General features: G+C 35.0%; 2 protein-coding genes, 1 long non-coding RNA gene, 1 other non-coding gene and 1 pseudogene across 8 annotated transcripts; 1 reads left to right on the forward strand and 4 right to left on the reverse strand.

Annotated features, from left to right (window-relative positions):
* Positions 1-127,209: 127,209 nt before the first annotated feature.
* Positions 127,210-128,134, reverse strand: LOC141572604 (18S ribosomal RNA). The gene has a single exon (XR_012497924.1). It is a non-coding gene; the product is annotated as an 18S ribosomal RNA (ribosomal RNA).
* Positions 128,135-185,333: 57,199 nt separating this feature from the next.
* DYNC2H1 (dynein cytoplasmic 2 heavy chain 1) lies at positions 185,334-478,879 on the reverse strand. Of its 4 annotated transcripts, none has more exons than XM_074335553.1 (90): positions 478,516-478,879; positions 474,900-475,070; positions 473,845-473,980; positions 472,119-472,237; positions 470,315-470,459; positions 469,350-469,441; positions 467,129-467,263; positions 466,910-467,023; positions 466,021-466,132; positions 465,567-465,691; positions 464,247-464,422; positions 461,149-461,344; positions 457,687-457,782; positions 454,996-455,148; positions 454,263-454,361; positions 453,086-453,225; positions 452,774-453,002; positions 451,758-451,885; positions 448,938-449,053; positions 448,153-448,280; positions 444,523-444,672; positions 443,424-443,629; positions 442,968-443,123; positions 442,764-442,878; positions 442,033-442,203; positions 440,640-441,022; positions 438,872-439,004; positions 438,660-438,777; positions 436,967-437,079; positions 435,064-435,183; positions 431,323-431,473; positions 429,311-429,516; positions 427,958-428,140; positions 427,174-427,356; positions 425,522-425,745; positions 424,667-424,782; positions 422,002-422,201; positions 420,480-420,744; positions 419,055-419,262; positions 416,299-416,428; positions 413,341-413,496; positions 411,949-412,208; positions 410,285-410,531; positions 409,232-409,383; positions 408,117-408,261; positions 406,640-406,742; positions 405,943-406,110; positions 400,515-400,645; positions 399,086-399,334; positions 398,429-398,537; positions 395,536-395,649; positions 394,311-394,453; positions 390,162-390,246; positions 388,220-388,374; positions 386,582-386,719; positions 377,355-377,468; positions 376,639-376,799; positions 375,496-375,619; positions 374,559-374,680; positions 367,754-367,840; positions 362,757-362,883; positions 361,073-361,214; positions 360,372-360,481; positions 354,365-354,385; positions 352,575-352,673; positions 350,952-351,075; positions 342,753-342,916; positions 340,916-341,035; positions 340,103-340,237; positions 338,363-338,506; positions 333,845-333,934; positions 326,546-326,611; positions 324,062-324,112; positions 323,174-323,251; positions 317,542-317,673; positions 316,202-316,274; positions 307,408-307,568; positions 304,441-304,566; positions 302,414-302,524; positions 300,870-301,025; positions 295,939-296,014; positions 292,276-292,484; positions 289,484-289,588; positions 266,435-266,551; positions 243,440-243,649; positions 223,667-223,756; positions 205,319-205,428; positions 204,318-204,399; positions 196,906-197,022; positions 185,334-185,874 (listed from the first exon to the last, which is right to left on the reverse strand). In XM_074335553.1, exons 1-90 carry the CDS (start codon positions 478,708-478,710, stop codon positions 185,716-185,718), a joined length of 12,804 nt encoding a protein of 4,267 aa, XP_074191654.1. In that variant the 5' UTR covers positions 478,711-478,879; the 3' UTR covers positions 185,334-185,715. The 4 variants fall into 4 exon arrangements, with proteins under 4 accessions (XP_074191654.1, XP_074191653.1, XP_019572738.2 ...); XM_074335552.1 differs by having other exon boundaries at positions 405,943-406,089; positions 469,350-469,582; XM_019717179.2 differs by having other exon boundaries at positions 469,350-469,582.
* Positions 267,701-271,730, reverse strand: LOC109437747 (programmed cell death protein 2; annotated as a pseudogene).
* Positions 478,880-492,036: 13,157 nt separating the features above from the next.
* Positions 492,037-497,061, reverse strand: LOC109437752 (uncharacterized). The gene is made up of 2 exons (XR_012497414.1): positions 496,895-497,061; positions 492,037-496,635 (listed from the first exon to the last, which is right to left on the reverse strand). It is a non-coding gene; the product is annotated as an uncharacterized LOC109437752 (long non-coding RNA).
* Positions 497,062-497,131: 70 nt separating this feature from the next.
* On the forward strand, positions 497,132-525,501 carry DCUN1D5 (defective in cullin neddylation 1 domain containing 5). 2 transcript variants are annotated; one of them, XM_019717177.2, is made up of 8 exons: positions 497,132-497,513; positions 499,631-499,722; positions 505,005-505,075; positions 505,489-505,580; positions 521,933-522,041; positions 522,130-522,234; positions 523,847-523,949; positions 525,158-525,501. In XM_019717177.2, exons 1-8 carry the CDS (start codon positions 497,428-497,430, stop codon positions 525,211-525,213), a joined length of 714 nt encoding a protein of 237 aa, XP_019572736.1. In that variant the 5' UTR covers positions 497,132-497,427; the 3' UTR covers positions 525,214-525,501. The 2 variants fall into 2 exon arrangements, with proteins under 2 accessions (XP_019572736.1, XP_074191655.1); XM_074335554.1 differs by lacking the exons at positions 497,132-497,513; positions 505,489-505,580 and having other exon boundaries at positions 499,656-499,722; positions 525,158-525,348.
* The last annotated feature ends 51,215 nt before the right edge of the window (positions 525,502-576,716 follow it).

The following is a 576,716-nucleotide window of genomic DNA, read 5'->3' on the forward strand; positions in this document are numbered from 1 at the left end:
TACAAATATTTTCATATATTATTTTCCTCAAAGATAAATACAGAAATGAAAGCCAGGGGATATTCTCATAACATCATTCTGATGGCTCTATTGCAGTGAACACGGAGCGAGCCTAGGAAAAATGAATACCAGTTTTTCACACAATTCATGTCACCAATAATTGTCTGACAGTGTGTTACAGTGCAGCTGCCTTTTAATTTTCATGTGTAAGAGAAAGGTTCAAGCTAACTTCTGGTTTTTGTTTTTTGCATTTTTGTTTTCCAATATAACTTCAACTTTCCATCTGGGCTACATGAAAATAATGCTGCTATTCCTTGATGAAATGTTCCAAAAACTCCCAGGTGCCTAGGATCTGTGCCTTGCTGACCTCATTAGTTTATTGCCCCTTCATTAGATTTAAAGGAAAAGATAAACTACCCATATGAATTTTGTTGTTTATTTCATATTTTTCAATTACCTCAGAAGTGAAAAAATTGATAATCACCTAAGCCCTTTATGGGGGCTGGTATAAGGGGAGAGTTGAGGGCTGAGACAGGAAAAGGGTGCTAGGCTGACCAGATCTCACAAGAATAATTAGAAGGTGAGAAAAGTCAACAGTAAAGGAGCTTAGAAGGATTAGCTGGGAGCATGGGGTAGAGGATGAGGGACATTCCTTAAAATGGGAGCCAGAAACCAAAATGGATTCAATAAAGAGAGCAAACAACATTGCCATAACCAACTGGAGGCAGGAACCTGGCAGTGAAGGTGAGCTGAGTCTAAATGACTAAACCTGATGATACTGGCACATCAAAGAGGAAGCCCTTGGAGCCATTTCTGTCAGCAAGCCTTTAATAAGCATCTACTCTGTGGCTGGCGCTGTGACAGTGATATACTAGTGAAGACAGAAATAGTTCCTACTGTTTTGTAATTATATTCTAACCATTGAAACAGACTGTTACAAGCAATGACACAGTATTTTAAAAACTATGAGGGCAGAAATACAGGACCCTAACACATATTCTGGCAATCCCAAGAAAATTACACTTAAATTCAATTCTGACATACATGTAGGAGTTGGTAGGAGATAAAGCATGGGTACAAATGCATTAATCAGGATACCTTCAGCTGTAAGGAATGGAAAATCAAAATGGCTCGATGAACAAGTACATTTTTTAGATGACAAAGAAGCAATCTGGAGGTAGGGTGGGCCACAAGTTGATTGAGCCACAGGCTAAATGATGTCATGGAAGACACAAGGTTTTGTCTTCTTTCTGTTCCACTATTTACAGAGTTGTCTTCTTCCTGTCTCTGCCTCCCTTCATGGCTGCAGGATGGTCACCATAGCATTTACCACTATGTGCCTCCTTGTTCAAAATGAAGAGAGAGAGAGGTTCAATCCAAGATGGCAGAGAAGATAAATGCTATGCTGTCTCCTCCCAGGACCACATTAAAATTACAACTAAGTTATAGAACAATCAACCTGGAGAACCATCTGAGATCTAGCTGAACAGAAGTTTTATAACTAAGGATATAATGAAGCTACATTGAGACTGGTGGACATGTAGAGTGGGTTGTCCCATACTTAAGTGTGGTGGTTGAGAATTGGGAGAGATATCTTGGCTGTGGAGGATCCCCTCCCCACCATAGGAACAAGGGACCTGAGCCTTTTTTCAGACTCCCCAGCCCTGAGTACGAGTGCCAGGAAGAGGAGCCCCTACAACATCTGGCTATGAGAAAGAGTTGAGATTCTGACCACTTGGGAGGGCACAGAAGGCTGTGGGAAACCCAGAGGTACTCTTAAAAGGCACACACACAAACTCACTCCCTTACAGGCACTCACCCTGGATTCCAGAAGAGAGACAGTGATTCAGGAGTTATCAGTGATATACAGCAGAAGAGACTGAGTCATGTGGCTCTAGAGTGAGGATTGGAGGGACAGTCTCCATATACCCTGTATAGAACCCTTGCCTGTGCAACCAGCAGATAGGTGCCATCTTTCACGTGTCGAGCCCTCCCCTACATGGCCAAATATGAATCTGCATTGGCTTGCTGAACTCTCTTTGCTCCAGCCTACTGACTCCTTGGACCCTGCCCCACCCAACTTGCTCAACGTCTGAGGCAATTTCTCCACGAGCAGCCAGCCCCACCCACATTGCACTCTTCCTTGGACAACTTTTGGGGGTCCATGGGCCCCAATTTGGTGGTGGCTGGACTCAGTGTTCTCTGCAACTTTTGTTGAATATCTCCAGGCTCAGCACTGGCACTAAACCAGAATCTACATTAACCTGGTGAACACAACTTTTCCCACTCTAGTGACTCTCTGAGACCCCATCTAACCCAACTTGCACATCTTATAGGGCTCTATCAGCAGCTAAGCCTTACAGGAGTTGGCAGATGGCCGCAGTCTTCAGGGTGTCCTAGGTTTTTTGAGGAGCTACCCTAGGCCCAGTTCTAATGGCCCCTTTCACCTGCCTCCAGGTCTAATACAGGCAGAAACCAACCACAGATTGTTTTGTAACTCCTACCAGGTAGTCCCTCGCCTCTCACAGGCAGTAGCTTACCTAAGCCTGCAGTGGAGCCTGTCCCAATAAGCCCCGGAATGAACATATCTGGAGGTTGGCTTCAGACTATAGCATAGCAGCACCCAATTAGCCCCACAAGTGACACACCCAAAAGGTGGTCTCAGCAGGCACCAGAGCCCACCAGGGTGAATCTTGCTCCATGGGGTAAGATCCCCACATAGCAACCCCAAATTTGTTGAAGTGGCCAAACCCCATAGCCAGTCATTGTGAGGGTCAATGCCACCAACTGACATGCCAAGAACAGACAAGCTTGATTATAACTTAAGGGCACAACACAACCCACACAAGGGACACTCCTGGAGCATTCGGCCCAAGAGATCAGGGAGACTATGCAATTGGGTCCCATAGGACACTTACTGCGTAAGGCAACCTGGAAAGGATTGGGAGACATAGTGGATCTCTACCTAATATATAGAAATAAACACAGAGAGGCAGCAAAAAAATGGGAAACAAAGAAATATGTCCCAAATGAAAGAACAGGAGAAAACTCCAGAAAAATAACTAAACGAAATAGAAGCCAGCAACCTACCAGATACAGAGTTCAAAACAATGGTTATAACGATGCTCAAGGAAATTAGGGAGAACTTCAACAAAGAGACAGCAAGCATAAAAAAGGACATAGAAACCAAGAAAAAGAACCAGTCAGACGAGAAGAATACAATAACAGAAATAAAGAATGCACTATAAGGAATCACCACCAGATTAGATGAGGCAGAGGGTCAAATCAGCAATTTAGAAGGTAGCAAACAACACCCAATCAGCACAGCAAAAATAAAAAATATTTTTTAAAAATGCAGATACAGAGAGAATCATTAAAATGGCGGCGTGAAGTGAGCCTCTGTAAAGTTCCCCTGGAATTTACAACTAATCAAACAACAATAACTTCACAAAGGACTCCCTGCACGGCACACAGGCAAGATGAAGAGGCCCACTACTGAATTCACCTAAAGGTGGGCAAATCCCACCAGTGGGGCAGGGTGGGAGAGAAGGGAAGGGAGAATTGTGGAGACGGAGCCGAATGGGCGCAGGACACAGACCTAACTCAGTGCTCCGAGCTCGTTGCTTCCCGGAACTACTGCAGCTGTGGGAGAGGGAAGAACTCGGACTGCTAGGGCTCCGCTTATGGCCCACAGGGCTGAGGGGACAGCATATAACACGACTGAACCCAATGCTCATGGCAGAGAACTCGAGAAAAGACTGACGGAAGAAGGCTGAAAAGAGTGGTTTAATCCCTCACTGCCGAACAGAGAATGGAAGCCTTAGGCACTGAGACTAGCCACCCCCTCCCTCCCCTCCCAGAGATCGCCCCACCCCCACCTGCATGGTGCTAGAAGCGGAACACTAGCAGTGTCAGATCAAAAAACAGAAGAATATTTGCTGTCCTGAGAACTGTGTCTGCAGACACAGATTCGCAGACCAACTAGTTCCGGCAAAGGGGAGGGAGCTGTGGAAGCAGGACCTGCTGTAGTGGTAGTTGCTGCCATTGCTCTGGGCCACCTCTCACAAATCACCCCACCCCTGGCCCCACCTATCTGGGTGGATCGCTGTAAGAGTAAACAGAACTGCTGAAACATACGGGCTCTGAATCTGGTGCAGGATGAGCTTTGGAACTTCAAAAGCTCTCCACATACCCACATGGACACTGCGCTCTGTGACCCAGACGAACTATTAACAGAGGAGAAGACCGTCTCCCAGGGAATCCCCCCATTGTGTGAGAAGCTGGAATAGTGCAGAGAAAACATAGAATATAAAACATTCTACCAAGTACTGGAAAACAAAAGAAAGACCTCTTCCTATTAACCTGTTGCAGAAGCCATTCCTGTAGATGTCTAGGAAGAGAAATAATAAATCAGTAATTGCCATGAATAACCAACGCAACAATACAGTTCAGAAAGAAAGTGAAAAGTCTCCAGAAAAGAAACTTAAAGATATAGAAATATGTGACTTAAATGACAGAGAATTCAAGATTGCAGTTCTGAAAAAACTCAGCGAGATGCAAGAAAACACAGATAGGCAGGTAAATGAACTCAGAAACACAATCAAAGAACAGCATGAGCATTTTACGAAAGAGATTGAAATTTTAAAAAAGAACCAAATAGAATTTCTGGAGATTAAGAACTCAATAGAAGAAATTAAGAATGAAATAACCAGCTTAGGTAGTAGAGTTGACCAGATGGAGGAAAGAATCAGTGACATCAAAGATAGAAACCTGGAAATGACACAGATGGAAGAAGAAAGAGACTTGAGACTTAAAAGAAATGAAAGAACTCTACAAGAACTTTCTGACTCCATCAGAAAGAGCAATATAAGAATAATGGGCATACCAGAAGGAGAAGAAAGAGAGAAGGAACAGAGAATATATTCAAACAAATTGCTGATGAGAACTTCCCAAACTTGTGGACAGAACTGGATCCTCGAATCCAAGAAGGAAATAGAACACCTAATTACCTCAATCCCAACAGGCCTTCTCCAGGGCACATTGTATTGAAGTTGTCTAAAATCAATGACAAAGAAAGAATCCTCAAGGCAGCCAGGGAAAAGAACATGGTAACCTACAAAGGAAAGCCCATTAGATTATCATCAGATTTTTCAGCAGAAACTCTACAAGCCAGGAGGGAGTGGAACCAAATATTCAAACTATTGAAAGAAAGAAATTATGAGCCAAGAATAATATATCAAGCAAAGATATGCTTTAGATATGAAGGAGGAATAAAGACCTTTCCAGACATACAGAAGCTGAGGGAATTTTTTAATACATGACCTGCACTACAAGAAATACTAAAGGAAGCTATTCGATCACCATCAACAGGGACAATTTGTGGCAACCAAACATAAAAAGGGGGAGAGTAAAGGCCTGAACCGGAACATGGGAATGGAGAAAGTAAGTGTGCTGAAGAAAATGGAATACTCTAAATATCAAACTTTCTTTTACATAAACTTAAGGGTAACCACACAAAGAAAATCCAGAACTGAAACATATACTGTAATAAAAGAAGAAACAGAGGGAAACATCACAGATTACCACCACACAGAAATAATAGACAACAACAAAAAGGCAAAGAAACAATGGAGACACAGCCTTACCAGAAAACTAAAGATAGAATGACAGGAAATCCTCACATATCAATAATCACCCTAAATGTAAATGGACTGAACTCACCAATAAAAAGGCACAGAGTAGCAGATTGGATCAAAAAACTAAACCCAACCATATGCTGTCTCCAAGAGACACATCTCAGCTACAAGGACAAGCATAGACTCAAAGTGAAAGGGTGGAAATTGACACTCCAAGCAAATGGTACCCAGAGAAAATCAGGTGTAGCCATAATGATATCAGATGAAACAGACTTCAGGGTGAAAAAGATAACAAGAGACAAAGATGGACATTTCATAATGGTAAACGGGACTATACAACAAGAAGACATAACAGTCATCAATATTTATGCCCCCAATCAGGGAGCACCAAATATACCAAGCAACTACTAACAGAACTAAAGGGAGAAATTGACCAAAACACAATTATACTAGGGGACTTAAATACATCATTGACAGCTATGGATAGATCATCCAAACAGAAAATAAATAATGAAATAGCAGCCCTAAATGACACATTAGATGAAATGGACATAATTGACATATATAGAGCACTTCATCCTAAAACATCAGACTATACATTCTTTTCTAGTGTACATGGAACATTCTCAAGGATAGACCATATATTGGGACATAAAATCAGCCTCAGCAAATTTAAGAAGATTGAAATCATACCAAGCATATTCTCTGATCACAAGGCTTTGAAATTGGATATCAACTGCAAAAAGAAAGCAGGAAAAAACACAAATACATGGAGATTAAACAACATGCTTTTAAAGAACGACTGGGTCAAAGAAGAAATTAGAGGAGCGATCAAAAGATACACAGAAACAAATGACAATGAAAATACATCCTACCAAAATTTTTGGGATGCAGCGAAAGCAGTTCTAAGAGGGAAATTTATATCATTACAGGTCTATCTCAAGAAACAAGAAAAATCCCAAATAAATAACCTCATGTTATACCTTAAAGAACTAGAAAAAGAAGAACAAGTGACACCTAAAGTCAGCAGAAGAAAGGAAATAACAAAAATCAGAGCAGAACTAAATGAAATAGAGAACCAAAAGACAATAGAAAAAATTAATGTGACACAGAGCTGGTTCTTTGAAAAGATTAACAAAATTGACAAACCTTAGTGACAAACTCACTAAGATAAAAAGAGAGAAGACACTAATTAACAAAATCAGAAATGATAATGGGGAAGTTGTCACGGACACCACAAAAATACAAAGCATTATCCAAGAATACTATGAAGGACTATATGCCACAAAATTCAATAATCTAGAAGAAATGGACAAGTTCTTAGAAACATATAGCTGTCCAAGGCTGAACCATGAAGACTTGGAAAATCTAAACATACCGAACACCAGTAACGAAATTGAATCAGTCATCCAAAACCTTCCCAAAAGCAAAAGTCCGGGACCAGATGGCTTCACTAGTGCATTCTACAAAACCTTCAAAGAGGATCTAATACCCATCCTGCTCAAACTCTTCCAAAAAACAGAAGAAGAAACAGTACTCCCTAACTCATTTTATGAGGCCAACATTACCCTGATACCAAAACCTGGTAAGGACAACACAAAAAAAGAAAACTACAGACCAATATCTCTGATGAACACAGATGCAAAAATCCTAAACAAAATTCTAGCAAATCGAATAGAACAATGCATTAAAAAGATTATTCATCACGACCAAGTGGGGTTCATCCCCGGGGCACAAGGATGGTTCAACATCCGCAAATCCATCAATGTGATACATCACATAAACAAAATAAAGGACAAAATTCATATGATTATATCAATTGATGCAGAAAAAGCATTTGATAAGATACAACATCCATTTATGATTAAAACACTTAATAAAATAGGTATAGAAGGAAAATACCTTAACATAATAAAGGCCATATATGACAAGTCCTCAGCTAATCTCATAATTAATGGTGAAAAACTGAAGCCCTTTGCTCTATATTCAGGAACACAACAGGGCTGTCCCCTATCACCTCTGCTTTTCAACATAGTGTTGGAAGTCCTTGCCAGAGCAATCAGGCAAGAGAAGGAAATAAAAGGCATCCAAATTGGGAATGAACAAGTTAAATTATCACTCTTTGCAGATGACATGATGCTATATATAGAAAACCCTAAAGACTCCACCAAAAAGCTATTAGAAACAACCAACGAATACAGTAAAGTTGCTGGCTACAAAATCAACGTACAAAAGTCCATCGCGTTCCTGTATAATAACAAAGAAATCTCAGAAAAAGAAATACAAAAAACAATTCCTTTTGCAATTGCAGCAAAAAGAATAAAATACCTAGGAATAAACTTAACCAAGGATGTGAAGGACCTATATGCTGACAACTATAAGACATTTTTGAAAGAAATTGAAGAGACACAAAAAAATGGAAAGACATTCCATTCTCATGGATTGGAAGAATCAACATAGTTAAAATGGCCATATTAACCAAAGCGATATACAGATTTAATGCAATCCCCATCAAAATCCCAATGGCATTTTTTAAAGGAATAGAACAAAAAATCCTCAGATTTGTTTGGAACCACAAAAGACCCCGAATAGCCAAAGCAATCTTAAGAATAAAGAACAATAATGGAGGTATCACACTCCCTGACTTTAGCTTGTACTACAGGGCTACAATAATCAAAACAGCATGGTATTGGCAGAAAAACAGACACGTAGACAAGTGGATTAGAATGGAGAACCCAGAAATAAAGCCACATAAATATGGACAGATAATTTTTGACAAAGAAGCTAAAAACATGCAATAGAGGAAAGACAGCCTTTTCAATAAATGGTGCTGGGAGAATTCGATAGCCACATGCAAAAGAAAGAAACTGGACTGCTATCTGTCACCAAGTACCAAAATTATTTCAAAAGGGATCAAAGACTTAAGCATAAGACCTGACACAATAAACTGCATAGAAGAAAACATAGGTACTAAACTTATGGACCTTGGGTTCAAAGAGCATTTTATGAATTTGACTCCAAAGGCAATGGAAGTAAAAGCTAAAATAAACGAATGGGACTATATGAAACTTAAAAGCTTCTGCACAGCAAAAGAAACCATCGACAAAATAAAGAGGCAACCAACTGAATGGGAGAATATTTTTGCAAACAGTGCCTCCGATAAGGGGCTAATATCCAAAATATACAAGGAACTCATGCAACTCAACAACAAAAAAACAAACAACCCAATTGAAAAATGGGCAGAGGACCTGAAGAGACATTTCTCCAAAGAGGACATACAAATGGCAAATAGACATATGAAAAAATGCTCAACATCACTAATCATCAGAGAAATGCAAATCAAAACCACAATGAGATATCACCTCACCCCAGTCAGAATGGCTATCATCAACAAGACAAATAGTAACAAGTGTTGGAGAGGCTGTGGAGAAAAAGGAACCCTCATACACTGTTGGTGGGAATGCAGACTGGTGCAGCCGTTATGGAAGGCAGTGTGGAGGTTCCTCAAAAAATTACGAATAGAATTCCCATGTGACCCAGCAATCCCTCTCCTGGGTATCTACCCAAGAAATCTGAAAGCATTTATACATAAAGACACATGTGCTCCAATGTTCATTGCGGCTTTGTTTACAGTGGCCAAGACATGGAAACAACCAAAATGTCCTTCGATAGATGAATGGATAAAGAAGTTGTGGTATATATACACAATGGAATACTATTCGGCGGTAAGAAAAGATGATATAGGAACATTTGTGACAACATGGATGGATCTTGAGAGAGTAATGCTGAGCGAAATAAGTCAGACAGAAAAAGCAGAGAACCATATGATTTCACTGATATGTGGTATATAAACCAATAACAACAAAAGAACAAGACAAACAAATGAGAAACAAAGACTCATAGACACAGACAATAGTTTAGTGGTTACCAGAGGGTAAGAAAGGAGAGGGGTGGTGAAAGAGGGTAAACAGGGTCAAATATATGGTGATAGAAGGAGAACTGACTCTGGGTGGTGAACACACAATGGGATTTATAGATGATGTAATACAGAATTGTACACCTGAAACCTATGTAATTTTACTAACAATTGTCAGCCCAATAAATTTAAAAAAAAATGCAGATAGTTTAAGAGACCTGTGGGACAGCATCAAGTATAACAACATTCACCTCATGACAGTATCAGAAGGAGAAGAGAGAAAACAAGGGATTGAGAAACTATTTGAAGAAATAATAACGGAAAACTTTCCTACCATGGCAAAATAAATAGACATAAAAGCCCTGGAAGTACAGAGAGTTCATAAAAAGATGAACCCAAACATACCCACACCAAGACACATTATAATTAAAATTGCAAAATTTAAAACAAAGAGAGAATCCTAAAAGCAGCAAGAGAAAGGCAAGTAGTTGCTTCCACAGAATTGTCAGCTGATTTCTCAACAGAAAGTTTGCAGGCAAGAAGGAATTGGCACAAAATATTCAAAGTGATGACAAGAACTGCTCTACCCACAAGGCTGTCATTTAAAATGGAAAGAGAGATAAACAGCTTCACAGACAAGAAAAAACTAAAGGCGTTCATCATCATCAAACCAGTATTACAAGAAATGTTAAAGAAACTTCTTTAAGAAGAAGAATGGGGGGGTGAACATAAAGATGAATAATAAAATGTCAGTAACTATTCTTCTATCTTTCAATAATCACTTTAAAGTTAATTGGATTAAATGTTCCAATCAAAAGACATAGGGTAACTGAATGGATAAGAAAAAGAGACCCATATACAGAGGTTGTTAAATATATATATATACACACACATTTTAAGAAATGAAAAAACTGTATTAAAATTGCAATATTCGATATATACTAATAACAAAATATGAATACAAGTCATGTGCATACTTTTTTGTGCACCCCCGGTATATGCTCTCTACAAGAGACACACTTCAGATTGAAAGATACACACAGAGTGAAAGTAAAGGAATAGGAAAAGATATTTCATGTGAATGGAAACAAAATGAAAATTTGAAGTAGCAATACTTATATCAGACAAAATAGGTTTTAAAACAAAGGCTATAAGAGACAAAAAGGACATTATATAATGATAAAGTGATCAATGCAAGAAGAGGCTATAACCCTTGTAGACATTTAGGCACCCAACATAGGAACACCTAAATGTATAAAACAAATATTACCTGACATAAAGACAGAGATCAACAGTAATAAAATCATAGTAGTGTATTTAAACACCCCATTGACACTTAAATGGACAGATTTTCTAGACAGAAAATCAACAAGGAAACAGCAGCCATAAATGCACAGTAGACCAGATGGATTTAATTGATATTTTTAGAGCATTTCATCCTAACGCAGCAAAATATACATTCTTTTCAAGTGTACATGGAACATTTTCCAAGACAGACCACTTGTTAGGTCATAAAAAAGTTTCAATAAATTTAACAAGATTGAAATCATAGCAAACATCTTCTCTGACAACAATGGTATAAAACTAGAAATTAATTATAAGAAAAAAACTGAACAGCACACAAACACATGTAGGCTAAATAACATGCTACTACATAATGAGTGGGTCAACAACGAGATCAAGCAAGATATCAAAATATACCTCGAGACAAAAAAAACAACAAAAACTGAAAACACAATGAACCAAAATCTATAGGACATAGTGAAAGCAGTCTTCAGAGGGAAATTCATAGCAATACAGGCCACCTCAAGAAATAAGAAAAATTTCAAATAAACAATCTAACCTTACACTTAAAGGAGCTAGAAAAAGAAGAGCAAACAAAGCCCAAAGTGAGTAGAAGGAAGGAAATAATAAAAATTGGAGTGTAAATAAATAAAAGAGTTATGTATATGTATGTGTGTGTATATATATGGAAACAAACAGCTGGTTCTTTGAAAAGACAAACAAAATTGATAGACCTTTAGCCAGACTCACCAAGAAAAAAGGGAGGACACAAATAAATAAAATCAGAAATGAAAGAGAAGTGACAACAGACACCGCAGAAATCCAAAAGAGTATAAGAAAATAGTACAAGCCATTATATGCCCCAAAATGGGACAATCTGGAAGAAGTGGTTAAATTCACAAAAATATACAATCTTCCAAGACTGAATCAAAAAGAAACAGAAAATCTGAACTGACTGATTACTACTAATGAAATCAAATCAATAATCAAAACGTTCCCAACAAACAAAAGTCCAGGATTGGATGACTTCACAGGTGAATTTTACCAAACATTCAAAGAAGAATTAACATCTATCTGTCTCAAATTATTCCAAAAAAATTCAAGAAGAGGGAAATTTCCCAAGCTTATTTTATGTATCCACCATTACCCTGATTCTAAAACTAGATTAAGACATTACACACACACACACAAAAAAAATGTATAGGCCAATATCCCTGATGAACACAGATGCTAAAATACTCAACAAAGCATTAGCAAACCGAATACAGCAATCCATTAAAAAGGTCATACATACACCATGATCAAGTGAGATTTATTACTGTGTCGCAAGGTTGGTTCAATATCTACAAGTCAATTAATGTGATACACCACATAAACAAAATGAAAGATAAAAATCATATAATTATCTCAATAGATGCAGAAAAAGCATTTCACAAAATTCAGTATGTATTTATGATAAAAACTCTCATCAAAGTAGGAATAGAGGGACATACATCAACATAATAAAAGCCATATATGACAAACAGACAGCTAACCTCATATGGGGTTAAGCTAACCTTATATGGGGAAAAGCTAACAGCGTTCTCCTTAAGATCAGGAGCAAGACAAGGATGCCCCCTTTCACTACTTTTATTCAGTGAAAGTCCTAGCCATGATAATCAGACAAGAAAAATAAAAAATAGGTATACAAATTGGAAACAAAGAAGTAAAATGGTGATTATTTGCAGATGACATAATACTATATTTAGAGAACCCAATTCCACCAAAAAACTATTAGTACTGATAAATGATTTCAGTGAAGTAGGAGGATACATAATTCATTTTCAGAAATCAGTTGTATTTTTATACACCAATAATGAACTATCAGAAAGAGAAATTAAGAAAACAATCCCATTTACAATTGCATTAAAAAAAATAATACCTAGGAATATATTTAACCAAGGAGATAAAGAACCTGGAAAACTATAAGACACTGAAGAAAATAATTGAAGATACAAATAAATGGAAGCATAAACTGTGTTCATGGATAGGAAGAATTAACATCATTAAAATGTCCATACTACCGAAAGCAATCTATAGATTCAATGAAATCCCTATCAAAATACCAATACCATTTTTCACAGAACTCGAACTAATAATCTTAAATTTTTTATGGAACAACAAATGACCCCAATTAACTACAGAAATCTTGAGAAAGAAGAACAAAATTGGAGGAACCACACTGCCTGGTATCAAACTATACTACAAAACTATAGTAATCAAAACAGCATGGTACTGGCAGAAAAACCGACATATAGCTCAATGGAACAGAATACGAGTAGAGAGCTTAGAACTAAACCCACAGCTATATGGTCATTTAATCTATGACAAAGAGGGAAAGAGTATACAATGGGGTAAAGACAGTTTATTCAATAAATAGTGTTGGAAAAACTGGGCAGACACATGGAAAAAAGTGAAACTGAACCACTTTTTTATACCATTTACAAGAATAAACTCAAAATGGATTAAAGACTTAAATGTAAAACCTGAAACCATAAAACTCCTGGAAGAAAACTGACATTGCTCTCTGACATTGCTTTTAATGATATTTTTTTTCTGATATATTTCCTTGGGCAAAGGAAGAAAAATGAAAAATAAACAGGTGGAAATAAATCAAACTAAAAAATGTTTGCACAGCAAAGGAAACTATCAACAAAAAGACAGTCTGCAGAATAAGAGAAGATATTCACCTATGATATGTCTGATATGCAGTTAATATCCAAAATTTATTTTTTTTTAAATCATACAACTCCACAACAAAAAAACCAAACAATCCAATTAAAAATGAGCAGAGGACCTAAAGTGACATTTCTCCAAAGACAACATACAGATGGCCAAAAGACATAAGAAAAGATGCTCAGCCTCACTAATCATCAGAAAAATGCAATTAAAACCATAATAAGATATCACCTCACACTTATCAGGATTGCTATCATCAATAAATCAAAAAGCAACAAGTATAGGGGAGGATGTGGAACAAAGAGAACACTTGTACACTGTTGGTGGGATTGAAAATTTGTGCAGACACTATGGTAAAATTGTTTGGAGTTTCCTCAAAAAATTAAAAATAGAACTACTTTATGATCCAGCAATTCTGCTTCTGAATATTTACCTGACGAAATCCAAAACTCTAATTCAAAAAGACATATATATTCACATGTTCATTGCAGTACTATTTACAATGGCCAAGATATGGAATCTACCCAAGTGCCTATCAATAGACGATTGGATAAAGAAGGTGTGGTATATGTATACAATGGACTATTACTTGGCCATAAAAAGGAATGAAATCTTACCATTTTTGACAATGTGGATGGACCCAGAGAGTATTATACTAAGTGAAATAAGTCAGACTGAGAAAGACAAATACCATATGATCTCACCTATATGTGGACCCTAAAGAACAAAATAAATGAACAAACAAAACAGAAATAGCCTCATACATACAAAGAACAAACTGACAGTTGGGGAACTGGGTGAAAAAGATGAAGGGATTAAAAAATACAAATTGGTAGTTGCAAAATAGTCATGGGATGTAAAGTATAGAATTCAGAATATGGGTAATAATTTGCAACAGCTCTGTATAGTGCAAGGTGGGTACTGGACTAGTAAGGGGCATCACTGCATAAATTATATAGAGGTCTAACCACTATATTGTACACCTGAAACTAATATTAAATAATACTGCATGTCAATTGTAACTGATAAAGTACGTTAACATTAAAAAAAAAAAAAATGGAGAGAAATAACTTCCTGACATTCTCTCAAGAGCAAGAAAGACCTTTTCCAGCAGCTTCTAACAAAACTCTCCTGTATCACATTGCCCAGAACAAGGTCATATAAACCCACCACAGGCAGCATAGATTGGATTACTGTTAGGTCAATCCCCCCATCACATTGCTGCTCCTCACTGAAGAACAAGTAGAATCAATATTGGGAAATCAACCACCAAGTCCACTACGGGGGGTGGAGAGGAGGGGAAGTGGAACAAAACATGCCAGGAAAATGAATCAATATCTTTCAACACCTGGAAGCCAAGGAAAGCATGGGAAAACAAACACAGGCAAAAGATGTATAAAGAAGAGGAAAAAGGGAGTGTGTTCTCATTCTAAGGTACAGGAAACATAGGCAGAGCAATAGCACCATGGTTGTGCCCAATGACCCATATAAAACTTCCCAAAACTCCACTGTAGATGTGGAAGCCCCAAATCCCTGGGGCTGAGTTTGAAACACAGTGAAAAAGAAGAAGCTGGCAAATAAGTTCTCATAAAAGGTTCTATGGAACCTGGAGCATATTTAGTGCTGGTCCTGGGCCAGCTGCAGTAACAGAGCTAGGAGGGGACAGTTCTCCCATCATTCTCTGGAGCCCAGCTCCAGCCTGGTCTTGGAGGTACAGCAGTTTGGGTGGAGCTGAGACCCAACTCCCTTGGCATACAGGGTAGGCAGTGGCAGAGAAATAATGATGAAACTTCTTCAAGTGCTCTGAGGCAGGGGAGGTCAGCAAGTGGGAGTTGCAGGAAGAGAGGAAAATACTTTCTGGTATCTGTAAGGGGCTAATTTATTTGTGTACCTGGGTGAGAATAAGTATAAACACTTCTAGGGGAGTTAAATTCTTGGATAGAAGCCTGAAGGTCATTGTAATTTTGTCACTAATATGAAACCATGTGGCGTTAGATTAGATTAGTACAGAGGAAATTTCATTCAGCAGAGAACAGCAAGAAGGTTCCCTGAGCTATGATGAATTAATTGATAACTAATTACCAATTAATTTAAAAGTATCCTAATACAGAGGTGCAATGGTAGATTGTATTATTGTTCCCAGTGATGCACTACTCCCTTCTCTGTAGGAGGATTATTCTTCCCTGCTAGAGTCACTTGACTTAGCAAATGAAAATGCCTGTTGCCTATATATTTCAGATGCACAACAAGTAATATTACAGTATAACTATGCTCCATGCAATATTTGGAAAGTCATGTTTACTAGGACACTCACCTAAAATACAATTTTTAAAAATTGAAAGTGAGACCTGAAACTAATATAACCAATATAAGATTGTATACCAACTATAATTAATTAATTAAAATTGATGGTGACATTGCATTTAAATCCTGTAAGTATCTATTTGACTTTGAACTTTTGTTATCTTCTTCTTAGCAGCCACGTAGTTCTCTCAGCATACAGTTAATAAAATTTAGGTGAAATGGACACACACACACACACACACACACACATGCATACAAAAGAAATTTCTGCTTCTGAACCTTTTTTCTATACTCCTAATGCTCTGCATTCTTCTTGTCTATGTCTATGGCATTTCATTGTTGACACGATTGCCATAATTTCCCACAGTGCATTCAGTCTTCATCTAACTCTGCTTCTAGGAGGTGCAGTGGCTGGCCCAGGTACTCAGATTAATATTAAATAAATATTTGGTTCATCCTTCTAGACTAGATTTTTATCATTGTTTGCTATAGCTCTGAAGGGGCTATGCTAGACCTGTCTTGTAAATTCACAATATTGACCATTTACAATGTCAATAATAAACCTCTATCTTTTCACTTGGGAATCACTGTCTTCTACCCTTTACTTTATCCCTTTGAATGTGCAACTGAAAAGAGGTTAGGGGAAAAAAATTATAGGAACATTTTTATCCCTTCAGTCAGCACTGTTTCTGTAGTTCTTCCTGGAACATTCCTGAGGCTGAGCTTGCCGAATTTTATCAACAAGGAAATGTCAGCCAAAGCCTGATATTTAACTCATTTGCACTGTGCAGTTTGCAGCTCACAAGGTGCCAAGGAAAAAGCAAGAGGAGTGGCAAAAGAGCCTGTCTGTCAGCTCGGTTAGAGTGAGGTCTGATATTAATTATTAAAGGAACTCAAAATTAACAACAGCTAAGCCGGAAGAAACACACCTTTCAAGTACAGTGGGAACTGCACTGAGAATTGAGTAAGATGAAATGGTTTCTAGCTGCAACAACAGGGAGTTAGAAAAGCTTTGGGAAGTAGTCTCTAACAGGGTTATTAAATGCCTGAATTATTACTGATGGAGATTGTGGAATCTTGTTTCCTGGAGATCCAAGAAACAAAAAGGATATCCAAATATTTTATAGGGCATCTACTGTGTGTCAATTCCTGTACTAAACACTGTGATTTAGCAATAAACTAGACAGTGAGGTTGTGGCCTTTTGGGAGCTTATAGTCCAAAATAAGTTATTACACACTCTTTCCTCAATTACAGAGATTTTCCTGTCCTCATTCTGCCTAATGCTGCCCTATTTACTCATCAGATCTGGACCTCCAGATTCAACTAACATTCACTTTGCATTTCCTCTATGTCAGGTACTGTACCAGGCAACACCATACCTATTTCATCCTCACAACAACCCTATATGGCAAGGATTATTTTATACATTTTGCCAGGAAAGACTGTGAAACTGAAAAAAAAGATATGTGATTTAATTAATATTGCAAAGTCATGTGGGGTACATTTGAGGTTAGGTTTTTAAATGACAAGGCCCACCTCTTATTTTCCCATCTCACTTCGCTACCTCTGTTTTACCTTACCACTGCTGGGATATTAAAGCTTAGACATGGTATGTGTTACTTCCTCCTGCATATTGATATTTCTGTGATGTTTTATCATCACAGGGACCAAGGTGTCAGTCAAGCAGTTCATCCAATAGCAGATGAGTGTTTATAGGAAGGCTTCATGATACTGTGAAATTCCAAGAGGCTTCTAGGCAATGTCCAGATCTTTGTGCTCTTATAGCTTAGTGGCTCTAATGGTGGGAAGTTCAATGGTGGCAAGCTGGTAAGAGGGAGGTTTGGAGGTGGCAGAACCTGTTAATAATCCTCAAATTACATAGCATAGGGGGACATTTCTGTGACTACGAGTAAAGCTAGCCCAGCTCTCTATTATTGTGAGCAGTGAAACAGGAACTCTTTACATCCTCCCCAATAACAAAATAAAGCATCCAAAAGCGTATTTATAAAGTGGTTGTTTTGAACTCAGAATAATATTTTTAAAGAAGTTAAAAAGTTAAGAGAGAGCGATACCAGTAAAAATGTCAGAGTAAGGACCTTTAAAAATTCTCTTCCATACAACCAATGAAAAAACTGGCAAACATTATAAGAATATACTTTTTTTTAATAACTCTGGAAATTAACAAAATCCATAATGCAGGGAGAATATATTGAAGAAATACAACAAAATGTTAGTAAAAACAGCAAGCTTTGTGAAGTTTTAACTTATCATATTGCATCTTTCCTTCTCCAGCTCCACAGTAGCCTTGAATATCATCAGCCCTCAAACGTGGTGAAAAACCATAGCCTGGCAGTCATCGGATGGGGCAGAATGTGGTTAGAGCACCTTCAAAATCTCATTACTGACGATTTTCATTATGTGACCTGCCTGGTGGTTCTTGGAAGACCCTCCTCCCCCTGCCATGTAAGGCCGTTTTGTTTTGTTTTGTTTTAACCTGACTCACACAGAGCTCACCAAGCCTATTCCCTTGGGTATTTGTAGAAAACAACTCATGGTAGTTGACTAACTTCTAAACTATCTGAAGTGGTGGATAACAGTTAGGACAAACAATACGCTAACCAAAAGGCTTAAACAAAGTTCAGAGGAGTGGCTTTGAAAAGCTCTGGCATATTCCTGGGAGTCTAGAATGCCACACACATGTGCAGAGTTGTGCACATACTTAGAAAAGCCTAGAGAAGTCCCTAAGCTCATAACCCTTGATGACACAAGGAGCAGGTAAAGGCTAAGGTAGAATTGTCAAACACCTGGCTGAGTGTTGAAGAGTGGCCCAAAATGTTCACAGGGCCTCTCAGGAAAAACTGGGAAATTTATTTACTGCAGGTGTTTAAAATAATCTCTTTCCACAAATTTATTGGCTGCAGGTGTTTAAAAGAATCTCTTTCCACAAAGCTAACCAAGTACAAACCTCAGTAGCCACACACAACAAATACTGCAAACTTCAAAAATTATTTGAAAAAGTCACTAAGCAAACAACAATTACAAGTAGCAACAATAACAAAAAAGCTTGGGGAGGAGGGGAAAGCTGATCTCCAGAGTTCTCAGAGTATATTATTTAACATGGCTAATTTCAACTAAACATTATAAGATGTGTGGAAAAATAAGAGAGTTTGGCTTATACGCATAGAAAAAAAGCAATCATTACCCTGAGGAAGTCTGGACATTGGACTAGAAAAAGACTTTAAATCTAGACAAACATTTTTAAATCAGCTAATTTAAATATGTTCAAAGAGCTGAAAGAAACCATTTCTAACAACCAAAAGAAAAGTATGAGTACAAGTTCTCACCAAATAGGGAATGTCAATAAAGAGTTAGAAATTATTTAAAAGAATCAAATACAAATTCAGGAATTGGAAAGTACACTAACTAAAATGAAAAATTCACTAGATGGGTTCAATAGTTTGAGTTGAAAGAAAAAAGAATCAGTGACCTTGAGACAGGTCAGTTAACATTATCTAGGTTGATGAACAGAAAGAAAATAAATGTAGAAAAATGAACAGAGCCTCAGAGACCTGTATGACACCATTAAGAGTTTCATCATATATGTAAAGGAGTCCCACAAGATAGAGAAAAAAAGGAGAAAAGATTTGAAGAAATAAGGCCAAAAAGTCCCAAATTTAATGAAAATCATTAATCTGCACATTCAAAAAGCTCAACAAACTCCAAGTAGGGTAAAATCAAAAAGATCAAAATCTAGACATTTTGTAATCACTGTTAAAAGATAAAAAGGAATTTTGAAAGTATCAGGAGAGAAGCGACTTATCACATAAAAGGAAGTCTGAATAAAATTAAAAGCCCATTTATCATCAGAAATCATGAAGGCCAGAGGCAGTAGGATGACATATTCAAGGAATATAAAAATAAATATAATACCAATAATAATAATCTCTCAATGAAGAATTCTATATTTGGCAAAACTGTCTTTCAAAAATGAAGGAAAAATTAAGACATCTCCTGATAAACAAAAACTGAGAGAACTCATCTTTAGTAGACCAGCCCAGCAAGAAATACTAATGTGAAATCTTTAGGCTGAAATAAAAGGATACTATGAGATCTGACAGTTAAGTTCACGAACTTGCTGCAATGATGTTGCTAACCCTTTGTCATATCAGAGGGATTATTCATTATGAATTTATACCAACTGGACAAACAGTCAACAAAGTTTACTATTTGGAAGTGCTGAAAAGGCGGCATGAAAAAGTTAGATGACCTGAACTTTTCATCACCAATTCATGGCTCTTTCATCACGACAGTGCACCAGCCCACCCGGCACTGTCGGTGAGGGAGTTTCTAGCCAGTTAACAAATAACTGTATTGGAACACACTCCCAACTCACCTGATCTGGCCCCCAATGACTTCTTTCTTTACCCAAAGATTAAGGAAATATTGAAAGGAAGACATTTTGATGACATTCAGGACATCATGGGTAATATGACAACAGCTCTGATGGCCATTCCAGAAAAAGAGTTCCAAAATTGCTTTGAAGGGCGGACTCGGGGCTGTCATATGCGCATAGTTTCCCAAGGGGAGTACTTCCAAGGGGACCGTAGTGATATTCAGCAATGATGTGTATAGCACTTTTTCTAGGATGAGTTCACAAACTTAATTGTCCAACCTCATATAGATAATGTATTATAGAAATGTACACTTGAAACCTATATAATTTTACTAACCAGTGTCACCCCAATAAATTTAATAAAAATTTTTTAAAATGGAAAGTTCACTGCAGCATTGTTTGTAATAACAAAAAAAAAACACAAACTGGAAGACAATTATACATCCATCAACATGAGATCCATTAACTATATCCATATAATGGAAAACTATACATTCATTATTAAAACATGAAGTAGGACTGTATTGCTGCTATAGAAAGTTCTTCAAGTTATGTTATATTTAAAGAACAATGTGCACAGCACTATGATCTTATTTTTGTTAAATGAAAGATATTAGAAAAAAATAAAATTAAGTGGTGAGAAGTTTATCAGCTTAGCCCACATACATTGAGTTTACCTGTTATCAGAGGTGCAGTTGTACAACAGTAAACTTGGAAACAGACAGACATGGGTTAGAATTTCTATTCTACAACTTACTGAGAATTTGGGCAGTTGTGTAATCTCTCTATGAATTGATTTCTTCATCTAAAAATGGAGCTGAGACTTCACCACAGAGTCATTATGGAGAAAATACCAGCTCTATACATATAAAAGCTTCAGAAGTCTTTAATAAGCGGTCACATGTATTATTTGAATGTGAGTAAAATAGTTCTCATAACAACTGTAAAACCAAAAATTATTCTAAAATTCTGGATTTTTAAATAGATCAAAGATGTTTTTATTTGAGCAGTGCTAATGCTTGAAGCTACATCTTCCCCTTGGAATGCCTTACTTTTCTACTCAGCTCCAACACTCTAACATTTCTGGATATTTCTGTATACTGAACTATCCAAATTTTAGCCCCTCCTAGCCCTGGGCCTTGAGGAAGTTGTGAAGAGTTAGCAGCGGCAAAGCAGCTCCTGCAATATTGCAGAGGATGGTTTCCAGCCTCAGGGAGCTGAGGAGGCCAAAGGGTATCCACAGCAAAGGAAGGCTCTATATGCCAAGGACCTATGACAGCATTGCAGGCTCTAGTGGCAGGAAAGGTGAATGGACACATCTAGCAGTGTATTTTGACCATGTGTGGCAAGTGGCCAGACATCAAAGACCATGCAGACAATGAGAAGAGTTAAAGTGAATAGGTACAGTGTGTTCTTGTAATTTGCTTTTTGTTTTGTGTATTTATTTCATTCCTTTTTCTATTTGTTTTCTGTGGGATGGCAGAGTGACATCATGCAAAAGACAAGAAATCTGGGGCCCAAGGGAGAAAGGTTTAACTTTAGCTCCCTCACTTTCTAGCAGAACAGACTTGAGACAAGTCTCTTAACCCATCTGAGCCTTCATGTATTTATTGATGATAAATACATAAGCTCACCTCAACCACACCTCAGATAGAAAAGTTCTCAATCAATTGTTACTTATCTTCCCCTTCTCTGCCCCTTCCCTTAGTACCCCCTTTCCTTTCCTTATGATATAATTTGCCATTTTGGTCTTGGTTAAAGATGTTCTTTTTTTCTGCATACCCAAAACCTAATAGTGCAGGCTATGTCTGTGGATATGAAGAATGTTTGCCTGATGTGGTTGTTCCAGATTCCTTAGGACATGTTTCAATGATCATAATGCAAACAGCTTAAGTAATAGGAAACCTACAAGGCATTTGGGGAAAAAGACAATTTTATTTCAATTTTTACAGTGTGGCTTCTAATGGCTAGAAAAGAGAGGTTACTGAGGACATGAAATAAGTTCCATAGGCAATCTCTACACGGAAGTAGAAATCACTGCTGGCAGAATCTTCCCCGTCTTCACCCTTCATCAACCCTTTAGTTCATGGTGAGCTCTGAAATATGGCCATGCCTGGCTCTCCCTATGGTGAGAGGGAGCTTAGGAGTTAAGAATTCACTTACCAGTTGACTTCACTGGGTAGGAACAGAAATTCCCCTCCCAGGATTCCTTTCTCTATTTGTTCTCAAAATGCACAAAAAGGACAAAAGGATATTTCTTAGTAAGGATTGCTTTGCAGGAATTCAATTCATTTATTTAAAGCAAAATGTAAAGAACCTTAAAAATTAGAACAGCCTCAAGTCTCTTTCATTTGGAAATCACTCTTTATTTTTATTCAATCTATTCATTTTCTACTGGATGTCATATCTTTACTGAACCAACTTGAAATTTTCTTTCTGAAATATGTTCATTACTAGTTTATACCGTGGTAGTTTCTACAGTGTTTTGATTCTTCATTTGATTTTTTAATATGTAAATCCATTAAGTAGTTTCAGCTCAAAAACACCGAATAAGTACAATGAGAGCTCCCTGAAATGGAGTGGGGAAAAATGCTTTACAATTCTGATCTTCAGAGGGAGCAACATTTTGATCTCCTCAAATCATAATCAGACAAAAAAGTTATCTCTGTTAATGATGCTACAGAGAGCCTCTTAATTAATTTCCTTTGTTCTTTCCTGATAGAATAGAGGGTAGACATAATGAGAAGAATGAGATATTCCCCATGGATTTTTCTCTCATCATTTAACTTTTCAAAATAGGGAATGGTTTAATTTTTTTATTTTTCTCTTTCTTTTGACCTCTGGCATAATTTTCTCCTAAAAATATTCTCCTCAGGAGTCAAATTACAAAAGAGCAAATTACTTGGCTCCAAACATATGGGCTGTTTTATTTTTAAAAAATAAAGTCTGCTAACATTTTCACAACCTAAAAATGCTCCCTGTCTGTTCTAACCCTGTTGTTTGTGAAATGACAGCCAAGCAAAGGGAATTATATTAATTCAGCTATCTAGCTATTTCTACCTTCCCTGGCTGTTCGATATGGCAGAAAGAAAGTTTATGACTACAGTCAAATAAAAAATAGACTCTGATTCAATGGATTTCTCTTTCTTCCTTGCAATGGTTCCAACCTTGGCTGCACATTGAAATCACCTGGGGAATTTTCAAATATACTAATGCCTCTGCCTACTTCCACATATTCTATTTTTATTGGTCTGACAATAATTTTAAAAGACTGGCAACTATGACTTTTTTAAAAATTCCCTGGTGATTCTAATGTACAGCCAAAGTTGAGAACTACCAGTAGGCAGAATTGTGGAATGAAGACTAAGGTGCAGGGTCACAGCTTCAGGCCCCCACAACCTCCCCTTTATTATAATTTCAAACTGAGTAGTTCTACATGTCTAATGTTTTATATACCTAGGGAGTCTGCTTGTTCCTTTTTTTTTTTTAAGAAAAACTAGTTATTTATTTTTTGCATGTGTGCTATTCTAGTGCAAAAGGCTAACATCTCATTCCTGTTCTCCAGGCTGGCTTCATGTCTGTAACCAAAAAGAAAATGGTTTTCAGTTAGTTTTTTGTTCTATTTGTTTGTTCTATTTCTAATACATCACAAAAATAACTATATGAGTAAAAGTTTAGCGGTGGTTCTATGTTATTCTGGGAATCCTTAGAGAGAGCAGAACTGTTCTATGCTCAAGCACTGCAGAGTGGTTTAAGAAAGAAAAAGTCTTTGAAGAAGGAATAAAGAAGCCTGCTTAGGACTATTGAAGATTCCTTGACCTTCTGAAAAAGACGGATGTCTACAGATGTAAATGAAGGTCAATGGTTGATGTCTTCATTAGGAATGTATTAAGGCACCTCAAGGCCATGTAGTTAATGAGTATTATCTGCTATATGCAAGTCTCCATTAAAATGAGAAAATGAAAGAGTCCCACACAAAGCCCACTAAAAATGCCATATATTAATTTAAAGGAGGACATTTGAAAGTTACGTGGCTAGATGCTGTTGAATTACAATGTTAAAAATTAATCCTTTAGTTCCAGCTTTTTCTTTTAGAACCAGTGAGCTAGGGGGTAGTAAGCCATAGTGCTGAAGCCTCATGGGTCTTGAGATCACAGAGGGCATCTTTTAAAACTAGTTTTGCTTAAAGGTTAAATAGGGTTTTGTTATAATATTTGTAAAGATAGCTTTTTTTTTTTTTTTTAATTTGGGAAAATTGTAAGCCTTTTTCCTCTTTGTTTCTTCTTTTTGAGCTCAAAAATTCATTTATACCCACTATTAAAGCTATAAGGCATACAGGAAAAAAAAAAAAAAAAACAGTAAAGTGGCAGTAATCACTTTAAATGTAAATTGATTAAATTCCCCAATAAAAAGGCAGAGATTGGGAAATGGATTTAAAAAAATATGATCCATTCCATCAAAGGACACTTTGGTTGTTTCCATGTCTTATATAGCTGATGTATCACAGAATTGTACACCTGAAACCTATGTAACTTTATAAACATTGGCACCCTAATGAACTTTAATTAAGAAAAAAATGATCCAACTATATGCGTCTACAAGAGACTCACTTTAGTTCCAAAGATATAAATAACTTGAAAGTAAAAAAGAAAAGAAAAAGAAAAAGAAATTCCATACAAATAGTAACCAAAAGATAACTGGGTGACCATAGTTATATCAGACTAAATAGATGTTGTGCCAAAAACTATTACAAGAGACAAAGATGGAGCTTACATATTGACAAAAAGGATCAATTCATCAAGAAGATATTACAATTATAAACATGTAAGCACCAAACAACAGAGCTCCAAAAAATATGAAGCAAACATTGACAGAATTGAAAAGATAAACAGTTCTATAATAATAGTTGGAGATTTCAATGTAATTTTCAATAGTGGACAGAACATTTAGACAGAGATTAATAAGGAAATAGGAGAGTGGAAACAATATAAAACAATTAGACATAAGAGACATAAAATTGATTCTTTGTGTTTGCAGTAGTTATGTCTAATGAACACTCATTTAGCATATATTAAATCATTACTCTTAGGAGAAATACAAGATGTGGGTCATGCGTGACTCTACTAATAGCATTTTCATCAACCAATAAATATATAACCTTGTTTTATGTATGTTTCTGTTTAAAGACACCTTATTTAATATGTGTTGTTCATTGATTAACATTGAACTCACAGTCTACAGCAATATAACTCATACCTAAATAAAGCTTATCTAACACACGTTTTCTCTGTAAGACACATTCTAGTGTTCTTGCACTTAGGAACACTAGATAGCACAAAGAAGCAATTTTAAATAGCAAAATAACCAATGAAAAGCAGAGAAATATGAAAAACAGCATTAAATAGATCACAAAAAGGACACTTGCTCATAGTATGAGAGCTGGAACAAGAAGGTAGAGCATCACTTTCTTCAAACTGAGCTGGGAATGTACACCTCAGGCAATACATCTTTCACCTCTCTCAACATATGTATGTCCACAAACTACTGCAAAAGCATCATGAGTATTGATTTCAGGATGACAAACAAATTTTAGTGAGTAGGCTAGTTGGGAAATATAGAATCTATGAATAATGAAGATTGACTGTAGATGGAACACTTCACTGAACAACAACAATATACACATTTATTTCAAATTCATGACTTATTCACCATACTAGACCATCTGATACACCACAATACAAGTCTCAATAAATTTAAAATATTTAACTCATGCAAAGTGTCTTCTCTGGCCACAATACAATGAAGCTAGAAATTAATAACAGAAGGAAAACTGGAAAATTCACAATTATGTGAAAGTTAAGCAACACATTCTTAAACAACCAATGAGTCGAGGAAGAAATCACAAAGAAATTTAAAAATGCTTTGAAGTGAATGAAAATGAAAACACAGTATTCCAAAACATATGGGATGCAGCATAAAGAGTAGTCAAAGGAAACTTCATAGACACAAATACCGATATAAAGAACACGAAATATTTCAAATCAATAGTCAAAAACTTCTCAACACAGAAAAGTTTAGGACTGGATGCCTTTAAAATGCATTTTACCAAACAGTTAAATAAAAATTATCACTAATTTTCCCCAAAACTCTTTCAAAAAAACTAGAAGAGGTGGGACTACTTCCTCACTTATTCTGTAAAATCAGCATCACTTTGATTCCAAAGCCAGAAAAATATACCTATAGACATGTAAACCTGTACACAAGTATCCCTTATGAATATAGGTGCATAAATTATCAACAAAATACTAGGAAACTGAATCCAACAGCATATTAAAGTCATACTCACCATGCCCAAGTGGGATTTATCCCAGGAACGCAAACGTGGTTCATTATAAAACAGTCAACCAGTGTAATACAGTACATGAATAGAACCAAGAAAAATAAATGTATGATCATATCAATTGATGTAGAAAAGGCATTTAACAAAAGCCAGCACCCTTTCATGATAAAACACTCAGAAAACTGAGTGTAAAACAGAGCTTCCTCAACGTGATAGAGGACACTTATGAAAAGCTCACAGCTGATGATACTAAATGGTGAAAGATTGAATGCTTTCCCACTAAGATCAGAAACAAGACTAAGATGCATGCTTTCACCACTGTTACTCAACATTGTACTGGAAGTTTTACCAAATAAATTAGGCAAGAGAAAGAAATAAAAAGCATCCAAACCATAAAGAGAGAAATAAAACTATTTATATTCAGAGATGACATATACTATACACAGAAAATCCCAACAAATCCACCAGAAAGGTACTATAGTTAATAAATGAATTCAGCAAAGTTACCAGGTCCAAGATCAACCCACAAAAGTCTGTTGTGTTTCTATACATTATCAATAAAGAAATTTAAGACAGAAATTCCATTTACTATAGTATCTAAAAGAATAAAATAATTAGAAGTAAATTTGACCAAGAATATGAAAGACTTATACATAGAAAATTATAAAACATTGCTTCAATGTTTTGAATAATTTTAATTAAATATATATATGTGTGTGTATGTGTGTGTGTTTGTGTGTGTGTATGTATGTGTATTGCTTAAAGAAGTTAAAGAAAATGTAAATATGTGGAAAGACATCCCATGTGATGATTTAATATTAAAATATCAACACAACCCAATGTAACCTACATATTCAGTGTAATACCTATCAAAATTCCAATGCTTTTTTGCAGAAATGGAAAATCTGATCTTCATATTCACATGGAATTGCAAGGGACTTTAAATAGTGAAAAAAAAATTCAAGAAAGAATGAAGTTGGAGAACTCATACTTTCTGATTTTAAAAGTTACTACAAATCTATACTATTCAAAGTAGTGTGTTAGTGATATAAAAATAAACATATAGACTAATGGAATAGAATTGAGAGTCCAAAAATAAAACTGTACATCTATAACTAGTTGATTTTTGATAAGGTTGCCAAGTCCATTCAATGGGAAAAGAATAGTCTCTTTTAACAGATTGTGCTAGGACAACTGGCTTTGCCCTGAAAAATAACCCAATTCGACCCCTACCTTACACCATATAAAAGAATTGACTCAAAGTGGATCAATGACCTAAAAATAAGAGCAAAAATCATAAAATGCTTAGAAGAAAACCTAGGACTAAATCTTCATAACCTTGGATTTGGCAATAAATTCTTAGATATAACATCAAAAACACAAACAACAAAAGAAAAATAGATAAATTAAGCTTCATGAAAATTAAAACTTTTGTGCATTAAAATACATTAATGAGAAAGTAAAACGGCAACCTCTACAATAGGAGAAAATATTTAGAAACCATATGTCTGATAATGTATTAATTTACAGAATATATAAAAAACTACAACTTAAAACAAACAGTCCAAATGAAAAATGGGCAACAGATATAAATAGACATTTCTCCCAAGAATTTATACAATTGGCCAATAAGCACATGAAACAATTTTCGGTGTCATTAGTTGCTAAGGAAATGCAAATCAAAACCACAATAACACACCACTTCATACTCACTAAGATGTCTATAATCAGAAGGGGGAAAAAGAAAATAAATATTAGTGAGGATGTGGAAGAATTGGATCCTTCATACATTGCTGGTGGGAATGCAAAGTGATGTAGCTGCTGTGGAAAATAGTTTGGCTAGCACTCAAAAAACTAAATTGTAGAAGTACCATATGATTTAGCAGTTCCACTCCTAGGGGTATACCTAAAAGAGTCGAAAGGACATAGGGACACAAACTGACACTTGTATGCCCATGTTCTTTGCAGTATTATTTATAATAGCCAAAAGGTGGAAACTACTAAAGTGTCCCTCAACATATGTGTGGATAAACAAAATGGGGTATACACATACTATGGAATATTATTCAGCTATAAAAAGGAATGTAGTTCTGATATATGCTGCAACATGGATAACCTTGAAAATATTATGCTCTGTAAAAAAAGACAAAAGGACAAATATTGTACTTACCACTTACATAAATTATCAAGAATAGACAAATGCATAGAGAAAAAAAGTAGATTGGAGGTTACTAGGGGATGGAATGAGAGGGGAATGGTGACTTATTGCTTAATGGTTACAAACTTGCTGTTTGGGGTGATGAAAAAATTTTGGAGCTAATGATGATGGTTGTACAACTTTGTGAATGTAACCAATGCCACTAAATTGTATGTTTGAAAATGGTTAAAATGTCAAATAACTATATATCTCCACAATAAAAATACAGATGTCACCGTAAGAGATAGATACTGATTTTCTTTGGTAATTCTTAGTTACTCAATACCATCCCCAAAATAGTATGTGAAAAACAACACACTGAAATAAGTGGTATTTAAGTGCGTATGTTGCCTTTTAAGGGGAATACTTTGAAAGCTAACACTCTTTAAGCTACCCTGGTCTTCTTGAAAAAATTATCACGTCTCCCTGCTCTACTCCTGCTTATTCATAGGAATACATGTGTAATGCATGGCTGGCAGTTTCTGACACACCGGCTGCCTTCCGAGAATGACAAGTGTTATTTTAAGATAGGCTCTGCTGAAGGTTCCACCACCGACACATTTTCAAGTGGATGCTGCTCTTTGTAAATCACTCGGCTGAGTTTTCAAACAGTAACATGAAAGCACCCAAGAAACGTAAAGGTCTTAAAATGAATCACCAACTTGTAGATTTGATTCTTTTACCTTTTCTTCATGTATAAACCTCAGAGTGACCCAGGACTTCGTTCCAGTCATGGTACCTTCTCTACCCGCTTTCACTATCTAGATGACCTTATCCATTCATATGATTTGTAATACCATCTATGCTCTGACTCCACACTTCTCCCTACAGCCCAGACCTCTATCCTGAACTTCAAACTCATATGTTTGCCTATTCAGTATTTTATTTGACATATTATTACATAGTGCAATATATATGTGTCAAATCATCATGGTGTACACCTTCAACTTACACAATGTAATATGTCGATTATATCTCAATTAAGCTGGAAAAAAATGCTCTTCTCAGAGACGACTTTCTAATATTCTATAAAAATTAGCACCTCCATGCCCCACCTCTGTCACCCCCTGTCCTCCCTATCCTACATTCTGCTTTTTTAAGGCCTGTCTTTTTCCCATATCATTATTGATTTGTTCATTTCTTAGCAATCCACATCCTTGCCGCTGGAATGTAAGCTCTTTGAAGGCAGGAACTTTGATTTATTCACTGATGTTTCTCTACCACCTAGAAAAGTACTTCCCATAGTAGTCACTCAGCAAGTATTTGTTGAGTTAGTGAATTCCTGGTGAGCAGACCTGAGGTAGTGAAATTCCCCCCTCTGTCTCCATGTGGGGTCCTAGATCTTCTCAGAAAGGAATTGGGGATTATAGAACACACAGGAGTCAGAGAACGACCAGAGAAGGTTGTGGAGCTGGCTCCTGGACGTTCTTTCACCCACCTCACCCTCCAACGCTTCATAAATTGCACTGATACATAGTCATCTCTGTGGGGTCCTCTCCTTTTAGAAATTTTCCTAGGGAAGCGAGGTGTCAGATGTGCATATTATCAAGAAATAGCTATTATTTACTGAATTCCTGTAAATACACAACAAGGTTTTGATACAACAGTCCTTAAAAAAGTATTATTCCTATTTTATAAATGAGCAAATAGACATTGTTAGAGATTGAAGTGAATTATTCAAGGTCACAGAGCAAGAAAAAGCAAATTTATTAATTTTATTGCCTTGCTTTGGATTACCTCAAAAGCAGACCCAGAGTCAAATATTTGGGTGTAAGTAGTTTGAGAAGGTGATTTCAGGAAGTACCATGAGGCAGCTGAAAGTAGAAGCTAGAAAGAAAGGAGAGCCAATGAAGGATTCATTAATGAATGGGTCACTCTGCTGTGGGCAGCTGGGGTTCAAATCCACTGGAAACTGCTAAAAAAGTGTATGGAGCACACCTCAGAACTTCTCACTGATGGACGAGGAAGCTGGCTTATTTCTCCAACAACAATGTCCCTCACTGGTTAAAGATTGCTCCTGGAGTTTTAACTTCCCCACACTTCTGTGCTGACCCATTTGTGGACTGAGACAATCAGATGTCCAGAAAATGCCCTAAAGCAGAGAGATACAGGAAAAGCTTCAGCCTGAAAGGGAACCGACCGTAGGTGACCTCCAAGGAAGGCTGAGGGAATACTGACAGAACAGTGTCTCCACACATATGCAGGTATAATCAGAGAGCAAAGCCCAATGCTGCCCAGGTGTTATTCCACCACTAGTCTAATTAGCTCCACTTTGGACCTCACATTTATGCAGAATTCTTGGACCCACCTATTACCCACATCCTACAACCCAGTTAGCTTTCCCCATGGGTTTATTTTCATTTACCCAGCTTGATTCACTCATTTCTTCAGCAAATATTTATGAAGTTTCTTATTTGTGTCTGGTCGAGGGATAGGAACACAGTGATGAATAAGGCATAGTTTTGTCCTCAAGAATTCTGCTCAGAGGTTAGTAGGAGACAGGAGACCAACAATGTTGATACAGTTGGGGAGACTGTGCAATGGAAATTGGTAAAAAAGGAAGTAACTGTAAAATTTGTCAATCCATTGAATAGCACATTAAAAAGTGGTGAGTGAGTTATAAAATTGTAAAATTTGGTATGTAACTTATACCGCAATAAAACTGATAAATTTAAGTTACCAAAAAGTTGGGGAGGGGGAGGTAAAGAAGATAAGCAATTAGACCTTAGCACCACTATTCTAACATAACTCTTTACACCCTAGTATACATAGAACACTGCTACAACACAATTTTGAGGCTAAAAGATGGATGCTGAGCTAGAAAAAAGTTTCTAAAGCATTAGCACCTGTCTGAGTCACATGGAGGGCTTTTAAAAACACCTATGGTAGAGCCTTGCACCCAGAATCTCTGGTTCAGTAGGTTAGGGGTGAGGCCTGAGACTTTGCATTTCTGATCGATTCCCTGTGATGCTGATCCTACTGGTCACAGGACCACACTTTGAGAACCATTGTTCTAGAAAGAACATATTACTAAGCAAATTCATTCATTATGTCATAATTGAATTAAAAATTTACTTTAATTAAAAAAAAGAGAAAATAAGGAATTTGTAGTTTGTTTCCATCCAAGCAGTCCCTTTGCTGAAGGGCTTTTGGACACGTATGTATGTATGTATGTATGTATGTATGTATGTATGTATGTATATTTTATTTAGGTGCTCAGATAACCTAGTGTAAGAAGAAATCAACTTTCACTAAAGATGTTTAGCCATATGTCCTTGCCTCAACCACTAGAATATGATCCAAAAAGATGTGATGTTCTTGATGCTTTGCAGTCAAAGGAAAAAAAGAAAATTAACTAAACGCATTTGCTTCAGACTCAGAGTAGTACAAGGAGATTGGTGTTTGCTAATGGAAAAATACAGCCCCGAAGGAGCAGTCACTTGCATCTCCAACATTAAAAGGCAATCACAGACTATGCCTGGTGCAGCCACTGAGTAGTTCTTGGAGAATTGCACTGAATTTCTTCTTTTCACGTTTTTTTCAAGAGGTGCTATGCCCTGGGAGCATTTCCAAGAATTGGAAAGTCACAAGAGTCACAAATAATGTTGGCCTGAAGAATTCTTGGCACTTGAGTTGCTGTAGGGATTAACAGAATTAAAGACCACATGAATGAGTGTGCAAGGCTGTGTGCTACCAGGAAAGGAATATTGGGCTCCAATGGCACCTGTAAATTACCCCACAGTGTGTGGTACCCGGTAGAACTATTTCCTGCCGTCTGTTTGAGATGCCATTTTTGTCTTCCTTTTGGCATTAAGCAGCAATTCCACTGAGGTTGTCAGAATTTTGCTGAGCACTTGTACACTTGTACATTTGCAGCGCCGTTGCAAAGGCTCTTGACATGTTATGCTATATTGACCAGAATTTCTGTGAGTCCAGCTCTCCCGTGCTTCCTGTTGGAGCTCCGCTTTGGAGAAATGGTCATTAATGTAATGTGCTTTGATCACCCCCTGGTGTTAAGCGTGTGGAATAGCAATAACGTTTAAGCTTGATGTCCCTTCAAAGCAAATCAGTGAAAGCTAAAGGTTGGATTGATCAACCGGGACTCCTGGGCATAAGGGATCCAAAAAAATACATCACCACATAAATAGCCTGTGAGTGATGGAGGCGGGGAGAGGGAAAAGGTCAGAAGTAAGATGAACGTTTTCTGTAGGGATGCTCTACAGTCGTTTCCTGTGAGCTAAAGATGAGAGTCTTTAAAGTGCTCATTGCTGGAGTACTCAGGTCCTGCACAGGACACATCTGAGTGCATGAGGGTCAGTGCCTTCCAGGATGCCCCAGTGGGAGCGTTGGGGAGTGGGTGGCAGACAGGTGACCATCATGGCGCTTGTATCCTTCTGCTTCAGGACTCCACTGCTTACTGAAAGCATCGGTTGAGAGGAGTGAATCCCATCTATAAAATAAACCATAGGCAGTTCACTAAAAGTTGCCGGGTCACACATCTATTTATATGTCAAATTACAGATTTGGGTAGATGATTACCACCAAAGTTTCAATCTTATTTAGCTGCTAATTTCCCCTCCTTTGAGGACTAAGGGTAGCCTTAGCCAGGAATGTCTTGGTAATGTCCTCAGCCTGGTATTGTTCCAGAATGTCTTTGCCATACTGGCTCTATGTCTTGATTCAAGTTTTCTTTGTCTATGTCTTACATTAATGTGTCTGTTTTCTGATATTGCTAATATACAAATTGCAAAGACTATCCAGTTGCTTTCAGCCATAACTAAACAGAGATAAAAAGGTAATTTCCATTTTCCATTGTTACTGCTATTTCTGTTTCTAATTCCAACTGCACGCAGCACATAAGGTGCAAAATGTGGGACTCCCTAATTGGAGCTCTCAGGTTCTGGGGGGGTCTGGAGCCAGTTCTACAGCTCTAGCTTCATCTCGCTCCACTTCTCTGTGCACCAGCCACACTGACCTCTTTCTCGTTCTTAACACACCAAGCTGCCTCCCACCACAGGGCATTTACACATGCTATTGATCTGTTTGAAACTCCTTTTTTTCTTTTTTTTTCTTTTTTTTTTTTTTGGTCCCCCATAGCTTCCATATAGTTAATTCTTACTGGTTAAAATAATATATTATTAAGTCAGACTGTCTATTTCAGTCCTGCTCCCCAGTTATTGGCTGTGTACTTTGTCCAATTTACTTAAATTTGCTGGGCTTGTTTCTTTATCTATAAATATTACCTCTATTACCACCTTAACAGGTGGTTGTGAGGATTACATGACAATACTTGTATAGCCCTTAGAATGATATCTGGCACATAGTAAATTAGAATATGTCAGCTATTATTATTATCCATTCTTTATGTATCAGCTCACATGTCACTTACTCTTGGAAGCCTCCTCTAATCTTGTTTGAGGTTAGATTCCTTGGTTATATGTTCTCAGAAGACTTCTGCCTTTCCTTTAATGCATCAATATAATCTGTAACTTAGATTTTTAGTTTCACATGCCTTCTATGTCTGGAATGTTCCATGAGAACCAAGGCCATGTCTGTCTTGTCATATTCTTGAATCCTCAGGGACCAACACATACTGTGTGATCAGAAATCCCTTGTCTGTTATCATTGCTGAATGAATCCCTGAATTCCTCTGAAAGCTTTCTGCTTAGCTGCAAATGAAGGAAGTGGAGGGAAGGGAAGGGAAGGGAAGGGAAGGGAAGGGAAGGGAAGGGAAGGGAAGGGAAGGGAAGGGAACGGGAACGGGAACGGGAACGGGAAAGGGAAGGGAAGGGAAAGAAAGGGAAGAAAAGAAAGGGAAGGGGAAACACCTCTCTAATTAGAGGCTAAATAGGGGATATAGTCTAGACTCAAGCACTTTTCCTCTCTGGTTATTTCCAATCTTCCAATCTGTGGCAATTGGGCTCAAGAACTGCCATTTTATAACTAAAAATATGTCTTATTTTGCGGCTGTGAGGCCTTTGCTGTTTATGTGTTTGGGGTTCAGAATACATGAGTTACAAATACCCTCCAACAACCTGGTTTCTGGGGCAGCCTGACTTTGGAGCTGTGGGATGAAACTGAAACTGGCCAGTGTGTGGATTTGGCCCTTGAGGTCCCTTCCTATAGCCAAGCCATCCATTTGAACCATAAATGAACATTGTCTACTCCCCTAAAGTTATATTGAGGGCTCACTTAGTTCTACCTCCCCTGGCCCCAAAAGTCATCTAGGAGCAGCATCTTGAGAAAGTCACAATACTTAGACTATCTATTTTAGGTGAGTTTTGGGTTCAGATTCTTAATCATTTATTTATTTATATAAACTGGCCCAGCTTGGATATGAAAATGACTCTAGGATATGGTTGATATTGATTAAGTTTCTGTTTGGAATAAATAATACGTTGGCCACAAAGGGAATGGATGATGGGGAACATAAATCCAGATTAAAGAATAGCATCTCCCAGTTTCTCTTGGGCTGTTAGTCCACAGCCCTGAAGCTTCCCCATAGGGAATCCCTTGTGGTCTTACAGGGAACAAGGTCAAAGGCTGTGGCCTTTGTGGCATCTGAGCGTAATCCTGAATATAAGCATCTGGGTGCTTCCTCTCTGGGTAGCCTGTGACTAGAAAAGAAGATGGGACATAGGAAGTGCTAATAAATATTTGATGCATTAACAAAAGTCCTTTAGAGTAGCCTCTTACATGTATTTGCCGATGCTGAAAGTTATTACAGTGAGATCCTCACCTGTATCATTGAAATAACAGGTGTGAAATGATTGCTGTGATACCAGATAGTCCTTAAAATTTGGTTCTGTTCAAAACATCCATGGGCATATTTGATCATTTCCAAAACATGGATATTTAGAAAATGTCCCTGGGTTCAAATAACCCAGACATTTATTTAATACTTAGGGTTTACAGGATTAATACATAAAAAAATACAATCATGTTTCATTGATCCAATAATTGTGCTGTGGTTGTATTGTTAATAACAACCCTTCTTGTCTTGGTAGCCATGGCACATGTGGTTAGGTAGATGGATTAGGGTTCAAAGCTTGCAGAAGAGCAAGGTTTATATTAACTATGGACCAATGTTTCCATGGACATTAGAACAGGACCAAATTTCAAGGACCTTTTTGTGTGAACCCAATGTCTCTGTGTATGTTTTGGTCAGGACGAACTGTCCTGCAAGTTATCTGTCAATTATGCCTTCACACTCTGAGCATTATCTCATCTTTTATTAAATGTCCTTTGAGAAAAGTCACCTGCATAATTACCATTAAGACCCCTGTTAACGCTGAAAAGAAGGATAAAACTAGAACTTCTGTGACAGATGAATTATTATGATATTGTGAATTAAAGTATCATAATCGAATTTGGGGCAAATTAAATAAAAGACATGATAAAATAACACACTTTAGAAAAATCAAGACATGGGGATTAGTACAGAATGCACTCCTTCCAAACCTATGAACATGAAAAAGGGGTTACAAAGGGACATGGGAAACTTTCCAAGGTAACAGATATGTAGTGATGATTTAATATATGTCAAAGCTTAGCAAATTGTATACTTTACTTACATATGACTTACTGTATATCAATTATACCTCAATAAAAGTGTATATTTTTAAAAAATTATGTGGAGTCAGTCTTATTTGGCTGAAGTTTCTGAGGCCATGAGTTAAGGAGATATATTTAAATCCATTAAAATAGTCTACATATGACTCTGTATTGGCATAGAACTTGCCAGTCCACAGAGTATGTTCATGTACTTTTTTCTCTAGGTCCATCTTAAATTTAATTTCACACCAATCCTATACACTGAAAACTAAAACTCAAAAAGAATAGCTTACTCATTCAAGGTCCCAAACAAGATTCTGGGTTGTCTGACTCCAATCTCTCCATTATTAAAAAAAAAAAAAAAAGAAAGAAAAAGAAAAAGGAGACTTCTAAGCTATTGCATCTTTCTCTCCAGTAATATTTTTAAAAGCATAATTTCTTTTCTACATAAACCTGTTCAGAGTAAGACCCACTGCTTACATTATATTCACACCATTATAATTTCCAAACTGAGTCATTTACCTTAAAGTAAACAATAAAACCAAGCATTGAGGTTCATTTCTCAATATGTCCTTTTCATAGAGAGGGTACAATTGCCAATAAATGTCTGCGAAAGAAATGCGGCTATTTTCAAGTAATTTGGAGAGTTTGTCATTTCAGATGAGTCTAAAAGCAGGAGGCTGCTATCAGAGAGCTATTTGATAGAGGCAATATCTTATAGCCACAGTGCCCAGGACCTAATCTTTAGCTCTAAGTAAATGCCAACATTCTCTTCCTTTTGGGGAAAATAAAAAGGGAAATGAAACTAAACAAAAGTATGCAATGTGAGACTCTGCCTATGGCCATTCAAACAATGTTAAAATGCTCTGTTAACGAAATTGATAACCTAAACACATGTCATCAACAGAAATTTTTGTTGCAGTTTCTACAATATGCTAAAGGTTGGTCAATAGAACAGAAAGGGTTGAAGACACAATCTCTATCCGTGGGTTGTCTTAGATGGCACTAGAACTACTGTGACAGACCTAGGTTCGCACAGTGAGGGGGCCATTGATAAAAACCAGACGAAGGGAGAGTGTCATGAAGGTGGGGGGCTTTGAATTCACCCCAGACCTACGCCATCAGTTCACAAATGCCTTGTCAGGGAACCCACTGTTTGTGTCACTGAGGCCTCTTTAAACTTATGGGTGGCAGGAATTATCTTATTCATTCTCCTCTCCTGTCCACAAAAGCTCTATTTCATATAACTTCTACCCAATAGGAGTCCATAACATTATTTTTAATAAATTTGGTCAGTCTTAGCAAAAACCACACACAACTCTTATCTCCTTATCTGTGATTCATGTAACATAAAGCAGATGGATAAGCCTATGGTTGTCCTATTTTAAGAGAAAGATTGAACTATAGAGAAGCATTCTACTTTAAGCCATAGGATCTATCCAGAATTTCAAATTGCCCCAATGAGTGGCATGTATAAATAAGTATCTGGATGGCTAAAAGCATTGACTGCATTCATAATTGCAAGTTTTACAAATGGAATCCATTTATTTTTTCTGCAACAAGCTTCCAAATTATTAAAACCAGCTATGAACTAGCAGATAATAAACTCTGCATCACTGATAACAAAGCCTGTGGGTTGCAAATTTAACACCCTGCTATTTTATAGTCCCTCTAATGAATACATAGTTATGAGTTTCTTTCAAACATCGTGGGCAAAGACCAATTCAGGGATTTAAGTCACTCATGCCCCAGCACTGTTTTCTATTCATACTTGCTTAAAAGTGCACAAGGGAACAATTGGTGTGTTTTTTTCTTCTCATGGTCATACATAACCCTGCTATAAGTTAATAAAATTGCAGACACTTTATTCATATTCAGAAGGACGGCTGCAGCAGAGAAGCTCCTGCCACTCCAACCACAAAGCATAATAAGTTAACCTAGCATCAAATATGTGTCCCTGGGATTGCTTAAAAGAAGCATCTGGCCCGAAACTTTAAATTGTAACCCAGCAGCAGTCACTGAAAAGGCAAAAGAGACTTAATATTGTCATCCCCAGACCAGCAAAAGAATAAACCAGGCAAAGACAGAGTGCTAAAAGATTCCAAGGGACTTTTGGTAAAGAAACTCTTTATGTCTTTTGATTCAAGGACATAATAAAATGACTTAAGAGTTCTGCACATTCATTTACTCAACAATATTTCTCAAATACCTTTAGCGTGCTGAGCATAGTGACTGGGGTGCAGAGGGAACAAGTTAAAACAAGGTTTCTTCCTGCCTAGAAGTTATATTTAATTTGGAGAAATGAGCAAAGTACATAAGAAGCTCGGTTCTTTATTCTTTTTTATTTTTATAGATCCTTTGGCCATTCACTCCCAATGGACTCTATGGGAACAGACTGAGTTTGTCCGGATCCAGGAGGAGTGGTTGGTAAAGTAAGAGTTGGATCAGGAGATTATTGTAACCTAGAATCTAAGTTAAGAAAGCATTTTAAGGAGGGAGTGACTAACTGGGCCAAATGCTGCTGGGAGATTAAGAAAAGACATAACCCACATTGGATTGGCATTGTGGATGCGGTCATTCAGGGAAAGGTGAAGACCAGAGTGAAGACAACATTTTTGGTAAGTTTGGGAATAAAAAAACAAATGGAGCAATAACTAAAGGAAAAGGCAAATAAAGTAGATTCAAGAGAGGAGTTATATTTCTGTTAGATAGTGTTGGCCTAAAATCAAATCCTGACTTTACCACATATAAGTTAGGTGCCTTGGCAAGTTACTTTACATTTTTCTACCTCTATTTTCAGGTCTGTGAAATAGAGTATAAATTGGTGCATATATAATGAGTTGCAAGGATTAAATGAAGTAGCATATAAATGTTTAAAGTGCCTGACATATTGTAAACTCTCAATAAAGTTTAACTATTATTACCACTAATGCTAATTTTGTACATACTATGTATAATCTCAATACTAATTTTATCATGTCAATGACATTACCATTGAGAATAGACCTACAGAGATTTGGAACACATATAAATATAAAGATTGCCACACTTAGGGTTTTATTTGGATAAGGATTTTCAGAGGAGATTGTCATTGTCATTTAGATTAATGGCTTGAGAAACTTGGATTTTTTTTTTTTTCCTGGCAGAGCCAGTGTCCCTCTGACATTGTAGAATTTCTGTGCTGCTGCTTATTTGTAATTTTTATTATATTTCAACAAAGACCGTGGCTTAGTCTGAGTCATTAAAATTGTGAAGCAGTATACATAATGGGATGACTTATTTCATCCAATTCTCGATAAGAATTGTAGAATTTTTGTTCTCTTTCTTTGTGAAAAATGTATGTTCAATTATAGGGTATTATTCACATTAACATTACCTGAATACTTCCTTGAGGGGAAAAAAAATCTGTACGTTATGAAAAAGCACAAGAATAGAGGATGGAAAGTAAGGGATGTATTTTTCTAGAGTCATCTGCCTCCTAAAGTGTTACATACCACTCCCTGCCTACACCGTTGCCTAGGCCACTTCTCCAAGCAATTCTCCAAATTCAGACAGTATTATTTTAGTCATTCTGAAGACTTCCTAAACCACAGGATACCCTTTCTTGCCTATATAAATATTGGGATTTGTATATCGTGGCAAACACAGATCTTCAGATATGATTTTTTTCATCAAAAAACCTGCAGCTGGGTAAGTGACATAGATACATAAATGTACAGTTAGACCACAGAGGGATGAATGGTCTAGCAGCTGTTTGTAAAAGGTGCCGTGGAAGCACAGAGGAGAAAGGCAGAACTCTGCAAGAGGGGTAGAGGGAGCAGAGACTCTCCCCAGAGGAAGTAGGCTTTCGGCAACTCACTTCACTGCCCTGAGACTTGGATCCAGCAGCTTACAGGAAAGGCAGAGACGAGAGCATCCAAGCTGTGATGCTCCAGGAATTTTGCAAAGGGAGTCAGAACTGCCATAGTCCATGGCCACCAGTTTCCATTTTGTCCTTGAATTCCTAACTGATTAAAAAAATGCAGAGAAGGGCTGACCAAGATGACACATAGTAGGTTTCTGAACTCTGCTTCTCCAATTGACACACCAAATTTATACACCGAGCAATTACCTCTAAAAATGAGAAAATACCCATGTCAAAACTCTAGGGAAGACTGAGACACACTCTCTCCATGGCACGGTGTCCTAGAATCAGAAGGTAACTCCCCACCCCCAGCTTCTCCTGGAGTGAAGGGCTTACATGCCACATTTAGTGCCCCAACTTTTAAGAATCCCACCCAAGGGATGTGTCCCCAACACGCCTACCTCTGAAAAATCACTGAGGCTGTGTCCATAAGACACACAAGACTATAGAAAACAAAGAAGCAGTTGTTACGTAGTCAGTGATGGCGTAGGGTGGTCATGGAGGTGGAGCCTGCAGCTGGGGGTAACAACCTTAAGCTACTATATCCCTCGGCCAATGAGCGACAATGAGCAGACAGAACCATAATCACAGCAGAGATAAACATGCTCAGGAAATGTTTCTGAAGTTGCGCCTACACATTAGTTAAATGAACTGCCCTATAGTTAACTTTTCTTCATTATAATAAAAATAAATGAATAAATACATAAACAAACAAATAAATAAACACCCCCCTAAATGGATATTTAAGATGCTAATGTGACATGCGACGCATGAAGTAGCATATAGGGACACTGCATAGGTGCAGTGTAGGAGCCACCTCAACATACTTTGGAAAGGGCAAAAGGGAACGAGGAAGGAGTGGCCTCCAAACCCAAAAGCCCATAAAACTGCGGTGTCTGTAAGTTTCGGGGAACCACATCCATTCTCTTTCAGAGAGAGCTGTCTTGCTGCATTAAGCTTTCACTTTAATAAACCTTCTTCTCTGCAAAACTGTTTTGCCCACTCTCTTCATTTCTATTCCAAGAGAGGCAAGGACCACTGCACCAGTAACAGTTATCTGGGTGCTCCAGCACTAGCAACTGGCTATGCCCCAGAGCTCAACACAGAGGGAACAAACAGGTAAAAACACCCATCTTCCAGTCTTTCCCTGGAAGGAGTCCAGAAGTCCATCTGCATACTCTAAAAGCTGCTGCTGGAGGATCAGGCTTCTAATTTAGCACACATCTAGGGGCTAGCTTTATCCTCCCTAGGGATAGGAACAGCTGTCTGAGACCTCCCCCACCTTCTCACTGTAACCCCCTCCAAGTCACCAGTGTCTCCCTGGAAGAAGCCTTGCACACATCTGTGCCCCAGCCTTTGGGGCTGACACCCATGGGATGAGTCCCCGAGATCACCTGGATCTGACAGCCAGGAGGGCTTCCATTCAGGAATTGTACAGAGAAAGCAAACAAAGAAGCAGTTCTTAAGAAGCTCAGGAGCAATTCCCTCCTCCCACCTCCTGCCCCTAGCTTTATACTGGGGCCCAGTGCAGACTGAGCAGTTTCTCCCTGGAAGGGACTTAACAACACACTTTCCCAGCTACTGTCTGAGCATCTGGCTTCCAACCAGCCTTCATCTAAGTACTGAGTGCAACCTGGAAACATGGATGGATCTGGGCATACCCTCCACTAGTGAGAGCCACCAAGAACAAAGAAGGAAGCTTGGACAATCACAAAGGTTTGAGAGACACCCAGGACCTTGGGCAGGTCTGATTGACAAGGTCAGTCTCCTACATGAGACCATTCTGACAAGACTGGGAGAGGTGTCTCTTTTATCTAATGTGTAGAAACTAACAGAGTCAAGAAAAATAAAGAAACAAAGAAATACAATTCAACCAAAAGAACAAGGAAAATCTCCAGAAACAGAGCTTAATGAAATGGACATGAGTGATTTAACTGAATGAGATTTCAAAATAATGGTCATAAAGATGTTGGAAGCATCATACTTATACTTGATTTCAAACTATATTACAAAGCTATCGGAATCAAAGCAGCACAGTATTGACACAAAAACAGACACACAGATCAATGGAACACATAGAGAGCACAGAAAAAAACTCATGTATATATGGTCAATGAATTTATGACAAAGATGCCAAGAATATACAATGGGAAAAGGATAGTCTCTTCAATAAATGTTGCTGAGGAAATTGAACAGCCACATGCAAAAGTATGAAACTAGACTGCTCTCTTAAACTGTACAGAAAAATTAAAATGGATTAAAGACTTAAATGTAAAACCTGAAGCCATAAAACTCCTAGAAGAAAACATAGGCAATAAGCTCCTTGAAATGAATCTTGACTATGATTTTGTTGGATCTCACTCCAAAAGCAAAGTTGACAAGCAGAAATAAACAAGTGGGATGACATTAAACTTAAAAGCTTCTGCACAGCAAGGGAAGTCAACAAAATTAAAAGGCAATCTACTGAATGGGAGAAAATATTTGCAAATCATATATCTACTAAAAGATTAATATCCAAAATATATCAAGAACTCATGTAACTCAATATAAAAAAAAAATTTAAATGGGCAGAGTACATGATTAGACATTTTTCCAAAGATATAGATGGCCAACAGATATATATAAAAACCACCATCAGATATCACCTCACATGTGTTAGAATGGCTACTATCAAAAAGACAAGAAATAACAAGTGTTTGTAAGGATATGGAGAAAATGGAACCCTTATGCACTGTTGGTGCAATTGTAAATTGGCTCAGCCACTATGGAAAACAGTATGGAGGATCCTTAAATAATTAAAAATAGAACTGCCTTATGATCCAGCAATCTCCTTCTGGGTATTTATCATAAGAAAATGAAAACACTAATTAAAAGATATATTCAGGCCCATGTTCATTGAAGCATTATTTACAGTAGCCAAGATATGGAAACAATCTAAGTGTCTGGTGATGGATGAATGGATAAAGAAGATGTGGTATATATACATATATATATATATATATATATATATATATATATATATATATATATATATATATCAGGAAATACTATTCAGCCATAAAACAAAATAAAGTCTTGCCATTTGTCACAACATGGATGGACCTTGAAGGCATTATGCTAAGTGAAACAGTTCAGCTAGAGAAAGACAAATACTATATATATGAGCTTACTTAGATGTGGAATAGAAGCAACAAGCTATAGATACAGAGAATAGATTGGTGGTTGCCAGAGGCAAGGGATGGGGGTGGGTGAACTGGGTGAAGGGGGTCAAAAGGTACAAACTTCCAGTATAAAATAAATAAGTCATGGGGATGTAATGTACAGCATGGTGACTATAGTTAATAATACTGTATTGCATATTTGAAAGTTCTAAGAGAGTAGATCTTAGAATTTCTCATCACAAGAAAAAAAAGTTGTGTAACTGTGTGATCAAAGAACTTAACTAGACATATCGTGGTCATCATATTGCAATATACACAAATACTGAATCATTATGTTGTACAGCTGAAACTAATATAAGTGAGCCTCTGCTTTAAAGAGCTTTACATTGAAAACAAATGTATTTCTAAATTTGTAACTTACAAGCCTATATTAAGTATGAATACTTTTCAATGTGCAATTCTGCTTACACTCTTCCACATTATAAAAGAAACTGGACAAAAACATGAAGAGATTTTTGCACACCCATGTTCATTGAATTATTCACAATAGCCAACAGGAGGACACAACCCAAATACTATCAACTGATGAGTGGTAAAGAAAAACTGGTGAATAAATATAATGGAATATTATTCAGCCTTTAAAAAGAAGGAAATCCTGTTGCATGCTATATCATGGGTGAAACTTGAGGACATTATACTAAGTGAAATAAGTCAGTCACAAAATGACAAATCCTGTATCATTTCAGTAATGTGAGGTATCTAGAGTAAACTCATAGAAACAGAAAGTAGAATTTTGGTTGCCAGGAGCTGGAGGGTAGAGGAAATGTGTGTTGTTCAATGGGTATAGAGTTTCAGTTTTGTAAGGTAAAAAGTTCTGGAGATCTGTAACACATCAATGTGATTATGTTTAAGTTTACTGAACATGCATTTTAAAATGGTAAATTTTGTTTTCTGTGTTTTTGTAATTAAAAAGAAACTAAAAAAAAAAAAAAAAAAAGACTATTGCCTACCTTTCTAATCTTATTACCTGCACTATGATTACCAAACCAACATTCTTTAAAACAAAAACAAAACAACAACAAAAAAAGACTTATGAATATTCTGTTGGCAGCATAAGCACTCTTCTACTAAGATGGTTTTGTCAGGTTAAAAATAATATGTGCACTCCAGCTGTCCTCATTAGAGCTTGCACCACTTTTCCTAAGCGCAAAGCTCAGGATAAAGATATGTTTATGAGAATAACTCTAAGACATGAAAAGCAGGTTTGATGTCAAACGCAGCCATCTAGAAGATCATTTGAGACCAGGAAGTGACTGAATGGCCACAAATTACAGTCTTGTTTTGCCTGAACATGTTTCTGGAGGGAGGTCAGGCGTAGCAAGAAGAGACCCCACCAAGAAAGGGAATTGGCAATGGTTTCTACTCACTCAGAAAGTGATAGGAGTTGGTGTAATGCAGGTTTTTGGCTCCCGCTCCCCGCACAAGAATGCAGGATATGGTGAGACCGAAAAGGAACAACAACGGAGCCACAGAAAGGGGACTCATACTACTATATTCTCGCTGACAGCCAGGCAAGACACAGGAAGTAGGATCCACAGGACCCGCAATCCACCATCCAGGCTTGCTAACCCCACTTGCTAGCCGCAATCCGCCATCCGCATCTCTGCCACCCAACCAACCCCCTAGCGTAGCCCAGACAGACTAGTGGCTAAACAGGTAACAGCTGATGGCCACCCAGCCACAGCGGGTGGCCATCTGATTACAGCTAATGGCCATCTAATAACTGAACCAGCACCTTTCCACATGAGGCCGAGAGCCTGGAAACTGCTCTCTCGGACTATGCCCCCACACTTGGCTTTTCCTCTATACTATTAAAGAAAAGAAATATTTATTGTTTTCATGTGGAGTTAGGTAATATCACTATTGTGCTTATTTTCTTTACTATCAAATATAAGATTTTAGCCCATTTCTAACAATTGCAACTTTTTTTTCTTCTGAATCCTGTTAATAAATGTTGAAGGGTGAATTACCATATTGCAATTAAAGGAGTGCACATTCGGTGTGTGTGTGGGGGGAGTCTCTCAACTTTGGAAAAAAAAAAAAAGCACTGGTTCTCAGCTGCCACTTTCCAGGTTTCATAGATCCAAGAAGCTCATTGGCTCCAGCTGATCGGGCCTCAACTCTGACCAATCACATTCTCTCACCTTTTACTTAAGCAAGACTTCCAGGACTTGTTGGGTCTTTCAGATATTGACTGAAGGGTGGGTGGGGTGGGCCTGAGTAGTTGGATGGACACCGAGACTATCTGTTAGTTTCTCTTTTCTGTCAGTGTCTGTTTCTCCCTACTTTTCTGTTTCTGCCCCTTTTGAGAAAAAAGGAATTTCCTGCTGCTTGGCTGTGAGAAACAAAGGCAAAATGAATCTGGAGCCTAAATGTAGTCCCCTTTCCTTTCGTCTCACTCTTATTTAGAAAATATGCCCAAGAAGTCAAAATTAGGCAACGAACTCAACCTTCTTTCCTTTTACTATGAAAAAGCTAAACTTGGTACTGAGTTGAGAGAACCACTTTGGGCTGATAAAATGCTAGAGGCTACCTCTTCAGGTGAGTCTCATTTCTCCACACTTCCTTTACTTGGCTTGTTGTGGGCTGTGGGAAAACCTGGGATGGAGGAAACTCAGAGATGAAGTAAGTTTGCTAAGAGTCTGGGATAAAAGCACTAACCTCACTTTCGTCAGGAAGGTCACTTATCTTTCATGGATTTAGTGTCCCTTACAATGGAAGGCTGCACAAAGACCTTTGTGGGTTGGCTCTGCTTCAGTTCTAATTTTAGCATAATCTCTTAAAAATAGCCTTACCATCCTTGACAGAAAAGGTTATGGCCTCTTTTCTTTCCTATTCTGACTCAAAATATCCCACATCAGAGGGAGACTATTTATATATATAGCCCATTCTCCTCCTGGTGCTTTCACCAGGCTTACTTTAAACTACCTTCTGCCCCAAGGCCATCCAAACTCTTTTTCTGGAAGGATTCAGAATCTCTAGTTCATTTGTAGAACACTGGCCTTGTCGGGGACTTATTTTTTACAACAAGGGCCGTGGTCTAAGTTAACTTTCTGATTTTTTTTTTTTTTCCATCCTTCTTTACCAACCCCTCTCTTTCATAGCTTGAAATCTGGGAGACACATTCATGTTCACTTAGGTTCTGATTCCACTTGTCCTGCTGGGATTTGGGAGGCAGCCCCAAGGCTAGAGAATGGTTTTACTGGACAGAATATAGTATCCCCAAATTCCTCGTATTCCTGCTCTTTGGTTTTCCGTCTTCCTTTACCTTTCGAGTTCACGACATGATACTGATTTTGGCTTCATAGGAGAAACATATGTGATCACTCTTATTGGGTATTTTCTGGGCCCTTAGATGTTCCAGTCCTTGAGATTATCCTGCCAGAAAATGAAAGGGTTAATAAATGAGGTGAGCTATTTCAAATCAAAGGAACCACTTTACAATTTAGCTAAATGGAAGGTCAGCTTCCTGGATGACCACCCTGTGAAGTCACTCAGTCCCTGCAGTCAGAGGGCTCTGTGTGTGGGTTAATACTCTGTTGTGTCTATCTTGAAATGCTTAATTTTTGAACAAGAAGCCCTCATTTTCATTTGCACTGGCTTCTGTAAATTACATAGCTGGCTGGAGATGTACGCTTGTCAAAACAAGGGGTATAACAATAATAGTTGTGACCCCACGATCACCACAGTGGGGACTCATGTCTGCTGGAACAGGGCAGGATCTGTTTTGAAACAATGACCCTGCAAGAACTAGGCAGGAGACTCAGTATTAGACTTATTGGGGGATCCCTCCGTAACTTATGTAAATATCTTACCACTATGCTATACACCTGAAACTATAATATAATGTCAACAGTAATTGAAAATTCTTTTTAATTGAAAAAAAATGGTGGAACGTATAGGTAAATCCCGGCTTAGCAGATGGAAGAAATATGTTAGAATTCATATGTACGAGATTCGGGATGGGGCGGTTGGTTATTGGAGATCTTTCTTGAGTTTTTAACTTAATTCTATGCCTCCAGACTGAAATAAGTTCAGAAATAAGATGTTAAAAGTACACATATACTCATATTCTTTTTTATAAAGACAGATCTATCTGTTCCTGCCTCTGCTATGAGTGATCCACAAACTAGAGATATCATACCAACCACATGAGTTTACTGTAAGGCTGATTTAGATAATTAAACAACAGCTATATAAGAAAATAGTAAAACCAAGATAAATGCTACCACTTTTAGAACACTAGTGTACTTTGCTAAGCATTTTGAATGGATCACACCACTTTATCCTCACAACAAAGAAAAAGGAGGCCCAATCACACCTAAATATTACCATTGAGAAAAATGAGACTCAGAGAGGTTAAGTAACATAATCTATGTAACACAGCTAGAAGTAGTAGACCTGAAATACAAGCTGAGTCTCTGACTTCAAGCTCATGTCCTTAACCACTGTACTGATATGACTATAAACCATAAATCATGAATCATATATTTATATGTAGATCTTATTGCTACTGCTGGCAGGGGACAAAAATCCCAATTATACTAATCATCCCACAGAAAGAATAATGAAAATTGGGTTGAATCATCAAATTGGTAAGAGTTCCTTGCAGGAAGGTGTCATTATGCTACTGTAGAGGATACAGACAACTCCCCCAGGAGACATCTGCACAAATAGCCCTGAAGCAGCTAAGAGGAAAATAATGGCGGAAAGGCATTCAATTAAGTCTTGATTTGCTGTTGCAGTTTCTCCTGTACTCAGTCTTCTCTAGATCTTGCAAAGGGCCCAGGTGCTTGAAGGCTGCTTAAGTACTAATAACGATGAATCCTCCACAAGTGTGTAGAAAGTCTCTAAAGACATAGGAGGGGGTTTGCAGACAAAGTTCCTTTGCTCTATTTTAGGCTTTATTTTTTGGACTAGGTTTTGGTTGACAACAAAACTGAGAGGGAGGTACAGAGATTTCCCAAGTACGCACTACTGATGGACAAATATTTTTCCTGTGAGTCCCCAAATCATGTAGACGATGTTGGATCTGCCGGCAGTTTCTGGGTGTAGGCAGGGATCGTGTCCCGTGAGACCGAAGAATGGAAACACGGACCCAGGAGAGGCAAAGAGTTTTTTAAAAGAGGAGAGTTTATTAGAGGCAGGAGAAGAGGTTGCAGCTCCAGAGCCGGAGGGGGTCCCGAATGGGGGTGCCCATGACTGAGGCAAAAGCTCTTACTTTTATACCTTCCCTTGCCTGCTTGGGGAAGGGTTGCTGTTTGAAGAAGGGAACTTTTTGAAGAAGGGAACTGGAGGCTTCTAATGAAATTCGTCTACCAGGTTTGTTCTGTTTGCCCATCCTGGAGGAATTAGCAAAGTAACCCACTCTTTATCAGATCTGCTCCATTTGTCAGGCCAAAAGGAATTTTATGATCAATCTCAAGGCCTTGTTACATTATGTCCTGGAGCAGAAGGAGTGATTTCAAAACCTGGAGTTTTAGGATATGGCTCTTTTGTTTATTCCACCAGGGACCTCCCTGTCTACCTAGGGACATGCTAGCTAACCTATGTCACTACCCCCTCACATGCATAGCCACCCTACCAATATCACTCACTCAGAATGGAATGTTTATTAGAAAGGATGAAACTACATTGACCGGTCATAACCCAAATTCCATAGTTTACCTTAGGGTTCAGTGTTGGGGTTTATACATTCAATGAATTTGGACAAATGTATGACATATCCATCATAATATCACACAGTGTTTTCACTGCCCTAAAAAGTCCCCTGTGGTCTGAGTTCCTCTGTTTTTAAGGTTTTCTGGCCTCCCGTTAGCTTTACCAAGAAAAACAGCATGTTAAAAAATAATGCAGCTTTATTATTCCTCTCCATGGAAAGTGATCAACCCCCTTCAAAGTATTGTGACAGGACATAGTCTTGGTTCTACAAGGGAGAATTGTCTTGTCTCTTTCATACCTTGGAACAAATCTGCCGGGATATCTGGGAAAGCAGTGTCACTTCTGCAGATTCATTAAGAAAAATTCTGTAAACGATGTGCTTACTGAGGGAGGGGGTAGTACACCTAGTGCAGAAAAATCATGTCTGTAGCTGTAATCACTCTCCTCTCTTAGCTCAATACTCCACAGTGACGACCCAAGGTGCAGACTTCTCTCCCAAAGTCATTCTCTGTCAATCAGGCTATCACCTTCTCTGGCCTACATTGTACCTGCTAATTCCATCCTGGCCCTTTCTTCTTGGTGTCCTCCCTTATACTTTTTTGTTTCTTTCCTTCAAAGTCACTCTCAACATTGCTAATCCTGTCAAAACACTCCTACAAAGCCCATGCCTCACCACGAAGCTGGTTTCCCCTGACGGTGAGGCTTTCCTTATAGCCCTTTCAATGGTGATAACGTGTGTTCCAGCTGCCTGTGTCTTGTGACCTATTCTCTTGGAATCGTACTGTGACTTCCAGACTATTGCCTTCCACAATTCTCCACCCTCACACCCCCTTTCAAGACCAGCTAGTGATCTTCCTCCTTATTCTTGTTCAAAGTCCCCGGTTGACCTCTAGTTGACACCCAAATGCATTTAGTAGACCCTTGGCTCAGGCTTTCTCTCCATCTTCCTAGATAATATCAGTGTTCAACTGGACGAGCTTACTGATGTCCAAACTCCTGCTTATGGACTGAAGACGTGTGAGGTACATAAGCATCACCTAAGAAAGCTGTTAAAATTACAAAATCCTTTAACCCACCCCAAACAGCCTGAAAATATCTACTGGAAAGGAGATTTGAAAGGGATTTCCCAGATAATTCTGATCCACAAAAAGGTTTGGGAACCACTGGACTAGACGGAATTCTTCGCAAGATGGAACATTACCTTACCCAACTTCCTATCTTTGAGGGCCCGGTGCAATTATTTGCACAGTGGGGACTCCTCAAATTTGTATTGTACTCAGCTGAGATGAGTGAATGACGCAACCAGAGGGCCTCTAGGCTCACAATCCAGCAATTTTATTTTTGACCTCCTCACTTAAGAAACTTAGTGCCATGACCACAGCCTGTGTCTTTTCATCTCTTGGAAATATTTTGTCTTTAAATTTTTTAATAATAAAAATCTACTTAGCACACTTCACTCCCTAGCTTTGCTAAATAGTCATCATCAAGGCCCCTAATTTGTAGTTGGTTCAGACCGACTCGTTTCTGATCTAACCTGACCTGCTGTGGAGAACCTTCACTCCACCTGTGCATGGAGTTAGCTGAGTTGCTCTGGTCCCAAGATTCTGCATGCTTGATAATAGACCTAGGGAGCTGAAGGGTTTTAATAAAGAAACATGGCTCTTACTGCCCACTAACAAAGCAGGCTTTGCAATCACCTTTATCATTTTTTTTCCTACTCATGTAATATCTGCCTTTGTTTCCTGTTTGATGTCAAAGTCTTGTTCTAGATCCTTGCCTACATTTGTGGATACTTTTTGCTTCATGTCTCAGAGTCCATCTATACAACAAGATTAGTTCATAGAAGTAATAAAATTATTTCACAAGGCAAAGATAATCCCATTGCATAGAAATTATTTAAAAAAAAATTTTAATTTAGGATAGGATAGAACTTTCTGACCTCTGGATCTATCCAACAATGAAATGGACTGGAGCAAGGAACAGCATTTTTTATGCACAATGGCCAGTTTAAGGAAAATACTAATGAATCACATGTTAATTGAAATTGAAATCAAATCAGCCATGTTAATATAGGAGAATTAAAAACACATATATGCACACCCCTGTGTATCCATATATGGTGTATGTATACCTCTTATTTAGTTACTTATTTTGGCAAATAGAAGACAAGCGGAAAAAAAATAGCAATGCTTTTTAGCCATTATATACTAATATCTGAAGACATCTGGTTCAATTTGCTAATCAGTTGCATTTATAATTCCTCTTTCAAGGATTCATTAAAGGTAAAAGTATAAAAATCCTGCAGTTCTCCAAGGGAATAGGTGGGGTGATCCCAACAAGAGATTTTCACCAATTGCTGGAGGGTGGACAAGCGCTGACAGTCTTAACTGATGAGGCCAAACACAAGATGCCACCTCCTGGACCCACCGCATAGGCAGAGGCCCTGCTGGGAGGAGGCAGACCTACCGGGCAGTGATCAACACAGACTTCATGTTCCCCTTAGCGTGACTCAATTTTACACAAGTTTCTTCCTGATTATAGGCGCCTAGCCTGCTTTTTCTTACAGCATTTATTTGAGAAAACTTGCCATTATAAATTCTTTCTCTGCCCCTTTGAGATGTAAATGTTCTCCCAGCCTCCTACCAGCTTAACAACCCAGAAATCTTTCTCAAGGACCTGGAAGCCATCCCTTTGAAATGTAATCATCAAGGAAGATAGGACCTTTATCTCCCAGTCTTCATATCCTAACCTGATAAGCAAACACAGATGGCCTAATCACATGACCAACCTCCTTCTTTATATCCCCCAGTAATTTTCCACCAGCTCACCCCAGCACTCAAAAACTCTTCTGCCTTTTTTCTCAATGGACTTGAATTCAGTCTTTCAACTCTTCTGCAATAATCTTGATCTCTATCGCAAAAGTCTCCCTTGTCTAACTCCATCCAGTACCTTTCTTTCTTTCTTTCTTTCTTTCTTTCTTTCTTTCTTTCTTTCTTTCTTTCTTTCTTTCTTTCTTTCTTTCTTTCTTTCTTTCTTTCTTTCTTTTCTTTTTTGTTGTTGTTCTTGTTGTTTTGCAGCAGAATCTAAATAACTAGCCCTTGTGTGGTGATGGAGTGCTGGGTCAGAGGAAGGTGAGTCACGTACACCCCAGCACTGCTTTCGCCTCCAGTTTTCTAGAAAAGTTTTCTTCCTGTGCTACCAGGGCTGTTTTTGGTTTCTGCAGGTCTCCTGCCTGTCCCTCTAGTGGGTCTTCCCCTCCATGTGGGATCCAGTCCTGGCCTCCACACCCACCTGCCCCAGTCCATCCTGCCTTGTCAAATCCTACCTGCCTCAAAATTAGAAATTCTAGAAAAGCCCCATCTAAGTGGTTGCCCCAGAGTCTTTTTTGCCCTTACCTGTGCACTTGCATGTAGTGAAAGGCTGTTTGAAATTAGATTTAACTGTATAGCCACATTTGCATGGCTAACGCAAGTATTATGCTGGTGCAAAAGTAATTGCGGTTTTTGCAATTTCTTTTTTTAAATCTTTTAAACCACAATTACTTTTGCACCAGCCTAATAGAAGACAAATGTTATAGAAGAGATTGTTTCACTAAGCAGGAGGCTAGCCTATGATAACCTTAAAATCATCCCCTATCATAGTTTATCATCATTCTTAGTATCTAAGAATATGTTTGGCAGAAACAGAAATGTTACAAAGATTGTAGAGTTGACTGTATGGTGTCAGGTGGGTACTAGACTTATTGGGGGGATCACTTTGTAAGTTATATAAATGTCTAATCATTATGCTATACACCAGAAACTAAATGTTGAATGTCAACTCTAATTGAAACTTTTTTTTTAAATTTAAAAAGAATAGAGACCTATCATTTCCCTCCTAAAAAAATTATCGAGTTGAGATTGCCAGTGGATGAATATGAACTTGATGGATGGGAATCCCTTCAGAATATATATGTATATCAAGTCATCACATTGTACATTTTAAATATATTGCAATTTTCTCAATTATTCTTAATAAAATAAATAATAAAATCAAAACAACATTATGGGGTAAAAAGTATGGCTGCATCTCCCATCTTGGGAATTTGGTTACTACCAACCCCTTCCTCACTAGCTACTTCTTTAAGTCTAGGAAATGTACTTTTGAAAGAGAGTGGAGAGGCACACACAGAATTTATATTTTTATGGAAGAGCAGTGATGAATTTTAGTACAGATTATTGCCCTATCTATGTGATGCCTAAACAATGAGTATAAAAGTGATCAATCATTCAGTTGTTTCTTGGCTCTGCATGATACAACCAAGTGGTTTGTCTGATTTCCCCATCTCCACCCCCAAATTGAATTGAAATAAATTGTGGAACTGTAGCTACAACTAGATATGTCCATCAATGTCGTTAATAGTTGCCCACGTAGTCCTCTGAGGTATGTTTGGAAGGTTTTTGCCCAAATGCTCATATCCATCAGCCCATTGTATATGAAAGGTACTCTACATTATTCTTTGAATTAAATCAGATTCTTTGAAAGAAAGACACCTTAATCTTTAGTTACAGTCATCACTGGTGCTCATTAAAATGCAACTGTTGATTGACAGAAATGAAGTAGGTCAATATCAATGGCAGCGTAATGAAGACGCTTCCAGAGGCAGACTACTTCTCAGACTGTCCTGAATGAGGTGAAGTGGGAGTGAAGAAATGGAAATAGAATCAAAAGGTTTCGTAAGGACCCCAGAGTGATCAAAGCTCAGTCCTTTCCCCCAATTAATGTAGCTTCCTGGAATTACATAGTTCTCATTGTAAAGGTAAACTGAATGTTATGACGTGTCCATAAACTGATTATGGGGTTAGGTTGAACTTCCTTAATCCCCACTCTAAACATCATGCAGATCCTGGGGAAATCTTCAAACTAGTACCACACGTACCACTCCCCCCAACACACACACACACACACACACACACACACACACACACGCACACACACCTTCTGAATCAGCCCAAAAGGAAACTCTACTCCCTCTTGCTCTCTGCACAATGACTTTACTGCAGCCATTTTCATTTTCTCTGCTGATATCAGGGTAGCTAGAATAATGAAAGCCGCTCTTCCTGATCATAAGGTTTTATAAAACTGTGTCTCCCAGATTTTACTGCATTTTATAGTTAAGACACCTGAGGCCTGGAGAGGTTACATGGCTATTTCCTTACAGTCACAGAGCTAGTTGCTGTCAAAACCTGGTATTGAACTTAGCCTCAATTATCAGTCCAGTGCTCTTTCTGATAGATCAGCCTGGAAAAAAATCTGGCTTGTTTTGTCAATACAATGTGCCTGTGATTCCTGGAAACTGCACAGACTGCTACATTGCTTTTTCAATAGCTAATACAGTTTCTCATGAAAGCATATTCTTCTCGTTCAAAATAAATTAAATGGCATAATCTTCCCATAAACTGGATTTAGTAACATATTCTCTATGATAAACAACATTCAAATCGGAATCACCTCCTCTGCAATGTGAAATTGAAATTTACGTTTCATGTGTTATCTGTTGATGACGATTGACTATAAATGTTAAGACCACTTAGTAAGAAAATAAACCACTCAGTTAGGAGGTAACATAATACACAGCAATTTTTATAAATCTCTTTTTATCTCGCCTTTCCACTGGTTTGGAAGAATTAAAAAGGACATCGAAAATGCATTAGATAAATTGTGATATTAACAATGGCATTAAAATTGTTGTCATGATTTGTGAAAACATGAAGAATAAAAACATATCTTGGGACTGAAAATATAAGTTTAAGAAAGCGGTTTTCTCAAGGGTCAGTTGGGGGTGAAGATCATTGATCGGTGGCAAGATCAGTGCTTGCCACCAAAGCTGCCAGGGCCCACAGCACAAGCCCAGGGTTTGTGGGGTCAGGGGTGCCTGTGTATGCAGCTCTCTGAAGACCCATCACATCCACATGTGAGGTGTAGGAAGCAATAAAACCAGACCTGAAGCTCCTCCCACAACAACATCCCAGAGCGCTCAAGAAACGAAGAAGAACCAGGGAAATGCACATTGGCTACGACAAGTAGGAAGATGGGAAGGACACAAAATTTGACCACGCCAGCGTTACATTTAGCTTCTAGAAATTACTTCTTCAGTTTTTCTATCAAGCATGCGCCAAACATTCCCAATCCCTTCTTCCGGTTTTTCTGCAAAGATCGTATTGGGAAGGATATTTCTAAGGTGTTAAAGGAATCGTTCCTACTGTTAAGGTAAACAATCAACTCCTTAGCTAAGTTTATGCGAACAACGGATACTGAATTTTCTACAACTTGCCCTAAGCTAAGCTTACTTGTCATTTTTCTTTTTTTGGTTTCAGCTTCATGTTGCCTGCAACGTATGGTGTATAAGTGTTTCCTACTAAGCATGTAAATTTTAAGGTCATCCTAAAGTCTACAAATTTTTTCCAGGAAGTTAATCTGTAAACAAGGTGTTATCTGGCATGCAAATTGAGTCATAAAGTTGCAGGTAGTTGTAAAGACAAATTTCTTTCCGACTGCCGGCTCCTAATGCTGGAACATAATTTGTATGATATATCAAATGAGGCAATCATTTTTGTAAGCAAATGAGTGGGATTTTGCACTTGATCCACAGAAATTTATTGAGCGTTTATACACAATGATATAATTTGCAATGTGCTTTAATGGTCATTTTAGTAGCCATATAAACTACCATCAAGATGTACAACAACGAAACCTAAATTTGAATGGCATTCCTCTTCTTTTTAGAAGCTATTATTTCATGAAGAAAGAATTTTTTTTCCCCCCACTCTTGGTATTTGATTAAATAACATTATTCCACATTAGGGCTGCCACATTATTTCACACTAGACAGCTGTGCAGATTGGGGCATGAGTCACCCCAATATAAGTGGCACAGTAGCCTAGACCTATGCAGAGTTCTGCCTTCATAACCGACTATGGCAACCCTCTTTATAAAGAGTAAACTATAAAATGTGGCACTTTTAATCCAAATCTCTCTTCAGTGCCCATCTGCAGAAGGGATGGACCACTTTGTGGTGTACTGGAGCCACCTTTAGCTGGCTTATGAGAGATGAATGTGCATGTTTCTTCCAAACTGTATGTTCCATAACAACATGTTAGTAGCATGAAGTAGGCCATGGAGGCAATATTTATACCATAGAAATCTGAAAACACTATAAATCAAGGCTTTTAATTTTATTTCCCCAGAGAGCTGTTTAACACTTACCTACACACCATTGGAGTCTTTGCAGTGGAGAACTGGACAGACTTTCTAGGTTATATTGGCAAATATCAGCTAAAAATGTAGGTTCACATACTTTGCGTGGAAAGATAGAATTTAAATGCTGCTCCCAGCTATCTCTACTTAACAGACAGATGAACTCTCCAGAAGAAAGATGTAAAAGAGTCACATTCCTACCTTAAGCTGAATCAAGGGGCCATTCATAAGGAAAGACAAAACATTTGAAGCATTCAAAAAGCCCGAAAGAACAAGTAAATAAGTCTGACCATCTCTGAAGGGAAGGGAAAAAAAAAAAGGTATAATCTTTTCACTCCCTGGCATAGACACCTTAGCTCTTTTACTGAAGATATTCTGTATTTGTGAAATCCAGCAGTGAAGTTTCGGGTTTTCAATTTGCACCATATAATCCGCATTGGCCTTAGCTATCCTCAACTCACCACTGTCATACTCTAGGACATTCTCTTAATCTCTTAGCATCTCACCTACCAAAGACATTGATGCATCATAGAAGTTGCAAGAAAATCATTATCAAATATAAGCAGAGCTTCAGAAGTTAAAAAGTTTTAAAAAAATAAACATTTTTATGTATAATAAAAACTTACTATATTGTCTGTAATGTACTTTCAGATGTTTTAGCATGAGTATATAATCTATGTTTAACTTTAATCGTCACGTACAAATGAATAGTTAATATCTAAAGTAAATTAATCAGAAGTCTACACTTCAGGATTTGTTAGTTAGCATTTGAAAAACCACAATCCAATATGCACACTAATGTTCATTGCAGCATTATTTATAATAGCCAACCTAAGTGTCTGCCTATAGACAAATGGTCAAAGAAAATACAGTACATATATACCATGGAATATTACTTGGCCATGAAAAATGAAATCTTATCATTTTTGACAACATGGATGAACTTAAAATGTGTTATGCTAAATGAAATAACTAGAAGACAAATACCATATGACTTCACTTATATGTTGAATCTAAAAAACAAAATAAACAAATAAAACAAACTCATAGATACAGAGAATTAATTGATGGACACCAGATAGGAGGGGTTTGGGAAGATGGGTGAAAAAGGGATTAAGAAATACAAATTAATATTAACAAAATAGTCACAGGGTTGTAAAGTACAGTATGAGGAATATAGTCATTGTAAAACCTATGTATAGTATCAGGTGGGTCCTAGACTTATGTGGGGGGATCACTTCATAAATTACATAAATATCTAACCACTGCACTGCACATCTGAAACTAATATAAAATAATATTGAATGACAACTATAACTGAAAAATTGTCATAGTGATGTAAAGCACAGCATAGGGAATATAGTCAATAATAATTATGTATGCTGCCAGGTGGGTGCTAGACTTACTGGGGGGGAACACTTTATAAGTTATATAAATGTCTAACCACTATGCTGCACACCTGAAACTAATATTATATTGAATGTCAACTGTAATTAAAAAATTTTAAAAATCCCAATCCACATTCCAGAAGCTACTGTAAGAACTTCCACTACCATCTAATCAATACCAGAGCAATTACTTTTAACATCCCTTATGTTAATTAGCATAATTTTTCACTAGAGAAATGAATAGTGTTCAAGATATGATTGGTTGGAAAATTACATAGGCTCCTCCAACTCTGTATGAAAAAGTAAGACTACAGCAAACCCAATAACCTAATACTTTCATATTCGTACCACTAGTCTAGAACCCCATGTGGTCTGGTGTCTACTTCACTCAACTAAAGGGAGGTCTCTGTCTCCTGATCTAAATACAAGGCTGGCTGAGCCTGCCATGAGAATATTCCATCTGCCTTGCAATTCCATCCCAAGGGAAACCCATTCTTTTTCTCCTGGTTATCCAGCTATACTACAGTTACCAAACTGCCCTACAATTAGGTGATGCCACGACGGTTACTTCTGCCCAGAGCAATGTGGGCAGAACCACTAGGTGGAAGAAGCCTCAGTCTTTGAGTGATTGAATAGAACAAACTTTCCACCCCTAATGACCTGCATTGTCTGTGACCAGAATGAGATATAAACCATTATTATATTTAACCATACAAACTTGGAGATTACATTATGTTACAGCAATTAGTTTACTCAGACGGATGCAGTTAGTAACAATATGGTAAAAGGAAGTTTAGAGGAAAAACAACTAATGCAATTCATGTCTGCAATAAGCATACAGAGATTTTTCTACTATAAGAAATGTCTACAGTCAATGCCTCAGGAAAGAAAGAACATTTACTATTGAAAGTGGCTAAATCAAAGATATAAATCTTGATAATCCCTCTCAAACTGGATGACTCTTTGGATGCCGTTAAGTAGAAAGCCTAGGTATGGTAAGACAGTTTGGATGTCCTCCTATCCCACAGCCAACTCTTCCCTTTCCTCCTCCTAGAAAAACTCAGTAAGAATTCAGCACAAATTTACAATAGATGAGTAATATTCAAATGAAATCCAAAATAAGATGAAAATTAGCACCTGTTATTTTGAGTCAAAAATCAAGTATTTTTTTGGAATAATATACTGCTTGTTGACTTTCCTTTTCTCTTAAAGAGATTCTGAAAAAGATCAGCAATAAAATGATTGATCTGATGCATTTTTTTAAAATACTGACATCATTAATAGAATAAGCAACTTTATTCAATAAAATGTTGTATAAAATCTGATATGCAATAGTCTTTAAAACTCAATCTGTAATATTCAAGAGCAACTATACCTCAAAGGATTGCTCCCCTAGTCCTCAAAGCACAAGGAGAACAAGACCAATTTAGATATTCACTCATTACTATCAGACACTTTCAAATTATATCCTATTTGCATTTAGTATATTGCTCTGTGGTCCATGTAACTTTTATTTTTAAAAAATGATTTTTTATTTTATAATAGTTTTAGATTTACAGAAAAGTTGCAAAGTTAGTGCAAAGATTTCCACGTCACTTTTACCCAGTTTCCCCTATTGTTGTCTTTTGTTGTCTATTGTTGTGACCATGGTGCATTTGTCACAACTAACAAAATCAACATTGGCATGTTATTATTAACTGAACTGAACTTTATTCAGATTTCAATAATTTTTCCTCAATGTCTTTTTTTCTGTTCCAAGATCTCATCCAGGGTACTACACTACATTGAGTCATTATGTCTCCCTTGCCTTCTCTGGTCTGTGACAGTTTCTCAGACTTTCCTTGTCATTAACCTGACTACTTTGAGAACTAGTCAGTTTTTATGGGAACTCAGTTGGTTTTGTTCAATGTTTTTCTTGTGTTTATACTGGAATCATGGTTTTGGGGGTAAAAGACTAGAAATAAGTGCCATTCTCATCATATCATGTCAAAAGGATATGCTATCAACATGACATCATTGATGATGTGGGCCTTGATGATCACTTGGATGAGATAATGTTTTCCAGGTCTTTCTACAGCAGAGTTACCCTCACTCCTCAACCCTTTCCAAACTCTATTCTTTGGAAGCAAGTCATTAAGTGCAACCCACAGTCAATGAGGCTGGAGTATGGGGGGTGGGGCATAAGAGAAGGTAAAGAGGAGCTAAGGTGCACCTCTTGGAGGGGAGGCGTACCTATCTGGAATTCTTCTGTAAGGAAGAATAATCTCATGTATGTATTTATTCAACCATTTATGTCAATATGGACCCATGACTATTTTATACCTTACATTATAATCCATCATACTTTATTGCTAAAATTGTTCATTGGGAGTACTCATTTTACTTTTGCAAATGTATATTTCTGTAAATACTGTTGAAGGCTGAAGAAGTTCCAAAGTTTCATTTTTAGAAGTAACAAAAAGATGAAAAATTTGTTTTATAGGAAATGTAACTTTAGGAAATCAGCAGGAGCAATTGATAAAACAAGGGTGACTCTTTTAACTTTGTGGATCCATATTTAATAAGAAAGGACAAGTAAATCCTTGAATACTTTATCTCTGAAAATTATTCCAGTTGAGGAAAAACGTATATTAAAACTTCTGATATTTTTATGTTAACTGTAATTGAAATATTTTTTTAATTAAAAACTTCTGAGGATAATTTACCACATACAAAAATGTTTTATCCAAAGGTAGTGGATCAAGGTTGCATTTTATGTCGTTAAGATGAGGCTGCAACAGAATTTGGGGGAGGGAGATAGAAGTACAATATTTAAATGGAAGGGAATCATTTTTCAGTGTTTTTCAAACTGCAGGTCACAACCTGTTTAGTGGGTTGTGAAACCAAGTTAGTGACTCTCAATCAGCATTTTTTCCCCAAAGTTCAGAAAATTCTAATAGATATTAGAATAGAAAATTTATAAATACATATATTAAGGTTCTATGGAGAAACAGAATCAATAGGATGTCTATATGTATGTGTATATATATTTATAGGTGTGTATATATGTATTCACATCAATAGAGATCTATGTCTGTATCTATTTATATGTTCATAGTGAAGGATTTATTTTACGGATTGGCTCCCATGAGTGCAGAGACTGGCAAGTTTAAAATCTGCAGTGTAGGCCACAGGCTGGGAGAACCAGCAGTTCAAGTTTCAGTTTGAGTCCAAAGTCATTCTGCTGGCAGATTTCCCTCTTCCTCAGGGGAGGTCAGGCTGTTATTACATTAAGGCCTTCAACGTATTAGACCCACAATATTATGGAGGGTAATCTACTTTCCTCAAAGTCACCAATTTAAATATTAATCTGATTCAAAAAATACCTTCATAGAAACATCTGGAAGAAATTTGGTCAAAAATCTGGGTACCGTGGCCTAGACAAGTTGACACATAAAATTAATCATATCATGTGGTAAGAGGAAGTGTTTTTCACAAAACTTTTTCTTTCCTAGGCATGGATAGAAGATTGTTTTATCTTAATGTTTATAACTTCACTGCCTAGCCTGGTGCATTGTACAAGGTAAACATCCAATGAATGTTTAACTAAATTACTTTCATAGACAGGAATAACAGCTGTTATTTTTGAGTGACTTCTACTGGAGACATTTTAAGTACATTTTTCTTTTTATATTCTCCCAATGACTCCATAAAGCGAGAATTATTTTATAAATCAAACTGACACTCAAAAGTTAGGTCAACTAGCATATGGTTATATCGCTGGTAAACTGTAGAAATTTGAACTCAAGACTGTATGTCTTCAAAGCAAATGTTCTTCCCTCTGTATCAGGAGTAGTAAATAGATCCTGACTGCCTACTCCAGTCAATTTTGTTGAGAAATAAGTTTCCATGTGGGCTCAGCAGAGAAGGGAGCCTTTTTGTCCTGAGAGCAGAATAACGTGTGCATAGTTGGTATCTTCGCTTCCCATTACATTGTGTTTCAAAAATGACATGCAAGATGAAGTGAGCAATTTACTCAAGGTCATTGTTCAATATGATAAGGACAGAATTTAAAATTCACCAATCTTCAGCACTGAATATAAAATCGCATTGTTTATTTCTTTCAGGATCTCATTAGCGCTTCATGTAAGTAGTTTAGTTCGGTGTGGGGAGACATGACTGAGAAATATAACCTTGTCTGGCAAAAGACAGAGAAAATAAAATAACTTTTGCACTTTTTTCTTTAAAGCCATCACAATGTCTTTGGCACAGTCCCTTTATACATAGGAGCTTAACTCTAAGACTCTCTTTGGACTCTATGCTTCAAGACCAACTTACAAAAAGATTATTTTAGTAATTCAGCAGAAAAAAAAAAATACCTGTGCATGAAATCTAAGACATAGTCACATTATCTCAAATTTAATTCCTCAATAAGTTACTCATTCCTTTCAAATCCTATGATTTTTTTTTCCTCCCTTTCTTAGACCATAAGAATTACTATCTATTTCATCCTGCATATCTTTTCCTACAACATGGCTTATAAATGTGAGAGAACCAGTGCAGTTTCCCAGGAAAAAAAGGTTACCTGCAGCCACACTTTTATATATTTTTCTTATACATTCATGTTCTGTGCTGTTAAAGAGTTTGGCATTTTCTTTTAAACTGTGAGATTGATTTTAGATGTGTGCATGGCAGCACTGCATATCCTCTTTGATAATCACAGAACTTTGTAGGTAAATTCATTTCACCTCCCTGAAATACATGAAGGCAAACTTTTTAAAACACAGTTCTAAAATCCACGTAATGCATTATTATTCCTGTAGTGATAGCCAAGCAAAGAATTTTGGTTGAATTCTCCAAAGATCCCCAAATTTTCAAATACAAGTCACTATAGTGGCCATTTCCACCAATTAAGAGTTTACTGAATGAGTGTCCCTGGTTTAACAATCCATTGAATATGGATGACGAAAGCGGTGCTTTTGTATAAAAGTCAGAGTATTTTATTTCTCCATCAGTACTTACTTGTGATGTGAAAACACTATGGAAATTAATAGAATTGTTACTTAGGAATCTTACCTCACTATTTTCCATTTCATTTCCTTTGGGAAGTCTTGCCAAAAAATTCAATGGATAACCAAGAATAGAGTTGGTTGACAACTAAGTCAGTAACTGTTGTTAAATGGCAGAGAACAAGCAAATTTTCCCCAGAGGTGTCTTCTTACATGCGTCTCTGAATCAGCCATCTGCTCAGGGGGCCAAGAGGTGATGATTCATTTCAGAGCCTCATTTTATCGCTCCAAAATTGTCTTACCTTCTATGTACTCTTTCACAAATACGTAAAAGGAAAAGGAAGAAATATTGTCAACTTCACTGAATTTATTAATAAAACAAATATAAATAAAAGTGGTGTCCTTGCTCATGCAGTTAACATACATCTGAGATGATCTACACCAGCAAGTAATGTAGGAATTATCACCTGAGGTATCTGAAACAAGATTGCACAGAGCTCTTGTGAAATAACTTATCAGAAGACCAAACAGGGAGAGAGGAATATACACATATAGAGTGTGTTGTTTGTTCTTTTGCTCCTTTGAGGCTAAGGCCCACTTTGTATTTCCCGTTCATTCTTCCTAAAACAAAATCTGACAAAAATCATACTAATAGAGAGTAACTCTTTAAAGTGAAAAAAAAAGTTAAGCTAACAAGCCATTTACATACTGTCTGATTTGAAAATCACAACTGTTTTGTGAAATGCCTATAGATAAGACTACCATTATTGCACTCATTTTATGAAATTTAAATATGTTAAATAGTTAAAGATTACAAAACCAGTTCTAGTTATAGAGGTGGGGTTAGCATTTAACTCTCATCATCTCCTCTTTTAATTACTATCCCTCAAAGCCACTCAAAACCTATGTAACAGATTTGCTAACCTGCAAACAGTTTTGTCATCCTGGATGAACCCCAAACACTTTTACTTTGTAGAATTTCCTAGACTACAATGAGAATGCAGATGGGGAGCACCAAACCAGATTAAAGAGTGACTCCCTAGAAGACATAACTTCTGAGCTGAGTCTCAAAGCACATGTAGGAGTTAGTGAGGGGAAGAAACAGGGGACTAGGGAAAGACAGTCTAAACAGAAGCAGTCACATATATAAAGACACATGTATCTGAGAGACAATGGTTTACTCACAAGCTATAGAGAGAAAGAATACCAAAGAATGATGTTTCTTTCTATGGCATCCATCTATCCTGTAGGGCTTGTGCTGCTCTGTGTGTACCTCACCTCTTGCCATTAGACTGCAGGCTCCCAGGAAATAAAGATCCCACCTGTCACATCTTTGTATCCCATAGAGCACTTCCCAGGTTTCGGCGCTCAGTAAATTTGATGAATAGATAAATGAACGGTGTGATTTTAAAAAGTTATTAACCTCACCAAATCTTTTTTCTTTTTTTTTTCTTTTTTTTTTTTTTTTTTATCACCCATTGCACAGGTAATACTACTCCTTATCTGGTACGGTTAATATAAGAATTGAATAAGAAAATGCCTATAGAGATGGCATGATACACAGAATACAATCAGAGCTCAATAAATCTTAGTTCATGCGAATTATTGGTGCAAGTGCTTGTGTTTATGTTCAAGACAATGCTCGATGCAAACTGATAAAATCACCATTCAGAATAGAAGCCAACATGGAAGCCCCTGCAGGAAGCAGTGAGTTTCCTCTAATCCTTCTTCCCATCTTTACAACCTTGGAGATGATGCTTCTTATACATCTTTTCAATATGAAAAGAAAATCAAATAAGAGGCCAGACACAAGCTGTCATCTGACCTCTTGCTACACTATGCCTAGGTCAGTACTGAAGAGGAGTTTTAGCTTTGCAAGAATATTCAGTAGTGAAGGCAAGTGAGGGGATTCATTCCCTCTTCTGTAGAAGAAATTTGGATTATTCAGTATTTTTCTATGCAGGAGTGGAAAGTACTTCATTAGTGGTGAAAAGTAAAAAAAATATATTTTTTTAATTTCAAAGTCTAAGCAAGTCAGAATCCCAAACTAATAAGAAATGAGCCTTGATGGAAACAAAATGCATGTATTTTATTTTTGAACTTGTATATTTTTCACTGAGCTTGTGTCTGAGACATATAAAGATATAATTTTATTAATATTAGTAGCTTACATTTTTTGAGTTTTTACTATATCATTATTTCATTTGATCCTCCTAATGATCCTGTGAAGTAGGTATTATTATTAATCTCACTTATAGATCAGGAGACCTAGGCTCACGAGATTAAATAACTTGCTCAAGGTCACATGGAAAGTGGCAGGCTGGGATTGAAGTCCAGCTCTTATTCTATACCTAGTACTTTGAATCTCTATGTTGTACTAGTGGAACTACCAGTGAATGAATAAGTATATGAATACATGAATGAATGAATGAATGAATGAATGAATGAATGAATGAATGAATGATTCTGACAATTGATTCTTTTTTATTCACATTATTTTTAAAATCAAATTATGTAAATCATATTTCTTTTTACAACGATAGCTGCATAAGGTTTTTCATTCAACAGGATCGTGACGTAGCAGGCATAATACGATCAGAATATCCTCAAGAAAACTGGCTCTAATTAAAACAGTGTAACTGGGCAAAGGACAGTGGTTTCCCAAGGGCCTCAAAGATTATAGGTAAGAGGCCCTTCCTATTTTTGTGCAGAAGCAAGTCATAAATACTCCTCTTGACAAAAGTACAATCATCTGAACACTCCAGCAATCCTATTACGTCACCTCTTCTTCAACTTAAATATCTTTTGACAGCTAATATAAAATGTTTATGATCTATGCTCATAGCAAGCTCTGAAAATCACAGAGGGAAGGTTCTGTGGTATTCTACAGTAGTTCACCTTGCACATGAGACCAGCATTTTCTTGGGAAAGAAGACAAACAGAGCTTAGAGTTTGTACACATCTTCAGAAGTCCAGTGTTACAGAGAGAAAAAAGGGTCAGGAATTAATGCCAATGAGTCTGAAACTATTGGGATTGGGTGTCTCTGGCATTAATATGGAAATCCTTTCCTGAACTTTAAATTTAGAATACTTCCTCTTCGGTATTAAACAAATTAAAAACTTCTCTTTATGAATGTTGATTTCCACATCCCACCTCCTACTTCCTACCTCCTCTTCAAATAAATGTAGAGTAGGTTGGGTCTCATCCCAGCAATGAGAGGAAAGGGGTGAGGGGATTGTATGAGGGAGGAGTGAGAATCCTGTCCCTCTTACTCGGCCAGCGCCCAGGGCTACCATATTGCATACCTCCAGAGCATCCATTCACATCGCCCTCTGTGAATAATGCCCCTTGGAGATGTGTGCTGTAGCTCCCCTGCCATGGCCTATCTTAAGCCAAACTGAAATATGAAGTTTGTCATAGGCTCATCTTACCTCTTATTCTGTTTCCCTCTTTCCATTGGTGATGGTCTCTCATTCCTTACCCTTTCTGCCTCCTCAGCAAAGCAATCTGTGTGTGGTTGGCACATGCAGTCAGCGTGTGTGGTTGGTCCACCCCTGGCTTCATGCCTTGTGAGCTGTGACCTTGGGCAAGTTATTTAACTTTCTTTTGCTTCAAGTTTCTGACTGTAACATGAAGACAAGAATGGCATCTACCTCGTAGGGTTGTTAGCACTAAAAGAGGTAAGGTATGTGAAGTATCTAGCTCACTGCCTGGCCCCTAGATGAGTCAGTGAGTGCTAGCTAGTTTTACTGCTATTACCATGATATAGCTGCCATCAGTTGCCCAACCACCAAATACTCAAAGAACAAGGGGGCTTGGCACCCTCTAGTGAAGACAGAGATGTTAGTTAGCTCTAAAGGGTCTAACAGAATACGAGTATGCAACCCCATCCCTTTATATTCAGATGAATAAACTGAGGCACAGAGATGACAAGAACCGCCCTAAAATGCACAGCTGGTTATAGAACGGGAGACAAGAACTGAGGTCCACTGCCTCACAGCCTAATGCATTTTTCACTGCATTAAACATTTGACTAAATTTCCATGCGACCAGCAGGCTTCAGCGATCTAGTCTTCAATCATGAACAATTTCAATCAGGCATATGTATCTGTATGATTGTAATCAGCTGCTAGGAAACAAAGTCCTGATTGATCAACTCATTTTCATCCTCTTCTCCCTAACATGAGATTAATGAGACAAATACTTTGATTTATAAATTCACAGTGAAAGGCAAGGGAGTTTAGTGCTGGCCAGTTCTCCCAGGTTCCTGATGTATGGGGCTCACTCTGAGCTGTGCCCCCAACTTTCCTGATGCCAGAGAAAGAGAAACGAACTTGTGAGCCTGGGGATTGTCCCTTTCAGAGTTGAGTAGTAAAGGTTTCTCTTTGCCTGAATTAATCCCACTTGCTTTTAAGAACTCAGCATAAATCCCATTTCTTCCAAGAAGTCTCTTCCTCAACCTCCAGACTAGGTCAGTCCCTGACCCCACACTTTATGTTCCCACAGTCTCCTGAATAAATAAGTAGTGCTATACAGACCATTGTTACTGGGAGAGTTTTTTGGAGGGGATCATATCACATATTTTCAGGTTATTTTCCCTTATGACATTTCACCAAAGAATTATGGTGATTCTCCTCTCATTGACATTAGTGGGCAAAAAAACCCTAAATTTTTTATTCTGCTGTTCTTTGTCTCACCCCTTTTTCTATTTTAGAATACCACATTGCATTTAATATTGTTGTCTTTTAATTAAAGAGCTTAGCCCTTTTCGTTTTTCTGTGACCTATTATTTTAATATTATTTCCACCACCTTATCTTATGCTATTTGCAGTGTTTTTGCTACTTCCTTTTCTTAGATTTCAATTATATTAATTGATTTTTTATTTGAATCATTCACTTTTGTCCCCAACTATCAGAATTTATGCAGTAACTTTTCTAATCCTTTAGTGATTTTTCCAGAAATTTTAATAGGCATAATAAAGTCTAAAGCTAATAAATATTAACTCCAATTACCTCCCGTCCAAAATACACATTAATATTTCTATGCATTCTATCTTGTCTTAAGCTCATAATACCCTATAGTTTTTATACAATGTTTGTTTAGATGTAGCAACATACTCAACTCTTTCTTTATATCAGCCCATCTTTCATTAAGACCACCCATCTGAGATTTTTTTTTTCCTTCTACTTCTTACCTTCTACTATTCTTACCTTTTTTTTTGAAGAATCTATGGGTGGCAAAATGCCTCAGTTTTTCAAACTAGGACGTCAAGGTTACCAGGTTTGGCAGATGTTACAGGATAAAGGTAATTTCAGAAATAACTTGCCTTTCTGGAGCTTCATGTTCACTCTATCGAAATCTAAGGATTCCTTACCATCTTGCTGGCTCATTAATGTATATTTAAAACAGTGTATTCATCATGTTTAGTTGTTGTCAGTGGATCTGTTTAGCCTATAAGACTGTGATAGACTAAAAACAAACATCAAGAAAACTTAAATACTATAGGCTTCCATTAGAAGTAATTTTTTAAGCTTCACCACCTCCCTAAATCAGTAGCTAAAAGCTGAAATATAGTTATGATAAAATCTCCTAATTGATGGAATGCAAAATATATTAGATTTCCTGATGACTAATTATTAAGCTTCTCAAATTATTAAAATGTTATCATGGTACTGGTTCCTTAAGACTTCTGTGGTAAATTACCACAAACTGGGTGTCTTAAAATAACAGAAACTTATTCTCTCATAGTTCAGGAGGCTAGAAATCCAAAATAAATCTCTCGGTAAAGTTCATTCCTCTAGAAGTACTGTGGGAGCAATTTATTTTTAGCTCCTCGTGGCTTTCTGCAATCCTTGGTGTTCCTTGTAGCTACTTTAGTTCAACCTTTGCCTCCATCTTCACATGGCTGCTTTGCTCTTTCTGTCTCTCTGTATGTCCCCCCCTCTTCCTGTAAGGACATCAGGCATTGGATTTAGGGCCCACCCTAATCCAGTACAACCTCATCTTAACTAAACACATCTGGAAAGACTACTTCCAAACAAGGTCACATTCTGAGGTTCTAGCTGAACACTATACAACCCTCTAAAATCACCCTGAGCTTTTTCTTAATGGTAAAGCTCCCATGCAACTTGGGGAAACAAATTTATATTGCATCATATCAGAACATACTTATTGGCCTAATATCCCTTCCCTCTGTCTTGCAGTGTCAGGCAACATTTTTATTTAGGGTAAGTTCACTATGTATTTTTAAGATCTCCTTCAAGGATTCGGTAGCCCAGAGTCCAACACTCCTTTCTTCCTACCATCTGAATTATATTTTCCAAACAACCTGACAGCAACGAATTCTTAAAATGACCCATCAGAACACAGCAAGCCACAAAAGACTTGAAAGTATTCAAAGTTTCATGACGCAGCAAGGCAAGCTAGTCGGTTCAACTTCAGCAACAAACTTCACCTACCAAGGCAATTCCATGATCTGGTTCCAATCTAACTCTTCAGTCATATCTCTTGCCAAAAGTACTCTTCTGCCCTTATATCCTTCTCATTGACAATATGTGATTCTCCAAACGTGAGATAGTATACCATGCCAATGTGCCTCTGGACATTTTGTCTGGCATGCTCTGACCCCTCTTATTTACCTGGTGATATCCTATTGTTCCTTCAGGAAAGTGATCAACAATTTTCTCCTCCATAAAGGCTTCTCTATCTGCCTGCTCAGATCATTTTTTTGCTAATACCCTTCCTAGGTACACTAGTCATGGTAGTCGGCTATTACATATTCTCACTGCGTTTAATGTAATAGTTCATCTTAAATGTCTCTCTTTACCAGAATGTAAACTCTTTTGTATCTTCAGTCCAGCACAGAGTCTTGTACATGGTTGGCACTCAATAACTATTAAATGGATTTATCAAAATGCTTATTATCTATTTATATGCCAGGCACAGTTTAGTGGGAATAAAAGAATAAATAGGGCCAGATTCTGACTTTCTGGGTATTTGTATTCTATCTCTATTGACCTCCACCTGGTATCATGAACTTTCAAACTCAGGATTTGCCACGTGCTGCCTCCGAACAATTCTGATTTTTAGAGACGTGATTTATTACACTGCTACCACTTCAAACGTAAAAATGAAACCTTTTAAGCCATCATCTGCAATTACTTCCAGACATGGAAGTAATGTTCACTCCACTCTGCCAAAATTGGTTACTTTATTAGTATATTAACCCCTGGTGTCTCTACTGCCAGACTCACACATTCATCTTTCACTTGGTGCTCATCAGGTCAGCTGCTTCCATTCCATTTATATTTCATATTGTAAACCTTCTGAAAAGAGCAACCTTTTCTAGACTTAGGTATGCATATTGTGCAAGTTATTTACTAGGGAAACGCTTGGGCCATCTTAAGAAGCTCTAACTCTTATCTTCTTGTGTCACAAATGAAGAAAAAGCTTGTCCTCTCCCCAACTTATGAGTTCATTCCTCCTGGACCATGTTTCTGCCTACACTTGTCTTACCAGTGTTCCATCACATTTTGAAAGCAAAATGCCAGTTGTTCAAGTAGATGAGAATCAATATTAAAAGCATCTTATACTACTATCAATACATGTCTTCACAAGAATCTGATAGTACAATTATTTCTCTTTTCAAAAGCTGGAAAGAGCTTTCTTCCCAATGGAGTGCATTATTAGCCTCGCTACTTCCAAATGCTGCAATTTTAATTAAAAGTTTTACTACATTCTCTCTTTTAAATTAACTGAAAAAGAAAACTCTAGTTTATTTTCTATTTTAGAAATTTTATGATGGGAAATTCATTGAAAAATAAATAGTAATTCCTTGAAAAATTGAAAATTTGAATCAGTGTCTTGTTCAACATAAAGGCAATTTTGCAGTTGTCCTCCTGCAAGAGTAATCTGTGGAGTTTTCTGAACAATCTGGGCTGCTGGTCTAAATTCAATTCCATTGTGTCATACATTGGTCTCATAATACTTTAAATGGTTCATTTGTACTAGTATTTCTTTTCCCTAGAGAATTTGAAGGAAACTTCAGAAGAAAATGAAGCACTATATTTTGCTAATCTGAGTTTTCCACTTATTAGATTAAGGATAGGAGTTTGATTTTGTATACTTGTGGGTGGTGGTGGTAGTGGTGGTGTGTGTGTGGTATATATGGGAAATTGTTCTTTGCATAAAAGGTAATAGGGTATGGATCTGAATGATTTTACTATGTGACCTTGGGATATTCAAATAACCTCCCTATTTCTCACTGAGTGAGTAAGGTGACCTCTATGTCCCTCCTGGTTTTAACATTCTAAAACATCCTTGACTAAGATGTTGAGACCTGAATTTTTATTTCTGTCCACAAAGAGTATTGACACAAGTTTTCCAGGACAATTTCAGAAGTGTCTAGGAGAGTCCAGAAATGTCATCCATACTCTAGATGACCTTCATTTTGTTCTTCCATTTATCCAACAAGTCATCATTAAATATTCATTTCCTGCAAAAACCAAGCACCCTGCTTCCATAGTGCTTAGGCATCTTTCTAGCAGAGCCCTCACCTTATTGAATCAAAATATCTGATTAAAGTCTGTCTACTCCATTAGTATGTGAATACTTATGGGGCACCTAATGTATTTCTTCCATCTCTATATTCCATGGGCCTTGCATAGTACTGAACACATAATAGATGCCAAGTTACTATTTTCTAAACTATCATAAAGCTGAGAAGAATCATGACTCTTAAACTTCACCTTGAAATTAAAATAGACTTCCTTGAGAAGTACAGTTCAAATTATATTCTTAGTGGCCTTATCAACAACTAAAGTCTTTATCTCTTGCTAGATGTAATTCCCAGCATAAGAATAGTGAAGCTTTAAATGAAATGTCATCTTTGTGAGAAAGGATAAATCAGCATGCCTTTGTTATTGATACTTCCAGAGTCCTTGTTCTTTTAACAACCTCCCCCCAAACAAGTCAATCATTTTAGGAAACCTTTCTGATAAGTACATATATAAAAGGAGGAAACCTTTCTGACAAGCCTATGTAGATAGAGAGAAAACTGTTTTTTCTTTTAGGGAGAAAGCTATGTTTGGAGAAATAAATTATAAACCTTTGGGTAGAGGTATCTTATTTTGGGTTATACCAGAAGCATATCCTGACACAAAGATTTGGGAACAAGGGGCTTATTTGGGAGGCAGACTCTTAAAACAATGATAAGGGAATGGGATGAGAAGGAGGGAAGGAAACCAATCAACTACAGTATGTGTTACCCACTGGAGCTTAAATCTGCTGGGGAATTGTAAGAACCTGTGTAGTACACAGGCTGAGAGTCATTCCACCCAAGAGGTGAGGGACCTGGAATAGCTATACATGGATATCCATCAGTCACTGGTTGAGGGATGTCTGAGGAGGGGATATTCCTCAGCACCTCTGGCTTGACAGAGTGTGGGCATATGGGTGAGCAGGCTCTGGTAACCAGTGAAAACCCTCAGACAAAGAGATACAGGTGCTCACTGATAGCTTTCAGGCCTGCCTATACTGATAGGTATTTGCATGAGAAAAGACTAGAGATTCAAGGATCAGAGGAAACAAGGATGTAAAACTGGAATAAAGAAATGGAGACGCAATCTAAGCAGAAACTATCATTTGAAACAGCAAACTAACAGCCCCAGCAGTAAAGTGGCTGATGGAATTTTATGCACAGAAATGTTCAATTTGTGGTTGTTTATATTGCTGAGATGTAAAACTTTCCTCTGCAACCAGCCCAATTCTAAATTTTCTGCATAGTCAGCTTCACATAAAGCCCTTGTGAGTGGGTTTTTTGTTTGTTTATTTGTTTTGTTTTTATTGAAACTGAGGAAAGACTTGAATTTCATAGTTTGGTTCAATGTGATGTAGAACAAAGGCAGGGCAAGCAAGATGCAGGTATGACCCCTAATTCTGAAGAAGCAGAAATTCACAGCTGCAGGTGACCATGAGGCTATGAGCACCTCAAGAGTTTTCAGATCTTTTGAGGAGAGGTGTAGAATTATCTACTTAGTTGATTTGTAGAAAACTTACCCAAATTTCAAAGGTCAGAGACACAGCTAACATGCCAGATGCACATGGAATCAATCTTTTACATCTTAACAGTTCATCTCCCAGAACTCCAACCAGCCACTACAAGGATCCCCTAACTACACCTGAAATGCTGTATCACATATTCGAAAATAATGGTTGAGAAGTGACTCACCTTCCACTTTCCCAGAACAAAGATAAGTCTAAAATGCCATGTGGCCATGTGCTGGACCAATTTCTGCCTTGTTTCTAAAAAACTGACTATGAGAACTTGAGCACCTACCAAATTTGTCTGATCCATCACTTTCCAGGGGAGATCTTCAATGTCTGTCCATGCTTTACTAACTCTAAGATTTTCAATTTATTTTAAACATTTATAAACACAGCATTAGACTGCAGGAACTTTGAAGGCCAAGGTCAAATTTTATTTATGTTCTGATTAGAGTGCTCTTTGTCCTTCTCGCAATTTCATCAAAACTTTCTGATGTTCCAGTCAGTGTTGATTTCCAATGACTAGTCTCTCATTGCATCCTGTCTATCTGTTCACAGATCTGTCAAGCACTTATCACGTAGTGTTTACATGCCTCTAGAGAATGAGCTCCTTAAAACAGAGCATTAAACTTTCATCTCTGTAACCATAGCACTGAGCTATGAATGTAATAATTACTTAATAAATCGTTGTTGAATAAATCAGTGAGTAAATGGGTAACTGTCTTCTGTCCCCCATAGCTCCTAACACACTTTGGTGATAATGCAAGTTAATAAAGTTTGTGTTGAATTATTTTGTTCAAGATCTTCCAGAATTGTTTTAAGGCATTTAGAGAGGTAGTCAGAGTGATGATGGTAAGAATCTGCTTGAGCGGGGAGAAGTGAGTCTTTTCACCTATAGATTGAAACCATGTAGAACTCCTTGTTTTGAATATCTTCAAATGAAAGTCTTTAGGATTTTAATATTATACAGTCTTTTAAATCTAATATTACAGATAGAGTAGAGAAGATGTTTTATTCTGAAATTCCTTCTGTTTCAAGATACACTAGTGGAAAGTGATTGGATTTGCTTCACACAAGATTATTACTGTCATTAAATATTTATTAAGATTCTAATGTAAGTCAAACATTTGCTAGGTGTTACAGAAACTATACAGCAGAAAATGTGGCTCTTGCCATCAAAGGGATTTCATTAAAGTGGGAAACAATTCATAGAGTAAATATAGATATACCAATCCAAAACAGTATGCAATATGTGCCCAATATGTGGACCATAAGTTCTACAGGGTTTTAAAGGACTGAGAGAGACTGGCCAGGTTGAGGCATCCACAATAAAGGCAAGAGGTACTTCATGAATTTAGATGTAGGATGAGTACCTCAGAAAGGTAACTGGAGAGCACATAGGAAAAAGAGATACATATAGGCACATTAGCAAACCATACCACAGACTGGGACTAAAGCTCACATGCTGCTCATTATGTAAAATAATGTTAGTCAGTAAATTTCTCCCAGGAATTCTTTTGTGGTGAAGTCAACTCACACACATATCAGCCAAGAAATATTTGCAAGGTTCCCTTAAGAACTGTGCCTGTAATTTATACCTAGATCTGCTGCCTTTCCCACTTTGAGTCATCACTAAGTGTTACATGGAAAGACAAAGAAGAGAGAGTAGGAAATATGACAGAGGTTGTAGGGGAGGAAAATAATTTTCCCTCTACCCTTTTGAGTTCTTAGTTGAGCCGCCTGAAATAAGACAGATTAACAAGAGAAAAACAAATAGAAGTTTATTAACATTTCTACTTCATGTATACATAGGACATACCTAGCAAAAAATGAGTAACTCTTCAAGGTCAGAATTATATGTCATCTTAAGAGAGAAAGAGGAGGAAGAATGTAGGAGATGGAGGATGTAGGTCTCTTAGGGGAGAGTAAATGATTTTTAGGAAAGACAAATTGGCCTTTAGGAGAATAGATAAAAGGTGTGATAGTTTGTGACAAAGTTTAAGTGTGGTCTTGTCTTCTCTCCTGTGATAAGAGTCAATCTTCCCTGATTGATGAAACTCCTGGGAAGGAGATCTATGACAATTGAGTTTCTTTTGGAGGATCTGTCTTTAGGCAGAAAAAGGATTTCAGAGACAGCCTCTCCCTGTATTAGCTCTTTTTTAAGTGACTAAAGAAAAGAAAAAATCAATATTCCAAAGTGGTATATTTTGGCGTGGTAGCCTGCTACCTTTCAAGATCAAGAACTCTGATCTTAGACACAAACAAACCTACATTTGAATTCTGACACTTTCTAGCTGTGTAGTGTGTCTCTGGGCAAGTTACTTAAGAGGACTCAAAAGTCTGTTTTTTTTTTCTGCAAAATGAGTGAGAGGAGAGTGCTTATTTCATAGAATTTCTGTGAGAACTTAATGTGTGAAATTGTTTAAAGCACTTAACATGGTATTTGGCACATATTCATGCTTAATAAACATTTATAGTTTTTATTGTACAACTTGGCTGTATAACTTGCAGTGAAAAGGAAAAATGGTTCAGAAAAGAAGATATATGGTTAAGCAAAACATTATTCCTGATATTCACTTCAGCTTCAGCTCTATTTAATATTCTCCTCTGTCTCATTATCAAGGCTTTGGTAGGTTTAGAGAATCTATGCAAAAATCCCCACTATTCCCTTAACAGAATTCCAACCACAAGAAATGCATAAATTAAGCTACCACTTAAGATGTAAGAACAGCATCCTTAAGACTAGAAGAATTGTTTTCATTGCACCATCTTGCATCTGTCACTTTGTACCATTTATCACCATAGCCCCGTTCTTGCTGCCTTGTTATTTTTAATTAATGTTTCATCATTACACCATTTTTATTTATATATGTGACATTTAATTTTTTAAGAGATAAATGCAGTCCAGTAGGAATGTGGTGTTTTCTTTGTTTAGTTTTTTTCTCTGATAGAACCCATCTTTAATTTTATAAAAGAATATTAGAGCTAGAATGCACTCAGACATTTTGAGGACATTGAAGGGAAAACCCAGACATTAAAGGGAAAACTTTTTCCTTCTTCCTTTCCAGGTTGTTTGGCTGGTCTAATAATCTATCTCATGTTAATTTGACTAACAGGAGAAAAAACAATTAAATTATATACATATGGGAGCCACCCAAAGACCTGAAGACTCCAAAGCATGAATGTGATTGAGACTTGTATTATCATCCTGAGCTAAGGAGAAGAGGGTAGAGTCTGGGGCTTTAAAGTGGAGAAAGACAATTCACAGGAAGATGAGAAGACCAAATGTTTGGTAAACAAATGCTCACCATGCCATGTAGATAAGTCTTTCTGATATAAAAATCTTATCTCTGGTAATAGCTTTTTTTTGGTACAGGCCCCATATCAAAATTCTTTTAGGCAGTTAAGAGAGAGTCTGCTAGGTATTAATTGCCTTCAGCTATAAACAATTCCTATGTCAAAGTGGCACATTTTGGGATGATGTATTCTGCTCACCCCTCAACTTTATCTAGTCTAACTCATTTATTTTATGCAGAAAGAATCAAGGCTCACAGAAGTTAAGCCCAGTGTCACACAGATTTGCAAAACATGTTGGTTGGATAAATGTTAAAATTAAATTCGCATTATATGCCTTTAAAACCAATCTTCTTTCTACTACTTTAACAATAATAAAGTTAAATTAAAAAATTTCAGACAATGCTTCTAAAAGTCATATAGACCTTTAAGCATGAATACCACCTTAACTTTGATCATAAGTGACAAGTCAAGATGCACAGAAAGAAATGAGACCTCAGACTGTAACCACAGAATCAGCTCAAAATGGTCCCATCCTATTTAATGGGACACTGAGTTGTTTTTAGAGACAACAGACCAAAACTGCAAGACGTGCAGCCAAAATATGCACAGAGGAGAGAACTTGGGCACTAGTGGCACCCCGAACCAAATTCTCCCACCTCACACTCCCTGACATACACAGAACCAAAGGACAAGGACATAACTGGAGCATAAAGACCCAAATCCTTTCAAAAGCAAAGCGTCCATTGTCCAGGAAGATCCAGTGTTGACGCCACTTTACCATAAATGAACAAGTTCCAAAGTCCTTCAATTAAAACTTGCTGCATCAGCACTTCCGCATTCCTGTTTCCCTTCACCCCTTAAAAACCCTTAACCTAGTCCAATGAGCAAGAGGGATGTGAGGCACTGTTAGGTCTTCCACCTTCTCAGTTGGAGCCTTCTTGATCAATTAGTTTTTCCTGACTTCAAACTCTGACAGTTTGAGTTTTGGCCTTTGGAAGAGTTGGGCCCATGAACTTGGGTTTGGTAACAAAACTGAAACCCTTTGCTTTGGCCTTGGACCTGTGGGAGTATGCAGAAAAACACAGAATTTTGAAAGTTGCCACGAGTTGCTTTACTCAAGACTCAGAGTTCAATAAGCCATCTGTACTTAACCCCAGGTTTTCAGGACTCTTTTAACATATTTGAGAATTTTGAATTGTATTCCAAAGGCTCATAAAAGTATTTGAAGCTTCCTGGCTTTTATCTTAAAGTGAGTGTTTAAAAAAATGAACACACTTTTCTTCCTGAGCTAGAGTGTCAGCTAATATATTGTGGTGAAACTGACCTAACCACAATAGCCCCTAACTTTCCAACATGCTCCCTGCATCCTTTTCCTACCCAACATGAGCTCTGTGTCCTTCAGTACTGAGTGGAAGGCTTTTCCTGATTCTGCAGCTGCAACACTCCCAACATTTGATGGAATTTATGGAATTCTATGAATGTTGTCATTAGCACCCAAATAGAGGAGAGGAAATGACTATTTTAATCAGTAATTGAAATTAGTTCCAAACTAAGCATTAGGAAGAAAGAGATTTGCAGACAATTTGGGCTCCTGTGGTTGTTCAGTGAAAGGCTGGTTTAGAGTTTCTACATTCTTCTATAATTCAAGGTACTAATTTATGGTCATTATGTTCTGCCTCCGATCAGGAAATTCCCTACCTGGGTTTACAAGAAAGGTTGTTTCCCATGGTGGTACCTGACTAGTTTCATTGAATTAATAAAATGAATAAGTCTCAATGCACTAACAACTTTAGTCCTTAGATACCATGTATACCCTGGAGAAGGTCAGGATAAGGACAGATGCTATGGTCCACTGGGCCTGTAGCTTTTAGTCTTTATTCTGCATTAACCTCCAGTTTCTGCCACTATCCCAAACTTCAGTGTTTCTAACTGCTTTCTGAGTTGGCTATCTCCCAGCTAAGGCCATATCCAATTATTTATTAATTTAAAAATATAGGTGCCTTCTCATTCCTGCCCTCTCCAGACAATATAATGTATCCAAAATTAAACTCATTCCTCAAAATCTCTTCCATCTTTTCCACTGTATATCTTGGTAAGTAGCAACATCATCTACCCACAGTAGTTATTCTCTCCCAATTCTTACTCTTCTCATTCAATCTCTTAAAAAGTTTTTAAGTTCTATATTCTGAATATCTTGGTTGCAACTCTCCTGTCCATCCTCATTGCCATGAATGCTGTTCGTGGATGTACCACATTTCTCCTGAAATATAACAGCTGTTTCATAGTTGTTCTACCTTCCCCTATTTTTATCTTATATATATTCACATTGCTAATTTTTTGAATGTTTAATTTTTGCTAAACACTTGAAATGTATTATCTTAGTTAAATTGATAAAACCTGGGAGATAAAACATTTTTGATTGTATTAACCACACATTAATAGGATCAAGAACTAAGAGAGTCTTCGTTACCATTACTTAACTATTCTAGGAAATCCTCACCCATGAAGGTAAAGTTGTAAATAATATTATTGTTTGTCTAAGAAACTTCCTTAAAATTCATTTGAACAGACTGCTCAACTAGCTCTCCTCTCCAGACCACAGATAGCTAATCAAGATTTATAGTGCTTATTGTATAATAAAAAATATATATAGTCTTTGACCCCAGTTACTGGCACAGAGCTCCTAAAACCCGTGGAATTTCCTGAGTGATAATAATGTCTTTTGCTGTTCGTAATGAGTCCTTTTCAACCATACTTGTGTTATGCTAATGAGGTTGTGAGGAGCTATAAACAGCTTCATGTTGGGAGTTGTTCACCAAAGAAGCCAACTGCACAATTGGTGTTGGACTTTTCAGCCCCACCCCCAGACCTCTACAGAGGGGATACGGACTGAAAATTGAGTTCAGTGACATAGCCAATGATTTAGTTAATCATGCCTATGTAATGAAACTCCATATAAAAACCCATGAACAGTGAGATTAATAGAATTTCCTGATCTGTGAACATTGATGTGCTGGGAGGGTGTAGTGCCCAGAGAGGACATGGAAACTCTATCCTTTTCCCCAGACCTTTCCCTATGTATTTCTTCATCTGGCTGTTTGTTCGTACTCTTTATAATAAACCAGGACTCTTAAGTACAATGCTTTTTGAGTTCTAGGAGTCATTCGAGTGAATTATCAAACTTGAAGGAGAGTTGTCAACTCCCATGTTTGCAGTCAGCCTGGCAGAAGAACAAATAGCCTGAGGGATACCTGAGACTTGCAGATGGTGTCTGAAGTGGGGGCGATCTTTTGCTCTTAACTTGTGGGGTCTGCGGTAACTCCAGGTGTTACCAGTCCAAAGTTCATGTGCCTGATGCTTTGAAAGGCCAAAACTCAAAACATCAGTTTCGAGTAAGGAAAAAACCAGTATATTAATCAAGAAGGCACCAACTGAGAAGATGGGCGACTTAGTGGTTCCTCAAACCCATCTTCCCAAAGTACAGAGTTCAGGCTTCTTGTATGTGAGGGGAAGGGGAAATGGGAAAGGCAAGAAGTGATTGACCAGTGCAGACATCCGGGCACCAGCAGAGGTCTGAGGAAGATTGTGCTAGTTGATGTGAGTCCAGTCAGGTTCACAGGTTTCTGTAAATCTTTGATAAACAATACATATTTCCCTTATCTAATCAAGCCCAGAGCAGGATTCCTCTAATGATTAGCTTGTCTGTATACAAGACTAAGCAGAAGCTATTAGCCCAAAGACCCTGGGAATAAAGTAGGCTTGAACAAGATAGAGTCAGAGAGAGAGAGTGGGCCGGCCCGGTGTCTCAGGCGGTTAGAGCTCCATGCTCCTAACTCCAAAGGCTGCCGGTTTGATTCCCACATGGGCCAGTGGGCTCCCACAAGTTCAATCCCTCGAGTCCCGCAAGGGATGGTGGGCTCCGCCCCCTGCAACTAAAATTGAACACGGCACCTTGAGCTGAGCTGCCGTTGAGCTCCTGGATGGCTCAGTTGGTTGGAATGCGTCCTCTCAACCACAAGGTTGCCGGTTCGACTCCCGCAAGGGATGGTGGGCTGTGCCCCCTGCAACTAGAAAAACGGCAACTGGACCTGGAGCTGAGCTGCACCCTCCACAACTAAGACTGAAAGGACAACAACTTGAAGCTGAACGGCACCCTCCACAGCTAAGATTGAAAGGACAACAACTTGACTTGAAAAAAAAAAAAAAGTCCTGGAAGTACACACTGTTCCCCAATAAAGTCCTGTTCCCCTCCCCCAATAAAATCTTAAAAAAAAAAAAAAAAAAGACAGAGTCAGAGAGACAGGATTTTACTCTGTTGACACAGTAGTGTCAGAATTTAATTGAATCATGCAACACAAATTTAGGTATCACAGAGTAATTGGAATGGAGCTCTTCTCCGGTCAAAAGGTAGCTCAACTCTGCAAATTCCTTACTTGTCAAACATCTGTTTACTCACTAAAATGTACTTCAAAACTCTCCCTTACGTCCACCAATCCAAAACTATATTTGGAACTTTCTCTAACACCTGTCAGGCACTAGTATTGAAAGACCAGTTTAAACTAACCAGAAACCTAATAAATATTCTTCCTTGTCCTTTCCCTTCTGATCATTTGGTCAAAGTGATGTTCTATCCCCCTGCAGTGAGTAATGCACTTGACTCTACTTTAACAAAAGATTATATGAGTGGTATTTTTAGGAAGTCAGCAGTCAAATCCTGTGAGGAAGGTACTACTACTATCCGTATCTTAAAGATATGAAAACTGAATAACAGATTCATTGGGTAACTTGCCCAAAGTCACATACCCATTAAATGATGCAACCCTGCTTTGCTTCTAAAAGCAACTTCTTTTTTGTCTTCATAAACAAGTGGATTAAAATAATGTCACTTAAGTCTTAAACAAGTAGATTTGAAATTACATTAAACCAATATACAACATAAATGTTCATCTTTTTCTAATTCTAATCCAAAAGAAGAAAGTGTTTTGTGACTTGAAAGTGTCAGAGCTATTATTTTTTCATCAGCTTCCAGTTTTTTGAGTGCCCAGTTACCATGGCCATTAATAAGTTTTATCCTTGCCATTCCAGGTTATAAGCCATCTCCCTAAAACTTAAGGTAATTCAGGTTGAGTTTCTGTTCTTGCAAATCCAGAGTCTTTAACTAATTCAAGAGATAAGAGAAATCTTGAAAGAAATCAATGATTGAAAAATTCTCCTGTATTTTTCACAATGGTAAAAGGAAATTACTTGTTACTACTTTACTTTTGAATTACCCACTAAACAAAATTCTCTTCAAATTAACATGGCTCAGAGGTATATAAAACTCAAAGAAGTAAGGCATTATGAGATAGCACTTAATTGCTTTATCTAAGGATTGGACTCCAGGTCCAGATAGAATGTACAGCAGGACTTTGAATATAATTATAGACCTGTTCATTATTGTCATCCACAGAAGCAATATATGAAGAATTCTGGAGCAAGTCAGAGAAACTTGGACATAGCTTGTCTCTTGTCTGTAGAAAAGATTACAGAAAGACACTTCAGAGAAAAACTAGGCATGCTCTTTTTGTCAGAGACTATAAAAGGAGCTACATCTCAGGAAGGATTAGAAACTTTAAAATACAAGGTCTGACAATTAAGTTCGCGAACTTGTCACCGTGCATTGACATTGGCAGCACTATACAAATAGCTCAGTAAGATTTCATAACCTTGATATATCAGTGTCTCACAGCTGTGTTCATGTCGACGTGTGCTGGTGTCTTACTGAGTGGAGTTCATTATTGTTGTTGCGTATTTTTGTGTGCCATCACGAGAATGTCTGAGCTTGAATTAGAGCAAAGAACAAACATTAAATTTCTTGTTAAACTTGGCAAGAGTGGAAGTGAAATCAGGGACATGTTATCCCAAGTTTATGGGGGTAATGCCATGAAAAAAATGGCAGTATTACAAATGGATGAAATGTTTTTCTGAGGGGAGAGAACGTGTCACTGATAAGGACAAGTCAGGGCGGCCAGTAACAAGCAGAATTGATGAAAACATTGCAAAAATTCATCGAATTGTGCATCAAAATCATCGGTTGACTGTGAAAAGCATAGCAGACCAAGTAAACATCGATAGAGAAACAGGAATATCCTAACTGAAGATTTAAGTTAGGAATATCTTAACTGAAAATCTTGACATGAGGAAGGTGTGTGCAAAAATGGTCCTGAAAGAGCTCTTGCATCACGACAATGCACCAGCTCACACAGCACTGTCTGTGAGGGAGTATTTAGCCAGTAAACAAATAACTGTATTGGAACACCCTCCCTACGCACCTGATCTGGCCCCCAATGACTTTTTTCTTTACCCAATCATAAAGGAAATATTGAAAGGAAGACATGTTGATGACATTCAGGACATCAAGGATAATACAACAACAGCTCTGATGGCCATTACAGAAAGAGTTCCAAAATTGCTTTGAAAGGTGGACTAGGCATTGGAAATGATGCATAGCTTCCTAAGGGGAGTGCTTCAAAGGTGACCATAGTGATCTTAAGCAATGAGGTTATGTTGCACTTTTTCTAGGATGAGTTCATGAACTTAACTGGCAGACCTCGTAGCTCGATTCTGTGTTCATATTCCAAAGTATGCCAGTGGAGAGAAGAATTTGATATAAAATTAGAAGACAATTTTACACACAGATCCCTTTGTCCCTTTTGTTAAGAATTTAAATATTGATTTAGGTGAAGTCATCACATGCATATATATCGAGTTTATACATGAAACATAGTGGACATCTGTCAGGATCTCCTAGTAAAGAATCAGAATTCAAACTGACATGTTAGTGTCAGGAGCTCTAATCAACAAGATAACATTTAACGTCCGTTGCCCACTGCCACTGCCCTAAATCATACCCTTATCATCTCTCATTAGGATGACTGTAACAATCTCTAACCTCCATACTTAGCCATGGTCTATACCTTCAGACCTTACTCTTCTGCAGTGCCAGGAAGTTCTTTACAAAATACAAATCTGATTATGCTTCTCTCATGCTTTAAAAATCCTCACTGTGTCACCATTTCCTACAGGATAAAATCTGAAGCCCTCGGCATAGTGCATAAGGCAGTTCATTCCAGCCTATCACTCTAGCCTTGTCCCCTGCAGCATCCGCCAGTATGTCCGTCTGTGGATCCATCCCAACAACTCCTCTGGCATTCCTCAAACAGAGCCAGGCACTTACACCCCTGCAAGGGTTTGTACACACTGCTCTTGCAGCTCTGTCCTCATGCCCCTCTCCATCTGGACAATCCATTCGCCCTTCAACATGGGACTGGATGGCCCTGTCCCTGATGACATTTCCTTGCTCCTTCCCCAGTTCGTTAGCCATTTCTTTCTCTCTGTTCCCATAGCACATTTTTGAGTTTGTGTTTTAAAACTTACACATGCTATCTGTTTCCTGCCAGTGCCTTGAACTGGACCACGAATACTTCTAGGACTCAGGAGCCAGACCACCTAGAATGAATTTCTAACTCTTCTATTTCCCGACTGTTTGACATCAGTCAAGCTACCTAATCTCTTTTTGCCTCAATTTCATCATTTGTGAAATGGGAATAATAACAGTGCCTAATTCATCGGGTTGTTGTATGGATTAAATGAGCCAGTATGCGTCCAACCTTGCTGTCATGCATCCAAATCTTTGTCTCACTCTCTAACCAAGGGCTTCTTTGAATCTTTATTTCAGATTTAATGGGAGCTGGGAAAGTACTAGTGACAGACAGCCCTCAGGGTAGCAGTGAGAGAGCAGAGACAGGGAGAGATTGCACTCTGACAGAAAACTCAGAGGGAAGAATTTGATATGCAGCTTTGCCATGAATGAATGAATTAATTAATGAATAAAGTTAAGCAACCATCTAAGTGCATGTAGAGAGGAAAGAACAGGGTGAAAAAGATCTGAATGTAAAAAAGCCTGAAGATATAAATGATTCAAGTGTCAGCATAAATAACAATATAATATACAAGTATCACTTCAAAATTATGACACTTTGAGAGTAGTGTGAAGTTGGTTATTTTACTTTATAATAAAACTATAAGCTCATATTTATGGAGCACTTATTACACATAACATCATTCCAAATGTTTATATTTGTTATCTCATTAAATCTTTACAATAACTCTGTTACAGATGGGGAAACAGCATCAAGTAGTTAAGTAAATTGCTCAAGGTCATACAACTGGTAAGAGGCAGAGCTGGGAGTTGAGCTGAAACTGACTGGGCTGTTAGCCACTAGTTACAATTCAAATGCATGTGAACAAAGGATTCATTAAGAAATTTCAAGTGCTTCAGAAAATGCACAGCTATTGCAGGTTAAGTGCCAGCCCAAAAATATGTAGGCAAAAATTCTCAAGACTTTAACATTTTACGTAGCTCCCGAAATGGAGCAATTTATCTCCAAAATTCTAAGGTCAAATAGCTTGAAATATCAGTATTCAGATATACATAGAATTTTCTAACGGTCATTGTGTGTAAGAGAGGAGGGGTAAGGTGAGGTGAAGGGGGAGAAAAGGAAGGCAATGAGAGGATTATTGGTCGTTATACTGTAACAATGCTGAGTCAATACTATCAGACACAATAATCCCAGTAAGCCCTCAAGTGCAGCAGGCATTAAAACTAAAGGTATTCCATTTCACCAATTCATTTCAACAAATACTTATTGAGCATTTACTATGTGAGGTTGTGCTCAGTGCTGATGTGAGAGAAGCTCAGCCTGTAGAGGGAGAAGAGACACTTGAATAGCTCACATGACACCGGCAAGTGCTGTGATGGAGGGACAAGAAGGAGAAGGGGAGCATTTGAAATGCCCTGGGCCTTGGGGAAGTCTCCTGAGAAAGGTGATTCCTGAGCCAAACCTTTAAGAATGTGCTGAGGGGAGAGACAGACAGTCGTAAAACTTGGTTTCTTTCAAGGCAGGGGGAATAGCCTGAGCAAATGTTCAGAAGCTCAGTACGAGCAAAGGTCTCCAAGCTCCATGATGCAGAGTTCTGTGGTGATGTTTGTGGTGCTTCATGCTCAGGTGCATGCTGACCTTGCCCTACATCCAAAAATATGTGCTACTCCATAAAGAAAGAATGAGCTCTGTTTTGAGATTACTCCCATTTGAACATGGGATAAGAAATCTGCATTCTTTCAGTATCTCTTCTTCCTGTCCTCTCCTAAGGAAGTCATTCTCCGCTATTCCATATAATCTTTGTCTAAACAAACCTTTGAAAAAAAACAAATTCTTATGTAAGGAATCTGTAAACTTCTATTGCACACCCCTTAAAAATTTTAAGACATCTATGTTATGCCTACAATACATGTACTTGACCTGCTCCAACATTGCTGAGCGTTACATGGGGTTCGACTATACAATGGCTTTATATATCTTTCCTGAGGGAATTGTATGTGGTAGAAAATTGTATTCTGGTGCTGTTTGTCCAAGGTTCTTGATGTACTTGTATATTTTTAACAAAAAACTCATCGTTCTCTTAAATGTGCTATTAATCTTTACAGGTACATCTATTATTGTAGAATGTAGTGTTTGAGTCTGATATTCTTAGAGTTCTGTGGAGTCATTTGTTTTGAAGTTTGGCTTATCTAAAGTACTTTTATCTGTCCATATCCAGTGAAACCTGTGGCAGCATTTTTAAATTACTAAATTGTGTATTTAATTGGTATAGTGGACATGTGTTGAGGCATTTCCTCCATCCATTTTGCTCACCTCCTTCCATAAGAGCACCCAGAGCTTTATTTGGTTATCTCTCAACACACCATGTACTTGGTATATCGTTAACCCCTTTTCCAGCTTTAGGAATGGCCTTCATGTAACCCAATGAAGGTAATGTAACTATTACCACCAGAAACACATATTTAAGTAAATTAATGCATGGAATTCCCCTGGGCAGGCAATTTGGGTCACAGTGGGCATGTGGCCCAATAATCCCAATAAGCCCTGGGATAAACTTAGGCAGGTTTCCTGGGGGCTTATTAGAAAGACAATCCCTTTGCTCTTCTCAGAGAGCTAGCAGAGGAAACACGCTCTCTCCTTCTGGTCTATAAATGATGAGAATGTGAATCCTGGAACTGCAGCAGCCTCTTTGCCCCTATGAAGGGAGCTGTCCTGAGAATGAAGCCAATATACTGGTAGGGCAGAGCTGAGAGAATCATCACAAAGAAACAGAGCTAGTATCAAACCATGCTTATGCCTATATTAAATGTAACATCACTTTTTTGAGCCATTACATCTCAGAGAGACTGTATCGTGCAGCTCTTTTAGCTGTAATCCACTGTTATTACAGTAAAACCGACTTAGTATAGAGAGGAGGAAGCATATTCTATAATCTATTGAGTAAGTCTTAGCTTTTTTGTGAGCCTGTCTCTCTGGGCTCTGTCTTCCACAAGGGTTTCTTACCCTTCTCCAGTAGTATAGCTACCCACTTTCCTATTTTCTTCTTTGTCTGTAGAGTCCCTAAACTATGAGGTCAGACAATTAAGTTCGTGAACTCATCGTAGAAAAAGTGCTGTGTCACCTATGATCACCTGCGAAGTACTCCCCTTGGGAAGCTATGCACCAATTCCAGCACCTAGTCCACCCTTCAAAGCAATTTTGGAACTCTTTTTCTGGAATGGCCATCAGAGCTGTCATCATATTACCCTTGATGTCCTGAATGTCATCCAAATGTCTTCCTTTCAATATTTCCATTATCTTCAGGTAAAGAAAGAAGTCATTGGGGGCCAGATCAGGTGAATAGGGAGAGAGTTCCAATACAGTTATTTGTTTACTGGCTAAAAGCTCCCTCAGACAGTGCTGTGTGAGCTGGTGCATTGTCGTGATGCAAGAGCCATGAATTGTTGGCAAAAAGTTCAGGTTGTCTAACTTTTTCACGCAGCCCTTTCAGCACTTCCAAATAGTAAACTTGGTTAAGTTTTTATTCACTTGGTACAAATTCATAATGAATAATCCCTCGGATATAAAAAAAAAAAGTTAGCAACATCATTGCAACAAGTTCCCAAACTTAATTGTCATACCACATATATCCTTGAAGCCCTAACTCTTTTGATTGTGTCTCTACACCCCTCCCCCTATCTCCTTCAGTGACACACAAAGCTGGAGGGAGCTGGAAATAATCCCTGATGGGTTAAGTGGGGAAGAGAAGAGTTCCAAGCTCACCACTTTGCCTAGCTCCCTACTGCAGAGCAGAGCAGCTCAACCTTTCACCAATCTAGTTGATTCTTCTTCAGGTTGTTCAGGTTCCTCTGGGGCTATGTTCCTACGTGAAGAGTTATTTGGGAGAGGTGATGCCAGAGGGAGAAGGACACTGACGGAGACTCTGGTTCAGGCTGTGCCCATCTCAAGCTTCTCCCTTCAAAAGATCCTGGTCACAACATTGGGGTTTAGTAGATGCTGTGGAGTTCTCTGTTCAAGTCTGGAAAATGCACTCATTACACAAACATTGAATGAAAGCCCTGCTACCTTCCAGGACACCAGTGAGGGACCAGAAGAAAACTGGGTCCTACTACTTGGGCAGATCCTTGAAGGGAAGCTTCATCTGATGCCTGAGGCTCTGTGTGCTCTACTAACTAATGTTCATTGAGCACTTGCTGAGAAAGTGGTGGGTTTAGTTGTGTATTTAACAATTGTTCATAAACTGACCTTGGCTATTTATTATTTACTAGCTCTGAGCACCAAAAGTTAAAATGTAGATGGCAACATAGCTGGGCCTGAATATGTCAATTGGGTAAAATTCATAAACTGCCTTTGTAAATAGCAGACATAAATTTTTACCATGTAAAATTCCTGCACAGAGGGCATAAGGTTTATGGTGAATCAGAGCTTTGTGACCTCTGTTACTTTAATTCAAAATATTGCCTGAGGTGGAACATGTCTCTTAGGCTGTGTTTTTACAATTCATGAGGCCCTGCTCTGGCCACAAAATGACTGGAGTGGAGTGTGCTTAAAACAATCATTCGCTAATGAAACTAAATAATGGTTAATACAAATGTGTTTTCAATTTACATGCTTTTCAGATGTTTGGATTTGGTGATTCTGCGTTAAACTCTAACATATGCCGCTGTTATCCTTTGACAGAATCAGTAGTGATGGGTGGTCACATGTGACCACAATGTCAGGACACATAGAAGAGACTTGGGTCTGGACCTCTTGGGGCTACAAAATAAGTAATTTTATTAATGTTCATGTCCTTGAAAATGTCTCAATTTTCTAAATCACCACTTACCAAGCAGAATGTCTCTAACTTACCTCTGTGGTGTTGTATTTGCTTGACTTTGAAGGTGATATTGGCCTCAGGCAATACCCTATGTTCCCTGTTTGACACAGAAAAGGTCCTTGAAATTCTTTATTTTCACCTTTGATTCTGAGGGCTTGAGTTCACAAAATGTCCATCTAGAGAAAGGGTGGTTTTCTTTGGCTGCGAAACCTACAGTGTATTATAAATACCTGTATCCCCACTGCACTGGGGCATAGGGTCAGTGTTGTGTTCACAGTTGTAAACCTAGCTCTTAGAATATAGAAGCATACTGTGTATACAGCTTAGCACTAGAAAGCGCTCATAAATATTTGTCAAACCAAAGAGTAAAATTGGTGTCCTAGTTACTACTAATTCTAAGAAAAAAACTCCTCAAGCAAGGTTGGAGATTTTGTCAGGGCTGCATGGTTACAAGAAGAAGGGTGTATGTGAATCCCCACACTGGGCACTGGGTAGGGTTGAGATCCAGTGGCTGGAGGGTGTGTGGAACAATTCCACAGTAGACAGTGAAAAGGGTAAAGAGAACAGGTTTCCATTATCTGTTCCAAAAGCAAACAAGAAGTGATGGTGGTTGTGGTTGGGGATCGGGGGAGAATGAAATGCTGGGATTCCACTTCACCGTTAGCTTCTTTGTGACATTTAGATAAGTCACAAGCCCTCCTTCCCTTCCTCTTTCCTCAACCCACCACCTTCTTCAGTCTGCCAAGACTGATGGCTTTTATTCTCTTGCTGACTGAATGTTGCTCTTACAGTTTTGCCAATTATTGCTACCCTTGATTATAATCCTTCAGTCAGCTCTGTTCCAAGACAATTTAAATTAATTTTGCAAATAAAATTTCACAAGGCACTGCATAATATGCTTCAATCGGATCAAAACATATTACATTTACTGTATATCAAATTAGCAAATTAGCTTTTGCACAGATTATGTTATTGTTTTACTTATGCATTTCATTACTTTTCTAGCTCTCATTTTTTAACTATACAAAGCTGCTTGAATTATAGCAGTGTCTGCTGAATAATACAACATCTTCTTATATTACAGCTCAGTAGAAATTTTTCAGACACATGCCACATGGGTAATACTAAACTATGCAATTGTACGGAAGTTCATTAAAGGCAAACTTTCAGAAACAGGTCAGGAAGGAAAATCATATTTTATGAAATACCCATGTAGAGATCTGGGCTCAAAATCTAGGAGAAAAAGAAAATGGATCTTAAGCTTGTAAGAAAAATTTCCAGGGATCTTTAACTCATTTTGACATTTATGATGGCCTCATGCCTAAGAAAAACTGTTTGGTGTCTTATTCTGCTTCACATAAAATGATTTTAGTATCTGAAACTAGAATGAGAGCTACAAAGACATGCAAAGGTACCCACAGAAGCTGGTGCTTGCTCTTAGGTCTGCAAAATTGTCCTCGCCACAGCAGATACAAAACATAAGCTTCAAAGGCAGCCTCCATTCCTGTGATGTCTGCAGTCTCTCTGCTCTATGTGAGCATTCGTGGAGCTTGAGAGCATGGTAAATGACGGCAGCATGTCAATCTCAGGCTGTTATGTCTCTGATTTTTGTGCAGTCCTGGTTAGTGGTTGCTCTAACTTAGAAAAAAACGTGATCTCTGGCCTCTAAAGAAGGGCAGAAAGGCTTCTTTCTGAGCACTGGCCTTAAACAACTCCCTTGTAACCTAGGGGGACAAAAAGGTAGGTTGTAAATGGCAGATGGAATGAGAAGTAATGTTTCTCCAAGTTCATTTTTTGTACAGTTATCTATTAACATGCCAAACACCGACACAGCTGCTTCTGTTGGCACGTTCCATGGCTTAGAGCTGAGTGTTTATGGGACATAGGATGGTCCCGGAAAACATTTTTGTGCATATGATCTCTTCAGATTTTGAAAGGTGCTTATTCTCAATCTATTGACATAAGATGTCTCAAAGTAACCAACTGGTAGCAGAACATGGAGGTCTGAATCCCTAAGAAAAATTGCTCGGGACATCTGGGGATTGTGAGGTATGGGAGTGTTAGGGAAAAAGAAACTTTCCTCTGCCCTTCTAGGTTCTTCAGGATAGTCTAAGAATTAAATTGACATGACACAAATTAACAGAGGAAAATAACCAAATTTAAATACATGCACGTATGTAAATACATACAAGGGTTCCATAAGAATACGGGACCCAAGGGCAAGGTGGGCAGTTGAGGCTTATATGCCATCTTGAGCTAAGGAGAAGTGGGTAGTGGTTGGGGACTGGGAAGGGCAGGAAAGCAATTCACATGGAAAAGCAAATATTTGGTAAACAAAAGTTTGCTGGACCAGGCAGAGTCAATGGGACACTGAGTGGACTCTGATCTCTAGGCCTTGCCCTGTCCCCCCTACTGCACCTGGCTCATATTATAATATAGTTATCTACGGTGATAGCTGCCTTCTTGAAACAAGCACTCTAAATACATTCTTTCAGTCAGTAAGTGGGAAAGTCAAGGGTCTTGCTGATTTCTTTGTTTTTTGTTTTGTTTTGTTTTGTTAAATAAAATTATACTCATACCCCCAGAGACACATTTTGGAGTGGCACAGTTTGCTTCCATACAGAGGGATAAAGCTTCCCCTGTACCTCCCCCCACCCCTCACTCCGCACCCCCCCCTTTTTTTTTTTTTTTAACAAATCTTGGATTAATTGCCTAGCTATGAGAACTTGGGCAAATTTCTAACTTCACAAGCCTCAGTTTCCAATCCATAAATGAGAACCAGATTCCTTACCTTTCCAAGTTGTTGGGACATTTGGTAGATGCTCAGTAAATGATCATTGCCTTCCTCTCATACTAGGCATAGTCAGTACCAAATAATAAGCTCTTGAGAACCTTATGTGATGAATATGGGGAAAGAGGTGGCCACTGATTGCTCGGACTTTCAAGTGCTTCTATAGCAGGGCATTGGTTGTTTCCCATGTGGCTGGAAGATGCAGCAGTGATTGCTGTCCCTAACAAGAAAACACCTAATGAATGTCTACCTCCTGTAAGATGCGTTACTTGAGTAGATGTTACACATAAACGTGTCATGAATCCTGGGAAATCTTTGTAACTCACTCTCAGTACTCCTCTTTGAAGTTATATAATCTTCAGACAAGAGAGTGCTGGGTGGACTTCTTGGGATCCATCATCTTCTAGGTCCTAGGTACTCTAGAGGTTCTCACATGTGAGTCTTCCCATGCCACCCAGCCAAGCTATAATTAATAATAATGAAAATGTAGACATTTTCTCTTTTAAACATGGCAATAGGGAAAGAAAATACTACCTCTCCTTCCTCTCTGTCTTGGTTTAATGTAGACATGCCTCTATTGGAAAAATTCTAGAAATAATTAGACCAAACACTGGTGCTCCTGACTATAAGCACAACCAACCAATGCTCTCCAATATAATTTTGGGTGGACTGTCCTAATATCTGCTGTCCAATATGGTAGCTACTCACCACATGTAGCTATTGACCACTTAAAATGTGGTTAGTGCAATTAAATACCTGAATTTTTAATTTTAATTAAGTTTAAATTTAGAAAGCCACAGATAGCTGGTGTCTATTGGTCAGTACGGGTCTGGGCTATGGAACAGTTTTGTGTGAATAATTGAAAACCTAGAGCAAAGAAAGACTATTGTTAGAAGGGAATCCATCTGTTGCTTCTATAATCTGTTAAATTGGTCTGGCCCTCGAGGATTTACAAACAAAACATGGTTATTATTCAGTACAATTGCCTCATTTCTAAGCAGTGATGTCCCAAACAGGATCACATCATCATGTGAATTTCGCAAGCCTTGACATTAATATTTCAAAACCAAACTTATTAGAAGTGCTTCATTAGAATCACTTCCACATGAGAGTGTTTGCCAATAGGAGAAACTTCCAATCAAATCATTGGGCCAAGGGACTTAATTGGAAAAATGGTTATATATCCTTATCCTTCCTCCTTTCCTTGACACACCATAACTGCCATTGTCTTTTCCTAAGCCATAACTAGGTTAATATCTTTTCAGCTACACATATATAGCACCTACTGTGTCATGCACTATTTTAGGACAAATGTCTTGCCTACCCATCTTCATATTGTAAAATAAAATATATACGAAGTGCTAAAATTTTTATTCATATGTAAAATTTATTTTTTCTGCAACCAAGGAAACTATCTATTGTGGTAATACCTGTGAACTGGAGCATTAGACTGAGTGTCTCATGCAATGCAGGTGTGGAGTGAAGCACACCCGACTTGAATAGGATATTAGAGATAGCACAGTATCAGGCTGACACCAAGGAAAGATGGTGGTTTATCTGAAGCACACAAGAAGTATAATAGAGCTTGCTCAGAGCAGTAAATAATTTTACTCAGTTACATGGTACTGAAGGGCCAATTTATGACTAGTATGTTTACTGTAAGTGCTTTTGTAAGACACACTGCTATAGTGTTGCATAGTTGTGATTATTTATGCTACTTGTATTGTACTGGAGCATTTTAAATTTTGATCTCTTGAGCATTTCCACCAAAGTTCTAATATTTAAAAATAAGTATATAAAAAACACATGTAAACCATTACTGTGCAATATCTGTATTCTCTCTCAAAGAGTCATTCTCTGAGCCTAATCCATTCTTTTCATCCTTCCTCCTGAAAAAAAAAAATCCATCCTCAATTATCTCTAGTTTATTCCCAGAACTGCACCTCCTATCTCACCTCCAAAAACAAAGCAACCAGAAGCTGGGCCAGTAACCAATTTCTCAGTCAATCTTGAGTAAAAAGGCATGTTGGAGGCTCCCTTAGTAGGAAGTAAAGGAACTGTGTATTCCCATCATAACTCTTACCAGAGTATTGGCAAAACAGAATGATCCAGTGGGTCTGGGAGCACCTCTGGATATACAAGATGTAATAAAAAAAAAAAAATACGGTGAATGTTTAAGTTAAAAATATATATATTACAGTAAAAGACACATTGCTGTTAATCCCTCTCCAAACACTCCCCCTCACTTCGAACACACTTATGCCATCATTCTTATCACTTCCTGAAGCAGTTCTGGAAGTTCTCTTTCATGTCTTTAGTTGCGATACCATGGCTGCCTCAATGTCCTGAAGTGATTCAAAATATTTACCTTTCACTGTCATTTTGACTTTGGGGAAGAGCCAGAAGTCGCATGGTGCCAGATCTGGTGAATAAGGTGGATGAGGACACACCATAATGTTTTTATTTGACAGAAATTGCCATATACCAGAAGCGATGTGTGCCACGGAGCGTTGTCATAACAGAGGATGAAGTGAAGACACTCAACAACTGCTTCAGAACGTGGCAAGAATGACGAGATAAGTGTTTTTGAAGTGAGGAGGAGTATTTTGAGGGGGCTTAATGGCAATGTGTCTTTTACTGTAATAATTTTTATTTTTTAACTTAAACATTCACCATATTTTGTGATCACACCTCACACACCATATTTCCTATGATGCTATATGGGCCAACAAGCCACAAATCTCTATATTTATATCAGCCCTTCATAAAGAGGGGGAGTATCAAAGGCTGCAGGATAACCAAGCCCAGATAGATTGTCTCCCAGTGACCTCCCTCCCCACTTTGGAGGGACCTCCCTCCTCACAGAACTACATGGAAAGAGTCCAGGGAGTACTTTTCAGGCACTGGATTGGGGGTTTTGTGGAAAACAGAGTCCAGGGGCCTCTCTGATCGCTTGTTATTTTTCCTAGTTATTAAATTATTGCCTCTTGTTTTAGCTCACCCTTGAGTACTCTGCTTTATGATGCTGGAGCTGGCATTCAGAAAACCACATTTCTGCTTTGTCAGTTTGTCCCTTGTTAGACTCTGCAGTAGGGGGCGCTGGACGAAGACTGACAAGCTGGCAAAGAATTGAACTGACGAGCTTCAATTCTTGTAGCTTTTCTCTATGTTTCCTGTGCATTTCCTGTGGTCTTCCTGTTACTATTAGAGTCACCTCAGGAATGTTCTCCATCTAAGTAGCAGCAGTTTCTAGCACCAGGTGAATCAGTTTTTGTTTTTTCCAACATTTGTAGGAACAGCTTCATCATGCCTACCTAGGGACAATAGTACCAGCTGAGCTGTGCCCTCAGCCTTGGAGAGTCCACAGGGCCTGTCCTCAAAGCGTCTAAGTGTTAATGATCCCAGTCCTTTACCTGTTTGTTCCTTCATCCCTAGGAGTCATAGCTGTTTCCTGCAGTTGCCATCCTCTGAGTTCTGTTTTTACTCCTTTAGTTACCTGCTAACAACTTTGTATCTAGTTAACCATTCTTTATATTCACCTCTCTGATCAAATAACAGGTGTGGTTTCATAAATGGTCACTTCAATGACTGCATAGAGAACAGGATGTATCAAAAGTTAATGAGTCCTTTTTTAGAGTGACAAACTGGGTGATTCAACTAGGCCATGTAGTAGCTGTGTGTCATTGGCAGTGGCTGAAGTCCATGGTAAGATTCAGTCACATGAAAAAGTCACACGAAATCATTCCAAGTCATACAACATCTGGATTATCTGCTTACTTGCCTGACTTCTGAACTGCAAGCCCTGTGAGGGGAATCACAGTGTCTCTCCATTCATGGTTCTATCCCCAGTGTTTATTTGTATTTGTTGAGTAAATGAGTGAATGAAAAATTAAACAGTGCCATTTTAGGTAACAGCAAATTTAACAACCATGGCCAAGGATCTCCCTCTACAATGACGGTTAGAAAATCAGACTAAATGAAAAACAATCCCTTAAAAAACGTAAAGGCTGACACTCCATATTCCCTTTTGCTGTCTCCAAACTTTCTACCCTCTCTTTCCAGGCATCATTGTCAGCTGTCTAAGAGCTTCAATTCTTGTAGCACTATTAATTACCTTAAAACATCATTCAACTGTAGCAGTCCTGGCAATCTTATTATCTCAGAGGGACAAGGAGCAAAGATTAGTTATTTTATCATTGAAGTAATGAGAATTTTACACTTCTCTAAAGAGATTTATGAGAGTAATTAGTCTAAGCAGGAGTTTTCAGCATGAGTGTTATTAGGTATAATAATTAACCCTAGTGGGGTGAGTTACTAACGACTTAACAATCATTGAGGATGACATGAAATTTTAATTTCAGGCATTTGTAAATACACATAAATGTGCATTACTAATAATTGTTTAATAAAACACTAAATAAAATTATAAAATCAATATAAAACATGAAGTGTCAGCAAATTTTATGTACTCAATCATTAGCCTATTTTTTTCGTGTTCTTAAAATACAATTACTTGTCAAAGAAAGGAGAGGGTGGCATTGCACACAAGCAGAGTGTCGGTCTTGGGTTTACATCCCAGATCTGCCATTTACTGGCTCTGGGACTGGATAAGTCATTTGACCTTCTAAACCTCAGATTTCTTCAGCTGCAGAGCTAGATATCGAAGGCCCTTTCCAGGCCTGGCCATCTATAATTACAGAAGATACAGACATTGCTTAAATCACGCAGCAATAGTTAGGGCCTAGGCCATCCAGATTATGAACTGAGTTCTTGACCCCTAAAGAGAAAGTAAAATTAGGATTTAAGTGCTTACTATATGCTACATTTTTCCATGTATGTGATCTTGAGCTCCTTTAAGTAGGAATGATGCCCCTATTATATAGATGAGGATACTCAGGGAACTTGAGGAACTTGCATAGCAGGTAAGAGTCTGAGTCAAATATGTTCTAACATTACTTCTACTACTTACTGTGGGACATCTGTGAATGGGGATAATCATAGTCTTTACCTTAGGATCGCTGGGAAAAAAAATTTGATCATGCATGCAAAATTCTTAGCAAAATATCTGGCTCACGATAAACATTCTATAAATGTTAACTATTGTGATTATTTTCAATGTCATGACTATAAAATGCCAGTCAAGTTTTGAACCTATGTCGCTTTGGTTACTAACCCCATGTAGATTTAATTATACCATTGTGATAAACTGAGAACTTGGAAAAGCTTTTCAATTATTATGCATCCCTTTCTCCCCTATTTTGAAACACAGCTAATACATTATGCCTTAATAAATTGGCAGGCACTGGATTTATTATTAGTTATAAAATACAAGCATATCTCTCCATGTTACTTCATATTCCATTAAAACAGATTCTGTAATTCGTAAAATATTTCCCAGACACAATAAGGTTAGTGCTTTAAAAGACATTTCTAAACAAATTCATCTTAAATGAGAATAAAAATAAATTTAGTTCTTTGGTTTAATTTTAACAAGGCCCTTGATAATACCCTAGAAAAGACAGGACTTAACAAACTGGTATGGGAGGAGTCTACTTACTGCCTGCTGAGTGTTAGATGTTGGTTAAAAGTGATAACTTGATGCCTAAGTCATTTGCCTCAGTCTTTCCTGTTTTAGAGTCTTCATCTGAGCCATAAAATTATTGGAGTGCTTATTTTCTCCATCTTCCCTAATTAGTACTGCAGCAGATTGGATTTACTGTATTTTCCAAAGATAGAAAATATATCCCATCCCTCATGCTTTCCTTACAATGTGAAATGGACATTCCTCCATTGAGAGATGGGATCTACATTTCTTCCTCTTGAATTTGAGTGAGTCTGTGTCTACAGCAAAAGTGATGCTATGTGATTTACAAGGCTAAGGCACAAAACATTCTTCCACCTTCTCCAACTCGCTTCCAGGTCCGCATGGAAGCTTGGCCTTGGAACTCAACGACTCTGCTGTCAGGAAGCCAAGCAGCCATGAAAAGATCATGCATAGGTATCCTGGCAACAGCCCCAGCTGAGATCCCAGCCAACAGCCAACAGCCAACACTGAGTGCCAGACACATGCGGCTTAAGATGATTCCAGCCTCCAACCTTTGAGCCACTGCCGCGACTCTGAGAGGAGCAGGGACAGGTTGTTTTCGCTGAGCACTGCACAAATGCAGACTTGTGAATGAAATACATGTCCTTGTTTTAAGCCATTAAGTTTTCAAGTGGTTTATTATGTAGCAATGAAAACTGTAATAAGTATCATTCAAGATGCATTGTATTACATATATTTGGTAACTTAAGGCAGTAGAGCTTATTTTTTATTCAAAATAAGTTGAGTAAACAGTAGACAAATGGTGATTCTAATTGAACACATTCTTCTGCAGTGGTTTTATTCTTCATATAGAAGGGAAAAGTAATTTTCCTTTTACCCTTTTAAGTTCTTCTGACTGGTGTAATAATTAAATTAACATGAAACAGAGGAACAGGCAAAAATAACCAAGTTTATTATGTATGTACCTATGGGGGTTCCATAAGAATATGAAACCTGAGGATAAATCAGGCAGTTGGGGCTTATAGGCCATCTTGATCTAAGGAGACGGTGGTGTACTGGTTTGGGACTTCAAAGGGCGGGAAGGTAATTCACATAAAAATGGAAAGCAAATTAGGTAAACAAATTTTTGCTAAGACATCTTTAACAATGGGACACAGAGAGAACTTTGATCAAACTTGCCTTGCTGGGTTCTTCCCTATCACACCACACTTGTTCATATTAATTTATATGATGTCCCCCTTCCTGGAGCAGGTCCTCTATCAAAATTCTTTTTGGCAGTTGGGCAGAAGGTCAAAAGTTCTTCCTGAGCTCTTTTTTTGTTTCTTAAAAATAACGAACTTAAAATAATCAATATCTGAAATAAGGCACATTTGGGGGTAACAAGCTCCACTCCCCCTCAATATTCATATAGCTATACATATAAAAGGTATAAACTAATACTATGAGATAAAAATAAATTCTGAGATTGAGTTTAAGTTAAACAAAATCTTTAGAAGAAATTGGATTTTTAAAAATATTAAAGAGTTCCAGCATTTTGTCATCTTCTAAAGAAAAGATAGAATGATTGATGTGACATATGCAAGCCATTGGGAATTTACCAAATAATCCAGAAGATTTAAATGACCTCTGGCATGGACAAAGGCTAATGAGAAATGTACTCTGCTTCTATCTGATGATGATTTCCTTTTTTAACACCACACTGTGAATTTTCAACAAACTAATCTTCTTTCAGGTATTTCCACTTATTTGTTGTTCCTGTTCTCATAGTAGAAACAGCTTTAAGAGAGATTTTTTTTTTTTCTTTTTCCCTCCTTTCTATTTTAATCAGTGTTGGCCAATCCTAGGCAAAAATTTTCACCCATACTATACTCCATTTTGTTACATGTCATGCCACTTAGTGCCCTCTTTCACATTCCAGCTCATCTCCCAAATCCTGTAATTGTGCTGTTTCCCTGGACTGCTTATACCTATACAAAAGATTTAAACTTTGTCTGCCTTCTAAGTCCTATTGTCAATGTTCCAGAACATTCTCTTTGCAGTATCTGGGATGTTAATGATTTGCTGAGTTTCAGGGAGACTTAAGACCCATAAAGGATTCATTTTGCCCTCCAGAAGAGCTAGAACTATGAATTATGAAGTTGATTAAAGGGTAAACAATAAAAAGAAAGCTGTGTTAATGGTATCTAGCAATTACTTGACACATGGCCTCTGACTTCCCTTCTGAATTTAATCACAAACATCAAAACCAATTATATTATTTCCTGCTAAGCCCTGACCTTCTCTAAGCACCTTTCTTAAAATAGTACTCAGGCAGCCATGACCAACTGTCTAGAAAGAGAAGAAACGGAGAAACCTATTTGTCAGTTCAAATATGTAGTAATTAACAAGCCATTAGTCCTTTCTCCTGAGATGAGAACATAGTTACAGGTTTTTGCATTTTTGGTCCAACGTCTTCTCTTTTTCAAGCAGTGATGGGTTTCCCAGGGTTCCCAGCACTTATTCACAAATGAATGTTGTTCTTTCATTTTTTTTGCAAGTAAAATGAGTGAAATTTCTACCATATGTAACAATGGGCTGGGCTCTGACAAGTTAATGTCAACCAAGACGCCAGTCATATAACATTTAAATTTTCTCTGGTGTCCTTTATTGCTAGGTGGTTATATTGCACAGTATATTGCTACCAGAAAGGGAAAGAAGAAAGATTATGATAATAAGATAAAAGGAAAAACAAAAGAACATCATACATTACCAATTGTCTGAGAATTAGATTGCTTCTCCAAAGGCTAAATGAAAAAGTTTTAGAATTTTAGAAGCATCATATACTATTAATTCTCCATCAAGAACAATTGCAATTTTGTAATGGCACAGACAAACCAATAAAAATAGTAAAATAGTTGATGTTTCTTTTCAATACTCTTATTTGCTTTGCCTGTTTTTGTTTGTTTGTTTTTTGTTGTTTTGTTGTTGTTGTTGTTGCCTCCCACATGCTCAGAATTCTCCTACTAGTCATATTCATCAAGCCTTAAGGTAGGGTCCCATCAAAAAAATAAGGAAGTGAGGGAAAGAGGGAAAAAAAATCAACATGAAATCTTTAAGTTATAAGCTAATAAGTGACATTTCCATCCACATTTTAAGAGTAACTTAAGAAACTATGGTTAGAATCTTCTGAGATCCTATTAAAACCCTGCGTGACACTAGAGTACCATGAGGGTTACGGAAGTTTATTGGTCTGTAAAGGGGAAGAGTGCTCTCTGAACCCCGATTCTTCTGATTAAGGCTATCACTTAAACATGCCTGAAGGGAAAATGTTACTAGGGACTTTTTATCCCTCTCCATGACTTTATTTCTGTATGCCTTTATTTTTAATAAACTTCATTAAATGGAATGGTCCTATAAGGATTGCTGTCCAAAATATAATTTACAATCCCTTTTAAGAGAGCTCATTGTCCTTAGTGACCTTCAATAGGCACATTTGCAATCCCCTTCAGTAAGCAGGTGTGTAGCGGCTTTTAGTTTGGATATTTCAAATTGGATAGAATTGCCTAGAATTCCCTAACCCCAGGGTCTAAGTTACTCCGGGGAAGAGAAAGAGAATTTATGATATGAGCAATATCATCAGGAGTTGATCTAGCATCACCTAGAAACAATAGGCTCTGAATAATTGATCATGACCAGACCTGGAAAACACACTTACAACGTTGAGTTGGAAGGGCCATTCTGAAAGTAACATAATAAACTTCCTGTAATTCCCCTCCTGAGTAGAGACCAACTCTGTCAGTTGCAAAGTAAGCAGTTTCATCTGCCCTAATTAATTTGGGAACAAAAGGTAGATGGCACATCCAAATGGTAATCGTCTGAACAAATTCAGCAGCTGCCTTTGTTTATAGACTGCGTACACAGAGTCAGATGGAAAGATTTTTAAAAGAACAGTAAATGGCAATCAACATGGATAATGAACTGGATTAATGTAGCAATTAAAGTTTATTAAAATGAAGTATTACCCTTAGACAGAACCTGACAACGGTGTAAAAGCGGAGGCTTTCTGCTTTCAAACATTGAGGTTTAGCAAAGGAAATTTGAATGCCCAGGAGATCATAAAACCCATCGTGAATATGAATGGCCATGCTGAGACAGTTGAAGTTTAAGAAGTAATCTTAGAAGAGTGAAGGATTTAGAGCAGGCTAATTAAATATGTCTCACCTGGGAGATAGGTGTCCCTTACACAAAGGGTGCCAAGTTTTCTGCTGACAAATGAGTCTCCTGCAGGCTAATGCTTTGTTCTTACCTTATGATGAGAAGGAAACTTGTGAATTATAAGTACTTCATCTGAATTCAAAAGACAAAGGAAAATGGGAGTGTAACAGGGAAGAGAGATGATGTGTAAGTTATTTTACAAATGTAAAACGTGATATTTGAGAGAAAGGAAGCTTGCAGCAAAATTAGTGAAGCTGTTCTCAGGAGATAGCTAAAATTATCAGATTTTATTAAATCACAATACACAGAATATACCCAAAACAAAGTGGAACTTGATCCCTGAATTTTTTTTCTATTATTCATTTGTAATATTGGGGGTAGGTAGGGATTTGGGGGTGGGAGGGTGTTATTCCAGAGAGAATAGTATATAAAGTTCTCCAAATTGTACTATTACAATTTGTCAGAATTTTATTATGGGATTTTCCTTTCTGCTAGAGGTTGTTACTGTATCTGGTTTGTTATCAGTGGTATGTAAACATGAAACAGTTTTATTTTTCTTTTATCACTCTCCCCACAAGTGCTGTGTTGAATTCCTCTTCTCAGCATGGTGGTAAATCTCGTAATAATACCTTATGCAGAAAATATCAACTTCCAAGTTATTTTATGATGAGGTAGAAAAACAGTTAATAAAAGTGAGCCCAAGGGAGACTGCCCAGGCCTGCATCCCCTCCCCAGGGACCACCCAGGCTCATTCCCCAAAGATAAATTTTTCTGTCCAAACACCCTTAGAAAGAGGAGATAAGACCCCAACTGAAACTAGCTAGACTTTAGCACTTGTGCAGACTGCTAGAGCCTGCTCATAGCTTGAACTACAGACTCATTATAATACAATTAAAATAAAATGAACATTATGGCTTGTCCCCTCTCCCCAAGGGTTTTTCTGTATGTATTCTGGGTAACAGCATGTGCAGAAAGAGACCTCAGTATATACGTCAAATATTCTGAGTTTGATGTCACATCTCCTGCTGTAAGAAAATTTATCTACCCTTTCCTATGTAAGAAAAAACTAACCTGAAGTTAGGGGCAGTTGTCTGCAGCAGTCTGCTCTGGACTCTACCCCTGGCAACTCCTCTACCAGTGCTTCTCTTAAATAAACTTTCTAACTTCTATTCCTTTTGGGTCTTGTGAATTCTTTCACATCCTGCAAATGACCAGGGGCATCAAAAGACAAAACATTTTAACTTCAATTTAAAGTTCCATCGATGCAAACTTTCCCACACATGGCCAGACTTGAAGTTTGAGGAAGCTGTCCCTCATAAAGGGGTATGGTCTGGTTGTTGATTCCTCCCTTCTTACCCTTACCTTGAAGTGGAGGAAAGATATCGATTTGCTCCGGAAACACCCTTCTTCCAATTTTATAGGATTTTGGAAGTTCTCAACTCCAGTTGCTCATTAGCATCACCAGAGACATTTTTTAAAAATATCCATACCAGGGTCCTCCTTGGTCTCATACAAAATATTAAAGGTGAGAGAAAAAGGGCATGTTTCCATTATTTCAAAAGCTACTGATATTGCCCTCTATGTTAGTTTTGACTGAGTTTTATGGTAGCATTGACAGGCCATTAATATCCTCTAGGTGGCAGGCATCCCCGTGGTATGGCTGGGGAAAGGGTGTGTATGGAGAGTCCTTCAGCTGACTTCCGCATTACATAGAGAGTAGTACGAGATTTGGCTCCAGCCGGACTTCTCCAAACCTCCTTAAATTTCCTGTCCTGACACCACTACAGTGCAATCATTGGCCTTTGGCTGCTGGGGTCTCCTTGTCCCCAAACCACCTCTCTTTGATGGCAAAATGGTCTTCATCAGCTATATTCTATAGAGTCTGATTGAGACGTAAGAAATTCTAGTATCCTGCGTACACACAAAATGGTGACTGGATAAGCAGAAAGCCCCACCACTGCCCTTTCTCTTTACTCTGTCAACTTTCTCCACGTCTTTTTCTTCTGCTTAAATAGTAATAGGGTGAATATCAACATAGCATCTGTATGAGCAGATGAACCAGTGATGAGATACCATGTGCTGCTTTCTGGGGTATCCCAGTCTTTACAACTGATTTGATCAATGCCATCTTCAATTGGCAGGAGGTAGAGTGGGCAGTTCATTATGTTCTGACTCCAAAGCCCAAGATTTTTCCACTAAGCAATGATGGAGGTAAAAGGAAAATCAGAACCCAGAACCCAGAAGTGAGATGGTGGGAATGCTTCGGTTAGCAACCCCATGTAAGAAACTAACTCCAGACACAGCCTGGCCATGATCCAATCTGAGGGCCTTGGCATTTCTCTACCATTTACCTCAAGCAATTCCTTTCACTTGTGCTGAATAAAAACATGGTCCAAAATAGTATTTCTCAAGCATAGGAACAATAATTAATTTAGGCGTAATGCAAAAGTAAAAACAAAAATCTACTATTTACAGTCTCAGAATACTTGCTAAAATAAGAAAGGACATATTTCTCTTCTCAGGTGTACAGGTAGTGTAATGGGCTTGTCCTTTGGGGGAACTTTAATATGTATGATAATTTTCAGAGCTTCACAAAGCAATTATTAGGAGCTTCATTTACACTGATATAAAACTTTTACCTGTGCGGCCTGGCACTGGATCCTAAAATGTGTCATATTATACGGATCTGAGAAGGACTGCCAACCAACATCTTCTCAGGGACATAGCAGTGCTTTTAACTCAGGTAGTCACCTAGAAGCCTTCACGATCTGTGAGAAGTAGGTAATTTCACCGTGGGGATGCACAGACATAGACAATCAAAAATTTAAATTAAAGAAATAGGTATCAGAACTACAGGTAGAATCTCACAAATTAAAATAATTTCCATTTTAAAAATTAGTGAGTATACTTCTGTTTTCAGTAACAGCAGGCTAGGACATTTAGACCAATTTTTCCAGGAAAAACAACTGGGAAATATGGAGAAAATATTTTTAAATTCTTTTTTTTTTTTTTAATCTTTGTAAAATTCTTGATACACTGGAAACAACAAAGCAGACCGAAAGAAAAAAAAAAATGACAGTAACAAAATTAGGAAAACGAAGAAAACATGGAGAAGAGAGTCAATCCTTCAGTGGATTCTGCTTTTCCCAGAGTTACCTGTTGATTCTGGAGGGAAGTGGCTGAGAGACTGAGAAACTAAGTTATATGTGTGATGGTCAAACAGGGCGTGGGGAAATTTTGGAACCGAGGTCCAACAGGCAGAAAGGACTCTGGCAAATTCTTCAGGTTTTAGGTTGGGACCCAGCGGCACCACCTAGAAATAAGGAAAAACCATATATCTGTGTTGTGACTGAAGCCTAATTTTGAACCATCTCAAATCCTTGAAACTGTATTAAGGTGACCCAGGTTCCCCTCTGCCCCTACTTACCTGACCAAAGGAAATGTAAATCCTCTATGGAGGAAGATACTGTAATCCAGAACCTCAAATTATTTCTACAAATTTTCATGCATAATGAATTCTACTTTATTATATATCAAATCACACAGAAGTAAGATATTATAAACAAACAAGATAAATAATAAACAGCAGAAACATATGACAGGCTCCAATATTGGAGTTAGTGAGCACAGTTTTTAAAACAACTATGCCTATATATTCAGGGAAATAAAAAAGAATAAATGAGAATGGGGCAACAAACCAGGAATTATTAAAAAGAATCAAATGGACATTTTCAACTAAAAAAATGCAATAACTGAAATTAAGAATACAATGGGTGTTTTAAAAAGCATATTAGACATGGTTCAATAGAGATTTAATAAACTGGAATATGAGTCAAATGTCAATATCCCAAATGAGGTACAGAGAAATCAAATAATAAAAATGCAGACAAGAACATAAGAGATAAGGGATACAGTTCGGTCTAACATAAAGGTAATCAGAGTTGCAGATAGAGGGGGAGAGAGTGAGCATAGCAATGTTTGAAAATGTGATATTAAGAATTTCCCAAACACAAAAGTCATCAAATCACAGATTCAAGAAGCATTTCTAACCCCAAACAGGATAAATACACCAAGGCACATTGTAAAACTGCTAAACGTCAAAAATAGAAAGATAATTTTTAAAGCAGCCATGGAAAAATATGTATATCAATTGGCATCAAAGAAGCAAAAGTCTCATCCCTAGAACACCATGTTAAAATAAAGATACATTGTCAGAAAGAATAACATGGTTATTCATTGTGGCATTGCTTGTGATAGCAAACAATTGGAAAACAAAAACAAAAATGTCTATCAGTGGAGGACTAGTTGAATAAAGCCGGTTGCCTGCACAAAATACTGCTCTGGGATATTCAAACATTGTGTGTTTCCCAATATGATGTAATATGAAGCACCACCTGTGAAATATTCTTGCTGGAAATAGTTGACCCTGAATTTTACTGAGCTCTTAGAGTTAACTTCCAATTTGTAGGATATATGGAGCTAAATGAACAAATAAGTGACACTCCAAGGAAACAAACAGACAAATTCAGAATAGGATATTCTCCAGGGCAATATAAATTCGGTTCTTCAGTAAGACAATGGCATGAAACAAAAAAGGTGGCAGAAGGGAATTAAAAACGTAACAACCAAAAGATGATGGGGGACCTTTTTTCTTTTTCTAATTGGAATAAATCAATTATAAAAAGCCATTTTTAAGACAATCAGAGCAATTCAAATAATGACTAAGCAATAGATAACATAAAGAAATTGTTGATTATGTTAGGTGTTATAAAAGCATTGTGATTAAGGAAGAAAATGATCGTGTTTTTAGAGAGGCATCCTAAATATTTGAGGATAAAAATGACATGAGATTTGGGATTTGTCACAAAACTACAAAAGAGGATAGATGAAGTAAATCTTGATCTTGATAATGGTTGAATCTATATTAGGGTTATATAGGGTTTCATTTTACTCTTGTATATTTTTTAAAAGTCACACAGGACATTTTTTAAGCGAATGTGTTTCCCAGAGATAGAACCTCAGAGTGCCACAATAATTAGATATTCATTGTCATGCATTCTTGCTGAAGATACTTACACTTCCTGTGAGTCAGGCTGTTTCTAGGGCACAGTGGTCAACAAGGCTGACCCAGGCCCTTGACCTTAAAAGCTTACAGTTTTGTGAGGAGTGAATATGAGTGGGCAGGCAACAACAGAAGAGTAAAAGAGTGCATTCATGGTGCACAGAATCCTTTGGAAGAGCACAGGCAATGTCTGGCCCGGAAATGGGGTGGGCATGGGGTCAGGATAACCTTCTTAGGGTATCACCTATGTCATTGAGAAGTGAAAGATGAGTAGAAATTAGCTGGGGAGGTAAGAGGATTTTACATCCCCACAGGCCAATATTTGGCAACAGAAACTAAGTCCAGATACAAGGGACAGAAAGAAGGCCACACCCTGTCTTTTGTCACCAAGGCCACTTGGGAGTACAAAAGATGGGTCCTGCCTCTACTCACTCTGCACAGTGATTCTAATTGTTCATGTGAACGCGAACCCCTCTAATCGGGAGCATCTGCCCTTGAGACTTACAAAGTGGGCTACTATTTGGTCACCTGTTTCCCTCTGTCCAATCTGTTTAAATATACATACAACAGGTCTTTCACTGTACCTCAGTTTTAACTGGTCTGAAAATAAAACTGTCTGTGGTGACCTCCTTAGGGACCTCAATGTGAATGTTTCACACCTCGTAGAGTTTATACTTTTAGTATACATTTCTGGAACATACGCCCCGCACCCTTTTGGTTATAATCTGCCTAACGAGTTGTAGATCACATGGTAACAAATCAACCAACACAAGCCTCATTTTTCTTTATGCAGTTTTGATTCTAGCAACAATTCCATGGTAAAGGCACTGACACCCCATTTTAGAGATGAGGCGACAATAGGAAAATTAAGCAACTTGTCCAAAGTAATGACCTAAGATTTTTGTGAATGAAATCAGTTACCTACACCCCCCACACACACACACACACTCCACAAACACCCCCAGAACTTCTGCTCAGCTTAGGTTCATACTTGAAAGGGCAATTGAAGCAGAAACTGGGTTTGTAGTTTCCAATGTTCGATATAGGGCTATGATAAGAGGTCGGTAATTCTCAGCTGGTTGGAGACGGACTGTTGCAACCTGTCTGAAAGTGCTGGTGGAAATAAAATGTCATCATGATCAGGTACAGGACAGTTTCAGAGAACCATGTTGAATAAATTAGCAACTTATACTGAATTCATGTTTGTCTTCTTCATACAAATATGCTCTGACTTCATAATCTAGTATTTTTTAGGACTTGTATAATATGTGAGAATTGTATATAATATGAGAATGTCCCCTCCCCTTCTATCTCAGCTTGGGCCACCCCTTATGTTCAACTCATCCCCGGTTATTGATTGGGTTTGACTCTCCAGTGTGTTCCATGAATACATGGAGTACCGTCCTGGATAAATAGAAACACATCCAATTCCCAGGAGCAGAGAGAATGGCAACAATGATAATGTGGTTTAAATAAATATAACAACAGTAATGCCAACACAATCTAGTCCCATGGTGAAAGTAATTTAGCATCCTTGTTCAGACATCTCCTTCTCTCCATCAATTACCAGATCAGCAAGAAATCACAAATTCCAACTGAGCCACCTGGATAATTGTAGAAGGCGTCTATGCTTGCTTAGCCCTGCAATGCTGAGCAGAAGGCAGGGCTGAGAAAGTTCCACTGCAGCAAAACAATCTTGCTCCTGTCTTTCTTTAGCAGCCTCATTCTGATGCATTGAAGCCTGGAATAAGTGGCAGTTTTATTTTATTTAAAATGCAGAAGCTCTCTCCAAATCAGAGTGCTGGAATGCTACACTAGTAACTGCTTCTACTTCTGGGTGATATTAGAATATTTATCAATAAGATAGTAGTGAAAAGCTGCTAACATTTATTGAATGTTTATTGCACGTACATTATCTCATGCCTCACAGCAATATTATCAAGTAGGTTTCTATGGTCTCCATTTTACAGACCAAGAAACTGAGACTTAAGAAAGTTAAGTAACTTGTTTAAGCTACTAGGTGGCAGAATCTGGCTTCAAATTCAGACATTTGACTCAATAAATGGAATGCTAAACAAGTACGTCATGCAGGACTTATACGTAGTATTTAAGGAAGGTCTATCTCTCTCACTCATTCAGGACACCAAGTGCTGCAAGTAACAGGAAACCCTGTCAACAACTTAAACACGAAACATTCATTATCTCATTCCATAGGACATCAGAGGCCACAATAATCCAAGTCTCCTGCAGAGGCTTTACAATGTCATCTGGGACCTGGGTGCCACCCATCTTTCTGATTTGTCATTATGGGTCAGTCGTTCCAATACGGTTGCCAGGTGAAGTGCTGGCACAGCTGCAGCTCTCCTCCCACAGAGCCTTTCAGAGCCCAAAAGAGGTGGGGTTGGAGGGAGGTTTCTTTGCATACATCTCATTCTTGTAGGCAGGAAAGTCTTTTCCAGACATCTCTCTGGAGAGTTTTCAGCTGTCCAAGAGCCCACACTTAAAATAATAACTGTCACTGATAATGACTTTGCCATGATTGGCTTAGTCTTATCAAAATTGACTGCTGCCATCCTGAAGGCTGGGGAGAAGCCCCATGAAGCATATCTAGTCCTAATACCAGAAGAAAATCGAGGTCTTGAAACAAGGTGGTCCATAGTGATAGGAGGCAGAGGGAACTGTTGGGTATTCAACAAAAGTTTACCACGTCGACTCCTTTGGCTGCCCAATACCCATACGTGCCAGTCTTTGTGCTAAAAATAATAGCCTCGCACTTACGTGGCACCCCTTCTTCCATTTCCTAAAGAGAGAAAATGCCAAGTTTTGCATCTGGCTGCTGGTCCTGGACATCTGGGTGATGCACAGTTTTCTTGATCGGTTCCATATGTGTAATCCTATGGCAAAAGGACAAATTATCTACCCACAACACACAAATGTACACTGGGAAAAGTGGAAGAAAACTGTCATGAAACTTACATTTGGACAGGGACAAAACGAGAATCAATGCAGAGACCCTGGTGCAAGTATCCCTACGATCTGGACAGGAGTAATGAGGACACTGCCCAAACAGCATAGTCAGCTTCCAGGACAGACGATCTGGAAACCTGGGTTCTGCCCTCTGGATGGCTCATCCTTCCTGACCACATCTGAGATGAGCGATATGTAACAGCTTTTTGGAAGGATTCAGCTACGCACTGCATGTAGGTTCATGTTCGGAGGTCTGAAATTTGCCTTAGAAGTTGATCATTCAGGTGTTCTCAGCCAGGATCGGATTTTCTTAGCCACAAAGTGAAACTCGATCTTGGCAGATGCTTCCAGTATTTTCAATGGGTTACCAACTACAGGTAATATTTTTGATTCAACATGGTTGCTCCTTTTGAAATTTTTGTCTCCCATCCACTGTTGTCCTTTGACCTCTGCTATCTGACCTTTTTCCTCTGCTTTAGTTTAATGACCTCTACCTTAAGACTTATGAAAAGCATAGCCTTTGTTGGAGAAGTTCCCACCTTTACTTGATCTTTGCAGACAGGCTTGCATCTCTTGCACTTAGAAAAAATTAATGATGGGGGACATTTGCTAGAGGCCTGAGGCACCAAACTTATTAATTTTATCTTCTGATAAGTCTCCTGTTTCCTTACTCCTTCATAAACTAGCTTTCCCTTGGGGGTAGAAAATGACTTTCCAGTGCTGCAAGACTTCAAATTAAAAGACTTTCAGCCAACTCAGTTTTCAGCCTATAGGCATAAAATGCCTCTCTTAGCAAAACCTGTTTTCTTTCTTTTTGTTCTCACAGGGGCCACATCTAGACAATTTGTCTCTTTCTTGTAGAACCTTACTGAAGGAGTTTATAAGCAGCCAAAACCCCCATACACTGAATTTTTCCTTCCATTTCCCCTAAACTAGAGCCAAATTAGAATGTAACCTGCACCCCAAGAAACAACTGGCAGTTGAAGCAAATATTTTGCAACTACATAACTTCTCTAATTGGAATAACCATTACTGTCCACCATTCTGTCTACTTCATTCAACAAGTTCTATGTTTTATGGTCTGTTCCTTATGGCATTCTGGAACAAAATGTGTATCATGCAGGTCCTCTAAACTTTAAATAACAGGATATCTATTGAAAAGTAGTTGAAATTATATGAGGCTTATTATTTCAACAAGTCCAGTAGCAAGATATTTCAAAGGTTATTTTAATTAGCAATAATGTTAATAAGAACACGCATCTCTTTCCTCTTTCTTCTCCATCTTCCTCAATGCATTGGTTACTCTGCTTATGCTAGAATCTGGCCTTAGTAGCTACACGTATTATCTCCCCATATACCTTCATGTAGGCAAAACAACAACAACAAAACAAAACAAACAAACAACAACAAAAAACTAGTGGTTGCTTGGTGCATTTCCCTCTTCCATCACAGTGAAAAGCTTTCCCACAGACTTGCCATCTTATCATATTAACCAGAGTGACATTTCATGCCTATGCCTAGCAAAGAAATGGAATTATGGTTACTGGTTTGATCAAACCAATATTCATCCCCATGAACTGGGGAAGGGCCCATAATACTCAAGAATCTTTTAGTTAAAAAGGCAGAAGGGGCAGTTGTTGGGTAGGTAACCATATTTTCTAATACCTGAAGCTCTTATTTTACTGTTTCTCAAAGCGCAGCCCATGGATATAGTGTTCTGATTAATATAAACATATACCTGGGCCCCACTCAGACCTAAATTAACAGATGCTCCATCATAAGGTGCAGGGACTTACATTTTAACAAGCTCCCAGGTGATTCTTTAGCGCATTAAAGACTGAGAACCACTGCAGAAATCTTTAGAACCTTATTTGACTCCAATTCATATCCTCATGTCATCTATGGAGAACACTGTTCTTGGTAGATGCTTAATGGGTTTAATTACTGTCATTTTCAGAAACTGATGAATTTTTCTTTCTCTTCTTTTCCTTTCAGTTTTTTTTTTTTTCCCCAGAAAAAGTTATCTAATTTCTGTATTACTTCCTATAGGATCAAGCACTTCTCTCTATGCACTGTGGAAACCCCATAAATGCCACTTTAAAAGGTTGTGTTAGTCCCTCTTCTATTAATAATTTTATTCCCCAAAAAAAACACCCAGAGGCAATACAATTTAAAAAAAAACTAGAAGGAGAAATAAAGTTGAAAATTCAGTTTTTATTTTATTTGTATGAGGAAATCATTTTCTCTGGGTTCCTTTTGTTGAAAATTGAGGTAGAATTTAGAATGGGAGTGCAATGGAAGTAATAACATCCTAAAAGTTGATAATTTTTAATGTTAGTCATTTGATGGCTGCGTACAATATTCTCCAAGGAAAGCTAACTTATTTTCTAATCCACTTGTCAGCCAGATTTATGTAAGTTCCTCATCTATTGTGAATGATTGATATCATGTCATGGGGCAAATAATAATAAAAGCTAATAATTGTAAAAGCTAATGCTTACCATGTGCTGAACATGGTTCAGATGCTTTATTTATATTAACTTATTTAATCCTCATAACAATAATTTGAGGCATATATCCTCATTGTGTCATAAGCCCCATTTTAGTGATAAGAGAACTGAGACAAAGCAAATTGACTTATTCATAAGTGTGTGGTAGGCATTTGAACTTGAATTCTGGCTGCAGAGACTTGTAACCATGATGCTATTAATGCCTCTCAACCAACACCACAAACTGTGTTGTCCTGTTAACCACTGATGGCATGTGTTGAGTTCTTAAAATCTTGTAACTACTTTGAAGCATCTAAAAACCAATAGATTACTTTTTCAAATTCTGAATTCTGGCCTTTATTGAAAAATCAGAAGATTGTGCTGGCAATATTAAGCAGGAACATACCATGGCAACCAATAGCTTGATCTGAGTAGAAAATGCCCCCTTTAGATGGGTCATTCTCTTGTTTGTCATAGTTTCTCTCACCCACCAATTGCTTCTCGACACTGACGAGGACAGTTTACACTGTTTCTTTTATTATAATAAAGGAAAGAACCCACAGCTCTAAGAGAGACAATGTAATATGGTGATTAAGCACATTGATTCTGGAGAAAAACTACTTGATTTAAACGCCAGATCCAATATTTATTAGTTGTATGATCATGAACGGTTAACCTCTCCATGCATCACTTTCTTCATCTGTAAAATAGAGACAATAAGAGCTACTCAAAAATTTTGTATAATATTTATTAAATGAGTTAACACATGTAAAGTGTTTAAAATAGCATCTGGCACCTCATAAGTACCATGAGTCATTTTCCCATCAGAAATGGAAAAATGGAAGATGGACCAACAGCACCCCTGATACATGAGAATGCTTATCACTTTTGATAACTGAAGAATCTTCCTATGTGATGATCACCAGGCAAACAAGCTTGTGACTTGGCATAGGTAGATTGGGTCCCGCCCACTGCTTGATCCCAGCTCAATTTCTAAAAGTAGGGAGCAGTGGGAAAATCTCCTCCATCAGTCTCCAAGAGTTCCCCGTAGAAGAAGCATTACTGCAATCCTCTTTTCTACATTTGTGAAACCTGAAGCTCAGATTGCCGTGTGACTCCACCAAATGTAACACAGACCTGCGATGACAGAGCCAGAGCTCCGCAGCCAGCCACTCACGCCAAAAGCCATGGTTCCTTGCAACAAGCCTCCTGATCTCAAGTCCTATGACCTCCTTGGTATGTATTATGAAATGAATTTACGGCACTTAGAATCATGTTTGAGGCATTCTGTATAACTGAAACTTTAGCTCGCTTGTAGGTGGAAGAGCCGGTTTTTCTTTTTTTTATATATCAGTAATTACAGACAAATTTATTTGTTTGGGGAAATAAACTTTGCTCTGCAAATGTTTTACCTTTTTTCAACTTGATCCAGAAGTGTGAAAGGTCTCTGGTTATGCCAGTTTCCCGGTGAGGGTGCTGCAGGCAGTGATGTTATGGAAGGTCAGGGCCCCTCCTTCTCACTTCCGGAATCCACACAAAATGGATAAAATAACACGTCTCTTTCTGTTCCTGATTAGCATATCTTTACTTGTCCTTTTAAATCATCTTAGTTAAAACATTATCATGCTTGTGTTTTCTTAATATACTGAGAAATTAATCATTCAAAGAAAATGTCAGGATGTCTAAGGCACCCTTACAGCATATATATTTTCCAAGAAAAGTATTGGATGAATAAACTCACAGAGTAAATAGCAAAGTATTAATTTCCTGGCTTGATATTTAAGACTCTCCACAATCCAGCACCAACATGTAGCACCGTAATCCTCACATACACCCCAGAGCACCGGGCGCAAGGGTTTTGCTGACCTTGTCACCATTATTGCGACTTCAGACTACATCTCAGACATTATTGACTCTAGGAAATATTTCTGGACATTTCCTTCCCTGTCTCACAGGGTTCATCATTTCCTTCTTTGCTGTAGCTTTTACCAATGACCCTTAAAATGTGTACTCATAATTACATCTCCCCCACCAGGCCATGAAGTCCCTGAGGGTAGAGACTGTCTTAGGTTTCTGCTTAGAATCACTTTTCTTTAATAATTTTAGTTTTTATTTTATGATCTATACTTATCACACAAACATTCTTTAATAGAAACATAGATATCATGAGAGGTCTCTGGTCTTGCTTTCCGCACAAGAACACAGGATATGGTGAGGCCAAAAAGAGACACCAAGGGAGCCATGGATGGGGGGTTCATATCACTATAGTCTCACTGGCGGCTGGATTGGAGACACAGGAAGCAGGTTCCACACGATGAGCAATCTGCCGTCCGCTTCTCTGCCAACCAACCAACCCCCTAGCATAGCCACGACAGTTGTATTAGTGGCTAATGGGTAACCGGTAACAGCTGATGGCCACCCAGCCACAGTGGATGGCCATCTGATCACAGCTGATAGCTTTCTAATAACCGAGCCAGCACCTTTCCATATGAGGCCGAGAGACTGGAAACTATTCTTTGGTACTCTGTCCCCACAATAGATCTCTTCAAATCCTCTCCTATTGATTAATCAACTGTTTGTTTTCCATTGGCTTTTCTAGTTTCACTCCAAGTGTTTACAGAATTCAGAATTTCACAATGTTCTGGCACAGCACAGATGCCACTTTAATCACTGATATATATTGAATTTGAACTAGGGGCCAGGTGTTCTCTGAAGCACGTTATATTCAGTATCTCATCGGTAATGAAGTAATCACTAAGTGTATCATTTCCATGTCAAAGCTGAGAAAACTGGAGCCCAGGTAGGTTATATGATGTGCCAAGGCGAGTGGTGGGGCACACATTCAAACTACAAGCTATGTTTTCTCACCCACTGCTCTACACAGTCTCTCAAAGCAGTCTTTGTAATTTGCCCCTTTTATACTTGACGTAGCATCATCACCACTTGCCATATAATTTAAGGAGTTTTTATGTATACCACAACTATGTAAATCGTTTCAAAATCCAAAAGACTGTTACAAAAAGAAAAGAAAGAAAGAAAACAGTCACAAGGAATGTCTTAATCATTTCCTTCTTTCCAGAACCTAACACAAAGCTTTTACTTGAGTTGTTCAAATCTGTCAATCTGATTTGATCAACTTCCTTAGATCTGTAGGAAAGTGTTGGAAACTTGTCTCTGAGGAAGTTTCTTCCCAGGCAGACAAATGCTTCTTAAAAGAGCAAGAAGCCTGGTTAGCACAGTCTGGATTTCTCCTTTGTGCAACCACTGCTGGGCATGACACATAATGAGTATTTAATGCATGTTCTTCCTCTAATTCCCTCATCTGTCTGGCTGAATCAGTCTTGGCAAAGCCCCAGAAGTTTTGGACTGATCAAATCAAAACGTTTGTACTGTAAGCAAATACTTTGTACCACTCTTAGAAATTCTTTGAAATCACATATATTTGTGACCTTGGAGAAGTCTTATAAAACATCGTCCCACTGTTTCTTGCCACATCTTCCCTCTTCCTTCACTTAAGGTCACAAGGAAACATGCTGAGGGCTCCTGGTTTGCTGATAGTATATTCAGTCATGAGTGTGTTGCTAAAAATCCAGCTTTATCAAGTTACAAGTAACAAGTAATTACCATGCAGCATATAACCTGGAGTGCCATTATGCAAATTTGCATCTGGCTCAGCTGCACAGTTTAGACAAATATTTATCATCGTCCTAAAGCTTGCCTTGCAGAGCGAAAACAGGCCTAGTGGTAAACAGGCCTAATGGTAGCACACATTTGCTATTTTTTAAACCAGAAATGTACTTGGCTGTGTTTATCTAGGACACTAAAACTTCTGGAGGAAGTATCCTTTTATTATTGTGTCATGGAAGAAGAAAGTTTTCGGGAAACTTTGATTAACCTTAAAAGACAATTCCGAGACAACAAGAGAGGTATCTTCAAATATGTGAAGGGCCTTCATGTAAAAGAGAAACAAAACTGACTTCTCTTGTTCAGAAAGGCCACTTTGGAATATGTGGGTCAGAATCAGAATGACAAAGAGACAGCTCTCAACTCAAACTAAGGATCTAAGGTGGAACTATTTTTTCAAACACCAAAGGGGCTATTCTTGGAAAGTTGGACTTTTCTTGTTTGTGTACAAAATGTTTATATTGTACTTTAATTTGTGGATTTTTGTTTTTTTACCAAATGTATCAAACATCTAGTCGAATATGTTGCCTTCACAATTGTCACCTTGGACAATTCCAGAGAGCCTGCTCTGACCGGGAGAGTTTTAGAGCACCCCTTGGAGAAGAGCCTTTACATCCTGTGGACCGTTTTCTCCCGATATGCCTCTGCAATATCAAATCCTCAATATTTGATTTCTGAATTCAGCAAACGCTATCCAGACCCACCTCTCACATATGAAAAAAGTGATTAGTGGAGCTGGGTGACACTTTTGAGGAATCAGAATGTCAAAAGGAAAAGGAAGGTGGCTCTATACATTTTGAGCTAGAGCTATTTAGGAGATTTCTAAAAGCAATTCTTGCTGAGGGGCCCTCCAAGGCCTCTTTACCCCTGTTAACTCGGGAAATAGAGAGTCAACTATTCATCGAAGCAGGAAAACTTTTCAGTATGTTTTTATCTCATGACTCAAACTCAAAACAGAACAAAAGAATACAGTGTCACATGCCAGAAATGCTCTGTGAGCTTCCAGGAATACAGAGGTGAAATGCGACAACTGGACCTAGGTTCAAACCATAGCCCTGCTACTACCAGTTGGGATGCAAGGATTCATGACATGACCTCTCTGAGTGTCTGTTTCCTCACCTGGAAAACTCAAATGCTGACATATGCTCTTTCTTCCTTCATCCATTCTGTTTTGCCTAAGTTTGAAATTAGTTTGCATAAATACTTCTTAATTAACCCTACCAATTTCCAGCCCCCTTATAATGCTCTTTAAAGGGCCTTGTCAAATTATGTGACAGCATTTTTACACACTACATGAAGTTTATATAACAAAGCCGTTTTTACAACAAGTTTTACCATCTACTATGCACTGAGTTTCTCAGTACTATCACAATGTATAAGCTAATAAAAATTTGTAAAGAAACTTTTTAAAGGTTTGGGACAAGATTGTTTTGTTTGTTGTGAACACAAGACCAGGAGTGTGGACAGTGGAGTAGACTGCCTGGGTAAAAGCATTCTTACTTGATCTCTAATATTGGGCAAGTTGCTTCACCTCTCTGTACCTCCATTTTCTGATCTTTAAATTGGGTATAAAATAGGACCTACCTTATTGGGATAATATGAAGACTGGGTGAGTAAAAATATTTTACTTATGAGTAAAAAGCACTTAGACTAGTGCTTGGCATATAGTGAGAGCTTAATGACTGGTAGCTATGATTACTGTTAGTAGTCCATTTTAGCAGAGATATAGGATTTAAAATTATGGAAGAAAAAGATAGAGCAATAGAAAGAATGAATGTAGATATTATTTCACAGAAAATATATCCCATTTTGGTATTCAAAATGCTTGTTAAATTCTTCTTCCCAGAGAACTGACTCTGGATGAACACATAATGCAATATATAGATGATGTATTACCTAATTGTACACTTGAAACCTATGTAGTTTTGTTGACCATTGTCACCCCAATAAATTTTTTTTTTTTTTAAAGTTTTCTTTCCTTGATTAACTGTAGAATGCAATGCAGCGACTGACTGACAAGCATGCTATAGGGCGTTATACATGCTACAGGCATCGGGCTGCCAGCTGATGACAACTCTCAGACTTCATAGCCAAGTCCCACACGGAACGCCTTTAAGATCATTCTTCATTAGATATAGTAAATATTTTTCCCAAATTATACTTTTACATCTGATGCATGGAAATTAAATGTATGGTTTAGCAATACAAAAAGTTATTGATTAGTGGGTACAACAAAGAAAAATGTTACACATGTGTGAGATGGGAGCAAATAAGTAGATAATGAGGACTACATCCTGAGTTTAAGCTCCAGTTCTACTAGAAATTAGCTGTGCAACTTTGAACTAGTCACTTGTCTTCTGGGTCTCAGTTTCCCCAGCTGTTGAAAGAAAAAAGTGAGTCAGTTTTTTACCAAACTGTGATCATCCATAAGAACCTTATAATTATTGCCGTATCCATGTACATAGTCATCCTATACACTAATAGCCTTGAAATCATGGTTTTCTTGCACTATTTAACTTTTTTATAATGCATAGTAAAATAAGTATTTACTAAAATTTTAAAAATAATTTCTCCTGCAATCTAGAATCATACCTTGTATAATCTAGAATGGACTCTTAGGGAAACATCACACGAAATGATCACTAAAGTTCCATACAATTCACTGACTCAGTGATGCTATATCTGGAAACAAAGAAAGAGAAAGAATAGCATGGAGACAAATAATCTTCAGTTTTGCAATTTTTGCATGATTTTGTTATTTTCAGTTAGAGGGGCCAGAACCAAGAAAATTCTCTTAATAGGAAAGACCCCATCTAATCTCAAAGTCATGCTTTGGCCAGCATATAATCGATACCATTAGATACAGCAAGAAAATTGAAAACCCAAACCACAAGACTGTGGAGAAAACTGAGTCACACCCATCGGTACAAATGGAAGGTAAGATAGCATGACTCAATTTCAACCTGGAAAGGAGTCAAAGAATATGTGATAGAAAAGGGCAGGAATTTCCACAGTAAGAAATGAGGAAGATGTGATGTGAGGACAAGGGGAAAGCAAAATGTTTGCTTTTTTGCATTCTCCCACTTACTTTTTCTAAATTGTTTTCTTTGTCACATAAAATTTACTGTCTCAAGTGAATCAGAACATCCTAGTAGGTTGTTAATGACCTTCATAAATCAGGTAAATTAGTTATTTTTTCTTACCATTTTTCTTCTTCAATGATTTTATGACCAATTTATGCTGCCTCTCACTCAAGAAAGTAGGGGCCCTGCATTTTCCATGTAAGAAAAGGCTAATGGAAACCAAGGGGCTCACCTCACTGGGTAGATTTTTCTATCTTCCCTAAGCCTTAAGGCTCTGTCTCTGTCTGGGTTGAGAACTATTTACTGGACAGTGGGAACCAGAAGAAGAATGGAGTCTTCCCTCTGAGGGTTCAGTCTGAGCTGGTCTTCTTGTCGAAATGCAAAGCTCAGCACTCTGGGATGGATAAGAAGCAGGTGAGAAGGAAGGCCTCTTTGCTGTCCTGTCTGCTGATTTACTGAAGGGGGCTGAAGCTCTTTGCTCCTGTGTCTCTGAGCATTGTTATAGAGGCTCCCTAAGTTCCCCATGAGTTATCTTGTCAGAGCTTTTGGAATACGTAATTTACTTATGGCAAAGAAAACATGCAGAAAAATGTCAACCTCTATCCCAGTGTCATAGAACATCCAGGGAAAAGCTAAAGCCATAGCGGGACCCTGGGACAGATTTCATAGTTTCACTCTCTCTACTCAGTTTCCTTTTCTTCCATTGTGTGGTAATGAACTATTCTCCCCCTCTAGAGAACTGCTCTTATTCTTGAGTGTAAAATTTGCTCACGCTAACTTATAAATTAGTCATTTGAAAGACACTGAAGATTTGTTTGTGTATTTTTCTGATGGTTTTCTTTTCTAAAATTAGTTACCCTCAATCATCTGAGAGTACACATAAAGGGATAATAGGCAGATCGTAGAGTTTCAAGGGGTTCCCAGCATTTACCATATGTGGAGGTTCCAACATTTTTGTGAGAGGGAGATTTTCTTTTCCCAAAGCCATGTGAGTGCACATTCCAAAGCGCACATACATGGTGTTGGGCCTGTACATCTCAGAGAGGCCATGATAATAACTCCCATCTCTCTCTGCCTCTCCTTCCCCAAGAAACATTCATGACCCCCCAGGGAGGAGTATTAATCTACTAATTTGGACCCTTGTCATTTTTCCCTCATGATGACATTTAGATGGAGGGCAATTGATACCTTTATTTTATTAATGGGGACAATGAGTCACAGAGCAAGGAGAGAATTCTTTCCAAAGCTCAACTCTCACCCAGAAGTTGCTTCTTGCTCTTAGTAAACCTCATGGCTCCTTCTGTCCTAATATCTTCCCTACCACTGTATCATGTAACTATTATTAGGGTTTAAATGACACCTCAAATTCCACATAACTCAAGAAAACAAAAAGCTTCAACTAGGGAGAGAGTAACATGATAAAGATAACTCAAGATTATCACCGTTTTCCAAGCAGGGCTGCTGTTCCAAAATTTTCCGTATGCTATTCATGCTGTCACTTCTCTCTCCTTCCTCTTTGCTTGTCAAGCTCCTACTCATCCTTCATGACCCAACCTAAGTGTTACTTCTCTCAGTCAAGCTCCTATTGGCCTCCTCCTGGCTTCCACTGCCTTTTGTTGGTAAAGCTACTGTAGCACTTATGACAGTGAATTACAATTGCCCACTCATATATGTGAGAACCCCATAAGGCTAAGAATATTCCAATTTTGTCATTATTAGAAGTACACAGCAGACCCAAGACGTTGCTGAGAAAACATAATTCCACACTTATGAGAATTTCAACTCATAGCAATCTAGCAGGAATAGGAAGCAGGTTGTACAAACATCCCCAATTTAAAACCAAAGTAGACATCACTTGGGACTTGTAAAGCGAATCGTTGTCAATCACTGCCCTCCTTCTCAAATGAGATGATAATAAATACATCCACAGCCCAGCAGTTCTGGGGAAGTGTACTGTAGCATGTATAATTGATATTAATCAGGTAAAAGGGTGTAGTGTGCAGGGATTTTACACCTGAAAATGATTTTGGAGGTCACTTACACCTCTTTTACAGGAAGAGCTCTCTACTGCTTTGATAACTAAACACAAACAACAGGTACTATGTTCTACCTATGAATGCTAATGAATCACATCATTATGCTATTTTCAAATCTCTGCACAGAGTGATTTGTTGAGCCTATTTTCTCCTAGCTTGTGGTTTGGCTGGCATGAGCTTACAACCTGAGGAAGGAGCAGGCTACCTTTATGAAAGTATTGCCGTGTGTGAAATCCCTAAGTAGGTCTATAGCACACATTAAAAGAGATAAAGGTTTTATGTGCCTTTAGAGAAGCAATGCAATGTAACTTGAGGTAACAGGCCTAAGTTATGAATGGGCCTGGTCAATGCAACCCCTGATGGATGACTGCCCCTGCAAGACTTTTAAGAAACACCATGGAGACATGAGCACCAACGTGAAAGATGTAGCTTCCCCCTCAGGCGACTGGCATTAGGTCCCACTGTGCTAATGTGGAGGTCAGAACACTCTGATTCGAACCACCGTGGGGAGGACGGTTTTCCAGCAGTCATCCCTCATACGTAGGTAATTACCTTTCCTCTCCCTTCATCGTCCTGTTGCTTCTGCGCAAGCTTGGGGTAGAGGCAGGTCCCTCGCCTCCCACGGTGATGTACTGTGTTGTCCACTCTCCTTTCTTTCTATGCTGCCGAAGGGCAGCCTCCCTGTTCCAGATGAAAGATCTTTCTATAATCATGATAATCAGTGAAGCAATATGGTCATTAGCCAGCACATAATCCTAGACAAATACACTTGATGACACACAAAGTCACAAAAATTGTGGGCTCTTTTACTTCACAATATAAGAAGCTATTCTGCTATGTTTCTTTGAAAGGTGTTCAAGATCATTTTCAAACAGCATTGCAGATAGTTTTCAAAAACAAGTAGGCTGTCAACAGCCTTCTGAAGACAACTGTGTATGTAGCATGGCACAGTGGAAAACATTTAGAGTCAGCCAGCCCAGCTCAGCCCCTTATTAAACCTGTTACTTTTGATCATGTGGTTAATGACTCAGGCCCTGGTTTTCTATTCTGTAATACAGAGCCACTAATACCTATTTTCTAAGGCTACCGTGAAGGTAATTGTGGGTACAGAGTCCCAGAGTGCAGTTTCCAGGCTCTCAGCCTCACAAGGAAAGGTGCTGGCTCAGGTAGTAAATGGCCATCAACTGTGATTGGATGGCCATCAGCTGTGGCTAGTTGGCTGTCAGCTGTAACCACTGAGCCATTGGCCACTAATATAACTGCTGTGGCTACACTAGCAGAAAATGGGGGCTAGCAAGAAGATGGTGGCTGAGCTAGCCAGCGTGGATTGCAGTTAGCATGGTGGATTATAGTTAGCAAGTGGAGTGGGTCGGTTGGCAGAAAAACAGACAGCAGGTCGCACGTCGTGTGAATCCAGCCTCCAGTGAGACTATAGTGGTGTGACTCCCCTACCTATGGCTCCGTGGGTGTTCCTTTTTGGCCTCACCATATCCTGCGTTCTTGTGTGGGGAGCGGGAGCAGAGACCCTGCCTGATACCCCGCCTGACAGTTAGTTATAGTATGACTATTATCTTTTTCTTTCCCAAAATTTACACCTAGATCTAATCTAACAAACTATATCCTCTTTGACATCAGTCACAGCTAAGTGTGTTTGTAGAAACAGTTCTGGGAATTGTTCTCAACTTAGCTTTTTGTTAAAACTTTAAAATAATACCAAGTTTTATACAGCTTGGAATTTGCAATATTAAGGTACTGTTCTACTTTCCTCTCAACTCAGGTGGTAAAAAAAATAAACCCATAGACTATAAGGAAGAAGGGAGGAAAACAATCCCCTCTGTCTGCCCAGTAGAAGACATTAGAAAGTTCTGCTGGTACCGTCAAGCAGAGAGACACACAAAAAGAGTTGGAAGAAAATCTATGCTGTAAAGCTCTTGGGCTTCTCTTATATTATGATGTAAGAAATATAATAGAGAGATTTTATCATGAAAAATTCGTAGTGCATTCACCATGTGCCAGGTGTCATTCTAGGCACTGGAAGTAAAGTGGTTAATAGAATCAAGTCCCTACACTTCCAGATCTTACTTTCTAGTCAAGGGAAGAGGTCTGTGAAGATACGTGCTACAAAGAGAAGTAAGGCAGTAAAATGGGGCAAGGACTTTTAGTTGTTGGCAAGAGGGGGGTGCCATTCTAAGGTGACCACTAAAATGGTCATGAAAAGCTTTGCTAAAAGATGATATTTGAACAGAGACCTAAAGGAAATGAGGAACAGCCATGTGGATATCTGGGGAAGAGGGTGTCAGGCATAGGAAATAGCAAATGCCTTTGGAAAATTTTGAATACAATAATAACATAATAAGACATACATTTTAAGAAACATCCCTCTGGATGCTATATTGAGGGTAGATTTTATATTCAGATTAGAAACAAGGAGACAAGTTATGAAGCTAATCCAGGAGAGGGGATGGTGTAGTGGCCCAAGGTGGTAGTGGGAAAAGTGTTAAGAGGTACACAGGGTCTGGATGTATTTTGAAGGGATAGCCAAAAGGATTTCCCAATGAATTGGATGTGAGGTGTGAGAAAGTCATGGATGATGGTAACATATTAAGCTGAGTATCTGAGAGAGTGAAGGTGTCATTTACTGAGTTGAGGAAGACTGAGAAAGGAGTAGGTTTGGGGGGGAAGATAGAGAGTTCCATTTTAGACATGTGATTTTAAAAGTCCCATTGTTGAGAAGAGTCAGCAGTTAATGAACATAGGTAAAATGGCTGAGTAGACATTAGGCTGTAACTCTAAGCACAGGGGTTTGAGTCCCCTTTTTACCAAGTCCTGTAGTGTAATTGCAAATTCAAAGAAGCAGGTTCAATCCTGCTGGGGCTTCTCCCGCCTTTTTATCCTTTTTTCCCCACGCGGTGGGAGAAGAAGATTGAAGCCAGTTGATTAGGGTATTTAGCTGTTAACTAAAATTTCGTGGGTTGGAAGCCCACCAATCTAGAAGGGCTTAGCTTAATTAAAGTGATTGATTTGCATTCAGTTGATGTAAGATAGAGTCTTGCAGTCCTTATAGGCAGGAATTAAATGTACGTTCATTTGCTTAGAGCTTTGAAGGCTCTTGGTCTGTATTAACCTAAATTCCTAGTTCAGTGTTGATAGCATTGGGGCTAGGGGGAGTGTTAGGGTGGATAGGATGATTATTGGGGATAGATAGGTTGTTCATTTTGTGTTTTCGAATTGTCATTTAATCTTTATGTTGTTGGTGGATGGGAACATTGTTAGGGATGTGGTGTATGTTAGTCGTATATAAAAGTATAGGTTGAGTAGGGCGGTGATGGCTATTAAGGTTGGGAGGATGATACTGTCATTTTTTGTCAGTTCTTGAATGATTATTCATTTGGGCAGAAACCCTGTTAGTGGAGGGAGGCCTCCTAGCGATAGTATAATTGCTAGGATGGATGCTGTTAATATGAGTATTTTGTTTCACAAGTGTGACAGGGATAGTGTGGTGGTTGATGAGTTGGTCATGAATAGCATGAAGGTTGTGGTTGTTATTAGGATGTATAGGATTAGGTTGAGGAGTGCCATGGTGGGGTTGTAGGTTATGATAGCTGTTATTCAGCCTATGTGGGCGATTGAGGAATATGCTAGAATTTTTCGTAGTTGAGTCTGGTTTAGTCCTCCTCAGCCTCCGACTAGGATAGATAGGATAGACATGGTGAGTAAGATGTCCAGGTTGATTGAATGTGAGATTTGATAGAGTTTTTGTCATGTGAGGAGGACGAGGCCTGATGATAAAGGGATACCCTGTGTTACTTCGGGGACTCAGAAGTGGAATGGTGATAGGCCTAGTTTTATGGTGAGGGCTAGGGTTATGATGGCTGAGGCTGTTGGGCTCAGGATGTTTGTGACAGTTCATTGGCCGGAGTGGAGGAGGTTGATGATGATGGCTAGCATGAGTAGCGTGGATGCAGTTGCCTGTGTGAGGAAATATTTGGTGGAGGCCTCTGTGGATCGGGGTTGGAGCGTTTTATTATCATGGGGATAATAGCTAGCATATTTATTTCGAAACCAATTCAGACAAGCAGTCAGTGTGAGCTTGTTATTACGATAAGGGTTCCTAGGATGATGGTGGATGAGATTGTGGCAAAAATAATGGGGTTTATTAGTACGGGAAGGATGTGAACCAACATTTTCGGGGTATGGGCCCGATAGCTTACTTAGCTGACCTTACTTTAGAATATGGTGTAATTTGGTAGCACGGAGATTTTTGAAGTCTTAGGAGCAGGTTCAATTCCTGTGATTCTAGAAATAAGAGGGCTTGAACCTCTATAATTTACTCTATCAAAGTAACTCTTTTGTCAGACATATTTCTTATGTTTGTGGTGGGACACCGGCTGTGATTACAGGTATTGCTACGTGTCATATGCATAGGGCTAGGGTTAGGGGTAGGAAGTTTTTTCATAGGAGGTGTATGAGTTGGTCGTATCGGAAGCGTGGGTATGATGCTCGGACCCATAGGAAGGAGATGGTGAGGAGTAGGGATTTGAGTACGAAGTTGGCGGTATATAGTTCTGGCATGAATGGGTTGTGGAATGCCCCTAGGAATAGAGTGGTTGTAAAAATGTTTATTATAATGATATTGGCGTATTCTGCTAGGAAAAAGAGGGCGAATGGGCCTCCGGCGTATTCTACGTTAAATCCGGATACGAGTTCAGATTCTCCTTCGGTTAAGTCGAATGGAGCTCGGTTGGTTTCTGCTAGGGTAGAGATAAATCATATCATGGCTAGTGGCCATGATGGGAAAATTAGTCAGGTGTGTTCTTGTGTGGTGATTAGGGTGGATAATGAAAAGGACCCACTTAACAGCAAGACAGATAGTAGAATGATCGCTAGGGTTACTTCATATGAGATGGTTTGTGCCACTGCTCGTAGGGCTCCAATTAGAGCATATTTAGAGTTTGAGGCTCAGCCTGATCATAAGATGGAGTATACAGCTAGACTTGATATAGCTAGTATAAATAGGACTCCTAGGTTGAGGTTGATTAGTGGGTGTGGTATGGGTAGGGGGGTTCATATTGTTAGGGCTAGGGTAAGGGCTAAGACTGGTGCGATAATAAATATAGAGATTGATGATGTTAGGGGGCGTAGAGGTTCTTTGGTGAATAGTTTGACGGCATCGGCGATTGGTTGGAGGAGTCCGTAGGGGCCTACGACGTTCGGTCCCTTGCGGAGTTGTATGTAGCCTAATACTTTTCGTTCGATGAGGGTTAGGAATGCCACGGCTAAGAGGATGGGGACAATTAATAGTAGAAGGTTAATTATGAACATGTTGTTAGAGAGAGGAGTTGAACCTCTGGCTGTAAAAGTTTAAGTTTTATGCAATTACCGGGCTCTGCCACTCTAACGGGCCCTGTTTCTCGGGCAGGGTTATTTGTGGTTACTAGATTAAGATTAAATCATCTATTAGCTTGAAGGCGCTTTAGTAGAGTGGGCCTTGCTTCTCTTGTCCTTTCGTACTGGGAGAAGCCTAGAACAGATAGAAACCGACCTGGATTACTCCGGTCTGAACTCAGATCACGTAGGACTTTAATCGTTGAACAAACGAACCGTTAATAGCTGTTGCACCATTGGGATGTCCTGATCCAACATCGAGGTCGTAAACCCTAATTGTCGATATGAACTCTTAAATAGGATTGCGCTGTTATCCCTAGGGTAACTTGTTCCGTTGATCAAATTTTGGATCAATAAGTGATGTAATGTTTCGACTGGTTAGTCTAGACTTTAATCACTCGGAGGTTTTTTTATGCTCCGAGGTCACCCCAACCTAAATTGCTGGTCCATATAAAGGGGGGTTGAGCCCTTGTTGGGTGATAGTATATTTTTATTGGACCAGTTAATTAAAGCTCCATAGGGTCTTCTCGTCTTGTTTAAGCATTCCCGCCTCTTCACGGGAAGGTCAATTTCACTGATTGGAAGTAAGAGACAGTAAAACCCTCGTGTGGCCATTCATACAAGTCCCTATTTAGGGAACAAGTGATTATGCTACCTTTGCACGGTCAGGATACCGCGGCCGTTGAACAGATGTCACTGGGCAGGCAGTGCCTCTAATACTTATAATGCTAGAGGTGATGTTTTTGGTAAACAGGCGGGGTTTGTGTTTGCCGAGTTCCTTTTACTTCTTTTAATCTTTCCTTATTGCACTCCTGTGTTGGGCTAACAACTTGCTTTGGGGTCCGGCCTTGGCTTTGGGCTATGCGTGTGTTTGTTGTTAACTATCAGTGGGGTATCCGTTCTGATATAAACTTGTGCTAGGAGAATTAGTTCTCGTTACTCATATTAACAGTATTACTTCTATTTAGTAATAGAATAGTCCAGTTGTGTACATTAGGAGTTGGCTTGTTATTTTAGGAATTAAGGTTGTTGGTTTGTTGAGCTTTAACGCTTTCTTAATTGATGGCTGCTTTTAGGCCAACTATGGTGTTGGTTGTAGCTTACTCTCTAATAAAGGTTGTACCCTTTGTCTAGTGGGCTGTACCCCTCTAGACTAGTTCTTAAACTTACATAGGAATTATTGGGTTTATTCAGGTAGAGTTTAAGTTTGAACTAATATTCTGCTCTGGACAACCAGCTATCACCAGGCTCGGTAGGCTTTTCACCTCTAACTACAAATCTTCCCACTATTTTGCCACATAGACGGGTTTGCTCTGTGAAGCTGTTTGTAGGTAGCTCGTCTGGTTTCGGGGTAATTAACTTAAGGTCTCTTTGCTAATTTGTTCTAGTTAAATCATTATGCAAAAGGTAAAAGGGGTAATCTTTGCTATTTTATACTTTTAGTTATCTTTCATCATTCCCTTACGGTACTTTCTCTATAGCGCCAAGTGAGTTTTCTATCTCCTATACTTTCACGAAGGTAAATGTTTTGATTTAATTGGTTGTATTAATTAAGCTGAGTTATGGTTGGGCTAGTACTTGTTCAAAGTGTTCATTGTATGTGAAGTCTCCTGGGTGTAAGCCAGGTGCTTTGGCTTAAGCTACACTTTGATATATCCAAGCGCACTTTCCCATACGCTTACCTTGTTACAACTTATCTCCTCTCATATTACAGGTACGTGGTAATAGGTTTGGCTTCATGGCCTAATTCAATCAAGCTCTTTGTTCTTGATTTACTACTAAATCCACCTTCCGCTCTTTATTTCATTGGAGCTTCCGTATGAAGTTTTAAGTGTTCTTTAAGAAGAAAATGTAGCCCATCTCTTCCCAGCTCATAGGCTACACCTTGACCTAACGTTTTTATGTCTTATGTTTGTGCTTACTGTAGTTCCTTTTAGGGTTTGCTGAGGATGGCGGTATATAAGCTGAATTGGCAAGAGCTGGTGAGGTCTATCGGGGTTTATCGATTATAGGACAGGCTCCTCTAGAGGGGTATAAAGCACCGCCAAGTCCTTTGAGTTTTAAGCTGTTGCTAGTAGTACTCTGGCGAATAATGTTGTTGTGTTGATTGTTTAGGTTTAGGGCTAAGCATAGTGGGGTATCTAATCCCAGTTTGGGTCTTAGCTATCGTGTGTTCAGAATTCGTAAAGTCACTTTCGTAGTTTATTTTTATTTTAGCTAGGGCTTTTTACGGCTTAGCTAGAATTTAACTTTATTTTTTTGCACTCTTAAACACGCTTTACGCCGTATTTCTGTTGATTTGGGTTAATCGTGTGACCGCGGTGGCTGGCACGAAATTTACCAACCCTGAGGAGTAGGTATAACTTAGTCGAACTTTCGTTCATGGCTTAATTTTTATCACTGCTGTTTCCCGTGGGGGCATGGTTAAGCAAGGCGTCATGAGCTACTTTGTAGTGTGCTTGATGCCCGCTCCTTTTAATCAGGTATGATTTAGAGGGCATTCTCACTGGGGCGCGGATACTTGCATGTGTAGTTTTACCTAGAACCAACAGAAAGGCCAGGACCAAGCCTATGTGTTTATGGAGTACTAATACTCATCTAGGCATTTTCAGTGCCTTGCTTTGATTGGTTAAGCTACATTAACAGGGTGGATTTGGTTTGAGGTGGGCATTGAACTTCATAGTTATATTTAGATTGATTGGGATGGGTTTCGGATCTAGGGGGATGGATGTCTAAGGAAAATTGAATCATTAAAGTAGTAGGTTTTTATCAAATGGCGGGGGGAAGTTAAGTTAAATCGCTGAGGTCTATGAGTTTGTTGATGTCTGTTTGACTATCAATGAAGGTTTGGTCTCAGTTATGTCAGTTGTGCACTTGTTCTTGTTTTTGGGGTTTGGCAAGATGTTGATAGTTGCATGTGATGCTAGGATTTAACGGGGGGAGGGAAGTTTGGTGAGCACGTCTACTTAGTGGGAATGGGTGCGCGTTGCGTATGCGTTGCGTATGCGTTGTGTATGCATTGCCTGTAAATCATTATGTCCTGTAACCATTGACTGAATTACACCCCGGTAGGGTTCACTCCGGTAGCCACATCTTGGTGTGTATGTTGAGAGCTTTTCTTCCATGCTCGGTTGATTTTTATGTCCCGTACCATTCATTCCCTTTACCCTTTGATTTTGATGTGCTTCCAAGCATGGTTCAATTTGAGCTCAGCTACAAGTTGCTTGACTGTGTTAAGGCCTCTGATGGCCATAGCTGAGTCCAAGCATACCCCCCAAAATTAAAGATATCAAAGGCATGACACCACAGTTATGTGTCGGTATGGGCTGATTAGTCACTAACCCATCGAGATGTCTTATTTAAGAGGAAAGAATAGGCGATTTTAGGTGAGATGGCCCTGAAGAAAGCACCAGATGTCATTTACACCCCAAGTCTAGAAACCCGCACAGTTTATGGGCCCGGAGTGAGAAGAGGGATCCTTCTCGCAAGGGTTGCTGGTTTCACGTGAGTTGGTAGTCGAGAAATAACCCATTGGAGGTGATACGCATGCTGTCTGGAAATGATTTGACTTAATGGGGTATGTACGATGAACCATTATATGTACTATGTAAGATCAAGCATTCACTTTGGTCAAGGATATTCATGTTAGTAATGATGTTATATACGACTTCAATTAATGTATTATGTAATATCATGATCTTACTGTACTTCTTCATATTCATGGGGTAAATAATTAATGTACGATTATACATAGTATGTACTGTATGATTTATGTACTAATTAATTGTATGCACGAATAACATAGGGGGTAGATGTGTATGTGTCGATACTGGGGAGGCACAGGGGGTTGGTTTAACTCCATTCATAAATGGTTCAAGGAATAGTTTAAGTAGAATTTCAGCTTTGGGTGCTGATGGTGGAACTTGGAGTTTCTTCCTTGAGTCTGTGGGGGAGTGTTGTTCCCCTTTTCTGGTTTACAAGACCAGGGTAATGTGATATACTACATAGACTCTTCATTTTAATAGACGATTTTCTGCGATGCTTGCGAGTGGTATTAGGACTAGGATGATTAGGAAGTATAGGATGGAGGCTAGTTGTCCGATGATGATGAATGGGTGTTCAACAGGTTGGCCTCCGATTCAGGTTAGTGTTAGGAGGTCTGCTACCAGGAGTCAGAATAGGCATTGGCTTAGGGGTCGGAATGTCATGCTACGTTGTTTTGATGTGTGGAGTAGGGGGATGACGGCTAGGATGAGGATAGATAGGACTAGGACTACTACTCCGCCAAGTTTATTTGGGATTGAGCGTAGGATTGCATAGGCAAATAGGAAATGTCACTGGTTTAATGTGGGGCGGGGTGTTTAGTGGGTTGGCTGGGGTGTAGTTATCTGGGTCACCTAGTAGGTCGGGGGTGAATAAGACTGGGGATAGTAATGTGTGAGTATTAGTACGAGGCCTAGGATGTCTTTAATGGTCTAGTAGGGGTGGAAGGGAATCATGTCTATATCTGATGGAATTCCAGTTGGGTTGTTTGACCCTGTTTCGTGGAGGAAGAGTAGATGAACTATAACTATGGCTGAGATGATGAAGGGCAGTAGGAAATGTAAGGTAAAAAATTGAGTAAGTGTGGCTTTGTCAACTGAGAATCCTCCTCAGACCCACTCCACTAGGGTTGTTCCGAGATATGGGATAGCTGAGAGGAGGTTTGTGATGACCGTTTCCCAAGAGGAGATGTTGAGCAGGCAATTGGTTATTCAAGTCAAGAGTCTAAGGGAAAGGTCTTGAATGTAGACAGATTTAGAAGCCATTAGTTTATAGGTGATATTTAAAACCATGGTGCTAAATGAGATCACCTAGGGAGTGAATAGAGAATGGCAAGAGAAGAAATTTGAGGACTCAAACTTTGCTAAGCAGTCAAAGCAGAATAAAACAGAAGTATGATGTAATCAGAATTTCCCTAAATCCTATGTAATATAGAATGGGATCCAGAATTTTTGCATGCTCTGAGGCAGACGAGGAGAGTAGCAGACAATGCTGACCGGTGAACTTGGAAGGAAAGGTGGCTGTACGAAGAACAAGTGGTCCCCAGGTGAGAGCTACAGCAAGATACTAGGGAACTACTCAGCCCACGCCAGGACCAGGTAGGGGACAGAATCCTTAGGTTTTGACTCTGTCAGGATCTGACTTAACCAAGAAAGAACATCTCCCGAGTTCATGAACTACAGACTTAACCATCAGATGCCAGCAGGACATCACTGGCCAGAGGAAACATGGCAATACCTGGGCCTAGAGAAACCAAGAAGCTACAGGACCTAGGCACTTAGCACTGGGACTGCTTCTCTTCCCTGCCCCCATGTACTCACATAAGCCCCTTCCTTCATATTCCCAGATCCACATGGAAAAAAAGCAGGAATGGGAGAAACATAAATACAGACTTATCTAAAAGAGACTGAATTATGTATCAGATGCTATTTAAGTTAGCAACTGAGTTTAATGAATTTGACTAAATTTGGTATCCACTCCCATCTTCTACCCAATAAAGAAGGGCTTCTTAAAATGATTAGATGAATTATGAAAACTACAGAAGCTGTACTTTCTTTGCATATTCAAATGTGGTATGTAAATTTACAATCAAAGAAATTTATAAAAGCATCTTGTCAACTGTGAAGCATTTAGTCTGAGAGACGTCGGAATGTAGGGGTAAGTAGAGAAGCCCCAGAATTAGCAAGAGTTTGGAACCCAGAACACATATTCAGGAGTTACTATAAGTTAGTGCTTAGGTAAAACTACTACTAGATGAATTAGACTTCAGTGCCTGAGAATATAACAGAACTAAAGAGGAAATAGTAAATATCTCAGCGAATTTACACAGTCACATCAAATATTACAAGTTATGTGATATGCTTCGGGCTTTTTCTTTTTTTTAAAGAAACAACCTGTCTTATCTTTCATGTTTTCTTAATCAAGTTCAAACCAGTCAAAATTTCATAGACCAAATTAGAAAATCCAGGGTCTATTCTCTTTTGAGAATTATCCAACAACCATGGTAACTTAGTTGAAAGATGTGATACACTCTGACCTGTCTCCCAGCCTGCTGACACAGCACAGAAGACCTAGATGTTGGAACACCTAAGCAGACACCTCAAGTGTGTGGCAGAGGTGACTGGATCCCATGCCCAAGGTAAGCATTCCACAGATGGGTGGGTGGATGCGCTTCTCCTCAGTCAGACACTTAATGTTCAAGTCTAACCAATAGCGTGCAATCAGCAACATACAGCCATAGTTTTTCTAAAGTGAGACTGATGCGCTGTAATGGTTGACATACTGTGTAGCCTAGGTCTCTCCCTTCCAGACCAAAAGCACTCATTTCTCCGGCCACACAGAGGGTTGCCTGCTGCTGTCTCACAGCTGAGTCCCTGCCCAGGAAGACAGTTGCCTCTTTCTTAGTGCATGCACTTTCCCCTGAAGTAATTCACACTCAAGAACTGACCAGCGGGAGGTATACAAAAACCCAGTCCCCTAGTCTAAATTTGGCAGAACTCTGAGAAGCATCTCAGCTTCTAAGCTCCTCTCCGCGAGCGGCATCACTGTTCAACTTCTCCTTCTAGCCAGTCCTGTTGGCCCTGTTCTTTTACATGCTCCTGAGAGCTCTCCCCAGTAACCCACCTGAGCACAAATCTCCATCTCAGAGTCTGTTTCCTGAAAAACCAACCCTGACAGGTGGTTGGTGACCTTTTGACTTTAAAAGTCTTACCCAACTTTTCCTCCCCAGCCTCATCTTCCATTACGTACATTGTGTGTTGTGTTGGACTCCATCTTTGGCAATAAAACATTTTCCATTCTGTGCTTATTCTTTGGTCTTTTAATCTTTATTAGGAGGCTGTTCTACCTCCAAATGCTTCGGGAAGATAGAATAAAGAGTCTAAGCATTCTACTGTTCTAGCTGCTTTTATTCGGCCACTTTCACCTGTTGTCCCTGCTCAAACTGAATAATTGACCCTTCAGTAACTCCATCTGTTCCATTGCAAGTCTGAGGCTTTTGATGGTTCTCCACACTTTAGCTTTTAATTTATTCTTACATATATTCAGATCCAGCTTGCTTACAAAGGGAGCTACTGTGCCAAAATGGCTGGACCTAAAGTACAGTTACCAACCACCAAAACTACGCCTCTTCTGAACACAATCACAGCTAAGATGCTAAGACTAAGATGGATCCACCTGATATGGAAAGTTTCCTCTTAGGGGCTTTTTCTTTTTATCTTTCAACCTCACCAGGAGCTTGTAAATAGAACAGAAAGTTTCTTATAACATTAATTTCAAACATTTCAGAAGTAAAGGATTTGAGTCTTATATGAATTTCTCCCAGATGTCAAGGACCAAATCGATTGCTTATTCCCTACCCAAGAATATGACAGAGTATTAGGGAGAGGGGAGTCTATTTATCACATCTGCATAACAAAGAGGTCCATGCCCAGGGGAAACCTCTAGAAACAGTACCTGGAAGACCACGAAGCTGGCAACTTTTGAATGGAAGCTTCTTTACTTAAAAGCAATTAAGTCCATGACTACATATGTATATCTATTAATTATAGTTGACACGGGAGGGGGAGTACAGCATAAGGAAGATAGTCAAGGATATTGTAACAGTTCTATAAGATGTCAGAGGGGTAGTAGTTTGGGGCAGGAGGGTTATCACCATGTGAGGGGTGTAAATGTCCAACTATTGTGTTGCTTTGTACACCTGAAACTTATTTAAAAAACAAAGAAAGGGGGGATAAAAACAATTAAGTCCACCAAATCAAGTTGACCATTACATTACTACTAACTACTGAATTCTGACTAATAACCAAAACTTTACATGGCAGACAATAAATCCCTTAATCCACTGCTTCTGCTTAATTTCAACTGTTTGTTTTAAGTCATGCTCTAAGTTTTCTACGGTAGAAAATGTAGGCTGAACTTTTTTCCTCAGGTGAAAAATTAAAGATTTACAGAATACAAACACAGTTTAACTTTGAATAATAGACACTAATGGCATGAACCCATAATCTCTTCTACTAACAATTACCTTGTTTGTTTGACTTGTAAACAACAGTTCATGAATGTGTTTATTTTTGTTCCCTTTAGTGGATATTAACCAATCCTTAGACTTTGCCTGAGTTTTCCATTTTAGCTCACTACATAAAAACATAGAGAACAATAAATAAATAAGGAGTGAGGGAAGAAAGTTATGGTGGTAATTTTTGTTGCAGTTTCCTTCTTGAGGCAAGAGACTAAATTCCATATCCTACCCTAACCCCATGTTTGAATTTTTCTTGCTTTCTCCATCTTGGTAAATGGCACCGTTTATTCCAAGCAAGAGATCCAGCTATTACTCTAGCCATCTCACCCATACATTGACTCTTCCACCAACTCCTGTAATATGCCACATTCTACTGAGCTCTTAGTTCTTTCCCTCCTCCCAACTTCTATTTCTTTCCTCGGGCTCTCTCTCTCTCTCTCTTCCTCAGTCTCTTACATTCTTAGTTGTTTCCAAACTGGCCTCCTGTCTGCTAAGATAATCCACCTCTAATCTGTCCTCTACATTACCAATACATTGATCTTTCTAAAATGCAAATTTGACCAAATCCGTTCTTCCCTTCCCTCTGTATAATCTTCCAATGGCTCCACATTGACCAGGAAAAAAATCCTTATCCTTAGTTGTCCTCACCTAGTACTTGCACACTGCTCTCATCAATTGAAAGTGTACATGTCATGTTCTAACTCCTTATAGGCCTCGGAATGCTTTGTCCTCTCTCTTCACTCTGTGTTGAAGACAGTCCTCAACCTCTGATTTAATATTTCAGTGCCATCTACTTTATAATCTCCTTTATGATATGCTGCAGTCTCTAACCCTTTGGTGCAAATACTTCCCTTCTGTGTGTTACCAGCGTATCCTATTATAGTTTCTTGGTTACATTAGTTACATCACACAGCTATTCGCTAGTTTTACTTCTGTCTTTATCTTTAGGTTCTGGCATCCTTAAGAGTAGGGACAAAGTTTTGAATTTTGATCCCCAGTGCTTAGAACCTAGTATTTAACAATTTCTCAGTAAAAATGTGTAGAATGAATGAATTAATGAATTAATGCAACAAGGGCACAATAAGAAGTCTAGGTTTATGTCACTCATTGCCATCTGATATATTGCCATTTCACTCAGCAGAGAACTTGGTACAAAAGTGAAAAAATGTTGCTATAAAAATTTTTACCATGAAAGTATACATATGTACATTCTTGTGCACGCATACACACACAAGCCTACAAACAGACTCTCAACTGGGAAAAATAAATAAACTATAACATAAACAGGAGCACATTAGTTAGAAACTTAATTTATCTGTTAGTTACAAGTACTCCAGTGGCATAAACAAGTAAAGGTCTTGTTCTCCTATAGAAATGAAGTTTGAAGGCAGACTGTCCAAGGTTAATAGTCTAGGACTAGTACATTAGCAGCTCCACAAAATCATCAGGGACCTTAACTTTTCCTATTTTCTGCTCCACCATGTGTGGCTTCCAGCCTCCACTTTTCACAGGATGAATAGCAACTAGAGCTTCACCCATTACGTCTATATTCTAGGCAGCAGGAAGAAGAGACTTTGCCTCCTACTTTTGAAGCCATCTTTTCAAATGTCCCACACAACATTTCAACTTACATCTCATTACCCAAACCATCACAACATAACCATATTTAGCTACAAGGAAAGATAGAAAATAAAGTTTGTCATTCGCACACATTATCTTGGATGTCTATTTTGTAACAATTTTTGTAGGAAATCTTCATTAATATGCTTCATTGTTTTTCTTGTATTACCCATTTAGTGTTCACAACAATCTTATGAGATTTCTATGATTATTCCCATTTTTATGGATGAACTTAGCATCAGATACAAAAGGTGAAGTAGTTTCCCCGAGGTCACACAGATGTTAAGTGTTACAAATGTGGACATAGGTATGTACCCAGGATTTCTAAATACCTAAGGCATTTAAGAAATGTTAGTTCATTGGCTTAGGGATGCTTATTTCTTACTTAAAGATTGTGTTTATTTATTGAATGAATATTTACTGAACATTTACTATTCTCCAGATAATATGTTAGGTTCAGGGGAATATAACAGTCAACAAGAGAGATAAACTCCCTGCCCACCTAGAGGTTGTATTTCAAGAGCAGAGAACAAAGACTAAACACATAAAGAGATTACAGATTATGAACAGTACTATAAATAATTTAAATGACTTGATATAAAGTGCATCAGTCAGGATAGGCTAGGAGGTTATGCTACAGAACAAACAAACCCCTCTACTTGTACAATGTGGATTAGCAGGGGCTCTCTGCTCACTGTGGTCAGCCAGAGACAGGCTGAGAGAAACACCATCTCCAAACTCCACAATCACCATGGCAAGAGAAGAATGTCGCAGGTTTCACAATGGTAATTAAAACTTCCTCTCAGAAGCAATGTATCAACACATGCTACTTCTACTCACATTTCGAGTTAGTCACATGTTGAGAGGACCCTATTTCATACATATGGGACAAAGCAGGAGAATGACTTGGCCTCATGAAGAAGCAGAAGTGCATCCTCTGTTCTGCAGCTGGAGAGTCGGCAGCTTCACCTTCCTGGACACTTCACTGAGGGTACTCTTCATCCCCAAAGTGGATCCACTGATTAGGGTTTTGTTTGGGATATTTTTCTGTAAACACAGAAATATCAGTCATGCCTGGAATGCCACCTGGTCTACACGCTTCCTTTTACCATGAGGATTTTCAGTTATACCCTATGAATTTGTCCAATAATATCTCTAATCTTCACACTAATGGTCACTTTCTCCCCCTACACCTGCCCATGAGAATCTGGAAGAAGCAATTCATCACTCTGTCAACTGCTTTTACTATAAGATAGCACAGAGAATTTCTGTAGCCACAGTGACTATAGTGTTTCCTAAAGCTAGAATGTCAAGAAAGTTTCGCTTCATTGTGTGTAACCTTAGTTAGACTCATTACTCCATGCTGAAGAATATTTTATAATCACCATTCAAAGTTTTCACTGGCAGAATGTGCCTATGTCCCGACTAATTTCTTTGGATTCAGTAAGGGAACTGATCATCTCATCTCTTGTGGAGCATAATTGGTCTGTATCAGCAACTTTACTGAATGGTTTCACTACGTGGTGGATTATTGTAATTTTTTGGAAAATTATGATAAAATTGTAGAACCATCAATCTTCTCTTGGCACCTTTCTGCTCTTTGATTCTCTAACGATTTCCATTATTTCTTCCCTTGTGATATACCTCTCTAATTTTTCTTTATTGCTCTGTGGTTACTGGTGCATTGCTGTTTTTGTAAAGAAATTTTGAATCCTGGTATGTACCCTACAGGTTTTGTTCTGATTTATATTCATTTTTATGAAATGTTACTAAAGCAGAATTAATTTAAAATTGGCCAATTCTAAGGCCTACTTTCTAAAACTGGAATTGAGCCAAGTATTTCATTTAAACAACAGAAAAAAAAGAACAATAACTTTTATGTTTCATTAACAAAATGCTGATGCATTAATTTTGTCCTAAAAAGAACTATTTTATCATTCAGTATTTGCAGTATGACTCACTTAAGCTGACATTCTTGGCTCAGTGATATATATGGTTCAGTCTGATTTAAATATATATACTAGATACTGCTACTTTGTATCTAGCAGTACCAGAGACTGCTCTTTGCCCATCCAATAGCAGTTCTCCCTTTTTCTTAATAACAAAATGCTGTTACACTGTGGTAGGCAATGTGCCTGTCTAGGAACTACATTTCCCAGCTTCCTATGCTGTTAAAGTAGCCATATAACCCACTTTGGGCCAATGGGAAGTAAGTGGTAGTCACTGGACAAGGCTTCCGGGAAAGCTATTTAAAGAATAGGCTGACTTAGATGGCCTACTCATTTGCCCTTGATCTTTCCTCTTCTTCATTTATGGATTGCAAATATGATTATGAAACAATTGTTTTCTGTTCATGCAGTTATATCAGATACTAAGTTTTGGGTTTTTTTTTTAAGCAAAGAGGTAATAATGTGTGTTAAATTTCCAAGATTTTTCTAGTGTTTTACTTTTTATAAAGTTTTAGTCTAATTTTATGATGAAATATCCTGTTGAAACCTTCTATGTAGAATTTTTAACTTCTCTTTCCTATACTAACTTTATTTCCTTGGGGTTTTTGTCTTTTAATTAACCCATTGTTGCCTCTATGTTCATACTGAGCATAGTTGTCTCTTCCAGTGGCAATAATACTAGTACTCCACTCTGTCCTCAAAAAAGTATTCCTCTCTTATACATTCCTCATATATTATGGCAACTGCCACTGTAAGGGCTATTCTGAAAGCCTATAGTACAAGGACTGATCTCAAGCTACCGCTGAGGAGCTCCTTGCATGAATCAATCTTTTGTGGGAGAGGCCAGTTACTCAGCAACTTCTTGGGACATCTAGGCATCTCCATTTTTTCCTAAGTAGAAGTACAATTAGGAGCTAGACTTTTTTTAACTGTATAATTTAAAAGAATCAAGGTGGTAAGTAATTTCCAGAATAAATGGAATAGTCTACCTTCGGAAGCAGAAATTCTTGTGCCATTTCAAAAAATTTTTATAGCTTCAAAAATATTGTGATTCAGTCTATTTTGCATATGATATCATACAAGTTTGTGATCCATTCTTTAATGAAGTGTTTTTGGGGGTTTCCATGAAACTAGTATTTGGAAAAAGCTCACACATTCAATATGTCAATGTTACATTAATGATCTAAAGGGTATATTACCAAGCGTTAGTACTAGTATTCTTAATAGTCCCTATTAAATCAAAGATAACAAACTGTTCACCGGTAAAAAGAAATGATTTGAGAAATAATGTCTAGCAGTAATATTGAAATTGATTTGCAATTATAAATTCAGATGTAAACTTTAGCTATAAAGGATTAGGTGGTCTTAAGTCTTAATCTCGCAAGGAAGGAAAGACAGCAATTTATAGCAATTTATTTACATGACAAATGTAGATTCTGATGGTGCCTAGTAAAATGACTAACAACTATGATGTTCCATAGTCTATAGTTTAAACTATTCCTTCAGACTTGCTTCAAGATTCTAAAATTCAAGGGAGAAATAAAGCTCAATTTCAAAAATAAACTTTGCAGTTTAAAATGAAAGCAGGCAAGCTTTTCCCTTGTGTAGAAAAGGCTATTTCTAACCTGCAGTGAAATTAATCAGCTTGTCAAAGGGCAGCATTAACAGTCAATGCAGGACATTTGTTGAACAAATATCTATAGAAGCTTCTTCTATGTGAGACCTCTGGCCTCAAGCATCTAACTAGCTTATTGGAAAGTTGCAAGAAAAAACTCAAAGTTGTGGTAAATGCCTTATGAGCCAGAGGAGCTCAGGGAAGAAAGTAAGCATTTAACTGGAGTGAAGAGGAAAAGCATCCTAGTAGAGAGAGCATTTGAACTGGATTTTGAATCATGGCATCAAAGAATCAGAGAATCTTAGGTTTGGGGACCCAGAGGTGGGAAACTCAGATTCCAGGCAGGTGGCATAAGTAAAAAATATGCACTAAAGCCAAAACAGTTGGGAATATTGGAACTGTGGTGAAATAGAAGGTGCTTGCTCTTTGTAAAGGAAGTGATCTGTTCTTAGCCACACCCATTGTTGCCAGATGTGAACGCTGATCCAGTGTTACTGTAATTCAGTGTTAACTGAATTTTTTCCCTAAGAAAACCTGAAATTTCAGATTTTTATGTGAATCATGACATATATTTGAGAACTAAATCCATCTGTCTTATAGCATCATGTAGGCCAGATTTAGCCATAAGCTATTGGCTTGCTATCTCCATTTTAAGATCATCTGGTAACACTTACTCGCTTCAGAATCCTTGGGTCCCCACTATGACTTTTCCACCAAGTGGTCATCCACCCTCTGATTTAACTCCTTCTGCAATGGGAGTCTTAATGCCTGGGAAGGCAAGTTGACTACCACAACTTTCTTCCTTACATTTGTCCCCCAAATTGTCCTACTTAATCCTATGTTCTACAGAGTTCTTCTATTATACATAGGGTGTTTAAAGTGTTTGAAAACAACCATTATGCTCCTCATAAATATTGTTTAGTGCCTTGAATGTTTGCTCAACTGGCATGGTTTCAAGTTTCTTCCACCTTGGTCACCCTTATCTGGTGGATTCAATGACCGGTTTTCCTCACAGCGTAATACCCAGAAACCAATGAAGGGGTCTACCTGAAGAAGTAATATTATCACCCTCGTTCTAGGCATTACAGGTTATATCAGTCAGGTATCAGTGCATGGAACTAAAATTACCCTAGATATTTCAGTAGAAAGGGATTTAAATAATACAAAATCATTAGACTCACTGAAGGAGAGGGAGATGATGGGCCACTACCAGGCTTCCAGTATGAGGAACTGCCAGGCTTTCCAAAGCAACTGCACCATTTTATATAACACTCTCATGCAGCGATGTATGAGGCTTCCAATTTCTGCACGTCCTCAACAACACTTGACTAGTCCATCTTTAGTTTCAAATATTATGTTTTTAAAATATTTAAATATGTTTAATGTAGATTATACCATAGGAAGAAAGATGATGAACAGCACTGTTTCTCTACTAATATTTTTGTGGGAATTAGTATTGAATTGATGATTTCATTGCTATTAAAAAGCAATTTGTTTTCCGTCAACCAAGGGAACTTTTTCATCTGAGGTTTTGTCCCATCCAAAAGACAGTCCACGGTCAAAAACTGACTTATCCAGAGATACAAAGCTTAGCCCCCTTGCCTTAATTTGGTACAATCTGTTGTCACCCAGCAATGATGCTCCGTATATATAGGATTGAGGCCTCTGTGGTGGTGATAGCATTGATGGTTAGCTTTTCCCTCAGCTCAATTCTGTTCTCAATTCCTCAGAATGTATCTCCTGGGAGTACTCTCTAATAAACCTTCTGTATAAAATTTTCCACCTTGGAGTTTGTTTGCAAGAACCCGATCTAACACAGTTAGCGTCTCAGGATCTTAGTCTCATAAACCATTAAAATGAGGCTAATATAACTTTCCTTGCAAAATAACACTGAGTGGATATATGTCATTTCTCTGAACTTTTTCCTTAGTTTAATAAATTGGTAGGAAATAAAAACTGTCTCCTTAGGTAGAAGCTGAAAATGCTAGATAGTTATTTTTCTAAACAGCTTTGCAGCAAGGATAGAGCCAAATGATGTCAGCTCTCCACTGTCTTTCCGTTCTCCCAAGAACTGGCGATGCAGCAGTTGTTGAAGTTTCATGAAGCAGAAATGGCAGTGACATTAATGGTGCGAGCCTCTGCTATAAATTTCATTTTCTAGCATAGGAGTTGCTAGTGACCCAAACCTAGTTTTTCATAGCAGTAGCTGTGATTTTAATCATCAGAAGTTTATGTGGTGTGGGGATTGTTCTAAGTAGCAAAGTCTTGTGCCTGGTTCTCCAACCCTCTAAATATCTCTGTGGTATAACAAAATGTTAGACCTCTTTTTAATAGTATCCTTTTCTGTGAAGTCAGAGCTAGCCTCTATTATTGACAACTAAATACCTCACTGAGGATTAAATGGTGTAATGCGTGTAAAGCACGTGACATAATTTAAACGAAACATATTTAAACAAAGCACACGGCAGGTGTGGAATACACTTCAGATATTATGATTTTATGGCCTTTCTGATGGCTATGTGGTTTCAAATCATGGCTTTGGTCATTGGGTTAATAAATGGAAAGCACCTAGAACAGTGGCTTGCATATAATAATTATTCAGTATATGTTTGCAATTAACATTGTGGCCCTCTAATCAGAGGATCATCCCTATATGCGAAATTGTTAACTCAGGCTGGCTCTAAGTGTTTGGGGCTTCGACTGAACCAAGATGACTTTGCCCTGACAAGCTGGGATCTGAACCCAGCTCTCCTTAGGAAGACCTGGTTCCCAAATGTGCAGTGTTCTCTGATTAACTGGAATTCTGGTACCAAGTTTTGCCATCTGTCTCTATCCTATGTTTTTGAAGTTGAAAGTTTTATGAAAAAGAAAACTGATCTCTCTATTTACTCTCCAGCCACAACTGTAATGTCATCAGGTGCCACTTTGAGACCAAGAGAGGCAGATGGTCTCAAAGTGCATTTATATAAGTATTTATCAGAAAACTTTATATGTTTTCTATGCTGTTAGTGTTTCCAGAAAGAGCTGGGAAATTTTAACATTATTTACCACAAGAAAATTTATTTAAAAATGTGTTGCAGAAAAGTTTATAAGTCAAAGAGTTGGAAGTTTTCTGGCAGCTGATTTCCTAGATTTCACTAGGCAAAACCTTTGTTTCCTAGAAAATATTATATACTATTTATATTTGCTTCATTGAGACCTGAATTTGCACAGACACAAATTTTCCAAAGTCAGGGCAACAATCTCAGACATGGGTCTTGATTAGAAGACATGATTCATCAGTCTTCATTTTTATTTATGTGAACAGGAAAAAGAAATCCTCAACTAAAACAGAAAAGCGAGCCTCTCCAAATTTAATCTGTTTGTCTCTAGCACTCAAGCAGAAGACATGCAGAAAGAAGGGATGTTGAATGTGTTTACTTTGCTTAGAGGTGGATATTTTAATAATCAAATGTGTTTTCAGAAATATTAACATACTGAAGTACAAAGTAACTAAATATTTCAATTATACTTTTAAGTATAAAATGTTATAAGTGCTTTGAATAAGTTCTGATTTGCTCCAATCAAATTAATTTTTGAAATTTGAAAGTAATGGGATATTCTGCTCTGCTTCCTCTTTTTGCGAAGTGACTATGCCCCTGGGGGAGCATGACCTGGGCTTGTCTAGTGAATGGTAGTAAGGTTGTGTTATCTCACACCCATACTTAAGGAACCCATGACAGTCACTCATCGAAGTCACATTCACCGTTACTATCAATAAATGCTAAAGCTGAAATGTGTCTCCATTTGTCCTACTCCCAAGGATATCTCTATTAATTAAAAACTCAAATGAAGACCAAAGAGTGCAATTTTTCTTTTCTCCAAAAACCCCAACACTAAGAACCCTGATGACATCATTAAACTTCTGAATTAATCAGCCTCAGGTTTATCCCACCTCTGGCCTCTTTGTTACATAAGGATAGTGAGTTGCACACTTAAAGCTAAAAGCAAGTGAACGGATAATGGTTTTGAAAGTGCTTTCAGGTAAGAAGTGCCTTATAGAATATCACATAACAAACACAGATTTTTCATCCATATATAGGTTCTTTAGGTTATTATTTTCCCGATGACAAGTGGGAGCACATTTCTGAGGGGAGTGTCTGATGCAATTCAGGCACTAAACTGATCTATTGATTGGTAGAGTGACTTCTTAAGTAAAGGTGTGTGGAGCAAAAAAAAGCAGTCATCAGTCATCAAGCATATTTTAAATGATTCAGTATCTAAGGAGTATATCATCAGAGGACAGTCCAGTCAATTTGGGAGGCTAAAATAGTGTTCAACTATAATAATACTAAATAAAATATAATGCCCTCCCTAATTAAATATAGTACTGAGGTCAAAATTAAGAAAAATAAATATCTAGGTACCAGAAATGAAGAAGAAACCCAAAGCCAGAAAAATAAGCAGCATCAAAGCTGAGGTCCTAACAGGAGATTTAGGCCTAAACTATAAACACCACCTGATAGGAGCAAGTGTGCCTTGCTTATGGGGCCATGGAACTGAGCTATCTGTGTAAATACAGCAGTCCTGTAACGCTGGTCCATATGTGAACTGGATTCTAGAAGACTTCTGTTTGCCACCCAAGAAAAGAACTTGGACATTTGCTATCAAATCAGGACCTTAATAAAAATGATAATTACCCCTGAGATGTTATAAAATATCTCTCTTAAAAAGTAAACTTACCAACTGAATACATATCAAAATGGCGGTGTGAGGTGAGCCTTTGTAAAGCTCCCCTGGAATTTACAACTAATCAAACAACAATAACTCCACAAAGGACTCCCTGCACAGCAGACAGGCAAGACAAAGAGGCCCACTTGAATTCACCTAAAGGTGGGCGAATCTCGTGAGCAGGAGAGGAGGGAAGGGAGAAGTGCGGAGACGGAGCCGCCCGGGAGCAGGACACAGACCTAGCTCAGTGCACCGAGCTCGCTGCATCTCGGAACTCCTGCAGCTGCGGGACAGGGAAGAACTCGGATGGCTAGGGCTCCATTTATGGCCCACAAGGCTGAGGGGGCAGCATATAACACTGCTGAACCCAACGCTCACGGCAGAGACCTCGGAGAAAAGACTGAGGGAAGAAGGCTGAAAATGGTGGTTTAAGCCCGCACTGCCGAGCAGAGAATGGAAGCCTTAGGCACTAAGATTAGCCGCCCCCTCCCTACCCTCCCAGAGCTCGCCCCGCCCCCACCTGCCCGGTGCTAGAAGTGGAACAGTAGCTATGTCAGATCAAAAGAACAGAATATCTGCTGTTCTGAGAACTGTGGACCGAGGACACGGATTCGCAGCCCAACTAATTCCAGCAAAGGGGAGGGAGCTGTGGAAGCAGGACCGGCTGTGGTGGTGGTCGCTGCCATTGCTCTGGGCCACCTCTCACAACTCACTCCACCCCCGGCCCCACCTATCTGGGTGGATCCCTGAAGGAGTAAACAGAACTGCTGAAACACACGTGTTCTGAATCTGGTGCAGGTAGAGCTTTGAAACTTCAAAAGCTCTCCACATACCCACATGGACACTGCGTCCTGTGACCCAGGCAAACTATTAACAGAGGAGAAGCCTGTCTCCCAGGGAATCCCCCCATTGTGTGAGAAGATGGAATAGTACAGAGAAAACATAGCACTACCGTGTGAGAGAGAAAATAAAGGCTGCAGTCAGAGAGATAATAAAACATTCTACCAACAAGTACTGGAAAACAAAAGAAAGACCTCTTCCTATTAACCTGTTGCAGAAGCCACTCCTGTAGATGTCTAGGAAAAGAAATAATAAATCAGTAATTGCCATAAATAACCAAGGCAATAAGACAGCTCAAAAAGAAAGTGAAAAGTCTCCAGAAAAGGAACTTAAAGATATGGAAATATGTGACTTAAATGACAGAGAATTCAAGATTGCAGTTCTCTTCAAGATTGGAGAGTAAAGGCTTGAACCAGAATATGGGGAAAAACTGAACGAGATGCAAGAAAACACAGAAAGGTAGTTTAATGAACTCAGAAACACAATAAAAGAAGAACATGAGAATTCTATGAAAGAGATTGAAATTTTAAAAAAGAACCAAATAGAATTTCTGGAGATTAAGAACTCAGTAGGAGAAATTAAGAATGAAATAACCATCTTAGGTAGTAGAGTTGACCAGATGGAGGAAAGAATCAGTGACATCGAAGATAGAAACCTGGAAATTACACAGATGGAAGAAGAAAGAGTCTTGAGACTTAAAATAAATGAAAGAACTCTACAAGAACTTTCTGACTCCATCAGAAAGAGCAATATAAAAATAATGGGCATACCAGAAGGAGAAGAAAGAGAGAAGGGAACAGAGAATATATTCAAACAAATTGTCGATGAGAACTTCCCAAACTTGTGGACAGAACTGGATCCTCGAATCCAAGAAGCAAATAGAACACCTAATGACCTCAATCCCAACAGGCGTTCTCCAAGGCACATTGTATTGAAGCTGTCTAAAATTAACGACAAAGAAAGAATCCTCAAGGCAGCCAGGGAAAAGAAGACGGTAACCTACAAAGGAAAGCCCATTAGATTATCATCAGATTTTTCAGCAGAAACTCTACAAGCCAGGAGGGAGTGGAACCAAATATTCAAACTATTGAAAGAGAGAAATTATGAGCCAAGAATAATATATCCAGCAAAGATATCCTTTAGATATGAAGGAGGAATAAAGACCTTTCCAGACATACAGAAGCTGAGGGAATTTTCTAATACACGACCTGCACTACAAGAAATACTAAAGGAGGCTATTTGACCACCATCAACAGGGACAATTTGTGGCAACCAAAACATAAAAAGGAGAGAGTAAAGGCCTGAACTGGAATATGGGAATGGAGAAAGTAAGCGTGCTGAAGAAAATGGAATACTCTAAATATCAAACTTTCTTTTACATAAACTTAAGGGTAACCACTCAAAAAAATCCAGAACTGAAATATATACTGTAATAAAAGAAGAAACAGAGGGAAACATCATAGAATACCACCACACAGAAATAATAGACAACAACAAAAAGGCAAAGAAACAATGGAGACACAGCCTTACCAGAAAACTAAAGATAGAATGACAGGAAATCCTCACATATCAATAATCACCCTAAATGTAAATGGACTGAACTCACCAATAAAAAGGCACAGAGTAGCAGATTGGATCAAAAAACTAAACCCAACCATATGCTGTCTCCAAAAGACACAACTCAGCTACAAGGACAAGCATAGACTCAAAGTGAAAGGGTGGAAATTGACACTCCAAGCAAATGGTACCCAGAGAAAATCAGGTGTAGCCATAATGATATCAGATGAAACAGACTTCAGGGTGAAAAAGATAACAAGAGACAAAGATGGACATTTCATAATGGTAAAGGGACTATACAACAAGAAGACATAACAGTCATCAATATTTATGCCCCCAATCAGGGAGCACCGAAATATACCAAGCAACTACTAACAGAACTAAAGGGAGAAATTGACCAAAACACAATTATACTAGGGGACTTAAATACATCATTGACAGCTATGGATAGATCATCCAAACAGAAAATAAATAATGAAATAGCAGCCCTAAATGACACATTAGATGAAATGGACATAATTGACATATATAGAGAACTTCATCCTAAAACATCAGACTATACATTCTTTTCTAGTGTACATGGAACATTCTCAAGGATAGACCATATATTGGGACATAAAATCAGCCTCAGCAAATTTAAGAAGATTGAAATCATACCAAGCATATTCTCTGATCACAAGGCTTTGAAATTGGATGTCAACTGCAAAAAGAAAGCAGGAAAAACACAAATACATGGAGATTAAAAAACATACTTTTAAAGAACGACTGGGTCAAAGAAGAAATTAGAGGAGAGATCAAAAGACATATAGAAACAAATGAGAATGAAAACACATCCTACCAAAATTTTGCGGATGCAGCGAAAGTAGTTTTAAGAGGGAAATTTATCTCATTACAGGCCTAGCTCAAGAAACAAGAGAAATACAAAATAAATAACCTCACGTTACACCTTAAAGAACTAGAAAAAGAAGAACAAATAAAACCCAAGGTCAGCAGAAGAAAGGAAATAATAAAAATCAGAGCAGAACCAAATGAAATAGGGAACAAAAAGACATTAGAAAAAATAATATGACAAATACCTGGTTCAATGAAAAAATTAACAAAATTGATAAGCTGTTGGCTAGACTCACTAAGATAAAAAGAGAGAAGACACTAATTAACAAAATCAGAAATGAAAAAGGGGACGTTATCAGGGACACCACAGAAATAAAAAGGATCATCCTAGAATACTATGAAGGACTATATGCCACCAAATTCCATGACCTAGCAGAAATGGATAAGTTCTTTGAAAAGTATAGCCTTCCAAGGCTGAACCATGAAGAACTGGAAAATCTAAACAGACCGATCACCAGTAACGAAATTGAATCAGTCATCCAAAACCTTCCCAAAAGCAAAAGTCCGGGACCAGATGGCTTCACTAGTGAATTCTACCCAACCTTCAAAGACGATCTAATACCAATCCTGCGCAAACTCTTCCTAAAAATTGAAGAAGAGACAATACTCCCTAACTCATTTTATGAGGCCAACATTACCCTGATACCAAAACCTGGTAAGGACAACACAAAAAAAGAAAACTACAGACCAATATCTCTGATGAATACAGGTGCAAAAATCCTCAACAAAATTCTAGCAAATCGAATACAGCAATGCATTAAAAAGATTATTCATCACGACCAAGTTTGGTTCATCCCCGGGGCACAAGGATGGTTCAACATCTGCAAATTCATCAATGTGATACATCATATAAACAAAATAAAGGACAAAAATCATATGATTATATCAATTGATGCAGAAAAAGCATTTGACAAGACACAACATCCATTTATGATTAAAAAACTTAATAAAATAGGTATAGAAGGAAAATACCTTAACGTAATAAAGGCCATATATGACAAGCCCTCAGCTAATCTTATAATTAGTGGTGAAAAACTGAAGCCCTTTGCTCTACATTCTGGAACACGACAGGGCTGTCCCCATCACCTCTGCTTTTCAACATAGTGTTGGAAGTCCTTGCCCGAGCAATCAGGCAAGAGAAAGAAATAAAAGGCATCCAAATTGGGAATGACGAAGTTAAATTATCACTCTTTGCAGATGACATGATGCTATATATAGAAAACCCTAAAGACTCCACCAAAAAGCTATTAGAAACAATCAACGAATCAGTAAAGTTGCTGGCTACAAAATCAACATACAGAAGTCCATTACATTCCTATATACTAACAATGAAATCTCAGAAAAAGAAATACAAAAAACCATTCCTTTTGCAATTGCAGCAAAAAGAATAAAATACCTAGGAATAAACTTAACCAAGAATGTGAAGGACCAATATGCTGAAAACTATAAGACATTTTTGAAAGACATTGAAGAAGACAAAAAAAAATGGAAAGACATTCCGTGCTCATGGATTGGAAGAATCAACATAGTTAAAATGGCTATATTACCCAAAGCAGTATACAGATTTAATGTAATCCTCATCAAAATCCCAAAGGCATTTTTTAAATAAATAGAACAAAAAATCATCAGAATTGTTTGAAACCACAAAAGACCCCAAATAGCCAAAGCAATCTTAAGAAAAAAGAACAATACTGGAGGTATCACACTCCCTGACTTTAGCTTGTACTACAAGGCTACAATAATCAAAACAGCATGGTATTGGCAGAAAAACAGACACATAGACCAATGGAATAGAATTGAGAACCCAGAAATAAAACCACATAAATATGGACAGATAATTTTTGACAAAGAAGCTAAAAACATACAATGGAGGAAAGACAGCCTCTTCAATAAATGGTGCTGGGAGAATTGGATAGCCACGTGCAAAAGGATGAAACTGGACTGCTATCTGTCACCATGTATCAAAATTAATTCAAAATGGATCAAAGACTTAAGCATAAGACCTGACACAATAAACTGCATAGAAGAAAGCATAGGGGCTAAACTTATGGATCTTGGGTTCAAAGAGCATTTTATGAATTTGACTCCAAAGGCAATGGAAGTAAAAGCTAAAATAAACGAATGGGACTATATGAAAATTAAAAGCTTCTGCACAGCAAAAGAAACCATTGACAAAATAAAGAGGCAACCAACTGAATGGGAGAAGATTTTTGCAAACAGTGCCTCCGATAAGGGGCTAATATCCAAAATATACATGGAACTCAACAACCAAAAAACAAACAACCCAATTGAAAAATGGGCAGAGGACCTGAAGAGACATTTCTCCAAAGAGGACATACAAATTGCAAATAGATATATGAAAAAATGCTCAACATCACTAATCATCAGAGAAATGCAAATAAAAACCACAATGAGATATCACCTCACCCCATTCAGAATGGCTATCATCAACAAGACAAAATAGTAACAAGTGTTGGAGAGGCTGTGGAGAAAAAGGAACCCTCATACACTGTTGGTGGGAATGCAGAGTGGTGCAGCCATTATGGAAGGCAGTGTGGAGGTTCCTCAAAAAAGTACAAATAGAATTACCATATGACCCAGCAATCCCTCTCCTGGGTATCTACCCAAAAAATCTGAAAACATTTATCCATAAAGACACGTGTGCTCCAATGTTCATTGCAGCTTTGTTTACGGTGGCCAAGACATGGAAACAACCAAAATGTCCTTCGATAGATGAATGGATAAAGAAGTTGTGGTATATATACACAATGGAATACTATTCGGCGGTAAGAAAAGATGATATAGGAACATTTGTGACAACATGGATGGATCTTGAGAGTGTAATGCTGAGCGAAATAAGTCAGACAGAAAAAGCAGAGAACCATATGATTTCACTGATATGTGGTATATAAACCAAAAACAACAAAAGAACAAGACAAACAAATGAGAAACAAAAACTCATAGACACAGACAATAGTTTAGTGGTTACCAGAGGGTAAGGGGGCTGGGGGGTGGGAGATGAGGGTAAGGGGGATCAAATATATGGTGATGGAAGGAGAATTGACTCTGGGTGGTGAACATACAATGGGATTTATAGATGATGTAATACAGAATTGTACACCTGAAATCTATGTAATTTTACTATCAATTGTCACCCCAATAAATTAAAAAAAAAAAAAAAAAAGTAAACTTACCAAATTAAGCTTTCTGCTAAGGCCTGAGTTTCACAGCATCAAGGCACATGGATAAATGGTCAAAATTAATCTTTTTCTTCTAATACAAAATTAAAGTATTGTCCAGGCCAGGGGGAGTCTATGTGCCCCAAGCAGGGGCAAATTCAGAACATGCTGAGAGCACAGTCCCACAGCTCCACACCTCCAGGAAAGACAACTAGGCAGAACAGGAGATTACAGCTTTAAGTAAGAAGTTATAAAAGTAAGCACACGACCAGGTACCCCAAGATCTGAAGATGAATTATGTGAAAGAACTTTAAAATAAGTATCCTGAAATGTTTAAAGAGACAAAGGAAGAAATAAAAATCATGTGAATGGACAGGGCAGTATGGAAAAAATATGCAGTTTGAAAAATAGCAAAATATAAATTTTATAAATAAAAATCAAAACCAACCTCTAATGGTATTTATAGTAATACAATTCAGGAGAGTTAATGAATTAGAAGGAACATATTAATCTAACATGAGATAGATAAAAATATGAAAGAAAAGTTAAAAGATTGAGAAAATGTAATGAAAAAGTTGTTTTCATTATATTTAATTACACACACACACAAACACACACTGAAGTTCCTGAAAAAGAAAATAGAGAAAATGAAAGAGAAGTGATATTCAAAGAGATAATAGCTGTGAAATTTCCAAAAGTTATGGAAAGTATAGGTCTTAGGTTGAAGGAACATTTTTCTGCCAAGATTTGAGCAGAACAAAGTAAAAACAAATCCACACCTGCACACAGTAGTAAAACAATAAACACTCAAAGTAAAAGTAATGAAAGCTATTAGGTATAAACCTTGACAGTTGTGTTCATTGTCGTTGCTTATGAAAACAATGCAAACCACTGGATTATCAAAACATACTCCTTTGTAGTTGGGAGTTATATTCAGTATTATATCAGATTATTTGTAATAAATGGGGAATTAAAAAATAGCTGAAGTTTTACTGTGGGTTTACTAAGGGATAGCCAGATTTTGGTTTAATTGCAATCATCTTGCCTCGCTATTAACAAAACTCTCTTTGGCCCTTAAACTCATGCTGATGCTGACAGCACCCTGTGGTTTTGTACACACGTCATCTGGCAGCATCTCTTAGCCATATTCATGGTCGCTAGCCCTCTGTCTCAACTTCTTTGATCTCTCGCTACAAGCTTTCTGAGAGGGTGATGCAATTCAGTGTTTGGATTTTACAAACAGAAATATTAAAATTTCCTTATAGAATCCAACACCCAATACAACCCTCTACCTTTTCCCACTGACCCTCTCTTTGATATCTAACACAAATGTTCAGGCTTTCCCTTGGTTTCCTTTCTCTCTCCAACTGCTATTTCTTTCTTTCCCCCTTCAGTGACTCCACCTGTGACCCATATTACCTTGCTGGCACAGTAATGGGACATCAGAAAGTATTGGTGGAAGGAAAGGTAGATGGCAAGGTAAAAAGGAAGATTATACCTAAATTCCAAATTTCTTAGCATTATATATACTATTCTGTCTCGTTTCAAAATCTCACTTCCTATCTACCCTCTTCCTCCATGCGGGTTAACCAACCAAAACTGTTTTGCCCTAAATTAATGATGCTGGCACAAAATAAATATTTATTGAATGAAGGTTGTTAAATAAACAGCTGCTTGATCCCTGAAGCCCTGTTCTCTAACTATGAACATTTTTTCTGTGTATAAAAGACCGACCACAGAAAGTCGTCACCGGGGCTGACCTCACTCCTCAGAACTGAGGGTCCTGCTCTGTGGTGCTAGGTGGGGGTCAGCCTCACAACTCAACTAGCACAATACAATTATGTGTTGACTGTGGCAGGAAGTCAAGAAATACTACTTCTTTTTTAGATGGAGAAATGATTATACTTAGAGGAGCTGTGGTTCCTAACCTCTAATTGGAGTTTTGTCTCAAGATGATGGGTGGAGACTGATATTTTCCATCCAAGAGTTGAAAACAAACAAAAACTGGTTTTCCTCTTCTTTCCTTTCCTTCTTCTTCCCCTCCTCCTTTCCTCCCTCCCTCCCTCCCTTCCTTCCTTCCTTCCTTCCTTCCTTCCTTCCTTCCTTCCTTTCTCCTTTTCTCCTTCCCTCTCTCCATCCCTCCCTCCCTCTCTCCCTCATTCCTTCCTCCTTCGAGGTTCTATTTTGGAGTTGAGAGGTTAGAGAAAATACCTTGTCACCATTTTTGAATTCCCAAGTATTTCCAGAAAACACTGCACAGATAACAAATCCCTGGACACACCACTGCTTCCTTTTCTTTCGCATGTTGCTCCTCGGTTACTAGTATTCTATACAGATTTTCTGCTGTAATTCTCTATTCTCTGTCAAGGCAATCCTGCCCCTGCACCTGCCTCCATTGGTGCATACAACGCAGAGAGGCAAGTGATTGTTTTCTTTTGAAAATCTGATTTGGGGGGTGACCTTTACATTATCCCCTAACACAACTATAAAACAAACTTTGGCAATTAACAAACTCAGGTGAACCCCATTACCTCAGCAAGGATCCAGATGGCTGGATGGGTGGTCCCAGGACAGAAACAGACTGCAGAGCCAAGAAGTTCTCAACGGGGGAAGGAACCTTTCTCGCTCTGTCCTAAGCTACCGTGAATTGGACAGAGCTTATACTTCAGTAAAAACCTGTGTCCTTTCTAACCCATTACCTCCTAGGAAAAACAATCACCTTCTTTTCCATGAGCCTGACTAACATGCCCTATGTCCCAGATCACAGAGAAGAGGATGGGGGTGAGGTCTTCACCTCTACTTTTACCCTCACCTCTCAAGTGCTCTGCTAAGTAGAATGTTCAAACTTCTCACCAATGACTCAGAGAAAGAGGATAGGTCAGCTGTCCCTGATGACATGGATGGGAGGCAGCAAATGTCCTATTATTCCTGGGGACCAATTCTAAATTCCTGAGGTGGCCTTATTTCTAACAACACATCCACCACCCAAACCATCTCTCCCCCAACTAGTGTCTGCCATTCTGTTTTCAGCTGCCCTGATATCTTCCCCTTGGTTTCTCCTGCAGCAAAACTGAAACATAAAAATGTTGCATCTAAAATGCATTACCTTGGATTCTGCAATCAAGTCTATCCTCTTATGTTTCGGAATGAAGGAGAGAATGAAGGAGGAAATGGTTTAGCCACATTTCCTGAATAATTGCAGGAATCTGCAAATTTTTAGTTTAAGATGCAGACTATAAGTTCCATGCCAGAGGGATACTGCAGAACAGGCGGCTGAACGTTTCCCAATATGGCCTTATTTGTAACAGAGTTGTTTTTGGAGAAACAAGTGTTATTTAATATGGCTTTTCATGGAGATGTTCACTGGAACGCCAAGATTTGTGGCACAGCTGATAATGCTGCTGTAATCAGTGGTGAACAGAGTTGAGGCCTATTGAGAGCAGAAGTAGAAAAAAATACTAATGTAATTGCTTTTCGGAACAATATCACCAAGTGAAAACCCTTATCTTTATCTACAGTAATGCTTCCTTCTCCAGACCCCAAGAACATAGCCAGGTTCTCTGCTTATACAGAAATGTGCAATTTCCTTCCAACTGGCTTAGCGAGCACTCTGGCTGCTAAAGCTTCCAGCGCCTGGAAATCTGTTTTGACACTGCAGTTCCTGGTTTACAGCTTACGAGCTGTTCTTTTTAGCTGGAAGTGAATAGTGTTCCAAATGCAATCTTGTTCTTTTCACGGAAACACAATGTTAATTTAAAGCTTCTCTTGCCTCCTTCTAAGAAGGGGGATGCGATGGGGAAGAATCTCCTATAGCCAAGGACACCTGGGGGAAAGATGCAACTAAGAGTTGTATGCTTCAAGGAAATTGGAAAGAGAGAAGAGCCTGGGCTGTCTTCCTAAAGAAATCCTAGCTCCAAGCAGTGTACCTGTAACCGGCAGTAAGCAGGCATTCTCCACTCCCAACCTCTGGAAGGCCATACCCACTCCTTCCTATAGCAATTCCACCCAGCACTTCCTCAGCCACTTCTGCAACCTGGATGGGTTTTGTTTTTAACCTCTATCATGGCTGTACCATTGCCTCTCCACTTTTTTATTTTACCTAATTTATCCTTGTCAGTGCTGTTCATTCAACACTGAAACATTATTTTATTCTTTCTGACATTCAATTTTTTTTCGCTAAGTAACAGTCACTCAGAAAGCTGAACTGTGTTTCCAAAGGCAGGACTCTGTTTTGTGTAGCTTTCTGTAACTCCTTGGCCATGGTCAGGCTGATAGAGCAGTATGATGGAAATTTCATTCTCTGGAGGGAATAAAAAGCCCTGATTCATAATGTGTGCCAATTTATGGGGTGTAAATATCCCCACCATAGCTAGAGTGACTCTGCCTACCAATGTGATATCATTGAATGTGGAACTGGGGAGAGATGTGCACGATGAGCCCTCACAAAGTGGTACAAGCTGGCTGGAGCAAACCGTGTCTCATGGAGACCCCACTTACAGTGGCCTTCAATGAAATTATTCTATTGTAGGAATGTAAGGGATTCAAGTTCTAGGTGCTTTCCCAAACTTGATTAAATAATTTCCTCCCTTTTCTCCATCTCCATCCCTTTTTTATGTGGGGGGGCAGGAACGGAAATGGAAGGGAGAGAGGGTTAGCCATAAGAATGGAAGTAACATGAAGTCCAACTGCTTTTATTTTGCTTTTTTTTTTTTTTTCTGTTAGAGATATACTTTCTTGGGGTAGAGCTGAATCTGTGGAATAACAAAATAGCCTTCCCTCATTCCTTTACCCCACCCCCCCACTAATTCTATTTCACTGTCCTATTTTAAGCTCCAATCAGGTTGACTGTGGAATATTAAAGGTAGCCATGAATTCGCAACATTCTTCCGACTGAGAGGAGAACTATGTTCCTTCTCCTCTATTACTGCTTAACCGTAGATTGTGGTAGAAGTTCTGTGCCAATGTCTGAGCCCGAGCCTTAAGAGAATAGCAACTTCAATTTCCTGGCTCTTGGAAATGCTCTTAAACCCACCTGCTATGCTGTGAGGAAGCCTAAGCTGTCCCATGGATAGATTTGGGTGACAGGAACCAAGGCCCCTGCCTAGCTGACAGCCTCTATTTATTGAACTTCTATTCAGTAGCCAGCACCTACTTGCCAACCAGGTGGGTGAGTCCTCTTAGAAGCAGATTCTCTAGACCCAGTTGAACTGCTCCAGCTGATGCCACATAAAGAAGAGATGAGCTTTCCCCAACACATTTTGATCAATTCACACATTTATGAGCAAAGCCAACGATTGTTGTCTTATGCCACTAAATGTTGAGATGGTGTATTACACAGCAATGGATAATCAGAATTTTGACCTATCTCTCTTGCGCTCTCTCTCTCTCTCTCTCTCTCTCCACCTCACCACACGTAGCACATGAGGTATTCTCTGTCTGGAATGAACCTCTTCCCCTTCCCATTTGTCTTCCAATTCTAACTCATTGATCTTCATGAGACATCTCAAGTGTCACTTCCTCTTCCGCCCGAAACCTCTCCCCCGACATCTGGGTTTAGTATCCCTCTTTTCTGTTCTGCAACACTGTGGGCATCACGTACCATGCTGTTCAGACCTATACTTCTTATCTAAAAACTGTGGGGCCAAATGTGTTTTACAACTTATACTTTTTCATATTTTAGAAAGGTGATGTGGTATGTATAATAGATATTACATAAAATTTGCAGTTGGGTCCACAACAGCACCTTATAATTAAAACCAGAAATAGTTCAGCTGTGAAATATACAAATATTCACATTAAGCAAACTATAAATAGGGAAAATAAATAGGCTTTAAGAACTGCAGATAAGACATTGTGGACCACTATTCTACATTCTAGATCAATCACCTGTCTTCACTAGGCACTGAATTTTTTGAGGACAGAACTTGTTGCCCATATGTAACACTTCTGCCCAGCATGTTATAAGGTTTCCAAAAGAAGCATGCTGAATTCACACACACACACACACACACACACACACACACACCACCACCACCGCACGGGTTACTGACACAGCCTATAGTTCTGGAACCATGTTTCTTTCTGGAAAGGCTGATAATCCAGAAAACACCTTGTACCTCTTTCCTTTGATTTATTTGGATCAATTATCAGAGCTAAAATTTCTCTGGTTAATTTTAATATTTGGTGATGGAGTTGGATTGAGAAGGGAAATGAGATGAACATAAAATACTGAATAATAAGATGGAAATCTAAACCACTAGAAAATAAAATCCATGATATAGCTACAGGATATAGTAGTTCTGTTTCACATTCCATATATTATTTAAACTTCATTTGGTAATCATGGATTAGACAATGATTTCAAACAAAAACTATGTTCCATTTAACTTGTGCCTCTAAGTAGACGAAGTATCAACGGCAAGGCATTGCGTAATTCTCTTAAAAGTATTTAGATGACAAAAGAAATTATTTCATTATGCATCTCTAGCTCTTCTGCTAAGTTTAATATGCATTATCTTAGTGTTTAATTGAAGATAATGAATTTTTATCACTTGAGAATGAATCATTGCCACACTCATGTCCTGGAATTTGCAAGGTCATCAAATGTTTAAATATTAGCCTTATTTATTCATCAAAAAGGATTCCATTTCCATATGATTGACATTTGAATTGTTCAGTGATGACCAAAGCTGTGTCAAACTTTTAATTAAATTCATTTTTTTGGATGATCTGAAGTACAAACAAGAGATGAAAGAAAAGAAATGAAGAATTTATAGATCCTGAACGTTTCCAAATTCCATTTATGTCTGAGTAAATTAGAAGAATTAAATGGGAGGCGGGACAGTGCACACTACCATAATTAAAACAGGTTCTGTTTGCGCTTCTTCTGACTAGGGCAGATCACAGAGCTAGGCTTCTTTTTGCAATCTTTATGTAAATTGTCAAAGAAAATCACTCATAGCCCATGCCCAGCTTGCAAAAAATCAGGTTAATTAATCAACATCCTTGATACATTGCCAGTTTCATATACTAATAAATTAAATTTGGGTGCTCGATAGAGCTTTGGACTTCATTACAATCACATAAAGCTCAAGTGGGTTTTTTTATGATTTAGGAATAACTTTTTAATTTATACCAAACAGCTGTTTGTGAGGAGGCTCATTTTTTCTATACTAATTGAATATTCATGTTTTTAGTTTAGTTCAATAAAAAAACAAATCAATCCTGGAAATGGTTTCTATAAAATCATGAGCACCAAATCTCAGGCTACGTGACATTAAAATGAGAGCAGGGTACATATAAAACTGCACACACAAAGAGAGTTTATAGTGGGTCTTAATTATGTCTGCCCCACTCTGTGCTAGATGCTGTGCCAGACATAAAACATGATTTCTATAGCTAGCAATCATGTTTTTGAATAAGATGTCTTCCTTTTTCTGTTTAATTTCATTTTACTTATAGCTTTCTATTTGTAGGATTTCAGAAAAGCCTTTGAGACAGAGATAACTTGGAAAACCACAGAATCAGGGTTGGTTATTTTTCTAGAAGCTATAATTGGAAGCTGTTAGTTATCCTATTTAGATTATTCTGGAATGAGGAACTGCCTGTGTGACTGGATATAGCCATTGAACCAGCTAAGCCACTGTTCTTCACCTCCCACACACAGATTATGGTCTCTGGCCTCACCATTTTAACCACAGGATCTATTTGTTCAGGCATATTTTTAAACCCTGTAGCCACTATTACTCATTACAGAGTCAAATGGAATAAAAGGGTACACGGAGTCATTGAGAAGAAAAAAAAAATCGATAGAACTGATAACTATTGAAATCACTTAATGAAAGGGATGAATCAAAGATGAAACTAAAGTCTCAAAATTGAGCTTAAGAAACATTTATTGTGGGAGGTATTTATCAGTCTGACCTCAAAAGCTGAAGAAAGATACAAGTTTTGTATCTCCTAATGAATCTGTAACATATTCTTTCACAACCGTCACACTAAGTTATAACTGCCGTGTCTTGGAAGACTAGATAAGAGGCCAATACATTTGAGGAATGTGAACTCCCTTAAAACTTTAAAAAGTGATGTGTTCAAGCGTCTCCCTTGAAAATTCCACTTGTCTACATGTGTTTGTCTCCAACATGGCACCAACTTCTGTTTCTGGTAAAAATGTAGTAATGCATTAATGTCATACAGTCATCTGAGGAATCTCAGGTGTAGGTAGAGATCAATAGAAGGTAAATTTTCTGATCACCCCCAAGGTAGCTCCAGCCTAGAGCCCAGCAGAAGTACTTATCAAGACAAGGAATGTGGTTTCTGATTCAAACATGAGAGCAATTGAATTCAGCTACCCTTCTGGGGTTCTTACATTGCATTGCCCTCTGTGACATCATGGTAAAAGCATGGAATTTCTCCACATGTAGAAGACGCATAGGTTACTGTGGCCCAGAACAAGTTTGTAGCCATACCCAGAGCAGTGGACGCAGAAGCAGGGGGAAAGAGTCACGGGATTTAGAACAAACTTCTAATATAAATAAAATGAGTGTTATTATTTTCAAGTTCCAGATCTGTGGTCAATTTCAGTGCATAAAATGTTTCTATTTGTCAATGTTAGTGTATTAGGTTTATCCAGAGGACCTAGTAGGATGTACAACATATAGAAAGAAATGTACTATAAGGGATTGACTCACACAATTATGGAGCCTAAGAAGTCCCAAGAGCTGCAGTAAGCAAGCTGGAGAACTAGGAGGGCCAATGTTGTAGGTAGGTCAGCAGACTTGAGACCAAAACAGAGCCAATGTTTCAGTCCAAAAGCAGGAAAAAAACTGATATCCCAGCTCAAGGCATTCAGACAGAAGGAAATCCCCTTTATTTGGGGGAGAGTCTGCCTTCTGTTCTATTCAGGCCTTCAACAGATTGGATAAGACCCACCACATTAGAGACGACAATCTGTTTTACTCAGACTATTGATTTAAATGTCAAACTCATTGAAAACCTCCCTCACAGTGACACCCAGAATAATGTTTGACCAGATATCTGTGCATCTCATGGCCCAGTCAAGTGACACATAAAATTAATTATCACAGTTAGTATTCCCATTTGATAAGTTACTTTTGGTGACCAAACTTCTATCTAGTCAATGCTATGGCCACGATCTTCCTATTCTAAAGCCTTGTGGAAATTGGAAACAGGATGAGAGTTGGTGAAGTCAACTGGCAGTAGCAACATTGTGATTAGGAAGAGCTGAGAGCCCAGGACTTGGAGAACATGAAGAGTCTATGGTAATGGAGACAGAGAGTCAGGAGAAGTAGAGTCTAGGACTCCAGGAAAAGAGGAAGTCATTGTAGCCTCACCAACGCCCTTAATAAAGCCAAATCATGCAAAGAGAAGAGAAACATTTCAAGTTTTATAGCCACAAATACATTTACAGAGACTAGATTAAAAATCACAAATTCTTATAGTGTAGAATTGATTGAAATATGCTCATCTGTAAAGATCCGAACACAAGGCTATGTTAGTCTTCTTTTACAGTCTCTGTTAAGCATTTACAGAATACAATAGTTACATTGTGGCTTTAAGAGATCTTTAAGATACACTGTAGTTTCATCTCAAGAAGTTTCTTCTCTTGAAGTCAATATAACCAATAGCACTGGTATGTCTATATCTATCGCTAAATATATTGAATAGTACGCTTAGCATGGGGAAAATATAGTGCTGACACCATCTATTTATTTATATGTGTCATGCAAACAATGCTATATACCAAGCATACAAAGTAGGTTCTGGCTTCCTAGACTTCTTTTTAAAGAGTAAGATATACAAGCAACTCCCATCTTTGTTATATAATGTGTCCTTAAAATATATTTAACAAGCGACTTTCTGAAAGTCAAAGTGTTTAGAGTTTTTTCTATGAAACTAAAACATTATAAAAATCTTAATAATGCCTTGTCTTTTAGAAACAATCTTCAACACATATTTCCAACATTTCACTTATTTCTAAACTTTAATTTTGTTCCTTTTCTTCGTAATTAATATAGTCAGCCAGCCGAATTCATTAAGCATCTAATTGAGGCTAAAAAGTCACTACTTCAGCTCATCTAATGATCTCAATTAGCTTGAGTTTATAAGTACTGTGCTTTTTAAAGCTAGGGTAAGCACTTTCATTTCTCCCTTTGTACACTTATTTTAGTAAAATAATAGGGCAAGAGGCATTGAAATATCCAGGTAACTGCACAAATACTGCTAAACAAAGAGATCAACCACGTGATAGCTCAGAATGCTTATCAGCTAAGGGCCAACATTTGAATTTCCACAAATGGTAGTTGGGTATCAAAGCACAATGTGTGAAAGGGCAGGTGTCAGAAGCCTGTAATATGGAGGACCCAGAAAGCCATTCCATAATCACACCGCAAGTTCAGCAGATTAGTCCATAAAGTATATTTGCAATTGGGGGAGTATTTAGGGGACATTGGGTATTTTGACTTCAATAGGGTAAACCTCTTTCAGCTATGATTATTCTGAATGACAGTACATACTTTAAGAAAAAGATCAAAGCTATACATATGCAGAATATAGTATTTTTTTAAAATAGCATATTTATTAAGACAGCAAAAAAATCAATATAAAGGCTTAATCTAGCATGGAATGCTAAAAATTAAATTGGGAAAAGCATACTTGTCACTGGATACCTGACTTAAACCCATTGTGTATCAAGTCAGGAACCGCTGGGCTGGCTGGGAGTGCAGTTTAAGAAGCACACTCTAAAGTTGGCTTTACTTTGTTGTTAATCACACTAATTCATTTTTAAACTTCAAATAATATGAATAGGATATTTTGTGTTTGTCAAAAAGGTTAAATATTAAGAACTGTTGAGAAATATTGCTCTATTCTCAAACAATGGCCCTTTGGGGGCATTTCTAAGTTGCATCAAATTTGATACAGCAAATTTTATGTCATATATTATATAAAAGCAAGAGTAACATGCATTTGTCAAATAAGCTACTTTGAAGCTTGAGTAGAGAGATTGTTTAAATGTACCAGGAATCTTACCCAGGCCTTTGCATGAGGACAGGATTTCAGGGGGTACAGGATAAGAGAAAATCATTATAAAATCCACGGGTGTGTTCAGTGTGTTTCAAGTGTAATATTTTAGTGTATTCTAAGCAAACCTACTGTATGTGAGCTGTGAGTGAGTTGGACGTGCAAAAATCACCATTGTATATATGGTGAAACATTGCCCCAGAATTGTAAATATTTGTCTCTGTCTTTCTCTTTTCCTGTGAGTCCGTCTTGATTTTTCTCTTATTTTTAAAGTTCCTTCTTCCCATGTGCAAAACCATTTATTCTTAACTACTAACTCTCACCACTTGTTTATATAGTGCTCTCACCCCGCATTCCTCCATAGTTGCTTCCCCCTAGAAATACACAACTGGAGCCCATCTCTGACCCACTTCATCGGCAGAGAAGTTTCCCCTGCCCTCATGGTCCTGGCAGTGGCTGTCCAACTGTTCACCCAGCCGGAGGCAGCATACAGGAGCCACAGACTTGAACAAAGCAGTGCTGACCCTCACTTTGTTACGCACCGCACTTGGGGCTGCATTAGCAAAAACAGATGGTCTGGCTGCAAAGCCACACATGCCAATCAGGTACACTGTCGGCAAACATGTTCTGTAATCAGGCCCCTTTCAAATGGCATCTGCTTCTCTCTCCCTGTAGGCATAGGTAATGATTCAAAACCTTCTGTACATTTCCTGTTGCATGTGGAGTCTACAACAAGCTCACAGAACAGTTTCCAGTCTAAGATGGGCCCGCTCACCCAGGACGAGACAGAAAGGCAAACAGCAGGACTTGAGCTTAGAGACTTGCGAAGGGCACGTCTACATGTTTGGCCTCTTCCTGTGTGTGTGGAGCTGAAGTTTGGGAGGAAAGAGTGAAACAGAAGGGTGCAGTGACTGGGTGTGTTACTGCTGGTGTCATAGAGGTTAGTGCACCAGCTAAAGGAAAAGCATACAACACTGCTAGACTGATAGATAATGTAAGAGAATACACCCATTCATATGATGTTTAAGAACAGGCAAAACTAATCTACAACTATAGAAATCAGAGCAGTTGTTACTTATGAAGAAAGGGGATTGACTAGAAGGGGGCATAAAGATCTCTCTCTCTCTCTCTCTCTCTCTCTCTCTCTCTCTCTCTCTCTCTCTCTCTCTTTGTTTAAGATTTTATTGGGAAGCAGTATGTTTTTCCCAGTACCCATCAGCTCCAAGTCAAGTCATTGTCCTTCCATCTTAGTTGTGGAGGGCGCAGCTCAGCTTCAAGTACAGTTGCCATTTTCAACCTTCGGTTGCAGGGGACGCAGCCCACTATCCCATGTGGGATTTGAACCGGCAACTTTGTTGTTGAGAGCTCACGCTCTAACCAACTGAGCCATCCAGCCACCTCGAAACACTCTCTGTCTTGATCGGGTTGTGCTCATATGGACATACAATTGTCAAAACTTATCAAATTGCTGGCATATATTTTTGTTTCCTTCAGTAAATAGTAAGCTCCGTGAGAGCTAGGATCATGTCTTTTTTTCACCACTGTATATTTACGAGGTGTGATCAAACAATATGGTGAATGTTTAAATTAAAAAAAAAATGTATTACAGTAAAGACACATTGCCATTAATCCTCTTCAAGATACTCCCCCTCACTTTGAACACACTTATCTCATCGTTCTTGCTGCTTTTTGAAGCAGTTCTGGAAGTCAGTGCTGGCACAGTGACTAATACAATTTACCACAGTATGATTCTTTCAATGTGAATGTTTAGAGAGAATTTATAATGATACTAGGAATGTTTTATATTGCTAAAGAAAAAAGGCAGAAAACTTGTTAATATTAATCATGTAAACACAAATTCATTTTTAAAGACTTAGAAAATATGCCTTTGACAAAATTATCATGAATCATTTTTTCTAAAAATTTACAGTTTTATTAATTAGTGAGCTTCAATAAACTTCACATGTTTAAAGTGTATAACTTGATAAGTATGACATACGTATACAACTGTGAAACCATCGCATTCAAGATAATGAACATATATGCATTATATCCAAAAGTTTCCTCATGCCCCTTAAATCCATTCCTTCCTACCTCACCCCACCACCACCCAAAGGCAACCACAACTGTATGCTTTATGTCACTATACATTAGTTTGTATTTTCTAGGATTTTATGTAAATGAAACATACAGATAAAACATATATCTTTTTTGGTATGATTTCTTTCAATCAGCATAATGACTTTGAGATTCATTCATGTTATTGCATGTATTATTAGTTCATTCCTGTTGTTGAGTATTACTCCATTGTGTGGATATACCAGAATTAATTCATCCTTTCACTATTTGATGGACACATGATTATTTCCAATTTGTGTTATTACAAATAAAGCTACCATAAAGAATTGAGTACAAGTTTATATGTGAACATGTGTTTTCATTTTGCTTGGATAAATACCTAAAAGTGGAATGGCTGAGTAATTTGGTAGGTTTGTTGAACGTTTTAAGAAAAAGTCAAAATGTTTTCCAAAGTGGTATCATTTTACATCCTTACTAGCAGTTTATATACTAAGAATCCTAAGTACTTCCTATCTTCAAAACCAATTGAGTAGTCCTTTTAAATTGAGAAATTCTAATGGTTTTAATCATAATTCCCTTAATAACTAAGATGTTGAGCATCTTTCTATATGCTTATTTGCCATCTGTACATCTTACTTATTGAAGTGTCTGTTCAGTTTATCTGTTTTTGTATTGGGTAATTTGTTTTTGTTATTGAAATGTAAGAGTTCTTTATGTATTTTTTAAGTCTTTTGTCAAATTTATGCTTTCCAAGTGTTTTATCTTAAGTCAAGATTTGTCTTTTTATTTTCATAATAGTGTCTTTGAAGAGCAAAAGTTTTAACCTTTATGAAATCCAATTAAAGAACTTTTTTTATTTTACTGTTCAAGTTTTTGTGCCCTTTTATAAAATCTTTGCTACACTCAAGACCACTAAAAATAGCTCTTATGTTTTCTTATGTAGTTTCGTAGTTTTAGCACTTACATTTAGGTCTATGATCAATTTCTAGTTAATTTCTGTGCCTAAAGAAAGATAAGGGTCAATGATCTTTGTTTTTTCTACATCACTGTCCAATTGTCCCATAGCTTTCATTGAAAATATTTTTCTTTCTTCATTGAATGGCCTTGATGACTTTTTCAAAAATCTATGAACTGTGTACTTACATGTTTATTTCTAGATCTGTAGTTTGTTCCAATGATCTATATATCTATTTTATGTCATTACATATATTATTTTGATTATTACATCTTTATAACAAATAATATGAGTACCAACATTGGTTTTTGTTCTTTTTTTTTTTTTTAACTTGTTGAGACTGTTCTAAATCTTTTCATTTTTTTACATAAGTTTTAGGATGAATTTTTAAAATTTCTACCAAAAAAGTCTGCTCATATTTAATTAGGACTGCATTGTATCTAAAGATCTGTGGAGAGAATTGACATCTTAAAACAAAGCCTTTCAATCTATAAACATAATAATTACTCCATTTATTTGGGTTCTCTTCAGTTTCTCTCAAAAATATTTTGTAGTACTCATGAGCTGTCTTGCACATATTTTGACACCTAAACTGTTAAGTGGGGATCATAAAACTCGAGACTCCATAAGGTTATGGATTAAGTAAGAGAATGCATGCAGAGTGCGTCATGAGCACACAGTAACCCCACCTCCAGCACCACTGTCAAACAACAAGAGGCCATCTTGCAATGAAAAGAAAAAAAGAAATCTTAAAGATTGAGTATTTATTTTAAGGAATAATTAACCAAATAATGATTTGGTAAGTCTAGTCTGATTCCAAACCTGCTTTCTTAACCACTATGCTATTCTGTTTCCCCATCAAAAACTGTGATGTTCAACCTCATAGCATGCTGGTAGGCTTTGTTTGTTAAATGGTTTCAACTAAATTAATTCTAAAAAAATTTTTTTGCCCCTGCCTCCAGGTTTTTAAGCCATTGTTTCTCAGTCTAGTTGTAGGGTGCAGCTCCCTGGCCCATGTTAGTATTATGAGCCTTGCGCTCCACCCGGCTGGGGCAGTCAGTCGCTGGTCATTGGTCATTTGTCAGCCGCTCACAGCAGCTCATAGCAGCTCTCGCCGGCTGCCGGCCACTCACAGCTGCTGACCACTCACGGCTGCCCAACGCGGCCACCGGCCGCTCACGGTAGCACACATCAACACACAGCAGCCCACGGCACCACACCGCAGTCCACGGCAGTACACAGAAACTCACACCGACCTCTGGCTGTTCATGGCAGCCCAGCTCCAGGGAGAGCCATTGTTCACAGTCTTCATTGTAGAGAGTGCAGCTCACTGGCCCATGTGGGAATCGAACTGGCGGCCTTCAGCATTAGGAGCACGGCGCTCCAACCTCCTGAGCCAGCAGGCCGCCCTAAAATATTTTTGAATATAAGTAAAAATAATTTTATTGGCTTTACCACTCTATCACTTCAGAAATCCATCAATACTGATACGTTTCTCTGCTCCACTCCCTCCATCACACACCACATTGCAGTCATTTATATTAAAACTCTGTGGTTCTTTATACAATTACTCTTCCTTTCAAAGTAATTCTTTCCAAATGGAATTGCTAATGTATAACACCATGTAGGACCTTTTTTAGAGGGATTAGAATGGAATACCTCCATTCTTGAAACATGAAAAGGTTAAAAGAAGATCTATACTACATTTTGCGTGATGAATTTCTAACAATACACCCACAACTTAGATAAATTACTTAGTATCTGCTATAGTAAAATAGGGCCCAGTTTAAATAATCTAGCTAATGCACTTAATGTCATTACATGAAAAAGACACATTCTGTTCTTTCCTGTGGTATACATTTTCTTTCCTCTATGGAGTCCCCAGAGTTGAGTCTAACAGTCGTTTGCAGGCACATTTCAAAGGCATGGTTCAAATGCATATTTCCCCATTTAGAACCTTTAAAATTTTTTGTCAATTTTATGTTACTTAAGGTATTTATCTTGAATATTTCTAATGAAACAGAAAGGAACCTATCCATTCCTGGCAGCCAATAAAGTTTTGTGTATTGTTAATATTAAGGCAATTTTTGTTTTAGCTTTTACAAAGAAAAGTACTCATCTTTTTCTCGATGTCTCCCTCAACTTTGTCAGGGTTACTTTGCCAGTTTTCAGGCCCCGTTTCAGATTGGGGGAAGGAAGGATAGGCCCTCAGCTGTCCAACTTTCATCCTCTCTCAGGATCAGAAGTTCAGCAAGTCCACAAGGACATATGGCACTCCTAGAGTCCTCTGGACTTGCTGAGAGCAGGGCCTGAGAAGAAAGAAGGCTTGTAGGGTGTGTGGTGCCAATACAGCTCAGCACAGTGATGTGTCAAAAATAATCTTTCTCCAGAGGACTCAAACCTTGGCTTTTGGGTCATGTAATACTGACAGACTAATGAAAACTTGGGAAGTTAAATCTCATGTTCATTTGCCCCAGAATTCTTGCTTACAAGCCAGAATGTCATCTCACTTAGAAACTACCAAGGTCAAGAATGAGACATATATCCCCTTAACCTGTTCTTTCACATCTCCTGAAGTTTTCCAGAACTCTGAATCCACTCAAACTTTACCTCACTCCTTTTCACCCGTTCATTCTGTCGGTTTTCTTTTTCGTGCTAAGAATTTGGAAACAAGTAAGTCAACACCTTAACTCAGGCACTCACAGCCTAGTTAGAGTGTCAGACTGTGATCAAACAATTCAGACTCTGAAATCAGACAGTCTGGCTTCAAATTTCTGCTGCATTACTCATTAGTGATGTGACCTTGAACAAGTTACTTGTCCAAAAACCAAGGTAAGAATTCAGTCTGAGAGGAGACTATTTGGGGATATATGTCTATATTATCCTATATTGTTAATATGTCTTCCAGCCTCAGTTACCTCATATAATATGGACAGAATAAATCACCTACCTCACGGTCTTATCATAGGAGTAAAGGAAATAATGTAGATAAAGTGAACACATAGTACTGCCATTAACTATTATAGAACACATACGTAGTGCTACCTACACAACAGAGGGTAATAGGGCTAGATAGTTGGTTGAGGATACATGACTAAGATCAAAGGTAACATCTGCACTGCCACCACGCCATTTTTACAGGTAAAGTAGAGGAGAAGGAGAAAATAGACTTGTGGAAGAGTATTTCTTTTGGATTCCAGAAAAGGGAGAAGGGCAATTATACAAGTTGATACAAAAAGAGAAGTCAGAAACTGATTGAGGAGAGCTTTAAATGGCACAAAAAGGGGTCTCCTCTCAATTCATTAGGCAGTAGGAAGCCATTAAGTGTTTCTAAGTGGAAAAAGGACATGATAACATCCAAATTTAGACTATGGAGGCAGGTGACCATGTTGGGGGTTATTATGGGTATCTGGTGAGGCAGGAGAGAGGCCTGAACCAGAGGAAGAAATGTCATAGACAAAGATGATAAAGTTCTGGGAGAGTGAGTGGAATCAGGGCTGCCTGAGGGTGAGGATCCTGCTGACTCATCTAAATCTGCTGATGGCTGGCAAATACTAAGTATTCAACAAACATTTACTGAATGAAGAGAAAAAGGAAAGAGGAAAACTTAATACAGATCTAGAGGTGGTAAGATGTATGAGGAACCATAACATGGAATAACTCAAAATTAGGATGAACGTTTTCCTACATCAGTAGGGAAGAAAACTTTTTTTCATTCGATTTCCTGCATAAGTCAGGGTTTTAAAAATATGTATATTTGTGTGTGTGTGTGTGCATGTGTGCACTTGTGCTAATGCAGATCGTGATTTACAATAACCAGAGAATGAAGTCTTGTAAATGGCCATTTGAAAATCCCTCCTATAAACTATACATTGCCCACTGTTGCATTTTTCACTCTGTCGAGACCATTTGCTAACCCCTCCCTTCTGCTCCTAATAATCTTGATGGGAAAGCAATATCCAACACTTTTATGTCCTACCCAAATTCCACCAAGACCAAACCCACAGAGATAAGGGAGTAGTGTTTCCCTCTGTTCTTACCAGCCAGGGCCACTCAGATTGCAGCAGCGCCTACTTGTAAGGCATCAGGCCTTAGCGTTAGAAAGACCTGGAACGTTCACACTGATGCTTTATAATTTTGCAAGCATGAATACATCACTCATTTTCTCCTCTGTGAAATGGAGATAACACTGCCTGCCTTGCAGAGTTGTTGTGGGAACAGAGTAGGATGACTATACACATGAAACAAGTGACAGTGATCGAGACGTGTCCACCCCAGGACCAGTTCTGTGTTCTCCATATCCCAGCTCATGTCCTCCCAGTGTCGGTGATGTTATTTTCCCGCTCTATATAAGACACACTTAATAATAAACACATAATTAATGGCTCCAATCATTATGTTTTATGAACTTTATCCCGCACGATGGGGAATACCTTTTAGTCTCACTGCTGTTTATCACAGCACCACAGCCTGGCACCCCTCCAAGTACGGTGTAACAGAGGGCAAAGAACATGTTTTACAATTGTGTTAGCATAGGACCTTAATAACTAAATACTGTAAAAGAAAATAAAACATTTAAAAACCTAAACGCACCCTATTTTTCTTCCTTCAATAGTTAATATAGAGTCCTTTGTCTTTAATCTCCTTTAAGCAGAAAGAAAGAATGCAAAGCTTAGAGCAATTGGTTGGAGTGTTGCATTCTTGATGTAATAAAATTAAGACTATATTACTCATTAGAACTGTAGGGCCTAGGGCAGCAGAATGGCTGAGAGTGATTTGGCTGAGAAACACCCAAAGCAGAGACACTACATTATTCTTCCCAGGACACCTCACTGAGAGCAGTGTTGGCTTTTGTAAGGGGTGGGCTGAGCTACAAGCAAGAGAGTAAGAAGGTGGCTGAAGGCCAGTGTGGACGGCTGTGTGTTCACACAAACCTACAGTGACACTCCCCGGAAAGATGAAAACTGTGCTTCAAGAGAGTTCCAGGCATGATAAGAGAGATATAGGACAGGCACAGAGCAGGGAGGCCAGAGTGTTCCTGAGCCCAGGGACAAGACACATCCTTGTTCAGGCTTTGGTGACTGAATAACCTGGGGATGTGTGCATGTGGAACTTACACCCCACAGATTTAATATTTAAATGTCTTCCTAAAATCTTGGGTTTGTGCCTTTAGTTCAGGAGAGCCCAGGTGTTCGATGCAGCACATTGGTGCTTCCTTAAAGGACGTCAGCCCTTTGTACCAGGTCATGTTTGACCAAAGGGTTACAGACAGTGAAAGAGAGGAGAGAAAGCAGAATGATATGCTGAAAACATGGCGAGTCATCCCCAGAGCAGTCTATCCTCGCCAGGTCAGCTTCTGGCCCCACATTCTCTCCTCTGGAGACCCAGATTCTGGTTCTGATACTGACACTTTCTAGAAATGAGCTTGGAAGCATTTATTCAACATCTCTGAACCTTAGTCTCCTCGTTCGAAAAGGGTAATTATTCAAATTTACCTCATTGATTTATTAAGAGGATCAAATAACACTAATAGCTACCATGTATATAAGACTCTGTGCCAGGCACTGTTCTAAGTGCTTTTTATATGACATTTGATTTATAAACAACCCTATCACATAGGTACTGATGTTATCACCATTTTATAAACAAGCAAACTATGGTATGTGGAGGATAAGTGACTTGTACAAAGTGACACAGCTGATAAGGGGCAGGGCTGGGCTTTGAATACAGACTCTGCCTCAAAAGTAGATCCAACCACTGAAAACCATAAAATGCTCTTCAAACAAGGCATCATTGTTTCTACAAACTGGGAGGCAGAGAGGGGATGGACATTAAAGGGCAGAACATGAACCAACTAGCACAAATTCACTTGGGACACACATTGAAGCGCTCACATCCTGAAAGGATGCTGCAAATATTTTGACAAGTGTTTCCAGCTGTGGCAGTTCCTATTAGGTAAAAGAAGTGGAGACATTTGAGAGCACTACCTTTGTATCAACTCTCCTTGGCAACCCAATCTCAGGTACTTTGGTATTTGCCACATTGACTCTTTTTTCAAAGAGCTTCCCCACCATGGAAATAGTGTTTTAAAGTAGTGATTTAATATCCGTTATTCGAGTAGAAAGAGCTTGAGTAATTCCATTTATGTGTTCTTCAATAGTTTGCAAGCTCCTTGTCCACACACAATAGGTACTCAAAAATCAATTTAAAGTGAGGCTGAGAAGAAGGCACTTCTTTACAGCTCGGTAAGACATTAACAGGACACATAAGCTGAGACAAACAAATAAAGCCTTGGCAAGTTTATTGTCAGCCAAGACACACGGGACTTGCTCATAAGTGGGTTACAAAGCAAGGCAAACAGAGAGTCGGGGCAAAACTAACTGTACAATTGAATCCGTACGTGCTTACTTCATTTGAATCCTTCTATTCCATTAAAACAAAAATCTGGTGGTCTTACATTTAAACAAGTAAAAAATTATTGTGAGGACGTGCAACTTTCATATGGTTCTAAGGCAATATGCACTTACTTTATGAAGAAGGTGATGCATTCAAAGGTGTTGGACATTATTAGGCATATCTGAGTGTAGCAATTTTGTAGGTAAAATTTTGCTCAGGGTAGACGTTAGATTTAATAAGACCAGGAACAAAGATATTGGTTATATTCCTAAAGTAAACACACACACACACTATGAATATAAACGTCAGGGAGTTGTAGATGTTGTTGGTTGTGAAGCCTTGATAGATACTCTGCTATAAATGTCAGTGAGAAGTAGACTCATTCTCTCTTCTGACAGATGTTTGAAACAAAATATTTCTCCCCAATCCACATGACTCCAATAAGCTCAGTTGCAGCATTACCAGTTCTGATGGAACAAGAGGCCGTGACACTTGATGTCACAGATTTGCTTGTCATCTCTAGCGTCTATTCATGCTGGTCCAGCGACTGGGCTGCAGAAATCTGTCATGCACTAATCGTCTTGGAGTGTCAAGGAAAGCAGAGCTGAAGTGTTGAGTACGAGTCTTCTGTCCCGAAAGCTCTCTGCTGGGCTTTGATGAATGCATAAAGAGTTGGCAGCTGAGTGGAGTTTTGATTAACTGTGCTGGTGTGTACCCACTCAAGCTTCACTGAGATTGTGAATTGTCAGTCAGCTGTCTCCTGGGTGCTGAATTCTCATTTAAGCTTTTGTATTTAATGGAAAATTCAGAGTTCTCTTACACTCTGGAGTTTCAAATGAAGTTCAAATCAGATGTAATTTACAGTTTTATAAAGGCTATGTGATATGGTCTGTCTCTATAAGTAGCTCAGAAAGGGAATTGCCTTTAATGATGATAACTTCTCATTCTCAAATTTGCATTAATGTGTGCTCGCTAACAAGATAAAAACATGTCCCCACCAAGAACATCCATATGGGGGTTATGCTCATGCATATCAGGGTTCCCAGGTATGGAGCTGCCGCATTTTAGCTGCCTTGACTTAGCTTCTGCTGTTTTAAGGGCAATTTGAATGCATGGGATTCATTGGAACACAGATGCACTCTCCATATCCTTCAAAACAATCAGCAGTTAAATTATAACAGGCTGTGATTAATGTGGGGGTAGCATGGGGATGCAAGCCAACATGTGTCTAATTGTTTAGCAACAAACACAGACCCCATCTAAAGCTCTGGAAGTTAACATTCTTTTTAAGAGCGAAATCAAATATTGCATTCTAGCCCTACACAACACAAGCACCTAACAGTACTATTGTTTCCCTCTAGAATAACCGTGGTATTTCATATAAAGAGATTTTTGGTGGAGGTCTGTGGGTTTTACCAAGGTCTTTTAAAAGTTTGTAATGTTGTTAGTCTTATACATACACTGAAATTTAATGTCAACACAACTTGACCAAGCATAAAATCTACGTTTGGGTAGAACAATTTCTGGAGAAAAGACATGCTAACAGAATACTAAAATCTGAACTAGGGGAGAGCAAAGATGTATTTGAATCCTATTTTTTAAAACTGTTTTAAATATGCCTTGATATATAGGTGTCTGATGATTTGATCTCCTCTTATTGAAAAGCAATTGGGGGCGCCCGGATGGCTCAATTGGTTAGAGCGCGATCGCTTAACAGGATTGCCGGTTCAATTCCCACATGGGCCAGTGAGGGGCACCCTCCACAACTAGATTGAAGGACAACGACTTTGGACCTAATGGGCCCTGGAAAAACACGCTGTTCCCCAATATTCTCCAAATAAAATATATATATATTAAAAACAAAAGAAAAACAATTGGACTTTCCTGATATCCTTTCCTGATATCCCCTAAATGCTCACACCACCCCCACCTTAACAGAGGCATTCCTGTTTATACAACTGCAGATAGTCGAGGTCAAATATCATAAAAAATTCAAGAGGGACCAGTTGGGGTCCTCTCAGGGAAAAAGAAACCATACCAATTATTGTAGTAAACATAATTTAATAAGAGGAATTTTTAAAACAGGTATTGGAGAACCGAAATAGCGAAAAAGGGAAGACAGAAATAACAGAGAAAAAGACTACTTAAGGCAGCTGCCACTCCACGGGGCCAGGGGAATTAAGGGAAGAGGTTGGGCTTATGAGAACCTATTAGTTTGAACCCGGGCTTCATGGGTGTGTGACTTAGGCAGTCGCACAGCAGCCCCTGCAAAGAGCAGCCTCATGCTTGGTTTAATGCTCTGCTGTCATCATCTCATAATTTTTTTTTCAATTAAAATTTATTGGAGTAACAATGGTCAACAAAGGTTTTCGTGTATACAATTCTGTAATATATCATCTATATATCGCATTGTGTGTTCACCACCCAGAGTCAGTTCTCCTTCCATCACTGTATATTTGACCCCCTTTACCCTCATCTGCCACTCCCCTCCCCCTTACCCTCTGGTAACCACTAAACTGTTGTCTGTGTCTGAGTTTTTGTTTGTTTGTCTTTTTCCTTTGTTGTTTTCAGTTTTATATCCCACACATCAGTGAAATCATATGGTTCTCGACTTTTGTCTGACTTATTTCACCTAGCATAATTCTCTTTTTTTTTTCACCTAGCATAATTCTTAATAATATTTTTAACAAAGGGGCTCCTTATTTTCATTTTGCACCAGGCTCCACAAATAATGGAGCTGGTACCGATTTAAATTGTACAAAATAGCTTTCTTTTTAGATCAAAATGTTCAAAACCCAGCAATTTCATATGATTCAACATAAAAGCTGATAGAGGGGCCCTGTGGAAATGGGACTCAAAAATGCTGGGAGGAAAGCATTACCTAGTTAGTACTAGAGTCTGTGAGAGGTCCATGAGAAGGATTCTGGGAGTGTGAATAAAACTGAAATCTGAAACCAACAACAGTTACTAAAACCAACTGCCCTTCTCAAGAAAAAGCCACATGGCTGGTGAGGACACTGATGAGAACAGGAAGCCCGCAGTCTCCCTCTCAGGTCCTGATGGCAAAACTGAACAGGGAGCCACCTGCAAAGGAAAAACTGTGGCATGTGGAGGCCCAAGCCCAACTCACAGAGAAAGAATAGAAAGGGTGGGCTTGGAGCCCAGAGACAATAGCTTAGTAATGAAATTAAGGGGAAGGAAGCTGAAAGGGCACCAAATATCTAGGACGAGTGGCTCCTACAAAATCAGAAGAGAATAAACAGAAGAGAACTACACTAATAATATAAAAGCCACTCCTTACGGTGACACAAATAGAGAACATAAAAGGGTTTCTGGGAAGTTTAAAAAATATTTTTAAATTTTAAGAAATCAAGAGTGATGTTAAAAAAAAGAATGGGCATTGCTGAAAACTATCCTATTCTGGAAGATCAGACAGAAGAAATACACCACAACAGAGAGTATAAATAAGAAGTCATAGAAAGCATGAGGGAAAAGATAAGGGCCATAAAGAATAGATTCAGAAAATCTAATGTAGGAAACTAGAAGCTTGGCAGTAGAACGACACACAGTATATACATTATACTCAAAGAATACATAGAAGAAAAATTTCTGGAACTAAAAAATGTTGAGATTTCAGACATATCAAATCGTAGGCAAAATTAATGAAAGAGGACACATACCTAGATATCCTAGTGAAATTCTTAAACTCCAAAGACAAAGGAAAAAATTTACAAGTTTCCAATCAGAGAAAACTGGTTACTTACAAAGGTAAGAGAATTAGAATTGCATCAAATTTCTCATCTGCAACACCGGAAACTAGGATGTATTGAAACTTTGTAGACTTCTGGCAGGTAAACACAGAGATAGCCATTAACATCAGGAACAGAAGAGGCAAATCTTACTTCTTTGAAGTTTATGTGATTGTACATGTAACAAAATCCCAACAATTCAGCTAAATACCTGTTAGAGGGTGCATATCAAACAGAGACAGGAGCCAACCTGAAATAGCTCCCAATGGCTAAAATGGACATGTGATCAACAAAATCGTGTACCATTGTATTATAACCCAAAGTCTAAAATAAATATCCATGAGTACATTTTTATATAAGTAAATGATTAATGGAATGAATAAATAAACAAATAGGGAGAAGAGAACAATCTTCCTTATAGCACAATTCCAAGTAAGATCTGTACTCTCTCCTCAAGGAGAGGCAGCTTAAATTCTCCTCCTTCTTGAGCGTGGACTAGATTTAGCGACTTCCTTCTAAAAAATAGAGTATGAAAAGTGGGGGTGGTAGAGTAACTTTACAGTGGAGAAACCTGGGACACTACGTTGATCATCTGATCAAGGTCACTGCCACTACGTCGTATTGATAGCACGTACCGCCGGAGGATATGATTAGAAGGGTCCTGACCCTAATCTAATCATGACAAAAATCTCAGACTAATGCAAATTGATGAACATTCTAGAAAATATCTAACCAATACTCCTCAAAACAAGACAAGAACGAGAAGGAGTCACAGACCAAAGGAAACTAAGACATGGTGACTAAATGTAATGTGTCACCTTGGATTACATCCTGGAACAGAACAGGACACTAGTGGAAAAACTAGGGAAAGCCACATAAAGTCTGTACTTTAATTAATAATAATGTATCAGTGTTAGTTTCTTTGTTGTGACACGGTAGCATGGCAAGGTAAGGTACCACAGTAGGAGAAACCGGATATGGATGTGTGTATTTTCTATAAACCTAAAGTCATTTCAAGACAAAAAGTTTATTTTTAGAAAACCTATTAAAACTAATTAAAAAAATGTTAATCTAGGTAGATACAAGAATAAGAATTTAAAAATCAAGAGTTATATTAATATTAACAATAAAATAAAAACCAAATAAACAAACAATAGTGGCAACTACTAAAATATCTAGGAAAAATTATGAAATGTATAAAACTAGTAAGACCTGAATATACTGAGTGTGGTATATTTCTGAAAGGGAAGATTTAATGTTTAAGAGAAATTGTTAAGTCTTTCTCAATTAACATACAAACTTAATTCCAAAAGTATATTTTATATAACTGTACAAAATGATAATAAAGATCATATTTGATCATCAACATGGAATATTTGACAAGAAAATTAAAAAAAAAAAAACAACCCAAATAGTCAAAGGAGACTTACCCTGCCAAATACGAAACCTTATCAGTAGTTTCTAGTAATCAAAAGAATATGACTCAGGAATAGATAGAAATAGATCAATGGAACAGGTCAGAATGTCCAGAAACAAATCTAAGTAACTTAATGGATGAAAAAAATTGACATTTCAGTTAACTACATTATTCAAACCAACAATTCTTAAATTAATAAATCAATTCAAAAACTATTTGGTGCATGTGTACTAAGTGTTAGGTACTAGGATACAATAAAGAACAAGATAAGTCTATCCTTAGGGAATATTCATTCTAGTAGACAAGGCAGACAGTAAGCAAAATATACAAATAGATATAAGAAGTATTACCAGGTAGTACTATGAAGAAAAATACAGCATGTTAAGAAAATGGAGAGTAACAGAGGAATCAGGACACCCTCTTTGAGGAAGTGATATATAACAGAGACCTGAGCAAAGGGAAAGGTTAGTTCTTGCAAATATTTGAGCAAAAGGTATTTCTGAAATAGAATAAAGCAAGCACCATAACTCAAAGGTGGGTGAATCTTGTCATGCTTCAAGAAAAGAAATAAGAATGGGCAAGAATCATAGACGAGGAAGCTGGGAATGTTGCCCAGAATCAGAAAATGTCACACTTTGCTGGGTTTTACTGTGATAGGGATGGGGAGCTCCTGGGGCTGGGTGAGAGAAGAAGGTTCAACTTATTTTGTAAAAGAATCACTATAATTGTATTATGGTGAGTAGACTGTAGGAAGTCAAGAATGGAAATGCAGAGCCCATTAGGAATCTACTGCAACATTCCAGAAGAAAAAAGAAAACATGGTGGTTTGGACTAACTATTAGAGATGGTGAAAAGTTGTTGGATTTTTTTTTTTTTTTAAGGCAGAACCAACTGGACTGGTTTATAGATTGGATGTGGTATTTGAGAGTTTGAGAGACAGAATGAAATCAGGGGATTGATTCCAAAGATTCTGGACTGAGCCACTGAGTGAATGATGGTACATTTTATAAGATGGAGCACGTAGGGGTGAAATAGGGTTTGTTTGTTTGTTTTAAATTTTGGGAGAGGAGTTGGAGAGTTCAGTCAGAATCAAAATCTTAACTTAAGCATTAGATGACTTTCTAACATTCAAGACAGATGTTGAGGAAACATTAAATATGAATCTGGAATTCAGACGCAAGGGATAAATTTGGGAGTCATTAGCTAGAGAGGAAACCAGAGGACTAAACTTGGCAATCCTACTTTTCTTTACAGGTTGGGAGAAGTTACTTTTATCAAAAGAGACTAGTAAGGGGGGGTCGGTGAAGTGGGACAAAAGCCTCTTGTATCCCTAAGGCCAAGTGAACAAAAGAAAAAAAAATGATCAATGTGTTAAATGCAGGCAAAAGATGGCAGAAGATGGAGACTGGGGCTCAGTCTTTGGATTTAGTGATGTTGAATGCCTTTTCCTCAAATATTATCAGCCCAGCGTGCTGATAAGACAAGGCTACATTTATTGCTTACTGGGTAAAGGAATGCACCATCTGGGTAAATTAAAAATTAGACATGTATTCCACATCACATACAAAAATTTGGATTAAATAACTGTGAAAAATGAAACCAAAATATAGTATAATTTTTCTATCAATATTACCTTGAGGGTTGAGATGAAGAGGGTAGAATAGTTCTCAAGTGAGACAGGAAACCCAGAAGCTCTAAAGGAAAATATTGATAAATTGAAATTTTTCATATGGCAATAGACCAATGAGCAAAGCGAAAAACAAAAGCGATAATGGAGAAAAAAAATAGTTAGAAAACATATGGCAAGCAAAGAGTGAAAGCACAACTATATATCAGGAAGCTCTTCATATTAGTAAAGAAGATTAAAAAAGAAAATCTAGTAAAATATCTAGCAAAGTATTAAAAATGAAAATGTACATAAGAGAAAATACAACTACCTCGTAAATATATGAAAATGTGTTTAATCACATTAACAGTCTTTTAATGCAAATTAAAACAATGATGACTACTTGTTATCACCATATTTGCAACAGTTAAAAAGATTGATTACATCCAATGCTGGTTGAAGTTATAAGAAAATGAACTGTCTCATTTATTATTGGTATAAGGGTGAATTGCTATTTTCTTTTTGTAAATTAAGCTGGCAGCATCTATTAAAATTAAATAGGTACATGAAATTTGGTTTAACAATTTTAATTGTAGTTATCTAATTTAGAGAAGTGAAAACATACACCTACAGCATTATCAGGAAAAAAACTGGAAAATACATGCATTCATTTAAATAGGAATGATAAATTACACTAAATGTAGTCTGTAGAATGTTCTTTTGCAATCACAATGCACTAGTTTTACATGTAATGACCTTTGAAATGTCCATGATACTTTTTTTTTTAATTAAATTTATTGGGGTGACAATTGTTAGTAAAATTACATAGATTTCAGGTGTACAATTCTGTATTACATCATCTATAAATCCCATTGTGTGTTCATCACCCAGAGTCAGTTCTTCCATCACCATATATTCGATCCCCCTTACATTTTTAACAGGTTTATTGATATATAATTTGCAGACCACAAAATTCACCCATTTAAAGTGTACAGTTCAGTGGGTTTAGTATATTCAGGGACTCATGCAACCACCACTACTAATTCCAGAACATTTTTATCATCATGAAAAGAAGACTTGTACCCATCAAGAATCACTCTCCATTTTTCTACCCTTCCACTACCACTGAAACACAGGCAACTGCTTATCTACTTTCTATTATGGTGCTATGGCTGAATGTTTGTGTCCCCTCAAACTTCATGTGTTGAAACCTTAATGCCCAAATGGGATGGTATTAAGAGGTGGGGCCTTTGAGAGGTGCTTAGGTCGTGAGGGTGGAGCCCTCATGAATGAGATTAGTGTTCTTATAAAGAACAGCTGATGTTAATTTTTTAAATGCTCCTCAAATTTCTTAAAACAGATGAACAAAGTGAAAACAAAGTGTGCCTCTGCAGGAAGCACTTGGTTGACAGTTGAGAGGGTAAAGTGTTGGGAAGTCAGTGGCTCTCTGCCATTATTCCTGGTCATTGATCTGCTACTACACAGCTTGTAGGGAAGTCCAGCCTCAAATGTGTCGTCTTCTACTCAAAGCAAAAGAAGAATGAAATTTTAAAGCAGTTTTCCACATGGCGACAAGAGCCACGGTTAGCACTGTGAGAATTACAATATTTGTGACAATTGGAAGGAAGATCCTCTTTCTCCAGGGGCTGCAACTCCACCCAAGTACTCAGATGGGCAAGCTGGGTGCAAGCTGGATTTCAGGCCCCCTCAGCCAGCACAGCCTCCCCCACCAGAGTCAAGGGCCCTGGCCAAGTAGCCAAGAATATCAAAGTAAACTAGAGGAAGTATGAGCAAGGAAGAAAAAGCAATCTGACCCCTACGAGGAAGTGGCAATGCAAAAGACACACACGGTCGCAGAAACAAATCTGTGTTTCAACCAGTTCTCATCCATCATATAGGTTGTCCTCATGAAACAGAAGAATGAAGCATGTAATCTAATGAGAAGATCTATAATCTATTTTCGGGGAGATAGAAGATGGCAGCAATGTTATGAAACAAGAAGAGATCAGGACAAATTCTATGATAAAACAAATACTCATTGGAATCATGAGTAGTAGAATTAATGTTTCAAAAACAGATTAATAGAACAGAAAATAGACTCTGTAAACGTATACAGACCGCAAAAAGAAAAAAGACAATTCAAGAGGATGACAAAGTTATAGAAGACAGTACACAAAGAAGCAACGCAAGATTAATTGAATTTCCTAAAGGAGAATACAGAACAAATGGGAGAAATTTATCAACAGTGTAATTGAAGAAAACTTTCCAGAACTTAAAAATACTCTGAAAACTTAAAAACTTAAAATTGATTTCTAGGTTCCAGAAGAAAAAAAATAAGCAGATTCTAGCATCAGAACACATTTTAGTGGCATTCTTAATCTTTAAGAAAAAGAAATTCTTCTGATCTTTGATCTAAACGAAAAATATTGCAAAAGTGATTTTTTTTTAAAAAAGGTACCTTAACATCTATGTGACTAGAGGAAATAGGTTTGACATTTCTTAAGGGAGATTGTGACACAACAATGCCATAGAATAAAAATGAAATTTCTAAAAAGTAGCAGAGAGACATAGATTTGTAAAAGTCTCAGAAATTTTTACTATTTTTTTTTTCTTTTTCAGAAAAAAAGGGGTTACAATCTAGAAAGCAATCTAGCCATTTACCTCCACTGTTTGACAACATTTGTTCCCATTAAGGACTCCAATCATCAACTAATTGCAAAATCCAGTGGCCGGTTTTCACTTCAAATTTTATTTGACTTTTCTATGGCATTTGACTTTTCTACAGAATTTGAAAATATTACCCACTTCTTCCCTGAAAATGTTTTCTCCTCGGCTTATATAACACTTCTTTCTACTACAGTGACTGTCAGGACCTGTGAAGTTCATCACAAATTTGATTCCCAGAGATTCTGATTCTGAAGGTCTGCACTGGTCCTAGGAATCTGATCTTTTAAACAAGCAACCTAGATACATTTGAGGCCATAGACAACTTTGAGAAATATGCTCTATTAATTCTCTTCCTACTCTACTGCTGCATTCTCAGTCTTTCTTTGGCTCCTCTTTGACCAATCTCCTGAAAACACGTGGTCTTGCTGTCACTGATTGTCAGTGATTTCCAAGTTCTTTCCTGAGTCCCAGGTCCCTCTTTCCTTGGTGTTTTAAACACTTACACACAAATACCTCACTGCCACCTCAAAATCAACATGTCCAAAGCCAGATTCTTATAGCCTTGAACCTGTTCCCTCTTTCTATATACTCCATTTCAGATAGAAACAGCACCTGTCACCCAAACTAGAAATCTTAGCTTCCTCCATACTTACCATGTTTCTGCGAAAATAAGACCTACCCGGAAAATAAGCCCTAGTATGACTTTTCAGGAGGACAGCCCCTGAACACAAGCCCTCATGCGTCTTTTGGAACAAAATTTAATATAAGACCCGGTCTTATTTTCGGGGAAACACGGTAGCAGTCATCAAATGAATTATTATACACTGCTGCGCTAAGTACTACCATGAATTATGCATGTAGGGGAATATATAACATAAGGAACCTAAGACAGAGGCGCTATCAGGAACTGTTTCACAAAGGGACGTTATAACTTTCATGCCTCTCATTTGGCGGTGGTGGAATGTCCCTATGCCTGTCCCCACTCCGTTCAGTACCTCCACCCCAATATACACACCTTCATCCGCATGGCAGACTTGCACTGACTCAAATGTCACCTCATCAGTGATGTTTTTCACAGCTATTGTTGACACTCCCCAACTTTTGGACTCTTCTTTCTTGCTCTCCTCGGCAGGTTGCTAACTTTGGTGTCTGTCTACATCCTAGAATGGCTTTGTTTTCAATATGGTCTGGATCCACTCGTTTCATTTTTATTTTCTCTAAATCACTCCTCTTTTCTCACTTGGTGTTGCCTTGATCCTCATGAATGCTCATGGCTTTCCACTTGAAAAGTTTTAAACTTTTCTATTATGACACAAAAATGGTTTAGTATAAAAATGAAATTATTTTATATTTAGACAAAGTTATTGGTAAAATATGGACCAAAGAGCTAATTTGAATGTTGTTTGGCGACATAAACAGGCTCCATCTAACCCCCATATTAGTAATAAAAGAATCAATCATGTTATTTTGCTTTAGATCTCACCAGAGCTTGTTCCTGCAGTTCAACCTAGGAAAGCTGAGGTTCCAGTTGAGAAAATTGTATTAGGATAAAGAAGTTGTGGTATATATACACAATGGAATACTATTCGGCAGTAAGAAAAGATGATATAGGAACATTTGTGACAACATGGATGGATCTTGAGAGAGTAATGCTGAGCGAAACAAGTGAGACAGAAAAAGCAGAGAACCATGTGATTTCAGTGATATGTGGTATATAAACCAAAAACAACAAAAGAACAAGACAAACAAATGAGAAACAGAAACTCATAGACACAGACAATAGTTTAGTGGTTGCCAGAGGGTAACGGGGGCGGGGGGTGGGGGGTGGGAGATGAGGATAAAGGGGATCAAATATATGGTGATGGAAGGAGAACTGACTCTGGGTGGTGAACACACAATGGGATTTATAGATGATGTAATACAGAATTGTACACCTGAAATCTATGTAATTTTACTAACAATTGTCACCCCAATAAATTTAATTAAAAAAAAAAAAGAAAAAAAAAAGATAACATTGATTTTAATTTGCTCTTGACTGAGATTCTTTTTATTTTAGCTAATGCTGAAATACATTTCTTATTGGTTTACAAATTTTTCTTTCTTCTGAGAAAAAGTTGAAACATTTTTATTGTTATTTCAATTGTATATTTCCAAACTCTGTATTTATAACTGAAAAGTCTTATTGAGTTTAGCTGTTTATTGCTATTTGAGTAAGATATGCTTTCTAATCAGTATTTCTAGGTATGCTTGGGGGGGGTCCAGAAATGGGGGAAGGAGGGTGCTGAGATTTCCCAACTCTCCTTTGTTCCAAGTTCTTGTTTCTTCAACTACTGCTCCTGTGCTTGGTGTCAGTTTTCTACACCTTGTGACCCTCTGGACAAACCTTTGATCATCTCTCTCTCTTAAAGCACACCTACTCAAGGATGTGTAGCAAACTTTGCTAAAGTTTTGGGTCAGTGGAGGGGAATTACATAACACTGCAACTCAGAAAAAAAGAAAAAAAGGAAAAACAAGCCTTAGAAATGAATCTTCTACATCCGCCTTCCTAAAACTCCTCAGTCTTTTTATTTCAGAGGCATGGGCATGGCATATTCTCTACTTAAGTCTTCCTAGTGTGATGTAAAGATGAATTTTCTTACCACTTTCAAACCAGTTAATTTTTATCACCCGTTACACTTTTAACTGTGACCCCTACCTATCCAATACTCCAGTGATTCTCCATCCTGGGGCACAGTAGGATTCACTGAGTTTACTAAAAATACAAGGACTGGGAACCACCTTTGCTGATCCAAGATGGGAACAAGACACGGGCACAGATCTTCTTTAAAAGTTCTGCAAGTGACTCTGTTGTGCAACCAGGATACAGCCACTGTAAAATTCATTCTTGATTTCTGCATTTATATCCAATTTCTGTTTCTAGGTCTTGCTGTTTCTCAGCTGTGGGCACCAATCAATACCCATAGAATGCAGGGTGCCTCAAAAGTCACTTGGGATTAGATATTAACAAAAAGTATAATCACTATGAGTAGCAAAACTAATAAAATGGACTCAATGAGAAGTCTAATACGGGTCTCTCATCCATATCCTTTGAGCAGGAGGAGTGGATTTGATTAGGCAAGGATGGGTTTCATAGACGGTTAGGAAATTAGGCAATCGTTTCTTAGAAGAGTGAATAGAATTAGCAGCAAAACAGACTGTTAGTGAATTTATGATTATGCAAAGCCTGTTACGTCACTGTACCTTCTAGACATAACCCTTTTTTCTAAGCCTAATTTGGACCTGAAGCAATTTGTGATTTTTGGCTTTAAAACCATGCATCAGCAATCTTTCCCCAAAGCCTATCTATCCCCACAGAGACATCTCAAGTGTGTTTGCGTGAAGCTGTTAAAGTCTGCTTTAAAAGTCTGCTTAGAGCTCTCTTAAGAGTTTTCATTTCTTTTTTAACAAAAATTGATGGACTCTTGCATCCTTTCATTTTCTTAGCATCATGTAATGGTTACAGATATAGAAAATGACATGCAACTGAATTTTGGATTTGCACATGGCTTTATCTGACTTAAGGTTACTGTTTGGGGTCTTCCTACTAACACAAAGGAAAACTTTAAACTGTAAGGAAACAATTATGTCATCTTAATGACCCTGTTCTAGGAAAACAAAGCAGGGGAAAGGTTTACAAATGCTACTGCATTGAAGTAAAAAGCTTTTATTCCTCAAAATAAAACATAAGAAAAGACAACACAATAGGAAATATTGGGCAAAAGATAAAAACAGCATTTCACAGAAGAAAAGTCACAAATGGACAATAAACATTAAGTTGCTTGACTTTGTAAACAGGAAAATGCAAATTAAAACTACCATGCAATGTCATTTATCTACCAGATTTGCAGAAATGCTACGTATTGATAAGGATTCAGAATGACAAGAACTCAAATATACTGCGGCTGGGACTATAAATTGGTTCAACCACATTACTAATCATAATTATAATAAAACTAGTGCTAGGCACTCTTTCAAGTGCTTTATATGTGTTAAGTCATTTAATCACTTGGAAAATCATTTTGTATTATCTAATTAAGTTGATGATTTACCTACTGGAGACTCAGCAATTCCCTTACTAGGTGTATTATTCTAGAGCAAGTCTTATAAACACATGTCAGGAGACTCACTAAAAATGTTTACAGCAGCATACTTTGTAGTATTAAAAAAACCAGAACAATCCAAATGCTCCTCCAGAGGAGACTGGCTAAGTAAATTTTGGTCAATTCATACTGAAAGAGTCACAAAATACACACCATTTACATAAAAATAAAAATTGTGTAAAAGTGATAGGGAGATTCCAAGATTAGAAGCAAATATTTTTAAAGTTAAGCAGAAATATGAAATATTTAGAGATTCATTCATATTAGAAAAACTATGAAGAAACCCAAAGGAATTATAAAAATAAAAAGTAGGGTAATTGTTGTCTTGGGTGGAGGGCGCGAAATGAAATACTGAAAATATATCGAGGAGCTTTAAGTGGTGTTAGTAATGTTTTTCCTTAAGCTGTTTTAGCTACAGGATGCATTCTATTATTCTTTATACTGTATATATACACTACATATATATATATATATATGTGTTTGAAATATTTCAGTGTTCTTTATAAGTAAACAACAAAAAAAGTGGCCTTGATTTTAATATTCCTTTACTATAGTGAAGAAGGAGACAGTGTCAGAAAACCCTTGCAGGCCCTAGAACAGGCTGTACATGCAGAGGGTACTCGGTGTTTGAAGTAAAGGAAGCTTAGGTGATAGTTCTTAGAGCTAAGTTCACAATTCAAAACATTTCCCCCCATATTCTCTTTTTAAGTTTTATAGAGGTAACTTTTCAGTGAAAATATGTAAAGTAACAAGTATTTTGACTGGCACTGTCAATTAATTTTATCTTTTTACCAGAAACTCTGCTGTAGCAAATATTTGTCACCCTGAAGAATTGATCAACATGTGGTGCTGAAAATCCCTGCTCATTCTTTTTAGCACACGCAGTTCCACGATGATATGTGCTAGGGAATTTAGCTTTGCTGACTTTGTTCTTTTCTTGAGGGGAAGGAGAGCTGAAAGAGTGAGTTTTCTCCCTTGCTACTTTGCCAATTTATTGGTGAGCAAATCTCTTAACCAGTTGCTCATTATTCTCATGAGTAAAATGAACATCATCATGAATATAACATCCATTCACTGAGGCATCCTTCCACCGACCTACCTATCAGTCAATCACTTGGAGCAGTGCCTAGCACGGTGCAGTGAGCGCTAGCTAAGCCTTAGTTATTATTGTCATTATATGTTGGTCACATACCACCCATTGGTTTTGGAAAAGAGTCTACAAATGATTAAACTGTGGTTTAAGCTACTTGATTAAACTGTGGTTCGTCGTGTGAAAAAAAAAATAGACCTTTAACACTTGAAAAATGATTATCTTATATTTTATTAAATAATTATGCACAGTAGACAAAATATTTCTTACTGATTCCTTAAATACACTATTTTGAACATATTCCCTAAAACAAATTTTTGAGCCAGTGAAAGAGTGAACAGTCTCACAGGAATATTTAATGTTATAAAGGGAATACTCCATTTTTAACATTAACTTCATTAAGTACTACTTTAAAAGGTATATTGTGCTGTCATTACCCACTGAAATAAAAACCCAATGAGATCAACAACATGGGGCAACTGTATGCTAATATTCTGTACTAACATTTCCAATGTAGACTGACCACATAGTGTATTTAAAACTCAAGTAATCAATGTTTCTTTTTGCTAAGACAGTTTTTATTGCCATTAGATCCTATTGATTTTTTAGAAATAGAGCTGCTCCACACTGAATCCACTGGTCTTGGCTACTTCCACACGGAACATCGATATTGGTTACCACACGATCCCGTTCAGCACTTGTGTAAACAGGCAAGGATATGCACTCATCAGGGGAATATGGACCATATGAACCCTGTTTAAAAAGAATTTTGTTTTAAAATACAGCAATATACTGTTTTGAAGCTGATGATTAGGCAACAAAAAAAGACAAACACAAAACCCTCTCAAATAAGTGTTACTTAATATTTTATTACGAAATGTTTTAAAATAAACTACCATAATAACCCCCCATCATCTAGCTGCAATAATTAACCCACGGCCAATGTTTCATTAATAATCTTCCCATAGCTGCAAGTATTGTAGTGTTTTGAACCAAATCTACACATTAGAAAATTTAATCTATAAATATATGGCAAGAAATAAAGCATAAAAATATAACCATGATACTGTTATAACATATTAACATTATAAAATATTAACAATGTCATATATATATCCATTATCTCATTATTCCATAATATTTTAAATGTTTTTACCACCCAAAGTCAATGCAATATATAGATGATGTAGTATAGAATTATAGTACTTGAAAACTATATAATTTTAGTAACCAATGTCACCCCAATACATTTAATAAAAATATTTTTATTAGAACCATAATTCAAATAAAGCTCATGCTAGCATTTTGCTATGTCTCTTATGTCTTATAAATTTATAGGTTTTTCCTTTTTTCTTTTGCAAATTGATGAAGAGACTATACCAAAAAGTTTCCCACATTGACTTTTATTGGCTACACTTCCATGGTATCATGTTCATCTGTTCCCTACATTTTTGTAAACTGGATTTGGAGATAAGCTCAAATTCGATTTCATTTCTGGCAAAAGAATGCATAGGTGGTACTGTATACTTCCATCAAGAGGCATACTTTTCTGGTTGTCTCTCTTTTTAGATATTAGGAGCCACTGGAGATCATTATTACCATGTTTTCCCGAAAATAAGACCTACCCTGAAAATAAGTCCCAGTTAAGATCGTCAGCCAGATGGACACATTTAGTATATTATGATGATGTTCCAGAATAAGATGACATTACTGTATTTGAATAAATGTAGATTGTTGTACATGAAAAAATAAGACATCCCCTGAAAATACGCCCCAATGCGTCTTTTGGAACAAAAATTAATATAAAGCCCAGTCTTATTTTGGGGGAAATACGGTATAAGACCCGGTCTTATTTTCAGGGAAACATGGTACATTCAAGATTATCAAATGATAATTTAACTCTATCATTCCTTCTTTATTTCCAGGCAGGAGTATATCTATAAAGAAACTTCTTATCTACTTATCAATTTTTTGATTACCATAAAAGACAGTTCACATAGGAATGTCTGAATAAATGCTATCCAATTTCCCTTTGTGTTTTCAAAATAAAAGAATTTGTTCCCTAGTATAATGTAAAGGTATTCAATGATTCCCAATACCTCCTTTGTAAAAATATTACTATGAACTGGTGGATTTAAACAAATTTGATGAGCTTCAATCCAATGTTATTATCTTATTGATGTTTAAACTGTCAATCCTTGTTCAGTAGGAACTTTTAAGTTGGCTCCTGAGTTTTTTTGTTTGTTTTTTGTTTCTTTTTGTTTTTTTAATGTGTTCCTCCTTGTCATCTTCAATAACTTCCTGGCTTTCCAGCATGTCAATATGTTACAACCCCGTCTTTTGGATTTCCTGTCCCAGAAATCAATTAGTCATTACTCTGAAGATCCTTGGTTTCTTTAATGAGAAATGGTATTAGTAATCATAATCTGGGTACTAGAAATGATCTCTCATTCTCCTAAGACTTTTCAGACAGCTTAGAAATATGTTTTTTTTAAATCATAAGTTAATATTTCCAATTCAAATTTGGATTGTTTTCACCGCACTTACATAATTTTATTAAACTAATGGATTATTACTTATTTTTTAGAGTTAGAGTGAAAGTGAAAAGTTAGACACATTCTAAAATTTTACAGGTGACGAATCAGAAAGTCATAGAAAATTTACCATGATAACCCAGTTAGGAAGTTGCAAAGTCTCCATATTCAATACAGTTGAAAAACGTTTGGCATATGAATATTAGCACCTAAATACTGTTATTCTGTTACTTTTCAAAATAGAAGACAATAGCATTTATGGAAATAAATCATTTTGGGGCTCTGGAGTACTTCCCTAGGAACTCTTGACCCTAAGTAGGTTACTCTCTGAGCATCAGTTTCCCTTTTACAAAAAGGAGATAAACACGTATGTACCTAACAAGATAATGAAGAATCAGTGATATATTAAAGAGCTCAAATGCAAAGTATTATTTATCCACATATCTCTAATTCTTTGGACTGAACACACCTGTCTTTTTCTTCCTACTAATTCTCAAAAGATCCCAACTTCTTAGCATTCACTACATGTCACACAGATGGTGCTAGGATAGAGAGAAATGAAAATAGAGTGTTTTAAATTTTTCCTTGAAGAAAAAATATTTTTTTAAGTCTAAGTGGCCATTATATGAAATATCTATTATCTTTCTCAATGCTTCTCTCTCTCTCTCTCTCTCTCCCTCCCTCCCTCCCTCCCTCCCTCCCTCCCTCGTTCCCTCCTTCACTTGCTCACTCAAATACTGTTCTGACTCTTCTGGTCCTTGATATATATCAGTTAAGTCCTTTTTAAAACACATTCATTCCTAACATTCCTAAATCTTATCCTGATTTACACATAATAAAATTGATTCTTCATGGAGAATCATTGCCCAAATAGATAAAAACACCATCTGCCCTGAATCTTTCTAATTTTTCTATCTGTACTGATGATTCTGTAAGTTATTCAGCCATTCATTTAATAGTATTTTATGTGCTAATGTGTCTAGAATGATAAGACTAATACAATTGTATCAGTATATATTCAAATAGAGAAAATAATCTTTGAAGCTTAAATTTTAGTTTAGGAAACAACATACACACCACATATATAGTATATAGTTTTTGGAAAAATTATTAGACAACAAAATACTACCCTGGGGTATGTTAATCTAATAAGGATTAATAGAGAAAATGAACCCCGGTTGTGCCTCAGGAAAAATACAGCCTATGATGTAAAGAGACTTTTCAACCATTTTATTAGTCACTGCCCTATCTCTTCCCTCTTCTCCAATTCTGCTTAAATGGCAAATCTTTAGGATTCAGAAAATCCTGTAATTTTCATAACTCCTTTTATAACTTCTTGAAGTTAATAACATAGTACAGGCTTTCTTTTGGTGTTGCCTTTAAATTCTTTAGCAAATAACATACAAACATTACACATTTGTCGGACTGAAAAGTCTGAATATATGAATATTTATTTATAATCCCAGGAAAGGTCTTAAATTATCTTTCTCTACCACCTGATATTTACTTTGCTCCCCATAACTTCTATGGTCAAAAATGAAAATAGAAACATCAGATTGAAATATTTTACAAGGCTATTCCTTTCTATTCAGGAGATTTTCTCTGTTTTCTTTACTTTAATGCCAAGCAATTTTTCCGTTAAATTAAGAACTTAACAGTAATGCAAAGTTCATTCTTTGCATATTCATTATCAATTTATTAGTTCTGTATATATTTCCAAATCCTTCCAAACCTGCTTTTGGTTGTAGGCTTCTTTTTTGTTTGTTTTAAAGCAAGGGTACAAATATTTCTATCAAAACCTACAGTGTTTCAAAAGCAAAACACCACATACAGTTGCTTCTTAAAATTTTGCTTGTCATTTCTCAAGATCTCTTACACGGTAAATGCTATAACCTTCTGTAAAAAAAAAAAAAAAAAAAATAGTTGAATGGACTTACTCTTAGGTCACCAATAAATAAATGATCAAAGTAGCAAGCTAAGTGCTTTGGCATTCTCACCGTTAGCACAGTATCCTGTGCAACTAGAAGTTCCACGAATGTGGTTTAACTGAACTAAATTCTTATAACACAATTCCTTCTTTAATATGTTTCTCTTAACAAACAAAGTAAAAGGCCCTGCTGAGCTGAAATATTCGGATGAAATTAAAATTTTATTAATAACTATTGACAAACATATTAAGTACTCAATTAATGTAAAATAATAGATACTAGGAAGACTTCAAGTAATTCATATTAATATTACATGACATAAAAAAGTTAGCTTTATGTAAATAAAATTTAATAAAAATCTATATGTGATTCATCTAAAATGGTTAATGTGTTCATATATCCTTCTTTATTAAACTAGAAAGTGGTCCACCTAGCTCAGTCAATAATGAGGCTAACATTTGAAATGTCATACTCATGCGCATGCCCATGGGAAGGTAACTTAAAAATACACATGTACTATAAATAGCAGGCAGTAGGCTAATATGTGAATGAAGACAAAACATTTTACAAAGGCAAATGGTGATATTAGGTATCACTTATGCAACAAACCAAATAAAATAACAAAATGAAAATCAAACAATAAACAAACCCTCCAAAGAAAACAAAATTACCTAGGTTAATTATGTTAACTATTTGACCAATTTCAACTCAATTTCACTATTATAAAACATACATGAAGGTAAACCAAAATATATTTCTCATCAGTTTATGCATAAAGTCCAACTAACTTATTCTAACACATGCTTTCTGAATGTTTATGAATAAATTCAAGGAACAGTTCTTCTTTAGAAAAGGAAATGCTAGGAAATCAGATGTTTAATCTATATAAAAGTGGCATAATTAACGCAATTCTGGAAAAAATAAATTGTCTCAAAACAGGAAACGACAAATTGCCAACAATGAATATTTTGAGAATTTGCTCTGTCAAGAATGTTTAGCTACTCCTTAAAATGTATTTTGGTAGAAAAATAGTTCCCTCATATTTTTCAATAGTATGATGCTAACAACACTGCTTTCATAATAAGTCCTTAAGAAAAAAATACTTAAGAAAAGATATTAATTAAATATTTATTTTTCAACCATGGTTCATACAAGACAGAGTTTTCAGCATATATCTTCTGATATACAAGATGATAATATTTTAATATATATAAAAGTAATATGAAGGCTATTTTTGTGAGTGACTTATGGAATCATTTTATAGTCATATTTTCCCTGTACATGAAATTGTTTCTGAAGTTGAATTGTCAATTACTGTGCCTGTTGGGAAGTCTGGGCCTACGGGGTTTGGACTAGCTCAGGGCCCCTATATTACTGTGGGGCTGATGAACCCTAAATAGCACCTTTACTGAAAAGGTAGAACAAAGGCAAACACATCCTGTGGAATGTCAGAACTGGGCATCATCTCAGACAGTTCTATCACATAAAGCAGCATTTCCCAAACTGTCTTATGTATAATAGTAGATCCAGATGAAGGGTGGGATGTAGGTGCATGAAAAAGTTGTGTGTTAGGTAATCTTTGGGGTTTCTCAAGAGTTGTTCATACTCTCAAATACATACATCATGAATTTCCAAGGGCAGGAAATACTGTGTTTATTCAATTTGTTTGCTGAACAATTTTTCAAAGAGAACCATTATGATATATTGTTGTATAGAGCACTTTCTTGGGAAATGCTTTGGAGAAAGAGAATGCTTTTTTTTTTTTTTTTTTTCAGTAAAATCCTCTAGGGAAATCTTAATTTGGGCTTATATTAATTTTACGACCAGCAATGAGCTGGAACTGGAACAACTTAAAGAATGTTCATCATATATGATAAATGTATAAATTAACAGCGTTGAGTATAGGTTATATTATTTTAGTGCACATAGATAACGGTAAACAGAAACACTAGGAAAATATTTTCACCAGCAGTTTACTTTTCATTGTCCTTGAGAATTTCTAATTCTAATTTTGTTAAGTGGCAAAGTACACTGCGTTTATAATAGAAACAATGGCAGAGCTCCCCTCCCCTCCAGTGAAAGTCTTAGAATTTGTTTTACTATGTGGTCGTATACATAACAAAGAATATGAATAACTATGTCAAAGTCCTTCATCTTCTGCAACCTAAAATGTTATTTAAAAAATGGAGGTGCTGTCTACCTCATAGCAATGCTGTACAAATGCCTGGGTTGTTTAGCATGTTTCGACTGAAATGAAGCTACTCAGAACAATTAGGTGTCAGATAACATTGTGGAAATAATTTGTGAAAAAACTCTCTTCTGGCCTAAAAGGGGTTAGTCACCAAAATTCTGAACTGCATTATTTCATCCCAGCTTATCAAAGGAGTCTATACTTTTTGCAATAAAGTAGCCACAGGAGTAAATGGAAAAGTAATTCTTTTTAGTAACTTACATAAATTGATATTGATGCTTCCTTCTACTTTATGCTGATTCCTTCCCTCTTAAGTAAAAATGCATTAAAATTTTGATGTCTCCCCTCCACCCCCCTTTTCTGTAAAACTTACTAAAAACATTTATGGCTGACCTAAAAAAAAATAAGCAGAAGTTGGAAGGTTTAATAGTTTAAACAGAGATGACAAACTTTTTTGTCAAGGGGCCAGATAACAAATATTTTAGGATTTGTGGGCCATATGGTCTCTGGCATTACTACTCAACTCTGCTGTTATAGTCTGAAAGCAGCCATAGGCAACGTCTACATAAATGGGCATGGCTTTTCCAAACAAAACTTTATTTATGTGCACTGAGATCTGAATTTCATACAATTTTTATGTCATGAAATATTCTTCTTCTGATTTTTTCAACTATTTAAAAATGTAAAAAGCATTCATAGCTCACATGGCTATGGGTGGCACAAAAATAGTACACTGGAATTTTCCAAACTCTGGTTTATACTGTTAGGTTGGCTCAGTATTAGGCCTAAGATTTAAGAGCCATAACCTGGATTTGAATGTTAGTTGCCTATTATTAATATGCTATCTTGGTCAAATTACACAATCTTTTAAGCTTCAGTTTTCTTAGTTTAAAATGGAGATGACAATTCCTATTTCAAAAATTTTTGAAAGGCCTAAATATCTTGTATTTTAAATACTTTGCACAGTGGTTGGCACATAATGAATACCAATAAATTCTAATTATTATTGCTCAACTGTTAGAGATAGCATTGTGAGACTTACCTGATTCTCAGTTTCTTCATCAACAAAGCAGAGAGTAAACCTGCTCTACCAAACTCATAGGATCACTATGAAAGGCAAGTGTCTAATTGTATTTCACCCAGGGCCAATCGAGTACCCTCTCACTGCTAGGCTAATTTTCCCAAACTACAAATCTGATCTTACCGCACTCCTGTTCTAAATTCTTTATAGCTTCCTATGTCACTTCCTAAGATGGTCTAAATTCCTTGGCATGGCTGTGTGGCTTGTCATACTTGGTCTTGGCCTTCCTTTCTACCCATATCCCCTACCAGTCTTCCATACAAACCACACGTTTCCAGATGAACCATACTTGCAGTTCTCAGAATAACCTAAGGTTTTATTTGTGTGTGTTTTTTCATATCTCTATGTGTTTAAATATGTTACGCCTTCTATCGGAATGACTTGCCCCTTCCTACTTTGAATTTGCGCTGGAACTCTTCTTACTCATACTGTGCCTACAGCCCCAGGAGAAGCCACCTCTTTTCTCTGTGAGGTTAACTGACTTTTCTTTATCTTTTCACCCATGATAGAGTTGAGGCCTTCCTCATCTGCCAAAGCACTTTATGTAAACTACTATAACTCTGAACGATGATAGTTTCTTTACCTGTTTGCTCCCCAACTCAACATAAGACTCTTTGATGCGTAAAAAATAAATAAATAAATGTAGCCACTTTAAAATGGAGCTGGAGCTGCCATGCCAGAGGAACCGCCTTGCACATTTTATGCCTCAAATCTTTAGGATGCTAAAACAGGGCAAAATAACATTTGGACTGGGCCCAGGGCAACACTGTCTGTCTCATAGAACCATTTGCAAAGATAACAAGAAAGTGGTTATTATTAATGGAATGATGGCTACAGGAATGAAAATTAAAAACCAGTTTACAATTACCATCACTATGTTATGTTATTGGCACAAATAGAAGTGCCTCTTTCTATTAATGTGCTGTATTCGGCTGTGTTTAATGTGCCCCCGTGTATAATGTGCACCCAAATTTTTGGCCCAAACTTTCAGGGAAAAATATCTTTCATTTTAATTTTTTAATTCAAATTTTTATTTGTTTACATTTAGGTACTTGTTTTTTGTATGATAAAGGAATTTTAGCAATTATTTTTTAACATATATGGTACAAGAATTTTATGTAACAAATAATTACAAAACACAAGAACGGATACAAGGTACAAGAAATTCTATGTACCAGTAACAAATCTACGATATTTACCCATCATAGAAGGCCAAGAACTCTTAGTCGTTACAAGATGTGGTAAATTCAACAAAACCGATTATTGCATTCCAAGGTATTATTTTGCATACGGATATCGTTATTGATATCTAGAGTTACACTTTTAACTCATAAGCATAAATAAAGGAATTAAAAATATTTTTATAGATATGGAAGTAGTACTACACATGTATCATGCACATCCTTATTTATCCCTCATAAATTTGGGCAAAAAAGTGCACATTATACATGGCAAAATAGTTTAATTGTTCCCCTTTCCCTTCTCATAAATATCCTTTGCCTTAGTCTCCTAAATTGGAAGTATTTGGACTTCTGCCTGCAGTGCATCCCAAATAGCTATTCTAACTCATCTCAAATAAACACTTGTTGCCTGACTTTGAAACGCCTTTTTATTTTTAGGTTACCAGATGGAAGAGATTTGTTTATCTTTGTAACCCCAGTGTTCAGCAGAATATAGGGTATATAGGAATTTAACAAGTATTTAATGATGTTGGAAGCACTTAGTAAACTATGAAGCCCCGTATATTTATAAAATCATCGTATTATAAAAAACATATTAAAATATTGGTATCAGGATAAATTAGACGTGCCATGTATGAGGCACTGTTCTGGGTACTTCACACACACAGGAGCTTATTTATTCTTCAACATGGTCCTACAGAAATATCATTATCTTTGCCTTCAAATGAGGAAATTGGCTCAATGAGGTAAGGTTACTTGCCCCAAATCACCCAGCTCATTTAGTTTGGAAGCTGTGAAAGGAATTTAGTCTGCTGGACTCCAAAATTTTGTATTATGAAACACTATGCCTCATGTTCTCTCCTTCATGGCTAAGATAACAGAGACAGTCTGAAAATAGTAAGATTATTTGGAAAGAAGAGGCTCACTGTAAAGCAGGGAAAAACGGAAGTGTAGAAGCGCCATAAATCCTTCCATTACGTGTCATGAAAAAATACAAAAGCCTAGGTGGAAATCCCTTTTATAAAAACAATAAAAAATTCAGATTATCTTTTAGCCATCTATTTTATTGGCTAAATACTCCAATTCATTTTACCTCTCTTTATATGATCTATATTTCAAATTAAATTATTTTTAGCTTTCTACTCCTAACTTTTTAAAGTGTGGTAATAAAATTGGATAGAAATAATACACAAAGTAAAATATTGTGGAGGGATAAATCTCTTGTAATGTCATGTTGCTTTTCATATAACTCACTAATAGTCTGGCTTTGTTCCTAACATTACATTCCTGATTTGCATGCAGTTTGTGGTCAATTATGTGGGTGTTTTTCCAGGTCATTTTCTTCGGCATTTATGCCTCCTCAGTGATTCTTCATGTTCTGTTTTTACTGCAGGGATTTCTCCTTAAGTTTATATATGTCCTACTTTTCTTTCCTATCATGGTCATTATATGGCTTTTAATTTTGTTTGCCAGAAAATTAACACTTCATGTCATTTAGATTCATTTAAATTCATCTCTATCATCATATAAAAGTTTATATGTTATGGTTACAACCCTTAGCAAATTCCAACCTTAACTTTTGCATATAACTTTAAATTTAGCTCACATACCTAATGTTTACAATCCACAACTTTTTGATAGAAATTTCTTATAGGAATTAATAGCCAGACTGAAGTAAAATAAAGATTATTTCAACTTCTCTCTTCTGTATCTAATATGTCACTCTAATACCAAAGAAAATGAAGCTGATATAGGGGGAAATTGGGGAACTTCATGGAAATGTATGCTCTTTTAAGTTAGGGGATGCTCTTTTAGCTCTTTGAGTAATGGCTGCTAATTTTTGCTAGTTCTATTAGTTTTATATTTAAAATATTCCGATGCTCTTGATTTTTATGTTATAAATAGAATTATAATAACTGGAAAATTCAAGGTACTATTTCCCAATGAAAAAACTCATTTTCTTGTAGTAAAAGTAGTATATGAAAGTTTTGTTGGTCATTAGATCTAGAATCAAAACTTTAAAGTTTATTCATACTTACATTTTAAGATTATATTAAGTAAAAGTTATGTGCTTCACCTACAACTATGTTCTAGTTTAAAGGCAAATATCCCCCTAGTTCCATTGTTGAAAGGTCTTTCAATGACTGAAGGTTTTAAAAGGGGAAAAGTTAACCAAATAATTCTTTGTCAAGACATTTTTTCTCCATCTATCAGCAGCCTAGTGATATGTATGATATAAAGCCAGATGTGTATTAACATCTGGATACTGTCAATTTCCACGTGTCTGACTATGGGGAAGTCATCTAATCTATATGAGCACAAATTTCCTCATTTTAAAATGGGAACAATAATATCCACCTTGCAGGGCTGCTCTGAAAGGTATATGAGGTAAAGTATATAAAGCATTTAGCACATTGCTGAGAAAAACAGGAACGTAGTCATTGTATACTAAGAATATTTTCATTAGAGGCTTGTTTTTTATTAGGCTATAAATTAAGTAGAAATTAAAAACTATAATGTTATTCTTTCCATAACAAATTGAAGATTTAAAAATGTCCTAAACATTTTTTTAATTAAAATTTATTAGGGTGACAATGGTTAGTAAAATTACATAGGTTTCAAGTGTACCAGTCTGTAATATACCATCTATATATCACATTGTGTGTTCACCACCCAGAGTCAGTTTCACCTTAAAAAATGATAAAGGACACGATATTTTGGCTGTAAACTTGTTTAAGTACATGTAAGAGTAGAAAGTAAACAAAAATATTCTTGACCTATTCTTAGGTCAAGAATATCTTATTGGAAAGATAAAAATCTAAGAATGAATTGTTTAAATTAAAACTTGTACCTGTTAAAAATATATTACCTGTGGAATCCAGCCCATAAAACAAGGAAGAACAGATGATACACTAGGAGAATCATGCTGGTTTTCAGAAAGTCGATTTCCATCAAAACTGCATCCTTCCAGTAATAAGCCACTGATCTGCCATAAAAACACATCAACCATTAAAATCTGTATTATGATATCTGTACTATGATATCTGTACTACGATATATCTTAAGAACATAGTCAACACTTTCCATTGTGACTATGTATTCCAAATAATGAGAACAAAAATTATGGTATTTTGTATGAGAATAAAGAAGGTAGAGATCAAGACTAGTGTTCACTGTAAATTTCCTTTGGAATGATTCTCGATTTTAGCAAAAATTTTAGTAAAAAATACTTACAAATGTCATCAGTTATATAACTACAGGTGCCTTGGCATTAGAGTAGCAGAAATGTAATGGCAAAAGCCAAAAAGTTATTCTTTCTCCAGGAGGAGGAAAGAAAAGCATAATTAGAGAATAAGAACATGTGTTCCCTGATTGGAATTTTGGCATCATTTTTTAAACAGCTGAAAAAAGTTCAGAGAATTTAACGCAAAAATTCTTGACATGCCATACAGACCTAAAAAAAGAATAAAAAGGTAGAAAGAGTTAATCTCTTTCTTTGAATTAACCTTAGTATAAATATATGTTTTTAAAACATATATTTAAGAAATTATGTAAATATAATTATTTTGGTAACATACTTTCACATTTTTTTCTTTAAAAGTATTCATTCTTTTAGTTTCTGCAGTTTTAATCTACCCTGAGTTTATCTAAAGGCAACAAATGTAGAGTCAGTATTTGTATTCAGAGCCACATCTGTATTCCCATCATTTGAACTTGATAGATAACATAAAAAAATCTTATAAATATTAGATTGTACCTATTAGATTGTACCTGAGATTTAACATTCTAAATGAAAGTATACAGAATTTAGATTCAAGATAACACTTTAAGATGTAAGAGTTAAAATCATTTTCAGCTATATTATAGTTTGGGAATGGTTCAGGTTTGAGGAGGTAACTCGGAGAATACACCTTGACAAATAGTTTTGAACAGCAAATTTTACAGTAAGGTTGCTGTACCATGGAAACAAAAAGCAATTGTTTCATAATGAAATAGCTGGGATAAAAATAGAATTATTTAATCCTTATATTCAATATTCTTTCTACTATACTACTGATGTGATGATATACAGGCTGCTTCAAGAGTTGAAGTATTTTGGCCTTGAAAAAAATGTGAATTAAAATTTAGAGAGTACCTGCTAATTTCAATGCCAGAAACCCTCTAGTAAAGATAATAAGGCCTTGTCCAGAAATTTTGTTAAGTTTTAAGCTCAATGAGTCTACACAGAAATTGATAAAGGTAGTCCCTATTGGTAGTGTCACAACTTGACTATGTAATATGCATAGTCAACATGAGGTATAAATGCATCACTTCCCTCTTCCAACCAGGAGGTGGGAGGGGTCAGGAATACTATTCTCTGGAGCCTTATTTCAGTAATTGACACCATTGGCCATGTAGTTGCTTCCTCAGACAACTGGGAAACATTCTTGGCTCCTTCTCCCAAACTTCCCACATGCCATCAACTACCAGGTCCTGTCACTTCTAATAAACATCTTCTAAATCTTTTCTTTTCTCTCCATATCTTCTATCACTACCCTATTTTGGAATTTAGGTAAATTTGCAGAATTTAAAGTAAAGACATTCTTCTTCCTGAAAATGAAATGTGAACATAAAAATGACAAAAAGCAATATCAAATTGTTTATGTACTAAAATATATCAGGGATTGGAGTGGTATCAACAACTGGTACCCTTGTTCCAACTGGAGTTTTGCATTAAAAAATGGAGTAAAAACAGAAAGGGTCAAAATGTTACCATTATTACTGAAAAAAAATGTTTGGATGATATAACATATCTCCAGGCAAATAGTCTTCCTAATATTAAACTCAAGAATTTGGCAGGCTTGACGTGTAGTTACAAGTGGACTAAGCTAAAGAACCAGCTGTATGTACCAAGTGCAGACCACCCTGAAGGAGTAGAGAAGAATGTGCAGACCCAAGGGTAAGGCACAAATGGAAGGCGCACTATTCAGCTCTGGGTTCCTGACCCAAACTACATAATCAGGTAAAGTGGCTCCTTTTCTGTGAAGGAAGAAGTAAGGTAGAAGGTAGAGAGAGTCTACAAGTATCCACATTACTAAATTTCCCTCCAGATAGGAGGAAACAACAGGAGTGAGAAATAAGAATTCCCCTCTAACAGTATATTTAAAATACTTGGCAAATTACCTGATATATATAGTAAATGCTCAATAAATGTTAGCTACTATTGTTCATTTAATATAATCCATCTTCTAATTTCTAGACATTAGAACTATTTTATATTATGTATCCATTGAAGTGAGGCAAAATAAAGGTTTGAGCAGAAGTTATTTGAATAATTCCAGTCAAAAGAACTTTTGCCTATAATATTTAATATGCAAAATTTTCCAAATTTATTCTAGATTGAGTCTATACTATCACTTCATTTACATATCACAGAACTACATGATGTGTTAGAGCATGCTTTCTAATTTTATCAATGCTGTATTTCCACTCTCTTTTTCACCATTAAATGATAAACCATTTTAAAATGTTATTTACACTTACATATATACTTACTTATAGGGCATACTTCATACTTTATACTAAAAGTTTATTAGAAGTCTGTGTTAGCCATTTCTGCCTTACTGTGCATGATACATATCCCTTAGATGCAAATAAATAATTATTGAGATCGAGCTCACTTGTTTACGTTATATTAAAAAAACCATATTGTTCGGACTGCCTCTTGACATCTGTACAAATATACTATTTCAGTTGAATGCAAATAATTAAATGAAAGGCATCTAAAGGTGCATCTCTTGTCATAATATACTTTCCTCTAATTCTTCTTTTGCTTATAAATGTATAGATTTCAATTTAACAGAACAGAAATAGAATAAAATCATAAAACCAAAAAAGAAAAAATCTGTACTCAAATAATGTTAGTCACACTTGAACCTCCAACAAAAATATCTAAAAATTTAAAAAAAAAAATTTGGTTTTGTTTACAGTTTCAAAACTGCAATTTAAAGGGCTAGTGTAGATCAGGCCGACCATGATTGCATAAGTATATTCCAAAAAGCTAACAACCAAGACTTCATTTATTTTGAAAGGGCTGTTCATAGTATAGGATCTTAATCAACTCTTAGCTTCTCACCTCAAAGAAGGTTAGTAACAGTAATAGTAATGATTTTGTTCACTGAAAACATAATTAAAGCCATTAATTTATTTATACATGATGTTGAATTTCTTGCATACTTCTGACTTTAACATGAATTTAACTTGGATTTAACAGTGAATTTCATGTTAAATTCTGAGTTCTGTTTTGATAAATTATTATATGACTTTATTTGCTAGAACCCGCCTTTTAAAAGTTAAAAAAAATATTTTAAACACACAGAAAATCATAAAAATATTTTAAAATTTATACGTTCCTACCAGTTATTTTTACCAGACTTTAACATATAGCCATTTGTTCCACATTTCTAAGCAAATAAACCCTACCCTACAGGTATAGCTGAAGTCGTCTGTGCATACCTTGCCTTTCCAGTTCCTCTTCTGCTCTCACCTGACCTAGTCATTATCCTGAATTTAGTTTTACATGATTGTTAAATATGTATGTATCCATAAACAATACATAGTATTGTTTTTCATGTTTCCAAACTGTATGTAAAGGGTAACATACTTTATTGTGTCATTTTTCAACCTATTCTTTTCCTTCATCATTGGTCTAAGGGCATCCATTTTGTTCTTTTATTTTTAAAAACTACAATATTTTGCTGTATTAACACACAACAAATTATCCATTCTCCTGATAATGAACATTTAAGTCATATAATTACGATCATAACACTACAATAAACATTATGTTACGTGTCTCCTTATACACCTCTGCATGATTATCTCTAGCTATAGAGATGAAATTGCTAGATTGAAGCATATTCTCATCCTCCATAATATTGGCAAATTATTCCCTGAAGTAATTCTGCAGTCTATATGCCTACTTGTCACATATGAGAATTTACATTATGCCACAGCCTTGCCAATACTTGGTCAGTTGAGATTCTTATGTTTTCATTTCATGTCTTAATAGTTCAAGGGTTTTTTTGTTTTGTTTTGTTTTGTTTTGTTTTTAGTTTTGTTTTTTGGGTTTTATGTATGTACGTACGTATGTATGTATGCATGCATTTTCTGGTAGATTTTCGACTGCTGGTCTGATAAGCTACAACCAGCAGCTCATACATATTCAGAGAGGATGTTCTAAAGCTCATAACTTCTAATTCTGATGAGCACATTCTCCTTAAGAAACCTCAAATGTCTATGTGTACAATTTCTTTACTCTTTTAGCTTCCATTTCCTGATAAGCTCTATGAGAAAGGGCACTGAAATATGAACAGTATAATAACCACTTGGTACATGGGCAGACTAGCCTGGCACGAAACAGCTGAGGTCAACTGGCAAGCGTAAGTGGCTATACAACTCTCCCAGGTCCCAAAGGAGCAGCAGCTTCCAGGTATCCTAGGGAACTGTGTGTTATTAACAAGCCTAGAATACATTTACTAAGCCTGATTTGCCAAGGAAGAAAACTGGTTTTGCCTTTTGTGTGTGATGGCATCAATAGTAAAGGAGGGAGCTGGGAGCTCCCCTGATTTGCCAGGGCAATCTTCTCATAGCCTTGGGCAAGATCTAACATGCAAGCTGAACAGGAGGTTGATTTATACATTTTCCACTACCAACTTTTACAACTTCTGTTTAACAAATAACAAATCAATAAAGGTCGTAAGGAAACTTTAGAGGGCCACGTTCCGGATCTAAAAATCAATATATATACATGTCTCTCAAATAGTTTGAGAGAGTTTGAGGCATTGGTTGGTTTGAGGAATACAGCCTTACTTGAACATTTCACTGGTTTAATTCAGTCTGGGGTGACAGATATTGAAAAATTCTAAATGAATTAAATTCTAGAGTGACAATTAAATTAAAATATAATTCAAATCCAAAGGTCTCCTACTGAAATAATACTTTTGCTGAAAATATGATTAATATGAACCTAAGTGGATTGTTTAACTTACTGATTTTGCCAAGTGCAAACAGTGAGGGGCTTAAAAAGACTTCTTATCTGACAAACACTCCTGGAAACCGCAGGTAAGAAAGTTAGAAACTGTGCTTTTATAGATGGCATGAATGAGGAGCCAAAGAGATGAAAAATTCTACTGGATTACCTTAAATGTTATGTGTAGGGATGGCTTCTTAATTTAAAACTTAAGTATATTAAACTTATAATGTTCCTAAGTACGCATATATTTACCAGTGAATATTTTAGTTTCTGAATGCTAAATGAAAAATGGAAGACTTGCTTCACTGGGTAAAAGCATAAAACTTTATATTAAAACATTTGTTTCTAATTAAAAAATAAAAATTGCCTAATAAAACCTAATCCAAATTGAATTGTGAGAAATAATAAAAATTACACACATAAACGTGTAATAAACGTATAATAAACGTGTCAAGGAATTTATTTAAATCCATTGATAAATGAAACAAAGGCTTAAACTGCTCCATTAATTGCTTAAAAAGTCAATATGGTTCTTTTTTGGAGAACTAAGATAAGCATCCTGTTTTACTAACTGTCCATCTTTTTTCACCATCTACAAAACATAATGTATAAGCTTAAGATTTTCTGGTTGTAGATAATTTTATTCCCAACTTGTAAAAACAGGGGCAATATAGTACTAGAACTATTAACACACCTTGACACAGAATAAAGCTCCTTTCCCTTGCTTTTTACTATGTCTGCATAATGATACTACATATTGTGTGTGTGGTTCACAGCTGCTAGTGACCACACAACCAAGTAAAGTATGTGGTTCCTGGATTATTTGTCAGGTGTGCCCTCCCTCTCCCTAACAGCTGGGCAACAGTGTATGACCACCAGTAATAGCTAAGAGAGTTCTCTTTATGGGCTAGAGGCTAAGGTTAAAATAAAATGCAAAGATATGAAAGAGAACCTTTCCAATTCCTTCAGCTTCAATGAGAGAATGCTGTAGCCATCTATATTCAAAAGAGAAAGATCTAGTGTATTGTTAATGGTCAAATTTTTGGCACACTATATACCATTACAGCTGATGCTAATTAATACTTACTATAGTGTCTCTCTCCCATTGTATGTAGGCCCTTGAGTCAACAATTCAACAAGGGTTTAATTGAGTACTTATTGTGTGCTATTGTTTGAGATATCTGACAATGAAACTGGAAAAAAATGACTACACTCATGGCCTTATATTCCAGTGGAGCAAGATAGACAACAAGCATCGAACAATAAATAAATTATACAGTATGTCAGAGAGTAATAGTGATACGAAAAGAAAGTTGTTGAACTGGGAGCTAGAGCTTCTGAGAAGTTAGTTAAATGGAACTAACTTCTATTTAATAACTAGAACTTCTGAGAAGTTAGTTGCCTAAGGTTAACTAAGCTAAAGAACTAACTATAGTCTTACATCTTATTTTAAAAATTGAATTATATGTGACACATAGGACTAGATACTGGGAATCTGAAGATAGATAAGACAGTGTTTGTCTTCAATGACATTATCGTCTCATAAGTCAGACTAATAAGGGTGTATAGAGGTAATCATACTACAACATGCAATGTGTTATATTAGCAGCTGGAAAAACGTTAACAGGACAATTCTATGCGTGGGAATGGGAAAGAAGAATGGTAGAGAATGCTACTCACGGGAATAAGTTTGGAGTTTTGGGGCAAAGGATTTCTATTACAGCCTTTTAATTAGTTTTGTTATCAACACTAGACTGATTATCTATTATTATCTGTTATTATAAAAGTAATGGATTTTTAACAGGAAAGTTAGATAGGAATATTTATACTGCAAAATATGCCTTGGTTATTTTTTAACATAGATGGCTTGATTTTACCAGTGAATCAATGTACTCACAAAATTGTAAACTCCCTGAGGACAAGATTTGGTCTATTTTCATATATTACATTTTATACATACTTTATTGTACAGTAAATATTCATTAGAAAAGGTAACCTAATATAACTTCAAGATTTGTCTCATTTTTTTAATCGAAAGTTACATTTTCAAATATGCATATCCCTCAGATTCTTATTTTGCATTAGAAAAGGCTGTATTTCGTACAAGTTGTTTCATGCTAAATCTTAACTTACCTTGATTTTTCATATGGGTAATACAATCTATCTCTGCAGATCTTACACTATAAAGATAGGTGACTGAGACTGAAGTTAACAGAATCTTTTCATCACAGTTGGACTCAGATAAACATTTAAAATTAGTCTAATACCTTAATCTGCAGCTTTGCTTCTTGCAGTCGACCTTTCCATGAAGCTACAAATTTAAGGCTATCCACAGAACAGCTCATTGTCCTGTAAAAGTAAAGCATCAAATGTCAGAAATAAACCTCAGGAAGTAAAAAGGAAGAATAAGAGATGATAGATATATTCCTATTTATTTAAAATTAAAATGTTTACAATGTGCAAGTAATAAGATCTCTTAAGCTATGTATAATACCTTAGACTTCACACTAAATTTTTAAAGTTAACTGGTTATGTCAGTTTCCCCTTCAAGACTGGGTAAGTTCCTTGAGGATAGGGCCTTTCTTTTTTATTTTTACATCCTCCATTTTGACCATCATCCTCAAATTTAGGCATATGATGGGTGTTCAATTAATGTTTATTAGCTGAACTGAAATATTAATATTTATATCTTGAAGCACTACAAATTAAAATCCCCCTGAATCATTAAACAACTAAATTTTGTCCAGTACATTTTTAGAAATGTCTCTTTTTTCCATTTTATCTTGTTAAAAATTATAGACTACATATGTTATGATAATCCAAATTTGTTACAAAAAAGAACTTTATCTTAACTATCAAATACTGTTCTCTACTATTGAACTTTAAATGTGGCCAGTGTAACTAAAAAAAAAAAAATCACATTTTAAAATTTTATTTAATTTTAATTTATTTACATTTAATCAGCTCCATTTGACTTCTAACTACCATACCGGGCACAAAAGGTCTAAATCAATACATGATTGAAACTTTCAATGCTAAAATTTACCTTTTTCAATTCTAATAAAAAACACACTATTATTAAGAGCAATGCATTTTTAAACTAAAAGTAAACTGTGTTGTTAAAAGTCAAGTAGTAGGAAATAACACAACTATTTGGATTCAACAATAAATTTATTTCTTGACAACTGAGGGAATGTGATCAGTAGTGAATAAAGCAAAGTATAATTACCTCATAGACAAATAAAAAAAAGTATTTCATTTTAATTACCTTGCAGTTTCCTGGCGAAGAGCATTGAGAAATGTGTCTGGGTGGAAGAGTTCTGATAGGTCAAGTGTATCAGAGAGAAGAGCCTGTTTTTCAGCTCTCTCTACCCAGCTCTAAAGGAGAAAAAAATGCACACATACACACACATTTTAAAACTTTGTAAACTGGAAAGATAAAGAAATCTATTAAAAATTATTACGCAAAAGTCATTTGTAATGAGAAAGGCAGTTTCCAAATGCTGTCAAACGTTGTCTAGGAAAAAAAGATGTCTACTGTGCATTGTGAGATCTGTTATAGTTTTTGACATAATATCCATCCATCACACACACAAAAAAGCTTCCTGGAACAACTTTTTGTTGGTAAAAATCTACTCAAAATAAAAAAATCTAAAATATGAAAATTAATCTAATATATGGCATTTCAGTTTGGGTCAGCACTTCTAGTAATGACCCACCTCTCAAAGTGTGCTTAGGAGATACTGAGCATCCGGATCTAACTCCAGAACCCCCAGGGTCCCCAAGTCTTTGCAATGCAAACTGGACAGGTGTTCCAGATCCAGATTTGACAGTACATTTGCCAGGTCACATAGTAAATGTTGGAGCCAAGTAATAAACTCAGGCAACCTTAAGTGATTTCTCTATAATATTTCCTGCCGGTGCTAATGTGCCTCAAGAGATAGATAGCTTACTGATGATTTCTGAATCAGTCTGTTATTTCAGCTGGTGTACAGAGATGATACCACAGTAATGTTAGCTACAAAAACGTGCAGAATTGTCATTTACAGAAGTAGTTCATTTTGCATGCCTTATAAACAGTCTAGGGAAAATTGTGTTAATTTACAACGGTGTAGAAAGTCTGTGTTTCATGTACTGTAACACTCTGTTATCCACCCAAGCATTTACATCTGTCAACTAGGTCTAGAATAGAAGAAATTAAAATGATCAAAGCTCTTGAGTTTGGGTTTTATCTTAATGCATTTGACTAGGACTACTACTTTGTCGCAAAAATGTTCCAATTTTCCTCCCTACCAATTGATAATATGTTGATTTTAAAAGTAGAAAACACTTTAAAAAGAGATCTCTTTAACACAGTATAATTATTTCTTCTTGGACATTATCCTTTATAATAACACTTCATAAAGTGTCTATCTTCAATGAAATAATTTAAAATTATGCTTAGTAAATACTGTTTACTCCCTATCAAATATTTTCATTATATTATCTGCCTTCTATTTTCATTACCTAAACATAGTCAACAAATATGCTTGCATGACCCTTCTTATTGTATGTAATATTTCTGTTATTTTTAAAACAGTTGTTTGAAAAATATTTACTTTATAACTATTTCAAATTACATTATTTCATTAAGACCCTTAAAATTAATTTTGAATTAAAAAACTCCAAAAGAGTTGTTGCCAGAAATGTATGCAGATGTTCAAATTAATTAAAAATTAAGAGTGTGGCAGATAATCAGATTTTTACTTTATTAAACTTTGAATATAATAGTTTTCCACAAATAAGAAAATGAATTAATAATGTTAACACAATGGTAAACTGTTTACATGCTTATTGAAACATGTAAGAAAGGATCAATCCTAATAGTTATACAAATTTAAAAACTTTAAGTTTTTATATTTATAAAATATAAATATTTACATAAAATTTAATAAGATATGTTTTTAGCCCATCAGAATAGCAGAATGAGGAACGATAAAGCGCAAATGTCAGTAAGTGCGCAACCATGGACAAAATTTTGATAGGAGTGTAGGCTGGTACAATATTTCTATAGAGCAATTTGATGAAATGTGCCAAAATTTTAAAAATGCTCAAGCCATTTTACTAAGGTATTCCTTTTCTTGAAATATAAATTAGGGTAATAATCAAGAGATTATTATACATAGCTTGCTCATTTAAAATAATTTATTATATTAATAAATTAGAAGCATAATAATAGAAATTACAGAACAGGGAAAATAAAAATTAGCTAATAATAGAAATAAGCTAATTAAATTATGGTACATCAATACAATACAAAATTACATAACAATATAAACTGGTATTTGAAGAATATTAAATGACACTGAAAAATGTTCAAAACCTAACGTATTTATTAGAATGTAAAAATGTACACATAGTATGAACCCAATTATGTAAAAACATTATTTGAATACATAGAACAGATATTGAAGAAAGCATTTCAAAATATATCATTTCAGCTGGGTCTGGCCAATAGCCTACTAATGACTGTCTTCATTCACATGTATTAGCAACTATTTAGTATAAAATAAAATGCACTAATAAACTGATGCCATTTTATTTCATTTTAATGCACTGTGTTCCTTGGAAAAAAAGTGTTTAAAGTAAATAACAATTTAGGCAATCGTTCTTCTCAATGTGTCTTTTATATTCCTTCATCTTTTCTTCAAAATTGTTCATTTTAAATATGGAGGCTTATGGGTCTGAGAATAAACTCATCCAGAATTATAATCTAATATATCCAGAATTAAAATAAGTAACTCTTCTAGTCATTGTTTTGACTGGAGTAAACAAAACATTAAAACTTATTAGCGTGTTAATAACCCTAGGTTTAACAAGTTTCTAAATTCCTGGATGAATAGATAGTAAGAAACTGAAGCTCATCAGAAAGGTAGATTACCAGAAATTATATTGGAATTGAAACCTCAGAATCATTAAAGACAAATAAAATATTTCTTTCTAGAGTTTGTTATACCAACTTCAAGAATAGGGTGTACTATTAAGTATTCCTTGTATTTAATTTCTTCCTAAACTCAAACCTGGGTTTATGTCATCATTACTTAAATCTTGGTATATTATATAAACATAGGAGAAAAATAAACTAAGCAATTTCATCCATGTCTTTAGTCTTTTGAGTCTCAACCTCAAGTTATCTTTGAATAGACTTTTGAGATGAAATGTAAAATCTGTCTAATGTTCAAGAGATCAACACTGAGTTTGAACAGTTTCCTGGAGATCTAATCATTTTGACTATACCATCCTTAAAAAAATAATTTCTTGCCTCACATACTCCATTAATAAGGTTACCTTGCCTACCAACTTTAGAGAGCTTTTAAAAAAGTGTATTGAATACATTGTAGTTAAAATTCTGTCCGTTAAATTTCTGCTATCCATTTACATTGACTTCACAGAATCTCTCAATTTTGATGTGTTGTTTTGATTTTTACTCATACTTAGCTAAATTAATTTCTAAATTTCTTTTTGGTATCTTCTTTGATCCATAGGTTATTTAAGAGTAGATATTTAATTTCCAAATATTTGAAGTGTTTCTACAAATCTTTTTGGTATTCATTTCTAACTTAATTGTATTGTGGTCAGAGAGCACTCTGTGCAGTTTAAATACATTTAGATTATTTGAGACTAGTTCAGTCTATGTATACCCATAGATCTACTTTGGTAAAAGTCTATGTGCACTTGAAAAGAATGTATATTCCGCTGTTATTGGCTGTAATGTTCTATAAATATCAGTTAGGTTAGCTCATAATATTGTTCAAGTGTTCTACATCCTTATTGATTTTCTGTCTACTTATTCTGTCAATTATTGAGAGAGGTATTTTGAAATCTCCATCTTAGTTGTGGATATATCTATTTCTCCTCACAGTTCTATCAATTTTTACTTTTTGTGCTTGAAACTCTGTTATTAGACATGTAAAATTTTAGTATTGTTATGTTTTTTGATGACTTAATCACTTTATCATAAAATTACCCTCATTATCCCTTGTTATATTCTTTGCTTTGAAACCTTTTTTGCCTGATATAAATATAGTTGCACAAGCTTTCTTTTGATTAGTGTTATCATAATATATCTTTTTCCATCATTTTACTTTTAACCTACTTGTGTGTTTATATTTAAAGTGCTAGTCCTACTGCCTAATAGCCACCACAGTTGGATTTTGTTTTATCCAATCTGATAATTTTGGGTAGCTTTGAAAATTATCAACTTGTGAAAATACTATTTAACGATTTATTTTAATATTATTTATGGAAAGGGTTTAAGCTGAGCAAAACTAAATTCAATGAGTAAAATTATGGCTTTAATAATAATCATCACTTTAGTAACATAGTAACATAATTATATAACAATTATCACATATATCTCACTCACGGTAGAAGCCAATGTCCTTACAATAGCATACAAGGCTTTCATTACCTGCTCAGCCCCAATTCCAACCTCCCTCCCCCAAATCATAACATTTTAACCTTTGACTTCTCTGACCACCTTTTCCTTGTTTACTTTCCTTCAACAGCCTCACTTTCTCAAAAAACTCTGGCTCAGGGTACTTGTTATTCCCTCAGCTTGAAACTCTCTTCTGCCAGGGACCTATGAAGGGCAATTCCCTCACCTTCTTCAGGTCTCTATTCAAATACCACGATACCAAAGATGTCTTCCTTAATTCTACCATTTTAATACAACTAATTTTTAAATATAATTTACCTTTATATAGAAAACTTTACATGCTATTAATAGGAATAAAGAAAGTAAAAAAAGAAAATCTGTGGTCAAGCTAAGTCAACAGCTATATTTTATTTTTCATGGAATTGGTTAAAATTTTCATAAAGTAAGGACTTCATTGGTGTTGCTTTTCTGAGGGTTTTTTCAAAGCATATCCTCTAAGAAACCTAATTTTAATTTCCCCTTTACAGTCAATTTATCTCAACCAAACAACTCTGAGAGAGGTTAAATGTCGGCTTTTGAGAGGGGCTTCAACATGATATGCTCATAAATAAATTCTGATGTTCTTGGACAATCTCATCTCTATCACATCCAGAAATAGCTGAAAGCTGCCTAGACCACAAGAAATTTCTCTTTGCCCTACCCCCTTTCAATGTGGATCTGGTTCCCTGGCAGGCTGGATAAGGTTTCTTACTCACTAGATTTCCCCTCCTAAGGTACAGAAATCATATTTGGAAATGAGACCTTGTTTTTATGGTAATGTAACCTTTCTTCATTCTAATTTCCCCATGAAGATGCTACCATCTTACAGAATGTGAATGATAGGTTAGCAGTAAGTCTGAAGCCATAAAAAATAAGGTATCTTCTTGTAAGAGATCATATTAGAAACAGTATTAACTAGATTAGAAAATTTCTCCACACACTAATTTATGAATAGAACTTGGTATTGCTAAATGATATTGGAGAAAAATATAGACACAACACGAACATCCATATTTATTTCAGTGGAAAAAACTATAAACAATATAATAACCTCCCCCCTTTTCTTACTATTTCTTTAAACTTAAAATCCTAATTTTTCTACATAATGTTAGTATTCTCTTCCTATTTTAACCCTTAGCAGAGTGAGTACAGAATCTTACTCCAAAGGGGTGGAAAATAACATTTCTGAAGGGTTTTCAAATTCTGTAAGTGATCTATTATTTGTTAGGCATTCTTTATAACACTGGTATCTTAAAGTTTATTCTCTGAATATTTATTGCAAGTGATATATAAAAGAAAAACAAAAATTCCCAGTACTTTGGGCCCCACCTTAATGGTTATAATGTGGATTGTCAAAAATATCTGGCAAAAACGTTTATCAAAAGTATCAAAAACCCCAAAAAAACAAACCCCAAACCCAAATCTTTATCAAAACAGGGAAGGAACAAACCAAAAAAACTTCACCCAAATTAATGATATACCCAAAAGAAACCAAACATTAGTAGTAAATCTAGGTACTTATGAAATTGGAAGCATGTTACACATTTCTCATTGCTTAAAAAACAAAAACATAACTACAATAAACTTTTTAAGAACAAAATCTGACTGTGGTTTTGTAATGAATACAGATTCAGGGACAAATTAACTTCTAATATGAATTTGGTAAGAGCATTATAGATACCTAGAAGGCTTACTTCTCCTAACTATAAAGTCGAATGATCTAATTTTTAAACTCTGAACCACTCTCTAATTGTGTTCTGTTAATGATCCCTCATATTAGTTGACTCAAAATAAATAAATAAATAAATAAATAAATAAATAAATAAATAAATACAAAAGCGCTGAGGAAAACTACCCTCTAGAAATATCTTAAATGAAATGATTTTTGCTATCATAGCTTGTTTACTTTATTGACTTCATAGACATGGTCATAACTGGTTAGAAACAAAATATACCTTCATCTTACCTTTAAAAAAGGAACTCTTTACTCTTTTTATACCCTTAATGTATCCACCTATTTTAATACTGGAAAGTCTAGCTAAACATGGTATTTTTTAGTTTGAAAAAACCCAAAACCGTAACTTGAGGTTTCTAGGCTTAATGTTTGACACAGGAAATATTATTTTTCAATAGAATCTTGTGATTTTTTTTTTTTACGACCTTGCAGAGAAAATACTGGAGAATAAAACTTGATTGTCTTTGTTGTTTTACTGACTTTTCCAAAAAGAGGAATGAGTTCAGTTGCATGAGTTAAACCCAAACAGGGTTCATGCAGAACCTGAACTACCATTCAGGTTCTAGTAATAACTAATCATAACAAGATTATTAGTAATGACCTTTTGCACAGTACTTAATTTTCAGTGTGGCAAACCCGGGATCTATACAGTCTACCCTATTTATAGGTGCCTTCCTAATGATCAATTGTAATTTATAATTTACAATTAGTCAAAGTTCCTATTTAAGGTTAATTCTTCCAGATATGCAGAGGGACCTATTTTTTCTTATCTTTCCAAGAATTCCATTCCTAAAATTATTTCCTTTTTTCTTATATCATTAATTTTTCCATGTTTATTGGATACAGATATGGAGAAATATCTCTCATATTAAAAACCAGACATAATTGAAACTAAACTGAAAACACTCCCTTGGTCCTTCTCTCTACCAGCTACCATCTTATTTATCTGTGCCACCTCATAGCAAAACTCCCTAGAAAAACTATCTAACATCACTTATGGTATTTGACACATTTGATGAGTTTGACCTTTTGGCTTTTTGATCATCACAGTCTTCAAATCTTTCTTCTGTCTTCCTTACTAGTACTACTTGGTTTTCATTACTGATTGCTCACCCTTTTTCTGGATTTCTCAATACTGGAGAAATCTCATTTTTGCCCACTCTTTGGTCAATTCTATGATTTTAAAGACCGTCTTTATATGTTGATGATTCCCAATTTTAAATCGTTAACTCCAACCTCTCTCCTTCACTTACTTCTGTAACATTTTCACCATGATGTGAAAAAGGTATCTAAACCTAACATGTTCAAATCAGAACTCTTAATTTGTAAAACCATCTTCCTCTTCCCTAAGAAATCTGCTCTATCAACAGTACCATTCAAGTCAGTGAAAGATTCAACCAATTGCTCTCACCAAAACCTTGAAGTTATGTTTCACATCTCTCTCCCATGTCCCACAGCCAAATCCACAGTTCTAATGTCAAAATCTGACCATTTCTTTAGCGCCACATCCCTCACCCCAACCCATAACACCATCATAACCTCGCTGGGATCAGCCTGCTTCCATTCTTCCTTCCTACAGTCTATTCATCACACACCAACAGAATAATCTTTTACTCCCCTAATCTCAATCATCCACTGACTTCTATGCACTCAGACTAAATTTAAAGTCTCTTCCCAAACTCTTCATGAACCTATAGCATGGTCCCTGGTGGCCTATGTACCCTCATTTCCAGTAGCACTGCTCCTTATGTCATGCTCTAGCGACCCTGACTTCCTTTTTCATTCCTTAAGCAAATAAAGCTCATTCCCATCTCAAAGATGTTGCATTTGCTGGTTCCTCTGCCTAGACTTTTTCTCCTTAGATATGATCATGGTTTACTTTCTTACTTCATTTATGTCTCTGTTTAAATATCGCCTCATGAAGAGAGGCCTTACCTGACCACTCATAATAAAGTGTTACCCTCTCGAACTCACTCTCTAGCTCCTTTAATCTGCATCAGTTTTCTTTATAACATCCTGATATTTATTAGAAATAAAGTTCAGTTGAGCTTCAATATTTGACCAAGATCTTTTACTTGCTTTCACCTTCTGGGAGGCCCAATAAATAAATGCCTACTTTAAAACTGTCCTGACATCCTAGAAATGAATATTATAAATATTTGTATAAGCACAAATGTTACTACCCTATCTAATAAAGGGTAACGTTATTAACATCAACAAGGCATGACATTTAGATTTATTTTAAATATTAGATTATTTACTATCATATACAGTAAATAATAAGGGTATTTTATATGCCACTTGGAGTGAAAAATAACCCCATTATGTACTCTATAGGTTAAAATCATTTTAGTCTAAATTATAGGATGTATTTATTATTGCAAGAGTAAAATTTTTAAAAATGATTGTAAAAACTGTTTATAACAAAATTAGGAACTCTAGAGTTCAATAAATAGATTGATAATAATACAAATATTAAGAGAGAAAGCAATAGATAGGTAAGTGTAAGGAATAATGTTAGAAGCATTTTATAGTCAAGAAATATACTAAAAATTTAATTAATACAAAGTATATGCATAATTGACTATGCTGAAATCCAGATCTTTGTAAAATTGTTTGACATACTTGCATTGGTAACATTAAATAAAATTACTTTTAAGAACAAAATTTAATTGTAGGTTATTTAATTCTATTTAACTATAAGTCCTTCAAAGAGACATCCTATTTGGGAATACTCCCTATCTTGAGAGTATAAATTAAGAATGGAATATCTCAAAATTATCTATCCCATCTCAAAATTTCTCAAAGAGGAAAAAAATCCCTCTATTTATCATTCACAAAAATATCCAATATAAATAATCTTCAATCCATATGTAAAAATAAAAAGAAAATGAAGAAAAAAATAGATACAGCAAATATTTATTTTCTCACTTAAAGAATGCTTATTTAGGAACAATTTTTTTTATTGAGGTTTTGAATCTATGAAGGTTTAAAAAATAGGCTTGACAAGATCATTGATATAGATGATCACTTATTTACAAGACATGAAATTTGTTTAAGTTATGTATCTTATGTTCAAGATTCTTCCTAAAAACACATTCCTGAAATATATTTTCCTAAATTATACTATATACAAACAAATTAGTATCATTGGTAGTATCATTACGTTGTCTACTTCAAAATTATGTGCAATAGACAATTAGATAAACATATATATCCCAGAATTCTTTTGAAGTGTTAATATGTAAATTAACAATGAAACCAATCACTGCTTTCCTTGCTTTTGAAGAGTTTTCTGGTTGCAAATAGCTATCAACAAAGTGAATCTGATAGAAGATACATTATAGAATGGAAAATCAGCATACAATTATTGTTGACAACGGAACAAATACAGTGAAGGCTATGACTGATTTGGGAATTAAAAGTACACAATGTTTCGTTTACAACCTTCCATTATGTTTTCAGAAATAATAACAATATTTGATAGGACAGACTTAATGACTACAGCAGAAACACTGTCAAACACTATTCTGTTCTTCGTCAGCCAAAGACAAAACTATACTACATAGAAGACACCTTGCAATTGTCTTGTTATATAGTAATGAAGTATGTTCAGACTTTAACTGGTAAAAATGGTAGCATGAACCAAGGAAAGCTTTGAAAAACTATTTTGAAAATAAGGGCAACAACGCAGCAGAAATTATACTACTAACAGACTCACTGTTTACTTGCAGGGAAAGTAGTTTGTTTCCTAGAACCTGCTGATTATTTAAAAAACCAAACTTGTCATAAGAGTTTAAGTATGCTCTACATGTTTTCTTCTGCAAAGATCCTCTTATTATGCTACTCCAGGAGGAGGATGAAATTTGTATGCATGTGATAAAAGCTGAGATACAGATGAAAATTCAGGGAAGATTTTATCTTGAAAGCCAATTATGTTGTTGCATCGTCACATTTCTGGAACCAAGATTTATCTTCTGCAAGCAGTACCACTAGCATGGCTTATAGGACTGCTTCTATAATACCGCAGATCACCATAGACCATAGACTACTGGTCAGTATTCCAAATGTGCAAAACAGTTGACCATACGCAGAATTTATCAGCTGACAGTGTTGAAAATTACTGTGTCTGTACAGAATTTGATTCCTAAATTTTTGTATCATTACTTCTGTAGTAATGGCTATATTTTACTGGATAAAATTTCACATATATAAACCCTAAGTTCATTCTATGATGGTGATAATTAAGTTTAAAGTTTGGCTGTATATTAATCTTAAATCTCAGGATTTTGGTCAGGTGTTGACAGGAGTTTCATGTTTTCTTCTCTGTTGTGTATTTCTAGCAGTTAGAGAGGTGGCTGGCACATAATAAAAGCTCAATAAATATTCACTGAATGAATTAATAAGTTAATGAATAATATATGAATAAAATATATCCAAATAGATAGCTCCTCTAGTTGCGTATAGTATGTAAAAAATAGGGATGCCGGAGTTTTTAGACTACATACAGACTACTTTTCCAATTTTGTTTATGTAAATCATCCTATGAATAATTTTATTGAGTACCTACTATGTGTAAAACACTGTACTAAGGACTATGAGAGTTGTTAAGATGAATTAGGAACACAGTTTCCTTCTTTAGGAATGCAAAGTATTGAAGAACCTTCAAAAATAAAGTAAGACACCCCCCAAAATGAATAAAAAATAAACTGTAATTTTATTAAGATTACTTTTAAAGTTTGGGATATTAAGAAAAAACCCAAGTCTTCAAATGGTAGATTGTGGAGAATAGTATAAACTATAATGCTTATTGGATAGATTTAGGTAGAAGCTAAAACATCAGAAATATATCATGGACACTATAGAATACATCTTAGGAGGGTAAATCATGATTGGGCAACATGAAAGATTTACATCAGTTTGCTTGAGAATAGCCCTAAGCTTGACTGAATCATTTATTTATTCAACAGAAATCTATTGAAAAACTTACTTGTGTGAGTAACTGTTGTGTATGCTTAGATAGAGCAATGAATGGACAAAAATCTCTGCCCTTATGAAGCTTCCATTTTAGTGGAGGAATCCACAGAAAATAAATTAGATAAGTAAAACATGTAGAATATTCCATGGAGATATAGGCTATGGAGAAAAACAGAGAAGGGAAAGAGGATAAAGTATCAAGGAAGGGTCGGTTTGCAATATGAAATAGGCTTGTCAGGGAAGCCCTCACTGAGAAGGTGATGCTTGCACAAAGACCTGAAGGAGATAAGGAAACTTCTTTGTAGATTTTTGGGGAAGGGCATTCCAGGCAGAGGAAACACCTAAAATAAAGTTCCTAAGAGGGTGTGTGCCACGTTGTTCACTGAATAGCAAGGAGACCAGTATGACTGGAACAGAGTAAATGAAGGAGCAAAAAGTAGGAGAGGAAAACCACCACCAACCACTTGTAGATGGTTGTAAATTTTTGTTACTCTGGATGAGATGAGAGGTCTTGGGGAAATTTTCCAAAAGAGGAGTGATATAATCTGACTTATACTTTAACCAGAACATTTAGACTGCTGGGTTGAGAACTAACCAGAAAGGAAACAAAGGACTAGTTAGGTGACAGGTACATTAATAATGATTTCAATCAAGATAGTATCAGGGAAAATGGTGAGAAGTTTCTCCAGATAGATTTTGGAAGTAGAGGTAAGATAATTTTTCAGGTAGAATGGATGCAGAGTATGACAGGAGAAGAGTTACGAATGGTTCCAAGACTTTGGGCCTATGCTATAAAAAGGATGCAACTGCCATTTACTTTTGGGAATAACTGTGGGTAGTGCAAGTTTTTTTGATAAAGAGCAAGAGTTCAGTTTTGAATATATTAAGTTTGTGATGCTTATTAAACACCCAAATGCAAATACTGAGTATGCACCAGAGTTTGGAGAGAGGACTGGACTGGAGCTGTAAATCTGAGAATAATCAAAGTTTAGATGGGATTCAAAGTCCTGAGATCACTATGGGTGCAGTAGAGGTAGAAAAGGTCAGAGGACTGTGCTCTGGAGAGGCCAGCGCTACAGATGAGTGAGAAGAACAACAGTGAAGTAGACAGATAAGCAGACAACAACAGAAGTGTATGGTGACCTGTAGGCCAATTTATCAAAAGGTCTCAAGGCAGAGGAAGTGTCTTTCTTTTCTAAATGGTGCTGATGAGTTAATAAGGTGTGATCAAAACTCCAGCATGTTATTATGAAAGAACGTTTCAGTGTGAGTTACCTCGTTTTCATAAACTATTTAATTAACTTCTCTTGAATTTGAGGTTTTATTCCCCCCCTTTTTAAAAAGTGGATATAATATCCACCTTATATATTATAAATATTACTAGATTCCATGTAAAGACATATACGCCTGACAACCAATAGGTGCTCAGTTCTTATAAATGTTCATTTTCTTTTTCTATCCTTATTTGGATGATTTCAAAAGTTTGAATATATGTTTGAAGGGTGCACTGAAAGAAAAGGAAGTGATCTGAAGCTCAAATTTAGATAACTAGTACACTTTACTGTTAGGGAAGTGAGAAGAGCTATTTAGATGGACCTACAAAGGGTGTACTGAGACACATTTCCAATCTAGAAATGCCATTCTGACTCCTTAGAGATAATCACGGGTAAAGAGGAAGAAGTAAGAGCTAGAGTCTAACAGATTTCTTTTTCAGTGAATCAGTCTTTTTGAAGTGGGCAATAGAAGTAAAATGCAACATAAAAAGTTAAAAAAGCAATATACTTGTATGTGGCTAAGGTAACAACAAGCATCTAAGCAGACATTATAGAAACTAATCCTGAACTTTAATTTGAACAAAAGACAGGAAGCAGCATCTAAAAAGAATCTCTGGAAAACACAAGACTAAAAGAGGTATTAGGTTGGTGCAAAAGTAATTGTGGTTTTTGCAATTATTTTTAACCTTTTAAACCGCAATTACTTATGCACCAGCCTAATATAAGGACTGACACCTATACTAGGGAAAATCCTGCTTCCCAGCATAGCATGATGGGAGGGGTTGGAAGGAAACAACGTAAGATTAGCATCTGCCGGCAGAAGGGGTACTGTGCCATCTAATACATGGTACCCAACTTAGTCTTCATTGAGACTCAATTCAGAAGGACCAATTTGGGAACAGTGGGAACAAGATAATGCTGAGTGATTCTAGGTTGCGGTACTCCTGCTATTTACTCCAATAGTACTGTACTTCCTTTATCATTTTGATTATTGTTGCTTAATTATCTTTCTTTACTGATAAAACTCAAAGGTAGTTCATATAGCATGCCGAATGGCATTAAAAATAACAGCTAATTCTATTTATTGCTTAGATTGCCCCAGACTTCAAGGTCCTAATAGTTTATATAAACAACAAGATTCCATCATCAGAAGGAAGGGTGGCAGGATTTGGTAGTTTGCAAGGGTACCAGCCACTGGCTTCAGTTAGGTCAAAAAACTGAGTAGAGTTCAAGTCACTGTAAACTTTAAAATGAAAGACATGGAACCTAAGCAGAAGCTGAGCCCTAAAAAGTCGGCATGAAAGCTTGCCATTGAAACATGGCACTCCCCAAGGCTGGTTGGCAGTAGAAGTATAATGACGAAACACTCAGGAGTTCATTAAACATGCCTAGAATTGGGTCTGTTTCGCATACCCAAGCCTAACTGGGTCCTAGAGATGAAATTCCATATTTCCTAGCTTAGACAGAATCCATTCAGGAGCTAGGATGGAACACAAACTACATGTGTAGAGACAAGGGATTCAACGGTGAGAAGTTGAGAACATAAAGACAGGGGAACAAAGGCAAATGCTGCCACCACTAAGATTTATGAATTGGATAGAAAACACGCTGGAATTTAAAATAATCAACACAGAGAATCAGAATCTATGGGAGACGTGCTACAGGGGTTATTCTGCAGGCCAACGGAAAACATTTGAACAGTGGAAATCAAGAACCAAAGAAATCGTCAGAAGATGTTATTTCTGAAGAAAAGGCAGAAAAAGTTGAAGCCAGGAAAATAATTCTAGGATCCCAATAGGATAATGAGCTATATCTAGGCCCTTCATTGGTTCATTGATTAGCTCACTCATTTATTCACCAGGCAGTACGCTAGGTATTGAAATTACAGCAGAAGTTAAAAAAAAAAAAAAAAAAAAAAAAAGAAGAAGAAGAAGAAAGTCCTTGCTCTAAAAGTTCTTGAGTGGAGACAAGAGAATGAATGCCAGGCTGCCTGCAAGACACTCTGGTGGAGATTTCTTGGGTACCTAAGGGTTCTCTGGTTTTCTCTAAATTACCATTCAGAGCAGTCTTAGACCTTATGCCAACCAGTAGACTAAGATTCTCTCCATATTGCAAAATTATCCCTCTAAAACGTGTTCTGATTTCTCTCCTTAATATCCTGCAATGGTTCTTTTTTTGCCCTTAGGATCAAATATAATTCCTGAACTTAGTATCATGACTGGGCTCTTCCTGCCCCTGCAGCCTAATTTCTGAACACTCCTCCCGCCCCCCGCCCCCTTGTGCTCTGTGCTCTGCTTTTAGTTACCTGAAAGCACAAGGCTTACTCCTTACTCTGGCCTCTGTCTGGTCTGGCACAGTCTTCCCTCTCTTCCTTCCTTGGTCTTCTACTGCCAAGTTCTCAGCTTATGCATCCCTTCCCTGCTCCCCTGTACGTTGGCTACTCCTGCTATTTGCTCCCAAAGTACTTCCTTTTGGCTCTTACTGCTGTTGTTTATTCAGTTGTCTATCTTTTCTGATAAATGGTAAGGATCATTCCTTGGGACATGTTGTATGTCTATTTTGTTTATCATCCTACATTCAGTAACCTCAGCACAGTGTTTGGCACCAAGATAAAATTTTTAATTGCTAAAGTGAATGAATGTGAAAAATGTAAATTCTTTGAGGCAGAATTTACATTTTTCACATTCATTCACTTTAGCAATTTATTAACCATAGTTATCTCCAGTACTTCACTCAGAACCTATCAAATAGTAGCTGTTTACAATATTGTTGATTGAATGAATAAATAAATGAGTGCCGCCCTTGACCCCAGTCAGTCTGTCTTTGTTTGTACAAAACCCCAGTTATGAACAGGCACTATACATGACATTCTCAGTAGCTTCTTCTATTTCCCTGTATATTATACCCTAAACTGAAAGGCTCTGGGATGTTAAACTATGGTTGGATCTGGGCTCAAGCTGCTGTGCACATTTGGATTCAGTCTGATCATTATAGTTTCTTAAGAAACCAAAAGATGACATTTTCACAGATCTTTGCAAATAGGACTTCCAATTCTCCCTGTCCACCCATGCGCTCATCCCTTTGTTCTCCCCCAAGTTAACTATATTGTTCCTTCTAAACTTCACAAGCTGCTCTGGATATGCAACTATAGAGAATGCACATACTATGAAAACAAAGGACCTAGCAAACCCTTAAATAGATGGAAAGTGAATCCCAAACATTAAAGTTTACCTTAGGCAGGTGGATATTTCTGTACATTTATAACTGAAAAAATATAAAAGCAGGAAAACAAAACAATGAAAAAAATCCCTAAGTAGTGACAGAAATAAGTAATATTGCATATTCTGTGGTTGTAAGGTTAGAAGATAAGCTATTGTCAAGCCTGAAATTTATTTGAGGGTTAGCCTAACAATTAAACACCTATAAAGATTTTAAGAGAAAAGTTTTCCATTTCAATGACTAGTATTCAATATACTCAGTATGAATAATCCTGCCAGAAAAATTGTAATAAGTCATGTAAAATTGTTTCAAATATTAATTTCAATATCAACAATACATCATTATATGCACATAGCATAATCATTAAATGGACTTACAGTGTAATATAGGCTACCATTTGCAGCAAATAAAAGTTTCTGCCCTTTATAAAAATAACCTAAAGCAAACATCCTGACAAACATATGAAGTGATAAATTATCACAGCCATGCAATTATAACATACCAAGACCTTCAGAACATTTCTATCTTCTTTTCAGAACACTGATGGACTATTTGTCCTTTCTTTCTGCCTTCTCCATCCTCCTTCCCTTCTGTCTTTCCCTCCCTTCATTCTTTTGGCATTTATTGACAGATTATGTGCAGGCATATACACAGTAGATAGAGTAGCTCAGAGTCTCTGTCTGGTTAACCTCCACCTGCTAATTTTAACTTCATTTTCTGATCCAGTAATTTCTCCTCCAATAATCCAATAACCCAGAGATTGGTCATGCTATGAGCCAAACATTCAGATGAGTCCTCACCCCTTCAAGGAGTCCCATTTGTAGGTTGGCAGGATAGAGTATGAAGAGAGGAAAAGACAGAAGAACAATGGAAGACCCTCTGGAGGAAGTGTCTAATGAGAGCGGATGGAATCAAGTATACAGCTCCAAGGATGAGCCTTCACCAGCAGTAGGTTAATTTCTTTGCATTAGAACAAAAACGATGAGGGTGGGTCCAGACAAACAGGTGGGTGGGAGAGAAGGGTAGGGATTTTCAAGTGGTCGTATCTCACAGCTTGCATTTTCTGTGTAGAGTGAAAAGGAAGGTGTTCTGCTAAGGGAAAGGGGAGGCAGTGACAGAATAGAGTCTTCAGAAAAGTAGTGATGGTTTGAAAGTTACTGTGGAATACAGGGCAGTGCTCATGCAATACTGGGCACTTTGTATCGGAAGTGTCACTAGCAGGCTCACCGGCTTGGGTACGGATAGAGACTGACACCAGTTCAATGGTTTTTGGGAAGGATGAAGCATGACTGAAAATCAGTTAGGATACTGAGGATGCTGGAAAGAGAATGGTTAAAGTTACGTGCCATGGATTCCATGCTGAAATGAGCCAGATCAGGACAGAAAGTGACAGACTGGGAGAGCACTGAGCAGGAAGAGTCTGGAAGGTCTAAGCGAGCGAGATTTTAAGAGTGAAATGAGGTTGTGATCAAAGAGTGATATGTACACTTAGGCAGAGCAGTAATGAGTGATGACAAGGTTCAAGATGTTGATAGTTATGTGCACCACTAAAACAAGAGCCTGGATGAAGACTGCTGCATCTAGAAGGGCTATGATCAAATTACTCATGTGGCAAATTACTCCTGAAGCTGATGTGGCAAAAAAAAGTTGTGAAGCAGGTGCAACAAGCAGATGAAGAAGGTAGTAAGGTGACAATGCAAAACCGCAGGAAAAGGGGTACACTGCATGCACCAACTAATCTGTACCATTTGCTCTTCATTAAAAAAGAAAACAATCTTTTTCCTTCTATATCATTCCTTATCCTATTCAATATTTCTGCAGTTACCTGATTGGATCACTCTGAAAAAAACTCGATTAATTTAAAAAAAAAAAGAAAGAAAGAAAAGGAAAAAAGCAACTCTCTATGGGGGGGATACAAATCCTAAAGCAAATGTGTCACAGTTATGAATCAATTTCAGTTATCCTCTACATAATCTATCTATATTGTATTGTAGATTTTTCTCTAAATTCTCAAAAATCATGAAAAAAACACAGTAAGCAGAAAGAATACATATATATTATATATATATATATATATAATATATATATATATATATACACACATATATATATATGAGGTGTGATCAAAAGATGTGACTGTTTAAATGAAAAAAAATTATTATACTAAAAGACACATTGCCATTAATCCCCCTCAAAATACTCTCCCTCACTTCAAACATACTTATCCCATCGTTCTTGCCATTTTCTGAAGCACTTCTGGTAGTCTTCTCTTCATGAGTGTCTTTACTTCATCCTCCATCATGACAACACATCGCTTCTAGTATATGGCAATTTCTGTCAAATAAAAACATTATGGTGTGTCCTCATCCTCCTTATTCACCGGATCTGGCACTGTATGACTTCTGGCTCTTCCCCAAAGTCAAAATAATTCAGGACATCGAGGCAGCCACGGCAGCGCAACTATAGACACTCACGAAAGAGGACTTCCAGAACAGCTTCAGAAAGTGGCAAGAACAATGGGATAAGTGTGTTCCAAGCAAGCAGGAACTTGAGGTGGATTAATGGCAATGTGTCTTTTACTGTAATAATTTTTTTTAATTTAAACATTCACCGTATTTTGTGATCACACCATATATATGTGGTGTGATATATATATGTATATGTATATATATATATAATGTATATAGTGTGTGTGTGTATATGTGTGTATATATATATACATATATATATATACACATATATATACATATATATACACACCCACACACATACACATATTTAAAAAAATTCTGTATAAAACACAGATAATAAAATCGAAAACAAACATATGGTGCTTTATTTACAAAATCATAATATTCTCACTAGTTGCTAGGAAAAAGGCTCTCTCAATACACCTGCCTATAATACAATAGTCATACAGTCACATCAAGCAATTACCTAATAATTTAGTCTTACCTGTATTGCAAGAGTCCGAGCTACAAGACCTCTAAGGTACTGTAAAGGATCTTCTGGGCCTTCCCATTTGCTCTGCCATGTGAGAGGACACTGCAATTTAAAAAGCGTCAAATTAACATATAGAATATTACATATTTACAGTAGCCAAGATATGGAAGCAATCTAAGTGTTTATCAATAGGTGGATGGATAAAGAAGTTGTGAGATTTTATATAATAATGTCCTATAAAAAGAATGGAATCTTGCTATTGGCAACAATATGGATAGTCCTCGAAGGTATTATGCTAAATGAAAAAACTCAGACATAGAATGATAAATACCATATGTGGTATTCACTTATATGTAGAATCTAAACAACAAAACATAAAAAACAAAACAAAACAGAAATAGACTCAAAGATACAGAAAACAACTGATGGTTGCTAGAGGGGAGAGAGGTGGGGGCATGTGTGAAAAGGTGTAGGGAAATAAGAGATACAAACTTAGTTAAAACAATAAGTCAAAGGGATGTAATGTACAGGACAGGGAGTAGTCAATAATAGTGTAATAACTTTGAATGATGACAGATGATCACATTGTAAGGTATATAAATGTTGATTCACTATCAACATTTGATAGTTGATTACTAGACATACCAGGTGATCACACTGTAAGGTATATAAATGTTGATTCACTATGTTGTACACATGAAGCTAATACAATATTGTAGGTCAACTATACTTTTACAAAAAATAAAAAATAAATGATAAAAAACGTGTAAAGTGATGGGATGCCACTTCTGAAATTAGGTTAGAAAATCCTTCTAGACTTCTGTCTAGCTCACTCTCTCTTACTCTCTCCCTTGCTCACTCTAAGTGAAAAAGTTCCCACGTTGTGAGCTCCCTTATGAAGATGCTCATGTAGCAAGGAACTGCTGTGTTCAGTCAACAGTCAGTGAGGGCCTGCGACCTGCCAAGAGCCAGCCAACGGGTGCTTGGAAGCTGCGATAACTGCACCCCTGACAGACCCGACTGTAGACTGTGTGAGACCCTGAGACAGAACACGTAGTGAAACTACACCCAGTTGCTCAACTCACAGAAGCTGTGACATAAGTTTTGTTGTTTTGTGCCACTGAGTTTTAGGGCAACTTATTTTGCAGCAATAGATAGCTAAGAGAGTTACCAATATTAGTGTCAGGTGTAACACATTCATTTAATAACTGGTTAAGTCCTTATGGTTCATCCATTCAGCAATTGCTTACTGAGTGTCTACAATGTACAGGCACTATAAGGTCCTTGGTATTATAGAGCTTATATTTTACTGAGGGATAAAGGCAAAAATATATTATCATTCATTTAAGAAGAATATTACATACGTTAAATTCTATGTAGAGAATTATAATATATGTGATATGACATGATATAGATATATGACTATGGGGAATAAATGATAAACAAAATATAGCCTTTAACCTACAGAGCAAAAGAACAAAGGTAGAAAGAACCAATAAAGGAGTACATAGCTAAAATACCTTGTGGTGCTTTAATAATGGGTTATATATCATATCTGGAGTTGAGAGGACAAATGATTTAATCACGGAAGGTTTAATAAAAGAGATAGTTGTTAAGCTTTGAAAGCAACATTGCATTTTGACAAAGGTAGAAAGAACTGGAGGGAATTTGTTAAGCTAACATTTTTTAAGCTATTGGGTGCTTATTATGTGTTAGTAACTGTGCTGAGTGCTTAATATGCATCAGCTCATATGTCCTGACAATAATCCTGAGAAGCAAGTAGCATTATAACTTCCATTTCACAGAAGAGAAAATGGAAGACACAAAGAGAACAGCCTGCCCAAAATCACAGAGCTGGTAAACGGCAAAGCCAGGACGTGAACCTCGGCAAGCTGGCTCTAGAGTCCGTTTGTCGGCATCAATACTGCCTTCAACATATTTTACTCTTCTATAGTGCTCTACATATATTACACCATTTGAGAGTCAACTGAAGACAATTATATATCGAGAATTAAAATTATAATGATGGAGAAACTAAGGGTTATAGTAAGTTTATTTAACTAAGATTTTTTTTTTTACTAAATGGTAAAGATTTTGAACCCTGGTCTAACCCTAACTGCGACATATTTTTGCTATCCCTTGCTTTTCATGAAATATATCACAGAAGAAGAACAGGATATGAGCAGATGGTTCATTTGTTCATTCACTATTTCAAGTGTCAATTAACTGATTATTCAGCAGGCATCTGTTAAACAGCTGCTATTTGGAAATCATTTGTTAGGTTCTGGGGATACAAAGTTGTAACACACTTCCTGTCCATAAAAGCTTGTGCAAGAGGGGGGAAATCAAAAAGAAAAGAGAGACCCATCGACAATACAGTAAGTTCCCCGATCATGACAAGCACTGAGCTCGTGAAACACAAACATGGGGTACACCAAATCCAAACTCAGTATAAGGACAAAAGCCAGGAAAGGCTTTCTGGTGGAGATAATGTTTGAGGTGAGTCTCAGAAGAGAAACAGTCTATATAGTACACAAATGTTCACAACATCATGCATCATAATTGCCAAAAAGTAGAAACAATCCAATGAACATCAATGAGGAATGGATAAACAAAATGTAAATCCATATAACGAAATATTATTTGGCAAAAAAAAAAAAAAAGGAATGAAATTCTCATACATGCCTCAGTATGGATAAATCTTAAAAACATTATGCTGAGTGAAAGAAGCCAGACACAAAAGACCTCATACTGTATGACTTCATTTATAGGAAATGTCTACAATAGGCAAATCCATAGAAACAGAAGGTAAATTAGTGATTTCTGGGGACTGATGGGAGGGAGGAACGGGGAGTGACTGCTAATGGGTATGGGGTTTCTTTCTCATATGATGAAATGTTCTGGAATTAGATGGTGGTATTCATACAACTTTGTTAATATATAAAGCCACTAAATTTCACCTTTTTAAAGGATGGACTTTATGGCATGTGAATTGTGTCTCAAAAAGTTGTTAAATTTTTTTCAAGTGGATCACAGTCCTAAATGTAAAACCCAGTTGCCTAAGGCTGTAGCTGGAACTGACTACTGACTGTAAATGGACCCAAGAGAATTTTGGGGGATGATGGAAATGTTCTAAAACTGAATTGTGATCATGGTTGCACAATTCTATTAACTTAAGTAAAAACTATTGGATTGTTCACTTACAATGAGTGATTTTATGGTATGCAAATTTTAACTGAATAAAGATGTTCAAAAAAACCCAAAAACAAAAAAACAGTAAAAAGAAAAAGAAAGAAAGACGGCAGGAAAAGGAAGGAGCATCAATAAAGAAAACATGAAAGAATTGGGCTGATGAATTAAAGGACCAGCTCAGGAAGTGTTTGGATATTTATATTAAGGAGTTTAATCTGGAAAGCAATGATAACACTAAATTAAACTTTACCCAGTGAAGTAAAACAAATTTGGATTTTAGAAAGATTACTGTAGTAAAAGGAGGGAGAACAGGTATTAGGGGAATGAAACTGCTCAGGCAAGTCAGTTAGGAAACTGTGATATAGACATGAATCAGTGACGACCCACCTGAGAACAACTACTGCAAACACTTCTGCAGCACATGCGTATGTACGCACTGTCCTGAGCACTTACTTATGTCAACACATTTACATACAACAAACCTCTGAGGTGGATATAATCATGACCCCCATTACAAACATTTACAAACTGAGGCAGAGAAAGGTGAAGTGACTTATACAAGAAAACATTCTAGTACAATCTTGGAGGTTTAAATTCCACTCCCCAATATGTTTATTGTATGAACTTTAACAAGAGGGCTACATTTAGCAACTCCTCCCTTTTCCATTCAATAATGTAATTATTTATATTACTGGAATTATTAGTATATATATATATATATATATATATATATATATATATATATACAAATTATTTATACTACTGACAGACACCACTATCCCACTAACAAAAATAAGGTGCTAATCCTCAAATATGAGTGTGATTCCAGTAATCCATTATCAGCAGACTGCCGAAGTTAAACTAACACTGGATTTAAGGTTTTGAAAATGTCAGAACTTTCATTTGATTCAAGCTTATTGCAGTACTTGAAACAGGGAGACGGCACTGTCATTGCTATTCATTTCAAACTCTAGAAGAGTTTGGGCTTTTACAGTGTGTAGGGGGGAAAAGGATTCAGTTTATCATTTAACCAACAAAGGGAAAAAGGAAAAAAGAAAAACAGTGAGTTCATAGTGTTTTCAATTTCACATGAAACGATTAATAGGTATACTTTACAAATTATCACTAACTCCTACACTAGCCATAATTTACAACTTTATACAACTAATTAACTCCTACACTAGCCATAATTTACAACTTTATACAACTAATTAACCAAATCTACTTCACAAACATATACATAATTAGATGATTATATTTCAGAAGGATAAAGATAGCTTCAGAGTAAGACAATTTAAAACAGAATCCTTACCATTTATACATAAGAAGTACAACTCAGAAGATCAATATTTTTGTGATAAAAGTTAGAATACATTTCAATTTAATCTTACCAAGACCTTTGCTTGGCTCCAAAGGTTCCAATTTTCTTGTACAGAGACAGAATTTATAAAATAGCACCAGAAAAAACATAAGGACTTTTAGATCCAAGAAATTTATTCAATTGACTTATTCTCTTCTTAAATATGAATCCTACTATAAAATTTTTATTTTGTGTCTTCCCTGCTCAAAGAAACTAATATTATTTGCTTTCTCAGGATATGTGACTTTAGTTTTCATTTTAAAAATTATAAAATACTTGTTAAGAGGTTACACTAAATTATAAAAATGGGGGGAAATGGAAGCAACCCAAGTGTACACTGATAGATGAATGGATAAAAAAAAAATGTGGTCTATACATAGAGTATTATTCAGTATTAAAAATGAAAGAAATACTGACACATGCTATAACATGGATGAACTTTGAGAACATTATGTTCAGTGATACAAACCAGTTGTGAAAAGACAAATACTGTAGTTTCACCTATATAAGGTACCCAGAGGAGTCAAGTCAAATTCCTAGAGACAGAAAGACAATGGTAGTTGCTGGGGGCTGGATGGTGAGAGAATGAGACGTTGTTTGATGAGTTAGAGTTTCAGTTTTGCAAGATGAAAAGAGTTCTGGAGATTGGCTGTATGACAGTGTGAATGACTTAATACTACTGAACAGTGCACTTAAAAAATGGTTAAGATGGTAAATTTTGTTACGTGTATTTTGCCACAATTAAAAAACATAACTTCATTAGAAAGGTGAGAAAGAAAAAGAAGAAACCAGTTTCCTTCTCTGAGTTTCTGCTATGCCAGCACTGTGGGCTAGATAATTTTTGATTATCCATATTCAGCTCATTGAATATGGAGATCATGCACTATTCATTTTTTGTATCCCAAGGCCTGCCAGAGTGTGGACAGTCATGGTAAATGATCAATATGAAAATAGACTGAATGTACATTTACTTCTGTGAAATTTACTTCAAGATAATTTTCAATAACAAGTCTCCATGCTTTTATATTCCTTGAGATTTTAAGAATTTATGGATTATTTCTGCATTGTTTCTGAGATATGTTCACTTAAGCCAATATCATGTTGACAAACTTAACTGTATGTGTATATGTAAATCTGTATGTAGGCATGTTAAGGTTAAAATAATTTGTATCAATATTTTATCATAGCTTTTAAATGAACTCACATCAAGAATAGAGGTAAATAGTTTCTGAAGGTCTGCATTAATATTAATCTATGAACATTACAAAATTAATAATACTGTTTCGATTTCCCTATTTGTCAAGATAATCATATTAAATGAGACATAACAATATCAACAAATTTATAAATTTTTGTTTAAAATTGAAACTAGAAATGATTACTAATGCAAAATGGAGTAATAATTTTCAACAGTAATTGTTCACATCATCATGGAATAAGTGGTTAATTTCTATAAATTAGAAAGCATGAAACAATTACTGGGTCAGTCTCAACAGTAATTTCTGGGCACTAATTCAACTAATCATTCAATTTCATCAGGTGAAACAAAAGAACTTGGGTTCAGCCCATTAGTTTGTTATACTTTTGATGTCAAATTAACAAGCTATTAATCAAAACACAAACTAGATAACAGTTACTAATTTAGCAACAAACTATGTTTATGTCCATGTGTGTTTAAAAATGTGTATATACTCTTCAAAACTACACTAACTTTTGGTAAATAATTCCTAAATTAAAAATAATACATTCATTTTAGGCTCTAAATAATATTTAAACTTGTGTAGGGTGAACTTAAAATATAACCAAAAACTACTAACAATATTTTCACACTCAAGTTTCCTTATTTCCCTTTATAATCCACCAGATCTACAGCAAAAGCTTAATTTCCAGGCAACTGCTGATCTATTAATATATTAGTTTGCATTTATCAATTATACTTTAATGAAGCTGGGAAAAATAAGTTTGAATTTTCTAGAATTATATACCAAATAAATAAATAAGTTACTTCTTTTGAACTTTCTTCTTTTGCTATGTATAATGATTTTGAGATTTCTTCAAGATGTAATAGGACCAGGTTATAAAGTCTCCTGACAGTTGATTCTGAAAATTTTCTGAATTATGAAAGCCAGTTGTTGGTCATTATTTAGAACTATAGGAATTTACAACTAAATAACTTTTATTTAAAACAAAGTTAAGAAGTACCCCAACCTTATCATTTCCTAATTACTTTATGATTTTTATTATCTATGTACTTGAGATTATGCATCTCTATTGTACCTGTGTACTGGGAATACTATTAATGGTGTGCTAACGGGCGGCTCTTTTCAACTGCATTCAGTAGCCTTGCATTGGTCATTTGAAATCAGCCATGTATTTACACCATGGAAATCAGCACATGCTGCAGATCAGGGCTTAACATTTGGAAGCACAACACTGAATTCATCCATGTTGTTGCATAAACCAGTGTTAATTTTTTTTTAAATTGCTGATTAACTTTCCATTTTATGGAGACGTCACAATTTGTTTACCATTTCCTCTGTTAAATTTTGGGTTGTTTCCAGTTTTTGATTAAAAATAAAGCAGCTATGAACAGTCATAAATATTTGTATGGGCATATGTTTTCACTTCTCTTGAGTAAATACCCCTGAATGGGATAGTGGGTTCATATGCTAAGTGTATAGTTTAAATTTAAGAAAAGGCCAAACTATCGGTAGTTTAAGGAGTGCTTGTTATTCTTCTTCTGTGTTAACACTTGATACAATTTGTCATTTTAATTTAAGCCATTCTAGTGGGAGTGTAGTACTGTCTCATTGTGATTTAAAAGTTTTTTATTGAGATATAATTCATATGCCATAAAATTCACTCCTTTAAGGAAAACAATTTACTGGGTTTTAATCATTTCACAAGGTTGTACAACCATAACCACTAATTCCAGAACATTCTTTTTCATCACCCCCCAAAAATACTCTGTACCCATCTAGTTACTTTTCCATTTCCTAACGAACAAAGATGGCTTTCATTTATTTTAGTCTTTAATTTCTTTTTGTCTTTAATTTCACTCAATGCTGTTTTGCAGTTTTCAATAAACAAGTCTTGCTCTTTTTTGTTGTTGTTAAATTTATTCCCATGTATTTATTTTTTTGCAATGCTATTATAAATGAAACTGCTTTCTTCATTTCATTTTGGATACTATAAATGCTATAAACTAGAATTCATTGCTATTTGTACAAAAACCCAACTGATTTCTATATATTGATATTCTCATTGTGATTTTAATTTTCATTTCCCTAATGACTAACTATACCGAGCATTTTTTTCATGGGCTTCGTTGTCATTGTATATCATCTTGATTAAGTGTATATTCCATTCTTTTTCCCATTTTTAAAATTGGGATGTTTGTCTTCTCATTATTGATTTGTGATTTTGAAAAACAGTATTTCTAGATACATGTTCCTTTGTTGGATACATGTCTTGCAAATCTTTTCTAAGTCTGTGGCTTATTTTTCATTTTCATAACTGTGACCCATTTGGAGATATTTTTGTATATGTTTGGAGATATAGGTGTAGGCTTTTTTTGGTGGGAGAGGAAGAGGTTTTGGGTATTCAATTGTTCAAGTACTATTTGTTAAAGAGATTTTTCTTTCTCCATGTAATTGCCTTAGTATATCTGGTGATAATCAATTAATCATATATCTGTAGGTCTATTTCTGGACTATTTATTTGTTCCACTGAGCTATATATTTCCATCCTTTTGCCAGTATCACACTACTTATATCTTCATAATGAGACTTGAAATGATGAAGATTAAGACCTTCCATTTTATTCTTCTTTTTCAAAATTGTTTAGAATACATTAGGTCCCTTGCAATTTTGGAAAAAATAAAAACAAACAATAATATTAGAATCAAATTGTCAAACCCTACAAAAAATCCTGCAGAGGATTTGATTGGGATTGTATTAAATCTCTAGATCATTTTGGAAAGAAATAACATCTTAACAACACTGGGTCTCCTGATCCATGAATATGTCTTAACTTGCATATTTCCATTTATTTAGGTCTTCTCTAATTTCACTTGTCAATGCTTTGTAGTTTGCAGGTTGTAGAAAAGTTCTACACATTTATTTTAAACTTTATCCCAAGATACATCATCTCTCTGATATTATGGCAAGTGGTATTTTTAATGTCAATTTTCAAAAGTTTGTTTCCAGGATATACATAATTTTTTAAGTATTTACCTTGCATCCTACAACCTCACTAAATTTAAACTCTTACTAGCTCTAGAGCTATTGTGTGATTCCTTAAGACTTTGTAAGTAGATGATGATATCCTCTGCAAATAAAGATAGGTTTCCTTCTTCCTTTCCAATCTATTATGGTTTTATTAAATTTATTGGGGTGACACTGGTTAACGAAATTGTATCGGTTTCAAGTATACAATTCTATAATACATCATCCATATATTGCAATCTGTATGATTTTACTTCTTTTTCTTAACTTGTTCCACTAGCCAGGACCTTCAGAACAATGCTGAACAGAAGTGGTGAGAAGGGACCTCAATGCCGTTTTTCTGATCTTAGGGAGAAAGCATTCAATCTTCTACTATTTTATTAGCTGTAACTTTTTCATGGGTGCCCTTTATTAAGTTCATTTCTAGTCCTGATTTGATGAAGGTTTTTATCATGACTGGATGTTGAATTTTGTCCAATGCCTTTTCTATGCCTATTCAGATGATCATGATTTTTCTTTATTAATCTATTAAAATGGTAAATACCATTGGTTATTTTTTTTAACCCAAGTTTGTATTCTTAGGATACACCCCACTGGGTCATTATGTATTATCCATTTTTATATTTTGTTAGATTCAATTTGGTAGTATCTTCTTGAGAAGTTTAGTGTCTATGTTCATGAAAGATATTGGTCCATTGATTTATGATGATGATGTCTTTGTTAGGTTTTGTTTCCAGACAATGCCGGTCTCATACAAAAAGTGGAGAAGTATTTCTGCCTCTTGTATTTTCTAGAAGAGTTTACACACAGTTGGTATTATTTCCTCCTTAAATATTGGTAAAACTTCACCAATGAATTCTAGGAGCTCTCTTTGTAGGAAGGGTTTTAAATAACAAACCCAACTTCTTTAATAGATACAGGCTATAGCTTATCTATTTCTTCTTTAATGAGCTTTGATATTTTGTGTCTTTCAAGGAATTTGTACATTTCATCTAAATTGTTAAATTTATGAGCATAAAGTTGTTAGTAATATTCCCTTATTATCCTTTTAATGTCTGTAGGAACCACGTGATATCCTTTCTCTTATTCCTAATACTGGTAACTTCAGACTTCTCTATTTCCCGACTTCTCTTTTGAATTAATTGAGTAAACGTTATGTTACCACCTTTTGTCATATATTGGCTCATTATGCATACCTCTATAGTATTTTTATTGGTTGCTTTAGGACTTACAATACACATCTTTAACTTACTACAGTCTACCTTCAAGTAATATTAATAAAACTTCATGTAAGCATGAAAGTGTACTTCCAATTTCATTTGCCAAGGAATTAAAATGGATGAATAAAAGAATGAAATCTGGAGTTAAAAAACTCTGCTAAAAAAAGAGAAAGTATTGTCTCTTATATTGGCATGATGATAATATTAAGTTAGGGATAATAAAGGAGAATTCCAAGAGACTAGAGATTCTGGGGTATATACAGGCACCTTTGTTCTTACATGGATCAACAGGAAATGATGTATATTTGTACGAGTATGTATATATGATTCAATTTTGACTGTAAGTGAAGCTAGATATGAGAAGGTAGGGGAGTTCCACTCCAGTATTTGACAGGCCTTTGGAGATGAGTATGTGGAGTTCAGCCCATTCATAGATAATAACTACCTCTTATAACAATGATTATCATTTAGCTGCATGATCAAATTAACAAAATATTCAATGAGAGATGAAGTGGAAAGAACAGTGATCTAGGACTGCAGTATGTGCTTTGACACATAATCAGGAATAGCAACTCCTTTCAGCTTTAGTTTTGTAATCTAAGTAGAAGAGGAATGATGAGAGTAGCAAACTGGATAAGGATTACAAAAGTGCCCTATAATTGGTAAAGTGTCATATAAAACATAAGGTATTACTTTATTCCAATGGAAAAATACAAATTATTCAATATTAATAATTATCATTTGGTAAAATAATTTAGGTATGACTTTTCTAAGCACTTATTTGCACTAAGGTAGATAAAAGAGGGGGCCTTTCTATTACCAACAAGACAAGAAATAGTTAAATGTTGGAGAGGTTGTTGAGAAAAAAGAACCTTCATACACTGTTGGTGGGAATGTAAACTGGTACAGACACTATGAAAAACAATATGAGAAAGTTCCTCAAAAATTTAAGAATAGAGCAAGCATCCCTCTTCCGGATACCTACCAGAAAAATTTGAATAAAAAAGTAATTCATAAAGATATACAAGTATGTACCCCTATGTTCATTGCAGCATTTTTCATGGTAGCCAAGACATGGAAACAACCAAAGTGTGCTTTGATAGATAATGGATAAAGAAGATGTGTTACATATATACAATGGAATACTACTTACCATAAGAAAGGATGAAATACTGCCATTTGTGACAGCATGAATAGATCTTGAGAATTGTCATGCTAAGCAAAATAAGTCAGATGGAAAAGGACAAGAACCATACTATTTCACTCAAGTGGGATATAAAACAAAAAAGCAACAAATGAACAAATAAAACAAACTCACAGACACAGACAATAGTATGATGGTTACCAGAGGAAAGGATGTTCGAGGAAGTTGAAGATGGTAAAAGCGGTCAAATATATGGTGACGAAGGAGACTAAACTTTGGGTGATGAGCATACAATGCAATATATAGATGATGTATTATAGAATTGTATACTTGAAAATTATGTAATTTTACTAACCAATGTCATCCCAATAAATTTAATAAAAAGAGGGCCTTTAAGAAAATATGGAGTCCTCAACCATTTTATTATATATTTTTTTAATTACAGTTTATTGGTGTGACAAGTGTTAGTATAGTTACATAGGTTTCAGGTGTACAATTCTGTGATACATCATCTATATGTCACATTGTGTGTTCACCACTGAGTAAATTCTCCTTCTATCACCATTTATTTGATCACTTTTACCCTCATCTACCACCCCCTTCCCCCCCAACCCTCTGGTAACCACTAAACTATTGCCTGTGTCTATGAGATTATAATCCTAAATGAAATAAGACAGAAAAAGTGGAGAACCATATAATTTCACTGATATGTGGTATATAAAGCTGAAAACAACAAAGGACAAGACAAACAAATGAAGAAACAAAAACTCAACCATTTTATAATAATTAACATCTTTTGTTTTCCCCAAAGACTTGAAGATTAATGATGGAGATCACAAATGTTGATAAAGTGGAGTTGGAGATGGCAGAAAGGTAATGTGGTTGGTGCTAACGCCCTTTAAATGGGAATTCTAACTACAGAACAGCATTTGTTAAGCTTTAGAATGCACTGAACCATCTCATGAGCATGAGAAAACACAGCCTGCAGGGTGGGATGGGGCCCAAAGATTCATACTTCTACGAAGTTCTCAGATGGTGCTGATGCTACTGGTTTGGAGACCACACTCTGAGAAACATTGCTATAAATAAGTTCACAACAGAGAAAGGGATGAAAGGAATAACCTTTCTAGCAGGGGAGATCTTAAATCTTAGACGTCCTGAAGTTATATACTAAAGCTCTCTCTGTGTGTGTGTGCGTGCGTGTGTGTGTGTGTGTGTGTACGTACACACATATTTTAAGAAATTACGTCTCTCTCCTTCAATTTTCAAAGGTGTCAGTGATCCAAACTCCAAACAAGGTTAAAAAACAGTTGTTTGCAAATTTATTTTTTTTTAAAGTTAGGATCCACTAGCAATTTCACTATATTGTTGAGGAACTCTCTCATTTAAAAAAATTAAGTAGCTATTTAGTATTACTACTCAGCACATCAGGATAAATTAAAATGTAGAACTAATGCATATATTTGCTTTACAAGGGGTACTATTAAAGATATTTTTAAAACGCAATATAATCTATTAATTTCTACAAAACAGTAATTCCCTTAGTGATTTTTCAGCAAGAAAGATGAAGCACTGAATCTTCTCAATTTTTGTTGTATGTTTTAAATTATGATTTAAAATCTATGTCCTAATATGAAAAAGTCAAATATCGATATTTTACAATATCATTGTCTCTAACAAACAAATTGTAAGTATTGTGACTTTTTACAAAAAAAAAGTTTCAGTAGATCACCAGAAATTGTCAGTATGAAATAAGTTATAATTCTCTCTATGAAAATTCCTACTCCAATCATGTCAGACTAGTAAAGAAAATGTCAGGTACTGAACTATTTCCTAAATTACATTAAATCATATCACATAACACAGAACTTGTCACATTCAACTGTAATAAAACATTAAATTTTTATCCTAAAAATAAATGGGATAGTACTGAATTCACAGTTTATTGTAAAATTCATTAGAAAGTAAATGTCAAAAACTATTTTACGATCTTCTTTTAGTGAAAGTTAGCCTAATCTCATTTGAGTTTCACCAAACACCCTGAAATATTTCCAAAAATAGTATCTGTGATATAATTTAAACGTGCTTTGCAAAACGCACTTTTCATTCTTTGAAAAATTTATAACAAATTCATTTTCATGCAAATTATTAAAACGTTTCAAAAATAGTGGTATTTCAGAGGCTGTAGTTCTTAATTTAAACTGTAGTACATAATAATTTAATAAATTAATAATGAGATAGTCTACATCCTACAAAGACACATTTTAATTAAGAAATAAGTCATCAGGTCCTGCAGTTGTGCCAAATATGGAAATACTTAGCAGAACTTAACAGGTCAAGAGAATAGGAAGAAATGTTATAAAGAATTAAAAATCTATGACCCCCTTTTTAATTAAAATTTATTGGGGTGACATTGGTTAATAAAATTCTATAGGTTTCAAGCGTACAATTCTATAATAAATCATGTATGAGACATTGCATTGTATGTCTTCAACCCAAAGTCAAATTTCCTTTTGTCATTATATATTGGATCCCCTTTACCCTCTTTCTACCTGTGCCCCCTTATCCTCTGGTAACCACTAAACTATTGTCTGTATCAATGAAATTTTTTTAAAAGATTTTATTGGGGAAGGGAAACAGGACTTTATTGGGGAACAGTGTGTACTTCCCAGGACTTTTTTTTTTTTTCCAGGTCAAGTTGTTGTCCTTTCAATCTTAGTTGTGGAGGGTGCCGTTCAGCTTCAAGTTGCTGTCCTTTCAGTCTTAGTTGTGGAGGGCACAGCTCAGCTCCAGGTCCAGTTGCCATTGCTAGTTGCAGGGGCGCAGCCCACCATCCCTTGCGGGAGTCGAACTGGCAACCTTGTGGTTGAGAGGACGCGCTCCAACCAACTGAGCCATCGGGGAGCTCAGCGGCAGCTCAGCTCAAGGTGCGGTGTTCAATCTTAGTCGCAGGGGGCGCTGCCCACCATCTCTTGCGGGAGTCGAGGAATTAAACTGGCAACCTTGTGGTTGAGAGCCCATGCTCCAACCAACTGAGCCATCCGGGAGGCAGCTCAGCTCAAGGCGCCGTGTTCAATCTTAGTTGCAGGGGGCAGAGCCCACCATGCAAGGGCAGGACTCGAGGAGTTGAACCAGCAACCTTGTGGTTGAGAGCCCACTGGCCCATGTGGGAATCGAACCGGCAGCCTTCGGAATTAGGAGCATGGAGCTCTAACCGCCTGAGCCACCGGGCCAGCCTGTATCAATGAATTTTTGCTTGTTTGTTTGTCTTGTTCAATTGTTGCCTTCAGTTTTATATCCCACAGACTCGTATGAGTAAAATAATACGGTTCTCCTTTTTTCTGTCTGACTTATTTCGCTTAGCATGATAGTCTCAAAATCTCAATATTCATGTTGTCACAAATGGCAGTATTTCACCCTTTCTATGGCTGAGCACTATTCCATTGTATGTATGTACTGCATCTTCTTTATCCAATCATCTATCGAAGGACAAAGTTATTTCCACATCTCGGCCACCGTGAATAACACTGCAATGAACACTGGGGTACATACATCTTTACAGATAAATGTTTTCAGATTTTTTTGTGTGTAGATACCCAGAAGAGGGAATGCTAGGTCATATGGTAATTCTATTCTTAACTTTTTTGAGGAAACTTCATACTGTTTTTCATAGTGACTGTACCAATTTACTTTCCCACCAACAGTGTATGAGGGTTCCTTTTTCTCCACAGCCTCTCCAACACTTGTTACTATTTGTCTTGTTGATGACAGCCATTCTAGTAACAGGTGGGAGGTATTATCTCATTGTGGTTTTCATTTGCATTTCCCTAATAGCTAGTGAAGTTGAGCATTTTTTCATATATCCCTTGGCCCTTTGTATGTTTTCTTGGGAGAAGTGTCTGTTCAGGTCCTCTGCCCACTTTTAATTGGACTGTTTGTTTTTTTTGTTATTGTTGTTGAGTTGTATGAATTCTTTATATATTTTCGGTATTAGCCCCTTACCAGAGGTGTTGTTTGCATCTATCTTCTTCCATTCAGTTGGTTGCTTCTTTGTTTTGTTGATGGTTTCTTTTGCTGTATAAAATCTTTTTATTTTTTTTATTTTTTCAGTTATAGTTGACATTTAATATTATTTATATTAGTTTCAGGTATACAGCATAGTGGTTAGACATTTATATATATAATTTATGCACTCATCCCCTCTATTAGTCTAGTACCCACCTGGCACTATACATACCGTGTTCCCCCGAAAATAAGACCTAGCCAGACAATCAGCTCTAATGCGTCTTTTGGAGCAAAAATTAATATAGGACCCAGTCTTATTTTACTATAATATAAATCAATAGTTAACCAGTATTATATTATATTATATTATATTAATTATATTACCAGGTATTACATTATATTATGTAAGACCAGGTATTATATTACGTTATATTATATTATACTGGGTATTATACTATATTATACCAGGTATTATATTATATTATATTATATTATATTATATTATATTATATTACATCATATAATATAAGACCAGGTTTTATAGTAAAATAAGACCGGGTCTTATATTAATTTTTGCTCCAAAAGACACATTAGAGCTGATTGTCCGGTTAGGTCTTATTTTTGGGGAAACATGGTAGTTGTTGTAACATTATTGACTATATTTCCTATGCACTACTTTACACCCCCATAACTATTTTGTAACTACTAATTTGTACTTCTTAATCCCTTTACCTTTTCCACTGCGCCCCCAACCCCCTGCCATCTGACAACCATCAGCTTGTTCCCTGTATCTATGAGTCTGTTTCTGTTTTGTTTGTTCATTTATTTTGTTCTTTAAATTCCACATATAAGTAAAATCATATGGTATTGGTCTTTCTCTGTCTGAGTTCTTTCACTTATAATACCTTTTAGGTCTATCCATGTTGTCACATATGGTAAGATTTCATTCTTTTTATGGCTAATATTCCATTGTATATATGTACCACACTTTCTTTATCCAATCATCTATGGATGGGCACTTAGGTTGCTTCCATACCTTGGCCATGGTAAAAAAATACTGCAATGAACATAAAAATGCATATATCTTTTTGAATTAGTGTTTTGGATTTCTTCATATAAATACCCAGAAGTGGGATTGCTGGGTCATATGTTAGTTGTATTTTTAATTTTTTGAAGAACCTCCATACTGTTTTCCAAATGTTTGCAAATGGCTGCACCAATTTGCAATCCAACCAGCAGTATATTAAGGTTCTCTTTTCTCCACATCTTTGCCAACACTTGTCATTTGTTGATTTATTGATGATAGGCATCCTCACAGTTGTGAGGTGATATCTCATTGTAGTTTTAATTTGCATTTCTCGGACAATTGCAGAAGCTCTTTAGTTTGATATAATACCATTCATTTATTAATGCTTGTAGTTCCCTTGCTTTTAAGGTCAAATTCATAAAATCCTTCCTAAAACCAAGGTCAATAAGTTCAGTACCTATTTTTTCTTCTGCAGAATTTATTTCAGGTCTTATATTTAGGTCTTTGATCCATTTTGAATTAATGTTGGTGTATAGTGGCACCAGTCTAGTTTCATTCTTTTGCACATGACTTTCCAATTATTCCAGTACCATTTATTGAAAAGGCTTTCTTTTCTCCATTGTATGTTTTTTGCCACGTTATCAAAAATTATTTGTCCATATATATGTGGGTTTATTTCTGGGTTCTCAATTCTGTTCCATTGGTCTGTGTTCTGCCAGTACCATGCTGTTTTGACTATTGTCGCTTTGCAGTATAATTTGAAATCAGGGAGAGTGAAACCTATGGCTTTGTTCTTTTTTCTCAGAATTTCTTTGACTATTCACATGACCCCTTTCTAAAGTATCACCCTTTGGTGTTAATCAAGAAAAGTGTTTCCTATAATAAAACTGAATTAGTTCTTTATCTTTCAATATGATCTAATGGAAGCTACATTATATTATAATCATAGAAAATAATTTAAATTATTCATTTATCTCAAGTGTTTATTCCAAAGGTCACCCAGATGGTTAACAAAAGCAAAACAAACAGACAAACAAAAAACAGGTTTGCCGATTACCTTTTATGTTTTTTATTAATATCACATAGAACCCTCTTGAACTATCCTATTAAAGGCCCTAAGCACCTCTTGAGATGAATAAAAAGTAACCTACATGGTATCCCTACTTCTATAAACTCATTTTGCACAAGTTACCAGATGAATGCTCTAAGAGCTGTTCTTTACATAATGAAATTCTGCTAAAGTAACAATAACAAAGATAACTAACATTTATAGGGTGCTGGCTATGTGCCAACCACTTTATCCATGATTTAATTTAATTCCCCAACAATCCCATGAGGTAGGTACCTTTTTCTTTCCTATTTACAACTCAGAAAAGTAAAGTTTAAAAACGTTTAAGTGACCTGCCCAAGGTCACACAGCTGTAAATGGTAGAACTGGATTCAAACAGGTAGACCTATTTCAGAGGCCACATTCCCAGCCATGTTGCTACATTACTTCTACATAAAAATGCTCTTATTGTCTACAGCATTTAATCTCAACTCCTTTCTTTGGCTTTGAAGACCTCAAAATCTGATCTAACTGTAATTTTACTACACTTCACTGTATACCAGTCACTTGGACTTGCTGATCTCCTCTACACAAGTCATGTTCTTAAATTATTGTTACTCTACTCCTACATAGCCTGTACCATACATGTTACCCTTATTATAAAGGATATGGTTCATTTTAAAGAAATAGACTCTCATGAGTATTTACCTTTTGATAAATAAATTTAAATAATTCCCATTTATTATGGCAACTAGACCTGCTAGGTTCAAATCCTGATTCTGTAACTATTCTTCGTGTGATTCCAATTACATTATTTAACACCCCTCTGCCTCAGGTTTCTCACAATAAAATGGGGATAATAGTAGTACCATCTAGTAGTATTAGTGTGATGATTAAATGAATTAATGTAAAGTTCTTTAAAGTTCTGCTTTCCCAGTGGTTTCTTCACTGTGTAAAGGAACTTCCATGACTGATAAAGTTTCTACTTCAAATTAAAAAAAAAAAAATAGTTACAATGTATAGTACAATAGCATACTGCAGTATTCTGATAATCATAGTTGATTAATAACAATAATTATATATAAAATAACTTTAAATTCAGTAAACAATGCAAAGGTGAGATTTTTTTTCAAGGTAAAGGAAAACAGAACATAAGGTTGCTAGAGCAGGTCTTTTTGGAAAAGAATTGGATACTGTGATGGAATGAAAGTTTGTGTACCCCTAAATTCATATATTGAAAGCCTAATCCTTGATATTTGTGAATGAGGCTTTGCGGAGGTAATTAAGTCTTAAGGGTGAAGCTCCCCTGATGTACAAGTAGTGCCCTCATAAGAAGCTTGCTTCCTTTCTCTTTCCTCTCTGCTATACGAGTATAAGGACATAGCAAAATGACCATCAGCAAGCCAGAAAGTGGCCTCACCAAATACCAGATCTACTGGAAACCTGACCTTGGATTTCCCAGGTTCTTCGCAAGTGTGAGAAACAAATGTTTGTTATATAAGCCACCCAGTCTATGGTAATTTGTTATAGCAGGCCGAACTGATTAAGACAGATCTTTTTTTATGTTAGTGAGTAAGATATATGAAGTTCTAGGAAGGCTATCTTTTATATTCGAACAAAGAAGACTTTTAGGTTGACTATCAGGTTCTCTGATATTGAGGGTAAACAGAAGGAAAAAAAAACCCACGAAACTGTTTTCTTTCTAAATTCCTTTAGAGCCTCAGTGAAATATTTTCTAGATGCCACATTCTGTAAGGTTTACGAGTATATTCTCCAAATGGCTAAAGTAAATCTATGTAAGATACTCTGTATTTTTTGTTTCTGTCTAATAGATCTGAAATACATGGATTTTACTATCGTTTAAAATGGTCCAATTATTCAGCAAGAGACGTGTTGATTTCCCTTTTATCTGATAAAAGTACCTGATTTTACCTGATTGTCTACTGGGTAACCATCCTTCCCTCAGTTGCAGTATATGTGTTACATATGGAGCTGAATCCATACTCACCTCCTTGAAGTGGCATTTGGCTGAAGCCCTATCCAACCAGAGCTTTGCACATCCTGCCCAGAATTAGTATGGGACTAGGCATGAAACACAAGCCAAGGAGTTTGGATCAAAGCTAATCCCAAAAATTTTGCTTGAGTTACCAAAAAATAGGTATTTTTTCTGTTGGACTTGGAACTCAGAGGATATAAGACCCAGGCTACTAGAACACCACTATGCATACAAGTAGAGGACTTGCCCAAAAGTGATAGCAACATGGAGCACGCGCGCGCGCGCGCACACACACACACACACACACACAAACAAACACACAATATGGCTAGACAGTTATGTAATACAAGTTGAGATCCTAAAGACAATTTTAATCTCCTGCATTAGCTGACAATGCTAGTTACCCTTGGATCCTTCACCAGCCAATTGGTTTGTATACGGCTTACGCTAGTTTAACTTGGGTTTTCTATTACCATTAAAATGATAAGACTTCTGACAAATGTATACATGATAGGACAGTAACTTATAATAATGAAATAAAACCACATATATTTCATATTAGCTTACCTTTTGGTTTAATAAAGCACTTGCCAATTTTTGCACTTCTGAACTCAGTAAGGTAGTTCCTCTGATGACTTTGCTGAGAGCAGCAAGAGACTGATGAACACTTTGTACTAAGCGAATGGCATTAAATTGTTCAAGAACGATAAATGACAATATTGGAGATTCTTGTCGATCATTAGGAGGAGACACTTTCAGATGAATCAGGTTTGAATTCTAAAAGAATAATATGTCATATTTACTGAAAGTAACATAATCACTGATATATTAAAACACTTCAAAAGTTAATAAAACCTGTTGTTACTGTAACCTGTTTTGAAATACGCTTGTTTTATGAATGATTAAATTTTTGAAACCTGCAAATACACAGGAAGGGAATTCTGGAGTTCACCAATATTTAAGTGATAAAGGAGTGGGAATTGAAAAAGGGGAACCAAATTGAGAAGCAATGGTCTATAGAGTAGGAAAAGTGAAAAGAATGGCACACTGTAAGCCAAAGAAAAGAGTAGAATAGCTACACTATCACTCACCACTATAAAAAGAGCAGAATAATGGCTTTGAAATAAAATGTCAATGGACATTTAATTTGAAAATTACCTGCATATATATTATAAAACCACACTAAATACCTTGTACTCAAGACCTATAAATATTAGTATTTATTTCTACATCTATACAATAAGAGAAGCTCTGATATATGGAATTTCTAGGGCCTCTCAAATTATTTTTAAAAAACCTCAAGAATCCCAGTTGTTTCTAAACAGCCTAAGTGGTTAAGGGGGGGAAATTACCTTTAATAGTATTCTTAAGGTGTCAAAGAACTGTCAAGAGATAAAATTCGGAAGTTCTGTTCTCTTACCTACTATCTATAATCTCAGTTTTCTCTATATATTATGTTTACAGTTCAAGTTAAGGCTCTAACAGTTGTCACAGTTGTTCTAACAGTTGCCACATTCATATGTTCTACTAGAGCACTGTCTCCTGTTCATCTATGCAGCATGATAAATAATCTAATAAGATCTAGGATGCCTACTGCCATTAAATAAATCACCATTAAATACATTTAATTGAAGATAGATTTTTAGGCTATGAACTCATATTTAGGCATTTTTATTTTTATTTCTATTAATATTTAAAATATTAATGCTGCTTAAATCATTTTTGAAACACACACATAAATGTACAATAATGTACACACTAAAATAAATAATTGGTGGTAACCTCAAAACTGAATCTAGAAGAGAATAAAAGTATACTATTACCAAAATTAAGTGGATTACCCCTTAAATTGAAATTGAATTAACTATTTGAATCAGAGCATGGAATAAATAATACTTAACACATCTCCAACCTAAATCAAGTAACTAATAAAATGGACATAAAATTTGGGTTACAGACTTTCCATAGTTCCTTATATAAAAACAACATCTCTGGATGTGGATAATATGTGGTATACAAATATTTATCAAATACTTATCTTATACTAAGCAAGATTAGCAAATAATTTACTTTATTTAAAAGTAGATTTTATGGATTTTTATCCATTCTATTGAGTGATGTAACTAATTTGCACTGTCCTCACTGTTACTTTATAGAACAGAAACACCCAAACTTAGATCATTCAAGCAAGAGTCCATTTACCTATAATCCAAGACAAGGACTGAACTTTTAAAAAAGTTTATTTAAGCAAATGACGACCAAGAATACTTAAAATTCAAGAATTCAAGTAAGCACAATGGTCTAGAGATGTGTAGTTAGTGTAAAATACAAGCTGGATTTCAAAGACTTAATATGAAAAAGGATGTAAAATATCACATTAATAATTTTTATTTAATTACACATTGAAATGTTAATATTTCAGACATATCAGGTTAAATAAAAATGTATTATCGTGTTTCCCCCAAAATAAGACTGGGTCTTATATTAATTTTTGCCCTAAAAGACGCATTAGGGCTTATGTTCAGGGGATGTCATCCTGAAAAACCATGCTAGGGCTTATTTTCCGGTTAGGTCTTATCTTCGGGGAAACATGGTATTAAAATTAATTTAACCTGCTCATTTGTACTTATTTAAATGTGGCTACTAGAACATTTAAAATTACATATATCACTCCCATTTGTGTTTCATATTACATTTCTATTGTAGAGTGTTGGCCTAGAGACTTCAAGTAAAAACCTGTAAGTTCAGCAATAAGAACAGAAGAACAGAGTGAAAACTAGTATATAGTTGTGTCTCAAAGTGTGTTTGATTAATGAAAGGTGAAAAGCATTGTGAAGAAAAAAACTAAAAATAGTGATGCAAACTGTATTAAATAACCTATATTAATGTATTACATAATATATTATATAACTATAATAACAAATGGGAAAAATATAACATAGCAGAAGATTGCAAAGTATATTGTAATATTTTTACAACATGATCTATTTCCTTTAGACCTTCACAAAATTGTATTAAAAAATAAAGTAAAATAACCCTAACTCTAAAAAAAGGTGTAGATGTTTTACACATTCTAAAAGGACAAAATATAAAGAAGATTTACAGCAGTAATGACATGTTAGTGTTACAAAATCTTAGGACAAAAAATATCAAATTAAGTATTATTTCTAACTCAACTATAGCTAAAATCACCATGAGTAAATTACAACATCTATACTGTATGATTTTTGGTGAAACTAACAAGGGATGACAGTCATATCTTTAGTCAACTATAATAAGAAAAGCATTTTTTAAAATTAGTAAATACAATTGACTGAATCATGTACTTCTGAAGGATGGCTTTGATATTTCAAAGTTCATCTTGTCTTTAAAAAGCTAAGTGTATTCAAAGGAGATTTTATCTGACTATGGAGCTGCTAGGGGCAAAAGGTTATGGATATTTTAAAATTTAACTATTACACAAGGAATATCTTTTGAGCAACTTCCAACCAAAAATTTTACACCTAGCAAGGTTATCATTCAGAATTGAAACAGATCAGAAGTTTTCCAGATAAGCAAAAGCTAAAAGAATTTATCACCAGTAAATCAGCCCTGAAAGAAATGTTAAAGGGACTTTGAGCTGAAAATAAATGGCCCTAAATAAAAATAAGAAAAGATATGGAAATAGAATTCTCACTGGAAAAGGTAAACAAACAGGAAGGTTAAAACACAAAAGTAGTAAAAGTAACAAAAATTACAATAATTAAGGGATGCACAAAATAAGATATAAAATATGTCATCAAGAATATAATATGTGAGGAAGAAGGAATAAAAACAAATAGCTTTGGAAAGTGTTCAAATTTAAGTTGCTATCAACTTAAAACAAAATGTTATTTACGTAGTATGTTATATATGAACTTCATGGTAACCATAAAGAAAAATAATAATAACTACAAAAAAACAAAATGAGAAAGAAATCTAAATACAACACTAAAGAAAGCAATCAAAACACAGGGAAGAGAAAAAGAGAAGGAACAGAAAAGAATTATAAAAACAGATAGAAAGCAGTTAAGAAAATGACATTAAACACATACTTAATAATTGCTTGGAAGGTACATGGAAACCACTCCAATCAAAAGACATACATAGCATGGCTGAATGGATAAAAAAAGGAAGACACAGCCATATAGTGTTTGTAAGCAATGCACTTCAGGAGGAAGGACACACATAAACTGAAAGTGAAGGGATGGAAAAAAGATATTCCATGGAAACAGAAATGAAAGAAAAAGCTGGAGTAACTACCTCATATCAGACAAAATAGATTTAAAACCAAAAACTGTAATAAAAGACAATGAAGAACATTACATGATAACAAAGGGGTCAATCTATCAAGAAGACATAACACGTATAAAGATATATGCACCCATAAGAATACCCAAATATATAAAGTAAGAATTAATGGGTCTAAAGGTAGAAATTGGAAGCAATACAATAATAATAGGGAAACTTCAACATCCCATTTCCATTAATAGTAGATTATTGAGACAGATAATCAATAAGGAAACTCTGCTTTTAAATACACACTAAATCAGCTGGACTTTATATAATACATATAATATATACGAGTATTATAATATAATATAACATACTGTGTTTCTCCAAAAATAAGACCTAGCCACACAATCAGCTCTAATGCATCTTTTGGTGCAAAAATTAATATAAGACTCGATCTTATTTTACTATAATATAAGACCCAGTCTTATGTAATATAATGTAATATAATATAATATAATATAACACCCAGTCTTATTTTACTATAACATAAGATCTGGTCTAATGTAATAAATATAATATAATATAATAATATAATACCAGGTCTTATATTAATTTATGCTCCAAAAGACGCATTCAAGCTGATTGTCCAGCTAGGTCTTATTTTCAGGGAAACACAGTAATATATAATATAATATGATCTAACTATAATTTATAATTTAATATAACATTATATATATAATTATAATTATATATATAATTATATATATATTATAATTATATATATATAATTATAATATATATATATATATATATCAGAACATTCTATCCAAAAGCAGCAGAGTACACATTCTTCTCAAGTACACATGGAACATTCTCCAGGATAGATCACATGTTAGGCCACAAAACAAGTCTCAATAAATTTAAAAAGACTAAACCATATCAAGCATTTTCATATCAAGTGCAATGGTATAAACCAGAAATCAAGATGAAAGCAAGTAAAATCACATGCTACTGAATAATCAATAGGACATCAAGGAAGTCAAAGAAAAAATTTAAAAAATACGAAGAGAAAAATGAAAACAGAAATATGACATACCAAAATCTATGGGAGGCAGCAAAGGCAGTCCTAAGTGGAAAGTTCATAGCGATATAGGCCTACATTTAAATAAAAGAAAATTTCAAATCTAACTTTACATCTAAAGTAACTAGAAACAAAAGAACAAATGAAGCCCAAAAATCAATAAAAGAAAACAAATAGTAAAGATCTGAGAAAAAAATAAATGCAATAGGGACTAAAAAGACAACAGAAAAGATCAATGAAGGTAGAGCTTGTTCTTTGAAAAGATAAACAAAATAGACAAAAATCTTTAGCTAGAGTAACCAAGGAAAAAAGAGAGGGGGCTCAAATGAATAAAATCAGAAACAGAAGTTATACTGATATCATAAAAATACAAAGGATATGAGACTACTATGTACAATTATATGACAATAAATTGAATAACGTAGAAGATATGGACAAAATCCTAGAAATATAAGAAACAGACAATCTTCCAAGACTAAATCATGAAATAAAAAGATTTGAATAGACATATTACTAGTATTGAATTTGAATCAGTAATCAAAAACCTCCCAACAAACAAAAGTCTATGCCAGACAGCTCACTGGCAACTTTTACTAAACATTCAGAGAAGGATTTAATACTTATCCTTAAACTATTTTAAAAAATTGAAGAGGATGGAATACATTCCAAATACATTTTACAAAATCAGCATTACCCTGACACCAAAACCAGACAAGGACACCACAAAAGAGGAAACTTATAGGGCAATATCCTTGATGGTATGTAGATGCAAAATCCTCAACAAAATATTAGCAAACTGAATGCAACATACATTAAAAGATCATACACATTCATTACTGGTATTTATTCCAGGGATGTAAGGATGGTTCAACATCCACAAATCAATCAACATGACATTTCACATCAACAAAATAAAGGATAACAATCATCATATAATTATCTCAACAGATGCATAAAAAGCTTTTGACAAAATGCGACATATGACAAAAGGGGGTATAAAAGGGAATGTATTTGAACATTATAAAGGCCATATATAACAAACCCACAGCTAACATCATACTCAATGGTGAAAAGCTGAAAGCTTTTGCTCTAAGCTCAGGAACAACAATGTCCACTTGTGCCAGTTTTATTCAATATAGTACTAGAAGTCCTATTTTTCATTAGGATGAAAAATAAATAAAAGGCATATACATTGGAAAGAAAGAAGTAAAACTGTAACTATTCACAGTGAAACGAAATTATGTATAGAAAATCCTAAAGACTCCAGGTATTGAATGGAAAAGATATTAGCACTTGGATGACTCCCTAGTATTTACTTGTTATCAAAATTTTATTTGTTTTCATTGTTTAAGTGTAATTATTCTTTTAAGTTTAGGTAGTACTGAACCATAACCTGATAAAAATGATTTAAAAAATCTCTAAACTAGAATGTGATATTAAGTTGTTTCATTTGAAACATTTACATACATAAATTTTAATACTCTCCAAAATAAGAGAATTTCTGCATCTAAGTGCCATATATTAACTTACCTAGTTTAAAACACAACTTTTGTGGGAATTACTATGTAAGTTATAAATTACTACTAGAGAAACATGAAACGGGAAATGAGTTACAGCTGAGAAGGCTTCTGGAAGATGCTGGGACTTTATCTGGCCATTATTAATTTAGCATAGCTAGGAAATTCCAGAAAGAAATAGCATTTCGAGAATCCTCACAGACAGAATCTACCATGGTTTGTTTATATAACATTGAAAGTTGCCTCACTATGGAAGAGGCTTAGAAGTAAGGTTGTATGTGGAGCCATGCTGTGAAAAAAATTTTACTTAGGAAAATTAATGGGATAATGATATGAAATATGATTTGGAGGAAGTAAATATTAGAAGGAGAGTCAAATTTAGCTTTCTGCAATAATCCTCATGAGAAAGAACAAAGGCCTAAATTATGGCAATGGCTTCAGGAAAGAAATAGGATAAAAACAAAATAGTATAACAGGATGAACTGTAACATACTTGATAGATTATTTAGGCCATTATGAATTTAATATAATAACTTTTAAAATAATCTATGTTTATATGAAGTTTAAAAAGTCGTGCTTGTTTCTGGCAAAAGAATGGCAAACTATCTCCCACTTCTTTGACAAAACAAGAGGATACTGAACCCAGAAGATGGCACAAGAATGGAAAACATCTGGGAGACAGAAGGTATAGGGTAATTAGTAAGTGGAGGATAAGGTAACCTACAGTTGATAAAGTAACTATGGCTGGAGAGTTTTTGGTTGCAAACTTTTTACATTATCCTGAATGGATCATTGTCTACCATGTCAGGGCTGGTAAAAAAAAAAAAAAAGAAAAAGCAATATCAAGCACCAGCTACAGACAGCAGGGTACTTGACATTACATGCATGTAGTCCAGCTGGTATGGGAACAGATTGAAACATGTATAGGTGGTAAGCCTGGCTTTTGGAATTGTAAACTCTCAGACTATGAAATTGAATAAAAGAAAAAAAAATCTACACCTGTATATATACATGATGATAAAATTTAAGGAGGGCAGAGAAAGAATATTCTAGAGAAAAAAATCAGTTTTAAAAAATTAGAATCAGATTAAAACTTCAATAAAAAGACAAATATTTTCTAAGAGCAATGTTTTCTTTTAATTAAAATTTATTGGGGTGGGAATGGTTAGTAAAATTACATAGGTTTCAAGTGTACAATTGTGTAATACATCATCTACATATCATATTGTGTGTTCACCACCCAGAGTCAGTTAAGAGTAATATTTTCTAAGAGTTCAAGGGAAAGAATTAGGAAGCTGAAAGTGGATCTGTAGCTATACTCGCAGTCTATCAGTTAAATGTGAAGATGAAATAAAGATATTCTCAGATGTAAAAGTCCTCAGAAATGTTAGTATACGAAGAACAATTTAAAATAATGTATTGGAATTGCCTTAAATTAGAGGTTACTCCCTCTGAGCCAGATACCACTGATTCTGTTCCTCTTAATGAGATGCAATTTTCAGAGCATTTGCGAAAACTGTAAATGATTCACATGCTGTTTATTTCCCCATTGAAAGCAGTGTTTAAATTATGTTTATTTGGTTTTTTAGCCCTCCGCTTGAAAACAATAATCTGAAGTATGTAAGCAGTCCTAGCCATCACAATGGCCCTGAAATCTCTCTCTACTTAGTCTCCCAAAGGCTATATATTTGCTCCTCAGTTAGTGAAAACATTTCTCTTTAAACAAACAGGAAAGCCCTTTCCTTAACTAGAGAAAGGTAAGGCAGACTCTCCCAGAGTGAAAAAACTTAAAGCAGGGAACTTCACATGTATTATTCATTCTCACTAGGAAAATTAAAAAAAAAAAAAAAAAAAAACCAGAACAACAACAAAGTGATTTCTGGTATATCTTATTAAGGAATAATGCTCATAAATTTACCAATACATATGTTTTATTGCTTGTATGAAATGAAGCGATTTGGGCATGGTAGAGGGGAAGCACGGTGAGAGAGGGCTGGAGAAAGAACACTTAGAACTACTGAAATCGACCATTTTAAATATTTGGGTCATAAAAATTAAAAGACAAAGAACTTTGCATTAAATTTTAATGAAGTTAGAACTTTCTGAACTGTATGTGCCTATATCTGCAAGAAAAGAACTGGGAACAATTACCCCATCCTATAAAAAAATAAAAGTAACCTCACAAAATTATTAAAGCAACTGTTCCCCCAAGATATGAAGGAGAAAAAATTCATTATTTGTGTTTTGTATACTCGTACTGGTATTAAATGTTGTAAGAATGTAAGAGGGTCAGTTTCATTTTTATGTTTTAGACTTTAAAAATGGAATTATACAACAAAATGACTTTTTCCCTCTAATACCAGTAAACATCACCAAAATAATAAAAATGATGTACTCATTCAATAAAAATGCTATTAAGTTTTAGTTAAGATTATATGTTAGTCTAATCTCTGGTAGGCTAATCTCTGCTATACTTTACTGAAGATAATACAATAAATCTCTGGGTTTAGAAGTATTAGAGACAATAAAATGGAAAGTTAAGCTCAAGTAGACTCTCTCTGTACCTTGATTTTGCTATCTATCTATCCAAAGGTAAATTAAACAAACTTTATTTTCTTTTTTAAAAAAACGAAACATGTATATTGAGATATAATTCACATGCCACACAATTCACCCATTTAAAGTGTACAATATATTATTTCTATTTTTTTCACAGAATTGTACAATCATCACTATAACCAATTTTAGAATATTTTCATCATCTTGAAAAGATTCCCCAGTCCCCCTCATCCCTGGCCTCCACTGTCCACACTAAACAACCACAAATTTACTTTCTGTTCTAGGGATTTTTCTTTTCTGGACATTTCATAAAAAATGGAATCATACAATATGTGGTCTTCTGTGACTAACTTCTTTGACTTAGCATAATGTTTTCAAAGTTCATCCATGTTGTAGTGTTTATCAGTATTTCTTTCTTTTTTTCTTCTTCTTTGTTTATTGGGATGACAATGGTTAGTAAAGGACCCAGCAATCCCTCTCCTGGGTAGCTACCCAAAAATTCTGAAAACATTTATCCATAAACATACATGTGCTCTGATGTTCACTGCAGCTTTATTTACAGTGGCCAAAACATGAAAACAACCAAAGTGTCATTCGATAGATGACTAGATAAAGATGCGGTACATATACACAATGGAATACTATTCTGCCATAAGAAAAGATAAAATAGTGTCATTTGTGACAACATAGATGGATCTTGAGATTATTATGCTAAACGAAATAAGTCAGACAGAAAAAGTCGAGAACCATATGATTTCACTGATATGTGGTATATAAAACTGAAAATAACAAAGGAACAAGACAAACAAATAAGGAAACAAAACCAGAAGGTAATGGGAAGGAGGGTGGTAGATGAGGGTAAAGGGGATCCAACATATGGTGATGGAAGGAACCAACTCTGGGTGGTAAACACACAATGTGATATATAGATGATATATTACAGAATTGTATACTTGAAACGTATGTAACTTTATTTTCTAATAATAAAAACAGTATAACAACAATATTAATAAAGGTAATATTTATTGAGTGCCTATTACCCACCAGGCACTATTGCAACATTTTCTTTAATGCTAATGACATTAAAAAGTATTAGTGCTCCTATACCACAGATTTCGTTACTAATTTTTATAGTTCTTACTATTGTAAAAATATGGAAGTAATTTAATACCCTGTGAAATGACACTTTTTATTCAACTTTTTTCTTTTGACAAAGGCAACAACGACAAACAAAAAACTAAAGAAAGAAAAAAACTGAGCTTTCACCTTATAAATAAAACACTTAAGTGACCTGATAAAAATGTGAGTAGGTCTGCTGGATTTCTGACTTTCAAAACTGAATAAAAAACAAAAATTCAGAATGATGCAATCAAAAATTATTTACGACTTCCTTTCAAAATCTATTGATTTAATGGGACAATAATAAGAATAACGAGTATTCTAAATAAGTTATAAGAATCATGAAACACATTTAAAAAAAATGTCAAGTTTTTTTAAGCAGCACACGTGCATCTGCATTCTGACACTCATGAATATATATGAAATATTGTACACTGGAAGCAAAATAGAAACACTCACTATAAGTAATAAATTTTATCCAGAACCCATATATTAATCATTCATTAAAAATGATGATCATCATCATTATGCTAGAAAAGTAATTAATTTAAAATAATTATATTAGTATTTGATAGAAAACCCTTTGCATGTACAATTTAATTCGGATTCTAAAGTGACCCAATATACTTAACATTTACCTATTCTTTTATCTATTAGGATAAGCTTCTTAGTTAATTACATCTTCAAGATAAATACTAGAAAGCTTATGCTACTGTTCTAGATTCTCTGCTTAGTTATCAAAGGGATATCAAATTTCCAAAATATAGAGACCCTAGGGCAATTTCATCCTAATATTATCTTTAAAATCTGCATTAATAATAGCTAATACTTACTGAGCACTGAACATGGGATAGGCCCACCTCTAAGTACTCAGTATTAACCAATCTAGTCATTACAACAATCTATTTCCTCATTTCACAGAGCAGGCAAGTAGGCAAAGAGAGCTTAAACAAAATACGCAGTCACATCTAGAAGTGGCAGTCAGAATTTAAAACCAGGCAGTGGAGTTCCACAGCCCATGCTTTACTACATTATACTGCCTTAAGAAAGAATGGTACACGTATTCTACTTCTGTCCTATTTTAATAAAACTTTATATTACCTTGCAACATGGTTTTTATGTAAACAATCATAAAGCTATATTCAACTAAAAATTACATAAAACACATTTTCTTTCAGCAGGAAAAAGTGGGAAAATGTTCCTTTTCATTCTAAGAGAAATCATTCACATTCCTACATTAAAAGTTTATCTATAAATGAACCTTAACCTGAGTCCTTGTAAGTCTTGCTTTATTTTCTAGTGTTTTGCTTTAAAATAAATGAATGTAAGAGATTACAAGGTCTGTTTTTAGTTTCAGACCATGCTCTCTCTTTCATACACACATGCACAGCACACGCATGCACACACATACAAGAACTGGAATTTGCTATTCTAAATGCCTAAGATACCACATTGATCCTATCTTAGAAATGGAAGGTAATCTTTATATTCAATCCATAAAGACATTGAGGGATATTTCATCATCATTTTATTTGCATTATTTCTTCCAAATCCTTTTATTTCCTGACACCATCTGAGAAGACAGCTACATGTCCAGTTGACTCCAGTTCTTTGAGTACATTTTGCAAAACAGGAAGTTTAAACATGCTTAGTATCTACAAATGATAAATATTCCCCTTTCCAAAGATGTGAATTCTGATACCCTATTCCCAGTTCTATTGTCCTAAACTCAAGACAACTTCACAAAAATTGAAGTAGTTTATTCTTATCTGTTTCTGTTAAAGATTATGATAAAACTAGTTTATGATTCATAAGGGCTGCATACTAACCCCAAATGCATGACCTCTACTTACTTCTTTCGCTAGTTTCAACCAACTTGAACACAGCTGAAACACATAAATCCAAATATAGGTTTTAAAAATTATAGAATACAAAATCTTTGCAAGATCAAATCTTCTGAAGAAGGAAGAGGTTAAAATTTCCCCTGTACAAGAAAGAATTGTTGCACTAAATCTATATAGTTGCTACCTCAATTCCCCTCCCTTAGCCTCATAAACAAGGTTGAAGGTTGGAAACCAAAAAGGCCCAGATCTAAGCAATGAGTTAAACTCACTGACTTCTTTTTTAAATTTTAATCTGATCAACAAATGTATTTGGGGTTCTTATCTGAATATAGTACTTACTGTATTCTTAATGGATTCCTAACTTGTTCAGCCTAATATGAATAAAGAGTTAAAATTTCTGGGGTCTTATGTAATATATTTTTAGGGATCTCCAGTAACCTACTATTATTAACTTAACTAAACTACAAAAGGTCCATAGATATTTTTAGCTTACCAATCTAAAAGATTCTACAATTGGAGGGGGAGGGGGAGGGGGAGGGGGAAGGGAAGGGGGAGGGGGGGAAGGGAGAGGGAGAGATGGGGAGGGAGGGAGAGAGGGAGAGAGGGAGAGAGAGAGAGAGAGAGAGAGAGAGAGAGAGAATTGCTTTGTGAAGTAACGAATCACCCCTGTCCTTAGCAGGAGGGATCCCAGGTGGAGGAGACTCTGGGCAGTGCTCTGACTTCTACCCCTTCCTGAAGTAGGAGCCATTGCTCCTGGCCTGCAGTGCCTGGGGATGGAATTCTGACCTCTAGTCTGCAACTGCAGTAAAGAAAAGTGTCATTCCCTCTCCCCAGCTGGCTCTACAGGAGGTGGGGGAAGTTCTGTCAGGAAAAACACTCTGAAGCAGACCAGAACAGCACTGCAGAGGCTCTATAAACTAACTTGACATTGGAACAACTCAGAAGTGAACCAGGATGTATACATTCTGAACCTAAACAGGTTGACTACATACTAAAAAAGAAAACTTAAATAGACACTAGGATCTTATAATTCTCAAAATGTTCAGGGTACAGTCCAAAATTACTCATACCACAAACAGTAAAATCTCACCTTGAATAAAAAAAAGACAATCAACAAAGGCAAATACCAACATAACACAAAAGCTGGAATTACTGGATAAGTATTGTAAAGCAACGGTCATTAAAATGTTCCACGGAGCAATTATGAAAGTGATGTAACAAATAAAAGTCATGAATTAGTTACCTTGGCCCTTTAAAAAAAATCATAAAAATGAAACTGTTTTCCTGCTATACTTCCCATATTCTTTTTTTTAAAACTAAAGTTTATTGGGGTGGCAATTGTTAGTAAAGTTACATAGATTTTAAGTGTACAATTCTGTATCACATCATCTATAAATCCCATTGTGTGTTCACCACCCAGAGTCAGTTCTCCTTCCATCACCATATATTTGATCCCCTTTACCCTCATTTACCACCCCCCTCCCCCCTTACAGTCTGGTAACCACTAAACTATTGTCTGTGTCTATGAGTTTTTGTTTCTCATTTGTTTGCCTTGTTCTTTTGTTGTTTTTGATTTATATACCACATATCAGTGAAACCATATGGTTCTCTGCTTTTTCTGTCTGACTTACTTCACTTAGCATTATAATCTCAAGATCCATCCCTGTTGTCACAAATGGTCCTATTTCATCTTCTCTTACCGCCGAATAGTATTCCACTCTGTATATATACCACCACTTCTTTATCCATTCATCTATAGAAGGTCATTTTGGTTGTTTCCATGTCTTGGCCACCGTAAATAAAGCTGCAATGAACATTGGAGCACACGTGTCTTTATGTATAAATGTTTTCAGATTTTTTGGGTAGATACCCAGGAGAGGGATTGCTGGGTCATATGGCAATTCTATTCGTAATTTTTTGAGGAACCTCCACACTGCCTTCCATAACGGCTGCACCAGTCTGCATTCCCACCAACAGTGTATGAGGGTTCCTTTTTCTCCACAGCCTCTCCAACACTTGTTACTATTTGTCTTGTTGATGATAGCCATTCTGACTGGGGTGAGGTGATATCTCATTGTGGTTTTGATTTGCATTTCTCTGATGATTAGTGATGTTGAGCATTTTTTCATATGTCTATTTGCCATTTGTATGTCCTCTTTGGAGAAATGTCTCTTCAGGTCCTCTGCCCATTTTTCAATTGGGTTGTTTGTTTTTTGTTGTTGAGTTGCATGAGTTCTTTGTATATGTTGGATATTAGCCCCTTATCGGAGGCACTGTTTGCAAAAATCTTCTCCCATTCAGTTGGTTGCCTCTTTATTTTATCGATGGTTTCTTTTGCTGTGCAGAAGCTTTTACATTTGCTGTAGTCCCATTCATTTATTTTAGCTTTTAATTCCTTTGCCTTTGGAGTCAAATTCATAAAATGCTCTTTGAACCCAAGGTCCATAAGTTTAGTACCTATGTTTTGTTCTATGCAGTTTATTGTTTCAGGTCTTATGCTTAAGTCTTTGATCCATTTTGAATTAACTTTGGTACATGGTGACAGATAGCAGTCCAGGTTCATTCTTTTGCATGCGGCTTTCCAATTCTCCCAGCACCATTTATTGAAGAGGCTGTCTTTCCTCCATTGTATGTTTTTTGCTTCTTTGTCAAAAATTATCTGCCCGTACTTAAGTGGGTTTATTTCTGGGTTCTCAAATCTATTCCATTGGTCCTACGTGTCTATTTTTCTGCCAATACCATGCTGTTTTGATTATTGTTGGCCTGTAGTACAAATTAAAGCCGGGGAGTGTGAAACCTCCAGCATTGTTCTTTTTTCTTAAGACTGCTTTGATTCTTTGGGGTCTTTTGTGGTTCCAAACAAATCTGATGATTTTTTTGTTCTATTTCTTTAAAAAATGCCATTTGGATTCTGAAGGGGTTTGCATTAAATCTATATATTGCTTTGGGTAATATGGCCATTTTAACTATGTTGATTCTTCCAATCCATGAGCACGGTATGTCTTTCCATTTCTTTGTGTCTTCTTCAATTTCTTTTAAAAATGTCTTATAGTTTCAGCATATAGATCTTTCACATCCTTGGTTAAGTTTATTCCTAGATATTTTATTCTTTTCGCTACAATTGCAAAAGGAATTGCTTTTTTTATTTCTTTTTCTGAGATTTCATTGTTAGCATATAGGAATGCAATGAACTTTTGTATGTTGATTTTGTAGCCAGCAACTTTTCTGTATTCGTTTTGTTTCGATTAGCTTTTTGATGGAGTCTTTAGGGTTTTCTATATATAGCATCATGTCATCTGCAAAGAGTGACAATTTAACTTCTTCTTTCCCAATGTGGATGCCTTTTATTCCTTTCTCTTGCCTGATTGCTCTGGCAAGGACTTCCAACACTATGTTGAAAAGCAGAGGTGATAGGGAACAGCCCTGTTGTGTTCCTGAACGTAGAACAAAGGGCATCAGTTTTTCACCATTAATTATGAGATTAGCTGAGGCTTTGTCATATATGGCCTTTATGATGTTAAGGTATTTTCCTTCTATACCTATTTTATTAAGTGTTTTAATCATAAATGGATGTTGTATCTTGTCAAATGCTTGTTCTGCATCAATTGATATATTCATATGATTTCTGTCCTTTTATTTTGTTACGTGATGTATCACATTGATGGATTTGCATATGTTGAACCATCCTTGTGCCCCTCTGATGAACCCTACTTGGTCATGATGAATAATCTTTTTAATGCATTGTTGCATTCGATTTGCTAGAATTTTGTTTAGGATTTTTGCATCTGTATTCATCAGAGATATTGGTGGGTACTTTTCTTTTTTTGTGTTGTCCTTACCAGGTTTTGGTATCAGGGTAATGTTGGCCTCATAAAATAAGTTAGGGAGTACTGTCTCTTCTTCAATTTTTTGGAAGAGTCTGAGCAGGAGTGGTATTAGATCCTCTTGGAAGGTTTGGTAGAATTCACTAGTGAAGCCATCTGGTCCCAGACTTTTGCTTTTGGGAAGGTTTTGGATGACTGATTCAATTTTGTTACTAGTGATTGGTCTGTATAGATTTTCCAGTTCTTCATGGTTCAGCCTTGGAAGGCTATATGTTTCTCAGAACTTGCCCATTTCTTCTAGGTTATTGAATTTGGTGGCATATAGTCCTTCATAGTATTCTTGGATGATCCTTTGAATTTCTGTGGCATCCATGCTAACTTCCCCCTTTTCATTTCTGATTTTATTAGTGGCCTCCCTCTTTTTATCTTAGTGAGTCTAGCCAAGGGTTTGTCAATTTTGTTAATCTTTTCAAAGAACCAGCTCTTTGTCACATTACATTTTTCTATTTTCTTTTTGTTCTCTATTTCATTTAGTTCTGCTCTTATTTTTATTATTTCCTTTCTTCTGCTGACCTTGGGTTTCATTTTTTCTTCTTTTTCTAGTTCTTTAAGGTGTAACGTGAGGTTATTTATTTGGAATATTTCTTGTTTCTTGAGATAGGCCTGTAATGATATAAATTTCTCTCTTAAAACCACTTTTGCTTCCTCTCAAAAATTTTGGTAGATGTATTTTCGTTCTCGTTTGTTTCTATGGATCTTTTGCTCTCTCCTCTAATTTCTTCTTTGACCTGGTCATTCTTTAAAAGTATGTTGTTTAATCTCCATGTATTTGTGGTTTTTCCTGCTTTCTTTTTGCAGTTGATATCCAATTTCAATGCCTTGTGATCAGAGAATATGCTTGGTATGATTTCAATCTTTTTAAATTTGTTGAGGTTAGTTTTATGTCCCAATATATGGTCTATCCCTGAGAATGTTCCATGTACACTAGAAAAAAAATGTACAGTCTGATGTTTTAGGATGAAGTGCTCTATAAATGTCAATTATGTCCATTTCATCTAATGTGTCGTTTAGGGCTGCTATTTCATTATTTATTTTCTGTTTGGATGATCTATCCATAGCTGTCAATGATGTATTTAGGTTCCCTAGTATAATTGTGTTTTGGTCAATTTCTCCCTTTAGTTGTGTTAGTAGTTGCTTGGTATATTTCGGTGCTCCCTGATTGGGGGCATAAATATTGATGACTGTTATGTCTTCTTGTTGTATAGTCCCTTTACCATTATGAAATGTCCATCTTTGTCTCTTGTTATCTTTTTCACCCTGAAGTCTGTTTCATCTGATATCATTATGGCTACACCTGATTTTCTCTGGGTACCATTTGCTTGGAGTGTCAATTTCCACCCTTTCACTTTGAGTCTATGCTTGTCCTTGTAGCTGAGATGTGTCTCTTGGAGACAGCATATGGTTGGGTTTAGTTTTTTGATCCAATCTGCTACTCTGTGCCTTTTTATTGGTGAGCTCAGTCCATTTACATTTAGGGTGATTCTTGATATGTGAGGATTTCCTGTCATTCTATCTTTAGTTTTCTGGTAAGGCTGTGTCTCCATCGTTTCTTTGTCTTTTTGTTGTTGTCTATTATTTTTGTGTGGTGGTATTCTACGATGTTTCCCTGTGTTTCTTCTTTTATTACAGTATATATTTCAGTTCTGGATTTTTTTTGAGTGATTAACCTTAAGTTTATGAAAAAGAGAGTTTGATATTTAGAGTATTCCATTTTCTTCAGCACGCTTAGTTTCTCCATTCCCATATTCCGGTTCAGGCCTTTACTCTCACCCTTTTTATGTTTTGGTTGCCAAATTGTCCCTGTTGATGGTGGTCGACTAGCCTCCTTTAGTATTTCTTGTAGTGCAGGTCGTGTATTAGAAAATTTCCTCAGCTTCTGTATGTCTGGAAAGGTCTTTATTCCTCCTTCATATCTAAAGATTCCTATATTCTTTATTTTGCCAGTTGATCCTTTGTTTTATTTAGTCATTCTGCTCAGAATTTAAGATTCTTAAATTTTTAGAATCTACTCTAGCTATTAAAATTTTGTCCTTTTAGAAGTCAAGTATATATACTGAGTTAGATTCTTTACATGTGTTATTAATAAGCATTAGCATTACAAAAGGTTATTATTTATAAAAAAATTAACTACATGTTTGTATTCTTTAGCCATTGCCTTTTCTCATTCTATGTCAAAATACTTAGAATGGCCAGGCATTTGTATCTTTCTATTTGAGGACACTTTCTTGCTTACCTTGTAGAGTTTTAAGGTCCTTATTTGAAAACAAACCTTCTATTACATTGGCAAGTCATACTGTTATCTTTTATGAGTTTTTGTGTGTCTTTGGCTTCATAAAAATAAAATTTTCCTTAATTTTTAGGCATCTCCAACTACTTCCTCTAGTAAACCATTCCCAATAGCCAATAACCATTCTAGTACTTCCCGTCTTTAAGAAAAAACATACTGGGCCCCATATCTTGATCACCTTATATCTCTACTCTCCTTTGTAGCACATTTGTAGAAAGAACTGTCTATACATACTGTTTCCACCTCCTTGTCTCGTATTTCTAGTTTGCCTTTCAAACCTAACTCCCAGTCTCCTCATTCCACCTAAACGTTTCTTGTCAAGGTCAAGGTTACGAATGACTTTTATTCTGAAAATCCAATGACCAATTCTGTTCTCATTTTGCTTACCCTCTCAGAAGCAGCGTGGCATAATTAACAATTCCATTCATAATGAAAGACTCTCTTCTCCAGGTTTCTACGATACCACAGCCTCTGTGGTCTTGCTTTGTTTGGCTTTTTGGTTGTTTCCCCTCATTAATACTCTTGTTACTCCTTTCCTGATAATAACTCTAAATGTTGGATTCCTCAGGGCTCATTAGTGAGCCCTTTTTCTTCTCTTTTTCTTCCCCAACCCTTTAGATGATATAATGCTTTCTACTTACTTAAATATTACTTAAATGTTCCCCAGATGCTAATAAGTCCCAAATTTATATCACACATCCAAACACCTTTTCTGAGCTCCACCTTATATATCCAACTATCTATTAGATGTCCAAAATTAAACTCTTGCTCAACTCTGAAGCATCACTGTCTACTCTACTCCTACCTGTGCAGAATTTGTGCTGTCTCCCTGTCTTCCCTGTTTCAGAAAATGGTGCCACCTGCACCCAGTCATTCAACCCAGAAAACCTACACATCCGGGTTTTTTTTTAATCCCACATCCGAATCCATGTTTAGGTTCTTTAATACTTCAAACATCTAACTCGAACGCAGCCCTTCTCTCCTGCTCTACCACCATTAACTCTTACTGGACAACTACAAGAGCCTTCTGAGCGTTCTCCTTAGTTCCTCTTTGATCTCACTCCAAACTGATTTCTACACAGCAGCCAGACAGATCTGAAATTGTAAACAGGATTGTAGGTCCTCTACCACTTAAAGCTCTTTCATGGTTTCCCACTGCACTTGGAATAAAATACAAACTCCTCACTCTATCTTAATTATCCTCCTGATCTCATTCCACACGATCCGTTAGTCTCTATACTCCAATCAAACTGACTTTCTTTCAGGTTTAGTGAATGTGCCAGCTTTTTCTCTTCTCAGGGAATTTGGGCATGATGTCCTCTCTGCTCAGAATGGCCTTCCCCTCCAACTCTGGCTAGCGTCTTCGCATTGCTCACGTCTCAGATTCAATTCCACTTCTCAAGCAAGCATTCCCTAACTATCCAGTCCAAAATAGGTCTTCTCTCCTTTTCTTTATAATAGCACCTGTCCTTTCCTTCCACAGCATTTGAAATAATTTCTAATAATATATTTATTTGCTTATTTACTTGTTTAATTTTTAAAAGGTCTCTCTTACAAACTGTAAATTCCACAGAGTATGTACCATGACTGTTCTACCCACAACACAGTCTCTAGCATAAAATCACTGAAACAAATTAGGTGGTCAATTAAAATATTTTGACTGAATGACTGAATACTATATAATTATATAAAAAATAAAAATAATTTGCTTAGAAAAAGGGCAAATCAAGTAGTGGTCATATATTATAAATCTCTGTACCTTCAATAAAAGTAAAACGAATAGAGAATGTTCACATATGCATGATTATAAAAGCTTTATACATATTAACTTATTTCATCCTTATGAGATTCCAGTGAGGCAAACATTATCATTACTTGCATTTTATAGATAAAAGAACTGAGGCACAGAGAAGTTGAGTAACTTTCCTAATTTATAGAGCTGGTAAGTACTGGAGCTAGGATCTGAACCCAGCAGTCTGGCACTAGAAGCCAATTCTTATACTGTGTTAGATCAGTGATGAGCATTAGACATATTTTACAGCCAGGTCCCTACCAGCAGACATAAGGACCATCAATTCAGAACAGAGGTTGGCTGGAACCAAGTAGAATGGCTGTGGAAGTAAAAACTAGCTGCATAGCAGCCCTGGTGAAATAGTTCTCTAGAAAGTCTCTAAATAAATTCTCTTCAACCTATTCACCAGGAAAGAAATAGCTCCATTAGGATATAAACATTCCACCTCGTGGGAACTTTTAACAAACTGCATTTACTGGATTCTTGAACAGGAATTCCAAACTTATGTCCTATTAATGACTTTATATACCATGGAAAATAATCTCATTCTACAAACATGTTCTTTAAACTGAAAACATAACTTAGTAAAGTACGAGTTTTATCTTGGGAAGGAAAATTATAATCTTCTCCAACTAGAAATTCTGCAACTCCCATGTTGCTTTGTATAATAAAGAAATAACTACTAAATTGGAAATCAAGAAAAAGTGAATTTTCAAGAGACTACTAAAATGAGGCTCATGTAACAAAAGACCCAGAATAGCCAAAGCACTATTAAGAAAAATGAACAAGGCTGGAGGTATCACACTCCCTGACTTCAATTTGTACTACAAAGTCACAATAATCCAAACAGCATGGCATTGGCAGAAAAACAGACACACAGACCAATGGAATAGAATTGAAAACCCAGAAATAAATGCACATATATATATATATGGGCAGAAAATTTTCGACAAAGGAGACAAAAAAATACAATGGAGAAAAGAAAACCTCTTCAATAAATAATGCTGGGAAAATTGGAAAGCCACATGCAAAAGAATAAAACTAGACTGATATCTGTCACCATGTACCAAAATTAACTCAAAATGGATCAAAGACCTAAACATAAAACCTGAAAAAATAAACTGCATAGAAGAAAGCATAGGTACTAAATTTACGGACCTTGGGTTCAAAGAGGATTTTATGAATTTGACCTCAAAGGCAAGGGAAGTAAAAGCAAAAATAAATGAACGGGACTGTATCAAACTAAAAAGCTTCTGCACAGCAAAAGAAATCATCAACAACAAAAACAAGCAATCAGCCACATGGGAGATGATATTTGCAAACACCTCCAATGAGCAGCTAATATCCAAAATATATAAAGAACTCATACAACTCAACAGCAAAAAAACAAACAATCCAATTAAAAAATGAATAGACACTGCTCCCAAGAAGACATACAGCCAACAGATATACGAAAAAATGCTCAGCTTCACTAGCTATTAGGGAAATGCAAATCAAAACCACAATGAGATATCACCTCACACCTGTTAGAATGGCTATCATCTACCAGACAAATAATAACAAGTGTTGGAGAGGTTGTGGAAAAAAAGGAACTCTCATACACTGCTGATGGAAAAGAGTATGAAGGTTCTTCAAAAAATTAGGAATAGAATAGAATTAACATACAACCCAGCAACCACTCTTCTGGGTATCTACGTTTATTCGTAAAGATATATGTACCCTGGTGTTCACTGCAGCATTATTCACAGTGGCCAAGACATGGAAACAACCAAAGTGTCCTTTGATAGATGATTGGATAAAGAAGTGGTACAGATACACAATGGAATACTCCTCTACCATAAGAAAAGATGAAATACTGCTATTTGTGACAACATGGATGGATCTTCAGATTATCATGCTAAATGAAATAAGTCAGAAAAGATCAAGAACCATATGACTTCACTCATATGCAGTATATCAAAGTGAAAGCAACAAAGGAACAAGACTAACAAACAAAGAAACAAAAACTCATAGACACAGAGAATAGTTTAGAGGTTACCAGAAGGTAAGGGGAGAGGGGGGTGACAGATAAGGATAAACGGGATCAAATATATGGTGACGGAAGGAGAACTGACTCTGGGTGCTGAGTACACAATGTAATATATAGATGATGTATTATAGAATTGCATACTTGAAACCTATGTAATTTTACTAACCAATGTCATCCCAATAAATTTAGTAAAAAATAAATAAAGAGAGGCTCATATAATTAAAAAAAATGAAAATAGCAGCTAGACCGATACTTTCTTACATGTATCATTTCAGAGAACCTATGTATTAAATACTTTGTGAGCTTCTAAAGGACAGGGCACTAGTGCACTCATATTTATAGCCACAGTGTTTGCAATGCACATCTCTGGCAAACCATAAAGTGGTACTTGTGTTAGACTAGTACGGTACATATAAAAAAAGTCATCCAACTGAATACTGGGAAGGTATATCCATGCAGAGGGAAGTGTAAGAACAGATACTAATGTTAAACAGTAGCTGGCATACTGAAAACAAACAAACAAATAACCCAGAGAGTATTCTGGTGTAGAAAAACCTGAAACGTGGTACAAAGAAATCAGCCTTCAGAGGGTAAGGAATAAAAACTTCAATATGAATTGGGATTAAGAATGGCAATCAGAGCCATGAATTCACAGTCAGAAATCTCACATATAGGCATTTTTATAATATTATTAAACATATGAATTGCAAAGTTATATTTTTAATTCCAGAGAATAAATCCCTATTCAATAAGAATAAGAATCATAATATTCTAGTGGTTTTGCCTAGTAAGCAAGCAACTATTTTATAATCTACAATATAAATATTCTACAATATAAAAACAAGTCAATTCCAGTTGATAAACTGTTTCTCCTTAGCACTTTGATTCCTTTGAAACATTTCACTGTTAATAGCAGTCACTGACTTTACAGAAAGGAGAGAGAGAAGGGAAGGTGTAAGCAAAATATGTTGCAGGTATAGAAGATGACATAGCACATTACCAGGATAAGAAAAATTATACTGGTGACACTGCTTCTTGGGCTGAGCTACTTACATTATTATTTCTCTTTACAGGATACTGTATATATGAAGGGCAGTTCAGTGCAAAATTTTACCAACATGGATAGTTTGTGGATAAAACTGGAAAAACAAAGGATAGGGAGAAAAAAAAAATCAGAAGAATATTCCACTACTAACCTGGTTTAGCTTCTTCCAGAGATTGAGGACAGGAGAAAGTTCATTAGACCAGATTTCTCTATCAAATTTGCAACCAGCTGTTACTGATCTGCCCAAGATCCTCAACTGTGAAATAACCTGAATGAAGAAAATAATAAATAGCAATAAATGAAAATGACTTCAGAGAGAAACAGCATAGGTATAAAAATAGCCATATTTATTTTATAAAAAAGACCAAATATAAACAAGTTTTAATCCCATTATCTCTGTTAAATGGGCTTAGTATTTTACTAATGTATTTAAGTTAGTACCAAAATAACTTAAAACTGTGAAACTATTATAAAAATTACATATTATAATGGCTCTCATTTGAAAAATTGATTCTTTAGCCAGCAAGCTCTAATTATCTATTATTAATAACCTCCTAGAGTCTCCATATGCTTATTTCTGAAATTCAATGTTTTTCCACTTGATTGCTTTAAATTTCAAACTTCTGATAAAGTTTTGTCAAAAGATGAAATGACAGGAAAGATTTTAAATATCAAAATGTATAAAACAGTAATTACTGTTTGGTAAAAATCAAAAACTGTAAGTATTAAGGCTCTATATTAACTTGCTGTCATCTTAATGTTTCCTCTATATTTAAGAATTAATGAAAGACATATAGATCAATTAGTGAAAACAAGGTAAGACAAAAAAGTTTTCCCCATTTAGGGCTTTCACTTCTGTAACTTCCTGTTATCAGCTTTTTAAAATCATCATAATCCAAATCAATTCACTCATATTTTCTTTTTTTTCTTTTCCTTTTTCTCAATTATTTTCAGGAACATAACCCATTTTTATTAAAGAAATACACATACAAGTAAAAAGATCTTTTCACTTAGCCACGTTCATAACTAACCAGTTCACACCTAGTGTTATCTTTCCAGATTTATTTCTGTGCACTTACACATGTACGAAATATTTTTACAAAATTATGATCATACTATGAATACCATCTGTAATGGTATCTTGGTGTCAATTTAGAACTTTATCTTATTTGGTGTCATTATAGGTCTGTATCATTAAAACTGCATATCCTTTCACTGTACAGATACACCAAAATTTATGTAAATTCCTATCACTGGACATGTTTGCTTCCCTAATATTTGGGCATCATAAACAATGTCTAAAACAACTCTGTAGCTCTATCTCTGGTAATATTATTTCCTTAGGATTAAGTCCTAAAAATTGGAATTGCAAGGTCTAAGAGATTATGAGCATTTTTAAGGTTTTACAACGTTGCCTTTAAGGTGCATCTATTATAGCTCGTTTCCAAACAAATTCCTCTGTCTAGCCTGTGCCCAGTCTACAGCTGTGAGCACCGGTGAAGGCCAGGATACCCCAATCAAGACTCCCGCCCAGTCTGTCATCCTTTGGCAGCTGAGCAGCTGAGGCATGAACTAGAGAGAATTCAAATATTGTCTTGGCAACACAGGGGCAATCTGAAATATCGTTTTCCCAAGGGATATTTTCACCAGAGATCCAGATGGGGACAATCCCTCTGCCATATCTGAGAATCTGTTCCCCAGGGTTACTGTAGTTTTAAACTTCTGGAAAATTTTATCTTCCCTGGATTCATATTTTGTCATGGTATCCAGTTATTCCTCAAGTACTTCACTTAAAACCTTTGTGTTTAATAACCTCTGATTCATCTTTTTCCATAATCTCTGATTCATCTTTTTCTGCAACTTTAGGTGTAGTCTCGTCTTCTGTTTCTATTAGTATTTCAAATTCTGGAAAAAGGAAATCGTGGTCTGGAACTGTATTGTCCAAATTATCTGATTGTGTAGAAGCCTGTTTATGTCCCAATCTCCAGTCTAGAGTCTGATGCTCCCTACTGCAGTAATGTCCCTTGTGACATCTAGAGCCTGCTTGGGGGACAAAACAGCCCCAAACCCTACAGAGATGAGCACCAGACTTGAGCTGGAGGAACACGGATTCTCCCGCCTCTATGGGTAGGATCCTCAGATGGTGGTTAAAACAAGTAGAAGTCATTTTTCCCGGGTAGCTGACTTCTAAAAATACACAGGCTGCCCCGCAGCAGAAGAGGAGCAGGTGGCAATAGAAAGCATCCACTTGGAGGACAGGGGCGCGGGCAGCTGCAGCTGGAAGGTGGATGGGCTCCGCACAGCACTCAGGCCAGCTCCAGGGCCCAGGCTGTCCAGCTGCACCTCACATCTCCTCTCCCCGCCTCTCCTCTCCCTGCCTCGCCCTGCCTCACCCCTCCCGTCCCATCCCTTCCCTCTCCCTTTCTTTTTCTTTTTCTTTTTTTGCGTTCTTGACTATTGTTTTTTATTTTTTTGTTTTCTTTTTTTAATTAAAATTTATTGGGGTGACAATGGTTAGTAAAATTACAAAGGTTTTAAGTGTACAATACTGTAATACATGTGTATATCACATTGTGTGTTCACCACCCAGAGTTAGTTCTCCTTCCATCACCATATATTTGACCCCGTTTACCATCATCGACCAGCCCCCTCCCCCCTTACCCTCTGGTAACCACTAAACTATTGTCTGTGTCTATGATTTTTTGTGTCTTTGTCTTGTTCTTTTGCTGCTTTTAGCAAAGGAACATATCCCACATATCACTGAAATCATATGTTTCTCGACTTTTTCTGTCTGACTTATTTCACACATTTTCTTTTCTAAAATAGTGTTGAATGGCTCCCATTTCAATATCAATTAACCTTCTTAATCATGTGCTAAGAACGATCCAGAATGTTACCAAGTATGCATAATATTATATTCTAGATATTGGTTGTGTGTGTATAAACTCAGTGAGGTATCCACTGATTCTTCTTCATAAATATTTCAATTAAATATTAAAATTGTGCTGTCTCACTGTTTACCTGACATAAACAAAATAAATCGGAAAAAAAAAACACAAAAAACAGGCATATGTTTTCCTAAGCTAGTATTTTAAACATCAGCATTTATGGCATGTTGACTACTTTTCTGTTTTACTTTTTGAGATTAAAACAAAATCAAATTGGGCTATATTTCATATTTGTTGGGTTCTTGTATTTTAAAGTTCATAATATAACAAGGGCTATAAATCTTTCAAAATGAATGCACTACTTAATTGTTAAAAATTCACAATCATGCTGTTAAACTCAACTTCTAGAACTTTTGATTCATTCTATAATCTTGAAAAAACTGTGGTAATTCAGTTTTTCATTTTCTTTGTTATTCTGATAAATTATTTTCATTCGCTCTAGCTGAACCCTACACAACACCTAATTTATCAGCTTTGCTAGACCACAAAACTTCACTAGTTGGTAGTCAGAAGTGGTGCTATTTTAACTCTAGTAACATTTCTTATCACATATTTGTGTTTAAATTTGTCATACATGACAGAAAACAAATAAGAATGCAAAAAGATGTCTAAAGGAAAAAAGGTTCAAATGTTTTTTCATACATAATGTCAAAAACTATTTTAAGAATAAAATCTTTGCTAGACCCAAAAAGGTCATTTTCTATCCTACAAAAATAACAAGTGAGGCGTGCATTTTTAAATAATAGTATAATAATGTACTGTAATGTTTAATGAACATAGGGTAATAAAAAGGAACTTCAAATAAATAATAAAAGTATTTTTATGAGACTAGGGCTATAACTTATAATGATGGACCTTTTGTTTTTACAAAATCTTAACATTTTATCTTTTTATAAAGCACAAATACAATTCTTTCCATTATTCATGTTTTAAACCATTTCAAAAAATACTTTATTCAGTACACCGCTTAACAACCGAGATACGTTCTAAGATGCATCGTTAGGCCATTTGTCCTTATGTGAACATCACCGAGTGCACTTACACAAACCTAGATTGCATAGTCGACTATAATCCTAGAACGTGTACATACAAATCTAATATGGTCTAGCCTATTGCTCCTGAGCTACAAGCCTGTACAACATACTACTATTGTACAAAACACCACCAAATTAAGTCAAGCACAAAAGAAAGTAATGCAATCAAGAGACAATACACATGAGATATGTAAGGCTGCTGCCAGTATAACATAGCATACTATTTTACAGCAAACTTCTTTATAAGTAGAAAGAATACATTCTAAATTAGTGGCTAAATAGTATAGTAAATAAATAAACCAGAAACATAGTTATTTATTATCATTATCAAATATTACATACTATATGTACTATACTTCTATACAATTACGATTGCATGCGCTATATTTTTATAAGACTGGCAGTGTAGTAGATTTGTTTATACCAGCATCACCACAAGCACGTGAGTAATGCACAGTGCTCTGACACTATGATGGCACTAGGCAATAGGAATTTTTCAGCTCCATTATAATTTTATGGGACCATGGTGGTATATGCAGTCCATCACTGATGGAAATGTCATTATGCAGCACATGACTGTAATACTCCTTTAAAATGTATCAAAGGGGATGAAATTTCCCATGAACAACATATTTGCATCACTTCTCCCATGTTCTTATACACAATTGTATTTTTGTTTTTACTTTGGATATTATGAAGCATACAGAGAAATTTCTGATCTAACAATATCAAATTTATAGAACCCTGGAGCATGAGTTTTTGTTGGTATTGTCTTCTTTTGGCATAAACTTTTCCTTTCTTAATATTCCTTTTGACTGATTTCCTCAACTGTTGATTCTACACTAATATATCACTTATACTTTTGTAAGTCACCTCCATTACAATCCTGCTGGGAATGAGAAGCAATATAGGTTTTAGAAGTAAATCCTTATTCCCAATTTACACATGAGAAAATGGATTGTCAAAGAAATTGAGTCAATTATAATAGATTTTTGTCTCAGGTAATATGGCAGACTAAATGGAGAAAATTTTATAACAGTACATTTAAAATTATAAATGAACAACATCAACAGAAACCGTTCAAAATTTATAAGTGAAGTGTCAAGGAAATTGAGAGAAATCTTTGAATGCTAAAGTCAAAGAGGCAAAGTTAATCTAGAAACCTACATAGGTGAATTCTGATGCCAGCCAAGAACTTTCACCCTTTCACTTAAAGAAAGTACTTTAATGGCTTGTCTTTGGCTTATTCCAATTGCCAGCATCACTAGCACTTTTACACTTTGAGTTTATTAAGTAAAATAAGGGTCACTAGAATATAAGCACTGTGATATTGTGACAGTTGATCTACTAGTCAAGGCAGCTCCTACGTGACTAACAAGTGGGGAGGGTCTGCAGTGTGGAGATGCTGGACAAAGGGATGATTCACATCCCAGGTAGGATGGAGCGGGACAGTGCGCAACTTCATCAGGCTACTCAGAAACGGCCAGTAATTTAAAATTTATACATTGTTTATTTCTGGAATTTTCCATTTAATATCTTTGGACCATGGTTGACCACGGATAACTGAAACCACAAAAAGTAAAAAGCAAGTGAGGGCAGACTAGTGTATAACAATTTACAGAAAAACAAAATAATAAAATTTATATGCTAAATATTATTATATATTCACACTATATAGTTTTCCATTTGTGTGTATTTTAAATGAATAGAAATTCATTAAAAAATAAATTATTTGTTTTCAGCTTAAGCATTATTTCCTTTCTCAATAGTTATTTGGGAGCCCTTGAGTTTACTTAGTCAATAATTTCATCACCTATCCCCTAACATTTTTATGCTCCCTCTGGGTTGGCCAGGTAGAATATATTTGTGTTATAAAACACATCAGGATATAAAAAACCACATTAAATCTCACATACTGCGAAAATGAAACAGTACAAATAACATGTTAAAGTGAGATATAGGAGACTATCCCAAGGTTTATCTTTTTAATGTTAATATATGCTGCATATATTTCTCTATGTCTCCCACATCTTTCAATAAAAATATTTATGCCAGTCACACACAAGACCAAACTGCAATTCATGTTGATGATTTGTGTGATGAAATTTCACTCAAGTTCAAAAGTGAAATGTATAGTTACTCTACCATATTAAGAACTCACATCATCATTTTCCCAAGGCAATATGATATAAAAATCTTAAAAATAAATCTCAGGAGATTTCTTAGCTGGTACAATTTCAACATTAACAAATTCAGAATGAACTTATCTGTCACTAAAGGATTTTAAATTTAACTAACACTAGTGAATATAGTAGTTTTCAAATACTGAGGTATTTATTATTTGAAGTAACAAACAGAACACTTTATTACAAATCATGTATATTAATGTCTTGTATATAATTCTGGTTAGTATTAAATAACTCAGACACGGAATTACTAAATTATATGAAATGTTTGGATCCATCTCTGCGTTGAGGATACAGAATTATCATGCTTTGTTGTACTTTGTATAATTAGTGGATCTAATAATCCCACTTCAGATTAAGATTACGCTGAGAGTAAAATTATACTTTTGTTATTTATGAAAGTACAAATAAGGTGGACATAAAATATATAAATACATTATATTACATAGACACATCAATAAACACACATATATAAGACTTCAAGTCTTCTAATACTTTTACCTATTTAAAAAATATTTATTATATACCACATTTGAAAAGAGTTTGGAAGTTAATTAAAAACTAAACATGAACCTGTGGTATGATCCATCCATTACACTCCTAAGTATCTGCCCAAAAGGAATAAAAACATATGCATATACAAAGACACAAAATGTTCAAATGTTCATAGCAACTTAATTTTAGTAGCTCCAAACTGGAAAGAATGTAAATATCCCTCAATGAGAGAAAGAAAAGCAAATTGTGGTACATCCATAAACTGGACTACAAATGAGCAATAAAAAGGAACAAACTCGTCATACACACAATGCAGATGAATCTTATAATAATTAGAAAGCCAGACAGAAAAGAGTGTTTAATTGTATAATCCTTTTATACAAAACTATAGAAAATGCTAACTAATCTATGCTGACAAAAAAGAAATCAGTAATTGCCTGAGATAGGGGAAGGGAAATAAGAAGCAGCGATTACAAAGTAATTACAAAAGAGAAAACTTTTGGGGGCGATGGAAATGTTTGCTATCTGATGTGGTAATAGTCCCACAGGTATACATACGAGATGTGATCAAAACATACAGTGAATGTTTAAATAAAAAGATAAATTATTACAATAAAAGACACATTGCCATTAATCCCCCTCAAAATACATCCCCTTGCTTCGAACACACTTGTCCCATCGTTCTTGCCACTTTTTGAAGCAGTTCTGGAAGTTCTGTTTCGTGAGTGTCTTTAGTTGTGCTGTCATGGCTGCCTCGATGTCCTGAATCATTCTGACTTTGGGGAAGAGCCAGAAGTCACACGGTGCCAGATCCGGTGGATAAGGTGGATGAAGACACACTGTAATGTTTTTATTTGACAGAAATTGCCATATACCAGAAGCTCTGTGTGACACAGAGCCTTTCTGTTATGATCACAAAATATGGTGAATGCTGCTGCCGAGTGCCATCCAATGGAAAGGCAGGGATTTTCAATATGGGAAGAGGCCTATGGAACCTTAGTAACAGCCGGTGACAAAGTTTAACTTGTTCGGTGCAGTCAGTCAGGTGTGAGCTATGGTTGAGAGAAGGTGTGTTTTAAAATGTGCCATAAATCATCCTCTATCATGACAACGCACTGTGTCACACATGTCAAAATGACCATGAAAGGTAAATGTTTTGAATCGATTCAGGACATTGAGGCACCCACGACAGTGCAACTAAAGACACTCACAAAAGAGGACTTCCAGACTGCATCAGAAAGTGGCAAGAACGATGAGATAAGTGTTCAAAGAGAGGGGGAATATTTTTAGGGAGATTAATGACAATGTGTCTTTTACTGTAACTTTTTTTTAATTTAAATACTCACTGTACTGTTTGATCACACCTCCTACAATATGTCATATGTTAAACCTTACCAACTCATACACTCTAAATATGTGCAGTTTATTAAATGTCAAGTAACCTCAACAAAGCTGTAAAAACTGAAAAAGTAAGTATTAAAGCAATGTTAGATAGTTCACAAAATAACCAGGAAAGTGAAAAAGTGGGCTTTAGGGCCAGTAAAAACACTGTTTATTCTGGTGGAAAAAGTTAAGAAAAGTTGATATTGCCACTGAACACAGCAGCTGTAGCTTCCCTCCTTATCATCACTGGCCTTGGCTCTGGGGGCTACACAGGAATTAGAACTTGCTTCAAGTGCCACTGCCTCCAAGAGAGGCAAGGAAACCACCGCTTTGATACACTAAGTCCCATTCACAGGCTGGGGCCAGTGCCTATCATGCCTGTGCTCCCACTGGGAAGGGCTCATTTTCAACACCTACCATGGTAGCAGCATGCCCCTTCCACCAAGAATTTTTTTGAGGAAAGTACTAAAAGTTGTCTAAATTAAACTGAGTAATAGAGTCAAGAAGCCACATACAAATGTCACATTTACTTGAAGTTTGTAAAATTAATTTTACTATGACCATTTTCAAAACTATACAAAAATGGGTTTTATTAAGAACATTTTCAAAGATATACAAGGATATCCATCACCTATATTCAACCAAAGTCAAGATTTTCCCATACTTACTTCCTCAAACCCTAATTTATTTTCTTTTATTTTGTTGTTATGATCCCTTGTCTTTTAAAACAAATCCCAGACCACAGGTTATTGAACTCCTATATACTTAGTATGTATCTCAAAAAAATGGACATAACCACATGCTACAGTTTCACCTAACAAAATTAATAAGAATTCATTGGTGTCATATAATACCCAGTCCATAAATGAACTTCCTTGATGGTCTCAAAATTTTGTTTACATTGGATTGTTTGTGTCAGTACTCACAGAAAAGTCACGTAGTTGTTCTGTATTTTAAATCTCTTTAATACAGAGCATGTATTATTTTTTTGCATGTCACTACCCTATTGATAAAACTGAGTCAGTTATCTTGCAGAATGTCCCACAGTTTAGATCCAGCGATGTCATTTAATTTGTTCCTTTACCCCTTGTGTTTTCCCTTAATGGGACATTAGTTCTAAAGTTTTGATTAGGTTCACTTTTTCTATCTTTGAGGGACACCTTATTTCCCTTAAATAGTCACCAATGTTCTCGTTTACTCTGTCTCTCAATTAAAGTATAGTTGACACATAATATATTAGTTTCAGGCATACACTTAGTGATTTTACATTTATATACCTTATGAAGTGATGACCATGATAAGTATAGTAACCATCTGTCACCAGGTTCACTTTTTTTTTAAGGTACTTTTGGAAATTGTATTTTATATTGCTTCACATCAGTGGGCACATGGTATCTGAATGCCTCCTCCTTGTGATACAGATTGATCACTGGGTACAGGAGGTAACAGCTGATCCTTTTCTTGCACATTTTTTCCATGAACCTTCTAATGGTTTCAATCGTTGATAATAATTTTATGAATCAATTATATTGGGTTTGTAAAATGGTGATATTCCAAATTCCATCGTTCTTTCTATATTTATTATCTAGAATTAATCAACAAAGAACTTTCTTTCATCAATTCTTTTATTACCATGAATTATAATTCACAAAAGAAAGGTAAGATAGATGCCTAATTCTTTCCCTTTATTTGCCATTTTTCAAACTAAGAGACATTTTTATTTCTTACTAAATGATAACCTATAAATATAAAAACTCAGTTTTATAATATTAGTAAACTTAGTATTTCCTTATAATTATTTAAAAGTAATAAATATAAAATCATTATGTATGTTACAAAATTAAATAGACTGATAATGTTTTTCAATCTTCTTGCTTTTGTCTTAAATGGTCATAGAACTCAAAATGTGACAACTATTCCAACCCTGATTTGCAGTTAAAAGTCAGAAATTAAAACACTATGTAAAAAAGTACATATATATTACCTCTTTTTGCTGATAGTGCTATTGGCAAAGTTGTAGTTAATAACTACATTCTTGAAATATGAGTTAATATATTCAAACAGAAGAATATCTGAGAGAAAAAGAACATCTTGAGATGTTTGATTAAAAAAAATGATTTTACCAGGAACTTGTGACTTCTCTAATAACCGATGAAAAACCATTTGAGTCAGAATAACTGCAGCTGCTGAGCATAAGTAACCACAGCTGCTGAGTTCATAAAAGCCATTCAATGCAATGTTACTAAAATTATTACATCAGAAATTAACCCTCAAATCTTTGGCAATAGAATAATCATTGTTACATTTTAAGAATAAATATAACATATTTTAAGAATTTTGCTATGAAATTGCTATTGAGTCCATGGAAAAATAATAAAGTTGTGGAACGTCAAAGTATGTTTAGAAAAAAAAAAAAATGAGTATGTAGCTAGTGATTAAAAAATATGTAGCTCTTATAGAAAAATAAATGTTACTTTTATAAAACTTCTTTTCATAGAATTAAAGCTAATAAGGAATTTGATCAGTAATAGTTGCCTCCCCAAACCTGCTACAATTTTTCAGCAACAGCGTTAGCCTACTGCAATTCTTTTCTAACTTATCTCTCTGCTTCAAATCCCACCTCCTATTGTCAATTCTCCACAAGCCCGTCACATGCCACCAGAGTGATCTAGCTACTACCATGGCTCACACACGGGGCTCGATGTTATTGAGTCCCCTTTACCGCTGCTACCTCCTAAACTCATGTCCCACAGCACTCCTACCCTATTGTGCTTCAGCCACATGTTTCATCGCTGTCCCTCCAATTAAAAAAGTAGGAATGGCCCATAAATATATTGAACAATGTTCACTCTTACTGGTAGTTAAAAATTCAAATTAAGAACACAGTGAGATACTATTTTAACCCACTAGATGGGCAAATATGAAGACATCCAAAAATACCAAGCACTGGTGGGAATAAAAGGATGTCGATATTACACATTTCTGGTGAGAGAATAAATTAACACAACCACTTACAAACAATCTGACACAATTCTATTCCTAAGCATAGACCTTAGAAAAACTCTTGTAAAAACATATCAGGAGACATGCACACGAATGTTCACTGTTTCTAATAACCCCTCCCAAAATGAACAAATTGTGTTATATTTACATAATGAAATATTATGCAGGAATAATAATGAATGAAACTGTAGCTAAACAAGTAGCATAAACAAATCTTAGAAAAATAATATGGAATGAAATAAACAAGTTCTAGAACACCACAAGCAATATACTGTCTTATAGAATTCAAAAATAAGCAAAATGAAACAATACATTTTTAGGCACGTGTGTGTGTATGCACACACATGTGAATGCATGCATGTAATACAACCATTAAAAAAGTACAAAATTATTTTTTAAAAAGTTATAAAAGTCAGAATGGTAGCTCCTTCAACAAAAAGGCAAAAGGATGGGATAGAAGAGAATCATATCAGTTGTTGGTAATATCCTAGGTCTTGGGTTGTTATTGGTTCACGGGCTTCATTATATCAACACACTCTTAATGTTTTATTTATATATTAATGCTACATATATAGTCTTTTATATGTATCAAAGACTGTATTTTGAAAAGAGTGAAAATTTCAAAATTAAAGAAACATATACAGGTCCTACAAGAACCGTAAGTCATACGTACATAAATCTCATGTAAAAACACAAATCAGGTTAAGGGGAGTAAGCAATACTAACTGTTTAGGGAAGTTGCTATCTTATATAAATGGTTAAGGAAAGGACTATTTAATAAAGTACCTTTTAGAGACCGGAAGGGAATGAAAGAGTAGCCATCGAGATACCTAGAGGATAAAAGCTCAGGGCAAAGGAAACAGTAGATACACAGGCTCTTAGAGAAGCTCAAGGCAAGTGTGGCCAGTGGGGCTGCCCAAAAGTGAGCAAGGAAAAGAAGTAATAGTTCTGAATAGAGGTGTTCATAAACGTCTGTAATGCATGTTTTTTTAGTTAGGTGTAAAGTGACTGGAGGAAATAGACTATTGCTATTACTATCTATAGAATATGAAAATGTCCACCCTTCAGTTAGAAGACTTGTTTCCTGGATAGAGTTGAGTTGGACTAAGAACAAGGAAGTCTGCCCCAGAGGCCATGTCTTATTTGCTTGTATCTAAAACCTCTATAGAAAGATTTAAATGCTTCTGTAAAAATGGACTCAAATGACCTCTAAGATTTTTTCCAAAGACTGCAAGGTTCAGAAAAAAAGTCTAGATGCATACAAGTAAGAAGTATTAGCACCTGGGAGAATTGGATGGCCACGTGCAAAAGAATGAAACTGGACTGCTATCTGTCACCATGTACCAAAGTTAATTCAAAATGGATCAAAGACTTAAGCATAAGACCTGAAACAATAAACTGCATAGAAGAAAACATAGGTACTAAACTTATGGACCTTGGGTTCAAAGAGCATTTTATGAATTTGACACCAAAGGCAATGGAAGTAAAAGCTAAAATAAACGAATGGGACTATATGAAACTTAAAAGCTTCTGCACAGCAAAAGAAACCATCGACAAAATAAAGAGGCCACCAACTGAATGGGAGAAGATTTTTGCAAACAGTGCCTCCGATAAGGGGCTAGTATCCAGAATATACAAGGAACTCATGGAACTCAACAACAAAAAAACAAACAACCCAATTGAAAAATAGGCAGAGGACCTGAAGAGACATTTCTCCAAAGAGGACATACAAATGGCAAACAGACATATGAAAAAATGCTCACCATCACTAATCGTCAGAGAAATGCAAATAAAAACCACAATGAGATATCACCTCACCCCAGTCAGAATGGCTATCATCAACAAGACAAATAGTAACAAGTGTTGGAGAGGCTGTGGAGAAAAAGGAACCCTCATACACTGTTGGTGGGAATGCAGACTAGTGCAGCTGTTATGGAAGGCAGTGTGGAGGTTCCTCAAAAAATTACAAATAGAATTGCCATATGACCCAGCAATCCCTCTCCTGGGTATCTACCTAAAAAATCTGAAAACATTTATACATAAAGACACATGTGCTCCAATGTTCACTGCAGCTTTGTTTATGGTGGCCAAGACATGGAAACAGCCAAAATGTCCTTCGATAGATAAATGGATAAAGAAGTTGTGGTATATATACACAATGGAATACTATTCGGCAGTAAGAAAAGATGATATAGGAACATTTGTGACAACATGGATGGATCTTGAGAGTGTAATGCTGAGCGAAATAAGTCAGACAGAAAAAGCAGAGAACCATGTGATTTCACTGATACGTGGTATATAAACCAAAAACAACAAAAGAACAAAACAAAAAAATGAGAAACAGAAACTCATAGACACAGACAATAGTTTAGTGGTTACCAGAGGGTAAGGAGGGTGGGGGGTGGGAGATGAGGGTAAGGGGGATCAAATATATGGTGATGGAAGGAGAACTGACTGTGGGTGGTGAACACACAATGGGATTTATAGATGATGTAATACAGAATTGTACACCTGAAATCTATGTAATTTTACTAACAATTGTCACCCCAATAAATTAAATTAAAAAATAAATTAATTAAAAAAAAAAAGAAGAAGTATTAGCACCAAAATTTCATAGCAATTATCTCAGATTGCTCTAAAGACTACTGATTTTTAAAGAAAGTAAGGAAGTGGTTTTGTTAGGACTGTTTTAAGAATTGAACTTTACCAAACCTCTGAGATTACTAAAAATTATAGCTCGAAATTTTTGAAGAGTAAAATCTTAAATATGATATTCAATGACATGATATTTTTCCTTATGGCCATGGAACCAAATCACAAACTCAGTACAAAGAAAACACTTTTGTTACTTGTTTTCTTTTGTTTGGTTTTAAATGGAAGAGTAAAACATGCAGTTACCAAATTCAGGAAATCCCTCAGTTTAAAACTACTCATTTGAGAAAAAAAAATTCTTAAAGAACTGAATTCTTGGAGACAACTTTCTATGGGGGGGAATTTAATAATTCAAGAAACCAGAGTTATAATGCTGGGCCTACTGCTCCCCAGCATACAATAGGAACTCACTTGCTCTCTAAAATTTTGAATAGATTATTTCTAAAATCTGTTCCAGCAGTATAATACCTTAGCAGCTAATAGGTTTTAAAACAAACAAACAAAAATTTTTTTTTAGTTTTGTCTATAGTCAAGCTAGAATGTGACTTTGTTTTGACCAGGTTGTGAAAAAAGATTCTGATATGCAGATTTCATGTCATTTAGGAATTCAAAATAAGGAATTATCTGTAGTTTTTCATAATTCTAGTATAGATGTTTTCAAAATTGAACAGCCTAAGAATCACCCAAAAATACAGATTCCAAGCCCCACTTTTAAATAGTCTAATTTTATAGATCTTGGGTGGAATTTGGGAAGCTACCTTTTAAACAAACTTCCCAGATAATTCTCACGTGAGTGGCCAACACCAGCTCCCTGAGAGGTATTTTCTAGGGTTTAACTTAGCTACAAAGACAATTATGTCAGGTTGATGATCACTTTAAATAATCTACATCTGTGATTGTGGTTTAACTGTTAAATTTAAAAAGGGAAAGATAAGCAAGAAGAAGCTGTAAAGATGTGAGACTGTTGCTTTTACAATGACAAATCTGGGAAAGAGAAATAGAAAGCAATAGAATTATTTGGATAGTTTAGGGCTTAGAGACTACTGCCAAGATTTTGAATGAAGTGATTCCATAAAGAAATATAGTATACAGATGGCAGCTGAGTGTTACTGATGCAGATAAGCACATATGGTTATTTGAGCACAGCAGCTTTCAAAATAATAAAGTAAATAACCTTTGCCTCTTTGACTGTTTTATGAGTACTCTGACTTTAAGGTTTCACAAATATGGTTAAAGCTTCGAGTTTCTTGTTGGTTTTACATACCTAATACGCAAATTCTGGTCGGAATTTTAAATCCCTAATCTTTAAAAATATTATGAGATCTCTTCACCCCTTATATTCACTTGATTTACAACTATAATTTATTTTTTTATGACATTAGTTTGTCTATTCCAGCATAGCAACTCCCTGATCTCCATCAGCATCCATGCAAGTTTAGCTGTTGCATTTAGAATAATGTAGCTAGGCAGTAGCTATGATGGCTGCACTTCTATACAGCCTCACGATCTAAGAGGTTAAAATACCATTATGAGTTTAAGATATCCAGGTACTACAGCATTCAGATCAAAGTAGATACAAATTCTACTTTGTCTTCGATGAATATTTAACATACAATCATTATGGCACTTTTGAAAAATTCTGAAGTGGTACGTTTTGTGAAATACCAACCTTAATTATTTTGCACAAAATTTTACTTGCCCATAAAGACTCTTTTAGTCAAGCTATAAGGCAATTTCAATGCTCTGAAGGATCCACTGTAAACATGGGTTAAGATACTTCATAGGCTGTTCATTTAATTGGAAAATATTTATTTTTAATGTCATGATCATTTAGATTTTCTTAATTTTTTGAATTTCATTAACTTATTTACTTATCTGCCAGGCTTCCCTATGTGTTAAATACATTAAAATACATATTTGTAATTAAGATTTAACCTTAGTTCCTAGGTCAACAGGTAATAAAAATGCAAAAAAAAAATTTTTTTTACTAATTACTTTTGCATAGCAAAATACTTTTTTTCTCCTGATAAAATGGAGGCTATGTGTAAAACGAAACCTCTATGGAGAAAAGCTACCGACTTCTATAATAAAATAAAGCTCGAGTTCAATGATTTACTCTTGCTGTATGAATGTGTCATGCATACACGAAATATTATTCCCTGACATATTTACATCCAAGTTTATTAACTTACTAAAAGTGTGATTTGGGGAAAACATAATAACCTCCCTTGGCCTCAATTTCCTCAACCATAAAATGAGTTCAATAATAACACCCATGTCACAGTGGTATTTTGAGAGTTAAATGAGACAATGCATGTAAAGTGCTTAGCACAAAGCCTATTACAAGAGGCATGATGAATTTCAAAATCATCATTACCATCATCATCATAACATCATCATAAACATGGATTAAGAAGATGACAATAGATATACCCTGAAACCTAAATAACAGTATATAGGAGTAGACAAAAACCACAATTTTAAAGAGATCTAAGTAAAGCTACCTGACTGACACGGCTTGGTCTGTAATATGATGGCTGGATTGGTACACAATATTTCACATAATTTTAGTGATATAAAAATTATATAACTGTTTTGAGACAAAAGGGATTCTAAAAACCAATTCCAACTTCATATGTTCCTACTTGCGGCTAATGTCTTATAATCAGTGCTGTTTTTTTATCCCCTCAAAACATCATATTTTTCTCCTTCATTCCTTTATCATAATTTCCAAAAAACTTCTACATTTTTCCTGCTTCTACTTTTGAATCTGGTAAAAGCTTCTAATTGAAAATTTTCACATAAACCAAGGCATGCAGTTCTGTGATGGAAAAACTTTTGGAATAAAAATTTTATAGTATTTAAGAGATCAAAAACACGTTATTAGCCTCCTATAAACTTGCAAGTTGCTTATTCCTTCTAGTCCCTCATTTCTTCTTTCTAAAAAGAAAATGCCAACACTAACCTAAAGAAATAAATCATACAATGCTGAAAGATGCTCTAATAATGTACTATTATTGGATATTCAATCAAAGAAATGCTATGGCAAAATAAGTGACATTGAAAAACACCTCTTTGAAATCATTTTCAAAAAAAGATATTTCAATCTTTTAAAGTCCTAAACAATTAGAACTAACAAATGAATTCAATAAAGTTGCAAGACACAAAAATAATATAAAGAAATCAGTGGTATTTATCTACTAATAATTAATTATTACAAAGAAAAATTAAAAATACAATTGTATCAAAAAATAAAGCACTAGGAATAAATTTAACCAAGTAGACAAAATACTTGTACTTTGAAAACTATAAAGATATAAAGACACTAACGAAAGAAAGTGAAGAAGATACAGATAAATGGAAGAATATACCATGCTCATACATTGGAAGGATTCATATCATTAAAATGTCGATACTACCCAAAGGAATCTACAGATTCAATGCAATCCTTATCAAAATACCAATATATTTTTCACAGAATTAGAATAATCTAAAATGTATATGGAACCACAGAAGACTCAAAATAGCAAAAGCAATCTTAAGAAAGAAGAAAAAAGCTGAAGGTATATCACACTCCCTGATTTCAAATATACGACAAAGTTATAGTAATCAAAACAGTATGATAGTGGCACAAAAACACATAGATCAATAAAAGAGAACAGAAAGTTAAGGAATTATTTCTTGCTTATACAGTCCATTAATCTACGACAATGGAGGCAGGAATCTACAACAGAGAAAAGACAGTCTCTTCAATAAACAGTGCTGGAAAAACCGGACAGATAAATGCAAAAAATGAAATTAGACCACTTTCTTACACCATACACAAAAAAAAAACCTCAAAATGGATTAAAGACTTAAATATAAAACCTGAAACCATAAACCTTTCAGAAGACATAGGCAGTAAATTCTCTGACACTGGTCTTAGCAACAAATCGGACGCCATCTAACTAAAAAGCTTTTGCACAGCAAAAAAAACCATCAACAGAACAAAACGACAACCCACTGAGTAGAAGATATTTTCAAATAATATAACTGATTTACGGTTAATACCTAAAATATATGAAGAACTCATGAAATTCAACATCAAAAAATGGGCAGAGGACATGAAAAGACATTTTTCCAAAGAAGACATACAGATGGCCAACAGACATAAGAAAAGATGCTCAGTAACACTAATCATCAGAGAAATGCAAATCAAAACCACAATGAGATTATCACCTGGCAACTGTCAGAATGGCTATTTTCAAAAAGACAACAAATGAGTGTTGGGAAGGATGTGGACAAAAGAGAAGCCTTGTTCACTGTTGGTGGGATTGTAAGTTGGTGCAGCCACTGTGGAAAAAAGTATGGAGGTTCCTCAAAAAACTAAGAATAGAATTACCATGTGATCCAGCAATTCCACTTCCGCATGTTTATCTGAAGAAAACGAAAACACTAATTCAGAAAGATATATGCACCCTTATGTTCACTGCAGCATTGTTTATAATAGACAAGATATGAAAGCAAATTAGGTGTCCATCAATAAATGAATGGATAAAGAAGATGTGATTCAACCACAAAAAATAATGAAGTCTTGCCATTAGGTGAAACATGGGTGGACCTAGAGAGTATCATTCTAAGTGAAGTAAGTCAGAGAAAGACCAATACTATACAACTTCACTTATATGTGGAATCTAAACAAAGGAAGGAAGGAAAGAAGGGAGGGAGGAAAGAAGGAAGAAAAGAAGGAAACGAAGGAAGGAAGGAAGGAAGGAAGGAAGGAAGGAAGGAAGGAAGGAAGGAAGGAAGCAAATAAAACAAAACAGAAATAGACTCATAGATACAGAGAACAAAGTGATGGTTGCCAGGGAATAGGTGGTCGGAGATTAGGTGAAAAGCATGAAGAGGATTAAGAGACACAAACCTCCAGTTATTAAAAAAAATAAGTCATGGGGACGTAATGTACAGCATAGGGAAAATAATACTACTGTAATAACTTCGTATGAGGACAAATGATTATTAGACTTATTTGGTGATCACATAAGGAATAAAAATGTCGAATCACTGCATTGAACATCCGAAACTAATATAATCTGCTATGTCAATTACAATAAAATAAAAAAAATAAAGTGTCTCTCATGCAATCACACTGTCTTAATTGTACAAATTCTGTGCAAACATTTAAAAAAATATCTCCTAATTCATTACAATATTTTTTTCCTTTACCAAAAATGAAAAATGCATACATTCACTGAGATACAAATTCACAAAATACATACTTAAACTACCAGAAAACATGCTTCTATTTTATTCCTTATATTGCAGAGGTACTTTTCATACTTATTTTCCCAAATAGACTGAATTTCTTCAGAACAGGAACTATTTTTATTCATCGCTACACTGCCAAAAGCTATTCCAATGTCAAGTTACACTGGAGGCCATTAATGTCAGATAGTTGAACATACATAAAAGAGAAAAATGCCAGATGATCAATACAAATACTTCAGGGAGAGAATAAGCTTTGGACTGAATATTGAACAAAATATTTAAATGAGCAAATGTGGTGGCAAGGGTAGTTCCAGAAATGAGGTAAACAAAGAAACTTTAAAAAGCCTCTACCAAAAAAGCTAATAGAAATATTTAAAAAGTATTTTGTCTACAAATCAACTAAAGAAAACTACATTTATATAGTTGCTTTAAGTGTAAAATATGTCTTTAATGTTATAGTAATACACAGTGAAAAGTACTAGGGTACAATCAGCAAACAGATATTACTGCAAAAAATAGATTCTCTACTCAAGTAACCCAAAATCCTGTTAACAGAATATTGGGGGGAAAATTATGCATCAATCTCTTCCAACATGAATAATAACAATTTCTCCCTGAAACTTACCATTTTTTCATCTTTTCCTCTAAGTTTGTTTGGCAGAAACCCAGGTTTTAGTCAGTGCCAAACTTCCTACATTAATCACCTATATCCATTTGCGCTACTTTTCCACCTACTTTCCCACCCCCAAACGACTGCAATTTGATTTCAACCCTCCAATACTCTACAAAAGAGCTCTATAAAAGGTATTGAAAAATTGGTCAAGGCCTGTGACTTATTTTTAACTCTAGTCAATCTTTAGCACTTAGCCCTCACCCTCCACTCCTGTAAAAACCATTGCCAACTTCCCCATGGCCTTGAAACTCTCCTTTAAAGATTTTTGGATTATTTTTTTACTGCAGTTCACTCTTGCTAAGATTCTTTCAAAAGTTGCCCCCACTCCAAACACATGTTAAATGTAGGTATTTCTCAGGGTTCTACCTTCAGGTATCTCCTCTTCCCGCCCTAACAACATTCCCTAATACATTCTGATTCCCATGTCTCACAGTTGTGCTGCTTATTGTCAAAATGTCAAATAATTTTTAAATCAAATCTATACCTGAATTATCTGTGTTTACTTAGTCCAAATTCTTATAAGACATTTCCACATAGATATTACATGGACACTCCCAATAAATAATATTCCGTGGGTACCTCAATTTAATATTTCAAATTGATCTCTTTCTCTTCCCATCATCAAAAATAAAACCCACAGTCTCTTCCTTTTGATTTTCACATTTTGGTGCAAGAGTCGAAAGAGAAAGGGATGGTATAATAGCTGATGTGTATGAAAACACCATGTGGAATGTATATTGCAGAGGTTACAAAAAAAAAAAAATGCTGATAACTGCTGACTCATAGTCCCAGTACACAAGTACCACTAACACTTCTAGTAAATGCCACTAGTAGTTTCTGCCTAGTATGAATGCAGTCGATTCATTTTCAGCCTTCATATTCGTACAAAGTTGGCTATTCACCTTTGGCATTAGACTTGGCCTTTAAAATGCCAAATCATCAAATACCAACTGCAACATCAATTCTCACATCCCTGAACTTGTACACGATAACAATGTTTTTAAAATCTACTCAGTGTCATTCAAGCTTCTTAGTTTCCGAATATTCACTTTCAAATAAGGGGGATCATTCTAAATGTGGCTTTAAATGTGACTTGCAGTGAAAAATCTCTAAATATGCTCTAAATACAGAAACTTTGTTAGTTAGATTTTATATATACATATATATATATATATATATATATATATATATATATATATATATGTTTATAATTATGAAAAAATGTTGCAATAATTAATGTACTGGGAAAGTTGCTTAGGTATGAAAATTATAATTAAGAATGTTTAAGTAGTCAAATAAACAGTAAAATAGACTAACAGTTAAAGTAGAAATATTAAGAAAGTATGTATCAACAAAAAACTTTAGGAAAAATATGTAATCCTCTTTTCATCCAATAAACAATTATAAAAATTTAAATACCAAGGCAAGACAAAATAGTAGAGATTAGATCATATTAAATTTTGGAGAATTATTTGGTATAATAACTTGAGTGAGTAAAAAGCAAATATCAAGCCTAGGTTGTCTAAGGACTGTCCGGGGAAATGACATTGAAGTCTGTCTTCCCACATAACTATTTTCTTAGAAACTACAGTTCAGATAAATGTGGAATGTTTGTCTGCCTTGTTTGCTATAAAATCCCTGATCCTTGGGGTTCCACTTACACTGGGGACTGCATGTTTGCATGCACCTGGACGTATGGACTAAAATGTAATAGACGATTGGTGGGAAAGTAGGGCTATGACATCTCAGTGCCAACATGACCCTCACACTCTGGGCTCTTGTCAATGGCAGTCACACATGGTTCAGAAGCAAAAGAAGCTATGTATATAGGTGGCTGTCAGGCCTCTCAATAAGATGAAGATGCTGAGCATTCCACATTGCTCATCCTGTAGCCTTCCCTAAAGTCTCTGAGGCTTTATCTCTTCTGTTGTTCAATTCCCCTTCATCAGACATGTGATCCAAACTGCGCTAAATCTGATTTTTTTCAGAAGCTAAATGATACTGAGATTAGAAATTGTGAAAGCCATGTTATGTTAATAACAGGGCTTTAAAGACAAGACTCCTGAAACTATATTGATAAGGTTTCCAGAGTAAATACTTGCTTGGATTCCATGAAATAACCTTTTATTCTTTTAATGACCTTTTAAGTCTTTTAACATTTTTTGTTTAAATATTGTTCTAAAATTACTAACACATGCACGCACAACCTGGTTCACACGCTCACACGTGTGTGTGTGTGTGTCTTATATGTTATTGGTGGAGGTACGAAAAATAATTATTTCAGGTTCGCTAAAATGCATGGAAGGAAATACTTAGAGTGTAATCATATATGTTGTCAAGCTAAAAGACATATAGAACTTGACATTCTTTCATGGACTGACAACACTTTGCATGAAAAAAGAGAAAAGAAACTGAAGGGTTTCTTCAGCTAGCATAGATAAGAGAAGTTAATATCTTATCTATTCCAGAGAACATTTACACACACACACACACACACACACACACACACACACACACACATACACACAGACACACACACACACATGAAAATGAGCATATATTTATACTCAAACATTTTTACAAAGATGTGAATGAACATTAAAATTGCTAATGAAGAATATAGCTAATGGAGTAAACACAATTTTATAAGTAATGGCTAAAACAGCAAAAAACCCGAAACCGTGCAGATAAATAATATAATCTAACAAGAATACCTATAGATTTCCAAAAGTAAATTGTTAGGAGCTACAAGACTACACTGACCACACAATGAGCCTTATGTAACTGTTCTTCATTTGGTGCACGTAGCTTAGCACTACATGTACGCCTGAGGGGTAGCTGTAGCACACGGGGCAGAGGCCATGTCTTTAACTCAGACAGCTGAAATTAAATTGGCTCTATGACCTTGGGCAAGTAACTTAATTCTCCACATTTCAGTTTCCTCATCTATTGAGAGGAAAAAATAATGGATCTTATTTCACAGAGTTTTGGAAGACTAAATAAGTTTCTGAATGTAAAGCACTTTCAAGCACACAGTAAGAGGTCAATAAAGGTGAGTTCTTCTTCATTATTTGGTGTCAATAGAAACTAGAACATATATTGTTCATGGCTCACATTTTTCTATGTCTCAATAATTTAAAAATCCTTCTCTCAATTTTTATAAGATTCAATCATGAGTAAAATCATATGAAATACTAAACATTTATCTTTTATAAACAAATATGCAATGCAAATTATATATATATCAGGTATTTGTGATTAAAATATTAAATTTAGGGACATATATTTAACTGTATAAATTACATTTAAAGTAACCTTAATAAATCACAGGAGTAAAACAAATATATTTTGGATGAAATTGATAGTGTTCAATGGTATTTTACTTATTTTAACAAATGTAGTAAGACAGAACTATCTGGTTCATTAAAAATTTATTTAGGGTAAGACTGGAATCTATTGTGTTAAATAAAATTTATAAATAAAAGCTTATGGGTTCTGTAGTATTAAATAAAATATATTCTTTCTTTTAGGCTCAGTAGCAACATTTTTTTCTAAAAGGCAGACCTTTTCTTAGGTTACCTGGGAACTGATCATGCGCTGAGATGAGCGAGCAATATTGGCAGGCAGACCAAAGAAGCTAGGTTTGTCATCCTCTGGAAGTTTTTCAATGACAGCACGATAGTCCTAAATATAAAGAAGTAAAAAACAGTTTTTCAAAAAAGATTGAACTTAACAACTGTTGAAATCAGGGAGAATGAATATTGTGAAGTATTAAATTATTAGTCATTAATATGTTACATTTTCTAGGTAAATCTCACTTTCAGTCTGTATAATCAGTTATCTGTAAGAAATTAGCCTCTGTTATAACTACTTCTTCATACTTAATTTATTTGATGCTATATTTTCTTTCCCTAACTTTCCACATTCAAAGGAACCGTGAATTTATTAAAGCAAATATATTTGCGTGGTTATGCCTAATATGTGTAAGATAGTATGTTAGATGTTTTCAGGGAAACCCAGTAATTATTTTTCTTGTACTCTACCGGAGAGCAGTTCTACTTATATCAAGATCTATATTTCAGTGATCATTTTTTTTGTTTTTTGTTTTTTTATAGAAACCCCAGAAACCTATACACTGACACTCTGGTATGCAAGCACTGCTTTGTAAATCACTTTATCGTAAAACAATTCCACACTTTGTCTTCAGTTTCTAATGAGGTATGATGAAATGTACTGTTAATACTATCATTTCATCCCTAGAATTACTGTAAGCATTGCAAAGACATGACTTGTCAAGCATGTATGTGAACACTTACTCATGAGTAGATGGGCAACTAAATGTAGAACAAGAGGATTTATTCAGTTTGGCTTAAAAATGGAAATTGTTTTATTTCCATGAAAAGACAAGTTATTTTAAGGCAGGTATTGCATATGCATCTAAATAATTCTTGCTGAAATAGGAAAAACTGTTCTTGGTAAAGACACTCATCTTCTGCTCCCCTCACCCCATCATCCTTTCCCATCCTTGGCTGTTTGCCCCTGAAGTATTTCCAAGAAAATCGTTAGACTCCAGGAAACCCAGGATCTATAAATATGTCAAATTTTGGAAAGACATGCTATGTGTTCTTTAAAATTTTTCCTATCCTAAGCTCAATATTTGTAAATTCCCTAAAGGTGTTCAATCACAATGTATACATGTATAAACATACATGTATGTATGTTAGTGTATGCAAGCATAAGCTTGTATATATGTATGTATTTATTAAGTGTGTACATGTATATGTAGGGTGTGTGTGTGTGTGTGTGTGTGTATTCTCATCTTCCTGGGAAACTTTTGGCTTCCTCCTTCCAACTCAATCAAAGCTAAACACTGATTCTCAGAAATCATCCTACAAATTTAAAACTATTACTTTCTTTGTGTTTACATGCTTGGTTCATTTTGAAATGACTGCTAATTTTCTCATCTAGAGTAGCAAAAGTCTTCTCTCTGCCTAGGACTAACACTGACATGTTTCCTAAATAACAGCTACATTATCCAGACTGATTTATCCTCACTTAGACACTAAAGAATACATAACAACTGATACCATTTACATGAAGTACAAAAACAAGCAAAACTAACTTAAGTGGTTAGAAGTCAGGATAATGTATCATTTATGGGGAGGTAGTAACTAGAAGAGAAATGAGGACTTCTCCGGAGCTGGTAATGTTCTGATTCTTGATCCTAGTGCTGGTTACACTCACGTATTCAACGTATAAAAGTGTATTACATTGCACATTTATGATGTACACTTTTCTGTATGAATTTTATTTTTCAATTTAAACCTCAACAGAGACAGAAGACTTTTCAGAGTACGCTTTCCTAAATAAATATGTAATAAATAACTATGTGATATATCTGCTTGCTCATTCACTCTAAGATTCTCCCACTAGACAGTGAACTCATGGGATCCACAGTATCTGGAACAGGGCTATCACTGAGCCTATGTTCAAAGCATATTATTGAATAAATGAATGAAAGATGCGAAAAAACAAAACAGAATACTTAATACATAAGATAGAAGAATAATATATTTAATATTGGTTTTTAAGCTTTTGTTTTTTTGACAATTTTTTTACTAAAACAAATGAATTTTCTTGAAAAATCTTTGAATGAAAGAAAAAGGCACAATACTAAGAAAAGTATGTAAATGTGATATGTGTATCTTTGTAATTCATGAAGAAATGCATAATTGTTATACTCTACATAATAAAACATTATTTGGGCATTTATACAAATATAAGTTCGTGGTAAAATAAACTAGAATTAAAGTATTTGGGCTATATTAAGTTCAGTTTTCCTGGAAAAGATGACTGCATTTTAGGAGATTTTTATAAGATGACTCAAAGGAAAAAGCTACAACTGGCTAAAATAAATACACATAAACAAAAACGTTGCTATGAAAGCCAGATAAAGTGAATTCCTATTATACATTTAGAACTACTTTAAATTTATAAGCCAGAAAGTAAGGATAGACATTTGTTAAATATATTTTCTTTCATATTACTAAATATATCTGAGCATTCTTATGCCTACTAGAAAGTAGCACATTCTCCCATTCCAGATCTTCACAGCAGTCCTACATTTTTAAAATATTCCTTGGCTACATATATCTACATCCTGTTGTCATCAATCAATCTTCAGTAAGTATCCAAAAGCATATAAGACACCTAACTAGAATTTAGAGAATCAGGCTGCAAAATGGCATAACAAGTATTGATATTTGTAAATGAAAATTGTGCATTTGAAAATAAAAAATATATACTTAGCAATATAAAAATGATTCAAGTATCTCTCTGGTAATAGATTGAAAATGATTAATTTTACCTACCAAAATGCTGCAGGATTTTGGTAGTGATAACGAATAAGGAAAAATGCTATTTTTGTTCCTCTGGTTTAATACATCCATTACTGAAGAATTAAAAAATTGTTTCAGGTACGACTGAAGAACTCTAAGGTCAAAATAGTTATCTATACGTCCTCCATAAATAGCATTTTCAAGTAATCCATGTACAAATTCCCACTGTACATCTTTGGTACCTATAATTTAAAAAATACTTTGATTAGTTTCATTTCTAAGATATTAGAAATATTCTTAAATAATTTTAAAATATCAACTATATTCCTGGCTCCCATTATATAGTAGGTATATAGGATATAACAATATATTTAATTCAGCTAAATCATTTCTTAAAATGCTCATTAATATTAATATAATGCCAATTAATACTTGTTAATATTAGTAATTAATATTAACATACTCACAGAATGGTTAATATTTATTGAGAGATTATTTAGTCAAGTAAAATTTCCCAATTGTTTTAGATATATAAACTCACTTAAGCCTCATTAACAAACAGAATTATTAATATTATCCAATTATACAGATGAAGAAATTGAGGTAGAGGGAGGTTGAGTCACAAAAATCAGTAAATCACATAATTCCGCAGATCTGAACAGAAATGAGGTACTCTGAAACCAGAGCCTTATTCTTATCTGCCACACAATACTCCCTCCTTAAATTGGAAATTCCTTAGAAGAATGAATTCAAAATGTAATTTTACACAATGATGAAGAACTCAGTTCATAAAAAAAATCTGATCAATAGGAAAACTCTACTAAACACTGTCACATATTATAGTCTTTTTATTCTTTTATTCTGTTTATTTTATTTTTTTATTAAAATTAATTGGGGTTACAATGATTAGTAAAATTACATAGGTTTCAAGTGCACAACTCTGTAATACATTTTTATATTACATTGTGTGTTCACCACCCAGAGTCAGTTCTTTCATCACCATATATTTGACCCCCTTTACCCTCTTCTAATATCCCCCATCCCCCTTTCCCTCTGGTAACCACTAAACTGTTGGCTGTGTCTATGAGTCTTTGTTTCTTTATTTGTCTTGTTCCTTCATTGCTCCGATAAGGGGCTAATATCCAAAATATATAAGGAACTCTCACAACTCAACAAAAAGACAAATAATCCAATTAAAAATTGGGCAGAGGACCTGAATAGACATTTCTTCAAAGAGGACATACATCACTAATCATCAGAGAAATGCAAATACTATAGTCTTTACAATGTCATGATTTTTATAGTCAACTGTCCATTTTCTATTCTAACAGAAAAGTAATGTAATGTAAAAAACCACATGGGACTTTTCTGTAAGATTTTATTTTGCAACAGAGACTTCCTCTTAATTACAGTTCCGTGGCAATGTTAAAATCTTAAAATTGTATCTCAGGTCTGCAGTAAATATAGGAAACACAAATATAGCTAGTTAACATCACTGCTAGCATTACTAGTTGAGTTCTATTTCATTACTGTAACACTCAGAAATAATCACAGATTGATGGCAGTGCTACTATATGCCTTGGGAAACAGGTGATTTAGGCTGCCTCCTGCAGAACAAGGGCATCTATCTACAGGGTGGAGGTCTCATTAAAGTTGTTGCCTGCTTGATATCTTACTATCAACAGTGGCTAAGTAGCTATAACAAGGGACTTCACTAGGACTCACCAGTTTTCTAGTTCTGCCTTGATGTTCAGTAAATAACACACTAATATATATGCCCTTCATTCATAAGTAGTCAGCAGGGCATACAGAAACATCAGAAATATCAATGTACCTTTCAACTTATAAAATATACCTTTTAAGTAGCCACTATTGGAAATATTTTCTAGAATTTTTAGAAGAAAAGGTTGTTTCTTTTTATATCCATTGCTCTCAAGTTGAGTTTTATTTTGTTTAGGATAAAAGAAAGTGACCAGAACATAAATTATAACACAGCAATAGTAATAACAGTCAACAAGTATTGATAGCTTACTCAATATACTAAATGTTAAGTGCTTCATGTAGCTTTTCTCTTTAAACTTCGCAAAAACAGAATCAATTGAAGCAGTGCCTACTATTATTATTTTATAGATCAGGAAACTCGGGCTTAAAGGTTAAGAAACTTGTTCTAGGTCTCATAGCTACATAATCTCTATATCAACTACCCCATATAATTAGAACTTTTTCTCCTTTTTGCATTTAATTCTACCTCTATGGAGGTCTCTTAATATCAGGAAATTTTATAATAAGAAGATTATATAGTTAGATTTTTACCATAAGATTCAATGTTTTTTAAAGCATCTGCCTCTTATTCACAAAAGTTCGATAAGGTGATATGTTTGTAAAAATCATGTGATACTATTACTTACATCACAATCTTGAAATACATTAATAAGCAAATCATTCAATATCTGTGCTTTGTTTTCCTCATCTTAAAAGGGCACTAATAATATTTGCCTCATAGTGGTGTTATAAAAATCAAATAAATGTTCAAAAGCATCTTGGATGATTACCAAGTTTCTCTGCAAGGAAAAATATTAGTAGATGTCCTCTAAAAAATTCTCTGTCACACTGAAAACAACAGCTCATGGAAATTAGAAAAGTGGCTACCCTCTGCACAGAAAGGGGAAATGTTGAGTTGTGTGGAAAGGAATAGGGGAGGTACTTCTGTAATGTTGGTAATACTCTGTTTATTGATTTGAGGCTGGTTACATAGGTTCCATTTATAAAAATTCATTGAATTGCACATGTGCTCTTTTCTGATGTGTAATTAAAAAACTTAAATAAAAAACTAAATTGGAATACTATTTGGTACTAATAGCTATTAGCTGATGAAGCTGAAAGAAGTGACCAGAACTATGATGTGATTTGGACATGAAAGGAACAGAAACTGTCAAAGGATGAGAAAAAGAAAAGAATCCACAGTGATTCATAGGCTTTGAACTTGAACAACTTACATGAATGGTGGTGACATTTACTAACCTGGGCAGATTCAGAGAATGGTGGTTTACCAGGGTTGCAGGGTCGGAGAGGGCAGATGGGAATCAAGAGTTCTGTTTAGGACATTTTTAAGCTTGAGATTCCTTTCAAGTATAAGGGGACACTGCTCTACACTAGCATTCCCTTGTGTTGGCCCTACACAATTAACTTCAGGGACTATTCCTGTCTTCAGGAGGCAGAAAGCTGGTGGCCTCCAGGGATCAGATTATATGGTCTTGTTCGCTGCTCTATTTTAATCTGTTATCTGTACTGTGATTCCTGATATTTGCTTAATCATACAATTGTGATTCTACAGATCCTTGTTACTGACCTTAGTCTACCATCCTCCTGAATTTTACCAGTACCCATGAAAGAACTGAATAATTCAGTTAAAGTCTGAAACTCCTTAAGCCCACAAAGTACAAACAAGGTCTTTCTAGCTTTTTGCTTCCTACCTACAGATCAATTAGAAATCTTATGAGTTATATCAAAAACAATGACCATGACTGATAAGAACTCTCAGAGACCAAAAGCATGGCAGTCAGGATATAAACCACAAAATAAAAAGCAAATTTTATAAAAGGAAGTTAATTCACTTTTGAAGAAACCATATTGTTAAGATCAGAAAAATATTTTTCATTAACACCAAATATAAAAATTTTCAACATTAGGACTTACCATCAAAGAGCCTATCAATAATGTTGTACCCAGCCCGAAGATCTGACAAAGAAAACTCATAAAATTTGGTCCATCCCTATCAAAACAAATTTTAAGAATATTAAAGAACTATAAGCAGTGTTCAAAGATATATATGTATGCATCAATGCCTTACAGTCTTAAAAACGATGTTCAATATATGGTAGAAAAGACAATCCCAAGAATTTTTAATAAAAATAAGCAATAAATCCAAAGTAATAGTAATTTTTAAAAAGAGATTTATTTACCTCCACAGCATGAAAAAGATTTTATAATACCATAAAAGTTTTTATCATTGAAGTATGCGGCAATATAGTCAGAGAAAGAACAAACTGGCCTAGTAAATTTTGAGTCAACGTACTGTATACACATTGAGATAGCCCTAACTCTGAGTGGTAAACACACAGTGCAATATATAAATGATGTATTATAGAATCATGCATCTGAAACCTATATAATTTTACTAAGCAATGTCATCCCAATAAAAGCAGCAATAAAAAAGAATTGTGGATTTTGTCTACAAACATGAAAGCAGAAATATTACAGGAAAATTTTTAAACGCTCAAAGGCATAGAGCATTATTTTCTGTACATTTGACCCACAAAGCATTCATATTGAACTAAATAAAATATAAACCTACAGCTAATAGATACAATGCTTGTATAGAAAGAACATTCATAGAGATCTATATTCTACAGAGAATATATGAAACAATTAAAAATAAGTTCTATGGAGCTTCCATTAACTGTAACTAATTAGCTTTATACAATAAAAATATTTCTTAAATGCATATTATATGTGAGCCTCTTGGAATAAAACAATGTACCAAAACTTAAACAATCTCTGCCCTCATGCAGCTTTCAATCAAATGTGGGGGGAAGAGAAGAATAGGAAGAACACAACCAATCACTCAAATATACATACAACTACAAACTGTAATATATATGATGGAAAGAAACACTTGGTATATATAAGAAAAATATCTGATCTAATCTAATCTAAGAGGTAATGGAAAGTCACTCTGGTGGGGTCGAGGGGGGGGAGAATACGTAGAAAGACAAAAGTAGATGGATAGTTAGGATAATAAAATTAAAGAATCTTTGTACTGAACTGTAATGGACGGTGACGATACAAAAAAAAAAAAGGTGTTAAGAATGACTTCTAAGCTCATGGCCTATTCAAATAGATGGTTGTGTCATTCATTGATCAGTGGAACATTGAAAGAATACAAGGTTTGGAAAGGGATAGCATGAGATCACTGAACAAAAGTGTTCAACAAAAATTTGTTGAGTGCCTGCTATATACCAAACACTGTTTTGGTCAATGAGAATACAGAAATGAATAAAAGACAAAATCTGTGTTCCTGAGAAGCTTATGTTCTACTACTTAGATCCAGAATATGTAGGAATTTCAGTCATCCCAATGGACAGGTCAAATAAATAGTTGTATATATATAAGCTTAGACCTTAGAGAATTAGTCTGAGTTGCATATATAAATTTGGGGATCACTAGAATTTGGATAATTATTTTTTAAAATAATAGTATATATATTGTAAAAACAAGAGATTTAAACTTCACTCGCATGTTATACTATACCTAAGAGTTAAAGATCTGTAATGGGAGATGTAAGGGCTATGATATAACCATCAACAAAGCTCCTTGTAATATTTTAATAAATTTTCTAGTAATTCAAAGCAAAGTCTTATCAATAACATTTCTTATATCACTCTATTAGACTTTATTTGCAAAATGTTACAAAAATTACGTAACTTAAATATTAATCAACATTTATAAAACTCTCAAGACTGTTGCTATCAGTGTTACAGCAATTTCCAACTGAAATACTAATTCTAACATTATAAGAACTGTATTCCATATACCACAGTTACTGATATACTGTTGGATAATTAGTGATTTTTTAAATTATGACACAAAAATTTTGAAAGGTACTTTTTGTTATTCATGTCACATTTTTGATCAAAATAATGTTGTAAATTGTGGAGAGGTTCTGTACTCAGCCAATCAAATCCTATTTAGCTCAGCTGGAAACCCAGGCACTGTGTTAAGTGCTCTTATAAATATGAATGAGATAAATCCTGTTATCAAGTGCTCACAATCTAGTAAGAACACAAGATGTCAAAGAGTAACAAATATGAAACTAAACTGTTATTACATAAAGTACTATATTAGAAGTACAATATACATGTGTAAAATAGAGGAAGTTAATTCTGCAACCAAATACAGCACTGGAATAAAAAATAGCAAAATATAATCTTTTACTAACATGAGAAATAAAAACTGAGTTGAATTAGTAGTGGATCTTTAGTTCTGAAAGTTAGCACTTAAGAGAAAAGAAAAAAAGCAAAAGCAAACGAGGAAAAGAGGTAAAATAGAGAGTTTGCAGAAGTACATATCCCTATGACATGGTCTCCTTAGCAATCAACGGTATTCTCTATTTTGTCTGCTTTTTCCTCCAATTTTATGATTTTCATGAGAGCAAACTTAGAGTGTCAAAAAAAAGGACATTTTCAAATATTTTTGTATGTGTAAACATGAGTTGCTGTATTCTCTATGAAGAGCTTTTTGGCAATATTTATGAATTTTTAAGTACACATATCTTTTGATCCCAACATTCCACATTTAGGAATTGACCACCATGAAAAAGAGCTAAGTGAGTCAAGGATAGGCGAGCATTTTGTCATAGCAAAAACTGAAAATAATATTTATGCCCACCTAATAATATAAAACTGCTTAAAATATGTATATTAATATAATGAAAACAAATATTTTTTAAAATTAGATATTTAGTGGGTACTAATATTTAAGAATCTCTAAAATGCATTGGTTACTAAAGCAAGATACAGAACTGTATTTGTAATCTGCTGCTATCTGAGTTCGAGAACATATGTGTGTATGTAAATACATAAAGTAAATTTGTATACTTATGTAATATCTCTGAAGGACATCCCAAAAATGGTGAATAGTTGATGCATGGGAATAGATAATGGTGGGCAGGGGAATAGAAGGGAGGAGATTAAATTTTAATTATAAACCTTTTATAACTTTTCAATTTGTACTATGTGCACATATCATGTGATAAAAAATAAAATCAGTTTCATTTTTAAAATATAATTTTTCTTTTCTCAATAAAGGTGAATCACTAATCACTATTCATGTATTCATCATGATTAACTGATCCATTAGTCTAAGGACATATGTCAGAAAATTAGGGGCAAAGGCTTTAGAGGAAAGTGGGCCTGGCCGTTTCTAAGCTCTATAGCTTGTTAGGTGTGATTCCTTTAGCAAGTTAATTGCCACTGAGATCCACTGACCTATTTTGTAAAATGAGAACATAAGCATACCCTCCCCATAACTGTAGTATGTAAATTATATGAAACAACACATTGCTGCTATTTCATGAATTTGATAAATACTTATTGGCAGGCTATGTGCCAGGCACTGTGTGAAACGCTTCTAAACATACACGGTTTCATTTAATCCTCACCACATAGGTAAACATGATTATTATTCCCATTATGCAGCTGAGGAAATTGTTGCTTATTGGAGTTAATTTATTTTGGGGGTAAATTAAATTGGGGTTAATTTAATTTAGCCCCCCCAAAAATCATTCATTTACTAAGTATATATCCAAATTTATACTTTTAAAATGAAAATGTTTTGTTGATGAAACATTTACAAAAAATTATCATAGAATAGGCCAAATTTTCTGAGCACTACTCAATAAAATATGACATTAATAGGAAACTGAACAACCACTTAAAAGTGTTTTAAAAGGCACTTTACTAAGCTAGGAAATTCTAGAGTCAGGATTCAAACCCAAGTCTGTAACTCCATACTCTATGCTTGTATTTTGATACATAACTGAAATAGAGAGAGAGGCTAAAAGGGAGGCAGGTGGACAGGGCAGTTTGAAGAGAGATTATCCCAAAAAAAGTACAGGACGTTGAAAAATGAAGACGGGAAGAATTTAAAGAGGAAAGAATAATGCGATTGGCAGCTTAGATAGGCATTCAGCAGGGAGAACAGAGCACTGGCACTAGGGCTACCACGGCAACGGAAGAATGTGGTCTACTGCTCAAGTAACAATAACAGCTGGGCCTATGCTGAAAAATACCATGATGAATTCAAAGGTCATAAAAAAGTCCTGTGTGACTGCAGTGTAGAGACAAGTGGGAAGAGGGGCCTGAGAGGAGGTTGATGAGATAGCAAATCTTTCCTTCTGGACTATGGTAAGACATTTGCATATTTTTTCCCAAATACAATAGAAAGCCATTTGATGGATTTTAAGGACAGCAATGACATAATTAAATTTATATATTAGAAAAATAATTCTGGCTGCTAAATGGAAAAAGCCAGAAGAGTGGGAAGGCTATTTCCAACAGTATAGGTACAAGGTGATGAGGCTTAGGAAAAATGAAGAAAAATGTACACATCTGAATTATGTTTTGGAAGTAGAATCAATCAGACTTGATAATGAATTGGGTAGGGAGACTAAGGGACAAAAAAAAACCATCAAGAACTCCTAGGTTTCTAGTTTGAGGAAGTACATGGATATCGATGCCTTTTACTGAGAGGGATATACTAAAGAAAAAACAGGTATGGGGAACTTTGAGATGCCTGTGAGATCTAAAACCATAAAAGTGATGCTTAACAATAATTGAGGGCTTATGATGGTTCACACATTGTTCTAAACACTTTAATTCAAAGAGATGTGAACTAGGTCACTATATATAGTTCAGAAGATTTACAGAAAAGATTGAATTAGAGATATAAATTTATGAATCATGAGCCAAATTATGAAGTAATCATAGCCATTTCTACCAAATTGTAAAAATATTCTAACACAAAAAATATGTATGACTTAGAATATATCCAAGATTGAGCTTATATACCTGGGGAATATAATTTCTTCTCTCTTGACATGCAGCGTGAAACCATGCAAAACTGAAGAGAGCATGAGCTCGATGTATATTATCTTTTTTGCTAATTTGCTCAGGGGTCCAAGATTCATAAGTACGCATTAAATTCTTCTTCAAACCTGGAGGTGACTACAGAACAAAAATAAAGAGACATCATATATTTAAAATCTTAAAAATAAAATGAATCAGTATTTAACACATTTAAGACATATTTTAATGAAGAAAAATTTGTAGCATTACCAAGTTGACTTCAATCTTATTATGATGTTACTTCAAAATGTACAGATATAAAACTAGTTTCCAACTCCTTCTACCTACCATGTTTCTCCGAAAATAACACCTAGCCGGACAATCAACTCTAACGAGTCTTTTGAAACAAAAATTAATGTAAGACACGGTGTTATTTTACTATGAGACCCGGTTTTATATAAAATAAGACCGGGTATAATAATATAATTAATATAATATAATACCAGATCTTATATAATATAAAATCGGGTTTCATATAATTTCTGCTCCAAAAGATGCATTAGAGCTGATTTTCAGGTTAGGTCTTATTTTTGGGGAAATACGGTAACAGTTTATAACAATTATAAATCCAAGTATTTTTCAAAAAACCTGTAATCCAACAATATTCAACATAACCAAGTAAGTTTATATAATCACTGAGGTACTTTACAGACATGGTTTCTAACATAAAAAGAATAATTCAAGTCAGTAGTTTAAGAATGTTTGTTACAAAGAATAGTCATTACCTTTATAATCATTTTCATTCTGTTTTTTCTTAAATAAAAACTTTTTTGTTTAAAGGTGAAAAAAAATACCATTCATTTACTAAGTACATATCCAAATTTATACTTTTAAAATGAAAATGTTTTATTGATGAAACATTTACAAAAAATATATAATACAATAGGCCAAATTTTCTGAGCACTACTCAATAAAACATGAACAACCACTTAAAAGTTTTTTATAAGTCAGTTTACTAACAAGTATCCTAAATGAATAAATCATATGCAATTACAGAGAAAACCATACACAAATACAGACTATTTGAAGAATAACAAAATGAAAAAAATAATATGTCAAATTATGAGATAAGGCCAAAGATATACTCTTTCAAGAGACTAAAAATAATTTCAATATTAATGCAAGTAAATATAAACCAGTAAACGATTCAACATAAGAAATTAGAAAGGACAAAAGCAAATACAAATCCAAGGAAAATTAAGAAGAAAAAATATAAGGAAAACATTAAGAAGAAAAAATAAAGAAAAAAGCAGGAAATTCAGTAAAAGACTAAAGAAAAAAGTAAATAACACCAGTTATTTTAAACTTTGAAAGGAGAATTTCTATGTATTTTTATAAATACCATCTTATGCTATGATTTATGTATATACCTCATCTAAATGTATAGCGAAGTTTTGCATAATACACGGTTGTTTACAGAGCTTTGGAAGGCATGTAGAGATTACTGCACTTACACAAATAGTGATTCATGTTTTAAATCTTCTTACCTCATATGTTATCTTCAAACTTGACTGTAATAAAATAGGAGTAAAGCTGGGATGAACTTCTGCAGTGAGCCAAAGACGAAAGGTATCTTTAGGTTGAAGAGTATTCAATTCCTTGTTGATAAAAACAACAAAAATCAACTTAAATCTTGACACAAATTTCCATTTTATAAATATGTTATTACAAAGTAATTTTTCTTATGATGTATTTCTTAACATTCTGATCCTATTTCCTTTAAATATTCATCTTCTCTTACCAGCTCAGTATAATAGATAAGAACTTGGACCTAGAACTAGGACAACAAGGTTGAATTCCAAATTCTGCCACTTATTTCTACGTGACCTTGGGTTCTATGACTTACTTACTCCATTGCTAAGCAAGGGTGTAATAATAGGACCTACCTCACAGTATTGTGTAAACCACTTAAAACAGTGGCTGATAGATAGTAAGAACAAAAGAAGCATTAACTGTAATTGCTATGACTAAACTACCAGTCTTCTTTAGGCCTTCTGGTTCTCATAGTTTCAATTCATGTTTCCACAAGAGTTAGAGTGTTACCAATTCCTTTGACAATTTTTAGTGTATCCTATTGCCTATGATATAAATTGAAAACTTCGCCATACCAATTCATCTGCCCATGCTGTATGCTTTAGTCACTTATTCAAATTTTTATGGCTTTGTGTCTATAATCATCATTCTTTTGTCTGTTACTCTCTTTATAACCTGACAAATTCTAACTCATTTGTTAAAATATAGTATCTTAGGGGAATATCTTCTCCAACTCTTCATTACCACAATCCCAAGCGGAATTAATTGCTGATGATATTTTGTAAATTTCTGTAGTGTTAATCACATACATATTAATTACTAATGTGGTCTTTCTCTTCGGAACTAAGTTCCTAGCAAACAGGTACAAATTTTGTATGTAACCAGCACTTAGGACAGTTCCAAGCTTTTTTCTGTACACAGCAAGGGTTTGTAGACTAAATGAATATTGATAAGAAATATTGGTAACTCTAAAAATATTGATAGCTCTAAAAGAGAAGTCTAAAAATTATTTTCATAATTACACTCTCTTCTGTTTGGTTCTATTCTGAATAATACTTCTGTGAAAGTAAATGAATTAGTTATTAATTCCCATGCTATGCACTTTCTTCGACTTTCTGTCCTAGGACAAAAATTCCAAGCTCTTCTGCATGGTTCTCGGTATTCCGTAACCTAGCCCTTTCCTACACATCTAACTCCTTTTCCCTACATTGTCCTGCATGGCCCTTCCAGTATATTCAAGGACATCTTCATTCCTTGTACTAGGCATGAACATCTCCACCACTATGTCTCTACTTGTGTTGCTGAAATTAACCAAGATATCCCGCCCTCTACACTTAGCTACATCACAGAGCCTTCAAGGAACATCTTCTCTTCAGAGTCATCTCTAACTACCCAACACCATACATCTTTGCTTAAATAAATACTGGACTTAAATCCAGGTTTGCATTGAAAACCTACCCAATGATACGTTCTATCTTAAGGTTATTTTCATCCTGGAGCCACTGAGTTAAAGGCAATGGTTGCTTCAGTTTACATCCTAGCTTCCTTAGCACCTAGAACCTCTACAGTCCCTTCTCACTCCTCTACATCTTTCCTCCCCATACAGGTAAACAGAACAAGAGCATAAAGTGAAAGTAATGTTATAAATAGATCGTCAACAATCCTTGAAAGTTTTTCACTACTTTACTTCTGAATAAAAATTTCTAAGCCTCCCTTCAATCCTGATCAATAATTTCTTGGCTTTCCATAAATGCTTTTAAAAAAGAGACTTTTATAGACTTCCTATTAAAAGATCCATCTTGGTTTGTACAAATGTACATATTTAAGAAGAAAATACTTAACAGATTTTAAATGATTTCTCATCAAATACTAGTTTCAAAAAAATCATAAATAATGAATGACATTTTAATACTGATGGTCCTTGGAGATTGCTGAATTGAGTATATTAGATATTATTTGCACCACAGTTATCTGAATCTACCTTTTCCAGAACTGGCAGCCAAGATACCACAAGATGTAAGTTTTTCAAACAGAGCCAGTCTCCATTGCGAGCACATTCTTTTAGCATCTGAATTGCTAAATCAGCTTGACCTTGACCCATGGCAACCTGAAAAAACAAAAATAAAACACAAAACTAAAACAACAATCTGATAAAATGTTGTAACATGTAATCAGGGTTCTCAATTTTTTAATAAGTAATATCAGACTCTATACTTTTTATTTATTAAAAATATATTATCATTACAGGTTTACAAGTTATGAACAGTATAAATAATTATTGAATAGTCTTGTGTTACTCAGTTCACTATTTCCTGTATTTCTTACCCTCTCAAACATAGATTTTTTTTAAAATGGTTTTTATAACTATAGTCTTGAATACTTTGAAATTTACTTCTCTTTTAATTTCTCCAAAGAGAGAACATATTTGGATCTCAAGCTACTGGTCTAATTATTTAACTGTGTCATTCCCTGGCCCTTCATCATCTAGCAAATCTTAACATGTTGGTGAACCTCAAGATTTTATACTCAGCCTTCTACTCCTCTATTGCTTCTCAGACAGAGGAGGACTGGGAGGAGAAAAAGAGAATGGGGAAGGGGAGAAAATGAAGGAGTAGAGGGAATGAGAATCCTTATCTCATTGGAATTCCAACCAATTTTTTTCAGTCCCTATAGCCCACCTGCACTTAGAACATTCATGAAGTAGAACAGGCCACTTTACTTTATACAACAAAAAACTTCCAAGCATTGAAAGTATTCAAGTAGAAGCTGAAAGACCCTACATACTATATTCAGTAAATGAGATTTCTCTATTATTTAAATGCTTGGACCAGGTGACTACTTAAATCTAAGATTCTATAAAAGTTTTAGTCAAGAGTCTACTTACCATAACAAGTCTAAACTACTCCATGTTTTTTAAGGATAATTTATGTAATACTTGTATATCAATACAGCTATATCTATAAAGTGTATATATGTATATAATTTATAAGTATAAATATATTGAGAGTCCTGGCTCAGATTTTTTTATTGGGTACATGGTCAAAACATCTTGAAGAGAACTGTTATAGATTACTTCAAACCATAATGATTTATTTTTTCATAATGAATACAAAATACCATTTCATTATTTTTAGTTGACTTTTACAAGTGTTGATTTTGTTTTTCAATTAGACTATTAAGTCTTTCAGAGTGAGAACCATATCTAATTCACTGCATATTAAAAAATACAATAAAACAGATAACAAATACTCATATATTGATTTTTTTTAAAGTTTTCAAGGTCTAACCTGGCACGAAACAAATACAGGTTTAATTGTTTCAATACACATATTAGTTTGCCATTTATTAAAATGCAAAAAAATAAAAGGAAGAAATGTACAACACAGAGTAAAGGATATTTTGTTGAACTGAAATAGTAGCTAAAAATAGGCAACTCAAAATTTTCCATAAGGCATAAATTGTGTGAAAACAGCTTAAATGTTCATGAAAACCTAGGAGAAATTTACCATAAGAAAATTTTTTTAAGCACAACAGGAAAATGTCAAGAAGATGATTAGCCACAGCACCCCCAAACCACACTAGTTTCTTGAACTAAAAAATAAATTTTACATTAAGAATATTATTATCCTTAGCATACATATTCAGCATGGCAACACATTTTTAAATAACAGGAAAATTATGAATAAATATATCCAAGTTTAAAGGTGTCACAATATTAAACAATTTAGCAAGTCCAGTGCACCAAACTCCAGAAGTTTAAATAGTTAAACCTACTATGAATGCCAATAGTTTTATCTTTCTGCCAAGATCACTGCTAACAGATACAGCCTGTAGAAAAGGGCTCCCTTTCCTCAAGACACTTTATTGATAATCGAATACTGTCCTAATGGATATGTTAAAATACTATAACTAGGATTGAGTGAAATTCCCTAGAGTTAGACTGTGCAAAACCTGTAAAACTGAGTCTCGCTGCTCTTTTGCTATCTTCTATTTATGATCCTTATAGTATTCTTGTTTTTCATTTTTGGTTACTGTGAACTGTTTGCTTTTTTAATCATTATTAATTATTTTCCCAATGAAAAAGCTTTATTTAGTCAGTTGTCACAAACAGGGTAATTAAATTTTCAAACTTGCATGCAAACTGAATTGAGAAAAAGGTAATCTGAACAAACTAAAGCTCCTAGATTTACCTCAGGAAAAAAATGTCAGTATATTAGATACATTTTTCTGAAAAAAAAATTATGTATTTCTTTCATTTCAGTTTTTGCAGATAAATACTGTTATTTACTGTAAAAACATCCAAATACATTTTTTAAATTATTCTTAAAAAGTAAGCAAATATATTAGTTTCCTATTACTGCTATAACAAATTACCACAAATTAGAGTCTTAAAGCAAGACAAATGTATTATCTTACCAGACTTCTGTAGGTTAGAAGTCCCCCTGGTCTAAAATTAAGGGCTTTAGTTTGAAAATAAAGGTAGTACTTAAGGGCTATGTTCTTCCTGGAGGCTCTAGGAGAGAATCCATCCCTTGTTTTACCCAGCTTCTATAACCACCTACATTTCTTTGTTCATGGTCTCTTCCTTCATTTTCAAAGCCAGCAGCATAACATCTTCTCATCTTTCTGACCTCTGCTTCTGTCATCACATCTTCTTCTTTCTCTCAGCCTCTTCTGCCTCCCTCTTATAAGGACCCTTGTGATTATATTGGGCCCACCTGATAATCCAGGACAACCACTCCAAGATTAACTTAATTATATCTGCAAAGTTCCTATTATCATGTGAGGTAACAAATTCACAGGTTCTGAGGACCAGGAGGTGAATACTTTTGGGGGACATTACTCAGCTTACTGTAACAACAACAAAAATGTCTGTTTCACTAATAGATTCAAGTATGGCAGGAACAGTAATAGCTTTAGCAAAAATAGCAGGGTAAAATGTACTAACCTGGTGATAACACTCTCCGCTTCTTTCAGCATTAGCAAGTTCTTGAAGTTCCTGAGAAGGATCAGCACCCGGGGAAATAATTATCAAGATGGGTTCAATTTCTAGTGTCTCTTTGTACAAACGTTTGAGATTTAGAGGAAGTGGGGACAACTCTTTCAATCCTAAAAGATATGTTAAAGAAATTAAAAAGAAGAAGCAACATGAATCAAAAAAGTCTACTAAAACTAATGACATAATATATAATAGAGAATAACTAAGTGAATTATAATCCCATATATATTCAAGTTTTCATACTCTAAAATCATGCACATAGTAGTAATAACTAACATTTGTTGAATGCTTAAGATGTCAGACATTTTTGTAAATGCTTTATATCTGTGATATCGTCCAATTATTTTAACACTGTGTTAGGTACCCTGATCTGATTACCACATTTAACAGATGAAGAAACCCACAATCAGGATTGTGGTCTAAATACACAATTTTCTTCCTACAAGAGAAGACTGGTCCAACCATCCACCTATACAGCTTTGCCTTCCTATATATAACAGAGCTTTTACTTTGTGCCATGTATATAGGGAATCAGATTTCCACATGATCTTGTAAACAATTTCACTGTTACGATATAGAATTAAAGTTCTTTCTTATGTCCAAGCATTAAGAGAAGTAAAAGTGGTATAGAATGCTTAGTTTGGAGACAGAAATATATAGCTCTCAGTGTATGTTTGTTAGCTGAGTGACCCTATGCAAATCACTAAAATGCACTGTGCCCTGGTTTCCTAAATTGTAAAAGAGGGATAAAACAATCCATAGGTCATTTGGGGGCAAAATGGAATATAATAATAAAAATAGATTCCATTTATTTATCACCTATTCTATGCTAAGCATTATACCAGGTAGTTTATTTTATGTATAAGGAAACTTATACTCAAAGAAATTGAATGTCTTGTCAAAGGCTACCCAGCTACTAACTGTTATCTGTATTCAACACAATTCATCTGTGCTTTTTTCTACTCTGAAGCTCCTCACAAGCTAGAAAAGTACTATACAGACAAGAAATAATAATTTTGAAATTATATTTAAACCTCTTCTACTAAAATTTGAATTTTTCCATTATTAATATATTTTAGTAATAGCCAACTAAAGAAAACACAATTCAATTAATAATCAAAACTATACTTGTTTGAATTATGCTAAAAAGAAGAGCATGATACAAGAGTTAAAAGAGAAGATTAGTAAAATGTAACAGAGTGACTACAGAGACAAGAAAGGCTTCCCTATCTCCTCAAAAGTAGAAATGAATAGATGAAATTGCACCTCAGAAATTCTAAAATAGTAGGAAAAAGACATTCTTAAGGACTTCTGTAGCAAACACTTTAAAAAAATGTGAATTAAATGCCATTAAGATGGGCCAAAAAGTCATTTCTAGATGACCCTCCTAAAAAGACAAATTTCACACCTGAACCACTCCCTTCTATACTTAACAACAGCTCATAAGAATAAATAAGAATTTTCAAGGACAGAAATATTCCTCATACCAGGTGAAATTTACCCCAACAGCCACTTAAAATTGATGAATTGCTTCCAGAGGCATAACATATGGATTTTATTTTCAACTGAATTTAAATTGCTAACAATGATCTTGTTTTAAGACCTAATGGAAAATAATTCTTATGTACTTGTGGCAATGTAATGAGAAATATTTTCTTTCAAACATTCATTTATTTATGCATAAACTCAATAAACATTCTAGGCCAATTAAATACACTGATAAAATGTAGCAGAAGTCTTAAAAATGTACATGATCTTTGATGCAGTAATTTAAATTATAATAATTTAAGAAATAATTTAGGATGTGAATGTACAGGTAGGTACAAGGATGTTCAATGTAGCTGTTGATAATTAGTTAAAAACTAGGGGAAAGACATTAAGGAGTCTGAATGAGGAGTTTTTGATAGCATTATAATGGAATTGAAGTTACAAAAATGATGATTTACTGAAAAGTAGATTACTCAACAGAATAGACAACATGATTCCACATTGTAATGTATACACATCTGTGCTTAAAAAGAATAGAAAGGTATATGTAAAAATGTCAATAATGATGATCTCAGAATGATGGAATAACAGGGGTCTATCTTTCTATTTCTCTGTATCTTCTCATAGACCTCTAATAGATTTATTATGTGGTAAAGATATATCAAAAATATATATTTTCAAGTAAATGACTACTGACTAAAACATGTTTTATTTGGAAAACATATGCCAAATAGAAACTGTCTTTAAAAACTTTAAATGCAAATTGCCGTATCATTTCTCAATTTAACAAATGTAAACTGGAAACTGCATAAGGGCAGGAATCATCTCTGTTTTGTCCACCTTTTTGTATCCAAACTCTAGCATAAATTCAATTATTACTACTACTCAAAATTCCACAGAGATGAATATATGTTCAGTAACTCATTTCAAAGTAGTGGAACATTTTTGATTAGATAAAAAATCATGAAAACTATACCATTTAAGACAACATAGGTGAAGCATTCATGTTATGTTAGCCACACCACCTACAAAACTCCAACAAAATCTCCATTGCATTTTAAGAGTACTGAGTCTATATATAATCATTGGTTTTATTAACCCAAGTAATTCTGACTCATGATACCATTAGAACTGTCAATGTGATCATTCAAAATTATTCAATAAAATTGCAGAGCCCAAAATGTTCATTGCATTATAAATTATCATAGTGTTGAACTACTTGTAAATCACTGGGATACTGTATTTTTACTATGTATCTGTAAAATATATAATTTCTTTCCAAAGGAAAAAAGAACTGAAAAAGTTAAAGAAATAACTTAAACCTTTACAGTATTTTACTTTACTCAGATAAAATACTAAGATAATAAAAAACAGGAACACATACAAAGGAACAAATATAACTGCTGCACTTTTCAGGTACGCAAGTGAGTAAAGAAAGTAGAACATTAATATCAAACTATTACAAGTGGTAGATATAATAAATTCTTAGGTTGATGCAAAAGTAATTGTGGTTTTTGCAATTATTTTTAACCTTTTAAATCGCAATTACTTTTGCACCAACCTAATCATGTTTCCTCATTCATCTCATCCTCCCTAACAAAGAGGCTAATAAGCATCAGGTGTACGAAATTATTCTTCCTTTATTGGAGAGAAAAGACAACTCTAAAAATGTACCACAAACATCAACAGAAAAGGACAATCAACAACTACTATCTAACTGAAGATACATTAACCAATTAAATGGGAAAATACTCTTTTAAAATGGAATACTACTCAAGCCTGGAAACAAAAAAAGTCAAACATTTTGTGGTAAGCAGAATTCTAAAACTAATGCTTTAAAGATTTCTATCCCTTGGTAAGTACTGCTCTGAAGAGACACTGCTGATGTAACAACTAAGGTTACAGCTCTGAAAATAAGGCTATCCTAGATATCCAAGTGAACCAATTTAATCATGTAAGACTTTTTTGTATGTATGTATGTATGTATGTATGTATGTATGTATGTATGTATGTATGTATTTATTTTAAGGAGGGCACAGCTCACAGTGGCCCATGTGGGGATCAAACCAGCAACCTTGGTGTTATTAGCACCATGCTCTAAACAATGGAGTTAACCGGCCACCCATGTGAGCCTTTAAAAGCAGAAAATTTTCTCCAGCCAAAGTCAAAGAGATGCAGTAGAAGAAAAAAGCAGGAAAAATGAGGCAGAGGCAGAGATCAGAGAGATGTGAAGCATGAAAAAGAATCAATCTGCCATTTCTGGCTTCAAAGATGGTGGAAGGGGTGGACAAACCAAAGAACATACATGGCCTCTAAAAGCTGAGAAGGACACCAAATGACAGAAATGGAAATGGGATCTCAATCCTACAACTGCATGGTTTGCTGAAGTCTGTGAGGAACCTGAAGGAGTTTAGAAATGGATTCTTCCCAGAGCTTCCCAGTAAGAGCCCAGATGGTCAATACCTAGATTTTACTTTGTGTGAATTGGAGCAGAGAAACCAGATGAACCCACCAGACTTCTGATCTCTAGAACTGTGAGATAATAAATAGATGTTGTTTTGAGCTGCTAATTGTGCCAATTTGTTACAGAAGCAATAGAAAATGAATACACATTTCCTTATGTCCTTCCTTTCCTCTTAGACACAGATTTCACAAAACAGATTAAGCTACGGAAGGAAGGTGCACAGGATGGGTTGCTAGCATGAATAAGAAAATAGAGGATTGTAAAACTAGGAAAATTGCAAGGCTCCACAAGGCTTTTTGGTGGAAAACTTTTAAGTTACTATTTCAGTAGCTATTGTAGCACCTTCCAAGAACAGGTCTTGTAATACCACAATACACAAAGCATAATAGCTTGCTCAGAATAGTTAATAAAAAGAGTCAAAATTAAATCAGAATTACAGAAGTCAGAATATTTGCATCTTGTAACTGCTATTTTTAAGAAGTAATGTAGTTGATTTTGCTAGTACATAAAGTTTGATTTGTAGGAATATACTAAAGTGGCATGCCTAGAAGTTTTGAGGCTTGCCTACTAACTTAAATCTTTATATCAAAATTACTTTCATAACCACATCTTTTTAAGTAACTATTTTTAAGTTTACATATTATAAAAAAGACTGCTAAAACCTAATAAAAATCTTTCTATATGAATGATGCTCAAGAAATTACATTTGCAATCAAATCTCTAAAATTTGATTAAAAAGAGATAAGTACTTGTAATTCTCAATTTGAAGTTTTAAAAATTATTCATATAATAAAAACTCCAATTTTATATAAAACTGTATTAATAAAACCACTTGACCAAATAGTCATCTAGCCATACACCAGTATACATATTTTTTGCTTAGAGTGTGGTTTTAGAAATACATTAAACTTTCAAAGCACTTGAATATATGAATATCATGAGGTTTTTACTTAATGCTGTTAAATCTTAAAAGTCATTTAATCTGGAAATGAAATAGTACCATAACCAAAGTATTCCAAAGAGTAGGTAGAGTCAAACTACGAAGTCAACAAAACAGGTTATGTGCAATGTGACACAAAAAGCATAGTTTTGAAGCCTAAATGGGTGAGAAAAGAACAGACTCTTTAAAAACGCTCTGAAAAAAAATAAAAAAACCTTTCTGAAAATTGCCTTGTTCTACCTAAACTTGCATCCAGTTTCATAAACTGATAATAAATATACAGGTAAGCCAGAAATACACCAGATAGTGTTACTTTATAGAGAATTAAAACAGGTTGATGTGCTGATACTTATTAGATGGCCTAGACAGACATCTCTGAAAATACAATGTAATAAGTTAACAGCTGAACTTAATGTAATAAGTTAACATCTGAGAGAGAGAAGGAAAAACATAGAGCAAACAGATAATGCAAAGGTCCTAGGCTGATTTGCCCACTGATGCACAAGGCGCAAGCAAGAGGGGTACAAGATAAGGTCTGAGAAGTAAGCGGAGGCCAGACTGTGTGGGGCCTCGTAAGCTTATATAAGAAATATAGATTTTTATTCTAAGTGTTTTGAGAAAATTTTGGAGATTTTATGCAAAAAACAGAAATGACTTGGTTTAAGTTCTGAAAAGATTACACAGCTTTCTGGAGAGAAGAGATCAGAGAAGCAAGAAACAAAGTAAGGAGACCATTAGGAAGGCAGTCATTGATTTATCAAACATTTATAGTGCTTCTATGTTCCAGAAGCTGTTTAAGTCATTGGGGCACAACTGTGAACAAAACAAAATTTGTTCCCTCATGTAGCTTATATTCTAGTTGGGAGACAAACAATAACACTATGTCAGATGGTGATAATTGTTACAGGGGAAAATAAACAAGGTAAAGGAGGCTATAGAGAGCTCAGGAAAGAGTATGTTATTTTTATATAGTGTGTTCAGGGAAATCTTCACTGAAAAGATGATATTTGAGTAGAGAAGTGATGGAGGTAACTGAGGGTAGATCTCTCTTGGAAGAAGGAATAGCAAGTACTAAGGTCTTGGGATTATAGAAACACACTTGAAGCACTAGAAGAACAGGGACAAGATTATTATGGTTAGGAAAGATTGATCAAGAGTGAAAGTGGTAGATTATATCTGAGGGGAAGTAAAGGACCAGAAGAGATAAGACTGTAAAACACCGTAAGGATTTAGCAAGATGAGATACCATCAGGAGAATCTGAACAGAGGAGTGATATGATCTAACATGTCGGGAAAGGCACTCTGGCTGCTGTGTTGAGAATAAACTGGAAGTGGGGGAAAAAGACGTCTGAATGGCAGTAATCTTGCTCATATGATAGTGGCTTGAACAAAGTGATAGATGGCAGTGAAGATGTGAGAAGTGATGGGATTCTGGATATATTCTGAAGATAGAGCCAAAGCCATGGCAGTAATTGAGGTAATAGATGATAGTGGTTTACATTAGGTTTGTAGTAATGACAAAAAGTAAGTGAATTCAGAGTACACTTTAGAATTCAAATTAAAAAGACTTGCGTGTAGATTATGTATATAAAATAAGGAAAAGGGAAAAAGGATTACTTTTGGGTTTTGGGTTTGAGAGTAACTGAGTAGATATTAGTATAGACAAATCAAAAGTTTGTCTATTGGTCATGTTAAATTTGTGATGTAACATTATATGAAAACATCAAATAAGTATGTGAATATACGCATCTGTAGAATTCTAGGAAGAAGTCAGGGATAGAAAGAAGAGATAAAAGATATATAAGAGATAAAAGACAACCATATCTGTATATGTATATTTCATACATGCATAAAATTTCATATACATTGACAAGCTGTTTAAAGCTGAGGATTGGGTGAGGTTACCTAGAGAGAAAATGTGTAAGAATGAAAGAAGGGAAAACAGGACAAGACTGCAGTGGACTGAAGACTACTCCAACATTCAGAAGACATGCAGAAAAGCAGCCAGTAAAGAAAAGTGAAAAGGAACCCTAAAAGGGTTGACATATGAAAGAAGGAATACAATAATCAAGAGTAGAAAGCAGAGAATGTTTAAAGAAGGAAGAATAAACTTTATTGAGGGATTAAATAAAACAAAAGCGCAGGTAGCAATATGGAAGAAGACCTTTAACCTTTTTTAACCTTTTTTTTTTTTTTTGGTCCATCTCTTTATTGTCAAACCATCACTTTAATTTAGTTTTCGTCTCTTTTTTTAATTAGTTTCAGGTGTACAGAACAATGAAATAGTTAGACATTTACACCCCTCACAAAGTGATAACCCTTCTGCTCCAATCGTAACAAGAGAAATCTTGTGGAACTTTAGGGATGGAAGTCCAAACAGAATGAGTTAAAGACAAAATGAGATTTGAGAAAATGGGTTACTCTAGTGTCTGATGACAGACACACTTTCAGCATGTTTTGCTGCAGAAGGAAATAAAGAAATAGGAAAAAAAGAGAAAGAAATAGAATGAGAGCAATGGGTGAAAAGGGTCACAGGAGGCATTTTTAACACAGGTGATACTAAAATGTTTGTATGCCGACAGAAATGATTCAGTAAAGAAGGAGAAATGGATAATGCAGGAGAAGAGGATAATGGCAGGAATACACACACACACACACACACACACGGAGTAAATAGGTTGGCTGTTAGTTGGAGCAAGGGCATTCATTCATAATACGTAACAGAAGGGAAAGCAGAATGAATATGACTATCAATGCAGGTAGTAGGTAGATGTGTTGGTAAGAAATAAAGAATGTCTACCTTTCTGCTTTTATTAACATTTTCTCAAAAATGCCAGCAAAAGGCATTAAGTTACCAATCAGGTAACTTAAGGGGTAAATATAGGAATAGTTGATTTTCAAATGTATTATATGCCTACAGTTATTACTCAATATGTGTTTATAATCGGCAACATGTTAAATTCTTCAGTTACAAAATAAAGCATGCTCATACGCATTTCTTAACATGGACACTAATATCTTTGTTCACGTTAGGCTTACCTGATTGAAATATTCGTAAGTTACAATTAATAAACAATTTCAGGATAAAATTTCATATACATATTATCTAGAACAATTAAATAGAAATGAAGGATTTCTAAAAAAAACTGTCAGCGTACTATTTTAACTATGCCAGACTTTTCATTTCCAATATATTTCTAAAACCTCCTGCAGTTTAGAATAGTAAAGATCTATTATTCTTGGATGACTCAATGCTTCAACTAAAATACTTTTAATAATCTTTCTTTTTAACATAGTTTTTCCAAATTTTCTTGTGCAAATGGAAATACGGTATAAGTTATTATTTCCAAATAAGTATTAATAACTTTTAATTCTTCAGATCATAATATCTGAAATACACTTAAAAATGTATTGCACAGTTTGTTTATAATCTAAAGACACACAAATTTTTTTTGTTTGTTTTAGAGCAAAAATAACTTTTTTTTCCCTAAGACTATGGTATCTGTACATTTTACGTTGTCTAAATCAAATGTTTGATTCTTTGCTTTGAAATCTTAATCTTGGACAAATGTCTAAATGTCTAAAGTGTTTTCACAAGAAAATTTTTAAAACTTCAAACATCTTAACTAAATATAGGATGTCAATTATGCATCAAACTTAATACATTAAGTATGATCATATCCAACACAAAGAATTATTTTTTTAAAACCAGGTAGAGATTGTAAAGTAAAATGAAAAAACAAAAATGAAGACCTATAATCATCTAAAATCAGCTCAGCATAAAATAACATGTAAATTAAAAACAAATAATTCAGGTCAGTGGTCTAGTTCTAGAAAAATATTACACTTACCCAGAGTTTTACACGCAAATAGAGCCATTGCACTTTGCAATCTGTCTGGTCTGAGAGCCTGCACCACAAGAACCTTAAAATAAAGTTCAGGGTATTTTTAAATAATAATTTTCCCACAATAGCTTTGTTAACTAAACAACAGTTAATGTTAATTAATTAAACAACTGCTTATTAAAACAAGTGAATATCCATCACTGTTACACAATATTTACTATGCCTCAAACTGCCACAGTAGATATATCCAAAGATACATCTTCAATAGTCAAAATATTACTAAAACCCATTTATTTCCTCAAACTTATCATTAAAAGTAAACATCAGCATGTAATGGTCAGAGGATTAGCTACTTCTACAGGATCTAATAAGTTGCCAAATGCCAGGAAAAATAGGGTAAGTAGGTTAGGCACTCCTGATGACAGGAAAACAGAGGCCCAAAAATCTTGCCTAAAATTTTCAAATCAGTATTTTTATGCTGAATCATGTATATGTTTTCAAATAAAGGGTTTTTTGTTGTTGTTTGTTTGTTTTTTAAACATAGACGGTAAATTGGAATTCACTAAGGAGATACAAAGGGGACGGAACCACTTCCAGGAAATGGGAAAGTCACTTCTGTAGTACCGTGTTTCCCCGAAAATAAGACCTAGCCGGACGATCAGCTCTAATGCGTCTTTTGGAATAAAAATTAATATAAGACCCCGTCTTATTTTACCATAAGACGGGGTCTTATATAAAATATGTAATATAATATAATATAATAATAAAATATAATGTAAAATAATATAATACAATATAATACCAGGTCTTATATTAATTTTTGCTCCAAAACATGCATTAGAGCTGATTGTCCGGCTAGGTCTTATTTTCGGGGAAACACAGTATCAACTCCTATAGTTTTTCAATTCTAAGCCCTTTGCCTCCCCAAAAGACTGGGTAGAACCCATCAGTAGATTTCATCATTCATCATTCTATTTTGAAATATAATGGGGGAAAAAAATCCCCTTTTCCTCACCATGATATATTTTCCTTAGATAGAACCCTACAAAATGAGTGAAGAACCTGTACAATCTATACCCTAATTTCTTTCTGTAAGACATTTCTCTATAGCAAAATCACCTTTGGATCAGCCAGAGGGAGGGAGTAAGAAAAGCTACAGTGGGAGACATTCTACTCATAAATTTGCCAATGATTTCACTGTGTGGAGAAGATGACACAATTAAGAAAACCCTTCCCCACATGCACCACATTATGGTTACATCACACCCAAAGGCAGAGCTTTCATTTAAATGGCTTCTGAATGACAAGAGAAACGTTAAATACTTATATGCATTTAGATAACTTACCTGGTGAAATAAGGAAACCTTCTTTGCAAGAGTAGACGGAAACTCTTGCTCACACATTGAATTATGATAAAAAGTATGCCACAGAGCTACATCTTCAAAGCAGAGGGTCTGATAAAGACTGGGGAGAGTAATCTAAAAAAAAAACACACTATATATAGTGAGCTATTAGCCAATATAAGTACATATGTATATGCATTACTAAAAAAGGAATGGAAACCAAGTATCAATAGGTATTGATTATTTGTTTTCTACTTTATGTTAACTTATCTAACCATTTCTAGGTCAGAAATAAGGTGGTAGACTTATTCAATCAAGAATGCCATCAGTTTGCGTCAGATTATAGAGGAGCCACAGCTCTCACGATCTGGGAAGACCCAGCTTGCAGCTCTGACCTAGGAAAGAGGCTGGGAAGTGTGACACTGCTGGGCTGGGAGAGAGAAGACTCCTCCATCCCCAGCCCCCACCCTTTCTGGCCTGCCTAGGGCAGGGCAATTACAACTGCGGTGACACACGCAGGGGTCAGCAGCAAGTGGCAGACCAGCACTGGGCTTTCAGCAACTCAGAAATCTCCCGCCCTACACGCACGCACGCACGCACGCACGCACGCACGCCCTAAATCTCTGGAGACCTGGGCATAGGGCTGGTTGTGTTACTCAGTGCGCATATGTGCAGGCAAGAGCAGAAACTGCACTGACTTTATAAAAACTAACATGCAGACCCCTTAGCCCCACTCATCTAGAACTGCAGTCCCAGGACCGCTCTGGGCACCAGGTGATCGGCTCTGCCTGCACAAGATGCAGAGGACTCTGGTATAGCTGAGGACAACCTGGAGATTACTTGGTGGGTTTAAGCCAAGACTGGCGCTGCTTTTTTTGTTTTGTTTTGTTTTTGTATTATTGACATTTTTGCCTGTGTTGAGTGTGGGTTATTGGTTGTTCTTACATGTGAGTGTATTTGGTTTTTTCTTCGTTGTTGTTATTGTTGTTGTTGTGACTGGTGATTTGCTTTGTTCTGAAATTGCCATACACCAGGGCCCAGCCCAAAAGACACAATATTCAATACACCCAGAGGCCAACTCCAGACCAAACCAGAGTATTACCGGGTTTGACCTACAAGTGACACACCCAGAGGGAATTCTCTACAGGCACAAGAGACCACAGGGGCCAAGCCTCATTTGAGAGGTCAACCCTCAAGCACAGAACATCCACTGTGGGCACAGCCAAATCTCACAACCAGTCAGCCTAGGAGTCAATCCCACCTACTGAGAAGCCAAAAGCAATTAAAGATCAACTTTAACAGGACAATATACACAACACAAGACTCACCTTTGGAGCACACGCAGAGGAGAAGAACGAAGTAGTGCAAGTCAAATATAAAGGACACATACTACACAAGATAACCCAGCATAAACCAAGAACCCTAGGGGATCTACCAAATATACCAAAGCAAACACAGAGAGTCAGCCAGAATGGGGAAACAAAGAAACATGTCCCAAATAAAAGAAAAGAAGAAACCTCCAGAATTGGAACCAAATGAAACAGAGGTAACCAACCTATCAGAGACAGAGTTCAGAACACTGATGATAAGAATGTTTACAGAGCTTAGTGACGACATAAACAAGGATAGAGAAATCGTAATGAACCAGTTGGAAATAAAGAATACAATAACTGAAATAAAGAACACACGTGACGTAATTACCAACAGGTTCCATGAAGCAGAGGATCGAATCAGCGACTTAAAAGACAAGTTAGCAGAGATCACCCAAACGGAACAACAAAAAGAAAAAAGAATAAAAAACAATGAAGATGGTTTAAGAGACCTCTTGGATAACATCAAGCGCAACAACATGTGCACAACAGGAATAACAGAAGGTGAAGAGAGGGAGCAAGGGATCGAGAACATATTTGAAGTAATAATGTCCGAAAACTTCCCTAACCTGGTAAAGGAAACCGACATGCAAGCCCAGGAAGTGCAGAGAGTTCCAACCAGGATAAACCCAAACAGGTCCACACCAAGACACATTACAGTTAAAATGGCAAAGGTTAAAGACAAAGAGAGAATCCTAAAAGCAGCAAGAGAAAGACAGCGGGTTACACACAGGGAACTCCTATAAGACTATCAAATGACTTTTCTACAGAAATATTGCAGACCAGGAGGGAGTGGCAGGAGGTACTCAAAGTGATGGAAAACAAAGGCCTACAACCTAGATTGCTTTATCCAGCAAGGTTATCATTTAAATTTGAAGGAGAGATAAAGAGCTTCCCAGAAGGATTAAGCTAAAGGAATTTATTACCACCAAGCCAGCATTGCAGGAAATATTAAAAGGGCTTCTGTAAAGAGAAGAAAGATGAAAACAATCTAACTACAAATAAAAAATTAAAAAATGGCAGGAACTATGGACCTATCAAAAATCATTTTAAATGTAAATGGATTAAATGCTCCAATCAAAAGACATAGGGTGGCTGAGTGGATAAGAAAGCAAGACCCTTGAATATGCTGTATACAAGAGACTCGCCTCAGATCAAAAGACACACACAAGCTGGAAGTGAAGGGTTCGAGTAAGATATTTCATGCAAATGAAAATGAGAAAAAAGCTGGAGTTGCAATACTTACATCTGACAAAATAGACTTTAAAATGAAGAACATATTAAAAGACAAAGATGGACACTATATAATAATAAAGGGATCAATCCAACAAGAGGACATAACCCTAGAAAACATCTATGCACCCAACATAGGAGCACCTAATTATATAAAACAGACATTGACTGACATAAAGACAGAGATCAACTATCATAGTCGGGGACTTCAACACACCTCTGACAACAAGGGACAGATCTTCCAGACATAATATCAATATGGTAACAACTGCCTTAAATGACACATTGGACCAGTTGATTTAATTGATATTTTCAGAGCATTTCACCCCAAAACTGCAGAATACACGTTATTCTCAAGTGCACATAGAACATTTTCCAAGATAGACCATATGTTAGGCCACAAAACAAGTCTTAATAAATTTAAGAAAATTGAAATCATACCTGTTTTCTCTGATCACAGTGCTATGAAATTAGAAATCAACTACAGGAAAAAAACCTGGAAGACACACCAATTCATGGAGGCTGAATAACATGTTACTAAATAATGAATGGGTCAACCATGAGATCAAGGAAGTAATCAAAAGATATCTCGAGACAAACTAAAATGAAAATACGATGACCCAAAATCTATGGGATGCAGCAAAAGCAGTCCTAAGAGGGAAATTCATAGCACTGCAGGCCTACCTAAAGAAACGGTAAAAAATCACTAATCAACAGTTTATCTTCACACTTAAGGGATTGGAAAAAGAACAGCAAAATAAGCCCAAAGGGAGTACTAGGAAGGAGATAATAAAGATCAGAGAGAAAATAAATGAAATAGAAACCAGAAAAACAATATGAAAGATCAATGAATCCAAGAGTTGGTTTTTAGAGAAGGTAAACAAAATCGACAAATCTTTAGCCAGACTCATCAAAAAAGACAGAACCCAAAATAATGAAATTAAATTTAATGAAATTAAATGAAAGAGGAGAAGTGACAACAGACACCACAGAAATACAAAAAATTTTAAGAAAATACTATGAGCAACTATATGCCAACAAATTAGATAACCTGAAAGAAATGAACAATTTTCTAGAAGCACACAACTTTCCAAAGCTAACTCAAGAAGAAATGGAAAACCTGAATAGACTGATTACCACCAGGGAAATTGAATCAGTAATGAACAAGCTCCCAACAAACAAAAGTCCTGGACCAGATGGCTTTACAGGCAAATTTTACAAAAGATTAAAAAAAGAATTATTACCTCAAGCTATTCCAAAAAATCCAGGAGGAGGGAAGACTCCCAAACACTTTTTAGGAGGCCACTATCAACCTGATCCCAAAATCAGACAAAGACACTACAAAAAAAGAAAACTACAGGCTGATATCTCTAATGAACACAGATGTGAAAATCCTCAACAAAATATTAGCGAACAGAATTCAGCAATACATTAAAAAGATCATACTCCATGATCAAGTGGGATTTTCACTCCTGGTATGCAAGGGTGGTTCAACATCCGCAAATCAATTAATGTGATACACCACATTAACAAAATGAAAAATAAAAATCATACGATCATATCAATAGATGCAGAAAAGGCATTTGACCAAATCCAACAGCCATTTATGATAAAAACTCTTAAACAAGTGCGAATAGAGGGACCATATCTCAACATAATAAAGGCCATATATGATAAACCCACAGCTAACATCATACTCAATGGGGAAAAGCTAAAACCATTCCCCTTAAGATCAGGAACAAGGCAAGTTTGCCCACTTTCTCCACTTCTATTCAACATAGTGCTGGAAGTTCTAGCCACAGCAGACAAGAGAAAGAAATAAAAGGCATCCAAAATGGTAAGGAGGAAGTAAAATTGTCATTATATGCAGATGACATGATACTATATATAGAAAACCCTAAAAAAAAAGAAAAAAAGAATGCCATCAGTTTGTCTACTCATAATTTTAATTTGTTCAAAAAAATAAGTAGTTAACAAAAATTGTCCATACATCTGGTATATAGTAGGCATTCACTGAATAAGCAAAAGGAAAAATTAGTCAGGTTTAACACTCAATATTAGGGAAATAAAGTTTAATAAGGCAAGGATCCTAATCTCAGTGGACTTACAACCTAGGAGAAGAGGCAGAAAACAAATCATTTTGTATTAGTACGGTGCGTGCGGTGATATAGGAATGCTCAAGATATATGCCGATAGAAAAGACAGAATGGAGAAATCGGGCAAAAAGTCATATAGGAGGTAATGCTTTGGGTAAGTCCTAAAAACTAGACATTTGACAGTCAAAACAGTCAAAGTGCATTCCAGGTGAGGGAATAAGGGAACCAGCAAATACAAGAAATTTTGAGGGAATGGACTGGAAGTAAAACTGAAGAGGCAAGTAAGGAGCAGATCATGGATAATCTTATATGTTATCCAAAAAAACTATGGACTTCATCCCTGAGTGATAAGAAACCATTAAAAGGTTTTAAATAGGGCACTATTTTAAATAAACTTTAAAACATAAAGGATAGAATAAAATGGAGAGATCTGAGATTAGAAGCAGGGACTAACTTTCTAAATCCAGTTAAATAGCAAAAGCCAAAACTAAGAGAGTGGCTGTTAGCCTGGAGAAGAGTCGAGTATGAGAGATATTTAAAAGATGAATAGAAGTGAAAATGAAAATTTGAAACTCTTTTCAACATAAGTATGCTGTACCTCATTACCGATCCTGAGTTATTGTATATATAAGGCTTCCACCTATCATATCAGAGGATCTTTTATTTACTTATGTTTATAGTCCCTGTGGGTATATAGCACAGAATCTTGTGCAATGCAGAGATTCAAGATGTGTATGTTGAATGAAAAATGCAATTAATTAATAATTGATTAAAGGATTAATCAGAATAGTTCTTTGATACCTTTTTACCCAGACATTTTGTCATATTCACAGAAACATCAACACTGAGTATGATTAAGTAGCACATAAAAAAATATAAACAGAAATAACTGAATACAGAAAAATTTCAATATCCCTCACGATAGAAAAGGAGTACCTTTAATGTGGCCACTGCCCAGCTTCTTTCTTGATCTATCCAAGATGGAAGTTGATCACGTATTCTTTGTTGAGAGTCCTTTAATAAGAGCAATTATTTTCCTTGGTATAGTTGGTAAAATTACAACTTAAAAAAATTCAACAACTGACTAGCTAATTTTATGAACACTGTTTTTTTTTAAAGCTTATTCTATGTATTATTTCTTTATTTTTATGTATTTTACAAATCAATATAAAATTCTACATAAGATATAACCATTTAGACAAATGTTGCATTCATTTTCATTGTGCTTAATCTTCTGTAAAACTTCAGAAAAACTCAAATGTAATAAGAAACTGCCATAAAATTATATTATCTTTAGTTACATCTTACATTTCAGACATAATCTAAGTTTTGCATTACAGTTTGGGTACATTCCTTTGAAAAATAATATTATCCATTACATGTTTAAACAGAAGAAAATAACTACACAAAAAACTAAATTTGAATAGTTATCAAAAGTTTTAAAAAGTAGTTTTTAAACTCAGTTACATAAGAAAGTTTTCCTAGTTATAATAGAAGATTTGATTTTCTTAGTATTATAAAAGCGTTCTTGGAATAAAATGTATATACCGAAAAAAAGAAACTATATTAATTGCTTAGTATTTAAATAATATATTCTCAAAAGAAATATGTCTTCAAGGACAAAAAATATGTTTAGGTCCATTTTATAAAAGGTCAATAGAGACAAAGACATATTCTCTAAAGACATATTCAACAATAATTTAAACAATAATAAAGACATATTCAACAATAATTTAAAATTCCTCTGAAGCAAATTATATTTCATGAAGTCTAAGCCCAAACTATTTTCCCTAAGAGTAGAATAACTTTGTTATTTTTACTTACAGCTTTCCGCAACATGTCTCCAACAACCACACCTGTAAATGTATCCCATTCCTATTGAATAAAAATATGAGGAACACAAAAAACATAAAAATACTATGCAGTTAAAATGTTCTTAATTTTCCTACATCCATCCTTATAAGATGGCTTATAATTCAGCTTTCTAAGGACACATTAAAAAAAACAACAAGAAACACAACTCCTTTCCCAACTTCCCACTTCTAGTACATTAACATTATGAGTTCATGTACCAATATAAAAAACATTAATATGAAATCTACTAAGAATAATTTTATTAAAACAAAAAAACTACATTTTATATAGGTAAATAAATACATATATATATATATATATATATATATATATATATAGAGAGAGAGAGAGAGAGAGAGAGAGAGAGAAACAAATGTATACCCATTTTAAGAAAGGAAAAACCTATTAAAATTACACTGATGGTAATCACTTTGAGCAACTCTTATAATTGCAGAAGTCAAATGTGACATGTATTCATCTTTTGTTATCAGTATATATAATTTTAATAGTTTTCTCCTTTCTTAAAATGTGTACACATTTTTTTGGCACCCACTATACATATATAAGTCTTAACATCTAAAAATGTAAATGTCATGTTCAATTAGCATTTGTCACTACCTGTTAATTTTTCCTATTATACTTGTGTGCTATTCCTCCAGATAAGCAATAAGGTGTACCAAAGTTTTAAAATTGTGTATGTTAGAAAAAAAACAGAAAAAAGTAGTTCCATTAACATCTTTTCTAACAGATTGGAAGATTGCCATTATTCCCTTTTTTTTATCTACAGAATCAAAATTCATCAACTGTTATGTTATGAAATCTAGTGCTCTAAGAAAATCTGTATCTTCACCCTGTGTCCCCCAATCAGATAATAATAGGCACTACTATATAATTTATTACATATTGGTCAGCAAATAAAGCAAAAACATATTAAAATGGGACAGCAATATGGAAAAATTACCAAAGCAACATACTTCCTGCCTCCACCCACCCTGACCCTTTACACTTCACACTTAAATTACACAATTACAAATAAATAAAAATGAATGATTATTATACTATATGTAATATAATGTATATAATTGATTTATACTCCAGAAGGAAAAAACAGGTAATTTTAAGTCTTATCCAGTGTGAAACATATTAATCATAGTGAAAAACATTATACAGGAGGAAGTTAAGGCATTCGAGTTAATAGCAGAACTAAAAGGGGTCAAGTTAATAAATTCAGGAGAAACTATACAATTCAGCCAGAGCATGTGGAGGTAGAGGGAAACAAAGAGCAAACATATGCATGAGGAATGGCCTACATTCTTTTAACTATTCAAATGAGGGGAACCCAGAACATACCATGTTTACCCGAAAATAAGACCTACCCCGAAAATAAGCCCGTTAAAATCGTCAGCCATACGGACGCATTTAGTACATTATGACGATGTTCCAGAAGATGACATGACTGTATTTGAATAAATATAGATTGTTGTACATGAAAAACCAAGACATCCCCTGAAAATACACGCTCATGTGTCTTTTGGAGCAAAAATTAATATGAGACCTGATCTTATTTTGGGGGAAACACGGTAATTAAAATCTGATCAAGTGGAGTTAAAGGTTATTAGGTCAAAGTTGCACTGTCCACATAAATATTCTCTCCCACCCTAAATAATGGATTCTCACTTTATGATAATGGAATAATAATGAAAAAAAATCATTTACAAATGTTTTTTAAAGAATATTAGAAGCACACCAGAGATGGATTAACTAGCTCTGGCTCAAAGGAAGTTCTTTTCAAATTTGAGAGGGGGATATATGGCAGCCCAGAAATGAAGTCATAGACAAAGAAGATAAGTTATACATTAAAAGATTAACATAAATCTGCAGGTTCAAGGAAGCTTCTGAGAACTGCCTACCCTCTTTCTTGCTTCACCTGCTGTGAAGTCAGTGAAGGTGGTAATAAATAATGTTGTACCCATATTGTTCCATATTTTATATTTATCAGTTCCACTGCTTACACCAGGGATATAAGACTGACCCTTCTGGTATCCTGAGTACATGGACTTGGGTTCAGAAAAATCTAGGCACTGTGGGTAAGTTACTTACATTTTTCTGCCTTACTACCATGTTTCCCCGAAAATAAGACCTAAACAGAAACTAAGTCCTAGCATGACTTTTCAGGATGACAGCCCCTGAACATAAGCCCTAAAGCATCTTTTGGAGCAAAAACTAATATGAGGCCCAGTCTTATTTTCGGGGAAACATGGCATCACTTCAGAATATTGCGCCCACCCAGAGGGGAGTAGAACTGGAAATCATCATCTTACACTAAATTTCTAACTTAGTGAAAAATTAATAGGTTGATATATAATTTCTACCCTGAAGTAATTTCTAATCTAACCATAAATCCGTCCAAATTACTATGTAACTCAAACATTTTCCTCCTTTACTTCCACTTACATTTTCTTGAAAAAGTTCAGGATGCATGCCTCGAACAAAATGCAAAGCGAACATCAACTGATCAGCCTGAAAAGAATAACAGATGTTATCTTGCTTTTTCTTTTCTTTTCTTTTTTTTTTTAAACCTTGCTTTTTCTCTGAATTTGTGGTTCCGGAAAAGCCTAGTCCTTGAATTTCCATTCACAAAATCTGTATTGTCTTCAAATTATCTTCTTTTATCAATATGAAAAATGACTATTCCGATAACATCAACATAGAACAACAGTTCTAAGTTGGGGGTAGGGTATATAAAGAAAGTGCTAAAATATTTAGAGACAGTGCTAGGATTAATTTATATTTACATCTCATTAAAAATAAAACAGATTTATTTAACTAGCTGAAATCCAATGGTGAGGTTTGAGTCAGTCATTACTAACTAGATCAATCTCCTGCATTAGTAATCCTCAATTTGTCACTGTGTATGTTTATATGCTCCTGAACAATGTATACCCCTAAATCAAGAAATTTCAGTTGTAGAAATTTATGTAAAGGGATCATGAATGTAATCCTGGATAGGAAACAAGGATATGATGTGCAAGACTGTTTACAGTGGAGGAAAAACTAAAACAACCTAAATGTTCAAAAGTCTATCATGAAAAATATTGATATCAAAAAAACATAGCATAATTCATATGTGGAAGGAGGGGGAATACGTTTATATAAACATATATGGATATGTAGCTGCAAAAAAATTGGAAAAAAGATATCAAAATTCTTATCAGTGATTTATTTTTGAGATTACAGGTTGTATTTTCTTCTTTTTCCTTAGATACTTATATTTATTTTTTAAACTTTCTAAAATGAGCTTGTATCATTTCTGTAAAAAAAAAAGTAAACGTTTACTAACAACAAAAAAAACCCATTTGGTAAAGCACCATCTTTCCTACCAAGTTCTAATTTAAACATTTTATTTAGCTTTTCCCATATTGTAAATACTTTATTTATATCTAATGTGTATATAATTATAGAGATAAATATACAGATATTAAGATATTTAAAAAGATCCTCCTATAAATACTAACAGCAAGTAAACTCCTTGCCTGCCAGAAAATCACCCTCAGTAGGAGAGATGCAGTATATTGAATAATACTCTACAGAAGGATTATCTTGTGTATGTTTGTATACACATACAGCAAGTACTCAATAAATATCTATTGATTAAGCAATGAAATAGCTACCGTGTGACTTAAATTATTGTAAAAAGCAAGGCATGTCATTTGGGGAGATGTACAATGGTCCTAGGTATTAGAAGGTCAGAACTCAGGTTTGGGATTGAACTGTGACTAGCTGAATAAGCCACTAAGCTATTTGTTTTGTGAATTAATGGATAGTTAACATAATTATAACAGAGCCTTCATCTAAGGTAAAGAAATAATGAAGACAAATTAGACAGTAAATGTATTACTTTGAAGCTTTATCACTTAACAATATAGTTAATTCTTTATTACATGTACATACATACCCACACAAACAAATTCACACAATATTATTTATTGAGCCATTTCTTCCTCCGAACTGAGGAAGAATAATGTAGTCTCTAGTGTTAATGGAAATAAGGCAAGGCCCTGCTACTCTATGATTCTCAGATTAGCTCAGATTAGCTCAAATCAGTGAGCTAATTGTTAATTATTACTGGGACCAAACTCCAAAATGTAAGCAAAAAATAGCCACATAACATGTAGTCAATAAATGGGTAATGGTAGTTGCCCTTCGCTTCATTTTTTGATCAGGCATATGCATGTAACACAGTTGGGCCAATGACATTATATCACTCCACACATAATGGTACAAAGGATGCCATATGACCTAAGCCAGACCAACTGGGATCTTCTTTTATGTTTTCCAACCTAGACATCACTGAAGGAAGCTGTTGGTGGCAGCTGCCTCATTGCCCAGCTGGACCAATGAGTCCTTTCAGCCACAGTAACACCATAGTTACAATAATATTATAATGAAGGACAATGATGATTTAAGAAAATAACACAATTTACTGAGAGACTGAGAGAAAGCATTATTTTCAATTAAATTGAAGTAAAATTAAGAATGGAAAAATCAAGCTTAAGGATTTTTCTGAATATTTATTTCAGAGAAAAACAAAAAACAAACCTGTCAATATCCAGAGTTGACAAAGTAGTTTTTATCTCTAACATCCTTGATCTACACTACTTTTCAAATCAGAAAATTTAAGTGTTTTAATTCAATGTTAATTTATCTCAGCATACTTAGGTTCTGCTACAAAATACTTTAATATCAAGGTATATAGAATAAGGAAAATTTCAAATGATCATCTATATAATTAACTAGAAAAACCACTAACAGATGGTAAACTATTAGGTGGGATAAGTCAGCCACACATTCCATGCCATCACAATACTCTAGTAAATATTCAAAAGCAGTGAAACTATTAGAGCAGAATTAATACAATATGAGGGAATCTTAAAGTCAACTTCAGAGTTGAGATCAAGTTCACAATTCCAGATATAATTGTTTGTTTCACTCTCATTCTATTAGTAAGAAGTTTTCAGCATCAAGCCAAATGGGTTTCAATGTCAGCTCCACCATTAATCTGGGTAACCTACAGAAAGGTTATTAGCTCTAAATCTTGGTTTCCTCCTTATATAATAGGAATGTTGTAGGAATTAAATCACAATATATGCAAAGCACTTACACAGTGTCTGGAACATTGTAAGTCTTAAAAGGTGACATATAACTATCTGCTTTACAGTAAATTAATAAACTACACAATATTGGAAGGGAAATGTATTTCAAAATATTCCAGACTCCACAATTCTCAGAGACTAAGAAGCAATAAAAAGTATACTTCATTCATTCCTTTTATTTCTACTCCACAGTATCTATTGCTTTCAAATATGTTCAATGAAAAGTATAAAGCAAATGTTACCATATGGAGAAGTCTTTCTTTAATCTCAACGAAGTTGATACAGCATAGAACTAGAGTATTCTCATTTGTGCTTGAAGTTAAACCATACATTTTAATGAACAATTCTATGCACATGCAACAATACTTCCAGAAAAATCTAAATGGTTAGATATAATACTAAAAAGTTTCAAAGTTATCTAAGCAGAAAATAATTATCTAAATTACCAGGATTCACTTTAATAGCCACAGGTGATAAAATTTTGAAACACCCACACTTTTATAAGAAAACACATTTTGATAGAAAAAAATATCAGATTCCAAATTAAATGATTTGTAAGATAAATACAATCATGATAAGCTATTATTATTTTATTTTTAAAACATAACATTCATCTGAATTTTACTCAATCAACTAGCAAATTCATTTGGAGGGGCAGACTGACCTGCAGAGGCATAAACCTACCAAAAATTTGAGTGAAAAAACTTCTAGTCACATCTCACCTAAGCCATTTCAGATCTCTCTTGGATCACACTTACAAGAGGAAAGGGACACAGGAAGAATATATACTCTCCCACCCTTTTCTGTAGTCTTGCCTTATATAGTTGGAAATTATTTAACATTCCAACAACTTCCATTATTTTGTATCTATTCCAAACAATAAACTGGGATGAAGAAATGATATGTAAAGGTACTAACTTGTACATAGTTTTAGTATAATCATAAATTTGGGAAAACCAAATATGTTACTTATCCTATCATTGTCTAAAATACTTAGGTTACTGAAATAAATAATTTTGATCTCTTAAAAAAATGACCCAGTCAAGAATCTAAACTGAAACTGCTAGACAGTTTTCTACATTTGGGTTACTTAATCAAAAGTCTAAATTATCTGCTACAAAACAAGTCAATCAGTTTTTACTCCAGGTCAGGTTGCTTTCACTTCAATGCGATGCGAATACTAATAATCCTATCCTCGCTCTAGTTCAAGAGTCCCCTGCTGCCATACTGCTGTCACCAACACAACAGCAAAATCAGCAAGAAAGAAGGGGGTTATCACTTTGTGAGGGGTATAAATACCTAACTATTACATTGTTTTGTACACCTGAAACTAATAACAAAAAATAATAATAAATAAATGAATAAAATATGATATAAAATAAATTAAGAAACTCTGGCAGTTTAATGGGATGCACACTGCTAAAAACCCAAAAAGGTTTCACTAAAATATGAAATTGGTTCTGTCCTAAGATCACACTGCTAAATCTTGAGAAATGTACTTCACTGCTTTACAATTAATGTGCTTTCAGAATTTTTATTCATTCTATGGACTGCTGAATTCATGTTGAATAAGTTTAATATTACTCATACAGAAATATGAATTTTAGAAAACAGATATTCCATTGTCAATTATAAACGTCTTAAGAAATATAAACCACAATTTTCTGGGAATTTGTTGGTTTTAGTGATTTTAGCTGTTCTCAATCAATAGAAAAGTATTACTTAAGATAAGCAATGAAAATAGCAATTGGGTATTTTCAGCACCCAATTGTGCACTAAATTGTGAGCACCCAACTGGATACTAAAATGTTAAGGACATTAAGCCTTGTAAGCTCTCTCCTAGTGCAACAAAATGCTGGCTTTACCCTAATTTACATACATTTTTAAAAGGTAAAGTGACTTAAAAGTATTCCTTGCTATACTTCACTGATGTCTTATATCATTTAGTACTGACTACTTATTATATCCTTCCCTAATTACATTATAAAATATATGACATAAGGATTTACATCTCATCAGTAAATATATTGCATAAAAATAAAGTAATATATAAACCGAGGTAAAGACACATAGGTTAGAAACAAACAAGAAACACATAATAAGCAAAACTACTAAAATTTTGGATTCAACTGATGTCCATAAATATGTATGTTATTAATAAAGAATTATGGAACATCCTTTTTAAAAAAATACTATTGATTGAAAGAAAGAGTTTATGGTATCTTTTAACTTAAAATATTTTTCAAAAATAATATTTATTTATAACATTACTTTCAAAAGGAATTTGGGGCATCTTAAAGTAACTATAGCGCTCTAATATTTTCATAAATCACAGCCTATTTTAGTGTAGAGGTCTTAAAGGAGAGTAAAAAAGCATTAAATATATTATTAGGAGAGTGACTAAAATGAAACTGTATCCTTAATATATTCACTAGAAAATAAAATAAGATTAAAGCTACATTTAAAAACAAATTATATAAATTAAATAATATAGAAATCAAAAATAAATCTAATGATTAAAAAATAAAATATAAAAACAATAATTATGATAAAGTAGACTTGTTCTATAAAGCAAGGCTTATTCTTTAAAATACCAAGAAAAATAGATAAATATGGCAAATAGACAAAAATGACAAATAAGGAAGGCAAAAACAAACAACTTTAATAAAAATACAGAAAAGAAATTAAAAAATAAGATATTTCTAAACCACAACTTGGTAAAAATTAAAAAGACTGATAATATCCAGGGTTGACAAGGATGCAAGGAAGGAGGTACCTTACTTACTCTGTGGACAGGAGTATTAACTGGTAAAGAACTTTTAGAAGGCAGTTTGATAATATTCAACAAAATTTCAAAAGTTCTTTATCCTTAGACCAGCACTATATTTTCATTAAGAAATCTACTGAATAGAAATACCTACTTACACATGTACATAAAGATGAATATACTTCACAGGACTTAACAGTCATTCATAACAGCAAAAAATATATATAGTTTAATATCCACCAATCAAGTAGTAGCTAAAGCAGCAAATAAACATATTATGGAAAACCACACCATCACTAAATATAATGAGGTTAATACATTTATACTTACGGAAAGATCTTCTGGAGCTATTGCAACAAAAAATGATGCACCAGAACAAAATATATAGTATGGAAGATATAAAAGTATTATGTATTTGTTGGTATAAATATGAAGAGAAAGGAAATGGGTTATATAAGAAACAAATCAAACTTAGAACTGATTTCCTCTAATGAAGGAGTAAAAGCTGGAGGAGAGGGTGAAATGACTCTAAGATTTTTTTCTATACAGTTCCATAAAGTTTGAGACTCAGAAAATGTTTTTTAACTTTTGTTTGTGTAATAAAATTTTAAAGCATTACATGAGATAATGCATTATACAAATGTTAGCAATATATGAGATCTATAACTGATAAAATTCTACTCTTATGTCATCCTCATATCTAGGATCATAACATTTTAGTGATGAAATGAGCTTTCAGATCTTTGCTTGCAATTCCTCATTTCACACAACTTAAAACTGAGGGCCAAACAGATGATTTTTAGAATGATAGTTAACTATAAGACCGTTAAAATAAAAAATATAAATCCACCATTCTCATTAAAGAAGGAATTCTGCAGAAACGCTCAACTATAATTCTTTGAACTTCCAATAATGTCCATTGTCAAAGTGCTGAAAGGCACTTTGAAGGATTTATTTTCTGCCTCAAGTAACGATCCTCAACAATATCACTCTAATCATAAAAGTTACTAACACTTACTGAAAAATATACTAACTACATCTTTTTCAAGATTTTCTAAGAAGCCTATATAATTGGACCATCATAACTCTATTTCTCTCACTTTCTTGTCTGTATGAAGCTCTACTTCAATGTATCTCAAGCTAACAAAGACTGATATTTTTAAAAATTCCAAAATGAAAAGCCTCTGTGTTTTCTATAATATTCAAAATTTCTAAAATATGCTCCATTGAGTATTCTACTGGGACCTTTATAATACTAAAGATGTCTATGACAAATTTCTAACTCAGAATCAGGCATTAGTTTACTTCCTAATGCCAGGAATAGGAAACAATTTTGTTCCCCAACCCAGGGAACATTTGGCAATGTCCAGAGATATTTTTGATTGTAACAACTGAGGGAAAGGGAGTGCTACTGGCATTAGTTGGCAGAGGCCAGAGATGATGCTAAAGATCCTAAAATGCACAAAACAGCCCCCCTCAACAAATAATAATGTGGCCCAAAATGTCAATAGTGCTGAGGTTGAGAAAACCCAGCTACAAAATGACCTACATAATCCATCACAGTTTCCTCTTTCAATGGCTACTGGGATGACGAGAGCAAGGTCAGCTAATCCAGTGTTTGCTCTCCCTTCTTCACTTGTGACTTTTTCCCTACCATATCCCAAAGCATTGCAAGACATTCTAGATAGTAATGAATATTATTCTAGGAAAATATCAGAAATTCCAATTTCAATACCTTTCTAATAGGTAAAGAATTACATAATTTAAATGTAATACTGTATTAAATCAAGAGTCAGGTAGTATTTTATATGTGAAAAATATAACATTTCTTACCTTAAATAGACAACGGCATATATATTCATATACCATATGTTTTAATGAGTTGATAAGAGACTGGATTCGCTGTTCTGTATTTTCAGAATCCTGTAGATTACAATTTGAAAGTTGAAAAACCACTAGGGAATTTATAAACATTTAAAAGGTACCCCCTAGTTTAATCACGTTTATAAATAGTTTCTCAAGACTCAAAGCTGATGGCCAAACTCAAGTACTAATTAAATAAGTGCATTAAACTTATACTCTTAACACAATTGAAAAAATTGATGTATTTTTCTTTAATGTATAGACTTGTTATATAGAAAAGCATAGGTTCCAAATGGCGTCACTTGTGCTAAAAGCCATGATACCAAACCTATATTTATACAATATCTGTCCTAATTACAGTTTTAACCTTCACTAGAAATGCAGTCTTAATCAACCAGTCTAGAATTTTCCGGTCAAGCACCGGTAATCTGTCACTCAGATCCTATTTATCCCCACACACACCTCCAATGGAAAAAGAGGCAACCTGCATAATAAAACCTATCCTATTCCCTTACTCCAAAAAAGACAATGTCTAGGACTAAAAAAATCCTTCTTTTTCTTTTGCTAATTGCCCCCTTGCCAACTCTTCTTCCGATAAAAACCTTCCATTTTGTATAACCCCTCAGACTGCCTTTCGACTTGTTAGATGGGATTCTATCCAATTCATGAATCATTTAATAAGGCCAATTATATCTTCAATTTTACACTACTGAATTTTGGGGTTTTATTGACAGAGCTAAAACTTTTAATAAATAAAAATTATAATCAATTTCTAATATAATATGAATTAAATGTGACTATACCACTTGATTCCTGCTGGAATTAAAAATACAACATCAATCTGGGGTAAAATCATTTCATTGCTTGTATTATAATTACCAATCCAGCCCCAAAACAGTATGACCAGAACTACCCTATAAAGAATTTTCTCACGCTCAATATAAAAACCTAAATAATCTTAAACCATGCCCTTCAAGTTGAATAAAGATGAATAATAACTTTGATATTGGTGCTACAAAAATTCGTACACACCTTTAGTATTTTTATACTTCCATTACATGACTTTTTACACTTCCATTTTTTTATACTTCCATCTTGTACTTCCATTGTACATGACTGCCATGATTTGAAAGAATATCATTAATGGCTATTTCCTTTGATTCATGAAAAATAGCTTGGGGTAGAAACAGGGAAGGAGATTGTAAAAGCCGGTCTCTTCCCTAAGTGTTATATGAGTTTTATATCTCACTTCAAAGAGCATGTGGAGAATACATGCCTGACAAAGTCAATTCAGGTACAATATTTAAACTAAATTTGTTTGCTTCCTTGTGATTGTAATTGACAAGAATAAAAATAACCTAGTAAAATAATTCTAAGTTTCACTTTAACATATCCAGGATGAGCAGTGCAGTGTGTGAAATTGGTACAAAACATCATGAACTGGCATTTAGGTGCATCAAACCTAGGTGTCTGGCCTTGTTAGTAGCATGTTCTAACCAAGAGGTCATCGTTTACAGTTCATATGGCAAGCACTCTTCTTCATTTCACTATTTATAACAAAGATCACATGTGAAATTGAAACTTGGATCCACTAAAAGGTACTCTATTGTGAGACAGAGTCAAGTTATCTACAAGATCCAGTGGATTTTCAAAACATTGGAAAGCAAGATTTTTAATCTACATATTTAAGATTACATTACTTTTTAACGTAAATTCAAATGTACACATACAAGTACACACAAATAAACATCAGTGTTATTCAATGGCCACATTATCACAGAACTATTGTTGCTGAGGAGATACTGAGTTATAAACTTTTCTGAAGAGTACAAAATAATCAATATTCTAATTACATTTAGTTAGAACTTCTAATTTATTTATTAGTTCTCATACCAGGTTAGAGACACTTCACTTTAACATGAATATACTTGACTACCAGATAAAAAGAAATTTAAAATGAAATTATTATGTGTTCTTTCTAAGTAATCTACGAGAAATTTCAACGTAAAAAAAGGTAAATATAAATGACTCTTTAGTTTTATCTGTTGACATAGTGAATTATGTAATACCATGTATCTTGAACCAACTCTCACAGACTTTACTCCATTCTGAGTTTTCCTTTATTGTGTGTGTAAAAATGCTTCTATCAGTACAATATTATAAATGGTTTGATTAAATTTAACATACTTTAAATTTCAAAAATATTTTTTAAAAACAAAGGACCAAACTTCAATTATTTATTCTTCTGTCTTTCCCATGCCTCTAGAAACCCGATGTTTGTCTAAAGGGCATTATAAATATAAATGACAGAAATACGTGTCTTCTCTACCATGACTGAAGACAGATTTTTGTTAATAAAACCTACCCCCCAAAGCACTATCTCTTCATTAGGTACCGTTTTATTTCAATTTTGAATGTATGAACAACTTCAAATGAAATACATTAATGAAAAAAATCAATACAAATGTAATCATCATATATAATCAAATAAAAATTTTCTGAAATAACTTATTCATGAAAATAATAAATAGCCATGAAAATGAAGACAAGAATTGTTGTCCTGTTTTGTTCCCTGCTATAAATCCAAACACCTAGAAAAATGTCTGACACATAGTGAGTCTGTAATAAGTAATAAATAATAATTGTTCCTCAGAAAACAGATTTTAGTAAACCTACTTGAATGTAATTTATCCCTAAATTCACTAAAAGAACACACTACTCTCCCCTAAAAAGATGATTTAAAAAAACACCCATAATACTATTATACCAAACACAATAACTATAAAGAATAAGGAGATAAATTTTGTCTCATAAAAATATTTTAGAAATAAAGTGAAAAGGCAGATAATAAACTCAAAATGTTTACAACATATGCCAAATGTTGAGGTTTAATGTCCTCAATATTTAAGTCTCTTAGAACTCAATTTTATATTAATATCACAGAATGTAAAAGAAAAAAATTCATCAAAGAAGAAATACAAATGTTAAATAATCCTATGTTTATCTTATAAGTGATATTTATCTTACAAATGATCAAAGACTTGCAAATACAATGAAATATTTTCCAATTACCTAATAGGACAACTATTCAAAGATATGTAATATTCATTGTTGGCTAGGTATAGATAGAAAAAAGCACTCTCACTGCATCAGTTTAACAATAGCATATGTTTTCAAAGGACAGTTAGACAATATTTGTATAAAAGGCTGACAAATGTGCATTTTTCCCCCATTATCCAAGTCTAGGAATTTAACTAAGAAAATGATGGGAGAAGCCAAACACTGAAAAACATAATAAATGTCTGTAGATGTTTTAAAACATAACCCCCAAATTTCTGATACCCCTTCCATCAAAAGGTGAAGTCTATTTTCCCATCCCCTTGAATCTGAGTATGTCTGTGACTGCTTCAACCAACAAAATCCAACAGAATAAAGCAGAAATGACACTGACACAAGGCTGGGTTACAAAAGGCGATTTACCTTCTGCCATGTTCACTACAACACACGTTTAGAGCCCCCAGGTATAATATGAGAAACCCAACTACTCTGTGCTGTGAGAAAGCCAAGCTTCACGGAAAGGTGCAGCAGTCAGCAGTACCGGCATCAAGTCCTCCCGCCCCAGGCACCAGACATGCAGGTGAATCCCACTCAGAAGTCCTCCCCATCCTCCAAATCCCACTCTGAAGTCCTCCCAACTGAAGTCCCAGACATTAAGAAGCAGAGATAAGCCATCCCTGCTCTGCCCTCACCAAATTCCCCACAGAATTCATGAGTATAAGGAAGAACGCATGAGCTTATGAAAAAGTTTTAATCTGCCAAATTTCAGGGTCATGATATTCAGCACAAGTAACCAGATCAATGTCCATGTAGGAGGTGGTTAAATAAAGTACAGTATAGTGCCACAATCTCTCAAAATTATCGTGTAGGTTTATATTTACTGACATGAAAGTTGTCTATAATATACGAATAATTTTTTTAGATAGTATGATACCTTTTGGTTAAATAAATTTATATCCTTTAATATATCCTTCCCTTCATTAGAATATAACCCAATACAAGTAGTGTATACTCTTATATCCCCATTACCTACAACAATAACTAGCACATATTACAGTCTCAAACAACAAGGATATACAATGAAATTTTATATGTCATTTTCCCCAAGTAATGGGATTATGTGGATAATTTCTTACCTTTATACTTTACTGAATCATCTGTGCTTTTTTAAGGATCATCTATTACTTATTAATTTGTACTCAAAACATACATCATTCCCATTAAGAAGACTGTCAGATGGGGACAGTTTGTTAAGAATATAAACTACAATTAAGGAGCTAGTTTCTTTTAATACAGTTTAAAATTGTTACATGTGGTCTTCTGAAATATCATTTTAAGCAAATTTTCTCAGGAAATTGTTATTATAGATTAATCACCTTCAAAAGTGATCTCTCTAATTCAGTCTCAGCTACAGGGTAACCAACAGCATACCTGTTTGTTTTGTAGAGCTCGCTGGAAAAGTCGAAGAAATGAAGCCAAACTAAAACGGTACATGTTATTAATTTTGGACAAGTCAGAGATAATGAAGTACATCTTGCTGGCACTCTCAGCCAGAGGAAGATAGGCATCCCGCTCCTGTGGATCAGAGGTTGGGGAGAAAACACCTCAGTACTAGTGCTTTACTGCCACCTACAGACCACTATGCACATAGCTAGCCACAGCCTTATATTCCTACATATATCCAACTAATGAAGATGACAAATCATAGAATTTTATAACTAAAAGGAATAGAATGATCTAGTTTTTATTTTTATGAAACTGAGGGAAATATATTTTAAATAGTTCTCTACAACTCAGATTACAAAGCTAGAAGAGGCTCATGGGTTGATCTTAATGAGGACTGAGAGCACTTGTATTAGGGGAAAGAGAGTGAAACGGAATGGTAAACAGCTGTGAGCAGAATAAATGACGCATTTTTACACTTCAAAAGAGAAACAGTTTAGGTAATGCAAGAGGGCATGGCACTACTAGGCTATCCCTTCAGCAGACAAAAATTAGAACTATGAATCCAGCGTGTGGGACTGGTGTCAACAAGAACACTGAGGGAACGAAAGCAGACTGTAACAGGTGTCCACATTAAGATAATAAAGCACCTAGCACGGTTTAACATAAGCATAGAAAGACCCAATGACCACAGGGGCTTTCATTCTGACTGGAGGTATAGGATGATAAAAACGAGAGGATGATAGGATTAAATGGCCTCAAGATTCTGAATGGAAATCTGAGTAGATTCTCTAAGTCATTCTGATAAAAGCACCAGGATTACAAATGTGACATTGGTAAAATTATGTTTGTGACTAGTGATGCCTGTTCAGAGAAAGAAGGCACAGGAAGTTCAAACTCCTTTTGATGTAGAATGACAGGCATGACATCTGCCAAGTTTAGAGTAGGTAACTACATTGGAATCAAGTATACGTTTGCTCTTACTCTGGTTTCAACAGAGCTCTTTCCGAAGTGAAGAAAGTAATAATATGAAATTGTGAAATTTGAGTGAGGGCTGAAAAATACTGAAATGGAAATCTGCAAAAGTTACTGAGATGAATGGGAAAGAATTAAACAATATCAGTGAGGGCCCTGGTCAGTTTGAGACCTGCAAATTCATAGTAACATTAATCGGCTTGGTTGTCTGATTTTCTTCAAGCAAAGCTTAGTCACTAAATTATAGAGAGGAAAAGATAAATTGTACTGATAGGGGTTTGGAATTATGCAAAAAGAAATACACAAAAAAAAAAGGAAAAAGGATTTTAATCATTTGTAAGAAAATAAGTCTGATCATCATACTCACATAGTATAGGATGATTAGGGGGAAAAAGTGTTTTTAATGGGGAAAGTAGCTTATAGCTCTTGTAATTAAGGTATTTAATGTGTCTTACATTCCAAGAATGACAAAGATACTTTAGCATTCACTTTCAATTTTGGTGCAAAACTATAGCTTTAGATAATATTATGCCAGAAATCAGTAGAACCCAGCAGGGTATACCGACCTCATCCTCGTGTCCTCAACATCTCATCACCTTCTCTATAATAAGAATCAGACCAAAGGCTTTGGTGTTTTAGATAACTTTCTATTTTTGCAATCAGTTTCCCAGAAGTCCTGATTCTGCATTTTAATCATATTAACATAAAAGTTTAAGAAAAGATGATATAAGATCACAAAGAAGGAATACTTACTTGATCAAGGAAAATCTGGAGTTTGTAAGATTCCTTAAGTGACTCTTGAATAAGTGCACTGCTTGCTTTTGTCTGATTCAAAGATTCAATCAAATCCTTATTTTCCAAAATATTGCCTTGAGATGTGGCAAGTGTCTGTAGCAAAAAAATAACAAAATCATATTAACATTATTATACATATTAAAATAATCAATTAAAGGAAGCTCATAGTATCTATCATCAGCTTGATAATGTTTATGAAGACATTATCAAGAATTTCAACACTTTATAGCAGGGGTGTCCAAACTGCAGCCCGCGGGCCAACTGTGGCCCGCAATCCATTTTTAATTGGCCCACAGCAAATTCCAAAAATATATTTAGTTTACTTAAATAAACCAGGTGAGGCAATATGTACTTCATCTCGAGTGAGTGGCCCGGCTGTTTGTGCATATGGCCGTTGGTAAAAAACGTTGAAAAAAGTTTGGACACCCCTGCTTTATAGCCTATAAGTATGATATAGTAAATCATTATATGATACTATATCATCAAAGCATTGAATATGTATTAATTTTATTAATCTCATTTTAAAAACTACTTAAAGTTATAGATTAAGTCATAATTGCATGCTACCTTTTAATGCTTCTTGAAATTATGAGCATGTAACATAATTAATGAAATAATCCAGTATAAAGACAGTATTAGTTAAAAATTACTTACCTTAAACATTACTTCTTAAGATCTTATATTGCAAGATATCTACTTTTTTGTTTGAATTTTGATTCATTAAAGAAAAAAACGTAATACAAAAAATTATCCTGAATAACTAAATTTTACCTCTAAAAGAGATTCCTCAAGCTTGGCTAACTGTATTTTCTTATCTTCTTCCTGTTGTAATAGTTTTGTTTTCTGTTCCTCTAAATCAGGTTTCTCATGCTGAATAGTTAAGGCCAAAAGCTAAAAAAAAAAAAAATATATATATATATATATATATATATATATATATATATATATATATATATATTTAAGGTCAAGTTTATTCTAGCAACAGGTTCAAACAAAACAATACAAAACAAAACTTCCCGCGAACAGGCCAGTGTTTGACCAAAAGCTACAAGTATTATGATACTACCGTATGTACCTCATTTGATTCTTTCTACTTAAATATATGAGACACCTTCACAATTATTTCTTACAAAAAAGAGGCAAAACAAATAGTTAAACCCATTGAAAAAATGTTAAACATTATAGGACAAGTATAAGAAATTGTATGATTTAACATATCAACATGGAATATTTAGTTCTAAAATTACATTACATGTACAAAAACTATGGAAGCTAATATTTTTCAATGGTAAGTATTCACATAAAATAAGAGCTATCTCTCTTAAAATACTATACCATCAAAATCACAATGAAATACCACTTCCCACCCACTATATGACTACAGTTAAACAGACAGTAACAAGTGTTAACAGAATGTGGAGAAAGTGGTACACTCATACAATGTTGGTGGAAAAGAAAAATAGCACAGCCACTTTTGAAAGTTTGTTTTTCAAAATGTTAAACATAGAGTTACCATAAGACCCAAATTTCCACTAAGAAAATCATTGAATTGTACACTTTAAGTGGGTGAATTGTATGATATGTGAACTGAATCTAATAAAGCTGTTTTTTAAAATGCTATGCTAAATTCTTAATTTTGAAACTAGAGAGACTGACATTGGCATGTTATAAATTATATAATTCCAAATCTGCTCTACAAGCATCTTCACTTAGTTTTTGTTAAAGTAAAATCTAAATAGCCCGTTTCAGCAATTAATATGGAGAGTATTTAGATAGAAGGAGCAATTTCAACAATTCTGCCAAGTTTTAAATAATTTGTCCATTGTCTTGTTTATAAGAAGTTTCATCAAAAAAACAAAAGTATCATCAAATAAGTCAAAAGATATTGTTTATAAAAAATATATGTGGCAAGCCATATAATATGGTAAGAAAAATATTTTGAAAGAAAAGTTCTTAAATTACAATAAAGTAAAAATTGTAGCAAATATATGCCTATTATAAATCAAAGGAGGAAAAATCTACTACTATCAGTTGAGTAAAAAATAGGGTGATACTCAAAACGTCAACAGGTATATCTTTAAAGAGGGGGGAAAATGAGTGATAGCTTATGAAAGTAAATGTCTGGACATGAAAAATTACTTTGAAATTCATGCAGTAAATAACCATACACAGATAAAGTGAATTCAAAGATGCATATGTTCTGGTGGGGGGGGAAATTGTTAGATTGGGAATCAAAGATTCTCAACTAGCTAAATAGGTCAATTAAATGAAATTTCACATTTAAACTTCAGTTTTCACAATTAAAAAAATAAAGTAGCCGATCTTAATCTCTATATTTCTTCCATCTCCTGAATTCTACCACATATGACAGAGATAGACTAAAATTAAAGTTATACTAGAAGAAGCAGCAATGTGACATTAGCAAGAAGTGTACAAGTCTGATACAAACGACACGTGTAACAAAACCTAATGCTTTACTCTTAGGTTGCAAGTACATTTTCAAAAGATTAAATGCTAATCAGTTTAACAAAATAGCTTCCCACTCAAAATAACTAATGAGTGTGCAGAACTACAGAAGATCTCTAAGGTACATTATGATTGACTATACCTGTCCTCGTAATCCACTTCGTGTTGTAGTGAAGTTAACTTCAGTAACAATGGAAGCGGCATCAGGTGGAATAAAAGGATTGGGATTTCTCGTTGACAAAAAAAGGCGGAATTCTTCATTGTAGTCAATAATTTTGTCACCGATTTGTACCACATAACGTGGTCCTATTTTTTTAAATGACACAATTAGTTGACCTGAATATTCTGTATTTTGCTATATGACATTAAAAAATATAATCTAGCATTTCTAAATAGTTTGTATTAGAGGTTTTTCAAAAGAGTCCAAAAGATAGCAGCAGTTAGGCTACCCAAGGTACTATTAACCAGAATGTTTCATTAATTGGTACTTTTGTAAGCAATTATAAATAATATTCATTAAGATGATCCTCGGTTATTAAAGCATCAAAGGAGTATCTACTTACATTCAGTATGGTTTTAATGTTAACTATATGTTTCATATTCCAAATTTTTCTGAAATGATTGATTATAGATTTAAAAAAGTAACTCAATTATATATTATTCTCTATTTCGAAATTCATCAATTAAATAGTGTTTATTACACTAGTATTTAGGATGGAACGCTTGAAGACAGAATGAACTGGCAAAAACCTAAGATTATCAAGATATGAGTAATGGCAGAGATACTAATAATATCAAAAAGGATTTATTCAGACTGTTATATACAGGTAATTCATGACAAGAAGTTAAATTAGAAAAATAAAGTTCTGCCTTATAAAGAGTACATTCTAAAATAAAAGACAATGATATTCATTATACGACATACATAGAGAAATGAATCAACAATTATATCCCTAACTTACGATTTTAATTGGACAACAAATAATTGATTTTTAAGTACAAAATACATATTTTCAAAGGTTAAGAAAAACAATTTAAAGAATTATTGAGAACACCAGAATAGGTATTAAAAATTTACCTAAAACTCTGAGTTAATGTTAAAAGAATTCAATAAGCACTTTGTGAAAGGATATACAAATGTCAAGAAAAATCAAAATAATACTTAACTTTAATCATCATCAGAGAAATATAAATTTGAAACCCCAAAGGAATACCTCTACAATAACTAGAAATGATTCAAGAAATCTTAAGCAGAATAAATGCAAGAAAACCTCATTTCTAAGGACATCATAGTCAAATCAATGAAAATCAATGACAAACATTTTAAAGCATCCAGAGAAAAATGACACATCACTTTACAAAAGAGCAACAATAATACAAGCAGGTTATTTCTCAATGGGAATGACATAAGCTAGAAGACAATGGAATAAAAACTTTAAAGTGCTAAAGAAAATAACTGTTAACCCAGAATTCTATGTCAGACAGAAAAAAAAAAAAAATCCTTCAAAAATAAATGAAAAAGAAGTTTGCTTCCACTAGCCCTTCACTAAATGAAATACAAAAGTAAATCCATCAGACAGAAGAAAAATAATCCAGATGGAAATGCTGGGAGAATTTAAGAACACTAGAAAGGGTAAAAATGTATAAATACAATTTTAAACAATAATTATAATGTCATGTGGAGCATGACAATGCATCACAACAAAAATGCAAAGGCTGAAATCTATGTAATTTTACTAACAATTGTCACCCTAATAAATTTAAAAATTAAAAAAATGCAAAGGCAGGCAGAGTAGAGTTAAAATATAGTACTGGAGAACTGGCAAAGTATTGATTTGTATTAAAATAACAAGTCAAAGATGTATATTGTCATATGTAGAGTAACCATTAAAAAATCATAAAAAACTGATCAAAAAAATCAGGTTACTTAAAAACTATATTAGTTATTGCATGAATTGATTAACTATGTTAAATTATATTATTAATATTAAGACTGCATGGCGAATGAAAATGCAAAACCAAATGATATTACCGCTTTGAGAGAGGTGCTTTACAAACAAGACCAACAGAAAATGGAAAGTAAAAGAATGGAAAAGAATTACCATGCAAACTATAGCCACCACAATTTATTGTACCCATTCTAATATCAGACTTAAAAACTCGAAACATTTCTAGAGATAAAGAAGGTTATTTCATAATGATAAAATAACAGAACAGAAAGATAATCAAGTTTCCAAATATGTATGCATCTAAAAACATAGCTCCAAAATATTTAAAGCAAAAATTCACAGAACTAAAACCAAAATGGACAAATTCAAAATAATAGAGACTTTAAGATATTCTTTCAATATGTGACAGGAAAAAAAGTGAAGACATGGAAGAAAACAATGTAATTAACAAACTTGACTTAATTGACTTTAGAAAAATTAAAACAACCATGAATAAAATTTACATAATTTTTAATTGTAAATGGAACGTTTATGAAAATTAACCAATGTCAGAGCATAAGAAATGTTTCAACAGGGTTAAAAAACTGAACACTTCAGAATAAATTCTCTGACCACAATGGAAGTAAGCTAAAAATCAATAACAAAAAAGGTAACTAGGAAACCTCCGACTGCTTGGAAATTAAACACCACCCAAAAATTGCTAAGTAATTTATGAATCAAAGAAGAAATCAAAACTTGTGGTGTGAAACTAAAGAAGGACCTAGAGGGAATCTTACAGACATAAACGCATTAGGAAAAAGAAAAGAGTAAGTACCAATATTTTTAATTTCCATCTCAAGAATCTAGAAAAAGGAAGATCAAATGAAATTTAAGGCAAATAACAGAAATGAAATAACAAAGAGAAAAAAATCAGTTTAAAAATACAAACGAGTCATGGGAATGTAAACTACAACTTAGGTAATATAACCAATAATATAATAACTTCGTATGGTGTTTGAAGATTGCTAGACATGTGACGATCATTTCGTAAGGTATACAGATGTTGAATCACTACGTTGTCCACCTGAAACTAATGTAATAGTGTATGTCAACTGTACTTCAATTTTTAAAAAGGATTTTATGAACATACTGTTTTAAGCATAAGCAATTATCTTTTTCATGATTGTTAATGAAAATATTCTATAAAAATTACAATGAAATATACTTGTATGTATAAAAATACAATAGAGAAAATCAACAGAAGTTGGTATTTTTTAAAAACTAGTAAAACTGATAAACCCTTATCAAGACTGATCAAAGAAGAAAAATCAATTATCAAGAAAAAGGAGACAGTATTACAAAACTGAAATTAAAAAGTTATGAGACTTATATAAAAAAATACACCAATTCATATTGACAATTTGGATGAATGGACAAATACCTAAAAACAAAAAATACAGCTTAACCAATGCTGACAGATACACAAAATACAGAGTACAAACAGAAAAAAATTAAATCCAATGCTGAAAGGGCCTCAGCTCAGGTTTACTAGCATTTGCAATAAAAGATAGATAGATCATCATGGGAACTGTGCATTGTCTTAACAAGAAGGTATTGAGATGCTCGTTATAGGATTTGGACATATATTAAGTGATTTGGGGAGGGTTCAAACAAAGTGTGATTTTGCTGGGGAATGAGAGCTATCATAAAGAGCAGACAATTCTATGATTGGCATCTTAATAATTTTCATCTAGAAGGTAAGAGAAATGGAGTAAAACTAAGTTAATACTGGTTTGAAAAAGCAGAAGTCACTCAAATTAATTGGGAGAGAAAGATGTTGGGTTATTTTTGTGATATTGAAAACATTCTTGTTTTTTGTGCTCAGACATGATTATGGTCAGAGTGACCTGTCTGCTATTGGTGCTGAGAAATGCTTTATGTACAACAGGAGAACAAAATAGCCAAACTATCAGAGCCATGCCAGCGTCCAGTTGTCAGATGCTGCTCATTTACGCAAATACAAGCAAAACTTATCTATGTCATTGTCAGTCCGGAATGTGGTTATACTCATTGCAGGCAGTGGTAAATAAGGGAGCTTCTGGAGTGCTGATAAAGTTCTATACATTGATCTGGGTATTTACATATACATACACATATTTCAACAAAACGTTAAAATTGAAAAACAACTAGTTTTCTCTGGTGAGAGGACTACTCATGAGGAGGAGGGACAAAACACTACTGCCATTCTGTACTACTTGATTTTGTAACCCATGCAAGTATTATTTTGATATAACTGTTTAAAAATTCAAAATAAATGGCCTATTATCTAAAAAAGACCCTTGGATATAAGTCTTATATCCTACTCTTAGAAAATATCAGATGTAGAACTATGAAGTCCAACACACTCTTTTTACAGTCGAACTGTAAAAAGTCTTAATTTACTTTAGAGTTAACCTATGATGGAGTTAATTTTGACCAAAATTTTTCTTCAGGACACAAAATCTTTACTGTTGGTTAAAGAACTTTGAATACAGAATGATTGGGCACAAGCATAAGACTTTATCTGCTGCTCTCTTTCCAGAGGAAGTTGCAATTTACATGGCTATAATCTTTTTGTCTGAATTTGAACCAGGGTTGAACATATATATATATATATATATATATATATATATATATATACACACACACACACACACACACATATACATATGCATACACATATATATTATATATATATATATACATATACACAGTTTTTGGTCAGCATGTATAATAGATAGGAACATTTGGGCTGCTTGTATGTAAGGATATATAAACTGGATAAATTCATTGTAATGCCTTGATTTCTATAACAATCAGCTGAAGATATAGGCAGGATCATTCTATAAAGTGTACCCAAATACTACAAATATTGAAATGCATCATGCCAGAAAATGAAAAAGAAACTGAAGTCTTTTTGTACCAGGCAAGGGTACTACACAACTTTATCTGCCTTGGTTTTGGAAACCAATGTTACATGAATAGTCTACTACGACTGAAACTTAAACCAGGAAGTGGCCACCACGGCTTCCCAAGTGCCTGATATAATGACTTACAAAGTTGCTGCCACAGCTGCATAGCTGGTATGCAGACTTGGACATTGCTAATGATTATCATGTTTTCTTGTTTATATTCTTTTGGGATGAAGACCAAATTCAGTTTATCTGTTGTATGTAGTATATACCTTTACAGGTCCAAACTCTTCAGAAATATATTATCACCTGAACTAGACAAATTCAGTACATGTGAATTGCCATACAGGCAGAAACATTGCATTATATAGTTAACATTTTGGTAATTGTCTCCACTGAGGAAACTGCTCACATTGAATGGTATTGAATACTGTTCAAGCCTAACTAACTAAAGATGAATGGGACTTAAATGAAGACAAATACAAAACCCTGCCACCCAAATAACCAAATTGACATTGCCCAAGGAGACATCGCACAGTCCATTAAGGCTAAACTGTTGGCTTTACAGCCACTATATACAAAGAAAGAGAACCAACAACTGAATACCTTCTTGGCCTAGTGGAAGTATCATATTCGTACCTGTAAATTTTACTAAAGCTATTTATCTGGTCAATAAACACATGGCTAGGTCTGAATGGCAGCTCCTGCCAAGTTGCAAGAGGCAACTTTGGAAGTATAATAACTCAAGCGATTGTAAATCAATCTTTGCCTTTGATCCCTATATCCTCCAGATGAACAGAATTAGATATCTACAAATAATCTCACAGATAAGCAAATCCAATGGAATGTTACAGTCATCTGCTATCCATGGGAAACATTTCTGGCAATCTATAGCGTTGAATATTTTATACAGTGGGCTGACTTCGAGTAGCGCTTTTGGCTATAAAGCATGTCATGCTGAGACTAAGTGAAATATATCAGTACAGAGATTCATGGCTCACAACTAGTGAGCTAGCATAGAGTTTCTCAACCTCAATGCCATTGACAATTTGTGCTGAAAAATTATTTGTTGTGAGGAGATGCTCTATGCATTTTAAGATGTCACTGGAATAGACTTCCCAAGTTGTGACAACCAAAAATGTCTCTAGACGTTACCAAATATCACCTGAGGACAAAATCCCTCCTGTCAGAGAACCATTAGTCTGGCTGTGTTCAGGCCATTGGGCCACCCAGATTCAACTGGGCTACCAGAGACACACACAATTAAGTACAACAATTAATCACAACCTTAATCTTTATGTTGCACATATATATGTCCATATGAAACAACTATGCCTAAAGTAAAGCATCTAAACTAAAAAAAAAAAAAAAAAAGAATGTTCAGCTCTCATCTCTACTATAATTCCTGGATCCATATTCAAACCCAACATGGAAATGAAAGAACCATAAAGGACTGGAATATTAATGAAAAATACTTTCGACATCTATAGTTAGTAAAACTTGAACTACTGCCAACTATACCAGCCTCTATCTTAACAACATCTACATGGCTAACTGACCAGCTGTCTTCAATTATTGACTAATTGTAAACAGCCACACCTACTTCTGCATGGGTGGAGCAATTAGGCACACCCATGCAGGAGGAGGAACTGGACCTTGGTCTTCATTTTGTATAATACACATTTGAAGGAATTTTTGAACAGCATCAATTTGAGGAGGAAAAGCATATTCTGTTCCTATTATCTGTACTTGCTTTGACCTCAGTATATAGAAAGGCAGTTCATGCTGCTTAGATTAAGGGCACTGGGATGTAAATTAAATTGGACATACTCTGTTTTATCTGGCTCTAGGACAACTATCCTTTGCCCCCAAAGGAAATGTATTATGACAAAATGGCAATTCACGAGGAACGCAACACTCTGGAAAAGGACAATCTGAAGTATACACAGGCTTCCACTAATGTGACATGGATGTATGCAACCCTGGGAGGAAGGTAGAAAAAGTAAGGTAGGGGCAGACATTAAGTCTCTTTCCTAATTATAAAATAAACAAACTGATTCAAACAGCCCTGCACAACCATCTGGAATAGTGGTGGTTCATAATGTGAACAAATCATGATGTGGAATATATCTCTTTTCACCATATACCACTTCCCAGACCTTGTCAACACCCATTCTCAGATAATACCACAGATACTGCTAAAACATGACACCAATCAGGGGTTTTATATTTAATGAGCCCTCAAGTGCCAGAATATAGACTCAAGAAAGTCAACTCTAGATGGCACTAAATGTTCATTTCCAGGCCTCCTTGAAAATAGCATAGCAAAAGCTAGCTCAACCGACCTGAGTCAGCACCAGCAAAGAACAGACTGAGACCAGAGACTGAACTCTAGAAGGTTACAAAGACAAAAGCCCCACTACTAGAGTTCTTTTCACAACATATCAACCACTGCCAGGCCAAGCATACTCATTTGTGGGATAACAGGTGATCAGGGAGTAATGCACACTTTGCTATCTCTTGGCTTTGCCCCAATTTCTCCAATGTTCTATTTATCTTGTAGTGGTACCAATGTGGGTGGTGTAAGTATATGTATGTATATATGTATAAGCACATATCTATGTATGTATCTGTATACAACTTGCATGACACACTTATAGTTTAAGAACATTACTCTCTAATCGTCAAAGTCTGGGTTAGGTGTCTGAGCAGAAAAGAGGTAACTTAGCAGTCCTAAAACGGCTAATCTTAGAAAGACCTGCCTATAAGGTGGGCCCATAACCAGAATCTAAGAACTTGGATTTTGAGAGGGTTCTCACCAATTTCCAGATCACATAAGAGTGAGTGGCTCACTGTGCTTAAACTGTTTGTACAAACAATGTGGTATATGCTGACCACCTACTTTCCTTTGAAGAGTCTGGAATTTTGGTACATACCAAGAAGAATGTGCTTATAAAATCAGCCCCAATAAAAACTCTTGGCACTGAATGTCTAATAAGCTTCTTTGGTAGACAACATATCACATGTGTTGTCACAAGTCCGTCGCGGGGGAATTAAGCAAATTCTGTGACTCCAGTGGAAGAAGACTCTTGGAAGCCTGCATCTGGTTTCATGGCTCCTGACTTCACCCTATGCGCCTTTTCTCTTTGCTAACTTTGCTTTGTATCCTTTCCCTGCCATAAATCTTAGCCATGAATGTGACTATGCTGGGTCCTGTGAGTCTTCCTAATAAAATACTGCATCCAGGAGCAGCCTTGGAGACCCCAACACAGTGTCTCTTCATATAAAGGCACTTTAAAATTTTGTTTACTTGCTATTACTATTGGGACATTATCATTAGCCTCCCAAAAAAGTTTGTTTCCTCAGATTCAGTGGCAAGACAAAAAAAATCAGTTAGTTACGAAGTTAATTACTTTGGAAATTTTAAAAGTAGTTACTCTCTGGAAACTGTCAAATATTTACCTTGAGCAACCAGATCTCGTCTCAGTAATGGATAAAGAACAGGTTCTACACCATCCATCTCTTGTATAATAAGCGTTTTCCCAAAACGTACTGCCAACTCAAGAGCTGTGATAAAATTACTATCCTAAGAGAAAAAAGAATACATATTAATTCCTTTATTTCCTTAATATTTACAAAGGCCCTTACAGATAATGAATGAAAATATCAACAGGAATAATACGAATATTTTAAAATATGCATGCTAGCCATTCAAATTAGTTACAATTGCTTTTCTAGTTATAAGTACTTGGTGATGAATCATTTTAGTTGGATAAATTATCAAATAATTTTCATAAAAAAATAGACATTTAAGAAAAATAGGAAATTTTACATTAGCAATAAAAAAAGCCTTTTTCAATCTTCTACTATAATTTCAAATTGATTTAGAAACAAATTTCCTAATTCTATATGCAATGACTCACCCACCTATTAATTAAGAACTACTTTGGTTTGTTATGTTCAAAGTCAAACACGGAATGGAAGAAGAAAGGCAAGATGATAAATTCTAATAAACTTTTCTTAGTGTAGTAGGCCTAATCATGGTGAAAAGAACCTTTACACAAAATCTATAACCATGCAAAATTTTTTGGTTTTCTGTCTAAAGAAAGAATAGTTTCAAATGTCATTCCAGGCCTCCAACTATGGTTAAAATAAATTAAATATTTGAGGTAATAATTATTAAATCTCCTATAAGTGACATTATAATGTGACTATATATATATATTGTATATATACATATATAATATAGTCATATATATTATATATTATATTATATATATTATATTATACATATAATATGACTATATAATGTGACATTGTAAGTGGCTATAATGACACTATGAGTGACATTCAAGTGTTGTGTACATTATCCAATTTACAATTATTAATAATACACACAAATGAGGGAAATATCCCCATTTTATAAGTGAAGTATGTTTTCAAGATGTAATTTTTCAATTATCCAAGAATATCTACAAATTTTAATCATACACTAGGCTTATGTCAAAAAAAAAAAATACCTGGCCAAAATAATTTCCTTGGCAAGATAAATATGACAGTGCAAAGTCACAACTCAAAAGGTTATGATTACATTTCCCTGACAATATGTTAAATCTTGGACACATCAAAGATTCTCATGGTGAGTTACAGGAACAGGAAATTATAAGAGGCACAGAGAGAAACTACAAGTATGCTAATAGTCCAGGAGGCTTTCTCCAAGCTAAGTTAGTAACTTTTAACTTTCCTATAAGATCTTATACTTGTGTTTTTAATCATAATTTAGGGTAAATGCTTATGAATTGTCTCTCTGACCTATTAGACTGTCATCTCCATGAGGGCAGGCACTGTACTCACAATTAAACTCCCAGGGCTTAGATCAACACCCTGCACATAAAAGGAAACAAATATATATTCTAATCTTGTCTTTACAAATTAGAATACTGAAGCTAAGAGAAGTGTATTTCTTTCCCAGGGTCCCGTACCAGGTAAGTTATATCTATTTGACTATGTTCTCTGATTACAGACCCAGAGTTCTTTTCACCATAAGATGCCATTACTAGTCTGTATCTAAATTATAATACATACCTGCTGGTTAATAACTTCCAAACGCGAGTCTTTCAAATGTGTCTTTAACCATTCTGTAGCTTGGGAAGAAGGGTCTATAAGAAACGGGCACACTCGACTCTAGTTCAGAAAAAAGATTATAAGCTTTCATTAGATGGAAATAATTTCCTAAAAATTATGAATCAATTACTGAGTGAGTTTTTCTCTCATGCTTTGGAGAATATAAATATTCAACCATGAGGAGGAATTAAAGGTACAGTTTTCAGCCACGTTAAAAAATTTTAGTGTGATCAGTAATTAATATGAGCTAATTCAATTTAACCACAGTAAGTACAGTCCTATTTATCACACAGTAACACAGACAATGTATATTAACAGTATAGTAAGCAAGAGCTCTGGACAACCAAGTTATTGCCTAACTTTATATATATTTTTGGTTGAATAAACCATAAAGGCCTTAAAAGACAAGTATGACCCAATCACAAAAGTATTGCTGAAATAACAATCAATATAATTGCTTATATTTAAGACACTAATTCTTATAAAGCAGTATATAATTAATATTACCAAAGAAGTGCCCTAGAAGAGAAAATTATATAGGTTATATTTTAAGATTTAATGAACTAAATACCTTATACTAATTAAACTCTGAAACAAATAGAAAATTAGAAACCAGTGAAAATGCCCTACATACACAATGCCACATAGCATGTGAAAAGAAGCCAATTTATATACATACATATATATACATACATATGATAAATATAAATATATGTAAATATATAAATATATAGTGTGCTATACAGATAACACAATACATGAAAGTCAAAGAGAAAGGAAGACTTAGAACTGAGGTTCTAATAAGAACATGATGTTACTTCAGTGATATACCAAGGAGAATAAGGGAGACCATCTACCCCAAGGGCAAAGAGCATTTTATCAGTAACATTGTTTAAAATTGCCAGCACATGGTGACAATAAAGAGCTGACTAAATTTGAAACAGCTCTATTATTGTTTCCAAATTCGCTACAGACAATGCACCCCCTTTTTGCTTGCACCCAAATGGACTACTACTGCCACCCCTCCCCCAGTGTCAAACTACTATATGGTCTTCACCCAGCATCTATTTCTGGAGGTTTTACTTACTGTTTCATCATTAAATCTGCTATTCCCTGAAAAATGAGATGACTAGGGTCATGCGGGCTGTCATGCGGGGTCTCTAGTCCTGCTACCCACATAAGAACGCAGGATATGGTGAGGCCAAAAGGAACACCTACGGATCCATAGGTAGGGGAGTCATACCACTATATTCTCGCTGGCGGCTGGGTTGGAGCTACAGGAAGCAGGAGCCACACTATCCACAACCTGCGTCCAGTTCTCTCTGCCATCCAACCTCACTTGCTAGCTGCAATCCGCCATGCTAACTGCAATCGGCTCTTGCTAGCTCAGCCCCCATCTTCTTGCTAGCCCCCATTTTCTGCTAGCGTAGCCACGGCAGTTATATTAGTAGCCAATGGCTCACTGGTTACAGCTGACGGCCAACTAGCCACAGCTGATGGCCATCCAGTCACAGTTGATGGCCATTTACTACCTGAGCCAGCACCTTTCCACATGAGGCCAAGAGCCTGGAAACTGCACTCCAGACTCTGTGCCCACAGTTAGTAAATATGCTTTTAAGTGTTATCAATATACTACATTGGGGTTTTGGATCTTATTTTATGTGACTATTCAATAGCAAACATTTCACAAGTCTACTAGATTTTCCCTAGCCATGAAAATAATTATTTTAAATGTTTAATAAAGTTCTTACCCATGATTTCATACCAATGATCTGATGCAGTTAAAAAAAAAAAAAGACGATAAAGATTAAGAAAATCATGGTATTAGCTTAAGAAAATATGCTTAAGAATTTCACATTACTTAAAAGTTTGCATTCATTTATTTATATCTCTCCAAAGAGATATAGACAAAAATCTCTTAAGGTATAGTTTAGGTTTTATTTCATGATTAAATGTAGTAAAATGTTACATACAACAAATTATACTAGATCCAAATTATCAAGCTTTTATTCATTCATGTGTTCATTCATCTACTTACTATATGTTGTATAACTACTACAGTAAGACAATTTGAGTGATACAGAAATTAACAAGATATATTCCCTTACCCTTTAGGGAGTTCACATACAATAAAAAAGCAAAACATAAAAATTTTATAATCAAAGAGGACACAATATAGGATCAGAGCTGGAGTTAGGGGAATCTGCTAGGAAGCAATTCAAGTCAAATGAAGATAAATTGGACTTTGGGAGAGGTGAAAAAGCATTTCAGGCAAAGGCAATAGCATGATTCAAACATATGAATAAAATTATAATAACTATGTACCTGTCAATCATCACTTTAAATGTAAATGGATTAAATTCTCCAATCAAAAGACAAAGGAAGGCTGAATGGATAAGAAAATATGACCCGTACATATGTTGTCTACAGGAGACTCACCTCAGATTGAAAGACACACATAGAATGAAAGTCGAGAGAGATGGAAAAAGATATTTCACACAAACAGAAATGAAAATAAAAGCTGGGTTAACAATACTTACATCAGACAAAACTGACTTTAAAATGAAACAAAGAAGGACACTACATAATGACAAAGCGATTAATCTAACAAGAGGACATAACCCTAGTAAAAATCTATGCAACCAACATAGGAGCACCTAAATATATCATATAAAACAAATATTGACCACCATAAAGGGAAAGATCAACAGTAACACAATCATAGGAGGGGACATTAACACATATTGACACCAATGAACACATCTTCCAGAAAGAAAATCAAGGAAACAGCAGACTTAAATGACACTGTTCAGCAGATCAATTTAACTGACCTTTTTAAAACATTTCACCCCAAAGCAGCAGAATATACATTTTTTTCAAGTGCACATGAAACATTTTCCAAGATATACCACTTATGCCACAAAACAATAAATTTAAGAAGATTGAAATTATATCAAACATCTTTGGTGACCACAATAGTATGAACCTAGAAATCAATTACCAAAAAAAAACCAACTGAAAAACACATACATACAAGGAGGCTAAATAACATGCTACTAAACAATGAATGGGTTAACAATGAAATCAAGGAAGAAATCCAAGATACCTTGAGACAAATGTAAATGAAAACACAACGAACCAAAATATACAGGACACAGTGAAAGCAATCCTCAGGGAGAAATTCATAGCAATGCAGACCTACTTTAAGAAAAAGGAAAAAAAAATATCTCAAATGAACAATCTAACTTCACATCTAAGGAACTAGGAAAAAGAAAAAAAAAAAAAAAAGACAGCAAACAAAGCCCAAAGGGAGTAGCAAGAAGGAAATAATAAAGATTGGAGTGGAAATAAACAAAATAGAGGCTAAAAAACAATACAAAAGATCAATGAAACCAAGAGCTGGATTCTTAAAAAGATAAACAAAATTGACAAATCTTTAACAGGCTCATCAACAAAAAGAGAGGACCCAAATAAATAAAATCAGGAATGAAAGAGGAAAAGTGACAATGGACACAAAATTAAGAAAATACTACGAGAGACTATATGCTGACAAACAGGATAATCTGGAAGAAATGATAAATTTCTAGAACCACACAATCTTCCAAGGCTGAATCGAAAAGAAACAGAAAATCTGAGCCAACCAATTACTACTAATAAAATCAAACCAGTAATCTACAGGCTCCCACAAACAAAAGTCTTGCACCAGATGGCTTCACAGGTGAATTTTACCAAATATTCAAAAAAGAATTAACATCTGTTCTTCTCAAACTATTCCAAAAAATTCAAGAAGAGGGGAGGCTCCCAACTCATTCTACGAGACCACCATCACACTAATTCTGAAACCAGACAAAGACATTACAAAAAAAGAAAATTACAGGCCAATATCCCTGATGAACACAGATGCAAAAATCCTCAACAAAATATTAGCAAAACGAATTCAGCAACGATATATTAAAAAGATCATACACCACGATCAAAAGGAACTTATTCCTGGTATAGAATGTTGTTTCAGTATCTGCAAATCAATCAACATGATACACCACATAAACAAAATGAAAAATAAAAATAATATGATCACATTGATAGATGCAGAAAAAGCATTTGACAAAATCCAGCATCCATTATGATAAAAACTCTTCGTAAAGTAGGAATAGAAGAAACACATCTCAACATAATGAAGGCCATATATAACAAACCCTCGGCTAATATCATACTCAATGGTGAAAATCTGAAACAAGACAAGGACACTATCTCTCACCACTGCTATTCAACACAGTACTGGAAGACCTAGCCAGAGCAATCAGAAAAGAGAAAGAAGTAAAAGGAATCCAAATTGGAAACAAAGAAGTACAACTGTAATTATCTGCAGATGCAATGCTAACGTATACAGATAACCCCAAAGATTCTACAAAAAACTATTAGAACTGATAAATTTAGTAAAGCAGCAGGATACAATGTAGCAGGTTGAATTTTCATATACCGATAATGAACTATAAGAATGAAAAATTAAGAAAACAATCCCATTTACAATTGCATCAAGAAAAATAAAATACCTTGGAATAAATTTAATCAAGTAAATAAAAGACCTGTACTCAAAAAATTGTAAGACATTGAAGAGAGAAATTAAAAAAGATACAAATAAATGGAAGCATATACCATGCTCACGGATAGGAAGAATTAATATAGTTAAAACGGGTGTACTACCCAAAGCAATCTATAGATTCAACACAATCCCTATCAAAATCCTAATGACATTTTTCACAGAACTAGAACAAATAATCCTAAAATTTATATGGAACCCTAAAAGACCCTGAACAGCCATGGCAATTTTGATAAAGAAGAATAAAGCTGAAGGTATCATGCTACCTGATAGCAAACTATACTACAAGGCCATAGTAATCAAAACAGCATGGTTATTAGCATAAAAACAGCCACACAGAACAATGGACCATAATAGAGAACCCAGAAATAAATCCGTGCCTATATGGTCGTTTAATTTATGTAAAAGGAAGCAAAAACACATATTGGAGTAAAGACAGTCTATTCAATAAATGGCGCTGGGAAACTGAATAGATACATGCAAAAAAAAGAAAAGAAAAGAATTAAACCACCTTCTTACTCCATAGACAAGGATAAATTCAAAATGGATTAAGACTTTAAATGTAAGACCCAAAACCACAAAACTCCTTGAAGAAAACACAGGCAGTAAACTCTCAGACATTACCCTTAGTAATATTTTCACTGATATATCTCTTTGGGCAAGGGAAACAAAGAAAAAAATAAACAAATGGAACTAAATCAAACTAAATCAAACTTCCTTGCACAGCAAAGGAAACCATCAACAAAACAAAAATACATCCTACTAAATGGGAGAAGATATTCACCAATGATACATCTGATAAAGGGTTAATATCCAAAATATATAAAAAGCTCATACAATTCAATACCAAAAAAACAAACAATCCAATTAACAAATGGGCAGAGGACCTGAATAGACATTTCTCCAAAATGAACATACAGATGGCCCATGGACATATGAAGATGTGCAGTGTCACTCATCATCAGAGAAATTCAAATAAAAACCGTAATGAGATATCATCTTACACCTGTCAGAATGACCATCATCAATTAATCAACCAACAACAAGTGCTGGTGAGGATATGAAGGAAAAGGAATCCTTGTGCACTGTTGGTGGTATTGCAAATTGGCACAGCCACTATGGAAAACAGTATGGAGTTTCCTCAAATTAAAAATAGAACTACCTTATGACCCAGCAATTCCACTCCTGGGTATTTATCAAAAGAAATCCAAAATACTAATTCGAAAAGATATATGCACCACTATGTTCACTGCAGCACTATTTACAATATCGATGCTCTGCCATAAAAAGCATGAAATGGAATATTATTCTGCCATAAAAAAGAATGAAATCTTCCCATTTGTGACAACATGGATGGTCCTAGAGGGTATTATGCTAAGTGAAGTAAGTCAGACTGAGAAAGACAAATAACATATGATCTTACTGATATGTGGAATCTAAAGAATAAAATAAACAAAACAGATAGAATATAAATATATATGTGATTATTATTGTTATTTATTTGGGGTTTATTGGAAACAGAACAATTCCCTATGTGATTTATCTCTATAATTACATATTCTTTAGACTAATATTAAATTAGTTTGCATTTCCTCAGCACACACTGAATGGCAGGAAGGAAAAATAATCTCAGAAATTCTAAGTGGTTTAAAGAAAACTAATTTGACACCAAGCGGTCTGTATACAATAAAAATCAAATACTCAATACATGTCTTCACAAGAAAAATGTATAATACTTTAATCTTATTATTAAAATTAATTTCAAGAACAATTTTTCCTATATTTATCATGAAACATAATTCAGAATACAAAAGTATTTTCATCCGTAAAATTATCATCAATAAAAAATAAAAATTATTGCGATAAACATAGTTTTTCTAAAGGCTCACATCCCTGATTTTTTATGGAATAAAAAAAGAATACTTAAATTGTGTGTTTTTAAAATCTGCAAATGATTGCTTTCTTAGATTACTGAAAAAGGAAGAAGAGGTTATTACAAAACCTTGGAGAAGGAATAACCAATATGATAAAAAGCCCATAGTTTGCAGTAATACAAGTTCTGACAATTAAGTTCGCTAACTTGTTGCAACGATGTTGCTAACCTTTTTTGATATCAGGAGGATCATCATTCCTTATGAATTTGTACCAACTGGATAGTTAACTAAGTTTACTATTTGGAAGTCCTGAAAAGGCTGCATGAAAAAAGTTAGATGACCTGAACTTTTCGTCAACAATTCATGATTCTTGCATCATGACAATGCACCCGCTCACATGGCACTGTCTGTGAGGGAGTTTTTAGCCAGTAAACAAATAACTGTATTGGCACACCCTCCCTACTCGCTGATCTGGCCCCTAGTGACTTCTTTCTTTACCTGAAAATAAAGGAAATATTGAAAGGAAGACATTTTGATGACATTCAGGACATCAAGGATAATACGATGACAGCTCTGGTGGCCATTCCAGAAAAAGAGTTCCAAAATTGCTTTGAAGAGGGAACTAGGCACTGGTGTCAGTGCATAGCTTCCTAAGGGGAGTACTTCGAAGGTGACCATAGTGATATTCAGCAAGGAGGTATGTAGCACTTTTTCTAGGATGAGTTCGCAAACTTGTCAGAACTGCATAATTAATTTATTTACATACACATTTAGAGTTCCAGATTTATAATTCTAGTGTAAAAAATAATAACGAAAAATGTTTAAAAGAACAAGGCAAATCAAATTAAAGAAGGCAAAATTGTTTAATCTGTGGTCAACTTATCATTCTGACTTACAACATCAAACTGATCACATCTTCACTTTGTATAACTTGTTTTAAAAAAACAAATATTTAAAAATATAAAATCATATGTGCTAAATGAATGAACTACACAACCAAGTGAAGCAGCTATTCCTAAAATTTTTCTATTATCATTAAGGAGTTCAATTTAGAATATTTTGTCACCAAAATAATGCCACTTCGTTTATACTTTTATAGTAAGGTACAAAATAAATTATACTGAAAATTATAGATTCACCAAATGAATCATAAAGGGATTTTCATTAGGAAAATATTCACGTTTTTGTAATAACTGTGAAAGTCTAAGAATTTGAAGAAGGTACTTCTTGGAGGAAGTTTCAAGAGAAATACTTCTAATGCAAAACCAAAAACTCATTAATTACCTGTAAGATAACAATAGCATTTTCTATGGAAAGGTCATCTGATGGTAGGCCTTCACTTTTCCAAATTAACTGCTCACTTTCAGTACAAAGAAATCTCCTCAAATCAAATTCTGAAAAGGTAAAGATATCAATAACACTTCACTATAACAATCGTGTACTTGACACAGGAAATGGAATAAAACTATTTAAAAATATTCAAACAAAAATCCTGTGCCCATTCTTAATATTCAATCCATTCTTCCCCATTTAGCACCAGAAGAGGAAAATCAGCTCAAACAGTAAAAAAAATGCAAAATAAATGGGTTTCAGTTAATTTATATTTCATCTATTAAATGGATTTCACAACTATAATAATTTGTGAAAACCACAAAATTCACAAGGCATTTTGGAGTTCCTGCATCTCATCTTAAGATATGAAATTACTATAAAAATTAAAGAAATGAAATGTTTAACTGCATTCATGCAGTATCAAAAAATAATTCGGTGGTTGGTCTGAGTTTCATGAGTGATTTTAAGAATAGAAGAATCATTATGACAAAACAATTCTCAGAACATTTGCAGAATTTGGCAAATCTAAAGTAGCTATAGTACCTTTTAACTTAAAGAAAATTTTTCATATTTTAAAAAGTAAAATGTCAAAAAACAGAAGATGCATTTTTAACATACTGACATTTCAAATTAATGAATAACTATATACAAACTTTCAAGACAAGCTGACTTGGTCCATTCTTCCACACAGGTTTTTCTCAGACCTTCAGGAGCAGCAGAAAGATATGTAATAAATGCAGCAGCTAATTGAGCTCTTTTCGGAAGAGTAGCTAATTCCTCTGTTATCTCTGCAACCTGGAAAAAAGAAAGAGACTGATGTATGGATATGTTTTAATATGAAAAAAATAACAATAACACCTTCATAATTTACAGTTTTGACTGTGGAAAATAATCATTTATGAGTTTAAAGTAATATATGGTCATTCTGACTTGAATACAATTGTCAAAATGTAGAAATAACAACACCTTTCACCACGTTGGTATTAAACAAATGTATAAAATCCTAATATATTGTAAACATGAACATATTTTGTCATTGAAAGTTCCAAATGATTTTAATAAAAGCAGAATTTTTATCCCAATCACAGTTAAATACATATTGTGAATTAGCACCATTTTGTAAAATACAATTAAAATAGAGAGTATGAGCAAAGGCACAAAACAAATATAAAGCATGGAGACTCATTAGTTAAAGCATAGTGTGGCTAACACATAAGTTTGAGCAGAAAGAGAAGCAATATCGAAGTAATAAAGAGAGGTAGACTGGAGGGAGACAGATGGTGAAAGGTGTCCCATGCCATTCAAAGGAGCATCTACTTTATCCTGTGGTGATAATGAGCCATTGAAAGTGTTTACACAGGGCCAGTGATGTTCTAAGACTGGGTTTTAGAAAGACAATTAAGCTGACAAATGAAGAATGAACCAATTAAAGGCTGAGATAGGAGGGAAACAAACGAAGAGAACTCAAGAGAAAACAGAAAAGGATTGACATTAAAGATAGAAGACAAATATGAGAAATTATTTGCAAATGGATATGACAAGTAAACACAGAAGAGTCTAAGACAACCACATTTCTTTGGTTTTGATGCCTAAAAGAAAGATGCCTTATGAGAGAGAAGAAATAAACGACATGTGGGATAAGAAAAAACAATAAGTTAATTTAGACATGCTATGTTTGAGTTCCCAAGATAATTAAATGCAAATATTTAAAGTGTAGTTGGAAATATGAATTTAAAACTTAGCAGTCTAGAAATATAGCACTAGTCAGCATCATAGTATAGCTAATATTCTTAAGACTGGATAACCCCAGAATAGTTGCACAGAAGGGCGCTGAGGAAGGGATACTGAAGGCAGTCAAATACTATTGGATGAGCAGATAAGAAAAATCCAGTGAGGGGAGGAATCTAACTGGTTAAAGAAAAACAACCAAAAAACAAGAGACAACACCTTAACAGAGGCAAAATCAAAGTATTTCAAAAAGAAGTAAATGGCTAACAGTGTCAAATCTTAAATTACTGTCCTGGTAAAGGTAAGTTAAAAAAAAAATCTCTGAAGAGCTCTCAATTTTCCATCAACTTAATTGCGTCCCTGTCTTTCCCCACAACAACCCAGATAACTAAAAGAATATGTCGCTTTGTCTAAAATCCATTCACATAAAGATACTTTGCTTAAAGATTAATTTACATAACAGTCATTAATATCTACATCACTTATTTTTAAGCCAGCTGAAAGTTATACAGTTTCTCTCCTTTATATAGTTTTAAACAAATACGTTACATTATAGGTTTCCTATATTTTAAAGGAAGCCCCTTTATGACCTCACTCTCTCAAACAAACCTGTGCATTCCATCTCTTGTGTTCTCTATCAAGCTGATTAATTAAGACTTCTGCAGCTTTAATTGTTTCTTGTGCTTTGCTTACTTCAGCTTCAAGTTTGGCAGCTTCTGAAGTCCTGCTCTGAAATCTATGAAAACATTAAAATTTAATTAAAGGCAAAGAGATTTAAGAGAGATTTGATTAAATTATCCTTAGGTAGTAAAGTGAACATTTATACAAAAATTTAATAATAACCCTGATAATATTTGTGTCAAAATATCATTAACAAGACAGACACACATGCCAACACATATACAGAGAGCTATATATATATACATCTACCGAGACAGACAGACAGATAGATAGATAGGTAGATAGATAGATAGATAGATAGATAGATAGATAGATAGATAGATAGATGATAGACAGACAGATAGACAGACAGATAGATGTATATATACCCTGCTTCCCTGAAAATAAGACCTAGTTGGACCATCAGCTCTAATGCGTCTTTTGGAGCAAAAATTAATATAAGACCCAGTCTTATATTATATTGTATTATATTATAAAGACTGGGTCTTATAGTAAAATAAGTCCAGGTCTTATATTAATTTTTGCTCCAAAAGACGCATTAGAGCTGATGGTCCGATTAGGTCTTATTTTCAGGGAAACAAGGTATATATCAATCTATCTATATATACAGATAATTAAAGTGTAGCATTCTCACAGGGCCATAATCCCCTGTACAAATTTCTCTATGTGACAGTGATCCACTCTATATTTTCAGTTTTATTTCATTCTATTCCAGTCCAACAAAACTATACATAAAAATCTGAATAATTTTATATTCTCAGAAAATGCTCTATCCTTTATCTGCTGTGCCCTCCTTCAGGATGTTCCATTTACCTAGGATACTTTTCATCCCTTCCTTATCCCTGCCTCACTCTAATTCGCTCACACATGTACATATCAATTATATAAAATTTTTAAATTCATCTCAAATATCTAGTCTAGTGTGTGTGTGTATATATGTGTGTGTATATATATATATATATATATATATATATATATATATATATATTCTCCCTATATGTCCATTCATCAAAGTTCATAACTCTTTTTAAGTTATTTTTCTTAAAAAATATTTGTAGGCATTTATCATTTTACTAAATATAATAGTAATATTCCACATGATTGCTTAGTCCTTCAACATACATGGAAGTGCCTAAAAAATAACCAGGATATGGAAACAAATCAAACAGATTATTGCACAGTTCTCATCAAAAATCCATAGAGGATCTAAAAGTCATATATGGGTATTTCTGATATTAAGTTCCATGAACCTTATAGAACGCTTGTATTGCCTCTTTAAGTGCCCTATTCTTTCTTTCCTTAGACATAAGACTCTAGAACTCAGAGATCCGATACAGTAAGTCACTAGCCACATGTGGCTACTTAAATTTAAATTAATGAAAATTAAATAAATTTTGAAATTCAATTCCTCAGTCATACTACTCACATTCCAAGTTCTCAATAGCTACATATCGCTAGTGGACACCATTTTGGATAGCAAAGATTATAGAACATTTCCATCATCTCATAAGTCCACTGGATACACTGTTCTAGATCTAGAAACACTGACTTCACCTTTATTCACTTCAAAAATTTTATACTACACCTTGTACGTGGTTTTGTGATAAACATTTGCTGAATTGAATTTGCTTGTATATTTCTGTACAACTTGTATTAAAAATGGCGAACATCTTAATTTTCTCAAATTAGAATTTAAAAATTGATACATGTTTACTTTTTAACTCACTTATTCTTTATGAATATACAAGAAAATAAGATCGTCACTCATAATCTAAATTCAATTAAATCTTAATTAAGGATCATAACAAATAACCACATATTAACCAGAATTAATTCATTCTTGATAATGATTAAAATGGAAAATGCCATTCTGTTCTACTTAAAATTAAAAGATAATTCTAAAGGTTTTCATAATAATCCTTCTAAAATATTGCAGTATTATGTAGTGATTAAGAACAGGAATTTTATGTAGTTAGACAAATCTAGAATATCATGCTAGCTTAGTAATTTACTAGCTGCTTAACTGAGGCAAAAATAACTTTTCTAATCTTCAGCTTCCTCATATGCAAAATGGAGGAATATCCACCTTTCAGTATTTTTTTAAGTACTAAAAAAGATAAAAATGTAAAGTGCCTAGTACAACACTTCACAAATGTGCAAATGATTTGTAAATGGAATCAAAATTTGCTACCATATGCTAACAACTCAGTAAATATTGACAATTAGATGAATATTATGTAATAATTTTGAACATATGACACTAAAAAGAATACAATATTTTTCTTATACTTCTCTAATTATACCTGGAAAAAAATGATGTGATTTCTTTCCTATGTTTATAACAAAAGATATTCAAGGATATTGAAAACACTAAATGTAAGTTTGAGGTTTTCGTTTTGGTTCTGTAAGAGTTTTTCTCTATAAGTAAACATGTATAAATAGAGAAGATTATTTCCTGACGATATGTAGAGGAACAATATGCAGTTTTTAGTTTGATGAATTTCTTTCTGGGTACAATAGTTTGTATTTCTTAAAAAAAAGGAAATGTAACACACCACTTGAAAAAATATGTTTAGAGAAGTTTTAGTTTCACAAAATTGAAAGCAAATGATAACTTATACTGTATTTAATAGCATACAGTAGGCCCCCCCTACTTTTGCGTTCAGTCAACAAGGTCCAAAAATATTAAATGGAATATTCCAGACATAAAAAATTCATAAGTTTTAAAGAGCGAGTCATTCTGAGTACTGTAATGATCTCTTATGTCATTCCACTCATGCCCCAATAGTGAATCATCCCTTTGTCCAATGTATCCATGCAGTGTGCGTTACCCCTCAACTGGGTTATCAAATCGACTGCCAAACTATCACAGTGCCTCTGTTCAAGTAAAACTTATTTTACTTAATAGTGGCCCCAAGGCACAAGAGTATTGATGCTAGCACTTCAGATATGCCAAAGAAAAGACACATAATGCTTTATTTAAGTATAAAGGTGAAAGTTCTCAACTTAAAAATAAAAAAAATAGTATGCTGAAGTTGCTAGATCTACCAAGAATTAATCCTCTATCCATGAAATTGAAGAAAAGGAAAAAGAAATTCATGCTAGTTTTTGCTGTTGCACCACAAGCCACAAAAGTCATGGCCACAGTGCATAAGTGCTTAGTTAATAAGGAAAAGGCATTAAATTTGTGGGTAGAAGACATGAACAGAAAATGTGTCCCAATTTATAACTTGTTATACCAGAAAACAACGAGTATATGCGAAGACTTCAACAAGGGATCCCCTGAAACCAGTGACCACATTTACATAACTTTTATTACAGTATATTGTTACAATTGTTCCATTTTCTTATCAGTTATTGTGAATATCTTTTTGCACCTAATTCATAAATTAACTTTCACATAGATATGTACATAAAAGAAAAAACATAGTGAAATAGGCTTCAGTATTATCCATGGTTTCAGACATCAACTGGGGGTCCTGGAAGACATCCTCTGTGGATAAGGGGGGACACTACTATATTCTCCATTTTCCAACCTACACATTTTTTAAAGGAAAATGTTCTCACATTTATAATAATTCCCATACTAATATTTTCTATCTGACACTAAATAGCAATGACAGGAACTCAGAGGTACATGAAAGGTTTAAAGATTAAGAATATTTATAGATGGTAGTTAAATTTGAGTACAATATTTGCACAAAGGAATATTTTCCATATCAAAAAGTACAAAAAGGATAGATTTTTAAAATGTGATCACACACCCTCATGGAACATTATAGAGTAACATCATCTGAAATAAAGTAGTTTAAAATCTCAAAGACAAAATAATAAACAAATGGGAATAGCAAATATAAAAACTATCAGCATTAACTCATTGAATTTAATTCCTCTTGTTTAATTTTCTATTGCATGGGAATACATACATATACATATATATGCATACGAGGTCTGACAATTAAGTTTGTGAACTTGTTGCAATGATGTTGTAAACTTTTTTGATATCAGAGGCATTATTTATTATGAATTTGTACCATCTGGTAAACCAAGTTTACTATTTGGAAGCACTGAAAAGGCTGTATGATAAAGTTAGTCGACCTGAACTTTTCACCAATAATTCGTGGCTCTTGCATCACAACAACGCACCAGCTTTCATGGCACTATCTATGAGGGAGTTTTTAGCCAGTAAACAAATAACTATATTGAAACACCCTCCCTACTCACCTGATCTGGCCCCCAATGACTTCTTTCTTTACCCGAAGATAAAGGAAATATTGAAAGGAAGACATTTTGATGACATTCAGGACATCAAGGGTAATACAACGACAGCTCTGATGGCCATTCCAGAAAAAAAGAGTTCCAAAACTGCTTTGAAGGATGGACTAGGTGCTGGCGTTGGTGCATAGCTTCCCAAGTGGAGTACTTTGAAGGTGACCATAGTGATATTCAGCAATGAGGAATGTAGCACTTTTTCTAGGATGAGTTTGCGAACTTAATTGTCCGACGTTGTATGTACAGTGATAACTATACCATTGGAGATTTAAAATATATTTGTTCCTTTCAAAAAAACTTTTTAAAAAAGGAAAATCTTCTATATTATTATTTTAAAAAGATTTTTTTAAACTTTTATTTTAAGTGTGTTTTTCCAGGACCTATCAGCTCGAAGCCATTTTTTCTATCTAGTTGTGAAGGGCACAGCTCACAGTGGACCGTATGAGGATCGAACCAGTAACCGTGTTGTTAAGAGCACTGCGCTCTAACCAACTGAGCTAACCAGCCACCCCCAATATATTATTTATATGTTTCCCAATTTTAGAGTAATAAATGAAGAAAAGAAGTTAAAATAATAACTAAAATTTTCAAATTTCAAAAAATAGTTGAGGTATGTTTTTAAATATCCAAAACACATTTTAAACTTAACTTACTTCTCTTTGAGTTCTGATACTTTTTGACCAACAGAATTAAGAAGCTCCTCTAGTTTCCTTTTTCTGTCTTCAGTTTTCTTCAAATTTCTGAAATATAGTTCATTTTTATAAAAGTCATTCTATTTTAGATATCAATAAAATGCAGCAATAAATGACAATGAAAACAGTCATTAATTCAGTAGTCATAGTACTTTTACTTAGAATTTGATATGAAAGAAATGCTAAAATTAAAAGTGTATTCTCTGAGAGCACCAAAACACATAAGGCAACAACTAACAGAACTAACGGGAAAAACTGACCAAAACACAATTATTGTAGAGTACCTAAATTCTCCATTGACAGAAATAAAAGATCATCTGAACAGAAAATTTGTAAGGAAATATCAGTCTTAAATCACACAGTGCACCAAATGAATATAATCAATATTTACAGGGCTTTTTATCCCAGAATAGCAGATTATCTGTTCTTTACTGCGCCTGGAACATTCTCAAGGATAGACCATATCTTGGAACACAAAACTAGCCTCCAAAAATTCAAGAAGATTGAAACCATACTAAGCATATTCTCCAACTATAATACTTTGAAATTGGAAATCAATTGCCCAAAAAAAACAAGAAACAAAAACACAAATATGTGGAGATTAAACAACTAGCTTCTAAACAATGACTGGGCCAAAGAAGAAATAAAAGAAAAAAAATCAAAAGATCCATAGAGACATATGAGAACGACAATATCAGATATCAAAATGTTTGGGATACAGCAAAAGCGGTAATAAGAGGACAGTTTATATCATTACAGGCTTATCTCAAGAAAGAAGAAAAATTCCAAATAAACAACCTAATACTTCACCTTAAATGATAGAAAAAGAACAAACTACGCTCAAAACAAGAGAAGGGAAATAATAAAAATTAGAGCAGAATTCAATAAAGACAATTGAAAAAGTTAATGCAACAAAGAGCTTCTTTGAAAAGATTAATAAATTGACAAACCTCTGATTGGACTTACTAAGGAAAAAAGAGAAAAGACTTAAAACAAAATCATAATGAACAAGAAGAAATTAGGATGGACACGACATAAATACAAAAGACCATACAGGAATACTATGAAAGACTATATGCCACCAAATTCAAAAACCTAGAAGAAATGGACAAGTTCTTAGAAATAGATAACCTTCCTAGACTGAATCACTAAGAACTGGAAAATCTAAATAGACCGACCAACAGCAAGGAAATTGAAACAATCATCAAAAACCTCCCAAAAAGTAAAAGTCCAGGACCAGACTGCTTCACGAGTGATTTCTACCAAACATTCAAAGATTTAATGCCTATCCTTCTCAAACTCTTCCAAAAAATTGAAGAAGAAGCAATTGTTCCTAATTCATTTTATGATGCCAACACTACTCTGATACCAAAACCTGGTAGAAAATTGTGGATCGGAATCTCTGATGAATACAGATGCCAAAATCCTAAACAAAATATTAGCAAATCAAATACAATAATATATTAAAAAGATTATCATCAAATAGGATTCATTCTAGGGATATGATGGTTGAACATATAAATATCAATCAATGTGATACACCACATAAAATAAGGGACAAAAATCATATGATTATATCAATAGAAGCAGAAAAAGCATTTGACAAAATGCAACATCCATTTATGATGAAACACTCAATAAAATGTATATAGAAAGAAAGTACCTCAACATAATAAGGGTACTTTCGTTATACGACAAACCCTTGGCTAATGTTATACTCAATGGTGAAAAACTGAAAGCTCTTCCTATAAGAACAGGAACAAGACAAGGATGCCCCCTCTCACCACTGTCATTCAACATAGTACTGGGAGACATAGAGCAATGAGGCAAGAGAAAGAAATTTTAAAAATCCAAATAAGAAATGAAGAAATAAAATTGTCACTTTTTGCAGATCACATGATTCTTTATATAGAAAACTCTAAAGACTCCATGAAAGAAACTATAAGAAAGAATAAACAAATACAGTAAAGCTGCAGGATACAAAAGCAATGTACAAAAATCCATTGCATTCCTATATACTAACAATGAAATTTCAGAAAAAGAAATAAAGAGAAAAATCCTTTTACACTTTATAGGGAAGATGTTGAGCAAAATTTGCCTTCATTGGCTGGTGTTAACTTCTGTCTATTAACTTTTGTCTGTTACTGCATGTGAGGTGAGGGTTAGGTTAGGGTTAAGAAAATTCTTGGTTTGGGGTTGAGAGAATTCCCCCTTCTGTCTCATTCCCAGCAGGGGAGATACAAGATGATGTTGCTTTCTGTCTGTTTCACCTGCATCAGCAGATGAAGTGAAGAAGTTGCTAAGTTATATCAGAATGATGTGACTGGCACATTGCCAAGCTTTGGAAGGCTTTGGGCGGATGGTCCCAGGCGAGAACAGTAGGTATTATTTTCATCAGCCGAATGTGCAACGTTCTTATCATTAACTGCCGAACCCTCCTGGAACTGGCTATTCCTTGAGAGGGAAGGCAGGAACACAAACTTGGCTCTGGGGTGCACCTAAAGAGGATATAAGACAGACCTCAGGTGGCATAATGATTGGATTGATTGCTGTTTCAAGAGATTGCTATTCAGAAGATTTGCTGTTTCAGGACTGCTTTTCAGAATTGGATTGTTTCAGAGTAAGAGATCAGAACTTGCCTCAATGGACAGTAAAGACCCCTTTTGTGGGCAAGTTGTCATCATTCTAGCATCTTTGGGAACTTGTATGCACCTTGTAGCTTGCAGCATCAGAAGACGCCCTAACTTCTAGCAACAACAGCAACACCAAAGCCAACAGCAGCAGCATTCTTGGAAACTAGCAAGGAGCAGTGGGAGACACCTGAGTTTCTCTCAGCTACAAACCTGGTAAGGTTTTGATTCCTGACCTTTCCAGTGTTGTTTTTCCTACGGTTTGGTGAGCTTTTGGCATCTACTGTAATAGTTGCTATCCTATAGAGTTTATTATTGCTTTTGGATACTCTTTATTGATGTTATTTGTGTAACCACCTTTACTTGCTGTCATTAGCACCTTGTTTGAATTGCCTTTGTCTTTTGCTATTGCATATTGCTAAATAAATTGATTAAATATTGTTAAATAAATAAATTAGCCACTCTCTAGCATGTCCTCCTTCCTCTTTTCCCCACTTGTCATTACATTGCACTTTAACAACAAGAATGAAATACCTAGAAGTAAACTTAAGAAAGAATGTGAAGGGCTTATACACTGAAAACTGAAAGACATTGTTAAAAGAAATTGAAGGAGAAACAAAGGAATGGAAATATATTCTGTGTTCACTGGAAGAATCATCATTGTTAAAATGGTCATATTACGTAAATTAACATACAGATGTAATGAAATCCCAATGGAATTTTTTAAAGAAATAAGACAAAGAATCATCAGATTTGGATGCAACCACAAAAAAAAAACCTGACTAGCCAAAGCAAACCTAAGAAAAAAGCACAAAGCCGAAGGTATCATACTTCCTGACTTCAAATTATACTACAAAGTGACAATAATGAAAATAGCATGGTATTGGCAGAAAAACAGACACACAGACCAATGGAACAGAACTGAGTGCAGAAATAAACCACATATGTGTGGGCAAATAATTTTTGACAAAGGAGCCAAAACATGTAATAGAGAAAAGAAAGCCTCTTCAATAAATGGTGCTGGCAAAATTGGAAAGCCACGTGCAAAAGAATGAAACCAGACTGTTATCTGTCACCATACACCAAAATTAACTCAAAATGAATCAAAAACTTAAATATAAGACTTGAAACAATAAAATACATAGAAGATAACATAGGTATCAAACTTATAGACCTTCATATTAAGAGTGGATTTTTTAAATTTGACTGCAAAGGCAAAGAAAGTAAAAGCAAACATAAATAAATGGGACCATATGAAACTAAAAAGTTTCTGCACAGCAAAAGAAACCACCAACAAAACAAAAAGGCAACCAACCAAATGAGAGAAGACATTTGCAAAGAACACCTCCGATAAGGGGCTAATATCAAAAATATACAACTAAACAACAAAAGAACAATCTAATTTAAAAAATGGGCAGATAGACCTGAACAGATACTTCTCCCAAGAAGACATACAAATGGCCAGCAGATATATGAAAAGATAGTCAACTTCACTAGCTACTAGGGAAATGAAAATCAAAACAACAATGAGATACCGTCTCACACCTGTTAGAATGGCTGTTATCAAGAAGACAAGAAGTAACGTGTTGGAGAGGATATGGAGAAAAGGGAACCCTTGTACAATGCTGGGGGGAATGTAAGTTGGTATAGGGACTATGGAAAACAGTATAGAGGTTCACAAAAAATTAAGAATAGAGTTACTATATAACCCAGCAATCCCTCTTCTGGGTATCTACCAAAAAAATCTGAAAACATTTTTCTATAAAGATATATGCACCCCTATGTTCACTGCAGCATTATTCACGGTGGCAATGACATGGAAAAAACCAAAGTGTCCTTTGACAGATGATTGGATAAAGTAGATGTGGCATATATACACAACAGAATACTACTCTGCCATCAGAAAAGATGAAATACTGCCATTTGCAACAACATGGATGGATCTTGAGCATATACTAGGCAAAATAAGTCAGATGGAAAAAGTAAAGAACTATATGATTTCACATATATGTAAGATATAAAATTGAAAGCAACAAACAAACAAATAAGACAAACAAAAACTCGTAGACACAGACAATGGTATAACGGGATTACTAAAGGGAAAAGGGGATGGGGAGGCATAAGGTTAAAGGGGGTCAAATATATGGTGATAGAAGGAAATTTGACTTTAGGTAGTGAATACACAATGCAATCAATACACAGATGATGTATTATACAATGGTATCTTGAAACTATATGATTTTATTAACCAATGTCACCCCAATAAATTTAATAGAATTGTGTTTTTTTTTTGAAGTGTATTCTCTGACTTAACCAAACCACTTTCAAGAGTCTCTATTTAAAAATAGTTATGTGTGAAGATTCCTGGATAAAAATGGTAAACATAGTCATTTATCTTCTATTCCCCTCTAAAACCATACCAAATGAAACCAAAGGGATAAAAAAATATATACATGCACAAGGATAAATAGAATGAAAGAGAGTAGTTCGCAAATGAGTAATTTTAATAACATTTTGAAAGGTGATAACTGACATACCAGAACACAAAGAGCTAAAAGTCAAATGTCTGCACGAAGAGAAGCCAAAAGAAGAATTTTAAAATTCTCAGGTAATGTAGAAAACAGGTAAATGAAGGTAAACGAAGATAACAGCTAAATACAGAGGATTGTTTAATAGTATAAAGAGTTTCATCTCAGATTCCTTCCCCCACTGAGGGTAGACTATCTCCTTAACACAATCCTGGAAGTCAAGCTTATACCCCTCACCACTCCCGTCCTTCCCTACCAACACCCTAGGCAAAAGCTATGAGGATTCTTCTACAGATATGACTGACCTCTTCCCCACAAATTACCCACAAATATTTAGGGGTTGCTATCAGATGGCCAGTCCACACTGCTGCATACTTCCAGGCAATTGTGCACTGCACAAATCAACCGGAGGGTTTTTCCAAACACAGACTGCAAAGCCTCATCCCCCAGCGTATCTGATTCAGTAAGTATGGATGGAGCTCAAAAATGTGTACTTTTAACAAGTTCCCAGGTGACAATGATGATGCTGGTTTAGGGACTACGCTTTGAGAACTACTACAATAGAATAACGCCTACAAAATTGTGAGATCAAATTATTTCTAGCCTAGTATTCTAACCCAGCCCAATTATTGATCATACACAATGGTAAAATACAGATAATTTTGAACACACAAGATCTCAAAATATTTTTCATCCCATTTACCCTTTCTTAGGAAGCTAATGTGGAAGATGCATTCTAGAAAAATGAAGGACTAAACTATGAAAGAGAAGGGCAGAGACCCATAATAAAAGAATACAATCAGAAGAAACAAAGGTAATCCCTAGAAAAATGGTGAAGAGAAGCCTCAAAATAATAGGTGTAATCAGCAGGCCTAGTAAAGAACTATGCCACATTGGAACAGAAGGACAAAAGGCTCTAGTGGGTATAATGCTAAGAAAAAAACAGAAAGAACACATAAATTCTGAACGTTTTAGGTTCTGACAGGATGACCGTGGATAAAAATGTGAAATATAAACCAAAGAGTCAATTGAAAAAAAGAGGCAACTGTTAATAAAGAATAACAGAAAGGTATACAATAAAGTAAATATACTCATAAAACATGTCTCACCTATGCAAAATATTTATATAGTCAAAATAATGATTTAACATAAAAATTTCACATAATTACACTGAGAAAATAAAGAAGTTTAGGGTGCTAAAAATATAGGATAACAAATACAGGCTAACAAATCTTTGTTTGGGTAAAAACACATATAAAAGACCTAAATTTCCAAAATCTACTGTTTGTACTTTAACATTTCCTTTAAAAAGCTTCAGTTCTTTCCAAAGGAATGTCTACTGACTTATCCTTCCAGTGACATAATAATGGTAGGAAAAAAAGTGAGTTGGTTCTGCTATCCATCTCCTTCTAATTGCTTTTTCTCTTTTTAGCCTGTTTAACATTTAATTTGTACTTAATCATTTCATTTTATGTTTGCATGTTGTCAGCTGCTTTTTTAGAAAAGACAAGAAATAAATCCTAAATAAGTCCTAATAAGATAACAGCCATCACATTGATGAAAATTAATACAGGGCAAAAAATTGTCTGTATTTTATCTCTCACTTACGATTCTAATCCTGCTTGTTCAGTTTCCAAAGGACGAATTCGTTCCAAGACATGGGAATACTGCACATTAGCTTTAACCCACGCAGCCAAAGGAGCAGCTGCTGTACTGGCACGCTTAGCACTCTGAAAAACCCAGCAGAAGTTATCCAGCATCCTAACTTAATTTCAGTTCAGATAAAAGCAAAGTCAATGCTTGTGTATTTTACTTAAGCATTTATTCTATAACATATCCTCCAAAATGAAGTTTTTGGTTCATAACTAAAATAAAATGAATTACTATCTTAAGATACTTTCTACTTTTTGCTTCAAAATAAACCTTTTGGAACTATATATAATCAGTAATATAAAGGTAATTTTTTGCAACATAAGCACTTTATCAGTTATATTTAGAATAAATATATGTCTGTCCACAAAAACACTCAAGCATCAATTCTTTCTCTCTATACATGAAATACATCTTTACTAGATAAAAGCAATTTTGAAACCATTGCTATTATTAGTGTCAAAGAATATGTATACAATATTCTGACCAAGGGATCTAAAAAAATATCAGAATCATGGAATTTAAACTATTCACTGAAATTAGATACAAATATCCCAAGACAGATATCTGTTATTATATGACAAATACAAGAAAAGCATACCAGGCCAGTTAAGAGTGAAGAACTGACAGACTGGGAACTCATCATTGACAGCAGACAATAAGATTCTAAAACCACTTATGATAATAAATTTGCACACATCTCCCAACCTGGATTCTAGTTTATCTAATTCTGCTGGTGAATGTTTCCTACATATAATACCTATAGCTTTTTTATTTTTATTTATTTTTTTTAGTTTTTTAGGCAATCTAAATAATCGATAAGTCATCATATTTTAATAAGCAAGATATTATATTGTATGGAAATAGAATTTATGGCATAACTGTTAAAAATTACCTTTGGATCAAAAGATCCTTTATTTTTAAAAAGAAGTTCTTCAACACTTTCTCTTATTTCCTTTGGAATACTTCGTGCATCAAAGGTTGCTATGTCTTCTCTCACACCTCTTTTTGCAAGGAAACTAAAATTAAAGCATATTATTGCAAATGACGTTATATAAAATTTGGTATTTCCAACAAAAATATCAACTTAACAAAATGGTATACACTCTGGTTTCTCTTCAGATCGTATAAATCTTTCGCCTTTTAACAAAATGGTGTATGCAATACTTTTAACCTATTAGCTAACAACAAAAAATAATAATAAGTGACTGAGATATTTAAGCTTCTAATGGACTAACCATGTTTTTTTATAGTTAACAAAAAGGAACTCCAAAAAGATGCACAACAGTTTTCCTAATATTCTGTGAATAACGTGGAACAGTGAAATGAAGGAATCACATCTGTTATTCTACCTACAACCATTTATGTGAGCTACTGAGTACTCATATGGTCTAGGATATGCAAGAAAATTTTCTGACTCTTTTCTAAGAAAGGTATTTTAAAGTGTCCCTAAACCTAAATTTCCTCTCCCACCTCCAGATAGAAAAGGGACTCTACCACGACTTAAGTCCTAAAATGGAATTGAATATCAGAACAAAGCACAAGAGCATTGTTATAATGTGAAACCTGAAGCTACATGGTTGCATATTTAATTAATATTCAGCCTTTTTCTTCTAGTTTACATCTCTCTTGTATTACTTATGTAGCTCTCACTCTTGCTGTCTCTCTGTTTCTGCCAAGAGTATAAGGCTCTTTGAGAACAAAGATTATATTTTCTTCATCAGTAAAGACAGCCAACACAATGTTCTGCGCAGTGTGAGAACCAAATAAATGATTATACTATTGAGACATTCTTAAAGATTTTAAGGCTTTTTTTTCCCTCTTCTTTTGATACTTTTAACAATCACCAATGGAGACAATAAAATATAGATCTCAATATATTATTACATAATATATCTTGAAACATCAGGACAAAGTGTACAATCAGGTAGACAGATGAAGTTCAGTTTGAAAAACAATATAAGAAATATTTAAAACACAAAGGAATGTGTAATTCCTCGATGAAATAGTAACATTTTTCACATATTGAAAAACTTACCTTTTCATGCTCACCCAAGACGTATCAAAGATACCCATCAACCTTAAAACTCCTTCAAGAATGTCTCTGATTACATCAGGTGGCATACGAAGTGAGCGAATTTCTGAAAGAGATTCTGGCTTAATGTTTCCGACTGCAAGTTTAGCTTCATTGACTAGAGGCTAAAAGACAAAAAGGGCATTTTTATTTCAAAAAATATATATGAAAAATCATTAACACTTTACAAATTACTGAATATTTGTCATTTTGATAAAAATGATTCTAGTTACAAATACTCTGTCTCTTCAAATGTCAAAATGCTTTAAAACACAAAGTATAAAATGTTCAAGTTGAAAGCAGAAGAGTTCTTGCCACCATAACACCAACAGTCTAATTTGGAAAATGTAATTTGTTTTCAGACAATTTGCCATTTTCAAGAGGCCCTTTATAATCTAAGACTAGGTGGGCTAATTTAGTCAAATCTCAAGAAAAACAGCCTCCAGAGATTGTCTTAATTTACCTACAACGCATTTTTTTACTCTACAGTCAAAACAACATGATTCATGAAAAACAAAGATTATTTTTAATTAATCAGTTAATTTACTTACTTCTCATGGTTAAAGCCACATTTGAAAATACTACTAGAAAATAACTTGAGCAAATAATGTTTAAGCTACTATACACACTGGTAATCAAAAGACAAATACTCTTTCAATGTTCGTGTTTTCTTAACTTACCTGTACTTCTTTTAATTCATCATCAATTTTGTTTTTTCTCTCTTCAATTTTAACAACTTCTTCTGCTATTTTATGCTTTAGTCTTTCAAGTTCTGTCTTTTGCTCACTAGCATCCTATAGAAATATTTAAATGGCATTCCAATCAATTTTGATGCACTCGGTATTTAAAAGCATGATAAACAAAAACAAAAGTTATTTTAAAATAACATTTTCTATTAAACGCTTTTCTAATGTTAATTGACGCGAGTTCCTAAAATGCCTGGGAAACCAACGATATAATTTACTCCATATTTACTTTCAGAAACTTCCTAAGCTTTATTTTAATTTTTTGAATAGCAAAACAATAATGCTTATTATATAAAAATCAAACAATTCAGAAATGTATAATTTAGAAAATAATCATCATACACATTTAACACTTGCAACAAACAACCCACAGAGGTTAGTAATATTATGTTCATTTCATAAATAAGGAAACTAAAAATTACGTCTTCTACAATTCTAGTAGTAGAGACTAATAATTCTTAGAGACTAATTATAGTATATTAGATGCTTGTGTTTCTATACTTTAGACAAAAAATAGTTCAAATCATGACAATAATATGATGGCAAATATATGAACCAACATTAGTAAAGATTCAAAGAACACTAAATTATATATTATTAACACATGAGCTCTTTGCTCATTAATGCAAAATCAAGGGTCCCACATATATAAAAATGCCTGAATATTATAAATGTTTGCATTGTGTTTATTTATACTAATAGAAAAACCAAAGAAGAAATTGGTCAAGAAACCTTTCTAAAGTCCTTACAACAGTGGTTCTCAACCATATTATAATCGTTCAACGAGCTTAAAAACAAATGCCCAGTGTTCCATTGCCAAATATGTTGACACTCTTAATGTGGGGTCAGCTAGGGCAGACATATTTTTAAAGACTTCCAAGGTGGTTCCAATCTAGAGCTAAAATTGAGAATTACTGAACAACCAACTTTTCCTTGTATCCCACTCTTAACTTCAGGTACCTTACACATCACCTCAAACAGAATTTTCTACATTCCACAGCATTTCTACCTTTGTATCTCTGCTACCATTTCTCAATAGGGAAAGTATTTTCTGCATCTCCACACATCAAAATCTTTGTTAAACACCTAGCTGATATGTTCCTTCTTTTATTAACTTGTTCCTCCAATTGGAAGTTATCCCTATTCTAACTTCTTATAGCATTTAATTTGTACTTTCCTTATGTCACAAGTCTAGAGTTGCAAGCTTTAGAAGTTGCACAGTTTGATATTTAAGTTGTGTCTCCAGACTGTGTATTGTTTTTACAAAATAACAAATGGAAATGTCTGCTATTTATAATTAAGCAAAATTAATTAACTTATAATATGAGATGCATACTCATTCTTCGGACAGGCAATATGATTACCTACAGTCATAGAAAACGTCTTCTCAGAACATCCAAGAGAAATGAGTAGCACAGCGGTCACTGTGCATTACTAATGTTCACTAGTCTGAGTACACAGGCACACATAGTGCTGCGTACTTTCCTTTTTGTAAATATACAATTATCAACAGCATTTCGCTTTATCTAGCTTTCACTTTTTTCATATTTTACTCTTTAAAGGTAAGAAGTATTTGACAGATACTCTTTAACAATAAAAATGGCTGGCTACTTTAAATAAATACTTAGGTTAGTTTGGTTCCAAAATGCCTACAAAAAAACTATGCCAAAGTTTTACAGTATGAAAATCACATTTGATTTTCTGATATATTACTTACTAGGTCATGTACTCAATAAAATTATCTTGGAAACACTGAATGTGTACATAACCATCAATTATCTGGAAATGTTACTGCCTTTGAAAATGTCCCATCTGCCAATTTATTTTGACCTATCAGGTGAAATCTTTTCATTACATCATTCGCATCAGTCCAGGTAACCCTCTTGTGAGGTTCACAATACATATTCAGATTTCCAATAAAGATGACAAAACATAAAAAGAAACCCTCTTTTGTGAATATTAAGAAGGAAGCAATCAAGTAGGGAGAAAAATATATTGGAAAAGGGGAGTTTCATAAAGTATCCTCTGCAAGCTAAGGAGAGATACTGCCAACAATGAAACAAACAAAATACACTGCCAAAAGGAAATATTTAGACGTTTAAAAAAATCTCCTGAAAAACAATGATAACAGAAATGAAAGACTCAGAAAAAAATTTAAAAAAAAAATAGTTGAGGAAATTTTGAAGAAAGGAGAGCAGAAAGAGAAGAAAAATGGTTAGAAAACAAGAAAATTGGAAAACCAGAACAGGAAGCCTTACGTCCAAATAATAAGAATTATAAACAGCAAGAATACAGAAATGGAGGGAAAGGAATTATCAAGAGAATAAGAAATAACTAGAACTGAAGAAAGGTTTTCAGGTGGAAAAAATCTACATGGAGTCCGACACAGTGAATGAAAACAAACTTAAACCGAGGCAGATTATCATCACTTGCAGAACAAGGAAAACAAAGACCTAAAAGATTTCAAGAAAGAGTAAAAAGAACAGTCATCTCAAAAGGATGAGGAATTAAAATAGCTTTGAGTGTTTCAATCACAACAATGAAAGCTAGAAGAAAATAGAACAATGCCTTCAATATCCTGAAGAAAATTTATTTTGACCTAGAATACTATTCCCAGCACCCAACTAAGGAAAGAGCAGTATGTTTATATATGTACAATCTCAAAGTTTATCTCAGATGTATCCTTTCTCAAGAAGCTCTTGGGGACAGACTTCACAGAAACAACAGAGTAAACCAGATGGTGATGGAGAATGATCTCAGGACGGCAGCTGTGACCAGGCAGGAAGAAATTCAGTTCAGAATTAAAGTCAGAAGACTCTACAAAAGAATGCTATATGTGGCACAAGAAAATTATAAAATAACTGATGCTTTTTGAAGTCTTGACAGAATATTTTATATATATATATTATTTTAAATATGTAGTTCATGGAGTGATACCACTTCTCTACCTCACTAGGGGAAGGGAAGGCTGGACAAAAGATTACTTCTCAGAGAAATGAAGTCAAAGCTCTGGATTTGGGATTACCAACCACAGTTAAGGACTAGCATGAGGCCTCAGACTGAGGGTTATCAAAAGGGTCATATTTTTGATAACTAATGATACTGAGAATTTTTTTCATATGTTTACAGACCCTTCATATATCTTCATTCATGAAGGATATACTCAAATCTTTTGACCATTTTTAAATTGGATTGTTAGTTTTATTAAGTTATAAGCGTTTCTATATATTCTGGTTACAAGTCATTTATCAGATAGTATAAATATTTGCTAGATTATTTCTCTCAGACTGTGACTTGCCCTTTCATTTTCCTCAGAATTTATTTCAATGAGCAAACATTTTTAACTTTGATGAGGTCCAATTCCTCAATTTTTTTATCTTCATTTTGATATCTCATTTAAGCAATCTTTTCCTCACCAAACATCATAAAGATTTTCTCCGTTTTCTTCCAAATTTTTATAATTTTATGTTGTACATTTAGATTATGATCCACATGAAGTTAATATTCACAGAAATTGTGAGGTAAAGGTCTGTTTTTTTTTTTTTTTCTTTCCACATGGATATCCAAATATTCCAGCACCATTTCTCAAAAAGACTATCCTTACAAGACAAGAATGCCCACTCACCACTGGTATTCAACACAATATTGGAAGTCCCCAAGCAATCAGGTAAGAGAAGGAAATAAAAGGCATCCTAATTGAGAATGAAAAAGTCAAATTGTCATTTTTTTGCAGATGACATGATTTTTTATATAGAAAACCCTAAGGACTACACAAGAAAACTATTACAAACAACAAACAAATACAGTAAAGATGCAGGATACAAAATCAATGAACAAAAATCTGTTGCATTCCTATATACTAACAATGAAATTTCAGAAAAAGAAATGAAAAAAATTTCTTTTGTAACTGCAACAAAAAGCATAAAATAAACTTAAGAAAAATTGTAAAAGACCTATACACTGAAAACTACAAGAAATTATTAAAATAAATTAAAGACAAAGAAATAGAAAGGGGCCAGCCCAGTGGCTCAGGTGGTTAGAGCTCCATGCTCCTAACTCCAAAGGCTGCAGGTTCAATTCCCATGTGGGCCAGTGGGCTCTCAACCACAAGGTTGCTGGTTCAACTCCTTGACTCCCACAAGGGATGGTGGGCTCCGCCCCCAGCAATTAAGATTGAACAGGCACCTTGAGTTGAGCTGCCACTGAGCTCCCAGATGGATCAGTTGGTTGGAGTGCGGGCTCTCAACCACAAGGTTGCCAGTTCGATTCCTCGACTCCCGCAAGGGATGGTGGGCTGCGCCCCTGCAACTAAGAATGGCAACTGGAGCTGAGCTGCGCCCTCCACAACTAAGACTGAAAGGACAACAACTTGACTTGGAAAAAAAAAAAAGTCCTGGAAGTACACACTGTTCCCCAATAAAAAACCTTTAAAAAAAAAAAGAAAAAGAAATAGAAAGATACTCTGTGTTCATGGATTGGAAGAATCATCACAGTTAAAATGGCCATATTACCCAAAGCAATATACAAATTTAAGGCAAATCCCATCAAAATCCCAATGGCATTTATTAAAGAAATAGAACCAAAAAAAACATCAGATTTGTATGGAATTACAAAAACGCAGAATAGCCAAAGCAAACCTGAGAAAAAAAGAACAAGACCAGAGGTATGTCTCATATCCCTGACTTCAATTTATACTACAAAGCGACAATAATCAAAACAGCATGGTATTGGCAGAAAAACAGACACACAGACTAATGGTTCAGCATAGGAAACCCAGAAATAAATCCACATATGTATGGGCAAATAATTTTTGACAAAGGAGCCAAAACATATAATGGAGAAAAGAAAGTTTCTTCAACAAGTGATGCTGGGAAATTTAGAAAGCCACCTGCAAAAGAATGAAACTAGATTGCTATCTGACATCATATACAAAAATTAACTCAAAATGGATAAAAGACTTAAATATAAGACTGGAAACAATAAAATACATAGAAGAAAACATAGGTACTACACTTGTGGATGGACCTTGATCTCAGAAAGTATTTTATGAACTTGACCCCAAAAGAAAGGGAAGCAAAAGCAAAAATAAATAAATGGGACGATATCAAACTATAAAACTTCTGCACAGCAAAATAAACCATCAACAAAACAAAAAAGCAACCAAAAAAATGGCAGAAGATATTTGCGAACAACACATCCAATAAGGAGTTAATAACCAAAATTTACAAAGAACTCAACAACAACAATAAAAATAAAACAATCCAATTAAAAAATGGGCAGAAGACCTGAACAGACACTTCTCCCAAGAAGACATACAAATGGCCAGCAGATATATGAAAAGATGCTCCACTTCACTAGCTATTAGGGAAACGCAAATAAAACTACAATGAGATACCACCTCACACTTGTTAGAATGGCTGTTATCAAGAAGACAAGAAGTAACAAGTGTTGGAGATGTTGTAGAGAAAAAGGAATCCTCATACAGTGTTGGTGGGAATTTAAATTGATGCATCCGCTATGGAAAACAGTATGGAGTTTCTCAAAAAATTAAGAATAGCCATTCTAACCGGTGAGAAGTGATATCTCATTGCAGTTTTTATGTGCATTTCTCTGATGATTAGTGATGTTGAGCATCTTTTCATATGTTTATTGTCCTCTTTGGAGAAATGTCTATTCAGGTCCTCTGCCCCCATTTTTTTAGAATGGCTATCAACAACAAGACAAATAACAAGTGTCGGAGAGGCTGTGGAGAAAAAAGAACCCCTCATACACTGTTGGTGGAAATGCAGATTGGTGCAGCTGCTATGGAAGGCAGTGTGGAGGTTCCTCAAAAAATTAAGAATAGAATTATCATATGACCCAGCAATCCATCTCCTGGGTATATACCCAAAATTTCTGAAGACATTTACCCATAAAGATATATGTGTTCTGATGTTCATTGCAGCTTCATTTATGGTGGCCGAGACATAGAAACAACCGAATTGTCCTTCAATAGATGATTGGATAAAGAAGTTGTGATTTATATACACAATGGAATACTACTGTGCCATAACAAAAGATGAAATAGTGCCATCTGCGACAACATGGATGGATCTTGAGATTATTATGCTAAGAAAAATAAGTCAGAAAAAGTTGAGAACCTTATGAGTACACTGATATGTGGGATATAACACTGAAAATAACAAAGGAATAAGACAAACAAATGAAGAAATAAAAACTCATAGACACAGAAAAGAGTTTAGTGGTTACCAGAGGGTAAGGGGGGAGAGGGTGGCAGAAGAGGATAAACAGGGTAAAATATATGGTGATGGTAGGTGCACTGACTCTGGGTGGTGAACACACAATGTGATATGTAGATAATGTATTACAGAATTGTACACTTGAAACCTATGTAATTTTACTAACCATTGTCACCCCATAAATTTTAATTTTAAAAAAAGGTAAATTAAAAAAAAATTAAGAATAGTTACCATATGACCCAACAATCCTTCTTCTGGGTATCTACTCAAAAAATCTGAAAATATTTTTCTATAAAGATATATGCACCCTTATGTTCATTGTTCACTGCAGCACTGTTCATGGTGGCCAAGACATGGAAACAACAAGTGTCCTTCCATAGATGACTAGATAAAGAAGATGTGAGATATGTATATATACACACACACACATACGTACATAAACATACACACACACACACACAAACACACACAATAGAGTATTACTCAGCCATAAGGAAAGATGAAATATTGTTATTTTCAGCAATGTGGATAGATCTTGAGAATATCATTCTAAGCAAAATAAATCAGACAGAAAAAGTCGAGAACCATATGATTTCTCTCATATGTAGGATATAAATCTGAAAGCAACAAATGAACAAGACAAACAAAAACTCGTAGACACACACAACAGTTTAGCGGTTACCTGAGAGTAAGCGGGTCATACAAGTCAACAACAAAAAAATCAAACAAGGGGGGAGGTAGAATAGGGTACAGGGGGTCAAATATATGGTGACCGCAGAACATTTGACTTTGGGTAGTGAACACACAATGCAATATAAAAATGATGTGTTATAGAATTGTACACTTAAAATTTATATAATTTTATTATCAATATCAACCCAATAAATTTAATAAAAAAGAAGAAAAATAAATAAAAGACTATCCTTTCCCCATTTAATTGGCATTTTTGTATAAAATCATTGGCTATGTATGTATAAGTCTGCTCTGAACTCGTGTTTCAACGATCTATTGTTATGTCTATCATTATACCAATATCACATTGTATTGACTTCTGTAGCTTTATATTAAGTCTTTAAATCATAAGTCTTCCAACTTTATTATTTTTAAGAATTTTTGTGCCATTTACTTTTATTGAGATACATGCTTTTTGAAGTCGTGTAAATAGATGCTTTACATTGGTTTTGTAAATATTTTAGATAATTTAAATAAAAGAAGGATAAGACTTGAAGTAAGGTTAATAGTCACCAATGTAGAGATGGGCAAATATGAAGACATAATCAAGGAGGTACAACTAACAGAATTTAATGATTCATTAGATGTAAGAATTGAGGGAACAGAAGTCTAAGTTCTGTCTTGAATAATTAGCAATATTGCAGTGCCATAACCCAAGGAAACAGGAGAGGAAAATTATGAATTCAGTTTTGAACCTGTTTCAAATTGTAATGCTCATGGGACTTCCAAGAAGAGATGTCTAACAGATTATTAGATCTTTGAGTATGAAGCTCAGAGAAGGGATTAGTGCTGTAGGACAAAAAAGATGAATTTGGTGGTAATCAGTATGTAGTTGGTAGTAAAAAGTAAGGCAACATGCAAGAGCATCCTGAAAGGGCATGAAAACATACAAGAATACCTGGACAAAAAAAGAGCAGAGAAAACTCTCCTTTAAAAGAGTTTAATAAAAAAGAAGAAAAATAAATAAAAGACTATCCTTTCCCCATTTAATTGGCATTTTTGTATAAAATCATTGGCTATGTATGTATAAGTCTGCTCTGAACTCGTGTTTCAACGATCTATTGTTATGTCTATCATTATACCAATATCACATTGTATTGACTTCTGTAGCTTTATATTAAGTCTTTAAATCATAAGTCTTCCAACTTTATTATTTTTAAGAATTTTTGTGCCATTTACTTTTATTGAGATACATGCTTTTTGAAGTCGTGTAAATAGATGCTTTACATTGGTTTTGTAAATATTTTAGATAATTTAAATAAAAGAAGGATAAGACTTGAAGTAAGGTTAATAGTCACCAATGTAGAGATGGGCAAATATGAAGACATAATCAAGGAGGTACAACTAACAGAATTTAATGATTCATTAGATGTAAGAATTGAGGAACAGAAGTCTAAGTTCTGTCTTGAATAATTAGCAATATTGCAGTGCCATAACCCAAGGAAACAGGAGAGGAAAATTATGAATTCAGTTTTGAACCTGTTTCAAATTGTAATGCTCATGGGACTTCCAAGAAGAGATGTCTAACAGATTATTAGATCTTTGAGTATGAAGCTCAGAGAAGGGATTAGTGCTGTAGGACAAAAAAGATGAATTTGGTGGTAATCAGTATGTAGTTGGTAGTAAAAAGTAAGGCAACATGCAAGAGCATCCTGAAAGGGCATGAAAACATACAAGAATACCTGGACAAAAAAAGAGCAGAGAAAACTCTCCTTTAAAAGAGTTTAATAAAATAAAGAAAATGGCAAAGAGGACACAGTCAAAATATTAAGAAGCTCATGAAAGTATAAATAGAATGAATAAGAACTTATTTGGTAAATCCTGAGAATACAAAGGAAGGGAAAATCGTTGAAGCCTGAAGAAGATAATTTTAAGAAAAATAATAGGAAACATCAACTTAACTTGCAGAGGTAAACAAATAAATCACTTATAGACAAATCTATATGAATTTAAAACATTTATATTTTTATATTTGTGGGGTTTAGATAAATTAGTTATGATTTTCAAACAATACGGGAAAATACCATGCTCTTCCACAAAAGCTCACGTATACAATATTATCAGTCCGAATCAGCATAGAAAAGCAATAAATTTAAATCACATAGGTAAAAATGTTCTTTTTCACACTGATTAAGTCAGATATAAGTAGTCGCCCTACTGTTAACATTTTTGTGCTCACTTTAAACTGACCTGCATTGATACTGTGATCTCCTGAAGGGCAGCATCTGCTTCATCTTGCTTAATTTTAAGTAATACACTTTGTTCGCCAGCTTTTCTGTTCAGTTCATCCACAAGGGCTTTAGCTTCATTTAGTTTGGATACACCAGCCTACATCAATAAAATATGAACTGGCAATATTGCTTTTAAAAAAGGAATTTTATACACACAGTAAAAAAAGCCTTTAAGAAAGAATCAAGCAAAAAATGTAAATGTGTATACATAAAACATGCACAAGTGAACTTAGGTTTTTTTCTTATTGCTAATTATAATGATTTATTCAATTGTACACCCATTTAGATGTGATCAAAGACTCTACAGAGGCTTAAAATAAAAACAGAATCTAAAGCATCACAATAAAGCTGAACAGATCAACCCATATTTGATAGCTTAAACATTGAGGTTTTTATCTACTGCATTAGATGGGAGAGAAAACAGAAAGCAAGAAAAAACTCAGTAAACCTTTTCCATTTTCAGTCACACAGACCTGTTAAAAAGACCCAAGGGCCATTCTTCTTATACTGGATAACATTGAACTTGTCTGTCCAATACCTATCCTTTTTCATAAGAGACTACCTCATATGTGGTTCTAGTGAGCTATCATTCAAAATGCCTTACCTGCCTGCTGGGTGGTCATTTGACCCTGGCCATTATGGTACCCCATCCCACTGCCCATGGATAATACAAGGAACGGACATGAAAAATATTCCCTCTTCTATAATACAAGTTGGGTGTTTGTCAAGATTTGAGGAGATAGTAATGGCAAAAAAGAAATGTAACCAATATTTATTCAGCCCCCAACACAGAGGACAGTCATCATGCTGGTTCTTTACATATGTACTTTATCTAACACACACACAAAACTGCCACAGACCCAATTAAGCTGCAAGTCAGCAAGTTTAAGTGATTTATCCACAGCATCACAGAACTAAATCAGGAAATTAATCCTCCCAAAGCATGTATAGTTAGTGGCTTAATATAAATGAAAGTGAATAAGTAGAAACAAGGATAAAGATAATTTTGTCAATTAAGATGAACTCTAATTTATTATGCTAACAAATAGAATCTAGAACTTTAGAGAGGAAATGCTCTCTGACAACTTCTGAATCTGGCATTTTAATGCCACATTTAAGTTTAAGCTCTATTAATTATAGAAATATAGAAAGAAAAATGTTCAGAATGTACTAAGTGAAATGAACGGATAAAAATATTCTTTATAGAATACAATTTTAATTTTAAAGATTATTATAAAGCATAATCTTGGATATTACGTTTTAACTAATAATAGGTATTTCTAAATTTCTAAAAATGCTATCATGTGAAAGAGACTTTTAAAGATAACACCGTAAGTTATCAAAAAACACACAAATACCATCCAGTGAAGAAAAGGAAAACTACTGAATCAAAATAATTACAAAACCATTACCATAAATTAGTGGGCAATATAGATAGATAGGTAAGTGATACTGTTTTAAAGCATTTTAAGGCATTTAATAGAGCACAATATTTATTTATACTAAATATATGCCACAGATAAACATAGATTGTGATATACATAATCCTTATTCCCTATACATAGATAAAATAATTCAAGATTACCAACATTTTTACCTGCAAATGACTTTGTCTTTTTAATAATTCCTTTTTTTTGCTGTTAATAATGGCAGAATACACATGTAAAAAGGTCATATATCGGTTTGGTGTAGCACCATATGCTTTACAAGATTCGTGAATTAATAAAAATGATTTTAGAAAATCAGGATCAACTAGAAAGAGAAAACAAAAATGACTTAATATATGTATGAGGCATTAAGAATTAGGGAAAATAATATTAATTATATTTAATTCATACCAGATTCTTCCAGCTATATAACCATAAATCTGAGATACCATCTTTGCTTAAAGGTACACAGGCATTCATAGACATCTATTCACAGCTCCAATTTTCCTTATGAATTTTGAACTATTTAATTTCAGTTGTCTCTATCCTTCCATTTTTATATATTTCCCCTGAACACTTTTATTGCTGCAAGAAAGATAAATCTACAGTTTGCCCTATCACATAAATTAATTCGAACTACATAATACATGTAACCCAAAAGTATGCTCAATAAAAGCTGCTTGAATGAAAAAGATACCAAACCTAATAACACCTATCCACTCTCATTTGACACAGGGAAAAACAAGCCAAAAAATTAAGAATATGTTCATATTAGAATATGTTCATAACCAAACACATCATCTTCCTCTCATTGTCTCTATTTCCCTCTGTATTCCCGACATCAGTTAATAAAATCAACTTCTAATGAATTTTCTAAGCCAGAACCCTGAGAAACATCCTTGACTCCTTCCTCTCCCTTCACGCCACATTCGTCACATAACTAAGTCCCCTTTAGATTACCTCCTAATTTCTCCCCAAGTCCATTCCTTCCTTTTAGATTATTACTGCAATAACCTTCTACAGTGGTTCAATTGCCTTCAGCGCTTCCCTATATCAATCTATTTTCCAATAATTGAAGAAAGGGATGGTCCCAGAGATTTTTGTTTCTAAAACAAGACTCAGGTTACATCTCTACTAAAATCTCGTACTCCATATCACCCACAAGTTAGAATCCAAATCCCTGAGTATGACATGGAAGATTCTTTATTACCTGACCCTGCCTGCATTTTCTTCTTCATGTAGTCCTCTACTCTTTATACATCCTATGTTTCAGCCTGTTAATCCATTTATAGTTCCATAAAAGTCAGTTTTATTTCTCCAAGCCTTTTCCATGCTAGTCACTCTAACCAGAATATCCTTCTGAAAACTGCCTGTCTGGACAATGTCCATTTCCTACAATTTCTGCCAGTTAGAGGTTTTACTTTCCAAAGTACTTCATAAAACTTCTACAATCACTGATAATGCTGTATCAGAGTTTTATGTTTATATATAACATAATTCTTGTTATCACCAGACTATGAGTGGTGATAACCTCTAATATCCTAAATCTCTAATATCCAGCCCAGTACCTAATATAAAACAAGTTCAACAAATATTTGATAATCAGATGATTATAAAAACCAATGAATGAACATGCTATAGTATAAAAGAAATATATAAGCTACATTCAAAATTAATTTGGAACTGGAGAAAATAAGAATAAATAGGTAAGAAAATACTATGTCCATACTCAAAAAATATGATAAAACTTTTTCACATATAAATTGAGTGCTATGACATATCTAAGTGATAAAGTAATATGAAAAATTAGACTACTAGCCAAAGAACCTAAACAATAAAACTAGGCCCTTCAGATCATTAGTGTCAAAACTGTAACTTTTAACTTCTTAAATTCAAACAATATATATTCTGTTAGTTCTTATATGCAATGACATAAACATTTATTTAAAAATAAGAGGGCTTTAAAGTTCACTTTTCATCAAAAGAAATATAACTTTGTTACTTTACCATTATTCAAATTCAAAATCACTGTGAATCTTTAATAGATCTATAACATTAGAAAATGACCATTCCAAAAATAAAAGTCAGGTAAAATCAATTTCATCAAAATACCTGAATTTTTTTTCTTTTCTTCTTTTCTTTCTTTGTCGCTATATTTTTCTTCACTATCTGCTTCATTGAATAACATTTCAGGTATCTAAAACAGGAAAAGCATTTCTTTAAACCTCAATTCAGTACGAAAAAGTTTAAGTAAATCAAATATCAGAGGTTAAAAACTTTTAACATAAAAAATCCCCAGTTACCAATTGCACTTTTATTCTTGGATTCTTTCCAGACATGGAGAAAAAAATTAATATATCCATTTTCAGAAAACATTATTTCCCAGATAAGATTTTGACACATATCAACCATTAATTTTAAATATACCGAATTACTATTTTAAATATACAAAAAAAAAAATCTTAGTTTCCCGAGGAAAAGAAAATTAAAATAGTAGAACTATGAAGCCAAAAAACTTCAATTTCTTTCACCTAATGTAGTTAACATTAATAGCAAGAGGAAGCACAAGTAATCCAGATAATTAGGCCAAAAAAATCATTTTCTGAATTTCTCAAACTGAATAAAATGTAAGCCAAAAGATTCTTTACTAAAATGGAGAGTTTGAAAGTGCTATGGTTTTTGAGCCAGAGAATGTTTTGTTTTTCCTTCTCAAACACCTTCACTGATTTCTGACAAAACACTTAAGCCTAGATTGCATAAACAAATCATCATATATGCATACAATGGAGGGCTAATTCAGCAATGAAAATGATAAACAGGGTTAAAGTATAACTCCAAAAATATGATGAAAAGTGTCAAAATCTAGTTACAAAGTTATCAAAAACTGTATGACACCATCTGTATAAAGTTTAAAATAAAACAAACCATTCAAAAAATAAAAAATAAAAAGTCTCTGTGAGAATATTTTAAATTTACACTTTTAAATCAATGGAAATTTGTTTCTTTGAAACTCATTTTCTTTAAAATAAACTATCCGTTTTGTTAATTCATTTGATTGTGGTAAACACTTCACAAAATGTATGTATATCAAAACATCATGCTGTATACTTGATATATAATTTTTATTTGTCAATTATACTTCAATAAATTTTTGAAGTATAATTGACAAATAATACGGGCAGGGGTGGGGGTGGGGATGGGTGGAAATAGTCTATCCTTAAACAACATGCTACATTAGCAAATTCCCACATTCTCCCACATTCTTCTTTGCCTCCACTTTCCCTCCTTGGGGATAAAGATGGCACTTTCTAAAAAGAACTGAATGGGTATATCAATGCTATTAATTCCTATTAACCTCCTCACCTCTCAGTTCTTTGAATTCCTCTCATTGTTATCTTATCCACCACCTTTTTTTTCAGCCACTCACCCCCACTTCAAAGTCATATCCTGAAACCTTGTCATTAACAAAAACCAAAATCATTCCATAATCTTACTTTCAAACACCCCACTCTTCTACCACTACACACCTGTCTTCCTAGCTCACTCCCTTCGCCATTTCAGTAATCCTCAGACCTCACTAAGACCTACAATCTCTTAATTTGACCATCTTTACATTGTCATTCACCATCTTCCTCTCCTATTGTAATTTCTCAACTCCTTTGGCCTTCACTTGCTTTGTCATACAAGGGTAGCAAAGCCCCAATCCTGGTTAAATGAAAGTCACCACCTACTGGAGGTCTGCACCTTTGAGTGCACGTGACTAGAGAAAACACACACAACTATGCTTACTGGCCTTCATGATCATTAACCTCAAGTGAACCTTTAATGCTACCTAGCTATCATACTTCTTTCTCTTAACCCTTTACTCGTTTACTCTCCCAAACTACTATTTTGCATGTCCTCTTATATTTCTTCAAGACTCCAACATCTGTTCCCTCAACTTTTCTCTCAATTATTTCAGAGAAAAATGGAAACAATCAGAAGAGTATCCAAAACTTCCCAATACCACACCTGCCCCTGGACCTGTGCCCCTGTACTCTATTTTCTTTTCTGTTATTATGGATGGCATTCCCATTCTCCAAGCAAAGACCAATCCTTAATCCTTTCATCTCTGCACTAGACTCATATGTTATCCACTATCCAGTGATAGTGCTCTAGCAATTCTTCATTGTCTTTCCTCTAATATATACTTTTTGCTTCCTTTTTGTATTCCCAACAGCATATGAACATGCTATAGTTTGTCCCATCTAAAAATTTAAAAAAGAACAAAAAACACTATTTTTATCCACTTCCTCCTTCCACTGTATAACAAAATACCTCAACAGAGATGACCACATTTTCTCCAATAATGTCATCTCATTCTTTCTCAAATGTATTCCAGTATGGATCCTTCCACTATTACTAACTGAAACTGCTTCATCAAAGTCACCAATGACCTCTGTGTTGTTAAATCCACTGATCCATTTCCAGGCCTCCTTTTCTTTCATGTATCATAGGTAATCCTTCCTTACTCTTTTGAAAGGCTGCTTCCACTTGGCTTGTAGGCTTTGTTTGTCTTCACACTCTCCATGTTTTCCCCTATGTTCTAGCAGCTCCTTCTCAGTATCCTTTCCTGGACCTCCTCTTCATCTCAACATCATAATGTTAAAGTGCCCCAGTGTTCAGTCTTTGGCTCTCTTCCCTCTTTTGTCAACACTCACTCCCTTGGTGATATTCAATCTCATAGCTTTAAATGCCACCTACCTATAGTTTGATAATTCCCAAATTTTTATCTGTATGCCTGGCCTTTCCCCTGAACTCCAGATTCATATATCCAAATGCCTTCCCAACCTTGCAACTTTGGTTGTCTGATATCTCATATTTAACTCATCTAAAACTGAAAGCCTCACATTCTTCTCTCAAAATGTTCTTGTCAGTCTCCCCCCTTCTCAGTTGCCAGTTATTTCATTCTTCCAGCAGCTCAAGTCAACATACTTAGAAGTATCCTTGCCTCCTCACTTTCTCTTACACCTTATTACAATCTGTCAGCAAATCTTGTGGTTTTCCACTGCAAAACATATCCAGAATCCAACCATTTCTCACCACCTCCACCACTACATCCCTAGTGTAACCCATCTTTTCCTCTCACCTTCTTGTTCGGAGAGTATTGTTACTGCTTCAGCCCTTGGCCTCTACAGTCTGTTTTCAACTCAGAGGCCAGAGTAATTCCATTAAAACATTACAACAGTTTTCCTCAAAACACTTCAAAGTCTTCCTTACTTATTCCCAGGGAAAGGGAAAATCCTTATAGTGGCTTACAAATTCCACCCTAATGGTTCCCCTTTTACTTCCCTGACCTCATCTCTAACTGCTCTCCCCATTAATCACTGTTATAAACTAGCTTCTTGCTAATCTGCAAAATCATCAGTCATGCTCTTATTTCAGAATCTTTATCTACGGAGCTTTCCCCCAGATACCACCCAAACAATGTAAATTCCACGAGGGGAGGGACTTTTCTCTGTTTTTTCTTGGCTATATCCCCAACATAAAGAATTGCGACACATATTAAGCACCCAGTAATTACTACTACTCAGCGAATGGCTCTTGTTCTGTGGCCTCCTTAACCTAAAATAACTCTCCTCTCCTTTATCTACTTACTGAAATCTGACTAAAATACCATCTTATCTGTAAAACATTGTCTATCATCCCAAATTACACTCCTTCCTCTAAATCACGATAGGCATTATTAGTCTGTATTTCTATTATACAAAACAAACAAATGTTAAGAATATGAATATCAAAGAGACAATATGGAAAATTATTATTTATCCAAATCAAGAGATATAAGAGGCTTACAGATAAGATGGTGCTGAGTTCACACTTGAAATCATCCCCCTCCAAATATATAGCATAGCAATGACAGATATTTTTTAATGAATTAATTTTTTTAATTTAAAAAATTGCTAAAATTATTACTGTGATGTTTTTATCATAAGCTAGCCTATGATAGACTAGTTAATAAAAATGCGTAAAATTTTTAAGGTACAATAAATATCTCTGTGGTCCTTCATTAAGAACATATCTTCAACCTGAAATTCTAGATACAACTAAACTATCACACAAGGGTATGAAGAAAACAGTTATTTTTAAACATACGAGAGATGTTCAATGCCACAATTAAGGCAATATTACACCAAACACCAAAGGAAAGTTGTGAAAATCAGTAAGTTCAAAAAAAAAAGTGCTTATTTTTTTTATTTCCATATTTAAATTTAAACTTACTTTCTTCATGCTGCTATCTGACCAACCCTCCATCCACAACACCTGGCATTTCTTATGCAATGCTGGATTACTCTCACAGTTAACTATGAAGTTTAAATTTGCACAATCCATTATCAAGACAATATGCAAGTTTTGTTGAATTCCTAAAAAAAATATATAAGAAAATTATAATTATGGAATATTACAACAATAATAATTGGGGAAACCTATAAAGGGTCCGATTCATGAGATTAAAATTTTCTGAAATGAAATAGTAGAAGCTATTTATTTAAAAGAACAGGCTACGAAACAGTATTACAGTATGATTTTTATTTTGCTTAAAAATACTTGTGTTTGTTTGTGTGTGCGCGCATACTAACAAAAAAGATCCAGAAGGATATTCATGAAGAAGATAAGTGTATATACTATAATGCTATTTTGTATGTTATTTTTCAAATGTGATACTTGATTCTATTTTGTAACTATTTCAAGGATTTTTATTTCAATATTCACAAGACAAATTGATCTTTGGTCTCTTTTTAAAAGAAATATATTTTTCTCGTGTCAATATCAATGTTATATTTCCTTCATAAAAAGGAATTTGGAATCTTCCTTTACTATCTATGTTCTAAAACAGTTTAAAATAGCATTGAGATGACCTGTTTCTTAAAGGTGTGGTAGAAATTCCTTGTAAACTTGAAGGAGAGAGAAGGGAAGGAAGCTCTTTAACAACTTTATTTCATCAATAATGTTCTTTAAGAAAAAAAGAAAAAAAGTGTAGTAGTAATGTCTGTGTGGTGTTATTGACATTTTATTACTTATTCAATTTTAGATATCTACAGTGCACATAAAACTGTTTTTGTGTAATAGTAACAAGTTATTTCATTTTTAAAAAATCTACAGTCTGGCACAATATAAACAGATCATTAATTCTCTAAGATAGGAGGTATAAACACTAATTTTACCACATGAAAACAAAGGTAGCAAAGTAAATATTCCAGAGAACAATACCATGCTTTCATACTTCCCTTTTGCTAAAATTTTGCTAACATGTTTTTATTACAGGTTAGCCTTTAGGCTACTTATGCGTTATTTCCTGAAAGCTCCACAAAAAAGAAGTATAAATTACCAACTGGACTAAAGATTTAAGATATCTTTGCAATCTATAGAAAATAAGGCAAATTAAATAATATTTATTCCACATGAACTAGAGTTTGAATTGATTAATGAATTATATGTCACTTACTATATGTGAAGTAATTGAAAACTGGTCCAAAAAAACCATCCTGTGAAGCCTGATCTTTAAGTGGCAACAGCAAGGGCTCTAATTCTTCAAGAGTATAGAGTCCAGGAACTTCACCTACAGAACATTACATTTCTTTTGAATATTAGCTGCAGTATACTAATTCAAAACACACTTTACATATACAATGTTTTTTTTTTCTATTTTTGTATTTAAACAATCTGTCCTTATTCAATCTTGGTTTCCAAAAATACACAAATACTGTCATCTGTATATTATTCACAAATCTACATCTGTTGCCTTCATTTGATAAAATTCAAATTCCTAAGCAAACCATTCAAGATAGTTCATAATCTAAACATTTATCTACTTTTCTTGGTTCTTCTTCACCCCTCCGCCACAGACCTTGTATTCTGGCTCAATGAACTTCTTGTGTTCCATAAACATAATGAAATACTCCCTCTTCCTGTAGTATATACCCACAGTCTTCCTCTGCCTTATCTTCCCCCAAATTACTGTTTCTCCTTCAAGATACTACTTGGCCAGCTGCTATGACCATGAGCTTTTCCTGACTACCCATATGCTAGGTAAAGGACTCTTTTTCACATAACATCCAAATACTTCACTGTCTAGTATCTATCACAACATTTAATAATCTAATGCCTGTCCAATTCGATTCTGAAGTCCCAGAGGACAAATATTTGATCATGTTCATTATTAACCCTAGGGCATTCTCAGCAAAGTATCTAGAACATAAATATTTGTTAAATAAATGAATGAGTGAATGAATGAATGAATGAACGAACTTATACTAGATTATCAGGAGAACTAGTCCACGGACTACTGATATGTAACAGAATGATGAAAGGCAAATAAATCAAAGTTGATTAGGACTACAAGCATATCAAATATATGATGATGGAAAGAAAACTGACTCTGGGTGCTGAACACACAATGTTATATATAGATGATGTATTACAGAATTGTACACCTGAAACCTATGTAACTTTACTAACAATCGTCACCCCAATAAACTGAAAAAAAAGTCTACAAGCATTTGATAGAGGAACTGAACCATGCCTTTCTTTTTTACAGTATAAATCTAGTATAAATCCAGTATTTAGCATTGGGTCTAGCACATACCAGCTACTTAATAAATATCTGTTAAACCAATATATTTATAGTTCATAAGAAACTATCATATTAGGTGAAAATTATTTTGCTAATCCAAAGCATTGCACTCATGTAGGGCCAATCACAGTTTGATCCCTACTTTTCTTTAGGCTCAACTTGCCATTCCCCGCACTTGTACATATTTAAACACATGCACATATATACGAGTATCTGCTCTATTTCTCTGAGTTGCAGCCGTATCAACATACTTTTAATTCTGTAAATTCAACAAAGAAAGCTGGCTCTATTTACATATTATACAGTATAGGGAATAAGAATTTGAAATAGAAAAAAAAAGACAAAGGCCTGTTGAGTACTTTCTCTTTATTTTTCAAATACATTTTTTGCCAAAAATATTGGCAAAATTTAACTTTGCCAAAATTTAAGTTTACTTATGATTTTTCCAGTTATATCTTGATAATAAAGACCAATTTATGTTAAGATAAAAACAATAATTACTGGGTTAATGCTTATCGGGATGTTTGCTTTCACAAAACTAACAAAAAACCCAAAACTTTAGAGCTGGACTATTAATGTATCTCAGCCAAAATGAACAAGGTCTCCATCTAGTGACAACTTTAGCAATACGCAAGAATAAAATATGCACTTTAAAAATCAAAAGAGGTACAATGGGATTTCTAGATGATGTAATACAGAATTGTACACCTGAAATCTATATAATTTTACTAACAATTGTCACCCCAATAAATTTAAAAAAAAATCAAAAGAGGTTATCCTACAAGAAGGCCACAAACACTTCAAGCCTCCTCAAGAACTACCGTTTTCATTACTCCATTACCCCTCAACCCTTTAACATAAATAGACTTAACACTCAGCTAACTAGATTCCTGTTTTGTACTTCTCTTCTGGACACTAAAGTATAGATACCTCATATTACAAATTAAATGTTTTCTTCAACCAAAACTGTTAAATTCTGAAGAAAAGAATGTTTTATCCAAAGCCTACATCGCATGATACAAAAGAAATGTTTGTTAAAAACTGAGTTGAACTAGGGTCTCCACAATCCATACAGTTGAAACTAGCTTTTAACAAGGTTTATTTTGTACTTAAGTAACAAAATACTCTTCGTCTAACTTGAAAACTATGCCACCAACACACCAGTTCTACTAACAATGATACTCATTATAAAGAGATTCAAATAAATTTCATAAATTCTTCAGAGAAGGAAGAAATATGAGAAACTGCAGGTATCCTTCCCAGGAAACCATCGAAAAGGTCAGGTGGCTCCAGATACAATAGAAGTATAACATGATTTGGGATATATGATATCTCATATATTTGGGATATATCTGTATTCATATGTCCATATTAAGGCTATACCATAATTATAATAACATTCCAGTAGTGATGGACAGTGAGATTTTATCAAAATTTTTATTGCAAATTATATTACATATTCCCTACATACTAGTTCTTTTATTTCTGTAGGTTAAATTTCTACAAATAGAACTTTCTATCAAAGGACAAGACATCTTTTTTAAGTAAGTACTGGTTGATAACTTTCCCAAAGGGTTATAACAGATAACAGTCCCACCAAAAGTGAATAAGAGGACCAATTTTTCAGTATATTCACCAATATTCAATATCAATCATTTTTACATAATTCTTCAATCTTGGTTTTATAAAAACAGACTTCTAAATTCTCCAGATCTAAGCATGTTTAAGTACTTTCATTTTCTTTGAAAAGAAACCATTTACTTGCCTGAAGACAAAAGGCTATTGATCATCTCCAAAAATATGGGATATACAAACTGGTAATCCTCAAGAAGTAAAACTACCTGTTGTGCTTCAATACCTGAAAGATGCAGCACCTGCACAATAAAAAAATTTATTTTGGTACCTAGTGGATATTTTTGCCATAGTTAAAATCTTTCATTCTGTATATAAACCAAGTCATGTTACTTACTTACTTACTTATTTATTTATTTATTTATTTTGGGGTAATCAAAATTGAAAATCAAATGTTAGCTACATAGTTTGGAAAGTAAATCCAACCCATAAACAAATACTATTTGGAGGAAATTTTAATTATTTTACAGCTAGGACAGTAAAATATAACTAAGAAGATAATTTTTATATATGCCTATATGCCCACATATGTCCTACACAAAGTCCTTCCTTCTGTTTCTTTTATATCCATCTAACATTCCATTCTGGAATACCTGAAAGTTAGAAATCCTAATAAGAACGAATCTTTTTCCTGTCTGTACATAAAAATATGATTTTCTAATAATCATGGGAAAATAATCAAAATTAAAATAAAGACTGTATATCTGTATATCAGAAATTTAAAGGGCTTTAAGCTTTTAGAATATTGTGATTTAAAACCAAATAAAGCAAAAGATTGTGAATAACTCACATGTTTGATATCATTTTTGAACTGCTTCAGTTCATATCCTCTGGAAATCTTTGGAGAAAACAGCACTGCTCCATGCATATGACTGACTAAAGAAGTGATGGTCCGACGACCCACACCACTGCGTCCTGCTAACAGAAGTGAACCTCCAGGAAAACTCAGCACTCTATCTATCCGAGACATATATTCCAGGACTTCTTGGAAAAGTAAGATATCTAAATTCTGGTTATCTCGTCCATAATGAATAAGACCCTTTTAAAAAATCACAAAGAATATTTTACAATGAATATAAGCCCCAAATACATAATAAAAATGTTAATTAACTAGATTAAGATATTAACTTTTGACACATTCTAGAAAATGGGTTAAGTGAATATCTGTCATCTCACACTCTACATTTTATCTATCCAGTAATCCATCTTTATACCACTTTCTAAGGAAAGACTTATACTACGTCAAAGAAGTTCAAGGTCCACAATACTCAGTTACTTTTGGACATCATTACTAGCCAGTAGTAAAAAGCAGTATGAGATAGCAAGTTAATTATAAAAACTTCAAAAGTTCTCAAATTTCACCATTTTGTTACAAATCAAGCCACGGTACACAGACCATAAACAATGCCAAAACTCTACAAACTTAGTGCCTAAAAATATTTTGTGAACTCTTGTTCTTACGCACTGCTTGGAAATGAATCAAAAGTCCACATACAGGTAGTATTATGCTGGGCCAGGAACTACGTGATTGAGTGAAGGGAGAGAGAGAAGAAACCAGACCACATAGCTTAGCAACTTTGAACATTCCCAAACTTTGCAATATCAACACCAGGCAAGTCAGTATGTTCACCAGACCATAAAAAATTTTTCTTGACATAAAATCCACACTAACTTCCAATATAAATATTAATTCTCAAAGCAATTATATAATATTGTTTCTTCTTTTTTAGTATAGTTAAACTTAAAAGTAATTTTCTAGGACAGTGCTACCAAAGTTTCAGTGAACTAACAGTATCAACATCTTCTGGGAGCCTATTAGAAATTCAAATTCTTTGAGCCCCATTTACTGAATCAGATTTCCTTGGAATGAAACCCAGGAATCAGCACAGTTTCTGGTTCTGGAAGTGATTCTGATGCTCATTAAAGTTTGACACCACTGCTCTAGGATGTTTTCCCAATTAACATTGACCCTCATTAATATTTCCAACATCAGATACCTTCTCCCAACATATATTGTAGCAATTTCACATATATCTGTGTAAGTACATGTGTATCTAACTAGATCTGCCACAAATAACTAAATTTTAAAAGATAAAACCCAACTTTGTCTATTCCATATTCTTTTACTCCATGTCCTCAAAAAGCTTGCAATAAATATTCTAAACATTGACTACAATCATTAACCAAATCTCAATTTAAATTCATGATTCATATTATACCTTTCTAATAACATCCTTGAAATCTGCAGAATTTAGTTTTCCAAGTGGTTTTCCATGTGGAGGCAACAGTTGTCCTGGGGTTGCCCTTGTTCCTGAATCATGTCGGGCTCCCCATGTAACATAGAAACCATCTGTAGAAATAAAAGACATTTTGTTTTATAAGTGTTATTTGTAATGAAAGCATCAGTAAATACATTGCTCACTAAATCATTTTTAAATTAATCAGTCCAAATAAGATTATCCCCAGAAAGGCAATGATAAATTAAAGTGTGCCTTGGAAGATCAATAAGATCAGTGAAGATACAAAAACTTCAATTGCTGTATCAGACTCTACCTGAAAACAAACTGATGGGATCCTTATTTTATGTTTGCACCCTACTTCTCTTTCCTCCCCACAAAATGGCTTCCGTCTAACTTTCTTTCCCCTACTATTTCCCCCTTCTACTCTGTTTGTCCCATCCTTCTCCAGAATCACTATATAAAATTTATAGATTAAAAACAACATATAAAATTGGCAAATGAAATAATCTCAAAACTCTCAAGAAACAACATAAATTTATTAATACCACCAAGAGCCTTAACTTCTAAAATAAAAAAAAATAAAATAACCCAATTTTAATTAGACAACAAAATCCCACAAACCTCCCTGAAACTTATCTAGAGCAGTGTTCCTGTTACCACATAAGGAAAATCTATTCACCATTCTGTTGAACTTCTCCCCCAATTTCTCTGGGAGACTGTTCCATCAAGTATCCTCCTTGTCATATGCCCAGCTCAACAACAGGCTTACTTTCCCCAGACCCAAGCTACTTCATGTTCCTTTCCTCTCATTTACCATCACATTTCTCACATTATCTTCTCATTATCTTTCTTCCATTATCTACTATATTGCCCTAATCTGTAGGGATCTGGCTGTAAATTGACAAGGGCCTTTGCAGCCTGCAAGGTAATTCCCATGAGAAGCCTGGCCTCAACATCTTCCCAGAAAGTACAAGATAACACTAATGCAGCCACAGCCATACAAACTGGCCAATACACAAAACAAAATGTTCTACTGATACCTGCTTGTTCTGCTAATACTTGTTTGTATAGACAACTGTTCTAACACTGTATAAAAACTGTGTGTGAAATAAAGACTGCGCCACTGCTCCGCCATCCGTGGACGGCGGACCTCCGGATCCCAGCTTTCCTGTTTCCGCATCTTTTCTCAATCTCCTCGCCCTTCCCCCTCAGGCCAAGCCCTCCTGGCTGGCTGGCCAAAGCACTAATCCAAATCTTTTTGCAGTCATTACTCCAGCATGACTGTGCGCATTTCCTTACTGAAGCTTTTTTCCTTGGATTTATATGACCAAACTCACCAAGCCACAACCACTTCTTTTCAGTTTTCTATTTATCCATTATATGTTTATTTTCCCTGGGATCAAAGTCAGACTGCTATTCTTTAATTCTAAACACTTTGAATTATTTAATCTTATTCTGAGGATTAAATTATCAACTATATACCAAAAAACACATTCAGTACTTATCCCTAGGAAAGTCTCCCAAGCTCTAGTTTAGTCCCATTATTTCCAATTGCTTAATAGGATATAATGCATGCATGCATTTATTAAACACTTATTTATCACACACCTGTATTTAAACATTGTACTTTCTGTTAGAGGTAAGTACTGAATAAGACAAATATGATTGCCTCCTGCACAGAACTGATAAACTTTACGTAGATTCCCAAAAGACACTCAAAAAGCTTGCAAACATTCAAATACCTGTATAATATTGAACTCATTATCTTTACATTTCATCATTTCTCACCTGGACTATTGTAGTAGCCCCCTAACTTGTATCCCTGTGAAAAGTCTCCACCTCCTCAACTATATCCTCACTGCTACTAGAGTAACACACGCAGAAACAAAATCCGATTGTTCCACACCACTCTGATATCACACATAGCTTCCCACTGCCAACAAGCAAGCAAACAGACACCATACCCTAATCAAGGCCCTTTGCAATCTGGAATCTGGCTCCACTGACTGCTTGAATCTCCTGTCTCCCTCTCCACTTCACTATATGCTCCGGCTTTCTCAAGCCTTTGGTTCTTTACATATTCTGTTCCCTTTATCTTCTTCACTTAATATTTTCAGCCATTAAAATTCAGTTTGAGTCTCTATAATTGCTCAAAAAAATTAAAATCTTAGGTGTTAATCTAACAAAATGTGTACAGGATTTGTATGCTAAAAACTATACAAAACCGATGAAAGAAAACAAAGACTATTTAATAAATGAACAAATATACTAAGTTCATGGATTGGAAGATTCAAAATAATAATGATGTCAATTCTCCCCAATCCCATATATAGAGTTAATGCAATTCCTAACAAAATCATAGCAATATTGTTTATACACGTAAACAAGATTATTCTAAAATTTATATGGAAAAGCAAATAAACTGAAATAGCTAAGACAGTTTTGAAAAAGAATAAAGCAGGAGGAATTAATCTACCCAATTTCAAGACTTATTATATAGCTACAGTAATCAAGACTGTGTGGTATTGGCAAAGAACCCAGAAACAGACCAACAAAACTAATTTTTGACAAAGATGCAAAAGCAATTCAAGACAGAAAGATAACCTTTTCAAGAAATGATGCTAAAGCAAGTGGCCATCCATAGGCAAAGAAATAAGCCTTCATCTAAACCTCACTCTTTATATAGAAATTAACTCAAATTGGACCATGAATTAAAACATAAAACTACGAAACTTCTACGAAAAAAACCTTCAGAATCTAGGACCAGACAGAGTTCTTAAACTTCACACCAAAAGACCCTTAAAAATAAAAATTAATTAGTTGGACTTCATAAAATTGAAATCTTTTTTATCGGTGAAAGACCCAACTAAGAGGATGAAAAGACAGGCTACAAAGTGGGAGAAAGTATTTGCAAACCACATACTTGACAAAGGACTAGTATCTAGAATATATAAATAACTCTCAAAACTCAACAGTAAAAAAATAAACAATGCAATTAGAAAATGGGCAAAAAACATGAAGAGACATTTCACTGAAAAGGATATACGATGGCAAATGAGCCCATGAAAATATGTTCAACTTCACTAGCTGTCTGCAAAATGCATATTAAAACCACAATGACACATCAACACACACTAATTAGAAAGGCTAAAATAAAAAAATAGTGACAAAACCAAATGCTGGCAAGGATGCAGAGCAATTCCATCCCTGATACATCACTGATGGGAATATAAAACGATACAGCCACTAGAAAACAGCTTGACAGTTTAAAAAAAAAAAGAAAAGAAAACCAAACTACACACAAGTACCATATAACCCTACAACTGCACTCTTGAGCATTTATCCCAGAGAGATGATTGTGTATATACACACAAAAACCTGTACATGTTTATCACAGCTTTCCTCCTAATAGCCACAAACTGAAAATGACCCAGATGTCCCTCAACAAGTAAATGGTTAAAGAAATGGTAGTTCTTCCAAATATCCATTCAGCAATAAAAGGGAGCAAACTATTGAAACACGCAACAACCTGCATATATCTCTAGAGAATTATTCTGTGTGAAAACAAGATTCTTGAAATGGCAGAATTGAATACAGAATAAATTGGTGGTTTCCAGGGGATGGGAGGAGAGTGGGTGTGGCCACGAAAGGGCAACAGGACAGATCTTTGTGGTGTTGCCCTGTGTCCTAAGTGTGTCAATGTCAATATCCTGGTGGTGATGTTGTACTAGAATGTGCCAGATGTTCCCACTGGGGAAACCAAGTATTATACAAGGCGTGATTGCTCTCTCTCCATTAATTCTTACAACTGTATGTGAATCTACAGTTATCTCAAAATAAAAAAAATATTTTGAAAAGTTTCAAAGTAACTTATGCAAAAAAGAACCAGTCTCTTCCTCTCCACACCCCTAATATCTAGCATTTACACCAAATATGTTCAGGAAAGTTGTATTAATGGTAAAACACTTCATGCTCTAATGTAATTACCAGTTTAACATCTATTAGCACCAATCTTCATGGCATCTAAATACACCAGCAATAGTGATCACTGCAAGCAATGACTTTCCTATCTGTATCTGCCATTAGTTTACCAGTTTCCTGAACACAAGAATGTATCCACTTTAAGTCTCCAAAATTAAATTTTTCTTAATAAGTTAATATTCCACGATATGAAAATCCTATATGCCTATATCTAACATATAGCAGCAAGCCTATATACTTTTTTAAAATACAACCTTTTATTTAAAAATAAAATACTGAGGGGAAAAAGGCATTTACTGAGTCCTACATAGGCGACTCTGAAAGATACCAAACTCTAAATGATTCACAGACCCGGTAAGAGACTGATACTATCTAATGCCCCCAAAATATGCCACTTTCTTTGCAAGAAGACACTGTTACCTCAATTTTCGGATGGAAAAAGCACCATTTAAGAACCAAAGCCTCTCCACACTAAGCCATTAAACAGGCCACATTGACATAGACCCTCACTCAAAATCAAGCCAACTCTACTATTATCAGGCTTCTCTCAGCATTTCATCCTTCTTCAGGTTCTCTTGAAATAATTTTCTGATTCCAAAACTCAAGCAGCACCTAGAAAATTACTTCTATCAATTTCAACATTCTTTCACCTTCAAGATTCCTTTTGGTTTATGTAATTATGACCCTGGGACCAATATCAAATCTAGAAATGCACCATATATAGAATGCACTATATGAAATCTTTTTGAAGCCTAGCTTTACACTCTAATAAAATAGAAACTCATTTTGTAGCTTGAAAGAAGTTTTATTAGGAAATATTTCCATAATATGGTCCTCTTTTATCAAAAGCCCTTTACCATGATGATTTTCATCATGTGCATTACTTCCACAGCAGTTTTCAAAATGCAAATTTGCTAGTAAACAGTAATAATTGCAAATGCGACACAGCTGCTTTGACTGGATGTTGCCATGTTTTGTTTATCATAACAGTAGGTGAAGCTGGTAAGAATATGTAAGAAACTCTGTGCTAATGACATTATGAGAAGTGACAGGAATGAGAATGGTCATTACTCTCAAGAAATATTCATTATAATTGACTATAGATTTTCACAATAATCTTTGGGTTTCATACATCTATAACTATTTAAAAAACTTTATTAGTAAAAATCTTTCAGGAAATACAATTTTGAATTGAAAATGTTAAACAGTATGGCCAGCACCCCTTTTTCTCCAAGAAAACAATTATCATCATATTTTATTTGGAACATAATTACTGAACTCTAACAAAAAAGAGCAGCTCCTTATAGTAAAAATAACATTAAAATTATCCAAAGTTTTAGACATATGAAATTATGCTACTAGTGCGAAAAACAATTGTAAAGTTCTCATAGCATTTATATATTTATATAAACTCTAACTATATTACCTGCCATATTGTCTAATATATCTGAGCCCCAATCTCCTTGAAACACTGATGTTAAAATGCTGTCAAATAAATGAAGCTCCTTTGCACCAACAATTTTGTCACGAAACAAGCGCCGTGCTTCATAGGCTACAATTTCTAATACGTAATCTAGTGGATGTTTTGAAGATCCTAAAAAAGGCAAAATTTTCTTTAATTGTAATTAAATTCAAATGATTTGAAAATAGTCGCTTTCAACATAATATTAGAGAAACATAGAGAATAAGAATCTACATACCATAATTTTGGCATCAGATAAACAGAAGAAAAGAGAAAAAAAGTTTAAATTTATTTTGTTAATAAGTTGGTAAGTTTTTTGATTATTTAACGTATACATTAAGCATTAGTATCTCTAGTTGGTCAATAAAAACAACAATCCCAAAAGCATATTATACAAAGAATAATAACTTCATTTTTCCCAAAATCATGTTTTAATCATGATACTCATAAATAGTTTATATGAGAGCATAATAAATAATTTTAATATTAATGTTTAAATTTAATGTTATTTTACTTAGTTTTTAAAATACTACAGTTACAATACTCATTTAATGTACCCATTACAAACAATATATAGCATAAATATACACATATAAACACAGATACCCTGTGGCATTATAAAGAAAGATAAGTGATTTGAACTCAGGAAAGCAAAACTTACCTCCCTCTAAATCATATCTGAATAAGCCAAGAACCCACTGGGTAAGGATACAAGGAGTAAAGAAATAGTGACTATAATCATCAACTGTAAATTTGGCCCGCACCTGAAAAGAAAAATGCAATAAATGCTCTACTTTCTTAAATGTATAATCATGTTATAAAGTTTTCATTCACCTTAGACTCACAGGAATGCCAATTTCTACCAGCAGGTGAAACTGCATTTCAAAGTAATTGATAACCTTAGTTATCTTGTAGATTACATTTAATGTAGTTAAAATCATTATCTAAGAGGGGTTGTTCATAGGCTTCAACAAACTGCCAAAGGTTGTCTGTGGCAAAAAATAAAATAAAAGGTTAAAAAGTACTGCTAAAGAAAGAAATTCAAACCTAAGTTTTATAAAATAGTGGTTACAATTCCAGGGCACTCATAGGCCTAGGTAAGACCCACTTTCTAAAGGTGGGAACCACAGAGCAACTTATGTTCAAGAAGCCACTGAATTTTAACATAATCAAGAGTTGCTCCTCAAATACATAACCAGTAAAGAGTCTGCCCCTTCCTCTCTATGGACGAAGCCACCGCTCTTATTCGGGCCTTGATCACAGAACATTTGCTCTAATCTACAAAAAAATATATAAGGAATTTCTTGTTCTCTAACTCATCTTTCCCCATGTCTACTCCAATTTTACAAAAAGCATCTTCCACAAACACTTGCATAACTTTCATATGATATTCCGTTCACCTAGGAAGACCTTTCATCTCCAGCCACTTTGTGAATTTCTATTCATTTTTCAAAGTTCGGATCATATTACCGCTCTTCTTAGCAACTAACTACCACACACAACAGTTACTCCCTCTTCTTTTTTTCTCTGTAACTTGTATATATTGTTGTTATACTTATCACACTGTATTAATAGTTTATTTATATGACTAGGTCCCTCATTAGACTGAAATTCCAAAGAGACTCAGTCATCTTTGCATCCCTACAACTAGCCCTGGAAAGATAATGTACTCAAGAAATGTCTTCTGGCATCCTTAATGCCTATTTTCAAGTACTGTCTCACTTTACCAAGAAAGGATGTATATTTCCTCACAGGTAACAGGAAAGAAGTAAACGTCAAAGGCTACTCTAGGATTTGAAGCCTGGAAGATAGAAACTAATAGAAGTCAGGAGAAAGATCTAGTTATGGAAAGAACTCCATTCTAAATATGTTAAATTTGAGCTGACAGCAGAATAACCATCCACCCACTGATTCATTCAGTCAATATTTGAATGGCAATTTGAAACTGTGTCAGGGAATGTAACAGTGAACAAAACATACAGAGCATAGCCCTCACAGAGCTTACTCTCTAGTAAAACGGTCTAGTGAACAAAAGGAAAAGAAAGCCTGAGCATCAACACAGGCCAAATTAAAGATAGTACTTCGGAAATGACACAAATAGGCATGAAAACTACAACATACTGTAAATGAATTTATACCTGTTCATACACTTGTACCATAGATCCTGCTAAGAGAGAAATTTTTGATGGAGAACCCCAAATAGAATGATTCTTCAGATTTTTATGTAGAACTGGTTCCAAATATGCTCCATAAATTGTTTGTAATTGTTCTCTTTCTGGGTAACTAAAAAGGGGCATATAAGAAAAAAGTTGAAATAAATCAATATTCTAAATTATTATTTTAATATTAAGTTAGAGCAATGGTTTTCAAATTGTGCCATTCTGAGACCTAGATACCCTCCAAGGTTTACCCAAGGGGTAAGGTCCCTATTCTCATTTCAATGAAATTAGATCCCTAACTATCTGTTGTGAAATACTGAGGGTCGTAACAGAGGATTCCAATGAAATTACTTAAAAAACGTAATTGTTTGAAAAACCACTGATCTTCAGAAAAGGCAAAAAGAAAAATTTTGCTTAAGATAAAGCATTTTGAGTTATGTATAGCCTGTATATAGAGCAGTGATCCATCTCACAACTGTAAAAGTAGAACTAACACAAAAAATAAAATCAAACTCCAAAACTAAATTCTATCTCAATACAACTTAATTGGTGGCTGTAACATTTCTGAAAGAAATTAAAATTATCCTGAAAATATAAAAACAAGATTTTATAAGGCAAAATGTAACAAAGGAAACAGTGTCGTAACCATAAAATTCAAAAGTCCTGTAATGATTATGGACCATGGAGAGAGATGGATGTACTAGGAGTAATGCTATTAGGCACTAACATAACCTAACTCTACTTTGTTCAGATTTAAACTCTCTTTTTAGTCACATTCATAACATTGGATAGTATTTTTGTGTTATGAAATCCATAAAACATTTAAATCTAATATCTACCATTCAGATTCCTGATATTGACATTGTAGAACAGAGACAATACAAAACAGTTCTATTTTATTTCTAATACACAAAAAGTTCTGATTAAAGCCTTCATTATCCTAAATTATTGCCTATAGTTTGGGAACAGCAGGAAAAAAAATAAGAGCTTTACTTATTTAGGATACCTTTAATAAAATGCAAATATATAAGATGTCTCCCACAAAACAAAACAAAACAAAACAAAACACAAAGATTTAAAGCTAAGTTACATACTCTATGGCACAAAGGCGAACAACAGAAGTAAATCTGGTAGAAAGCTTATGTCTTCCCAGTCTTCCTCCAGCTGACATAGAAGCCACAATTTGAATGTTTTCTAAACCAACCCATTCCAAATTTTCATCATAAAATCCTTGATATGTCAATACCTATTTGAAAATAAATTTTAGAAAAGTTTAATGCTTAGGATTTTCTAATCATGACATATTTTTGCATAAAATTCAATTGTTTCTAAATGCATTCATCATCCTCTACCTAACTCAAGAATTTAAGATTAAAATTTACTCTAAATTCTTATATCATTGAAAAGAAACACTGTGCATGACTGAGTTCAACGTTAGCTGAATTATCCTCATTATAAAAATGCTTTTCTCCAGATAGCATAAATCCACCAGCAATTATCAAAAAAAAAGTGAAAAGAAATAAGAAAAAGTATGAGGAAAAACTTTTGGTTTCTTTCTATAAATATTTTATTATATTCTGTAGTTATACATTAAAGCTAAATTTGAAGATATGTAAGCATAATAAGTTCTAATTTAGAATATATTTTTAATGTGATGCAAATCACATAAAAAAATAAACTCTTCCACACTGACTGAAAATGTATGGTCTCCGATACTTACATAGGCAAAGAGGGAGATTAATGGGCTAAAGCAGCCAGAAAGGGGCATGACTGGGAAGTCTAACTGCTCTTCAAAGAATGCATACCTAAAAAATGCAGCAAAAACTTCCCCAACTCCAGCACCATTCTCAGCTTCTGCTTTCCTCCATCTTTTAGGAATAAAGGACATGTAATAGGTATAGAGTAAAGGTTGTTTTTACTCTTCCTGTCATTTATCAACTTGATGTATTACTAACTTCTAAAGGGAGGACAATCAAAAAAAGTAGCCCTGGAACAAGACTGAGATGCTACAAGAGTTTAATTTCCACGACATGCTAGATGAAGCTGCCTCTAAGGAAGAAAGCAGAATATTTTCTATCTATAAGAAAAGTTAATGAAATTAAATTGGTTTCCAATTATTTCAAAACACTTCAAGTGGTAAGACTCACCTGTTGCAGGAAAGCTATCAAAGTACTGGTCCCCCATTTATCAAGCTTGGGAAGGTTGATATCTTTTAAGTATAAAACAAGTCTTTCACAGTCTTTTGGTCTGTACACTCGCCCAGTATTAGTACTAATAACCATGCAAGTCTGGCTCAATTTCTGCAGGAGATGTCGAGATGTAGTTTGTGCACTACAATGAACTGTAGCAATTTGAGTGGACCGAAGCTGGGAAAAAGCATACCTGAGCAGCATCCTATGAAAGATGTATGACATTTGACTTTCAGAATGCAATCAATAAAATACTTTTTATATTCAATATAAAATTTCTATTTTATAGATATTTCAGTTTCTAAATTATGAATGACGAGGTTTAAGGGGAAGATGGTAAACATGAATATGGTTTCTATAATTATCAAGGTAATTTTCTAACATCTAGACTAGAAAAAAATTAATTCACGTTTTAAGGAAATCTAGGAACTCCTTCAGTGAAAAAAAAAAAAATCAAAGTTCACAGAAATAATTTTGTTTGATAAAGTATATACAAGGTGTGGACAATTAAGTTCATGAATTTGTTGCAACAACGTTGCTAACTTTTTTTGATATCAGAGGAATTATTCATTATGAATTTGTACCATCGGGACAAACAGTTAACCAAGTTTACTATTTGGAAGTGCTGAAAAGGCTGCATGCAAAAGTCAGACGATCTGAACTTTCTGTCAGCAATTCGTGGCTCTTACGACACACAATGTACCAGCTCACATGGCACTGTCTGCGAAGGAGTTTTTAGCTAGTAAACAAATAACTGTATTGGAACACCCTCCCTACTCATCTGATCTGGTCCCCAATGACTTCTTTCTTTACCTGAAGATAAAGAAAATATTGAAAGGAAGACATTTTGATGACATTCAGGACATCAAGGGTAATACGACGACAGCTCTGATGGCCATTCCAGAAAAAGAGTTCCAAAGCTGCTTTGAAGGGTGGACTAGGCACTGGCATCAGTGCACAGCTTCCCAAAGAGAGTAATTCGAAGGTGACTGTAGTGATATTTAGCAATGAGGTATGTAGCATTTTTTCTAGGATGAGTTCACGAACTTAATTTTCCAACCATGTATATATAAAAGACATCAACTGTTTCCCCTCAGTTGAAGGAGAGATTTTAAGATATTAAGTTCTCCAAGTTAAAAAAAATTACTATGATTTTAAAAAATTTTTAAATTACTGCTAGGAATGTGAAATATTCCATGTATCCTTTATTTCCAGAAATTATACTCAGTAGGCATTAAAAATAGGCTGAATGTAACTAATTAAAATCTAGTTTAAAAATAGACAGCTAACTTCAAGATTCATTTTTTTATAAATAAAGCAAATAGTAATTTGTGAGTATATCTAAGGTATTCATTCTTTGTGTGACTGTATGCATAGATTCTTTGTATAAGTATCTTCTCAAATTGCTCTCTTTTCATTAGAGAAAACATAACCTGGCAGAAAATATGACATATTCTTTTCAATAGTCATATTATTTTTACAAGTAGTGACAATGAAGAATCCTTCATGAAAAGGGCTAGTTCAACCAAAAGAAAGGTAACAAAAGCTGTTAAATCATTTTAAAAGAGGAAACAAGCATAAATCCACAATATGCACCTCAACCAATATTTTTCTGCTCTTACCCTTTGCCACATCCTTCTGGTCCTACAAGAATAAATGGCTGTTTAGTGTCAGAACTTAACCAAGGTTTGAAATAATCTAGACCTCGTTGCATGTCTGGAGTCTGAATGACTGGAAGAGTCTGGCCATTACTGAAATCATCAGCAGTCAAGTTTTCTGGCTTTTTCAGCACATAAGATGCTAATCGTCCTCTACTGGAATCATAGTAGGTGTCCATTGGTTTGTGTGAGTCTGGAGGGGCTTCTCGTGCCCAATTAAAAACCTTAAGAGGAAAAAGTCATGATAGGTTTTCACTTACTCCAAATAGAGTATGTGAAATTTTAACTTTTTAAAATAAAGGTACCAAAGTGAAACACCTTAGTTCAAAAAAAAGTTCACATACACAAAACCTACTATCCCTGGTAATTAAAGTAACATTTTATCTCAAGTATTATTCTCTATTATCAATTAAGCAAATGAATGTCATCCAGTTTACATATACACCAAGGTACAAATATATTTACCATTTAACTGAGTTCTTATCACTAAATTACAAATCACACAATGCAGGAATCCTAACATTTCATTTCCATCATATTCTGTGCCCATTCCAGTGATAGCACCACTGTTCTCAACCAGTTATTCATCTTTCTAACTCTGAAAACTGTTATTTGCACAGATATAAGAGTAAAGCAGTGAGTTAGCCTCTTGTGCTACTCTGCAACACCTTTATTCCGAACTTTGGCAAGAGAATGTCTGCTTAAAAGCAGCATATATATGGCACTGATTGGTAACAATGAGAATTATCTGGCAACAGAATGACCATGGAAATGTAAACCAAATACAGAAAGCAATAAATGATGGTATCAAAAAAGGAACAAAATGATAAAAATGCAGAAACATAATGTTGGAGCCAACTCAAAGGAATGTATGTTCAATTATTTCAACAGAGGCCAATAGGAAGAAATCCCTTAACATGCAGAATTCAGTTTTACCTTTACATGTATTTAAAGAAAGAGTTATAATGATTAGCCCATCCTCGCACCCTAACTGCTGAAACTGTTCTGGTTAAACAAATAACTAAAAAATATATTATTCTAAGATTAAAATGAATGAAATAATTATATTTATTCATATAGCTAAGTAGGTTCAACAATGTCTAACAAAAAAAAATATGTTCCAAACTTTAGCCTATTAAAATATAATTTTATATCATAAACTAATTCAAAAGAGAAAAATAAGTATACATATGAATGTATATACATGTATATAAATCCATTATTATACTGAACACATAATTTCAGAATTAAAAAGTTCTATACCTTACAGTTACAAGTCATTGTATTTTGGCAGTTAAGAGTCGATGAAAGTTACAGAAAAATGTTGACTGAATATAGGCTTTTAATATGCATTACCTCTTTGGTGAATTCCAAACGTGATTTCATGTTCAAATTTCCACCCAGGCCCCTTATGAGGTTAATAATAAACTGGTCATGATCTTTGCATCCATATAGATGTGACAAACCATTCATCACAGTCCCAACCAAACTTGTTTCCACCACATAGTCATTCTGTTAATTGAAATCCACAGTAGAGACAAAAGGCAAATATTAACTAGTTAACTTAGAACCATACAGATTGATATTCACATGTCTTTTCTAAGGATCATCTTTAAATTTATTCCTCTATTTAGTTGTAGAAAGTTTAGATTTAATTCAATGTATATATACAAACTTTGAAAATAAAAAGTAATCATAAAAACAAAATTGTATATTTCTAGCTATAAGCACTAGAGTCCTCAAATAGCTACATGATTTGTTTACTTCCTAAACCTGAAACACATAAAAGAAAAGCTAAATCAATGAGCATTGGTGTAAAAAGAATAGTTCATTTCCTCTTGCTGTTAAAAAAGAAACAAGAGGCAAGGGCTTGATTGACGGCACTGGACAAGAAAGTCTAATAAAAGCAGGCGTAAATGAAAAAGCATTTGGCTCTTTCTCTCTACGCATATTTTAAAATGAAACTTTTGGACTGAGGTGGTGTAGATGATTTTGATCTGTGGTCCTCTGGGGCCCTGTGTAACTGCCAAGTTAGGAGTTAGGAGGGGAAAGGGTTCTCATTAATCTGGAAGTATTTATGCATTAGAATCTGTATGAGATGCTAAGTATTTAAAAAGAAAGGGTGATCTAAACAGAGTACTACTTGTTTTTATGGAATCAAGTCTAGTAGAGGAGATGGTTAACAAGTTGTGGTAAGAGCTTCAGAGCAGCAGAACAGAATGTTCTGAGAAAGGGTAACTCAGATTGAAGGCTCAAGGCCTCTCTGAAAAAGGTGACATTGAAGCTAACATCTGAAAAATGAGATCTATCAGGCCAGGAAGAAAACACAACATATGCATAGGTAAGCCACTGGTATAGTTACAGAATTAAAAGAAACTTATGCCTGAGTAAGCAAAGGAAGAGAGGCAGGCAAGGGCCAGCATGTGTAGAATCATACAGGCAATGGTAAGGAGTGCCAATTTTATTTTCACTGCCTTTTGAGTGTTTTTAATTAAGAGTGTAAAATGATCCAATCTGCATTTTAAAAAAAAACACTCTGCCTGAATAAATATTTTTATGAGAATAAAGAAATGGGAGGCAGAGCAGGAAAGAGGGAGATGGCTTAGGCCATGCTAAGAGTTCTAGGCTCTTAAAGGCGAGATAAAAGAAACCCACATATTTCCTTCTAGATTGTCTAATTTGCTAAATTAATACAAGAAAGCAAAGCTCTAGTTACAAAAAAAATCAGCATTTGACCAAAACATCCATTATGGTATATCTCTCAGAAACTGAAAATGGTGAACAAAGAACAGAATAAGAAAGAAGGAACCCTCAACACATAAAAAAAATTTCAAACAATAACAGGGAACTGACCTCAAGACAGAATCAGTTTATTTTCTAACTGAATCTTTAGTATCTACTCTATGGCTTAATAATCTTACCCTGTCACCATTTCTACACTCACAAACCCCTATATATCAATATATTCCATCTAGTATTATATTTCTCATTCTAACATTAACAGCATGCAAGTAGATGGCCTCAATATATTTGGATTTTCCAGCCTTGTTAGGCTCTGGATGTTTTACAGTAATTAAGTAACAACGTATCAACTGAAAAAGTGCTACAAACTAGGCATCAGGTGTTTAATTGAGCACATATATTCTCATTCTTTCACTACTCTGTTATTATCACCATATTTGGCTCTGAGGATACAATAAGGAGTAGGATAGTCTTGGTACTTGCCCTCAAGGTCCCCATAGTTGAATGTAAGCAATTATAATACAGTTAGAAGACATTGTATGTTGCTGCAGAAGCAAAAGGAGACACCTCAGTCAGACTGAGGGCTGATGGGAGTTGTTCTTTCCCTAAGACCTCCAGGGAAAACTATCTCATTTGCATCATTTCCCACAAATTCCTATTCCTCCATCTTTCATCTTTACAAAGTCAGAAAAGAAAAAGGTTGAGAAACTAAAGTGAAATCTCCACTTCTCTTTGTCTAGTTTAATCCCAAAGTATTGACCTCTACATCAAGTTCAGATTAACAAATACTACAAAAAAAAAACAAAAACTCATTGCTGTTTATTTCCTCGATTTTATGTTTACATTTTTCATAAAAGAAATGATATTAAAGAAAAACCAAGAAAAGTTGAAAATATGTAGAATATATGAAAGCTCTCTATTGTCTTCTTTACATGTTAAACTTCTATTTATGCTTCAAATTCAAAATTAAGTGTGATCTCCTTTTTAAAACTTTCCTAGAAGACAGTAATACTCTCTTCCTCCTGTTATATTGTAATTATCTTTTTACATGTAATTTCCCTTCAATAGACAAACCCTTCCTAAGAAAAGGGATTGTCCTGTTAATGTTCACCTCTCACAGTCTCATGTAGTGTTATGCTTGACATATATTAGATATTAAATAAATTGGTTAAATAGACAGATGTTTTAATAAAATTATAAATAACTCACCATCCTTTGTCTATTTTAGTAGTACCTTGACATTGTTTTTAGCATAACACATATGTATTTACTGACACAGTAAAATGTGACGAGATGGATTTGCAATTAAATTTAGAAAGTCATTCCAACATTCAAGATTTTTAGGTAAGCAGCGCAAGATATTAAAGATGGGAGAATTAAAGTGTTTTAAGACTAACATAATAAAATGTTATGCCAAGAGATAGATAGGAACAACAATGAAAACATCTATCTCTCACTACCCGCCATATGCTGGCAGAGCTCTACTAAAAGGCAACCTATATGGAAGTGACAATCTTAATCATTATATTTCTCACCTAAATTATTAATTATGAAATGTTATGGTTAATTTACCTGCTTTAGAACCCATTGTAAAGCTTTTCCAAAATAATTTCCAATCCAGTTTTCCAGGTTACTCCTGTATTTCGAAGGCTGATTCCTCAACCAAGATTTTATCAGAGAATTAAGATCTGTCTCTTCATCACTGAAACAGATAAACAAACACATAAGAAATTATTTAAGAAGAATTGTCAATTTACATTCAAAACAAATTTCTGCTCCAGTAAAAATTATTCTAAACATGTGTCTGCTAGTATACAAGCATTGACTTTAGTTACTTCTACATATGTATGTGTGTATATATTAGTTACTTCTATACATATATATATATACATATACATATATATATATCATAATTAAAGGTATCATTTTCTGTAAAATAAAGCAAATAAACTTCATCTACATTATTATAAATATAAATTAAGGAAGGATTATATATCCACAGGTTAGCCAAAAAGTAGACTAAACCCTTCCTACTCAATAATGATCTGCTTGTTAGAAATACAGAATCCCAAATCCCATCCCATACCTACTGAAGCAAAATCTTCATTTTAACAAAATCCCTGGGTGATTCAAATGCACATTAGAGTTCAACATGCACTGCATATTAATACAGAGCTTCAAAAATATATATATTTTTTTTCTCTACCCCAAAAAAGCCAACTACAAATTCCCATGGCACTATTGAAAATCTTCCTAAAGTAAAATACGATTCTTAAATACATAGTGATGGAAGGAGAACTGACTCTGGGTGGTGAACACACAATGGGATCTATAGATGATGTAACACAGAACTGTACACCTGAAATCTATGTAACTTTACTAACCGTTGTCACCCAATAAACTTTAATTAAAATAAAAAGTACAATTATTTTAGCAAAGCATTAATTATATGATTAATCTCCAATGATTGATATTAAATATAATATTGACATCTTATTCAAAATTACATCTTACATAATTACAAAAAATTGTAGTTAAAACAACTCACAGATTAATAATTTTAGAATTGACAATAATTTTAATTAATAATTTTAGAATTGTAATTTTAGAATTCACAATTTTGTCATTTTTCCTTTTCTAACACTGTTTCATAGCAACACTATTAAAAACTGAGCCCCTGAATTTTTCTCACATTTCTATCCATTCTAACAAGGAAAAGGAAAATGGGAAGATTAAAGGTAAATATTCCAATTACATTAGATAGGCTCAAAACAAACAAAAGACTCTAAGCTCCTTCAGAATAAAGACTTTGTTGTCAGTGGTATCTCCTCAATGCCTATGGCAACTACACATCTTGGTTTGTCCAAGACGATCCTGATTTATACCAGTTTCCCCAGAATAATTAATATTAATAGCATTCGCTTTCACTATTAAAAGGTCCTCATTTGGCCTACTGCATAGCCAAGTGCTCAATAAATATGTACTAAAGAAATGAATGAAACCTAAAACCAAAGTACAAATTAATCAAACAGCAACTAAAAAGGTTAATGCGTATTAGTATTTTACGTGAAATCATATGTATTCATTATGCCTCTCATCATACATATTTGGTTCACCAAGAATTTTCCAACATCTATAGCGATATGTGGTCTTTTGTTTCTCTTAACTATCCATGGCATTCTACTTACCACTTATTTTACCTCTATTCTATTTTGTATTTTAATTGTTATATTTATTTTATCTCCATTTGAAGGTATGCTCCATAAAGATAAGCCCTCCATAAGTGTTTTATACCTGTCTTGCTTTTTCTCTCCCAAAATGCCTAACGTAATGTCATATACATAAAAAGCATTCAATAAATATTTTAAAATTTAATTATAGTCTTTTCTTTTATCCTATTTTTCTCACAAGATTATATAAATACATGGAATAAATAAGATAAATTGTGTGAGATACTGCTACAAAAGCCATAAACCCAGCATTATATTTTTAATAATTAATACCTCAAAGTGTTAATTGGACTTCATGACAAATTTAATATAAACAGTTTCTACGATACTATCAAAGTAAGCAATTAATTAATTTTGGAAACTTAATTTGAACCAAATTAATAACACTATCATGTGTCACACAACACCTAAAATGGCTTGAAATGGCCCTAAAAGAGTAGAGCACTTTATATCGACTGATAAATATAAAATTCTAAAACCTGAATTCGAAAAGTAAAAGAAAATGTTTTAATTATTAATTTTAAGCAATAAAAATGGCTTCAATGTCCATGATCTGCTATGTGACTACTGTACATAATATCTAAAATTAGTTTATTATTCATTTTTGCTTTTTAAGCCTCTTCCAAATACACTGAAGAAGAAAGAAAACATTAAGTAAAGAGATTCCAATTTGTAAAATAAAAGATTGGACCATTATTTAAACCTAGATTAGTTCTAAATTTCTATGAATCAAAGATTCTACAATTAAAATACTGCTACTTAGCCTCTAGCTCATAACTAGTATGTTCACTTCCCTGAACTCAGTCATAATATTTAAATAAAATAGAATAAAGAAAACAAATTAAATACTTGCTGTTTCACTTAACCAAAAATAAAATAACTGTTTAGTAATTGTGATATGACTAAACTGCTGAAACAATTCAATTGCTATAATACAGGAACTCTAAATGAATTAACAGACTAAAAAAAATAAGTTAATCAAAGATAAGGAAACAAATTATATATTATTTATACAACACTTATTTCACTCAGGTATGAAACCAAAATAATAATTGAAGAATATTCTAGTATAGCATATGCAAATGCTCTATGGTTTACCTTAGAAAGATCATTCCCATTCTAGATATTGTAGCTGGCGAGGCACAACTTAAATCATGAGTTTCAAATACAAAGTTAACATTTGGGCCAAACTGAATCCTTTCTCCACTGGGCATAGTGAGTAGTCGATTATCATCCAGAACAGAATTCAGAGATTCTATCCATTCAGGGTCAATATCACCATCACAGATTATCCATGAGTTGACATCTATTTTCAAACCATAAAAGTAGAGGTAAAATAAAAAATGTATGCAGTGATAATAATTAAAAATAAGGAATAAAATAATTATCTCATTCTTTAGAAGAAATTTCCATAAGTATTATTTTATAGTTCTAAAACTGAAAAATAAAGAACAAAAAGTTGAACAAGTTGAAATTTTTCATGCGATTTTGTACTACAAATGTGATGGAGAACACATGGACAATCCTAGCTCAGCTGGCCAAAGACTAAGTTACATACCCCATGATAATGCTCTATCTATATACATACAGACTTGAAATCTCACTAAAAGAAAACAAGGTGTGTAAGACAAGTATTTCTATTCCCACATTCTTCAGATCTTTGTCTTCTACCACATCCTAAGAATCTATGAATGCTTGCTGTGTAATATCTCTTTAAGAAAATATAGGAAACCCACTCTTTAGTTCCCTATATGAGAAATACAAAAATTTGCTACTGTCAAATTTATTTGATACACAAAAAGATGACTTCAAAGAGAAGTAGTGAAGAAGGTTTGTACACAAGCCTTTCTATAAGAAAAACCTTTTTAATCCATCCTTCCTAAAATGAAAGTGGTGTCAAGTTGTACTTAGTGGAATATTACTGACTATGTTGAAAAAGAAAAGGCTACATTGAAAATCCCTTTCAGTATCTTAGAATTCTAAACCTTTCACTCACTGGCTTAGGATAACAATTATAATTACATTATGATCTAACAAAAAGTAGCAAGTCTTCTCAGATCCTGGCCTAAAACTCTCTTAAACACCAAACCATAAAATTTAGACCAGGAATCTACTATATTATGACATAAACTTTCAAAATTATTCAAATCTCTGTATTCAAACTGATGAGCTAAAAGTGTTCGCACACATACCAATTTTAACCCTAAACAAAACGTTGTCATCTTGCTTATTTATGAGGCATTATGATATCAACTCAGCAGTCAAAGATTTTATATTTGTTCAGTAAATTAATCTAGTGGTGGATTTCAATTCACCCAGATTACTCTGAGTTTCTATTATAATAAAAGTTGCTAGAGAGTACAGGTCAATATGATAGCATGTCTTGGGTCCCTCCAAAGTAAAATATCAATGTACATCATTATAAAGCAGTTTATGGTCATGTATAAGATAAGAACAGCATTATAGACAAGACCTTAACCTCTAAAATTAAGTTAAACAATGAATCACACAACAGAGACCAACCTTGAGGTTCTCGAACTACTTGGCGAGCACTGTTTGTCAAAACACCATCAGACCATTCCCTTGTATCCATGTCAATATGGCCTAATAATTGATGTCTGGGCATAGCTTTGGGATTCATGGTATATTGTTTTACTACTTTGCCAATTTTACAAAGTGCTGCCCTTAACATTCTCCAAAGAGTTGATTTTCCAGCACCACTTGGACCAACAATAACAACTCCCATTCTCTGGCATAACTGTTCATACAATTCCAAAGCCTTCTTGATCTAGTAGAAAAGAAACATGTTTGTATATCATTTATAGTGTACAATCATACACAGTTCTGCTCTCATTCCATCATAGTTATTCTATTCTAAACATATAAATAAAGGCCTTTGATTTTTTCCAGTGGAAGATAAAGCCTTAAATAAAAGAATACACATAAATAAATCTGAACATATGAGTATTTACTATGTGGTCTTTAAATCCAAGATTTCTTTAAAAGAAACATGCATGTTTTCCAAGTTATTTGATACAACATGTTCATGGTTTTCTTCACTCATTCATTCAAATATAATATATTCATTATTTTTTTCACTTGTTCATTCATTAATATCCTGTCTCCCTCAAAAAGAAAACAAAACTTGTGAAAAAAGTGTTCATTTTGAACATGTATTTGTGCTACATAAAAACACTTAGTAAAAGAACTTCTCGGGGCAGCCAGTTAGCTCTGTTGGTTAGAGCGTGGTGCTCATAACACCAAGGTTGCCGGTTCAGTCTCCACATGGACCACTGTGAGCTGCGCCTTCCACAACTAGATTGAAACAACTACTTGACTTGGAGCTGATGGGTACTGGAAAAACACACTTAAAATAAATAAAAGTTAAAAAAGAAAAAACAAACTTCCATGAAATGTCAAAATGAAACTAAATTATGTATAATCAAATATATATACGTATATACATATATATGTACATACAGAGGGTGCCAAAAAATGTATACACATTTTAAGAAAGGAAAACTATATTAAAATTGTAATACTCCATATATACCAATAATAAAAGATGAATACAAGTCACATTTGACTTCTCCAATTATAAGACGTGCTCAAAGTGGTTACCATCAGCGTCCAGACACTTCTGATTACGACAAACTACTACTTGAGCAACGTTGACCAAAGTGTCCACTTGTATACATTTTTGGTACTCACGGTATATATATATATGATCTATTATGTTCCAGGCTCTGTATTAGGCACTAGGAATAAAACAGTGAGCAAATACAAACATGGATCGCATCTTTCACGGAGTCTACTATCTGGGGAGGGAGAATCAGTATTAATCAAATCTACAATTAAACATTGAATAAGTATATATAACATAGGGAGGGGAGTTAATCTAGACTTGAAGATCAGGGAAGACTTCCCTGAGCAAGTGAGATTTAAGATGAAAGATGAAAGGTAAGTTAAAAGAAAAAGGATAAAGATAATAAGGAATTAACCAAGAGAAAGGATCAATATATTATAAAATAGTCTTCATAGTTACCTGATTGGGTATGATTTCATAATTGGCCTCCTCAAAGACTTGCTTTAACGCAGTACTCAGTTCATCATATTCTACTTCTTTAAAGTCAATTCCAGGAAACACATCTTTAATCAGTGCATCAAACCGAGTGCAATCAGCAAATGTGAACTTTGACATTGTATTAAGCCTCAATGCTTGTACCACAATATGATTTTCATTAACTAGAGAAAAAGTTTCATTTTAAAATTACTAGTTATGAATTCAATGACTATAAAAATAGTATTTAACGGCCTTGATATACATTATTAGTAACCAAAGGATGCACTAAAATTCAGTAACATGTAAAGACATACGCTATCAATTGAACTGGCAGGCTTACGTCACTATCTTGTTGACTGCTGAAAAAATAAGTATCACTAAGTAGAGTCATGAGTTCTTTTCCATAGAATTTGAATCCCAGGCATCCTCAGATTTCAATTTAAAAAAAATGATTATCATTTATATTTGCACAGTACTCTACCATTTTGATGGGATCCTCATAATACTGTATAAAGCAAGAGAACTAAGAAAACATTAGTATTATTATAATTTTGCATATGACAACATTAAATATCTAAAAGTTTAATGACTTACCTGAAAGAGCACAGAAGTAGTATGTAACTGGGATTTAAAACCAGATCAACTAATTCCAGATTCAAGTATCTCATCAAATATACCAATATTGCCTCCCAGAGATTTTATGTCATACGACTAAAAACTAACAAATGGGGCAAAAATCTTTGATCAGCCTTGCTCAAAACTGGTTCATAAACCCATTCTTAAACCAAACATAAACACTAATATGATTGCCAGATTCTTATTTTTGTCAAGGTTATTAGCTGCTGATTGGTAAGATATACTTAAAGGCAAGAAACTATTTTTAGTCAGTATTTCTCTATAATTGCTTAACATTTCTATGTTTAAGTGTATATATATATGTGTGTGTATATATATATATATACATATATATATAAAGAGACTTGGCTGCAACTAGAGTTTATTTCATGCACTGAACTCATAGCAAAACAATCTTTATTTACTACAGGTATGGTTTAAATATCTCTTAAAAATCATTAGAGACAGTTGAAAAGTAGTTATTTCATACTTCACCAAATAACTGCATTTGCCCTGGCACATGCCCACCTACGAGCTAAAGTAGCTTCCTTTTAAGATGCATACTTTGACCGTTTAGAGTCAAAATAAGTAATTTCATGTAGTCCTTTTTTCTACGCTGTCTTATTTTCATAGTGTTTTAACTTAATTTTTAATAGTAACCTGAAGAAGCTGAACATTCAGCCTTTCATGAAGGCACAGATCCATGGGTGGGGAGAATAATTTATTTTATATAAATGGGGGGAAAAAGTGGTAAAGTATAATAAATATGCATGAATCCATAGCGATCTAAATAAATGATTTAATAAATACATAAATGGGGAAGAAAGACAAATCTTTACAGAAGAGTTTCAAATAATAGTCCATCTCGAAGAGGTGGAGCTAATCATTGCCTTCCCACTTTGAAGGTAAGCTAGATATAGTAATTAGCATCCAAAGAGTAGAGTAGGAAAAGGGGAAAATAACTTTACAGTGGAGAAACCTGACAAACACTAAGATAAGTGATAAAGGTGAACGTCCCCAGTGGTATCCATGGTTATTACGTACCCACTGATACAATGTGATGAGAAGGGCACTCCACTGCTGTGGTATTCTTTCCACATATTTATAACTCAGTCTAATCATGAGAAAAACATCAGGAAAAAAAAACGATAGAGGAAGAGTCTACATGATACCTGACTAGTAATCCTAAAAGACTGTCAGTGTCATGGAAAGAAAAACCAACTGAGAAACTGCCACAGAGCAGAGGAGACTAAGAAGACATGACAACTAAACACAATGTGCTACCCTAGATTCAATCCTGGAACAGAAAGAGGATATTAATAATAAAACAGTGAAATCAAAATGAAGTTTGGAGTTTAATTAATAGTAATACACCAGTGTCAGTTTCTTAGTTTTGACAAATGTACCATGGGAAGATGAAACATTGGGGATGCTAACTTTACTGTAGATCTAAAATTATTGTAAGTTAAAGGGCATTTTTCATATTTTTAAGTTTTTTTCAAGGCTTATTTTGTTTGGTACACTGTATCTTTGAAAGAGAAAAATCCCTGGGTGTTTCCAAGGTTTCTGTTCTTATTTTAAGACTAGATAAATTCTCAAGCTCTACTCCAGACCTACTAAATCAGGCACTTTGAGAATGGAGTCCAACAGTCTGTATTTTAACAAGCTTCCAGGTGATTCTACTGTACACTAAAGATTGAGAACAAATGGCCTAGACTATTCCTATTCCTGTATATACTACAACTATTTAATATTTAATGCACGTTCAAAAATTATGATAGGACAGAAAGTAAAAATGAGAGAAAATTCAAACAAAGTAAGAACTTCAGTTAAAAAATAATGTATCAATATTGTTCCATTAGTTGTGATAAATGTACCATATTCACGTAAGATGTTAACAATAGGAGAAACCTGGGGTAGGCTGTTCAGAAACCCTGTGTATTATATTTACAACTTTTCTATAAATCTAAAACTATCCTACATTAAAGCTGATTTTAAAAAATAAGATTATATTTGGAATAATGAATCATACCTTTCTGTTTAACGCCAGTTTTCTTCAGTTGTCTAAGAAGATTTCCACTTCCTCTCAGAACAGTCTTCAGAGCTCTCAAACCCCAGTCATAATGTTGCTGAGGTGTCAAAAGTTCCCTTAAGTAAAAACATGGATATCAGAAAGCATCAAATAGCTTTCACAAATTCTTTTTATCATCAGATCCAAAAAATAGAATATAACTACTAATAGAAATGAGTACTGATATTCCCTAAAATTATATAAAAGAACCAATCACACAAAATGATCACTCAGGTAAAATGTTGAAGATGGATGGTTCTCAAGGATCAGGATAAACTTTTCAAGAATTAGCTAATTATCTTAATGAAGATACTAAATGACAATTACCTGTTACCTTTATTCCTAACACCTTTAATCAATTTATCTTGCTCTGTCTCTGACATTCCAGTTCTCACTATCTTTTAAAATGACATGGACCAGAATTCTAGGTTGCCCAAAGAAGCTAAAAGTCAACCTCTATTATCAAAAATAAAACATAGGAAAAATTGTGAAAGATTCCCTGCAATGAAAGTAGGCTTTGAGTGGTAGGCTGGCAAATTAGATCAGTAAGTATCGTTTAGCTGGAGCCCTCCAATAAAAATACTTTGCAGAAAAAAAAAAAAGTGAGATAAGGTTTAGAGTATTTAGAAAAAACAAGTAGTTTTGTGCCAGATGTTTTTAGTATTCAAAGTAAAATCTTTCCTATCAACATCTTAAGAACACAATATGAAAATCACTGAATAGGTAAATTGGACAAACGTGAAAAATGGTCACTAATAACCATAATCAATCATGGAAACCACAAAATAGAAAAACATTTAAAACAAGATAACTCACCTAGATAGATTGAAGACAGCTACCAATTTCCTGCCCAATACCTTAGCATCTTTAAAGCCCTCTGAATAGAGAATAACTTCTGCAATAAGCTCATTGTCTGGACGAGACATGGCTACTGGCCTGAAAAGCTGTTTGAGATTATCAGGCAGTTTTTGTCTTCCTCCATAACCTTTTCCAGCAGGATTCATAGTGATAAAAATTCCAGAATTAGAATTTATTTCTACCTGAAATATTAATTTAAAATATAGGCATCAAATATTTGAAACTGTAAATATGAAACACAGTGCCAATAAAATTTTATTGATATGTTTCTACACATAAGTCTTGTACCTTAGCAAAAAGTAACCACTAATGTGCCAACCATCTCCTTATTCAACATATCATAAACTTCTTAGGAACTACACTGCTTTATAGAGGTTCTTATAATCAGTTTTTTGAGGCTAAAAGTTTAAGAGATGGTAACTGGTCTATTCATTCAACATGTTTACTGAAAGCCTTCCTTGTGTTAGGCACTTTGCTAAGCACACAGAGACAACACAACTCTGAACCAAAGTCAGTAATAGTTTATGTCCTTCAGAAGCTTATAGTCTGTTGAGTATCACAAAGAAGCAAACATCGTGTGATAAATGCTATCATAGTGAAGAACACAATGTCACAAGAGAATTTAGGAGGAGCATATTCAACAAACCACCAAGAATAGAAGCTAAATTAGAATGTGCAAACTATGAATGGACAATTAGGATGTAGAAATACCTTGAAAAGAAAAACCTGGCTATAAATGAAAGAAAAGAGAAAGAGTAGTGGTTGGAAAAACAGGTGAATCAAGGGGAGGTTTGTTCATGTTGTAATTATATTAAATATAATATATTATAGTATTATTACATAGTATCATATTATATACTATTAAGAAGGAAGAGGTGTGATTACATTTTAAAGACAATGAGGAATGGGTAGAGGAAGGAATGCGCAAACTATGGCAGAGGCCATAACTAAGAGGAGGTCCCTGGGAAGCAGATTCCAAAGTATAAGTGGAAAGATTAGCACTGGTTGAGAGAAAGAACCACTCTTTCTTTATAGGAGGAGGAAAGAAAGAAAAAAAAAAAAAAAATGAATGAGTAAGAAAACATATTTTGATGACAGAGAGGTAAAAACTTAATAATTTCTCAAGAGGTTAAACATCATGTAAAGAACATGTTAACAATTTAGAACTGGTCTTACTTTCTTGGCCTACCAACAAAAACTTGCATTGTCACAATATTACTATGGATAAGAGGATAATTGTACAGTTCTTTTAACTTTCAGTGTGCTCATCATTACTGTAATACAACCTACTTCAAAGGACTGTGATAAGTAGTAAATAAGACAATGCATTAAAGCACTAAGCACAGTGTCAGCACAGAGCAAGTGCTCAATAAATGTTAGCAAATATTATTACAACTGAATTATTCAATGTAGTTTGAAGATGCATGGTAGAATGAGACCAAAAAAGGGTGAGAAAACTCAGAGACAACTCACAGGTAAAAAGGTTTAACACACTGGTCACAGATTAGAAACAGGGGTGTTAGGAGAAATAAAGATAGAATATTGCCTGAGTATGAGTAATGCAGTCTTATATAATATTTTAATCTTTAAATTTCCAATATATTCTATACCTCCTTGCCAAGTAGTTCACACACAGTTCTATGATTCTTCAGAGCATCTTGAATTGTCTGGATTTGCATAGAAACTGCTGACAGTACAGATTCTTCCAGTCTATTGAATTCATCAAAACAACCCCAGGCCCCACACTTCACCAAACCAACAAATATTCGTCCCATTGACTTCACATCAATGCCCTTAAAAATAACAATAAAAAGTGTACTCATTAAAAAATAATTGAAGACTCTAATAACAATTTCATATTTTATGTCATTTACTGATAAAGTAATCATTTCACCCATCTATGCCTATTTTGCTCTTTTTTAAGTAGAGATTAAATAGCTAATCTTTCAAAACCCTAGGTAATTTCAAGAAATAAACAAAATAATTCATGGAACGTAATCTTAAGAGCACACAGAACTAAATAAATACATGATTTTGTTTTGGTTATTCTTTAAGTCAAACTACGAATACTACTCAAAATGTTTTAAAAATGGTATTTTAAATGAATTTAAGATTTTTCCTTCTCTACTTACTATTCTCCTTACTAAAAACATATTTTCTAAACCCTTACATTAAATCTGTATTCTGTATTTAAAATTATTTCTTTACAATAATTCTCTTTAGAAAAATTTTGGGACCTCTTTCCATTATACCTTTCAAATAAAACATTCTGTTTTTAAGTGATTTAAAAGGAGAGTGATTTTAAAATAGAGTATTTCATATATAAGTGCATGAAAACTAATTCAAGCATATAACTAGCACAATATAACATAGTTTGTTAATTATTTATTCTACCTCATCACAATTAAAAACTAAAACTTGTCTTCCAAGAAGTCCACCTAAAGCTTTGACTGATTCAGTTTTTCCAGTTCCAGCTGGTCCATAAGGATTCCCTCCAAGTCCCATCTTCATGGCTTGAGTGAGAGTTAGGTAGCACTTGTCTGTCAATGGAGTATAAACCAGCTTGGGAGCATTACCCTATAAAAGGGAAATATAAAATGATTATTCATGTTCTATTCAAATATGTATGTAGTGTGATAGTCTAGTTAAAAAGTTAAAAAGACAACAAAAAGATTAATGTTTTAACACAGAAAAATATCCAAAATATTTTCAGTGAAACAAATTTTCTAAAGCATAAACTAGAATTAAACTTAGTTATTTTTCAAGAATGCATTTTATTCTAGCCTAATTAATATACTCATTAACTTTTCCAAATAGTCTATTAAGTTCTTGATAATGGTACAAAGATATACTTGTAAGGCAAACAAATCCAAAGATATATTGTACAATAATCAAATACAAAACCACATTTTATTTTGTAATTTAAAATTTATGTAAACATTTGTCTTAAATCTCACTAGCTTCACAAATAAGAATTACCTTGGAGACCTCGAAGAGTAATTAATTTGAAAAATTCCTTATGAAATTAATAATTTTAACTTATCAAATGATTCTCAAAATTTCTACTAAATTTTAGAGAAAACAAATTCCAATTTCATCTGCAGTTTATAGAGCTCTTCCTTAATTAGGTAGACAGATTTGGGTCTCAAAATACATTTCCCTTTTGAAAGAGTCAGCTGGCAACTCTCCAGACATATGCTTATTAACATAATTGCCAAAATATTCTGAGCATTGATTCATTACTATGGGTAAAGGCAAAGAGGATACCGCTGGATTTTTTTTGAATATAGGTTACATGAGTTAGGTTATTTGTTTGACAATTCTTTCACCTTACAAAACATGAAAACATTTAGCAAACACATTTTAGCATATTTAAAATTGCACTAATTTTGGCCTTGTACAAGGAGGCACAAATCTAATTGCTTCCATTGAGGTTGCCCATATTCAATTCTGGTTGAATTAAAGATACGTTTTTAAATTCTATATAAATACTAGTCTATGAAAAGGTACATTTAGAGAATTCAGTACAACAGCCATTATTTTAACTTTTCTGTAAATAGAATTTACTTTATTTTTTCCAATATAACATATTTTTCACAATGATAAAACAGAAAGAAGACAGTAACACAAAAAAAATCTTGAAAGTTACAACTAAAATATAAATAATTCATTTATCCAATAGCAAATTTCATTTAAAAGTAAATAATTTCTAACTGGAAAATAAAACACTGCTGCCACATGTCATACCTGATACTCATACGTATACTGAAGTTCAGAATCCACCATTTGAACATAACATGCGTGATCACTTTTCATATAGAATCTAATTTGTTTTTTCCAAGCCCAGTCTTCAGTTGTATGAACTTGAACTTGATTTAACTGTTTCACCACATCAATATTATGAATGATGTCCAGTATTAGTGCCTTAAGTTTCAGCTCCAGAATGCCAGATTCTATATACAAATACATATAATTGGAGAAAACGTTAGCTTATGACTTACGTACTTTATGATTATATGTACATGAGTGATTTCTTAATGAATTGAAATTGTAATTTCATGACACATTTGAATGGTATAATAACATATTTCATGCAAACCAAAAAACTATCAAATCCGCAAGTAAGAAATAAGAATTTTGAGTGTGAAAACTAAGGCAGCAAAATTCAATAGGAGAGGGGTTACAGTTCCTTATGCAAGTGAATAAGCACACTTTGACCTGTCTCTACCTCTGAATGCAGGTATGAAAAACACGGACAACATGCATTGAACTGCTACTTAGAACTCTGAAAAGTGAAAAGTATTAGTCAAATTGAGGAAGATCAAAATTGGAAGTACCACCAAACCAGTAGTGAATTTATCTTTATCTTTTTTTCCCCCCTCTGGTGTCCGTCCCTAGGCTTGGACCCAATGCAGCCAGAAACCCAAGCTGCTGTAGACAGGGAGAGCTCTAAGAGAAGGCCTCTAGTTCAAACTTGAAAAGCAGAAAAGGAGTGTCCTGATAGCTACATGGTTGGCAACTGAGACCCAGAAATGCCTAAAACTATGAAGAAAGGGAACAGTTCTCTGAAATCAGAGGAGCTATGATCCCTGAAGAGTAGGACAAACCACAGTTGCTCTTTATCTCTCTCTCTCTGTTTCCCATCGGTTGGCCCATGACACGGGTGCGGTCACAGAAAGTGTGCAGGAGAGTAGAGTCCAGGAAACCTCAATTTTCTGGCCAGAGGACCAAAACAGGAGCCCAAGGGAACTACAAAATACTGGGAAGACCATGGAGAGGGTGGAAATTGGATAAAACAAGTTCATAAAGTCGTTTATAAACTCCAGCTCACCCCCAAGCTGTGCAAATCTCATCCTAAATATCAAACCAAAGCCTTTGAGATCTATTTACTAGGTGGCACACACGTGGGACACATCTCTATAGTATTGCAGACTTTGAAAACAAAACTGACACTGGAACCACAACCCACAACCCTAGCTGTAACTTGTTGCCTGAACCCAACATGATCAATTGCTAATAGAAAAATATCAACATTATCTAGAAGATTTAAATAAGACTTAGATTCTCATAACACAATGTTCAAAATGTCCAGGATACAATCCAAAATCATTCAACATGAAAACAATCAAAAAAATCTCAATTCACATAAAGAGAATAAAGGTGAAATAAAGATCATTCCAAAATCATTCAACACGCAAACAATCAAAAAAATCTCAATTCACATAAAGAGAATAAAGGTGAAATAAAGATATTCTCAGATGAAGGAAACCTAAGAGAATTTGTAGTCAACAAATAAACCTGCTCTAAAAGAAATGGTAAAGGAAGTACTTCAAGCAGAAGGAAAATGATACCAGAAGGAAATTCAGAGCATCAAAATGAAGGAAGGGCAACATAAATGGTAAACATCTAGGTAAATATAATATTCTTCTCTTGAGTCCTTTAAAACATATTTGATGGTTAAAAAATTATAATCCCATGGAGTTTTCAACGTAGGTATAAGGCAACTAAAACATAAAAAGAGGGAGATAAACTTATATGACGATAAGACTTCTACATTTCACTTAAAGCAGTAAACTATTGATTCTAAGTACAATATAAAAGTTAAGTATGTATATTGTAATGTCTAAGGTAACCAGCAAGATAGACAGATTAGATAGGTAGATAGATGACAGATAGTCAAAAACAATAAATGAATTAAGATAGAATACCAAAAAGTGTTCAAATAACTGAGAAGTAGGAAACGGAACATTTTTCCATACCAGTATTCCCTGGATCCTCAGAACTTGTATCAATGTTAGTATAGTGCTCTAACTTATTCACTAGTTGTGCTTCAATCTGATGAAGACTGTGATCTTGGATAGCATTTTCTACATCTTCAGTGAATTTAATCTGCTCTGCCAAGCATAATATCTATTGAATAAAGAGAAAAAGTATTTTTAAAGGTGAATTTATCTAGAAATATTTTATAAATTTAAGGAAAGATATCTTTTTTCCAAATTTTCAATTGTATATTGAATCTCTCTACCTGAATATCTTACCAGCCCTCAAATATTAATAGAGAAATACAGTCACAGAAAAAATAGTGTGTGATGCACCCCAAGGTTACTTTTCAGAATCCATCTCCTGCTGCTCTCCTAAAGGCCTGTTTACTGGTGCTAGGACCCACAAGCTTACTGTAACCTAAGGGACTTTGTACTTTCTTCCTGACTTTCCTCATAAATGGCCTTTTTTTAACAAGTACAATGCAAAGATATCAGAATATGATGCATTCTACTTAATAAAAGGATAATCTTCTAGAATTCCCAAATAATCTCTCAGTATACTACTGAACTCTACAATTTCAAATTCCAATTTTATCCTAAATTAAGATTGGTTTTAGTCTTTCAGTCTAATACTCATAAACAGAAACTAGCTATATATAGATCAAGACAGATATCTTTATATTTATATAAAACATGAAATGTTAACACAGGTTTCTGCAATAGTACCAATAGAGCAAAGTTACTAATAAAGTAAATTATACATTTAAACACCAGGCTTTGAAAACTTATATTACAATAATTTGATACAGTTCTTGGATGAACAAGGTAAACCAATATTCTGTAAACTAAAAACATGATCCATCATCACATAAAACCACTAAACCTACTGACCAATTACTATTGAACAGATTGTTTTTCTGATACATACCTTTCAGCATCCATATGAATATTATCAAATGCCTCTATCAGATTAACTTAGTTTTCTATATGTATTTTATAATTTAACATAGCAGGCTAAGCTGCTATTTGTTCTAACTTAAAACACTGTATAAATATCACATTAAGGTTCTTTTATGGAAGATAAAGCCAAGTAGTGACTTTTCAGGGCAAAAATATCTGCCATACTTTGTAGTAAAAAACTCACCAGCTTCTTTAATCAGATAGGTGGTGAACCATTTAAGCAGATCCAAATCTGCTTTTTGTAAAAAGACTTTGCTCTTTAATTTTCATATGAAAATGTTCACTTGACACCTCCAAACTAATACCAATACATGTGGATTCCTTTCAGGCAATACTTCTGAATTTCTGTACTATAAATACACATCACTAATCTAAGTTTCTATAGTCTGCTATACAATTTATGTGAGAGGCTAACATAAATGATAGTCAAGGTACAGTCTTCTCAAGTCACCGTACCATTAAGACATCTGCGTAGGCACTAACATTATTAATTACCTAAAATGTAATGGTCACTAAGGATGCTCTGCAAACATTGTATGATTTAACTTTCAAAATGAGTTGGCAATGTCAGAATTATTATACCCTCTTAAGTAACTGTCAAAAAGAATCACTCAGAGAATAACTGGCAAAAGCAGAAGTTGAACCAAGGTCTATCAGACTCGTTCAATTTTACCATGCTGCCTCCTTCCCAGACCAGTAAGTTCCTTCTCAGGTCCTTACAAAAATACCTTTAAAAAACGGAATTAACAGTACATAGTAACCTGTACCAGACATTCATGTGACGAGTTATACGATTCAATCCCCTTATGAAAATGCTCTTGACATAAATTTTTCTTAGCATTAACTGCTAATGAACTAGAATTCCTTGCTTTGGTAGATAACAGACTACAGTTGACTCTTGAACAACATGAATTTGAACTACGCAAGCCCATTTATACATGGAAATTTCTCAATAAATATGCAGTCGAAACGTCATATCCCTGGCACCATCAGCAGATTTAACCAACCATGGATTAAAAATAATGTTTCTGTGTCATTTTATATAAGGGACTTGAGGATCCATGGAGTTTGATATTTGCAGTGGGCAGTGAGCAGGGAGATGGGGAGTGTTCTAGAACCAAACCCCCATGGATACAGAGGGACAACTGCAGATAAATTTTGAGGGAGTCAAAAGTATAAAAGCAACAAAGGAACAAGACAAACAAAGAAAGACACAAACTCATAGACACAGACAATAGTTTAGTGCTTACCAGAGGGTAAGGAAGGAGAGGGGTGGTGAAAGAGGGTAAACAGAGTCAAATATATGGTGATGGAACAAGAACTGACTCTCGGTAATGAACACACAATGTGATACATAGATGATGTAATACAGAATTGTACACTTGAAACCTATGTAATTTTACTAACCATTATCACCCCAATAAATTTTAATTAAAAAAAAGCTACAAGTGGATTTTCGGCATCACGGTAGGTGAGTGCCCCTAATGCCATGTTGTTCAAGGGTCAACACTACTTCCATTTTCAGTAGTTCACATTTTTACTGTTGACGGCTCAAGAGCCCAGAGGTAAGTTTCAGGCTCAAATCCAGCAACTTTCTTTGGCTTGTATCTCCCAGCACATCTCCTGATACAACTGTCATTTCCCCAATCCAATTATTTTGTAATTCTTACTTTTGTAGATTTTTAAATATTATGTCTTTTATTCTAAGTCAATTTAAATCCTATTTTAAAGTTGACAGAGTACTAGGAAATATTTCCAGAATAAAGCAACTTAACTCTGACTCTGCAATGGCATTATTATTCATTGATGATTACTCTTATTTTTTTCTAAGAACCTAACAAGAAGCTTAAAAACATATTTCAGTTTGACTCAAAATGCTAAAAGATGCATATGACATGAATGACAAAACAGCTAAGAATTTAAAATGTTCCAAGCTTCCTATTTAACTTCTCATGATTTAAAAAAAACTAACATAATAAACTGTTCCATTGCTAGTAAATGTTTTAATCTTAAAAGCAAGTAACTTTGAGGAGTTGGGTAAACATTCCTGTGAGAATCACAGACCATCCCAATGCCTACCTTTCATGGTCCCTAAGAACTAAAGTTAGTCTCAACCAGCAATAAAACAAATCTGAACAAGATAGAATACTTAACACAAGTCTTAGTGCTACACTTTGATAAGGCCTGGAGCAAGTTTTGTTAGATACATATCTAGTATCCAGTGTTTCAGGAATGAGTTCCTATTAACACTGAGCTGCAGCAATCTGTCATCCCATCATGTAACCATGCTCTCAGCTTCCCTGCCAAATTTTAGTTCAGTGTTGTGACCATATTTCAGACCTGCATTAACACCCTGCTAAATTCCTGTCAGCTCCAACCTCTTAGGTGATTCTATGGTAGGAATCAGGGACAGTGTTATAGATCTTGTGCCTTTCCATCAATGATGGACTAATCATCTGGAACCAGGAAGCTACTACATGACTGATTCTCCCTCCCCACTGTATTCCCCACCAGCCTGGGTTGCTTAAATCTCAGCATGCTTTCTGCTTGAATTACAGCAAATTAATGGAGCTAGAAGAGAACTTCATTAACATGCAGTTCTTCCCTCACACTTGACAGTTGAGGGAACTGAGACTCAGAAGTTAAGCAATCTGTCAGTGTCAACTGTTGTTAGATAAAGGGAGACCAGAGATACCGTTGTCTGATCCCTCTGACCTCTAGGCCGGGGGTCATCCCATGATACCATGCCTACCTATATTCTAGACATAAGCCCCTTACCTGTGAAGGGAACAAGGATGGGTCAATTGCACCTTGAGAGCTTCGTCCAGAAGTAACACATTCTGTCAACAAATGTTTCAAAGTTTGCTTCATTTCCAAGGCTAAATCATTTAACCAAGTCTGGAAATAAAATTAGAAAATAACATATACAAGTCATAAAACAGACATGTAATCTATTGACTGACCCTATTCTTTTACTTCAGGAGGAAGGATTATAATTTCTTATAGACTCTCACATCCCAAGATGTGTTGTATAGTATATAATTATTTAATCAATAAATGATTTACGTAATTTGGAGAAAATATTTTTTTACCTCTTGGCATAATGGTAAATGTAAAACTCATAAAGTTCTAGTTAGCTATCACTATCATAATCTATATAAACCAATATCATATGACCATTTAAAAAGTAACCCATTCATGTCATCATAATGACAAATCGAACTAGATAGTTGAGCCAATAAATCATTTTCAAAGTGACTAGTTAAGTCTCCTGATTCATGCCATCCTGGTGATCTCATATTCACAAAGTTGCAACCATAGGAAGAGATTGTTTCATTAGGATGAAGTATATTATCTGGGAAGTTAAGCTGCCTCTTCAAATAAAACTAATTTTGTTTCAAGGTCGAACAATACATTCTCTTCACTCAGTTGATTATAGATAAAATAATAAAAGTTAACTAGTTGAAATAATTGACAAAAATAGCAATGAATATTTATGAACCACTACTTAACTTTAAAAGACTATCATTTCCAATGAAATTTAAGGATAAAACCTACAATCTTAAACAGCTTTTCATCATTACTTACTTTACCTTTAAGTTCTAGCTTTTCTTTTGATCTTTAGAGCACCTTCCAATATTAAAAATAGCATGAACATTTGCCAAGCTCAAAGGCCACTGACACTAAAGAGTGTCTCTGTTGCCTTGTGCAACAGAGACACCTACTCCGCTAAGCATCACAAGAGCTTCCAGAGTTCCAAGGTTCCTTTGCTGGCAAAACTGCTCTAGCCCAGCTGCTAAAACTTAACCTCTTCCTCTTGCTGTTCATCGGGTCCCAACAAAATGACAAGAAAGGCAAACAAAACAGAAAACAACAAAACTCTTCACCAAACATGGCAGCTACTTAAAACTTCTTTGCTTTCAATCACCTGATTTATGTGCTCAATATCCAATAAAATGTTGAGGTCTAAATAGAAATAGGCCTTTTGCTAAACTGTACAGAACATGCATGATAAGACATGGCCACTGACCTCTAGTTGGAGGATAATACTGGAACCTGAAATTACAATTCAATGTGATGCAACCTATTGCTACTCGGTTTTAGCTGTATACCTGTAATAGACCTTTGACAGTTCACTTCCAGTCCTGAGGAATCAACTAATCATAGTTGTTCTATAACTGCATTAGTTTCAAGCTCACTAGTTCACCTAAATCATCTTATACAACTCATATTTTAAAGAGAAAAGAGAACTAAGACTTATTAAGTACTTATGTTCCAAACACTATATAGTGTACTTGAAGCCAGTAATCTTATTAAATTTTCAGTAGAAAGTCTTTGCAACAGTAAGAGTCTGACTTTACAGATAAGAAAACTGAGATTCGAAGTTACATAGCTAATAAGTTTTAGAAAACTAAAATTAATATTCGATTCTTTTTTACTCCAACATAAAGGCTATTTTCATAATTACATGCTGCCTTCCAAAGACTAAAACTCCATATTCTCTGAAATATCATATCATTCTGACCCTAACAAAACAAATCATTTATTAAAAGATATAAAATGAGTTTCCTAAAAGGCCTAAATTACTCAACTTTACCCTACAAATTGACTAAATAATTTTTTATACTAAGTTCACATAGTGAATTCTTTTTATTTTCATACTTGAAAAAGAATTCCTTACCTCTACATTATTTGATAAAAGAACTTTATTTTTAAAAGGTACAACTTCTCCCTCTAGAGATTTCATTGCAGTTATATGTTTTGATTCCTCATCAAAACACACACTGTTAATACCTATAATATAAAAGTAACAATTTAAATGCAAAATTATCAAACATAATTATTAGCTATCATATATGGTTACCACATAATAAATACTTCATATACTACCATGCAATAGAATTATGTTAATTCTACTATATAATATCATAATATCGTAGAACAGCTTCTCATAACTAAAAACTGTAAACGACCCAAGCCCATCAACAGGTAAATGTATAAACCATGATATACTCAAACAATGAAATGCTATTCAATAATTAAAAGGAATAAAATATAGTTGTAAGTATCTTGAAACACTATGATAAGCACACAAAAAAAAGCCAGACATAATTGAGTGTATAAGAATACAATATGGATGATTCCACTTATAAGATGAGACAAAAAGAGGAATGGAGGAGGGCAAATAGGACTCCCTTCCCCCAAATTTGCAAACAAATTTAATTTTAAAAAGCCCTAAACATATTATCTAATTTTGATCTTCAGAAAACCTCTGTAAGTTATTTTCAATTTAAAGAAGAAAACTAAATTTCAGAGGCAACAATTAATTAATAACTCAATAATAAATAGTAGAGGTGGAACTTAAATACAAGCCTTCTGATTCCAAGAGTTCTTTCCACTACCTCCTATAGCCCAAATCACAGTTACAAATATAAACACCTAAAAGCTTCAGATATACAACTGTTAGAAATACTTCTGTAAAGCACCAGAGAGTAAATATTTTAGGTTTTTACAGGCCATACAGTCTCTGTGTCAACCACTCAACTCTGTGCTTGTAGCACAAAAGCAGCTATAGACAATAATGAGGATGACTGTGTTCCAACAAAACTTCATTTAAAATAAGAAAACTGGCAGTGAACCAGATTTGGCTTGTGGGTCTGTAGTTTGCTACTCCCTGATTAAAAGTGACGATGATGATAATTTTTAATTTTTTACTTCTTAATTTGAGAAATACAGCTATTTTCCAACAAATGAAATACTTGAAGAAAAAAATAATCACGATTATTTTTGTAACAAACCAATTCCATTTGCAATTACCCAATGAAAGTGATTCAATAATATCAAAGTATATAGCACTATTACTCTACACTTTTCACCAATCTTACCTGTTTCCATAAAATAATTATCTATATACAAATAACTCCCAATTTTACTTCTCCATACCAATCTCTCTTCTGACAATAAATGCTAATTATCTCTGCGTGGAAATCATTCAGGAGACTTTACACTCAATCATGAAGGGGGCATATTCTCCTTCGCTTCCAAGCCTATGCATGGCCTATTCCCTCTCCCTCCCCATTTCTCTTCTAGCTAAGAGCTATACATTCTTCAGATCTCACATTAGAAGTCAACTTCTTCATGATGCCCCAAAACTGAGCTAAATATGGTCAAAGATGCAATTATAACACCATGTATTTATATCAACCATACGAACTGTCATGTTTGTCAACTTACTAGCTTATCTTCCCGACTGAACTTTAGGTTCTTTAAGTGTATGACATGCATTTTATTCAATAGTCTACCTAAGATCCTAACATTATGCCTGGCAGAGAGTTGAAACAATAAATATCTGTTGAATAAATGTTAAATCTTACCAGCAAACAGTTTCTTAAGGTGAGACTGAATCACTGATGGGTTAGTAGACTGGCCCAGTATTTCTAACAAGTCATCATCACCAATAAAATAAAATCTTGGAAAGGCTGAGCGTTTTTCCTAATAAAAATAAAACAAAAAGAATAGCCTTTGCTTTTCAAATAATGCTAATTATTTTACACTTTATTATATAAAGATTTTTATTAAAACATGCCTCCAAAAATTCATTTAATGATTTCTGACATCTTTGAAGCTGATCAAGTATTGTTAGTAGAGAATTTCTGATTCCCGCATGAGTAGTTAACGTTGTGACTCTGTTGTCTTTCTTGATGTCAGTCATTATTGATCTACAGAAGAAAAAAAAAAGCCATTTTCACATCTACTTTACAGTTTTTTGACTAACAGATACTGAGATACTTATTTTTTTCGCCTGCTTAAAACAAACTAGAGTTAACACTATATAACAGCAATACATCATTATGCTTCTAACAAGTAATGCTAAAAATTAATATTATTCCATTATCATTTTTAACCTCCCATATTACAAATTGTCTTATTTCACTTATTCACTAAATAAATATTAAGTCCTACTTCATGACGATAATGGTCCAATGACAGAAAAAAACATTAAATAATTTCTCAAAATACTTAAATAAAATTATGATAAATGCTAAGAAGGAAAATTACAAAGCATTTTTAAAGTGGCTAATAGGGCAACCCCTAACCTATGATTCTTTGAGGAAGTAATTTCAGCTCGTCTAAATGATGAATAAAAAGAAAAAGTCAATGAGTAGGAAGGAAAAAGTTTCTGGCAAAGACCCTGGAAAGAAGCTTGGTACGTTTGAGAAACTAAAGACTAGAGTCACTAAAGCAAAAAGGAGAGCAGCACATAAAGGTAGAAAAATGGACAAGAAGATCATTCCTTATTCATGGAGCACTAGGAAACCATTTGAAAGTTTTACTTAAAGCAATGAAGGAAAGCAGTGAAGAAACTTCATTTTCAAAAAATGACTGGCTGTTGTATGGAAAACTGAATAGAGAAGATAAGAACTAGTCAGAAGGTTAGGCAGTAGTACAAATTACTGACAACAAAAGTACTTTAGAAGTAGACATATAAAAGATAAATTAAAATATATTAAGTGGGTTAAAGTCAACAAAATTTGCTAACAATGGATTTGGAAGGAGAGGGAGATGTCAAAGAGATCCATCACATTTCTGCTTTGAGCAATTAGGTAGTACCATTTATAGAGACAGAAATCCAAAAAAGATTTGTGGGAAAAGGGATTGGGGGATAAAGTCATGATTTTACTTCTGACATGCTGATTGAAGATACTTAACCTATTTGGAGCTCAGAAGAGAAATATAGGCTTGATATATAAATTGAGGAGGCATGAGCAAACAGAAGACAGAAAATGTTTAGGGAAGTTAAGATCACCTCACGAGAAATATGAAGTGAAAAAAGAACCTAAGGATGAAACCTTGAGAATGTCCGCATCTAAATGCTTTAAGGGGCTGAGGACTAGGAACTAAAGTAGAGCCAGAGAGACCAGGAGAGGACAGTATCACAGAAGCGAAGGGAAGGGACTTCACAAAAAAGAAGAAATGCTCAATTCTATTAAATATTAGTCAGAGATATAGTAAAATAAGGAATGACAAATGCTCATCAAATTTACAACAAGAAAGTAATTGGCGACTTTAGGAAATATTAAATATATATCATATACCTATATGTATATATTTATTAGTTTATTAGTATATATTATCATATATATTAGAGCAGTAAAAACAGAAACCAGACCAAAATGATTCAAAAAGTAAATTGCTGAATGATTGCAAATAACTTCTCAGAAGGATCCAGTAGAGAAAGAGGTTAAATACACAGATGATACTAATAATCTAAAAGTAATTAACTTGTATTAAGGACCTCATAATATGAATAAAAAACTTCCATATGTGTCAACGTCTTTTGTAGTTGTACTGACCTAAAATCTTCATCAACTCTGTTGAAGCGTGTCTGTTCTTTTGGCAATGCTCCACGGCCAAAAATAGGTTCCAAATACACCCACTTTCTCTGAATATGGTTTAAATTCTGTAGGTACTCATCTAATTCTGCAAGTTTTCTTTCCCAAATTGACACTTTATCTTCAAATCCTTTATAATAAGGAGAATCCTTTAAGGATTGAAGAAGGCATCTATTGTCTCCAACTTGATTTACTATATCTTTCCAGTCTTTAATCAGCTTGATAGTTCGACTTTGGCTGTCTTCATAATCAATCAATGTAAATACTGCTCCAACTCCCCAAAGATCAAGCTCACGTAAAGCTTCTCTGATTGTAACTTCACCTTGTGCCCGACTATTTAAATCCTATTTAACACAAAATATCCATATTTATTACTTCAACAGTGTCATATAAATAAATTATAAGAAATCTATTTTAAAAGATTATTTTTATCTGGTTTTTCACCATTAGCAAAAAATAAACAATGCAAGTGGATATATTTTACACCTAATAAAAGAGAATTACTGGCTAATGTATCAATGGATATCAGATACTAAGTATTTAGGTTCACATGGTCAAAGTATATACAAAGTTCTGCCTTATGCTTTTAACTTCTAAAAAACAATTCATGCATCCATCACAAGACACAAAACAATCTGACGTATTTAAAGTTTTGCAGACCTCAGACATTCTACTGTAACTTAATTGTAAGCTCTGATACATCTAAAGCGGTTAGCAATCCTATGAAGTTGTCTTCTATAGCAGTTGTGCTTTATAACCTCATTATTATCTAAATATGCTCCAGGATTATCTACAAACAAAAATATACATTTTAGACAGGAAACAAAACAATTTGACATCTAGAGTCCTTTTATTTTCACACTGAATGGACAGAACACAACACAGAAAGTCTGCCATTTATGATAGAATTGTGACAAGTTTTACTTTTACCTGATACCTTTTCTAAATCTGATTAATAAACTGGTTCTTGGTTTAGCTATCTGGATTTTTATATCCCTTAGCTTCTGTTTATAATATATGCCATGATTTTAAATGTACTATATGTAAAATGATTAGTATTTGTTTACTTTTTGATTAAAGCTGACTCCCTTCTTATAAAGTAAGACATTTTTAATTTTGTATGTTTTTCTCTCTCTCAAAACAGGGATTTATATTGTTTCTATACCCCCATAGACAGTGCTAGACATATTGAAAAGTATTACTAATAAAAGAATGATGTAACAGTGGAACACTGTCACTATTTCAAAGGAAGAAACAAATTTAATGTAGGGTTTATTTAAATAACAAAATACAAAGCAAAATCATATGTTAACAAAGGCTGGATATATGAGGTATTTCTAAAAGTGATTCTTACTTTAAGGTCTGAAGTTTTGGCAACAATTGTATCAGCTACTCTGAGAAGATCACCAAACACTAATTTCTCTAGACTAGTTCCCCTAGGAAGGCCAAGTAGACGAAAAAGGTCAAGCCAGTGATCTGGAGAAAGATGTTCTCCTCTTACATATTTCAAGATAGGAACTGCGATCTGTTAAATGAGAAGAAAAACAAGAAACATGTATACAAATAGTATACATATGTATACAAGTAAAATGCAAATTATTATTTACTGTTATGATTATTAAGTATAAAAATTTTAATTACTCCATCATCTTATTAACAATCTTGAAATCATATTCTTAAACAGAATGGTATGAAAATTTGTATTAAACATTGCTATGAACACATGCAACTTTCCCTTTGTAACTTAACATATTTAAAACATGACCTAAAATATTTATATTTATATTTTTATTTTAGGATACACTTATAGCCTAGATATGCTAAACAATTCATATATTAAATTGTGCTAGGAAGTATAAATACTCTGATTTATAACTTTACCATATATTTTTTAGTTCTAATTTCTTTCAAATTGGTAGCAGAAATACCAATGATTTCTATGCTTTATTCTATACTTCCTATTTTTTTCATGTAATGGAATAATGTAAAAATATATAAACTAAAATTACAGTTCAGTCACTACATAATAAGATACATAAAAGTTCCAAATATCATTTTTAAATAGAATAAGTAAAACTATCTTACTTTATATTTGTCAATTTCTGATTGTAATTTCACCGTCATTACTGAATGTTCTTCAACCTTCCTTAATTTGTCATGCCAATTCATCAAAAACTCTTCAAACAGATACGTCTTAGTCCTATAAAATACCAGAAATACACTTTGAAACTTAAACCACAACAAACATTACCAAACTATAAAAATCTAAATATTGTTTATTAATCCAACCGAAAAGTAATCCAATCTTCATTGGCCATTTCCTGAAATCCTTGCTGAAACTCTTCATAAAGGGCCCAAATTTGTGCACAGCTCTCAATGTCTGTAGAGATGCTATATGCCAAAGAGAAGTTGGGCTCTTCTAGTCCAAAATGATGGCAATCATCACTAGTAAAAAAAATATATATATATTGAAAAAATAGTGAAATATCATATTTTTAAATAAGAAAAACTGTCAAATATCAGTGTTACTTAAGTGCATTCTGTGTGTTTGTGTGTGTGTGTGTGTGTGTTGCACAGTGTGTATCTGATAATAGAGGTACACAGTGGGAGATAAAGTCTACCTTACATGAGAATTTTACTTAGGCATGGGCGCTTCTAAATTCATTAATATGCATTTTTTACAAAGGAATCAAAGTGAAGTTGGTAACATATATATTTTATGTACATAATAAAGAAAAAACATACACCAGCTTTTTTCTTATGACTTCAAGATCATCAAACTCAATTTTTTTCTCTTTTATTGACTTCGCACTTTTATCAAGGGTATTTTGCTGGCCAGTTTCAATAACATCATCACCAGGCTTTAGTTGGTCCCAACGAGCTTTAAATTTCTCCAATTCTTGATAATAAATCTGGAGACGTGATTTCACATTTCCTTTCATCACTTCAATCTATAAGCCAATAGAGTTTATATAATTTAGTTCAGAATAAAATCTCACTTTATTTTCACATTTTTATTTCCAACATTTGCTACTGAAAGGTGAAAAAGTATCAATACCAACTTTTTTTTTTTAACTTTTATTTATTTTTAAGTGTTTTTTTCCAGGACCCATCAGCTCCGAGTCAAGTAGTTGTTTCAGTCTACTTGTGGAGGGTGCAGCTCACATTGGCCCATGCAGGATCAAAGCAGTACCTGGTGTTACGAGCTTCGCGCTCTAACCAACTGAGCTAACCGGTTGTCCCTCAATACCAACTTTTCAACAGATTGTTTTTAATTATTGATTCAAATGCAATAAAATAATTCAAAAGCATTAAATTAGACCATAAATTTACAATGAGAGATAATCTCCAAACATCATCATTAAGAACTAATTCATGTGACTAAGAGCACCCATCACAACTATCAGAAGGTGATGTGACTTAAAAAAAAAAAAATGTTCAATGACTGCCAGCTGTTCTACCTGAGGGCATTTCCTAGTCTCCCATGCAGCTAAGGACATAAGACTAAATTCTTGTCAAATGAGATATGAGTGCAATAGATACATGCAACTTCCAACTTGTACCCTTAAAAGTTACCACAGATCGTCAGTAAATATATTCATTCATAAGAAAGGCTGAAAATAATGACACATGCATTCTTGAATAGCAGGAAGTGAAGATAAACTATGTGAAATGATCAACATTATATAAAGTGTTCTACTATACACAAGTACTTGGAAGTTAATTTCACCAGCAATATAAAATTCTTATAAACCTAAGCTATAATGAAATAAAGATAAGTAAAAACCCTTAACTGAGAAAAAATTAAGTATCCATTTTAACAAAATGACTAAAAGGTTCTTACCTGATCTTTAATCATAAGTTGGTGACTTTCCATCATCAACTCAAATTTATCCCACTTAGCTTTCAGATTACTAATTGTTTCTAAACCTCTACCTGCCACAGTTCGTAAAAGTCTGTTTTTATCTTCAGCTTCTTGAAATAAGGGCAAAATCTAAAGGATAACAAAAAAACATTAAAACAACCTATTTTATCAAATTTCTTAAAATTCCATTTAATTATTGTTTCATGATTTGCTTCTTAAAAATCCAGAGTCTTGCTTTTAAATAATTGTTAAATTCCTGGGTATAAAGTTTCTAATGCTTACTTATTATTATATACAAACTCAACCAAGGCACCCTGACATCAGGAGTTAAAAGATAATAAAAGTGGTAATATGAAACTAAATGAAACCGTGAATCCATAAAGACAATACTATAGCTGTTCGAAGTTCTTATTATAAATGTTCCATGCATAAGAAAATGCTAAAGATGCTTCGAAAGGAACTTAAATTAATGACGACTTAAGAGCACAAGTTAATTAAATTATTCTACTTAATAAAGAAGGGAAAGTCATGAAAAAAAAGGTATATAAAAAACAGACAGGTGAATAAGTAAAATCAAGCACCTACATTCAATTTCTACTTGAAATGCCCTGAGTCATGTATAGTTAGTAATTTTTTCAACAGTCTGGGTGTAGGTCAATAGGTGCTAAAATGCTTGAATTGCTTCTCACCCTTTTAAAGCACTATAAAACAAGTGTCATATAAATTAATAAAATATCCGTGTTTTTACTAATCAACAAAGCAATAATAGCCATAGAAAGATTTTTTTAATTACCGTGCATACACAATAGACAACAGTAACAAAAAAATTTCTTCAAATATATCTCAGTAGCCAGTTGGCAATCCCTGGGCAGGATTAGTTCCATCTGAGAAACAGAGAAAACCAATATACCAAGAAGCCACACTGTACTATAAAAATCAGCAAAAAAGGAGAAAAAAATAGAGTAGGGGTCTAATTTCCTACATACTAACAGAACTTGGGTTAGCCTGTAAACACTTTACAACACTTTCCTAGTCTACCTGCCTCCATTCCTCCTCCTTCAAATCCGGATATATATACCATATCAAAGCAAATCCTATAACATCTTACTGCTAAAAACCCAGCAATAACTCCCAATATCCACAAAATCAAGCCCAAGATCCTTAATGTGGCTCACTGACCTAGCGCTTTGTACTGTTTCCTGTCACTTCCTGCCTCTCATGTGGTTCCTAGCATACAACATCTATTTCTCTTAGTTTTTGTGATGATACGCTTCATGTTTCTCCTTCCACTTCATTCTCAATCTCCTAGGCTAGAACTCTAAATTTTGGAAGGTTTAAACCTGGTCCTAGCCCCTCTACTCTTTGCTGTCAACCAGATGGTCTTAGTCCAATCCCATGGCTTTAAATATCATAGATATAAAGACGACTTCCAAATTTATACCTCTAGTCTTCACTTTTACTCTAAATTCCATATTCCTCATTCAATTTCCACCTGACATTCATCTCAATCCCCACCACTTCCAATCTCCAAACACTGTCCTTCTCTTGTCATCCTCATCTCAGTAAAAAGAAGCTAATATCATTAGCTTTCCAGCTGTTCAAGCCAGAAACCTTAGACATGTTTATTTCTATCTCTAAACCCCCTCTAACGAATGCATTAGCAGATCTTCTTGGTTTTAACATTGAAATATATCATTAATTTCTCTAGTTCTCTCCATCTCTGCTCCCACATGGTACAAGTTTCTATCATCTCTCATCTACCAATTGCAATATCCTACTAACTAGACTCTCTGCTACTTTTTACTCTCTGCTACTACAATCCATTCTCTACAGAGCAGCCAGAGTAATTGCTTCAAAATGTGAAACACATTGTGTCACTCCCCTGCTTAAATACCTCTAAGGACTTAATTATACTTAGAAAAAAGTCCAAACTCCTTATGATTGTGTACAAGTACATTCATAATCTGACCCTTGCACACCTCTCCAATTTCACCTCATACTACTTTCTTCCTTGAATACTAAGGCTTTCTTGATACCATGTTTCCCCGAAAATAAGACCTAGCTAGACCATCAGCTCTAATGCATCTTTTGAAGCAAAAATTAATGTAAGACCTATAAGACCAGGTTAATATAATATAACATAACATAATATAACAAATATATAATATAATATGATATATTATATTATAAACTATATAAAATAAAATATATAAAATATAAAATATAACATATAAAATATTATATAAAATAAAAATAAAATACGATATAAAATACAAATTAAAATATAAAATATGAAATAAAATATAAGATAATATACTATAAAATAAAAGAATATAATACTGGGTCTTACATTAACGTTTGCTCCAAAAGACACATTAGAGCTGATGGTCTGGCAAGGTCTTATTTTCGGGGAAACATAGTAACTAACTTTCCTGACAATATTTACATTTACCTCTTCTTTGAGCACACCAAGTTCCTTCTCTACCTTAAGATCATTGTATTTGTCATTCATTCTACTTAGAATAATCTGCCCCCAAATCTCTTTCAGATCTCAGTTCAGATGTCATCTCTCTGAGGTCTTCCATGACTACCCACCGTAAGGATCACTTCCCTAAGTGGGCATACTCCTTCTCTCATTTCTCTCGCTCCTCCCTCCTCCCGCCTCCTTTCCCCTCCCCTACTCCCATCCCCACACAAAGGTGCATTCCATAAAAACAGAGCATGTTCACAGCTGCAACCCCAATTCTTAGCACAATATCTGCAACTTATCAGGTGATCTATACACTGTCTAGTAAATAAATAAATGAATGCCTCTGTGCTTAGGCTAACTGCCACAGCTCATAATGCCGTAATTTCTTTGGTTAATTCCTAATAAAGAAGTACATTATTTTATTTTATTTGCCTTTAAACTCTCTTTATATCTTTATGCCTATCATATCATTACAAATTTTGTAATTCCTCCATGAAAGTATATTATTCAACTCATCTTTAAACTCTCTTACTAATTTTAAGTTTATCATGTACTAGGGACACATAAAAGTTTGTATTCTGATTTGAATTATTTCTCCTCCTTCCTCCAAACACAACTAAAATCATCAATAAAATGTTTTATAAAACTTTTGGCTTGCTTATTCTGGGCTCTAACCTTCTGGATATTCTTTATGAATCTTTACCACTGTTTCACCTTTGTCTCTAATTATGAGCTCTTCTTTCATATTTGAGAAAGAGAGAGAGAGAGAGAGAGAGAGAGAGAGAGAGAATGAATTTGTAATTCAGCTCAAACTTCATACATTAGCATACTCAGATTACAACCCTGGAAGTTAACAGCATGATTTTTTTTTTTAAGTTTAGTCTTATTCTAATATGCCACGTCATAAAATAGACTGCAAATTTTTCTGAAGCCAATAATAAGCATTATTGTTACTCTTTCATTATACCAACACACCATCATGAATCCAATCATGAGCTGATAAAATTTGACCAGATTATATAGACTTCCTTATAATACTGGAATTATGTGGTATTTCTAAATAGTCACAAAAAATTACCTAATTTAAACATCTCCAGTACAGTAAAAATAAATTTAAAACTTTACTTTGTGATTCTCACCTCTGGTTTTCGTTCCTGTAGCTTACTATATTGTAAATTTGCATCACCTATCTCTTCCACAGATTGGGGCATAATTGATAAGACTTCCATAGCCTCAGTAACAAATGTATCAATTTCATGTAAATGAGCTGAATAGGTAATATTGAAACATAAGAAATATTATTACCCCAAAATTATTCAGTTACATAATTTCTAAATCAAGGAGTGTTAATCTAATACATTAAACTCTAAATTATCATTTGCTTTCATACAACATAATTTCATAATGTGTAATAAGTAAACAAATTTCTTCTCTGGAAGTTTAGTTGCTTCACATTATACATAAACATTTTGAGTAAAAAGTTAAAATACACTAATTCTGAGTAAATTTTACTCAAAATTAGGAACATTTTCAGTCTTTTAAATATTATGCTAAAACATTCTCAGTCTTTTAAATATTATGCTAAAACATCTCAGTTAAAAGGAAAAAAGAGAGCGTAGTGTTTTGGAAAATATTAGTTATGTGAAGCGATAATATGCAACAAAATGCCTTCATTTTTAGACCTCTTAAGAGTTGAACATGAACTTTCCTATTTTATTAGTTATCATTTCAAGCACATTATATTCAGAACACTTTCCATATCAGTTTTTATAACTATAACGTTGTTTTGTACACCTGAAACTAATAATATATATACATATATATATATTTTAATCATTATTGGAATTCATATTTTACAACTATCAAAGTACATGCATCTCTATATACAATTAAGTAAAAATAAAAATTAAAAATGTGTATTTACCCTGGATGGACTTCTTCAAAGAAAGAACAAGCATATCAAATAATTTTTGGATGAAATCATCAATCATAGTCTTCACAGGGCTACAATTAATATTTAAACAATCTACCTTGACCGCACTGAAAAATGCCAATGGACAATTTTGACATGAAAAAGACTAATTAGAAGAAAATAGTATCATTATAACATCGTGATTTTGTGTAATACATTTCAAAATTTAACTCAAAACTATTATTGTGATCTTTAAACACATTTAGATTTCATTTAGCAAAAATGCCTTACCCATACGATTATAAAGTTTTTCATTAAACAATAATTTTGTTATAAATATTGCAGTTTTTAACATCTATTGTTTGAGTTTACCAAAAAAGGCAGCAATTATGAATTGCTGAAGTATCAACATGAATATATATAAATATTTACAAGTTTTACTTGTCACAGCATATAATTTTTTAAATATTTATAGAACAAATTTATCCTGCAGTCAAAGTACAAACAATAATGATAAGGATAAGAAAATAAAAATAGAAAGTGAATATAGATTAAGGTACTAAGAAAATAAAACAATAAGATACTATTCTATACCTATCAAATTGACAATTTTAATGAATTGTTAACTCATATCTTCAATCATGTGGATAAACAGAACTCTCAGAACTGTTGGTAGGAGTATAAAATAACGCAATTTTTGTGAAGAGCAATTTGCCAATATGTGTCAAATAATTTTAAAATAGGCATATTCTTTGTCTTAATAACTTCACCTTCGGAATTTATCCTAAGGAAATTTTCAGGGCAGACTCCAAGATTATACACAAATATCTTCATCAAAGTATTAATTAAAATAGTGAAAAACTAGAAAAAAGCTAAATGCAGGAGTGGCTAAATAAATTATTGTATATCTATACAATTAAATATCATGTTTTTGAGAACTAGGTAATAACATGGCAAAATATTAATTGAAATAGTGTTAACTAAAAATAGTAGCATATGACATGATCCAAATAGTCCAAGTATATGTACAAATGTGTCCAAAACATCAAATCTTAACAGCAATTGCCATTGTACTTTTCTGTAATTTAAAAAATCCCTTTCCTCATCTGCCTCCACAAATAAGACCTCTCAATACCTCATATTTCCTCCACCCCATTTTGTGTACCAACAACTTAATTGTTACTGGTCTTCTGGATGATGACCAACTAGCCTCTCTTCCTCTAATCACTTCATTCAGCCATAAAAGTCATTATTTCCAAATTAATAGTCCTAATGTACAGCTTTGATACTAACACACTTCTGTTTAGAAACCTTCAACAGCAAACCATTCTGACATGAATAAAATCAAAATTCCCTAATTTAGAATGTGAGACTCTCCCAAATCTATACCTATCTACCCCTTTCCAGGAGAATCTCCTCTAGTCTCTAATAAAACATTAACTCTAATCAAATTTTCAATCAACCAACTACTTGGTTTCAGCATACAAATCCCTCTCCTGAGAAGCTCTGCTTTAACCTCCAATTCTTATTTCTACTTGTCAAAATCCTAGTTCAAGAATTTCTATCTTAACAAAACATTCCCTGATTTTCATGCAATAAATGGATGGGATCTCAACATCTTGTAAATCTCCATAACCTAGTTCAATCTCTAATATGGAATATAGACAATTCTAACTCAGATTAATAACAACTAATAACCACTAACATTTATATTGAGAACTTATCCTGTGCCAGTAATTTACATGAAAATTACTCACTTAATCCTCAAAACATTATGAGATAAATACTATAGTTGCAACTATTTTTTTTTAAACTTTTATTTATTTTAAGTGTGTTTTTCTAGGACCCATCAGCTCCAAGTCAAGTAGTTTTTTCAATCTAGTTGTGGAGGGTGCAGCTCACAGTGGCCCATGTGGGATCGAACCAGCAACCTTGTTGTTAACAGCATGGTGCTCTAACCAACTGAGCTAACCAGCTGCCCCTATAGTTGTAACTATTTTAAAGCTGAGGAAATTGAGGTTCACAGAGTCTACCTCAACTGACTGTCAAAGTCATGCAGCTGGCAAGAGCCATCTCACTCCAGAATCTACTCCCTCAACCCCTGTATGTATTTGACTTAATTATCAAATATACTTGACTTATTGTACTACCAGAGAGCAAGTAACTTGATCTCAGGTACTCTGTCTTTGTCATCTTCATACTCCCATAGGACAAGTTTATATATATATTACAAATGCTCACCAAATATTTATTGAAAGAATCAACAAATGAATTAATAAAAGTGATATTATCCTTTATAAATATATGCACAATTAAACAAGGCCTCTCATCGAGCTTATTAAAAAGAGTAGTTCCAGTTATACGAATTTCAGATAGTGAGGGGAATATATTCTCAAGTATCTGGGTTGTGAGAAGCCCCTCAGAAGGTTTCCTCCACATTTAGGGCAATACTAGATGCAGCACTGTATTGTGTGCCTCCCGGGGCATTCTGAAAGTCAAATCTCATTACTTTTATATCCTAGTATGTTCTCAGCAGTCGCTTACCATTCTTAAACTGTGCCTATGCGTATCCTGTATTAGATCCTCATGCCACATCTGCATAGAAGCCTCTTCCCTCCATCTAGTCATCCAACTAGGTTCAGCCAACAGAGCCTCTAGAAGGCAAACTTCTAGCCTTAACAATGCTCTACTCAGATGATACTCAAGTGTCATAGCTGAGTTCTAGAGGAGGTACAAACTAACCTGACTCAGTGTTACTAAGTGAAGAGTACCCTTACTAGCCACGGCAAAACTGTTAGGGTACATAAGTACTACTACTTTAACTTCTAATACCTTGGAAGTCGTTCTACTTCTTTTCCCTTTATTTTCAGTGCTTTAAAATTTTTCTCCCAATCATGAACAGTAGAAAGATGCTTTTCCACTAGAGCTTCCATATCAACTTGCCCAATTACAATCCATTCCTAGTCAAAGAATGAAAAACATTATTAAATTAACATTTTAAAGATTAGGGTCCAACTATTAATAAATATTAATATTAGTGTCCAACCAATAAAAATGGGCAAACATTATTGCATGTAAGTTAATTTCAATGTAAGTATGTAAATATAATCATTACTGTGTAGTCTAAAGAATAGAAAAAAGTTATTTACATAGAAATACAGTGATCATAAAAGCTTTTTGAAGAAACTGAAAAAACCCTTTCTTTAGATTCTCTTCTCAAATTTGATGTACACAAAGATAGAATCACTTCTTTAAAGCCAAGAACCACTACAGGCTACAAATCTGAAAGTATCCAGATTCAATTGATTCTAGATATCTAAAATGCAGAAGCATTGTAATGGCAGTTAGAAACTGGTCGAAGTCTCAGTCATAGTCTCAGGATCAATACAAATGAGCAATAAATGCAATTAGAGTTTATCTTTGGAGTCAGTTAGTAATGATGCACTTAAGCAAAAGTAAGATGTTAAATCATCTCTATTTCATTAACTTTGAAGGCTTCCCTCCAAAGATTCCTCTTGCTCCAAAGAATGAAGAACAAGATATACTTTCCTGAAAGGAATTAAAATTGACACAACAATGTCACATTCCAAGTTGCCAAAAAAATTTTTAAAAGTTAGTTTCTTAATTTTCATATAGTCAAAGACAAAAAATAGATTTTTAATGTAACTTTTTTTATCATCTGTGGCCTAAATCTAGCTTGTATAACAATCCTCAACTCTGGCTCTCTGGTTTGCCATATTTTTCTTTTATGCCATAGAAAATAAACTATTGATTTGTACATTTAATACTAATTCAATCAATCAAATGAAATATTATAATAGAAAGATGGAAAACTATATGTGCCGTACCTCATGTTGGTGTAAAACAGCTGACAATCTTCTAAAGAGATCTTCGGCTTTGCTGAAAATAGTCAGAAATCCACTTGCATTTCTATCAATCATAATAGAAAAAATAGATTCATCTCCTGCCTCACCCACTCCCTTAAACTGATTAGGAATTCCGATGAATCTCTTCATTTCTCTGTAATATTTAGCCCGAATTTCTTCAAAAGGAGGCCTGAATTGTAACCGTCCTTGTCTGAAAGTAAAGAAGTAACTTTAAAATATAAATTATTAGAAAAGTATAGATTGAAAATTAAACTGAGTTGCAAAAACTCTTACTTGTACATTAAGTCAATATTTATTTCTGGCAGATTCTCATTAAGTGCTTCTAAGCCCATCTGATATTGATGTTCCAGAGCTTTGTACAGTTGATGATTCCAGTGCTGTTTCCACGCATGCATATCACTTGCTTGGAATCCCTAATGTGTTATATTCACATTTTTATTTAAAATTAGGTAGTAGAATGGGTTTTCATTTAATGCTTTCATATCACATATAGCAAAATTATAAGCAATGAAAACACTTATTTTAAATGTCTTGAAACTTGTAACTCCTTAATTGCTACTTGGTATGAGAGTGTATATAATAGAGTCAAATACGAAAATCTCTAATTTTCATGTTTCTAAATAGAATACAAAAAGATCAGTAGAATTTTTTAAATCAAGTTAATACAAAATAGATTTTATATTTGGATTTTATTTTATGATAACAGTAACAGGAACAATTTTTTGTGAACTTTTTAGTCCTTTTTCAAAAATCCCCATCAAGTACAATTTCCCACTCCCTTAATAATCCATTACACATTTAAAAACATGTTAAATTTAAAATATTAAAATGTTCAGTATAGTTTATATACTCTTTTGCTTCCATACATCCATAAATATATGAATTCTAATACTTTAATTTTTGTTTTTCTTAAGTTCTAAGAACTGAAAAATATATGTAAATGTGTAAGAGACTTAACTCATATTCAACCAAAATCCCATTACCACCTATCATGTAGCAGGCTTTGTGCTAGCCACTTTTGTATGCATCATTTCACATCAAAGTGTGCATAGAACTGAAATTTTGCCCCCAAAAGAAAAACATTCTGAAATGGTTATTTTAATCATGAGGCTTCTCCCTAAAACTTAATTTTGTGTTCTACATATGTCACAATCACCTAAAAGAAAACTAACAAATGATAGATATTTAAGCACCAAGACAGAAATAACTACAAACTCTGAATTGAGGGGTTTGGCATTCTGAAAGACAAATAGAAACTTTTTATATTTTTAAGTGTAAATGCATTGTTGATTTATGGTCTTGATGCATAATTCAGTCGAATTCTAAATTTATTAGGAGTTCATTAATAAAGATTTACAAATAAACCTGATGAACTTTTCATCGATTCATACATTCACATTCTGAAAAGATCGTATTTCAAAGTGTAGACACAAAGTAAAACACATTCTACCTGTGCCTCTACACTTGCTAAGCCAGTTCTTAATTCTTGTAGTCCATCTTTCCAACGCTGTTGCTGCCGAAGCAGATCAATATTCATAAGAGTTACCACCTGTTAAAAATAAGAGCATAATAGTCTCAAAATATCACCTTAAAAATGGTAACTTGACAGTGGAAAAAAGGAGACAGACACCACCTTAACCAAGTGATCAAGGTTAACTCAACCTCAAATAAGATATATCAACGCCTGATCAAATGCACTGAGAAAGGCAAAACATCACTTCTGTGTTATTCTTGCCAAAATTGCATAACCCTAATTTAATCATGAGAAATATCATATAACCCAAATCGAGAGAGATTCCAGAAAATAACTGACCACTACTCATCAAAAGTTTCAAGGTCCTGAAAAACAAGGAAAGACTGTGGAGGAAGAGATTACTGAGTATCAACAACTAAAGGCAATGTAGGATCCTGGACTGGATCCTTGGAAAAAAAAGGACATTGGTGGAGAAGTTGTAAAACTGAAAAACGGTCTATTGCCTAGTATTGATAACTGTACTATGGTTACTTGCATGTAAGTTGTTAACAACAGGAGAAGCTGAGTGAAGGGTAAATATGAACTCTGTTCTATTTTTGCAATTTAAGGCTCAAATTATTTCCAAATAAGAAGTTATTTAAAATTATGTCCTAATTACTTTTTAAATAATATTATTCATAGCTTATTCAATTTTATAAATAAAGTATACCTTTTCACAAAATGTAGTATGCCATTTTCTTAGTTTTCTATTTTCAGTAGCAAGTCGTTCAGCAGCATTTTGGAGTTTTTGAATGTAGCCTTCTAATTCTTTAGGATTATCCCAAGTAATTTGTGACTTTTCCCCACTTCCTGCTTTTGAATTCTACGGTAGAATAAATGACATTTAGTATTTAAATGTATTTCTTTTTTCCAAAATATTCAATATTCTGCATCACAAGTCCAATTATCCCTAACACCGACCTGCAATAAAAAGAGCATATAATAATTTTTCCATTTTATAAATGACAAGGCAATCTGGCCAATATTAAGTAGCCCCATTCCTTTCAGATTCTCTGACAAGTAAAAATCCCTGGACATAACATAACGAATAGCATTGGAAGAATGAAAGGTAGCAATAAGAAGACAGACAGCCCACAACCCTTGGGAATGGAGGAACAAGGCACCTGGTTCTCCTTATTGTCTCCCACACATCCAGGACAGGGCACTGGAGAACCTGGGACACCCACAGGGAAACGAAGCGTATTCCCTCTAGCCCAAGGACTAGGAAAACAGGGGCCTAACAACCATTCTAGCAATATTCACACAGCTCCAGTCACCACCAATGGAAAAACAACTCATCTCTGCAATTTTAGTGGGGCCAAGCTGATTTTCCATCGCCTGATTGGCAAAAGCAGGCAGTACTCTAACTCCATTGCCAGGGTAATGTTGGCAGAGCTGAACTACCCTCTTCTTGTGAGTTTCTTAAATCGTATTTGATGACTGAAGCAAAAACTGTAACACCATCTGATGTGGTGCTCTATCTATGTAAAGGAAATACTTAAGACACATGAAAGAGTGGTGAGACACATGTAAAGAGCTACCGGTATACTTCACTTGAAGAGTAAGGCACAGCAAGTTGCTGGAATACAGCAGACCCTCAAAATAGCTGATGAGTAAATGACCCTAAGTAATTCAATAAAATACCCTGTGAATCAGTTTAAAAGCATTTACTGATAGTTACTACATACAACTTACTGTTGTATTGCTTAAGGGTATGAAAATAGGGTCTCTGCCTTCCAATATTCTACAATATAGTGCGTGGCCAGAGAATTATAGAGAACCTTAGTGTTCTCTCTCCCCTATCTTAGCTTTTTATCCACTATTATGTCTAATTTAGCATGTTAAATATAATTATTAAATTCTCACAACCTAATTTCTCAAAATAAGTTTCCTCTTCAGAAATATCAAGGTATTATTTTGAATACATTTATTAGAAAAGGCTCTAAAGGTTTACAATGAAAACATAATTTATATATTAGGAGAAAAGGTCAAAATAATAAAGTATGATCCCATTTCCAAAAGTACACTTATAAATATGCATAGAAAAGTTTAAATGGCCTGTTAAGAATAGTCATGTCTTGGTGGTGCAATTATAAGACCTTTTTCTTTTTGTTTACCTTTATGTTTGAATCTTTCCATTACAATAAACTCGTATTGAGCTTTGGCAATAGGAAAAAAAATATTTTTTAATAATATCTGCAAGTCTTTTATAGGTTTCATATAACTTTATAGAGATTTCATGTAGATTTATATAAGCTTCTAGTTGATTTTAAGCCTGAGAACTAGTACGCAGGGAAGAGTGAACATAGCAAGTCTGACTGTTATCCCTCAAAAGACCTGCTTAAAAGACGGGACCTTAGTGGGCATCTGGGGTCTTGGAGTTTGGGAGGCTTCCCACTCCCTAACTTTTAAGAATGGCTGACTGTACCTAAACAATATAGTATATGTTGCACACTTGATTTTCTTCAGGGAACATGGAATTTTGATACCTACTAGTCTGAAAATTCCTACCAGCCCCCAATAAAAACCTGGGCACTAAGTTGATAATGACCTTCCCTAGTAAGACAGCATTTCACTGTGTTACAACTTATTGCTGGGGGAATTAAAAATGCCCTGTATGACTCCACTGGGAAAGGACTCAAAAGCTCGCGCCTGGTTTTGCCAGGTATTCACCCCACGCACTTTCCCCTTTGCTGATTTTGCTTTGTGTCCTCTCGCTGTAATAAGTCACTGCTGTGAGTACAACTACATCAAGTCCCGTGAGTCCTCCAAGGAAATCACAGATCTGGGGGTAGTCTTAAGGACCCTGACACAATTAGTTATTTACTTTCAAATAAAATAAAAGAGTATATCCCTCTTCTACATAATTTCCCAAACATTTCATGTTTACGAAAACTAAAAATGTAGATTTCAAAAAGTTAGCAGTCACATAGTGACATATAGTTTAAAAACTATTCTAGGTTTTCCTAATTTCATATGTGTGGACATTTCAATAAGCACAGATAAAGAGCAAATAATCTTAAATTATAAAATCAGGAGGTGATGGAAGAACCCTAAAGAGTCTTGTGTATAAGGACTTCACACTTCAGTGAATAAGTAAATGTAATGGCATACAAATTGTACATTATACATACTAATTCAAATGATCAAAATCAGCACCAAAATATGTGAAATATTATAACCATTTAAATCTACATTTGGAAAAAAATGTTACTTGTTAAAAGTGAAGTAAGTCATTAGGGAGCAAAATATAGCCTTAGATCAATGGCTATATTAAGCTGAAAGGTATTTTAAAAAACTAAGAAATAAGAAACACTTCACATGTAAAATATAATTATAATAACATGAAAAGTCCATTTACCTTAATTATCTGTTCAAATGCTAAGGCAGATTGTAACATCATTGGTCTCTGACTTTGAATCATTTGTTGATCGATAGAATTGTAAAAATGTGCCACCTACAAAGTAAAAGTCCAATTAGCAAAAATCAATAATAAATAGCACACTTAATTTTTAATTTTACTTCATTTTTAACTGTCTGAATGGAAATAATAACTTTTCTCAATTCTAAGATTAAAAAAAATAGTTTTTCATCTCCATTATTGCATTTATGCATGTATTATTATACAAAAATGAACAAATATGTGTTGAGTTCTTGTAATTTGCTAAGTCATGCCCCGGGGGCTGATCGAACAAAGATTATAAAACCTAGTCCCTGGAATCAGAAGTACACAGTCTTATATGGGAACATAGAGGAAACCAGTAAAGCATGCTAAGTGCTAAAAAACTGAACTCTCTATCCTTACAATTCTCCAAACCTGCTACTTTATTTTTCAGTGTATGACACAATGATTTATCCATTTCTCATATCAAAAAACAAAAACAACAAAACTTGGAGTTGTCCTTACTCTTCTCTCGTATCCCATACAGTCTATTGACTATATACTTTCAAAATATATATTGAATCCAACCACTTCACCCACCTCCATCCATCCCTCCCCAATCCGAGCACCCTGTTCTCTTGACAACGCCAGTGCGACAGTTTCCTAACTGGTCACTCTGTTTTCAATCAGGGCCTTCTGTTGTCTGTGCGAAGCCTTTAAAGCAGCCAGAGTGGTCCATTTTTAAACATAAATCATACCACATATTTTGCTTACTCTGAACCTTCCAATAACTTCCTAATACATTTGAGAATAAAATCCAAATTCCCAAACTCTTAAACTACAACCTTCCCATGTTTTCCAACTTATGAATGAAATGCAAATTCAAAATCCACATCCTACCTGGCACAAACATTTTACATGAACTGGACCTTAGCCTTACCACAAATCCCTCCCTCATTGCACTGCAACCAGATCGGCTTCATTACTGTTATTCTAACCCACCAAGTGAGTCTTTTCTCAGGAACTCTGTATATGTCATTAACTCCAGCTGACGGTAATACTCTTCCTCCAGATATGTGCATGGTTCTTTTACTCGCTTAATATCATGTCTCTTCTCAAACATTCATCAAGGCCTAACCTGATCACTCAGTATAAAATAGCAGTCTTTATCACAATCCTTTTACTACATTTTATTTTTCTTCAAAGTACTGATCACTACCTAACACTGTATCATTTATCTATGTCTTTGTTATCTGTCTCCCATACTGGAGTGACAGCTCCAAGAACAGTACCTAGCAAATAGCAGGCACTCAATAAATGTCTGTTGAATTAGTCAGTGAATCAAAAAATAGAGATACCTACAAGGTACAGTGGTAGAGAGAAGAGGACACTGTCAACTCTGCTGGGGGGAAAGGAGAGATTCTGGGAAGAAGATAAGTGGATACTGTCGAGAGAGCCTAAGGAGTTTAGGAAGACAGTCTTTTAATTTTTGTATCCCCAGCACCTCATAGAATTCTTGGCACAGAGTAGGTATTTAAAAAATATTTAGAGTTCTCTTCTTTCCACTAATATGCATTAAACTACGGTTTATTTGGTAGGGGATACCCACTCTAATTATTCTGTACCACAATAGCATTCCACGAAAAAGCCCAATGAGAAAAACCAGAAGCAACAGAACATATACTATTACAACAGTCCAACCTTACTGCTATCTATCCAACATCCTACTTCACTATCCCTACTCTAGATAAATATCTGCTCAGTAGTAGAAGTACATATAAGTAGATTTTCCCAGTTGTTCGTCCAGGGGTAAATGCAAATATTAAATGTCTATTCGTTCATCTCTTGAGCTCCTATTGTGTTAGACTAAATACTTAGGATACAAAAGAGAGCAAGACTCTCCGCTCTTGAGTATGTAGTACTTCTATCTGAAATGATCACCCTGTGCTCTTGAGAAAACATATGTATACTCTTCCAGACTCACATCAAACATCATTCCTCAGTAAAGATTTATCTGATACTACCTCTACCGTTATCCAGGAATATAACTGAAAATTACCACCTCTATGATTTCACAGGATTTTCTGAACATCCATAATATATCAAATATTGTTTTCTATTTTGATAACATATCTGTCATCACTATATGAACTGTAATAGAATAAATATGGGCTTTGGAGTCAAAGAGACTTAGTATCAAGTCACAGTTTTATAACTTACTAACTGTGTGGCACTGGGAAAACTATGTTACAAATCTAATTCCCAGTTAGGTCAGTAATGGGATTAACTGAAACAGCAAAAATAAGGCATCTCTAGGAGCTTCCTACTTAATGAGAACTCAGTGTTTAGTTTGTTCTCTCCCAGTAGACCAATGGTTCTCAACCACAGTTAATTTGCACCCAAGGTGACATTTGGCAGTTTGGAGATGTTTTAGATTATCAGGACATGCTACTGGCCAGAGATGCTGCTAGAAACATCCTACAATGCATCCATTCCCACAAAAAAAGAATTGATCCAAAATGTCAAAAGGGATGAGGCTGGGAAAACCTGTACCAGAATATGATAGTAATACATACATTTTTATATCCTCACTACACTGTGACTGGCGGTAAAGGTGCTCAGTTAAACAAAAGAATAAGTGAAAGACCAAATATACAAGATACTGTTCCTGCCCTCTAAGATCTAATAATGAACTGAGAGACAAAAATGGGAAAACAAAAAAAAGAATGATTTGCAAACTGCACACAGAATTTGGAACAATCAACTAAAAGAAGACACAACAAAGAAAGTGAAATGTGAGTCGGGAATTAAAGGACGACTTTGAGTTTTCTACTCAGAGGGAACAAATAACAGTCCATGGAGACACGTTCATAGAAGAGCCAAGTTTTCATATTACTCAAGCATAGGGTGCAATATGAGGGGAAGGTCACAACCAGTAAGGTTAGTTAGGGCATAATTAAGAAGGGCCTTTTGTAAATAAGTAGATAAGACAATGAGATGATAATATTTAGTTTTAAACAGGTAAATTATAGATGGCAATGTGCTGAACAGGCAGACCAAAGAAATGACCAAAAACAGTGACCAGTTTATCAGCCTGGTAATTCCCTAAGATTCTGTCCCTCAAAAGCAGGCAGAGGACCCTTTAATTAGAAGGCCCTTTAAGATCCATGCAAGTAACATGAAAAAAAGAGAAAACAAGCTTCTATTTTTCTAAATGCTTTTAAAATGAAAAAGCAATAATAATAATAATAATACCTTAAATTAATAAATTTCTATATAGTTTACAAAGCAAATTTGTAATTTAGTCACTTAGCAAACCATAATTTCACAAGATTTATTATTTTACTAACTTAAAAAATCAAAAGTAGAAAACAGAGTCCTTAAAATATTCTAATGCAGTGAACTCAGAATAGACATGTTTTCAAAAATATAATTTCTTACTTGTTTAAGAATAATCGCTTGCTTGCAGAATTTCTGTGCAATGTTTGCAACTTGTTGTATTTTGGCAGGAATAACAAAACCAAGTGCAGAAAGCTGACGTACTTCTCTCAGAAGAATCACCAATCGATCTGAATAATGTACTTTTAATGATCCATCATTAGGATCCAATTCCATAATTCGACTATTAGCCTCAATACTATAAAACACAATGAATAATTTTTTAAAAAAGCTTTCTTTTTTAAAGAATTTTTTGGGGGGAAGGGGAACAGGACTTTATTGGGGAACAGTGTGTACTTCCTTCCAGGACTTTTTTTTTTTCCAAGTCCTTTCAATCTTAGTTGTGGAGGGTGCCGTTCAGCTTCAAGATGTCCTTTCATTCTTAGTTGTGGAGGGCACAGCTCAGCTCCAGTTCCAGTTGCCACTGCTAGCTGCAGGGCACGCAGCTCACCATCCCTTGCAGGAGTCGAGGAATCGAACTGGTAACCTTGTGGTTGAGAGCCCACGCTCCAACCAACTGAGCCATCTGGGGTGCAGCTCAGCTCAAGGTGCTGTGTTCAATCTTAGTTGCAGGGGGCGGAGCCCACCATCCCTTGTGGGACTTGAGGAGTTGGACCGGCAACCTGTGGTTGAGAGCCCACTGGCCCATGTGGGAATAGAACTGGCAGTCTTCGGAATTAGGAGAATGGAGCTCCAACCGCCTGAGCCACTGAGCTGGCCCAGAAATGAATAATTTTTTAAGTTTTGTGTTCTAACTCGTCTGACTGATGAAAAACACAAGTTTTTACAACTTTTCTGTAGATACAACATTAACTCAAAGTAAAACAAGTTAATTATAATTTTCAAGTTATCTTTTTCACAAAGTATCTCACAATTGGGATCTTGATAATAAATTGTAATATCTAATATATAACAATATTTCAACCAAACAGTTTTGAAGTTAGAAAAATCAATACCTTAACCTACAGCTAAGACTCAAAACTGGCATATCCACCACAAAGAGAAAAGGTTTTGATTTTCTAAAACGTGCTTTTATATAAATATATAGATATATATATCTATGTATATAGATATAGATATATATATATATATATATATATATATATATGTGGTTTTTTTTTACTTAGCCTGCCTTGTTCTTTAAATACCTTTTATTACAGGATTAACGATGAGTATCAAAATGGTAGAAGGAGTGATAGTCAAATGTTTCATTACTCTTTGTTTCACTACCTAAGGACTGTCCTTTCTTGTGTTTCTTGTAAAGGCTACAATGGCAAATTTTACATTAGGGGACTCATGTCCACACTGATTGTAAAAATGCTGAGCTAAATTAAGAATAAAGTATTATATTTTCATGACTTGTCTTTCAAGATCATGTTTATATCATTTTCCTTCTTTTAAATCACTTTCACAATTAAGAGAACTTGCAGGTCTTAGAAAGTGAGCTACTGAAACGAAAAAGAACAAATCTATTCAGCCTATTTAATAACACATAAAACAAAGAGTACTAAGAAGTACATACTTTAAAATGGCATAAATATTTAACCTAAACTTTCCTATATAAACATAAATAAAGCCTGCCAGAAAATTATTATGACCTTTTTTGCCTTTATTGGAAACTAATCTCCAAAATGAGTTTCTACATACCAGCATATCCCAAAATATCTTCCAAAACACACTAATTCTATGGGACAATAATGGGTTTTACAGGGGCGGGGGGAGGAACAAGAGTCAGGGAATTTCGTCACCAAATGGGAAACCCTGGGTTGAACAAAGTTAAATAGGCTTCTTTACAGCAGGTCTCATCCTTTGGTATGCTATCATATACAGTGGATCACCACCGGCACTATAGAAATCAAAGTGTGCGTATTTTCCAAAATTAGTTAACTAGTTAGTTATGCTGGAACATTTCTCCTATTTTAGGTACAGAGTAGAAAGGGAAAGAATTCAATGACATGAAGTTATACCATGTTTCCCTGAAAATAAGACCTAGCCAGACCATGAGCTCTAATGCGTCTTTTGGAGCAAAAATTAATGCAAGACCGGGTCTTATTTTAATATAATATAACACCCAGTCTTATTTTGTAATGTAATATAAGACCCGGTAACATATAACATAATATAATATAGTACAATATAATGTAATATAATGTAACATAAAGTAATACAATATAAATAATATAAACTAAATACAAAAAATATATAAAAAATACGTAAGAATATATTAAAAATATATAAAATAAATAAATAAAATACATAAAATAAAATAAATATAAAAAATAAAGTATATAAAACAAAATATATAAAATAAAGTATATAAAATGAAATAAAATAAAATACACAAAATAAAATAAAATATATAAAACAAAACAAAATATATAAAATAACATAAAATATAAAATATATAAAATAAAATATGTAAAATACTATATAAAATAAAACAAAATACAACAAAACAAAATAATAAAACATAAAATAAAATAAAACCAAATAAAACATATAAAGTAAAACAAAATAAAATAAAACAAAACAAATAAAAAGCAAAACAAATGAACAAAACAAAACAAATAAAACAAAACATAAAATAAAACAAAACAAATCATATAAAACAAAACAAAACAAATAAAACAAAACAAACAAAACATATAAAACAAAACATATAAAACAAAATAAAACAAAACATATAAAAACAAAACACATAAAATAAAACAAAATATGTAAAATAAAATAAAAAACCTATAAAACAAATAAAATAAAAAAACAAAACAAAACAAACTATAAAATATAGTATAATACAATATAATATAATATCAAATAATACAATAATGTAATATAATACAATATAATACAATATAATATAATATAAAATAAAATAAGACCAGGTCTTATATTAATTTTTGTTCCAAAAGACACATTAGAGCTGATGGTCCAGCTAGGTCTTATTTTGGGGGAAACACGGAATAAAAAAAAAATTGTAAGGAGCAGCAGCAACTTTGAAGAAAGGGCAAAGCAGAGATGATTAATTCCATGTTATCATTTGGATTAATAACATAGAAAAAAAGTCTTGTGTAGATTTCTCTTTTGAGTCTATTTATACTTACCACAAACCAGATCTAGAATCAGACAATCCAGACTGAATATCCCTGGACCAATCATCAAATTGTTCTTGCTCATATAGCTTCAACTGGTCTAAGAGATCTTCAGCACTTCGATGGAAAGATCGAAATCCTGACAAGTCAGACAAAAGAGCCTCTGCTATCTTGATAGTATCATCCACCTTAAAAAGCCAAATTACGAGAACATTTATTATTTAAAATCTATCAAAATTAGCATAAAATAAGCCCCCTTCTCTGAGCTGTGATTCTGAAACTATTTTCCCATTCAACTATAAACAGTAAAATAGAAGATTTGCCAGTGAATATAAAAATATCAATCTCTATTTTGCTTCTGAATTATACAACCTCAGTATAGCAAAACACAGAGGATAACACATAAAAGGCATAATGTGAAAGGTAAGAAGGAAAGTTCAGCATATCTCCAAGAATACAGCAAAACTCCTAAACATGTTAAGTAGTCATGGGTCCTTTGCTAAATGCTCTGGTTAATAGCTCAAACAATAATTAGGCCAATTTGAATGGCAATTAAAGGAGAGAAATGCCTTGCCTTCATAACTGCACAAAAAACATTGCAGCGCCTTGGAAACTGACTGAGAAAATTAAGCAGAATATTCCAGAAAATAAAAAATCAAAAATACAACTGTAAATAGAACTCCCTCTCCCTCTCATGCTAGCCTTTATAATGTTTTAGGACTGTTTGCTTGCTCTTCATCACAGATTAAAACCAACAGTATATGAGTTATATGTAAGACATTGTACCACCTACTGATTAGTAAGTATGTAAGATTCTGACATCAATTTTGACAATGTTAAAATAATAGTCCTTTAAATCTATACATTGCTGCCACTACCTAAGGCAATGAATGCCATAATTACCTTTTACCTTTCCTTTAACTACCTTTCAACCTAAAATGGTTTACTTATATACACATAACTTGTTGACAGACTTCCCAACTACCAAGATTTTGCAATGATACATTTCAAAAGATGTTCAAAGGATTTTTTTAAGGCAGTGTAAAGGATGCTTTTCCTCTTGAATATTTTTTAAAGGGCACTTAACTGGAATAACTACAATTGGAATGGTAAATTATTTGATAATTATCTCTATATAGGAATGAGTAGAACCATTAGAATCTCCTTAGCACACCTTTTCAGAATTTTACACGTCACATGAAAATTAGATGGATATGCCAAGGAAAACAGAGAACGGTTTTTATTGTTTTCACTATAGTTCTAGAGTGCCTTCTACATTAAATTAGCACATTTTACAATTAGTATTCTTCAACTTTTATTAAAAACAAATACCTTTAGTTCCAACTGGCGAACCCAAACTATATTATTGACAACTTCTGAAAGGTTTTTGCCAGAAAGTGGTCCAGATGCATCACCAGGAATTCCTCGGCATCGATTCTCAAAGTCTAATCGAAAATCTATAAAATTTAAATCAAATAAATGATTACACACACTCAGCAAAGATTCCCTAAATGCCTTCTATATACTAAGCACTATGTCAAATATTGTAGATAGAAAAATACTAATAGTTGGTCCCTTACCATATCAAGTGATACAGAAAGAAAATAACCAATTAATTAAAAAAATCTGTCACTTATAACAGAAATAGTAAATTAATCTTCAGCAGATAGATGTCATAAAATGTAGTCTTAACCATAAATGGTATACTCGTATATACAACAAAGAAAAAAGTAACCCATAAAAATATTTTCTCAGGCAAACACTGTAATCTCTGATAAACTTTTACCTTTAACTGAGTCCACAAGTCTTGCCAGTAAAGTTTCTCTTTCTAACATCAATTCTTTGCTTATAGTTGGACGCTTCACCAACTCTTTAAATTTCAGAAATGCTTGAAGAAGCTGATATAAAATAAAATAAGTATATGTTCATCCCAAGTGGATCAACTTGGTAAATACGGACACATCTCCTAAAATAGCTTACGGTGTCGCATCCAGCGCAACACAGGCAGTGAGCGAACGAGAATGGGCAGCAAAGGGTTAAGAAAGAAACAGAAATCAAGAAAGTTATGAAACAGGAAATCTGGCCACCTTGTGGCTTTTATTGATGCACTCACAAGAAAGCAACATTGTTTCCTCCAAGGTCTGTGAATTTCACACATTATATTAAGAAACTGATTTGAACTAATTACCCTTGCCTGCAAGCAGCAGAACCCTCAGTTTCAGGATGTACCTCCCCAAGACAAAACCTTTATGCTGAAACTTACTGATATGAATAGATGGAGAACTATTATTATCACAACATTGAATCTCTTCCCAAGCAGGTTGTGGGAAGGAATGCAGCCACAAAGGCAGAAGCTCTCCTTAGCCGGGGGAAGGTGGGGGGTCTATGCCCACCTCTATCAACCCCATGGGTTCTCCTGTTGGTCCCCACACAGCTGTGCCTGGCTTGGGTTGTTCACCCCGTGAGGAATCTTACCTGTCATTGGCTGACCAACCATCCCCTGGGGCCAAACAGGGAGACATAAGGTGTAAGCACAAAGGTGAAGCAAAGTCCCTGAAAGGATTAGTCTCACAGACTCTCCTTTCTTCAGGGGCAGGTATGAGGGGACAGATGGGTAGGATGCTGCGTGACAACATTAAGGGAAACATTAAAAATGAAATATTTCAATATATTACCTGCTGTGGACTATCTTGAATTTCTGAAATATAATTTTTCAGTTTTCCTGCTATTTTTTGTTCCGTGGGTGCAATGATTTTTTCATATTGAGACACTGCAGCTTTCCATAAAGGCTAAAAAAATTATCAATATTATTAGACTGTAATACTTTTTAAATCTGCTGGTAAAAAGAACAACACAAACAAAAAATTTTATAGAGAAACACATATATATTCAACCTCAGTATATGGATTATATTGCACAGGATTCAGGCCAGTAAAAGGTTCAAATACTCGAGCCAGGCATGTGATTTTCTCTTCACTAGCAGGTAAGAAATAGAGAATCTTCTCATGAATTGTTCTAACAGCCAAGACCTAAAACATAAAATATTAAAACAACTAATTTATTTAAATCAATAAATCTGCACAAATAGGTCTATGATCAAAAGACACTGGGCAAAAATTTCTTTAACTAGGTTTCTGAAATTAACAATAAAACTGAAACTATAATTTTGAGAATTATTACTCATCAATAATCAAAGTGATATTCAAAGGCATATACTGTAACATCACACTACTATCAGTGTGCTCAAATCTAGTGAAAATATGTAAAAATCTAACTTTTTAAACTATGCTTAAAGCTCATTTAAATCAAGTTTTAACATCTCCCCTCCTTAATACAGTAATTCTGATTTTCATAATTCTGCATAAAATTTCACTTGTGATAATGGAATGATAGGTTAACAACTCTATTATGTATAATTTACAGAGAGCTGAAAAACAAATCATTGTATTTTGCATTTAAAATTTCCGTAACAATCAAAGGTTAAGTAAAAACACTATAATCTTCTATTTGAATTGGAAATATCAGTACAAATTCATGATTTATTTTTCTCTTGCTAAAAACAAAAACACCATTTTATAATCCTTATTGAGAAGGCCTAGAAGTATTGATAACTACCATTTTCACTAAAAAGAACTAGGTTCTTTGAGAAACGACTAATTCCAGGAATAAGACAGAAAATCTACAAGATGGGCTGGTATATTTTGGGGGGCCTGGAAGTAAGGAAATTATTAAAGAAATACTGAATTCATGTCAAAACGACGTAGGAGCCAACTTAAAGGGGGCACTCACTGCCCAAACATGAAACAATTTGAATATAACTACAATGAATGGAAACATATAAACTATAATAACTCATGGGTTCATATTCACTGCTAAAAACATTTCATTGATTGCCTGTAGAACTTACTATGACACTAACTTATTCATTGTTCTAAAAAGTTTTAAATAAAAGGAAAGAAGCAATTGTCTATACTGCCATTCCTATACAAACTATAATATCAAGGTAACTAAAAAACTGATGACAAAAAGTTCTTCCATCTTCACTAACAAATGCAGAAAGAACAATTAGAAAATCACCATTTTGCAACCCTTCATGATCATCAATACCTGCTAAAATCACTAAGAAAAGATATTATGGAGAACATTATAACAGATGGATCAGGCTAAACATACCTGAACCCACTTATCAAACAAAAAGTGGGAAAAAAATATATAGTACCACCTATGAAGCAGCCTGATTCAAGTAAACCTACTTTTAAAAAAATTTCTGAGACAATGAGAAAAATTAAACATTGTTTAGATACGATATACTATTAAGAAATTGTTGTAATTTTGTTAGATGTGATACTGGTATCGTGGTTGTTTTAGGGTGAAAGTATATGATTTCTGGTATTGACTTTAAAAATACTCCAGTAAAAAAAGGAAGGCTGGGGAAACAAAGATGGAATAAGTACTGAATAATGTCAATGGCTATTGAAACTAAGTAATGGATACACTGGCAATCATTATACTATTTTACTTTTATGTATATTTGAAATTTTTCGTGATGAAAAATATTTTTTTAAAATCCCCAAAGTACGGTTGCCCTAAGCAGAAAAGGGAAAAGTCAGCTATGCCATCTTTGCATATTCTCATTTTTGCCTAATCCTTCAAGCTAAATATGTAAGTCCTATACTGAAACTGTAACTTACGAAAATTAAGCAGCTGTTTCAAATATTTCCACTGAGTACCCCCTAAAAAGCTGTCCCTGATTAAAAACCATTTCAATAGCCAAGAGAATGTCTTGCAGCTTCCATACATGGACAAGTGGGTTGATTATCTTTTTTATAACAAAGGAGACCAAAATGAAGTTCACAACTTACAAGGTGAACAGCCACACACCAAAGACAAAGAAAGGAGATGGAAACCAGCACTTAGCTAACAGCCACTGTGCAGCTGGCACTGTATCAAATGATGCCATAAATTATCTTACATGAACTTTAACTCTTATTCTCTCTCCAAAGTATAAATAGTTTCTATCAGATGTGTAGTGCTTGTTAATTACAAAATCCACTCACAAACAAGAAAGGACCCACTTCACACTTAAAGACAAACAGCCAAATAATCAAATGATACCTCTTCAAGGCGTTTGCCAAGTTTGTCAAGTGTTTCAGGAAAATATTTTTCATTTTTCCATGGATGAGGAACATAGCGCTGCCACACCTGACCTGTTAAATGATTACAGGCAATCACCCACTGTTCACAAATTGAAATACCAGCTTTCAGATTTTCTTTCACAAGATAATAAGGATCTTCCCATAGGTTCAAAGTTCCCAACTTTTTCTGAACAAATCTTCCAAATGAACCACCTAATAAAAAATAAAGCAAACTTTTAATGGATATGTCTTTTTACAAAATAATTATAGAGTACATGCTTGTGACAAAATTAAAATAATGCACAAATTAGCAAGCTAAGGATCTATGAAATACCACAGGCACACCCTTAAACTAGAAATGTCCATAACAAATATTTTTCAAAAACATTAGTATTTTTGCATCTCACAATACATCATGTACATGAAAGATGTACATCTTTATAAAGGCTGCAGAGCCTACTGTATGGATGTAGCATTATGTGACCACTTCTCAATTGCTATTTGTTTCTACTCTTACACTACAAACAATGCTGCAATAAATATTCTTACACATACTCCTTTATGTACTTGTCTAATATTTCCTTAGGATAATAAGGAAAGGGTCAAAAAATATTGGCACTTTTAATATTGACAGATAAGCCAATATAATACGAAAGAAGTTTTCAGTTCATTACAAAATAAAGTCTAAATTAATTCATGCATAGGGACCTAAAAATCTATGTAAATTTAATTATATTAATGGTCAAAGAATTAGACACATATGACTTATATTAACCAACTATATACAACTGTCTATTTAAATAATCCTGTATTTGCTTTAAGGGTTACTTTAAGCAACAATTATTACACGAAGGAGCATTTTAAGTACGACTTAAAGAAAAACAGAACAGAAAACAAAATAAGACAAGCTTCCAAAATTTCACAAGTTGATTTCTTTGCTAGTACCTATGATATCTAAGAGATGTAACATTCGTGACTCAGGATAATGGTCATGTTCTGTTTGTCTCCAGACATCATCGACAACATCCCGAGTCGTCTCCACCAAGTCAACCACTTCCAATAAGGACAGACCATCCAAGTTATAAAACTCCTAAAACCAAAACACACTCATTTGTAAAAATAATCAAATTCATACCTTGGGCAATATAGTTAAAATGTTCTCAGACTTTATCAACTGCTACAATTCTAATATCTGCCATATTATTTTCTCCTCCTTCTTCTACCAGATGATATATTTCTTCTTCACGTAAATACACTGTAAGTTCCTTCACAAACATAAATTTCATGAAAGCCATAACAAATATAAGTTGCAAAAAGTCTATTCATTTAATTTTACGCTTGGCCTAATTTTCTTTAAATGTGGATCCATTTATTTTATTTACCTAATACAGATAGACTTATCACCATATATACCTTCCCATTGTAGATGACATAGTTATTCATTTACTGTGCTGCATAAAGTTACCAACAATACTATCATAGAACAAGGTACTATTTTATAGTACATTTCATCACTGTTTCAAAAAAAGCTTAACACGTTGCATACGGATCACGAGAATCTTCGTTTTTCTGAGCCATGCATTAAGGACGGATAACGAGAATTCTCGTTTTTACTGTTGACTCTTTTTACTTTGTATATTTTATTGAATTATTTGTGTTTCGTTAATATCTAACGGGCAAATGTCGTTAATGAATAAAGTCTGCATCATATGTACACTTTTTAGAATTCATATTATTTTTTTTTCCTAAAAAAATAGTGATTTTGAATCGGATACATTTTTTCACCCATGAGTCATTTCACGTGTTACATTCACAACAGTGGATGTACGAATAAACAGAGTTTTCCAGAACTGTAGTGATTTGTTTATAACATTTGGAACCTTAGTATCCCTTAGGCGATTTTGAATTATGTTATTTTTGGAAAAACACCGAATTATTTTATTTAACTCTTCGGTGATACCTCATGAAATACATATTGTCCCACTGCACAAAGGAAGCTGCTTTCTGCAGTATCACACCAGGAGGGATTACTAACATCATAGGTCAGTAAATCCTAAAAAATTCCATAGAAAAATAATAAATGACATAGAAGCATTTACGCTTTAAAGAGAAGAGTGCATTTTAAAGTTGTTTCGTTTAAAAACCTGCCGGAACAGAGGGGTATGAGGGATTTAAACCCCACCGTACGCAACGTGTTAAAATCACTTCAAACACTTCATTAACATTATATTATTGAAATCTTATTGGGACTAAATAGAAAATTACTATTTATTTATTTTGAAAACAAGACTTTTTATAACCATAATTAAAATGGTCACTTATTTAACCTCTCCGTAGATACATCAAGGAATAACCAATCAAATAAGTATTAATATAAAACTAAGACTTTTTATATTACAGATCACTTCAAAATGCTAATTTGAATAAAGTGAATATTCTTTCAAAAGAACATATATTATCTCCACATAAATACACCTTGTTAGTGTATTAGTATTTTCCCCCTATCTACTACAGTAATTATGTTTTGAGAAAAAAATATTTACTAAAGATTAAACTTTTTTAAAGTTTGGATTTCTAAGTTGTACTCATGTTAAATACACACCTTAAGCAAACCCTGCTATATATGAAGGATATATTTTGTTCAAAACCATCAAGTAATGATTTTAAAACAGAGGTAAATCTATTAAAAATAGAATCCTAAAGTACTTTTATCAAAAGCCTAATATATAACTATGTATGAATCACATACTCTTGCGATTGTTTCAAATAATTCTTTAAAATAATTGGCTCTTTCTTTACTAATCTGTTTATTTCCACGATGACTTTGTTCTATCCAAAACTGGAACTCATCACTTGGTGTAAGAATAGCTGAAAAAGTGAAAAGGGAAAAAAATGTATCAATTGAAAATGAAAAGCCATAAAGTTATCTGGTTCATTACGCTGATTTTGCATATTTCATATATTCATATATACAGTTCTTTTTTCTGAGGACGTACAGAAAAAAGTTTTCAATTTCTATCAACAGAACGTTCTTACTTAAATCCACTGGAAACAATAACAGCACCAAATTTATACTTCATGTCAAATTTATTGCTCAGTATGCTTGACTGCCATTTGCTTTAATAAACCATTCATACCTGAACTGTCAATCTGCTTCTTCCATCAATGATTTTGCTGCTCGAACACTAGGCTTTCCTAAATCTAATTCCAGAAAAATGCATCATGATATTGGATATTTCCGAAATTGGAAATGATCATAATTTAATCAATAAATGTTTCCAATTCAATTTCAAAATATAAGCAAATTAAAGTAGTTTTACTTTTAAATTTGCTTTAAAATTTCCCAATGAACTAGACAATCTCTAGGTGGCTACTCACATGCTGGAAATAAACGCACTATTTTTTCTGGGTCTATGGAATTCAAAAAACATCTAATTTGCTCCTCAAGCAAAGAATAAAACTGTATATCTACTATTTTAAATAATGATTTGTATATATCATGCACTTCATATTACTTGTTCATATGAATAATAATTTATCTATAGCTACAATAAAGCTATAATTACCTTCAGATAAAATACATTTTAAAATAAAAGTCCTATTATCTTTGCAAAGTACACCATTAGGGTCAATCCTCATTATTTGTGGATTCTGTATTGAGGAATTCATTCACTTGCAAACATTTATTTGTAACCTAAAATCAATACTTGCGGTGCTTTTTGTGGTCCTCTGCGGACATGTGCAGAGCAGTGAAAACTGTAGTCTCCCTACACTTAGGGCAACTCCAAGTTGAGGTTGGGAAGAGGCACTGCCTTCTTGTTTCCTATCTTCTAGTAAATAAGTCCTTTTTGTAATCTATTTAGTGGCACATTTTTCACAATGTTGTACTTTCTGTTGGAGCTTTTGCTGTTTAAAATGCACCCAAGCATAGAGCTGAAGCACTGTCCAGTATTCCTAAGCATAAGCATACTGTGCTGAGCCTTACAGAGAAAACACTTGTGTTAGATAAGCTTCATTCAGGCATCAGTTAGAGTGCTATTGGCCATGAGGTCAATGTTAATGAATCAACAATATATATTAAATAAAGTGTCCTTAAATAGAAACGCACATATAACAAGACTACGTGCTAAGCAATTGACAAAAATGTTATGAGCCGAGGCTCACAGGAACCTAACTCTGTATTACCCCTAGGAGCTATGGTTCAGCATTCGCTAATTCAGTGTTCACGGTGACTTTACAGAACATAACTACTGCAAATAACAAGACTCAATTGTATTTTCTATTTCCATGAACTGACCATTGTTAAAAATTACATTTTCCTCTTCTCCAAATCCATATACATCTATTTATTTAAAAGAAGCTTAGGCTCAAAAAAGATACAAAAGTGTGAAAAGAAACCTTTGAAGAAAGATATTTTCAAATGTACTAATAAGACAATCATTTTGACTTTCTGTAATTAAGCTATGGTTATATACCTCGTGTGTCATCTTCCTTAAGTTTCAATTTTGATAAATTAGTGTCTGATCTTCGTAGAACTATACCCAACCCAGCTTCTAGTTCACTTAAAAGATTCTGAAGTTTGGGATCTAAGTTTCTGCTCCATTCCTGATCCTAAATAAAAACAGACAAGAACAAACATTGATCAAAAGTTTGTCATATCAACAGGCTCCTAAAACACAATCGAAGAACTAAGTCGAAGTACACCTATTTCACTCAAAGCCTGACACTACCTACATTTCATAAGGAAGAAAAAAGTCTTTATAGCAATGTAAGAGCAGACGTGGATTGCATTTTATACGTTTCTCCAACTTCTGTATTTGTCAACAAAGCTTACTTTAAATTTTTTTAAGATTTTAATTAAAAAACTAAAATACTAATGATATTAACAGTAAATAAAATAAATTTTTATGTTTGTATTTATGAAAACATTTACCCAAATAACCTAGATTAAAAAAAAACAATAACCAGGGGGGCCCAGTGGCTCAGGCAGTTGGAGCACCTTGCTAACGCCGAGGTCGCCGATTCGATTCCCACATGGGCCAGTGAGCTGCGCCCTCTACAGCTAAGATTGTGAACAAGGGCTCTCCCTGGAGTTGGGCTGCTGTGAGCAGTCAGAGGTCTGTGTGAGCTGCTGTGTGCTGCCGTGGGCTGCTGTGGCCTGCCGTGGACTGCTATGAGCTGCCATGGGCTGCTGTGTGCTGACGTGTGCTACTATGAGTGGCCAGTGGCCGTGCTGGCCAGCAGCCGGCGTGTGGCTGGCAGTAGGCGTGAGTGGCTGACAGCCATCGTGAGAGGCTGGCAGCCGATGAGACCTGCCATGAGCTGCTGTGAGCGGCTGACCGACGACTGGCGACCGACTGCCCCAGCTGGGGTGGAGTGCAAGGCTCATAATCCCAGCATGGGCCAGGGAGCTGTGTCCCACACAACTAGACTGAGAAACAATGGCTTAAAAAAACGGGTGATGGGAGGGTTGGCGGGGTGAGGGCAAAAGAAAAAAACAATAACCATATGGCTACTTTAACTTACTCACCTTTAACAACACTGGTGCAAATACCTGCCGTACTGCTTGATAAAGGGAATTTATAGGTGATTCTAACATAGATGAAACAAGAATGTTGTTATGCAGATTCTGATCGGTAATTACTTCAGGTCGCAGCTTGAAAAACACCAGCACTTTATCTTTTGTGTCAGCAAAATCAATCTAAAGTGATAAAACAAATGATTTTTAATGTTATCTTCATAAAAGTTAATATTTGAAAGAAATGTTCCCTCAAATGTTGTATCACTGTAAATTTATCCCTTGGGAAAACAGTTACTTTAAAATAATTATACATTATAACCAACTTATCTCTGCTCCTTAAGAATACCAGGGTTTTAAAACGTTTCCCCACTTACATGTGATTGTAATATAAAGCTACTTTGATAAGTGATTTATAAACAGAAAGCACTATCTAAATATTGATGACATACACTGCTAACTATTCCACTCCAGCCAGATTCAGATCAAAGCTGTGTGCCCCAGGTAAACACTGATGAGTAGTATACGTCACTCTACTCCAGAAAGTCTATAACAAGGATGTTAATTAATTACCCTCTTACCTGAAACTACCATTTTAAAAGATCTTTTTTCAGTTGTGCATAAACTCAAAACTACCAAATTGAACTTAGTTGTCTCTCCGAAAGTCATCTTTACCTGAACCAAATTTTTTTCCTTCAATTATTTGAGCATCAAACTTTTTTATTAAATTGTCATATACTAAGTTATTTAAAATTGAAACTGAATGAGCTAAATTGGAATTCACTAAAGCAACCATGTTTAAAATAGGTCAGTTAATAGTAATTACTTCATTAGCTGAAAAGTATACCGTCTAAAAGTTTTTGCATTATATACATATTTTCGCAGTTGTTATTTCTTTGTCCAGGAAGAGAAGTCTATTCATTAAAAAGCTTTCAAACAAGTTCACTGCTGTGCATGAAAAACACCTTATAGATGAGTGAGCTTATAGATGCTGCCTGCTGCTTCTTTTATCCCAATCATTGTTTTCCAGAAAATGAAACTATCAGTTTCACACATTGGCATTATATTGCTAGTATGATCATTTTATTCCAATTACAAGCAAGTGATAACAAGCTGCAGATCTGTAGATTTGAAAAATTCACTAATTAAGTAGTACATACCCTTGTACTTCCTCCTCCTACCTATCTGAAAAGAGAAAATTCGAAAATACACATTCGATTACCATACTATTTGGTATGGTAATACCAAACTTCAACTACATCCACTGGCCAAGGCTCCCTAAAGCATCAATCAGGACAATAAGTTTTGTCCTCGCCAAAGTCAGAATTAAAGCAAAGGATCATTTGGCTACAGGTGTACAAGGTCCTAAATGATCGGCCTGTGACGTAACTCCCCACACTCTCTGGACATTCATTAAACTTCAGCAATCATTCTGGATTTCTTTTTTCCTGCCCCTTGAAACCAAGGTGAGACCCAGCTCAGAACCTTGGTACTTACCATTTCTTTTGCTTAAAACACTCTTCCCTTAAATCTTATGTATACCTATAAACTCATCATTCAAATCTCACTTCAAAGGTCACTAATCCCAACAGGTATTCCCTCCTATTCTAGTTTCATACTGTTCCCTATGCCACCTCCATCACTACTTTAGCACTATTTTTAGTGTTAACAGCACTTACCAACACTCAAAATTATGTCACATTATGTATCTGTGTGTATGTGTTTAACCTATCTTTGTCCATTCAAATGTTACTCCTTGAAGACAAACTCTGATGTGTTCATGGCTTTATCCCCAGCACCTGGGACAGTGCCAGATCTATACCATAATTAGGTACTCAACAAATATTTGTTAATTTATTAACTAATTAAATCATGCTGACTCTCAGACATCTAAACTACAATTTAAGACATAACAAAACATTTTCAAATATGACTAAAAATCTGTAGTGCGGTATATGACTAAAAAGAAAATATTAATAGATTGTTGGGCTCTACTAGTAATGGCATTCACTTTCAAAAGCAATAGCTTCAATTTTCAATATTGAACCCAAGATACATTTTCACAAATTCAAATCGCTCCTTATGTTGTTTCCCCATTACACGTTATCTAAACTTTCAGTGGCATTTGCAACAGTGTGCCCTAATTTTATAACTTGTTGAGTAGATGTCATTGTAGGCCACTGGAGTGAGGCTCTGGAAGGCAGAAGTAGGGGGTCCTATTCTGAATTATACTATCCATTAGAGAAGTGGAGTAGTTAACACTTAGGAAATAAAAATTGTTTCTCTTACAGTGTTGTTGTAAATATTAAATGAGCCATTACACATAAAGTGCTTAGAACAGTACCTGACAGTGTAAACAGACAATAAATATTAGCTATGATGTCCATCCTTTTTATATTTTTGTAAACCTGCAAGCCTAGCAAAGTGCTTTGCATATACTAAGTTCAAAATGAAAGTTTATTAAATAGAATTGAATTAAATCCAAGACTAAAGATTCAGTGAATGGGGTTAATGATTCAATCATCCTACAAAAATGCACTCAGTGCTGGCTGTGTGTCCAATACACGTAGAGATATGGGTGCACATCAAAAAAAGAGGTTTAAAAATATGTTTGTGATTTGTTATCTTTCATCCTTTTACTGAGCCCCTTTAATATGTATATACCAGGGACATTCGCAAGCTTTTCATCTTCAATACTACCCAGAATATACATATACAAAAGGGTGCCAAAACAATGTAAAAAACATTTTAAGAAAGGGAAAAACTATTAATTGTAATACTCAACATATACCGATAACAAAAGATGAATACAAGTCACGTTTGACTTCTGCAATTACAAGACGTGCTCAAAGTGGTTACCATCAGTGTCCAGACACTTCTGATTACAGCAAACTACTGCTTGAGCATAGATAATATCTCTTAAAATGTGTATACATTTTTTGGCACCCCCAGTATATACACACACACACATATATATACGGTATACACACCAAATATTCATATATATATTAACTTACTAACGTAAATATTTGTTAACTTAACTTATATATACATCCTAACTGTAAATGCAACCGTTTTTTAAGCAATCTTGCCAGGGGAGGTAGCAGCACAATAAATAAATCAATATATCACATATTGTACATCAAAAAATAATTTAAACTTTGTATCATTTCGTAAAAGATTTGAATCCCTAACTAATCTTTCCCTGGAGCAAATTTAAACTTACCATGTAACCCAAAAAAGATATATGAAAACTGGCCTCAAAAAAAAAAAACTCAAAGAGAGAAGAGAAAAATATTTTTTAATAACTAAATAAGGTAAATGTTGGGGGCGGGGGTGTTTTTGTTCGTTTGTTTGTTATCACCCATTTGTCGTCTTTAGGAGGAAAAAAATCTAGGAAAGAATCTAATTGTTTAGCTCAGGTGTGTGGACAGGCAGCCTCCTTTGGTCAGGGTGTTGCAAGCTTTGAAACTACATGCTGAGGCAAGAGAACAGTTCAGCTAAGGCGGAGACAGCCTTTGGCTCCAGAAGAGGATCCGACGAGGGAGGCTGAAGAGGAACCCGACATCCCTCCGGCTGAGACTGAGGCCGTAAAGGGAGCTCGGGGCAGGGGTGCAGGGAACCATACCGTGTTGGAAAAGTTGATTCCGGCGTCGGATCGCTGCACCCTGAGGAGCATCTGGTTCCCATCATCCAAAAAGTTGTTGATTTCAGGACTGTTGTACAGCAGTGCCTGGCCCCAGAGTTCCGACACCAGTCCAAAGTAATTCTGGGTAGTAGTGAAGATGAAAAGCTTCCGAACGTCCTCGGTCCTGCCCGCCATGATTGTGCAGAGGCGGAGAAGGGAGGGAGGGCAGGAAAGAGGGAAGGAAGAAAAACAGCCCGGTGGGAAGTGAAGAGAAGAGCAGTGCTTGTCCTAACGGAGCCCGCCGGGCAGCCCGCAGAGCTTCGCGGTTGCCAGGGCAGTCGCTATGGCGACGGAGTAATACGGGGGCGACGCCGCCGGCGCGCAGTGTACGCTACCCTATCGGGCACGCGCACGCAAAGCTCTCGGAGACGATCGACCACCTCCTAATCCCTTAGCTGCTCGCCGCAGTCATCGATTGCAGGGGATTCGGACAAGTTTGTTGTTAGGTAGCAAAACCTGACGTTTATTCTTTCTACTGGTTTCTCGTAACGCTTAATTAGAAGGGATACATCTAGTTTTCAAGGGCAGCAGCCATACCACAGATTTAAGAGGACTGCTTTCTAATGCTCCCTCTCTACCTGCACCTGTTAGCAAACCACTCTTTTCAGCGTCAGTTTTCACATCTGTAAAATGGGGAAATACTATCTAGTTTGTAATGAGAATTTAAGAGGTTACTAAATAAAAATCGTTTTTTAAAGAGAATAATAAAAAATAGGAGTTCAATACAATGCTAATTTTATTTTTCAGTCTTCCTCTGCTCCTTTCTGTGTTGGTTAATTTCCCAGCATTATTATTTTGTTAAACTATTATTAATGTCAGAAAACTTTAACCACCAATGTTTCATCTTAGTCATTACCAGAACACAAGCCATATTTGTAAAATACCAAACCATACATTGATACTTGTTAGTTTATGTTATCACAAGCACAACAAAATACTGAGGAAATAAAGAATTCAAGCTTCCCCGTTTTCTAACCCATAGCATCACTATAAACTACTAAACTGCTGATCATTTATCCCAATATTCATCAAAGACTCTGAATTCAATAACTATCTTCTAAAAATATTTACTACATGCTGCTATGCGCCAAGTAATGAATTATGCCCTGGAGACAGAGTCCTGGCCTCAGGTTTTTTGTCTGATCAGTCATCATCCCAGTCCTGAATTGAGCCATCAGCTTAGGGAACACAAACATATACAGACTTTTTATTTGCACTCAATGATTACAACTTCCTCTTAAAACTATATTCTTTGGGAATTAGAGTCTTTTTATCTACCAAGCATCTTAAGATTTGGGAGTGGGAACTAAAGAGAGCTAAAATGCTCTAAATTATAAAGGGAAATGAATTCAAATTCTCATGAAATAATCCAAGAGGTGGAAGAGGAATCAGTGAGGTGGGATGCTGGCCACTGGATGGAAAAAATCTAAACAGGAGCTCAGGGTGAATGGGTAGCCAAAAAGCATTTTAAAAGCAAAAATGGCTAATGAGGCTACAGAGATTTGTGCTCTGCAATGAGCATTAAGACACTTCCCAAAGTCCTTAGGGGAATCTCCATTACCCACAAATGCTTAGTCTAGGTCAGTTGTTTTGTGAGAATGTGTGAAACGGCTGTATTTAGCATCCGTGGCAATGTGGTGAATAAAAAGGCAACACATCTAGGAACATGAGTCTGGAAAGCTGATGAGATTATGAGACTGTCATCCTTTCAGATATTTTTGGAAAACTTGAGTACATTTTGGGCTTCCACATGATATGAAATTTGAGTCTTTGAATCAAGTTTAACCCATATATCAAGAAACAGAAACTCCAGTTGACATGTAAATCCCATGAAGGTAAGAATCTAGTGTACCTCATTCACTGTGGTATATCCAGAATTAAGCATGGAGTGGAAAACAAGACAGATAAGGCCCCTTAACCCAAGTTAGCTTCAGTAAAGGGGAATCTCAGAGATAAATAATACACAAGGCCACAGGATAGTAAGTTATAGAACCAAGGTTCATAACCAAATCCAATTCTGAACCAATCTCTAGGTACTAAATCACAGCAGTAGGCAGCCAACTACCAAAATCCATTCTCCCCTTCCACAGCTAATAGATGGCTAACATCCAGGTGTGCCCATTAACTAATTAATTCTCATCAATGGAATGTGAGCAGAAGTAATTGTGATACTTCCAAGGCAAGGTTTTAAAGAAGTGAGTGTACCTTTACCTTTTGCCAACTGAATATAGGTAACAAAGCTGCAAGAGACGCCAGAACCATCCTGAATCAGTGTGGAGCAAAGCCAGCAATTGTTAAATAAGGAAGAAATTCCTTTACTGTGTTTGAGCCATTTTATATTATACATGTGTGAGTCTATTTTTTACAGTAATTTAGACCATGCTACCCAATAGAGTAATTGATAAAAGCAGTAGGGTGCTATTTAAAAAAAAAAAAAAATAGGATGGGCATTGATTTAGCAGTTGGCCAGCAGGTGGCATGAAGACAGGTAATGTGAGCAGGAGGACAAGGGACAAAATCTTTCTAAGCCAGTTTCCTAAGTATGTCTGTATTGGCACTTCTCAGAGCTTTTTTTATACTTTAAAAATTATTGACAGAGAACAGGCCATGTGAGGACACAATGAGAAAGTGGCCATCTACAAGCCAAGGAAAGAAACCGCAGGAGAAACCAAACCTGCAGACATTTTGATCTTGGACTTCCAGCCTCCAGAGATGTGAGAAAATAAGTTTCTGTTGTTTAAGCCACTCAGTCTGTGGTGTTTTGCCAGGGCAGCCCTAGCAAGCTGATACAGGGAGTATTCATTTCAGAGAACACCATGAAAAGATCCAGGAGGGAGCAGAGGTATGGGAGTGTGAATCAAGAGAAACATAGATATTATAAGTGAAAGAACTTTAACATAGTTCAAATTATCTTGGACCACTAATGCTCTTCTCTGGAGTTAAGATATAATGATTTAAAGTTTTTATCTCAGAGACAATTGCTGTATTGAATAAGTAGAAGACATTTAAGTAGCTGGGATAGAGAAGGGAACTGACTAAATTTCTTGAAAGTCTACTCTTTATATTATGTGAGTCTACTCTTTATATTATGTGTTGGTTTTGTACGGTATATCTACTATGCACATACAAGCTATAAAATGACACCACTCAAATACTGTGATATTACATTAGCCTACAGTAGGGGTGGCAAACTTTTTATTAGATAGTAAATATTTTAGGCTTTCAGGGCCACATGGTCTCTGTCTCAACAACTCAGTGCTGTCTTTATAGCCCCAAAGCAGCCATAGACAATACATAACTATCATGTTTCCCTGAAAATAAGACTGGGTCTTATATTAATTTTTGCTCCAAAAGACGCATTAAGGCTTATATTCAGGGGATGTCATCCTGAAAAATCATGCTAGGGCTTATTTTCTGGTTAGGTCTTATTTTTGGGGAAACATGGTATATACAAATGGGTATGGCTGTGTTTCAAAAAAAAAATTTTTTTAAGAAAAAAAATTATTGAAGACTCCCAAAATTTGTTTCTGTGTGTTATTTCTATAAATATCTACTTTAATAGACATCGAAACTGAGACTTTTAAAAATATTTCTTCATCTATTTAAAGTCTATGACTTGTTAACATAAATAATATATTTTTATTAAAATAATTATAATTCCGAAAACAAAAATAAATTTATCAGAAGAGTAGCATTATTTTATATTATTGTGAATCTCTTTAATTTACACCTTAGTAGGAGATAGCTAGAATCTCTATTTTCTTCTGTAGTTCATCTCTTGCAATATGTTGTTTTGGTTGAAGTACATGGAGAAAATCTCACAGATATGTAGTTTAAAAATGGAAAAGAATTTTAATAGCCTTTTCAAATAGTTGCGAATATTCTTTGTTACTAAACTAAAATTCCTTTGTTACTAAACTAAAACTACCTTAAGTGGTAGTTTCTTAAAAGTAGTTTCTTACATTTCTCAAATTTCATATCTTGTGGAACTCCAAAGTCTGCTCAAGATTTCTGGCACTTCGCAATCTGGAAACATATCAATCACCATTTCATACTCAGCGACATTAAAATCCCACAGTTATCTTGTACTCTGGATCTCCTACTAATGAATAATTTCATAAATTATGCATTGGTCTTTTGGAAAATAATTGGTTCACTGAGCCATCATGCAAAGCTTCTAAATGTTGATACATTTCATTTTACAATATCAAAAACAATCACAGTCGTTAATATACCACTAATCTCACAAGAAAAAGTCTATATGTATGGAGAGGTTGTCAAACTAAGTAAAGAATTTGAATTTTTCCAAAATTCAATATTTGCATGTAAGCTTGAATTCTAATATTTGCATGTAAGCTTGAATTTTATAATTGGCAACAAATACCATCAGTGGTTTTCTTTGAAATGATAGGCTTATTTTGTTAATTTTGAGAAAAATGTCTGACAAATACTCAAACCTTAATATTCTTCAAATAAAAATGGTATTCCATGAAAAAAGCTGCTAGTTTAGAGCACACCTCTGCCACACAGGTTCTTTTCTTTAGGACAACCATTGTACTTCACTATGTCACAGAAGTGCTTTATGCATATTTCATTTCATCATTCAGAATATTGAAATGACTTGTACTGAAGGTTTGAGAGCTGGTAAAGTCAATATTTGCTCTTTCTTCAAGGACATTCTAAAGTGAAACTGGAATCTCTTTCTGTGATTGGATGGAGGTGAAGAATGGTTTGGCACCCCAGCCTTGATGTGTGCCAAGGTGCCAGTAGTTTTAGACACTGTATTGGTTTTCCATTGCTGCATCACAAATTATACAAACTTAGTAGCTTAAAACAACACCCATTTATTAGCTTGCAGTCCTATCTATCAGTAATCTGCTAACCACGTGTCTGGTTCTCTACTAAGGGTCTCATGACGCTTAAATCAAGATAATGGCCAGGCAGAATTCTTATCTGGAGCTTAGGGTCCTCTTCCAAGCTCATATAGTTGAGGCAGAATTAAATTCTGCCATTGTAAGATTGAGGTCTCCATTTCTTTGCTGGCTGTCAGCTGGGGTCACTTTCAGCAACAAGAAGCCACCACATTCTTCACTTCCATCTTCAGAGTCAACAATGGAGAACTTCCTCACACATCAACTCTCCTTTGTGCTTCAAATATCATGTAACAGGAATGACCCCTTCCCTTTCAAGTTGCCTGATTAGATCAGGCCCAATGGATAATCTCCTTTATTAATTCAAAAGTCAACTTATTAGTCAACTAAGCATGGGAGTGATATCCCATTATATGTACAGGTTTCACCCACACCTAAGGTTAGAGAGTTATACAAGGAAACCTTGGGACCATTTTAGAATTCTGCCTACCACAACCACCATTGCTTTTAGATCAGCAATGCAAATGCCAAGCATAGTAAAAGAGTTACAAAATGTCTTAATATTATTGTGAAAATAGCTTGACCTCACAGACCCCTGAAAATGTCTCAAGTTTCCTCAGGGGTCCACTGTTCTAGATGATCTCTAAAGTAGCTGTGTGAATTCCATGAAAGTGACTAGAGGAAACAGTTTTGTTTTTTTTGTGGGTTTTTTTTTTTTTTTTCATTTTTATCCATTGTATTTAACAAATATTAAGCAAATTATATAAAAGACAATGTTGTTTATAAAATATTGCCCTATTAAATATACTCTTTATATTCTTATTCAATTTAAACAAAAAATACCATAGAATTGTTATATCATTTTTCATATTAAATCAATCATCATCTTGGACAGTGCTAGGGGGAAGTATATGAAAAAATGTCATTTCAGAACCTCTTCTTCAGACTTACAAAAGATGAAACTTACACTATGGCATGGTATTTACAGGTTTCAATAACAGTATATTAAAATATCCACTCAAATATGACATTTAGTGTTCAACTTGTAGGGTAGGAAGTAATTTTCTTCTACCCTTCTAGGGTTCCAGCTGGTTTCATAATTAAATAATCATGAGACAGATTAACAAGAGAAAATAACCAAGTTTAATTACATATGTACATATGGGAAGCCTACATACTTAAGAGAGTCAGAGGCCCCATATACACGAGAAGTTCACAGACAGAAAGTGAAAATGATGTATACATGGCATTCTTTGCTAAGGATGAGATAAGATGACTTAGGGCTTCAGAGGGGTGAAGGTCATTCACAGAAATATAAGAAGAGCAGATGTTAAGTAATTCAGTGTTTGCCCTGCCCTATAGATAGGTCATAAAAATGTTATTTCTGGTAATAACTCTTATTATGGACAAGACCCCAATTTAGATTCTTCCAGTTAGTTCAGGGAGAGACAGAAGTTTCTTCTGAGCCCATAGGGTCTCCACTGCCTTCCGCACAAAATAATCCACATGTCAAAGTTTACATCTTGCGGGGCTATGTTCTGAATCACTTCAAATGCAAATATTTAAATATATTATTAACCTCTTTATATTTTATGTGTCCCTATAGAATAAATGAAATTCTACTTTTTCTGACTTTTCCTAAGTCAGTGAGTAGTGCTAACCACTACTTCTGTCTGGGTCTGATAGGGAATTGTAGGAACAGAGCCAGGAGAGCAGTTTCCAGGCTCTCAACTTCATATGGAAAGGTAGCAGATGGCCGTCAGCTGTAACTAGTTGGCCATTAGCCACTAATATAACTGCCGTGGTGTGAGGACAGAGTCCCAGAGAGCACTTTCCAGGCTCTCGGCCTCGCGTGGGGAGGTGCAGGCTCAGGTAGCAAATGACCATCAACTGTGATTGGCTTGGCCATCAGCTGTAACCAGTTAGCCAATTGGCTACTGATGTAATTGCTGCGTTGATTGGTTGGTTCGTTGGCAAGCAGAGAAGTGAATGGTGGATTGCAGATCATGTGGCTACTACTGAGTGTGTCTCACCCGGCCGCCAGAGAGAATATAGTGGTACGACTCCCCTATCTATGGCTCTGTGGGTGTTCCTTTTTGGCCTAGCCATATCCTGAGTTCTTATGTGGGGAGCGGGACCACAGGCCCCGCACGACATGTGGCTGTGCTAGCAAACAGATTGCGGCTAGCAAGTGTGGTTAGCAAGTGGAATCTGGATTACGGATCATGTTGATCCTACTTCCTGTGTCTCGCCCAGCCACCAGTGAGACTGGAGTGCAGGAAGACCCCTCGTTGGAGTACTGGCAGATGTTTGCTTTTTTGTCTCGACCAGCCACCATCAAGAATTTAGTGGTATGACTCCCCTACTATGTCTCCGTTGTTGTTCCTTTTTGGCCTCACCATATCCTGCACTCTTGTACAGGGAGCGGGAGCTACAAGACACATGGCGCAGTGAGCAGGGTTCTCCCAGTCAGGTAATGAAGTTGTCTGGCCCTGGGCAGGAGGACATGTGGCCCCCCAACACTGGTGCCCGGTGGCTGCTGTTCTCATGAGTGGGACCCCCATGGAAGGGTGGGAAAACGTGGACAATTCTCCGACCAGCATAGGAAAAGCCGTGCAGCTGCTGGAGAGCTGGACCCCCATGGAGGGGTGGAAAGACGTGGACAGTTCTCCAATGAGCATAGGCCAAAGAAAGCGGAGGTCATTGCAGCCGTGTGGGCTGGGAAGTGCTTGCTGAGGCAGCCCGGGTGCGGGACTTGTAGTCCCAGGGACTTACTGAGTCCTTGGTGAAAGATATGGGTGCAGTCAAGGTCATCCCTCACCCACAGGTTGGGGAGGACTTGGAGTTTTTGCCCTGCGGAGAGGGCACACAGTGTGAAGCCAATGCACAGCCCTGGCAAATGACTGTGGAAAATGGGGAATTACCTTCCATCCCTAATTTTATGGACTGCTTGACTGTTTGGGAACGTACCACGATGTAGTGGAACTGGCGGATGTTTGCTTCTGTGTCTCGACCAGCCGCCATCGAGAATATAGTGGTATGACTCCCCTCTCTTTGGCTCTGTTGGTATTCCTTTTTGGCCTCACCATATTCTGAGTCCACCAGCTGGTAGCAGGACCAGAGATGCTGCATTATAGGAACCAATTCTTCCTGCAGTCAATTCTACCTGCAAGTGGGCAGGTAAGTACAGCTGTACCTTGTGCACTGAAAACATAGGGGGAGAGAAAGGAGATCTGTAAGCAAAGGAGTTGGTTTATAACATACACCTGAACATAATTCTTCCATCTGCAGTTCTGTCCACCTCTCTCCCCCAACTAGTCCTCAGCATGGTTGACAAGGTAGAGGAATAGGCCAGAAATGTGATCATGTGTGGATGATTTTCCCCAATCTCCAGAATGAAGAGAATCAGAGATAGACATTAGAGGAGAACAAAATCAAAGTGTGGACCTCCTTGCTGATAATACTTTTGTTTCATTATGAGAAAATACCGACACTATGGTTAAATAATTCAAATATTTTTAATCGATCAGATGTTAAATACTATTTATTTGCATGCTGATGCTCCATTATGTATTTAAAAATTAAACACCAGTGTTAATTTTAGATATATTGTAATATTAATGGCAGGAGGTATGGCACAGATTGTACACTGAATTTGCTCTTTTAAAGAGAATACCACACATCATCAAAATGGCGGCGTGAGGTGAGCCTCTGTAAATCTCCCCTGGAATTTACAACAAATAGAACAACTCTAACTCTACAAAGGACTCCCTGCACAGCAGACAGGCAAGATGAAGAGGCCCACTACTGAATTCACCTAAAGGTGGGAAAATTGCGTGAGCAGGGGAGGAGGGAAGGGAGAAGTGCAGAGACAGAGTCACGCGGGCACAGGACACAGACCTAGCTCAGTGCTCCGAGCTCGCTGCATACCAGAACTACCGCAGCTGTCGGAGAGGGAAAAACTCGGACTGCCAGGGCTCCTTTTATGGCCCTCAGGGCTGAGGGGCCAGCATATAACATGACTGAACCGAACGCTCGCGGCAGAGACCTCGGAGGAGAGACTGAGGGAAGAAGGCTGAAAACAGTGGTTTAAGCCCTCACTGCTGAGCAAAGAACAGAAGCCTTAGGCACTGAGACTAGCCGCCCCTCCCTACCCTCCCAGAGCTCACCCCGCCCCCACCTGCCCGGTGCTAGAAGCGGAACAGTAGCAGTGTCAGATCAAAAGAACAGAAAAATAATTTGCTGTTCTGAGAACTGCGTCCGCAGACACAGATTCGCAGCCCAACTAGTTCTGGCAAAGGGGAAGGAGCTGGGGAAGCAGGACCGGCTGTGCTGGTGGTCGCTGCCATTGCTCTAGGCCACTTCTCACAACTCACCCCACCTCTGGCCCCACCTATCTGGGTGGATACCTGCAGGAGTAAACAGAACTGCTGAAACACACGGGCTCTGAATCTGGTGCAAGAAGAGCCTTGGAACTTCAAAGCTCTTCTTCAAAAGCTCTCCGCATACCCACACGGACACTATGCCCTGTGACCCAGGTGAACTATTAACACAGGAGAAGCCCGTCTCCCAGGGAATCCCCCCATTGTGTGAGAAGCTGGAATAGTGTGGAGAAAACATAGCACTACCGTGTGAGAAAAAAAGGCTGCAGTCAGAGAGAAAATAAAACATTCTACCAAGTACTGGAAAACAAAAGAAAGACCTCTTCCTATCAACCTGTTGCAGAAGCCACTCCTATAGATTTCTAGATGAGAAATAATAAACCAGTAATTGCCATGAATAACCAAGGCAACAAGACAGCTCAGAAAGAAAGTGAAAAGTCTCCAGAAAAGGAACTTAAAGATATGGAAATATGTGACTTAAATGAAGAGAATTCAAGATTGCAGTTCTGAAAAAACTCAACGAGATGCAAGAAAACACAGAAAGGCAGTTTAATGAACTCAGAAACACAATCAAAGAACATGAGCATTTTATAAAAGAGTTTGAAATTTTATAAAAGAACCAAATAGAATTTCTGGAGATTAAGAACTCAATAGAAGAAATGAAGTATGAAATAGCCAGCTTAGGTAGTAGAGTTGACCAGATGGAGGAAAGAATGAGTGACATCGAAGATAGAAACCTGGAAATTACAATAATGGAAGAAGAAAGAGACTTGAGACTTAAAAGAAATGAAAGAACTCTACAAGAACTTTCTGACTCCATCAGAAAGAGCAATATAAGAATAATGGGCATACCAGACGGAGAAGAAAGAGAGAAGGGAACAGAGAATATATTCAAACTAATTGTCGATGAGAACTTACAAAGTTGTGGACAGAACTGGATCCTCGAATCCAAGAAGCAAATAGAACACCTAATTACAATAATCAAAACAGCATGGTACTGGCAGCAAAACAGACACATAGACCAATGGAATAGAATTGAGAACGCATAAATAAAACCACATAAATATGGACAGATACTTTTTGACAAAGAAGCAAAAAACATACAATGGAGAAAAGATAGCCTCTTCAATAAATGGTGCTGGCAGAATTGGATAGCCACGTGCAAAAGAATGAAACTGGACTGCTATCTGTCACTATGTACCAAATTAATTCAAAATGGATCAAAGACTTAAGCATAAGACCTGAAACAATAAACTGCATAGAAGAAAACATAGGTACTAAACTTATGGACCTTCGGTTCAAAGAGCATTTTATGAATTTGACTCCAAAGGCAAGGGAAGTAAAAGGTGAAATAAATGAATGGGACTATATCAAACTTAAAAGCTTCTGCACAGCAAAAGAAACCATCAACAAAATAAAGAGGCAACCAACTGAATGGGAGAAGATTTTTGCAAACAGTGCGTCTGATAAAGGGTTAATATCCAAAATATACAAGGAACTCATGCAACTCAACAACAAAAAAACAAACAACCCAATTGAAAAATGGGCAGACGACCTGAAGAGACATTTCTCCAGAGGACATACAAATGGCAAATAGACATATGAAAAAATGCTCAACATCACTAATTATCAGAGAAATGAAAATAAAAACCACAATGAGATATCACCTCACCCCAGTCAGAATGGCTACAATCAACAAGACAAATAGTAACAAGTGTTGGAGAGGCTGTGGAGAAAAAGGAACCCTCATACACTGTTGGTGGGAATGCAGACTGGTGCAGCTGCTATGGAAGGCAGTATATGGAGATTTCTCAAAAAATTACGAATAGAATTACCATATGACCCAGCAATCCCTCTCCTGGGTATCTACCCAAAAAATCTGAAAACTTTATACATAAAGACACGTATGCTCCAATGTTCATTGCAGCTTTGTTTACAGTGGCCAAGACATGGAAACAACCAAAATGTCCTTCGATAGATTAATGGATAAAGAAGTGGTGGTATATATACACAATGGAATACTATTCGGTGGTAAGAAAAGATGAAATCGGACCATTTGTGACAACATGGATGGATCTTGAGATTATACTGCTAAGCAAAATAAGTCAGACAGAAAAAGCAGAGAACCATGATTTCACTGATATGTGCTATATAAACCAAAACAACAAAAGAACAAGACAAACAAACGAGACTCAAAAACTCAGACAATAGTTTAGTAGTTACCAGAGGGTACTGGGAGAGGGGGTTGGTAGGTGAGGGTAAAGGGGATCAAATATATGGTGATGGAAGGAGAACTGACTCTGACACACAATGGGATTTATAGATGATGTAATACAGATTGTACACCTGAAATTTATGTAATTTTACCAACAATTGTCACCCCAATAAACTTAAAAAAAAAAAAAGAGAGAATACCAGTCTTGGGAGAATTTTTAAGTATAGTTTTGTGATGTTTTATACTTCTTGATAAAATTGTTTCTACTTCTTGAGCCTTGGTTTATAATTACCTAATACAACAGTTCTCTTGAATAGCCAGATTTATTTATTTATTTATTTATTGACAATGTACCTTATTGGTATTAAGGGAAAAATCATGTGATAGAGCACATACTGGCTCTTCAAATTTCTGCACATCAGTTCCATGCACATTTTATTGGCCAAGGAAGTCATATAATCACATCTAACTGCAAGTGAGCAGGTCAGTGCAACTGTACCTTGTGCACAAGCGAGAATTGTAGAATATTTGAGAGCAGTCCTAATGACCATACCTTCTAACATCTTTCAAACGAAGAGGGAAAAACATTCTGCTTGGACTAAGCAAAATAAACTATGCTTTTTCTTCTTTCTCTGCCATAGTCACCAATGTTCTAGATAGTAACTGCTCTAATGACGAACAGAGATCCCACTGATCTTTATCCAGCATTTAGTGTGAGCAAGTAAACAAATGTTTGTCGTCTTCAATAACAGAGCTGTTGGTTTCGTTTTTGCTCTGGCCAAATCTAGCCCATCTAGACTGCTACAGATAGGGCTCACCGACCCATCTCACACCCAGGCCATTTCTTAATTTACATAAACTACCAGGCCCTGTAGGCATGAGTTCATAAAGATGCTTTACAGAATGCTGTCTTAATGAAGTCTATTGCAACGATACCAAATTACTGTATCTTGCCGTGTATAATGTGTACTTTTTTGCCCAAATTTGTGAGGGGAAAACAAGGGTGCACATTATACATGGGTAGTACTAATTCCATATCTATAGAAATATTTTTAATTTTTATTTATGCTTATGAGTTAAAAGTGTAACTCTAGAAATCAATAACGATATCCGTATGTAAAATAATACCCTGGCATACGATAATTGGTTTTGTTGAACTTACCAGAAACTTGCAATGATGAAGAGTTCTTGGCTTTCTATGATGGATAAATATCGTAAATTTTTTACTGGTACATAAAATTTCTTGTACCTTGTATCTGTTCTTGTGTTTTGTAATTATTTGTTACATATTTCTTATACCATAATGTTAAAAAAATAAATGCTAAAATTCCTTTATAATACAAAAAACAAGTACCTAAAATTAAACAAACAAAAATTTGAATTAAAAAATTAAAATGAAAGATTTTTTTTCCCTACAAGTTTGGGCCAAAAACGTGGGTGTGCATTATACACGGGAGGGCATTATACATGGTAAAATACGGTATGTGGTTTGTTTGATAATGATAGTACTTTCAATTTTGCTTTTCACTGTAATGAAATATGCTAGGTTCTTAGTATTAAAAAATTTCAAAACATACTAATAGGTAATCTTTTTCTCTATAGTGATGCTGATTATTCTTTTAGATGCTTTGATGCTTTCTTTACTGTGTGCATGGTTTAGCTTACCTTTTATGTTCAGGAAACAGTCTCGTTTAGACCTGTAAGTAAATGCTTTTTAACATTTTTTAAAAACACATAACCACTGATGTAAAGTGACAACTATTAATTAATATAGTCACATAAACTGTTATTTTGAGTCTTTTATTTTCTGTTTCATTTTTATTTACATGATTGTTGAATAACATGCAATTAGAGCTTTCTGCTTCACAGGCTAGCTTTTTTTGGATAAATTCTGTGCTAAAATAACGCTTTGACTTCACAACTGGCGCTGAGAATAGAACATCAAAAAACAACCAACAAAAAAACGTTAAAATAAACAACCCCAACACTTCAATGGCTTTACATAATAGAATTTTATTTCTCTTTCATTTGACCATTCAATGTAATATTTGGAAGGAGTATCCCAGGTGATGATTCTGGAATTTAAACTTCCTCCATTTTATGGCTCCAATATTCCTTAAGATGATAGAATTCTCTCCTGAGTTATTTGAATCTGGTTGATTGGCAGGTAGAGTGAGGGTTTACACAGGAGCTTTTCATAGCAATTCCTCATTGCAAGAGAGGTGGGAAATGTAATCTTACTGTGTCTCTGAAATAAGAAGAATGACGTTTAGAACACATAGCACCCTGACACAGAAACTTGGAGCTCCACTGAGTGAACATGTAGGTCACTGAGGCCTTGATTTGCTTTTAAGGTGTGCACAGGGCTGTCTTCACAAGCATGCAATCTGTGCAACTGAATAGGGCCTCACGCTTAGAAGGACCCTGCATTGGATTTAATGGTCTGATTTCACAGAGTAGTAAATAATTTTTGAACAAGGGACTCTGCATTTTCATTTTGCTCTGGGCCACGCAAATCGTGTAGTTGGTCCTAGGTGTTAGGTTATACAGGAAGGGTGTGCAGATGAATACTTCAGCTGCATAGAGAATGTAGTAAGGGTTCAGTGAAGTTTGATAATTTTCTGGTTGTTTAGCCCATAGAGAGAAAATACCTTCAAAAAATTTTTGTGCTTTTCTTTTCTGCACATTCTTGCTCATGACCCTTAGTCAATTTTCATTGCCTCAAGGAGAGTTATGACTGCTAAATAAGAAATGTGAAACAGTTTAGTTTTTTTCTTTAAAAATATGTTCTGAAGCCTCACGGTATCAAAATGCAATTGAAAGCCAAAACTTCTGATTCTCATGAGCCATATTTTCTCTAGAGACAAGAAGTCTCTTGTAAATTATAAGGCCCTGAAAGAAGCAGAGCAGAGTTTATGCTGTAACACTTGAAAGTCGTCTTGGCTAGGACAAGGGTTCAAGAGTTGGATAGGGCTCAAACTTGGCAGAGATCTCTGTGAAACTAGAGATGAGGGAGAAGATCTGTAAAGATACATGGAGAGGAGCAGACTCAGATTTTGTAGGGTATCCGATGGTCACTTGTCTCGTTAGAGAGACCACCTCAGGGAAGATGTAGATGCCTGATCACTGCACTGTACACCTGGAGCTGAAGCTGAACAATAATGAATGTCAACTACAATTTTATATATACATATAGTTACAAGAAGCGGAGTACAGCATTAGGAATAGAGACAGTGGAAATGTAATGGCTGTGTGTGATGTCAGAGGGCTAGTGGATGGTGGTAGAGGGGTTGTCACTGTGTGAGTGATATAAATGATAAATGTCTAACTATTATATTGTTTTGTGCACCTAAAACTAATAAAATAAAATAAAAATAAAAAACACCAACATCGTAGCCAGTGACCAGAGCAGTGTGGGTGCCAAGGAAATGAGACAATTTGCAGATCATTTATTGCCATTCTATGAGTCATTGCCTCTGCTGCCTCAGCTGCATTCATGTGAGCTAATCTACTTCATGCTGAATAGTGAGGGACTTCAGTAACTGCCCACATGTCACCTATGGATTTTCCTAAAGCTTAATCATGGCCTAAGAATTTGCTGAATCCCATTCAAACTGCCCTGTGTAGACAATCCTGTTTTTAATGGCTGAGAACTTGGTTAAGATCCCTGAAAATAAAGACGGGGTCATTGAATAAAAAAAGGTTATAATGATATGGAAGGGAAAGCCCCATTACCAGAATTTGGGTGGAAATGGAGAGTGGCTGCTCCCTCAGCTTGGTTCCCAGTCAGGCTGAGTCCCAGTCAGTTGGTATGCTCTAGCACACTGCTTTAGGATGTAAGGGGTACATGGCATGGGTTACATAGATCTGCATTGCTGGGCTTCTCTAAAACACCAGAAGTTCCTGTGGGCTTTACTGATGCTCCAAAACAGAAAGTCCTGTTTTCATACCCCAGTTCTACTGTTCTCTTTTCTAAGAGTCTTCTCTCTCAGGGCTTATGTGTATGGAAATATTGTACACAATTTTGACTTACAGAGTTGTTTTGAGAATCAATGGTAATGTATGGAAAGGAAAGTATTTGTACGGATTCAGGACTATAATAACATGTGGCATCACGTAAGTCACTTAATTTCTGTATTGCTTGTTTTCCAGGCAAGTAGAAATGCCTTATCTTAAAGAGGTGTTAAGAAAATATAAACAATGTATAAAATATATAAATTAACACGTTTTAGGGCACCATTTTGATACAGATACAACTATTTTAAGAGATATGTTTCATCGCTTCATTCTATAACCTCCAAAAGCTAAGGGACACGTGTATAACCAACACGTCAAATAGATGACAGAACTATGTGGCTCAGTCTCATTCCTTCTGCCATCCGCCCTATTTGGTACAAATATATGTCCATTGCCATTAGAAATGGATATTTGTTTTTCCCATATCCTTCTCTGTAACAGTAGGATAAATGAAGGATAAAGGAAATTATGAGTCTTACCTAAAGTCACTACCTTGTTTTGGATCTGAAACGAGGACACATAAGTTTCTGCTAAAACATGTAAGTTTCTCTCCCTTTCCTTCTCATTATTTTCATTAAAAAATTTTCCTACACGACAAAGTTTCTGTCATACCCATGTTTCCCCAAAAATAAGATAGCCGGACAATCAGCTCTAATGCATCTTCTGGAGCAAAAATTAATGTAAGACCCGGTCTTATTTTACTATAATGTGGTGGTGGCAGTAGGTACTGATCAGAGGAGGCAATGAAGAAAATGATCTACATAACCCTGGAAATCACCGTCCCATTATTATGAGTAACAAACATACATTACTGACCCTATTATTTGTTCACAAAGTACTCTTAAATGCAATTAGGCTGCATATATTTCCTCCTCCAGACTCTCAACTTTATGAATGCAGGAATCTCACCTGCCTTTTATATCTCTAAACCCAGGACAATTCCTGGTTTAAGTAATCATTAAATATTGTTTGAACAACAGAATGAATGAATACCATAAACAGATTCAGAGAATTCTATAGATGCCAGTAGTCTCCTGTCCAGTCACTGCATTGAGCTGAATCTCCAGAATCTCCAAGTGTGGTGGGTCTTCTTCCTTTGGGTCTCGAAGTGGTTCTTCGTGGTCCAGTGGTCTATGAACTAAGAGACAATTATCTGCTCTCCTCTCTTGTACAAGAAACAACAACGGACAAGGGACATGATAACCACAATAAATATTCCTACTTAGAAAAGATGTGCAATAGTCACTGGGCCATAGCAATGCAGGTATCCTGCCACACAGGCATTATGAAAGTTCCTTACCCAGTGATTCAGCCTTGATTCTGCTCTCAGGAAGACTATCCTTTGAACATTGTCCTCTGGGGTCTTTGTCTTCATCATTTAAATATTTATTCCATTTCCTTTGTTCTGTTTGGGAAAAGGGATGTTTAGCTTTGTAATTCACTTCTTGAAGAAATAAGATTATTTCTAATAGTGTCTTGTCCTTGTTTTGAGTATGTGTGGGTTTTTTGGGGGGAGGGGGAGTTGCACTTCTTATGAGCTTTGACAAGTATATACACCTCAATCAACACAGAGGATATACAATATGTCTGTTATCCAAAAAGCGCCCTTGTGTCACTTTAGTTGTCTCCCTCCATTACCACCCCATTCCAGTCCCCAAGCATCAGTGATATGCTGTCCTATAGATAAGTTTTGCTTGTTCTAGAATTTCATCAAATATTCAGCTAGTGTTCAAATTTCCAATTGTCTCACAAATGTCATAATATCGTTCAAATTATTTGACCCAAGATTCAAAGAATCATGAAGATTGATATATCCTTTAAAATTTCCTTCTCTCTCTTTCTAATCATTTGTTGCAGAATCTGGACCATTTTTCCTGTAGATTTTTCTCTCAGGTTAGATCTTGTTGATTGCACTGAGTATTAACATGTTCCTCTGTCCTCTACTTACAGATGATATTTTGTTTTTAGACTTGATCTTATTCAGATTTGATGTTTTGGTCTCATGCATTTTTAATTGGGTTTAAGATTTACAGCATTCAAGAACAACATTCTTTTGGTTATAAGTATCAGAGAACTGCATAACCAAAATAGTGAGATTTAGTGGCTCATGTTAACAAATCTCCAGGGCACATCATGGATTCAGGGCTCACATCATAAAATCATGTTTTGGATTTTCTTTCTGCTTGATTCTGGTCTCTTCTGAGTTTTGGATTTGTTCTCCACATCCTCTCAGGTTCAAGTCCATCGGAAATAAAGTTGCCTCCTGATGTCTCAATTTCGTGTCAGTGGTACCGATTGGCCTGACTTGAATGTGTATGTCCATTCTGAACCAATCAATGGCACTGCAGAAATATGGTAATCAGATTGGCCAGATGAGGGTTCCAAGGTGGAGGTCATCTCACCAAAATCCATGCGACAACCTTTATTTATAAACAATATTTTCACTGAAGTGTAGGTGGAGTGATTACAAGTATTTTGGATAATAAAGTCTGGGGGAAGTCCCCTTGAAATATCCCCCAAATTCTTCTTTACTAGGTCACCGATCACCGACTGTCGCTTTTCTGAGAGGTAAGCTCTGTGAAACAGAAATAGGAAAGCTAAGTTTTAATAAAGGAAAAAGTGATAAACAGAGATCAGGGAAGACAGACAAGGGGTGGGATAGTCTGCGGCTGATCGCCGGCCCATAAAGAAACATGCATTTAAGGGGTGGGTAATAATTAACGTAAGGTTACTGAATAGTTCAGAAGTGAAAGTTGGTTTGCTTTAGCAGGTTATTTTTAAGGCCAACTGCAAAATATTAGTGGTTTCATAAAACCTATCTGGAGGTGACTTACCGGCATTTGGGCGGGGTAGAAGTTTCGTGAGGAAGGTTAGGATACCCTGGACAAGCAACGGCCGTCAATCAACCAACAAAACCCGATTTCTCCTCTCGCGGCAGCTACACTGCCTTGTTCAGCACGGGAGCCGGAACGTCGGTAGCAACCAGACCTACACCCCTCCCGGAGACCGGCTCTGCGCTTGCGTCACTTCCGGCCTCTGGCGATTCGCATCCGGGTCAGGCTGAGCCTCTTGCTCTTGGAATCTGTGACTGGTGGAGGTGCTGAGCTGTCCGCGTTCTCTCTTCCCGGTGTAACCAAGCCGCAGTGTCCACCGGCGAGGATTGGTCCCCCTCCCTCGAGCACAGAAAGACGAGGAGGACACCTGGGAGCGGCCGGTGGCCAGCCTGGGCCGCTCTGGTGCGGGTTGGCGACTCTGCTGCTACGCTTGCTGCTGTCTCTGGGAACCGGGTGCCAGCACTGAGGAGTCTTCAGTGGACAGCGACCCCCTTCCCCGGCTCCCCTGCCCGCCCTACCGGGGAGGGCGGAAGATGCCGGTGAAGAAGAAGAGAAAATCCTCTGGGGTGGCAGCGGCAGTGGCGGAAGACGGAGGCCTTAAAAAGTGTAAAATCTCCAGGTACCACCTCCCCCCACCCCCCCACCCCAAATCCCCTTCAATCTTTCCTCCTTTGCTGGACGGCAAGAGGAGAAGGAGGCTCGGGCTGGGGAGAGGCGACCCCCCCACCCGGCCCCCATAAACCTAGGTGGTGAGGGCAGCACACCACAAGTCTCTGCGCCCGACTCCACCTCGTGTTCGTTGTGTGTGAGCTCTGGCGCCTGTGCAGTGACTAGAAGGATAGCCTCACGTTGGAGTCTGCGTGCCCTGAAGGATGGGGAAATAGGAATGCGTACGTAAATTGCGCTCCTTCCCCTACCCCCTTACTCCTTTAACCCCTCCCCGCCTTCTTTCCAAACCTAGAAGTGAGTGCAAATACGCCGAAGGGTCACTTCTAGAATTTCTTTGTAGAGTGTGAAGGAAAAAGCAGAGTATGAGAAATCTTGACCTGGCAGCTGCCCATGATAATGACAGAAAGGAAATCTCCCCACGCTGTAATTGGCCTCCAAATTTAGTATTTGGAGTGGTCTAACCCGGAGGATCCCAGCAGGAGGCCATTTAAATCGTAGGAGCCCTATTTTCTGGAAGTGCAGTGCCTCCACCTGCGCCAAGTCCCTATGTGCCGAGTTGGAAAGGCCCTACATGCGTTTTGTTTTCTAGCATTCAGGATGCTGTTAGCTCTCAATATAAATATTAATAATTTGAGAGCTGTGGTGCCCTGTGTCGCCTTGGAGAAAAAAGAAAACACAGCAGAATTGTAGATACAGCTCTTTGATCCCATTTATCATGTCATTGAGGTATCACAGCAACAGTGTATGCAGTGTATGCTGCAAAGAATTGTTGCAATAATTTAGGTGTGAGAAGTGGGTTTTTAAAAATCTCCTTATTGGGGTGTCTTTGTATCAGTGGTTGGCACTTGGTGTGACAACTTCACATGCTACCATTAAAGGAAGACTGTAGCCAGCATTATAAAGGGGAGATAATTATACAACTCTCCTTAAAGAGAGATCTGTTTAAAACGTGAGGTTGGTGACTTATTTAGTCTGCATCTTCCTTTTTGTAATTAGTTGGATTTGTTTCCTTCATTACGCTGTTTAGGAAATAAGAGCCTAAGTATACTGTTTGGGTTATTACTGTGAAAGATGATTCTGTTTTCTTATACCTCTTGGTAACTCACACTAGAATTTGACGTGGTTACTCCACTGACTTCAATTTTTATGAAACATGCAGATTATTTTTTATTACTCTAATTTATAGTCACCTTAAGTATATAATGAATCAGAATTATTTAAATTAAGCACATTAAAATAGCTGAGCAGTCATTATTAGAATTCAAATGATACTTGATCATCTTAGAGTTTTAAATATGGTACTCTTATTTTACATTACTTACTCAGTTGCAGAAGTTATAGCATTTCTATGTCATTGTTGTAGTGTAACTATCCAAGCTCCTTGTGAAGTTTATTAAATTTTAGAGGCCATTGTGAACTTCTCCACTTTAAATGATTTTATGAAAAAGATAAATAGATTCAGATTAAATAGCTTTGGCTCAATTATTTGTACTATGATTATTTCTTAGGGTTTTTTTGTTTGTGTTTTCATCTGTGGAATTTAATACCCTTAGGTCCTAAATCATCTTTTATCTTTAAATATCTGTTTACCTTGGTAGATGGTAAACAGCTCTTAATATATAATTTTATTTTGAAAATTTTTAAATTAAGTACCAAAATATGCTTTGTAAGATTCTGTTTTCAAATGTGTATCTATTATACGCAAATATAATGTCCATGCAGTTCAGAATAAGAATCACTCTAAAGTTTTATATTTTTCCAACTACCAGTCCTGCATTGAGACCATTAGGTTGAACTTTTGAAATCTGGGGAAATAATTGTAGTTGATATTTTTGGAATTTGATAGTGAGCAAAGTAACATTTGGGTTTTGTTAGCCAGAAATTTTAATGTATAAACTACTGTATCAAATTGCAAATACTTAACAACTCTGATTTTTTCCTGTAATACCAGGTGTAAAAAAAAAAAAAAAAACTTCGTTAAGTTTGAATTGAAGTAGTTTATGTTGAACTAGCATTTCACTAAAAGTTAAGATGATAAAATTCTTAGGTATTTGTGTGTTTTCTAAGCTATTGCAGATCCCAACCCTCTGCTAGACTAATAAGTGGAGAGGAACATTTTTCAAGCAAGAAGTGCCTGGCTTGGTTTTATGAGTATGCAGGTAATGAAATTAATATAAGAAGATATCAGTCACATGCTTTAAAATGTTTTTTTTTGTTTGATTGTTTTTTGGGGGGGCGGTTGGTTCATTTATTTAACAAATTATTTCATGCTTTCTGTGTGTTAGTGCTGTATACTGGGGATTGTGGGTAGGCTAAGAATTTGGTGCTGTTTCAGGTTATGTCTTTAAATATATAATTCAATATATATTTAGTGGGAGGAGTGAAACTCATTTACTATTAATAAAATTTGTAAACAGATTCACTTATTGGTTTACATCTGTTGGCTAAAGTAGAGTTGGTATTCTGGAAAACACAAAGTATGTGATAAAACATTTTTTTTACTGTATATAGTTCTTATTTTTCTTTTCTGTATTTTTTTGAATTTTTTCTGAACCAGAAACTGACATTCTCTGAAACTTCTGGAAGACAGTAAAAGATTTAAAACTCAGATATATAATTGTACAATACATTTACCCTTTAATAATTGCTATTTAGCTATTAACTTCGAGAAGAAAATAAACACACTGTTATTAATACAGTGTGATAAATGCTGTATTAGGAAGATGTGCTGTAAAATTTCATAGAAGAAATATGTAATCCAGCCTTGAAGTGTCACCGAAGGCTTCTTGAAGGAGATAACTTAAGCTAAACTGTGTTACATGTTGGATGTAAAGCTCTAGGCCTAATGTGGGCTGAGAGTCAAAGCTAGGGATGAGGCTGAAGAGTTAAGCAAATATATGAAAAAGAACACTTGTGTCCCACTTACTAACTTTTTTACAAGCCTATGTGGAAAAAAAAGCTTTTTTCCGTTAGAGTGGTTTTGGTCTTTTGGAATTACTGATTTTAAAGCTCTTTCTTTCTTTCTTTTTATTCCCTTGTTTCCTTTCCCTTACATGCCTCCCTGTTTTTTTCTTTTCTTCTCCTCTTTCATCACTGTCATTCTCAGAGTGTTTAAAATAAAACAGGGTACATGCAGTCATTGTCTTATATGTAGTGCTAATCAAGTTAAGGCCTCAAGTGTATTCTGAACTTGAGATATAAGTTTAGGCTAACTGTATTAAGACTATTTGGGGGTGGGGTGGAAACAATAATTTCACTGTTGGAATCAGCTGAGTGATCCCAAAAGTATAATTTAAAAATTGTGTAGTAACAGAACAGATTCTTTCTAGACCAGAAAAATTGCTATTATTAGCATCCCAAGACAACCGCTAACCCAAATTAAATGAAGATAATTCATTTTCTTACTGACCTCCATTTAAAATGTTGACCCATTATTCAAAATGCCAGTTTTACTGATTTGCATGATATAGAATTGAAAGGTCACTCATCTTGTTTTACTTATAAAGGTTACTAGATACCATAAAATTAATTAGTCTTTTTTTTACTTTCATGCTTATTTGTTTTACCTCTCCTAGGGACTTTCCTGGGTAGCGTGCGATTCTAATTAGTTAAACATTTCTTTCCTATACTACCATTTTTATAATAGCCATCATAATAATTACAATCGATATTTCAAAAATTATGCTAATCATAAAATCTTTCCTTAGGACTATTCTGTTAAGTAAGCAGTGTTATCCCTATTTTATAGACGAGAAAACTGACAGATCAAGTAATTTACTTAAGATCATACAATGACAAGAAGCAGGATTCTAACCTATGTCATTCTGACTGTAGAGCCCATGCTTTTAACTATTACTATCTTGTAATGTTTATTTTTAAAAAAAATATGTATGTGGCAACTAATTTTCCTTTTGCAAAGAAAATACTAGTAAGTGCACTTGAGGTTGACTTATCTTCTTCATTCATTGAACGATTCATTCAATAAATATTTATTGAGCACTTGTGTGTCAGGCACTGTTCAGGTTAAGATAGATCCCTGCCTTTGGGGGACTTGCCTTCTAACGGGAAGATATACAGTAAATAGTGAGTTGGCAAGATAATTACAGATTGTAGAGCGTTATAAAGGTAATAAATAAGGTGAGGTGCAGGAATAGAAAGCAGAAAGTTTGGATGGACTTTCAAATAGAGTGATTAGGAAAGACCTTTCTAGAGGTTACTGTGGGCAGAGACCTAATTGATAAGGAGGAACCAGTTATTTGCCAAATGAACAGTAACTTCCATCTTAAAATGGGGATGTCCCTTATTAAAATGGAGATAATAATTGTGCCTACTGAGATAACATACTTAAAGCACTTAGCACAGTAGTACCTGGTATGTAATCAGAACCCAGTAAATGTTAGCTATTATTAAAAGAGTAATAGTATTACAGCATCAGATTAACTGGTTGTATATGTTTGTAGTACTGCTCCAAAATAAACAGTGTAGCTCCTATGTAGCTCACGTTGAAGGTGCTGTGTCATTCATTGAGCACGGTGGTTTTCCCTGAGCTCCTGCTACCGTGTTTCCCTGAAAATAAGACCTAGTTGGACCATCAGCTCTAATGCGTCTTTTGGAGCAAAAATTAATATAAGACGCAGTATTATATTATATAAGACCTGATCTTATGTTAAGATAAGATACATGTAAGACCTTTCTTTAACATAAAGACTTATGTTAAAATAAGACCGGGTTTTATATTATTTTTTGCTCCAAAAGACACATTAGAGCTAATGGTCCAGCTAGGTCTTATTTTCGGGGAAACATGATATGGCTGACGTAGTCTTAGGCTCTGCAAATATAGCTGCGAACATTTCTTTATGGTTATTGAAAAACTGATTGTTTTTTAGTTTTAAATTGTTTCACCACTAATCTTATTAACATAATATTATAGGTCATGTGTGATAAGCCTGATGGTTTTGCTCTTTCACAACACCTCTCATCTTGACTGATATTTAAGTTAGCAAGGACTCAGTAAGATACTGGGCCCATTATATTACTAAACAAAAGCATAGAAAGTGAAAAGGCACTTCTAAGTCTTATAAAGAATCAAAAATAAGGGATAGAATTGCATAGTTCTGATAAAGTATCCAGCTTATAGAGTGAACATATTTCTATAACTTCTTAAATTAATTGGAAACCTGTTTTTTTGTCTGGAAAAGTTAGTTAAATTCAGCTCCAGAGGTTTTACTCTGGGAGTAGTTTTATTGGAAGAGTATGTTTCAAGAAGAATTCATTAACATTATGCAATCTGGGAAAAGAACATTGGTATAGACCTGTTTTAGATTTAGATCTGTTACTATTTGCATTGCTTTGGGAAAGTCACTTAACATTTACAGAAAGGTCTTATATGTATCTTATATATCTTTATATAACATAATTTAACTTGATTCTAATCTAATTTTAACCACTAATCCCACAGTTTCTAGGGAGGCTATATTTTATAACAGTAACATATTTCTTGACATAATTCTTCAACTTTGTCTTCTAATTACTAATGGTGGCAGCTTCAAGGGCAAGTCAGCTTTCTTATTGTATATGAAAATTTAGAATATTTTCCTATCGTGCCTTAAAAAAAAGTCTTTATTAAGTTTTTTATATGATATTTACTTTCATCCAAGCCACATACAATATAATGATGCATATTCAGTTATATTATTTAACACCTTTATTGTATATGTGTGCTTTTTAAATTACAAAATTAACATTCTCATTTTTAAAAAATCCTCCAAGTATAAATTAGGAAGTGAAAGTTTCCTATAAGTCAACCACCCTTCACCTTTTAACATCTCACTGCATAAATAAGTGCAATACCGATTTAACTGAAAAATTTAAAAAAGATTTTGGTTCAGACCATGTCATCTTAGCAGCCTATATCTCATCTGAAACAGCAAGAATATAATGGCCACATGCTAGATGGCTACATTCTTTTATTCAGAAAAACCTAAGGACATTGCCTTCATGTTGCACTTGTGAATTAATGATGGTGATATAAAATGCCACCTGAGCATTTTAGTCTATGATTTATAAAGCTGGAGTATTTTTAGTCCTTAAGAAAGGAAAACAAGTTTCTCAGGGCTACTTTAACAATATTTCAAGACTATATTTTCAAAAGCCAAGTCTGATTAACATATTTCTATCATATTTCATATTGTTTTAGTCTTTTTAAAAATTGAGGTACAACATTAGTTTCAGGTGTACAACATAATAATTTGATATATGTTTATACTGCAAGATGATCACCAAAATAAGTCTAATTAACATCTATCACCATACCTAGTTACAAAAAATTTTTTTGTGTGATAAGAACTTTTAAGGTCTACACTTTTAGTGACTTTCAAATATACAATACAGTAATATTAACTATAGTCACTGTGTCGTACATTACATCCCAGGACTTATTTATAACTGTAAGTTTGCACCTTTGACTACCTTTACCCATTTTATCCACACTCCAGCCCCACCTCTGGCAACCACCAATGTGTTCTCTGTATTTATGCGTTCGTTTTTTTGTTTTGTTCTTTTTTTGTGTGACTTATTTACTTAGCATAATAATGCACTCATGGTCCATCCATGTTGTCACAAATTTGTTTTAATCTTACCCGGTCACAAAAAAGAATTAACAATAAAGTCATTACTACATTTTGGGACTCTGATAACATAAAAAGTATGAGAATTGGTGTGTTGACTTATATTTAGTGTTACTGAGGGAGAAAAATAAGAAATAAGTTTAATGTCGTTAATATTTGGGCAAATGACAGACAAGCTAACTGAAGGATTAAACTTTTCTTTCTACATTAAGATGATATAACTAATGCTTTGCTGTCTATTTGAGAACCACGATGATAAGGAAAATACCTCATGTGGAATTGGAATGTAGTAATTTTCTTAAGCCATTATTTTCACAATGTATCTTTTTAAAGTATTAAATTTTATTTGGGTATATTTCCAGAGAGTAATAAATGACCTTCTGTTTTAGTAACTAAACAGATATTCTCCTCTGATTATTGTCTTGAATTGTCGGTTGGTACTGGCACATTCTAGTAGAGTAAGAAGCGCAAACCTTATGCTTATTTATATTCATGCATTGCCAAAAATTTTCTTTGAAGAAGGCTTTCAGTAAATGCATTTTTTAATGGATAGGTTCAAGTTATTGTACAGACTAGTGATTGCTCCATTTTTTATTGTCTTAATTTCGTTTTATAATACGGTATTTAAAGAACATTTCAAAAATTTTAAATTCCATAGCAAATATTTATACTTTATCAAAGATATGTCAAAGTTAAAATTTGCAAATATGCAAAAAATGTTAGGGTATATTCATAGATGCCTTTAGCACAGTGGCTTATGTTTTATGTTGATATTAAATTATAACAAATTATATAAATTATTTTTGTCTTTGAAGGTCCTGATGAAGTTGTAGGGCCAGAAGGAATGGAAAAATTTTGTGAAGACATTGGTGTTGAACCTGAAAATGTATGTTTTATTTCTAAGTAAAATGGAATACAAGTGGGGTATAGTGTATTCATAAATTTCTAAAAATTGGACACTTCGATCTTATATGAAGATTTTGTTTCTTCACGTTTATTGTAAATATTAATTTAGGGTACTTTTAATGAATTTAAATTAGACATGTGTTCTCTTTCTTGATACAAATGTCATTTGTATTATAATAGTGGGAGAGAGTCTACCTTCAGAAACTGTTAGAACTTTTTACTTTTAAGAAATTGGCCCACCTAAATTTCTTTATAGTTAATAATTCCAAAGGTTGTACTCTTTAACATTTGAAAGATGGAAATAGTTGTATAAAAATGCTCTCCATGATAAATATAGACATTATTATCTCTATGCTGACTTTTCCCCTATCCTTTATGTTCTGTTCTTTCCAGATTATTATGTTAGTTTTAGCGTGGAAATTGGAGGCTGAAAGCATGGGATTTTTTACCAAGGAAGAATGGTTAAAAGGGATGACTTCATTACAGTAAGATATTTTTTTAAAAAACAAATTTGATGGCCTATTTGAAGATCTTAATTGATATTTTGTGCTTCGTAATTTTCAGGAGTAAGGTTTCACGTTATATAATCAAATTGGTTTGGTCTATTACGATCACTTTAGGTTTGACAACGTGTATATTGTGGTCTTGGCAAATGGACAGTTATCCCATTTTCCATATTAAGAATGAACCTCAGGACGTTCCTATTAAAATTCATTGACTATTTTGGTGGGTGAATTAGAGGTCCATGATCAAAGTTATTTACTTACAAGTTGTTTGAGCAATAAGGGATTTCCTTCTCTGAATATAGAATTCTACTACCGTATTTCCCCGAAAATAAGACCTACCCGGACAATCAGCTCTAATGCTTGTCTTTTGGAGCAAAAATTAATATAAGACCCGGTCTTATTTTACTATAATATAAGACCCGGTCTTATATTAGTTTTAACTCCAAAAGACGCGTTAGAGCTGATTGTCCGGTTAGGTCTTATTTTTGGGGAAACATGGTATTTAAGGAGTTTATTCTTTGGGCAGTCCTAAGTTCTGAGGCCTCCTTTCTCTCCTCTTCAATTTTATACTTGATTTAAAAAAGAAATCTGAAGATAGAGTTACATGACACTTTCATTAATTCTTTTTTCCAAATGAATCTCACAAAGAACAAAAGTAGAAATGTTCTGTGGCTCCCCTGCAACCTTTAGCCATTTTACAGTTGTATACTTTCAGTTTAGGAAGCTGCCTTTGAACGCTTGCATAAGTTATAGAATTGCTTCTTTATAAAAATAATTTGATTTTGGCTTTCCAGAGTAAAGTGGGCTTAGTTTCAGAATCAATTAGTAATTAAGTGTTAATTTTACATTGTATCATGTTCCTAATGTTCATGCAGGATTATACTAATTATCAACATTCTAAAATAGAGGGATCATTAATTTATAATATTTTTGAGGCCAAAACGGCATGTGATTTTTCTGTTGTGATTATGTGTTTATTAACAAACTTAACTATTCTCTTTGTTTGCCTGTCTTTAAATTTCATAATACTTAGTTATTTTTTTAATTGTATTTGTTCATAAAGAACTTAAATTTTCATATTTGAATTTTCAGTGTCTAATGCTTTGTAATTCTTCTTTTTAACCAGCATTAATATACAGATTATACTTAGGTAAAAATCTGTGCTCATGTGAACCAAATCATAATTTATAGAATAGAGTATAAAATCAACCCTCTCACTTTCATTATGTGTAGATGAGGTAAGGAATCTGAGACTCAGAAAGGTAAAGAAAATATTTGCTAAAGTTTGCATAGCTCTTTTGTGGCAGACCTAGGGCCTAGAATTTAAATTTCTTTATCACCAGTCTACCATACTATACTTCCTATTACATCATTCTTTTGCATATGTGTTAGCATTCTTTATAAAATAGAGGGCCATTACTAACTTTTTAAATCATAGTATTTACAACCAAGACTGGATTCTCTCATTTATCTAGGTGTCATACATGACAGGCCAAATTAAAATAATTTTAATTCCCAAATTCTTTGGCCTATTTCCCATCTTTAATTAGCTTTTTAGAGAAAGATAAAATACGTATACAAAAGAGTATGCAAAGAACATAAACTAGTTTTCACATAGCTCAGTCTGTTTCATTGAAATGTATATCAATTGTAACATGGCTTATTATTTTAAGACATTTTACTTAGCATTATACCTGCTTTTTGTACTACTCTTACTGCTTTTTTGGTATGCTGCTTTTTTTGAATATTCCAGCTCACAAGTGTTTGTATATTTTTAAACTAAAGAGTCCTAATTTATGTTTTTGCATAACTTGATCTAAAAAGAGCCTTTGTATAACAGAAATGTATGTACAGAAAGTATTTCTAATATTTACTCTTGAATAATTAGCAGGAAATGGCCTTCGGTCCAAGAATAGAAATTGACTAATCCATGAACATACTTTTCATTAGCACATCTTTCTTATAGGAATGTCACAAGCTATACAAAATAAAAGCAATTATTTAGCACGTAAACTTGACCTAGAAATTTCTGTTTCACTCATTATCTCCTACCCATCTGCCTAGACCTCTTTGCTGTAGAGCCTTGATGCTACTCAAATTAGGCAAGCACACTTGACTGGGAAAATAGTTGCTTTTTCCCCACGCTCTGTATTGCTATGTGAAGCATACTTGACCCCTGAACAATGCAGGGATTAGGGGCATCAACCTCCCGTGCAGTCAAAAATCTGAGTATAACTTTTGACTCCCTCCAAACTTTACCAATAGCCTACTGTTGACTGGAAGCCTTATTGATGATATAAACAGTTGATTAACATACATTTTGCATATTATATGTATTATATACTGTATTCTTACAATAAACTAAGCTAGAATAAAGAAAAACATAAGGAAGAGAAAATACATTTACCATCCTTAACTGTATTTCTCCATGCCATACATTTACGTCATCTGTTTACAAGATGAATTGTCTGTCAGTACATACATTGAGACTATCTTATACGAAACCCTGGATGTTTTGTGTATTACTAACATTAGACATCAAAAATGAAAAGATAATGTGAAAAAGAAATTCATATTTACAGGTATAACAATTTATGCGTTGATAATGAAGGAGCAGCAATCTGATGGCTTTATGGTAGCCTAGTGTAATTGATGTGATTGCTCCATGGTAGTAAGCAAATTTCCAAAAATTTTTCCAATATAGAAGAAAATCTGCATATAAATGGACCTGTACAGTTCAAACCCACGTTGTTCAAGGGTCAGCTATATAAAGTATCTTTTCTCAACTGGCTAAGTCTTATTACTTCCGAATCTTTTAAAAAACTTGCTAGGAATAAAATACTATAAAATTTAAAGAGACAAAAGAATCTATGTAAATCTAAATTTTTAAATTTGCAGTTGGCTAGTATACTTGGTTTAATATAAGGCAAAATCATAAAATATAAAACTTCACAGAGTTGATTCCCTTTATAGATTTTTATTATTTTTAGGATATAATTTAACCTGAGCATAGTTATTTAATGGTCCCTAAATTATCTTAATATAGTTATCAGTTGTTTCACATTAATTCATTTTAACCTTTAGAAAACTTAAGGAGAGCTCTGCTAAATAGAAACAGTCTGGTAGTTGAAACATACTATGGTCAAGGAGAGGGACTATAATAATCATTATTAATTAAAATCTGTAATTGTATGATGCTTAAGTTTTCAGAATACTTTTTCCATTCATTTATTTTAAGGGTGTTTATTTATACGAACTTTCTAAAACTAATTTTTTTCTCTTTTGTGATATATGTAATATGAATTTGTATATAACTGGACTAGAATGGCTATTTTCTAAGATTTAGGGGATGTAATTGCCATATTTTTTTTAGGTATCTTTCATCATTGCTTAATAATACACAAATTTCCCTTCAAATTGTATTTAATTTAGATGTTTATATTAAACACCTCCATTATGTAAGGTACTGTGCCAATTACTGGTGATCTCAATAAGGCATAAGACATGGCACCTGCCCTTTAGTTACATTCTGATACGGTAGGGAAGGCATTACAATGCTAAAACCATAAATCTAGGTAGAATGTAACAAGTGCTAGACTAAAAATACAAAATACTATGGAAGCACAGCTGCTAATAAAGTTAATTTTAGCTGAGTAGACAGGAAAATGTTTATAGGTGTGGCATTTGAACTGGACCTTGAAGAATGATTAGAATTTTGATGGTTGAGGATGTAGGAAAATGTTTTTTCTGAAGAGGAAATTGTGATCAGAGCTTTGAGAAAGGAAAACATGTTTGAAGGAAGTAGTCTGGTTTGTTAAAATCAGTGGTACATGAAGAAAATTGACAGAATAGGTTTAAATTCCTGATAGTTGGGATAATGGCTACATTATAGAAGGCTTTGGCTAACATGTTGAGAGTTTAAAGCATATGTTATAGATATTGCAAAGCCATCAGCAATTTTTGAGCACAGGAATCATCAAAGTTTCTTGGGATAGTTTTCAATAGAGCACTAGTTTTAATGTTTTAAGGTCATAGACTCTTGAGAACATTAGGAAACTGGGGGCCTTTTCCCCATTAAGATGCACATATGCTATTACACACAAAATATTGCATATGTATCTTCTTCCTTGCATCTATGGACTCAAGATTCTAGAGATACTTGCAAATTTTTGTTCTGACATACCTTACTAGAGTGGAGAACTTTTCTCAAATCTGTTAGCTTTGGTGTTGGAGCAAGGGTGAAATACCATGATGGTGGAGAAAACTGAGCCCAAAACTTTGAAAAGACTGTACATGATTATGATCATGAAAAAAGAGGCAAGAAGATAGCATCTGGCAAGAATGCTAGTAACTAAGCTACCTGTCAGTAGATTTCAAGTTGTACACTGGGTCTCCATACTGAGCCCTGGACATTGAAGATTAGAGGTAATTGTCTGGCTTGACTTTCTTTGTCGGGGGAGGAATGGGGAGCATTTGTACGATTTCTTTTTTTTTTTTTTTTTTGGTGTTCACGGAAGAAGGGGTAGATGGGGTACAAAGCGTGTGTGCCTGTCATTCATTGAGCATTTTGGGCCTGACTGCTAATTGCCATGAGTATCCTTCCCTTCTGTACGCTCCCAGAGTCATCATGACAGTTTCAAAATGCCACCCTCCACATTTCCAAATAATCCCAGAGGTGGACTGTATTGTTTCCAAATAATTCCAGAGGTTGATAGACCTGATTCAGAGAAAGTCCAGATGCATAACTTTTGAATAAAAATCTTCCTGTTACACACCGCAGTGTCAAAGCGTACTTATTGGGACTTACTGATTAAAAGAGAGCCTCACTTAGATCTAATAGATAAGTGAGAATTTCTTCTCATTGTAAAGGTCTTTAATGAAGCAGGAATTTGAAAGCCTCCCTTGTTAATACAGGTTTACCCTGCAATCCAAAAGAAAAGCATTCCTATGAAACCTTTTGTAAGCCGAAATGGCATAAAATGAAGAAGCAATTAGCATTAATTTATATGGGAAAACATTTGAGCATTCCCGGTGCCAGAAAGTAACCTATCAAATCATACCAATTGCACTTATTTATGTACCGTTTTATGCTAAGCATTAACACCGTTACAAGCTCTCTCAGGCTTTTCTGATACTTTAGGACACATCTTACTGATGGGTGCACAGAATAAGTTGACATAAAGCACAGGTGCTCACATACACAGTTCAAAGCTATAGCGACTTAATGCTGAGATGCTGAGTGTAGTTCTTGGGGAAGGAGCTTGGTGGTGCCACTCTCGCTGTGTGGTGTACACAATGCCTCTAAAGGATTGCTGCAAAACAAATATTGGCTGATTGTTAAAAGCAAAAATCCTTCTGGCTATCTTTTGGTTATCGAAAACAGTGCTAGGTAGCTCTTTTATAAAAGTGAAGTGGTGTAAAGCGGACTTTCAAAAAGTGGGGAATACCTGTACTCAGGAAATTAATTTCCAAGTCCTGGTGTTGAAACTTAAACCCATTTCCACTGATTCTCACTACAGTAGCCTTGGAGAGTGGTAACATTGTGCCAATGTTCTCTGAAATAAGTGTGTGTTTTTTGTTCTTCAAAAAAACGATTTCTTACTTTCTATTACATAATAATTAAGTATGCATTTCTTTTTAATTCAGGGGAAATAGTGTTTCTACACTTGCCAGGTTATGAGGTATTGACATTATTAACTCTTCTGAGTCTATTTGGGGGCTAGATTAAATATAAGCATTGAGTTAGTGACAGCTTGGGTATATTCACTGTTTGCTAGGTATGTTCAGTCTTTATGTTGGTAACAAATGTGGAAGTTTGTGCTCTTTTTTTTTTTCACTCTTCTCCAAGTAGAAAATATTAATTGTCAGTTAGATTCCTTCTCTGCTCAAGATTTAAATAGACCATTAGGGATGGTATGAAGTAATTTGTAGGTGATTTTTAAACCCTTTGTCTCAAAAGGAGCATGTCATGCTAAGAACTGTGCTACCCTGCTTCTCCGAAAATAAGACCTAGCCAGACAATCAGCTCTAATGCGTCTTTTGGGGCAAAAATTAATATAAGACTCGGTCTTCTATTATACTATATTATATAAGACCCAGTCTTCTATTATAGTAAAATAAGACCCGGTCTTATAATAAAGTAATTTATGTTATAATAGAATAATAAAATAATTTTATTTTAAGACCGGGTCTCATATTAATTTTTGCTCCAAAAGACACATTAGAGCTGATTGTCCGGCTAGGTCTGATTTTCGGGGAAACACGTTGAGCATTTAACACGTGTACTCACTTGAGTCTTACGGGTTGTCTATTAATGTTATTGTCCTTTTAAAATGAGGAAACTAAGGCTGAAAAAACGTTAAGTAACTTGCCTCAAGCCACATGGCTGCAAATGAAGAAGTTGGAATTTTAACCAGTCTCTTTGACTTGAAACTTCATTCTTCACTTTATCTCTGTCTTAAGCCTATTAAGATCACATCCTAAGTAATATTGTTTCCTTGTCTACCTATGGAATGTAAAATATTTGGAAAAGATTGTAATTTCTTGGGTTCTTTTCTCCTTAGTGACCTGTCAGTCACTACTTACACACTCTACAATTTTTTGTTTTAACTATAATTTCCCAGTAACCTTTCCACAGATAGGAATTTTGAAACTTATAATCAAATAAACATATCATCTACTTTGTGATTTATTTTTGGTATTCATATTTTTATTTAACAAAGAATGTTTGAATGCTTCTTCATGTCAGGCCCTGGGTAGTGCTATGAGAATGATTTTCAAACTTTAGTGGTAACGAGAGGAAGAAGTTCTAAATGTAGGGAGGCATCCTTTATCTTTTTTGGCCCTCCTAATAGACTTAATAGAATTTCAAGTCTATTAAGATTCTGCTTGAGATTTTGTGTAAAAATGTGAGTCACATTACCAAAAAAAAGTGAAAAGCACTGCTTCAAGAACTACAAAGATTTAGAAAATAAGGCCCCCTTCTTTAGATCATGACAAGGAAGGGTGAACATGTAACTAGTTGCTTAAAATGTAATATCCCCTGAGCATTCTCAGCTAATAACTGGAGATCTTGATGGCTTCATGTCCAAATTTTCAAACAGCATTACAGTAGTATAGAATCTGAGAATTTGTTTCTTTCGTGTATCCTTCTAGTAGAAGTTAATTGCATTTTCAGCTTTCACTAAAGCTTTATTTTTCCCTAGTGAAGAATTTTTGTACCACTAGAAGCCACTTATTGAAATATTAATAAATTTTTCATAAGTAATAAGTTTTTATTGTTTCTGCATGAAACATTGTATGCTCATTCATTCAAAGAACTAAGGTTAACTTAAATTTTGATTTCCATTTTTGGCAGTATGGCAGACTAAATGCAAAGACACTAAATGCAAAGACATTTCTCATGTAAAACACTTAAATGTTGGATAAAATATAAAAACATGTTTTGAAAAGCATACCTGGACTTGACTATAAATTAAGGAAAATAATGAGAGGCCAGAAATGATAAGATGGTGATTCCATAAGGATCTATGGAGCTGGCATTTACCCTGAGCATACTTACCTATTCCCAGTCAGGGTTTGGCTGTTAATCTGTCGTGTGTTGGGAACAGGAAACAAATTGCATTTCCTGAGTAGGTAGAATCAGATCAAAAATTCTCACAATAGGTCATTGATGCCAAACCCACCCTATAGATGGAGACTTGATTGCTTTGACTTGGTTCTGCTTGTAATCGGAGGTAAAGGGCTTCTGAGAGAATTCCTAGTCACAAGCTTTTGGTCCTGCAGGTTTAGGGCTGGCATTCATTGTTTGTATGATACAAGCTAAAAATATATTTTAGAATTGTCCCAAGTAAGCAGTACTACCATGTGTGTAGTGGAAACAGTTCTGTACAAGAATGCATTTTAAACAGAAGCCTCAATTTCTGCAGAAAAAGATTCAGTGATCGTTACTTAATGAAAGATCACTAAACATATTGGGAAACAGATCTTAGGCTTTAGAATCAGACTAGTATTTTGAATTATTGCAATGTCAGTATTATAAAATAACCTACATTTAACGTGTTTAAAGTAGCAAGAGGAATGGTCTCATGATTAGATATCAAGTAATTAAATTTCTAAAAGTGAAAAATGTAAAAGATTTAAAATTCAATGGAGGAGCTACAAAGGAGATAGGTGTAGAGAAAGTAGGAATCAGTGACCTACAATATCTGAGGACAATAGGAAAGAGTGGCTAAGAGACGTAATGGATAGTTTTTTTACTGTTGAGTTTTGAGTCTTCTCTATATTCTAGATCTGTCCTATATCGAATATGTGGTTTGCAAATAATTTCTCCCACTCTGTAGCTTGTGTTTTCATCCTCTTACAAGGACTTTTGCATAGTAAAAGTTCTTAATTTTCATGAAGTCCAATTTATTTTTCCTTTTATGGATTTTGTTTTTGGTGTCAAGTCGAAGATATCTTTGCCTAGTCCTACAGCCTGAGAATTTTATCATTTTTTTCTAGTCTTATATTTTTACGTTTAAATTAGTGATGCATTTAGAGTTAATTTTTCATAAAGCTGTGAGGCTGAGATTTTAGTTTATTTCTTTGCCTATGGATGTCACTTGCTCTAGTACCATTTGTTCAAAAAGCTCTTTCCCCATTGAATTGGTTTTGTATCTTTGTCAAAAATCAGTTGGACATATTTTTATGGGCCTGTTTCTGGGTTCTTTGTTCTGTTGATCTGTGTCTTAACCTTCAGCCAATACCACACAGTCTGGTTTACTGTACTATATACCAAATATTTATTATTATTATTATTATTATTATTATTAAAGTATAGTTAACATACAATATTTTATTAGTAGTTCCAGATATACAGCATTGTGAATAAACATTTATATACCTTACAATGTGATCACCACAATAAATCTAGTAACCGTCTGTGACCATATAAAGTTATTACCATGTTATTGATTATATTCCCTGTGCTGTATATGTATGTATGTCCCCTATATACATTACATCCTCATGCTTTATTTATTTTGTAACTGGAAGTTTGTACCTTTTATTCTCCTTCACCTTTTTCATGTGTTCCCCACCCTTCCTCCTCTCTGGCAGCCATCAGTTTGTTCTTGTATCCATGAGTCTGTTTCTGTTTTATTTGTTCATTTGTTTTTGTTTTTTTAGATTATACATATAAGTGAAGTCATACAGTATTTGTCTTTCTTTGACTTATTTCACTTAGCGTAATACCTCTAGGCCTCTCCATGTTGTCACATGGAGAAAGATTTCATTCTTTTTTTATGGCTAAGTAATATTCCTGTGTGTGTGTGTGTGTGTGTGTGTGTGTGATTTCTTTATCCATTCATCTATTGATGGACACCTAGGTTGCTTCCATATGTTGGCTATTGTAAATAGTGCTGCAGTGAACATAGAGTTGCATATATCTTTTAAACAAATTAGTGTTTGTGTTTTCTTTGGGTAAATAGGCAGAAGTGGAATTGCTGGGTCATATGGTAGTTCTATTTTTAATATTTTAAAGAGTCTCCATACTGTTTTCCATAGGTCTGCCCTAGTTCATAGTGCCACCCACAGTGCACAAAGCTTCCCTTTTTCCCACATCCTTTCCAGTGCTTATTTGTTAATGTTTTGATAATAGCCATTCTGCAGGTGTGGAGTAATATCTCATTGTGGTTTTGATTTGCATTTCCTTGATAATTATTGTTGTTGAGCATCTTTTCATATGTTTACTGGCCATCTATATATCTTTGGAGAAATATCTTTTCAGGTCCTCTGCCCATTTTTTAGTTGGATTTTTCTTTTTTGATGTTGAGTTGGCTGATTTCTTCATATATTTTGGATATGCACTCCTTGTTTGATATATCATTTGCATGTATCTTCTCCAGTTGGTTGTGTTTTTGTTTTATTGAAGGTTTCCTTTGCTGTGCAAAAAGTTTTTAGTTAGATGTAGTATCATTTGTTTATTTTTGCTTTTGTTGCCCTTGCCCAAGGAGACTTATTCAAAAAAATACTGCTAAGAATGATGTCAGAGTATGCTGCCTATGTTTTCTTTTAGAAGTTTTATGGTTTTTTTCAGTTCTTAGTTTAAATCTTTAATACATTTTGATTTTATATTTGTAGATGGTGTAAGAAAGTAGTTTAGTTCCATTTTGTGGCATGTATCTGTCCAGTTTTCCCAACAGCATTGTTGAAGAGACTTGTCTTTTCCCCATTGTATATATTCTTTTATATACTAAGTCTTGAAATCAGGTAGACTGATTCAACTTTTTTCAATTTTGTTTTAGCTATTCCAGTTCCTTTGCTTTTACAAAAATTTCAGAATAATCATCTCTACATCTACAAAAAATGTTACTGAGATTTTGGTTAAACTCCATGTGAATTTGGGGAGAATTGACATCTTTACTATTTGAGTCTCCCAATACATGGAAGATAGATATGTTCCCATTTTTTTAGGTATTTGATTTCTTTAATCAGTTTTGTGTAGTTAAGAATGTGCACGTCCTGTCCATGCTTTCTTAGAATTACATTTAAATATTTTGAGCCATTGTAAGTAGTATTGTACTTTTAATTTCAGTATGTTTATTACAAATGTTTAGAAGTTCAATTGATTTTTGTATGTTTGCCTTGTATCCTATGACCTTGCTGAACTCACTTTTTCTAAGGGGTGTGTGTGTGCGTGTGTTTTTCTGTTAAGACAATCATGTCATGTGATTATGACATAAAATAGGGAAATAGTGACAGTTTTATTTCTTTTTTTGGTCTATATGTCTTTTATTTCCTTTTTTTGACATAATTGGATTGACCAGAACTTCTATCACTATGTTGAGTAAGTGTGGTGAGAGTGGACATCGTTTCCCATTGTAGAAAGACAGCATCAGCCTTTTCCTGTTAAGTATGTCAGCTGTGCGTTGTTTGTAGATGCTGTTTATCAAGTTGAAGGAGTTCTCTTCTATTTCAATTTTTCTGTGTTAACATGAATCGATGTTAAATATTTTAAACCTTTTCGGCATTAAATCATATAATTATGTAGTTTTTCTTTTTTTAGCCTGTTAATATTGTGATTACTGAGTTTTGAATATTAAGTTGTTCTTGCATACCTGGAATAAATCCCACTTCGTCATGGTGTATAATTATTTTTATATACTGCTGAATTCTGTTTGCTAATATTTAGTATTCATAAGGAGTATTGGTCTGTAATTTTCTTTTTTTCCCCTCTTTTTTCTATTTACTTATTTAGATATAATTCATATATAACATTAGTTTCAGGTATACACCGTAATGATCCAGTATTTGTATATATTGCAAAATAATCACAAAAAGTCTATAGTTAACTTCCATTACTGTACATAGTTACTTTTTTTTTTCTTGTGATGATTTTTTTTTTAATAGTCTTTGGTTTTGGTGTCAAAGTAATACCAGCTAGATAACGAATTGGGAAGTTTTTCCTTATGTTTTATTTTTTGAAATAGGTTGTCTAGAATTGGTTTTTAAAGATTGGTAGAATTCTCCAGTGAAACATCTGAAGATTTCTTTTTTAAAAGTTTTAAAAATTTTGAATTCAATTTCTTTAATAGTTATAGAGCTACTCAAATGATTTATTTCATATTGTGTTGTTTGCGGTAGTTTTTGTTTTTTAAGGAATTGGTCCATTTCATCTAAGATGTCAAATTTATATTCTTTTGATATCTGCAAGTCTGTAATGATATTCTTTGTTTTATTCCTATTGGTAATTTTTGTCTTTTTTCTTTGTCATTCTTGCTATAGGCTTATAAGTTATATTGACCTTTTCCAAAGAATCAATTCTTTGTTTCATTGATTGTTCTCTCTTGTTTTTCTGCTTTCAATTATGTTGGTTTCTGCTCTTAATTATTTACTTTCTCCTTTTTTTAAAAATTAAAGTTTATTGGGGTGACAATTGTTAGTAAAGTTACATAGGTTTCAGGAGTGCAATTTTGTATACATCATCTATATATCACATTGTGTGTTCACCACCCAGAGTCAATTCTCCTTCTATCACCATATATTTCACCCCTTTTACCCTCTTCTACCATCCCCCTTCCCTACCCTCTGGTAACCACTAACCTATTGTCTGTGTCTATGAGTTTTTATTTCTTCGTTTGTTTGTCTTTTTCCTTTGTTGTTTTCAATTTTATATACTACATATCAGTGAAATCATATGGTTCTCAAGTTTTTCTGTCTGACTTATTTCGCTTAGCATAATAATCTCAAGATCCATCCATGTTGTCGCAAAGGGCACTTTTTCATCTTTTCTTATGGCAGAATATTGTTCATACAAAATTTGGTATGTTGTGTTTTCATTTTCATTCACTTCAATATATTTTTTGGTTTCCATTGAGACTTCCTCTCACCTGTGGATTATTCAGAAGTTTGTCATTTACTTTTTAAGAGTTTGGAGATTTTGCTGTTATCTTTCTGTTATTTCTAGTTTGGTTTCATTGTGACAAAGAACATATTGTGTATGATTTCAGTTCTTCTATATCTGTTTAGTTTTGTTTTGTGGGTCAGAATATGTCTGTGTTGATTTATGTTTTGTCAGCACTTGAAAATATGCATTTTGTTGTCATTGAGTGGAGTGTTCTATTATTCCCAATTAGATCCTTTTGGTTTATGGTGTTGCTGAATTTTTCAACATGTTTGTTGATGATCTGTCTAGTTGTGCTATCTATTGCTGAGAGAGGGGCATTGAAATTTCTAACTACTATAATTGCATTTGTTTGCTTTCCCTATCAAGTCTATAAGTTTTTGCCTCATACATTTTGCAACTCTTGTTTGATGCATACAGATTTAGTGTTCCTCTTTGCTCTCATAATTTTTTTTGCTCTAAAGTCTACATTAGCTGGTATTAATACTCGCATAGTTCCTTTCTTTTGATTAATGTTTCCACAGTATGTCATTTTCCATTTTTTACTGCCTATATTTTTCAGTCTCCTTATATTGTTATATTTGAAATCAGTTTCTTCTTTCTAGATAGCATATAGTTTTGTTTTGTTTTTTAATATGCACACTGCCCATCTCTGTCTTCTAATTGGAATCTTTAGACTTCTTACACTATATGTAATTACTGATCATATGGTTCTCAACTGCCCTGTATTTTGCAGTTCAAAAATTTCCATTTGGTTATTTTTTTGTGTTACATATCTTTCTTTAGACTTTTTATTTCTTTGCTGAGACTTTGTATCTTTTCATTTGTTTTATTGTGTTCATAATTGACTATTGAAGCATTTTTGTAATAGCTGCTTTAAAATCTGTGTCAAATAATTCTAAACATCTCTGTCATTTCACTGTTTGTATCTGTTGATTGTCATTTTGCATTTCTTTGAGATCTTGTTTGTTGGTATAACCAGTGATTTTTCTTTAATTAAAATATGGAAATTTTGAGTATTATGTTATGAAACTCTAGATCTTATTCAAATCTTTTGTTTTAGCTAGCTTTCTCTAACACCACTTCGGCAGGAGAAATGAGGGCCTCATTACTTCCAGGTGAAGGTAGAAATTGAAGGCCCCTGCTCTTCATCCGTTGACATCTGCAGAGCGAGGTCCTCATTACTGTTGTCAGGCATGACAGTTCCAGGTTCCCACTAGGCTCCACTGATACATTCTTGTTCCCCACAAAGTCTTCAGTGACAGTACTAGGGTGGTGGCCTTGTTCCTGCAGTGATGGTAAAAGCCCTGACTCTTCACAAGTCCTCCTTTGACAGTACACCAGGCAGGGTAGAGGAGGATGGGCTGCTTCTAACTACCTAGTGGGAGAAGAAGTTCGTGTTCCTCATGTGGTTTCCATTGACACTGCAAGAGTTGAGACGGGGCTTCATATACTGGTGAGGGTGGACCATTGAAGTCCCCATTCAGTCTTTGCTGGCATTGGAGAGGCTTGAGCCAAAGTTTTTTCTATGGTGTTTGACTGGAGAAGAGTGTTGTTGTTTTTTTTCCCTAAATGTTTTATCTTTTTAGGCTGCCCTTACTTTTGGCTGCAGGGAAAGAAGGCTTTTGTTGGTATTTCTTTCTTTGTCTGCTCCCCTTCGCATTTCTGGTTTGCTGACTTTTTTTTAGCCCCAATCTAGGGTAGATGAGTCAAAAAGAAAACCCTGGGAACTCACCACTGTATTGTTCCTCAGAGTCTTCTTATGCTTGTTTTGTATATAACATCTAGGGCTTTTAGTTGAATTAGCAGGAGAGATAAGGAAAAGTACATTTACTGCATCTTCCTGGAAGCAGAAGTTATTTCTTTTATCTATTAAAACAAAAAAAATATCAAACCTTCTGCCCCCCTCATCCCACTCTACTTAGTTCCTCTTTTCTCTGCCCTCTTTTAGAACCAAACTCTTTGAAAGCATTTGTCTATATTTATTTTCTCCAGTTCCTCTCTTCTCATTCTCTCTTTAACCTATTCTAGTAAGACTTTTATCCCAATCACTCCTCTGAAATCACTCCTCAAGGCATCATTTACAAGTGAATAATTAAAGCAGTAATACTTACCAAAACTGTGGCTGAAGCTAAATTGTACTTAGAAGAAAATCTATTGCCTTGAAAGACAAAAAAAAGCCTGAAACCAAATGAACTAATACCTAATTTAAGAAGTGAGGAGAAGGATCAATCCAAAGAAACTAGGCAAAAGGATATAAAAAGATGTCCAGACATTAGTAAAATAAAAGACAAAGCTATAATTGAGAGAATTAAGAAATTCTGGTAAGATGGCCAAGAAAACAAAAGACTGAAATCCATTATAATGCATATTAGAAAATGTTGTATGTAATTTTAATTGACGTATTTAAAATTGTTTGAAATAAACAAATTATCAGAAAAGTATGTAAATGACCAAAACTGGTTAAAAAAGAAATAGAAAGTCTGAATGGTCCTATAACCATTAAAAATGCTGATTTTGTAGTTAAAAGTCTTTTCTTTCCTCAATGAAAAGGCCCTGGTGGTTTTTCAGCTGAATTTGGACAAATGCTGATTCCAACGTTGAGTAAATTTTTTTAGAAAACAGAAAAAAGGGTAATACTCATTTATTCCTGAGGCTTATGTTAGAAGCTTGTTACCAAACTAGCAAGGAGAATGTGAAAGAATGAAATTTATAAGCCAATCTTACTTAGGAACATAGCAAAAATATCTAGCAATGTATTAATAGGTAACGGGACCAAATTTGGCTTATTCTGGTAATGCAAGATTTACGCAACATTAGAAATTTATTCAAAATATTTATACCTTAGTAAAATTAGAAGCTACTACATGTCACATTGTTGATTTGGAATAGTGAAAGTCTTAGTTAAATCTGAGAATGCTATGCGTCTATACTACTTGAGTATGGAAATTCAGTTTTGAGTGATAGAACTGGGTCACAGTAGATGGCACAACTAATTTGATTGAAGGGAGTCAGGTGGTCTCTCAGAGATGGCAAAATTCAAGTGAAGTTTTGATGAGTAATATTTAATGAAAATGTTGGAACAGAATTTCAGGTAGAAGAAAATGATATGTACTAAAACATAGTGGTGGCATTTGGGAATGGTAAGTGAAATGTAACTAGAGTATAGTAAGAATATTGGGACCTGGCAGGAGATGTAACAAGAGATTTGGGCCAATTATGAAAGGCTTCATCTGCCTTGCTTCTTGCTAAATAGTGGAATATATTAACCCAGTGAGACTCAAAGTCAGTAAAGATTTTTGAGCATTCCATCTATTTAGCTTCTTATATTTAATCTTGTCTTTAGAAATAACATGTATGACTTGTTTGCATTCTTTGGCATATGTTACCTTATTCGAAGTCAGGTGCTACCACTGATTTACCTTGATTTTTTGTTCACTAAAAATGTAGAAATCTGAATTTATGACTGAACCACTAATATAATGTATTAATTTCCTCAATGTTATATCTTAAACTTTAAAACCATTCATCAATAATCTCTCACCAAGTTGGTGCCTAAGAGCTCTCCAATGAAATATGTGACAGAGCCTGACTAACATCATTTGTTCTGCTATTTTTTTAACTTTATGTGTGGTAAAAGCACATTCAATACATCTTTTTTTAAGAGACTTTTGTGATTTAATTGGAGTTTTTTGAGTTTTTTTGTTTTTAAGAAAAGTCACTGGAGTGAGTTCATTGAGTTCCAGGTTTTCTTTTTTCTTTTTTTATTGTATTGGTAGATAAGGCAACAAGTTTGTTATACAAGTTTTATATCAGAGAACTTTAAACTTAAATTAACTTCATAAATGCCTTCACTTTTTTTCTTAATGCTTTCCATGTAACTTGCTAAAGATGCTCTTATTTAATTTTCTTGATGATATAATCTGTTTGATTTTTTAAATTTAAGGTGTGACTGCACAGAAAAGTTACAGAACAAATTTGACTTTTTGCGCTCACAGTTGAATGATATTTCTTCGTTTAAGAATATCTACAGATACGCCTTTGATTTCGCAAGGGTAGGTGGAATGTCCATGTTTTGTAATTTTAATTTTTTTTTTTTATCTTGAGTCCACACTTAGGAAAAATTTTTTACTTATATTTTAGGATAAAGATCAGAGAAGCCTTGATATTGATACTGCTAAATCTATGTTAGCTCTTCTGCTTGGGAGGACATGGCCACTGTTTTCAGTATTTTACCAGTACCTAGAGGTATGTATGTTTTTTTATTTTGAAAATACTATTTTAAAACTTAATCTGATTGAAAGTATACTTTAATTGAAGGTAAACAAGTAGATTTTCAATACTGCACTATTTAAAAAAAATCTGTGGTAAAAATTTCTGTTAAAATGTGTACATAACTGCTGCCAGTTTTAGACACAAGTTTATTGTCATTAAAATATTCTCTACATAAACTATTTTAGTTCCGTCCTTTGCATCCTCCCCACCCCTCATTGGAAAAGAAACCTTCAAGAAATACAGTTTCTTGGGTTTTTGGCAGGAGAAAATTTATGCTTGTGCACGAATCTCAAGCTTCTAAAATCAGTTTTTTTTCTCTTACATGGGGTCTTAGGCTGAAATCCACATGAGAACCAATTGTAATAATACAACTTTTCACTTAGGTTCAATCTAAAGAATTCAAATAAAGTTTTTAATATTTTATATCCATAAATATGAAAGTGGCTATCACGGTGTACTTAAATGTACTGATTACTAAAAATGTATGCTGAATTTATGAAGAAAATACTCTTTTAGAAGGTTTATCATAGCACCTGCTATGGGAAGTGGTTTTAAAAAGATACTGTTTTTTTTGTTTGTTCGTTTTTTCCATTGCTTTCTTTGGTCTGCTCTGTTTTTTGGTGCCTTTTTAATTTTAGATTTGTTTGGTTTTTTGTTTTTGTTTTTGCTTTGTTTGATTTTGCGTAGTTCTCACAATTTCTTGAATTACAGGTGCTTCTGCTTTTTGCTTTGAAAATAATTTCTCATAAAATTGGTTGTTTATCATAGCAGGTTCCCCAGAGTAGTTTTGTTTAAAGCCTGTGATAAGAGACAATGGTATGAAAAGGTCTTATATGATTGGGTTCTGTGCACACTTAACTCTTTAAGCCTAATGAAATAGATGTTTTTGATGAATGTTATCCTCCTCTTAGTTTTAGCAAAAGTAAATATAATTGTAAAATGTAAAAATATTCACCTCTAAAGGGAACTGAGAGAATTGAATATTTTCAAATACTTGTTATGTGGAGGGTGTTTGACATATTTTATACCACCATTTTGAATTACATTTTATTCCCATTAGCAGATGAGGAAATGGGTTCTGTTGTTAAGTAACTTTCCTAAGGTCATTCAGTTAAGTGGCAGACGTAGGATTTGAACTCACACCTTATACCCTCCCACTATGTCCAAAGATGCCAACTTCAAAATGTAGCTAAATAGTAAATCTCATGCAAAGAAATGAATTACTGGGAAGCAGCACAAGGGAACTTACTGGATATAGGAAATGTTGTATATCTTGGTATCATTGGTGGTTACACAAGTATGTACATAGGTAAAAATTTATTGAGTTTAACCTTATTATTAGTACCCTTGAGACCCTTGTTATTCTTCAAAATTAAAGATAATTAAAGGAAAAAATAAATTGGTAACATCAACATGTAAATGCCCCTAAGGATTCTCTTTAGAAACACAAATAATTTAATTAAAAGAGGAATAAATGTTTTCAGAAAGACCAAATTATAAAATATGTTATAAGTATATTTATTGAAGTCAAACCCTAATAACTAATGCTTGTTCTGTAAACAAATATTTATATAATTTCCTACAGCAATCAAAGTATCGTGTTATGAACAAAGATCAGTGGTACAATGTATTAGAATTCAGCAGAACGGTCCATGCTGATCTTAGTAACTATGATGAAGATGGTGCTTGTAAGTATGTTTTCCTATGAAAGTAAATGATATAAACTATTAAATGAGAATATGCATTTGTGTAATATTACCATAAAGAATTTAAACTTCCTAACACTAACTTTTATTTAATCATGTGGGAAGTGTGGGGGAGGCATATGTAGAAGGTAGGCAGAGAGTTTAGATTGAGCAATATTATAAATTCTTTGCCGGTAAATGAAATGTTTTCAATTTCTCAGTAACAGAACATTTTAAAGCTTAATTTAAATTGTAACTCCTACATCTAGAAGCTAAAATTCTTTATTTCTGCCTTCCTGACATTTTCCTATGGAAGAAAAGTGCAATCATTATTTAAAACAATAGGAAAGCAAAACATCAGCTGTTATAGGAAAACTTCATGATGTTAACTTGAAAGCTTTTTCTAAAACCTGTATTCTGTCATAGGAATTAGTGGCTGGAGCCAAGTAGTGGCTTATGTTGGACTTGATTTCTAGTTTGCTGGTCCCACAGTATGCCAACAGCTAGGTTGCTTTTCAGTTGCCATTTATTATTGTGCTTGTTTGCTGTTTTTCTTAATTTGTCAAAAGCAAGAGAAAAATAGGGACTACCACAGGGTTGTATGTTTTAATAAAAATAGGGCAAGCATATTTCTTTGTGGCAATGAGTTTTCCTACATTTAAAAGAAGTAACAGTGAACTCATTTAAATTGCCTACCTGGCTTCTGTAGGTAAATGAGTTTGGACACCCTTCGAGATAAAAATATCTTTTTACAATAGTTCTTAGGTTAGATATTTATTAGGCATTTGCTTTGTGTTCAGGTTTATACTGGGTCCTATTACTGAAACAGTGTAAGTCTCTAATATGGCTACTCCTTTAATAAGCTTACACACTTCTTGGTGAGGTACCATAGGAGTGCTACATTTAAAATTTTTCAGATTGTTTAATTATTAAATGGCAACTGGCTGTGGGCAGTTAGGAAAAGGGAGAGGTTAATATTGATTTAGTTATTGAACAGTTCATAGAACACTTAAACCTTGAGAAGGAAGTTGCTACAAATACCCATTGTGTAAAGTCCCTTATGTCAAAAATGAAAAGAAAGAGAAAGTAGAAGACGGAGGCTGGAAGCAAAACACCCGAAAGGGGAAGGGTCAGTGCCCTGTGGGAGTTTGTTTTATAATTGGAGAGATGAGTTCGCTGAATTCTAACAAAAATTGTTTCTTTATTTCTAGGGCCTGTTCTTCTTGATGAATTTGTGGAATGGCAAAAGGTCCGTCAAACATCATAGCAAGAACTGTTGTGAAGAAAATGCAAACCTTTTGATTCCTACGTGTATACAAGCTAATGAGATGAGGGGGAAAAAAATCCAAAGGGTGCATTTTTATTCATATGACAGACTTCTCATAGTACTTTTTTTTTCCTTTTTTTTTTAAAGGAAGTTTTCTTGTTACATGTGATGGGCCTTGAGCCACACCTCTTCTGAGACTGAATATTGAAATTTTTGTTTTGAGTTATGTTTATAACTTTTATTTCAGAACAATAAAGATTCAGATTTGTGACAAAGGCCTTAAGTGAAGATGTCCCTTGAGTGTCAGAGTGGTATTTATTTTTGTAAATTTTAATTCTTGAATTTCCGAGGTTCTATTCACCATGAATTTGTGGAATTATAAAGATTTTAAACGATTTTAGTATTTGGCAATATAGTCTGCTGATGGTATGACTTATCATATTCATCTCTGCACAATTAGGAAGAATATTTCTTGGCCTTGACTTCTGGGATAATGATTTTCTGATGCAACTGATATATTTTTGGGTATTGGAAGTGCTCTAACTTTTAGCTCTGGTTTTCTGTGAATGCTGCCAAGGTCTTATGCAGATAGTTTATCTGAAAAGGCTAGAATTGGAAAGATGATATTCAGTTATTTTGTTTTTTAACAACCAATATTGTCGATAAACATAAATCAGCATTGCATGTATATTCTTAATGTGAATTTTAAGTTTTCTGTATTTTGTCAATTAAAAGTTCCATTTATATTTGAAAGAGCAACATTCATATGTTAATAGTCTCAGAATCAGACAAATTACAGCCTTATGAGTGAATTAAGACCAAAATTTTGAAGTTGTATCATCGTTGTTATTAGTGGTATATGTATGATCCCTTTAACTGTCATTTTGTGATATAGGGAGTTTGTCCAGGCTCCCCTCTTCCCCCTCCTTTTTTTTGTCTTAAGAGAACCTTAGCTCTGATATAGATTTAGTTAAGATACATATAGGAAAAGAAGGTAATAGAATAAGGAATCATGAGAAAACTCTGGACATAATTGCACACAACTCAAGGGTGCCATTTACAATAGTACAGTCACAGTATTGCTAATTATCACAATTTTCTGACTGTTGGCAATAACATACCTTGAGAAAAGGGCAGCCTTTTCTAATTCACATAAAAGGCATTTTTTGGACTAGCAGCAGGGCTGTTTGTACATTCTTTTTCAAACCATCCAATTCCCAGTGATATGAAAACTTTGTTCACATTAACCATCCAGTCACAACCTCAGTAACATTCCTAATTTCATTGTACAAATGGAGAGAAGTAAATATAATATTTTTTCATAATAAGGACTTTTTTTATTGGGATTTGAGGTAAAGGTTGATTTTTTGATGGTGAATTTATTTAATGATTGGTTTTTAGTATTGATTACTTAAGTGAGAATAGCATTTTTAAAGACTTTTATGGTTTAACATCATAAATGATATTTTAATACCAAGTTTATTATAGGTAAAACATTTAGATTTTTAGACATTTGAATCTTTATAATTTGAATCTTCTCTCCAAGATACAACTTTTGAACCTGAAGAGTAGGGCCCATTTTTGCTTAATTCCAAAACATGTGATTTAGGTGAAATCTTACAGGCTGTCGTTTTGTAGCCTGTACTAATAATGATAATGGTTTTGTCATCTTCACTATTTGAGTCAAATAAGGAACACTCAAAACTTACAGATGACCTTTAAAAAAATGGAATATGTGAAACTATTTACTTGGCTTACTTATCCAAAGATACCTTTAAGACTTTTTGAATCTGAAAACTGAAATGAAACTTACCCTTTTCCCTTAAGAGCCCAGTCCTACTCAGGCCATGCTTGCTTTACTCTCCTGCTCCTCCTAATTCTCTTACCTCCATCAAGTCATAATATTCTCTTACTTTGGAGGCAAATTTCCTCTTCCTCGTCAGTCAGGATGTGGCTTTGTCCCTTCTTGTCTTACCTTTCCTAATTTATATTTGAACAGCATTTAATTTATTGGGAAACTTAGGACCAAGAGTTTAAACGATACAAACAAAGAGGACAGTATTATGGAGCCTGCACTATGAAAAAGAAGTCTCCTAACTGTTGTGGATATTCTTTTAACTAGTTAGCTTTAAGTGCCTTCCCAGGAATCCTGTTGTAAACTTTTCAGAATTATTTCCTTTGTATGGGATGAAATACTCAATGGTGCTTTAATAATTGGAAATGACTTGCTTCTTATAGAATAGCATACAAATGTAATACTACTGGAAGAAAGTAGAGCCAGGTGTCGATTTCAACTGTGAGAGGATAGAGAGGTTGTCCCCCCACCCCTCGGAGCCAGTAATTTTTAACAAGGTCTGGTATGCTTAGGTAATTGCCAGGAATTCAGGTTAACATAGTAGTTTTATCTGAATTGGAGATAAAAACTGGTGTGTTGTATGCTGATCTGTCTCTGTTACAGTGTTTATCTTTTATTGTCTAATGATTTTTTGTTTTTTAAATGCTGCTGGTAAAATTCTTGACATAAAACATTTTGACAGTAATGGTATTTTTATGTATAATATATAGGTTTTGTTGATTTGGGTTTTACTGTTTGAAATATTCTGGATTAGTGTTTCTTAAACTGAAATTTGAGGGCCTTCTATGGGGATGTTAGATTGACCCGATAGTATTTCTCTGAAATACAAATGCCTTTTCATCTAGTGAACCAAAAATTTATCTTTAACAATATTTGTCATCACTTTGTGCGGTGCTGGGGCGAGGAGAGTAGAATTTTTAGTTCTTAAGGCATACAAGTTTTGTAGCATAGCTTAGATTCAGAACATGAAGCGTGTTAGCAATGAAACACCCAATTTGAACTAAGTATTTCTCCAACAGAACATGTTCTTTCTGCCTAATTGGTATTATGAAATATTCAAATAATGGTACTTATAATTATTTTTAAAAGCTAACAAAAATAAGCCAAATGGATATGTACAAAGCCAGATTTACCCCAAACTCGTGTGTGTGTGTGTGAGTGTGTGTATGTATGAAGTGAGTGTTGCTGAGTATTACCCCTAACTTATTTTTCTATGTGGAAAATAGATTGTGGATAAAAGTCTTTTACATTTATGAAGGTGAAAAGAAAATTTGCTTTCATATGATTGCTACCAATTGCATTTGAACCATGAAAGATGAAAGACTATTTAATACTTATTTGAACAACTTTTGATTTGAGACAGTATTATTAACTTATTAAACTTAGCAAAATTAATTTTTGTGAATATTGAATTGAGTGAAGTTAGTTACCTTGAGTATTTTACCTATATTATTCTGTTATGCAAATGAAATGGCTTATAGCAAATTCATACACAGTTCTTTTTATCTACAAATGTAGAAACCTTACCTGTTTTGGATATTTATCATTCCTTGAAATTACTTTGAATATTGAGAGAGTTTATAAAAAGTATTTCAGAGAAACCTTTGTTGGTTTCCTCTTTGCAACATCCTGGTTATGTCACTTTTAGACATGTCACTTGAGCTTTGTCATCTTCAGTTTTATCTTCTGTAACATAGTGATAATAATACGTACCAGTATTGTTATGAAGTTCAAACAGGGATGTATACACAACAAATAGTAAATGTTAAATGAATACACCTTGATATTTGAATAAAAAACAATTAGTTAAAATAGTTCTCTTTTTTCAACAAATTTTTCCATCTTGTATAAACTGAAATGTTTTGGATTTCCTGTTTTATTCTACCGTTTATTTTTATAATCAGACATATTCCTCTTGGACTAAATATTTTAATAAATCCCAAGCATCTTACTATATGCCAGGAAGTGTTCTAGGCCTCAGTATATAGCAGGGCACAGAATAGACGATTTTTTCTGACCCTTACGGGATTTTCATTTTAATTGGTAAATAAAATATATAGTTTATTATATGGTAACAAGGTTATTAAGAGAAAATATGCGAAGAAGGGGTCTTGGGAATGTATGGAGTATGGTGTTGCTATTTTAAGTAGAGTATACATTGATAAAGTGTCACTGAGCAGAGATCTGAAGAATTGAACAATTGAGCCATGCATATCTGGGAGAAGAGCAGAAAGACTGTTACACACTAAGGCCCTGAGTTGGTAGTGTGCTTGGTGTTTTCAAGAAACAGCAAGGAAATTATTGCTGACTATAATGAGCAAGAACAGTATTAGCCAGTACTAGAAAGTAAGACTAGAGAGATTGGGAGTAATGATCGTGTCTGGTTGTAGGTGATCATAGACATGTAGGCCTTTCTAAAAAGACAGACTTTCATTGAGTGAGGTGGGAAGCTATTAGGGTTCTGATTAAAGTAAGGGTAGAAGCACGTAGTATTAGGGTAATACAGTAATCCAGATAAGAAATGGTATAGTTAGAATGAGGCTGAGGGCAATGGAAATAAGTGTCAGATTCTGAATATATTTTGATACAGCCAATAGTATATGCTCCGGGGTTGCATGTGGGCTTTGAGAAAGAAAGGTGAAGAATGATTCCAAGATTTTTGGTTTGAAGAACTCCAAGAATGAAGTGACGATTTACTAAGATGGGAAAGACTGAGAAAAGCATCTGAGGAGGGACAATCAAGAGCTTAGTTTTGGACATGTTATGGTAAATAGGCCTATTAGATATTCCAAGGGAAATGTAGAGTTAAATGGCAGATTTAAAGGAGGAATGCTATTTTGTTTTTTAAGATAATACAGTTTAACATTTTAAGACTATATCTGGGAGGGCACATACAACCCACCCAAGGGACACACCTTCAGCACCCAACTCAGGTAGACTGCACCACTGACTCCTACATAAGGCCACTCTACTAAAACCGGGAGACATAGCAACCCTACCTAATATGTAGAAACCAACACCAGGAGGTAGCCAAGATGGGAAGACCCAGAAATGTCCAAAGTGAAAGAACAAAACAAAGCTCCAGAAAAAACTGAAAAAATGAAGACAATTTACCAGATGTAGAGTTCAAAAAACACTGGTTATAAGGATGTTCAATCATCTCATTGAGAACTTCATTCAACAGAAAGATAGGAAACATAAAAATGGAGATAGAAAATAAAGAACCAGTCAGAGATGAATACAGTAACTAAAAATATATTAGAGGGAATCAACAGTAGATTAGATGAAGCAGAGAACTGAATCAGCAATTTGGAAGATAAGATAGCAGAAAACACCCAATCAGAGCAGCAAAAAAAAAAAATCTTAAAGGATAGTTTAAGGGACCTCTGAGACAACATTAAGCACCAACATTCTCACAGGGGTACCAAAAGGAGAAGAGAGTAAGGAACTGAAAACCTATTTGAAGACAGTAACGGAAAACTTCCCTAACCTGGTGATGGAACTAGACATACAAGCCCAGGAAGTACAGAGTCCCAAACAAGATGAACCCAAACAGGCCCATACCAGACACAAAGTTAAAATGGCAGAGATTAAAGACAATCTTAAAAACAGCAAGAGAAAAGCAGTTAGCTACCTACAAGGGACCTCCCATAAGACTGTCAGCTGATTTCTCAACAGAAACTGCAGGGATTGGCAGGAAATACTCAAAGTAATAAAAAGCAAGGACCTACAACCAAGATTATCCAGCAAGGTTATTTAGAAGAAGGACAGATAAAGAGCTTCCCAGACAAGAAAAAGCTAAAGGAGTTAATAACCAGCAAACCAGTGTTACAAGGAATGTTAGAAGCATTTCTTTTAAGAAGAAAAAAGATAACACAAAAGACAATAACTTCATATCTATCAATTCCTTTTGATGTAAATGGATTAAATATTTCAATCAACAGACATAAGGTGGCTGCATGGGTAAGAAATCAAGACCATTAAATATGTTGCCTACAGGACACTCACTGCAGACTGAAAGACACACGCAAACTGAAAGTAAAGGGATGGAAAAAGGTATTTCATGAAAATGGAAACAAAACAGCTGGGATAACCATACTTATAGCAGACAAAATAAACTTTAAACCAAAGGCTATAATGAGACAAAGAAGGACACAATAATCCCACTTCTGGGTGTTTATTGGAAGAAACTCAAAACACTACTTCAAAGACATGAGCTTTCATATATTCATTGTGAGACTATTTACAATAGTCAAGATACGGAGGCAACCTAGATGTCCCTGAATGAATGGATGGATAAAGAGGTGGTACATACATACAATGGAATATTACTCAGCCATTAAAAAAGAATAAAATTTTGCCACCAGCAACAACATGGATGGACCTAGAGGGTATTGTGCTGAGTGGAGTAAAACAGAAAGACTAATGCCTGATGATTTTATTTATATGTGGAATCAAAACAAAATAAAACAAACTCATAGATACAAATAATATTTTGATAGTTGCCATGTGGGAGGGGAGTTGGGGGGATATGTGAAAAGGGAAGGGATTAAGAAGTCCAAATTGGTACAAAGTAGTCATGGGGTTGTAAAGCATAGCACAAGGAATATAGTCAATATTGTAATAATTATGTATGGTGTCAGATGGGTACTGGATTTATCTGGGTGATCACTTCATAAGTTATACAGATATCAAATCACTATGTTGTACATCTGAAACATACGTGATAACTAATTAAAAAATAAGTTATTTTTTTAAAAAAAGAATATATCTGAAGTGCTCAGTCTTTTTCTGGAAGTTGGAAATTGCTATTCTGATTTAATCTGACAGTTGTAGCACTAGAGGGCAGACTTGCTTCTAGATTGTGAAGAGCAGTAAATGAATTAGTAGCCAAACGTAGCACCTATATTTAATCCCAGTGAATGAATGCACTTGTTTCTCAAGCGACAAGTTTACTATCTACTATATGTTTTATTGCTAGGAAAGCATAATATAAGGCTGATGGTTGATTTTAGTATATCTAGCACTGGTGGTAATTGATATTAATATACATTTGCATATGAAGACCAGGGAAACTCAAGTGTAGTTTACTACAATTATATTAAGATCTGATATAGAAGGTCCACAGTATATGCTCCTAAGAGAATTTGAAGCCTGTCAGAAGAAATCTTGGGCATGAAAACATTTATTTAGGAAACGTATTGAGTTGTTAACTTTGGGCTATCAATTGCAATAAGAGTTGGGGCTACAAAGGTGAGTACTACGTATATAGTCCCTGCCTAAGTAAAATTCGGTATAGCATCTTATAGCACTTAATATATTGTGCTGTGCCTTTTTTTCCTTCAATAATAGAAATCCCAACTCATTTATCTTTGGTACCTCCAAGTGCCCATCACAGTGCCTGGTACCTAGGTTAGTTTATAGTGTCTGAATAAATGACCAGGGGGAAAAAGAAGGAAAAAATAAGAACAGAGTCAGGGAATTGGGGCCTTTGTAAACATCTTTTCACACTTTTCGCGCTTTGCAAGGAGCTTCTATTAACAAACATGTCTAACATTGGTTATGGAGATGATTCTAACCATCTTTACTCCCACCCTTCTTTTTAATAGTCTTTATCCCCATGATCAAGAGTAATTAGAAATAACCTCTGGCATCCATAGAGAGTGGAGGTGGGTCTAGCCTTTTTAATGGTCACTGAAATGGTGACGAAAGATAAATGTGTAAGATGGACAACTCTTCCTGTCGGGCTTGTGTCAATTCGAGAAGTTTGAGGTGAAATGAGCTTTCCGAAATGAAGGCACCCTTCTATTTTTCCCACTTTTCACCCAGAAAGTGCCCACACATGGTCCTTCTGCTCCCCCAATCCTTTAAGCTCCCTACATGATAGTTCCTCAGTTTCCTTATCTAACATGAGGATAATGTTCCTTACCTCGTAAGATTATTTTGAGGGTGAAGTGAAATAATACATGTAGTAAATAGCTATACTGCTGCCTGGAAAAACAGATCATTTGGACTTTGTAGGATAGATTTGTGTTCATTAAGTGTACTTACATAGTAAAATCAAATCAATGGCAAAAAAAGAAAGGATTCACTAGATCGGATATAATACATTTAGAATTGCAAATCTCTTAGGAAATTAGTCTCTAATGTCAGTCATATAAACTGATTTGTTTTATTTCCTCTATTAATGTGGGGCAGTATAGTGAAAGAGTTCTTCAAAGGGATATTAAATATAACTAAATGACATAACAATTTAGAGTGCATTTTACACCAACTAATAAGTGCTCACTAACGTTAGCTGCTATAGCTATCTTTACAAGTGGATCAATTTGATGTCCTAGGAAGGATTCTATTATTTAAAACATATAAATATTAAAAACTATAAAGCCAAAATGCTATAATGCCTTATTACATTGTTTGATTCTCTTAAACCAATTGTTTAAAATATTTTTAAGTAGCAAGACTCTCTTCCAAAAGAAGTTTTCCTTGTATACAAATATTTTTAAAAGAAAGATAACTGACATGCTCTGGTAAACTACGAAGCTCTGAAGTCCTCCCTACTCACCACTATCACTTCTGAGAATCCTCAAAGGAAGCCATAGCTCTCACTAACACATTTTGAAAACCACTGTTTCCATATTAGCACCATGGCCTATCAAACATGTGAACAAAGTAATGGAGAAAACTTTGAATCTCTAGAAATTTCTATTTCATTCTCTGTATAAAAGCCAAAAAGTGGTTGACAGTTGAGTATGGGATAAGATGAGATATATTTCAAGCATCATTGGAAATGTTTATACTAGAACTGTAAAGTTTATGATAATTCTGTTTTAGGTTCATTATCTAGAGTTGTTCCAAAAGGGAGTGATATGAAAGAAATGCCAAGAGAGCTTTGGAATAGATATAAGAATGAATGAATGAATGTCTATGAGCTGAGGCTTCGCTATGGCCCCTTATTACACAGGATAAAAAAAGTAAAATTCCTAGTCTCTACCTTTGAAGGATTATAATCCTCAAAGGGGAGACAGCTCCGTGAGCAGGGATCATGTTAGTCATAAGTGTTCTCCATTCTGTGTCCACCACACAATAAAGGCTTAACGGATGTTTATTGAATGAATGAAAACATATATATGTCTCTCATCTCTCCTAAACTGCAAGTTACTTGAAAGACAGGGTCCATGTTTCATTTGTCTTTTTGTGCCCAGTGGCGGCACATGGCCAGTAAATTAAAGTTTGCTTACTGAATTAATCAATGAATGAATAAATGGACAAATGTACATAAAAAATGTATATACCTACATTCCTATTAGACTAGATCTTGAAGGAAGAAACGATGTCTTCAACTCTTAGCATAGTGCCTGACTCACAGTAGGTTGTCAAAAATGTTTGTAGAACTGAATAGAACTTAAGTTTGAGCAGTACCAGAGTAGTCTCATATAACCTGGCACAGTGTCTTCTAAATAGACAGCAGAAGTTATTTCATGATTGAAGACAGAGATCCCACTAAGCATTTTCTGAGTTAGTTCCAGCTGAGTAACATGAAAACATGTCATTCTGTGGACTGAAATGGTCAAAACGGCTTCTCAGAGCCAGTGAGACTTGATGAAGATGGGGGGTAATTTGTATAAGAATATGAATTAGACAGTTGGAGATGAAAGAGGCTGGTGACAAGGAGACCAATAATGAAGGCATAATGGAGAAAAAGCCCTGGGCTTGGGTGCAAAGATCTGTATTCTGAGTCCTTGTTTTGCTGCACACTGGCTATGTGGCCTTGAGATTGCCGTAGCTCCCTTTTCCTCCTCTGTGACGTGGAGGTAAGACTGATGTGCATGTTGAGCCTGTACTTCCAAGTGTTTATAAAATGCTAAGTAAAACCTAATGCAATGGGTTCCAAATAAATGTTTTTGAATCACAAAGAATAAGCGATATTGACTAATGAGAAGACTAGAGCTGCTGGTATGTTTGCTCCTGCATCTGCCAGTAAACTTGTTAACTCTTATGGGAAGAAAAGCAAATCTATGAAACCACCGAATGTCATGATCAGGAGAAAGACGTTTTGGATCAGTTGGAAACTCCTATGAGACTCTAAAGTTATGTCAGAGGTGAATAAGTCATGAGCTCTTCATGCTGACATTATTTTGAAGGTTGCTGCTTTATTTATTGAAAAAGGCAAACCAGATGACTAACCGTGCAGAAAAGTTTTTTTAAAAACTTCCTCTTGAAGGATGGATGCTTCGTTTGCTTTTAACTGCTTGCATCTTACTGAGTCATTTTTTTCCCTCCGTAACTGATAATTTGTTTTAAATTTGGTCATAAGATGGTTATATTGGCTTGTCTATGTTACACAATAATTGAATAAAAGTCAACAGTCCACCAGCTGAATACGGGAAATATGATTCTTTTTGAACGTTGAATGTATGAATTGGTAGTAGTAAGCATGGTCTTTAACTTTATGATGTAAGATTGGATTTATGTCCAAAAGTTGCAGCACCTTTGTTGTCTCTGAAATACCCTGTTGTCATTGGGAGTTTTCCCCCTCATTATAGATCTGATTATTTTTTAAGAAATAGTCTTTCCTTGCTGCCTATATTTGAGCCACTATCAATTTTGTATATACTTTTACTAGAGTGTTGATAACTGTATTTTAATGTGTAATTTACAAATCTGTTTTCTTAACTGTGATCTTGAGAGCAGGGATTGTGTATTTTTGCTTTTGATGTCTCCAGTGTTCAGAACTATCCACAGTACTACAAGGGAAGCACTCAAAAAATAGAACGAATGAATAAATGAAGATGAACAGATAAATAAATGATTTTGCTTGTGTAAGATATCTATCTTTTGTGTATTTTTTTCCTGCTGGATGGCCAACATTCCAGTACAGCCCTATTTTTCATGTTGATCTACTATTAATGTTATTAAATGAATGTGAATCAAAGCAAGAAATGCCTATTAAACAATTACGACATTTTTGCCTCCCAAATTGACACAAATTTTTTAAACTTGATAATAATACCCATTGTAGATAAGGGTACAGGGAAATAGGAATTTTTATATTTTGCTGAAGGGAATATAAATGGGCACACACTTCTCTGGAAGGCATTTAGGAAGATATATTCAAAAGCCTTAATTATGTTTATATCCTCTCACCCAGTAATTCTATGCCAAGGAATTTATCTTACATAATGAATTAGAAATTTGCAAAAGATTTTTATCATAACATAATTTATAGATAGGGGAAAAAGGAAAAAACCTAAATGCTTAACTATAGGAAATTGGTTATATAAACTATAGTATGTATATTTATACAGTGGAGTACACTGCCTTGAAAAATTTATGCTGTATTATCAAAGGGGGGAAAACAGGTTTTATCGTAGAATGTACAACTGGTTACTCCAGTGTATATGTAAATAAATGTATAGATAAAAAAAAAACTGAAGGGCTATATACCAAAGTAGGAAAAATGGTATTTTCTTGGTGAAAGAATACGCAGTAGTCTTAATTTTTACTTCATTCTCTGTATTTTCTGTAATACAAGTACTACTTTTGTAATTTAAGAAAGTCAATGAAGGTTATATAAAGGAGTATACTTTCTTCTTTGCTGATTATACACATCCTCCAAATGAAGGAAGAGAGGCCAACTTTAAAATAGGAATTTTTATCTCAACCCGGTGCAGCAGATGTTTTTCCCTACCTGTTCCACCACGGTTGCCTGTGGTAGTCAGTCATAGAATACAACGGAGCACTATACAGAGGTAACAGTAACACTCCATTCATTCATTCATTCATTCATTCATTCATTCATTCATTCATTCATTCAGGAAATACATATATGTTGAGGCCCTACTGTGGCCTAGGAACTTGGGATATAAGGATAAGTGTTAAATACTTGAAGGCTAATAGTATTTTGAAATTTATTTTTTAAACTAGGAATTTAATAGAGTATCTTGTCCAAATCTCTCTCTTCAGAGACTGAGAAACTGAATCCCAAAGATTTACCCAAGATTGAATGGATCGTAAATGACACATCTAGACTTGAATTTAGAAATTCTCTTTCTAGTTCAGTGTTCTTTCTGGTCACTTGGGCCTCTCATTTGGTAAAACTCTCATTTGTACGACTATGGATTCTCAAAGTGAAAAGAAATCTTCAGGTTTGTATCTCTTCTACAATATCTTTAATTAGTAGCCTTAACTTGCTTTACTTTTTCTCATAGAATTTGTAGTTAACTAAATCTTCACATGTATTAATTCTCTGTTAGTCATTGTTAAGCTATTTCTCCCTCAAATTATATTTTTGCTTTATTTTGACCTCATAAGTAAAATTAGACAAAGCCAATTAAAATCTTTCCCCCTCTCTACATCAAATTATTGCTCTTTACACTTGGGGAGGGACCATCCAGCTAGTCAGTAGTTTATCTACCTGGTATATTTACATGATGTATGAAAATTTCTATGATGTAGATTTTGTCAACTGCTGAGATACAGATACAGTACAATTGCAGCATCGCACTACACTACGTGTGATTTACCAAATGCATTCTTCCTGTATATGCCTTTCTCTCCACTTTGAAAGTCCTCACCTAGCTAACTCCACTTATCCTTCGAAACCCTTAATTCCAGTATAGATTTCACTTTTCCTGGGAAGGCTTTCCTCACCCTCACCCAGTCCCCAACTTCCTCTCTCACTTTCTATAGCATCATGTCACATTGTAATATTCTCCAGGTTAAAAAAATTCTAGTTTCTTTAACAGTTTCTCATATGACCAAATTAATCTTTGTTCCTGATGTAAAGTGATTGTGTTTTTCACCTTGGTGACTTTGCATAGGCCATTCTTCTTCCTTCATCCAGTACCCTTGCTCCTTTCTCCATACACTGAATTACTCATTCTTCAAGTCCCAGTTAAAACCCTTTCCTCTTCCTGCCATATCCTGTACTCTGTCCTCTGTGCTTTATAGACGATTTACTTCATTTTAGACACCCTTTATTACAGTGATTTTATACTGTATCTTAAGTTGTTGTTTTATTTAACATATCTGTGTGTACTGTAATGGCAGGGACCTTAACTGACTTGTTCACAATACCTGGAACATGATGGACATGCAGGAGTGAATGAATGAATGAATCTATTTTCTAGCATATAATATGGGTTATGGTACACAGTAGGTGCTCAAGAAGTGTTTATTGAAGAATAAATTAATTAATGGATGAACCAATGAAAACACTATTGCTTCAATGTACTTCATGATCCTTTGAATCCTCTTAAAATATTGAACCTAAAAAGAAACATGACACTCCAGGTGAGATACAGCCAGCGTAAGGTGTAGAGGATTGGTTACTCACTTTGTTCTTGAAATGCCTTCTTTTAATTTCTGATTCCCATTCACATTAACAGAGAAAAGAGAAACTGAATTAGGACCTGAGTAATTCTGTTTTGCCTTCTGGCCTTCTCTTAGATAGCTCTCTAAGACATTCTTGCTTGTAGTTTTTCACTTTTATTCTTCCTCTTCTTGTCTTCTATGCTTATCTATGTTAAACATGCTTGCCTCTTTTGTCTTTAATATAATTGATTGTGCTTATGGTGTGGTAACTTCCAGCTAACACTCATGAAATATATTTCCTTAACATAAAAAAGTTAATTACCTGTAAAACTTAAAAGTGATTATTTAGAAACACTCTGTTATGTTTTAAAGTGATAGAAGCTTTCTTAAAAATAAAAGTTATAATTTAATGCAGACCCTGTATAAATTTATGTGCAATTTGCCCAGAACTACTTAGTATGTTATGTTTTTAATTATTAAAACACAAATGCTTTCCATACCTTCTACATCTTAGTTTATCTAAGCAAATGCCTATAGATAAAGGTGGTAGTTATTGAATGGGTCAAGATACAGGTGAAACAGAAATAGGGAGTATAATTTGTGTGTGGGAATAATGGAAAAAATAATGGCAAATGAAATGACACCAACTATTGCTATCAGTGCTATGAGTTGTCTATCCTGTTTCTTTGATTGGAAAAAGGCATGAAAGAAGCCAGTAGGGCTAAGGGAAAATGAGCAAATTCTTCAGACTTTCTATATATGCATATATACAGAATGGAAAAAACAAAACAAAACAAAACAGGAAGTACTTCAGAAGTATAAACAAATACTATTGTATTACTTTATTGCAAAATTGTATATTCTCTACAACCCAATTTCCGAGAATAATTAATGGAAAGAATGACAAATAGGAAGAGAAAACCATGATGATTCTAGCAGTGACACAGCCTTCAACTTAACGTGTGAGTTTAGAAAATTGCTCAACTACTGTAAAAATAGAAATGATCCAGAAAACTCCCCATAATATCTGAAAGTAAATGAGAGATCAGCAGAAATCAGTATTTCTACAATTGGCAAGTACTTCTTTTAAATGTTAAACTCTATACTTCCAGGACAATGATCTGTTCATGTTTTTATGGTGAGTTACATAAATATGACTGGGGGATTTGTACACTATTTTGTGGGGTTGGTTTGATCCTTTCAAAAGTTAAGCTGGAGAAGACCAGTTCATTATAAGCTAGAGTCTGTCCATTAATAACTGACAGTTCACTGTTTTCTTTGCCTTCTCATAACCCTTATTTATTAGCTGTAGAAAGAGCTCTGGATTAGAAGCCAGATGATGATTAGGGGCCAGATGATTTGCCTGGATGATTTCCAGGGTTTGTCATAAGGTCCTAATAAGATAAGGCATGGCAAAGCACTTTACAGAATCTAAAATGCTATTCAGTACTTTTAAATGGTATTAACATCAATACTGCAATATGAACTATGTGAAATGCATGTAACCAAGTGTGAATTTACAGAATTCCAAAATTATTGATTGTTAGACATGCTTGGAAACTAGTCTAATGAATATGTCACTTTAAAATTGTCTACAACTGTGAGTTCCACATTACTGACCATTTAACTAACTTCAAAAGCCATTTGAGGGGGGTGGGGGGTGGGAGATGAGGGTAAGGGGGATTGAATATATGGTGATGGAAGGAGAACTGACTCTGGGTGATGAACACACAATGGGATTTATAGATGATGTAATACAGAATTGTACACCTGAAATCTATGTAATTTTACTAACAATTGTCACCTCAATAAATTTAATTATAAAAAATAAAAAATAAATAAAAAAATAAAAGCCATTTGAACCTATTCAGTCAATGAGACAACTTGCGTGGTATATGTAGGGAAACCACTTTTCCAGGAAGGCATTCCAGCTAATGTTAGATGGAAACTTGTAATTACTAAACAAGGGTGGAATCTGCATTTAAGTCATTAACGTTTTCTTAGTAAATTTGGGAGAAGATTAGCGATGTTTGGAATTGTAAATGTTATCCAAAAGAGTCACAGGAAAACTCAATTGCAAAAAAAACCAATCTGTTGATTTTTCTGAACTGCTGGGAAGTTTAAGTAATAGAAGCTGTAATTCTCAAACCCACTTGACTTGTTAAACCCACTTGACTTGTTACTGATAGATCTGATCTATTACCATAAATGAAAGATTATGCTAGAGATCTTGCACTTATGGTAATAGATCAGATCTATCAGTACAAGTCAATTAGGTCACTAGTTTACTGTTTGGCCTTGCTTATTAAATTCTTATGTGGCTTTCTGATACTGGCCTCTGTGTTTCTTCTGTTCCACATTACTTGACTTCTCATTCTCTTCGACTGAGGTATACATGTATATACTATGGTTCTTATCAATACTAATAATTTTAAATATGTACATAGGCAAATATATGTAGTTTGTATTTAATATTCAATAACTTTTTATATTCAATTTAATATTCAATAACATTTCCCAATTGTAACTCTTAAAAATTCACACTTCAACTGACTGAATACACTATTCATGAAAAATAAGGGATGTTTTCCTAAAGCAAACTTCTTTGATGCACAAAAACAAGAAGTATTGGAAATGACCAAATGAAATTAATCATTGATTTCAATCTCCTTGTTTTAGAGGGTCTTGGGCTATTCAGTAACTTTGATGATATTGTAGAAAGAGGTCCTACCTCACATTGTTCTTAGAGGATTAAAGGAATTAATACATGTAAGTGCTTAGAGTCCTGTCTGATACATGATTAAGTGCTCAATAAATGTTTGGTATTTTCTTCTGATTATTACTTTAAATAAACTCTGCGTATTTAGTGAAGAAATGTGTTATCTAACAGTAGAAATTATTCTTTCTATGTGGAAATTTATTTTTCCCTTTATTTCTCTCTATCCTATTCTCCTTACTCTCACTGCCTTTTTTTTCCTTTTTTCTTTTTACTGGTTTTTATTGTTTAAAAGCTAAAGATGTAGTTTGATGATCTCAAAAGAGCTGCTCAATTCAACCTAGCCTGTTGTTTAGCAGCCTGGGAGACAAAATAATGTGCCATATTTTTGCTAATACTATTTTCCTTTTGTTTCTAACAATCCAAATTTTATCTATCCTTTTGGTTCCAACCCTTGCTCTTTTCCTAGATCAATCCAGAGCACATTAAGATTTGTTGAACTAATTCAAGGCTTATTGTCTATACCATACATTAATTGATTCCTATGTGTATGTTTCATGTGTTATTTTATCTAAGGTGATGTTTCAGGTTCCTCAATGGCTTAGACCGCACTCAGGAATAACCCTGTCTCCTCTCCCCACTGGCATCAATAGGGTTATACCCATAGTAGACTCTCCTTAGGAAATACTCGATAAGTAGAATCACCTTACCTCAATCAAATGGTTGTTTTCATATCATGTAGTCATAACCTAATTATAACAGGAAAAAAGTTCTCTACTTTTCTCTAGTAATTCATTCAACCATCCAATTTATATTCTTTTTGTCAGAAAGTTTCTCTTAGAGATGATCCTAATTCACTCCTTTTGCTGCTGATGTTACCATCTGGATGAAATAAAAGAAGAAAATGTGACAATCATCACAATTATTTATTTTTATTTTTAGAACAGTTACTTATTTCATAATTTTTTAAAAGGAATTTATGTTTTTGTTCAAAGAGTTTTAAGTCTTTGGAGTCTGTGATTGAAGAAGCTATATCCCATTCTTTCTAATTTTTATTCTCTTGGAAGAATAATTCAAAATGAGATCTGTATAACATTTAAATCAGAATCACCTAGTGTATTGAAACTGAAGAATTTAGTGCCCTATTCCAAACCTACCAAACCAAAAGGTCTTGGTGTGAAGCTGGGAGTCTGCATTAAGCATGATTCTAGGTAATTATTAGATACTTGGTAATTGAGAGTTGTTGTTTTTCTTCTTAATATGCTAGAAAGCGAATTTGTATTTTACATTTCTTATTAAACTTTGCATTATGTAGTTGTCAAGCTATTCAGATAGAGTATTGCTTGGCTCAATAAGACTTTTTTTTTTCTGACAGCTAGAAACATGTGTGCGCGTGCACAGACACACAATCTTATCTTGCCATAGCTTCCTAATAGTCCCATAGTCCTAAGCTCTAATGAAACCCATCTTATACTGTTAACTATAAATTTGTCTATATCTGTCTGACACCCTCTCCCTCCACCATCCATAAGTTTTTCATGGATGTGTATGCATGGCATAACATAGGTTAGGTACTCAGTAAATTGTTGTTGGTATAAACATCAAACACATTTTACATTGCTATTTAACTGCTTCATGTGGATTAAATATATATTCTTAACACAGGAAAACACCTAAGTATAGATTTACTTATATTTCTTTGACATCTTTTATCCCTCTGGGTATATAGTAGGAGATGAATGTGATTCAACCAATTCCGTGTTCAATAAGAATTCAGTTTTTGTTAATGATTTAAAGTGAGAACTAGATAAATATTTAATTTACATATTAAAGCAAAACAGGAAAAAATAAAACAAGCTTTCACCAAGTCTTATTTCTGGAAGAATGGCTCATCAGGGTTGAGCAAGTTTTTATTTACAAACTTGGTTTCCATAGCTGGGTGAGCTTATGTACCAACGAAAAATCTTTCATAACCAGCTGAGCCATTGTCTCCTGATGTTTTCTTATTACTAACCAGAACATGAAATTAGCAAGATTATCCAGAATGGTACATCCTAAATCACTCTAGATATAGCCAAGAAGGTCAATTTTCAAAATAGAAATGTGTAACTGGTAAATCTACTAAGTGGAAAATTCCTTATTTTTAGGTAAATGATTTTTTTTCTCTGATTATAAGCATGTTTAGATGGATAGTGTTTTAGATGCATAAGTCACTACAAAACAAGGTTCCTGTGTCCATTTCATCTATAAGAGCATCCAACAGACAAATATGTCCTTTTCTCCAGTTCTGTCTGAGAATAAGAAATTAGTACAATTTGCTGAACAATGTACAAAAATCAATTAAAAGACATAAATCTGAGATTGAGAATTTAAGCTCAAATAAAGTTTCAGAGCATGTTGTACTCTAGGCTTGTGAATTAAAATACCATCCTATTCTTACCCAGTTAAGCCGGAGTGATCACCCTCAGATCAGCTAGATAATGTGAGCACCAAGAAATGTTCTGCTTGCATTTTACTTTTTCAACGTCCTGCCCCTGTCTTATTGTCATATTCAATTCATAAAACAATCTCCAAGGACCTTCATGGCACCTCTCAGACTTAAAGGGGGGAAGGGAACTAATATTCATTGAGCTCCTACTATGTGCTTAGTACTTTAGAAATATTATCTCATCCAGTCTTTACAATTCTTGAGGTGGATTTTATAATCCTCAGTTGACATGGGAAAATGTAAACCAAAAAGGCAAACATATGACAACTAAGTGAACTAGTACTTAACAACCAAGATTTCTATTTTCAAGTCTGGTATGCTTATCACTATTTCAGGATCTAGTACTACATAGTAAGTGGTTAGTGAATCTTTGCTGAATGAATGAATGAATTCCATGGATGACTCATGAACATCACCTTGAATCTTCCAAAGCTTCTTTTTTCTTTCCTTCCTTCCTTCCTTCCTTCCTTCCTTCCTTCCTTCCTTCCTTCCTTCCTTCCTTCCTTCCTTCCTTTCTTCCTTCCTTCCTTCCTTCCTTCCTTCCTTCCTTCCTTCCTTCCTTCCTTCCTTCCTTCCCTTCCTTTCTTCCCTCCCTCCCTCCCTCCCTCCCTCTCTCCTTCCCTCCCCCCTTCCCTCCTTCCTTCGTTCCTTCCTTTCTTCCTTCTTCCCTCCCTCCCTCCCTCCCTCCCTCCCTCCCTCCCTTCCTTCCTTCCTTCCTTCCTTCCTTCCTTCCATACTTCCTTCCTCTTTTTTCCCCATGATAACCATTTGTTTGATTGGATTTGGGGGTCACCTGGTACAACCATCTCTATGAATAGAAGTCACCTCCAAAATGTCCTTGATACAAAGTCATCCAGCCCTACTTGCCTTTTTCTGGGAAATGGAGAACATTAATTTGTGAGGCAGTCTGTTTCATACTTGTGTGGCCCTTATTATTATATAGAAAGGCTTTCCTTATACTGAGATGAAATCTGCTTCTAAGTAGAAGGGTGGCATGGAATTATGGGGAAAGCATAGGTCTGGGATCAGGAAATTGGGATTTGGATCCTAATGTTTTCACTTTAGGAAATCCCCAACCTTTCTGAATCTCTTTCGTCATCTGTAAAATGGTGGCAATTGTTTGTGCCTGCATTGCTTAATTTTTAGGGTCATCGTGCGAACAAAATTATAAAGCATAAGACAGTTCTTTGCAAAGAATAAAACCCAATAGAAAACTTATTGGTTCCTATTTCACCTTCTGAAACTTCATAGAATAATTCTATTCACTGTTAAAGACAAAAATGACATGTCTCATTACATCTTCTTTTCTGTAGACTATAGAGCTCCATTTCCTTACACATTTTTTTAAAATATAAAAAGGATGGTTTTCATATAAAAATCCCTACTGGTTGCTTGCTGTTGAATCCTCTCTAATGTATCAAATTCTTCCTTCATGTGTGCCCCACAACTGGACCCCACACTGCAGAATCATTTTTACCAGCACAGAATGTAGACTCCTAACAGCCCTTGGCTTGGATATGCTACTTTGATAATGCAACCCTAAATTACATGAGTGTTTTCATCTATTACATTTTACAACTAAACTATGTTAAGTTTGTGTTTGACTAAGAGTCAGGTTCTTTTCAAATTAGCTCCTATCAAGTTAGGTCTTCCAGGTCCTTAATTAATTTGTTGTTGTTTTTTAACCTAAATTTAGATAATGAATTTCTTTTTAATTCATCTTGGTTTTAGCCTATCACTTCAGCCATTGCAATTTATTTAACTTCTTATTTTGACCTACCAATATATAGCTACCTCTATAAGTTTTACGATATCTGCAAAAGTAATAAACAAGTCCTTTCTGGCATTATCAGTAAAAATGTTGAATAAGATATAACTGGTGCCTGTGAGTGTCTTTTCTTCTCATTAAAGATTTCCCTCTAATCTAGATTAGTCTCATAGTTACTGAAGTTCATTGCAGTTATGGCCGAATAATATTCCATTGTGTGTATATACCACAACTTCTTTATCAATTCATCTATCGAAGGACACTGGTTGTTTCCATGTCTTTGCCACCATAAATAAAGCTTCAATGAACATTGGAGCACTTATGTCTTGAGAGATAAATGTTTTCAGATGTTTTGGGTAGATACCCAGGAGAGGGTCATATGGTAATTCTATTCTTAATTTTTTGAAGAACCTCCAAACTGCTTTCCATAGTGGCTGCACTAATCTGTATTCCCAACAACAGTGTGTGAGGGTTCCATTTTCTCCACAGCCTCTCCAACACTTGTTACTATTTGTCTTGATGATGATAGCCATTCTAACTGGTGTGAGGTGATATCTCATTGTGGTTTTTATTTGCATTTCTCTGATGATTAGTGATGTTGAGCATTTTTTCATGTCTATTGGCCATTTGTCCTCTTTGGAGAAGTGTCTATTCAGGTCCTCTGCCCATTTTTTAATTGGATTGTTTGTTTTTTGTTGTTGTTGTTGAGTTGTATGAGTTCCTTATATATTTTGGATATTAGCCCCTTATCAGAGGCGTTGTTTGCAAAAGTCTTCTCCCATTCAGTTGGTTGCCTCTTTATTTTGTCGATGTTTTCTTTTTCTGGGCAGAATCTTTTTAGTTTGATATAGTTCCATTCATTTATTTCAGCTTTTACTTTTCTTGCCTTTGGAGTCAAATTCATAAAATGCTCTGTGAACACAAGGTCCATAAGTTCAGTACCTATGTTTTCTACTATGCAGTTTATTGTTTCAGGTCTTATGCTTAGGTCTTTGATCCATTTTGAATTAATTTTGGTACATGGTGACAGATAGCAGTCTAGTTTCATTCTTTTGCACGTGGTTTTCCAATTCTGCCAGCACCATTTATTGAAGATTTTCTCCATTGTATATTTTTGGTTTCTTTGTCAAAAACTATCTGTCTATATTTATGTGGGTTTATTTCTGGGTTCTCATTTCTATTCCATTGGTCTCTGTGTCTGTTTTTCTGCCAAAACCCTGCTGTTTTGATTATTGTTGCCCTGTAGTACAAGCTGAAGTCCTGGAGTGTGACACCTCCAGCATTGTTCTTTTTTCGTAGGATTGCTTTGGTTATTCGGGGTGTTTTGGGGTTCCATATAAATCTGATTGTTTTTGTTCTATTTTTTTTAATGCCATTGGGATTGGATTAAATCTGTGTATTGCTTTGGGTAATACGGCCATTTTAACTATGTTGATTCTTCCAATCCATGAACACGTCATGTCTTTCCATTTCTTTGTGTCTTCTTTAATTTCTTTTAAAAATGTCTTATAGTTTTCAGCATATAGGTCTTTCACATCCTTGGTTAAATTTATTCCTAGGTATTTTATTCTTTTTATTGCAATAACAAAGGAATTATTTTTCTGATTATTTTTGTCTAAGATTTTATTGTTAGTATATAGGAATGCAATGGGCTTTTGTATGTTGATTTTGTAGCTGACAACTTTACTGTATTCATTTATTGTTCCTAATAGCTTTTTGGTGGAGTCATTAGGGTTTTCTATATATAGCTTCAATCACCTGCAAAAAGTGACAATTTAACTTCTTCATTCCCTATGTGGATGCCGTTTATTCCTTGCTCTTGTCTGATTGCTCTGGCTAGGACTTCCAATATTATGTTGAAAAGCAAAGGTGATAGGGGACAGCCCTGTCATGTTCCTGAATGTAGAGCAAAGAGCTTCAGTTTTTCAACATTAATTATGATAGTAGGTAAGGGTTTGTCATATATGGCCTTTATTATGTTAAGATATTTTCCTTCTATCCCCATTTTATTAAGTGTTTTAATCATAAATGGATGTTGTATCTTGTCAAATGCTTTTTCTGCATCTATTGATATAATCATATGATTTTTGTCCTTTATTTTGTTTATGTGGTGTATCACATTGTTCAATTTGCATATATTGAACCATCCTTGTGCCCCTGGGATGAATCCCACTTGGTCATGATATATTATCTTTTTTTTAAAGATTTTATTGGGGAAGGGGAACAGGACTTTATTGGGGAACAGTGTGTACTTCCAGGCCTTTTTTCCAAGTCAAGTTGCTGTCCCTTCAATCTCAGTTGTGGAGGGTGCCGTTCAGCTTCAAGTTGTTGTCCTTTCAGTCTTGCAACCTTGTGGTTGAGAGCCCACACTCCAACCAACTGAGCCATCCGGGAGGCAGCTCAGCTCAAGATTCCGTGTTCAATCTTAGTTGCAGAGGGCAGAGCCCACCATCCCTTGCGGGACTCGAGGAGTTGAACCGGCAACCTTGTGGTTGAGAGCCTACTGGCCCATGTGGGAATCGAACCGGCAGCCTTCGGAGTTAGGAGCACGGAGCTCTAACCGCCTGAGCCACCGGGCCGGCCCCGATATATTGTCTTTTTAATGCATTGTTGCATTTGTTTTGCTAGAATTTTGTTTAGGATTTTTGCATCTGTATTCATCAGAGATATTGGTCTGTAATTTTCTTTTTTTGTGGTATCCTTACCAGGTTTTGGTATCAGAGTAATGTCGGCCTAATAAAATGAGCTAGAAAGTATTGTCTCTTCTTTAATTTTTTGGAAGAGTTTGAGTAGGACAGGTATTAGGTCCTCTTTGAATGTTTGGTAGACTTCACTAGTGAAGCAATTTGGTCCCGGACTTTTGCTTTTTGGAAGGTTTCAGATAACTGATTCAATTTCCTTACTGGTAATCAGTTTATTTAGATTTTCCAGTTCTTCATGATTAACCCCCCAAAAGCTATATGTTTCTAAGAACTTGTCCATTTCTTCTAGGTTATTGAATTTGGTGGCATATAGTCCTTCATAGTATTCTTGGATGATTCTTTGTATTTCTGTGGCATCTGTGATAACTTCCTCTTTCATTTCTTATTTTGTTTATTTGTGTCCTTTCTCTATTCATTTTAGTGAGTCTAGCCAAGGGTCTGTCATTTTTATTAATCTTTTCAAAGAACCAGTTCTTTGACACATTGATTGTTTTCTATTTTCTTCATCATGCTTACTTTCTCCATTCCCTTATGTTGGTTCAGGCCTTACTCTCTTACTTTGTTGTCACAAATAATCCCCATTTATACTGTGAGTTGATAACTGTGCTGCAGTAGCAAGTTGTCTCTTTCCTTTTTTTCTTCTTTACCCTGTATATTATGTTTAAGTGTATAGTGTCTTATTTGGCATAGGGGTTGTCATTTTGTGCTTCTGTCTGTCTCTTTGTAATATTCCTCATGGTTTTTTATTCTTTTGCTTTTTTGTTTGAGGTCGAATAGCCCCCTTCAATATTTCTTGTAGTGCATGCCATGTGTTAGAAAATTCCCTCAGCTTCCGTATGGCTGGCAAGGTTTTTATTCCTCCTTCATATCTAAAGGATATCTTTGCTGGATATTTTATTCTTGGCTCACAATTTCTCTCTTTCAATAGTTTGAATATTTACATCCACTCCCTTCTGGCTTGTAGAGTTTCTGCTGCAAAATCTGACAATAACCTAATGTGCTTTCCTTTGTAGTTTATCATCTTCTTTTCCTGGCTGCCTTGAGGATTCTTTCTTTGTCCTTAGTTTTTGACAGTGTCCATACAATGTGCCTTGGAGAAAGCCTGTTGGGATTGAAGTAATTAGGTGTTCTATTTGTTTCTTGGATTCGAGGATCCAGTTTTTTCCACATGTTTGGGAAGTTCTTATTGACTATTTGTTTGAATATACTCTCTGTTCCCTTCTCCCTTTTTTGAATATACCCTCTGTTCCATTCTCCCTTTCTTCTTCTTCTGGTATGCCCATTATTCTTATATTTGTCTTTACGATGGAGTCAGAAATTTCCCTGGGTCTCAGGGCACCACTTTTGTTGGGGGATGTGGAAACCTTCTGAAGTTCCGAAGCTCTTCCTGCACAAGATTCAGGACCTATGTGTTTCAGTGACTCTGTTTACCCCTGATGATTCCAGTTGCAGCTCTTAGTCTTGCCTATCTGCTGCACAGGGAGTCCTTTTGGAATTATAGTTGTTCAATTTGTTGTAAATTCCAGAGGAGTTTTCAAGAGGCTCACCTCACGCCACCATTTCTATGACGTCATCCTTGTTTTCATTTTTAATTCATAAAAATACCAAAAGAGAGTTTGTCAGATATATCCTAAGTCAATGGAACTATTACCTTGATCTACTGATATAATAACCCTGTTATAGAAGGAAATTAGATCCACTAATACACCTTGATTCTAGTGAAGTTTTTCATACTTATTTATAGTTAATGCCTATTTCTTTCCTAAGTATTAACATACCTTCAATAGAAGGAAATTAGATCCGCTCATACACCTTGATTTTAGTGAAGTTTTTCATACTTATTTATAGTTAATGCCTATTTCTTTCCTAACTATTAACATACCTTCAGTTTAATTAGTTTTTCTAGACTTTTGCTTCATTGTCGCCTTACCTAATTACCATGTGTGCCTCCCTATGGGATGTACATCTGTGCAAATACTCTCTCCTCCAACACTTTCCTCTCCCTCCATTGCTCCATATTTCTGCTCCTTTCTCAGCTCAATCAATCTTTTCAAGTTAAACAGTTTTTCTTAAATGTGTTATTGAGAATGTGTTTCTTTTTATCTTTAGTTCGCCTATCTTATCCTTCTTTCTTACCTGGATTCTTCCCTTCTTTGGATCAAAATTGAATAAAGTGTGTTAAATAAAATTTTGTATCCCAAGATTTCATTTAAAAAAAAAGCTGAAAGAAACATATTTTCTTTCTACAAAAACAAAACAAACCTAAAATCTCTGCAAGCAATACTACTACATTTTGTTTAAATTCTATATAAACAAATGAGTAGGTCAGTGGTCCTCAGATGGAGAGCCTTTTTTTTCTAGAGGATTTATTACAATTTGAGTAACCAACAAAGATCCAAGTAGAACCCTTCTTAATAATTATGATTTGTGATATTTTATAAGACTAATTCTATTTTCCTCAGAAGACTAAGAATATTCTATTAAATCATTGTGAACTCTGACTTATTTACCACCAGCATTTACCTCTTGAGTCAGTTTAGGTTTTGTCATAAGAGAGAGCAGTTTGGGCTTAGACTAATTTTCTGGGAATAGAGTTAAATGAGGCTGTTGATCAGCACTTGTGTTTAGCTTAAGGAAATTGCCACTTTTTTACTGAAATCAGATACACAATACTCTGCTATTTCCTGTATTTTGATAAATAGTAATATTTTCTGGGGTGGAAAATATGTGTCATTCTCTTAAAGGCTTAATGTTGATCTTAAACTGAAAGTAATCATTAGCTGCATTTCTTTATATGCGGTTATATATTTTACCAATAGTCTTTAACTGGAAGTCCATGCATAGGTACCATTAATAGTGTATTACATTTTGATACACATGCCAGCTTTTCCAAAAGTTTGTCCATGATGATAATATCTTTTATATTTCAGTTATTTGGAGTGTTGCTTTTTATTTTTCACTTAAGCAATGTACGAATTTACACTTAGAATATTTGCTTACCCCAATCTGGTGGTTGTTATATGCCAAGATGTAATCTCTTAGTCTTCAATTAGTAGAAAAAAAATACATGAATCAGAAAATCCAGAAAGCAATGCAAAAGAAGTCATAAAATGCAGTCCTATAAGTTCTGCCATAATCAAAAACTACATTAACATGTGATGCAGGGACTGCATCTACTACTAGACACACCCTTAGAATCTCACCTAGTACTGAACTGACCACACATAAGATGTTAAGTACAGTGCTTCCTTTAGCCTACCACTGAAACTTTATTAATTTCATTTATTTGTTTTTCCCATTATATGAGATGTGAAAAATAAATATGGTGAATGTTTAAATTTAAAAAATATATATTACAATAAAAGACACATTGCCATGAATCCCCCTCAAAACTCCCCCTCACTTCGAATACACTTATCCCATCATTTTTGCCATTTTCTGAAGCAGTTCTGGAAGTCCTCTTTCATGAGTGTCTTTAGTTGCGCTATATTTGGCTGCCTTGATATCCTTATACGTTTTGACTTTGGGAAGAGCCAGAAGTTGCAGGGTGCCAGATCCAGTGAATAAGGTGGATGAGGACACATTATAATGTTTTTAATTTGACAGAAATTGCTGTACCAGAAGCGATGTCTGACACAGAGCATTGTCATGATGAAGGATGACATAAAGACACTCATGAAAGAGGACTTCCAGAACTGCTTCAGAAAGTGGCAAGAATGATGGGATAAGTGTGTTCGAAGTCAGGGGGAGGATTTTGAGGAGGATTAATTGCAATGTGTCTTTTACTATAATACATGTTTTAAATTTAAATATTCACCATATTCAGTGATTATACCTCGTACTGTGTGCTAGTTGAGTGCTAAATCTGTAAAAAGTATTTATAAGAGAATCAGAGTCCCTAAGAGTCTAGTTTAAACAATGCTTCTAACAAACTGTGTAACCTTGAGAAATTAACCCTTTGATGTCAGTGTAATAAGCCGTAGAAGAGGAATAATAGTGTCCCTTTTGTAGTTATTGTAGTTATCGTAAAGATAAAATGACATCATATAGATTAAAACAATTTAAGTTACTTGAAGTATAAAGAATTTATACAAAAGGAGAAACCATGAATGAAAATACTTAAATAATTGGCTACAAACATGATTAAAAGGTAAATGGCAAACAGGGCAAAAATACTGGTACCATATAGGACAGATGAAGCATTGTTAAACACATAAAATATAGAAATTTCAGTAAATATATAAAAGCAAAAATATTATAAATATGGGAAACACTTAAAGTGTTATTTACAATAGCAGCAACAAATACGAATTCCTATATAAAACTAACAAAATATGTGCTGAAAACTACATAACTCCCATGAGAGGGGAAAAAAAGACCTATATAAATGTTAAGATGAATTATTTTTCCCCAGACTGAATTATAGATTCAATTCAATTCCAAAGAAGATCCCAGCATGCTATTTTTATAGAATCTACAAGTTCTACAAGTTGATTCTAAAATTTATATGGAAAAGCAAAAATACTAGAATACTCAAAACAATTTTTAAAAAGAAGAACAAGGTTAAAGAATCCCCACTACTTGATTTTAAGACATTATAAATCAAGAGTAATCAAAGCAATGTGATATTGACAAGAGGAAAAACCCCTAAATAAATAGAAAAATAGAGTCTAGTAAAAGATCTACAGGGCCGGCCCGGTGGCTCAGGCGGTTAGAGCTCCATGCTCCTAACTCCGAAGGCTGCCGGTTTGATTCCCACATGGGCCAGTGGGCTCTCAACCACAAGGTTGCCAGTTCAATTCCTTGAGTCCCGCAAAGGATGGTGGGCTCTGCCCCCTGCAATTAAGATTGAACACGGCACCTTGAGCTGAGCTGCCTCCCGGATGGCTCAGTTGGTTGGAGCGCGGGCTCTCAACCACAAGGTTGCCAGTTCAATTCCTTGACTCCCGCAAGGGATGGTGGGCAGCGCCCCCTGCAACTAAAATTGAACAAGGCACCTTGAGCTGAGCTGCCGCTGAGCTCCCGGATGGCTCAGTTGGTTGGAGCCTGTCCTCTCAACCACATGGTTGCCGGTTCGACTCCCGCAAGGGATGGTGGGCTGTGCCCCCTGCAACTAGCAACGGCAACTGGACCTGGAGCTGAGCTGTGCCCTCCACAACTAAGACTGAAAGAACAACAACTTGAAGCTGAACAGAACCCCCACAACTAAGATTGAAAGGACAGCAATTTGACCATTGTTCCCCAATAAAGTCCTGTTCCCCTTCCCCAATAAAATCTTTAAAAAAAAAAAAAGAAAAAAAAAAAAAGATCTACACATGTACAGTCAATTGATTTTTTACAAAGGTGCTTAGGTAATTCAATGGAAAGAAGATAGTCTGTTTTAACAAATGGTGCTGGAAAAATTGGACTTCCAAATGCCAAAAAAACTTAAAAAGAATCTTGGCGCATTCCTTGCACCATAGGCAAAAATGAACTGAATGGGGATTATAGACTTAAATGGGAAACCTAATGTCATAAAACTTCTGGACAAAAACATAGGAGAAAATCTTTGCAACTTTGGGATAGACAAATATTTCTTAGACAAGACACAAAAAATATGAATCATAAAAGAAACAACTAATAAATTTGACCTAATAAAAATTAGACTTATCTTCTTTGAAAAGATACTGTTAGGAGAATGAAAACACAAGTCACAGACTGGGAAAAAGATATTTGCAAAACACATACTTGGAAAAGAACTGGCATGTAGAATCTGAAAAGATGTTCATAACTGAAGAAGAAAACAATCTCATTTTAAAAATGTGCAAAAGATTTAAACACTTCGCCAAAGAAGATGTAAGAATGACAAACACGTGAAAAAATGTTCGATATCATTATTCATTAGAAAAATGCAAATTAAAACCACAATGTGATACTAGCACACACTTATTAGAATGGTTAAAATAAAAAATAAAGGAAAGAAAAGGGAAAAGAAAACAAACTAGACAATATCAAGTAAGTACTATCGAGCATAGGGAGCAAATGAAACTCTCATACTCATTTGGAACTCTCTGGTGGGAATCCGAAATGGAATAACCACTTTGGAAAACAGTTTGACATTTCTTATAAAATTCAATAGGCATTTCTCATGCTCCTAGGTATTTAACCACAGAAAATGAAAACAAGTCTATTCAAAATTTTCTATATTAATGTTTATGGAGAGTTTATTTTTTAATTCATAATCACCAAAAACTGGAAACAATCCATCAACTGGTAAGTGGATAAAGAAACTGTAAACATGCGTAGAATTAAAACTACTCAACAATGGAGAGGAAAAAAAATAATTGATATGTGGATAAATCTTATACATTATGATAAGTGAATGAAGACAGATTCAAAAGGCTACATACTGTGTAATTTCATTTATATGACATTTTGGACAAGGCAAAACTATAGGGACAGAAAACAAATTACTGGCTACGAGGGAGAAGGGTTGGAGGAAGATGGAGCAAGAGGGAACTTTTTGAGGGTGATGAAACTCTTCTATATTTTTATTGTGGTGATGGTTACATGAGTGTATGCTTTGGTTAAAATTTATAGAAAAGGGAAATTTTCACTTTTTGTAAATTATATCTCAATTAACCTGACTTTAAAATATAATAAAATCTTTTTTTAAAAGTAAATGACAAATTGGGCTAAAATAATTTAACATGTAAGACAGACAAAAGGTTATTTAATATATAAAAACATATATATTTAGAAGAAAAAGATGACTACTCCAATTTATAGATATCTAAAGGATTTAAACTAATAATTTACAGAAGAAAAAATACAAGTAGCCAATCAACATAAAAATTTAGCCTTATTAATGTAAAAGACTGAGCTCAAACATCATATTATTTTTACCTATCAAACTGACAAACGATATGGAAAGAAATAATTCATGATTGAAAATGCAGAGAAAGACCACTTTTACATACTGCTGATAAGAGTGTAAACTGTCACCTCCTTTTGACAGGTAATTTAGCAATATGTTTTCAAGACCTTGAAATTTTGCAATCATTTTGGCAAAAACTTTCACATCAATTTTTTTAAAATATTAAAGTAAATATTAAATCAAATTAAAAATATTAAGTATGTGTCCCAAGATTATCTACAAGATTTTTCTTCTCACCTAATAATTTGTAGAAATCTAAAATGCTCAACTAGAGGGCACTGGCTATATGTTTCTTAATATAATGGAATGTAATTCAGCCACTAAAAATAATGTTTTAGAAGAATTCTTGTGGGAAAATCTTCATTCTACATTATTAAATTTAACAAGTGAATTATAACACAGTATGAATAATATGACTCTATTTTATAAGTTGATTTATGTAAAGATGTAAAATATATATGTATATATATTTATACTAGTTGGTATAAGTAGTGAAATGATTATGACTTTCAAGATTTCTTTTTTATGATTTATCTGGATATTATTATATATCTTAAGTGAGCTGACAATACTTTTGTTAAAATATATTTAATTTAAACAATATTAAGAATCACAAAAATGTATCATATTAATATTGATGTCATCTAAAAAGACTGGTAAAGTCCTAACTGAAGTCATGAGGCTAAAAACTTTTAATAATAATAATAATTGCTACTACTCATCTAACAGTTACTATGTTCTAGGCACTACAAAATTTTTTGTATAATCATTTTAGTAACCCTGTCAGGTAGGCATCATTATATTCTAACTTCAAGGATGTGGGACGTGAAACACAGAAAGATTAAAAACTTGTTTATGGTCATCCAACCAATAAAAGATGGAGGTAGGATTTGAACCCTTATTTGTCTTTGGGACACATGCTCTTGACTTTATACTGCCTCGATTCCCAATTAAGCTGTTATTAGTTGATTTAAAATCAAGTATTTGATTGCCAATTATTTAATTTGTTGGATTATCTCGACCTCTTCCTTTGCTTTTCTCTGCTAACTTTTCCAAATCTTCACTCTCCCTGGTGTGGAAATCTTGTTCTATGTGTGATGATGCTCCTGTGAGAAATTTGATGTAGATTCATGTCAAGATTTTATTCCCATTCAGAGCTTGGGGTATTCATTCATTTTTGTATCCAGCTTATCCCTGTCTCCTTTTGTCATCAGTCACTGAGAGCACTTTAGCATCAACGGCATGAAAACACTACCTTTTTCTTAGATCTTGGTGTACTAGATTCTGATTTTTCTTTACATAAGCTTGAATTTTTGTCTTCCAATTATAAATATAATATATATTCATTTGTAAAGTTTCCAGCCCTCATATCAGTTTCTGGGATTAACTGATATCAGATGGTATTTGAAAGTGGGGCGTCACACCTCACATTTGCATATCTGGGCTCCAATTTCTGGTAAATATTGACTAGGACAGGGCAGTGACACGTGGTGGCATCGTGTAGCCTGGGACACCTGGGAGTCTATAAAAATGATGCTAAAGAAGTAGCCCCCTCCCACTTATCATTATCAGTAATTATATTCTCATGTGTTTATTTGCTTATTCTCTGTCCCCTTTCTTGGTCTTCATGGAGCAGGGACTTAGTTTTACTCAATATTGAATCCTCAGTGCCTAGAAAAGTGTCTGGAATATAGTAGGCACTTATTAAGTACTTGTTAAATTAATGACTATAGAAAGAAAGAACTATGACTTACTAGCTGAAAGATGCAGAGAAGAGAGAAGAGAAAAGGTTGTGAGGGGAGGAAAACTGGGAAGGTTGTGGAGAATGGGTTAAAATGAAAGTTTTCCCCCAAATGACTGCTTTGCCACAAACTAGACCCTTGCTGTTTTTTCCGTATTTAAATGTAGCAAAGACTCCATTATCAAAAATGTAATTGTGGAGGTTAAAATGCACACAATCATCATTGATTTTTTACATAATTATTGTAGTCTCAAGGTGGGAAAAAAATCTGCAAAATCCTTAGGTGACTTTAGCAATCCTATCACCAAATTCCAATTAAGACAAGCATGCCAGTGCCTGTTGGTTGGAATTTCCTTTGTTCTTCCCTCTTGGAGGAGGTCTAAAAAGTGTGATTAATAATTAGAGTTCAAGGGGGAGAGCCAGAGAAGGAGGGCATGGTAAGAGCAACTTGAAAGATATTTGAAATCTGTATGCCAGTCACTAGCCAGTATTTCACTTCGTTGTATCATTGCCCTAATCCCTTTTATTTTCATATTGTCTGCATTTACCCATAAATTGCAAGCATTCTTTTAGTTTCTTTCTTTCTATGTATCAACTTGAGTGACCCGGCTTGCGGTAAATCAGCTTACAAAGGGAAAGGGTGAACAAACATTTCTGAACTCCTACTTATGCCAAACGTTGGGCTGAAAACTTCATACGAGTCATCCTATTTAATCCTCACAATAACATCAGGAGGGAGATGTTTAATAACTATTTAAGAGATAAAACAATTGAAGCTCAGAAAAGTTAACTACCTTTCCTAAAGTCACACAGATAATAAGTGTCAGAGGCCAGATTCAAGCCTGGTCTGCCAAAATAACACCACAATTCTTTGTTGGGTTGGGGCTCTCTGCGATCTCTGTGCTACACATAAGCCTCCCTTTGTTAAATGTTTTTCCGGGTAAACAGTTAAATTTAACAGAGTATTACTGTAGGTGTATCACTTCCCATATTTTTTGCTAATAGTTTTTCTCTTAAGTAAAGCCCCTTCCTCATTTTTTCAGATACATGTATATTTGGTCTTTTTCCTACAAAGAGTACAGTAATCTATGCAGACTTTCACAATTCCAGAAAAACAAGACAGAATATGATAAAATTTAGGAGACGCTGTATAACCTAAAAGAACATTTCTGCCCAGCCTGATTCTTTCCCCAGGTATGTGGGCCGGTGGGGTAGCAGTGGTTCTGTGTAATGTTAGGGGAGCAAGGAGGTGAGTAAAAAGGCAAATAGGGAAGGCGAGTAAATCTGAGGAGAGGATGGGGGAAGCTTTGAAGGAAATGACTCTCTCCCTACCCTTCCCTTGGGCCCATCAGATATCTGATTCATCAGATATCCCCGAGCAAAGCCTAGAAGAAGCTTGCCGGGGCCCAGCAGAGTGATGATATTCCTCACTCCCACCTGCAGAAACAGGGACTTCCAGATTGTGTTTACCAACTTTGATTCCTTCCGTCTCTTCTGTGCTGTGTGGTCCCCACCCCCTCCTCCACCTTTTTAAATGAAGGGTGCCAGATTTATTAAAATATTTCTCATCTATTCAAACCAGCTCATCCTTTTGTATCTGTGCTAGGAACCTTCAAGTCATCTTTTACTCTCTCCTGATGCTCATATATTCACTTAATCATTAAATGCTGTTACTATTTGTACTTCTAAGACTTGTAATGAATCTGCTTCATCCATCCCCTCATTCATCCATCCATCTACCCACCCATCCATCCATTCTTTGTGTGTGTGTGTGTGTGTGTGTGTGTGTGTGTGTTGTTCTAGAAGTTATATGAGGTGCTGGGAATTCAGACATGATTCAGACCTGGACCATGTTTTTGCTTTCGAAGAGCTCATAATATATAGCTCAAAACACAAGCCGAATCCCATTACCTAAAAAATTAAGTTTATTTGCTTCCGTGTGGTGGCATTCAGGGCCATACATCATCAGAACTCCAGGGCCTGTCTAGTCTCCCGTTCCACACCTGTCTCTACTAATGCAGTATTCACATCTGACTATTCTGTGACCTTCCACATCACCACCCTTTGCTCATACTCAGACTTTGCTTCTTCCGCTGCAACCTAGTTCATCCTGCTTATCCTCCAAAGCTCAGCTCAAAGGCCCTCTCCTCTGTGAAGTTCTCTGCTCCATCCATTCAGAGTTAATCATTCTTCTCACAGTATTGATGCCTCAAGAATAGGATTTATTTTGTTAGCCTGGGATAAATGTTCATTATTTGTCATTCTTGCTCTTTCATTAGACTATAGATATGCCTAAGGCAATAACTGATTCATGCATCTTTTTATTCCCTCTACCAGTTTACATGATAGAAGCTCTCCGGTAAAAAAAATTTACTGAACTGAGACAGTTCAGTAAATAAAAAAAGATATATGTGATATTCATATTGAATGATCTAGTATTATCACATACAGTACCCTATTTATTTTGTAATACTTTGCCAGTAATTATATTTTCTAAAAGTATAGAAAATTTCCCCTACCTCATTCTTCTCCTGCCCCCTACATCTTCTGTTTTTGTTGCATGAATTGTCCTCACCAACTGAATCTATTGAGAGGGAGAATTTGTCAGACAAATTTGCTTTGACGGAGAGGTGTCACATATATATGAAAGGCAGACTTAGTTTGGCTTCCATTCCTGACTTGTTGTGTGACCTTGAGACAGTTAAATTATTTTCTCTGTGCCTCATTCCTTTAACTGAAAAGCGTGGTAAATAAAGTTTCCCATAGGATGGTTGCAAAAACTAACTGAAATACATGTGGATTACCTAGACGAGTGTGTGGAATATAGCAACCACCCAATAAATGTTAGCTCTAATACCATTTCCAAAAAATGCTGTGACGACAGTTAGATAAGAACACAAGACAGAATAATAAGATTTAGTAAGTTTGTTTAAGTATATCAAAACATTTCTTGGATTGTACCATTTGATTAGTGAATACAGTAGGTAGTGAATAGTAATAATTTTTTGATTCACTTTCTTAATATGTTATATTTTAAACAAAATGTTCACAAGAGTCATGACATAAAATTTGAAATATTAAGTCACTAACTTTCAGGCTTATTAAAAGAAACTTAACCTACGTTCTACTTATCCCCATTAGGCCCTCTCCCTCACTTGGTTTTCTCATTACATCTGTATGCTTTCGCTGTTTACTTTGGTGAGAAGATCTTTTTTCCCTTTGATTAAATCTATATCCATTACCATTTTTAACAACCTGCCAAAACTCTGCTGCTCCCAGAAGTCTTCTCTGATTCCACCTGACTGTGAAGGCCCAAAGGGTAGAAGCCATTTGGAGCTAATGCCAGTTAGAATTTGCTCATCATAATATTCCTAAATATTTTAAGTTATCTCATATATTCTCTTTCTGCAACTAGATATCCAGTTCTCCAAAGGCTGGGTTATTTATTTTTTCTCCGGGATTTTCCACATCACTCTTTGCAATGGGCTATACCTGGTGAGATTCCTGTCAAGAACAGAAAATCCTGCAAAAACAAAAAAGTTTTACAACAGGAATGGGAGAATACTGTCATACAACTACAACTGGATAGATGCAAAGAAGTTTTATCAACAAACACATTTGGCCGTGTGACACAGAAGTAGAGAATATGAACTGAACTGAAGATGTGAAATGAAAGCTGACTGAACTCTTGGGAGCCGATTGTCTATTTTATCCATAATATACTCATTCATTCAGAATATTTTCAGAACATATTATACTGGGTTCTATGGAAATTCAAAACAAATAAGTAGCTTTCTTTACCTTTAAGAAACCTGCAATTGAGTGATGATGGGTAAGGAGAAAAATAGGGAAGGATCCACTAAGCAGAATGAAATACACATTGTAAGAAAGGTATAACTTGACAATACCTTTAAGGCAGCTAAGATTCATAAACCTGCTCCCAACTCCCAAATCTATTACCTGCATTTATGTCCATATTCCTTGACTTACATCCTTGTCACTATAGATGAATTATCCATACTCCTATCTAAGCCATCCCTTGTTGGTATGTAGTAGATCTCATCTTCTCTTGCGTATGCAAAGGCAGGACTCTAGCAATTTTCCCCCTCTCTCTTCTGCATCATTAATTTTAAAACAGCTTTATTGAGATATAAATCCACATACCATACAATTCACCCATTTAAAGTGTGTGATTCAATAGTTTTGGCATATTACATTATTAATTTTTTAAATTGTAGTAAATATATATATAACAAACCTTGCTATTTTAACCATTCAATTCTGTGGTATAATTATATCCACAATGTTGCACAACCATTACCGTTATCTCTTTCCATAACTTTTTTATCATCCAACCAGAAACTCTATAACCATGAGGCAATAACTCTCCATTCTCCTCAACACTCAACCCCTGGTGACCTCTAATCTACTTTCTGTCTCTGTGAATTTGACATCTATTGTAGGTGTTTCATATAAAAGGAATCATACAATATATGGCCTTTTGTGTCTTGTTTATTTCAATTAGCATAATGTTTTCAATGTTCATCCATATTATAGCATGCATCAGAACCTCATTCCTTTTTATAGCTGAATAATATTCATTGTATGTATGTGCCACATTCTGTTTCTCCATTCATTTGTTGACGGACACTGGGTTGTTTTCACATTTTGGCTACCGTGAACAATGCTACAATAAATATTGGCGTACATGTATCTGTTTGAGTTCCTATTTTCAATTCTATTGAGTACATTTCTAGGAGTGGAATTGCTGGGTCATATGGTCATTCTCTGCATAGCATTTTGTGGAACCACCAAACTGTTTTCCATTTTCTATTCCCACCACATCCTCACTAACACTTGTTATTTTTTGTTTTATTGATTATAACCATTTTTGTAGGTATGAAGAGGTATCTTATTGATTTCATTTCCCTGATGACTAATGATTTAGAGTATCTCTTTATATACTTATTTCTCATTTGTATATCTTTGTTGGATAAATATATATTCAAGTCTGATGCTCATTTTTAAACTTAGATTTTTGTTGTTGAGTTACATAGTTACTTACACATCAGAAATATATAATTTGTAAATATTTTTCTCCCATTCTGGAATTTGTCTTTTCACCTTTGCTGCACAAAAGTTTTTAGTTTTGATAATGTTCAGTTTATCTATTTTTTTCTTTTGTTGCTCCTGCTATTGGTGTCATATCTAAGAACACACTGCTGAATCCTAGGTCATGAAGATTTACCTTATGTTTTCTTCTTAGAGTTTTATGATTTTTAGGTTGTTGATTCATTTTGAATTAACTTTTGTATATAATGTGAGGTAGGGGTCCAACTTCATTCTTTCGCATGTGGAAATACAGTTGTCCTAGAACAATCTGTTAAAGAGCCTGTTCTTTTCCTATTGAATAGATTTGACACCCTTGTCAAAAATGAATTGACCATAGAAACATGGGTTTATTTCTGGATTCTCAACTCTATTCCATTGACCTATAGGTCTGTCCTTATGGCAGATACACACTGTTTTGATTACTGCAGTTTTGTAACAAGTTTCGATACTGGGAAGTTTGAGTGCTCCAATTATGTTCTTTTTTCAAGATTGTTTTGGCTATTTGGGATTCTTTGCAATTTCATATGAATTTAAGGATTGACTTTTCTATTTATGCAAAATAGCTGTTGGAATTTTGATAGGGATTGTATTTAATCTGTAGACTACTTTGAGTGCTATTTACGTTTTAACAATACTAAGTTTTATATCCTTGAACACACACAGGATGTTTTTTCATTTATTTAGATCCTTAATTTCTTTCAGCAATGTTTTGTAGTTTTCAGTGTATATCTCTTTTACCTCCTTGGTTAAATTTATTCCCAGCTATTTTATTCTTTTAGATGTGATGATAAATGGAATTGCATTCTTAATTCCTTTGCAGATTATTCATTGCTGGCATATAGAAACACAATTGATTTTTGTGTGTTGATCTTGTACCCTGAAACTTTGTTGATTTTATTTATTAACTCTAGCTTTTTGGGGGCTTCTTTAGAATTTTCTATATACGGAGATGATTTTGATTCTTCCTTTCTTCCTCTAGCTACAACTTCTTTTACAATGTTGAATAGCAGTGGTGAAAGTGGACATCCTTGCTTTGTTCCTGACTGTACAAGGGGAAAGCTTTCAGTCATTCACTATTGAGTATGATGTTAGTTGTAGGTTTTGAACAAATGTCCTTTATCATGTTGAGGAAGTTCTATTCCATTCCTACTTCACTTATACTCCCAGTTTTCTGAGAATTTTTATCATAAACAGGTGTTGAATTATGTCAAATGCCATTTCTGTGTCAATTGAGATGATCATGTGTTTTTTTCCCCTTAATTATATTAATGTGATCTATTCCATTCATTAATTTTCTTAAATTGAACCACTTTTGCATTCCTGGGATAAATTTCACTTGCCCATGCTGTATAACTTTTTTAATATGCTCTTTGATTAGTTTTTTTAGTATTTCGTTGAGGATCTTAGCACCTATTCATAAGGGCTATTGATCTGTAATTTTCTTTACTTTGTGATGTCTTTATCTGGCTTTGGCACCACGGTAATGCTGGCTTCATAGAATGAGTTAGGAAATGTTCCCTTGTCTTCTATTTTTTTGGAAGAGGTTGAGAAGGATTAGTGTTAATTCTTTCAATGTTTGGTAGAATTCATCAGTGAAGCTGTCTAGCCCTGGACTTTTCTTTGTAGGGAGCTCTTTAATTACTGCTTCAATCTTTACTTGTCATTGGTCTATTAAAATTTTCTATTTCTTCTTGAATTAGTTTAGGTAATTTCTTTGTTTCTAGGAATTTGTCAGTTTCATTTAGGTAATTTGTTGATTTACAATTGTTCATGGTATTCTCTTACAATTTTTTTTCTATGTATAAAGTCTTATTTTATCCTTTTATTTTTACATGGCAATGCACAATCAGATTGTTTTTAAATGCAATGAATATCATGTAAAATTGACAGTAACAATGGTAACGTACCTTTATTGTCATTTTAGGTCTTACAATCCTTTTTATTTCTGATGATTTGTAGTAATGTACCCAATTTCATTTTTGATTTTAGGTATTTGCATCTTCTCTCTTTTTTTTTCTTTTTCAAGGAATCATTAATTTCTCTCTCTCTCTCTCTCTCTCTCTCTCTCTCTCTCTCTCTGTCTCTCTCTCTCCATTCCCCTTTTCTTACTTACTCAGTTCTTCCCCTACCCTTTCCATTCTCCTTCTTTTTCCTGTCCTACTCTTCCTTTCTTCATCCCTCCCTTTCTTCTTTCTTTCTTTTCCTTTTTCTTCCTCCCTCCCTCTATCCCTCCCTCTTCCTCTTTCTTTCTTTCTTTCTTTCTTTCTTTCTTTCTTTCTTTCTTTCTTTCTTTCTTTCTTTCTTTCTTTCTTTCTTTCTTTCTTTCTTTCTTTCTTTCTTTCTTTCTTTCTTTCTTTCTTTCTTTCTTTCTTTCTTTCTTTCTTTCCTCTTCCTCCTCCTTCTTATTTATTGCTTTCAGAAAACAAGTATGTCGTATAGTCTCCCACCTTAAAAATAAAATGTACTCTGACGATTTCCCCTCCAGCTACGGCCCCAATTCTCTGCTCTCCTCTGTAGCAAAATCCCTTGAAAGAGTGATGTATACCATATCTGTCCAATTCTCTTCCAGTTCTCTCTTGAAGCCACATCAATCATGTTATTATTGAAACAACTTTTATCTAAGTTACTAATGATCATACTAAATTCAATGGTCACTTTTCTGTCATCACCTTACTTTGCCTGTCAACAGCATTTGATCCCGTTGACTGATCCCTCTTCCTTGAAAGACTTTTTTTTTTTTTTTTAACCTGACTTCCTGGATATTACACTCTCATCATTCATCTGTCTCTTTCAGTTTCCTTTGCTGGTCCCTTCTTATCTTGCTGACCACTAAACATTTAAATGTTCCATATTCCAATTCTTAATACTCTTCTCTCTTTTTCCTCTTAGTGATCTCCTCTAGCCTTATCACCTTAAACAATATCTATACACAGAAAACTTCCAAATGTACGAGTATGTTTCTAGTTCTGGCATCCTCTTTTTTGAACTCCAGTAGTCTTATCCAGCTGCCTTTTCAGCATCTCTATTTGTATGTCTAACAGCTCAAACTTAATAAACCCTTAATCTTCCTCTTCAAACCCTCTCTTCCTGCTGTCTTCCCCATTTCAGTAAATGCCAACCCATTCCATCCAGTTATTCATGAAAAAAAAAATTAAAGTTGTTCTTGACTCCTTTTTCTCTCAGATTATGCATCTAATCTATGGTGTTAACAAACTCTGTTGGCTCTTTTAAATATACAGAATCTGACCAGTCTCCTTCCCTACCTGCACTGCTGTCATCCTGATCCCAGCGTCATCATCTTTCCTTATTGTAACAATCTCTTAACTACTCTCCCTGCTGTAGTTTTTGTCTCCCTATAGTCTGTTCTCTACACTGCACCAGTGTTCTTTTTGACACCTAAGTTGGTTGTAGATATACCTCTGCTCAAAATCCTCCAATTCCTCTTCTTTCGTCCTGAGTAAAAACCAAAGTCCTACAAAGTTCTATACAATCTGTCTCATTAATTTTGATCCCATTTCATACTATTCTCTGCCTAGCCCACCTGCTCCAGCCACACTAGTGCTCCTATGGTTCCTGGCTTCCTTGGTGCTTGCTTTTTTCCCTCTGCAGGAAAGCTCTCCTCTCTGACAGCCCTGGCTCATTCCTTCTCCTCCTTCAGGCATTTGCAGCACCCTACACTTCCACCCCCTTTCTGGACTCTCTAGGTCTCTTCCCTTCCCTTTTCCTTTATAGCACTCATCACTGTCTGTCAGACGAGGCTTCACTTATTTGCCATTACACTGACAGGAATTTAAGCTCCTAGAAGGCAGAAGGAGCTGCCTTCTTCTCCTCCTCCTCCTCCTCTTCCTCCTTCTCCTTCTTGTTCTTCTTCTCCTTCTCCTTCTCCTTCTCCTTCTCTTTTGTCCCATGTCTACAGCACTTGTAATAATGCCTGGCATAATAAATAAATGTTTGTTCAATGAATTAATAAAAATTACATCCTGATGACATGATCCATAGTATACTTTACTGCTGCTGTTAATGATCTCTGTCCCTTGCTTCTCACTTAATTTATTAACAAATTTATTCAATGGTTAACTCAACCATTTTACAATTGAGGAAACTGAGACTTTCAGGGGTTAAGTGACTTAGGGTTATGGGAGGATTTGTAACGGAGAGAGCCTCAGTTACAAGTTAGGGCTCTTTACATTCACCTTTGAGGTGGTCTAGGAGAAGCATCATTATAATAAAGCAAAAGGTAGAGAGTAAGGGAGTGAGAAACCATTATACAACTCCCTCTAACTGCTTGGCTTCTAACCTTGAAGAGGAAAATCATTTTTGGTTTGGCAATTCAGACTCACTGCTCTGGCTTGGTTCCTCACCCTGTCTTCTTTCTGTGTCAGAAATGATGTGATTTTCTGCCCACAATGAACAGATCCATCTTTATATTTCTCAATTGAGCATAAAACCACTTTATGCTCTGCTAGTTCCTGGGAAAATTTAAGCAATGCTGGGCAGGACTGTTAGATCCCAGGACATTTGGGATCACGGAACTGACAAGTCAGAAGGGAAAAAGGGGCTCACCCAAGCCAACCTGTTTTACAGCTGAGGGTCTGCAAGCCTGGGGGCAGCAAGGCCACACAGGTCTCCTCACTTCGTGGGCAATGTGGTTTCCACTAGTTAAGCTTCCTGCCAACGGCCATTTTTGTACATTATTTTCCTTCTAAAATATTGACTAAATCTTTTTTCAAGCTAGATAATTACTTTTGAATCTATTGCAGGTTATAAATTTGTCATCTAGGGAAACAAGTTTTGCCTTACTCCTATGGTCAGGTCTTCATTAGCCTAGAATGAATGATGTGCTCTAGGGTTTTTGGGTTTCCTGTGCCCTATTCCTCAGTCCCTCACGTAAAGGAGGGCTGTCCCTACTGCTAAGGGAGAGATGCAAGTACTATATGCTGAGAGACCTGCGTGAGCCCTTCCCCTATGGTCGTCATTAACAGGGACACCATTTAGTCATTGTAGGACCTTAGATTTGTGGAGCACTTGAAAGTTTACAAAGTGCATTCACACAAAGATTCATCTGATTTTTTGTCACCTCTGTAAAATAGGTGGGGTTGATAACATCATCTTAATTTTATAGAAATGGTGAGAAAAACTAAGGGTTGAAATGTCATACAGATTTTCTAGAATCAATTAACTAGAGAATGGCAAAACAAAGACTAGACCGAGGCTTTTTGTTCCAAGTTTAATTTTTGTTTCTGTTGCAGTGAAATTGTGATATGTTTTGGATAGAATAATAGCCAGTAACTACAATTGATCAGGTAGTTGCAATATCAATTGTACTTTGCTGTTCTAAACATTCATTCAGCCAAATTAATTGCATACTTACTATGGGCCAAGCATTTTGCTAGGAGCTGGGGATATGAAATGGATATAATTCCTGCCTTGCTGGCATAATTAGACAAGATAGAGATGCAAACAAATAAAAACAGCAATATGATCACATAAGTATGATAACAGAGAAATTATTCTAAGGAGACCCACGTTTTAGAAGTAAGAAAAATGATCAGTTCTAGAAATAAAATTGGAGTTAGGTGAAGCAATAATTGGGGAGGAGGGAGTATAATCCAAACAGCAGAAACCTTACATACACAGACACACAGGCAAGAGAAAACCTGACACTTTAACAGAATTCTATGTCACTTAGGTAGGAGTGCCATAGGGGGTGAGGGTAAGTGCTGAAGATGAAGAGGCAGGAGAAGCTAGGTACTTAAGGAAGTCACTTGTGTGGATGTCATTAAAGAATTTGAAACAAAAAAAAGGTACATAATTACTCTAACAAGTTTGGGGGCGGGATGGAAGTCCTAAGACAGAGACCAGGGATAGGTTATGGCAATGACCCAAAGGATGACTTCATCTATTTGACACTATGGGAACAATGCTGAGAATCTATGATTTGTTCCAAGACCTATGGAAACGTTTGAGAATTGCAAAGGAAAGGATGTTCTCTAAAATATGAAAAACTGCAAAAATAAAGATTGGTTTCTTTAATTAAAATTTCTACAAAATGGACATTGTCATCCATTTAATTAATTTTAATGTAATAGTGCAAAATTTTCATTGCTCTCAAAAACAATTAATGGACCAGGTTTTCTCACTCTAGCAGAGTTGTAAAATGATTGCTGAGAAATCATAGCCAACGAAAAAGTGTTACTCCAAGCCAAATAATTTTTTAAAAATTATTGAAAAAATATCCTTGTACATGGAGAGAAATATTATTTTATGAAGTTGTGGGTGCATTTTTACATGTTTCAGATGGTGTGGGATGGAGACTCTGAAAGTCAAAATGCCCAGGATTTCCAAAATTAAAATGGCTTTGGCCTCCAGCAGAGGAGATATGGAAATATGAATTAAAGAGACATTTGTGAGGTAAAATTAGTAGTGTGGAAGGATGAAGAGGTTTTTCATTTGTGTGTGTGTGTGTGTGGTGTTACTGGTTGAAGAAGAAAGTTTGTTTGGGCAGATCTCCTGGATTGATCCCATAAATTTTTATGTTTACGATTTGTTGTTGTTGTTATTGTCGTTCTATTTCCTAGGAAATGTCCTCAGATTTTTATCTCTTGATTCTCCTATTGGTTTTTTAATGTATACTTTAGTATATTTTTATCTCCTAATTTTTTTTCTTAATGTTTCCTTCTTTTTCTTAACATTCACTCTTTGTTTCATGAATTCAAAAATAACTACTCGTACGTTTCTGAGGACTTCAATATTTTCATTTCAATTTTTTTCTTCAAGTTTTCTTCTGTATTGTCTCTGTTTCTTCAGATTTTTTTGTCGTTTGTAAATTTAGGCCCCTAGCTTTCGTTAGACCCTTTCCTTAAATATTGGGCACATCTTGTCTCTGTGTTCATTTTTAAGAGTGAGGCACTAAGAAGCTGATTAGAAGCATTGGGTGTGAACAGGCTGATTGGTGGCCCACAGGGTATTCAGCCAGCTACTTATTTTTTTTATTTTTTTATTTTTTGGCCTCTGCCTCTTCCCACCCTTCAAATATCAGTATCTATAGGCCTTTCCCTGATTGCCAGGGTTCCTAGGGCTAAGGGTGATGGTGGGAAGTGTGGGGGACAGAGAGGCCTATTATATTTCTCTGTTCAGAATGTAGATTTTGACTTAATCTCTGTTTTCAGCAAAATACCAATGATAGGGAGGCTCTACCCACAAAGATTATATTTTAATTAGTATAAGGATCCCTGCTTTAATCATTTTTAAAATCTCACCAGTTGACCCTAACCCACAGTCAGGGAGGATGGAAAGTCCATTGTGGTAAAGCGGGTACCATGACAGAAGGAGGCAGGGCATAAAATACAGGTCATACCTGTGTCCTGGGGAAACTGGGGAGGCTTCTGAGAAAAAGTCACCTTTACATTGGGTTCACTAGGTGAATTAAGAACTTGAAATCTTAGGAAATGTAGCTGGAGATCTATATTTTGTGTGTGTGTCAGGGGCAGGAGCTGGTTTTGCCATCAAGGGGCGATAACCTGATTTATTGTGTCAATGCTGTAGAGAAACACCAAGACCGTGGACAGATTCTTATTCTCCAGCTTCCTTACCAACCATCAGAATGGTCTGTGATTATTTTGTAATTCCCCAAATCTTGCTTTATGGTCTATTGATATTTTCAATTTATAGCCTCCCAGTTAAATTTTGTACCTTAATCTTATTGTCAATACATTTACAAATCATTTTCTGGAAAGGCTTCTGCAGAAGACAAATCCCATTGGTTGTAGTTTTTGCTCTTCTCAGTTCCCAGCGGTCCTCCCTTACCTGATCCCAGTTTGAGTGCTTGGGCTCACTCCACTTATCACACCATCAAGCAAAGTGTGATCCTTTAGCAGTGCCAGGATTTCATCAGTGCCAGGGACAGGGTGTGGCCTGGGGTGGCTCTTTAAAGATGACTCTTTTGCCCCAGACAGATGCTGCCTGGCCGTACGCTCTCAGAGTAATAAATTCTAAAAAGCAAGAACTCACCTCATTCCTCCACCTTGCCCTTTATCTTTTGACCTTTTGGAAACTTCTTATTTACTTTCTGACCACTGACTTCACTGATGTGACTGGCTGAAGAGCAAGATAGAGAACAGGAGTAGATGAAATCTTGTCTTCATGGGGGCAAGAGAGACCTTCATATAGAGAGTATTTTGAAATTGTATTTACCTTCTAAAGCAGTTAGTCAGTATATCAAAGAATGCACATCTGGAGAATGGTCAGGACAACCATCATTAAAAAGTGATCCTGTCCCATCTGTGGGTGGAGCAGGGCAAATATAGTCTGTTCCTGGGAACAAGTTGCTTGCCTATTCTTAAAGGCAGAGACTTCATCATCATTACCCAGACCACTGGGTTAAGGTATCCATACGTAAGGGAGAAAAGGGAAGCATTGCGTGAGCTTAGTAAGTGGGAAAAATCATCACAACTTTCCCACTAGAGAAATCATGTGATTTCAGGTTATGCAATCTCCTTCTCTCTTGTGTTTCTCTTCAGTTCATCAAATGGGATCAACTTCTTGGGATCTGTTTTCTCATCTGTAAAGTGTAGAAGTTAGACCCTAGACCTGTACTGCCCACTATGAAATCCCCTAGCCGCATGTGACTAACGAGCATTTGAAATGTGGCTAGCCTCATTTGAGATGAACCATGTGCTGGATTGTGAAAATTTGGTACAATAAAAGAATGTAAAATACCTTATTCATAATTTCTATTGACGATATTTTGAAACGATATTTTGGACATTTTGGCTTGGATAAAATGTGTCATCAAAATTAATGTCACTTTTATTCGCTTTTTAAATGTGAAAACTAGAATACTTAGAAATACATATGTGATTTTCATTGTGGATCATTTTATATTTCTATTGAATAACACTACCCTAGGTGTTATATAAAGTCCCTCTTAGCTCCCCAATTATATGACTCTTCTGTTCCTTTAAGTACTGATTCCCTGCTAGTTATTCAAGAGAGGAAATAATTCAGAGAACATTTAAAATAGTTTTTGCCTTCACTAAGCTCAGAATCTCACTATAGAGGCTAAATTTGTAAGTCAATTGTGAGTTCTTGAATTGGCCTTTGTGTCATTAGCACCTGGTATATAATCCCTGGTCTATCTGACTCAATAAACAAAAATGGAGCAATTAGAGAACAATCAGTTTGGATCTGTTTGAACTAACAGGATGTAAGAAGTAAAAGCAAGGGAGCCCCACGTGAACTAAATATTTCATTTTAGTGAAATTTCAAATGTACCTTAAATTTTCAAACATTCTTCTACCAGAAGGTAGGACATAATTTCTTTCTCTGCCATTGACCTCTATATAAAGATTGTATGGTACCTCCTAATTGAGAACAGAAAGATAAGAGAACCTTAGAAGCATGAGGTTGCAACATGCTAATAAATTAAAAATATGTAGTGCATGAATAAAACTTAACCTTTAAAAAACATTTCAATTCCAAAAAGGCATAAATTTAGAAATTTGCCATGGAATCATATAGTCATTGATATTCAAATGTTGAATGGCTGAATTAGTATTTGGGGAAGAAGACACACTGTCAGAAGAAAAATTATATGGACATTTCAAAACAACCAACTCTAAGTATTATTTGATAAAATATGATGCACAGTAAATTTAGATTTTGAACTAACTTCCTGGCAAGATTTTGGACTTGCTGTTGAAAACATCAAACATGTTGAAAAAATATTTTATTAATTTGGCAGATTTCCTTAGCTTGAAATTCCCCTCAGAAGGTAGGGGGAAATAAAATCATTTGTGAACTGAGCTGAGTTCTTTAAAAACAGGAATGTGTTGCTTCTTTAGATAAAGTCATTCAAATCTCTCTGCTCCCTTTAATAATCTTTATTTTACAATTTTACAATAATTCCGAGGAAATCATAATTAGGTTCACAGTAAGCAGTGCAAAAGATCATTAATGTCCACTCCAAAGTGAAAAGAACAAAGTATAAGCCATACCCCTATTCAAGAGAAAGAATTTTTTATCTTTATAGAGCCCTTGGCTCTCTACCCTGGTCAATATACCCCCACTTATTAATTGTAATGACAAAGTAATTTTCAGGGAAGAGCAATGTTGCGCAGGGATTCTTTTCTGATATAAGAAATCAGCGAGGTCTCCTTAACTCACTCTCCTGAGATAAACTGAGCTGGGACTCTTAACACATCTTCATATCTGCTCTTGGAATTCACATCTCCTCCCATGGGAGAAAAAGAGTCTATGTTATCCCCAACTGAAGTGCAAACTCTTTGAGGCCAGGAACTCGTTCATCTTTTTAGAAACTAGCGTAATGTTTGGCACATATAGAATTCATTAAATAGTGAATTAAAAAGGATTTTTAAAACAGTTTTTGGACACAGCTACTTCATTTCCCTGAATGATATCCAGGAAGTAAATATTTCTAAGTAATAAGTAGTTTATACAGAGGTTTAGAATGAATAAATAAGAGTTTAGATGTTTTCTAAAACTTTAAGAAGCTTATGAAGACATGGCTGGAGAGTTGGGCTATTTCAGGTCTGAGTTACTTAAAAACAAACAAAAAAAGGAAGAAAGCAGCCAGCTGCCTTTTTGCATGTTGCAATAACAGAATGCAGACACCATTTTAGAAAAACAACTGACTACAAATATTCCTCTAAATAAGCAGGAATGGAAGATGGGGAAAGCTTCTAAAAACATTTCCTATGTGGATTTTCACAGCTTTCTCAACCTTGGAGGTTTTAAGAGAATTGTTTAATGTGGTCTTTGGTCTCTGTTACAAAATCTGACAGCTTATTCTTGAACACAAAGAAATGTTTCAGGATGTCTGGTGAGTGACCGGTGGTTTGCATTCTAAACTCTTAAAAATATATAAATTAAACTAGTCACAAAACCTTATGTTTTTAGGGGTCAGTAATAACCTATTTCTTAGCACTCTCTTCTCTGGTTTCTGTTCTTATATTCTTAAGAGGTTCTCTCAAAAGTCAATAATTATATATATATATATATATATATATATATATACACACTATATATACATATATATACACATGTATATATGTGTGTATATATATATACAGACACATATATATACACATATATATGACATATATAACAACATATGACATATATAACATAATATATATGACATATATAACATTATATATTGTATATATAATATATATACACATATATTATATATATAATGTGTTATATATATAATATATATACACATACACACACACAAATCCAAAAGCCCTCTCATGATCTTTGTTTTCCATGACTTTCTATGCCCTCCATTTGATATCACTGGCTACCTATTTCTTCTCGAAACTTCCCCTCTGTTCTGATCTCTAAGACATTATGCATTCCATTATGTATTATGCCCAGCTCTTTGATAATGCCTCTGTTTCCTCTAGCTTCTCTCATTCTTCTTGACTTGTTGCTGTAGGCATTTCCTCAGACTCAGTTTTGACCTTCCAACCTCTGCTCTTTACAGTCTTCCCAAAGAGCTAATCCACTCTAGCCTCTATCCTTTCCTCTGCGCTGTATTGATGTTCCCCGATCTGTATTGCTATACAGTCCATGCCTTCATAGGAACATTTCCTCCAGTCAGCTCTCCTTCAACTTAACAAGTCTACAGCAGAACTCATTATTCTAACCTCTAAACCAAGACTGCCTTCCAGTTATTCTCTCTCAGTCAAAGGAAGCATTCTCATGTGGTTCATTTTCCCCTTTATTCTTCATAACCAGCCAGGCACACAATCCTACAGATTATTTTCTTGGAAATAGTTCATATTTCTTCTGACCTGTTTTGTGTGCAACACCATCACACCCAGATTATTGCACCGATTTTCTGGCTGGCCACACAGGATTCATCTGATCAACCAATATATCTGGACTCCGTCTCCTTTCTGATATATTTGCATCATGGTGCCCACATGATAAGATATCTTTATTGACTTTATTTCCTTCATTGGAAAATCTAAACCCCTCTATGTGTTTATTGGTAAGATACAGGGACCGAATGTAGTTAGTTTGTCCTGATTAGAGGGAAGTGAGAAAGAGACTGTGAGCACAAGATGAGGCTAAGGAGGCATTGAGGGCCTTAGCCTTTGTTAAAGATTCTGAACTTTATCCTAAGGAAAATGAGGAACCATTAATATATGTTAAGAAATGAAGGATATATATGTAACATTATCAGTTGAAAAACAAAAACAACAACAACCCAAAAACCTCTAAATGCAGACTTAAGAATGGGTGGTAAAAAAATAAAAATAAAAAAATAAAAATAAAATAAAGCCAGAACTCTTCTAATCTCCCCAGAAAGAGGGGCTGGGACCTAAAAGAAAGTCCAAGAAGAGAGTCGTCCCAGCAGCAAGTGGGAGATAGTGTGGGGAAGGGTAGGTTAGAGAAAGAATCTGGCAATGGCTGCTCAGGTAGAGCAGGTGAGGGGTCCTTAAGTCATGTATTTACATTCTCATTTTACAAATGAAGCAAGCATTCCAGCAGGAAGTGCATTGCTTAGGTTCACACAGCTAGAAAATTCAGAACTGGGATTTGAACCAGGTCTGTCTGATTACTAAGCTAGTCCTACTCTTCCTAAGCTGTTTCTATTATATCATAATCATCTCCTCACAATAATTAAAATCCTGCCAAAAGGGAAAAGTCTTTTTGGACATTGAATGGCAAACAACTTTTTATTCTATGTAAACTGTGTTCTTATAGATACTAGTTTATTATGGATCCATTGTTAAAGATGAGTAGTAATAATGAGAGAAATTGAACTAAGATCTCATTTCTTAACAAATGAAGCACAGAACCTCCTAACTTAAAAGAAAGTCAAACATCACCAGCCTCCTTAGTCAATTAAAAAAAAAAAAAAGAATTGGTTGTAAGGAGACAGCAATGGAAGCAGAGAAGTTGGTTAGTCAGAAATCTATTGCAATAGTTCTTGGGAGAGGTGATGGTGGCTTGGGTAACGGTGGTGGTGAGCGATATAATTTAAGCGTTATATAAAAGATACAGTTTTAAGGCATTTAGAGTTAAGAAAGAGATATTGACATTAAAAATGGCAATATAGTGACAAATGACAGAAAAAAGCACATAAGAATTTCATCAGTGGAATAAAGGAGGGAGTCATCCACTATGGTTCAGGTAAGGCAGAGATCTTTCAGAGGAGGAGACACCTAAACAGTCTTTGAAGATGGTTTGGCATTAAACAGAAAGGGAGCAGATATTCCAGGCAGAGAGAATAGTGCTTACAAAGATAGAGGGATGAAACAACACAGTGTGTTCAGTAAACTCTATGTATTTAAATTTGACTGACATTATGGTAAGGGTGGGGATGGTAGTGACAAAAATGGCTAGACAAGGATGAGAGGATCAGTGTGCGTAAAGGGACTTGTTGGACTTTATCCTGTGGAGTTGGGAGTCATTTAAAGTTTGGGACAGTGAAGGATCATAACATTTGCATTTAGAGCCTTTAGTTGAGTAGCAGTGAAGAGAATGGGTTAGAGGAAGGATTGCCTGGAGTGAGGGAGACCAGCTGAGGAGACTGTCATGGATGTCTAGGTTAGAGATAATGAGGACGGGAATTAAGGCAGTAGCAGTGCAGAGGTTGAGAAAAGAACAGATTAGGGAAATATGTAGATGATAAAATTAACACGTGTTCTGAATAATTACATGTGGGGAATTAAGGAGAGGGAGAAATCCCAGCCCCATTCCAAGTGTCTGGCATAGGTAACTGGGTGGGTGATGGGACCATTAACCAGAATAAGGACACACTTAGGGCACACAATAATTTCATTGGGAAAGCGCGAGGTTGATGAGCCTCTGGAATGCTATGTGGAGATGTCCAGTAGATTGTTGAATAAAACACCCTGGACTGGACACACACACACACACACGAGTTAGCTATAGATAAAAAATTAAGAACAAAATTACCATATGACCCAGCAATCTTCTTCTGAGGATCTATCCCAAAATTTTGAAAACATTTATCTGTAAAGATATATGTACCCCGATGTTCATTACAGCATTATTCATGGTGGTGAAGACGTGGATCAAACTGTGTCCCTCGACAGATGATTGGATAAAGATGTGGTGCATATGCACAATGGAATACTATTCTGCCATAAGGAAAGATGAAATAGTGCCATTTGTGACAACATGGATGGATCTGCAGAATATCATGCTAAGTGAAATAAGTCAGACAGAAAAAGTAGCGAAACATATGACTTCACTCATATGTGGGATATAAAACTGCAAGCAATAAGTGACCAAGACAAACAAGCAAAAACTCATAGACAACAGATAACAGTGTGATGATTACCAAAAGGTAAGGAGGAAGAGGATAAAGGGGATCAAATATATGGTGATGGAAGGAGGCTTGACTTTGGGTGGTGAGCACACAGTGCAATATACATATGATATATTACAGAAATGTACATTTGAAACCTACATAATTTTATTAACTAATGTCACACCAATAAATTTAATAAAATCAAAGTTAAAAAGATATAGATGTTAAGTGAAGAGACCTCCCTGAGGTCAGGAGTCCTGATTCTTTCTTCTAGTCAAATACCTAGTATATCCTTTTCGTGTTTTGAATATATGGGAGACATCCTACAAATAGTTAAATGATAAATGGACCAAATTAAAATTTTAAGAGTGACTAATATGAATTCTTAAAAACTTTTAAAAACAGCAACGCCACCATTATCACTGAATTTTCTCATCTATTTTCTTCATTAGATTATAAACCCCTTAAGGGAAGGGACCATGTCTTATTCATCAAATCCTCACATCCTGGATTACTTTTTAACAGAAATACCCACGTAATAACTATATGTCCAATGAATGAACAAATAAAGTTTA

Source organism: Rhinolophus sinicus, linkage group LG06, assembly GCF_036562045.2.
Source record: "Rhinolophus sinicus isolate RSC01 linkage group LG06, ASM3656204v1, whole genome shotgun sequence".
Classification (NCBI taxonomy): Eukaryota; Metazoa; Chordata; class Mammalia; order Chiroptera; family Rhinolophidae; genus Rhinolophus; species Rhinolophus sinicus.

What these genes read in the sequence shown, in the direction of transcription:
- DYNC2H1 (XM_019717179.2), bottom strand. Translation starts at nt 478,710, where the DNA reads ATGGCGGGCAGGACCGAGGACGTTCGGAAGCTTTTCATCTTCACTACT. An exon ending in TAAGGAAGATGACACACGAG is followed by an intron (nt 472,238 to 473,844) that starts GTATATAACCAT and finishes TCACTTTTTCAG; the next exon opens with CTATTCTTACACCAAGTGAT. An exon ending in TATTTGAAACAATCGCAAGA is followed by an intron (nt 470,460 to 472,118) that starts GTATGTGATTCA and finishes TTTTGGTTTTAG; the next exon opens with GAGTTTTATAACTTGGATGG.
- DCUN1D5 (XM_019717177.2), top strand. Translation starts at nt 497,428, where the DNA reads ATGCCGGTGAAGAAGAAGAGAAAATCCTCTGGGGTGGCAGCGGCAGTG. An exon ending in AAAAAGTGTAAAATCTCCAG is followed by an intron (nt 497,514 to 499,630) that starts GTACCACCTCCC and finishes GTGTTTTCTAAG; the next exon opens with CTATTGCAGATCCCAACCCT. An exon ending in ACGCCTTTGATTTCGCAAGG is followed by an intron (nt 522,042 to 522,129) that starts GTAGGTGGAATG and finishes CTTATATTTTAG; the next exon opens with GATAAAGATCAGAGAAGCCT.